Source organism: Panthera leo, chromosome D1 (assembly GCF_018350215.1).
Source record: "Panthera leo isolate Ple1 chromosome D1, P.leo_Ple1_pat1.1, whole genome shotgun sequence".
NCBI classification, from domain to species: Eukaryota; Metazoa; Chordata; class Mammalia; order Carnivora; family Felidae; genus Panthera; species Panthera leo.
Genome location: NC_056688.1, coordinates 63,291,274 through 63,867,989, shown reverse-complemented (window position 1 = coordinate 63,867,989; position 576,716 = coordinate 63,291,274). Strand labels below are relative to the sequence as shown.

Sequence of the window (576,716 nt, the reverse complement as noted above, 5' to 3'; positions counted from 1 at the left end):
CAAAAATTCAATTGAGAAAAATATGTTAATCTCAGTAGATCCCAAAAATGCTTGATGAATTCAACATTTACCTCTTAAGGGAAAAAAAAGTGCAATCTAGCAAATTTTACTAACTCATAAATAGAAGAATACTTTCTCAATGCAATCTGAATATTTATATAAACAATAGCCAATTCTGAGCTTCAGACTATAATATTAGAGAGATGGTTCTAGACATCTGCTGTTCAATGTTGTGCTTATAGCCAACAATACTGTATTGCATAATAAAAAATTAAAGAAATATATCTCATCTTAAGTGTTCTTATGACAATAAAATTTTTTTTAAAATATTGAGAAAAAAATGTAGGCAAAGGATATAATCATACATTTGAAATCAGAATGGCTATAAAACATAGATAAAATATAAGAAGTTACTGGCAAGTAGATGGAAATTAAAAACAAGATTTTTAGGAGCACCTAGGTGGCTCAGTTGGTTAGGTGTCCAACTCTTAATTTTGGCTCAGGTCATGATCTCACAGTCCATGAGATTGAGTCCTACATGGAGCCTGCTTGGGATTCTCTCTCTCCTTCTTTCTGCCCCCTACCCTTCTTGCACTCTCTCTCTCCTCAAAAATAAACATTTAAAACAAAATTTTTAGTCAGACTGAGAAAGACAAATGCCATATGATTCCACTCATAAATGGAATCTTAAAAAATGAATAAATATGAAGCAGAATCAGAACTATAAATATAGGGAAAAAACTGATGGTTTCAGAGGAAGTGGGGAAGAGGAGTTGGGCAAAATGGGTGAAGGGGAGAGAGAGATAGACGCCTCCAGTTATGGAGTGAGTAAGTCATGGGAATAAAGAGCAGAGCATGAGGAATGCAGCTAATGATACTGTAACAGTGATGTAATGGGACAGATGGTAGCTACATTTGTGATGAACATAGCATAATTTATAAACTTGTGAAATCACCAAGTTGTACACCTGAAACTAATGTAACTAATGTAAATATCCATACATAGAAAAATTGTAGTTGTATTCACTTAAATGTCAAAATCTTCGTGTTGTTAATATAAGTGTCTTAAATTTCTTCTTTATGTTTCGTATATTCTACATTATTCATCTTAATGATGAATAATTATTTATATTGAGATAAACACATATTATTAAGAATACAATACTTTTGTAACTAAAAACAACTCTCTCTTTAGGTTTCTTTTTTTTTTTTTTTTTTTTAAGTAAACTCTATGCCCAACATGGGGCTCAAACTCATGACCCCAAGATCAAAAGTTGCATGCTTTCCCAACTGAGCCAGCTGGGTGCCCTGGTAACTCAAAACAACTCTTAAAAAAATTAAATACAAATGGAATAGTATTTGTAGTTATTCAACACATAATTAAAAGCATCAAATGACTCATAAAGAGGTCATACACATCATTAAGGAAAACCGTTATTTCTGCCCACAAAAACTAGAGGCCACAAAGTTTTGATTTGCCAAAAATGCCAATAAGGAATAAGCATATAAAATTATTCAATTTTCCTGGTAGTAAAAATAAACAAAAATTAAACATATCAGTAAATAACACAGAAATTCAATTTTTCTCATCACACTTAGAAAAGTGAAAATAGTCATAATGTTCAGTGCTAGTGAGAGGGATGGTACAGATTTTGGCTATAAGTCAATATAATTTTTCTGAAAAGCAGTTTACAAAATGTGTATGAAGTCCCTTAAAGTTTCATACATTTTGCTTCAAGAATTTCCTCAGGGTTTCTAATGTAGGCCAATAATCAGAGCCATAGATAATGAGTTCACATATAAATGTATTCTGTTTTGTATCATTATAGTATCAAAATTGGAAAAAAAACAGTAATCCATAATGTCTGGGTCAACTATGACTCAAACGCTTAAAATAACATGTGATTATTTTTGAAGGACATTAACTGCTATTCATATGATAGTATATATGATAGTACCTATCATATAATACTAAATGAGAAAAAACCCCAAGAATACACATGTACATATGTAAGATTCCAATTTCATAAATATGTGCGCAGAAAAAAATAGACTAAGAGAATGTGAAAAATTTTAGCAATAATCACCTTTAAGTGGTAGAAAAAGGGATGGGATTAGCCCATTTATAACTTCATTTTCTGGCTTTCTAAACATTTTACAGTGGTTTACATTTGTTATATAGCAGCAATAAAAGAAGTTGCAATGGAAATGAAAATGATGACCATATGTTGGTAGTGTTTACTGAGAACATAATAGAATTACACTGCGTATTTTTATTTTTACTTTTACTTTTTTCATGTTCTTCTCACAACAGTCTGGTTTAGATGCTATTATTATCCTCCCCAAATTGCCAATGGATGAACTGAAGTTTAGAGAGATTAAGTAATTTGGTACTTAAGGAATCTGGTAAATTGTCTGCATGGGCAGTACAAGGCAGAGACTGCACTCAGAACCATAATCAGAAAAAATATAATAGAAGCAACACTTGGGTTTTCAGCAAGACACATAATATGAATACAGAATAGTTCTTCATTCTTATCTTTTGCCTCCTCCTCATCCAAGCACCATAATCTCCACCAATGCTGAGTCTCTTACCATTTATTGATAATTACTTTGTTTCATGATTCTATACCAGAGGTCAACAAAGTTTTTCTGTAAAAGGCAAGATATAAAATATTTTAGGCTTTGTGGATCATGTGATTTCTGTGGCAACTGCTCAATATCTAAACAAATCTACACACACACATTTAAAATACCTAATCTACAGGTAAGCAAATAAACATTAGGTATACAAATATATGCAATATGTAAGCAAATGAGTATGGCTGAGTTCCAATAAAATCTTATTTATAGACATCGAAATTTGAATTTCATGTAATTCTCAGATGCTATGCAACATTATTCATTAGATTTTTTTAACCATTTAAAAAATGTCAAAGTCTATTTTAGCTCTGGGCCATATAAAAGTGGATTTCGTCCATGGGTTATGGTTGGCCAATCTCTGCTCTAATATCTTTGCATATAACATCATCTGTGTTTGCACATGTGCCCTCTACCTGGTTGACTTCTTCCTTCTCATTTTCAAAACTCAGATGTTTCCTCTGTGATGCTTCTAAATAGGGTTATTTCTGGGTACTTTTTAAAAGATGTAGTTATTCAGTTATGTGGGTTTTTTTTTAACGTTTTTATTTTTTATATTTTGAGAGACAGAGACAGAGCACTAGTTGGGGAGGGGCAGAGAGAGAGGGATACACAAAGTCTGAAGCAGGCTCCAGGCTCTGAGCTGTCAGCACAGAGCCCGACATGGGGCTCGAACCCACGAACTGTGAGATCATGATCTGAGCTGAAGTCAGATGCTTAACTGACTGAGCCACCGAAGCACCCCTCAGTTATGTTTTAATAATCTATTGATATCAGAATTTCCCAGTTTAATCTGCAAGTTCCTTCAGGCCAGTAGCTGTTTATTATTTATAGGCATAAACCCAATACATGCCCAGATTAAGCCATTTATATGTATTTTGGGATAAATGAGTGGAAAAATGAATACAAGAATTTCAGGAGGTTTATTATTCTTAGAGTTTCCATTGGATTCCATATCTACTCATATCCTACTAAACCACTTTAATTAGAAGCTCTATTTCAGGACAAAGTGTAGTGTTTGATACCAGTGAGGAAGATTGGAAAGGAAGAGGGAGGAGATATGAAAGGCCTGAAGGGTTCCCACAGAACTTCTGGAAACTACTGGGGAAGAAGAGATGGCACCCTGGCCCAAGACAGATACATTACATAATCCAGTGGCTCACAGCTATCACACAGGCTCCTTCCCAGTTCCTCCAGAACTTCTGCAGGATCATCCTTCTGTAATCATTAGACCACCCCAGGAGTAGGAGCCCACTCTTCTAGGCCTTTGTATCCATAAAATTGTCCTAAAGAAGTGGAGTGCTCTGATATGCTCTATCTCATGAATTTCCACTGACATAAGTGTTCCCTGAATTAATCAGAGGAAAGTCAAACTTGGAGGAAGTATATGTTCTGTGGAGGCTTCAGAGCTTGGAAGTTTTCTGACACAGAAACCTATAGAGGACAGATTTGTAAAACTGGTTAATCTCAATCTTTTTATGGTCTCATGTATCACTCACCTTATGACATAGAAAGAGGAAACTGAGGTCCAGGGAAGAGAGAAACTGATGAGATCTTCCCAGTGTAGATACAGAAGTAGAATTAGGTGGTTCTCCAAACCCTGCCAAACCTGGTCCAGTTGAGCATCTGAACTTGGACAGGGACCCTTGGCTGATCCGGCCCTTGGTAGGAGCCTTACCTATGCCCAGTAGGGAGATTGGCCTTGTTCAGGTCTGCCTGACACCCGAGCTTCATGCTTGCCCTTGAGTATTTGAAGAGCTCTGCCTTTGTTGTCAGAAAAACCAGAAGAGGAACCAGGGAAGGCTTATTCTCTATGCTGGATGAAACATTAATGGCTGGACTTGAAGCCAGGTCCTTGCTGCCTTCTTTGTCAGGCACAAGCGAGCACACTACATGGATCGGCCATGTTCCCAGTCCTGACTTAGAGAGTTATTCACAGCTGTGTCTCTTTTGTCCTCAGGGCCAGTCTAAGGGCTGGCATCTGTATTTTCCCTCAGGTGTTATTGGGCTCATCTTAGCTCCGCTTCCTGCTCTTTCTCAAGGGTACCTGAACTTTCTTGCATTCACTGTCCTTTGAGGCCCTAAAATATATGGATGTCAATAGGATAAAGCTCAAGAAACAAAACCCATACTCTAGGAATGTATCATTATGTAGAGGAAAGCACAAAAGTTTTGGATTCTGAGTGACCTCAGTTTAATTGCAGCACTGGAACTCTGATTTGTGATGCTTAGCAATTTTGTTAAACTCTCTGTATTTCTGTTCCCATATTGCTGAGACAAAGATAAAATGTTTATTATATAGGGTTGATATGGTTAGATGGGATATATTATTAGCTTTGATGTTCATATATTATATTACAACATATGTCTTAATGTATCATATGAATATAATGTTACAATGACCTGTCATATAGCCAATAATTGCTCATCAGCAAGTATGTATTGAGTGATTACTACATGCCAGGCATTGCTCTATACCCTGAGAAAGAGAAATGAACAAAACACAGTCCCTGTGCTCATGAAGCTTACATTTGAATGGGGGAAGCCGGGCATCAAACAAATAAACAATTAAGCTTGTAAGACCAGGAGAGAAGAAATAGGAAACTGCTGAAAGGATTCAGTCAAGTAGACTTCCTTTATTTCTTTTAATTAAATTTTTTAAGTTTATTTTCCTTATTTTGAGAGAGAGAGAGAGAGAGAGAGTGAAAGAGAGTGACAGTGAGTGGAAAGGGAGAAGAGAGGGACAGAGAGAGAATCCCAAGTAGGCTCCATACTGACAATGCGGAGCTCTTGATGTGGGGCTCATATCCATGAACCATGAGATCATGACCTGAACTGAAACCAAAAGTTGGATGCTTAACAGACTGAGCCATCAAGGCACCCCTATTTCTCTTTTTAGACTTCCTATATAATATAGGATCTTTTTTGTTGTTGTTGTTAATGCTAGACTTGTCAAGGAAGATGCATAAATGGAAGATGTAATCCCTTGCCCAAAGGTTGATCAAGTAAATTGAGGCTATCTGCTTTTGAAAAGGCTGGTGAGCAGTATAAGATAGAGACAGTCTACAATTTCAGGCACAAGAAAGATTATAACTATTTTATTGTAGCACAATTTTCAACAGTAAAATAATGGAAAATTATCTTAATTCCATCAATAGGGGACTGATTAAAAATTACAGATTTTCCATTGGAATACTATGTAACAGTGAAAATATTATACTAACATGGAGTAAACTCCCAGATAAGATTTTATTTGAAAAAGAAAGGTGAAAAATATTATACACACATTATACAAATTTTATACATATATTTTATAGAAATAGATACACACACAGGCATACAAAACATGTAAATAGTAAATTTCTGATAAGATACACAGAGGTTGATCATTTCATTGCCTTTGAGGCAGAAATGTGGGGAAGCACACTGGTCAGTATTGAAAGGGAAATCTTTTGATCGTATGTTATTTTATACTTAACTAATTTTGTCATGTACATTTCTTAAATTTTTAATAAAAAAGAAAATTTTTTATAAAATTGAAACAAAATAACACTTTCATTCTGGTTCCTTCCCTATGAATTTCTAGCATTATGACCTAGAGGAAGATATTAAAATTACTCTATGTCCCACTACCTGTTGTGAGAAGGAAATGAAATATAGAAAACATGCCAAACCCTGGTGAATGTCATATAAGGCAAGCTTTTATCAAAATACTATTTAATGCAAGACTTGAAGGTTTCCAGCAAAGAGGGGAAGAGGCATTCCAGCTGACTTTATGATGACCAACATCACTGCTGTTACTGCTATCCACACTATCTCTGCAATAAAACCTAATTTTTGCAAATTGACTACTTTCTTTTTTCATGCACCAAATACACCAAATTCCTTCCTGCATTAGGATCTTTGCATGGATTAATCCATTTGTTTCTAATGTTTTCCTCCTAATCTTCACCTAGTTAATTCCTACTCAATTTTCTGATACCACTTTTCTGATATCCTGTTGTTACTTCCTCTAAAAGGAGTTCCCTGACTCTCTTGTATTATGCCTCAAAGAATTTTGTTCTTTTACTTCACAGTAATAGTAGCATTATATAATTATATATTTATATATTTATCTATGAATTCTTTGTTAAATCCCATGTAAATGGACTGTAGTGTCCTTGAAGGTATGGGCTCTATAAATCCAGTACTTAGTAGTGAGTATAAAAGGGACTATTGGTAAGTAAGCGTGGAAGCTGTGAGAACAGTGAGAAGACTTACATAATTCAGGGATAAGGGTCTGGCCAGGCCAACGGCAGTGGCAAATGGCAAAATGGGAATTGAAACAAAGAATGAGGAAGAATTTTGCCAAATAAGACTTAGCACTTAGAGACGGGTTGAATACTTCTGTGATAGCAGGATTAAATGTAGAATTATAACAGAGTAAAGCACTTTGGCACTTTTTGTTCTGTAGCTGTTTAATTACTTGTCTGTCTCCTTAAGGAGCTAAGCGCTCCTAGAAAGGCAGTATCTTGTTCATTGTTGTATGATCAGAATTCGGTATATAAATGTTCACTGGTTAAGTGAAAGAATATGTCAATGAAAGTGGAGTCAAAAAGAGGAATGAGTCATAAGGCCAAGGGCAATGGAAATGGAAATTAACACTACGGGATGAATAAAAAGTGCATTGCCAAGAAAGAATGTAAGGAGTTGAAGGCTGGTTAAATACTTCCATGACAGCAATTATTAAGTTGCAGTACACTGAAAAATATTTTAGTTTTATACTTATTTCTCTTACTGAAAGAGCACCAACTAAATAGCAACATCTCGTTCACCATATTACTCTCAGAATTCAGTATATAACCTTTCCTTGGTGGAATATAAAAATAAATAAATGAAGAATTGAATCAAAAAGAGGAGTAAACTGGGGTGCCTGGGTGGCTCAATGGGTTAAGCGTCTGACTTTAGCTCAGGTCATGATCTCATGGTTGGTGAGTTCGAGCCCTTCCTGGGGCTCTGTGCTGATAGCTCAGAGCCTGGAGCTTGTTTCGGATTCTGTGCCTCCCTCTCTCTCTGTTCGTCTCACACTCACACTCTGCCTCTCTCTCTCTCTTTCTCAAAAAGAAATAACCATTAAAAAAAAGAGAGAGAGGAGTAAATAGGGCCACCTGGGTAGCTCAGTTGGCTAAGCACCCAACTCTTGATTTAGACTCGGTTATGATCTCACCATTTTGTTTGTGAGTTGGAGCCCTAAACTGGGCTCCACATTGACAGAATGGAGCCTGCTTGGAATTCTCTCTCCCTCTGTCTCTGCCCGTCCCCCACTCACATGTATGCATATACATGTGCCCTCTCTCAAATAAATAAACTTTTTTTTTTAAAGAGGGGTAAATAATAAGAAAATATTGTCCAGTTTTGGTGATTGGAAGAATGTATTTGTGTTTTATTCTAAGTAAACCTTGAATTCAGGATGTCATCATGTAAGCATACCACACAAGGGATTAGAGCTGCTTTATGGTCTGTATGGGATCCTCAGCTAACTAGCTCAGCACACTCCTGATGAGCTCTGATTCTTGATCCCAATGTTTCAAGGTTTGAACTTTTATGCTAAGTAGGGTGCCTAGGTGTTCAAGTGCACCTTTCTCCCATCCTATGGACTCATGGTTGCATCATTCACATTTTGATTGGTGATATTCAGTCTCCACACAATTACATTATGGGTAATTAAGTTGTTTACTAGTTTGGACTATAGCAGATGGTTATCACTTCGGGGTGAGTTGTTTATATCAGCATATGCAAATAAATCTTCACAAACAACATACACTTATCAGTAAAGGGGTAGCCATGTTTACATCTTTTGGCGGACATTTTGGACAATTCTGGTAGGCATTTTGGGTTAAAATTTGGGGGCTATAAATGAAACAAGCCACCTAGAGAAAGACAAATACCATGTGATTTCACTCATACGTGGAATTTAAGAAACAAAACAAATGAACAAAGGAAAAAGAAAGACAAACTAAAAACTAGACTCTTAAATATAGAGAACGAATAGATGATTACCAGAGGAGAGGTGGGTGGGGAGTGACATAGGTGAAGGGGATTAAAAGTACACTTATCTTGATAAACACTGAGTAATATATGGAATTGTTGAGCCACTATATTGTACACCTGAAACTAATATAACACTATATATTAACTACACTGGAATTGAAATTAAAAAAATTTTAACTGTTAAAAAAATTGACAGGATCTTTTGAGAAAAGCACATTAATAATCAAAACAGAATGTATGGTAGGAAATTACTTAGTGGAAAACATATTTCCTGTGTTTATTGTTATTCTTATTGGGGAGAATGAAACATTCTCCATAAAAGTGTATTTCACACATTATAGTTAGGGAGCACTGTAGTAGATAGATACTTTACTGCCTAAGCAGAAATGGCTTAGAGGCAGCTAGAAACTTGAAACTCACACTTGGCTGAGAGGTCACTGCTAGAAATAAAGATTTGGGATTTGATCATTCATTTCAATATTTATTGAGTATTAGTGAGCTCCAGACAAAGGAATGTGAACATAAATAAGAGGTTGTCCTTATACTCAGCTGATAGATATGCATGAAAAATACAATTAATTACATTGTCTTAAGTGATTGGCAGCAATTTGTCTAAGTTATGATGTGTGACAAAGGTACCTGAACTCACCTTTGTCTAGTGGAATCAGAGAGGGTTTCTAGAAGAAACCATTATAATTGTATTCCAAAGAATAGAATTAGAGCTGTTGAAAGATAAGTATACGTTGACTTAGTATGGGGATGAAGTGGTGAGAGGGAGGAATTTTAGAAAAATTGTGTAAAGATATAAAGCCTACTGTAAGACATAGTAAAGGGGACTCTTTGAGTGGAAAGGAGAGACCAAAAGTGATCGTATAAAGGTAGGAAACACAAAAGCAGTAAAAATGAATCTTTCTGTAAAAAAATCAGTTAAGGAACTCACAAAAAAGTATATAAAATATAACAACATATACCTGAACATTGGGGAGGTGAGGAGAAAAGAATGGGTTCAAATTTAAAGGACCATTAACTTAATATAGACTGCTATGCCCAGAAGAGGTTATATACAAACCTAATGGTAACCATATATCAAAAACCACTAGTAAACATGCAAAGAATAAAGAGAAAGATATCCAAATATATCACTAAAGAAAGTCAGAAAAACATGAAAGGAAGATAAGAAAGGATTAGAGAAAATCTTCAGAAACAACCAGAAAACAAGTAATAAAATGGCAATAAATACTTATCTATTAATAATTACTTTGAACGTAAATGGATTAAATGCTCCAATCAAAAGACATAGGGTGACAGAATGGACAAAAAAACAAGACTCATCAGGACTCCCGGGTAGCTCAGTTGGTTGAGTGTCCAACTTTAGCTCAGGTTGTGATCATATGGTTCATGGGTTCGAGCTCCAGGTCAGGCTTTGTCCTGACAGTGCAGCACTGTCTCCCTCTCTCTCTGCCACTCCCCCACTTGTGCTCTCTCCCTCAAAAATAAATAAACATTAAAAAATTATTTAAAACAAAAATCCAAGACCCAGCTATATGTTTCCTACAAGAGACTCATTTTAGACCTGAAGACACCTGCAGATTGAAAGTGAGGGGATGGAGAAGTAGCTATCATGCAAATGGGTGTCAAAAGAAAGCCAGAGTATCATTACATATTTCAGACAAATAGACTTTAAAACAAAGACTGTAACGAGAGACAGAGATGGACACTATAATAATAAAGGGGACAATCCAACAAGAAGATAGAACTACTGTAAATATTTATGCACCCAACATAGGACACCCAAATACATAAAACAGTTAATAACAAACATAAAGGAAGAAATCAATAATAATACAACAATAGTAGGGGACTTTAACACCCATTTACATCAATAGACACATCATTTAGGCAGAAAATCAACAAGGAAACAACGGCTTTGAATGACGCACTGGACCAGATAGGCTTAACAGATGTATTCAGAACATTCCAGCCTAAAACAGCAGAATACACATTCTTTTCTAGTGCACATGGGACATTCTTCAGAACAGATCACATCTTAGGCCACAAAACTAGCCTCAACAAATTCAAGGAGACTGAAGTCATACCATGCATCTTTTCTGACGACAGTGCTATGAAATGCTAAAAGTCAACCATAAGAAAAAATCAGGAAAGATCACAAATACATGGAGGTTACATAACATGTTACTAAACAATGAATGGGTTAACCAGGAAATCAAAGAAGAAAATTAAAAAACATGAAAAAAAAATGAAGATGAAAACACAATGGACCAAAACCATTAGGATGCAGCAAAAGTAGTTCTTAGAGGGAAGTTTATACCAATAAAGGCTTACCCCAAGAAGTAAGAAAACTCTCAAACAACCTAGCCTTACACCTACAGGAGCTAGAAGAAAAACAACAAACAAAGCCTAAAACCACCAGAAGGAAAGAAATAATAAAGATTAGAGCAGAAATAAATGATTTATAAACAAACAAACAAACAAACAAACAAACAAACAAAAAACCCAGTAGGACAGATCAATGAAACCAAGATCTGGTTCTTTGAAAAAAATCAATGAAATTGATAAACCTCTAGCCAGACATATCAAGAAAAAAAGAGAAAGGACTCAAATAAATAAAATCACAAATGAGAGAGGAGAAATAACAGCCAACACCACAGAAAGACAAACAATTATAAGACAATGTTGTGAAAAACCATATGCCAACAAATTGGAATATGGAAGAAATGGACAAATTCCTAGGAACATATAACTTATGAAAACTTAAACAGGAAGAAATAGAAAATTTGATCAGACTTATAACCAGCAAAGAAATTTAACCAGTAATCAAAAAACTCCCTAAAAAGAAAAGCCCAGGACCAGACGGTTTCACAGGTGAATGCTACCAAAGACTTAAAGAACAGTCATATCTAGTCCTCTCAAACTATTCCAAAAAATAGAAAAGGAAGGAAAACTTCCAATTCATTCTATGAGGTCAGTATTACTCTGATACCAAACCAGATAAAAACACCACTAAAAAAGAGATAAGGCCAATATTCCTGATGAACATAGAGGCAAAATTCCTCAATAAAATATTAGCAAACCGAATGCAACAATACATTTAAAAAATTATTCACCATAATCAAATGGGATTTATTCCTGGGATGCAAGAATGTTTCAATATTCACAAATAAATTAGCATGATACATCACATCAATAAGAGAAAGGATAAGAACCATATGATCATTTTAATAAATGCAGAAAAAGCATTTCACAAAATACAACATCCACTCAGGATAAAAATCCTCAACAAAGTAGGTTTATAGGGAGCATACCTCAACATAATAAAGGCTACATATAAAAAACCCATAGCTAACATCGTACTCAATGGGGAAAACTGAGAGCTTTTCCTCTACGGTCAAGAACAAGACAAAAATGTCCACTCTAACCACTTCTATTCAACATAGTACTGGAAGTTCATAGCCACAGAAATCAGACAAGAAGAAGAAATAAATAGCATCCAAACCAGCAAGGAAAAAGTAAAGCTTTCACTATTTTCAGATGACATGATACTGTATATGGAAAATCCAAAAGACTACACCAAAAAATTGCTAGAACTGATAAATGAATTCAGTAAAGTCAAAGGATACAAAATCAATGCACTCTAGAAATCTGTTGCAATTCTATACACCAATAATGAAGCAGGGAAAAGGAAGTTAAAGGAAAAATCCCTTATACAGTTGCCCTCAGCAAAATAAAATACCTAGGAATAAACCTAACCAAGAGGTAAAAGATCTGTACTCTGAAAACTGTAAACACTGGTGAAAAAAAAAAAAATTGAAGCTGACACAAAGAAATGGAAAGACATTTCATGCTCATGGATTGGAAGAACAAATATTGTTAAAATGTTTACACTACCCAAAGCAATCTACATATTTAATGCAATACCTATCAAAATACCACCAGCAGTTTTCAGAATTAGAACAAACAATCCTAAAATTTGTATGGAACCACAAAAGATGAAGAATAGCCAAAGAAATCTTGAAAAAGAAAAGCAAAGCTGGAGAATTCCAGACTTCAAGTTATATTACAAAGCTGTAGTAATTAAAGCAATATGGTACTGGCACAAAATAGACACATAGGTCAATACAACACAGTCAAGAACTCAGAAATAAACCCACAACTACGTGGTCCATTAATCTTTGACAAAGCAAGAAAGAATAACCAATGGGAAAAGGACAGACTCTTCCACAAATGGTGTTGGAAAAACTAGACTGCAACATGCAAAAGAATGAAACTGGACCACTTTCTTACACCATACACAAAAATAAATTCAAAATGGATTAAAGACCTAAATATAAGACCTGAAATTAAACAAATCATAGAAGAGAACACAGGGAGTAACCTGTTTGACATTAGCCACGGCAACTGTTTTCTAAATATGTCTCACAAGGTAAGGAAACAAAAGCAAATATAAACTATTGGGACTACATCAAAATAAAAATCTTATGCACAGTGAAGGAAACCATCAACACAACTAAAAGCAAACTTTGGAAATGAAGAAGATATTTGCAAATGACATATTTGATAAAGGGTTAGTATCCAAAACATATAAAGACCTTATCAAATTCAACACACACACATACACACACAAATAATCCAATTAAAAAATGGACAGTATATATGAATAGACACATTCATATGTCTTCTCCAAAGACATCCAGATGGCCAACAGACACATGAAAAGATGTTCATCATCACTTACCATCAGGGAAATGCAAATCAAAACTACAATGAGATATCACCTCATACCTGTCAGAATGGTTAAAATTAACAACCCAAAAAACCACAGTGTTGGTGAGGATTAGAGAAAAAGGAACACTCATGCACTGTTGGTGGGAATGCAAACTGGTGCAGCCACTGTGGAAACCAGTATGGAGGTTCTTCAAGAAGTTAAAAATAGAACTACCATATATCCAGAAATCACACTACTGGGTATTTACCCAAAGATACAAGAACACTAATTCAAAAGAATACATGCACCCCAATGTTTATAGCAGCATTATTTACAGTAGCCAAATTCTAAAAGCAGCACAAGTGTCCATCAATTGATGAATGGATAAAGATTTTATATATATATATATATACATATATATATATATATGTATATATATATATATATACACACATATGTTAAAATATATAAATATACACACATATAATGGAATATTAGTCATAAAAAAGAATGAAATCTTGCCATTTGCAATGACATGGATGGATCTAGATAGGATAATGCTAAGTGAAATAAGTCAGTCAGAAAGACAAATACCGTATGTCTATTATGTCTAATATGTGGAATTTAAGAAACAAAACAAAAGACCAAAGGGGAAAGAGAGAGAGATAACCCAAGAAACAGACAATTATAGAGAACAAACTGATGGTTACAAGAAGGGAGGTGGGTGGGGAAATGGGTTAAATAGGAGTGCATCTATGATGAGCACCAGGTGATGTATGAAGTTGCTGAATCACTATATTGTATCTCTGAAACTAATATAATACTGTATGTTAACTAAGAGGAATTAAAATAAAAACTTTAAAAGAAAAAAAGATATGTCTTCATAATAATTTCTACTATTTATTGACCACTTACTCTGTGCCAAGTATATTTTTCATTCAGAGATTAAATTACTTTATGAATACTTCTAATGATCCCAAACAAATAGCTCCTCACACAGTAGATCATATCATTCTTAAGTTGATGTCAATATTGTGTTTTCTTCTGTTTTGTTCCATTTGCTCCTTTCACTCTCCTAAGAGCTCTTTTAATCTGTGTTAAATTTTTTTCATGTTAAAATTATTTTATTTCCCCTTCTTTCTAGTTTCTACTTCTATATTTTAGAGAAGGCATTACGCAAAAATTTTAAGGTACATGATATTTTAGATTCAGATTGTAATTCTAGCTTTGACACTTTAATAGTTGTGACTGTTCAACAAGCTACTTGCTCTTTTGAAGCAAATACCCTATTTTACCAATTGTGATAAAGCCTGTGAGGAAAAATTGGTAATTCATTTAAAAATATTTAAACGCATATTTGCCTGTCAATAAATGTTAGCTACCTACTTATCCTGTTCCCTGGGAGGAGGTAGACTTTATATGGATTTCTCATGTTATAATTGCAGCAAACATCCATGAGAATTCTGCATAACTGATCTCCCACATTGAACTGAAAGAGATACTAATGTATAGAAAGGCTCACGAAGCTCAAGTGAAAAGAGTTGGCTTATGTAATTTTGATTTTATCATTATTATATTATTATGTGTTAACTTATTTGATTTTATCATTTTATATTATTATAGGTTAAATATTGTTATGACTATGTTGTAGAATTACATTATTATATCTCATAGATTGGGAAATATAAGGATAAAAATTTAGAGTAATTTCTATGAATTTGCATAACTGTTAAGTACCAGATATGGGACTTAAACCCCTGTCTTTCAGACTGTAAATTGTTGAGGGGAATAAAAAGGACTATATTTAGAGAAAGTAGAAGGGCACGGTGTGGAGGGAAAGATAGTTCAGGAGGGCAAGAGTTGACTATTCATTCAACGATATGGTTGAAGTATGGTAATAACTGAAATTGGAAAAATAAAGCTAGAGCTGATGTATAAAGGGGCTCATATTATAGAAGAACATTAATTTCATTCTGAAGATGAGGGTGGATTGTAAGGATTTTAAGCACGAAAATGACAGATTTTCACAAGCACACTTAGAAAGAACTCTAGAGACGAGACGGTAAGGAGGAGGGATTAGAATGAGGTGCATATGTAAGTCTGCAGTATCACTGGAGGCTGGGAGATCAGCTAGGAGGCTCTAGGAATAATCCTGGTGGGAGATAGAAGCCAATATCCAAATTTAATCTCCACAAGGAGGCTTCATCTCCACAGGATTTGTTGAAACCCTGGCAATGGATGGGATCTCTGAGATAGTACACAAGGAAGACGGAAGAAGAGGGCCAACCTCTGAACTCCCAGGACAAGTAGAGTTCAAAAGGACTTGAGAAATAATACAAAAGAATCTGCACTTGGACGTGTGTGTGGAGAATAGCATGGAAATTCGTGGTTATGGAAAGCAAGACAACAAAAATTCCAAGGGCAATATTCCATTTACGCAAGCATCAAAGAGAACCTGAAAAGCATTTGATTTCCTCAAGAATCTCTGGCCCAAGTCTGAGATCACTGGACTCTGTTGTAATTCCTCCCCTCTCAGGCCTTGGCCCCTCCTGACTTCTAGCTGCAGAATCAGTCTCGGAGAGCTCCAAGAGACCCTGGAGGCCTGAGAGTGAAAGCCTAGGAGTCTCTGCTCTGAGGCAGCTCTAATGCAGGCTGAGCTCTGTTCTCACTGGCTTCTATCCTCAGACTCCTCCACCCTGGGGTTGTAGGCTAACCAGCCTATTAATGAGCAGTCATAGCCTGTGACCTCATTAAAAAGTTGTTAATGAGGCACACTGCTGTTTAGGGAGCAGTTGACTGAGGCACCCACTGGTCTGTCCCAGGGGCCAGAGGGAAAGCTTATGTGAATAGGTAGGATCAGATCTGGGGAGAGGGCTAATGAACTCAGGCTGCACAGCCACACCTCCTAACGAACTCATCTTGGAAAGCAGGCCAGCTTTGAAGCTCAAATCCCTGCTGGCCTGCATGCTTACAGGAGTAGATGCAGTCCAGACCAGGAATGAATTTACTCTGATCTGTCAGCTCTGCTGAATGCCTGCTCTGCTGACCCATTTTGATGGAGGACTTCAAATTCTGAGATTAAGAGATGGTTTTGTGTTGTACTGAGTTTGTGGCTCATGAACAGGTAGATAAGCCTTTTGACCATTCTCTAGCCAAAGGCTTTGTCCCAGGCCACTCATTCTCCATACTACTGCCAGGACAGGCTTTCCAAACACACAGCTTTGTTAATTCACGCTTAAAATCTTTTAATAGAAATAGTGACGAAAAAGAATGAAATCTTGCCATTTGCAAAAACATGGATGGAACTTGAATGTTTATGCTAAGCAAAATAAGTCAGTCAGAGAAAGATAAATATCATATGACTTCAGTCATATGTGGAATTTAAGAAACAGAATAGATGAACATAGAGGAAGAGAAGGAAAAATAAGTAAATAAGTAAATAAGTAAAAGTAAAAAAGTAAAAATAGGTAAAAGGCAGAGAGTGAGGCAAACCATAAGAGACTCTTAAATACAGAGAACAACCTGAGAGTTGCTGGAGGGGAAGTGGGTGCAGGGATGGGCTAAATGGGTGATGGGCATTAAGGAGGGCACTTGTTGGAATGAACACTGGATGTTATATGTAAGTGTTAAATCACTGGGTTTTACTCCTGAAACAAGTACTAGACTGTATGTTAACTAATTTGAATTTAAATAAGTAAATTTAAAAAATGATTCACAAAATAAATTAAGTCTTCAGCATAGAAGTGCTTTGAATATTTGATTCCTGTCTATCTCCCTATCCCAATCTCTTCCAGACTTCTCTTCCATGTTCTCATTTTCATCACCACTTCATTTCATTTCACTACTATCATCATCACCATTATAATGGTTACCATTATTATAATTAATATTTCTATAGTTCTTATATATGTTGCAGCATTTTACATATATTAATCATTTAAACTTCACAGCAACTCAATAAAGTAGGTTAGGCTATTAATCATCTCCATTTTATATAGATGACCCTAAGTCAAGGGATACTGTATAACTTGTCCAATGTCTTACAGCTTACTCAGAAAGATGACGCCAGCAGCACTTGGGTGGTTCAGTTGGTTAAGCGCCCAACTCTTGATTTCAGCTCAGTTCATGATCTCACGGTTCGTGGGATTGAGCCCCATGTCAGGCTCTGCACTAACAGGGTGGAGCCTGCTTGGGATTCTTTCTCTCTCTCTCTCTCTCTCTCTCTCTCTCTCTCTCTCTCTCTCTCTATCCCTCCCTCCCTCCCTCCCCCACTCCCTCTCTTCCTGTCTCTCAAAATAAATAAACATTAAAAAGAAAGAAAGAGGGGGGCCTGGGTGGCTCAGTTGGTTAAGCATCTGACTTTGGCTCAGGTCATGATCTTGTGGTTTGTGGGTTCAGGCCCTGCATTGGGCTCTGCGCTGACAGCTCAGAGCCTGGAGCCTACTTTGGATTCTGTGTCTGCCTCTCCCTCTGCTTCTCCCCCACTCACACTCTGTCTCTCTCTCTCTCTGTTGCAAAAATAGAAAGAAAGCAAGAAAGCAAGCAAGAAAGAAAGATGGAGCCAGACTTACAAGCTCAGGCATTTTGGCTTCAGAGTTTACACTCTTACCCATTTGAAGATTTAGGCTTCTGCACCTTTTGTGCTTACTACCTATTTGTCTTGCAATTTCTTATTTTACATATAATCTTAAACCTTGGCTGTCATTCCTTCTCTTACACTTCTTGGTTTGCTACTACTTCCAATCATTATGCATATATTATTATGCAGAATTCTGATGTTTGTATGTCTGTCTCCCCACTGGACTGAAACTTCTTGTGGACCAAAGATTGAGTTGGGTTCAGTAACTGTTATTATGGTTTTACTGAATCTTTTACTATTTATTATATTAGTTTTAACATACACAATGCTATATTCATTTTGAGAAACTGCAACGTGAATTCTTGACCTTTCTCTTGCTGCCCTGCCTCTACTGCCATATGTGCTCTTCCTACCTCCTTTTCAATCTCAATAAAAGGAACATCTAACAACATGTTATTTATCCCAGAAATATATATGTAGCTTTGGTACCTATACAAAAGTAAACTATCATCAGCTCTCCCCTGGTCTACTGCCATTCCTGCTAGTCTCTCTCTATACTCTTGCCACCTACAATAAATTATCTACCAGTAGACATACTTATCTTTTTTTTAAAATGCCCCTTGCTGAAAATGCTTCCATTGTTTTCCATTGCATTTATATATATATATATATTTTTTATTTTTTAATATATGAAATTTACTGTCAAATTGGTTTCCATACAACACCCAGTGCTCATCCCAAAAGGTGCCCTCCTCAATACCCATCACCCACCCTGCCCTCCCTCCCACCCCCCATCAACCCTCAGTTTGTTCTCAGTTTTTAACAGTCTCTTATGCTTTGGCTCTCTCCCACTCTAACCTCTTTTTTTTTTTTCCTTCCCCTCCCCCATGGGTTTCTGTTACGTTTCTCAGGATCCACATAAGAGTGAAACCATATGGTATCTGTCTTTCTCTGTATGGCTTATTTCACTTAGCATCACACTCTCCAGTTCCATCCACATTGCTACAAAAGGCCATATTTCATTTTTTCTCATTGCCACATAGTATTCCATTATGTATATAAACCACAATTTCTTTATCCATTCATCAGTTGATGGACATTTAGGCTCTTTCCATAATTTGGCTATTGTGGAGAGTGCTGCCATAAACATTGGGGTACAAGTGCCCCTATGCATCAGTACTCCTGTATCCCTTGGACAAATTCCTAGCAGTGCTATTGCTGGGTCATAGGGTAGGTCTATTTTTAATTTTCTGAGGAACCTCCACACTGCTTTCCAGAGCGGCTGCACCAATTTGCATTCCCACCAACAGTGCAAGAGGGTTCCCGTTTCTCCACATCCTCTCCAGCATCTATAGTCTCCTGATTTCTTCATTTTGGCCACTCTGACTGGCGTGAGGTGATATCTGAGTGTGGTTTTGATTTGTATTTCCCTGATAAGGAGCGACGTTGAACATCTTTTCATGTGCCTGTTGGCCATCCGGATGTCTTCTTTAGAGAAGTGTCTATTCATGTTTTCTGCCCATTTCTTCACTGGGTTATTTGTTTTTCGGGTGTGGAGTTTGATGAGCTCTTTATAGATTTTGGATACTAGCCCTTTGTCCGATATGTCATTTGCAAATATCTTTTCCCATTCCGTTGGTTGCCTTTTAGTTTTGTTGGTTGTTTCCTTTGCTGTGCAGAAGCTTTTTATCTTCATAAGGTCCCAGTAATTCACTTTTGCTTCTAATTCCCTTGCCTTTGGGGATGTGCCGAGTAAGAGATTGCTACGGCTGAGGTCAGAGAGGTCTTTTCCTGCTTTCTCCTCTAAGGTTTTGATGGTTTCCTGTCTCACATTCAGGTCCTTTATCCATTTTGAGTTTATTTTTGTGAATGGTGTGAGAAAGTGGTCTAGTTTCAACCTTCTGCATGTTGCTGTCCAGTTCTCCCAGCACCATTTGTGAAAGAGACTGTCTTTTTTCCATTGGATGTTCTTTCCTGCTTTGTCAAAGATGAGTTGGCCATACGTTTGTGGGTCTAGTTCTGGGGTTTCTATTCTATTCCATTGGTCTATGTGTCTGTTTTTATGCCAATACCATGCTGTCTTGATGATGACAACTTTGTAGTAGAGGCTAAAGTCTGGGATTGTGATGCCTCCTGCTTTGGTCTTCTTCTTCAAAATTACTTTGGCTATTCGGGGCCTTTTGTGGTTCCATATGAATTTTAGGATTGCTTGTTCTAGTTTAGAGAAGAATGCTGGTGCAATTTTGATTGGGATTGCATTGAATGTGTAGATAGCTTTGGATAGTATTGACATTTTACCAATATGTATTCTTCCAATCCATGAGCAGGGAATGTCTTTCCATTTCTTTATATCTTTTTCAATTACCTGCATAAGATTTCTATAGTTTTCAGCATACAGATCTGTTACATCTTTGGTTAGATTTATTCCTAGGTATTTTATGCTTCTTGGTGCAATTGTGAATGGGATCAGTTTCTTTATTTGTCTTTCTGTTGCTTCATTGTTAGTGTATAAGAATGCAACTGATTTCTGTACATTGATTTTGTATCCTGCAACTTTGCTGAATTCATGTATCAGTTCTAGCAGACTTTTGGTGGAGTCTATCGGATTTTCCATGTATAATATCATGTCATCTGCAAAAAGCGAAAGCTTGACTTCATCTTTGCCAATTTTGATGCCTTTGATTTCCTTTTGTTGTCTGATTGCTGATGCTAGAACTTCCAGCACTATGTTAAACAGCAGCGGTGACAGTGGGCATCCCTGTCGTGTTCCTGATCTCAGGGAAAAAGCTCTCAGTTTTTCCCCGTTGAGGATGATGTTAGCTGTGGGCTTTTCATAAATAGCTTTTATGATCTTTAAGTATGTTCCTTCTATCCCGACTTTCTCAAGGGTTTTTATTAAGAAAGGGTGCTGGTTTTTGTCAAAGGCCTTTTCTGCATCGATTGATAGGATCATATGGTTCTTCTCTTTTTTTTTGTTAATGTGATGTATCACGTTGATCGATTTGCGAATGTTGAACCAGCCCTGCATCCCAGGAATGAATCCCACTTGATCATGGTGAATAATTCTTTTTATATGCTGTTGAATTCGATTTGCTAGTATCTTATTGAGAATTTTTGCATCCATATTCATCAGGGATATTGGCCTGTAGTTCTCTTTTTTTACTGGGTCTCTGTCTGGTTTAGGAATCAAAGTAATACTGGCTTCATAGAATGAGTCTGGAAGTTTTCCTTCCCTTTCTATTTCTTGGAATAGCTTGAGAAGGATAGGTATTATCTCTGCTTTAAACGTCTGTTAGAACTCCCCTGGGAAGCCATCTGGTCCTGGACTCTTATTTGTTGGGAGATTTTTGATAACCGATTCAATTTCTTCGCTGGTTATGGGTCTGTTCAAGCTTTCTATTTCCTCCTGATTGAGTTTTGGAAGCGTGTGGGTGTTTAGGAATTTGTCCATTTCTTCCAGGTTGTCCAATTTGTTGGCATATAATTTTTCATAGTATTCCCTGATAATTGTTTGTATCTCTGAGGGATTGGTTGTAATAATTCCATTTTCATTCATGATTTTATCTATTTGGGTCATCTCCCTTTTCTTTTTGAGAAGCCTGGCTAGAGGTTTGTCAATTTTGTTTATTTTTTCAAAAAACCAACTCTTGGTTTCGTTGATCTGCTCTACAGTTTTTTTAGATTCTATATTGTTTATTTCTGCTCTGATCTTTATTATTTCTCTTCTTCTGCTGGGTTTAGGCTGCCTTTGCTGTTCTGCTTCTATTTCCTTTAGGTGTGCTGTTAGGTTTTGTATTTGGGATTTTTCTTGTTTCTTGAGATAGGCCTGGATTGCAATGTATTCCTCTCAGGACTGCCTTCGCTGCGTCCCAAAGTGTCTGGATTGTTGTATTTTCATTTTCGTTTGTTTCCATATATTTTTTAATTTCTTCTCTAATTGCCTGGTTGACCCACTCATTCTTTAGTAGGGTGTTCTTTAACCTCCATGCTTTTGGAGGTTTTCCAGACTTTTTCCTGTGGTTGATTTCAAGCTTCATAGCATTGTGGTCTGAAAGTATGCATGGTATAATTTCAATTCTTGTATACTTATGAAGGGCTGTTTTGTGACCCAGTATATGATCTATCTTGGAGAATGTTCCATGTGCACTCAAGAAGAAAGTATATTCTGTTGCTTTGGGATGCAGAGTTCTAAATATATCTGTCAAGTCCATCTGATCCAATGTATCATTCAGGGCCCTTGTTTCTTTATTGACTGTGTGTCTAGGTGATCTATCCATTTCTGTAAGTGGAGTGTTAAAGTCCCCTGCAATTACCACATTCTTATCAATAAGGTTGCTTATGTTTATGAGTAATTGTTTTATATATTTTTGGGGCTCCGGTATTCGGCGCATAGACATTTATAATTGTTAGCTCTTCCTGATGGATAGACCCTGTAATTATTATATGATGCCCTTCTTCATCTCTTGTTACAGCCTTTAATTTAAAGTCTAGTTTGTCTGATATAAGTATGGCTACTCCAGCTTTCTTTTGGCTTCCAGGAGCATGATAAATAGTTCTTCATCCCCTCACTCTCAATCTAAAGGTGTCCTCAGATCTAAAATGAGTCTCTTGTAGACAGCAAATAGATGGGTCTTGTTTTTTTTATCCATTCTGATACCCTATGTCTTTTAGTTGGCACATTTAATCCATTTACATTCAGTGTTATTATAGAAAGATACGGGTTTAGAGTCATTGTGATATCTGTATGTTTTATGCTTGTAGTGATGTCTCTGGTACTTTGTCTCACAGGATCCCCCTTAGGATCTCTTGTAGGGCTGCTTTCGTGGTGACAAATTCCTTCAGTTTTTGTTTGTTTGGGAAGACCTTTATCTCTCCTTCTATTCTAAATGACAAACTTGCTGGATAAAGGATTCTCGGCTGCATATTTTTTCTGTTTACACACTGAAGATATCGTGCCAAGCCTTTCTGGCCTGCCAAGTTTCAAAGGAGAGATCAGTCACGAGTCTTATAGGTCTCCCTTTATATGTGAGGGCACGTTTATCCCTTGCTGCTTTCAGAATTGTCTCTTTATCCTTGTATTTTGCCAGTTTCACTATGATATGTCGTGCAGAAGATCGATTCAAGTTGTGTCTGAAGGGAGTTCTCTGTGCCTCTTGGATTTCAATGCCTTTTTCCTTCCCCAGTTCAGGGAAGTTCTCAGCTATAATTTCTTCAAGTACCCCTTCAGCACCTTTCCCTCTCTCTTCCTCCTCTGGGATACCAATTATGCGTATATTATTTCTTTTTAGTGTATCACTTAGTTCTCTAATTTTTCCCTCATACTCCTCGATTTTTTTATCTCTCTTTCTCTCAGCTTCCTCTTTTTCCATAACTTTATCTTCTAGTTCACCTATTCTCTCCTCTGCCTCTTCAATCCGAGCTGTCGTCGTTTCCATTTTGTTTTGCATTTCGTTTAAAGCGCTTTTCAGCTCCTCGTGACTGGTCCTTAGTCCCTTGATCTCTCTGGCAAGAGATTCTCTGCTGTCCTGTATACTGTTTTCAAGCCCAGCGATTAATTTTATGACTATTATTCTAAATTCACTTTCTGTTATATTATTTAAATCCTTTTTGATCAGTTCATTAGCTGTTGTTATTTCCTGGAGATTCTTCTGAGGGGAATTCTTCCGTTTGGTCATTTTGGATAGTCCCTGGAGTGGTGAAGACCTGCAGGGCACTTCCCCTGTGCTGTGGTGTATAACTGGAGTTGGTGGGCGGGGCCGCAGTCCGACCTGATGTCTGCCCCCAGCCCACCGCTGGGGCCACAGTCAGACTGGTGTGTGCCTTCTCTTCCCCTCTCCTAGGGGCGGGATTCCCTGTGGGGTGGCATGGCCTGCCTGGGCTACTTGCACACTGCCAGGCTTGTGTTGCTGGGGATCTGGCATATTAGCTGGGGTGGGTAGGCAAGGTGCACGGGGCAGGAGGGGCAGGATTAGCTCGCTTCTCCTTAGGTGATCCACTTCAGGAGGGGCCCTGTGGCAGCGGGAGGGAGTCAGATCTGCTGCAGGAGGTTTGGCTCCGCAGAAGCACAGAGTTGGGTGTTTGCGCGGAGCGAGCAAGTTCCTGGCAGGAACTGGTTCCCTTTGGGATTTTGGCTGGGGGATGGGCGGGGGAGATGGCGCTGACGAGCGCCTTTGTTCCCCGCGAAGCTGAGCTCTGCTGTCTGGGGGCTCAGCAGCTCTCCCTCCCTTTGTCCTCCAGCCTTCCCGCTTTCTGAGCAGAGCTGTTAACTTATGACCTCCCAGAGGCTAAGTCGCGCTTGCTGTCGGAACACAGTCCGTCTGGCCCCTCCGCTTTTGCCAGCCAGACTCGGGGGCTCTGCTTGGCCAGCGAGCCGCCCCTCCGCCCCGGCTCCCTCCCGCCAGTCTGTGGAGCACCGCCTCGCCGCCCTTCCTACCCTCTTCCGTGGGCCTCTCGTCTGCGCTTGGCTCCGGAGACTCCGTTCTGCTAATCCTCTGGCGGTTTTCTGGGTTCTTTAGGCAGGTGTAGGTGGAATCTAAGTGATCAGCAGGACGCGCGGTGAGCCCAGCGTCCTCCTAAGCCGCCATCTTCCCTCCAACTAGTCCCATTGCATTTATATTAAATCCAACATCTATAGGGACGCCTAGGTGGCTCAGGCCATTAAGCATCCAACTTCGGCTCAGGTCATGATCTTGCAGTTCGTGAGTTCAAGCCCCATGTCAGGCTCTGTGCTTACAGCTCAGAGCCTGGAGCCTGCTAAGGATTCTGTGTCTCCCTCTCTCTCTGCCTCTCCTACGCTCATGCTCTCTCTCTCAAAAATAAAAAAAAAAAGAATAAAAAAAACCGTTAAAAAATCCAACATCTATAATATAGTCCAAAAAGCTCTGTATAGTCTGACCTCTTTTTACCTGTATAATCAATTTTACTTCTCCTGTCCTTATTCATACATTTCAACCAAATGGATTTTTCCTGATTTTGATTTCATGGTTAATACTAACCTCACAGGTAAATTGGGAAGTATTCCCTCCTTTTTAATTTTTTGGAAGAGTGTGTGAACGATTGGTTTTAATTCATCTTTAAAAGCATGGTAGAAATGAGCAATGAAGCCATCTGACTGTGGGCTTTTGTTTGTGGGAAGTTTTTTTTTTTTATTATTAATTCCAGTTCTTATTATTGGTCTGTTGAGATTTTCTGTTTTATTTTAGTCAGGTTTGGTTTGTGTGTTTCTAGAAATTTTCCCATTTCATCTGGGTCATCTAAATTGTTTCCATGCAGTTATTCATAGAGTCCATTATAACCCTTTTTATTCTAGGAAGGTTGGTGGTAATGACTTCTTTTTCATTCCTGTTTTTAGTAATTTCAGCCTTCTATTTTTTTCTAGAACAGTCTACTTAAATGTTGGTCAATTTTAGAGGTATTTTCCAAGAACTGACTTCTGGTTATGTTGGTTTTCTGTATTTTTATTCTATACTTCATTTCTGCTGTAAAATTTTTAGTATCTTATAAAAATCTTTATTATGTCCTTCCTTTTGCTCACTTTGTGTTTATTTTGCTCTTCTATTTCTAGTTTCTTAAGATGGAATATTAGGATATTTGTTTGAGATCTTTCTTTTTTATTGCAGTGTAATTGACATAGAACATTTTATTAGTTTAAGGTATGCAACATAAAGGCTCAATATTTGTGTATATTCTGAAATGATCACCAAAATCAATGTAGTTAACATCATCACCATACATAGTTGCACATGTTTTCTTTATTATGAGAATTTCTAAGATTTACTCTCTTAGCAACTTTCAAATATGCAATGCAATGTTATTAACTACTGTCTCTATGCTGCATATTATATCCCATGACTTATTTACTTTATAACTGGAAGTTTGTACCTTCTGACCCCCTTTACCTATTTTACCCATCTCTTCACCCTTCTCTGGCAACCATCAATCTATTCCCTGTATCCATGAGTTCAGTTTTTTGTTTTGGCTTTGTTTTTCTTTTAGATTCCACATATAAGTTAAGTCATACAGCATTTGCCTTTCCCTGTCTGACTTATTTAACTTAGCATAATGCCCTCAAGGATCATTCATGTTGTCACAGATGACAAGGTTTTCTTCTTTTTAAGGCTGAATAATATTCTACTCTGTATAGATATCTCATCTTTTTTATCCATTCATCCATTGATGGACACCTAGATTGTTTCCATGTCTTGGCTATTGCAAATAATGTTCCAGTAAAAACAAGGGTGCATATATCTCTTCAATTTATTGTTTTCTTCCTTTTTTTTTTTTTTTTTTTTGGATTAATACCCAGAGGTGGACTTGCTGGATTATATGGTAGTTCTATTTTTAAATTTTCAGGAACCTCCATACTGTCTTCCATCGTGGCTGCACCAATTTACATTCCCACCAACAGTGGAGATGGGTTCCCTTTTCTCCACATCCTCACCAACACTTGTTATTTATTGTCTTTTTGATAATAGCCACCCTACCAGGTATGAGGTGGTATCTCATTGTGATTTTGATTTGTATTTCTGTGATAATTAGTGATGCTAAGCACCTTTTCATGTACCTGTTGGCTATCAGTATGTCTTCTTTGGAAAAAGGTCTACTCAAGTCTCTATCCATTTTTTAATCACATTGTTCATTTTATTACTGAATTGTATAAGTTCTTTATATATTTTGGGTATTGATCCCTTATGCAAAATATTTTCTTATATTTGGGTAATGATCCCTTATGCAAAATATTTTCTCCCATTCTGTAAGTTGCATTTTTGTTTGGTTGATGGTTTTATTTGCTGTGCCAAAAGCTTTTTAGTTTGACATTGTTCCACTTGTTTATTTTTGCTTTTGTTGCCTCTGTTTTTGGTGAAAAATCCTAAAAATCATCACCAAGATCAATGTCAAGGAACCTACCACCTAAGTTTTCATCTAAGAGTTTTATAGCTGATGAATTTACATTCAAGTCTTTAATCCATGATTGAGTTAATTTTTGTATATGTTGTAAGATAGTAGTCTAGTTTCATTCTTTTGCATGTGGTTGTCCAGTTTTCCCAACACAATTTATTGAAGAGACTATTCTTTCCTTGTTGTATAATCTTGGCTACTTTGTCGTAAATTAATTGACCATATATGCATAGATTTATTCCTGGGATCTCTATTCTCTTCCATTGATCTATGTGTATGATTTTATGGAAATACCATATTGTTTCATTACTGTAGCTTTGTAATATAGTTTGAAATCAGGAAGCATGATGCCTCCAGTTTTTTTTTCCCCTTTTTTAAATGTTTGTTTGTTTGTTTGTTTGTTTGTTTTAAAAGACAGAGCATAAGCAGGGGAGGGGGTGTGGGGTGGGGGAGAGAGAATTCCAAGCAGGCTTAGCACATGGACCCCAACGTGGGGCTTGATCCCACAACAGCAAGATCATGACCTGAGCCAATATCAAGAGCCAGACTCTTAACTGACTGAGTGACTCAGGTGTCCCTGTTCTTCTTTCTTAAGATTGCCTTGGCTGCTGGGCCTCTTTTGTGGTCCCATACAAACTTTAGGATTATTTGTTCTGTTTCTGTGAAAAAATTCCATTGGAATTTTGATGGGGATAACATTGAATCTGTAGATCACTTTGAGCAGTATGGATATTTTAACAATGTTAATTCTTCCAATTCATGAGCATGGAATATCTTTCCGTTTATTTGTGTCTTCAGTTTATTTCATCTATGTCTTATAATTTTCAGTAGACAGGTCTTAAAACTTCTTGTTTAAGTTTATTCCTAAATATTTTATTCTTTTTAATGCAATTGTAAATGGGATTTTTCTCCTTAATTTCTCTTTGTAATAGTTTGTTTTTAGTGTATGGAAACACAACCGATTTTTTATGTGACTTGTATCCTGCAGTTTCACTGAATTCATTTATTAGTTCTAATAGTTTTTTGGTGACATCTGTAGGTTTTCATAAGATATGGTGTGATAGTTTTTCTTCTTCCATTCCAACTTAGATGACTTTTGTTTCTTTTTCTTGCCTAATTGCTCTGGCTAGGGCTTCCAATACTGTCTTGAATAAAAGTGCTGAGGGTGGGCATCATTATCTTTTGCCTGATCTTAAGAGCTTTCAGTTTTTACCTTTGAGAATGAAATTAGCTGTAGGCTTCTCATATATGGACCTAACGTTAAGTGCATTCTCTCTATGCCTACTTTGTTAAGAATGGATATGAATATTGTCAGTTTTGAATACTGTTAGATGCTTCAGCATCTAATAAGATATTCATGTAATTTTTATTCTTTATTTTGCTAATGTGGCTAATCATGTTGATTGATTTGTGGATGTCAATCATATTTGCTTCCCTGGAATAAATCCCGCTTGATAATGCCATGATCCCTTTACTGTATTGTTGAATTCAGTCTGCTAATATTTTGTTGAGAATTTTAACATCCATGTTCATCAGGAATATTGGCCTCTAATTTCCTTTCTGGTGGTGTCCTTGTCTTGTTTTGGTATCAGGATGATGCTGGCCTCATAAAATGAATTTGGAAATCTTCTCTTCTCTTCTATTTTATGGAAGAGTTTGAAAAGGACTGGTATTAATTCTTCTTTAAATGTTTGGTAGAATTCACAGGTGAAACCATCTTGTCCTGAACTTTTGATTTTTAAGAGGATTTTGATAGTTGATTCAATATTCTTACCAGTAGTCAATTTTTTCAGTTTTTCTATTTCTTCTATGATTCAGCCTTGATAGATTGTATGTTTATAGGAATTTATCTATTTCTTTTAGGTTTGTTATCATGTAATTGTTCATAGTAGTCTCATACAATCCTTTTTATTTTTGTGTATGTCAGAAGATGCCTAGTAGTGAGTCAGAACTTTGGCCACCACCCGACAGTAATGAGGCCACCCATTGTGGTATCAGTGGAAGACATATAGGAAGCAATAAGTAAGCGGTCTTACTCCTCCTGGGAAGGTGTCATTGGAATAATGGGTAGCTAAAACTCCCATCCTTGCCCAGCTATAGTGAGAAGCTCCACATTTGGATTTTAATGGAGGGTGAAAAATGAATCAAGAATTCTACCCAAACCTGGCAATAACAAGGTCATCTCTTTCTCATGTAGGAGAAATGTCAGAGAAAACCAGTTACAGCAGAAGGTTTAAATCAGATGAAAGTCTCATAAGAGAATACCAAATATATGCTGGTTTCAATACATAATTACTCATCATACCAAGAACAAGGGAGATCTCAAACTAAATGACAAAAACCATCAAGGGATGCTAATTCTGGTATTATAGAAATGTTAGAATTATGGAAAAAGATTTTAAAGTAGCCATTATAAAGAGGAACTATGAACACAAAACAAATGAAAAATAGAATCTCAGCAAAGAAAATAGAACATGTAAAGAAGATACAATTGAAATTTTAGAATTAAAAAACAAAATAAGGAAATAAAAAAGCTCAGTGGATGGGCTCAACATCAGAATGCAGGGGAAAGAATGGAGGGGACTGGTGATATTATAACAAAAGTTCTTGACATTCAGATTATCAGAGTCCAGAAAGGGGAGTGGCAAGAGATTGGGGCTGAATAAATACTCAAGTAGTAGCTGAAAATCCCCAAATTTGGCAAAAGACAAATCTACAGATTCAAGAAGCTGGGTGAACCCTAAATAGAATAAGCCCAATGAAATCCACAAGCCATACCCGAGACAAATTTATGAAAACTGAAGATAAAAAAAATCTTTAAAGCAGCAAGGGAGAAATACTTTGTCTACAAGGGAAAACAATTTGAATGACAGCAAATTTCTCCTCAGAACCCATGGTGGCTAGAAGGAAAGAGCATACTAGCTTTCAAATGCTGAAGAAAAGCAGTCAACTTTGAATCCAATATCTGGTGAAAGTCATTCAAGAATTAGGGAGAAATCTAGACATTCTCAAATAAAGGGAAACTAAAAGAATATGTTATCAGCAGACATACCTTTAAATAATGGATGTAAAAAGTTCTCTAACTAAAAGGAAATGATAAAAGAAGTTTGGAATAAGAAAGAATACAGAAACAAAAGCATGGGTAAATATAAGGCACTTTTTTGCTCTTCAGTTTTCCTTTTTTTAGAAAAAAAATTGACATATAAGTGACATACTACATTCTGTACGTTTCAGGTGTACAGTGTGTTGATTTCATAGCATTTAAATATTGCAATGTGATTACCACCATAGCATTAGCTAACATCTGCATCATATAACATAAGCTACAGTAATCAATACTGTGCGTAATTTATGGAGGAATAGACATATAGATCAATGAAACAGAATGGACAATCTATAAATAGACCCATAAACATAAGCTAATTGACTTTTGAAAAATGTGAAAAAGAAATTCAATGGAGAAAAGAAAGCCCTTTCAACAAATGGTGCTGGAATATTTGAGCATCCATGGATGAAGAAAACTAACCTTGACCCAAGTCTTACACCGTATACAAAAATTAACTAAAGATGGAACATGGACTTAAATATGAAATGTAAAACTATAAAACCTTGAAGAAAGACACAGGAGAAAACCTTTGGAACTAAGGTAAGACAAAAAATTCTTAGAATTCACACACCAAAAAATTCATAAAAGAAAAAATTGATAAATCAGATTTCATCAAGAGGGGGAATTAAATTGGTGAAAGAGTAGGGAGACCCAAAGTTCATCTTGTCCCTTGAACACAGCTAGAAAGTTATCAAATCATTCTGAAAACTGAAGAAATCAAGTGGAGTTCTGAAAGAACAAATCTGCAAGACTACAACTGTGACCACCTTTTGAAAGCTAGGAGGTGCAGAGAATTTACTGGGGAAGGTATTGCTCTGTGTATTGGTCTGTTTACATGGGGGAGGCCATGGGGAGGGAGCCTGTTTACAAAAGCTACTGCAAAAGAGTATAGGCAGCAGAGCGCAAAATTTGAACTTTTAGCAGTTCAACTTTTAGCTGCCACCATGGGGGAAGTGCCTGGCTTAAAGGTGCTCAAGTGGTGAAGCAGGGCAGAATCCCAGGAGTGACAGCATGATCTGAGGATCCCTTGGGGTTACAAGAAATATGGGTCACACCAACATGCTGTGCTGTTTCCAGGCATGAGAGAAGAGACTTGCTCCAGCTGAGGGCAGAAAGCAGGGGTGTTGTCTTTCTGATCTGTTTAGACATAAACTGAACAGTTTTACAGTCCCACCACTGTTTTCTTAGCACAGGCTAACAAAACCATGGTGAGGCCCTCCCCCAGAGGAAAAAGGTCTGCTCTCACAGGAATCCCTAAAATTTGGAGTTTTGAAACTCAGTCCCATGCCTGAGGTAAAAAAGCTTGGACACAGGCTGGGTGAACATAGAGTTTTGACTGAAACCAGGGACACAGAGGGGTGATTAATTGCTCTTCAGTAAGGTTTCTCTGAGGAGCAGGGGATGTGAACTTTCAGCTCTGGGCAAAAGAGTAGGGCGCCACATATTCATTCTGCCCTTCAGAGCTGAAAGCTTTCAGCTTTCAGGGAGAAAAACAGTGCCACTTAGTGGAGGCCAGAGCCACTTACACCAAGCCCTGCCTTCTTTTGCCCAAGGAAGCACATTTCTGCTGAAATAAGTCAGCATGAGAATCAGCACAGCAGGCCCTCCCACAGAAGACAAGCACAAACAACTCACTTGTACCATGTGTACTGATCATAGACTTCAGCTCTATAGGATATAGGATCAAACTTCCATTTTGCTTTTATTATTTATCTTTTAATTATTTTTTTTTCATTTATTTTCTTATTTTTAAATTCCTTTTTAAATTTTTTACTATTACTATTTTTTGTTTTTATATATACATATTATTTTATTTTTACTTTATTGTTTATTTTATTTTATTATTTTATTTTATTTTTCAATCTAGATTCTTTTAACAAGCAGACAAAAACACACCTAGGGTACAGTTTTCATGTTTTTTTTAGGTTTTTATCTTTGTTTTCTTGTTTTTTTTGTTTGTTTGTTTCTTCTTTTCTTTTCTGGACAAGATGAGAAGGAGAAATTCACCTGCCAAAAAAAGAACAGGCAGTAGAACTCACGGCTAGGGATTTAATCAACACAGACATAAGTAAGATATCTGAATTAGAATTTAAAACCATAATTATAAAAATACTAGCTGGGGTTGAAAAAAGCTTAGAAGACACCAAAGAATCTCTGCAGAGACAAAAGAACTAAAATCCAGTCAGGCTGAAATTTAAAATGCTATAACTGAGATGCAATCTCAAATGGATGCCATGAAGGTGAGGATGGACAAAGCAGAGCAGTGAATCAGTGATACCGAAGATAAAATTACGGAAAATAATAAAGGTTAAAAGAAGAGGAACATGAAGACAAAAGATCACAAAGGAAGACTTCCAGAACTCAGTGACTTATTACATAGGAATAACATTCCCATCATAGGAATCCCAGAAGATGAAGAGAAAGAAAAAGGGACAGGCGGTTTATGTGAGTAAATTATAGCTAAAAACATCTCTAACCTGGAGAAGGACACACATATCAAAATCCAAGAGTCACAAAGAATTCCCATTAAATTCAACACAAGCTGACTATCACCAAGGAATATCATAGTCAACTTGACATAATACTCAGACAGGGAAAGAATCCTAAAAGCAGCAAGGGGAAAAAAGTCCTTAACCTACAAGGGAAGATTAATCAAGTTAGCAGCAGACCTGTCCACTAAAATTCGGCAGGCCAGAAGGAGTGGCAGGAAATATTCAATGTGCTGAAAGGGGAAAATATGAAGCCAAGAATTCTTTATCCAGCAAGGCTGTCATTCAGAATAGAAGGAGAGGCAAAGAGCTTCCCAGATAAAGAAAAACTAGAGTTTGTGACCACTATACCAGCTCTAAAGGGAATTTTATGGGGAACTCTTTGAGTGGAGAAAAACAAAACAAAACAAAAGACCAAAAGCAACAAAGATTAGAAAGGACCAGAGAGCATCACGAGAAACCCCAACTCTACAGGCAACACAATAGCACTAAATTCATATTTTTCAATAATCACACTGAATATAAATGAATTAAATTCTCCAATCAAAACACAGAGTATCAGATGGATAAAAAAACAAGATCCATCTATCTGCTGCCTATAAGAGACTCATTTTAGACCTAAAGACAACTGCAGATAGAAAATGAGGGGATGGAGAACCATCTATTATGCTAATGGAGGTCAAAAGAAAGCCAGAGTAGCCATACTTATATCAGACAAACGAAAGATCTAAAACCGACACTGTAATAAAAGATGAAAAAGGGTATTATATCAATATTAAGGGATCTAACTATCAAGATCTGAGAATTGTAAATATTTCTGCCCCCAATATGAAACACCCAAGTATATAAATCAATTAATCACAAACATAAAGAAATTCATTGATAATAATACCATAATAGTAGAACTCTTTAATACCCCATTTATAACAATGGACAGATCATCTAAGCAGAAAATCAGCAAGGAAACAATGGTTTTGAATGACACACTGTACTGGATGGATTTAACAGATATATTTAGAACATTTCATCCTAAATCAGCAGAATACACATTCTTCTCAAGTGCATATGAAACATTCTCCAGAATAGATTACATACTCGGTCACACATCAGCCCTCCACAGGTAAAAAAAGATCAAGATCATACCATGCATATTTTCAGATCACAATGCTATGAAACTTGAAATCAACCACAAGAAAAAGTTTGGAAATCCCTCAAATACATGGAAGTTAAAGAACATTCTATTAAAGAATGAATGGGTTAACCAGGAAATTAAAGAAGAAATTTAAAAATACATGGAAGGAAATGAAAATGAAACACAACAGTCCAAAATGTTTGGGATGCAGAAAAGGCAGTCCTGAGAGAACTGTACATTGCAATTCAGGCCTATCTCAAGAAGCAAGAAAGGTCCCAAATACACAACCTCACCTTACACCTAAAGAAGCTGTAAAATGAATAGCAAATAAAGCCCAAAGCCAGCAGAAGAAAGGAAATAATAAAGATTAGAGAAGAAATAAATGATGTAGAAACAACTCAGTAGAACAGATCAATGAAATAAAAAGCTGGTTTTTGAAAGAATAAACAAAATTGATAAACCCCTAGCCAGACTTCTCAAAAAGAAAGAGACAGGACCCAAATTGATAAAATCATGACTGAAAGAGGAGAGATAACAACCAACACCACAGAAATACAAACAATTACAAGAGAACACTATGAAAAATTATATGCCAACAAACTGGACAATCTGGAAGAAATGGGCAAACTCCTAGAAAACTCATACTACCAAAATTCAAACAGGAAGAAATAGAAAATTTGAACAGGCCCATATCCAGCAAATTGAATCAGTTATCAAAAATCTCCCAATAAGATTCCTGGGCCAGATGGCTTCCCAAGGGAATTCTATCAGACGTTTAAAGAAGAGTTAATACCTATTCTTCTCAAACTCTTACAAAAAATAGAAATGGAGGGAAAGCTTCCAAACTCATTCTGTCAATCCAGCATTACCTTGATTCCAAAACCAGAAAAGACCCCACAAAAAAGGAGAATTACAAGCCAATATCCTTATTAACCTGGATGCAAAAATTCTCAACAAGATACTAGCAAATTGAATTCCACATACATTAAAAGAATTATTCACCATGATCAAGGGGGATTTATTCCTGGGCTGCAGGGGTGGTTCAATATTTACAAATCAATGAATGTGATACACCACATCAATAAAAGAAAGGATATGAACCATATGATCCTCTCAAGAGATGCAGAAAAAGCATTTGACAAAATATAGCATCCTTTCTTGATAAAAGCCCTCAAGAAAGTATGGACAGAAGAAACATATCTCAACATCACAAAGGCCATATACAAAAGAACCACAGCTAATATCATCCTTAATGGGGAAAAACTGAGAGCTTTTTCCCTAAGGTCAGGAATATGACAGGAATGTCCACTCTCACCACTGTTGTTCAACACAGTACTGGAAGTCCTAGGCCTCAGCAATAAGACAACAAAAAGAAATAAAAGGCACACAAATTGTCAAGGAAGAAGTCAAACTCTCACTCTTTGCAGACAACATGATCCTGTATGTGGAAAACCTGAAGATTCCACCCAAAAACTGCTATAACTGATATACAAATTTAGTAAAGTCGCAGGATACAAAATCAATGTACAGAAATTGGTTGCATTTATATACACCAATAATGGAGCAACAGAAAGAGATACCAAGGAATCGATCCCATTTACAATTGTGTCAAAAACCATAAGATACCTAAGGAATAAGTCTAACCAAGGAGGTATGCTTTTGGTATGCTATCCAAAAGATCTGTATGCTGAAAACTATAGAACACTTATGAAAGAAACTGAAAAGACACAAAGAAATGGAAAAACATTCCATGTTCCTGGATTGTAAGAACAAATATTGTTAAAATGTCCATACTACCCAAAGCAGTCTGCGCATTTAATTCAATCTCTATCAAAGTAACACCAGGATTCTTCAAAGAACAAGAAAAACAATTCCAAAATTTGTATGGAACCAGAAAAGACCCGGAATAGCCAAAGTCATGTTGAAAAAGAAAACCAAAGCTGGATGCATCACAATTCTGGGCTTTAAGCTGTATTACAAAGCTGTAATCAGCAAGACAGTATGGTATTGGCAGAAAAACAAACACATAGATCAATGGAACAGAATAGAGAACCCACAAATGGACCCACAAATGTTTGGCCACTAATCTTTGACACAGCAAGAAGGAATATCCAATGGAGAAAAGACAGTCTCAAGAAATGGTGTTGAGAAAACTGGACAGCGACATGCAGAAGAACGAAACTGAGCCACTTTCTTATACCATACACAAAATTAAATTCAAAATGGATAAAAGACTTAAATGTAAGACAGGAAACCATCAAAATCATAGAAGAGAAAACAGGCAGCAACCTCTTTGACCTTGGTTGCATCAACCTCTTACTTGACACATCTCCAGAGGCAAGAGAAACAAAAGCAAATATGAACTACTGTGACCTCATCAAGATAAAAATTCCTTATGCACGACAAAGGACACAGTCAGCAAAACTAAACGGCAACCGTAATGGAAGAAGATATCTGTAAATGACATTTTGGATAAGGGTTAGTATCCAAAATACATAAAGATCTTATCAAACTCAACACCCAAAAAACAAATGACCCAGTGAAGAAATGGGCAAAAGACATGAATAGACACTTTTCCAAAAAAGACATCCAGATGCCAACAGACACATGAAAAGATGCTCAACATTACTCATCATCAGGGAAATACAAATGAAAATCATGATGAGATACCAACTCACACCCGTCAGAATGGCTACAATGAACAACAGATGTTGTCAAGGATGCAGAGAAAGGGGAGCCCTTTTGCACTGCTGGTGGGAATGCAAACCGGTACAGCCACTCTAGAAAACAGTATGGAGGTTTTTCAAAAAATTAAAAATAGAGTTATCCTATGATCCAGCAATTGCACTACTAGGTATTTATCCAAAGGATATAAAATGCTGATTGAAGGGGCACATGCAACCCAATGTTTATAGCAGCACTATCAACAATAGCCAAATTATGGAAAGAGCCCGCATGTCCATGGACTGACGAATGGATAAAGAAGAGGTGGTATATATACACAATGAAATACTACTCCATGATTAAAAGGAATGAAATCATGCCATTTGCAGCACCATGGATGGAACTAGAGTGTATTATGCTAAGAGAAATAAATCAGAGAAAGACACAAATATCATATGATTTCACTCATATGTGGAATTTAAGAAACAAAACAGATGAACATAGAGGAAAGGAATGAAAATAAAATAAGATAAAAACAGAAAGGGAGGCAAACCATAAGAGACTCTTAAATATAGAGAAGAAACTGAGGACTGCAAGGGAAGTAGGTGGCAGGATGGGCTAAATGGGTGATGGGCATTAAAGTGAGCACCTGTTGGAATGAGCACTGGGAGTTATACGTAAGTGATGAATCACTAAATTCTGTTCTTGAAACCAATACTACACTATATGCTAACTAACTTTAATTTAAATTTAAAAAATCAGACTTCATCAAAATTAAAAGGTTTCCTCTGTGAAATGCTGTTAAGAGGCCCAGTTTATAGCTGCACTATCAACATTAGCCAAATTATTGGAAGAGCCCAAATACCCATCGAGTGATGACAGGATAAAGAAGATATGGTATATACATATAATGAAATATTACTCAGTTGTCAAAAAAATAAAATATTGCCGCTTGCAATGATGTGGATGGACTAGAATGTATTATGCTAAGGGAAACAAGTCAGTCAGAGAAAGACAAATACCATATGATTTCACTCATATGTGGACTTTAAGAAACAACACAGATGAACATAGGGGAAAGGGGAAAAAGATAAGGAGGCAAACCATAAGAGACTCTTTACCACAGAGAAGACATTGAGGGTGGGCAGCGAATGGGCTCAATGGATGGTGGATATTAAGGAGGGAAGTTGTTGAATGAGCACTGGGTGTTATATGTAAGTGGTGAATCATTAAATTCTATACGGAAAAAAAAAGCTGTAACAATCCAAGTAGAAAATGGGCAAAAGACACAAAGAGACATTTCATTGAGGCACATACTGGTAGCAAATACACATATGAAAAGATGGTTAATTTCTTTAACCATTAGAGAAATTCAAATCTTATCACAATTATATCACTATACACCTATCAAAAACACTAAATGAAAAATAGTGGCAATGCCAAATAATGGCAAGGATGCAGAGAAACTGCCACTCAGACATCTCTGGTGGTGAAGTAAAATGATATATCCACTCTAGAAAACAGTCTGTAGCTTCTTAAAAAACGAAACACGAAATTAACATATGACTCAGCAATTGCACTTCTGTGCTTTTATCCTTAGGAAATGAATACTTACGTACACATGTTTATAGCAGCTTTATTCATAAACGGGAATCAGCACAAATGTCCTTCTACTGGTGCATGCTTAAACAAACAGAGGAACATCCATGGCATGGAATACTGCTCAGCAATAAAAAACAAGTCGGAGCAACTGATACACAGAATAACCTGGATGAGCCTCAGTGAAAAAAAGCCAATTTCTAATGATTCCAGTAACATTGCATTTATGAAATGACAAATTACAGAAATGGAGAAAATATAGTGGCTGCCAGAGCTTAAGGAAAAGATAGGGCAAGAGAGAAATGGGTTTGCTGATAAAAGGGCAACATGAGAATCCTTGTCATGAAGTTATTCTGTATCCTGCCTGCATCCATATCAATAACCTGTTAATGTACTATAGTTTGTAATGTGTTACATTTGAGAAACTGGGCAAAGGGTACATGGAATTTTAAGTAGTATTTCTTACAACTATCTAACAGTTTTAGTTTAGTACTTTTAGTTTTCATGAGCTTAACCATATATGCAAATATTTTTGCATCTGTCTTTTAAATATGTATTGTTCATTTCTGTCATGTTGTACTGTATTGACAGAAACTGCCAAAGCACAATGAAATAACAGGTATGAAGAATATTTTTGCCATCTTGTTTTAATAAGAACATATCTAGTATTTCCCCTTTTGGTATATGCATGTTTTTATTTGTTTTTATTTTTTAAATTTAAATTCAAGTTAGTTAATATACAATGTAGTCTTGGATTCAGGAGTAGAACCCAGTGATTCATCTCTTAAACATGACACCCAGTGCTCATCCCCAAAAGTGCCTTCCTTAATGCCCATCACCCGTTTAACCCATCCCCTCACCCTGCCCCCTCCAGCAACCCTCAGTTTGTTTTCTGCCTTTAAGAGAATCTTATGGCTTTCATTATTTAAATAGATATAGATTCTATAAGCCCTTATCTGCAATTACAAAATCCAAACAGCTTTGGAAACTGAGCATTTTCCCCTAAGTTTGGGCCCTAATAAACTGATCTTTAACACACCCTAGATTAAACAGAATATCAGCTACAGACATGAAACTAAAAGCCAAAAACCCTAACTCTCAACTCGGTGCTCCTATGGCGTCAGGGAATTAAGAAATGTGACCTACATGGTATCAGGAGATAAAGGAAGAAACAATCTGGCATTGTTGAGTCCCTATCATGTTCTATGCACTTGATACATCTCATAACATTTACTTCTCTCAGCAACTCTGTGAGGTACATTAATCCCATTTTACAGATTAAGAATCTAAGGCTCAAAGATGTTAAATAAACTGCCCAAGATTTCATGACTGAGCTAGGATATAAAGCCAGACTGACTTGGCCCAAAGCTAAAGGGTTTCCTTTAAACAGGAATGTGGCATGATAGAAAGGAGTGGAGACTGACAAGTGGGAGGCAAGGAGAGAAACTATGAGGTTGTAGGGTATTGTGACCACTTCTTCATGGAACTTTCCTGATAAACTTCTTTTTCCTAACTTTCCCAAACATATATTTTTGTCTGTCTCAGTCTTTTTTTGTTTGTTTGTTTGTTTGTTTTGGTCTCTTGGGCTCCTGCATCAAAGCCATCCCAAGGCATCAGAAGGAGTAGGGCAAAAGGGGACCATAGGAGGGAGGTGCAAGATAAAAGCACCTTTCCTGATTTGGCAGTGTTCTCTGATCATCGGAGGAAGAGAAGATGGAGTCTCTACACTATCTTTCTTTGTCCTGATGCATCAAATTTCTTTTATACACATTCCCTAAGTCCTTTCCTCACCAGCCTGGGCATCTTAGGAGGACTCTGAGGGAAAGACATCCAAATAATGTGAGTGTATTCTATCATCTGCTTCATTCCTCTTCAAGTGGTCAATTTCCCCATGTTTTCTTTCTGTCTAATACATTTCTCTTCCTGTTACTGTCTACGCCTAATAAAACCCAAACTCCTATCAGTATTTTCCACATCTGGTCCATCCTAATCATCAGACTGATATTGCTTTCTACATGTTTTCCACTCATAGCTGGTTCTTTATTTATTTGTAATGTGCCTGGCCTCCTTAAAGCTTTTATAATCTTCCATTCATAGTCAACTCTTTCTATGTTATAGATATCTTTGCCTAATCTTCTTTCATTGGATCTTTTGTCTATATAGCAAATTTATCCTACCCAAATATGCTCTATATTATCTACAGAAATTCTAACCTCTTTGCACATAATCTAACTTTCTTGTTTTATCTGGTTCCTGTAGGTCTACTCATTCTTCTACATTTGATGTTTGTTTTCCTTACATATTATTCCAATTCTGTCAAGTTTTCTGGTAATCCATTTAAATTCTCTACTCCTGATCATTTCCAAACAACTCCTTTTTACATCATGCCTTCTTTACAGCCCATTCCTATGATCTGCAATTCATCAGTTCTGCCTGTATCATACCTTTCTCCATTTTCCCATCCATCCATACAACCATTTACCTTTACTAATGGCCATAATACCTTTACTAAAGCTGAGCTTATAATAGGAGCTACTGTCAAAAGGAGAGACAGATATATCAGTAAATAATCTATGTCTAGAAATATGGGTAGTTTTGGAACATGGTAACTAACAAACTGAAACATGAGGGATAAACAATAATTTCTAGGATTAGGGATAGGTATTTTTGATAGAAAGAAGAGTATGTGCAAATTCCACAGTTAGAGAACATCATGTCACACTTAGAAAAAGGGAAATAGTGGGCAATGACTGGATTATTGTAGGACAGTTAAAAGAAATATATTTGGGGCTTATTTTGTATGTATTTTCCCCAAATTGGATGCACTTGGGGCAGTGATATGGTCATACTTTTACATAAAATCTCACTCTAGAAACAAATGGCATTTAGATTTATGAGGGTTGAGACCAGAGGAAGAAAGATCAGGTAATAAGATACTGAAATAGCTAAACTGAGAAATAACAAGGACCTGATGGGCATAAGCGACTGGGGGGAAGGCAGTAGAAATAGGACAGGAGAGAAGGACAGACATGAGAGATAATTAAAGAAGAAGTTAAGATATAACTTAGATTAGTTGTGAGTGAGATGTGGGTTTGGGATGGGGAGAATAAATATGTAGGAGACTTTCAGATCTCTGGTATAGGTGACTGCATGGAAACTAATGTTATTGACTCTCATAAAGGAATAACAGGCTTAGGAAATATTTTTCTAGACATTTTCTATTTGAGGGACCCATGTGACATTAAGAGAATTATGTCCACTCCTTGCTATACCATTAAGGACATCTGAGGCACTTTGGCATAAAGTTCTTCCTGTACATCCACCTGAATAATAGCAGCAGTGATATAGCTAGTGAAATAATTGCTAGGCTTTCACAGGCTCTAATGGGAACAGTAATGAGAGGAACCTCACCAAACAAGTGTTAGGTGAAAGAAAGAAAGAAGGACAATTAATGCCTCTATGTGGAGATGCCACAAAAGCCAAGATTTGAAGGTTAATTCGGAGCTGGCCACCCTTATGCAGATTGCAGCATAAGCAAAGGTACAGAGGTGATAAGCATGCTGTAAAACTTTTTTAGTGTTTATTTATATTGGAGAGAGAGAGACAGAGTGTGAGTCGGGGAGGGTCAGAGAGAGATGGAGACACAGAATCTGAAGCAGGCTCCAGGCTCTGAGCTGTCAGCATAGAGCCTAACCCAGGGCTCAGAACTCACAAGCTGTGAGATCATGACCTGAGCCAAAGTCGGACACTTAATTTACTGAACTACCCAGGCACTGCCCACCCCCCGCCCCAGATGTGATAATCATATGGTATACCAAGAGCTGCAAGGTATAAAATACAATGTAGTCTGTGACAAGAGATACGGTTTTGGTAATAGAAGTGCATATCATGAGGTACTTATGTGCCTTGTTAAATAGCTTAAATGTTATTGTGTAGGCAGTGGGATACTATGAAAGAATTTTAAGTAGGGAAGTGAAATGATCAGATTTGAGCTTCAGGGAAAGATTACAGGCAGTGAGACCAATTAGGGGCCCACATGTGAGAGGCTGACTTTTTGTTTTTAGCGTGCAGAGCATCAAATATGAGGATAGAGAAGATTAAAGGATAAGCGGGAAGATCTGAGGCCAAGAGGGTTAAATGCACAACAAATAGTATATCAGGCAGGTATTGAGGAGAAAGGATCAAGGGTAAGGATATGAATGTAACTGTACAATTACAATTGTAATTTTTAGGTTCCCTTTTATGAAGCTGGTACATGGTATAATGGTAGGCATAGCAGTTTAAATTTTCAAGAATGAGAAGAGGAAGATATGTCCTCACCACTAGACTGTAAGCCGCTTAAAGCCTTAGTAAGTCTCTTGTTTGCCTTTTATGTACTAAAACTTTTAGTCTGTATGAGGTAAAGGTGTGTTAACTAACTTTATTGTGGTAAATATTTCACAATATATACCTGTATCAAATTGTCACATAGTATACCTTAAGCTTACACAATGTTATATGTCAATTATCTCTCAACAAAGCTAGAAAAAAGTCATTAGCAGGTTGAAGTTTGATATATGAAGTTTGATTTTGTTCTCAGAGGAACGAGCTTGAAACTAAAAAGTAAGGAAACTCCTTAGGGGAAATAGCACCCTGATGTTTAGCTGACTCTCTCCTATTCTCCTTTCTAATCTCTGTACTCCCTTCCAATGTATGACCATGTCGAGACAGTAGGGTGACAATAACCCCATGTGACTATGTCTGCTTCTGTTCCACATCAAATCCAGAAGAGCCTTGAAATTTTGAAAGGGCAAATGTTATTTTTGATACCAAAGTAAACAAAGAGAGTACTCCACTAAATGTATGCTTTTTTATTGGTCTTGTTACTGGCAAAATAATTAAACAAAGAGGTCATTAGACTGAGATGGCTCTCACGCCTTGGTTGCCTACTTATTAAGCAAACCAAAACTTAAGCTAGAGTCAATTGTAAATGTGTTCATATCCAAGAAAACAAAATTTAAGAACAACCAATCACAAACAGCCAAGGAAACTTTCCCAAGCAAGGCAACCACTTAAATGTAGCTAATCAAATAATGCCCTTGCCTTTCTTCTGAGTCTGCTCTATAAAAGTCTTTCCATTCATTAGCTTCCGTCACTAGAGCACAGTTTACTTCTTTCCGTTTGGTGCTGCCCAATTTAAATCAATTTTTCTCAAATAAACTTGACACTTTCAATATGCCTCAGTTTAATTTTTGACAATACTCGAGAAGGGGGCTACTCTCATTCCAAGAGAGCACAACTTTCAGAACTGATGGGATTCTCAGTATTTCTACCATCCAGAATACCTTCCTAACATAATTTCAAGGTGCATCCCAAGTCCTCCTCTAAGTGCAGGTTTTGTAGAAGTTTCTATCCAGAGATGCTGTGACTTCTTGGGTTCTACAATGTTCCTTCTTTCTTGTAGTATGGAGTTGCTTGTAGCTGAGCCCCAAAGATCCTCTCCCCTGGATATAAATCCAGGATGGATCTTATAGTCCCTCCTTTGTGTTGCCTGAATATTTTCGAAGCTCTGAGGTCCTGACTTCCTGGTTCCATCTCTTACACTCTGTGTGACCTGGAACATGTTACTTAATCTCTTTATGCCTCGGTTTTCTTAGATGTTAAGTGGCGTTAAAATCGTACTAACTCACAGCGTTCTTCTGAAGATTAAGTGAATTAATATCTGCAAATATTTTAAAACAGTGTCCATACAATTAATGCATAGCAAATACTCAATTGTGTTACATGTTTAGTACTGTTATTCCTCCATTGTGTAACTTATTTCCTCAAAACAGAGTCACAATCTAGCTCACAAACTCTCACTTTAGGGCAGCCTAGACTCTCTTACTACTATATTTGGTTTTGATCTATATTCTTCAGTAACCAACTAGTGTCACTTTTACAAGTGTTTATCAGTATATTCTTCTCCAAGGGCCAGAACAGACTCTTACCCTATTCCCAGTATGAAGCAGTTCATTTTTGTTTACTTTTGTCTTAGCTCTTTTCCAGATTACAGCAGAAAGTGACGTCCTCAGTTTGGTGATGAATGACACGCATACAAACATTCTGTCAATATAAACCCACCACAAGAAAGCCTGGGTTCTTGTTGCTGCCTCCTGAAGGCCCTCTGTTCTCTCTCCTAAAGATCAGTGGGCAAGACTGACATTATGGAGCAGAGGAATCAGAGTGGGAGGGTAAGTGAGTTTGTGTTGCTGGGCTTCCCGGCTCCTGCGCCACTGCGGGCACTTTTATTCGCCCTTTCTCTGCTGGCCTATGTGTTGGTGCTGACTGAAAACACACTCATCATTATGGCAATTAGAAACCACCCCACCCTTCACAAACCCATGTACTTCTTTCTGGCTAATATGTCCTTCTTGGAGATCTGGTATGTTACTGTCACTATTCCCAAGATGTTAGCTGGATTTGCTGGGTCCAAACAGAGCCAGGGACAGCTAATCTCCTTTGAGGGCTGCATGACACAGCTCTATTTTTTCCTGGGACTGGGCTGCACTGAATGTGTCCTTCTTGCTGTTATGGCCTATGATCGCTATGTGGCCATCTGCCATCCTCTCCACTATGCTGTCATTGTCAGCGGTCAGCAGTGTGTGCAGCTTGCAGCTGGCTCCTGGGCTGGAGGTTTTGGTATCTCCATGGTCAAAGTTTTTCTCATTTCTCGCCTCTCCTACTGTGGACCCAACATCATCAACCACTTTTTCTGTGATGTCTCCCCATTACTCAATCTTTCATGTACTGATATGTCAACAGCAGAGCTTACAGACTTTGTTCTGGCCATTTTTATCCTGCTGGGGCCACTCTCTGTCACTGGGGCCTCCTATATGGCCATCACTGGTGCTGTGGTACGAATTCCCTCGGCTGCTGGGCGCCATAAAGCCTTTTCCACCTGTGCCTCTCACCTCACTGTTGTGATCATCTTCTATGCAGCCAGTATCTTCATCTACGCCCGGCCAAAGGCACTCTCAGCTTTTGACACCAACAAGCTGGTTTCTGTACTCTATGCTGTCATTGTACCTTTGCTCAACCCCATCATTTACTGCTTACGCAATCAAGAGGTCAAGAGAGCCCTACGCCATACGCTACACCTATACCAGGGCCAGGATGCTAAGCGCAGGAAAGCAAGCAGAGATGGGTAGAAAATGCTCTTAAACTTGGCATCTATATCTTCTATGAAGTCCAGAGGAGTTCTTATGCCCTAAATTAGGGACTAGGGCTCAAAAACACCACCATGGAACTAATCCAGAAGGGAGAAGAGGGAAGGATTGCAAGCTGGCAGCTGGATTTCTGCAGGACAGCACTGTAAATACATGTTAGAATGCTCCATGTTATCTACTCTATTGTAATTTACATAGAACAGGTTCATGAATCATGCATCCTGATGGGATGAGAAGGATTGGCTCTGAGCAGAAGACTGACTGCACTTCAATATTTAAATAAGCAAACAAATGCAGAACTAATATCTCTAAATGGCCTTGCCTGGGTTTGCTCTTTGTCTTAGTTCTGTGGCTGAAGGTGTAGAAAAGGAAAGCAGAAGGAGGAAGCCATTCAAGGAAGCACAGACTTCATTATGGAATAGAATTAGAAGACTTCTGGTTAATCTCTTCTAGCTGCAAACCACTGACGATAGCTTATGAGGTAGCAGAGGTCCAGGTGATTATTTTAGTATGAATTACAAGGCAAGCAGATAGGAAACTGAGAAGTTTTGTGTTAGCAACATGTCACCTAGTGGACTCCAGGTATTTCTATAACCATTTCCTGATTTACCTAGGTCAGTGCACACACCAAGCTAGTGACTAAGTGCACTTATTTAATAAATCTGTTTTACTAATTTACTATAAGCTTATACTCATACATTAAGTGGAATACTATGTAGATCTTAAAACACCATGATCTACATAGAGCTAATGACAGAGAAATATTCTCAGTATAATAAATCAAAATATTAGGTTATGTAACAGCATCAAAAGTATTAGGCTTACAAATGGAAAAGGAAAATGTGATATAGATTTACACACACACACACACACACACACACACACACTGAAATATTACTCAGCCTTAAAAAAGGATAAGATGTGTCATTTGCAACAATATGGATGGACCTCGAGGGCATTCATTACTCTAAGTGAAATAAGTCAGAATAAGTAAAGCTAATACCATATGATTTCACTCATATGTGGAATCTAAAAAAACAAATGAATAAACAAACAAAAAGCAAGATCAGACCCATTAACACACAGAACAAACTGACGGTTGTCAGAAGGGAGGAAGGTATGGGATGGGCAAAATGGGTGAAGAGGAGTGGAAGATACAGGCTTTCCATTATGGACTGAATAAGTCACAGGAATAAAAAGCACAGGATAGGGAATATAGTCAATGATATTGTAATAGTGATGTAGTGAGACAAATGGTAGCTACACTTGTGGTAAGTGTAGCATAACATATAGAGAAGTTGAATTACTGTGTACATCTGAAACTAATGTACCATTGTGTGCCTGCTGTACTCAAATGTTAAAAATTAATTTTAAAAAAGATCATGACTGCTCAGCATGAAACCAAGTACAGGCTTTTCTGAGCAAAGAATACTGTGAGATAGCACAGATGTTATACCCTGAAGCAGACCCTGGTTCTACCTGCAAAAATGCATCTAAAATCTGACCATCTCAAAAAAAGAAAAGTTACCAGTCTTATTGTTTGTTTAAATTAGGCTAGAAGGAAATTAACTGAGATGTTAGCTATAACCATGCAATTTAGCCATTACTCTTATAAACTGCCTTCTGTGCCAAAGGTATTGTTACCAACATATTGATTTAAACAAGCATTTCTTACCCAATAAAATACACAGCTTTATTCATCTGGGAAGACAGATGGATACAGGGTATCTCAGCATGGTGTTTAGAAACTTACAATGACCTAAGAATCAGAACACTGAAGACAACAGCCTACATGAAGCTTCTCTCCAGATGTGGGAAACTTCTGGTGTTGCAGCCTGTCTTTCCATAGTTTTCTGCTGTTTAATAAAGTCTGAAAGGCTACTAGCAAGGAAATCGAGCATTATTTGCTAGTTGCTACCTATTAAAAATTCTAGTATATGTATCTTTTTGTGCCAAAAGTTACATAACCTTATAAGTATTTTATTATTATAATTTGTTTTTATATTTTATTGTGTTATTACAATCTATTATAACTTACATTTATAATGACTAGATGAAAATTCATCAAAATCCTATCTCTTAACTGTCTCCAAGAATAAATTTCTGAAATGGGTTTACAAATCTGAGACTGGAGTGTCAGTCTCTGGACATCACTGTTGTAGCTATTATATGAACCTCCTTATAGGTTAACTCCAGTTAATAGGAAGTAAAAACATGATGTTGATTTCCTTCATTGTGCTTTTCTTTATTTTCCAAGCTTTTTACAGTAAAATGCATTATTTTCTCAAGTTTTAAAAAATTCCTCTAATTCTGAATTCAAAATTTAAAACCAGATACTTCAGGTATAGGAAAAGTGTCTAGCACATTTCCTGCATATATTCATCTTTCACTAACAATGAATGAAAAGATGCTTGAGTCCATGTGAAATATGGCAAGATCCAAACTTCTCTTTTGACTTGGACTGCATTTTCAAAGTCATGTGATTCTCATGGCTCATACTGAATTTGATGGCACAAAACCTAAGATTTTTCAAGTGAACTATTAACTGTCAGATGAAGTATTCCTCATCCTCCATTGATTAATTAATTTTGCCCCCAACCTAGATAGAGAATTTTATTTTATTCCTGTTACATTTGATCCTGTTTGTTTCAAACCATCTTTATAGGCTGCCATTCTTTAAAAATATTGCATAGATACTGTGACTTTTTTAAATTCCCTTTTGCAGGGCAGTGTCTGGGGGAGTCTCCAGTCTCCTTCTAGGAGTACTGGATCCAGACTGGATCTTTCAGGTAGGAGAGATACTCAGAGTGGCCAGAGGTAACTCACATCTATAGAACAAGAGAGGATCAACATAGAGGGTTCCATGCTCAAAAATACCTACTTGTTCCCATCAACTTTGATAAACTCCACTTAGTCTCCCTTTCAAGTTTCTTCACAGTATGTTTTGTTTTCCTTTTTTTTTCTTTTGGTTTTCATTTTAATGTCTTACCCATTACAATCTTGTGAAAATGAATGTTAGATTGTATTTTTTTTGCTTGAACTTTATAATCCAATTCTTTTATAATTTACTAACATTTCACATTGAACAGAGTCAGAAAATATCTAAAAACCTTTTGGAAAAGAGCATTTGAGAAATAACAGTTCTTCTATAGTACTGGAAACCCTATTTTGCTTAAACAGCCCTTATAGTTAGGAAGTATAAGACTGAGAAACTATCTGATAGAGGGGACTTAAGAAACAGAATACTTAAGTGGAGTGCGATATTTTAGATTGGATCCTGTGACATTAAATGGATAAGGAAAAACTGGTAAATTCTGAATAAAACCTGGAGTTTAGTTAACAACAATGTAGTAGTTTTAGCTTCTTACTTTTAAAAGTGTACAGTGAAATGTAAGGTGATGATATTAGGGGAAACAAAGTAGGGGAGGGAAATATGAGAACTCTTTTTACTATCTTTGAAACTTTTCTCTAAAATAATATTAAACCCAAAATTAAGTTATTTAAAAAATAAAATAAATTATTATTTTTTATACCAAATTATTTCGTAATTCTGATTTCAGTGACTTCATAATAATAGTAGTAAGCCAACCCTGTTTGCTTATGGTGATACATACAGCAAATATTTGGCTTTTATGTGCTATGTTGAAAACCTCTTTTTCAAATTTTCCTGGATTTTTAATTCTCATAAAATTCATACCTTGATGCTGTTTTATTTTGCTAATTTATAAGAGAGAGCTAAAGTATTTTTGACAAATATTTTTTGCTTCACATTTAACAACTCTAACAAAACCGTGCCAGCTCTTTCACATAGCATCATGTCGTGCAGGCAAGCATGAGCGGACAGTTTCATGCACTGCAGAGAAGAGAAGGCTTATAGCATAGGTGTTTCCATTTTCCTCAGGGGATAATTACCCTCCCTGATTTTGATATTCCATAGTCTCATTTCATGAGGACCCAGTGGTCCCAGCCTTCCCAGAATTAGTGCCAACTCACCATATGCCTTTAGACAAAGAATATGGGAGAGTGGGAAAAGAGCTAGGTCCATCCTTCTCCATCAGATTCTAATTAGTCACATATAAACCTTTAGATCCTTTGTAGAATCTAAAGTTTCTCTAGGATTTTTCATATTTTTAGGCCCCTGCATCATTCCCTTCATCTAACTTTGGTTACTCAAAGAGATACAAGTATATTTCCTGGGCCTTCATTCTAACAAAACTTTCAGCCCTTGATTCTTAATTTCAGGGCTACTGACACACAATTAATAGCAGAGACTGTGGGCTAACTTGGCTGTGAATAACCTGACAGACAGCAGGTGTCATTTCACACTGCTCTTAGCACACAGTGCCTGCTTCACAAACGTTCATCAAATGACTGAGTGCTTCCTAGAGACCAAGGTGGTGGCTGTGACCTCTCCTCACTGCAGAGACCTCATTATTCCACCATCTTGCTTCTCACTATATTCTTTCCTGTGCTGGTCTCTCGAAAGCCCTCTCACCTCATTTCTTCTGATCAAATCATGGCTGTGGCTCACATTCCAACACAGGCAATATTTACATTTGTATAGTTATCACAAAGCTGTTTTAGAATTGCTTTCACATACATATTATTTTTGAAACTAACGTTAATGATATGATGTTAACAAATGAATTATTGTTATCCCATTATATGAGTGAATAAACTAAGGAATAAGGCAATTTTAAAAGGTAAAAGGTCTTAAAACCAGTAGAATCCTAGATTAGGAATCAGATCTTCTCTGACTGCTGAGCCAAAATTATTTCCCATCACAGTACTTCCACACTATCTTTCTGTATGAGTCTGGAAAGAAACCTCTTGATGAACCTTTTCTTAAATCCCTAAATTAGAAAGCATTAATCTCTGGGGCACCTGGGTGGTTCAGCTGGTTGAGTGTCAAACTTTGACTCAGATCATGATCTTGTGGTTCATGGGTTCGAGCCCCATATCAAACTCACTGCTATCAGCCAGAGCCCACTTTGGATCCTCTGTCCCCTTCTCTCTTTGTTCCTCTCCTGCTCGTGTTCTCTCTCTCTCTCTCAAAAATAAATAAACATTATAAAAATATATTTTAAAAAAAGAAAGCATTACTCCCTCATTGGAGTTCCTAGGGTGCTTTCTGCCTCTCTTTTGGTACATGTCACATCCTATGCTCATTATAGTGTATATTATTATTTTACTTGGAATACTGCAAGTTCCTGAAGGGCAGAAACCATGACTTACATATTTTTATTCCAAAGTATGTATAGCACAGCACCCTGCATATAATAAGAGCTCAATAAACGCAAGTTGCAATTTCTGTAATCAATGAGCAAATGAATGCATTGGTTACCTTATTAACCTACTTAAGTTTCTTATCCTGGCTTTTGAATAACTTAGTGTTGCATTACCTTGCATATAGTAGTAAGAGAAAAAAAGCCACATTCTACCCACAGGTATAAATAAACTTGGTCCAGGTATAAACAGGAACTAGTAGGTAATTGGAGATTTGGCTTTTCTATCAAGGTTCCCTGGACGTAGTCTTAGCAGCACATACAGAGTTTCCTTAGAGCCAGAAGAGACTGTCAGTGAGCCTCCTGGGAAGAAGACATGGGCAAGAGGCAGGTGAGTGTTAAATATATTCACCTGCCTCAGCTCCAGTCTTGTCTTAGTGCTGCAATACCTATCATGCAGTCTAAGCAGAGACCAGATGTGGACCTCTAGGAAGTACAAAAATATACAAACCAGTATATTTTTCCATAATTAGTGCATACATCTGCAGAACTTTCCACTCTTGAAGGGAAGGCAGGTGGAATATGGTAAGTGGTTGAAAATTCAAAGTGTTATTGGTTGATCCAATCTTGATCCAAGAAAGCTCCAAGGAAGATGAGGAGGAACCTGGGAAGAGTGGCTGCAAGCACCATTATTGGGAAATGGGTACTGTGGAGAATGAATGGGAAAATGAAGATTGAATACCTCTTTACCCAAGGTTGGGGAAATGTGGGCAGCTGTGGGATCTTTCGGGTACTGGACCAGGCCCAAAAGATATATTTCTTATTCCAGAAGAAGTCTGCCAGTGTCTGTCTTGTGTCTTGAAAATAAGCACATAAAATACTAGAAAAAAGTTCTATAGTACAATGAAAGGACTTCTTTCCTTAGATACCATAGAGACCCCAGAACTTAGTGCTTTCAGTTCTAAAAAACAAGGAAAATAGTAAGAAAGAATTCTTCATTTCTCCATGATACAAAATAGAACCTGCTGAGAGGAACATCCATGGCAGACAAAGTAGAGGAGATTATGACGTAACAGGGGCATACTTGAATATATGAGAGTAATATGCTAGGGAGAGGATAAGAGAGAAAGCATGAGTGATCTGTAACTCAGAGCTCTTCTAAGATACTATAGTCCTGTTCAGGAAATTTGGCTTCCCTCATTCCCCCAGAGTACAACAGAAAAAAAGATGAGCAAAAGAGAGAGAATGGAAATCTATATGTTTATATGAACACCTGTGAGTAGCATGTATGAGTCTAGTGTGACATAATATAATAACAGCTAACACTTAGAAAAACCACGGGCCAAGTCCTATGTTAAGTGCTTTTTCTGTACATTATCACATTTATTTTCACAGCAAACCAGTACGGTAGGCATGATTAACATTATTCTACTTTATAGCAATGGATCTTTAAGTCCATAATTGTTGAATATTCTGCTCATGATGACACGCCTAGTAGCTTGTTCTGACTCTGAAGTCAATGCTCTTAACTAGTATGCAAAGGTAAATGTGTGGGAAATTCTGTGACTGATGGCGGGAATGTGGAATGTTATACATATCCTGAAGGAAAGTCTCTATATTCTTCCTGCTGAGACTAGAACATGGGAAATCTCACTATTTTCTGTTCCCAGAACTAGTTGCTTTTCTCGAGGAAAAGAATTATGTCAAAGGCATTAAAAAACTCGGCTAGAAACCACTTTCTAATGAACTACTTTGGGGTGATAGTGTTGTTTGGAGGCCTGGAGGTAAGGTACAATCCTTTTCCACCCAGCAAGCAGTACTGAGCTCTGCTCATGTGTGCTGCTATGAAAAGGAGGCAGTGGTGTCCATAATATGTATTTCAGTGCCTCGTTCTTTGCCCCTTGCCCTGAGCCATGGCCAGAAGATCTCTAGGCCAATGAGTCCCTGATCAGCCTCCCACTCTCTATGTGTCAAGAGAAGGGTATGGAGGACAAATTTGTTTGTCAGAAGGAGTAAACAATGTTCAAAAGGCAGGATCTGACCTCAGTATTTATGGATGAGTGCGGTATTTAATAGAAAGACACATTCATTTATGTGTTTTCAAAAGATATCCTGTGACCACAGATTAAAATAGTTGGGCTACCTCACAATATTCTTCCTTCCAGCTTTGTAAGATCTGCCTGTCCTTACATTTTATTCACATGCCCTCTTGCCTCCCTTCTCCTTACTCCTCTAGGAGAACCTGAAACAATGGCTGATATTTACAGACCCAATCTACCAAGTTACCTGAGACCAGGGTCATATCCCTGGTTTTCAGACTGAATGGGTATGTTTGCTGTGACTACCCTGGGTATATAAGCCGAGGGTATGTCCAAAAGATGTGTATCCTGATAGATAGATAGATGCCTTCTGCCAGCAACATACCCTGAATTCACATTCCTCTGCCCCTGATCTACTTCCTGTGGATCCCAAAGCTCCAAGGGATTCATTAATTCACTTCTTAATCTATATTCATTTAATATTTATGTGTTTTCCAGTCACGGTCCTAGGCATTGGGCTCACAGTCATGAAGGCCAGAGTCTTTTTTCCCAAATTTTATTGAGATGTAATGGACATATACCATGTAAGTTTAGGGTGTAGAATGTGAGGATTTGATACTCATATATGTTGTAAAATGATTATCGCAATAAGGTTAGGCAAAATCTTCATTGCATCACATAATTACCACATTTTTGTGGTATTTACTCTCAGTAACTTTCAATTATATGAAACACTTAAGATTTACTCTCAGTAACTTTTAAGTATATGAAACTGTATTGTTAACTATAGTTACCTTGCTGTACATCAGATCCCCAGAACTTACTCATCTCATAAGTGGAAATTTACCCCCTTTTACCAACATCTCCCTGGATTTTGGAAAACTGCAGTGTAATGAAGAGAAAACTCAATGCGTGAGGGGGTTGTGCACTGGGGGCAAATGCTTTTGAGGCACTTGACTGAGTTTTGGTGAGATGTCTCCTAAATGGAATCTTAAATCTTGAATCAGCTGATAAAGATTAGGGGATGGGCACAATAGTAAGAGGGAAAAGTGTAAGCAAAGTATGAGACTGATTGTAATGTGTTTCGGGAGCAAAAACTACTTGAATATGTCTGGATCATGGAAACCATTTACAGGGTCACAAGAGATGAGGCTAGAGAAATATATAGGGATCAATATATGAAGTGCCTCCTATATATGACATTGAAAACATTTCCATTTTTATCTGAAAGCAACTGGAGAGTCATTAAAGAACTTTCCAAGAACTATTTTCTATTTCCACAAATAAATTCTGAAGAAAGTGTGCTGATCAAAGACCAATGGCTCACCCAAATACTAAACTTTGAAACTGTTTCTGACATGATCTTATACTTCACATTTCCTTTAGGCAGGAAAGAAATCTTTGTGAAATGACCTCCTAATTAAACAGAGATCTGGAATGAACAAAGGAGAGACCATCTATATTCATTGACAAAGGACCTGGGAATGACATGAATAGTGACATTCAAATATTTAATCAGGTGAGAGGGATGGGAGTGCATTTTGATTCTGGGAGACTTTCATAAAAAAACAACAAAAAGCCTTAATGGAAATGTGTGTTTGCACATTTAAAAGTGACTTTGTTTTAAAAGAAGTTATTTTATGAGTCATTTGGAGGAAAGTCTGATTTACTAACATGTTGGTCTCTTGTCTGATAGCATAAGCATCTCCATTATTTGTAGTATTGTTACAAGACTCCAATACTCCTCAGTGCTTTTAGTCATGCTGGGGAAAAACATCACTCTGGTCAGTGAATTCATCTTGGTGGGCTTCCCCACTGCCCCATGGCTACAAGTCCTGCTCTTCTTCCTCTTCCTTGTGGTCTACTTGCTGGTGATAATAGAGAATCTTATCATCATGCTCACTGTTTGGATCACTGGCTCCCTCCATAAGCCCATGTACTATTTCCTGAGTAGCTTGTCCTTTCTGGAGGTCTGGTATGTCTCTGTCACAGTCCCCAAGATGCTGGATGGATTCCTTTTGCAGAAACGGCGCATCTCCTTCACAGGTTGCATGACCCAGCTCTACTTCTTTATCTCGCTCGCCTGCACAGAGTGTGTGCTTCTGGCAACCATGGCCTATGACCGCTATGTGGCCATTTGCCACCCTCTCCAATACCCAGTCATTATGACCACAGGTTATTGTGTACAGCTGGTGGCGTTCTCCTATGTAAGTGGTTTCATGGTCTCTGTCATCAAAGTTTATTTCATTTCACATGTTGCCTTTTGTGGTTCTAATGTCATGAACCACTTTTTCTGTGATATCTCACCAATCCTTAAGCTGGCTTGCAAAGACATGTCCACAGCTGAGCTAGTGGACTTTGCTTTGGCTATTGTCATTCTTGTCTTCCCACTCATCACCACTGTCCTTTCCTATGTATACATTGTCTCCACCATTCTGCGGATACCCTCCACCCAGGGAAGGAAGAAAGCCTTCTCCACCTGTGCATCCCACCTCACTGTGGTCATAATTTATTATACAGCCATGATTTTTATGTATGTTCGGCCCAGAGCTATTGCATCATTTAATTCCAACAAACTAATCTCAGCTGTGTACGCAGTCCTCACACCCATGCTAAATCCTTTCATCTACTGCCTTAGAAACCAGGAAGTAAAAAATGCTGTCAAAAAGACCATGGGGGTTGGGCAGTGCCTCCTGCTTAGCTAAGCCCTGCTGCCTTGAGGAGGAGACAGTGTTTCAGCAAGGATATCATTCCTATGACACTTTTCATGATTCTGCTCATTAGTGTTATTCTATAGATCTACATTCTGAAAGAAATCACAGCATGGGATGAGAGGAAAAAAATTAAAACTAGGAACAGGACACATTATATATTGCTTTAATCTTGAATTCATTTTAATACATACTGTATATATATTTTACAATTACTTTGAAATGACAGAGTAATAACTATTTGACATATAAGTTGGTGTTATTATCACTTTACATATAATAAACCATTTTATTCCTAAAAGAGCTCTATGAGTTAAGTATGATTACTTGCCTGATCTTATGGATCAGGACACTGAAACACACACGGAGAGGTTAAATAAGTTGTTCAACATTGCATACTTTTTTTTTAAGTCTATTTATTTTGAGAGGGAGAGAGAGAGAGAGGGAAAATGAGCAGGGGACAGGCTGAGAGAGAGAGAGAGAGAGAGAGAGAGAGAGAGAGAATCCCAAGCAGGTTCTGCACTGTCAACACAGAGCCCGATGCAGGGCTTGATCTCTCAAAGTATGAGATCATGACCTGAACTGAGATTAAGAGTCAGACACTCAACTGACTGAGCCACCAATGACTGACAATGACAGACACTCAACTGACACGTGCCCCCAATCTTGCATATTTAATAAATATAGAAACCATTATTTGATAATGGAGTCTAGTTCCACAATCTACTATATTAGATTCTCTCTATATCTAAGAGTCTATGATAGTAGCTCTAGGGGCACATTAGTTAACACACACTGATGCCTGGAAGGAACAAGCAATACAATTCCAATCAGTAAGATATAGGTAGATGTGATGATAAGTGATAATAGTGTGGTAGTGGTGGTGGTGGTATTGGTGGTGATCATGCTATTTGTTATTGCACATTAATAATATTTTTATCATTTCACAATTTTTTTCCAATTTTAGCCTCCTTCTAGGACTGTAACAGCTCATTTCTCATTATAGGGATGGGATCAATAGTTTTATGACAGATGAAATGATTTGTATTACTACAACTTTTGCAGTTGATATGTGTCTCTTGAGAAACTGTCTTCTGGCTCTTGAATTCTTGTGGCCTTCCACACTGTAATATGACTATTATCAGCAAACAAATGGAATATCATTACATCAATGTATGTTAGTGCTGAAAGCCTCAATACATCAATATAAAATATGACCTACACATAAATAAGCTTAAAAGTGCATACAAATTTTTCTAAGACACATGAGATTGTTAGATACCATTGAGGGATCTGTTGATTAGAAAAAGAAATGTACCAGGGAGACTTCAACAGAATTGAGACTGAAATTGAGAAAAAACTGAAACTAAAATATGAAAAAAAAATCAGAAAGGGCTACCTTGCCTCTCTGTATCTTAACCTATTTTAAGTAGGGATCAAAATTGGTCTTCTGATTGTTGAATGTTAGTTTTTCTTATATGTATATTGCTCTTATAATGTTACTTTACTACCTAAGAATTCTCAATATGAATTAAATAGGACCTACTCTTTCTATTTATTATTGTTATTTTAGAATCATTCTAGCACTCATGAACCTCAATAATATCTGATCTTTTCTCCACCTACACCAACTCAATTTTGTTTTTTACTGATCCTCAAGATGAAACATCCATTTTGATCACATTAGTCACCTTAAAGTACTCAATACTTACAATATAATAAGTCTTATATTGCTTAACTTCATTCATTCATTATTTTTTGTGCCCCTATTGTTTGGACTATGACGACCTATGAGGATATACTGGTCAACAGCAACAACAACAACAACAAAAATAGACATAGATTCTTCTTTCAAACAGCTCAGAGACAAGTGGGTAAGATAAAGGCATGATTATCTTCAGTGTTATAAGTGTGGTGATGCAAGTACAGAGAAAATTTTTCAACAGAAGTAACATTTAGGCTAACACTTGAAGGAATTAGACAAATGAAAAATGGTGGGCAGTAGTGAAGGTCAAGTGTTGCAGAGATAGGAAAGGCCAAGGGACAAGAGAAGTAACAGCACACTCAAAGACCTGAAAGATGATTAGCACCAAGTGACATGAGGAAGAAAAAGGCCACATGAGGAAATAGATTCATGTTTACCTACCCAAATCTTACCAATTGTTGGATTTTCTTACTATCCAGATATAGGCATATAATAAGTTCTATACAGGCATTTTCAGTTTATGCAAGTACTAGATCTTCAGCGCGAATCACTTCCATCAGGTCAATGGTAGTCACTGAGAGAGTGAAGCAGGGACAAGTCCTCAACTGCAGCACCTGTTCATTCTTATTGATAAATGTCCGTTTGCATTTGATTCCTCACTAGATTGTGAATTCCTCTAGGGCAGAAACCAACCTTTTTCATCCTTGAGTCTACAATGCCAGCCACAGTCCCTGACACTGTAGGCAACTGTGCTGGTTATTCTCTATCCTCTCTCCCAAGTCATCTAGTCTTTGCACCCCTTTAACCCTCTGTGTACCCCCCAACTCTCAGGGGGTGGGAGGAATTGATTCCATGAACTGTATAATTCTGGCTCTGTTGGCCTCCGATTTCCAATTTGGTTGGGCCAATATGAGACACCAGTAGGAAACTGAAGGATGCCAGGCAAGAGATGATTCCCTGGGTGGGTGACTGGTAATAACTACAGGTCCTGCAACAAGGGCACCTCTTCAAGGCTGCAGCCACCACTGGGTTTCTGCACTGCTAATCCTTACGTGACTCAACATTCTTTGTTGGTTGTCATCACCTTGCCCAACCTCAGTGAATAGTCATGGCATTTAATTCTACTCAAAAATTTCAGCAGATATCTCTTTCTGTTTCTTGCTGGAATTCTGACTGATATGGCACTTGATAAATATTAATCAAGTTGAAATAAATCTCATTGGTAATGCTTGGAATAAACATACCAGTCTAAAAACTCGTATGTGTTTAGATTTTAAATCAATAGTATCGCATAAGCAAACATTGTTTTCTACTTAAGTATGATATATGACAGAACTTGAATTAAACCATTGGGGTGCCTGGGTGGCTCAGTAGGTTAGGCATCTGACTCCTGGCTTCGGCTCAGGTCATGATCTCATGGTTCATGGGTTCAAGCCCCACCTCAAGCTCTACACTGTCAGTGTGAAGCCTGCTTGGAATTCTCTCGCTCCCTCATGCACTGCCCCTGTTTTGTGGAACAAAACCATTTGTTCCACACTTAATTTTTCACATATTTCTCCATAAATACCTTCTACTTTTCTTCCATTCACATGATACCACTGCCAAACTGAACTGATTGAGACATCTGAGCTAACACATTCAGCAAATTTAAACTCAGATGTTCAGTATATTGTTCCCAGTTCTTCTGCCATTTATTGTAAGACTGTATACTCCATTAGGAAGCACTTAGTTCCTGTCAAAAGTAGCTTAAGTTGGTTTACTTACTGCACAGAACTAATCCCTTACTCTTTCCTTCTTAGGTTGCACTTCTTTTCTTCTCAGACTAAGTTAAACCATATTTTAGGGTCTGTAAAAGAATTCCCCCAATATGTTTTTCTAGGTGCTTCTAACTCATTCACTCAGGTTTACTAATAAATAACATAATCGGGCTTTTAAAACAGTCTCACTGGCAATTGGGTACCTGGGAAAATAATTGAGAGGCAAATATTTAGCTTAAGCCTCTGACATTTCCAGTTGTTGGCTTCTAGTTTTAGTTAAGTTATTAGAATTTGGATTTCTTTGAGCTTCTGTTTCCTCATCTGTGAAATATGGGTCATAACATCTACCTTTAAAAGTTGGCATGAAGATTATATAAAAATGAATATATGCGATGAAGGATAAAAATCATATGACAATCTCAAAAGATGCAGAAAAAGCATTTGACAAAATTCAACATCCATTTATGATAAAAACTCTCAACAAAGTAGGTTTAGTGAGAACATAACTCAACATATTAAAAGCCATATATGAAAAACCCACAGCTAACATCATATTCAATGGTGAAAAACTGAGAGCTTTTCCTCTAAAATCAGAAACAAGACAAGGATATCCACTCTCACCACTTTTATTGAACATAATACTGCAAGTCATAGCCACAGCAATCAGCCAAGAAAGAAGTAAGAGGCATTTATATGCATAAATAAGAAGTTAATCCATCACTATTTTCAGATCACATATTATGCATAGAAAATCCTAAAGACTCCACAAAAACCTACTATAATAATAAATAAATTCAATAAAGTTTCAGGACACAAAATTAAAATCCAGATATTAGTATAATTTTTGTACATGAATAATAAAGTAGCAGAAAAAGAAATTAAGAAAACAATTCCATTTACAATTGCATCAGAAAGAATAAATATCTAGCAATAAACTTAACCACGGAGGTGAAAGACCTGTACTCTGAAAACTATAAAACACTGAGCAAAGAAATTGAAGATGACACAAACAAATGGAAAGATATTCCATGCTCATGAATTGGAAGAATTAATATTGTTAAGATGTCCATACTACCCAAAGCAATCTACAGATTCAGTGAAATCCTTAACAAAATACCAACAGCATGTTCCATAAAACTAGAGCAAATAATTCTAACATTTGTATGGAACCACAAAGACCCCAAATGGCCAAAGCAATCTTGAGAAAGAAAAACAAAGCTGGAGTTACCACCATATCAGATTTCAAAACAGACTACAAAGCTGTAGTAATAAAAACAGTATGGTACTGGCACAAAAATAGACACATTGACCAACAGAACAGAATAGAGGGCCCAGAAATAAACACACACTTACATAGTCAATTAATCTATGACAAAGGAGGCAGGAATACATAACTGGGAAAAGACAGTCTCTTCAACAAATGGTATTGGTAAAACTGGACATCTACATGCAAAGAATGAAACTGAACCACTTTCGTACAACATACACAGAAATAAACTCAAAATGGATTAAATACCTAAATGTGAGGATTGAAACCATAACACTCATAAAAGAAAACATTAGGCGGTAATTTCTTTGGCATCGGCCATAGAAACATTTTTCTGTATATGTCTCTTCAGACAAGGGAAACAAGCAAAATTAAACTATTGGGGCTATACCAAAATAAAAAGTGTTTGCACAATGAAGGAAACCATCAATAAAACAAAAAGGCAACGTGCTGAATGGGAAAAGATATTTGCAAATTATATATCCAATAAGAGGCTAATGTCCAAAATATATAAAGAACTTATACAACTCAACACCAAAGCAAAACCCCAAATAATTTGATTAAAAAATGGCAGAAGACCAGAATAGACATTTTTCCAAAGAAGACATACAGATGGCCACAGACACCTGAAAAGATGCTCAACATCACTAATTTATTTGATAATAAATGCAAATCAAAACCATGATGATATTCTACTTTATACCTGTCTGAATGGCTAAAATGAAAAAGGCAAGAAATAACAAGTGTAGGTGAGGATGTGGAGAAAAAGGAAACTTCAGGCACCCTCGGTGGGAAAGTAAATTGGTATAGCCACTGTGGAAAACAGTACAGAAGTTTCTCAAAAAATTAAAAACAAAGAATTACCAGGGGAAGTGTCAAGATGGTGGAGTAGTAGGAAGACCCTGGGCTTGTCTTGCCCCTCAAACACAGGTAGATCAACATCAAATCATTTTGAACTCCTAGGAAATCCATTTGAGAATTAGAGAACAATCTTCACAATTAGCAGGAGAGACTATACCAGATACACGATGAAGAGAAGTGAATCAGGGAGAGAAAAGCCACAGTGGCATGGAGGGGAGGGAGCACTTTTCAAGGGGAGAAGATGAAGAGAAAAGGAGAGAGGTGGGAAGAGAGCAGCATATAAGGTTTGTGCAAGAAACACACACCTTCCCCAAAACCATTGACTGGGTGAGTCGAGAGAAGCTATCGCAAGTTTTTGTAACCAGAGGAGGATAAATTCTGAGGTTTTAGAGGTCTGTGCCATTCGCTAGAATCAAGCCAGGTGGGTGGTGGTGCTTCTGGGGAGAAAATGGAGGGTGGAGGCCCAGGAGTGGACAGTGGATAAAATGGTGTCAGTATCCCCTGGGTTGCACTGGTAAAGAATATTCCCCTTCTTGAAGTACCATTGGAAGAGGATATATTGCCTTTCCAAGGACCAAAGACCTGGTGGGCACCATTAAGTCACCAATGGAGGACAGAGCTGGGCAAATAACCTGGCTGCAGCTTTTCACTCTGCCTTACCATAAACTCCAGGCACCTGTGTGACCATGCACTTGCTTTTCTAGGACAGAATGGAGCCAGGTGCAGTGCTGCATGGCTCTTCTCTAGAGGAAGGGATGGGTCAGTGCCTTGACAGGTCCTTTAAGATTTACAGCTTTTAATCCCAGCTGCATGCTAGAGATAAAACACAGGAGCTGTGGTGCCAGGTGTGCCAACTGCCCAGGCACAGAGTGAGTGCAGGGGTTTGATGGAAGCCTGAGACACAGGAGGGGAGATTGTTTGCTTTTCTGTGAGGGCTTCCTGAACAGCAGCAGGCACTAGCAACCCTCCCTGGGAACAAGAGAGCAGGGTGACACCATCTCCACTTCCCCTCCCCCAGCAGAGTCAGTGAGCAACACAGTGCCCCCAGTGGAAGCTGAAGCTGTTTACACCAAACCCTGGCCTCCTGCACCCTGCAGGTGCATCTTTACTAAGGCAGGTCTGACTGTGAACCAGCACAAAAGGCCTCTCCCTCAGAGGATCAACACAGGCCCCCCGCATGCACCATGTCTACTGATCATAGATGTTCTGATGTGTCAGCTTCAGTTCTGTTGGAAATAGGGCCAGCCTTCTTCTTTTTAATCAGTCTTATAGTTTTTTGTTCATTTGTTGATTTTTTAATTTCCTTTTCTCATTTTTTGGATCAGGCTTCTTTCTTTCTTTTGAATCAGGCTTACAGGTTTTTGTTTTCCTGCTTGTTTGTGTTGTTGTTGTTCCTTTTCCTTTTCCTTTTTGCTTTTTTTTGGGGGGCATCAGGGTTTTTTTAAAAATCAGGCATATTTTAACAAACAAATCAAAGCACACCTAGCTAAAGGTCCAAACACTCCACTGCAAGCAAGGAGGAACTCTGCAGAGGACTGACCCATGGAAAGAATAGCCAAAATGTAAGAGCAGAGTGCACACAGTATATATCAGAAACATTTCCTAAAGCACCAGGTCCTGGGTGGTGTATGACCTCTTCTTAATATAGATTACTTTCAGGAGCAGGAAACATAATAAACTTTCATAACACTCAAAAGACAGAAACCTAGACAAAATGACAACAAAATGGAGGAATGCTCCCCAAAAGAAAGATCAAGAAGAAATCACAATCAGGGATTTTCTCAAAACACATAAAAACAATATATCTGAACAAGAATTTAGAACACAAATTATAAGACTACTAGCTGGGCTTGAAAAAAGCACAGAACACACCAGAGAAACCCTTGCTGCAGAGATAAAACACCCAAAAACTAGTTAGGCTGAAATAAAAGTCTATAACTTAGATGCAAAACTGACTGAATGTAATCACAACAAAGACACAAGAAGCAGAGGAAAGAATAGGTGAAATAGAAGATGAAATTATGGAAAATAATGAAGCTGAAAAGAAGACGGAAATAAAACTATTAGATCACAAAGGTAGACCTAGGGAATTCAGTGACTCCATAAAGCACAATAATATCTGTATCATAGGAGTCCCAGAAGAAGAGTGGAGGAAAGGGGCATAAGGTTTATTTGAACAAATTATCGCTGAGAACTTCCCTAATCTGGGGAAGAAAATAGGCATTGAAGTTGAAGAGGCACAGAAAATTCCCCTCAAAATCAACAAAAACAGGTCAATGCCAAGTGACCTTTCATGTATCACAGCGAAACTTGCAAAATACAAAGATAAAGAGAGAATTCTGAAAGCAGGTAGGGACAAAAGGTCCTTAAACTATAAGGGTAGACACATAAGATTAGCAGCAGACCTGTCCTGTGAAACTTGGCAGGCCAGAAGGGAGTGGCAGGATGTATTCAACATGCTAAATGGGAAAAACATGCAGCTAAGAATACTCTATCCAGCAAGGCTATCATTCAGTATAGAAGGAGAGATAAAGAGTTTCCAAGATAAGCAAAAACTAAAGGAGTTCATTAACACTAAACCAGCTCTGCAAGAAATATTAAAGACCAAAAACAACAAAGACTAGAAAGGAACACAGACAATCTATAGGAACAACAATTTTATAGGGATTACAATGGCACCAAGTGCATACCTATCAATAAATACTCTGAATGTAAATGGACTAAATGCTCCAATCAAAAGACACAGGGAATCACAAAGGATTAAAAAAAACAAGAGCCATAGATATGCTATTTACAAAAGACTCATTTTAGACCCAAAGACACATCCAGATGGAAAGTGAGGGGGTGGAGAAGCAGTTATCATCCTAATGGACATCAAAAGAAAGCCAGAGAAGCCATAATAGACAAACTAGATTTTGTTTTATTTTATTTTATTTTATTTTAGACAGAGAACAAGCAGAGGAGAGAGGTGGAGGAGGGAGAGACAGAGAGAAAGAGAAAGAGAGAGAGAAAGAGAGTATCCAAGCAGGCTCCATGCTCAGCACAGAGCCTGATGTGGGGCTCAATCCCACAACCCTGGGATCATGATATGAGCCAAAATCAAGAATCAGACACTCAAATGACAGAGCCACCCAGGTGCCCCTAGACAAACTAGATTTTAAACCAAGGAGTGTAATAAGAGATGAAGAAGGACACAATATCATAAAAAAGGGGTCTATCCAACAAGATCTAATAATTATAAACATTTGTGTCCTCAAATTGAAAGCACCCAAATATAAAAATCAATTAATAACACTTAAAGAAACTCATTGATAATAGTACAATAATAGCAGAGGACTTTAACACTCCACTTACAACAATGGACAGATCATCTAAGCAGAAGATCAATGATAAATGACACACTGGACCAGATGGACTTAACAGATATATTCAGAGCATTTCATCCTAAAGCAGCGGAGTACACATTCTTCTCAAGTGCAAATGGAATATTCTTCAGAATACATCACATACTGGGTCACAATTCAGGCCTCAACAAATACAAAAAGATTGAGATCATACCCTGCATATTTTCAGACCATAATGCTATGAAATTTGAATTCAACCACAAGATAACATTCGGATAGACCACAAATACATGGAGGTTAAAGAACATCCTATTAAAGAATGATTGGGTTAACCAGCAAATTAAAGAAGAAATTTACAAAATGCATGGAAGCAAATGAAAACGAAAACACAACAGTCCAAAACCACTGGAATGCAGCAAAGATGGTCATAAGAGGGAAATATAGAGCAATACAGGCCTTCCTCAAAAAGCAAGAAAGTCTCAAATGTACAACCAAACCTTACACCCAAGAAAGCTAGAGAAAGGACAGTAAATAGAGTCTAAAACCAGCAGAAGAAAGGAAATAATAAAGATCAGAGCAGAAATAAATGATACAGAAAACAAACAAACAAACAGTAGAAAAGATCAATGAAACTAGGAGCTGGTTCTCTGAAAGAATCACCAAAAGTGATAAACCCCTAGCCAGAGTTATCAAACAAACAAACAAACAAAAGACAAAGGACTCAAATAAATAAAATCATAATCTAAAGAGGAGAGGTCACAACCAACACCACAGAAATACAAACTAATATAAGAGGATATTATGACTAATTATATGCCAGCAAATTGGGCAACCTGGAGGAAATAGATAGATTCCTAGAAACATATAAACTACAAAACTCAAATGGGGAGAAATAGAAAATTTGAACAGACCCATAAACAGTGAAGAAATTAAATCAGTTATCGAAAATCTCCCAACAAATAAGAGTCCTGGGCCAGATGGCTTCCAAGGGGAATTCTACCAGACATTTAAAGCAGAGTTAATAGCTATACCCAAACACAGAAATGAAAGGAAAGCTTCTGGACTCATTCTATGAAGCCAGAATTACCTTAATTCCAAAAACAGACAAAGACCCCACTAAAGAACAGAATTACAAGCCAATATCCCTGATGAACCTGAATGTAAAAATTATCAACAAGGTACTACCAGCAAATCAATTCAACAACATTAAAAGAATGCTTCATCATGATCAAGTGGGATTTATTCCTGGACTGTAGGCATGGTTCAATATCTGCAAACCGTAATGCGATACACCATATTAATAATAATTAAAAAAAGGATAAGAACCATATGATCCTTTCAGTAGATGCAGAAATAGCATTTGACAAAATATAGTAACCTTTCTTAATAAAAACCCTCAAGAAAGTCAGGATAGAAGGAACATACCTCAACATCATAAAAGCCATATAAGAAAGACCCACAGCTAATATCATCCTCGATGGGGAAAAACTGAGAGCATTTCCCCTGAGATCAGGAACACAACAGAGATGTCCACTCTACTGTTGTTCATCATAGTATTGGAAATCTTAGCCTCAGCAGTCAGATAACAAAAACAAATAAAAGGCATCCAAATTGTCAAGGAAGAAGTCAAACTTTCACTTTCATCTTTGCAGACAAAATGATAGTCTACATAGAAAACCCGAAAGACTCCACCAAAAAATTGCTAGAACTAATATATGAATTCAGCAAAGTTGAAGGACATAAAACCAATGTACAGAAATTGGTTGCATTTCAATACACCAATAATGAAGCAGAAGAAAGGGAAACAAAAGAATCAATCCCATTTATAATCACCACAAACCATAAGGTACTTAGGAATAAACCCAACCAAAGAGGTAAAAGATCTGTGCTCTAAAAACTATAGAACCCTTATGAAAGAAATTGAAGAAGACACAAAGAAATGGAAAAATATTTCATGCTCATGGATTGGAAGAATGAATATTGTTAAAATGTCTATACTACCCAAAGCGATCTACAATTCAATGAAATCCCTATCAAAATAACACCAGCATTGGGGTGCCTGGGTGGCTCAGTCGGTTAAGTGACAGTCTCTTGATTACTGCTCAGGTCATGGTCTCGTAGTTTATGAGATCGAGATGGAGGCTGCTTGAGATTCTTCCTCTTTCTCTTCCCCTCCCCCTCTTGCACTCTCTCTCAAAATAAATAAATAAACTTAAAAAATAATAACACCAGTGTTTTTCATAGAGACAGAACAAACAATTCTAAAATTTGTATGGAACCATAAAAGACCCTGTATAGTCAATATAATGTTAAAAAAGAAAACCAAAACAGGAGGCATCACAAAACCAGACTCCAAGATGTACTTATACAACACAACACCATACAACAAATAATTTGTTTTTAAAAAGGACAGAGAACGTGAATAATATTTTTCCAAAGAAGACTTACAGATGGCCAACAAATATATAAAGAGATGCTCAATATCACTCATCATTTGGAAACTCAAATCAAAACCACAATGAGATATCACCTTACACTTGTCTAAATGGCTAAAATAAAAAAGACAAGAAGGGTGCTTGGGTGGCTCAGTTGGTTAAACATCTGACTCTTGGTTTCAGCTCAGATCATGATCTCACGGTGTGCAAGTTCAAGCCCCACATCAGGCTCCTCTCTTTGCCCCTTCCCTGCTCATTCTCTATAAATAAATAAGTAAACAAACAAACAAACTTAAAAAAAGAGAGAGAGAGAAAAAGACAAGAAATAACAAGTGTTAGTGATAAGGGTTCCCTGAGGCAGTTGTTAGTAATACAGTTTTGGGGTCTCTTCCTCTGAACAGCAGGACTCCTTAGGTTTAGGGTAGAACCGGGAATCTGACTTTTTAACAAGCACCCAGGTGATTCTCACCTTCGTAGAATAGTAGGACTATAGCTAGGAGGTGAGGATTAAATAATTAGCCAAGCTACTGATTAATGTGAGTGAACAAATATTTGGTGAGGTTGTGGAGAAAAAGGAACCATGTAAAATTGATATAGCCACTGTGGAAAATACTATGGAAGTTCCTTAAAAAATAAAAAAAAACAACACCACATGATCCAATAATTCCACTACTGGGCATTTCCCAAAGGAAACAAAAATGCTAATTCAAAAATATATATGCACCCCTATGTTTATTGTAGTATTACTCACTATAGCCATATGGAAGAAACCAAAATGCCCATCAATAGACGAATAAAGAAGATGTGGTATATATATATATATATATATATATATATATATATATATATATATACACACACACACACAATGGAATATTACTCAGTTTTATAAAAAAGAATGAGATCATACAAATTATAACAACATGGATGGGTATTATGCTAAATGATATAAGTCAGTCAAAGAAAGACAAATACCATATGATTTTACTCATATGTGGAATCTAAATAACAAAACAAATAAAGAAAGAAACAAACAAAAAGCAGAATCATACCTGTAAATACAGAGAACCAACTGACACTTGCTAGAGGGGAGGGGTGTAGGGGCAAAACAGATGAAGGAGTGTGGTAGATATAGGCTTCCAGTTACGGAATGAGTAAGTCATGGGAATAAAAGGCACGGTATTCAGAACACAGTCAAGGATAACGTAATAGTGTTGTATAGTGACAGATGTTAGTTATACTTGTGAGCATAGCATAACCTATGAACTTCTGGAATCACTATGTTGTATACCTGAAACTAACGTAACATTGTGTGTAATCTATGCTCAAAAAAATTGTAATGGTTATATGTGAGCATATCTGGCACAGTGTTTGACACATACTGTTTTAAATTAACAAAATACACTTAACAAAATACAAGATAAACAGTATTGCTCATAATATCTTTAAGACTTGGGAAGGAGTCCCAAGTCTTCCATGAAGCTTTCCTTATTTTTTTCTAACATCAAGCTTTTGCTTATTTATCCCCACACTATTAGAAAGAAACGATCTCTTCCTGTACTTAACTCCTATTTGGTGTGACAATATCTTGGTATAGCATTCTTCTAGCCTCTGTCTTATACTGATAATAATTCAAATATACATATTATTTCTCATACTAGATAGTAAGTTTCTTACACCATAGATATTTCTGTATATTCACAATTACTAAATATTTATTTATTATCTATTCAACAGTCAATAGATATTTGATGAGTAAATCCCTCTCTGAATGTATGTCATACTCTCAGTTGATAGTCACAGTGCCCATACCTTCTAAATCTTTTGCCATAGTTCCAATTTTTAAATACCCTATTCTTTCAAATTGTTTGATTTTTAGACTAGGTAAATAGAATAGATTAGTTCTTCATATCCATTTCAATACTTTCTAACATGCTGAGGCTGGAACTTAAAACTAAAGTTTTCAGGTTTTCATTCATGTTTAGATTCCTGTCTTGTGTTCATATGAGACTTTGATTCACACATTAGTAACGTACAGAGGGAGGCAGAGTATGGGACATTCATTTATCTGATATAAAGTATGGCCAAAGTTTGGGAGCCAGTAGATTCTGGTTCATCAGCCCTGCAAAGGAAGCAGCAGCAACAGCAGCAACTTTCTCTATTGTGACTGAGAGGAGGGGATCCTGGAGGCTGAACATTGTTCCTGGGGCTCGCCTAATGTCCCCTATGCCAACTTTCACAATGATTTTAAAGAACCAAATTCTCTTTCTACTTCAACTAGCTAAGGTGAATTCTGTAACCTATAACAGAACACTGACAGATATAATCACCCTGGAAAAACTGCTCTATATTCTTTTTTGTTTGACAATTGGAAATATGATAGCATTTAATAGAGTTATTGGAAGCATTAAATTAGACAACACATATGTGAAGTCTTTAGCACATAACAGGCACACAACTTATTGTTAGTCTCTGTTTTCTGCAAAGAGTTGATCTTGCTCCTATGTATTCACAGATGTCCTTATCACCCTACTGACAGCATCCTTGAATTATTAAAATAGAGATGACCTTACTCATTTGATTGACTAGGGTATTTGGGGGCAAAGGAATTAAAGTTTAGAATACTTCAAAGGTTTCTGGCATGAAACTTCAATAGCATGAAAGCTTCTACTTTCTAAGATATCTGGAATTATCCCAGAGTTCCAGTGTTTCAGTTATTGATAAGCAAATTAACCAAACCAATAAACTTTATGAATTGACAGAGCAGGGTTCCTTATAAGCCTAAATGGAAAAATACCATGTAAGCTCCACATTAGATGAATGGTGAAAATAACCACATAAATATAGTAATAACTATTTTCTGATTGAATTTCATAATTATTTCACCTAAATTTATTTTTGATAAAGATTAATTGAATGGATAAACTGATATATTATATAACTGTGTGTTAAAATAAATCCACACATTAAAAAATTATTGTTATTCTTGCTCATGAATTTTAGTCAAGAAAATACATCCACATGAATGCTATGTAGATGACACCAAAATTCTACTTACGTTTGGTGGTGTTAACTCTAATAAAAAAAAGTATTTAACAGAGAACTAAGAAAAGTTCCAAATATTGGACAAAGCCTTCATCTGCTGCTACCACACACTTGCTGTTTTCAAAGCGAGACATATGCAGAGGGAATATTACAAGCAAAGACACATGCTGTCACATAAGATATGTGTCCTCAGTCTCTTAATTGATAAGCAGGCCTGGATCAGATCTGAGACACAAGGTCATTTCTTGTTCTGCTGACAAGTCTCAACAGCCTCTTTGTACTTCCCCCCAGACCCACAATGGCCCTCAAGGTCTTAAAACTTTGATAGTTAAAGGAGACATGGAAAGATTAAACAAGCAAAGAGGTTTTAATCTAAGGTTTAGCGCGAAGAAGCCATCAGCTGCCTGTTCTATGTGCCCTTTGCCTTGTCTCCTGCCCTCCTTTGCTTGGGATCCCAGTTTATTTTCTTCTTGGATCTCTAGAAATGCATATTCCTCCTTCTAAAACATCTTCCTCAGATTATTCTCAATAACTATTCACATGAAACACAAAAGAGAAGAGTATTATATGACATTTCAAAAAGAGTCAAGATAAGAGAATTTTCCTTAAAAGATAAGAGAATTGGCTACTACTAAATTTGCTTTACCCACCAAGGCTTGATACCTAGCCCTATGTGTAGTTGTTTGTCTTCCATGCTTGGGAGTACTCTTCTCTTGAGTGAAAGGAATAGAAAGAAAGTTGTGCTTCTCCCTAGAGTTTAGTGTACTGTTAACACTGTTCAATCATCTTTTGTGTATTTTGAGCCTCTCACTAGTACTTTCTGAGTAACATTAATGCCTTAAAGTCCTACATCATGAGTAATAGTTATTTCCCGAACAACCAGAGAGAAGGAAAATCAAGGCTTGCCAAAAGGATTAGGATGAATCACCAGGCTGATTTGCTAGGAAGACGTTGTTCTCTGTTTCCCCATCTGATAATTATATAGCATCTTCTTTGTTTGTTGACCCTCAGAGATCACTAGGGAAATGTCTCTAACTTCTTTGTCACTGTTGCTCTTGAAAATCCTATAGCACTTGTGAACCAGGTCTCCAAGGATGTGTCTTTTAAAGAATGGTTGTCTCTACTGAGCAGTGGTCTTATTGCATCCTTGACCTGTTCAGCTATAGGTTCTGCCTGAATAAGGTCTGTGGGAAGAGTCAACATGCAAAGCCTGCCCAAGGTCAGTGGCAGGGAAACAGAATGAAAGCAAGAGAGAGAGGAATGGGAAGGGATATACCTCAAACAGCTATGGAGAAAAAACATACAAAACTGAAAAATTGCTCTCCTTTGGACTATCATCCAACAGGGGCATCCAACAGTCCCAGAAGTAACCTTTGCATTTTGGTTATATTGCATTTTTTTCAACCAATAGCAGAGTAATTTTTCATTTCTTTATAATCCATCTGGACCCCAAAGTCTTTCCCAGGCAAGGAGAATTACAAAGTCATGGAACTCTTGAGTTTCATAGAGAAACAATTTTCCAGGATTTAGATCAGCCTCTTTTTTATTTGCTTTCCCCTTTCTTTCCCTTTTCCTTTCTGTAACTTATCTGCAAATCCTTTCAGGTGGAGAGGCAACACAGGCCATATTCTTTGAGTACCTCTCCACAGATCTGGCCACTGGGCAACTGAACCAAGGTCTCCAAGCCAGACTCAACCAAGATGACCTACTTCACCCAGCGTCCTAAAGAGAAGTAAACAATGCACTATGGTGAGACATCTAATCTTTTTTATGTAGATTTTTTTAAATGTTTTGCTTATTTTTGAGAGACAGAGAGAGAGACAGAGTATGAGCAGAGGAGGGGCAGAGAGAGAGAGAGGGAGACACAGAATCTGAAGCGGGCTCCAGGCTCTGAGCTGTCAGCACAGAGCCCGAAGTGGGGCTCAAACCCACTATGAGCTCATGACCTGAGCCAAAGCCAGATGCTTAACCAACTGAGCCACGGAGGCATCCCAAGTAAGACATCTATTCTTAATTAAATATGATAAATTATTTACTTATTGAGTGCCAACCATGCATCAGGACCTGTGCTAGATACTAGAGATAAAAGGACAAACAAGATGAAAATGGATAAAATTGGAATTTTCAAGAAGTTCACAAATATAGTAGTGGTGAAATGTAAGCAAAGTGATACATGTTATCATGATTATGATGCTCTAAGTTCCAAAATGTTACAAAACCAGATAGCTAGGGATGATGGGCAGGAGGTAGGTGATAGTGGGAGTTGGGTGGGGTTAGGGTTGGTTTTATAAAGAGGATGGATCTGAGTAGGCACTTTACAGGTGGCAAGCGCTAAAAAGAATTTCAGGTAGAGGACAGAGTATGCACAACTGCACAGTCTTGAAGAAGGATGTTGCCCTGAAAAAATACAAATTCTTGAGCTTTGGTTGAGTATCTAACAAAAAAAAAGAAGATTAAGATATGATAAATGTGAGGGTCAGATCATGAGAGACCTGCTATGCAATGTAAGGAGTTCAGATGTACAGTTGTCACTATAGGACTTGAATTGGAGAGTTACAGGATCATATTTATTTTAGCAAAATCACTCAGTCTGGAACAGGAATACTGTTTAGCGCCTATATGTGTTGTTTTAAATGGACAATATACTTTTTGCCAGACTCTGTATGGGTTCTAGCCCCTTGCAATGCATGTCCACTCTACCTCTGCTGAGACTTAAACTTTCAATTTTCCTTTCCAGCCTACCCTCTACCCGAATGACACAAACTACCTCCCTTTATTTGCACTATTCCCCTAGTTCTCACCTAACTTTCCCTTCCTTCTACTTCCCACCTACCATCTTCCAAGTAATACACATCAGTCTACTCCTTTAACTCAGCTAGGGAGCCCCTGCTCTGACCGAGACAAGATTCATTTCCTAACAAAGACCTTCAGAGTTAGGAAATGGTGGCTAGATGGAGCACAACACGTCAGTAGCTGGATCAGAGGTCAATGTGCAGTGGGAAAGGCCATGTAGGTTTAGACCAACATGAGGGTCTAACGAGGGATGAGGTGAAAAGTATCATAGTACTAGGAGGTCTTAAATGTTAGACATACTTACAAGGCAGGTGACTCATGGGAAATGACTAGATAAATCAGGTTTTGGAACTTTAGGTTGATCACAAAGGCTTACATGGATGTAAAACCTATGAGGAGCTTGGACATAAAAGACTTGAATAAAAAGAGAAATTGGTTTTAGTATGAGGGTCAAGATTGAAGATCAGGAGAATGGGTGACATGGTAAAGAAATAAAGAAAGAGCAGACTGTGGATACACAATTTGGGTGTGAACTGGGGGCATGGCAGTGAGAAGACAGAGAGGTGGGAAGCAATACCTAAAGAGGGAGGATGATTGCTTAGTTGAAAGAGTATAGATCTGGGGCACTAACAGTTTTAGCTTGTAATTCCATTTCCACAAGTTTTTACTTGTATGAATTTAACCAAATTATTTACCCGATTATCTGTAATGTGGGACCAATAATATCTACCTTTATTAGGTTGCTGTGAGAATTAAATGAGTTAAAATATGGAAAGGACATAGTACAAATTCTGCTGTGTGATAGATACCCAGTTAATGATGAATATTTTTATTATTGGACAGATTATATTGGAGAAGGCAGAGATGAGGAGGGAAGGTGATGAAGGCCAAGTAGGAAAACTGGGAGAAAGTGAAGGACAGTAGTCCCAGGTGGCCCTCATTCATGTTCTCAGAATGGTGGGTGTATGTGAAGATCTAGGTCATGCCTGAGGAAATACAGCAATATCAACTTCCTCAAAATTTCAAGAATAAATTACAAATCTTAAAAATCAAGGGAATTCAAGCTAACATTAGAGAATATGTAAAGTGGACTCATCTTGTTTTCTACATCTGGTCAGTGTGATAAAAGTTATTTTGTCAGATGTTGTAGGATTCTGTGCTGGAAATGGGGAGGGAATTAGTAAAAAGTTAAAAAAATGTGAAAAGGACTGATCATATATAACATCCTCCAGCCTTATCTTGATGCATTTCTCTCCTCCATGCGCCAATTCTTTCTAATCAAAATGCAAATCATTCCATCATTAACTTTTTATATCTACTTTGTGCCTTTGGATTTGCTATTGTTTCTCCTTGATATTTCTCCTCCACTCCAAAACTCTACAAGCTTCATTTCAGTTCAAATGGTACCTCCCCAGTAAAGGCTTTTTGAGTTCCTCTGACAAAGAGTTACTCTCTATCCTGGGTTCCTAATACTTAGTATTTGGTTGAGAATTAGAAAACTCGATATTCTATTGTAATGCTTATTACATTATATTCTAATTCTCTGTTCCCTTCTCTTTCTTCTTTACTAAACAGTGCCAAATTTATGTTTGTCGTAGTGTTCTCAGTGCCTGGAACTGTCATGGTAGGGTTGAAGGTGTGGGAGCTAAGTTTAGGCGAGGAGTCAGGGAGTGGAAAACTAAAGCTGACATTTTTAAAATGGTAATATCACCAGAAAGGTAGCAGCAATAGAAAATAGGCAATGGAGAGGAAAGAGGGATTAATTAATGGTACAGTGTTTTCAAGCAGATGCAAAAATATTACCAGTAAAGAAGGATTATTTTTAGAAAGACACATCATTGATTAACCAGATAAAAGTTGTAGGAAATGATTCAGATAAGAAGAATATGCCAGAAGCATTCTTAAAATATCAATAAGATCAGGTCATTTAACTGCTCAAAACCTTCCCAAGTGTCCCCAGTATACTGAGAGTAAAGGCCAACACGATTACACCTGCTTAAAAGGCCTGTGGTGACTCTCTCTCTCTAAAAAATAAATTAAAAGAACATCAAAGGCCTGTGGTGATCAGCTCATCATCACTTCTCCTATCCCTTACTTCTCTGACTTCATCTCTCCCTTCCACTCATTCTACTCCAACCATACTGGACTTGCTGTTCCTTACATTGTATCTCACCTTAGGATCTTTGAACTGCTTGTTTCCTTTGTCTGGAAAGCTCTTCCATCAGACAGCCAAATGGCTGTCACATTCTTCATGATTATGCTCAATAAGGCCTATCCTGATCACCCTATTTGAAATATGAACCTGCTCAACTCTCTGCAGTTGTGATTTTCCTTACCTTGCTCTATTTATTTTATCCACAGAACATATCAGTTCTTACATTTATATCTCTATCGTGTATATTCAAAGTCCTGAGAAGTACCGTATTTACTACCTGTATCCTTCTACTAGGATGTAACTTCTTAAGATTAGGGCTTCTTTTTGTCTGTTTTGGTCAGGGAGCTATTTCAAGCATCTAGAATAGTGCCTGTCACATCGTAGGTGCTCAATGAATATCTGTGAAAATAATGAATTTAACATAAAAGAGATGGGGTCTCTGATAGATGGTTTTCCTGAAAAATGGGATCTGTAGAGCAGATGGAGGGACTGGTCTTAGATAAGAAGTAAAGAAGGAATGAGCAAAGATGTCAGAAGGTGAGCATAATGACTTGATAGGGGGAAGTTGAATAAATATGTATCCTAGAGCTTCATTTGTAAAATAGAAGGTAAAATTGTGCTGAGTGTCATAGTGGGAAGTTGAATAAATATGTATCCTAGAGCTTCATTTGTAAAATAGAAGGTAAAATTGTGCTGAGTGTCAGAGAAAAGAGTGAGGATGGCAGATTGGAGATCAGAGGCAAGAGTCTTTGAGAAACGTGGAGAGTGAATTGATTTAAAACATTGTGTAGGATAGCCATTGTTTGTGAACGAGTTGAGCTCCATGACCATAAATTTATGGCAGTAATCATTTGTCTTCTTTTTATTAAGTTTATTTTATTTTATTTATTTGAGAGAGACAGTGTGAGTGGGAGAGGCAAAGAGAGAGGGAGAGAGAGAGTCCCATGCAGGCTCCGTGCTACCAACACAGAGCCTGATGCTGGGCCTAAGCCAAAATCAAGAGTTGGACACTTAACTAACGGAGCCCAACTGAGCCACCCAGGTGCTCCTCATCTGCCTTCTTTTGTGAGTTTTCTCCAACAGGGCTCAGCTGCTCAGGTGCAAATAAGAAAGTCCCATTAGTTTTCTTCTGAAGGCAATATTAGGAACTTCTCCTATATACCTGAGTATATATCTTTTTTGTTTTAATGTTTATTTATTTATTTGGGTGGGGGGCAGAGAGAGAGAGAGAATCTTAAGCAAGCTCCATGCTGTTAGCCCAGAGCCCTATATGGAGCTCGATCATACAAATCATGAGATCATGACCTGAGCAGAAATCAAGAGTTGGATGCTTAACTGACTGAGCCACCCAATCGCCCCAAGTATGTATCTTTCTTATGGCTGTAACACACTAAACTCTAATGGTTTGTTCACTTGTTTTTATCTTCTTCTCAAGACTTTGAATAGGGAAATATGACTTTTTCTTCTTTATATTTTCAAAATGCAGTGTGGGACCAGGCACCCATTAAGTATTCAATAGATCTTTCTTTTAACTATTAACAATACTATAAATTGTTTATGATTTGTTGAATTGTTTAATATTATATCCTTTTTTGACTCTTTTTTTTTTTTTCCTTCTTTTTTTTTTTTTTTTTTAACATTTTTTATTTATTTTTGGGACAGAGAGAGACAGAGCATGAACGGGGGAGGGGCAGAGAGAGAGGGAGACACAGAATCGGAAACAGGCTCCAGGCTCTGAGCCATCAGCCCAGAGCCTGACGCGGGGCTCGAACTCACGGACCGCGAGATCGTGACCTGGCTGAAGTCGGACGCTTAACCGACTGCGCCACCCAGGCGCCCCTTTTTTGACTCTTAAGGGAATTAAAATTTAGATAATCTGAGGTTTGCTTCAGATTATATAAAGTTAGTCAGAGATAGATCATGGACTAAAATTCAGGTCTTAAAATTATATGTCCCAGTGGTCTGTAGTTTTCTTCATGCTTTAGTACACTCTGAGTACTGGGGCCCCTTTGTCCATGTCAAGTCTCTTGTTATGTTACTCTTTTGTTTTCTATGATTCCTAAAATATCAGAAATGAATAAGTGTGCATTTACATGTAAAAATTCCTTCACAACATTGTACTGTAATTGTTCCAGTTTAGGCTAGGTGCTTCTATACTGCCTCACAACTGGGGTAAAAATGACCTCCCTGAGAGAGTTGTTAAAATTCATTAAAGGATAACTCCTTTTTAGTGGAGGAAGAAGTCAAATTTGAGTTATATTTTACTGTGGTAATTTTTCCCACACATATAACCAACTACTTTATTGGAGATCTGGGGGTTTTGGCCCACACAGTACATAATAAATCAGAAATCACTACTAAACACCTCGGAAATTTCACATCTTGTGCTTTTCAGTTCCCTAAATTCTGCTTTTCCCTTTCCAGGTCATCTCTATTGGTCTCCTCGAAAAAGATGTTTCTCTTTTCAGATTAATTTTGTTTATAATCTCAAGCCAACTTCTATCTCTATTTTTCTCTTTCTTCTATCCTCACTTGTGAAGAAAGTGTTTTTAAATTTCAGTTCTCTCTTTGATCCTATTGTGCTTTAGGAAACCTTCTGAGTTGTTGAATCTCCTGAGTCCCCACTCTCAAGGTAACTTCTTAAATGCAACTTGTGTTCAGCAATGTCCATATTGAGGAGGGTTTTCAGAGTCAAGGAGTAGAGAGAATTAATCAAGTAACACTTCTGACAGTATCAAAATTTTGAACCAGTCTTTGAAGAAGATATAGAACTGTACAAATTAATTGAACTGTACAAATTAATTTGGAATCAAATGTGAACCATTTTATATGTATATATAAAACCATTATATATGTATATATAAAGGCATTTTATATATACATATATACATGTACACATGTATATATAAAATAGTATAGTATATAGTATATATGTATATATAAAATACTATTATTAGGAGCCATCTAAAAAATAAAAATGTGCTTAATTATTCAAGAGAGCAGACATTCTTCATTCAATTTTTAAGTCCGTGGCCCTAAAAATAGGCAAGTAATTGTTAACTACTTTGGCCAGCATCCTGAAAAGACCATCCTGAAGAGTGCACCAAAGGCAGCAATTCTCCTGGTCAGGAGGGTGTTTTCCAGTTGATATTTTATTTTCTCCAGAATTTTAACTACGCTGCTTCCCTGTCCTGCCCTTGGCACTTGTTCCAACCATGATGGTCTTTTGCCTTATAACAGCCTGTGAAACCTGGAAATATGCTGATAAGGAAAGTATTTACTCCTAGTACTACCTGACGACATTTCTCACCTAGATCTGTGGGACTAAATCCTGAATCTGACCTCATGACTCTGCTTTAAGATTCATTGTTTGTCTGTTTTGTGCTTTTACCAACTATTAAATCCTTTTTTATTTTTACAAGATTCTTATAATTATCACTTATTTCATCCAGTTGACAATCATAACTTATGTAATGATTTCCTCACTCTTAAGTATCATAATGTTATGAACCTCTTCATATATATGGTTTCTGGTATTAGTTTGAATTAAATTCTCATGAGTAAAATTATCTTAATAAAGGGTATTATTGTTTTAATGACTCTTAAACTTGGTATAGGGACTTTATAAACATTAACTTTAGCAAAATACATTAATTATTATTAGTTTATCAAAGAGAATTAAAATTTTCCTTTAACCACAGTTCCTTTTTTAAAATTTTTTTTAACGTTTATTTATTTTTGAGACAGAGAGAGACAGAACATGAACAGGGGAGGGGCAGAGAGAGAGGGAGACACAGAATCTGAAACAGGTTCCAGGCTCTGAGCAGTCAGCACAGAGCCTGACGTGGGGCTTGAACTCACGGACCATGAGATCATGACCTGAGCCGAAGGCGGACACTTAACCGACCGAGCCACCCAGGCGCCCCTAACCACAGTTTCTAATGCTATAATTTTGTAAGTGGGAAATTATGGTGCTGGGAGAGAATTATATATATATGACAGCTCAAGCGTTTTTGAATATACAATGATATTAGAGGAATAGAGAGGGTATCTCTTCAGCCTCATTTATGTTTGCCACTATTTTTTTAAAAATTTTTATTTAAATTCTAGTTAAAGTACAGTGCAATATTGGTTTCTTTGGATTCTTAACGTTGTGTCTTTGGTGGATTTGTTTTCAGGCTCTGTTCTGACATCTGATTTTCTGGGGAGGATCTTGTGGCCTTTCAGGACTGCCAAATCACACCCTGGGACCAGATTGTGGCACTAGGGTTAAGTTTAATGATAAAGTACCTACAGCCTGAGGGCCCCTTGCTACTAATGTGGATCTCATTCTTTGATTTGTGCTATTTTCATTAAATCCTTTGTCTTTTGGTGTCTTAGTCATGTCAAAGGAAAATACCACCTATGTTAGTGAATTCATCCTGGTGGGCTTCCATACTTCCCCTTGGCTACAGGTTCTGCTTTTCCTTCTCTTCCTCATCACCTACCTGTTTGTGCTGCTGGAGAATTTGGTTATCATTCTCACTGTATGGGTTACTGGGTCCCTGCACAAGCCTATGTACTATTTTCTGGGCACCATGTCCTTTCTGGAGACTTGGTATGTATCTGTCACAGTCCCTAAGATGTTGGCTGGATTCCTACTTCATCCCAATACCATCTCCTTCCTGGGATGCATGATCCAACTCTATTTCTTCATCTCACTTGCCTGTACTGAATGTGTGCTCTTGGCTGCCATGGCCTATGACCGTTACGTGGCTATATGTTGTCCTCTTCGTTATCCAGCCATGATGACCACAGGATTTTGCGTTCATCTGACCATCAGTTCCTGGGTGAGTGGCTTCACCATCTCCATGGCAAAGGTATACTTCATCTCCCGAGTTGCCTTCTGTGGCAATAATATCTTGAACCATTTTTTCTGTGATGTTTCTCCTATCCTCAAACTGGCCTGCATGGATTTTTCTATGGCTGAGATGGTGGACTTTGTGCTAGCCATTCTCATTCTTGTGTTTCCCCTCTCAGCCACTGTCCTTTCCTATGGCTTCATTGTCTCTACCATCCTGCACATTCCGTCAGCCACTGGGCAGTGGAAGACCTTCTCCACCTGTGCCTCTCACCTTACAGTGGTGGTCATCTTCTATACAGCTGTGATCTTCGTGTATGTCCGACCTCGAGCCATTGCTTCATTCAATTCTAACAAATTGATCTCAGCCATTTATGCAGTCTTTACTCCCATGCTCAACCCTATTATCTATTGCCTGAGGAACAAGGAGGTCAAAGATGCCATCAGAAAAACCATGTCTAGTGGCCAAGCCCTTTTCTTGAGAGATTGTCTTTGCTAAAGAGACTCAGACATGCCTTCTCTTTTCATTTAACTTAATCTCAAAAAAACACCTACATTAGGTAAAAGTCTGCAATTATAAACACACTGACTTAGTACACAATTGAAGGATAAGAGGCAAAAAAAAAAAAAATATCAGAGGAAATCTCCTTTTCTTTCAGGCCTTAATTAAATGCTTCTTTTTCTAACGTAGTAAGTGAAATAACCAGAACTTTAAGAGACATATATTGGTACTGGAGTTTTAAAATAATTTTATTTTTATGAAGATGCTAAGAAATAATCAGTTATTATCCAACTAGTTTTTATAGTTCTATCCATTTTGATTTTGTTTTGTTTTTATTAATTTTTTTAATTTTTTAAAATGTTCTATTTATTTTTGAGAGACAGAGAGACAGAGTACAAGTGGGGGAGGGGCAGAGAGAGAAGGAGACACAGAATCAGAAGCAGGCTCCAGGCTCTGAGCTGGAGCTCAACTTTTGGTTAGTCAGCACAGAGCCCAATGCGGGGCTCTAACTCACAAACCATGAGATCATGACCTGAGCCCAAGTCAGACGCTTAACCAACTGAGCCACCCAGGCACCCCAGTTTTGTTTTGTCTTAAAAGCCCTCTTTTTCTTAGGGGGAGTAAACAAAAAGAGGTTCTGCTATCATTAACTTCATGGCTAGGACCTGTTTATTGCTTCCTAGAGGGTTAGGGGCCTGGTTCCTTTTGTAATCAATTGATGATATCTCATTTTAATCACTTTCTCAAATTTAAGAAAATATGAAAGAAAAACTTCTTTTAGGCTGTAACAGAAATACCGCAAGGTAGACAGCATGCAACACTTATCATGGCAGAGAGAAAGCAAATTTAACATACATTTGTGTGTATATATGTGTTTGTGTGTATAAATATAGTTATATATTATTATATGCAGCATTTACACGTAACAATTATGTAATTTTAGAACATAAAAATGTATAGTTTCAATAAACTATATGTATTTAATATATAACTTCATGCTTTAGTTTTCTTCCTTTGTTGGAATTTCTACATGTGTAATTTTTCAGATGTTATAAAGTCAGCAGCTAGACCTTCAGAAAACCTAGTAGCAATTCATTAAAGCCCATTCCTTTTCAGGTAAAGGAAGCATTGACATTGACAAGAGGCCACAAAAGTGCTTTTGCTTAGATGGTACTTGGCCTAGATGTGCAGCATTTTCCGAGGTTTCCGAGAGCATTCCTCTTCTCATTTGTTTCCTTTTTGATTGTGGAAAGGCAGATGCAATATCCTACTATATACTTTCAGTCAGACATTATAAAATGATAGACGAGAGATGGATTCTGTCTGGCTCAGCAACAATATTGGATGAGTGAATTAATGAAATATAGTCTGTCGAGTGTTTAAGGATGGCAGGCATACTATTTTACCCCAACACTTTGGAAACCACATTACATAAGTTTAATTGGGTTATTGATACCGTATTTGCTTTGTTTTGACTTTATTTACATTGTAACTACATGGTCTTCCCATTCTGTATTAAGTTTTTGTATAACGTCACATGGGGTTGTTTTAATTTAATTTTATATAGATTATTATATTTTACAGACTGTGGTAGTTTCCAATTTACCTGAACCTGTTATTTCCTCCTGGTCTTCCTTATTTGTAGCCTAACAACTGTACATTCATAATAATATATATAATTTTTATTTTATTTATTTATTTTTTACTGTTTGCTTATTTTTGAGAGAAAGAGAGAGACAGAGTGTGAGTGAGGGAGGGGCAAAGAAAGAGAGGGAGACACAGAATCTGAAGCAGGCTCCAGGCTCTGAGCTGTCAGTACAGAGCCCTACATGGGTCTTGAACTCAGGAACTGCAAGATCATGACCTGAGCCAAAGTCAGATGCTTAACCAATTGAGCCACCTAGGTGCCTCTGTACCATTTTTCTTTAGTCAAAAAGAAGCGCTATGGGCCATGGCCCTCACACAGGCACTGAAAATAATATAAGATGCTCTATCTTGAATCATATCATTTCTACCCCAACTTCGAATTTTTTTAGTCTTTTTGTCAAAAGACAGCAGTGTTGGGGCGCCTGGGTGGCTCAGTCGGTTGAGCGTCCAACTTCAGCTCAGGTCATGATCTCACACTCTGTGAGTTCGAGCCCCGCGTCGGGCTCTTTGCTGACAGCTCAGAGCCTGGAGCCCACTTCAGATTCTGTGTCTCCCCCTCTCTCTGCCCCTCCCCTGCTCATGCTCTGTCTCTCTCTGTCTCAAAAATAAATAAAAACATTTTTAAAAAATTTAAAAAGATAGCAGTGTTATGCTGTATATATTTCTGCTTGAAAATCTTTGTTAATTCCTAATGGCCAATTAGTGCTATTTTGAAACCTCACAACATTATTTTTTATTCTTAAATTTTTTTTTAACTTTGGTTAGGTTAAGCAGTCCTGCCTGTGGTCATTTATTATTCTAATCTCAACTATCATCTATATTTATGAACTGACATTCCTTTTCTAGTCTAGACTGTCTGATTTTTAAAGTTTTCTATACAGCCATTAGATCAGTTGTTATACAAATCCTCTGTGTACTTACTTACCTTCTAATTTATTTGGTGAACTGGATTTCCAAGAGAGTTAACTTATTGTTTCTATAACAGTGCATTGTTCTCTCTCCATTTATGATGTGTTTGCTTTTTATGTTTCTTTTACTTTAATATTTAAAATATTTTACTTTCAAATGTTTAAAACATTCAGAAAAGTAGAAAAGGGTACAATTAACAATTTCATCCACAACTCAGATTTTAAGAATTAAAGATCAAAAACTATACGTAATTAGGTTTCATATTGTGCTACATATTTAATGTTATACTCCAGTTATAACTATGTTATTTTGTTCAAAATTCGAAGAGTGACATTCAAGAAGGAAAGACAGCGTGACTTGTATCTGAAAAGAAATATGCAGAGAAGGAGGTGGATAGAAAAGGCTATAGTTTTCCTGGATTTCCATTAGACAGTGAACCAGCAAGAAAGTGATGGATAAATTGTCAAAACTCAGGGTAGCCAGAAGTTTTCTAGGTGACTAAATTGGTAAAATTTTCCCTTTACTGCAGAAAAATGTATATTGAATGTACAAGTAAGGGTGCAAACAAATAAATAGAACCAGTAGGAGATGTATATTAAGAGATTTATTATGCAGTTGTGGGGATGGCAAGGCAAATCTGAAATTTATAGGGCAGGCTGTCAGAAAAGGCAGCCCGGAAGTCTCAAGCAGCTAAAGCTGCTTCCCACAGGTGAAACTTCTTTTCCTCAGGGAAGTCTCAGTTCTGCTCTTACAGCCTTTCAACTGATTGAATCAGGCTCCTCTAGATTATCTAGAATAATCTTTCATACTTAAGGTCACCTGATTATGGACTTTAACCACTTCTACAAAATACCTTCACAGCAACACCTAGATTAATGTTTGTTTGAAAAATTGGGGACTAAAGCCTAGCCAAATTGACACATAAAACTGACCACGACGGTCCATCTCTTGTCAACTTGGCACTCATACACATCTCTTTAAACCACACCCTTTTCAAATAAAGACAGTAACGAAGTCATACTTCTACCTACCACAATACAACTTAACTTGTGTATATTCTAACTGAAAATATGCTAACTCTTGCTCCAGAAGATGCAAAGTCCTTAGAGGATGTTTGCTCTTCTCCTGTAACTCAAATACTGTGATATAAAGTTAATTTCTTAACATATCTTATGTTACGTGGTATAGGGATAAAGGAGATAAGGAAATGAAAACATATTTGTGAGATATATATATACATATATATATATATATATATATACACACACACAAAATATTGTGTGTATTCATAATAGAAGAAATACTAATAACTAATAAACTATTATAAATCTCATTTTATTTCTGAAACTGCTCACAGGGTTTTAGCTAGTATTTGTGATTGCCTTCTTCAACTACCCATTCCATATTCTTTTTGCTCTAAAAAAGCACCTCAGCTGTTCATAGTTTTTTGCTGGGTAGGTTAACCCAAACCTTCATTTCTGAAGAGTCTGAGTCATTAGATGTACTGTCTGGACTGGTTTGTTGTAATTTTCCATTAACTATAATCACAGTTGTGGTAGTTTTAAGAGATACCTAAGGAATCTCTTGTACCCCAGACATACTCCTTCCTTACCTCCATTATATAGTAGCAACCAATTTTCCCTTGGATTAGGATCAATCACCTATTGATTCAGAGACATGAGGAGACTAAAGTGACCAGGTGGCAGTCTCAAATTCCAGTTCAATGAAATTATTGTTGTACCTCCTAATGGAAACATACCTTCCTTTGGGACTAAGACCTCTAGGCCAGGAAAGTCACAGGGACAGGATGCAAAAATTTTACTAAGACTCACTAGGGGTAATAAGGAATGGAGCCACTCCTATTTTTACCCCTTGATTGCTGGATATATGCCTATTGGTAGTGGGAGAAATGGCACTATAGATTGGATGCTGATTCAGAGCACACACAGCATCCTGGAGGACATTTCTCCAGCCCTACAAAGTATCACCATCTAGCTGGTACTGTAACTGGCCCTTTAAGAGGTTTTTCCACAATACAATCCAACCAACTACTTCAGTGATGGTGGAGAAAATGGTAAGATCAGTGAATTCCATGAGGATGGGTCCATTGCTATAATTCATTTACTGTGAAGTGTACCGCATTTATTGATCTGAAGCAATGCTATGTGGAATAGCACGACAGTGGATAAGGTCATTCTGTAAGTCCACAGATAGTAGTTTTGACATAAGCATTGCATTTAGGAAAGGCAAATCTATATCCAGGGTTAGTGTCTCTTGCAGTGAGAACACAGTGCTGCCCCTTCCATGTTACAAGTGTTCCAATATAAGACCCATGTCAGAGGGATAGTTGTCTATTTTTTTCATTGATATATAACTTAGCATCTCACATCTGGCACATAGGAGTCCAATAACTGTTGAGTAAGAAAATTTAAAAAGAAAACATATCTATGGAGGGAAAATAAAGCAGGAAATCCTGTATGCATTTGTCTTAGTTAATTTGCTCTGAGATACTCACTTATGTTCAGTGAAAGGATTACCTCTTGGGGAAAGACTAAGAGTCTTGCTTCCACAGCTTTTCTGAGACCATGTAGGGTCTTCATTATACCATGGGTCTTGGAGCAGATTGGTAGTACTAGCCCAAGACATGGTCACTAAATGCACAGTCAGGGATGTGAAAATGGCCCTCTGTTTTCCTTTACAGGTGAAGGGTTCCCTCTGGGCCAGCAGAGCTCATTTACTGACAGAAGAAAGCAGAGGTGGAAGGTCAGGAATCATACCTAGGGGATTTATTAAAATCCTATCTCCTAGACTAGGATTTCTAGTGAGGGAATAAGTCAGCTGGGGAGAGATTTCCCTTTAAATAAAGCTTCTGGGGAGGAGAGGGAGATCAAAGTCATTGTCCTCACACAGGAAGGCAAAAGAACCACCCCCAAAACAGGGCCCTGGCTCACTGTGGCCCTCAGGGAAAGTGAGGCCAGTCATTTTAAGTTCTCCTTTTGGGTTTTCTCATATCCCCTTCCTTGGATTTTTCCTTTATTCAGCTTTTCCTTCAGAGCCCAATAGGAGTGGAAGCATTTTTAAAAGCCTAAGCAGTGACCTCAGCCTGACAATTGTTTGAGGGCTAGAAAAATTCCTTTACAGGGTAACTGATCAGAGAAGCAGCCTGTCCTAACTCCTCACACAAGAGAGGAGACAGGCAACCTCTTATTCCTACCTGACTCTTCTCTCAGTAGTATTGGCCATTCAGAGACAAGGCTACCCATTCCCAGAGAAGGTCTGCAAAGCCAGAGAAGGCCCTGTCTCACTGACCTCCCATACCTCCTCACAGCAGATACTTTCCCAAATTCTGGCAAAAGCCACTTTATTCACCAATTTCTATCTGCACTCCTTGGCTCCCTCATATAAGCTATTACATCTTGCAGTAAAATCTATCAGCAGTGTCTCCTGTCCATCTGAGGTAAGGATTTTATCTTTGGGAGATATGGCTTCCAGGCCATAAAAATAATAATAATAATTAATAATAATTAATAATAATAATAATAATAATTAAGGACAGGGAATTTTTTTAAAAGGTTAATGTTTATTTTTGAGAGAGGGAGAGAGACAGTGTGAGCAGGGGAACGGCAGAGAGAGAGGGAGACACAGAATCCAAAGCAGACTCCAGGCTCTGAGTCACCCAGGCACCCAGGGCTAGGAATTTTGAATAGGGGTGTGGAATGTGTTGAGCTGGATAATGTAAGTCAGCTGACAAAAATAAATACGTAGATAATACAGAATATTGTAATATTGTCATTGTGATGCATAAGTTACTTTTAATTCTAGTATAGATGCTAAAACTATGCACTTTGCAGGAGAAAACAGTCCCTCAGTTTTTCCCCGCTAAGTCAATACCTCTTTCCTTCTATCTCATTCATCTATACACACTGAGCAAATGGACTTCTCATTCTTATGGGATTTTCTGGTTCCTTAAACACTCTCAATTCTTCTATTTAAAACCTCCCAAACTGGCTTTTCTTGATTTATTTCCATTGCAAATATCTAGCCAATCACCAATTATTATTGTTTCTGCCTCCAACATGTGTTTATTATATATGTGCTATTTTCCTGATCCATCTTACCTGGATGACCACAATCACTTCTGGACATATCTTTGTTGTTGTTCCAAGTTTGTATTTAAATTCTAGCTAACATATAGTGTAATATTGGTTTCAGGAGTAGGATTTAGTGACTCATCACTTCCATATAATTCACTCTTGTCCATCTTCTACCCATTACTCCTTCAACTATAACCTTACAACTATAAGGGTTACTTTAAAAACTTTTTCAATGTTCACTTATTTTTGAGAGAGAGACAGAATGTGAGCAGGGGAGGGGCAGAGAGAGGGAGACACAGAATTTGCAACAGGCTCCAGGCTCTGAGCTGTCAGCATAGAGCCTAACCCAGGGCTCAAACTCACAAACTATGAGATCATGACCTGAGCCAAAGTTAGATGCTTAACTGACTAAACCACCCAGGCACCCCTAAGAGTTACTTTTAAAAATTGTCTGATGTCATACGTGTGTGTGTGTGTGTGTGTGTGTGTGTGCACTGCATTCCATATCCCCTAGAAGTACAAGCATGATTTGGAACATATCTATCTCTCCAAATTTATCTCAGTTACTACCTGACTCATCAGTCTTCATTTAGCTTCTCAGAAATTACAAGCTTTTTTCTATTTCATAGATTCTGCATATAATGCATTATATGCTCAAGAGCCTCTTCACTCGTCTTCATTTGAATCATTTATACTCATCTTTATTTTTTTAATTTTTTTTGTTAACGTTTATTTTTGAGAGACAGAGACAGAGCACAAGGAGGAGAGGGGCAGAGAGAGGAGACACAGAATCAGAAGCAGGCTCCAGGCTCTGAGCTGTCAGCACAGATTCTGACATGGGGCTCAAACTCACAAGCCCTGAGCTGAAGTCGAACACTCAACCAACTGAGCTACCCACGCGCCCCCTATGCTCGTCTTTAAAAACTGAGCTTGAAATTCACACTCTCAGAGAGGTATTTTCTTTTCTGTCTTTTTTTTTTTTTAATAAAAATAGTATTTTTTATCAAGTAGAATTACTCATCATGTGAGATGGGGCATCCCTTCTGTGAAGGCAGAAAGGGAGAAACATGATTTGATTGACACAGAAGAAGAGTAGAAATAGTCTCCCTTTTCTCATATTCTAAGCCTGCATAATACACAAAATATAATCCCTGGAGGATATTAACCATGTAAATCCTTGGATTGAGAGTATCTTGTTCTTCAAGTGTTCAAAAGATGAGCAAACATTTCTACTAAATTTTAACTTGATAAATGAGCAATTTTGCAATACAAATAGTATGTGAGGTCGAACATCACATGATCATAACTGAGCCAATGGTTCTTTTCTGTCTTTCTCTCTCTCTTTCTCATTGAGGGATTGTTGGTGATCATCTCCCATGCTCAGATCCTGGGTCTCAGACTGCGGTGTTTAGCAGAAATCAGTGATTTTTCAGAATGTTGGAAGATGCCCACAACTGACACTAGTGTATTTTTTGTCACTTCAAAGAACCTATGGACAGTCTTTTGCTTTTCCATTCAAGATTAAGCTTAGAAATGCTTTGCTTCATTCTAGGTCAGGCTGCCTGAAGATATAGACCCTTCCTCTGCTGCCTTCTTGCCAGTTACATTTTTTAAAATATAATTTATTGTCAAGTTAGCTAACATACAGTGTATGCAGTGTGCTCTTGGCTTCAGGAATAGATTCCCATGATTCATTGTTTACATAAAACACCCAGTGCTCATCCCAACAAGTGCCCTCCTCAATGCCCATCACCCATTTTCCCCTTCCCCACATCTCCCCCGCCATCAACCCTCAGTTTGTTCTCTGTATTTAAGAGTATCTTATGGTTTGCCTCCCTCTCTGTTTGAAACTAATTTTTCCCCTTCCCAACTCCCATGGTCTTCTGCTAAATTTCTCAAATTCCACATATGAGTGAAAACATATGATATCTGTCTTTCTTTGACTGACTTTTTTCACTTAGCATAATACCCTCCAGTTCCATCCACGTCGTTGCAAATGAAAAGATTTTATTCTTTCTCATTGCCAAGTAGTATTCCAGTGTATATATAAACCACACCTTCATTATCCATTTATCAGTCAATGGACTCACTCTGCCCCTCCCCCACTCTGTCTCTTTCTCTCTCAAAATAAATACATAAATAAATAAATAAACATTAGATATGTTCTTTCTATACCGATGTTCTTGAGGGTTTTTATTAAGAAAGATGCTGTATTTTGTCAAATACTTTTTCTACACCTATTGACAGGATCATATGGTTCTTATCCTTTCTTCTACTAATGTGATGTATCATATTGATTGATTTACAAATATTGAACCAGAGAGGTACTTTCTTAAAATTTTTTTTAATGTTTATGCATTTTGAGAGACAGAGAGATATGGAGCATAAGTGGCAGAGAGAGAGGGAGACACAGAATTAGAAGTAGTGAGATCGTGACCTGAGCTGAAGCTGGATGCTTAACCAACTGAGCCACCCAGGCGCCCCAAGAGGTATTTTCTTAATTACCAATCCACATGAGAACCACTATCTCTTCTTTTTCATTATGATAATTTTCACAGTTTGTGATTACACCTATTTTTTTTAGAGAGGAGAGGAGGTGCAAATGAGTGAGGGGCAGATAGAGGGAGAGAGAGAGAGAGAGAGAGAGAGAAGCAAGGCTCTCCCGAAGCAGGGCACGAGCTCACCTGATGTGGCACTCGAACTCACAGACTGTGAGATCATGAACTGACTGAAGTCAGATGCTTAACTGACGGAGCAATCCAGACGCTACTAAACCTATTTTTCAATGCCGTTCATAAGAACGTAACTGAAGATAAGTGCTCCTCAAGATACGTGTACACTTATCTTTTTTTTAAAATAGTTTCCTTTTTCTTAATGTTTTTATTTATTTTTGAGACAGAGAGAGACAGAGCATGAGTGGGGAAGGGGCAGAGAGAGAGGGAGACACAGAATCTGAAGCAGGCTCCAGGCTCTGAGCTGTCAGCACAGAGCCCGACGTGGGGCTCAAACTCACAGACTGTGAGATCGTGACCTGAGCTTTAGTCGGACGCTTAACCAACTGAGCCACCCAGGCGCCCCAAGTGTACACTTTTCTTGATGAGCAGTGAGTAATATATAGAATTGTTGAATCCTCTATTGTACATCTGAAACCAATTTAATACTATGTGTTAACTGTACTGGAATAAAAATTTTAAAAAATGAAGCCTGTGCCTGGGTGGCACAGTCGGTTAAGCATTGGACTCTTGATATCAGCTTAGGTCATGATCTCATGGTTTGTGAGTTCAAGCCTCCCATCAGGCTCTGTGCTGATGGTGCAGAACCTGCTTGGGATTCTGTCTCTCCTTCTCTCTGCCCCTGCCCCGCGTGTGCACACACTCTCTCTTTCTCTCTCTCTCTCTCAAAATAAAGATATAAACTTAAAAAATAAAAGTAAAAATCAGAGATGGTGAAAAACAAAAGAATATAACTTAATGTGGTCAGGTGTTCTATATGTTATGTACTCCACTCTATGCTTGGGAGCTATCTTGTGCTTGGCACACAAGAGGCATGGGATGGGATGGCTCTTTCTCTCTCCCAAAATTTGCTTCTATGTCAAGAAAATAGTAATATAAGATACCTAGTCTTTACTCTTTCCTCATTTCTTCTCAAGGAAGGGAGGAACATAATCCAATTACAGAATGAACTGAGATAAATTTCTTTTTTTTTTTTTTTGGAAGATACAATTGCTAGTACTTGGCCTATCCTGTTCCCCTTTCCCACTCTTCCTTCCTTGTGGGAAAACTGACTTATTCCTATATTGCCTGTGATTGCAAAGGCAATTATGTCCATTTGGGGGTTGGTATTAGGAAACCCATTGCTGACTGACATATAGGCTTCATTCTCAAATTTCTGTTTAATGAAAAATAGGGGTGACACTTTGGCCTGCACAAATATCTTCTTTCTCAATTGGTTCAAAACCTGGGTGGGAGAGAGGGAAATACATCTTAGCCCTCTCAAAGACCCTGTATCTCCTGAAAAGGAGGCTGGTTAGCATGTGCCCAGATTTTCCCTTTAATCTTTCCCATTAACTTGCTCCACATTTTTCAGAAAAAGTAAATGGCAGAGTAGAAGTATAAGGCAGAGACAAGCCCAGAATTATTGCACAATGGGACTCCCCTAACATTGAGGGAAACATCAGAAGTAGGGAAGAAATGTGCTCTTTTGCAACATGTTATCGGTACATAATGGTGAGTTAATTCATGAATGAAAAAGTATAATACAATATGATAAATCAAACAACTAATCTTGCTGATCAAAGGCTATAATATTATAAAGCCAAGGAGTCTCCAGATATCACATCAGAACTACTTTACCTAGATCTTGTGTAATTTCAGACAAGCAAAGAAACCACAGAATGGAGCTCTGGAACTCCACCTTGGGAAATGACTTCACATTAGCGGAGATTCTGAATGACAGTGGGGTTCCCAAACTGCTTTTTGCCACAATCGCTGTCCTGTACATGTTGGCCCTGACCAGCAATGGCCTGCTGCTCTTGGTCATTATAATGGATTCCTGGCTCCATGTGCCTATGTACCTTCTACTTAGCCAGCTATCTCTCATGGACTTGATGTTTGCATCTGCAGTTACTCCCAAAATGCTTGTGGATTATCTGCATGGGGAGAACACCATCTCCTTTGAAGGCTGCACCTTTCAGATGTCAGTAGTTCTCACTTCAGGAGGTGCAGAGGACTTACTACTGGCGTTCATGGCCTATGACAGGTATGTGGCTATTTGTCATCCTTTGCACTACATGGTCCGCATGAGGCCAAGGATATGCTGGCTCACAATAGCCACATCTTGGATTCTGGCATTCCTGAATGCCGTGATACTCACCTCATATACTATGCACTTTCCTTTCTGTATGTCTCGGAAAATCAGGCACCTACTCTGTGAGATCCCACCCTTGTTGAAATTGGCCTGTGCAGATACCTCCATATATGAGCTCATGGTATATGTGATAGGTGTGATCTTTCTCATGCCTACCCTTGCTGCTATCCTTGCCTCTTATACATTTGTCCTAATTGCTGTCCTTCACGTGTCCTCGGGTAAGGGAAGGAAGAAAGTCCTCATCACATGCTCTTCTCACCTGACTGTGGTAGGAATGTACTATGGAGCTGCCATGTTGATGTACATCCAGCCCAATCACTACCATAGTCCCCAACAGGACAACATTCTCTCTCTATTTTATATTATCATTACTCCAACACTGAACCCTCTTGTCTATAGTCTGAGAAACAAGGAGGTAATGGAAGCCTCCAGGAGAGTACTGGGGAGATTCACTTCTGCCCAGAGATGGTAGATGCCAATGTCATGTGGAAGCCCTATAGCTTCTACATGGGACTCCATATCTGCACTTGGTCTTATGCTGGCATCTTCCACATTTTGAAAATTCTGAAAATCTGCCACACTGGAGATTAAGTCCTCATTTGGCCTTAGAGACACGAGTTTGTCTCCATTAGCCCTATGTTTCAATAGCTAAGGATATTTTCATTTTTCTGATCAATACCCCAGGATCTGGTTGAAATTCCCGTTCTGTTCTAACAGAGATTATCTTATTTTTCACTTCATGTTTTTCTTTCCCTCCCCTACAACAGTTCTGTATTCAACCACACAGGAAGTTGGCCAGAATTTTTTCTTGACGTTTCTATTTAAAACAGGAAATAAAAACTAAAGAGGAAAATGAAGATACTGAATGAAGATACAAATGTTAGACTTTACTACTTGCTGGTGAGGAAACTTCTCAGTTCTTAATTCTTTACTACTGTGAATCTGTAGTCATATAATGTTAAATGTTTTATTGTGGAGATATGTTTCCAGATCTATTATCAGAGCTCTGGACTCTGGAAAAATTCCTATCAGATACCTATGTTCTGGATTGTAGCATCAGCTCCTTAAGCTGCCCATATGACATTAGGACAGCCATGTGCTTTCCATGTCACATTATTTATAAAGAAATTTCATTACAAAATACCGATGCCTTGAAGCTAGTATGTGAAAGCAGAAAGCATACATGGTAGTGAGAACTGTAATGCAAATGTTCTCTGCTAGGAACACCCTCTATAAAAGTCTCAGCCCCAGTTAACACTGAATGTGAACAAACGGTTGAAATCAACATCCGAAACAAAGATGGTATTCCCAATATCTTTCCTGGGTCTGCACCCTTGTCAATTATATTTTGGCCAGTGACTAGGTTTTTCTTTTATGACTCGTTCCTGCCCCAGTCCTTTCAAAGTTGTTTAAATTCCCAATTTAAAATGGGACTCCTTTTATTTTTATTTTTTTAAACAATAGAATCAGAATTTGAACTAAATTCTAGCTGAGACCCAGTCTCTCTTTTTCTCACTGCATGAAAAGAATTTAAACGTCTTTCTCTCCCAATAAAGTTTAAAGTCTTTACCTGCAGGATCTGTGACTGAAATGTTTCCATCATGAAAAATACCTAGTCTCAGTTGATGCTTAGTCATTTATTTCCTTATGTTTCCAAAAGCATTTATCAAACATCTTCCAGTTGCCTGGCACTAAGATGTGTTTCACAAACTCAAGAAATGTTCTTGTCTGCTACTATTGATCTATAAAATCCAGATTCAATAAAGCTGTTAAAATAAAACCATTCCAAAAAAATAAACTAAAAATTAAAATAAAAAAAAAATGGGACTCCTCTTTATTCCAAGTCCCTTGCCTAAAAACCAATCAAATCAATTACTCTGTAATGCTTGAAGCTGATTCATAATGAAAAAGATCAAAAGGTACCTTTCCACACACATACAAACAGAATTAATATCTCCTTTGCCCAGGAATTAAAAAAAAACAAACAAAAAAGGCAGAACAGATACTAAAATTAATGCTCATGAAGGAAAGAGATATCATCATCTCACTCAGGTAAAAATCTTAGGAATCATTCAGAATTCTTTTTTCTCATAACTAATATACAATCTACCAGAAAGTCCTGCATTGTATTTTTTTTCCTGAATACATCCCAGATTATACCAGTTCTCAACACACAAAAATATTCCACTCTGGTCCAGATTTGATCTCATCTTGTCTGCCCTGAGCGTTTACTACAGCAACTTGCTAATTGGTGTCCCTAACACCATTCTCCACAGGAGATATATGATATTCCTTTCATTCATTAATACATTCAATATTTTTAATGCATATATATAATTTTTATGTATTGAACATCTAGCATTAGCAATACTGTTGAGGCTTTCTATTATTCTCTAACCTCTCCTCCTTGCCTCTCACCAAATACCCCCGTTCCTGATGGTAACAACATACTACTCAATTGTTTTGTCTTACCATACACATATCACAAATTGGATACATAGCTATATTTGTTTATTTCATCTTTCTTTTTCAGCTTTTAGGGATTGCTTTTAATTTTTGAATAAAAAAATCAACCTATAAAATAATTTCTAACCAGAGAAGTCTAGCTGACATCTCTGTCCAATCTATTCACTTCCACTTCGTATAGGTAGCTATATATATATATATATATATATATATATATATATATATATATATATATATCTTGTATTTTAACTATTCATTCAAATTTATTGAGATTGTGTTTATAAAAATATTTGCAATGTTTTGGGTACATTTGAAAGAAGATATAATTTTTATTATGATGGTTTACAGTTTGATATGTACTTATATTATCTACTTTACTGGTTATATTTTAGGTCTTTTTATTCTTGCTATTTTTGTCCTTTTGATCTGTCTTGAATTAGGAAAGGTATATTAAAATATTCTCTTTTCATGTATATACTTCAATGTCTATAGTTCAATGCATCTTCTGTACAGTCTGCTTTGTGAACATTATTATTGGATGTACAAATATTAATGACTGTTACTTTTTGCCTTTAGGCAAAACAGAAAAGACTGTTACTTTTTGCCTTATAAAGATATAAACAGGACAAATATTATCCCCCATTCCACATATACAATGACTAGTTCCCAGCAATGTTTGATGGCTTATCCATATTCACACAGCTATTAAATGTTCTCACCTAATCTATATTCACACAACCATTACATGTTCTCTCTAATCAAAGGTGGCTTCTCCTTTGCATCTGCTGAAAAACAGAATTTTATTCAGGGCTAACTGAGCATATATTCACTCCTCTGCTGACTTTCTGCCGTCTTGAACAGAGAAGTTATCAGTGAATACTTTGTTCAATTACTCTCGGATTGTTGCAAGAATTTCTTATTGTTGCTCGTACAAAAGTAAAAGTAAAGTCACTGAAATAATTATGAACAGAAAAGGTACTTAAACATTGTAATGAAACTGCTCGTATTGTTGAAGATCTATAACTAATAGGAGAAACATATCAAAAGAAGAAATAAATGTATCAATAAGTAAACAAGCCAGATAAATGTGTCTGTGAGTGTGTGTGTGTGTGTATCCCAAGATTTACACAGTAAGAACTTTTACTCCCAGCTGAGATGTAAATAATTTGTATGAGAAATAAATAAATCCTGATTGAAAGTCCCTGGACCTTGGTTGTTCTAGAAATTGCCATCATAAGACTCTCCCTCACCCATTTGCCCTAGGGATTTTCCAACAGATAATTTTCTCTCTTTTTTAAAAAAATATTTTGAAGTTTATTTATTTTGAGAGAGAAAGAAGGAAGGCACAAGCAGGGGAGGGGCAGAGAGGGAGGGAGAGAGAGAGAATCCCAAGCAGAATCCACACTGTCAGCAGAGTCCGACGCGGAGCTCAAACTCAAGAACGTGAGATCATGACCTGAGCCCAAGTCAGATGCTTAACCGGCTGAGACACCCAAGCACCTCCAAGAGATAATTTTCTATTCCAATAATCATAAAATTGAAATTTATTAAAGACATTCATCAATAGGCTTTTGGTCCCACTCCCACCTTGGAGTGACACTCAAGAAGACTCCAGGTGAGGAGAGAGAGGAAGAGAAGAAGTAACAAATTCTGAAGGACTTATCATAAAGGGGATGGTGCAAGGGCAGGTTGAGAAAATACCATTATTTTTCACACTTACTCTTCCTTCTTGGGACTTGGCAACTGAAGGCATGAATGAATTCATAATGATCCAAAATATAGACTTAACATGCACCTTTTATTCATCTTTTAATCAAGGCCTTATCTTTTTATGGGGTGGATAGAAGGTGTGGGAATGTATAGCAGAATTCTGCTTGGTGAGCCCATCTGAGCAACAGCCTTGAATTCTTACTACACTCGGTCATAGGAGGTAACTTTACAGTATACTCTCATTTCACCATAGTGATTTCTCTCTGGCATAGTAAATATGGAAAAAGTAATGGAGATCTTACATCCAACGCTATGGTCTTATTGCAACTGGACTCCTTGAAATTAATAATCCTTATGTCAAGAAACTGTCTTATTATAGAATGAGATTTCATTCTCCTGTGTGGTAATAACTGTCACCTCTATTGATATGTCTTTTGCTGACTCACGGATGCCAGAGGGCTAAACCTCACTTCACCACTGCTAATAAGGACTCTTCCACAGGCCATCCCATCTCTTTTCAACCAACTTTAATCTGGATTAATCAGACTTTGAGCTCAGATCACTTGTGTTTTTCATCCATTACTACTACAATCCATCTATATAAGGACTTTTCTTTTTTTTTTTTTTTAGTGGTTTAAAATGACACATTTACTATTTCACAATCTCTGTGGGTCAAGCACCTTGGCACAGAAACAAAAGCAGCACAAACTCATATGTAAAAATAAATCTTACTAATCAGTTCAGTAAATATAAATTCACTAAATGCTGCAGTTAAATGACAGAGTATAAATGAATAATAAAGAAGGTAACTCTTTCAATTTGTTGTTTATAATTGAGCCACTTAAAAAGCCTGAGGCAAAAAAAAACCACCCAGAATGAATATAACAGTAAAGGATTGGATTATATATATATGCATTGATATGAACTAATATTAAAAAATATTATTTTGAGTAAAAAAATCATTTATAAATACATACAGGATCATTACAGTTTATAAAGCCTAAAAAGTTTGAAAAGTATACCATATATTATTCAGAGATATTCATAATCAATAAAAGGAATCAGTAAATGAATAAAGACAAGAGTACTGCATCAAAACTAGAATTTCACTGAATTGTTTTTAAAATGATCAATTGAAGAATTACAGTGCTAAATCACAGAAGACAGGAGTGCAAAAATATGTTCAAAAGAAATAAGAAACTTTCACAGTTTTCACCGAGCAAGGGAGTGAAACTCCATCCAGCAAACACAAGCCATTGTAAAGTTGTATGTCTCTATAGAGCACAGTTGATTCATCAGTTTTATCATAGTAAAACACTCTAGTCTCTTGTTATGATTAGAAGTCTACAAAGCAAAATTCTTTTTTGTTCTTGTTGTTTATTTTGAGAGAGAGTGTGTGCACACCCGCGAGCGGGAAACGGACAGAGAGAGAGGGAGAGAGAGAATCCCAAGCAGACTCTGTGCTGTCAACACAGAGCCTAACACAGGGGTCAGGCTCAATCCCATGAGCCAGGAGATCATGACCTGAGCTGGAATCAAGAGCGGGAGGCTCAACCGACTGAGCCAACCAGAAGCCCCCACAAAATTCTAACCTAACATTAACAAGAGGCCATTTGAACACTGCCATGTAATCATACCTGAACTAGTTAATGACATGTCATTTGGTTGTTTTTGATTGTTTGTATGATAAAACTCAGTTATTTGAATAGTAACCCATGGGACTTGAGTCATAGTCCTTCCAGATATAAATCATAACCCTATAGAGACATAACTATAGGCCTTTTCAAGTGGGCCAGCTCAAGCCTTTTGCAATGGCTCCAAGAAAAGAAAACAAACAAACAAAAATTTTAGAAAGGTTCTAAGTTAATCAAAATTGATCAATATTTTTTAGTTCCTGAATCATCAAATGAATATAGAGTTAGAGAAGTAATTTAATTTGGTTGGCTTCTGTGGTTAATAAATTGGGTAATTTCAAGAGACAAACCAAAAAACAGACCCTTAAATACAAAGAACAAACTGATGGTTGCCAGAGGGTAGGTGTGTAGGGGGATGGTTGACATAGGTAAAAGAATTAACAGTACAGGTATCATGATGAGCACTGAGTAATGTAAAGAATTACTGGGTCACTATATTGTACACCTGAAGCCAAATCACATTGTATGTTAACTATGCTGGAATTAAAATTAAAATATATAAATAAAAGAAATTGAGTAATTTCTTCAAATAATCAATGTAGTTTAGCTAGATATGTAAATATTCATCCTACTTTGTAAGAAAATATAGCTTTCTCTCCATCCATAGAAATGGCAAAAGAAAACAAAGTAGAATTTAACAGACTTGGCCCTATCAAATCCAAGGTCCCACTTCTCAAATATTCTTAACACAGAAGACCCCAAAAACATTTAGGAAAGTATAGCAATAATACAGTCATGAAATCACAGTCAGGACCACCTGAACTAAGACAGTCTGGAGAAATAAAGAGAAAAGGGTGATTTTCAGAGTTATTTATAAATTAGAAATGATAGAACTTGGTGCTTGATTTATTATAGCTTAAGGAGATAATTTAGTGGCATAAAGATTATTTTATTTATGATATATATGAATTATGAGCAGACAACTAGCATTGTCTAGATCCTACTCACTATCCTGAAGAGAGACAGTAAGCAGCCACTGTCTTCTCTGAGTTCTGCACCAGTAATACATGAGGAGGTATGACTGAAGAGTCCTTACTGTTAGGTTCCCTTATATATCACACACACTTCTTGTTTCCCCAGCAGACTTAACAATCATGTGTCAGACAGGAGTGTGTTTCTTCCTCTTGAGGGAAAAGCAGAGTGGATGAGGTAAATGCTGCTTCTACATTTGTGAGGCCACAGGCACATTAGCTATCATTGCTCTTTCAGGTAGTCCAACACCATCAGGTGGAGTGTTGGGGAGGGCAGAGTATTTTCATATCTCTCATTGTATTTCTTTCTCTGCATGTGCAAAAGACGAAAACTATTCTACTCCCATTTTTGAACTATTCTCAGCGTATTTGCTAGCTCCTGTACAAGAAAAGAAACATGGTAACATTGTAGGGAGTGATACAGGACATGAATTTGGGCATACATTTACTGGTGACCAGGGTCCTTGTGTCCTAAGAGGGCCAAGTTTAAACTCCATATCCTTTCTTGCACTACTTAACATGAATGGGAAGGTAAAAAGTCATTGAACCTTCTGGGAAGGTTAGCCATTTCTTCTCTTCATTTCCTACGTCCATGCGGCAAGTATACAGGTCCCGGCCCACAGGAGTGGATTGTTCATTCTGGTCCATGTGGTTGTTGGGTAGTAGACTTAAGGGCTCACTAGATAACTCAGGCCGTTCTCTACTTTTATGCAGACATGCTTTCACATGTTTGTCCCAAGGTGTGAGATAACCCAGCCAACCCACATTGGCCTTCAAACTAATATATGAACGTTATGCTTGCTAAAGGACATTAAATATTAGGAAGTGGTACAGCATGAGGTAAGAGAGATAGCCTTAAGACTAGTCTTAAGGTTAAAGATTAGAGTCTGAGCTTATTTCAACTATGACTGACCTCAGACTAGCCCCTTAATCTATATGACTTTCATATAAGAACAATAATAATAGCTAGTCATAATAATTCTCCCACATATCCTTTATCAGGACAAATGTCACAAGTCTATAGAGCCTTCTAAACTAAATCTCAAATCTTGACTTTTTTTCTCATCCATCTCATTCAAAAGACAAGTTACCAGACCCTATAAATTCTACGGAAACGTCCAGTAATGACTAAAGAATTAAGCAATTAAAAACTAATAACATTTGAATCCCAGTAAATGGAAAATATAACAATATAAAATTTTCTTACCACATTCTGACAGTGGATTGAAAACATTCACGCCAAATTGATTTGAATAAAGAAAAAGCAACAGGGATGTAGTAGAGAGAACTTGAAAGGGTAAATTAGTCCCATTCCTCTGGATAGTCATAAGCATGTATGAAATCATCATGAGATACCTCACACCAGAATAAAGAATAATTTGACTGAAAAGCCAAGGATGAAAAAAATTGTCAAAAGTAAAGAGAAGAAAAAATTTTTTTAATTTTTTTAATGTGTACTTATTCTTGAGGGAGTGAGAGAGAAACAGAGAGATAGACAGACAAAGCATGAGCGGGGGAGGGGCAGAGCAAGAGAGGGACACAGAATCTGAAGCAGGCTCCAGGCTCTGAGCTGTCAGCACAGAGCCTGATGCGGGGCTCAAACTCACCAGCTGTGAGATCATGACCTGAACTGAAGTCAGATGCCCAACTGACTGAGCCCCAAGTCTGGTGCCCCAAGAAAAGAAAATTTTCATAGTCTATCTATAATAGAAAGGGTGAAATTTGGGGTAAATAAAGAAACAAAATGGGAAATATGGAAATATTTGACTGATAAAATGTATAAATAATGTTGAGCAATAAATAAACAAACATGTTAGTGCTGCCATTAAAGAAGCAAATGGGGAAAATTAGCAACACATATACCAAGGGTAACAATATTGTTCATATAAAAAGAAATAAACATTGACAAGAAAACACAACATTGAGTTAATTTCTTTTTTTTTTAACGTTTCTTTTTGAGACAGAGAGAGACAGAGCATGAATGGGGGAGGGTCAGAGAGAGGGAGACACAGAATCTGAAACAGGCTCCAGGCTCTGAGCTGTCAGCACAGAGCCCCGATGCGGGGCTCCAACTCACGGACCGCGAGATCACGACGTTAGCCGAAGTTGGCCGCTTAACCGACTGAGCCACCCAGGCGCCCCAAGTAATTTCAACCTGGAATCCCTCAGAAAAATAAGGATCTGTCCTTGCATTTGGCATATTGGCTCAAACACTTGGTTTTTACAGAGATTTTCTTAAACTATTGTTTTTTTAGGACCAGCTAATATTATGTAACAGTGGTCACTATATCTCAAATGAGCAATAATGTTAAACTCATTTTAATAGAAAAATACTGAGAGAGTGTGTAAACTTCCACTTTTCTGAGGATTTGAAGTAAAGAATGCACAGATGGGCCTGCATGTACTTTACATGCAGGTTCTAGGTTCCGCTCCCAAGAAGAAAACAAGAATGGTAGAGATAGATTGTTAAGTTATCCTGAGGCCCAGAACATATGAATTTTTTTCTCTTACAGAAAGTTTGGAAATAAAGGAGATTCACAGTATTCAATATGGTTGCCAAAAAACAAAAAATAAAAAGTCCCATGGTATTTCATTGTGTGTAGAGATAATAGAGTGAGCTGTGCTGAGGAGAACCCTAGGGACTATCCCATGTGCGTCACTTCTCAGAGCCTCATATTTCAAGAATCCTTTCATAATAAGATTCATTTCAGTGTCGGTGCTCGAAAGTAAGTGTTTAAGTCATCTGAGAATACAGCCAGAGGTTGGAATGGAAGCCACTGAAAAGTCCACTTCATCATATCTAGCTGTTAAGAGAGAGGGCTGAGAAATCACTAGGATCCAATACCCAAATCTGGATCTGTAACTTGGATTTCTAGATTTCGTTCTTTTGTATTCCTATGTGAGGTACCCTCCCATGTAGCTCCCCTTCTCCAGAACAAACTCATCCCATGTCTCCAGGTAAGAAGAAAGAAAATACTGAAGGAATAAAGTCTCCCCAGAACCAGAAATCTTGTGTCTATCCTGGGAAAAGGGTCATATTCTTATTTTTAGAACCCACAGTCTATTTGTGAGAGCAGATTTTTCTTTTTCTCTCTTCTCTAGAATCCTTAGTCTTACAAATTTTGCTACTGGACTTTTTTAACGGATTAGCTTGTGTGCTGACAGGTGCAAAGAACCAAAAGATCCTCTGTCTCTCAAACTAGCTTACCCCTTTTCGATTCCCAGAATCTTCCTGTATTCTGACCTTTTATCCTTGTTATTATAGATGTTCTTTTCCTCTTTCAGTTTTCTGACACTCTTTGGGTGATACTGGACTCACAGGACACTGCCGAGGATGCACAACAGAGCTTCTCACAATGTGCTGTCCATTGTTTAGGAGGTGAGAAGGAGCCAGAGCTAAGTGAGTGCTAATGTTGGGTGTGTGGGCACTCCCTGCCCCAGTACCCTACTACTCAGGTTGCTACCACATTGCATATATCTTCTCAGAGGCGAAGAATGAGAAAGAGAATATGATTGCATATTGAGGATCTATTCCCCTGGAAGAACTACCACTTATGTACTCGCACCAGTAGTCCAGGTGATCATCCTTTGTGTTTATCCTTCTGATTGGTCACAGAATATCCCCATTCCAAGCTGGACCACATAGCTGGATCAATATCAGCTGTGCCTTCTGAATCTCATACTATGCTTTACATAGGATGATTAGCACTTAGGAGTTATTGAGTGGATGTGTGTGTGTGTGACAGAGACTATGTGTTGAGGAAGAGTTTGTTCAGTCCTGGATGCATTCAGTTATTTATTCACCCATTCAGTCTGTGAATAGTTCTTGAAAATTTACTATATGCCAGGTGATGCAGACATATGGATTGAGATAGGATTTCTACCCTGAACAAACTTATAGCCCAGTCAGAAGACAGAATTGTAAACAAACAATCATATATAAGTTAATAGCAACCTTTTCAAAGCACATTATTATGTACATATATCAAAACTCACCAGATTGTACACATGAAATATTCGTAGTTCATTGAATGCAAATTTACCATGATGAAGTAGTGAAAAACTGCACTTATCAATAATTGTTGGAAAATTAGTTTGGCTACTAGGTTAGAGACTTTATCAGTGATCTTCCTATGTATTTCAACTTATCTAAAGAAAAGATATTTCTCATTTAATTTTGCCAATTCCTCAAATCATTCCCTGACTCTGCCTTCCTGGTCCCTTAAAGACCAATGGACTCTATTGTAGGCTCAGACTGGACCCATTTCATTTCCATCTGAATGGAAATTCATGAATAGAAACCTCACTGTCAACTCATGTTCCTGAAATTAAGTCCTACTTGGCAGCTCATGAGCCAGTGGTCAAGGCACAATTGCTCTGACCATAGTTTTCCTATACTGCCCGCTAGAGGTAGGGTCTTACATGTGAAGACAAACCTTTCTAGTCTGTAGGCTCTGATATCTGTCTATCTCAAGATGGCCCTGCCAGGTGGGCTGACTTTCTGTTCTGACATCTTCATTCTAAAGGCCAATTCTAAGACTATTACTTCCACCCTTCTCAGGGATAGATGTCTCCAACCCTGAGTGCCAGCCATTTACCCATGCCCCCAGCTAACTTCCCTAACTCTTTATAATTTCCTTCTCTATTAGCTTATATCCAGCCATGTTATTCCTTGCTTGTTTCTGATGTACAATAATGTATAGAGTGAATAGTATTTCCTGCCTGGCTGCAAAGCATTGGACCAGTACCTGATTTCCTACTGATGTACCTAACCCATTGATTGGATACTCTGAAACAAACTGCAGCATGAATGAGCTCAAATACTGTCACACTAGAAAAGATACTGAAACTGTGCAGACAGCTATTGTGGTGGCACTTGGTCTCCACAAAGGGCTGTTCCTGCTTCCATAGGGTGTGGTGCTACTTAAGTCTGGCCTTGTCTCCAACATCTTGGCTCTGTAACAATGAGGGCCTATCATGCCTTAATCTTCAACACTGCCATCAAGGCTTGATTCTCTGATCCAGTGAAGAATTTAGAAAAGGACTAAATGTGTGGATTATAACATGATCTAAATGGTTTCTTAAACTTCCCTTCCTTCTTGGAAGGATGATAAATGATCCCTTAGAAACACAAAGGAAAAGATAATTATTGGTTCTGCTCCTTGATGAAATGAAAGTCAAAATCTGCTGATTGAAAAGTAAACTAGATAAAAGAAAAACCTGGGCTTTCTACTAAAGGCAGAACTCTTCATATTTTTTTAAAATCCATATAATATGTGAGCATCTTTTTTCAAATAGCTTCCGTAAGAATTAAGGATGGAAATTTTGGAAAATCAAGTGTCTTAAATGCTTCCGAGATATGTTTTCAGTAAAACATATTTGTGCTTACAATGATATCTTCACTTTCAGGATTTGGTTTTCCACCATAGTCAACTTTTGATTCCTTTATTTGTGCTGATGTGTGGACAGAAATAAACACCAATGGGCACAGAAAACCAAACCTATCTGACTGAATTCATCTTGCTAGGCCTTTCTTCAGATTGGCAGACCCAAATCCTGCTGTTTGTAGTGTTTCTCATCATCTACCTGCTAACTCTGTGTGGGAATTTTCTCATCATAGTGCTAATTCATATTGACTCTCGACTTCATACACCAATGTACTTCTTCCTTAAAAACCTGTCGTTTACAGATCTCTGTTTCTCTACAACAGTCATCCCCCAGATGCTATTCCATTTGCTGGTAATGAGAAAGACCATTTCCTTTGCTGGGTGTTCAATTCAGATGATTTTTTTCCTAGTAGCTGGGTGTACAGAAAGTTCCCTCCTAGCAGTGATGTCCTATGACCGCTATGTGGCTGTCTGTAAGCCCCTTCATTACTCCACCCTCATGACCCAGAGGGTGTGTGTACAGCTGGTCATAGGGTCCTGGGCCAGTGGAGCCATTGTGTCTTTAGTAGACACAATATTTACTTTATGTCTCTCATACCATGGACAGAATATAATTAATCATTATTTTTGTGAACCTCCTGCACTCTTGAAGTTGGCTTCAGAAGAAACCTACAAAGCTGAGATGGCCATCTTGGCAATGGGCATAGTAATTCTCCTTGGTCCTGTCTCCCTCATCCTTTTCTCCTACTGGAATATTACCTCCACTGTGATTCGGATACAGTCAGGTGAGGGGAGACTTAAGGCCTTTTCTACCTGTGGTTCTCATCTCATTGTTGTGGTCTTCTTCTACGGCTCAACTATATTTACCTACATGCGTCCAAATTCCAAGAAGATAAATGAAGGGGATAAGGTGATTTCTGTGTTCTACTCAGTCATAACATCCATGATGAACCCATTCATTTACAGCCTGAGAAACAAGGAGGTAAAGGAGGCATTTAGGAAAGCATTTGGAAGATAGAGCCTCTCAGAGGCAATGATCTTTATATTGATACACATCTATGAGAATGAAGACATTCCAAAGTGGTTCAACATTTTTAACAGCTTTCTCTGTGAACTGTTTCTAAGCTGATGCAGAACTAAGGGTCATACATGTATCCTTGTATATCTAGGATGTTTTCAAGTTTGTCAACTGCATCTTGCTCAACCTTATTCTCTGTGGTTACAGCTTGCTTGCCTCATTACAGCTTTTTGCTATTATATTATATATTATAATATAAATTACATTTATATATTATATACATTTATATATATATATATACATTTATATACATTTTATAAATACATTATATATATAATTTATACAATTTATACATACATTTATATACATATATATGTGTATACACACACACACACACACACACACACACACACACACACACATATATGAGGATCTTCATTTACACTGCATTACTGGTTCACTAATACATTTTCACCCAGACATAGTACCTTTCGGTTCTAAACTCCGTGGCTGCTTGTCAGCTTCATCCCATGCTAACATCATCTACAGCCATCCACAAACCTTGGAATACTACCTGATGTCATTATGCTAGACTCTACAATTTCTTGTGAGAAAATATCAATGATTTTTTTTAACCTTAAAGTTCTGATATGGAAATTTTGTTTTTGTTTTGCTGTATGGTCCCAAAATACTGCTATCATCAATTCAACTACACATGGGGGAGCTATTGGCCTAGACAATAATTTGTGGGATCTCATATTCAGCAAACACCTTCCATATATCACACACTTTCCCTCCAAGGACAATTGCTGGGTTGAGGGAATTAGAATTAAAAGGCAACCTTCCTGCATCAATATACCACACCAATATATCACAATATACCACAAATGACACCAATATACCACAGCTGTTGCCTCTTCAAACATGCTCTCCCCATTTCTGCAGGCTTGATGGTGCCAGTACCCATTAAGTTCTCATTTTGGGGAAATAGCAAAGAAAGGCTGATATATGAGAAGCAATTCCAGAAGATATACATTGTTCTGTGGGATTAAATGGTCCCTAAGCTTTTTTTTTTTTTTTTAAACAACTGCTGTAACCTCTTTATAGCAGAAGCACCACTGGTGATACTTATAGTCACTCACTGATGTTCAGCATGCACACTGCCCCTCCTTTGGAAGAAAATCTACCCTCAGCTGAAGGTTTAACTTCAGGTATTAAGTGGAATTGACCCAACACTCCATTGGCATGTAGAAACACTACCAATTCTCATCCCTGATTGCAGGGCCTGTGAGTCATGACAACATAGCTGGAGACTACATTCTGCCTGTTCATAGTTCTGCCTATTTCTCCTCCATGATTGTCTATTTCTCCAGGCAGAAGTCCCATGACAAAAACATATTCCATTACTTTGTACTTCATTTGCCAGACTTACAAATATCCCCTGACTTGTCCCACCTTATCCTCCATGCAGCTGTTTCTAGGGATTCTTGTCATACAGAGAAGAGTGCTGCTAACCATAGACAAATCCTCCTTTCACACAGTGGGGAGAATATGGGAAATTTTATCTTTTACCAGGAGAAATTTCAACTTGGAGTTCTGCTCTCGCTTCATGACTATGAACAAAGCAATTATGGGTGAAGTATGGCATGAGCCAGAGAAAATAAGTCCCTAATGAAAATCAAGCTTGCCACATTGAGGTCTGGCTGCTCCAGCTTCAATGTCCATGGCCTATCCTGAGAATCCAATGCTATTCATTCTGTGCCATGATGTCCTTGCTGAATTGAATGACTTGTGTACAGAATGATTCTGCATGGGAGAACAGATGTGTGCAATAATAGATTCACTATGCATGTGTGAGGTACATTTTCAAATTATGTGTAACTAGCATGATCTTACACAAGGAAACCAAAACTGGTCTTGCACTATAGATGCTTTGAGAAGCTATGTTATAAATAATAGCATTTTCCTTTTTTAAAATTAAAATATAGATAACATACAATATTATATTAATTTCAGGTGCACAGCATAGTGATTTAATATTTATATATATTACATAATGCTCACCACAGTAAATGGAGATATCATCTGTCATCTGACAAAGTTATTACAATATTGTTGACTATATTCCCTATGCTGTACTTTACATCTCATGATTTATTTATTTCATAATCGAATGTATCTCTTAATCCCTTTGATATATTTCACCCATCCCCTTGCCTCCCTCCCATCTGGCAATCACCAGTTTGTTCTCTGTATTTATGAGTCTGTTTATGTCTTATTTTGTTTACTTGTTTTGTTTCTTTTTTGTTTGTTTCTTAAATTCCACATATATGTGAAATCATATGGTATTTGTCTGTCTCTAACTTATTTTACTTAGCATAATATCCTCTAACTCCATGATACACATATCACCTCTTCTTTATCCATTCATCTATTGATGGACACTTAGGTTGCTTCCATATCTTGGCTACTGTAAATAATACTGCAATGATCATAGGGGTGCATGTATCTTTTCAAATTAATGTTTTCATTTTCTTCAGTTAACTGTGGGACCCAAGGAATTTAACAAAAATCCCCTACCCCTGGACAAACAGAGCAAGACTAACTCCATTTTATGATACACCCACCATCTCATGTATAACCCCCACATGACCTACTTATTGCTTAAGACACTCCCCCACCCTAGTCAAGCCGCTGAGCACACCCTTACTGGAAACAGGCTCATATAGGAATGCAGAACCCCTAACCGCCAGAGAATGTAAACCCCGCCTTTTGCCCGCCAAACTTGCGCGCCAATTCTTAAATCCTGCCTTTTGCCCGCCAAACTTGCGCGCCAATTCTGACCAGAGTGATAGGCTAGTTCAAACAGTTACTATTGGGTAAATTGTGTTTCAATTGGCCACCTGCGTGTGGACTGACATGACTATGCAACTTTCTGTGTGTGTTACAAGCTCATTAGCCACTGCCCCCTATAAAACTGCTATGCCTCTTAACCTAGGGGTCCAAGTCCCTGCTCCGCTGTGTTGGGTATACTTGGGCCCAAGCTCGAGCTTGCAAATAAACCCTCGTGCGTTTGCATCGGTATCGGCTCCTTGGTGGTCTCTCGGATTCAGAATCGGGGGCATTACATTAACTACCCAGAACTGAAATTGAATAGCATCCACTTCTACATATAATGCTGCTTCATGGCCATTCAGAAGCTCACTTCACCACTTCCTCTTTACCGGCCATTAAGTAAAAAAGAATTTATATCACATAATTAGAATGATCATTGAAAAAGTGCCCATGGATCACTGAGTTACATAAAAACTATACATCTGACCTCATTAGGGAATTGGTGGAGGCAAGAAGGTAAGAAAACACAGATACTGATATATATTTTAAAATGAAAACATCAGCCTCTGACTGAATAGCAGACTACCAATGACTATGCAGGGGCAGCTAGGCAACTAATAACATGTGAGAAACTAAAACACCATATACATATATATGTGTATATACATGTATATGTGTATATATATATATATATATACACACACATATATGTATATATGTATATGTGTATATATATATATATATATATATACACACACATATATGTATATATGTATATGTGTATATATATATATATATATATATATATATATATATACACACACACACATATATACTGAAGTCACCATATTCTGGGTACTACCTTCGTCTTCTAGAGCAAATAGTTTTTCAGTTTTTAAAAGAAATTAAGTTTCTTTCATTTATGTCACAGGTTTATGACTGTTCCTTTTGTATTAAATCAACCCAATGAGCATTGATTTCAATAGCACAGTTTGAGTTCATTTATTCAATGAACATCTAATCATTTATTGACTTAATATTTATTGAGAACTCTTCTATGTGCTGAACATACAGGAATAAATGAAGTTCAAAATTCCTATACTCATAGAACTTACATTTTAGCAGAAGATGATAAAATAAACAAGTAAAACACATATGTCTGATGGTAATAAGTTATTATGAGGAAATAAAAGCAAGGAAGGGTTGGTTGCAATTTTGAGCAGGTGCTCAGGAAAGATCTTTCTGGGAAGATGACATTTCAGTTAAAGTACACCTTACATGTTAGAGAAATTAACATTTGTGCTGTGACCAGGATGTTCAGAAGAAAGAACCAAGACATTATTTGGGGGAAGAGGGTCCAGGCAGAGAGAACAGAGTCTGAACAGTTTGGATGGGAATAAGTTTTTTTTGAGATCAGAGGAGAGGAAAGTCAGAGAGAGTGATTAGAGGCTGATAAGTGCCAGGGAGAGTGGCAAGGAATGAGTTCACAGAAACAGGCAAGGACCAGATTGGTAGGGCTGTTTTATTAGTTTCCCAGGGCTGCCAAAACAAATTATCACAATGTTAGTAGTTTAAAACAACAGAAATCATAGTTCTTGAGGCCAGAAGTCTGAAATCAAGGTATCTGTAGACTCTGTTCCCTCAGAAGCCTCTGTTTTTGGTGCTGAGGTGTTCCTTAGTTTGTGGCAGCATAACTCCAATCTCTGCCTCTGTCCTCATAGGGCCTTCTTTCCTCTGTCTCTGTGTCTACCCCTTTTCTTAAAAGGATATCTGTCACTGGGCTTAGGGTTTACCCCAATCCAGGAGGATTTCGTCTTGAAATTTCCCTTAATTACACTGGCAAAGATCTTTATTCCAAAGGTCACTTTATGAGGTTCCAAGTGGGGATATATATATGGAGATAAATATATATATCTGGAGATATATATATGGGGATATATATATGGAGATATATATATGTATATATATATATATATATATATATATATCCCCTATATAACCCCCATTTAGCCCATCCCTCCACCCACCTCCCCTCCAGCAACTTTCAGTTTGTTCTCTGTATTTTGAGAGTCTCTTATGGTTTGCCTCCCTCTCTGTTTGTATCTTATTTTTCTTTCCCTCCCGCTATGTTCATGTTACACTATTAAAAGGTCACTCTGAGTGTTGTATGGAGCGTGGATTGTAAGTGGACAAGCATGGAAACAAGAAAAGCAATCAGTAGGAGTGAGTTCTATTGCAGTAGCCCATGGTAGAGATGCTGGTCTTAACTAGGGTTGTAGCAATGGAGAGACAGAGGAGATAAGAAATGTGGTCAGATTAGATGTACAAGATGAAAAAAAGAGTAATGAAATATCCCTAAGTCTTTGACCTGAGCAATGTTGTGGACGATGAGGAAGACTCCAGAAGGGAGAAGTTTGGTGAGGAAATCAAGAATTCTCTTTTGGACTTGTTTATATGGCCCTTTGTTATATGCTGACTTTGTTCTCACACCACTCTTCTGTATTTGAATAGTTACAATAAAGCCTTCATTTAAACAGTCACACATCCTAAACTGCATCCAAAGCTGTTTAGGGTTGTGTTCCCCCCCACCCCATTAGCATAAGACTTCAAGCATTTGGGGTACAATGGCAGCCGAGTTCTGAAAACCCCTGGCAGTAGTTAGTTTAGTGGGTATCATCCAGATCATGCAGAATACACTTCTGTAAGCTTTTATGTTAGCATCATTATTGAAACCTCTATTTTTGAAATGGTGACAAAATTCAGAGACACCAGTTGTCCTTAGATTGGTTTGAGAAACACTACAGTAGTATATGATTATCAGATAAGGTTCAAGTATTTCACTTTGTGATTACAATGAAAAATGCCCAAGGGTAATCTCTTATTGTAGAAAGGTTTTAAAAAGTTAATAGCACGAATTGCTCAAGGGAATGCCCTGTTTACAATAGCTCTTAGGACCTCAGACTTAAAGACTTCCTGCCATGAAAATCCTCCAGTCTGGTTCTTTGGTGAATTTGGGGAATTTTATAAAATGGTGCTTCTTGGCTTGGGGTAGAATAGAACTCATAGCCCAGATGATGTCCTAACCTTCAGAATATTCGGTAAATGGCAGTGGAAATTGCCTGTTAGGATATGGATTAGCAGACTGCCAAAACCATAACTCCCTTCATTCATTAACTTGTTTCTTCATCACTGACCCCAGTGTCCTGTTTGGCTCATGCCAGTCCTCCATGTGAGAGTGGGTAAGGTGATTAGGGAGATTTAATCCTTTTAGAGAGTCTGAAATCTTGATTGTGTTCATCGGGGTGGGCTCTGCCTTTCACTCCCCTCTCTTTTTCATCTGGCTTCTACAGAAAATACGTACTCTTCTTTTTTTACTGATTCCGAGTGATAGCCTCCCAAATCCTGTTCTGCAACTCCTCTGGAGAGGATTAAGCTACTGACCAGGGATATTAGAGTGACTGCAGGGGCTGTGAACACCCATTGCCTCTTATTTGGCACCGAAAGCTAATCTGCCAGATTCTCCTCCGCCCGTTGCTGTCTCAATGTTCCCTTTTCAGGGCTTCCCTCCTTGTTCTGTTTTGCCACTGGGTTTGGACAGTGAGAGTAGGCAGGGCCAGGACAGAACCTGAACCACCTGTCCTAGGGGACACAGGCAGCATCTTCTTGTCAGACATCCCCGGATGGCCACATAAGACTGTGTGAGTATGCTAATTTGTATGTGCAGATATACACAAATCCTATGTGACAGTCTTGTCCCCTGTCACACTGAACTCACCCTTCTTCATTTGGATGTGGGTGACAGCCAGTTTATTCATTCTCTTTAACCTAGTGATCAATCCTGGGATCTTCTAAACCAAGATCTTCCCAATCCCAGGTCAGAGTTCAACATTTCAACAGTCAACATAAGACCACTCTTCTCATTTACATTTCTCTTGAGAGAGTGAATGTGTTGGTGTGCTAATGTGTTGGTGTGGAGTGTCAGCAGGAGTCTATTTGTCCATTCATTTTAAACCCCTATCATGTCTCAGGTGATACTGATATTCAGATAATAAAGATTAAGTGACATCAGTTTTACTATCTTGAAGAAAAACTCAGTCCGGGGAGACAAATATTTAATCACATACTTAAAAGACAATGTAACAGCTTCATGAAAGATAGTACATACAAATATTTTTCTGGACATTGTGAATATAATGGTCAAGTCTACACTGTACACTGAGTAAAGAACTGTAAGAAAGTCATTATGCTAAAGCTTACTTCAGACAATTAACGGGTAGTTAAAATCAGAGGGATCAGAATGGTCCTGTGAAGGAAACTTCAGTTTAGGGGAACTATAGATTATTTCATTTTCTTTTGTTTTCTGTTCTTTTCTTTTTTTTCTTTTTCTTTTTTTTTTTTTTTTGCTGAAGCCTAGGATAAAAGGTTAGGGAAAGGTGTCTGTTGGCAGAAGACAGACTACTCAGAATTTGAAAAGAATTAGAAGAATGGTATGAAGTTGAGATGAGGATTCACAATTTTAATAGTAGTATCATTTGCAGTGTGTGTGTGTGTGTGTGTGTGTGTGTGTGTGATTTGTTCTCCCACATGGGATGTAGACAACCAGAAGAAGAAATCAGAAGTTAACAACTTGAGAATGGGGTTTAGAGTACATGATTAAGATATAGTAGAACACAAGAAAAGCAGTGAGATAGTCTTACATTAAAAGAAAGGAGAGGTCGGGGCGCCTGGGTGGCGCAGTCGGTTAAGCGTCCGACTTCAGCCAGGTCACGATCTCGCGGTCCGTGAGTTCGAGCCCCGCGTCGGGCTCTGGGCTGATGGCTCAGGGCCTGGAGCCTGCTTCCGATTCTGTGTCTCCCTCTCTCTCTGACCCTCCCCCGTTCATGCTATGTCTCTCTCTGTCCCAAAAATAAATTAAAAAAACGTTGGAAAAAAAAAAAAAAAGAAAGGAGAGGTTTTAAGAAATATTTATAGTTAAATTATGCAAATGCCATAATTGACAAGGATATGCGTTGGGAGAAAAGGTCATTGCATGGATAAAAGAGTGTCCTTGGTTTCATTGCAGTCATGGCAATAAAAATGATACTGAAAAGATTTGAAGAGTCAATGGTGATAAAAAGTAGAAGTAGTAGTGTTTAACATGTATTTGATAATTCAGTAACAAAAATATAAGCGAAAGTTAGATAATAAGGAATACAAGGCATAGTATGATCAAGGGAGATTGTGCTGCTTTTCTCTTTTTTTTTTCCCAAGGAAATATCACTTTTTGAAATTGTGGTAAAAAAAATAACCACTCAGCCACTTTTATTATAACCATTCAGCCACTGAATTTACCACTCAGCCACTTTTATGTATAGTTCAGCATATATGCATTAACTACATTTACCTTGTTGTTAACATCATTAAATTAAACCAATGTTTATCTTTGCCTTTCATTCCATATACTTTAGAAGGCTCTCCTATCACATTTGGCCTCAACATTGAAACTTGGAGCAACACAGTTCCAGTCCCAAAGGATGAACAAAGAGCAAAAGAATGCAAAGGTATTTTCATGCTAATAAATTGATAATTTAATTTAATTAATAATTAATTGATATTAATATTAATATATAATAACATATAATATTTTATATATAATATTAATATCAATTAATATTAATATATAATAACATATTTTATATATAATATTAATATATTAATATTCCAGTTAGCTGGAACTTTGTTGTTTCAACCTCCATCCTGTCACGGCAGATGTAATCTGTTGTCCTCTTCTTTTTTATTTGTTTATCTGTCACAATATTTGTTACATCATTATTATTAACTTGTATATATCATAGTAATAGCCACAGAAAATAAATGGAAACAAGGGGACCACTGTGTTTATGTGACCACTGTGAAAGTTATAAGGAAAACAAAAACTGCCTGAGAAGATTATTGTAAATATTTCTTTATTCAGAGGTTTTCCTATAAAAAAATTCTCAATATATTTAGATGTACCTAATTTGTCTTCCTCTGTTTCTTTCTTTTTTTTTAATGACCCATGGCTGTCTACCATAGGCCCTCCAAAGCCTAAAATAGAACTTGTTTGGAATTTTTCCAAAATGTGCAAATTTATATAAATATATAAAACTACCTGGTGACAACTAAGGGAAAAAAAAAAAAGAATCCAAAGGGTAAAAACAGGGAGAATAAGCATCCTCCTCAAACACTGCAGCCATGTGTTCCTATGCTTTCTCCTTAACAGCTGTTTTCCTAACATGCAGGGATCTAGGGATCTAGGCCATGATCCCTTTAGTACAATGGGATATTACATAATATTATGAGCTAGCCTTGTTTACTGTCCGAAATTCTTTAAATGGTTTATATTTTATTTACTCCTTACATAAACACGATATGTTTTATTTGTATCACCAGCTCACAGATGAGAAAAACTAGACACAGAAAAGCTAAGTAATTCTCCATTGGTCACCCATCAACTACAAAAGCTGCATTCAAACCCTCCAGTTTAGTGGTAGAACCTGCATTCCCAATCAGTGAACTGTGCTGTTTCCTTACAACTGACAAGTCCCGAGCAATGGACTCTCACAGCAGGAGAAATGCCCATGGAAATACATACATACTGCAAATACACATGTACATACAAATATACATACATCTTCACACTCCGTTTAAAAGATTAAAATGATACATCACCGGAGTGCCTGGGTGGCTCAGTTGGTTAAGTATCTGACTTGGGCTCAGGTCATAATCCTGCAGTTTGTGAGCCTGAGCCCCGCATGGGGCTCTGTGCTGACAGCTCAGAGCCTGGAGCCTGCTTCCAATTCTGTGTCTCCCTCTCTCTCTGCCCCTCCCCTGTTCATGCTCTGTCTCTCAATAATAAATAAACGTGTAAAAAAAAAATGATACATCACATATAAAGTCGAATAGCTTTCCTTACATTTAATAACTTATCATAATCATCTTGTTATATCACTAAACTTGTATGTTATACCTTCTTAAATTTTACCTCTAAGCAAAATACAGTATCTCGTCTTGCTTTAATGTGCATGTTTTTGTTTCGTGTTTATTATTCACTTTTACTTACTTCTGTGAATGGGATATTTAAAACCTTCATCCATTTTTCTAATGGATTATATATCTTTTATTATTGATTTTAAGAAGTCTTTCTATATTAGGAATAATAGAAAAATTTTAAGTTTTTGAAAATACTTACATTTATTTATTTAATTTTGTTTATAGTGGTCTACTAAATAGAAATCTGATATTTTTAAATCATCAGATTTTATTTTAAAATGTATTTATTTATTTTTAAAATTATTTTTAAAAAAGTTTTATGCTTATTTATTTTTGAGAGAGAGAGAGAGAGAAAGAGAGAGTGCGAGCAGTGGCGGCGGGGGGGGGGGGGCGGCGGGGGGTGGTAAGAGAGAGGGAACACATAATCTGAAGCAGGCTCCAGGCTCTGAGATGTCATCACAGGGCCTTATGAGGGGCTTGGACTCACAGTGAGATCATGACCTGAGCTGAAGTCGGACACTTAAATGACTGAGCCACCCAGTCACCCCTAAAATTTTTTATTTAAGTTCTAGTTAGTTAACAGACAGTGCAATATTGGCTTCCGGAGCAGAATTCAGTGATTCATCACTTACATACAACACCCAGTGCTTATCACAAATGCCCTCCTTAGTACCTGTCATCCATTTAACCGATCACCCACCCACCTCACTCCATCAACCCTCAGTTTGTCCTCTAGCGTTAAGAGTCTCTTATGGTTTAAATTGTCAGTTTTGTTAGTATTTTCCTTTATTATTTCTTTTTTTTCTTTCTTTCTCTCTCATTCTCTCTCTCTCTTTTGATGCATGTTTAGGAAAGCCTTTATGACCCAAAGATTAGATGGATGGATAGACACATGATAGATAGGGAGATGGACAGACTACCAATTTTCATTAAAAAAAAACTTAGATGTTTTTAAAAATTAGATCATTAACACATTCGGAATTAATTATTGCTTATACTTACATTATATGTATATATAAACATGTATCTATGATGTTCTAAAAAGCATAAGTAATTGTCCCATGGCCTTTGTTAAGTAAATACACTTATTTAAGATGCCACCTTTACCATATATTAAATTTTCATACATATTAGGATACGTTTCAGTTCTATATGTATTAGTCAAGTGTTTTGTGCTTGCTCAGTATACACTATATTAATAAGGGAGGTAAAATTTACTATATATTTTATATCTGGTAGAATGTGTTCCTTATATCCCCTAATTTTTCTTTTCCACACTTTATTTTCTATCATAGAATTAGTCATCTAGATAAAATGTAGAATAGGATTATTAAATTCCCTTACAAAAAGTCTTCCGTGAACTTGGTTGGAATTTCAGTGCATTTATGAATTAATTTGGGCAAAATGAATACCTTGATAAGACTATGCTGTTTTGTTTACAAAATTAGTATGTCCATTTATTCAGATATCGTGTTTCATGATTTTCTTCAAATAGATCATGAATACTTCTTAGGTGTACACTTTGCTAAGTTTAAGCCACTGTGGAGGAATTTTTTTTTGCTAAGATTTCTACTTGTTTATTTTGGTATGTAACACAGGACTGTTCAGTTGTACAAGACTGACCTTGTACAAGATCACATTTCTTACTGGTTATCATAAACTCAAATTGCACCTTTTGATTTTAATTTTTTTTTTATTTTAGAGATTATTTGTTTATTTTGAGAGAGAGAAAGAGAGAGAGGGTTGCAAAAGCAGAGGAGGGGCAGAGAGAGAGGGAAAGAGAGAATCCCAATCAGGCTCTGTGCTGTCAGGGCAGAGCCCATCGCAGGGTTCCATCACACAAACCATGAGATCATGACCTGAGTTGAAATCAAGAGCCAGACACTTAACCGACTGGGCCACCCAGGCACTCCTCCCTTTGATTTTTTAAAGGTATACAATCAAGTAATTTACGAATAACTTGTATCACTTTTCTGAAGACTTGTTCTTTTAATTCTTTCCATTGTCCTTTGGGCAAGATCCCCCAAAATTATTTAAAAATATCTGTTCATATATGTCTGACTGTTATTTTTGTGCCTACAGAGAGCTCTGCCATAGTGGATTAGCTCTTAAACTCATAAAACGAAGGTCTATGGATCTGTCTTTTAGGAGTGGATGTGGGAAATAGGCAGAAACAACTGGGTGAAAGTTTAACCTTCTTTACAATGAGTTTTTGAGTAAGAAAGAAAAAGAATTGCAGATTACAGAAAGAGTGAGAAAGCTTAAAATTTTTTCTGAGTCTTTGTTTCATCATCTATATACTGGGGATGATAATAACCTCCTCAGATGAACAGAAGATTTAAAATAAGTGTAAAGAAACAAAGATGGCATCAGGACAGGGCCCAACACATTATAATTAGTATTGTTATTGGCAAAGGACCTTATGTAAAGAGAGATTATGTGTGGAGAACGGATTAAGACATATTTAAGGACGCTACTGAGTGCAACAACCACTGAGGCAGTTATTTCTACCAATGTTCCTGTGTACCCTCTTCACACTGAAAACAAATGAGGGAAGATTTATTTAAGGGCCAGGATCACAGACTACTACATCTTCCTTTAATTTCCCATTCGTTGCTCAGAGTGCTTCTTTAGGATTGTTTTGCAAAAATAATGAAAAAAAAATCAGCCTTCACAAATGTTATCACACAGTTTTCAGCATAACAATCGAACTGGTTTAAAGCAGCATCAATTTGTTTGCTTCCCAAACCTACATCAAAGGAAGGATGCACTGTGAGCGGCACTATAGTCTTGTCAGGACCATAAGTAGTCCTGCTAAGGTTTGGTCATGTAGCATATTCAGGATGATTTCTGACCCTCTGGTGCAACTAAAAGACTCAAGGGGATAGAAAATCAGAAATGACTTTCATCTGTCAAAACTACTGAGCAAAAAGAGAGCTCGGTCTTCTGACATATGGAATCTGTCAAGAGATAGAAATTAATAGCTCAGTTCTAATGCTGGTTAATAAAATACCAGATACATTTTTTTAAATAACTGATCAATATGTGTTTCTTTTCTTGGTGCTGACCTATAAACAGTAATAAATTTTCATGGGAGAAGAAAACCAAACCTATGTGACTGAATTTGTCTTCCTGGGCCTTTCACAGGATCCACACACACAACTCCTGCTCTTCTTCCTTTTTCTGATCATCTATCTGCTGACTGTACTGGGAAATCTGCTTATCATTGTGCTCATCCACACAGACTCCAGACTCCACACACCCATGTACTTTTTCCTTAGAAACTTGTCCTTTGCTGATCTCTGTTTCTCTACCACCACAGTGCCCCAGGTGCTAGTCCACTTCCTGGCAAAGAGGAAAACCATTTCCTTTGCTGGATGCTCAACTCAAATATTTGTCTTACTTCTGGTTGGGTGTACAGAGTGCGCACTGCTGGCGGTGATGTCCTATGACAGGTATGTGGCTGTCTGTAAGCCCCTGCACTACTCTTCTATCATGACACATTGGTTATGTGTCCAGCTGGCCTTAGGGTCCTGGGTCAGTGGAGCGTTAGTATCTCTAGTGGATACCACATTCACACTGTGTCTGCCCTACCAAGGGAACAATATCATTAACCACTTTTTTTGTGAACCTCCTGCCCTCCTGAAGCTGGCTTCCACAAATACCTATAGCACAGAAATGGCCATCTTTGCAATGGGCGTGGTCATCCTCCTAGCTCCTGTCTGCCTGATCCTTGTCTCCTACTGGAATATTATCTCTGCTGTGATCCAAATGCAGTCTGGGGAGGGGAGATTCAAGGCTTTCTCTACCTGTGGCTCCCATCTCATTGTTGTTGTCCTCTTCTATGGCTCAGCAATATTTGCCTATATGAGGCCAAACTCCAAGATAATGAATGAAAGGGATAAAATGATCTCTGTGTTCTACTCAGCAGTGACACCCATGCTGAACCCGATCATTTATAGTCTGAGAAACAAGGATGTCAAAGGGGCTCTCAGGAGAGTGACTGCAAAATAGTCTCTTTTAAGGTGAGGATCTTTAATCATGATGAGAATTTTAAAGATGTAGAGAGAAGTGATTTTCTTATAAACTTTTCCCATTTTCATCCCATTCCTCCACTTCTTTTCCTTCTCCTATTTGCCTATATCTATTCTAAGAAAATTTAGTTAATTGCCTATTCAAAGCAAGGCATATTGATAGACAAAGGAAAGAAATATAGAAGGGGGTTTGCATGGGAGGATGGGTTAAATAGTGATGGGGATTAAGGAGTGCACTTGTAATGAGCCCTAGGTGTTGTAAGTTTTGAATCACCAAATTGTACACTTGAAATTAATATTACCACTATATGTTAACTAACTGGAATTTAAGTAAAATCTTTTTTATAATGTTTATTTGTTTATTTTTGAGAGACAGAGAGAGAGAGAGAGCATGTGCACAGAGTGGGGGAGGGGCAGAGAGAGAGAGACACAGAATCCAAAGCAGGCTCCAGGCTCTGAGCTGTCAGCACAGAGCCTGATGCGTGGCTTGAACTCATGAACCACGAGATCATGACCTGGCCCAAAGTCAGATGCTCAACCGACTGAGCCACCTAGGCGCCCCTGGAATTTAAGTAAATTTTTTTAGAAAGAAATAAAAGGCATCCAAATCAGCAAGGAAGAAGTCAAACTTTCACTATTTACAGATGACATGATACTTTGTACAGAAAAACCCAAAGACTCTACCAAAAATTTGCTAGAACAGATACATGATTCAGTAAAGTTGCAGAATACAAAATCAATGTACAGAAATCTGTTGCATTTCTATACACCAATAATGAAGAAGAAAAAGAGAAATCAAGGAATCAATCCCATTTACAAATGCACCAAAACCCATAACATACCTAGGAATAAACCTAACCAAACAGGTAAAAGATCTGTACTCTGAAAACAATAGAACAGTTATGAAAGAAATTGCAGATGACACAAAGAAATGGGAAAACATTTCATGCTTGTGGATTGGAAGAACAAATATTGTTAAAATGCCTATACTACCCGAAGCAATCGACACATTTAATGACATCCCTATCAAAATACCAACAGCATTTTTCACAGAGTTAGAACAAACCTAAAATTGGTATGGAACCACAAAAGACCTGGAAGAGCCAAGCAACCTTGAAAAAGAAAAGGAAGGCTGGAGGCATCACAATTCTGGACTTCAAGTTATACTATAAAGGTGTAGTGATCAGGGCACCAGTGTGGCTCGGTTGGTTGAGTATATGATTTTTGCTCAGGTCATGATCTCATCATGGAGCCTGCTTCACATGTTAGGTTTCCCTTTCTGTCCCTTGAGACCACCCCCCCACCAAATAAATAAATAAACATTAAAAGAAAAACAACAAAACAAATACCCCAAAAGTATAGTGATCAAGACAGTATGGAACTGGCACAAAAACAGATATATAGCTCAATAGAACAGAATAGAAAACCCAGAAATTAAACCACAACTATATGGTCAATTAATCTTTGACAAAGCAGGAAAGAATATCCAATAGAAAAAAAAGGTTCTTCAACAAATGATGTTGGGAAAACTGGACAGAAACATGCAAAAGAATGAAACTGGACCACTGTCCTACACCATACACAAAAATAAATTCAAAATGAATTAAAGACCTAAATGTGAGACAGGGAACCATCAAAATCCTAGAACAGAAAACAGGCAGCAACCTCTTTGACATTGCTGTAGCAACTTCTTACTGGAAATGTCTCCTGAGGATGGGAAACAAAAGCAAAAATAAACTATTGGGACTTCATCAAAATAAAAAGCTTTTGTACAGCGAAGGAAGCAATCCACAATACTAAAAGACAACCTACTAAATGGGAGAAGATATTTGCAAAGGACATATCTGACAAAGGGCTAGTATCCCAAATCTATAAAGAACTTCTCAGAGTCAACACCCAAAAAGCAAATAAGTCAGTGAAGAAATAGGCAGAAGACATAAATAGACGTTTTTCCAAAGAAGACATACAAGGTTTTTATTTTTCTTTAAAGTTTATTTATTTTGAGAAAGACAGAGACAGTGTAAGTGGGGGAAGGGAAGAGAGAGAGGGAGAGAGAGAGAGAATCCCAAGCAGGGTCTATACTGCCAGCACAGAGCCTGATGTAGGGTTTCGAACCCACAAAGCCGTGAGATCATGACCTAAGATGAAACCAAGAGTGAGACACTTAACTGACTGAGCCACCCAGGTGCCCCCAAAGAAGACATACAGATGGCTAACAGGCACATGAAATGATGCTCAACATCACTCATCATCAGGAAAATACAAATCAAAACCCCAATGAGATACCACCTCCCACTTGTCAGAATTGCCAACATTAACATCTCAGGAAACAAGAGATGTTGGCAAGGATGCAGAGAATGGGGAACCCTCTTACACCATTAGTGGGAATACAAACTGGTTCAGCCACTCTGGAAAACAGTATGGAGGTTCCTCAAAAAAATTAAAAATAGAACTACCCTACAACCCAGTAATTTCACTACTAGGTACTTATCCAAAGGATAAAAAAATGCTGATTCGAATGGGCACATGCACACCAGTGTTTATAGCAGCACTATCGACAATAGCCAAATTATGGAAAAAGCCCCAATGTCCATCCACATAGGAATGTATAAGAAAGATGTGGTAAATATACATATATATATACACAATGGAATATTACTTGGTGATCAGAAGGGGTTCTTTATGATGGGATAATCAGAGCATACTTGTATCCCTGTGATTATGATCCAGAAGTGAAGAAGATAATGGTTTAAGATTAAAGAGACTCTGCAGGAACAAAATCTTTGGTAGGTGAAATACTAGTGACGGGGTCAGCCTTTAATAGATAGTTGTAAAGGGGGAAACCAAACATGAACATACAGTACATACACGTGGGTGGGAGGTTTGAAGAGAAAAAGATAAGGGGCTGGCCTTTCTTATTTCCCTTCTCTTTCTTACCCCATACTCCACATTCTATTCCAAGTAAAGTACATATGGGGTAAGATAATCAGCTGAGACTGAGGTGTGAAAGAGTCATTTTCAGAAAGAAAAGAAGATTGAGTTCAGAAGGTGGAGTAGTATATACTATGTTCTGGAAGGCATAGCTGAGTACTGCAAAAAAATCCTAAATTACAAGTTACTTTACCAGTTGAATATATTCATGATCAAATTACCAATGGGTTTTTGAGATGTAGATGACAGAATCAAATATCCTTAGAAAGAGTAAGGAGAGAAAGAAGCTAGAACTGAACAGATAGACAAGAAATGTACCTTAATACTATGTTTATGAGACATAATACATGATTTAAAAAATAAATTCATGGAAAAGAATTATTGTAAAGAAAAGGGCAACTTTGGGGGCACCTGGGTGGCTCAGTTTGTTGAGCGTCTGACTTCAGCTCAGGTCATGATCTCAGGGCTTGTGAGTTCGAGCCCTGCGTCAGGCTCTGTGCTGACCGCTCAGAGCCTGCAGCCTGCTTTGGATTCTGTGTCTCCCTCTCTCTCTGCCCCTCCCCCCAACTCTCTCTCTCTCTCTCTGTCTCTCTCTGGCTCTCTCAAAAATAAATAAACATTAAAAAAAACGAAAATGACAACTTTGAAAAAAGTTAAAACCTCACCATATCAAGATAAATTAGAAACTTATTCTAAAAGTTAAATACAATTATAAAATTATGAAGAAAAAATAACATATATAAATTGTTACCTAAAGAGAGAGTAGAAAATTACATCCTAGCAGTAAAATTACTTAAAGAAAACAAAAAAGAAAAAGATGGATAGATTTCACTACACAAATATTTTCAGTACTTCTGTGTCTACAAATCCTTACCATGCAGATATTTGAAAAATAACACACTGATAAAAAGTTATCACCACAAACGTAACAAATTATCAGTGTCCCTAATCTGTAAAGAACTCCAAAAACTCAAAAAGAAAAATATAAATTTATCTATTATGCAAATTAAAGTAATATATTTAAATTTATACCTAGCAAATTAATAAAAACTGTTCAACTCAATATGAAAATGAGTTAAGTACACATATGTTGCTGGTAAAAATGCAGAATGTTTAATATGAAAAAATTCATCTTTTTATGTCAAGAATATTAAATAGATTTTGACTTTGGTTTTAGTAATTCCACTCACAAGAATTTATTCTGATGGAAAAAATCAATCACTGTTGACTCAGAGGTCAACATTGCTATTTTTACACACACACAGTGTTGACTCAGAGGTCAACATTGCTATTTTTACACACACACTAGTTGTATATCAATGACGAAATAGCCAATTCTATTACAAAGCATCCATATGATGTAATGTTATGTCATTACATAAAAATATTTTCAAGGCTACTTATTCACAGAAGAGTTAAGATTTATTAAATACTCATTGTATGCCAGGTGTTATTCTAAATGTCTTACATTTATGTTTACTAACTTCTTTAATCCTCAAATGACTATGAAGTAGGTCTTACTATTACTGCCAATATACAGCTTAGAGATTTGCAGATAGGTACAGAGAGGTTAAGAAACACGCTCAACGTTATGTTAGTGGGGGCATACTGAATTCAAACCTCGGTACTCTGACAACTGACCCCAGCCTCTTTGTCACTGCTCTTTACAGCTGCCAAATAATGTAGGGGAAAAATTCACTATGTATTAATAAATGAAAAAATCTCTACTTTATGTGCACATATAAACTCAGGGAAATGCATGCCTGCCTTCAAAATGAAAGAAAATGTATCTAAAAGTGTGGAGGTTATCTCTGGGTAAGATTTTAGTTGGTTTTTGCCTATTTTTAATATCCCTAATTTTATTAATTTTTTAAAAGTCCTTAGTTTTACAGATGAAAGTGCTGTTATTAATTTTTAATAATTTTTTATTATTTTTTAAAGAGAAAGCATTAGCAAATTTCCAAAAAGAGCAATATTCCCCAAAATAGTGCCACTTGGATGAACCATGTTATTTTGAAGCTTCAAAACAACCTGCAGATTTTGTTTAAGTATTTCCAGGCTTACAAACAAACGGCAGTAGTACAGCATATTTAAGCCACTAGAAAATTAATTGATATGTTGTCCTCTCCTTTTCAGCACAAATACACATCCACAGACTCACACATCCACACATATTAAGCATATGAACCCTCTGCAATTTAGCTCCATTTCAAGACTGCAACCAGTTGTTTGTTTGTCTGTTCTGTTTACTGCCAAGGAGTAAGCATTGTTTCCAATGGACCTTGCTAATGAGATGTCCTTTCTATTTTATTCATTTCAGCAATATTTGGATTTTAGGCAGTATAAAAAATTTCCACATCAAAAACAAAGTCAAACAAAAACACCTGTTGGAGGGTCCAGGTGGGTCAGTTTCTGTAATGACTGTTTGGAAAAAGGAAGTTAGAACATGATACAAATCCATACAAACTACTACCAGTTTGGGCATTAATTAGGTTGCCTACGTGCTCTTGTAACAAGGTCAGGTGTCTTAAATTTGTGCAGATCTCAAGGTCTGCTCCCTTGATATGGGCCTTGTTTAGGCCCTTGAAACTTGAAACTTGAAACTTTCTTTTCTTGAAACTTTCTTTTCTTTGGTTCATACGTTGGTCCACTATGGACTTTCAAGTCAGAGGTCATGTCCAAAATTGGTAAAAGTTCCTTGTCTCATTCAACTTGGTAGCTAAATGGGAAAGTAGGCAAATTTTAAATAGAATGCAGATCATTTCTTATAAATTGCTTGATGGAAGAAAGACTTAAAAGAGCATTTGATAATGAGATATCACCTTGAATCCATCAAAATGTTGGAATAAAAAAGACAAAAAGTAAGTATTGACAAGGATGTGAGGAAAAGAAACCTTTGTGCAATGCTGGTGGGAATATAAATTGGTGCAGCCACTGTAGAAACGGTATGGAGATTCCTCAAAAAATCAAAATAGAAATATCATATGAAGCAGCACTCTCAACAATAGCCAAATTATGGAAACAGCCTAAATGTCCATCAACTGATGAATGGATAAAGAAATTGTGGTTTATATACACAATGGAGTACTACAGGGCAATGAGAAAGAATGAAATATGGCCCTTTGTAGCAACGTGGATGGAACTGGAGAGTGTGATGCTAAGTGAAATAAGCCATACAGAGAAAGACAGATACCATATGTTTTCACTCTTATGTGGATCCTGAGAAACTTAACAGAAACCCATGGAGGAGGGGAAGGAAAAAAAAAAAAAGAGGTTAGAGTGGGGGAGAGTCAAAGCATAAGAGACTCTTAAAAACTGAGAACAAACTGAGAGTTGATGGGGGGTGGGAGGGAGGGGGTGGGTGATGGGTATTGAGGAGGGCACCTTTTGGGATGAGCACTGGGTGTTGTATGGAAACCAATTTGACAATAAATTTCATATACTGGGAAAAAAAAGAAATATTATATGATCCAGTAGTTCTACTACTGGCTACTTATCCAAGGAAAATGAAAACACTAATTCATAAAGATATAAACATCCCTGTTTTAATTGTAGCATTATTTACAATAGCTGAGATATGAAAGCAACCCACATGCCTGTTGATAGATGAATGGATAAAGAAGATGTTACACACACACACACACACACACACACACACATGCACATACAGTGGAATATTAATCAGCCATAAACATAGAATGAAATCTTGCCATTTGTGATAACATGGATGAACCTTGAGGGTATTATGCTAAGTAAAATAAGTCAGGCAGAAAAAAAAAATTCCCATATGATTTCACTTATACATGGAAAGAAAACAAAACAAAAGAACAAACAAAGAAACAACAGAAATAGACCATGGATACAGAGAATAAACTGGTGGTTGCCAGAACAGATGGAAGGATGGTGAAAATGGGTCAAGAGGAGTGGGAGATACAAGCTTCCAGTTGGGAATGAATACATCACCAGGATAAAAGGTACAGTGGGGATGAAAGGGAATACAGTCCATGATATTGTAATGGTGCTGTATGGTAACAGATGGTAGCTACATTTGTGGTGAACACAGCATAAAGTATAGACTTGTCAGGTCACTATGTTGCACACCTAACTAATGTAACATTCTATGTCAACTGTAGTTGAAAAAATAAAATAAAGTAAAATGGTAAAAATACAGACACACAAAATCATTTCAGAAGTCAGGTCACACTTCTTCATTTTTCTATTAAAAGATACACTCTGAGTTATAGTGTTTTCACCATGAGAATTAGCATATTTCTTCTGACTTCAAAGAGGAATAAATTTTGAGGGCTAGCCATAAGCTCTCCCTAGATGGTGGAATGTGTCTACAGCATGTATTTTCCCAGCACTCTCTTCAAAGCCCCCATGACTTCCTTATTCCTCAAGCTATAGATAAGGGGGTTCAGAGCTGGAGTGACAACTGTGTAGAAAACAGAGGTGATGTTGTCTTGCTTTGGGCTGTGGAGAGAACTGGGCAGGACATACATGAATGTGGCAGCTCCATAGAACATCCCAACCACAGTCAGATGGGAAGAGCAGGTGACTAGGGCTTTCTGCCTCCCCTCATTTGAGGGCATGTGAAGCACAGTAAACAGGATTAGTGCATAGGAAGAAATGATTGCAAGGAGAGGGGGCATCAGGAAGGTCACACCCATCACATACACAAACAGTTCATATCTAGAGGTATCTGCACAGGCCAACTTCAGCAAAGGTGGAATCTCACAAAGCAGGTGCCTGATGTTCCGGGCTTTGCAGAAGGGATACTGCATGGTATAGAAGGTATGTCCTAGAGCATTCAGGTATGCCAGTATCCATGCTGTGGCCACCATGAGCCAGCAGACCCTTGGCCTCATGAAGACCATGTAGTTCAGAGGATGACAAATGGCCACATATCTATCATAGGCCATGAAGGCCAGTAGCAGGTCCTCTGCACCACCCAGCATCAATGCCAGAAACATCTGAAGGGCACAGCCCGCAAAGGAGATGGTGTTTTCACTGCGCAGAAAATCCATGAGCGCCTTGGGAGTGACAACAGATGTGAAGAGGAGGTCCATGAGTGAGAGCTGCCCGAGCAGGAAGTACATGGGCACGTGGAGCCGGGAATCCACTGTGATGACCAAGAGCAACAGGCCATTGCTGGTCAGGGCCAACATGTACAGGACTGTGATTATGACACAGAGCAGTTCAGGAGACCCACTGTCTTTCAGAATCCCCATCAATATAAAGCCACTGCCCAGGGTGGAGTTCCAGTACTCCATTCTGTATTGTTTCTTTGGTTGCCTAGAACCAAACACATTCTCGGTGAATTTTTGCAAAGGTGGTCCCTAGCTTGTAACATCACAGGACCCTAAATGAATCCAACTCCCATTTCGAAAAGCCACATTTGGAGTGTTGTACCCAAGCCCAGAAAAGTCAGAAGAGACAGGGACATGGAATTGTGAGGGATCATGAATACAATGAGGTGTTGCCTTTCCTATTGGACTCTGACTTTAACTCTTGATCTCTCCGTTTCTGACACTTTTAATTGTATATTGATGAAAGAACCATCTAAATGGAGAGCAGGCATCATGGTAATAACTAAACATTGAGAGGTCATTATATGAAAGTATTATTCAGGACACCAAACCTGGACAAGTATCTTTCCAGAATGATTAAATTATCCCTCTCTTAAAGGTAGCTTATGTACTAGAAAGTGATATTTTAATACATAAGCCCTTGATTATTTTTGTACCTAGGTTTAAGTATAATGTTTGATGACTGATTTAAATTTTTTTTAACGTTTATTTATTTTTGAGACAGAGAGAGACAGAGCATGAACGGGGGAGGGTAACAGAGAGAGGGAGACACAGAATCTGAAACAGGCTCCAGGCTCTGAGCTGTCAGCACAGAGCCCGATGCGGGGCTCGAACCCTCCATCTGCGAGATCATGACCTGAGCCGAAGTCGGACGCTTAACCGACCGAGCCACCCAGGCGCCCCTGATGACTGATTTAAATGCCCAGTTAGTGTCCTAACAGACCTATTCTGAATATAAAACTCTAAAGCAGGTACAGAAATGTTTTTTTCAACAAAGCACTTCCACTCATTTTCCATACAGACTATGTCCACATTTGTTTGCAGCACTCAAGGTTGTAGATGTAAGCATCATGAAAGAGTTAAGTACGTCCACCTTAGTCACCTCTCTGGGCCAGCTCCACACTCTCCATGTGCCTGAAAGAGAAGGAATTCTAGACTGTCTCAGACTAAGGGGTGATGTGTTTGACATGGTGTTGGTTTTAGGAGCTAAACCTTTTGGATGAAAGGACATAGGTGTTTCTTTACAGGCTATGACAACATGTGAGCCTGGGAAAACTCAAAAATCTGATAACTGATGAGGCTCTGCCCAGGAATATCAGAGTGTTTGTGTTTGGGGGAAATGGTGAAAGGTGCTGGCAACAAAAGAGCATGTGCTGTATGCTGTAATCAGGCTCATTAATCCTATCTTCCCTCTTGTGCACCTGACCCAGATCCCCACTCTCCTTCTTGCAGGACCAGAGTATCTCCACTGGATTGAAGGGTCGTGGGGATAGGGAGGATGAACTCCTGTTCTGGAAAGCCACGTTTGGAATGTGGTATCCCACCCCAGAAAAGTCAGAAGAGACAGGGACTTGGGACTGACAGGTATCGATGTCATGCATCATGGGAACTAGGCAGATAAGTCCAATTCTGAACATGTGTTAAAGAATCTGTAAGAGAAGCATGTTTCTCTAAATCTTTCCCCTATACTGTGGCTTCTATATTTGGACATTTCACTGGTTCCCCTACGGGTCTCTTCTGGGTCCACAGGATTTTAATGGCACAAAAGGTATTATTAGAGCATATGACGGGCATATCATTTGCTCTCAGAGGGCCCTTTGGAGACATTTTTTACCAGATAGGGGCAAAAATCTCTGAGCAGAGGGCAGAAAGCCCAGGAGTGCTAAAGATAGGTACTGGTATTTCCACCAGGAAGCAGACACCCTGGCCTGGGATGTGGCACAGACTCCTTCACCATTTTCACTGATTTTTCTTCATGTTCAGAAAACCAAGAATAGAGGGCATTAGGATCAAGTACAGGCCCCAAAGCACTAGAGAATCTGGAAGACAGAGTAGCTTAAGTCCTTAGGGTCTGTTTGGGGCTCTGTTTCTCAACTCAGCATTCCTAGAGGCTGCACACTTCCCTGACAGAGAGACAAAGCCCTTACCTCAGGTAGTGAGAAGCCCAGATGGCCAAACGTGCAAACTGCCCTGTAGGTTGTTTGAAGGTAAAGGATTTTCCTGTAGAAATGGGGAAAGGGTGAGGCTTTTCCAGCAGTGTCCAACTGGTTTAAGTTTTGCTAAGCTGGGTTAAGAATCTGAGGAGTCTGACCAATACAGCTGTCAGGGCCCCTTCTGGTCCTCCTATTCTTCTAAAGGTCTTCTCTGGAGATGCAGTGGAGACAGAGGGCTAGTTCAGTCCTTGGGTAGTTTCTGTGGCGCTCCTACTTCAGTGATGGATTTCCTGCTCTCACACCCATAGAGAATTAGAAGAAACTGTTTCTGTCACTCAGTTCCCTAGGTCAAGAACCCATCCAGCTCTGGAGAAGTTGTCAGGCTGAGTTCTTGGGTCCAGATGCTCAGACTGCCATTTACTCCTGCTAGGGTCTGGGAGCAAGGATGAGAGCAGCAGGAATCTGGAAGAAGTAGATATTGGAAGAGCTCCCCAAGGGAGACCCTGCTGTGCTTGGCCTCACTGTCTCTGGGGAGGCTGTTCTGGCTCCTTTCCCATGACCCCTCACCCCTCTGCTTTATTCCATTCCTACATTCACAAGGACTTATCTTCTCAGCTGAAATGGCCTCCCCTGGAAATGCTGGTCCAGGAAACAAGATGTTAATGAGTCCTCTTGGGCATGTTTCCTGGCCTGGTATCCCTGCTCTTTTCTCTCACTAAATGAACTCAGATGCCCCAGGTATCTTCTATCCTCCCCTAAGGTGGCACTGATGGCCCATTTCTGAATTTCTGACTGGATAGGCCAAGAAGAAGGTCCTTTTCCTGGTCAGTGTCCTGCCCCAGATCTTAAAGTGGGTTTCGTGTCAGCTCTAGGACACTCCCACAATATCTTCTGTAATTGTTACCTTGATTCTGAATTCTCATGTTCATTGCCTGTCTCGTGTGCTCCATCGTATACATGTTCTTCTTGTTTTATAAGCTCTTCCTGCTACCTCATCAGCTCCCAAATATGATCAAGATCTCCCTGTTCAGACAAACAACAATTTGGATTTTCTTCCCTTTGGACTGTCTCTCTAAATGCCTCCCATTTTTTGCCATACATTTTTTCAAAAAGCATTTATAATAATTGGGTCTACTGCTACTTTAATTGCTCATTCATTATACACGAAGAGAACATTTGCCCAGAAAACCCAGAAATAACAGTAGCATAACCCAATAAAATGTATTTCTCACACAGGTAACAGTTCAATGCATATTTCTTATTTAGGGAGCTGTCCTTAATTGCTCTCTTCTATGGGGTTGGGTGGGGATCCAGGCTTTTCATTTGGTGGAGCCTACAACAGCTTCAGTAGGTGATTCCCAGGTTGACAATAATGCTCTCCATTCTGGGTAGTCTGAAAGGAAAGAGATCCTATGGCATCAAGTGTAGGTGTTTTTATGGCTCAGACTTCACTTCATGGCACACCTTGTGGCACACTTCACCTCTGCATTGTATACCTCGGCCCATTTGTATCACCTCCTGCCAAGTGCCCTACATGACTGAACTGACCTACTTTGTCTCAAGATCACCAAAATCTTCTTTGCCAAATCCTGTAATACATACTATTGTGTTACTGGGTTTGTTTTAAACTCACCAAATTCCCACACTCCTTTTCTTTTTTGCAAAAAGGCTAAAGACTTTTTCGTTCCATACTAGCAGGAATATTTTTTTTTCTTCTGATCTCTGTGTTAATCTGGTAGCACACCACGCTAGCATGATCCAGAAGGGCAGGAACTAGTCTGTTTTGTTCCCAGTCACATTTCTAGCTCATAGCATGGTAACTGCATAAATGTACTCAATAAATGTTTGCTAAATTAATAAAGGAGTGAATAAATGAAGGTTTCTACCACAGCTGCTGTCAAATTCCAACTAAAATATCCATGGGGAAAAAATGTCTATTCAGGTCCTCTGCTCATTTTTTAATCAGATTGTCTTTTTTTTTTTTTTTTTTTTTTTTTTGGTGTTGAGTTGTGTAAGCTATTTATATATTTTTTATATTAACCCCTTATTGAATACATCATTTGCAAGTATCTTCTCAGATTCACTAGGTTGCATTTTTGTTTTGTTGATGGTTTCTGTCACTGTGCAGAAGCTTTTTATTTTGGCGTAGTCCCAATAGTTTATTTTTGCTTTTGCTTCCCTTGTCTGAGGAGTCATATCAGAGTAGCTTATGTTGCTAAGACTGATGTCCAAGAGATTACTGCCTATGTTTCTTTTAGTTTTATGGTCAGATCTCACATTTAGGTTTCTAATCCATTTTGAGTGTATTTCTGTGCTGGTAAAAGAATGTAGTCCACTCTCATTCTTTTGCATGTAGCTATCCAGTTTTCCCAGCACCATTAATGAAAAGGCTGTCTTTTCTCAATTATATATTCTTGCTGCATTTGTCATAGATGAATAATATGAGTTTGTTTCTGGCTCTCTATTCTTTTCTATTGATCTATGTGTCTATTTTTGTGCCAGAACCATACTGTTTTGGTTACTATGACTTTGTAGTATATCTTGAAATCTAGGATTGTGATACCTCCAGCTTTGTCTGGGATTTTCCAGAGAACACACACAGGTACCCAACAGACACATGAAAAGATGCTGAATGTCCCTAATTATCAGAGAAATGCAAATCAAAACCACAATAAGATATCACCTCACACGAGTCAGAATGGCTAGTATCAAAATGACAAGCAGTATCAAGTGTTGGTGAGGATGTGGAGAAAAGGGAACCCTCATACACTATTGGTGGGAGTGTACATGGATGCAATCACTGTGGAGAACAGTATAGAGGTTTCTCAAAACAATTAGAGATAGAAATAGCATATGATCTGGTAATTCCAGTAGGGATATTTATCCAAATAAATGAAAACACTAACTCAAAAAGATATATAAATAATGCCCAGATGATGGAAGCAACCCAAGTGTCCATCCACAGATAAATGGATACAAAAAATATGTGATATATATCTATATAGTGATGGATTATTCTGCCATAAAAAATGGTATCAGGCATTTGCAACATGGGTGGACCTAGAGGGTATTGTGCTAAGTGAAATACATCAGACAGAGAAACAAATACCAGCAACAAATACCAGAAAACAAATATGATTTCACCTGTATATGGAATCTAAGAAGCAAAACAAATGAACAAACAAAACCCAGACTCATGGGGCACCTGAGTGGTTCAGTCGGTTAAGCATCCAACTCTCGGTATTAGCTCAGGTCGTGGTCTCATGGGTCATGAGATAGAAACCACATCTGGCTCTGTGCTGACAGTGTGGAGTCTGCTTAGGATCATGTTTCTCCCTCTCTCTGCCCTTCCCCTCCTTTCTCAAAAATAAATAAACTTAAAAAAAAACCAGACACATAAATATAGAGAACAAACTGACAGTTGCCAGAGAAGAGGGGAGTTGAGGGATGGGCAAAATAGGTGAAGAGAATTAAGAGGTACAAATTTTCAGTTGTAAAATAAGTAAGTCAAGGAGATGGAAAGTACAGCATAGGGAATATAGTCAATAATATTTTGGTAACAATGTACGGTAACAGATGGTGACTATATTTTTGTGGTGAGCACTGAGTAATGTATAGAATTGCTGGATCACTATGTTGTACACCTGAAACTAATATAACATTGTATGTCAGCTATATACCTCAATAATAAATATTTGAAATTTTTTTAAATAATAGTAAATAGTAACAATTATCTATAATCCAATTTGGCAATCTCTATATAGTACCTTTGCTCTATAATTGTTGTTAAATTCAATATTTGGTCTGGTAACAAGAAAGTAAATAAATAAATAAACAAACAAACAAAATATTCATGAAGATATAAGTGTATCTTAAAGCTGACTTCAGGTCAGTAAAGTAGAGACAGGAAAAGTTATGGGACAAGATTTAGAAGAAATGTTCACCAACTCTATATTTTAACAAAGAATATATTAAAAAACAAGTTTTGGGGCATCTGGGTGGTTCAATCAGTTGAGTGTGTGACTTCAGCTCTGGTCATGATTTCATGGTCCATGAGTTTGAGCCCTGCATCAGGCTCTGTGCTGACAGCTCAGAGCCTGGAGCCTGCTTCAGATTCTGTGTCTCTCTGTCTCTCTGCCCCTCCCCTGCTCGTGCTCTGTCTCTCTCTCTCTCTCTCTCAAAAATAAATAAACATTTTTAAAAATTAAAAAAATAAATAACAAGTTTTGCTTCAAACTTGGGAATTTAAAACTTGACATACCCAAATAATCTAGACTAAGTTTTATTTATGTTTAATTCCAAAATAAAGAGGTTTCCCAGACCAGAAAATGGAAAAATATCATCTAATGGTACAGAAGCTAGTCCAAGTCAGAGTTTTCCCCCATATTTTCCCTCTTTCTTTACCTCCTTAATTCAGACACCCAGAGGATACAGTTTTTTTTTTTTAATTTTTTTTTTAACGTTTATTTATTTTTGAGACAGAGAGAGACAGAGCGTGAACGGGGGAGGGTCACAGAGAGAGGGAGACACAGAATCCGAAACAGGCTCCAGGCTCTGAGCTGTCAGCACAGAGCCCGACGCGGGGCTCGAACCCACAGACCGTGAGATCATGACCTGAGCCGAAGTCGGACGCTTAACCGACCGAGCCACCCAGGCGCCCCGAGGATACAGTTTTTAATTAACATCAAAGGACTGAGCAGATAGCATGCAGCTGAAACAATTTGTAGCAGGGGAAACATAATTTATAAACAATGAGTGTGTCTGGGTCCCTCAGAAGTTGACCATGAGCAAGGATTTGAATGAAAAAAGTTCATTTAGGGAGTGATTATAGTTTAAAACTAATAGGATGGGGAAGTGGGACAGAAAAGCAAAAGAACAAATAAAGGTTGTGTCATCAAGCAAGTTACTGTGGGCAACTGGATCTTAATCCTCCTGGAGAACTCTGAGAAAGAAGAGTAGAACATGTACCTCAGACGTATATCGCACCTAAGGTGTGAGGGATCTGGGGTATTCAGACACCAACTGTCACCAATCATCCAAGTCCTGGTTGCTGCAGGGGACATTAATTCCCTGGGCCACAGGCCTTCTGGGCATGTGAGCAGAACTGGCATATCGGCCAAAGAAAGTCTGGATGCAAAAGATGCTTATAGTCGCTAGTGGAAGTCAAACTGCCCTGAAACGATAAGGGTCACAAGCATATGTGGAAGGCACTGACCTAACTGCTATATTGTAAGACAATAATATTTAAGATAAATGACATTGCTCAAAGGTATAGTCTTAAATTTACTAGAATGTACAAAATGATGAAGAGATTTAAAAAATGGTTGAATAATGAGTGTCATGGAGAGTAAATAAATATAACATGGTACATTATTTTTAAATGGTACTACTTGACTGAATTTCCTAGAATTTCAGCTAGATTATTGCATGTATACTAATTTAATAGAACAGAAATATTATCTAAAATCCATGGAGGCATTTTTCATGTACCTCCAAATTCCAAACATTAGGGAAAACTTATATGGAAGTGATGAATAGATGATTTATAGGCAATAAACCTTAAACCCTACTATGGTATGAAAATAGACATAGTTGGAAGCTGGTGGAGAGGAATAATTTGAAGATATTTTTACTCTTCCTTCCATGAGAAAATAAGGTGCTTCCCCTCACCTCAAGTGACAAGAGCTTCAAAAGTACTTTTGTGTCTAATCTGGAATTTGATTAATGTTAGAACAAGTACCTTCTTCACAAATAAAAAATCTAAAAGTCAATTATGGACTGGTATAGTCTCCCTGGTTGAAGAGAAGAGACAGCATTCCACACCCCAGAATTTAACGAAATAGGAACAAGCATGACTCCACTTGGCCATATGTGAATCCTATGGAAGAGAATTAGCCAAGTCTCTGTAAAAGGGACTCAGGCCAATAGAACCACTTGGTAGGTTTAAAAGCGACCTCTCAACAGAGGAAAAACTATTAAGGGGGAGTCATATGTGACCAGCTAATGAAGATAGGGCCTTTAAAGATGTGATTAGGTTAAACTTTGTCATTATGGTGGGCCCTAATCTAATTTGAGGGGCGTCCTTATAAGAAAAGGAAATTTGGACACCCAAAGAGATATATGGGGTACAAGTACACAGAGGAAAGGCCCTGTGAGGACACAGAGAAAAGCTTGCCATATGCAAACTAAGTAGAGAGGACTCAGGAGAAACCAAACCTACTGACACCTTGATCTTGGACTTATGTCTTTTACTTTGTCTTTTCTCTCTTTTCTTTCCTTCTACCCAGCCCCAATTTGCCAATCTCGCCTTAATTCAGTGATTAATTTTTCCTCTCCAAAATATTTCCAGTGGTTGTTCACACCAGCCACTTTCAGTACCAAATCTTGTAATGACATTTTGGAGCTCCTGCCCCTATTATCAAACCCCAAACTTTCTATAATTGGTTTAAATATTATGCTATTGTCCTCCAACCTTCTGGTGCTAACAGTCTTCTACAGATTCATATCCATTAGGAAGAAGGTCGGCAGGATCTTTATTCAGATTCTTTTCACTGGGGGGTTAGTGAAATGTATCAGGAAAAAGAAACCCCATTCAAAGCAATGAGACTTATTCAAGTTCTTCATGTACATGAAGCAATTTTAATTTTTATTACCTCACCAACACTGCATGCGTTCTTGAGAAAGAGATAGAGAGAGAGAGAGAGAGAGAGAGAATTCTGAAAGGATAAAATTGACATGTTGACAGGACTTATTCCTTGAGGGGGAACTATGTGCGATTTTGTTTTTTAATACTCTCACATTATTCCTTTCATAATCAAAAAAGGAAACATTTACTTTTATTTTCTGAGGCGAATTCACCTGTACCCTCTACTCCCTCCAGAACAAAGTGATACATTTGAAATCACTCTCAAACTTATTCTGCTACTCATTGTAGCAGACAGCTACAAAACTGAGGAGGGCATGGAAAATAATTAGGGGACAGGTGAGACTGGCCTAAGATAATATAGTACTTAGTAAAGGGGTGAGAAGAAATCCGATTCAATAATATTGGTAGAGAATTCTACATAGTCAAGCTTACATGTCACAGACAACAGACACACATACCATGCAGACAACTGTACATACTTGCACACTCTTTCATACCTGTACACACTATGCACAAAATTATCCACCAAAAAATGGAGGAAGGAGAAAAGAGAAAGAAGAAAGGAATGCTTTAGAAAGGGTCATCATGCAGTACAGTTAAATTCATTGCCAAGGAGGGCCTGAAAGTTACAGAAACACTATAGGATTCAATCACTTTTAACTGGAAATAAGGCAGTTTGAGGTAATGCATCTATGGGTATATCTCATAAGACATCCTTATGTCTGAAAAGAATGCTGACTTTTTAACCAGTCACTGTTGATTTAGTCAGAAACGTGGAAACAGAACCTCAGCAAGCCCACAGGTGACTGTATGACAACTTGGGTTTCCCAGCTCATTAATAGGTGAAGGATGCTAGAAATATGTTCAGGGAGATTAATCCATTTTTTCCCTTGGTCCAACATTTCAACGGTGAGTTTACTTTGCTAGGAAAATATTTCCCTCAGGAAAGAACTACAAAAAGAGACCATAAGAAAACAAAAGAGTGCAAGACAGAACATGACTCTGTTGACCAAGAGGTAATGAAACCTTTTAAGGAAGACACCAAGTTTCACATATTGTGAGGTTCTAGACACAATGCTTGCACTGAATAGGCATTTAATGAATACGTGTGGAGAAGAAAAATCAACTGGAGCATATAAAGCGAGGGAAAGAAAGGACAAGGATAGTAGTAGAGCTATTGTTGTCAGTCATAAGCTTCCAAGTGCTTAAGAAAAATGTCAGAAATCACTGCCTCTGAAGGTTGACTATCTTCCAACCAGCCTCCTGAGAGCACCCTTCACGTCCTTGTTCCTCAGGCTATAAATTATGGGGTTCAGCATGGAAGTCATAACTGAATAGAACACAGAGATGACCTGATCCTTTTCATTCATTGTCTTGGAATTGGGTCTCATGTAGGCAAATATTCCAGAGCCATAGTAGAGAACCACAACAGTGAGATGAGAGCCACAAGTAGAAAAGACCTTGAGCCTCCCCTCCTCTGACTGCATCTGAATCACTGTTGAGATAATATGCCAGTAGGAGACAAGGATGAGGGAGAGAGGTGCTAAGAGGATAATCACACCCATTGAAAAGAGAGCCATCTCAGCATTGTAGGTGTCTGCTGAAGCCAGCTTCAGGAGTGCAGGAGGTTCACAAAAATAATGATTAATTATATTCTGTCCCTGGTAGGGGAGACACAGTGTAAATGCACTGTCCACTGAACATACAAATGCCCCACTGATCCAAGACACTATGGCCAACTGGACACAAACCCTCTGGGTCATGACAGTGGAATAATGCAGGGGCTTGCAGACAGCCACATAGCGGTCATAGGACATCACTGCCAGAAGTGCACACTCTGTACACCCTGCTAAAAGGAAGACAATTATCTGCAGTGAGCATCCAGCAAAGGAAATGGTTTTCCTTTTTACGAGGAAGTGGACCAACATCTGAGGAACAATGCTTGTAGAGAAACAGAGGTCAGCAAAGGACAAGTTTTTGAGGAAAAAGTACATGGGGGTGTGAAGTCGAGAGTCACTTTGAATGAGGATTATTATAAGCAGGTTTCCAAACATAGAGAGAAGGTAAATGGTAAGGAAAACACAGAACAGCAGGATCTGGACCTTTGGATTCTGTGAAAGTCCCAGCAAGATAAATTCAGCCACAGAAGTTTGGTTTCCTTCTCCCATTAATGTTTATTCCTGTTTACCTGTCATCAGAAAGAAAACACATGCATTCTGAATGTTCAGTTTTCACAATCTTTATAAACAAGCACAATGATAACAAGTGCACCTTGTTGGACTATTTGTTTTCAGATGCTTCCTGGTAGGTGCCAGTTGGCATTAGGATGCATATTGCTGTTACATAGTTTTTAAGCACGTCTTTCTTTGCTTGATCCATTTGGTAGGCTGAGTATCCTACTTGACATGGCTTCTCAATTAATCCTGATATCAACATACTTACATATTGCTAAATTACCGTGAAGTTTTATCGGGGAATTGTCTTTGGATCAATTTAATTTTTTTCTTCTCAATAAATATTTTGTATTTACCTGGATTAGCAGTCTGAGAATGAGGTGAACTTGTTTAGTCAATAAAACCACTTTTGATTTATAATTCAAAATCAAAACACAGAGGTCAATAATAAATTTGTTCATAATAGAGTAGGAGTTTCAAATATGGTTTCAAAGTCAACAGATAAAATGCAGCTATTAGTTCTGGCTTTTTTTCCGTAGCATCTTTATTTTTTATTTTTTTAATGTTTATTTATTTTGAGACAGAGAGAGAATGTGTGAGCAGTGGGGATGGTGGGTGGAGCAGAGAGAGAAGAAAGAGAGAGAATCCCAAGCAGACTCTGGCTGTCAGCATACAGCCTGATGTGGGCTCGATCTCACCAACTGTGAGATCATGACATAGCATTGGTCCCTTCCATAGCATTTTTAAAAGAGGCTTCTAAAGTAGCAATCCAAACAGGTAAAGGAAGAAAAGAAAAATATATACCCAGGGATCATAATCCTGGCCCTTGTATAAATATTTCACATGATTAAAAGGAAAAGTATCATGAAAAAATGTGACATTCAGAAATGTAACATAAGACTTCAGTGGCCAAGGCCCTATTCAAGAAAAAAAAAAAAAAAGCCAGTAATAAGCAGGAGCTTAAACTTCTGAACTAGATATTAGTGAATTTTACTACTCCATAATGCCCAGTTTCAGCTCGCCTCTGACCTTAGCGTCAGCTGTAGTGGACAATTCTGACTTGCTTGGCACTGCTGACATTCTACGTCAAGAGCTCCCTACCTTGTCTTTTAGCATTCTGCCCAAGATGTTGAAGTATGGGCAAGTTAATGCCCCAAAGGCAATCTTTAACCAGAGCGCAAAGGAAAATTGATGAATAAAGACACCAGGTATTTCTGGGAAGCACTCTGTATGATTCTTACAGGTTGAGCTCTATGGAGTTAAGTCCCCATTGTCTGTGCCATGTTTATTATTATTACTATTACTATTATCATTATTATTATAGTCCCTAAAGGACTTTTTCAGAATTTTGTTTTAGATGAATTCAGAATGAAATTTGAATAGCACAGATATACTGTACATCTATTTATATACGGCAGCCCTCTAGAGGACCACAAACCATTGCGATGTCTAACATTTCTCTCTTCTTCTAAGAACTTTGGGATTTATATTGCCCCCATACAGAATGCATGGTCTAGAGTATCAACTTCAATAATCCAAACTTCACTGGTGTTTAGTTGTTTCCTGTGTCACTCTTACTGTTTCCTTATACCACTTCCTGGAATCACTTTTCCAATAAGCTATCTGCACCAAAGTTCTTTTCTTAGCCTCTTCTTTCAGGAACCTAAACTAAGAGAAATATAGGACCTGAGATGGAGACCTGATGAAGACAATATTATTACAAGTCTGCCTTGTTCAACCGAGGAGTTCCAGCTGTGTCTGATGATAATGACGAATGCTTACTATGAGTCTGGCATAGTTCTAAGTACTTTATATGTGTTAGTTTATTTAATCTTCACGATAATCCTATGAGGAAGTATATTTTCAATCTCTATTTTACAGATAAGGAAATTGAAGTGTAGAAAGGCAAAGTAACTTACTAGTCACACAGATATCATTTACCAGAATTGGAATCCAAAGCCCTAGAGTCTTGTCTGGCATCTGAGCTTTTAAATCTTCAGTCTTATTTCAGTCACAATTCCAACTGCAGCAGCTAGTACTAAAAAATCCAATCATGTAGATGGACTCCCCACAGAGAAATCCAAGCAATATTCAAGAGACAAAGGAAATTATCCTCAATCCCAAACATGTTCATAAATGGCTTGGCTCCTAAAGTTGGCTGAGGTTAAGATTTTCACATGTTGCCAATTAGAAAATAAACTAGAAAGAACTAAGACTTGTAGTAAGGTTCCAGCCAACTTTCTTTAAGTTTAGGAAGGAAGGAGATTTGTAATGAAAGAGAGGATTCAAGATCCAAGTAGAACAACCAATCAGATTTAAGGGACAAATGGCATATCTGTTAGCAGGGTGAACATGGTGCTAAGGTCAATTTCATTCTGATACTACTGCTGACTATATGGTTGTCATAAATTTATCATTAACACTCAGATTACTAGATTAAATTTGTAATATAGAATATTTGGATTTGGTAAGAGATACAGGAGCCTAAGTATCATGTATAGGATCTTGTACACTAGGTAGCAGAGCTTACTCCTCCTCCTCCTCTGATCATAATAATAACAACACGGACTAAAAACTTACATTTCATGGCACTTAATATGTTCCAGGCACCCTTATAAGCATTTAATATTTATTAATTTATTTAATATTCAGAATAGTTTCAAAGAAGTAGACTCCTAATATACTCATTTTATAAATATGGGTTCTGAGGGTCAGTGAATATATTTAAAAAAAAAATAAACTTTCAGGGCTACAGAGATAGTAAATTTTTGAATCAGGATTCAGTCCCAGGTAATCTGATTCTAGAGCCCAGCCCTGATATTGTTCTACTGAATAGGAGTGCGGATTCTATTTTAAAAATATACTCTGGAACCATGCTCTGTCTGAGTCCACAGAAAAAGCCATAAATGGAACACACCACAGAATTAGGATCTGGGAAAATGTAAGGCAGAGGCTGATGGTATACACAGAAAATAAACAAATACGCTATCTTTCTGTAGTGTGGAATCAGGTGGACAGGAAGCTAAGCAGTGTCAGTGCAAATATCCGCAACTTTTTTTTTTTAATGTTTTTATTTATTTTTGAGACAGAGAGAGATAGAACATGAGCAGGGGAGGGGCAGAGAGAGAGGGAGACAGAATCCGAAGCAGGCTTCAGGCTCTGAGCTCTCAGCACAGAGCCTGATGCAGGGCTCCAACTCACAGACTGTGAGATCATGACCTGAGCTGAAGTCAGATGCCCAACTGACTGAGCCACCCAGGTGCCCCAACTTCTTTTTTTTTTTTTTAATGTTTATTTCTGAGACAGAGAGAGAAAGAGCATGAGTGGGGGAGGGGCAGAGAGAGACGGAGACACAGAATCAGAAGCAGGCTCCAGGCTCTGAGCTGTTAGCACTGAGCCCCACACGGGGCTCAAACTCAGAAACCGTGAGATCATGACCTGAACCGAAATCGGTCGCTCAACCAACTGAGCCACCCAGGCGCTCCTATCAGCAACTTCTTAATATTCCTCAAAGTTAGTTTCCTGCTCTTCCTTCTTTATTTACATATTGTTCTTTATGGATCTCATTTACATCCGTTGGCTCAATTATCACCTATATCTAGACTGCCTCAAAGTCATCTGACAACTGACCACTATTCTTAGCTTGAATCCTACATTTTCAATTTTTTTTCTGGATATTTTTTCAAGTTTTTATTTAAATTCTAGCTAGTTAATATATATAGTAAAATTGGTTTCAGGTATAAAATTTAGGAAATCATTACTTACATACAACACCCAGGGCTCATCACAACAAGTACCCTCCTTAATACCCATCTCCCATTTAGCCCATTCCCCACCCACCTCCCTCTACCAACTTTGTTTGTTCTCTATAGTTAAGAGTCTCACGGTTTGCTTCCACTTCTTTCTTTTTTTCCCTTCCTCTATATTCATCTGTTTTGTTTCTTAAATTACACATGAGTGAAAACATAAGGTATTTGTCTTTCTCTGACAGACTTATTTCATTTAGCATAATACACTCTAGCTCTGTCCACATTGTTGCAATATTTACAGTAAAACATTTTGCCTCTGCTTGAAAAATCAACATATTTGGAATTTAAATTTTACTCCATAAATCATTTTTAACTTTAGGGACTCCATTCTTGGAAATTCCACTGTCACTTTTCCTAACCATCATGACCTTAAAATATAAAATCAGCTTTGACTTCTTTTATCCTCCTTGTTTCTGCAAGTTGATCAATCATCAAGTTCATTCTTTCAAACATCTTTCAAATCTCTAACTTTTCATTGTCATTGTCATTCTTGCTAGTCTAGTAAGTCATTCAGTTCTGCTTGTATTATTTCAATATCCTAACTTGTTGCCACACCCTAGAATCAAACATCTTGTATTCCACTAACTGATAAATCTTCCAAAGTAAATGGTTTCTACATCTAATGAAATAAACTCCAAATTCTCTAGATGAGCATTTAAATCCTATCTCATGCTTATCCCAATTTCCTTCCTTTTTCTGTCTTAAAAGTGTCTTTGTTTCAGTGAAATCAAATCATTAATAAACTATTCATATTAGATTCTAAGAGCTTGGTAAAGAAAAAAAAAGAAATAGAGATAACAAGAACAGGTCATACATCTATTAATAGAGAATAGTTTAAAAATTATAAGAGAATATCGTGTACTCATTTAGAAAAAAAGTGTTGAATTTCTAGGAACAAAAAAACAATTTTTAAAAAGTTCTGAGTTTCCAATTTTGCGAAAAAAAGGAAAGATATAAAGAGACTGACAACCATAGGAAATGGTTTTAAAATATTTATAATTGATAAGACTCTGGCAAATATAGTTTTACAGATGTATTCTATATAAACACCAAGGAATGGATAATTCTTAATATTTAAATTATACCAGGAGATAAAAAATAGGATGTTGAAAGTTTCAAGAAACAAAAACCCATCTCAACCTTTGTGAAAATAAATCTATTGCTCTTATAACTGATGAGAGCTGGATACAGAATAGGATTTATCCAAAGGTTTAACATGACAGGAAGTCTGAGTTTTCATTTCTTTTTTTTTTTTAAATTCTATCATTCTAGGTGTCACCATTTTCTTAAGAAAATCTCCCTTTATGATCTTAACATAATTACGAAAAGCTCCCACTGTTACCCCTTGTTCAAATATAAAAGGAGAGATAGAACATATGTGACCAAGATTTCTCCCAAAAGTTCTGAGAGTCAGCCTGATTGGAACATATCATTTTAGCAGTGGATGTGAGAGAGAAATTAACTCAGTCTAGGTCAAGTGCTGGAAAAACTAGTATGGAGTTATGTGTATAACTACCATGGCTGTAACCCCAACCACACCTCTCTTTAATATTTCCTTCTTCTTATCCTTTATATATGCTTTAAGGAAAATAAACTATCTCATAAAGTAGTTATCCTTAAAGGAGTGTAGGGATGAAGAAAAGACAAGGAGTAAGTTTCAGGGATGCTAGTAATTTTCTGTTTCTTAAAATGGGTGCTGATCACATGGCTATGCTCATGATGTGAAAATTCATTGAACTATACACCTGTAATTTCTGTGTTTCTCTGCAGATATGTTATGCTTTAATATAAAAGTTTACTTTAAAATAGAACATTTGGCAGGTATAATTAGCTGTCTCAGAAAAGAGCACTCTTTTAAGATAATTGATCCACAATAAATTGTCTAAATGAATGAACTATCGTTTATTTAAGGTTTCATATTATAGCGTATTATTTCTTAAAATTTTCTGGATTCAAAATCTCGAAATTATAGAAAGAGGAAGAGGAAGAAGGAGGAGGAGGAGGAGGAGGAGGAGGAGGAGGAGGAGGAGGAGAAACAGAAGCAGAAGAAGAAGTAGCAGCAGCAGCAGCAGCTGGAGGAGGAGGAGGAGAGGGAGGGGGAGGGGGAAGAGAAGGAAAAGGAGAAGCAGGAGGTGGAGGATGGAAAGGGAGTGGAGAGGGGAGGGGAGGGGGAGGATGGAAAGGGAGTGGAGAGGGAGGGGAGGAGTAAAAAGAAAAGAAGGTCATCATGAAAATTATAAAATGTTACCAACAAAACTCAACACAGTGGATTTTTTCTAACCTTTCCCATAACTAAGTAGCCTCAGAAAGTAGACTCAGAAAAGAATTCCCAGATACATGAGGCAAAGTGGTTATGTTAACAGCTAATCTAACAAGGGTTTTCCTAACTTTACAATAAGAGTGAGTTCTTTGTTTCCTTCACCCCACATACTTGACACAGTTAATTCTATATTTTACTGCTACTTTCAACACCTCACTTCTGATATCAAATTGTTATTATTAAAATGTGTGGTTTGTAAGTAAAAGGAAACGCAAATGCTTATCCCCAAAAAATGTTTATACAGAGTGCTTATAAAAACAATGAGAATTTATAGATTTTAATTACCTAAAATCCATAGCAGTGTTGGCCATGGGTGAGGTTCTATCCAGACACTCAATATATTTCTTTATAGCTTTTCACATAGTTCTCACCATTGTCACCCTTATCCTAACAGTTATTAGGGATACATGATTTCTTGCCCACATATAAAAATAAAAATAAAGTTTCTTTGCAATAGGCATTCCCACCAAAGGTACTGGGATAAAGTCTGATGTGGCATAGAATCATATTCCCTACAAAAATATGGATCCACAAAACATCAGCAAGTTTTGAGCAAAGGAAAAGTGCTATTAAAAACACAACTATCAAATATCTAATTCAGCTGTATATTTGTCTATTTTATTTTATTAACAAATTCTAATGCAAAAATCTGATAAAGAGAACACAGAGTGATAGAAATTTACCCTTCAATTATAGATGCAAAAATTGCAAATAAAATAATAGCAAATGATAAATGGAAGTATATTAATGAGGAATATATAATACCTTTGTAGAGTTTTACCAAGCAATGTAAGTATTTTTGAACATTAAGGAATAAGAAGCATATGATAACATCAACTGAGAAATATAAAAATACAAATACAGATTTCCAATTCTAGTAATTGTTTGATACCTGTTATAGACCAACCTTTCCACCAAAAGCAGTTATAAATCCATAAGACCTCAAGAGACAAAGATCTTGGAGAAAGAAGATGAACAATATCGTGGGCCTGATAGGCAGAATTATTTTTTCTCCTGTCTGTGGACTGTAAAGAAGCCGAGAATCTGATAAACTCAATACAAAGTAGGGTCTGAGAAGCTGAAAAGTTGAGAAAATTTTTTCAACAGTTTTAAAATAGTGGGGGTGAGGGAGATAAAAACAGGAGCTTAAGACTTACCACATGTGATCCCAATCTTTACTTGGGCTACTTGAAGAGCTATAACTTTAGAATGGGGAGTGAAATGGAAATATATAAATCATCTCGTTTAGTCAATTCAATCTCTAACTTGCATAAGACAATCTTCTCTTTCCCTAAATCCCTGATGAAAGCAAAATAAGTTGTCTTTTAGAGAAGGTAACATATCAGAACCTCAAATTAGCTTTACAATATTCCCTGCACAATGTCACAGACTCAGCAAAATAAAATTATAAGGCATACCATAATATAAGAACCAGAACTACTTCTTAAAATAAAGGAAGAAGATAGAGGCAGAGGAGAAAGTAAGGAAGTGAGGAAGAGAGTGAGGGACAAGGAGAGAAAGAGAGAGACCACACAATAAACAAAATGAGCCAAGATGGGAAATCCAAATAGTTGTGTTATCAGATATAATCTTTCAAATACTGTCAGTTAAAAAATATTCATATTAGGGCACCTGGGTGGCTCAATCAGTTAAGCGTCTGACTTTGGTTCAGGTCATGATCTCAGAGTTCGTGGGTTCAGGCTCCCATTGGACTCTCTGCTGTCAGTGCAGAGCCGGCTTTGGAGCCTCTGTCTCCCTCTCTCTCTGCCCTTCCCCCTTTTGCACTCTCCCTCTCAGAATAAATAAATAAACATATAAAAATATATTTATATTAGATGACAGATTAGATAATTTAATCAGAGGATTAAAACATTAGGAAGAAATAAAGAATTTTTAGGTATAAAAAATAAAATTATTAAAATAACACAAAAGATGGTTTAACAGCATATTAGACATAGACAAAGATAGGTCCAGTGAACAAGAAGACAGATAAGAACAAAATATCAGGGAGTGCCTGGGTGGCTAAGTGTCCAACTTCGGCTCAAGTCGTGATCTCACAGTTTGTGGGTTTAAGCCCTGTATCGGGCTGTGTGCTGACAGCTCAGAGCCTGGAGCCTGCTTCAGATTCTGTGTCCCTTACTCTCTGCCCCTTCCCCACTCACACCCTGCCTCTCTCTCTCTCTCTCTCTCTCTCTCTCTCTCTCTCAAAAATAAATAAACATTAAAAAAATTTTTTTTAAAAAGAAGAAAATATCTGGATTGAAGGACAAAAAGACAAAAAAAAAGAAAAATGAGACAAGTGAAATATGTGAAAAATAGCCTAACAAGTATAACTGAAGTCTCAGAGAAAAGAGAAAATAGGTTGAAAAACATTAAAGAGGTAATAGTTGAGAATTTTTCAAAACTGATAAAAAATATCAAGCTTTTTTTTACAAATATATATACATATATATTTAATAAATGTGACAATGTGAAAATAAATGATGTCTGTGTAAATTTAAATCTCATAGCGTATCTTACAATGGCAATAAATAAAAAAATAATAAACTACAAAAATCATGTGCTTATTTTAACTAAAATACAGAGAATGCCTAAGCTTTAAATTACCCAAATTAGGGAGAAAAAAAATCCCACCAAATCCCAGAAAACCACCTCTTATACTCCTGATGTAAATCTTTTCAGAATGCTGTAACAGTCCAATGAAAACTGGGTGGAAAAAAAGAAAAGAAATACTAATAGAAAGCTCAAGACTGATCTATAATCATTGCTTAAAAGAGAAAGTCCTTCTTTAGTAAGGAAACACTAAAAACAGAGCAAAACAAGCAAGCAAACAAACAAACAAACAAAAAACTTCCTGAAAGATCAGAGAACTGACCATAGGGAAGAGTTTAAGAATGTGTGTGATTGAAAGTAGCAGTCTTGGAAAGGCATAATTTCTAGGAGAGAAGCAACCTTGGGGATTAGGGAGTGAAAGAATAAAGAAGCAAAAGGAGAAAAATTAGGATCTCTGTAAGAAAAAAGAGAACTAAAAATCAAATCGCATACAATCTCTCTCCACCTCACCCAAACAAAAACAAAACCATCCACCACAGAAATTTTACTTAATTACTCTTGTGTATTTTTGAATAGGGAAACCATCCCAAATCCATAAAATAAAGACTGAATTTATAGAAAATAATTATTTTTATACATATAATTTATTGTCAAATTGGCTTACATACAGCACTCAGTGCTCATCCCAACAGAAGGTAATTTAAATATTGTTGAAAAATATTAATGAACAGAATCAATACCACCTTAAGAAAATAATACATCATTAAAGAGTGGGTTATATTTCAGGAATGTAATGAGCTTCTATATCAAGAAGCTCATTAAGATAAGTCATATTAATGGATATGAGAACATAATAAATAATTATGTTGGCATTTCAATTCAGTTAGGAAAAGAAAGATATTAAGTACATAGCTATATTTAATATGTTTTCATAAAAATAAAATTACATCACTACATCATAATATAAAACAAAATATATTACAGATGGAGCAATAATCTATATGTCAAAGCCATAATATAAAAATTTAGGAGAAAATACAAAGAATTCTGTTTTGGTCTTGGAATAAGAAAAAACTAATCATGACACCAAATCCACTAGCCATAATGAAAATAGGCATCTGACTACATAGTCATTGCTCTATTTATCCAACACATAATCAAGGGCCATATTCTAGAATCAAATTCTTCAAGAAGTCCACATTACTTTAATTTTTTAAGTTTTTATTTAAATTCCAGTTAGTTAACATACAGTGTAATATTAGTTTCAGGGGTACAATTTAGTGATTCAACACTTCCATACAATACCAGGTGCTCATAACAAGTGTATTCCATAATCCCATCACCTATTTTAACCATCCTCCCACCCACCTTCCCTCTGGTAATCATCAGTTTGTTCTTTATAGTTAAGAGTCTACTTCTTGGTTTGCCTCTCTCTCTCTTTTTTTCCCTATGCTCATTTGTTTTGCTTCTTAAATTCCACATGAGTGAAATCATATGGTATTGGTCTTTCTCTGACTTATTTCCCTAGACATAATACTCTCTAGCTCCATCCATATCACTGCAAATGGCAAAATTTCATTCTTTTTTGTGGTTGAGTACACACACACACACACACACACACCACATCTTCTTTATCCATTCATCACTCTATGGACACTTGGGCTGTTTCCATACTTTGGCTATTGTAGGCAATGCTGCTACAAACATAGAGGTGCATGTATCCCTTTGATTTAGTATTTTTGTATTCTTTGGATAAATACCTAATAATGCAAATGCTAGGTCATAGGGTCGTTCTATTTTTAACTTTTTGAGTAACCTCATACGTTTTCCAGAGCGGTTGCACCAGTTTGCATTCCCACCAACAGTGCATGAGTGTTCCTGTTTCTCCACATCCTTGCCAACACCTATTTTCTGCATGATTGATTTTAGCCATTCTGATAGGTGTGAGGTCATATCTGATTGTAGTTATGATATGTATTTCCCTGATGATCAATCATGTTGAGCATTTTTTCATGTGTCTGTTGGTCGTCTGCATGTCTCCTTTGAAAAAATGGTTATTCATGACTTCTGCCCATTTTTTAACTGGTTTATTCATTTTTGAGATGTTGAGTTTGATAAGATCTTTATATATTTTGGATGCCAACCCTTTATCAGATATGTCATTTCCATAGGTTGCCTTTTACTTTTGTTGATTGCTTCCTTCACTGTACTGAAGCTTTTTATTTTAATGAAGTCCTAAGAGTTCATTTTTGCTTTTGTTTCCCTTGCCTCAGGAGACATATCTAGTAAGAAGTTGCTACAGCCAATGTCAAAGAGGTTACTGTTTGTGTTCTCCTCTAGGGTTTTCATAATTTCTGTTCTCAATTTAGGTCTTTAACTAATTTTGAATTTGCTTTTTGTGGATGGTATAAGAAAGTGGTTCAGTTTCATTCTTTTATATGTTGCTGTCCAGTTTTCCCAATACCATTTGTCGAAGAGACTTTCTTTTTTTTTCCTTTGGAAATTCTTTCCTTCTTTGTTTGAGATTAATTGACCATATAGTTGTGGGAGAAAGCCACATTACTTTTAAAGAATTAATAGCAAAAGCAGGAAGCTTCTTTTTTTGTTCTTCAGAAATATCAATACAAGTTGATGTTCTTTTAGTTGTGTTTGACTTTGTTTTTCCTCCATTTATTACACCTTCAAATATGTTATAATATCCTCTATGTTAAAATGCATACAGGAGGAGGAGTTAAGATGTCAGAGAAGTAAGGGTACCCTGGGCTTTCCTATTCCCTCGAGCACAGCTATGTGTTCAGATCACTTGGAACACCCAGGAAATTGATCTGTGGACTGCCATAATGATCTCCATGGTTGGAGGCAGACAACATGGCAGGTGTGAGGGGTGTAGAAGTGAATTGGGGGAGAGGAAAAATGGTGGTGCTGTGGAGGGGAAGGGAACCCTTTCTATGGAGAGACAAAAAAAGAGAGGAAGAGAGAGGGGTTGAGACAGTGCAGCATCAGGTTCACATAAGAGGAAAGCTTCTGTGGACCATGGACCGGGGAGCAAGAGGTACTAAATGTTGCAGGGGTTTTTTCTTGTTTTTGTTTTTTGATTTTTTTGTTTGTTTGTTTTTTGTTTTTATAAACAGTGTTTGGAGCTCAAACTCTGAGATATTGGAACTGCACAGTGACCTTCTCTGGAGCAGAGCTGTGCTGTGCCCTCCTGGGGAGGAGGGAGCTGGCCCCAGAATACATAGCGGCAACCAGAGATCTCCAAGGTGAATTGGGAGAGAGCATCCCCCCCAGAGTACTTTTGGAAGAGGGTATATGGCCTCCCCAAGGCCAAAAGACCCTGCAGGTGCCAGCAAAAGGCCTTTCATCAATAGTGGACAGAGGACCAGAGGAAATAAAACTTTTGCTGCTTTTACTGGTGCTACACCATAGATTCTGCACATTGTGTAGGATGGGACTGTTTTTCAGAGACACAGCATACAGGGGCTCTACTCTGGAGTAAGGGGATGGATATGTGTGGTGCTGTGTTAAGACTTTGAGTTTTGGATTCCAGCCACATTCCAAAGAAAAAATGCAGTGGAGTTGTGGTACACAGCAAGCTAACTGCCCTTACTATACTGTAAGGGCTGCCTCAACAGCAGGGGATGTGAGATCCCCTGTCTGTGGATGAAAGATTGGGGTGGCACCATTTTCCCCCAACACCGACATGGTTGGTCTTCAGAAAGCAGCACACCAACCCCCAGTGGAGGTAGGAACCACTTACATCAAACCTCACCACCCTGTGCCTGGCAACTGCTTATTTACGGGGGCACAACTGACTCTGAGCCAATACAGCAGGCCTCCCCTCCAGAAGACAGGCACAGACAGCACCCAGAAAGCACCAAGTGTACTGAAAATCACGTGCTTCAAAACAACACTTGCAGGTCTGGTGGAAATAGGGCCAGGCTTACTTTTTTTTTCTTTCTTTCTTCTTTTTTTTTCTTCTGGAATCAGGTTCATAGTTTCTTACTTGTTTTTTTTTTTTTTTTTTTTCATTTCCTTCTCTCTCTCTCTCTTTCTCGACAAGTTTCTTTATTTTTTGTTTTTTCTTTCGTTTTCTTTTCTTCTTTTTTTTTCTTTTATTTTTCCCTTTAGAATCAGCATTATCATTTTTTGATTCTCTGGGGTTTTTTTTATTCCCTTTCCTTTTCTCTTTTTTTTTGGGGGGGGGGGAGAATCAGGTTTTTCAATTTTTTTTTCCATTTAACCAGGCTTATTTTAACAAACAAATCAAAGCACACCTAGTTAAAGTTCCAAACATTCCCCACTGCAAGCAAGGAGGAGCTCTGCGAGGTCTGACCGGGGAAAAGAGCAGTCAAAATGCAATAGCAGCGTGCATACAGCATATACCAGAAACATTTCCTGAAGAGCCAGGCCCTGGACAGTGTATGACCTCTTTTTAATATAGCATTACTCTTAGGTGCAGTAATATAACAAGATTTTAAAACACCCAAAAGACAGAAACTTAGCCAAAATGACAAGTCAGGGGAATTCTCCCCAGAAGAAAGGTCAAGAAGAAATCACAGCCAGGGACTTGTTCAGAACAGATATAAGCAATACATCTGAACAAGAAGATAGAACCACAGTCATAAGACTACTAGCTGGGCTTCAAAAAGCATAGAAGAAACCAGAGAAACCTTTGCTGTAGAGATCAAAGACCTATCAACTAGTCAGGCTGAAATAAAAACTTCTGTAACTGAGAAGCAAAACTAACTGAAGACAGTCACAGCAAGGACTAAGAAGCAGAGAAAAGAATAGGTGATATGAAGGAAAAAATTATGGAAAATAATGAAGCTGAAAAGAAGAGGGAAAGGAAGCTATTAGATCATGAGGGGAAACTTAGAGAACTTAGAGAGTCCATAAACTGAAACAATATCCATAGCACAGGAGTCCCATAAGTAGAAGAGCAGGGGAAAAAGGCAGGAGGTTTATTTGAACAAATTATAGCTGGGAACTTTCTTAATCTGGGGAAGGAAAGAGGCATCAAAATCCAAGAAGAACAGAGAACTCCCATTAAATTCAACAAAAGCTGGTCATCACCATGGCATATCATAGTCAAATTCACAAAATACACAGACAAGGAAAGAATCCTGAAAGCAATAAGGGAAAAAAGTCCTTAACTTACAAGGAAAGATAGATCAGTTCACAGCAGATTTTTCCATAGAAACTTGGCAGGCCAGAAAGGAGTGGCAGGAAATATTCAGTGTGCTTGAATGGGAAAAATATTCAGCCAATAATTCTTTACCTAGCAAGGCTATCATTTAGAATAGGAGAGATAAAGAGTTTCCCAGACAAACAGAAATTAAAGGAGTTCATGACCACTAAACCAACCCTGCAAGAAATTTTAAGGGGGAGTCTTTGAGTGGAGAAAAAAAATAGTAAAAGACCAAAGCAACAAAGACTATAAAGGACCAGAAAACATCACCAGGAACACCAGCTGTATACATGACACGATGGCACCAAATACATATCTTTCAATACTCACTCTTTAAATGATTAAAAGCTCCAATCAAAAGACATAAGGTATCAGAATGGATTAAAAAAAAAAAAAAAAAAACAAGATCCATCTACATGCTGCTTACAAAAGACTTACTTTAGACCTAAAAACATCTGCAGATTGAAAGTGATGGGATGGAGAGCCATCTATCATGTTAATGTAGGCTAAAAAAAGCCAGAGTAGCCATGCTTATATCAGACAAGCTATATTTTAAAAAAGAGACTGTAACAAAAGATGAAGAAGGCATTATATCATAATTAAGGGGTCTATCCACCAAGGAGATCTAACAATGGTAAACATTTACGCCCCCAACTTGGAGAACCCAAATATATAAATCAGTTAATAACAAACATAAAGAAACTCACTGATAAAAGATTTCAATAATACTAAGGGACTTTAATATCCCACTGACAACAATGAATTGATCATCTAAGCAGAAAATCAACAGGAAAACAATAGCTTTGAATGACACACTGGACTGGATGGACTTAACAGATATATTCAGAATAGTACCCCCTAAAACAGCACAATACACATTCTTCTCAAGTGCACATGAAACATTCTACAGAACAGTTCATATACTTGGTCACAAATCAGAATATTAAAGAACATACTACTAAAGAATGAATGGGTTAACCAGAGAATTAAAGAAGAAATTTAAAAATACATGGAAGTCAATGAAAATGAAAACATGACAGTCCAAACCCTGTGGGATGCAGCAAAGGCAGTTCTAAGAGGAAAGTATATTGCAATTCAGGCCCACCTCAAGAAGCAAGAAAGGTCCCAAATACACAACTAACCTTAGGTGTAACTAACCTTATACCTAAAGGAGCTAGCAAAGGAACAAGAAATAAAGCCTAAATCCAAACAAGAATGGAAATATAAATATTAGAGAAGAAATAAACAATATAGAAACAAAAAGAAAAACCAGTAAAACAGATCAATGAAACTAAGACCTGGTTCTTTGAAGAATTAAAAAATTGATAAACCTCTAGCCAAACATATCAACAACAAAAAAGAGGGAAAGGATCCAAATAGATAAAATCATGAATGAAAAAGGAGACATCACAACCAACACCACAGAAATACAAACAATTATGAAAATACTATGAAAAATTACAAGCCAACAAATTGGGCAATCTAGAAGAAATGGAAAAATTCCTAGAAACCCATGAGCTACTAAAACTGAAACAGAAAGAAATAGAAAATTTGAGCAGTCCCATAACCAGCAAAGAAATTGGATGAGTAATCAAAAATCCTCCAACAAACAAGAGTCCTGGGCCAGATAGTTTCTCAAGGGAATTCTACCAGATATTTAAAGAACACTTAATACCTATTCTTCTCACACTGTTCCAAAAAATAAAATGGAAAGAAAGCTTCCAAACTTATTCTATGAAGCCAGCATTACCTTAATTCCAAAAACCAGACAAAGACCCCACTAAAAAGGAGAATTACAGGACAATCCCTGATGAACCTGGATGGAAAGATTCTCAACAAGATACTAGCAAATCGAATTCAAGAGTATATTCAAAGAATTATTCACCATGATCAAGTGGGATTTATTCCTGGCCTGCAAGGGTGGTTCAATACCTGCAAATCAATGAACATGATACACTGCATAAATAAAAGAAAGGATAAGAAGCATATGATCATTTCAATAGATGCAGAAAAAGCTTTTAACAAAATACAACATCCTTTCTTGATAAAAGTCCTCAAGAAAATAGAGATAGAAGAAACATATCTCAATATCATAAATGCCATATACAAAAGACCCACAGCTAATATTACCCTCAGTGAGGAAAAACTGAGAGTTTTCCCCCTGAGATCAGGAACACGACAGGGATGTCCACTCTCACCACTGCTGCACTGTTGGTGGGAATGCAAACTGGTGCAGCCACTCTGGAAAACAGTATGGAGTTCCTCAAAAAATTAAAAATAGAACTATCCTTCAACCCAGCAGCTGCACTACTAGGTATTTATAAAGGATACAAAAATGCTGATTCGAAGGGGCACATGCACCCCAATTTTTATAATAGTGCTGTCAACAATAGCCAGAGTATGGAAAGACCCCAAATATCCATTGACTGATGAACGATAAATAAGATGTGGTATATATACATAGAATGAAATTTTACTTGGTGATCAAAAAGAATGAAATTTTTCCATTTGCAACAATGTGGATAGCTCTAGAGTGTATAAGGCTAAGTGAAATAAGTCAGAAAAAGACAAATATCGTACGATTTCACTCACAGGAAACTTAAGAAACAAAACAGATGAACATAGTGGAAGGGAAGGAAAAATAAGATAAAAACAGAGGGAGGTAAACCATAAAAGACTCTTAATAGAGAAGAAAAACAGGGTTACTGGAGGGGAGGTGGGTGGGGAGATGGACTAGATGGACAAGCATTAAGGAGGGCACTTGTTGGGTAAACAATAATAAGGATTAGATAATACTTTAATGATGTTGGGATATTGGCTAGCAATTTTGTTTAATGATGGATGTATTCCTTGTACATTTATTGAAATACACTATATATGGATCAAAAAAATCCATATATGCACATGCACACACACACACACACATGCACACACACACAGCCTTTCTTTGGTCCTGTTACCCTTTCTAGCCACTGCCTAATTTTTTTTTATTTTGTTCCCAAACTTTCCACTCACTCTGTTTTCTTTCATTGCCAAATAGATTCATGACTGAAATTTTTTCATCCATTTTCCCCTTTTTACCACTTTGCCACTTTTCTTTTTTTTTTAAGTTTTTAATGTTTATTTATTATTGAAAGAAAGAGAGCATGAGCGTGGGAGGGGCAGAGAGGGGGGAGACAGAATCTGAAGCAGGCTCCAGGCTCTGAGCTATCAGCACAGAGCCTGATGCAGGGCTCAAACTCACAACCGAGAGATCATGACCTGAGCTAGAGTTGAATGCTTAACTGACTGAGCCACCCAGGCACCCCCGACTGTATCCTCATTGGTTGGTTAGTTGGTTAGTTAGTTCGTTCATTAGTTAGAGTTTTTGGCAATTTGACACTCCTCTTTATCACAACTCTTCTCCATTCGATTCTTTTAAGTCTAATTTCTTGAACCTAAAGTCAGTTAATATTTGATTTTTGTCTCACTTATATGCCAGTCACTAGGTTAAACTACAGAATAATCACAACAAATGCAAAAGTTTCTTATTACAGCCAGTGTTTCCACAAACCTTGCACCCTTCTTTACTATTTCCTTGTGTCTTTCCAATACCCCTTCCATAGCTGGGGGAACAGAATTCTTTCCTAGTCCCCACCCTAACCCAACCCGGTTCCATCTCATCACTCCCAGGATTCTGTCTTTCCGACCATACCACAGAGAAATTAAAAGCCTCAACATAAATAAATTAAACCACTCACCTCTCTGACCACACATGCCTACAAACCTGTTAGCAATCCATCCTTTCCTCACAGGGAAGAGTTGTCTTTAAAAAAAAATTGCCTTAGCTACAATAAGGGTATTCCCTGTGCTCAAAACTTCACATACTTCTTCTTTGGCTATTTCTCTAACAATTACAACCTCTTTTCTCCCTTTATCTTCCTTATCTCCTATGCTATTGGTTTTCCTTCTAATAAAAGAATAAATATATTTATCATCTTACCCTTCACTCTAAGCTTTCCCATGTAGTGTGCTTTTCATCTCTTTGATGAATCTGTTCTGCACAATTCAAAGACACCTTTCAATGGCCAAACATACTGATTTTGCTTTTGGTTATCTTGCTTGATCTCTCAGTCATAATTAAAACTATGGATACTCTTGAAGATGTATTTTCCCTTGCTTTCTCTTATTCCTTTTTTCTCTAATGACATCCTTTCCTTTATCATCTTTTTCCTTCTGCTTATCTTTTAATATTGACATTTCCCTCATTTCTTCACTTTCTGAGTCTACACTCTCTGAATGACCTCATTTCTTCTGACTTTGGCTATCATTTAATTGTTGATGACTTCTATATCTCCATAAGCAACTGAGGCTTTTTTTTCAGAGTTCTGATTTACACAACAAACATCTTACAGGACCTCACTGACAATTTCCTTACATATATAATAGAAATAATGATGATGATGGTAGTATAAGTTTTCAGAACAACTTGGTTTGAATCTGAGTTCTATGAATTAATATATAGATCTTCTTGAGTAAGTAATTTCAGTTACACAAACCTCAGTTTCCACATCTATAAAATGAGGATATTAGTATCTAATTTCTCCATTTGCTGTAAAAATTAAATGTAATAACTTATATAAACACAGTTATTATTTGGTATATGACAAGTATTAATTATCTGTAATAATAACAAATAAATATTACTTAATGCACAAATATGAACCAGTCACTCTACACACATTTTCTCATTTAACTTTCAATTTAGGACAACAAAAATTGAAACTATTATACTCCTCTGTTTTTTCCATAATTTATTTTCTACATAAATACTCCCTTTCTTTCTTATATTGACACAGATACTAAGACAGTCTCTCAGGCTGAAAGGGGGAGACATTTTTCTCCCTTCCTTTCTTTCTACCTACTAGACAGGTGAAATAGTCACTAGATTGTATCTCAGATCTCAAATTTCTCTCCTCCTCTCTATTCCCAGTTATCATCAACCTATTTTCTGACCCTATACTTTCTATTTGTTATACTTCTATGATCTCTCTGCCTCCTGTATTGCTCTTTCAAAAAATAGAATAGAAGTGGGGCGCCTGGGTGGCTCCGTTGGTTAAGTGCCCAACTCTTGATTTTGGCCCAGGTCATGATCTCACAGTTCATTAGTTTGGGTTCTGTGCTGGCAGTGCAGGGGCTGTTTGGGATTCTCTCTCTCTCCCTCCCTCCCTCTCTCTCTCTTTCTCTCTCTCAAGATAAATTTTTAAAAAGAGAATAGAATAATCTTTAGAAAGTGACAATCATATAATTTTCAATTCTCCCATTAAATCAATTCAGTGATTCTCCGTTGCTTATAGACTGAAATCCAAATGCCTGATCAAATCCTACAGCATCTCTACCTGACTGCGGCTGTCTGAAAGGCCATCCTTCCCCACTTCCTAACTCCTAATTCATGTCCCTGCTATACCCAAAGGTACAGGAATCTGTGTCTTTGCCTGTGCCATTTCCTCTATCGAAGTTCACTTCTGCCTTATCAACTAGATAAACTCCTAGTCATCCTTCAGTATTCTCCTCTGACACTTCTTCACCCAATCTTTCTAGAAGTCTACTAAGCTGAGCTGTTATTTTCCATCTCTCTCGGTTTCTCTAGGTTTTATACCTACCACTATTCATACATATTTTCTGTCATACAATATATATTTACTTTCAAGTCGCTGTTTTTTTCTAGTTTATGAATTCTTAAGACAAAGATTCTCAGTGACTTTATCCCCATCTCTTGACACAGATAACTTTTTCAAAAAAAAATCTATTTAACAAATCAATATGTGTATATCCCATGCACATATTACCACACATTTTATACATATTTTTACTTATATTCCCAAACACAAACACTTATACAACCAGGAACCATAAAGCATGAAAGTAGGAAAAATAAGGCATGTTCACCTAGGCTTGGAGTAGGTAAAGTTGCACAAATAATGTTTTTTTTTTTCTTCCTACCTTGAACTCAAGAAGAAAATTACCAATTGGCCACTTTACCTTCTGCATGAGATCAGGGTAAAGTATGTACACTGTGACAGAGATGATAGAGCAAACTATTGGGTCTTTCGGTAACAAAAGTCCTCAAAAGCTGTCATATTCATCTCAGTTTCTAGATCCAGAGATTTTCAAAATCAAAATACCAGGTTTCCATGTAGGCTTCTGCCTGTAGCAATGGGAAAAGTACAAGGGGATGGAAGCAGAGTCAGCAAAGGGCAGAGAAGTATCGGCCAGGGTCCAGTTGTTACAAAATGAGGTCAATGTGGAAAGTTATTACCATAGAGATTTTAGTGTAAAAGTCCTAATTTTTTTCTACTGTACAGAATCTGATCCCTGCAGGTACCTTGGAACAGAATCTCTGTACCAAGTTCTTGCAAAGAGAGTTAAAGATAAGTGCCCCACACATCAAAAAAGGAAAGTTCGTGTTGAAGAGGAAAGGCCAATTCTTCACAAATCTTGCAGAAGCTCCTAAAGAGATGTAGTCCCCTGGACAATTCCCTACTCTTACCTGCTGGGCTGGGCTAAGCACAGAGCAGTGGAGTCGCTGGTGAGGGGTCAAGGGCTGAGTATAGGATGGTGAAATCTGCAGTCTGAAGATCCAAATCCCACTTGGCACTTCTTCCAGGATTTTTATTCCCTGACACTCAGAACATTTCTCTATCCTAAACTGTTGCCAACCACTTGTCAAAGACAAAAACCTAAATTCTCTAAGGGCCTGAACAGTGGTTTTTCCTAAGAGGAAGTTATTAAAAATGAAGTCCTGAGAGCTGAGATAAACAGTACATTCCCATGAGTCTGGCTTCATAAAATTCTCTGAAGCTCTTTGTATTATGCTTGTAGACACAGATTACAATCTCTGGGTCTCCCTTGATTTTAAACTCTACTAAAAAGAGACAAAATTTAAATAGTGATATGGAATCCAATGTATATTTGTTATTCAACAGAGCAATTCTATTTCTAGGCTCCTACGAGAAATTAAATATTTTGTTCACAGAAAATTACAATTGTTCTTATCAGCTTTATTCAAACTATCCAAAAAACTCGAAAAAAACCCCAAATGTGTGTCAATAGATGAATACACAAATAAACTAGTGTATCCTTATAGTGCACTCATTTAACAGAATACTACTCAGGTTTTTAAACATATTTATTAATTTTTGGGATAGCACCAGTAGGGGAGCGACAGAGAGAGGGGGACAGAAGATCCAACGCAGGTTCTGCACAGAGAGGCTGACAGAAAAAAGCCCGATGTGGGGCTTGAACTCACAAATGACAAGATCATGACCTGAGCCAAAGTCAGACACTCAACCGACTGAGCCACCCAGGTGACCCAACTCAGTATTTTTTTTAATGAACTGCTGAAAAATGTAACATCATAATTGAATCCAAAAAACACTGTGCTGAACAAAAGAACTAATCACAAAAAAGTTCATACTGTATGATTCCATTTTTATGAAATTCGAGAGTCAGTAGCTACTTGGGGACCAGTGTATAAGAAATGACAGCAACCCAGCGTGCCCCTTCCTCACTGCCCTCCAAATCCTGCTGCAGCCATTGCTGCAACCACGATGCCGAAATAAAAGAAGCAGAATCAGTAGCAGCTGCCACCACCACAGCAGCCCCCGCTGCCAGAGCAGGAAGAGAGTAGAGTCGAGGAGGGTGGGAGTCCCATAGGACCACCCAGGATTCTGGGTGCCCCCCATGGCCAAATGGAAAGCCGGGTGACCCCAAGTCAGTCCCAAGCTGGAATCCTCCCACATGTCCACCATCAGTAGAATAGATAAATAAGTTGTTGTGTGTGCATGCAATGGGAGACTACACTGCAAGAAAATGAATGGACTCCTGCTATAGGCAACCTGGATTAATTCTCACAAACACGATGTTGAGTGAAAGGAGCCAGATAGGAAAGAATGCAGATTCTCTTCACAGAAGTCCTCCAGGATCAAGGGGACCAATGATTTCACCACTACTGAGTCTCAAACCTCTTCCCTGGGGCAGAGGCCCAATTCGGGGGGCCTAGGCCCCAGATGTGGCCCATATGGTCGTGGTTGGTGGGGGTCCAGTACTGAACCTCCTTTTCCTGGACCACGCCGTGGGGGTCCTTCCAGGGGAGGCTTTCACAAAGAGCAGAGAAAAATCCTCAAAAGCTCATAAGTTGGTCTCTATCTGCCCACCCAAGGATGGCCCCAAAGTTATGGAAGACAAATCCAACCACCCTGTCTGCTGACACTTTGCCAAAAAAGGGCCACTGTCGATATGAGGACCTCTGTGCCTTCTACCATGCAGGCATCAATGGACCTCCTCTGTGAGACTGTGCCTTCCCATCCAGGCTGGAAGGAGCCATTTGGACCTAGCAGTCATATATTTCCCTGTGGCCCTGTGATGGCTACTGTGAGGCTGTTCCCCCCACCACCCTCAATCAGTGACACCCACCTCCATCCATCCCCTCCCCATTTGGGGTCCAGAGTTGTGTTTCATCACTGGTGCCAGTGTGTGGTCTTTCTTCTGATCCAGCCTCTAGAGACTCGCCTTCAAGACCCCATCTTTGCTCCCTTCAACTGCCTTCTGGATCCTCTTCCCCCTCACCAACTGACTGAACAGGAAACCTCTTTGGTGCTGTTTCTTATGCATCCGTTCACCCAGTCCCCAGTACTGCCCTTGATTCCTGAGAGCCCTGGAGCAGTTTCCTAGCACTCCCTTCTAGCTGCTTAAGTCCTTTTTAAAATGAAACAACCCTTACCTCCAAAGTTGCCAGTTGTCCTGTGAAACTCACCAGGTTGACCTGGGGTCAAGTATGGATGACTGGTTCAGAGTTACTCCCTGAAAGGACGCTCTCCCTGCTTTTGGATTTTGTAATTTCTGCATCAGTAGCATGATCTCCACCACTCTGGTCTGCGATCACTGTGCTTTGTGAAACTGCCCATCCCCTTGTATGCAGCCTCTCTCAGTGTCCGTGGCCTCTTTGTGACTTCCCAACACTAGAGTAAGTTTTTCTGCCAAAACAAATGAGACTTGGTGCCCATACCTCCCAACATGGGAGAATTGTGAACCTTTCTGCAAGACTGCCTCCCTGGTCTCCCCATCCTGGCGTTGGTTTTTCTGGGTTTGACACAAGTCCATGAGATGTCCTCTAAAGCTTCTGACGAGTAACCCTATCTCCTCTCCAGCCCACTTTAGTTACACTATGTCATTGTGAGGCCACCAGCCCTTTCATCTGAATTCTGTGAATCTCCACCCGGCCTACCTTTGGGTGGAACCTGGGCAGTAGGGTTGCCTTCATCTAAGCTTCTTCCCTGCATCCCTGGCACTGGTTGCTTTCTATAAAAATAGCAGTGAACAGGCTCAGTTTTGAGCTGGCCCTGAGGAAATGGGTCAGGAGTTGTGTGGGCAAGAGGGAAGGATGAGAGCCGTTGGAGAACTGAGAATTAATTTTTTTCTTTTAAACATTTTTTATATTAGTAATAAATGCAGTGGAAACAATAACAAAAAAAGAACTGACAGCAAAAGGCCATAAGGAAATTTTCTGATGAAAAATTTAAATAGATGTATTATATATCTACTATATTATATTATAGATGTCTTATATTATATTGAAGTTATAAATCCATTCACTGTAAACTTGTACAGACACTGTGGAAAACAGCATAAAGTTTCCCCCCAAAATTACAAATAGAAATACCTTATGATCCAATAATTCCAGTACTGGGTATTGACCCAAAGAAAATAAAAACACTAATTTGAAAAGATATATGCTCCCTTATGCTTATTTCAGAATTATTTATAATAATCAAGATAAGGAAGCAACCTAAGTGTCTATTTTTTTTTTCATGAAATTTATTGTCAAATTGGTTTCCATACAACACCCAGTGCTCATCCCAAAAGGTGCCCTCCTCAATACCCATCACCCACCCTCCCCTCCCTCCCACCCCCCCATCAACCCTCAGTTTGTTCTCAGTTTTTAACAGTCTCTTATGCTTTGGCTCTCTCCCAATCTAACCTCTATTTTTTTTTTTTCCTTCCCCTCCCCCATGGGTTTCTGTTACGTTTCTCAGGATCCACATAAGAGTGAAACCATATGGTATCTGTCTTTCTCTGTATGGCTTATTTCACTTAGCATCACACTCTCCAGTTCCACCCACGTTGCTACAAAGGGCCATATTTCATTTTTTCTCATTGCCACGTAGTATTCCATTGTGTATATAAACCACAATTTCTTTATCCATTCATCAGTTGATGGACATTTAGCCTCTTTCCATAATTTGGCTATTGTTGAGAGTGCTGCTATAAACATTGGGGTACAAGTGCCCCTATGCATCAGTACTCCTGTATCCCTTGGATAAATTCCTAGCAGTGCTATTGCTGGGTCATAGGGTAGGTCTATTTTTAATTTTCTGAGGAACCTCCACACTGCTTTCCAGAGCAGCTGCACCAATTTGCATTCCCACCAACAGTGCAAGAGGGTTCCCGTTTCTCCACATCCTCTCCAGCATCTATAGTCTCCTGATTTGTTCATTTTGGCCACTCTGACTGGCGTGAGGTGATATCTGAGTGTGGTTTTGATTTGTATTTCCCTGAGAAGGAGCGACATTGAACATCTTTTCATGTGCCTGTTGGCCATCCGGATGTCTTCTTTAGAGAAGTGTCTATTCATGTTTTCTGCCCATTTCTTCACTGGGTTATTTGTTTTTCGGGTGTGGAGTTTGGTGAGCTCTTTATAGATTTTGGATACTAGCCCTTTGTCCGATATGTCATTTGCAAATATCTTTTCCCATTCCGTTGGTTGCCTTTTAGTTTTGTTGGTTGTTTCCTTTGCTGTGCAGAAGCTTTTTATCTTCATAAGGTCCCAGTAATTCACTTTTGCTTCTAATTCCCTTGCCTTTGGGGATGTGTCGAGTAAGAGATTACTACGGCTGAGGTCAGAGAGGTCTTTTCCTGCTTTCTCCTCTAAGGTTTTGATGGTTTCCTGTCTCACATTCAGGTCCTTTATCCATTTTGAGTTTATTTTTGTGAATGGTGTGAGAAAGTGGTCTAGTTTCAACCTTCTGCATGTTGCTGTCCAGTTCTCCCAGCACCATTTGTGAAAGAGACTGTCTTTTTTCCATTGGATGTTCTTTCCTGCTTTGTCAAAGATGAGTTGGCCATACGTTTGTGGGTCTATTTCTGGGGTTTCTATTCTATTCCATTGGTCTATGTGTCTGTTTTTGTGCCACCTAAGTGTCTATTAATAGACAAGTGGATAATGAAGATGTGGTATATATATACAATGGAATATTACTCAGCCTTTAAAAAGGATGAGATCATGCCATTTGTGACAACATGTATGGACCTAGAGACTATTATGCTAAGTGAAATAAGCCAGTCAAAGAAAGGAAAATACCAAATCATGTCACTCATATGTGGAATCTTCCAAAAACCAAAAAAATAAAACCCACAAAAAAACAAAGGATTATTCAAACAGAAAGCAAAATCAGACCTATAAATACAAACAGCAAACTTATGGTTGCAAAGGGGAGGGGATGGGAGGATGGGCAAAATGGGTGAAAGGGAATGGAAGATACAGGCTTCCAGTTATAGAATAAATAAGTCATAGGAATAAAAGGCATAGCATAGGGAATATATAGTCACTGATATTGTAATAGTGCTGTATGGTGACCAATGGCAACTACACTTGTGGGGAGCATAGCATAGCATATAGAAAAGTTGAATCACTATGTTGTACACCTGAAACTAATGTAACATTGCGTGTCAACTGTACTCATTTAAACAAAAAATTTAAGTTGTACATCTTTAAAACTTATTTTTATAAAATCTCATCTGCATGCCAATTTAAAAATAGGGAGATTTCAGGAATAAGTTATGGGAATAGCAACTCATATGAAATCCATTCAGTGAATCATTCATAACAAAGTTATTGAAGCAAACGTGTTGAAGCCAGAGGATACAGATTTCCACGGTATGTCATAAATGTGAACAGTTTTAGAAATGGAAGCCATTAGCGTACTGTAGAACCTTTACAAGTATTTAGAATGTAATGGTAAGCAACCTTAAAAATACTTGCACAACATAAAAAGTAATTGGTAACTTAGTTACAAAGTATGAAAAACAAAAATCCAAATTTTATGACTTTTGCTTGGTTGATAAGTGGATACCACTAAAACGGCATAAGAGATATTTACACAAAATAAATAGTTGTGATATCTCCCCTCAAGGAAAAGATGATATTGGTTTTTGCCATTTTCCTTCTTACACGGAAACATTCTATACCCTTCTATGCTCTGATAGTCTAAGAGGTGATCACTAAAGAATATATAACTGGGTTCTTTTGCTGGCTAGCTTCTGGTTGGACATAGACAGGGAGAAAGAAGTGCCAGCAGGGAACAAGAGAGCAGGAGTAAAACAGAGGTAGAGTATTTCTTCCCTGCTTACTCTCTGTTATGGGCCCTGTTTTCTGATAGTATTGATGTCCCAACCCTTGCAGGAGGATCCTCCACCACGCTGCTTCTCTCCCTAGAATACAGTAGTACATTATTTCCTCCATTCCCCCTTCAAGCTTAGGGTAGTAATGGTATCTTTGTGGTATCTTTGGATATCTCAATATCCCTTGGTAGTTTCTTTAATTCTGTCCTGACCTCTATATTAATCATTTCATTAACACTTCTGGAAACATCTAAGTTTCCTGCCAGGTTGAAAATGTTACAAGAACATTTTAATACTAAGAAAAAATGAAAGTAATCATCTAACTAAAGTCACAGTAAAAAAATCATTTTTGAAACTGGATGCTTAAAAATGCTTCTGTTTGTGTGATCTTGTGGCTAAAAATCACACGAAGTATGATCTTTAATCAAAATGGAGGGGCGCCTGGGTGGCGCAGTCGGTTAAGCGTCCGACTTCAGCCAGGTCACGATCTCGCGGTCCGTGAGTTCGAGCCCCGCGTCAGGCTCTGGGCTGATGGCTCGGAGCCTGGAGCCTGTTTCCGATTCTGTGTCTCCCTCTCTCTCTGCCCCTCCCCCGTTCATGCTCTGTCTCTCTCTGTCCCAAAAATAAAATAAAAAAAAACGTTGAAAAAAAAAAAATTAAAAAAAAAAAAAAATGGAATTAAACTAGATATCCATATCAGAGAGATATCTGAAAAAAACTCAAATATTTGAAAAGTAAACAACATAATTCTAAATGACCCACATTTCCACAGGGAAATACAAGGTATTGAAGTGAAACAAAAATAAAAACACAATATACAAAATTTTGTGGGATGCTATTTACGTATTTACTGTGGGCAGTATTTACATATAAATTTATAGCACCAAATGCCTATACCAGAAAAGAGGTAAAATCTCCAATCAGTAATCTCAGCTCCCAACTTAAAACAAAAACAGAAAAAGAACAAATTAAACCCAAATAAGAGTAAGAAAAGAAATAATGAAGATCAATTATAAACATCTGTCCAGATCAAAGAAAATAAAGAAAGAAAGAACGCTTATGGAAAACATGCTAGTAAGTTCAACAACTAAGATGATATGAGCAAATTCATTAAAAGACCCAAACTACCACAACTTTGTAAAGAAGAAATGGGATACACTGCTGCTTTTGAAGATGGAAGGAAGGACTAAGAGCCAAAGAATGTAGCTGACCTCTGGAAGCTGGAAAAGGCAAGGAAACGTATTGTCCCCTGGAGTCTCCAGAAGGAACCAATCCTACTAACACATTCATTTTAGGTCAGCAAAACTGATTTTGGACTTACGGCCTGCAGAACTGTAACAGAATAAATTTGTGTTGTTTTAAACCATCAAGTTTGTAGTAATTTGTTACGACAGCCATAGGAAACTAAAAGATGTGGACATTCTAACATTCATTATAACTACGGTACTATTTTATTTGCTCCATTATCCTTAGTACACATAAGTGTTTGGCATGTGGAGGAATTTCAGTAATAATTTATTGAATGAGTGGATAAATAAATGAATTTGATTAATAACTGTTAAAATGATGGAGATATAGCAATGAAGAAACAGACCTGAGGGACTGGATTCTAATAAGTTTGGTCAGCCTGAACTCATCAGGAAATAAGCAACATGAGGCAGAGAGGACATCTCTGGACAGGCTTAGAGACTGGGTAGGATTCATGGCTCAGCCACTAACACATTGTGTGAAACAGGCTGATCACAGCCTACCTCCGAGTCCTAGGCTTAGAAAATGGAGGGGTGGGCTAGAAAATCCCTAAAGTAATTTCCCATGAAAGTGAGAATTTTCTAAATATTGTGTAAAAACTCATCTGCCTACTAACTAACTGGAGCATGGGCACATTTTTGGCCTTCACTGTCACTGGAACTGGGCAAAACTGGCTACCATTCCCATTATGCTCCACTATGTCTTCTACTTGTATCTTTATCCTCAAACACATATGCAAATCAGGTCTGTGCCCATGTCCTCCACTACACACTTGAGGATTGGGATTTTGTCTTCTTAGTCTTTGAATAACAACATACAGTGCCTGGCATACACCAGATGCTTTAAAATAGCTTTTGACACACATTGAATGAATGAACTGAATGAGTGAATCAACGAGTGGATGACAATACTTTCTGTTTCCTCTGGGCTCCTATGCCACGCTATAAAATAATTTCATTGAAGCTTAATCACATTTTTCCATGGTTGTGTCTGCCATTTTTCATAAATCTCTTAAGGGAATTTTCTTTTATTCATCATAATCTGCCACAACACCATAAGATACGTTCAATAAATGCTTATTTAAAAAATAAAAGTGAATATACCTCCTTGGCAGAGCCCACCCAGGCTTCCTTGGTGCCTCGGAAGCTAGGATGGTGGTAGGACACATGGGAGTCAGAGAAGAATCTGTCACCAGTATGAAAGCACTGTATTTCAATATTTAATACCGATAAGGACATCCCACAGCTTAATAGCTGCATATCATCTCCATATTAATAGGGCACTCGGACCACTAATCCTCTCTTAACATATTTTCCCTGAGTTACTGCATTTTTTTAATGGTTTTGACTGTGATCTATATGCTGATGATTCCTTAATCTAAATCTTCAACTCCAGACAGGTTTCTGGAACTCAGGACTGTGTAACCAGCTTAGTAGATACTTCCACCAGGATGTTAATGTGGTAGTTAATGTGGTAGTGGTTGGTTTTAGAACCAGGCTGTCATAGAACCTTGAACAAGTCACATCTCTGATTCATGTGTAAAAGATGGTACTTATCTTACCTCTTAGTGTTGTTATAAGTATTAAATTAAAAAATACATGTAAAGTACTTAGAAGAGTGTCTGGAAAATACAAAGCACCATACAATGGTGTTAACCATTATATTAATCTCAAACTCAGTGTATCAAAACTGAATCAGTCATCTTCCTCTACCCTCAGAGCTGCCCTGTACCTTGTAGCCTCCCATCTCACTAAATTACCCATTTAGGTACACACCTACGAATCACCTTCAAGACCCATACTTCCATTTCCACACACAATTAAAAAAGAAAAAAAAAAGCCTTGCAATTTTAAACCCTTAAATTGATTTTATTCTATATCTTTTTCTTCCTGATAGAGTTCTACCCCTAACCCTCATCATGTTCTACTTATATCAAAACATTTTTCTCCTCTCTCCTCTTTCTTCCTCTTTCTTCCTCTCTGTTTCTCTCCTCCCCAATTTCCCTCAATCTGTTTGTGTATCCCTCCCTTCCTCTACCTCTGTCTCACAATCTTTTTTAATCTCTGTAGTAGGCTAAATAATGACTCTCCCCCAAATATATCCATCACCAAATGCCTGGAATCTACAAACTTTACCTAATATTGCAAAAGGGACTTTATAGATGTGATTAAGTAGAGGATCTTGGGGTGGAAAGATGATCCTGAATTATCCAAGAAGGCCCTAAATGTAATCACAGAATAGGGAAGCGGATGGAAGTTTTACTACAAAGGAGGAGAGAGTAATGTGACTACAGAAATAAGTACTGGAATGATGAAGCCACAAGCCAAGGAATGCAACAGAAGCTAGAAGAGTAAGGAATGGATTAGCCCTGGAGCTGGTTCAACCCTGCTAGCACCATGATTTTGGCTACATAAAACTAAGTTTAAACTTCTGACTTCCAGAACTGTAAGGTAATATGTTTCTGCTCCTTTAAACTACTAAGTTTATGCAAATTTTTCATAGCAGCAATGGGAAACCAATACAATCACCATCAAAACTTTCTCTCTCCTCATAAAATACCTTGGAATTACCAATATCTAAAACAAATGCATAAACAAAACTTTATTATGTGTACCATTCTTGTGATAGTCCCTTTCCTCTGCTTATATTAAGAGCAAGAAATATTGATCTTTAACTAACTCCACCTCCTCATCTCAAATCTTATTTCTACTCAGTTTTACTTGGCTTTCCCCCCACCCATGGAAATGGCTTTTATCAAGTTCATCTATGACTTTCACCTTAGAATACATAATGATCAACTCTCTACCCTTACCCTCTTGACCTCTCAGAAGCATTTAATATGGTTGAACACACTTTTGCCATACTTCCTTCTCCAGGTTTTAAGGATCCCAAATGTGTCTCAGTCCCTACCTCCTCCTCTCTGGATGCCTCTTCTTAGTGTCCTTTACCTCTCTTGTAAATGTTAGAATGTTGCCCACCACCAGCATCCTTCTTTCTCCTCTATCTACACTTTCTTTCTAGCCAAGCTTACCACTACCATTCCTTGGTATGGATGGCATCCCTTAAAAGGCATGGCCTACTTTAGTCTGCTTTCCATCTCCACTTACCTGCCTAATTGGTATCACAAATTAAATATGACTCCCAATCTGCTCATGGGGGTCATAAACTTTGACCATATCAGAGAATGACACCATCATCAACCTATTTGCTCAGGTCAAAATTCTAGAAATCATCTGTATTAATTTTCAATCTCTGCATAACAAATTACCAAAAACTGTAACAACTTAAATAGTTGTAAGACTGTGGATGTAAGACTGAAGTCCCCAATTTCTTGCTGACTATCAGTCCAGAATCACTCTCAGCTCCCAGGCACATGGCCCACACAGGCAGTTCACCACATGCTCTCTTCAGATCATCAGGAGCACACTTGTTGCTGTTTCTTGTGTCTTTTAAAACCTGGCCTGATTAAGTCAAGCCCATGCAGTATAACCATCCTTTTGCCATATAAAGTAACATAATCACAAAGTGATAGCCCATCACACCCATAGGTACTGCCCACAGTCTCTTAACTGTTACAACTGCCTTCTTCCTTGTAACCCCCCTATTCTGTATATTCAACCAGGAGACAATGTAATCTTCCTAAAGCTCAACCAGATAATGTCATTCCCATGCTTAAAATGTTAAAATGATCCAAACGCTTTCCATGACATGGAAGAAAAGCCAAAATTCTTATCATGACCTAAAAGGCAGAATATGAATCAAACTTTCAGACTTTTATCTTCTTCCCTCGCCTGTTTTTCAATTTTGCTCCAGTCACAGTGGGCTTTTCCTGTCCCCTATAACACCAAACTAGCTTCTGTTTGAGTCCTTTGAATTTGCTCTTCCTCATTCTTGGAAGGTTCTTCTCCAAGTTCTACACATATTAGCTTTCTTATCTTCCTTCAGGTTTAAACTGAATTATTACATCTCCAGAGTATTCTTTCCCAAAAGTCCCTATCTTCCAACCCCAGTAATATTTTACATTACCTTATTCCATCATCTTCACAGCAAAAATAATCATACTAATATTTTTATTGTTTGTCTCTTGTTTTTCTCACACACTCCAACAACTACCCTGCCCTGATATGAAAGTTCTCTGTGGAAAGGAATCTCTGTCTCTTGTCCAGGATTGAATAACCAGCAATGGATCATTGCTCGGTGCATGATGAGCGCTAATAAATTAGTCAATGTGTTTTTTGGCACTAAAAATAAAAAAGTGATAAGTGAATTTTAGATGAGATTTTTCAGAAATGTTGGAAAAAATAAGCAAAAGTTAAAGTTCTTTTGACAATGATTACGTTTAAAAAAGTATTCTGATATGTACTGAGATGTACACAATGATGAATAATATATTATCTGTTGATAATATTGTTAAGATTGTAGATTTGGAATTGCAAAGACTTGTGCTTGAATTCTTACACTCACAGACTAAATTACCTTGGAAATCTTACTCTCACTCTTGATTTTCTTACCTATGATATGAACATAATACCTATTTCTTTGTTTAAAATAAATGAGATAAATTGTGCAAAGTACCTGCCACAGTACCCAGGATGCAAATGATGCCCAATACATATCAGTTGTACATTTAAGTAAGAGTTTTTTTCAATCTAACAGAGGTAAATGGTTGAAGTAAGCAGATAACTATAATAACAAGACCAAATAGAAGTATCATAAGAATTGTGAGAGTAAAAATAGATAGCACAACATCTTTGGAGAAAAATCAAAACAGATGGGAAAATGACATTTTATAGTGACTTCAAGAATAGGCAGGGTTTTGATGAAGAGAGACAAGACAGATTACAGAAAAAAGTATTTTGGTGACAAAATAGATTTTAGTGATAATGGCATTAGCCTCAAATACTTGCTTGGAATAGGATTTTATCAGGCAAAGAGTAAGTGGGTAGCCATTCTAAATAGAACAGAAAAGCCAAGGCAAAAATGTGTGAAAGCAGGTTATGTTTGGGAAACAGAAAGTAATCTCGCATATATGGGCAGCAGAAAATGCAAGAGTGAGGAAACAGAAGCTAATGTGTTTCTGCCATCTTGTGGTCATGATCAGCCTTGAATTCCCTCAAACCTCCCACACTAGGGTATATGTGTTTAATTCAAGGGCTGCTTGAAAGGAAAAAATAAATATTACTGACAACAAATTATAAGATTTCCTATCACTTAAGTAATTAAAGAAAGGTATGGAAACACAGAGGACAGAAGGCTTAGCTTAGTCTACATTGGTAGAACCATCACGTAATGCTTGTAAGTTAAGGAAGATGAAGCCTGAGCCAAATTTAGAAGAATAAAAACTGTCAAGCAAAGGGAAAAAACTCAGGCAGGGGGAAGAGCTTAGATACTGAAGAAGTAAAGTTCACTATATGGTTAGAGCACAAGTTGTATGTGGGGAATGACAGGAAATTTAAGTTAGATAGAAAGCCAGGTCCATGTTACATAGGTCTTGTTGACCTTCATAAGAATATTTGTCTATCCTGGGTGGGACTTTTTAAAAGACACGTAGCTGTGCTGAACAATTTCCCTTTATCTCTTCAGGATCCTTGTCACCTCTCTACACTTTGCAGTGTATACCATGAAGCTAATTTCAGTGCTTTGAATCAACCAGGCTTCCTCGCCTTCTGACAACAGTTTGAGTTTGGCCAATGAGAGGCTCCTGCAGGTGACTGAGAAGTAGAGGGGGTTGGAGCAGATCTGAGTTTTTGTCCTTATGGTTCTCACTTTGGCAGACTCAGGTTGGCAGTGGCCTTTTCCTACAAAGATACATATTTTAGAATTTCTTTTCCTGCTGTTGCTAGCCCCTGGTATTTCACTATCTCTTCAACCCCTTTATAAGTAAACCCTTCATTAAATTTTTTTAATTACCTCCTTTGAATGTGCCATACTTTTGCAACTAGCTCAAATACATTTCATTTCCCAACTGTAAACTATTTTTTTGAAGTTAAGCCACTCTGTGTGAAGCACTATTGGCAACTCTTCTGAACACTTTTTGAAATGGATTTTGCACATGGGAGATCAAGTTGCTATATCCCTTGCATTAGATGCTGGTTGAATAGAATGCATATTTGTTCTTACTCATAACCTTAAGTTAGCTGAAGATTTTACACAAGTACGGATAGAAGAGAAATTCTGTATCTATTAATTTGGTTAAAGACGGGGGTACATAACATGTACTCTGAAAAAAGAATAGTTAATGGAATAATCCTAAGCCTAAAACTATGATAATACTAAAGTTTTTCCTAATTCTATTAATTTCTGCAATTAATGATTTGTGATATAAAAGGCATTCCAGAGATTGGTGGTAAAATGGAGGAGTAGGGTGACCCTAAGCTTGCTTCTTCCCTCCAACACCGCTAAATAAATATCAAATCATTCTGAACACCCATGAAATCCATCAGAAGCCTTAGAGAACAGGTTGCACATCTGCAAACAAGAAAAAGGACCGGTGGAAGGTGGTAACTTTATAGAATGAGTGGGAGAAAAGAGCCTTGGGCAGTACCCAGGGGAGGGAGCATTGAATGTGGTGGTAGTAGTGAGAAAAGAGAGAAAAGGCACGGGATGAAAAACAAAAAACAAAAACAGAGTGAAAATATGCACAGAGGACTACGCAAGAAAATTATTCCCCAAAACCTTTTGTGGGGTTACAAAGAGAGGGTTATAATACTGCCAGTTTTCTAGAAATAGTGGAGCAGATTCTGAAGTTTCAGAGGTCTGCAACATTGCCAGGTTCATGCTTAGGAAGGTGAGCGGTGTTCCTCTGGGACAGCAGAGCTGAGTCCCAGTAGCAGGCAGCCTGAGGATCCCCAGGGTCACAAGGAGAGAAGTGGTTCCCCTGCTTGGAGTGGATTGGTAGAGGTAATAAGACCTCTCCAAGGGCAAAGGACCCTGGGAGAGCCATCAAACTCTCCCACTCACCAAGACAGGAACAAAGATACTGGTGGAGGTCTGCAAACCCTGATGCAGACTGTGTTACAGTGATTTACCATACACTCTGATCCGCTGGCTGGCACCGGCCACAGTGCAGGGAGACCCTCCCCCAGAAGATCAATGCAAGTAAGGCCAGGGGTGGGATGGTCTCTGAAGTGTGGAGTTTTGAAACACAGAGGCACCTGACTTAAAACACGAGTGCTGTGCTATTTGGCAGGTGGACAGCTTGGACACAGACAGGGTAAAGGCAGGGCTCAAAAGGAAATCAGGGACACAGGCAAGGTCACTCTTTGCAGGTCTGTGAGGGCCTGCAGCTGTGGGCTGAGAGAACACTGTGAAGCCATTGTCTTCCCACACCCACCAGCCTGATCCAACTCAGTTAACTAACAGTGCCACCAAGTTGAAAATGGATCTGCTACATCAAGCCCCACCCCCCTGCACCCTGCAGGCACATCTTCACTAGGGAAATTGCACCTGAGAGTCACAGCAGCAGGCCCCTTTCCCAGAAGAATAGCACAAACCCCTAGCATACACCAAGTCTGTTGATCATAGAATGCTCTCACCTTCAGCTCTAGGGGGAAAGGGATGTGGTGTACTTTTGCTTTTGTTTGTTTTGTTTGTTTGATAAAGACCAATTTTTTATTTTTATTTTATTTTTTAAATTTATTTTAGTTTATGTATATTTTTTAATTTTCCAATTTTTCTTTCTTCTTTTTTCTCTCTTTCTACCTTTTTTCTATCAAGCTTCTAGTAACAAGCAGACCAAATCACACCCATGATCTAGCTTCCTTTATTTTATTTTACTTAAAGAAGTTTTTCTTTGATTTTTAAAAATCTTTATTTTGTTTTATTTTGCTTTTTTTCCTTCTCTCCAAAGCACAAGACAGAGGAATTCACCCCAAAAGAAAGAACAGGAATAAATGATGGCCAGAGATTTAATCAATGCAAATATAAGTAAGACGTCTGAACTGGAATTTAAAACAACAGTTATAAGGATATTATCTGGGCTTGAAAAAAGTACTGAAGACATGAGAGAATGCCTTACTACAGAGATAAAAGAACTAGAATCTAGTCAGGCCGAAATCAAAAATGCTATAACTGAGATGCAATCGCAAACGGAGGCCATAAAAATGAGGAAGGACAAAGTACAGGAGGGAATCAGTGACAAAGAAGACAAAATTACGGAAAATAATGAAACCAAAAAGAAGCGAGAAAAAAGGTCATGGACCATGAAGGCAGATTTAGAGAACTCAGCAACTTATTAAAACAGAATAACATTTGTATCATAGGAGTCCCAGAGGGGAAGAGAGAGTGAAAAGGGCAGAGGATTTATTCAAACAAATTATAGCTGAAAATTTCCCTAATCTGAGGAAGAACACAGATATCAAAAGCCAAAAAGCACAGAGAACTCCCATTAAATTCAATAAAAGCTGATCATCATGGTATATCATAGTCAAATTCACAAAATACACAGACAAGGAAAGAATCTTGAAAGCAGCTAGTGAAAAAAAATGTCCTTAACCTACAAGGGAAGACAAATCAGTGTGCAGGAGATTTTTCCACAGAAACCTGGCAGGCCAGAAAGGAAGAAATATTCAGTGTGCTGAATGGCAAAAATGCAGCTAAGAATTATTTATCCAGCAAGGCTATCATTCAGAATAGGAGAGATAAAGTGTTTCCCAAACAAAAACTAAAGGAGTTCATGACCACTAAACCAACCTTGCAAGAAATTTTAAGGGAGACTCTTTGAGTGGAGAAAAAAATAAATAAAAGACCAAAGCAACAAAGACTACAAAGGGCCAGAAAACATCACCAGAAACACCTATACATGTGTCTCTATATGTGACACAATGGCACTAAATACCTATCTTTCAATAATTACTCTGAAAGTAAACGGATTAAAAGTTCCAATCAAAAGACCTAACGTGTTAGGATGGATTAAAAAAAAAAAAAAAAAAGAAAAAGATCCATCTACATGCTGCCTACAAGAGATTCATTTTAGACCTAAAGACCCCTGCAGATTGAAAGTAATGAAGAACCATCTATCATGCTAATGGACATGAAAAGAAAGCCAGAGTTCCCATACGTATAACAGACAAATTAGATTTTAAAACAAAAACTGTAACAAAAGATGAAGAAGGGCATTATACCATAATTAAGGGACCTATCCACCAAGGAGACCTAACATTTGTAAACATCTATGCTCCCAACTTGGAAGAACCCATATAAATCAATTATTAACAAACAAAGAAACACATTGATAAAAGAATATACTAATACTACGGAACTTTAACACCCCGTTATAGTAATGAACGGATCGTCTAAGCAGAAAAAACAAGGAAACAATCGCTTTGAATGACACACTGGACTGGATGGACTTAACAGATATGGTCAGAATATTACCCCTAAAACAGCAGAATACACATTCTTTTCGATTACACATGGAACATTCTCCAGAACAGATCACATACTGGGTCACAAGTCAGCCCTCAACAAGTACAAAAAAATCAAGATCATACCAGGTATATTTACAGATTACAACCCTATGAAACTTGAAGTCAACCACAAGAAAAAATTTGAAAAGCACTCAAATACATGGTTAAATACATCCTACTAAAGAATGAATGAGTTAACCAGAAAACTGAAGAAGAAATTTAAAAATACATGGAAGTCAACGAAAATGAAAACATGAGAGTCCAAACCCTTTGGGATGCAGCAAAAGGCAGTCCTAAGAGGAAAGTTCATTGCAACTCAGGCCCTTCTCAAGAAGCAAGGGTCCCAAGTACACAACCTACATTTACACCTACACACAATTCCTTTACATCTAAAGGAGCTAGAAAAGGAACAACAAATAAAGCCTAAAGCCAGCAGAAAAAGGGAAATAATAAACTTTGAGCAGAAATAAATTATATAGAAACAACAACAACAACAGTCCAGTAGAACACATCAATGAAACTAAGAGCTGCTTCTTTGAAAGAATTAACAAAATTGATAAACCCCTAGCCGGATATATCAAAAAGAAAAGAGAAAGGACCCAAATAGATAAAATCACGAGTGAAATGAGAGAGATCACAATGAACAACACAGAAATACAAGCAATTATGAGAATACAATGAAAAATCATACACCAACAAATTGGGCAATTTGTAAGAAATGGGCAAATTCTGAGAAACTCATGAACTACCAAAACTGAAACAGAAAGAAACAGAAAACAGAAAACAGGAAGAACAGTCCCAGCAAAGAAACCAGCAAAGAAACTGAATGAGTAATCAAAAATACCACAACAGATAAGAATCCTAGGCCTTCCCAGGGGAATTCTACCACACATTCTTCTCAAACTGTTCTAAATAATAGAACTGGAAAGAAAGCTTCCAAACTCATTCTATGAAGCCAGGATTACTTTGATTCCACAAACAGATAAAGACCCCACTAACAGATAAAGGAGAACTACAGGCCAATATCCTTTATGAAACTAGATGCAAAAATTCTCAACAAGATACTAGCAAATAGAATTCAAGAGTACATTAAAAGAATTATTCACCATGATCAAGTGGGATTTAATCCTGACCTGCAAGTTTGGTTCAATATCTGCAAATCAATCAACATGATACACCACATTAATAAAATAAAGGATAAGAACCATATGACCCTTCAATAGATGCAGAAAAAGCATTTGACAAAATACAGCATCCTTTCTTGATAAAAACCCTTAAGAAAGTAGAGATAGAAGGAACATATCTCAACATCATAAAGGACGTATAGAGAAGACCCACAGCTAATATCATCCTCAATGGGGAAAAACTGAGAGCTTTCCCTCTAAGGTCAGGAATATGACAGGGACGCCCACTCTCACCACTGTTGTTCAACATATTACTGGAAGTCCGGCCTTAGCAATGAGACAACAAAAAGAAATAAAAGGCATCCAAATCAGCAAGGAAGAAGTCAAACTTTCCCTCTTTGCAGATGACATGATACTCTATGTAGAAAAACCAAAAGACTCCACCAAAAAATTCCTGAAGTAATACATGAATTCAACAAAGTCACAGGATATAAAATCAATGTACAGAAATTGGCCTTTCTATACACCAATAATGAAGCAGCAGAAAAAGAAATCATGTAATTGATCCCATTTGCAATTGCACCAAAAGCAATAAGATACCTAAGAATAAAGCTAACCAAAGAGGTAAAAGATCTGTACTCTGAAAACTATAAAACACTTATGAAAGAAATTAAAGAGGATACAAAGAAATGAAAAAGCATTCCATGCTCATGGATTGGAAGAACAAACATTATTAAAATATCTACACTACTCAAAGCAATCTACACATTTAATGCAATCTCTATCAAAATACCATTGGCATTTTTCACAGAGCTAGAACAATCCTAAAATTTGTATGGAACCACAAAAGACCCTGAATAGCCAAAGCAATCCTGAAAAAGAAAAACAAAACTAGAGGCATCACGATTTCAGATGTCAAGCTATATTACAAAGCTGTAGTCATCAAGACAGTATGGTACTAGCAGAAAAAACAGACACATAGGTCAATGAGCAGATTAGAAACCTCAGAAATGGATCCACTACTATTTAGTCAACTAATCTTCCACAAAGCAGGAAAGTATATCCAATGGAAAAAACTCTTCAACAAATGATGTTGAGAAAACTGCACAGTAACATGCAGAAGAATGAAACTGGACACCATACACAAATATTAATTCAACATGGATAAAGACCTAAACAGGATGCAGGAAACCATCAAAATCCTAGAGAAGAACACAGGCAGCAACCTCTTTGACCTCAGCCATAACAACTTCTTACTACATGTTGCCAAGGCAAGGGAAACAAAAGCAAACATGAAGGATTGGGACATCAAGATAAACAGCTCCTTGTTTCAAAGGGACACATGCACCCCAATGTTTATAGAAGCACGACCACAACAGCCAAAGTACGGAAAGAGCCCAAATGTCCATCAATGGATGAATGGATAAAGAAGATGCAGTATATATATACAATGGAGTATTACTCGGCAATCAAAAAGAATGAAATCTTGCCATTTGCAGCTACGTGGATAGAACTAGAGGGTATTATGCTAAGCAAAATTAGTCAGGGAAAGACATATATCATATGACTTCACTCATATGAGGACTTTAAGACAGAACAGATGAACACAAGAGAAGGGAAGCAAAAATAATATAAAAACAGGGAGGGGGACAAAACATAAGAGACTCTTAAAAATGGAGACCAAACAGAGGGTTACTGGAGGGTTTGTGGGAGGGGGGATGGGCTAAATGGGTAAGGGGCATTAAGGAATCTACTCCTGAAATCATTGTTGCACTATATGCTAACTAATTTGGATGTAAATAAAATTAAAAAAAATATATGAACAGCTTCTACAGAGTGAAGCAAACAATAAACAAAACTAAAAGGCAGCCTGCAAGTGGGAGATGTTTGCAAATGACATATCTGATAACGGGCTAGTATCCAAAATCGATAAAGAACTTACAAAGTTAACACCCAAAAAGTAAATAACCCAGTTAAGAAATGGGCAGAAGACATGAATAGACATTTTTCCAAAGAAGACATCCAGATGGCTAACAGACTCATGAAAAGATGCTCAACATCCCTCATCATCAGGGAAATATAAATCAAAACTACAATGAGATACCACCTCACACCTATCAGAATGGCTAAAATGAGCAACACAAGAAACAAAGGTGTTGGCAAGGATACAGAGAAAGAGGAGCCCTCACCATCCTGGTGAGGATGAAGAATGGTGCAGACACTGGGAAACGGTATCGAGGTTCATCAAAAAACTGAAAATAGAACTATCCTGTAATTCAGTGATTACACTATTAGGTATTTACCCAAGGAATATAAAAATACAGATTCAAAGGGGTATGCCCCCAGTGTTTACAGCAGCATTGTCAACAATAGCCAAACTATGGAAAGAGCCCAAATGTCCATCAACTGATGAATGGATAAAGAAGAAATGGCATATTTATACCACAGAATGTTCCTCACAGAAAGAAAGAAATCTTGTCATTTAAAACAACGTAAATGGAGCTAGAATGTATTATGCGAAGTCAACTAAGTCAATCAAAGACAAACACTACATGATTTCACTAATATGTGGAATTTAAGAAACAAAACAGATGAACATATGGAAAGGGGAAGGGAGAGGAGAGAACAGAACATACCACAAGAGACTCTTAATGATAAAGAACAAACAGTGTTGATGGACAGACGTGGGTGGGAGATGGGCTAGATACGTGATGGATATTAAGGAGGGCACTTCTTGCGATGGGTCCCGGCTGTTATATGTAAGTGATGAACCTCTGAATTCTACTCCTGAAACCAATATTGCACTGTATGTTGACTAAATAAAATTTAAATAAAATTAAAAAAAATTTTAAAGTCACTCTAACTGCTTATGCTCTTTTAAGTAACTTTATTGTTGGATGACGAGATGACCTGAAGGAAATTATTGTGGATCTCCTTTCTCAGATTCCCAAATGGGGCTGAATGATGGTGAAAGTGGAAGTGTTGACCAGGTGCCAACAAGATAAATGGTGCCTTTGGCAAAGGGCTATGACTTCCATCCGGTAGCAACCACTGGAATTCTGGACTAGAAAACTACCCATGTGTTTAAGGTATTTCCCCACTTGAAAGGCCTGTTGGCCTATTATTAGGTTTTAAAAGAAACCTCTTAAATTATGAAAGAACATAAAATATTTTGAGATCTGAAATACCCATTTTGTCCTAGGTTATAACATATCATCATTCTAAGAGGGAAGGAAATGCATGAAGGAGTTCTGTCATTAAACGGTAATACTACATTCAAGAACATATAACAGTGGGGACCACTGGGAATACCAATTGCACACATAAAGAGGTGGCTTTCATGACGTTGGTCCCTGCATTATATCCCCTGAGGACTTCCTAACCCCCCCAAAATAGGCCACAGTCGATAATGTTTTCAGACAACGTCAACAAGAAGTATAGTTTACGTACGGCAACTCAATGTTGGAGGGCCAAACGTTCAACTTCTAAAGTAGATGCACTTAAATTTGTTGATGATTGTATTATAACTTAGGATGAAAGAGGAAAATACACTCAATGGGCAGAATTAATAATAATTTCCCCATGGCATCAGAGGAACTAATAATAATGATGGGGTATGGATTTTTATCAATGCTTGGGCTTAGCCAAGAACTGGCAGTGTAGTCCAGAAAATGGGCTTCAAGTGACTGAAGGATAAAAGCAGCACTATGTTATAGAAAATTGTATGCATTTTGAGGGCAAAATCAAAGTTGGGTATCTCAATGTTCACTAAAAACTCTCTCTTCCCTGATATTATGTACCCTCTGATATTATATTTATGAGAAGGGCACATTGTCTCTGTGGTATTTTTACCAACAACACATAACCACAATATAAACATGAAAGGAATCCAAATTGAGGGAAATTATATAAAATACTTGGCCATTATTCTTTGAAACTGTTAATTAAGGCCATGATAAATAAAGGCCAGACTGAGAAACTATCACAGACCCAAAGAAAATAGGATGTGACAACTAGATGCAGTGTTATCCTGGAACAGAAAAAGATAATAGTGGAAAAACTGGTGAAATTCAAATCAACTCTGGAGTTCAATTAATAGTAATGTACTAATGTCAATTTCTTAGTTTGATAAATGTTTCATAGTTATGGAAGATGTTAACATTAGGGAAAAGTGGCTAGAAGGTAGGCAGAAACTAAACACACACACACACACACACACACACACACATATATGTGTGTGTGTGTGTGTATGTATATATATATATATATATATATATATATATATATATATATATATGTAAAACTCACTCTACTATCTTCACAAATTTCCTTTAAAACTAAAATGATATGGGGCGCCTGGGTGGCTCAGTCGGTTAAGCGTCCGACTTCAGCCCGGGTCACGATCTCGCGGTCCGTGGGTTCGAGCCCCGCGTCGGGCTCTGGGCTGATGGCTCAGAGCCTGGAGCCTGCTTCCGATTCTGTGTCTCCCTCTCTCTCTGCCCCTCCCCTGTTCATGCTCTGTCTCTCTCTGTCTCAAAAATAAATAAACGTTAAAAAAAATTAAAAAAAAATAAACAACTAAAATGATATTCTGGAGGTTGGCTGGGAAGATGGTGAAGTACGAGGACCTCAGCTCACTTCATCCATGGATACAACTAGAGACCACTCACGTCCACATACATAACCCAGAAAATGATCTGAACACTACAGGAAATAACTGCACATCTAAAGGTAGAGAAGCCACATCAAAGAAGGTAGTAAGGGCAAAGATGTGGCCTGGGAGCAAATGGATCATGGTCATCCACAGTGGAGAGGGAACTGGTGGCACAGAGAAGGGCAGGAAACAGACTTTTACACCAAGGAACCCATAAAAAATCCCCATAATATTTGCCTTTGAAAGCAAATTTCATGAGTTCTTAAAACCAGTGGGACTTAAAACTTGGAGTTTTTATCAATTGGTGGGCTTGGCTCTAGGAGAGCCAGGAGGGTATTAGCAGAGTCCCTCCCCTTAAAGGGACAGAATGGCAAACAGACTGTGCAGATACAGCATAAAACCAACAGTTTGGTTTGTTTGCTTTTTTAAATATAATTTATTGTCAGATTGGCTAATATACAGTGTGTACAGTGTGCTCTTGGGCTTGGGGGTAGAAGAACCAGCAGTTTGAAAACACCAGGGGCAGATGGGAAGAAGAGTAATTTGCTCATTTCAGAGTATGGCCCAGAGACACAAGGATCACAGGGAGACCCTTCCAGGAACAAAGGACTGGCAGGCACCATTTCCCTCCCAACCCCCAGCATAAACAACAGCCACAGCGGACACTCATCGCCTAACTTGCTTACACCAACGCACCCTCCCCACCCCGGAACGCCGCTGTGCTTTGGGTGGTTCTGCCTTTCTTACACATACTCACCTTAATCCCAGCACTGTGGGCCCTGTCCCCACAAGAAGATTGGCACAAACCCTACCAACACCACATCACCCGACCCAAATGTTGGGTGGGCAGTTCCAGTGGTGGCAGGGAAGGTCTCATTTCCCAAGCAGACCACCACACACCTTGTTAAAACATGCCCCACCCCTCCCTGGTGGGGACCAAACACTACCCAAAAGAGGCAAACAGAGCCTCTGCAGACAATCAGAGTAAAGGAAAAAGAGGCCAAGACTAAACAGTAGTACTCTTCCTAGAGTGCCAGCCTTCCTAGAGTGCCAGGGGAACAAGAGACCCTGCAGTTCAGGGCACTACAAGACCTCTTCTTCATAAGGCTACTATCATTAAGAACAAGAGAAGTAGGGGTGCCTGGGTGGCTCAGTCAGCTAAGCGTCCGCCTTCAGCTCAGGACATGATCTCACAGTCCATGGGTTCAAGCCCCACTTCAGGCTCTGTGCTGACAGCCCCTCCCCTGTTCATGCTCTCTCTCTGTCTCAAAAATAATTAAAAACGTTAAAAACAATAATAACAAGAGAAGTAACTGACTTTCCTAACACACAGAAACAGACACAGAGTGTTACAAAAATAAGGAGACACAAAATATGTCGTAAATGAAACAACACAACCACACCAAAACAAGACACCTAAGTGAAATGGATATACGTTAATATGTCTGAGAGAGAATTAAAAGTAATGATCATTAAAGATACTCATTGGACTTGAGAAATGGGTGGAGGACATCAGTGAGACCCTTAACACAGAGATAAAAAAAAGAACGAATCAGAGATTATGAACACAATAAATGAAATTAAAAATACCTTTGATGCAATAAATAGCAGAAAATATTAAGAAAGGGAATGAATTAATGACTTGGAAGACAGAGTAATGGAAAGTAACCAGGCTGAACAAAGGAGATGAAAGAAAAGTAAGCAAATTCAGAATGGTCTTAAGGAACTCAGTGACTCCATCAAGTATAATAACATTCGGATTATAGGGATATCAGAAGAGGGAGAAAAGGGGGCCGAAAAGTTGTTTGAGGAAATAATAGCTGAAAACTTCCTGAATCTGTGGAAGGAAACAAATATTCAGATGTAGGAGGTAGAGATCCCCCTCCCAAATTCAACCCAAGGAGGTCCACACCAAGACACAGAGTAATTAAAATGGCAGAAAGTAGTGGTAAAAAATTTTTAAAGCAGCAAGAGAAAAGAAAGGAAACCCCGTAAGACTATCAGTGGATTTTTCAGCACAAACTTGATGACCAGAAGGGAGTGGCATGTTATTTTCAAAGTGCTGAATGGAAAAAATCTGCAGTCAAGAATATTTTATCCAACAAGGCTATCATACAAAATAGAAAGACAGATAAAGATTTTCTCAGACAAACAAAATCTAAAAGAGTTCTTGACCACAAAACCAAAAAATGATAAGTGAAATAGGGCAGTCAGAGAAAGACAAATACCATATGATCTCACTCATATGTAGAATTTAAGCAACAAAACAAAGAAAGACAGAGAGAGAGAGAAATCAAGAAACAGACCTTAACTGTAAGGAAAAAACTGATGGTTACCAGAGGAAGGGTAATTGGAAGATGGCTGAAATAAGTTATAAAGATTAAAGAGTACACTTATCATGATAAAAATAAATAAAATAAACACTAAAATTATATTCTTCATTATTGTAGTTTTACAGTGAGTCTTGAATTCAAATAATTGAATTTCTCTAATTTTATTTTCCTTTTTCAAATCATTTTGCCTATTCTAAGTCCTTTGCATTTCCATACAAATTTTAAAATCTGCTTGTCAATTTCTTAAAAAAAAAAAAAAACTTTTAGGATTTCTCCCATTATCGAAAAGTACACTTGACGGGAAGACAGTGGAGTAGGAGGATCCTAAACTCATTTCCTCCCACAGATAAAACTAGATAACACCCACATCAGTGTGAATGAGCCAGAACACAATCCAAACACTGGTAGGCCAGACTTGCCACATTTAAATGTACAGAATAATCCACATTGAAGAGGGTAGGAAGGGCAAAGACACAGTACAGAGCTAAATCAGACTGTCCACAAGATGGAGGGACACCACAGCCACGGAGAAAGGAAAAAAACCAAACCCTCACTCCAAGCACTCGGGCACAGGCAAACTGGATGAGGAGGATGAACCCACATAACATCTAGCTTTGAAAACCAGAGAGGCATAATTTTATAAATTCCTACAATGAGTTGGACTTAACACCTGAAACTCATTTCTCTCTCTCTCTTTTTTCCCCAAATTTTTATTTAAATTCCACCTAGTTAACAAACAGTGCAATATTAGTTTCAAGTGTAAAAATTAGTGATTCATCACTTACATACAACACCCAGTGCTTTTCCAAAGTGCACTTAATACTCATAACTGGTTTAACCCATCCTCCCACCCAACTCCCCTCCAGTAACCATCTGTTTGTTCTCTATAGTTAAGACTCTGTTTCCTGGTTTGCTTCCCTTTTTTTCCACGTTCATCTCTTTTGTTTCTTAAAGACAACATATCATTGAAATCACAGGGTTTTTGTCTTTCTCTGACTGACCTAGTTTCCTTAGCATAATACTCTCTAGCTCCATCCACATTGTTTCAAATGGCAAGATTTCACTCTTTTTCATGGCTGAGTAATGTTCCATGATATATATTCAATTTTGGATGTTGAGTTTATATATATACACACACTCCATCTTCGTTATCCACTCATTAGTCAATGGACATTTGGGCTCTTTCCATATTTGGCTATTGTTGATAATGTAGCTATAAACATCGGGTTGTGTGTATCCCTTTGAATCAGTATTTTTTTTATCCTTTGGGTAAATACCTAGTAGTGCAATTGCTAGGATGTAGGGTAATTCTATTTTTAATATTTTGAGGAACCTCAATACTGTTCTCCAGAGTAGCTGCACCAGTTTGCCTTCCCACCAACATTACAAAAAAGTTCCCCTTTCACCACATCCTCGCCAACACCTGTTGTTTCTTGTGTTGTTGATTTTAGCCACTGTGACAGACATGAGGTGATATTGTAATCTGGATTTGTAATTCCCTGATGATGAGTGATGTTGAGCACCTTTCCATGTGTCTGTTGGTCATCTGTGTGCCTTCTTTGGAAAAATGTCAATTCATGTCTTCTGCCCATTTTTTAATTGGATTATTCAATATTGGGTGTGAATTTGATAAACTCTATAGATTTTGGATATTAATCCTTTATCAGATATGTCATTTGTAAATATCTTCTCCCATTCTGTAGGTTGAGTGTTTTCTTCACTGTGCAGAAGAGGCTTTTTACTTTATGTAGTCCCAACAGTTTATTTGATATTTTGTTCCCTTTGTCTCAGGAGAAACATCTAGAAAGAACTTGCTACTGATGATGTCAAAAAGATTACTGTCTATGTTCTCTTCTAGAACTTTTATTGTTTCAGGTCTCACATTTAGGTCTTCAATCAATTTGAAATTGATTTTTGCGTATGGTGTAAGAAAGCGGTCTAGTTCTTTCTTTTGCATGTTGCTGTCCAGTTTTCCCAATACCATTTGTTGAAGAGACTATCCTTTTCCCATTGCATATTCTTTCCTGCTTAATCAAAGATTACTTGACCATATAGTTGTGGGTTCATTTCTGGGGTTTCTATTCCGTTCTGTTGATTTATGTGTCTATTTTGTGCCAGTACCACACTATTTTGATTACTACAGATTTGTAATATAACTTAAAGTCTATAATTGTGATGCTCCCAGTTTTGCTTTTATTTTTCAAGGTTTCTTTGGCTATTTTCAGTACCATAACAATTTTAGGATTGTTTGTTCTACCTCTGTGAAAAATGCTGGTGGTATTTTGATAAGGATTGCATTAAATGTGTAGATTGCTTTGGGTAGTATAGACATTTTAACAACATTTCTTCTTTCAGTACATGAGCATAAAATATCTTTCCATTTCTTTGTGTCCACTTAAATTTCTTTCATCAGTATTTTATAGTTTTCAGAGTACAGGCCTTTCACCTCTTTGGTTAGGTTTATTCCTAACTACCTTATGGATTTTAGTGCCACTGTAAAATGGGATTGATTCCTTGATTTCTCTTTCTGCTTCATCATTATTGGTGTATAGAAATGCAACAGATTTATGTACACTGACTTTGTATCCTGTGACTTTACTAAATTCGTGTATCAGTTCTAGCAATTTTTTGGTGGAGTCTCTGGGGTTTTCTACATAGAGTGTCATGTCATCGCAAATAGTGAAAGTTTGACTTCTACCTTGCTTGTTTGGATGTCTTTCACTTCTTTATGTTTCCTTATTGCTGTGATTAGAATGTCTAGTACTATGTTGAATAAAAGTGGTAAGAGTGGACACCCTTGTCTTGTTCCCGATGGCAGAGGAAAATTCTCAGTTTTTGTCAATTAAGGATGATATTCACTGTGGGTTTTTCTCATATGGCCTTTATTATGTTGAGGTATGCTCCCCCTAAACCTACTTTATTGAGGGTTTTTATCATGAATGGATGTTCCACTTTGTCAAATGCTTTTTTAGCATCTACTGAAATTACATGGTTCTTATCCTTTCTCTTATTAATTCTTTTATTGATTGATTTGAGAATATTAAACCACCCTGACAACCCAGGAATAAATCCCAGTTGATCATGGTGAATGGTTTTTTTAAACATATTTTTGGATTTGGTTTGCTAGTATTTTATTGAGAATGCATCTGTGTTCATCAGGAGTATTAACCTGTAGTTCTCTCTTTTAGTGAGGTCTTTATCTGGTTTTGGTATCAGGGTAATGCTGGCCTCATAGAATGAATCTGGAAATTTTCCCTCATTTTCTATTTTTTGGAATAGTTTCAGAAGAATAGGTATTACCTCTTTCTTAAGCGTTTGGTAGAATTCCCCTGTAAAGCCATCTGTTTCTGGAGTCTTGTTTGTTGAGAGATATTTGGTTTGGTTACTGTTTCAGTTTCTTTCCTATTATCAGTCTGCTCAAGTCTTCTTCTTCCTGTTTCAGTTTTGGTAGTTTATCTGTTCTTAGGAATTTATCCATGTCTTCTAGTTTTTCATAATATGCTCTTATAATTATTTGTTATTTCTGTGGTGTTGATTGTTATTTCTCCTCTCTCATTTGTGATTTGTTTATTTGAGTCCTTTGTCTTTTCTTTTTGATAAGACTGGCTAGACATTTGTCAATTTTATTAATTTTTTTAAATTTTCTCAAAGAACCATCTCCTGGTTTCATTAATTTGTTCTATTGTTTGTTTAGTTTCTATATCATTTATTTCTCTCTAATCTTTATTATTTCTTTCCTTCTGCTGGAAAGAATTCCTTCCTTTCTTTTTCTAGCTCCATTAAGTGTAAGGTTATGCTGTTTATTTGGGATTTTACTTGCATCTTGAGATAGGACTGTATTGTTATGTACTTCCTTCTCAGACCGCTTTTGCTGCTTCCCAAAAGTTTTGGCCTGTTGTGTTTTCATTTTCATTTCTTTCCATGTAATTTTTCATATCTTATTCAATTTCGTGGTTGACCCATTCATTGTTTAGTAGCATGTTGTTTCACCCCCATGTATGTGTGATCTTTCCAGATTTTTTCTTATAGCTGACTTCTAGCTTCATAGTGCTGTAGTAAGAAAACATGCATGGTATGACTTTAAAATTTTGTATTTGTTGAGGCCTGTTTTATGACCCAATATGTGATATATTCTGGAGAATGTCCTATACTCACTTGAAAAAATTGTGTATTCTGCTGTTTTGGGATGGGATGTTCTGAATATACCTGTTAAGTCCATCTGGTCCAGTGTGGCATTCAAAGCCATTATTTCCTTATTGATTTTTTGTTTAGATGATATGTCCAATGATATAAGTGAGATGTTAAAGTCCCTTACCATTATGGCATTATTATGGATTAGTTCCTTTATGTTTATTATTATTTTATATATTTGGGTGCTTCCATGTTGGAGGCATAAATACAATTGTTTAATATAATTAATATAATATAATATAATATAATATAATATAATATAATATAATACAATTATTATATCTTCTTGTTGGATTGTCCCCTTAATTATAATATAGTGTCTTTCTCTGTCTCTTATAATGGGTTTTGTTTTAAAGTTTAGTTTGTCCAGTATAAGTATTGCTGCTCCAGCTTTCTTTCGACATCCATTTGCAAGTTAAATGTTTCTGCATCCCCCTCACCTTCAGTCTGCAGGTGACTTTAGGTATAAATGGGTTTTTTCTAGACAGCATATAAATGGTTCTTGCTTTTTTTTATCCATTGTGACACTCTATGTCTTTTTATCAGAGCATTTAGTCCAATTACATTCAGAGTAATTACTGATATAGATATATATATATATAGATATATATAGATATATATATAGATATATATATATATATATACACACATATATATATATTTCCATTTTATTACCTTCTTTGGTGGTGGTGTCTGGAGATTTTCTCTGAACCTTACAGTCTTTCATGTTTTGCTGAGTTTCTTTAGTGATATATTTGGATTTCTTTCTCTATTCCTTGTAAGTATATTATTGTTTTTTGACACATAGTTACCATTAGATCTATATAAAATCTCCTCTGCAAATTAACAGTCTATATTAAGTTGATGGTCATTGAAGTTTGAGTCCATTCTTTTCTCCTCTCCCTCTCCATGGCCCTACGTTTTAGGTACACATTATAGGTACACGTTTTAGGTACACATATTATATTTAGGTACCCCTTTTTGTGTGTGAGTTCCTCGACTCATTTTTACAGAAAGATTCATTTTTACTGCTTTTGTGTTTCCTGCCTTTCCATTGTCCCTTTTGGTCTCTCTTTTCGACTCAAAGAGTCTCCTCTAATATTTCTTACAGAGCTGATTTGTGGTCACAACTCCTTTAGTTTTTGTTTCATTCTGAATGATAGTGTTCCTGGATGCGATATTCTGGCTGCAGAATTTTCTGATTCAGCACTTTGAATATATCATACCACTGCCTTCTGGCTTGCCACATTTCTGTTGAGAAATCTCCAGCTAGCTTTATTGGCCTTCCCTTCTAAGTCAATGACTTCTTTTGTGTTGCTGCCTTTAAGATACATTTTTGTACTCTTTTTTGAAAACTTAATTATAATATGTCTTGGTGTTGCTCTGCGTTTGTTGATTTTGATGGGAGTCTCTGTGCCTCCTGAATCTGGATGTCTGTTTCCTTCCCCAGATTAGGGAAGTTTTCAGATATTATTTTTTCAAATAAATTTTCTGCCCTTTTTCCTCTCTCTTCTTCTGCTGGGATTCCTATAACACTAATGTTATTACATTTCATGCAGTCACTGAGTTCCGTAGGTCTATTCTCACTTTGCATAATTCTTCTTTCTCTCTTTTTTTCACCTCCCTTGCTTTCTATTGCTTTGTGTTCTAGGTCATTAATTCATTTCTCTGTTTCTTCCAGCCTGCTGTTGATTGCATCAAACATGCTTCCAATCTTGTTTATTGCACTCTTCATCTCCGATTATTTCTTTTTCAATTCTTTATCTCTGTGGTAAGGGCCTCACTGATGTCTTCCATTCTTTTTTCAGGTCCAGTGAGTATCCTTATGATCACTGCTTTAAATTCTCCATCAGGTACGTTACTTATATCCGTTTAGCTTAGATCTCTGGCCATGGCCTTATCTTTTTCTTTCATTTGGAATAGATTCCTGTGTCTTCTCATATGCCTAAGTATCTGGCTGCTTCTGTTATTAGAAAAGCCAGTTGTGTCTTTTGCTCCTGAAAGTAATGGCCTTATGAAGAAGAGATCATGGAATGCCTAGGGCCTGGCAGTTCAGGGACTGTCTTCAGTATGTGCTCCATGCACTGTGCTTTTTTCTGGCTGCTCTATCCTTCAGGCCAGTCCTCTGCAGAGGTTCTCCTATCCTGCTGTTGGCAGTGTTTTGTCCCTAGTCTGAAAGTGGTGAATTTTAACTAGGTGTGCTGCTTATAAAATGAGACCTGTCACCACCTCTTCTAGAACTGGGGCCTTGCAGAACTCTCTGGTCAGGAAATGGACTGTGGGCAGGGGCCTGTGCTGGTCTTCTGGGGAGGCACCCACACACACACACTGGGACTGAGGCAAGCATGACTAGGTAGTGGGGTTCTACCAGAGCACGTGCGGGTGGGACTTGGTATATGCAAGTTAGGCAGCCATTGTCCTCCTACTGTGTGCTCCTTCCTGCAGGTGGCTCTGTGTTTATGCTGAGGGGAAGGAGAGGAGAATGGTGCAGGCCAGCTCCTTTTTTCTCAGAGAAGTGTCTCCATAAACACTGCCTCTCAGGGACAAACTCCAAGAAGAGCAAATATTCTCCTCACTGTGTGTCCAGGTGCTATTCATGACACTGTTTCCATGCTATCCACTGATGGGTTGTTTGCCTGCCTTCTCTCCAGAAGCAGGGCAGTGACCTCCAGGCTCTATCCCAGCCAAACCCTCTGACCCTTAAAACTCCAGGCTTTAAGTCTTGCTGGTTGCAAGAACTCAGGAAATTTGGCATCTTCTGCTTTCCAAGTCAATGGCTATGGGGAAATGTTCCTCTTGTGCCTTCCACTCCACCCCGCCACCCCCAACACACACCATGTTCTCCTCTCTCTCACCCTCAGCTGTACCTAAGGCTCCCTCACCTCCAAGCTGCCATAATTTATTTCTGCCCTAAACCTCATCTCCACACTTCTTACCTTCTTTGATGGGGTCTCTTCTCTCCCTTCAGTTATGGAGTTTGTTCCATCAGTCTTCATACTATTTCTGGGGTATTTAGGATGCTTTGACAGTCATCTAGTTATATTCATGGGACAAGGTGAACCTAGGGTCCTCCTACTCCTCCCCCATCTTCCCATCAATGAACATTTTATATGTCTTCATTTATTCTTCAATTTCTTTGGAATTTTTTTTATAATAGAAGAGAGAGTTCATAAATAGACTAACACTTACATAGTTTTTTTTATAATTACTCACTGAACTAATATGGAAAAGATGTCTTCGAGAAATCGTGCCAGAACAACTAGATATTTGTACAGTGGGGGAAATGAACCTTCATCCTTGTTTCCCACCATTAACAAATGTTAACAGAAAATGGGTCACAGAAGTCAATATAAGAGCTAAAACAATTAATTTTGGGGAAGGAAACAAGAAAGAAAATCTTCATAACATTGGGTTAGGCTAGGCAAGACTTCCTTAAATAGGATACACAAAACACAGTACAAGAAAAATTGATAAAACGGCATTCATAGAGGTTAAAATAGTTTTACCCTCTGAATGACATAGTTAACAAAAGAAAATATCAGAGGCACATGGGTAGCTCAGTCAGTTAGTATCCAACTCTTGATATCAGTTCAGGTCGTGATCTCACAGTGGTGAAATCAAGCCCCACATCAGGTTTTGTGCTGAGCGTACAGTCAAATTAGGATTCTCTCTCTCCCTCTCCCTGCCCTCCCCCACTCTTGCTTTCTCTCTCTCTCTCTCAAAATAAATATATAAACATTTAAAAAAATATCAAGCCACAGAATGGGAGAAAACTTTGCAAGACATATTGGACAAAAGACTTGTATCCAGAATATATAAAGAACATTTAAGAGTCAAAAAGAAAAAAAAAGACAAAACTGGGAGAATATTTGAACAGACATTTCACAAAAGAAGATATACAAATGATCAGTAAGTACATAAAAATGTTCACAATAATTCATTACTAGTGAAATGCAAATTAAAACCATAATGAGATAGCACTGCACACCCACTCAAATGACTAACAATACTAGTGTAGACAAAAATATGGCCAACTGGAATTCACAAACACTGCCGGTAAGAATGCAAATGTAAAATGATACAGTCACCTTAGAAAATGTAGTTAACCAGGGGCACCTGGGTGGCTCACTCATTAAGGGTCTGACTTTAGCTGGGGTCTTGATCTCACAGTTTGTGAGTTCGAGCCCCGCTTCGGGCTCTATGATGACAGCTAGGAGCCTGGAGCCTGCTTCAGATTCTGTGTCTCCTTCTATCTCTGTCCCTCCACTATTTTTGCTCTGTCTCTCTCTCTCTCTCTCTCAAATATAAATAAACATTAAAAAATTGTTTTAAAAAAAAAGAAAATGTAGCTAACTGAAACCAAATTTGTTTTCCAATTCTCCATCCCTGAAAGACTCCAGACTCATTTTTGCAGCATAACTATATACTCAAAAACAAATGCCTATCTCATAAAATAGTTTGGAGAAGGGGGAAAAGAGAGAGCAATCGATTTCCTTTATAAGGGTATTTCATCGAGCCACCAAATTGGACAAGGACCCTGCAAGGAAAGAAAAGTATAACCCAAACTTATTCATGAAGATGCAAAAATTCTTTATGATAATGTTTGCAAATCACATCCAACTATGCCTAAAATGGAATAGACACAGCTCTTGTTCACAAGCAGCTCACAATCCAGGAGGGAGCAAAAATACAATGAGTTAAGTGACACTGAAGATATGAAATGTGACAGTTGGTCAACTGGTCAAATAGAGAACGCAACTGGTTGTTCATCCAAGAACTCTTTACAGGGAGGTAGCCTTTCAACTAGCTTTGGAAGAACAAGTTAGGCAAAGTTAGAAGCTCTTTTCTCAGTGTAAGACTTGGGGTGACATTCCTCATCTCTTGTGATTAGCATCTTTTAACTTCATTATTTACTTGCATATCTGTTTCCTACCCCTGCCCCATAAAACACAGTTTGTACGGGCAATGGTCAATTTATTCACATATTTCTGTAATATTAGCATAAGGCCTCACACTTAGTAGATGTTCAGTAAAGATTTACTGAAGTCTTAGGAAAAAGAATTATTAATCTTCTTATTCCCTATCTGCGTATGGAAGAGTCTTTTGAAGAGAAAGTAAGAAGGAAGAAGCCAGAAGACCTTGGAGCAAGGAAGATTAGAATACATCAGTTATCTCCCCATTGTAGGCCTGAAAATCCAGAGACAAACAAGATGCTGAGATGGAATGAATGTCCAGACAGTGGTAAGAAAAAAATACAGAGGGAATTACTTTAAGGGAAGCGAAAGTTTGTTTCCACAAGCCTGACCTCCATTCATGCCTCTAAAGAGAGCATGGCTAAAGTATTCCTTTGTCCTTTCTCTTTCTTCTAGATGACTAGATTGAGAGGCTGGAGGAAAGACATAGTGGGGGGATGTAGAAGAAATGTCCTGAGGAAAGACAATCTTGTCACTGAACTCTAAGACTTAAGTGACTCCCATTTCTTAACTCCACCCCAAACTCATCATCATCCAATCTCCTAGTAAGTTTCACAGAAAAAAATCCAAAGGTAGTTATTTCAGGCAGAGGTTAACCATGCCCCATCTTGCCCATGGGACTATACATAAACCAAACATATAAAACAAACATAAAAGGAAAATCCTAGGACCTGTAACGCAAATGCAAGTGAGGTGATGTTGATTTATTTATGGTACAAATGTCAGGAAAATATCATAGATTATAGTGTAGCAAATTGTTCAGATATCTGAACCTAGATTGTGTGGTTTGCTGAGCAGCAGAATTACTGTTTTTCCTCTATCAGGAAGTTGTTTCAGGGAGTTGATGGGTCAAAGGTTGCTGAGTGCCATAGATAAACTTTACACTGTTTCTTGGGTACAATTTATACCTGGTGAATTCCTCACCTGACCACCAGTCATCCTTACCACATTGAACACATTTCCTATAAGAAACCTAAGGGGAATGTCAAGCAGCCTAATAAACTCAAATATATCTCTTATCTCTGCAATTCTCTTAGTCATCCTTTGAATGATTTATAAATCCTATGAGTAACCTGTTGGGATGAGCACTGGGTGTTGTATGGAAACCAATTTGACAATAAATTATATTTCATATAAAAATAAATAAATGAATAAATAAATAAATAAATAAACAATAAATCCTGTGAGTAGAGCTGACTGTGAGCTTCATTTTTGCCAGTTCTCATAGATGTACTCCTTAAGACATGATTTCTAAAGTTTCAGATATGAAAGCCTGTGCTCTTTCTACTATGCTGCACTAACTCTAGGCTGGAAAGGAAAAAGGACATTGGAATAAAGCACTATAATGAGGAGTACAACTCCTTTTTTGGGTGGTTGATATTTGACTGCTAACAACTTTTTAAACTCCTCTTTCATTCTTCCCCTTGTATCCACATCTGGGTTAACTAATGAGAAAGCCCGGATGTTCCCATATTTAGCATCAGCACAAATGCAAACCACACACACCCTTCCCAAAGTACATGAAGTTTTACCCAGCCCCACCCCTCACCACAATAAAAACCCAGTCCACTTCCTTTCCTTGCTCTTCAGACATTTCAGACGTCCTCGAAAGTTCTTCCCTATTCTCCACAGAGACCTCAATTATGTAAGTAATGAACGTTTTCATTCAATGTGTGTGTGTGTGTGTGTGTGTGTGTGTGTGTGAGAGAGAGAGAGAGAGAGACAGAGACAGAGAGAGAGAGAGAGGGAGGGAGGGAGGGAGGGAGGGAGGGAGAAGGAGAGGGAGGGAGGAAAGGAGAGAGGGAGAAACATGTTATCAGTCATAACATCCAAACCAGATTTTGGAGGGGAAGTCCATCTGTGTGTGCTGATAGCCATACCAAGCATCCTAGGAAAATCTATTTATTCTAGCCTCTAGGACTCATAGAAGCATCCTTACCTCTTTCCAAACTTCCTTCTTTGTCATTTGGGGGGAAAAGATCACAGAATCTTAATTGTGCCGATTTATTCCACAAACATTCACAGACTTCACATTACAGGAGAGTAGTTAACAGCACAGGTGGGGGTCTAGGATTTCCTAAGCTGAATCCTGGCTATGTGGTCCGGACAAGTCATTTAACTTCTCTGTGTCTGATCTTTTCTTCCATTTCCAAAATAACACTATCTAGGAGTGGTGTTCAAAATGGTAAATGGAAAGGCAGAAGCACTGAACATTCTGGGTGGAGTCTGGCTCTCTATAGCACCCAGAATTAGCCTTTTAGGTGCTGTTGGATTGTGGGGAAGGGTATGCAGTCTGGATGACCAGGACAGCAAAGACACCCTTGAAGCAGCAGCTGTTTACCACTCAGTATGAAAGTATTTCAACATTTTCATAACCAGCGAGCTGAATGTGCACCAGTTTAGTTGATGATAATAACAACAATAACAGCAGCAGCAGCACTTACTTCAAAGGATTGTTGTAGAAATTACAATTAAGAACATTAATCCCAATGCTTAGTATCCCACAGTTAGCAAGGAATTAAAAATATATGAACTATTATTACTATATTACTGGGCTCTCCTCTAGGTATAACACAGCACACACAGACAGAAATAAACCTCTGTAAGGGAGAATATGATTTAAAAAAATATGATTTAGCTAGTTTTGTCAATGATTGACAACAAAGTCATATTTCTCATAATCAAGTAAGGTCTGCCATAACCAGCTATTCTTATTTAATAACAGATCAAATATCCATGAAAGTTTTCATAGATATCCAAATTCTTTGACATTCTTCACATCAAGAAGTAGGGTCTCTGTCTTCTCCTCCTGAAACTGAGCAGGCTTTGTGATTACCTCAACCACAGAGCACTGCAGAAGTGACACTATACAGTCCATTGCTAGGTCATAAAAATGCCATGTATTTTCCACCTTGTTTGCTAGGAACACTATCTTATGGGGTCTTTAGCCACCATAAAAGAAGCCCAACTACAATAAAGTTACCATCTAGGAGACAACATGAAGAGATCACACAGAGAAAGGGGGCAAAAAGAAATAGGACAAAGTCTATATTACACAACTATTTATATAAATTAATAATATATACTCATGTAAAAAAAGGACTATACATTTTACCAGTATACTTACATGGCCACACATATTACCATACATATCAAACCCATTAAAGTGGGTGTCTATGAAGGAAATGAGAATAAAAGTGGAGATGGAAATAAAAGGGAATAAACAAATAAGAGGATGTGGTAAAACTGAAATCTCCATTACATGGCTGGTAAAAATGTAAAACAGTGCAATGGCTGTGAAAAACAGGAAGCTCTTCAAAAAGTTAAACACAGAATTGCCATATGACCCAGCCTTTCCACTTCTAGATTTCAATTCCAAGAGACGTTCACACAAAAACTTGTAAACAAATTGATCATGGCAGCATTATTCACAATAGCCAAAAAGCAAAAATAACCCAAATGTCCATCAACTGATGAATGGATAAACAAATGTGGTAGACCCGTACAATAGAATGTCATTCAGCCATAAAACAGAATGAAGTACTGATGCATGCTACAACATGGATGAACCCTGGAAAAAACATGCTAAATGAAAGAAGGTAAACACAAAAGGCCACATATTGTATGATTCTACTTATATGAAATGTTCAGAATGGGCAAATTCATGGAGATAGAAAGTACATTAGTGATCTCTACTTTAGTGAGGAGGGGAAATGAGGAGGTACTGTTGAATGGAGATGAAGTTTCTTTGGGGTGATAAAAATGTTCTGGATTTAGATAGATGATTGACAGATAGAGATGAAAGAAAGAAAGAAAGAAAGAAAGAAAGAAAGAAAGAAAGAAAGAAAGAAAGAAAAGCAAGAAAGGAAGGAAGAAAGAAAAAATTGTCTCCTATTCATTGGATTGTCTCTTCACTCTTCTGGTAGTGTCCTTTGATGTACAACATTGTGAACATAGTAAAAACTTTTGAATTATACACTTTAAAATGGATAAAAAATGGTGAATGTTATGTTATGTGAATTTATCTCAATACATTTATTAGGATTTATCAGTACATATACTAAAATTGTAATAATACAGAGATTAGCGTGGCCTGTGGGCAAATTCATGAAGTGTCTTACATTTTTCTGTTTCTGGTCAAGAGCCATATTCACTAGTTGGCCCAATATTGTAAAATCATATGAGTCCTCCTCTCCAACTAGAAATATGAGTCATCCACAGCTTCTGCCCTGGTTGCATACATTTGTCTAATCTCAAGCAACAAAATCATTGTTTAACTAAAAAAAAAATTCAACACAGATTCATAATAAAGTTAGCACACTGACAATACAATGAAAGTTGTTTAATCGGGAACATCTCCCACAAATATATAGGAAATATCATATTTAATGGTGAAATGTTAAAAATATTCTCTTTAAAGTCAAGAACATTAAAATATACCCTGTATCCAAGTTCTTGTTCCACATTTAATTACAGCTCCAGTGATCACAGTAAGATAACAATTACAACATGAAGGATTAAAAGATAAGAAATAAAATGTCTAGGGGCACCTGGGTGGCTCAGTCAGTTAAGCGTCTGACTCTGGCTCAGGTCATGATCTCACAGTTCGTGGGTTCGAGCCCCATGTCAGGCTCTGTGCTGATAGCTCAGAGCCTAGAACCTGCTTCAGATTCTGTGTTTCCCTTTCTCTCTGCCCCTCCCCCACTCATTCATTTTCTCTCTCTCTCTCTCAAAAATAAATAAACATTAAAAAAATAAAGTTTTTAAAAGAAATAAAATGTCTATTATCAGCGGACAGTATGACTACCTGCCTAAAGAATTCCATAACATCTATAACCACATTGTTATGATTAACAGAAGGGTCAACAAGTTTGTTAGGAGAAAATCCTGATGAAAAAGTATAAACCTAGCCTAAGAAATTGGTGTTAACAGAATGACATGGAAGACACTTGTCACAAATACTCCATAATTAAATTCACAGGGTTTTCAGAGAATCCATAAATCATTTTGAAGATTCCAGCCAGTCTGCTCAAGGTCAGGCTGTCTAGATTTACCTCTTTGCTCGCTAAAAGTTAATTTGCTTATCAATGAAAAAAAGAGCAAGACTTAAGTGATCCCAGACTTTTACAAATCTGTTTTTGCAGTTTGTTCACTGACAACAGTCTACTCGTTGTATCTATCACATATGAGTACATTAGCATGTGAATATATAACTAAATATCACCTATATTATTCTTTCATGTCTGTATAGAAGCTAAATTTACAAAATTGTATGCCTGCAAGAAACCATACAGAATGTAGTTTTTATTTTTATTTATTTTTATATGAAATTTATTGTCAAACTGTTTTCCATACAACACCCAGGGCTCATCCCAACAGGTGCCCTCCTCAATGCTCATCACCCACTTTCCCCTCCCCCCTAACCCCCATCAACCTTCAGTTTGTTCTCAGTATTTAAGGATTTCTTATGGTTTGCCTCCTTCCCTCTCTATAACTTTTTTTTCCCTCTTCCCCTCCCCCCCGGTCTTCTGTTGAGTTTCTCTGGATCCACATATGAGTGAAAACATATGGTATCTGTCTTTCTCTGTGTGACTTAGCTTACTTAGCATAACACTCTCCAGTTCCATCCACGTTGCTACAAATGGCCAGATTTCAAGAACGTAGTTTTTTAAAAAAGAGAAGCAAACCAAGAAACAGACTCTTAACTATAGAGAACAAACTGATATACTGGAGGGGAGGTGGGTGGGGGGATGAGTTAAATAGGGGATGGGGATTAAGGAGGGCACTTGTGGTGGTGGGCACTGGGTGTTGTATGTAAATAATGAATCACTAAATTCTACACCTGAAACTAATATTACACTATATGTTAACTAATTGGAATTTACATAAAAATTTGCAGAAAAAAATAAATATATATGTAGAAGCATTAAAAAAGGAATGTAATTTTAAAACCATGTCATTAACACTAATAATAGAATAATAAAGAATCTAAGAGTAAATCTACTGCAAGTGTATAAGAACTTCACCAAAGAAAGTTATGGAACTTTATTGAAGCACATAAAGAAACACCTAAATAATAGAGAAACAAACCATATTTGTAAAGACAAGTCTCAATAATGATGGCATTTGCCCCCCCCAAAAAATTCTCAAACTCAATGTAATTATAGACAAAAGCTTAACAAGGTTAAAAGTTTACCTTAAAATAATATGAAAATCTATCTAAAAAGTCAAAAGTAACCAACACTACTAGAAGAAAAAAAAATAAAGGGGAGGTACTTGCACTCTTCATATCTGATTGATTCTTTTTTAACTCTTTTATCTCTGTGGTAAGGTTTCACTGATGTCTTCCATTCTTTTCTCAAGTCCAGTGAGATTACTGCTTCAAATTCTCCATCAGATATGTTACTTATATTTGTTTCACTTAGATCTCTGGCTGTGACCTTATCTTGTTCTTTCATTTGTGATAAAACCCTTTGTTGTTTTTGTGTTTTATCTAAGCTAGTTATTTCTCCTGCTCCTGAAAGTAATGGCTTTATGAAGAAGAGGTCATGCAGTGCCCAGGACCCAGTGCTTTAGGGAGTGTCTCCGGTGTGTGCTGCATGCTCTGTGCTGTTGTGTTTCTCTGCTCTATCCTTCAGGCCAGTCCTCTGCAGAGGCTCTCCTTGTCTGCTGTGGGCAATGTTTCACCTCTGGTCTGAACGTGGTGAGTTTTAACTAGGTGTCTGGTCTGCTTATGAAATGAGACCTGTCACCACCTCTTCTGGAACTGAAGCCCTGCAAAACTCTGAGAGATGTAGTGTGCACAGGGGTTTGTGCTGCTCTTCTAGTGGAAGGGCTCATCATGCTGCCATTGAGGCAAGCATGAATGAGAAGGGCAGTTCTACTGGAGCACAGAGGATGGGGCTTGGTGGATAGAGTTAGGCAGCCAGTGTCCATGCTCTGTGTACTGCTTCCTGTAGGTGGCTCTGTATTTATGCTGATGGACAGGGGAGGGAAATGATGCCAGGCAGCTCCTTTTTTCTTAGAGAAATGTCTCCATGAAAGCTGTCTTTCAGGAAAATACTTCAAGTAGAGTAAATAATCTCCCCACTGTGTGCTCCAGGTGCTGTTCACCTCGCTCCTTCCACTCTATCTGTCCCTGGGTTGTTTGCCTGCCTTCTGTCCAGGAGCAGCACAGTGCCCTTCACACTCTACCCCAGCCAAGCCCCCTGACTTTTAAAACTCCAGGCTTTAAGCCTTACTTGTTGCAAGAACTCACAAAATCCAGCCCCTCTCACTTTCCAAGCCAATGGCCATGGGGAAATATTCTCCTTGTGCATTCCCCACTGTGTGCTCCTCTCTCTCTCTCCCCCCACCCCCCCGGCCTTCTCTGTAACCATGTCTCCCTCCACTCTGCAACAGCCAGGGCCCATTTCTCCCCTAAACCACATCTCCATACTTCCTACTTTCTTCAGTGTGGTCTTTTCTCTTCCTTTCATTGAGGAGTTTATTCTGTCAGTCTTCGTGTCAATTTCTGGGGTATTTAGGATAACTTGATAGTCATCTAGTTGTGTTCATGGGCAAGGCAAGCCTAGAGTCCTTCTATTCTGCCATCTTGTTTCCCCTATCTGGTACTTTCTTATACTTTTTATCTCCTTGTTGAAGTTCTCACTGTGTTCATCCATTTTTCTCCTCAGTCTGATGAGCATATGTATGACCATTACTTTTAACTTTTTACCAGGTAAATTATGTATCTGTCTCATTAAAGTTTTTTCCGGAGGTTTTACCTTATTCCTTCATTTGGAACTTATTCATTTATTTCTTCATTTTTCTTGATTCTCTATGTTGGTTTCTATATAGTAGATGAATCAACTATCTCTCCCAGTTTTGAAGGAATGGCCTCAGGTTAGAGGTGAGCCTTGTTGTTCAACCCTTCCTCAGGCCTTTGTTGTCTCTCAAACCTTTGTGCTTGTCCAAGTAATCTATTATATTTTTAATAGTTTCCAGTAGTTGAAGACGTGCCAAGACCTGTCACTGTTCCTAAAGGGATGATCTAAACACCTAAATTCAGGATTTTTAGAAGCCAAACTTTCATACAGCAGATTTTAAAAGAATGCAAATATATACAGTTCTGTAGAATCACAAATATAGGCCCCACTTGCCAGATAATCTAGTGGTGTCCCCAGGGTGCCAGTCTGAACAATTGGGGCTCCAGATGAGTATGTAACATTTTTTCTTGGAAATACCAGCAAGCTGGAGCAAGGCAGAGGGAAAGCCCCAATATGGCATCCACAACCTATATTCCTTGAGAGAAGCTCCACAGTTCACTAAATGTGTGCCAAACCTGAAGCCTGCCCCTCAGGCCAAACTTAAGGACAAGTAAGAAGCCTCCTTCACAGAAATACTGGGGAGTGGGTGGAGTACACCTCAGGCTGCTATCTGAATACAGTCCCGGGGTGGTAGCCTATCAAGAATCACCTTTCTGATTGCCACAGTCCCATGGAACTCCTGGCCACCAGAGCAAGGTAATCAAGGGACCCTGTGGAGCATGGCAGGAGAGCACAACAATAGCTCCTGACCTCCATGTTTTTTGGAAAGGATTACAGCCAGCTCTTAGGTGCATGTTTCATTAGAAGTCTGATCCTCAGGCTACAGCCATGATGATTAGCTAACAGGCCTCCTTCACAGAAAGACTGAGCTCCTAGGTCTGTGGCCTCTTGCTGTGCCCTAGGGGTAACAGGGGTTTAAAAACCCTTTCTCCTTTGATTATAGTCCTTTGGGACCAACAAGCATAAGCTCCACTGGCTTCCAGAGCCAGGTGATGTAAAGCTGTCCTCTGGCAACAGCCACAAAAATCAGGGTGCTGGCTAGGGGTATGAGCTCCCTTCTGGGTGACATTGACTACCACAATCCCATGAGACCAGGGCCTGAAGCTCCCCTTGACTCCAGACACAGGTAGTCAAGAGGCATCCCCTGAGAAAAACTGCCACAAAGATTGGGGGACCAGAAATATATAAAATCCCCCTTCCAGGAGATACTGGTGCTCTGGAACACAGTAAAGAGAGAGTGCAAAGATGGTGCCCACCAGTCTCCATCCCCTGAATGTGTTCCAGCAGGTTCCCAAGTATGTGAGTTAAATTAGATGCCCACCCCTTAAGCCAATGCTTTAATATGAGCAGGTGAGTCTCCTTCACTTTAAGCCTGGACATGGTCAGCTATTTCTGAGCAGGACCCTAGGGCAGGTAACTCTGAGTGTGTGGGCCTTTTATTAGTTGTGCCCCAGAGCACTACAACTTTGTGGGTCTCAGCTCACAAGTCTAATTGGTTTTCAAAGTTAGATGTATTTGGGGGTTCATTTCTCAAGGGCAGGTCTAAAAGTTGAGGTGCCTGTGATGGGTTCAACCACTTCACTCTTCAAGGGAAGCTCTGGTTTTGAGGTTTTTCTTTTCCCATTTCTGGTTTGTCACAACAGGGGTAGAGATTATGGCAAAACTGTGTCCCAGCCTTTCCTCCCCACTTCAGTGTGGTTTTCTTCTTTTTGCCCATTGTGTAGTCATCACTCAGCCAACCTCGGTTTTTTTAAGAGGAAATTATTCCATATGTAGCTATAAAATTCAGTGTGTCCATGGAAGGAGGTAAGTTCAGGCTCTTCCTATGCTGTCATCTTGAACTGGAGATGAGTGTATAAGCTCTTTTCTGGGAGATACCAGTGAATTGGAACAAGGCAGAGGGAGAGTGCCAAGATGGTGTCCACAGCCTACATTCCACAAAAGCAGCTCCACAGTCCACTAGATATATGACAAACCTAAAGGGTGACCCTCAGCCTTGCTCAAGACAAACAGACTGGTATCCTTCACAGAAAGAATGAGAGTTGACATGAGGTTGAGAAATGAAACCCAGTCCTTTCTCAGTATTGGGGGTTGACCTACGTAACAGGAGCCAGCTGTATGGTGGAATGAATTTGCTTGTAAATCTGATTTTGAGGTCATGGGATTTCTTCACCCTCTTCACTAGTTTATACAACATTTACTGAGATCTTACCATATACAGAAAATGTGCTCATACCATGAAAGAATCTGAAGTGGATCAAACACACTCTGTCATCCATCTATATACTCATAGCATAGCAATAGAGAAGACATAAGCACTGAAACAAGACTCAGCAGAAGAGTGCAAAAAAAAATCCGCTAAGAACTGTAACATGGTAGCACTCATATAGAAATTCTCACAGATTCAAATTAAACACAAGGGAACACCGCACCTAGAGACATTTCCCTTGATGCCCCTTGTTCTCATAGAGTTGATCTTAAAACCAATTATGTGCTGGGGAGAAAATAACTCCTATTTGAATGTTTCTTCAGGCCAAGAAACTTATAATATAACCTATATCAATCTATTGTCATTAATGTAATGTGAGGTAGTACTACCAGAACAACTTCTTTCCATTACTCAGCTCCTTCTCACTGCTTAGGTCACCCTCCTCTCACCCAAGATTTTAGTAAATGTAGCTAGTTACTGTTGGTTCTTGGACCCAAATTTGTCTGTAACTGATATCAAAACTCTTGCTTATTAGAAAACAAAACACTTTCCATGGGATTTACATTTGAGGGAAAACTGTCAGCAATAACGTTACTAAAAAGTTCTAATATAAAAGATAGAGAACAGTGAAATTCTCTCCTTCTCACCATAAACACACAATATGTGTTTAACAGTTTAAGCTCGCTTTAGTGTTGAATCATCCAAATGAGCCAACACAATGTTAGGAATGTTGTTAATTTTCAACTCAACAACTGTAGAAAAACAACTTTAGCAAAAAAAAAAAGTCTTTTACAGGAAATAAAAACTAAATCTAACATAAAGGTCTTTCACAGAAAATAAAAGTAACAAGTTTTATTACAACTGCTTCTCTCTCTGTCCTTGAGTGACTTGTGAACTGGAACAGTAAAGCAGTTAAAGCACTTTTCCTGAGGAAGAAACTCTAAAGTGCCCATATCTTTTCTCCCTAATTCTTTACCTATCCTGTTTCTGCTATGTTTATTATCATGCGTTTACCGCCCCCCACCATTGGTACACACACACATACACATCAACTTTAGTCTTCTATTTACAGTAATTTTAAATTCTTTTAATGTTTATTTATTTTTGAGAGAGACAGAGTCTGAATGGGAGAGGGGCAAAGAGAAAGGGAGACAAAAATCTGAAGCAGGCTCCAGGTTCCCAGCTGTCATCAAAGATCCTGACACAGGGCTCAAACTCACAAACCGCAAGATCATGACCCTAGCCAAAGTCAGATACTTAACCAACTGAGCCACCCAGGTGCCCGTATTTGCAGTAATTTTTAAACCCAGGATCTCTCTCTCTCTCTCTCTCTCTCTCTTTCTCTCTCTCTCTCTCTCTCTCTCTCTCTCTCTCTCTCTCTCTCTCTCACACACACACACACACACACACACACAGACACCAGGCATCACAATATAAACAAAAAAATAAACAGGATTCCTTTTAATCAGCTGGATTTTTTATTTTACAAACTTGATATGTTACATTTTGTAAATTTAAGGTGTACAGTGTATTACCTGATTCATTTATATATTGTAATATGATTGCCATTCAATATTATGTATAAATACATTTATACATCATTGTATCACAATATTATTATCTATATTCATTATACTATGCATTAGATCTCTATGGCTTATTTATCAGTCATTACAAGTTTGTATTCTTAAATAGCATCAGTTTTATTCCCCCATGCCAGCTATCACCAGATAACCATTTTACTCTGTTTTTTTGGTAGGTTTGACTTTTTTTGATTCAACATATAAGCGATATCATAAATACTAGTCTTTCTCTGACTTATCTCACTTAGCATAATGTGCTCAAGGTCCATTCATGTTGTTGCAAATGGCAGGATAACCTCCTTTCTTGTGACTTAATAATATTCCATTACAAATATACACCACAGCTTTTGTATCCATCATTCATTGATGGATATTTGGGTTGTTTGCATATCTTGACCAGTGGGAATAATGTTGCGATAAACACGAGTGTGCCTATATCTCATCAAGATCTTGTTTTCATTTCCTTTGGGTACATACCCAAAAGTGGAATTGCTGGATCGTATAGGTCTATTTTCAATTTTTTGAAAAACCTCCATATTATTTTCCACAATAGTAAGACTAATTCCCAGCAGTAGTGTATAGGGATTCCCTTTTAACCCTATCCCTGCTAGCAATTGTCATGCCTTCTTGAAGATAGCCATTCCAATAAATGTGAAGTGATATTTCACTATGGCTTTTATTTGCATCTCACTCATGATCAGTGATGCTGAACATCTTTTTATGTGTCCATTTGCCATTTTGATGTTCTCTTTGAAAAAATATCTATTTAGTTCTTCTGCCCATTTTTTATCTGGATTGTTTGTTCTTTTGTTGTGTTAGTTCTTTACACATTTTGGATATTAACCCCTTATCCAACATATGGTTTGCAAAATTTCTCTCATTCTGCATGCTGCGATTTCATTTTGTTAATTGTTTCTTTCATTGCGTAGAATTTTTGCTATTGTTGGTGCTTTGGCCTCATTCCCACAAAAACCATTCCCAAGACCAATTTCAATGAGTTTCTTCTCTATACTTTCTTCTAGGGTTTTAAGGTATCAGAGCTTATGTTTAAGTAATCCATCTCAAGTTAATTTTTGTCAGTGGTGTGAGATAGGAGACCAATTCCATCATTCTACATGCGTTTCTCCAGTTTTCTCAGGAGCATTTGTTGAAGAAACTATCCTTCCCACCATTGAATGTTCTTGGCTCCATTGCCAAATATTATTTGAGTATATATGCCATGATATAATTCTAGGATCTCTATTCTGTTCCTTTGGTCTATTTATTTTTACACTAGAGCTACATTGTTTTTTATTGCTATGACTTTGTAGTATAGTTAAAATCACGAAGTGTGATACCTCCAGATTTGTTCTTTTTTTCTTCAGGATTTCTTGAGCTATTCAGGGTCTTTTGTGGTTCCACCACAAATTTTAGGATTATTTCCTCTTATTCTGTAAAGAATACCTTTGGCATTTTGATAAGGATTACATTAAATCTGTAGATAGCTTTGAATAGATTGGCCATTTTAACCATATTTATTCTTAGGATTCATGAGCATGAGATGTCTTTCCATTTGTTTTATGTCTCTTTCAATTTCTTTCAGCCAAGCCTTCTAGTTTCCATTATACAGATCTTTCACATCCTTAGTTTAATTTATGCCTAAGTATTGTATTGTTTTTGAAGTTATTGTGATTGGGATAATTTTCTTTATTTTTTTTTTGAAGTTTTTATTTAAACTCCAGTTAGTTAACATACAAGTGTAGAATTTAGTGATTCATCACTTACATACAACACCCAGTGTTCATTACAACTGCCCTCAAAACCTATCCCCCACCTACCTCCCTACAGTAACCCTCAGTTTGTTCCCTACAAATAGTTAAGAATCAGTTTCCTGGTTTGCCTCGTTTTCCCCTATGTTCACTTTTTATGTTCCTTAAATTCCACATATGAGTAAAATCATATGGTATTAGCTTTAATTGACTTACTTATTTTGCTTAGCATAATATTCCCCAGCTCTACTCATGTCGTTGCAAATGGCAAGATCTCATTCTTTTTTATGGCTAATTGGCTAATATTCTGTGTGTGTGTGTGTGTGTGTGTGTGTGTGTGTGTGTGTGTGTGGTGTGTACTCACCACATCTTCCTTATTCATCCATCAGTCAATGGACATTTGAACTGTTTCCATAATTTGGCTAGTGTTGACAATGCTGCTATAAACATCGAGGTGCATGTATCTGTTCAAATCAGTATTTTTGTATCCTGTGGGTAAATATCTAGTAGTGCGATCTAGCAGTAGTGTGGGTAAATATCTAGTAGCTAGATCATAGGGTAGTTCTATTTTTAACTTTTTGAGGGATTCTCCATGCTGTTTTCCAGAGTGGCTGCACCAGTTTGCGTTCCCACCAACAGTGTAAGAGGGTTCCCTTTTCTCCCCATCTTCACCAACACCTGTTGTATCCCATGCTGTTAATTTTACCCATTGTGACAGGTGTGAGGTGATATCTCACTGTAGTTTTGATCTGCATTTCCCTGATAATGAATGATGTTGGGCATCTTCTCACGTGTCTGTTGGCCATCTGTTTGTCTTCTTTGGAAAAATGTCTATTCGTGTCTTCTGCCCATTTTTTAAACTGGATTATTTGGTTTATGGGTGTTGAGTTTTATAACTTCTTTATATACTTTGGATACCAACCCTTTATCAGATATGTCATTTGCAAATATCTTACCCCAGTCCATAGGTTGCCTTTTAGTGTTGTTGCTTGTTTCCTTCATTGTGAAGAAGCTCTTTATCTAGATGAAGTTCCAATAGTTCATTTTTGATTTTCTTTCCTTGGCCTCAGGAGACATATCCAGAAAGAAGTTGCTATGGCCGATGTCAAAGAGATTGCTGCCTGTGTTCTCCTCTAGGAATTTGATGGCTTTCTGTCTCACATTTAGGTATTTAATCCATTTTGAATTTATTTTTATGTATTGTGTAACAAGTGGTCCAGTTTCATTCTTTTGCATGTTGTTTTCTAGTTTTCCCAACACCATTTGTTGAAGATTTTCCCCTTGTATATTTATTCCTCCTTTGTTAAAGATAATTTTCGGTTTATATCTGGGTTTACTATTCTCTTGCATTGATGTATGTGTCTTTTTTGTGCCAGCACCATACTGTCTTGATCACTATAGCTTTGTAATATAAATTGAAGTCCAGAATTGTGATGCTACCAGCTTTGCTTTTCTCTTTCAAGACTGCTTTGACTGTTTGGGGTTTTTTGTTGCTTCATACAAATTTTAGGATAGTTTGCTCTACCTCTGTGAAAAATGCTTATGGTATATTGATAGGGATTGCATTAAATGTGTAGATTGTTTTGGGTAGTACAGACAATTTACCAGTATTTGTTCTTCCAATCCATGAGCTTGGAATGTTTTTCCATTTCTTTCTGTCTTCTTCAATTTCTTTTTTGTTTGTTTGATGTTTGCTGTTGTTTTTTGTTTTTTAAGTAGGCTCCATGCTCAGCATGGAGTCCAAAGTGAGGCTTGAGCTCATGACCCTGAGATCAAGACCTGAGCTAAGATCAAGAGCCAGACACTTAACTAACTGAGCCACCCAGGAGGCCCCTCTTCAATTTCTTTCATTAGTGTTTTATAATTTTCAGAGTATAGATCTTTTACCACTTTGGTTAGGTTTATTTGTAGGTATCTTACAGGTTTTGGTGCAATTGTAAGTGGAAATGATTCCTTGATTCCTCTTCCTGCTGTTTCATTATTGGTGTATAGAAATGCAACCGATTTCTGTACGTTGATTTTGTACCCTGAAACTTTAGTGAATTTGTGTGGGTATTTTTTGGTGGAGTCTTAAGGGTTTTCTATATCATATCATCTATAAATATCATATCATCTATAAATACTGAAAGTTTTACTTTTTCCTTGTCAATTTAGATACAATATTATTACTTCTTGTTGTCTAATTACTGAGGCTAGGACCTCTAGTACTGTGTTTAACAACAGTGGTGAGAGTGGACAACCCTGTCTTATTCATAACCATAAGGAAAAGCTCCACTTTTTCCTCACTGAGGATAATAATAGCTGTGGTTTTTTCACAAGGCCTTTATTATGTTGAGGTATTTTCCTCCACCACTACTTTGTTGAAGGTTTTTATCATGAATGGATGTTGTACTTTGTGAAATGCTTTTTCTGCATCTACTGAGAGGATCATATGGTTCTTATTAATGTACTGTATCATGTTAATTGATTTGTAAATATTAAACAACCTTGGAGCCCAGGAATAAATCCCACTTGATCGTGGTGAATGATTCTTTTAATATACTATTGAATTTGATTTGCTAGTACTTGTTGACAATTTTTGCATCCATGTTCATCAGGGATATTGGCCTGTAATTCGCTTTTATACTGGAGTCCTTGTCAAGATAATGCTGGCTTCCTAGAATGAGTTTGATAGTTTTCCTCCCATTCTCTTTTTTCGAACAGCTTAAGAAGAATAGATATTAACTCTTCTTTAAATGTTTGGGACAATTTCCCTGTGAAGCCATCTGGTCCTGGAATTCTGTTCCTTGGGAGATTTTTAATTACTGATTTAATTTCTTTGGTGGTTATCAGTCTGTTCAAGTCTTCTATATCTTCCTGTTTCAGTTTTGGTAGTTTATATGTGTCTGGAAATTAATCCATTCCTTTCAGATTGTCCAATATGAGGGCATACGATTTTTAATACATTCTCTTATAATTGTTTATATTTCTGTGGTATTGTTTGTTATTTCTCCTCTCTCATTTGTGCTTTTATTTGTTTGGTTCCTTTCTCTTTTCTTTTGGGATAAGTCTGATAGAGGTTCATCAATTTTATTATTTCTTTTTTTCTTGTATTTATTTTTGAGAGAGAGAGAGTGCGAGTGAGCGCAAGCGGGGAAGAGGCAGAGAGAGGAAGACACAATCTGAAGCAGGCTCCAGGCTCTGAGCTGTCAGCACAGAGCCTGATGCAGGGCTCGAACTCACAAACCACGAGATCATGACCTGAGCTGAAGTCGAATGCTTAACTGACTGAGCCACGCAGGCACCCCCAACTGCATCCTCATTAGTTGGTTAGTTAGTTCGTTCATTAGTTAGAGTTTTTGGCAAGTTGACACTCCTCTTTATCACAATTCTTCTCCATTTGATTTTTTTAAGTCTAATTTCCTGAACCTAAAGTCAGTTAATATTTGATTTTGTCTCACTTATATACCAGTCACTAGGTTAAACTACAGAATAATCACAACAAATGCAAAAGTTTCTTATTACAGCCAGTGTTTCCACAAACCTTGGCACCCTTCTTTACTATTTCCTTGTGTCTTTCCAATACCCCTTCCATAGCTGGGGGAACAGAATTCTTTCCCAGTCCCCACACTAACCCAACCCGGTTCCATCTCATCACTCTCAGGATTCTGTCTTTCCGACCATACCACAGAGAAATTAAAAGCCTCAACATAAATAAATTAAACCACTCACCTCTCTGACCACACATACCTACAAACCTGTAGCAATCTATCCTTTCCTCACAGGGAAGAGTTGTCTTTAAAAAAAAATTGGGGCGCCTGGGTGGCTCAGTCGGTTAAGCATCCGACTTCCGCTCAGGTTATGATCTCGCGGTCCGTGAGTTCGAGCCCCGCGTCGGGCTCTGTGCTGACCGCTCAGAGCCTGGAGCCTGTTTCAGATTCTGTGTGTGTGTGTCTCTCTCTCTGACCCTCCCACGTTCATGCTCTGTCTCTGTCTCAAAAATAAATAAACATTAAAAAAAATTTTTTTAAATAAAAAAAATTGTCTTAGCTATAATAAGGGTATTCCCTGTGCTCAAAACTTCACATACTTCTTCTTTGGCTATTTCTCTAACAATTATAACTTCTTTTCTCCCTTTATCTTCCCTATCTCCTATACTATTGGTTTTCTTTCTAATAAAAGAATAAATATATTTATCATCTTACCCTTCACTCTAAGCTTCTCCATGTAGTGTGCTTTTCATCTCTTCGATGAATCTGTTCTGCACAATTCAAAACCACCTTTCAATGGCCAAACTTACTGATTTTGCTTTTGGTTATCTTGCTTGATCTCTCAGTCACAATTAAAACTATGGATACTCTTGAAGATGTATTCTCCCTTGCTTTCTCTTATTCCTTTTTTTTCTCTAATGACATCCTTTCCTTTATCATCTTTTTCCTTCTGCTCATCATTTAATATTGACATTTCCCTCACTTCTTCACTTTCTGAGTCTACACTCTCTGCATGACCTCATTTCTTCTGACTTTGGCTATCATTTAACTGTTGATGACTTCTAAATCTCCATAAGCAACTGAGGTTTTTTTTTTTTCAGAGTTCTGATTTACACATCAAACATCTTACAGGACCTCACTGACAATTTCCTTACATATATAATAGAAATAATGATGATGATGGTAGTATAAGTTTTCAGAACAACTTGGTTTGAATCTGAGTTCTATGAATTAATATATAGATCTTCTTGAGTAAGTAATTTCAGTTACACAAACCTCAGTTTCCACATCTATAAAATGAGGATATTAGTATCTAATTTCTCCATTTGCTGTAAGAATTAAATGTAATAACTTATATAAACAGTTATTATTTGGTATATGACAAGTATTAATTATCTGTAATAATAACAAATAAATATTACTTAACGCACAAATATGAACCAGTCACTCTACACACATTTTCTCATTTAACTTTCAATTTAGGACAACAAAAATTGAAACTATTATACTCCTCTGTTTTTTCCGTAATTTATTTTCTACATAAATACTCCCTTTCTTTCTTATATTGACACAAATACTAAGACAGTCTCTCAGGCTGAAAAGGGGAGACATTTCTCTCCCTTCCTTTCCTTTCTACCTACTAGACAGGTGAAATAGTCACTAGATTGTATCTCAGATCTCAAATTTCTCTCCTCCTCTCTATTCCCAGTTATCATCAACCTATTTTCTGACCCTATACTTTCTATTTGTTATACTTCTATGATCTCTCTGCCTCCTGTATTGCTCTTTCAAAAAACAGAATAGAAGAGGGGCACCTGGGTGGCTCCATTGGTTAAGTGCCCAACTCTTGATTTTGGCCCAGGTCATGATCTCACAGTTCATTAGTTTGGGTTCTGTGCTGGCAGTGCAGAGGCTGTTTGGGATTCTCTCTCTCTTCCTCTTTCTCTGCCCCTCCCCTGCTCATGCTCTCTCTCTCATTCTCTCTCATTCTCTCTCTCTCTCTCTCTCTCTCTCTCTCAAGATAAATTTTTAAAAATAGAATAGAATAATCTATAGAAAGTGACAATCGTATCATTTTCAATTCCCCCATTAAATCAATTCAGTGATTCTCCGTTGCTTATAGACTGAAGTCCAAATGCCTGATCAAATCCTACAGCATCTCTACCTGACCGCGACTGTCTGAAAGGCCATCCTTCCATCCTTCCCCATCCATCTTTCCCCTTCCATCCTAACTGCTAATTCATATCTCTGCTATACCCAAAGGTACAGGAATCTGTGTCTTTGCCTGTGCCATTTCCTCTATCGAAGTTCATTTCTGCCTTATCAACTAGATAAACTCCTAGTCATCCTTCAGTATTCTCCTCTGACACTTCTTCACCCAATCTTTCTAGAAGTCTACTAAGCTGAGCTGTTATTTTCCATCTCTCTGTTTCTCTAGGTTTTATACCTACCACTATTAACACATATTTTCTGTCATACAATATATCTTTACTTTCAAGTCGCTGTTTTTTTCTAGTTTATGAATTCTTAAGACAAAGATTATCAGTGACTTTATCCTCATCTCTTGACACAGATAACATTTTCAATAAATATCTATTTAAGAAATCAATAAGCGTATATCCCATGCACATATTACCACACATTTTATACATATTTTTACTTATATTCCCAAACATAAACACTTATACAACCAGGAACCATACAGCATGAAAGTAGGAAAAATAAGGCATGTTCACCTAGGCTTGGAGTAGGTAAAGTTGCACAAATAATGTTTTTTTTTTCTTCCTACCTTGAACTCAAGAAGAAAATTACCAGTTGGCCACTTTACCTTCTGCATGAGATCAGGGTAAAGTATGTACACTGTGACAGAGATGATAGAGCAAAGTATTGGGTCTTTTGGTAACAAAAGTCCTCAAAAGCTGTCATATTCATCTCAGTTTCTAGATCCAGAGATTTTCAAAATCAAAATACCAGGTTTCCATGTAGGCTTCTGCCTGTGGCAATGGGAAAAGTACAAGGGGATGGAAGCAGAGTCAGCAAAAGGCAGAGAAGTATCGGCCAGGGTCCATTGTTACAAAATGAGGTCAATGTAGAAGGTTATTACCCTAGAGATTTTAGTGTAAAAGCCCTATTTTTTTCTACTGTACACAATCTGATCCCTGCACGTACATGCTTTATACCTCAAATCAGTCATTTCTAAGAGGCTTACCTTGCTTGCAATGGGCAGTGTTTGGACCTTAGCCAGAGTGTGGTGAGTTTTAACTAAGCATGCTCTGGTTAGCTTATTAAATGACATCTGATGCCACTTCCACTATAACTGAAGCCTTGCAGAACGGGGTGCAGGCGGGGGTTTCTGCTGACTCTGCAGAAGGGGCCCATTGCACCGGTGTTAGGCACACTTGCCCAAGAAAGGCAGAGCCAGCAGGGTGCAGGGTGAAGGGACATGTTGTAAGCAAGTTAGGCAGTCAGTGGTGGCTGTGCTGTTATTGAAGTTTATTTATGCTGGGGGGGGGGGAGGGACATGGTGCCAGTCAGCTCCTTTGTCCCCAAAGAGGGGTCTCTGTGCTATCTTCTCTCAAAGAACTTCCAGAAGAGTGAATAATTTCCCCTCATGTGTCCCCTAATGTTCCTCAAATCATGTTTCATGCTGTCTGTCTCCAGGTTTCTTGACTGCCTGGACCAGCACAGTGTACTTTGGGCTCTATCCTAAGCCAAGCCTTCTGACTTTTAAAACTCTAAACTTTAGGAATGTGCTGTGGTGGGGGCCTGCCTTGGTCTTCTGGGGGAGTGTCTCTCTGGGCTGGGACATAGGCAGTTTTGACCAAGAACAACAGCTGCACCTGAGCGCAAAGGTGTAGGATTTGGAGCAAAACCATCTAAGGAGCCAGTGTCTGGGTTAACCACCCTCAGCAGGCATCTCTGCTCCTATGCTGAAGGTAGGGAAGGGAAATGGTGCTCACTGGCTCTGTTTTCCTTAAAGTGGCATCTCTGCAAATGCCACCTCTCACAGATGTGCTCCAAGAAGATCCAACAGTCTCTCCTGGTGTGCCTTAGGTGATCCTCAGATTGCATCATCTACCCCCGAGGTTGCTTGCCTGCCTTCTCTCCAGGAGTAGGGCAATGCCCTCAGGTCTCTCTTCCAGTCACGCATGCCAACCTCTAAAGCTCCAGTCTTTGAGCCCCACTGGTTGCAAAAGTACAAAAATCAGCTCCTCTCGTTTTTCCAGCCAATGGCTTTGGGGAAGTTTTCTTGGGCATATCTCTGTGCACCCCACTCTCTCTGGTCTCTCTGCAATCAGGGCTCGTTCCCCTCTGCAGTACCCACAATCCATGTCTCCCCCAAGTCATATCTCTGCACTTCCTACCTTCCTCAGTGTTGCCTCTTCTCTCCCTCTAGTTATGGAGTTTGTTCTGTCAATCCTCAGGTTGATTTCTTGGATATTCAGAATGATTTGATAATTATCTAGCTGTGTTCAAGGGACAAGACAAGCCAAGGATCCTCCTACTACACTGCCTTCTTAACTCCCCTGAAACTATTTCTTTTCCTAATGCTTAATCATTAGTGCAAAGGAATACCACTGATTTCTGTAAACTGATTTTGTAACCTGCCACTTAACTAAAATCAATCATTAGTTCCAATACCTTTTCAATTGACTCACTGGGATTTCTACATACAAGATCATATTATCACCAAACAGCAACTATGTCACTTCCTCCTTCTTGATTTGGATGCCTTTTATTCCTTGTTTTGCCCAACTGCTGTAGCTAGGAATTCTAGTACTATATTGAATAGGAGTACTGAGAGTAGGCAATCTTGTCTCTAGAGCTGAAAAAAACATTGCAATTCTTTTCCATTGATTATGTTAGCAGTGGATTTATTGCATATGGCTTTTATTATGTTGAGGTATGTTACTTTGATACCCAATCTGTTAAGGATTTTTACTATGAAAAGATATTGTATTTTATCAAATGCTTTTCTGCATCTATTGAGATAAATGTGAGTCACATAAATGTGAGATTTTTGCTTCTCATTTTATTGATGTGAAAATGTGATTAGTTATTGATGTGATTAATGATTTACATATGTTGGACCATCCTCACATCCCAGGGATAAGTCCCACTTGTTCATGGTGTATAATCCTTTTAATGTGTTAAGTTTGGTTCCCTAATATTTTATTGAGAATTTTTTCATCTATATCAGAAATACTGGTCTATAGTTTCCTTGTGATATGCTCATCTGGTTTTGGTATCAAGGTAATGTTGGTTTTGTAGAATAAGTTCAGAAGTGTTCCCTCTTCCTCAATATTTTGAAAGAGTTTGAGAAGTGGTGTCAATTCTAGAAATGTTCAGAATGCTCTAGGGAAACTGGTCCAGGAGTTTTAGTGTGGGGAGGGTTTTTTTTGATTACTATCTCAATCTCTTGACTGGTATGGATGGGTCTTTTCAAATTTTCCATTTCTGGGGTGCCTGGGTGGTTCAGTCGGTTAGGTGTCTGACTTTGGCTCAGGTCAGGATCTCAGGGTTCATGGGTTCGAACCCCACATCAGGCTCTGTGCTGACAGCTCAGAGCCTGGAGATTGCTTCAGATTCTGTGTCTCCCTCTCTCTCTGCCCCTCCCCAACTCGTGTTCTGTTTCTCTTTTTCAGAGATGAATAAACATTAAATTTTTTTTAATTTTCTATTTCTTCCTGATTCAGTCTTGGTAGGTTGTGTGTTTCTAGAAATGTATTCATTTCTTCTAGGTTATGTAATTTGTTGGTATGTAATTTTCACAGGAGTCTAATTATTCTCTATATTTCTATAGTATCAATTGTAATGTCTCCTCTTTCATTTCTAACTTTATTTATTTGGGTCTTCTTTTGTTCTTAGTCTAGTTGAAGGTTTGCCAATTTTATCTTTTTGAAGAAGCAGTTTTTAGTTTCATTCATCTTTTCTATTATTTTCTGGTATCTATTTCATTTACTTCCACTGATTTTTATTATTTCCTTCCTTCTGCTAAATTTGGGCTTAATTTGCTTCTCTTTTTCTAGTTCCTTGAGGTGTAATGTTAGGTGTTTATTTGAGATATTTATAATAATGTCTTAATATATTCATTTATTACTGTAAACTTGCCTTTCAGAACTACTTTTGTTGCATTCCACTGATTTTTTTTAAGCAAAACAACCAACAAAAAGAAAAGTGAAACAGTTTTTCATAAATTCAGGCCCCCTGACACAGAGGGAGACAGAGTCTGGGCTGGAGGTTAATCACCATCCTACCAGACTCAAGGAAGGAACCTACTAAGAACATACTAACACATACTAAGTACACAAATATGAATCTGGCGTTGTCACTGTTCTGATAAGCAGCTACAGAGGCAGAATATTATCTACACAAAAAAGGAACTTAGGTTAAAAAAATACTGTTTGAAAGTATTATTGCAATAAGGAGAAGGAAACTTGCAATAAGGAAAACAATCTAACCACAGAGGTGCAAGAATCTCAAAGGTCAGGCAGAAAGGAATTTTCTTCTATGGGGAAATGTCAACAAGGCTAGAAAGAACAGGCTATAGAGGGAGTGGAATAATCCAGTAATGTTTTTTCCTGATTAAGTAGTTGTGTGCTGAGTCAAGATAAGAGTTGATCAAAGTTCAGAGCCCTGGAGAAAGGAGAGAAGCTTAACTAATGTTTAGTTAAATTACAAACAATTTACTTAGATTGATCAGTGTGGACAAACATCTCAGCTAACCTTTTATGAGACAAAAATGGGAATTTAAAGGGTCCATGTCTGTCCTCATTATTAGTAAGTTAAAAAGGGAGACCTCCATCCATGAGTCTTAACTAAGTCATACAGAGAAGAGTGGTTCTTTGCAGTAAGCCTTTACCAGAACACATTTCCAGAAGGACTCAGAAAAAATTTAATATTGTTATTATGATTCATGTAAGCATCAGATGCTATTGTAAACTCAGCCTAGGTATTAACTCAACCTAGAAGTATAACGGAAGTCTTCACAAATAAGGAGAACCTTGAACTGGGTCAGGAGCATAGAGTCCTGGGCAGAGAAGATGGGGAAGGGTTCATGTAAATAACGATGTAGGGGAGGGAAAATTTTCTCTTCTTTCCTTCCAGTTTTAGATTTGTTGGCTGGTCTAATAATTAAATTGACACAAGACAGATTAACAGAGGAAAACCAAATTTAATTATGTATATACAGGAGTTCCACAAAGACATGAAGACTCAAAGCAATCAGGAAATTAAAGCTATTGAGCTAATGAGAAGGAATTAGGGGCCTAGGGTTTCAAAGGGAAGGAAGACAACTCACAGGAATATGACAACAAATGTTTGGTAAACAATGCTTGCCATGCAATGCAGATAAGTCTTTCTGATATAAAAAGTTATTTCTGATAATAGCTCTCTTTCTGGGACAAATCCCCTATTTAAATTCTCTAAGCAATTAAGAAACAGGTAAAAAGCTTTTTTCTGGAATCTACTCGTTCTTAATTGCCTTCAGCTCAAAACAATCCACATGCCAAAGTGGCACATTTTGGGGTGGCATATTCTACTCCCCTTCAGTCGTGCCTTTGAAACTTCCCCAAGAAGTCTCACAGTCCAGAAATTGAGTTGGTAGATTGCTCCATTTCCCTGAACCAGTCTCTTAGTTCTGACAATGGATCACTTTCATTAAACCCATTTCAGGAGACAGTAGGCTCCCAAAATTAGGCTTATATTGTATAAGCAATCCAATATTTAATGAGGCATTTCTGTGGAAACAAAACGGAAACAATGGTTGATTGGAATCGACTATAATTCCAGTTTCTGAGGTGTGAAGGCAGCCAGTGAAGAACATTTCTAGATGTCAGGCTCAAAACATCTTCAAATGGAGTGAGGGCAGGCTGTGGCAGTCTGCCAGGTTTTCCTGGTTTATAATTTGAAGGTCTCTGATGGTCTTTCTGAATGGCCCACACAGCAACCAGAATGGAATTACCTATACATGAGTGGTTGGGGTGATTTCTTAGAAGTTTATATCAAGTTGTCCAACTTAACCTTGCAGAGCCTCTAGAAAAGGGTAGTTTCTCAATGATTCCAAGGCAGGAATGTGAGAGAAAATTGGAAATGTTAGTTTAGAGAGCTGTAGCCAAATATTGAAGGAAACTAGAAGAATTCAGAGTCCAGTCCAGTTTACAGGTAGAAAACAGAACCTCAAAGACAACTAACAGAACTAGAATCTGATACCCACCAGGGTGCACTATGGTTTTTGCTAAAACGTAATTTCTCTCTCTCCAGGCACCCCTGTTTCTATCAGAAATAACCAAAGTAAAACTAATTTGTTTGCACAATAAGTCTAGTCTCATTAAGTTAACCTGATTACTTACGTAAATGCAGCAAGAATAGTAATTAACCATATAGGATCTTCTAGGTCTGCTTTGCTAGAACTTTTCATAAAGAATCTCAGACTAGACTTTTAAAAGCCTCTCAAGGCTAGGAAGCCAAGCCAAGTGCTAGCCATTAGACTTTACCTGTAATACCTATAGATCTGGGTGAATTCCTCTCTTGTCAAACTATCTTAAATAACCTGAGGTTCCTGGGACTGCCAGGAAGCGAATTTCCTTACTTACCTGCTAAAGCTTCTGGGAACCATGTAAGCAGGTACTAGGCCAATGTTTACTGGTTCCATAAAGTCAACCTTAGTTCCTTAAAGCTGTGTGGTCATATCTGGGTCTATTACATATCTGAGTATTACATCTCTCCCAAAGATGACATTCCAATCAAAGCCTTGGTAATATAACTAATGTTTCCAATTGTGTCCTGTTATAAGAAGAACAGATTCTTTTTTTTTTAAAGTTTTAGATTTTAATTCCAGTGTAGTTTACACACAGTGTTATATTAGCTTCAAGTGTATGATATAGTTATTCAACAATTCTATATATTACTCAGTGCTCATCATGTTAAGTGTATTCTTTAATCCCCATCACCTCTTTTACTCATCCTCCTACCCACTTCCCCTCTGATAAACATCAGTTTGAAGGACAATAGATTCTTATTAAACTTAAGCATAACTATATTGCCATGAAATAAGAATACTTAAGAGTATACTTAACACCATATTGAAAGCTTCTAAATTCTGAAGGTATCAGAAAGAGAGAAAAAGATAAATGTTTCACCTTTGTTCACAAAGGTATATTTTACCAAACTGCTGGTAGCTTGGGAGAAAAGAGAAAAGGGTTTCCTTAAATCTGGGAAAACAAAACACAAAGAACCAATGTTTCCAACCAAAAAAAAAAAAAAATCATATAAAGTTATAACTATCCTCATCAGTTCTTCAGTTCCATGTAATTAATTCTTATTGATCTTGATCTTTTGTTAGCAGTTTCATAAGTCATTAGTTTCTGCATTAGAGCTCTACAAATTCACACCCAATTTACTGGTATGATTTGAAAGGTTTCAGAGACCTGTACTTGTTAGAGTCGTTTCCATTAGTCTCCTTGAAGATGAACCGCTTTTACAGGAACATGTTGCAAAGCATTAGAATAAAACAGTAAGTGTCTGTAAATGACAAAAGACTAAGAATGGCTATGGTTAGGGATGCCTGGGTGGCTCAGTCAGATGAGTGTCCAACAGTTCATGGGTTCAAGCCCTGCGGTGCAGAGCCTGCTTGGGATTCTCTCTCTCTCCCTCTCTCTCCACCCCTCCTGTGCTCTCTCTCTCTCTCTCTCTCAAAATAAATAAATAAACTTAAAAAGAAAAATAAATGGCTATGGTTAAAGATCTGATGAGAGTTCATTATAATGCAATTGAAAAGGAAACCTGGTTATTTCTGTGGCATACACCTTAAGATGATAACTGGGAAAGGAAGACAGAAAAGATAGCCAACTAGGAGAATCCTGGGTTCATCTCCTCCTAAAGACACAACAGGCAACAACTATTGTATTGCAACTCACTCTGAAAATGATCTGAAGACTGGCGAACAGATCTTCCATAGCTAGGCATAGAGAGAAGGCCACTTTGGCCTTCTTTGGGATAGAGATGCAATCAGGAACCAAACTCTGAGTGGGACTACCCGCAAACAGGAGCAATATCATAAGCATGGAGGAGCAAGGTGAGAAAATCCCATACCGGCACCCCAGCCCTGGAGACCCCCACTTGGAAGGTGTGTCCCCATAACAACTGACTTTGAAAAATAGTGGGGACCAACTCCAGGAGGGCCAGGGGGTGAAAGAAAATTGAAGAGGAGGCTCCTGGGTCGCCCAGTCGAACATCTGACCCTTGATTTCAGCTCAGGTTTTTTGTTTTTTTTTTTAGTGTTTATTTATTTTTGAAGAAAAGAGAGACAGAGCATGAGTGGGGGAGGGGTAGAGAGAGAGGGAGATACAGAATCTAAAATGGGCTCCAGGGTCAGAGCGGTCAGCGCAGAGCCCGATGTGGGGCTTGAACTCACAAGCTGCAAGATCATGACTTGAGCTGAAGTTGGTCACTCAACCAACTGAGCTACCCAGGCACCCCAATCTCAGCTCAGGTCTTGATCTCAGGGTCATGAGTTCAAGTCCTGTATTGGGCTCCATGCTGGATGTGAAGCCTACTTTTAAAAAAATTACTTTAAATATAAATGGACTAAATGCTCCCATTAAAATATATAGGGTAGCAAATGGATAAAAAATAAGATGTATCTAATGTTGCTTAAAGACTCATTTCAGACCTAAAGATACATACAGGGATGGAAAAAGGCATTCCATGCAAATGGAAATGAAAAAGGTGGGGTGGCAATAGTCAGATTACATACACATTAAAACAAAGACCATAACAAGAGACAAAAAAAGGTAACTACATATGATAAAGGGATCAATCCAACAAAGGGATACAACAATTATAAATATCTATATACCCAACATAGGAGTACCTAAATATATAAAGCAAATGTTAACAATCATAAAGAGAGAAATCTACAATAACACAGTAATAGTAGGGGCATTTAACAACCACTTACATAACAGGGGATAGATCATCCAGATATAAAATCAGTAAAAAAAAAAAAATATATATAGTGGCCTTGAACAACACCTTATACCAGATGGACTTAACAGATACATAGAGAACATTCCACCCAAAAACAGCAGAATGCACATTCTTTTCAAGTGCACATGGAATGTTTTCCAAAATAGATCACATAATATGTCACAAGTCTCAATAAATTTAAAATTAAAATCATATCAAACATCTGTTCTAAACACAGTGGTTTGAAACTAAAAATCAATTACAACGAAAAAACCTAGAAGAAACATAAAGTGGAGGCTAAATAACCTGTTACTACACAATCAATGGATTAATGTAGAAATCAAAGAGAAAATTTATAAAATTGTTGGAGACAAATGAAAATGAAAACACTATCATTCAAAATCTTTGGGATACAGCAAAAGCAGTTGTAAGAGGAAAGTTTATAGCAATAAAGGCCCACTTCAAGAAATGAAGAAAAACTCAATCTATCCATTCACATAGAGGAACTAAAAAAGAATGACAAACAAAGCCTAAATTTAGTAGAAGGAAGGAAATAACAAAGGTTAGAGAGGAAATAAATGAGAAATTTTTTAAAAAATTAGAAAAGATCAAAAGCTGATTTTTCAAAAGAGTTAATTCTTTGAAAAGATAAACCAAGAACTGATTCTTTGAAAGATAAACAAAATGTATAAACCTTTAGCCAGACTAATCAAGAAATAAAGAGAACTCAAATAAACAGTATCAGAAATAAAAAAGGAGACGTTACAACGAACACCATATAAATACAAAAAATTGTAAGAGATTACTATGAAAAAGTATATAACAACAAATTGGATAATCTAGAAAAAATAAATTCAGGGAAACATACATCTTCCAAGACTGAACCAGGAAGAAACAGAAAATATGAACAGACCCATTACTAGTAGCAAATCTGAACTGATAATAAACAAATAAAACAAACAAACAAACAAATGTCAGCACAAACTAAAGTCAGGATCAGATGGTTTCACAGGTGAACTCTACCAAACATGTAAAGAAGAGTTAATACAAAAAAAAAAAAAGAAGAGTTAATACATAACCTTTCTCAAAACTATTCTAAAATAGAAGAGAAAGGAATGCTACAAAATTTATTCTATGAGGCCACCATGACCTTGATACCAAGAAAAACAAAAGCATTATGGAAGGAAGGAAGGAAGGAAGGAAGGAAGGAAGGAAGGAAGGAAAAATGAAAAAGAAAGAAAGAAAGAAAGAAAGAAAGAAAGAAAGAAAGAAAGAGAGAGAGAAAGAAAGAAAAAGAAAGAAAGAAAGAAAGAAAGAAAGAAAGAAAGAAAGAAAGAAAGAAAGAAAGAAAATTACAGACCATTATCCCTGATGAACATGGATGCAAAAATCCTCAACAAAATATTAGCAAACCGGGGTGCCTGGGTGGCTCAGTCAGTTAAGTGTCTGACTTCAGCTTAGGTCACAATCTCATAGCTCGTGGGTTCAAGCCCCACGTTGGGCTCTGTGCTGACAGCTTAGAGCCTGGAGCCTGCTTTGGATTCTGTGTCTCCCTCTCTCTCTACTCCTTCCCCATTCACGTTTTGTCTGTCTGTCTGTCTCTCTCTCAAAAACAAATAAACATTAAAAAAAATTTTTTTAAACATTAGCAAACCAAATTCAACAATACATTAAAGAAATAGTTCACCACAATCAAGTGGGATTTATTCCAGAAATGCAAGCATGGCTCAATATACACAAATCAATCAGTGTGATACTCCACATTAACAAAATGAAGAATAAAAATCATATGATCCTCTCAATAGATGCAGAAAAAGCACTTGATAAAATTCAGCATCTATTCATGAGAAAAATTCTGAACAAAGTGGGTATAGAGAGAACATATCTCAAAAACACAATAAAGGCCATATATAAGAAAACACAGCTTAACATCATACTCAATGATGAAAAGCTGGAAGTTCTTTCTCCTTAGATCAGGAACAAGACAAGGATGTCCACTCACCACATTTATTCATTATAGTACTGGAAGTCCTAGCCATAGCAATCAGAAGAAAAAAATGAAAGGCATCCAAAATAGTAAGGAAAAAGTAATACTGTCACTATTTGCAGATGACATGATACTATATGTAGAAAATCCTAAAGGCTCCGCCAAAAAACTATTAGAACCAATAAATGAATTCAATGAAGTTGTAGAAAACAAAATCAACATAGAGAAATCTGCTGTAATACAACTACCGAAAGAGCAGAGAGGGAAATTAAGAAAACAGTCCCATTTACAATTGTATCAAAAAGAATAAAATACAGTACTTAGAAATAAATTATCCAAAGAGGTAAAATATCTACTCTGAAAAATACCTAAGACATTGATTAAAGAAATCGAAGACAACACAAATGGAAATACATACCATGCTCACAGATTGAAAGAATTAATGTTGTTAAAATGTTCATACCACCCAAAGCAACCTACAGATTCAATGACATCTCTTTCAAAATACCACAAGTATTTGTCACAGAACTAGAACCAAAAAAAATCCTAAAATTTGTATGGAACCACAAACAGACGCCAAGTAATCAAAGCAATATTAAGGAAAAAAAAAGCTAAAAGTATCACACTCCCAGATTTAAAAAATTGAGATATAATTGACATATAACATTATATTAGTATCAGTTGCATATGATTCAATATATGTATGTATTAAAACATGATCACAACCATAAGTCTACTTAACATTGCATCACCATATATAGTTATAATTTTTTTCTTGCAATGAAAACTTTTAAGGTATACTCTCTTAACAACTTTCAAATATATAATACAGCATTATCAACTATATATCTATATAGTTGATATATATATCAACTATATATATATATATATATATATATATATATATATATATATATATATCACCATATTATACATACTTTGCATACCCAGGACTCATTCATTTTATAACTGGAAGATTGTATCTCTTGGCCCCCTTCACCCTTTTGTCCATCCCCCACCCCACCCCCACCTTTGGCAACCACCAATCTGTTCTTTGTATCTATGAGTTCAGTTCTTTGTTTTTTAATTTCCACATATAAGTGAGATCATAAATACCTGTCTTTCTCTATCTTAATTCATTTAACCTAATGCCCTCAGGGTCCATCCATGTTGCTGCATACGGCAGGATTTCCTTCTTTTTTATAGCTGAATAATATTCTATTATGTATATACCAGACATTCTTTATCCATCCATCCATCACTGGAGACTTGGTCGTTTCCATATTTTGCTGCAATGAACATAATGGCATAGATCTTTTGGAGTTAGTATTTTCCCTTGGATAAACACACAGAAGTGGGATTGCTGGATCATTAAATTTTATAGAACCTGGAATAGGATGGACACTGCAAAAAGAGCCTAAAGCAACTCATAATGAGCAGTAGGGACACAATTCCTGAAATACATATTCTCTAACCACATGATTGAATGTAACCTCAAGTTACTTTCCCTCCTATTACCTGCTTATTTCTTTCTTAGCACTTAAAAAAATCTGAAGTTATTTTGCCTATTCAAGCATTTACAAATTTGTGGTCTGCTTCCTTCACCTAGAATGTAAACTCCACAAAGGAGTCTTATTCATCAATCAACCCACAGCACCAGAACATTTCCAGGCATACTGAAAAACCTCAATAAATATTTGTGGAATAGATGCTGGGATTTTAAACATATCTTTGCTAAGCCTCTGATCCATGGTACTTATATGATCTAGTTCACTTAAAGGCACATTATCATGATGGGTAGGAGAGGAGAGATAGTCAACAAAGAGAAGGTCCCTAGACAGGACTGAGCAGGATGAATACACTGGAGATACACCCTAGACTGGGTAATTGGAATGTATCAATACGGCTTAAGAAGAATTTTTCCAAAAAATTGTGAGGGCAGAAGTGAGACTAAATAATAAGTGCATGGGATGCACTCATCAGTTTATGTCATCAACAAATATTTATTGAGCCAGAAGTGCTAAATTTCAAGTTTCCTTCCTATTTTTCTTTAAGAAATCTATCATTAAAAAGAAAATGAGGAAGCTAAAAGCTTGTGGAAGAGGCAGGATCCAATTTTCATTTAAATGGAATGGGAAGAATGGTTTTCTTGTCCAAAGCAAAGCAACCATGAATGTAAGATACTCAAGATATTGTACACTCCAGATATAAAAATCAAGACTGAAACAGAGATAAGTATGAGCAGGATTTAGAGGACAGAAATTTTTTATGTCAACTTTATTGAGAAATAATTTGTGCACAATAAAATGCATCCTTCCATATTTTGATGAATTTTACCAACTTGAAACCACTGAAACCTTGAAACCATTCCTACAATCAATGCACAAAAAACATTTTCATCCTCCTAAAAGATTCTCAGTGCTCCTTTGCAGTCCATCCTTCCCTCTGTCCCACCCCTAGGAAACCACTGATTTTAGTTACTATAAATTATTTCGATATACATATATATTTTATATATTTTTATATTTATATTTATGTGTAATACATTATGTATTATATATGTGGAATAATACATTATGTATTATTTTGTTGATGGCTTCTTTTGCCCAGCCTAATTTTTTTTTTTTACTTTTTCAAGTTTATTTATTTATGTTTAAGGTTGTTGTTTTTTTTTTCTGAGAGAGAGAGAGAATGAAAGACAGAGCACACAAGCAGGGCAGGGACAGAGAGACAGAGAGAGAGAGAGAGAGAGAGAGAGAGAGAGAGAGAGAATCCCAAGCAGGCTCCATAATACCAGTATAGAGCCCGATGTGGGGCTTGAACCTACCAACCATAAGATCATGACCTGAGCCAAAGTCAAGAGCTGGATACTTAATCAACTGAGCCACTCTGGCAACCCTATTTATTTATCTTGAGAGAGAGAGAGAAAACAAACGAGTGGGGGAGGGGCAGAAAAAGACAGAGAGAGAAATTTAAGTAGGCTCTGCACTGACTGAATGGAGCACAACACAGGGCTTGATCTCATGAACTATGAGATCATGACCTGAGCCAGAATCAAGAGTCAGATATGTAACAGACTGAGCAACCCAGGCACCCCCCCCACCAGCATAATTTTTAAATTCAATCATGTTGTTGCAAGTATAAGTAATTATCCAATTGTATTGTTGAGTAGCATTTCATTGCATATCATATTGTGTTTCTCTATTTACCTACTGACTGACATTTTAGGGTATTTCCAGTTTGGGGCTATTATGAAAAAAGCTGCTATGAAGTCTATACAAAAATCTTTGTATGAACATAGATTTTTACTTCTCTTAAATGCATACCTATGAAATTTCATTGTTGTGTGGCAGGTGCATATGTAACCTCTTATGAAATTTCCAAACAATTTTCTAAAATAGTTACCACCAACAGTAATGAGAATTCTAGTTGCTCTATATTCTCCTTGACACTGGATATTGTCAGTCTTTTTAATTTTAACCATTCTAATGAGGAGTACTACCTTATTGCAGTTTTAGTTTGCCTTTCCTTGATGACTGATGTTGACCAATTTTTCATTTACTTATTGAACATTGAATGTATTATTTTGTTAACTGTTCAAGCTTTTGGCCCATCTTAATTACATTCTCTTACATACTGTTGAGCTGAAAGAGTCTTTATATAATCTGGATACCAGTCCTTTGTCATACATATACATTGCAAACATTTTCTTCCATTCTTTGGTTTGCCTTTTTTCCATTTTTAAATTGAGGTATAATTGACATGACATTATAGCCTTTTAATTTTCTTTTAATCTTTAATTTTTCTTGATCCTTTTAATGTGTTCTGAAATTCAGTTTGCTAATATCTTGTTGAGAATTTTTGCATCTATATTCATCAAAGATATTGGTCTATAGTATTCTTGTAGTGCCTTTATCTGGCTTTGGCATCAGAATAATGCTGACCTCATAAAATCAGTTTGACAGTATTCCTTCCTTTTCATTTTTTTTGGAAGAGTCTGAAAAGGTGTTAATTCTTCTTTAAATGTATGGTAGAATTTACCAGTCAAGACATTTGGTCCTGGGGTGTACTGTGTCTAGAGAGTTTGGTTATCAATACAATCTCCGTACTCATTGTTTGTGTGTTCAGAATTTTCTATTTCTCATTTATTTAGTCTTGGTAGTTGGTTTGTTTTTAAGAATATATTCATTTCTTCTCAGGTATCCAATTCATTGGCATATAAGTGTTCATCATAATCTCTTATGGTTCTTTGCATTACTGTGGTGTTAGGTTTAATGACTCCTTTTTTATTTCTGATTTTATTTACTTGAGTCTTTTTTTTCTTAGTTTAACTAAAGGCTTGTCGATTTTGTCTTTTTCATAAAACCAGCTGTTCATTTGATTGATTCTTCTACTATTTTTCTGCTAATTCATTTATTTCCACTCTGATCTTGTTATTTCCCTGCTTCTACTAATTTTGGGCTTTGTTTATTCTTTTTACAGTCCTTGAGGGGTAAAGGCAGGGTTTTTATTTGAGATTTTTATATTTCCTTAATATACCTATTTATAGCTATAAACCTCCCTCTCATAACTACTTTTGAAGTATTCCATAGGTTATGGTATGTTGTGTTCCTCTTCGATTCGTTTTGAGATATTTCTCTATTTCCCTTTCAATTTTTCTTTTGACTCATCAGATGTTCAGGAATGGGTTGGTTGATTTCCATATATGGAAATTTCCAACTCTCCTCTTATTGATTTCTAGTACCATACCATTGTGGTCAGAAAAGATACTGGATATAATTTTAATCTTAAATTTCCCAAGACTTGTTTTGTGTCCTATCATATGATGTATCCTGTTCCATGTACTCTTGAAAGGAATATGTTCTGCTGCTGTTGCATAGAATGTTCTATAAACGTTTGTTTGGTCCACTTGGTCTAATGTGTATTTCAAACCCACTGTTTCCTGGTGGATTTTCTGTCTGGATAATCTACCCATTGCTGAAAGCAGGGTACTGATGTCCCATTATTATTGCATTATTGTCTATTTCTGCCTTCAGATATGTTAGTATTGGCTTAATATATTTAGGTGCTCTGAGGTTGGGTGCTTATCTTTTTATGACGGTTATATATTCTTGATGAACAGACACTTTTATCATATATTATATATTTACCTTCTTTGTCTCTTGTTACCATTTTTTGTTTAAAGTCTATTTTGTCTGATATTAGTAAAGCTACCCCCACGTTCTTTTGGTTTCCACTTGCATGGAGTATCTTTTTCCATCTCTTCACTTTGAACCTATGTGTCTCCTTAAAGCTGAAGTGAATCTCTTGTAGGCATCATATAGTTGGGTCTTATTTTTTAATCCATCTAGCCATTCTGTGCCTTTTGATTGGTGAGTTCAATGCATTTACATTAGGAATGTTACTGATATGTAAGGATCTACTAATGCCATCTTATTAATTGCTTTCTGTTTGCCTTATATTTCTATTGTTTCTTTTTCCTTCTGTTTCCGAGTACTTTGTAAATTTGTTGTTTTCTGTGGTGATATACTCTGTTTCCCCTTTAATCTTTTGCGAATCTACCCTATGTTTCTGATTTGTGGTTATGATGAGGCTTATACATCTCATAAATAAAAGTCTTTTATGTTGGTTGCAATTTAGTTTTCATTGCCTACAAAGGGTCCCCCCTTTTTCTTCCTTCTTTTACATTTTTAATACCATAATTTACCTCTATTTATAGTATATATTATTATAATAGCTATAGTTATTTTTAATATTCTTTTAACTCTTATAGCATTCAGTGGTAAACACATTATGTTAGAGAATTAGAGTTTTCTAAATATTTATCTTTACCAGTATGTTATATTTTTTATAAGTTTTCATGCCACTAATTAGAATTTTGTTTCAGCTTGAGGAACTCCTTTCAGTATTTCTTGCAAGGCAGGGCTAGTGGTGATGAAATCCCTCATTGCTGTTTGTCTGGGAAAGCCTTTATTTCTCCTTCATATAGAAAGGTTAACTGCCAGATAGAGTATTCTGTTTTATTTTTTTAATATTTTTAATATTTATTTATATTTCGGAAGACCACAAGTGGGGGAGAGACAGAAAGAGGGAGACAGAAGATCTGAAGCAGGCTCTGTGCTGACAGGCTGACAGCAGTGAGCCTGATATGGGGATCGATCTCATGAACCATGAGATCATGACCTGAGCCAAAGTTGGACACTCAACTTTGAGCCACTAGGTGCCCCAAGCATTCTTTTTTTTTAATTTATTTATTTAAATTAAAGTTAGTTAACATACAGTGTAGTATTGGTTTCAGAAGTAGAACCCAGTGATTCCTCTCTTACATAGAACACCTAGAGCACATCCCAACTAGCGCCCTGCTTAATGCCCATCACCCATTTAGCCCATTCCCCCCACCCATCTCCCTTCCAGCAACCCTCAGTTTGTTCTCTGCATTTAAGACTCTCTTATGGTTTGCCTCCCTCTCTGTTTTTATCTTATATTTCCTTCCCTTCCCCTACGTTCATCTGTTTTGTTTCTTAAATTCCACATATGAGGGAAATCATACAATATTTGTCTTTCTCTGACTTATTTTGATCAACATAATACACTCTAATTCCATGCATGATGTCGCAGATGACAAGATTTCATTCTTTTTGATCGTCAAGGAAAATTCCATTGTGTGTGTGTGTGTGTATGTATATATATGTACACACACACACACACACACACACACATATATATACATATATATATCACACATCTTCTTTACCCATTCATCAGTTGATGGACATCTGGACTCTTTCCATAATTTGCTATAATTGATAGCACTGCTATAAACATTGGGGTGCATGTGTCCCTTCAAATCAGCACGTTTGTATCCTTTTGATAAATACCTAGCAGTGCAATCACTTGGTTGTAAGGTAGTTCCACTTTTAATTTTTTGAGGAAGCTCCATAATGTTTTCCAGAGTGGCTGCACCAGTTTGCATTCCCACCAATAGTGCAAAAGTGTTCCTTTTCTCCACATCCTCGCCAACATCTATTGTTTCCTGAGTTGTTAATCTAGCCATTCTGGCAGGTGTGAGGTGGTATCTCATTGTAGTCTTAATTTGTATTTCCCTGATGATGAGTGATGTTGAGCATCTTTTCATGCGTCTGTAAGCCATTTGGATGTCTTCTTTGGAAAAGTGTCTATTCATTTCTTCTGCCCATTTCTCCACTAGATCATTTGTTTTTTGGGTGTTCAGTTTGACAAGTTCTTTATAGATTTTGAATACTAACCCTTTATCTGATATGTCATTTGCAAGTATTTTCTCCCATTCCATTGGTTGCCTTTTAGTTTTGTTGATTGTTTCCTTCGTTATACAGAAGTCTGTGTCTTGATGAGGTTCCAATAGTTCATTTTTTCTTTTCTTTCTCTTGCCTCCAGAGACATGTCTAGTAAGAAGTTGCTGCAGCTGAGGTCAAAGAGGTTGCTGCCTGTTTTCTCCTCTAAGATTTTGGTGGCTTCCTATCTCATATTTAGGTCTTTCATCCATTTTGAGTTTATTTTTGTGCATGGTATAAGAAAGTGATCCTGTTTCACTCTTCTGCATGGTGCTGTCCAGTTTTCCCAGCACCATTTGCTGAAGAGACTTTTCCATTGGATATTCTTTCCCGCTCTGTTGAAGATTAGTTGGCCATACATTTGTGGGTCCATTTCTGGGTTCTCTATTTGGCTCCACTGCTCTATGTGTCTATTTTTGTGCCAATATCATACTGCCACTCTTGATGATTACAGCTTGAAGTCTGGAACTGTAATGCCTCCAGCTTTGGTTTTCTTTTTTGACATTACTTTGGCTAATGAGGGTCTTTTCTGGTTCCATACAAAGTTCAGAATTGTTTGTTCTAGTCCTGTGAAGAATACTGGTGTTGTTCTGATAGGGATTGCATTGAATGTGTACATTGCTTTGGGTAATATATACATTTTAACAATATTTGTTCTTCTACTACTGCATGAGCATGGAATGTTTTTCCACTTCTTTGTGTCTTCTTTAAGTTCTTTCATATGCTTTCTATAGTTTTCAGTGTACAGATCTCTTACCTCTCTGATTACGTTTATTCCTAGGTATTTAATGGGTTTTGGTGCAACTGTAAGTGGGATTGAATCCTTAATTTCTCTTTCTGCTGCTTCATTATTGGCATATAGAAATGTAACCAATTTCTGTATTTTGATTTTATGTTCTGCCACTAGCTGAATTCATGTATCAGCTCCAGCAGTTTTTTGATGGAGTCTTTTGGGTTTTCCACACAGAGTATGTCATTTGAGAAGAGTGAAAGTTTGACTTCTTCCTTGCCAATTCGGATGCCTTTTATTTCTTTTTGTTGTCTCATTGCTGAGGCTAGGACTTCTAGTACTATGTTAAACAACAGTGGTGAGAGTGGACATTCCTGACCTTAGGAGGAAAGCTCAGTTTTTCCCCATTGAAGATGATATTAGCTGTGGGTCTTTTGTATATGGCCTTTATGATCTAGAGGTATGATCCTTCTATCCCGAATTTCTTGAGGGTTTTTACCAAGAAAGGATGCTGTATTTTTGTCAAATGCTTTTTCTACATCTATTGAAAGGATCATATGGTTCTTATCCTTTCTTTTATTTATGTGTATCATATTGATTAATTTGCAAATATTGAACCAGTCCTGCATCCCAGAGTAAATCCCACTTAATCATGGTGAAGAACTCTTTTAATGCACTGTTGAATTCAATTTGCTAGTATCTTGATGAGGATTTTTGCATCCAGGTTCATCAGGTATTTGGCCTGTAATTCTCTTTTTTAGTGAGGTCTTTGTTTGGTTTTGGAATCAAGGTAAGGCTGGCTTCACAGAATGAGTTTGGAAGCTTTCCTTCCATTTCTTTTTTTTTGGAACACTTTGAGAAGAATAGGTATTAAACTGTTCTTTAAATGTCTGGTAGGATTTCCCTGGGAAGCCATCTGGTCCATAACTCTTATTTTGGGGGCCACTTAGAGTATTCTTGATTAACAATTTTTTTCTTCCAACACTTCACATAGGTCATTCCAGTCTCTCCTGGCCGGTAGGGTTTCTTCTGAGAAATGCACTAATAGCCTAATGGGGGTTCCTTTGTAGACTACCATCATTTTTTCACTGGATTTTAGGAGTTGCTCTTTATCTTTGATTTTTGACAGTTTCGTTATAATGTGTCTTGGAGGTCTTTTTGCACTGAGATAATAGAGTAATCTCTTGGCTTCATAAACTTGGATGTCCAATTCTCTCCTCAGGTGTGGGAAGTTCTTGGCTATTATTCATTTAAATAAACTTTCTGCAACTTTCCCTCTTCTCCTTCTGGAATCCTTATTATTCTGATTTTTTTTTCTTTTTATAAAATCCTATGCATCATGCAGATTTCACTCTTTTCTCAATCTTTTTTCTTTAATCTCTACTCATTGGGTTATTTAATTTTCTTGTCCTCTAACTCACTTATTCTGTCTTTCACTTGTTCTACTATTGTGTACATGCTCTCTATTGCATTTTCCATTTCATTCATTAAGTTCCTCAGCTCTACTCTCTAGTCTGTTGAGGGTGTATCACCAGACAATCTCATCCACCAGGGAAGTAAAGCACAAGCACACGTACTAGGACTGAAAGATGGTGAACTATGTCTTTGAAGGGTGAAGCCAAAGGAAACTTGGTGGAGGTCTGTAATGTCTGTAATGGTCTGTAATGGTCCTGATGTGCAAATTGGTTATCTGACCTGTGTATAGGGGCAAAAGACTAATCGAACCATTTAGTAACTGGTTCCCTCCAAAGTTTCCCTCAGGATAGCTGGCATGCTCACACACAAACCTACAAGTTTTATCTAGTAAAGTGAATGACTAGGGTCTTCAACCACAACTATTTCAACCTATTCTCAAACTTCAAATGGCTAAGAAGCCTGCCTTGCTAGCATGGAGCCGGGAGAGGAATGTAAGTGCCTAGTGGGCTACTTTTGGTAAGCAGAAGTAGTGCTACAAGATGAATCAAATGCTTGGTTAAGGTACCCAATGCCAAAACTGATTAAACCCCAGAAAAGATATTGGTTGATATAAACAGGATAATGTCAATGGAAGTTGGAACCCACTAAGAAGTATGTAAACACCCACTTGCTGAATGACCTAGCCCTGAAAATGTTGGGAGTGATAGGCCCATACACAGCCATGGCTGGCATTTGGTGATGCATGCAAGAAGGATGGAAGCAAGTGGGGGCAGGGAACATGGGTTCCCCCCAGGGCCACCACAGCCACTATGCCACAATGAGTAGGAAGGCCACTGTGGTGAGACTTGAAGCTTTGGGCATGGGCCCAGGTGGAGCTCCCACTGGTGCAGATCTTGGTGATAGTAGCAAATATTCAAATGAGAACTTTGAGGGCTGGGGGCACCTGCATGACTCATTGGTTGAGCTCCTAGCTCTTGATCTCAGCTCAGGTCATGATTTCATGGTTCGTGGGATCAAGCCCCATGTTGGGCTCTGAGCTGACAGTATGGAGCCTGCTTGTAATTTTCTCTCTCTGCCCCTCCCCTGCTCTCATGTATGCACATGTAAGCATGCTCTCTCCCTCTCTTTCAAAATAAATAAATTTTTTAAAAACTTAAAAAAAAAAGACTTTGAAGGCTGAAGTGGAGAAAGGTTCCATGTGAACAGCAATTGAACATGGGTCAGTTGGTCCTGAGAGATGGGCAAGCGCCATTGTGAAAGGACAGGCAATTGCCTCCATTGTCTTCGGCCAATCAAAAGGGAGTCCATTCATATTTTTAAAAAATTCACCTAGAGGAGGATGGGGGCACAGTAGGAGGACCTCAGGCTTGTCTCATCCCAGGAATACAACTAGGTAACTATCAAATTATTCTAAATTCCCAAGAAACCAATCTGAAGATTGACAGAACAAACTCCATACCTAAAGGGGAAGAAGAAGCCACATCAAAGAAGGTAGGGAGTGTGGAGACATGGTTCAGGGGAGAAAAGTATCACAGGTGCTGTGGAGAGTAGGGAGCCATGGTTGTGGAGAAGGGTGAGAGAGGTCAGAACACACAAGGGAACACAAAAAGACAAGATTTCCACAAAGCCATAGGGTGAGAAAATGACAGGGCTGCTTTCTATACGTTCTTGCAACCAGTGAGTCTTAAAGCCCAAAGTTTTAAAGGTCAGCAGGCTGGACTGGGATAGAACCCTGAGGGCACTGCCCTGCTCCTGAAGAAAGGTCAGGCAAACAACCTAGGGGAAATGGCCTGGAAACAGTGACCTGAAGAATACCTGGGGCACACAAGGAGGGAGATTATTTTCTCTCCTTGGGGCACATCCCTAAAGGCAACATTCATGAAGAAGCCTCTACAGGGACAAAGGAGCTGGCTGGCACCATTTCCCTCCTCCACCCCTCAGCATAAGCACAGAGCCACCTGCTGGCAGCACGGCACAGACACTGGGGCCTAACTTTCTTACACCAAGCCCCAAACACCTGTGCTCTGACATGACTGACCTTCTTGGTCAAGCTTGCCTCAGTCCCAGTGCAGCAGGCCCCTCCCCAAGAAGACTAGTACAAACCCCTGTCCATGCCACTCCCTAAAGCCTGAAATTTTAAAAGTTATCAGGCTGGGCTAGAGCTCAGAGGGCACTGTCCTGCTCCTGGAGAGAAGGCAGGTAAACAACATAGGGGCACACAGTGTGGAAACAGTGATTGGAAAAATGTACACGGGGGAATTATTCCTTCTTCTCAGAGTGCTTCCCTAAGAGGCAGCATTCATGGAGAAGCTTCTAAGGGGACAAAGAAACTGGCTGGAACCATTTCCCTTCCCCATCCGACAGCATAAACAAAAAGCTACCCTGGGTAGCAGTCCAGCACTGACACTAGCTGCCTAACTTGCTTACATCTAGTCCCACACAGCTGTGGTCTGGCGGGACTGCCCTTCTCAATCAAGCTTGACTCAGTCCCAGCACAGTGGGTGCCTACCCCAGAAGACCAGCAGAAACCCCTACCAACACATCTCCTAACCACAGAATTCTGCAGGGTCTCAGTTCTAGTGGAAGTATTATCAGGTCTCATTTAACAAGCAGACCAGACCCCACCTAGTTAAAACTTGCCACATTCTGACCAAGGAGCAAACATTTTCCTAATCGGGGTAAGGAAACAGACATCCACATCCAGGAGACACAGGGAACTCCTTAAAATCAACAAAACTGGCCAACATCAAGACATATTGTAATTAAATTTGAAAAATAGAGTGATAAAGAAAAAATCCTAAACGCAGCAAGACAAAAGAAGTCCTTAATTTACAAGGGGAAATCCATAAGGCTAGCTGCAGATTTCTCAACAGAAACTTAACAAGCCAAAAGGTAGTGGTATGATATATTCAAAGTGCTGAATGGTAAAAATCTTCAGCCAAGAATACACTATCCAGCAAGGCTATCATCAAAACAGAAGAAGAGATAAAGAGTTTCCCAGACCAACAAACACTAAAGGAGTTCATGACCACTAAACCAGCCCTACAAGAAATATTAAAAAGGACTCTTTAGTGCAAAGGAGAGACCAAAACTGACAAAGACAAGAAAGGAACAGAGAAAATACCCAGAAACAATTACAAAGCAAGTAATAAAACTGCACTAAATGCATATCTATCAATAATTACTCTAAATGAAAATGGACTAAACTCTCTAATCAAAAGATATAGGATGTCAAAATGGAAATAAACAAACCAACAAACAAACAAATAAATAAATAAATAAATAAATAAATAATAAATAAAGAAGACTCATCTATACGCTGCCTACAAGAGACTCATTTTAGACCTAAAGACACCTGCAGCTTGTAAGTAAAGGGATGAAGAAACATTCATAACGCAAATGGATGTCAAAAAAAAAAAAAAGCCAGAGTAGCAATACTTACTTATATAAGGAAAACTAGTTTTAAAACAAAGACTATAACAAGAGATAAAGAAAGGCACTTTATTATGACTAAGAAAACAATTCAACAAGAAGGTATAACAATTGTATGTTTATGCCCCCAACATGAAGCACACAAATACATCAAAAAATTAATAATACACATAAAGAAACTCATTGACAATAATACAACAGTAGGGGACTTTAACACCCCACTTACATCAATGGATATATCATCTAAGTAGAAAAACACTAAGGAAACAATGGCTTTGAATGACACACTGGACCAGAAGGACTTAACAGATATATTCAGAACATTATCTTCAAACAGCAGAATACACATTCTTTTCAAGTGCACACAAGACATTCTCCAGAATACATTACATACTAGGTCACAAATCAGGCCTCAACACATACAAAAAGACTGAAATCATACCATACCGAAACCAGATAAAGACTCCACTAAGAAAGACACCAGGCCAATATCCTTGATGAACATGGATGCGAGCACTGTCAACAAAACACTAGCAAAACAAATCCAACAGTACATTAAACGAATCATTCACCATGTTCAACTAGGACTTATTCCTGGGTTGCAAGAGTAGTTCAACATTCACAAATCAATCAATGTGATACACCATGTTAATTCAAGGAATGACAAGAACCATATGGTCCTTCCAATAGATGCAGAAAAAGCATTTGACAAAATACAACATCCATTCATGATAAAAACTGTCAACAAAGTAGGGTTACAAGAAGCATACCTCAACATAGTAAAGTCTATACATGAAAAACCCACAGCTAATATCATCCTTCATTGGGAAAAACTGAGAGCTTTTTCCTACCATCAAGAACAAGACAGGGATATCAACTGTCACCACTTTCATTCAACATAGTACTAGAAGTCCCAGCCTCAGCAATCAGAAAAAAAAAAAAAATCAAAAACATCAAAACTGGCAAAGAAGAAGTAAAACTTTCACTGTTTGCAGATGGCATGATACTCTATACAGAAAACCTGAAAGACCCCACCAAAAAGTTACTAGAATTGATACATGAATTCAATAAACTTGCAGACTACAAAATCAGTGTAAAGAAATCTGTTGCATTTCTATACACCAATAATGAGGCAGCAGAAAGAGAAATTAAGGAATCAACCCTATTTACAACTGGACCATAAACCATAAGATACCTACGAATAAGCCTAACTAAAGAGGTAGAAGATCTGTACTTTGAAAACTGTAACACACACTGATGAAAGAAACTGAAGAGGTCACAAAGATATGGAAAACCGTTCCATGTTCATATGGATTGAAAGAACAAATACTGTTAAAATGTCTGTGTTACCCAAAGCAATGTACACATTTAATGCAACCCCTATCAAAATACTACTAGCATTTTTCAAAGAGCTAGAACAAACAATCCTACAATTTGTATGGAACCATGAAAGACTCTGAATGGCCAAAGCAACCTTGAAAAAGAAAAGCAAGGCTGGAGGCATCACAATTCCAGACTTCAAGTCATATTACAAAATGCAGTTTTCAAGACTGGTACCAAAATAGACACATAGACCAACAGAACAGAATAGAACACTCAGAAATGAACCCACACTCTATAGTCAATTAATCTTTGACAAAGCAGGAAAGAATATCCAATGGGAAAAGGACAGTCTCTTCAACAAGTGGTGTTGGGAAAACTGGACAGCAACTTGCAAAAGAATGAAATTGGACCACTTTCTTACACCATACACAAAAATAAATTCAAATGGATGAAACACCCTGATGTGACACATGAAACCATTCAAATCCTAAAGGAGAACACAGGCAGTAATCTCTTTGACATTGGCCATAGCAACTTCTTACTAGATATGTCTCCTTAGGCAAGGGAAACAAAAGCAAAAATAAACTATTGAGACTTCACTAAGATAAAAAGCTTCTGCATAGCAAAGGAAATAAATCTAAAAGACAACCTACGGAATGGGGGAAGATATATTTGCAAATGATATATCTGATAAAGGGTTAGTATCCAAAATATATGAAGAACCTATAAAACTCAACACTCAACAAATGAATAATCAAATTTAGGGTCACATGGCTGTATCAGTCGGTAGAGCCTGTGATGCTTGATCTCGGGGTTGTGAGCTTGAGCCCCATGTTGGGTGCAGATTACTTTAAAAAATAAAACAATATTTTAAAAATGAATAATCAATTTTAAAAATGGGCAGAAGACATGAAGACATTTTTCCAAAGAAGACACACAGACAGCCAACATGAAAAGATGCTCAACATAACTCATCATCAGGGAAATACAAATCAAAACCACAATGAGATACCAACTCATACCTGTCAGAATGGCTAAAATCAAAAACACAAGAAATAACAAGTATTGACGAGGATGTGGAGAAAGGGGAACCCTCTTGTACTATCCGTAGAAATGCGAATGGTACAGCCACTCTGGAGAACAGTACGGAGTTTCCTCAAAAAGGTAAAAATAGAACTATCCTATGATCTAGCAATTGCACTAGCTATTTACACAAAAGATACAAAAACGCTAATTCAAAGGGATAAAAGCACCCCTATGTGTATCGCAGCATTATCTACAACAGCCAAATTATGGAAGGAGCTCAAATGTCCATTGACTGACAAATGGATAAAGAAAATGTGGTATATATATACAACGGAATATTACTCAACCATAAAAACGAATGAAATCTTGCCAATTGCAAGGATGGTGATGTAACTAGAGAGTATAATGCTAAGTAAAATAAGTCAGAGAAAGACAAATACCATATGATTTCATTCATATGTGGAACTTAAGAAACAAAACAAAGGAGCATAGAGCAAAAAGGAGAGAGAGGCAAACAAAGAAACAGATTCTTAATTATAGAGAACAAACTGATGGCCATCAGAGGAGATGGGTGTGGGGATGGGTTAAATAGTTGATGGGGATTAAGTAGTTCACTTGTTGGGACGAGCACCAGGTGATGTATGTAAGTGTTGAATCACTAAATTGTACATCTGAAACTAATATTACACTGTATATTAACTGAAATTTAAATAAAAATTTAAAAAATAAAAATTTTTTAAATTAAATAAATAATTTATTAAATTTATTTATTTAAATAAATATATATTAAATTATAATAATTATATATAAATATATATTAATTATATAAATTAAATATATTAATAAATAATTTATTAAATTTAATAAAATAAGTAAAAATAATATTGAATGTTTATTACTCATCTGTTTCTTAATCTTATAAATTACAGCTTATAACTTTATTAATTTCAGTAATTTGTAGATTCTTTTGGCTTTTCTATATAAACAATTATTTTCAAATAAACACAATATTTTATTTAAAAAATTATAATAAAATAAGATAAAAATTGTTCAGCTCCAGAATTTCTGCTTGTTTCTTTTTTATGATCTAGTATCTTTGGTAAGTGTCATTTTATTTACGTATCTCCCCCTGATTTCCTTAAATAGTCTTTCTGAGTTTTTGTTGCTCACTGATTTTCTTCAAAACAGGTATTTCAAATTCTTTATCAGGAAGGTCACAAAATTCCATGCCTCTGAACTAGATAATTGAGAATTATTATCTTTTGTTAATGACATGTTAATGACATTTTTCATGTCCTTGTAGTTTTGCTGCTTTGCATCCGAAGTTGGAAGACACTTCCTTAAATCTTTACTAGTTCCCTTCAGTCAGAGTATTCTGTGTATTGGTACTATTATATCTGGGGTTTTCTCTACCTTTGTATGGATACAACTGCTCCATTGTCTTGCTCTCTCTTGTGGCAGAATTATTAATCTTTTAGGTCTTGTCTGGTTGTTACAATTCAGCAGATTGGCTACTGGAAACTTCTCTTTTGTTTTCCAGAAGGTGGTGCTATGGCTCAACTGTATGGTTTCTCTCTTCCTCACAAATCCTGATCTGTTTTGCTCACAGCACTCTAAAAGACTAGCTCTCACCACTGAACTCAGGAGCATGCACAGGAAGTCAGCCACAATGGGAGGTGGGGTGTATGTGTCAGCTTAGCACTTGGTCATTGAGGGTGCCCTTGGACCTGCTGGGGAGTTCCTTGGGTGAGGTTCTCCCAAGAGGCTCATGGTGGGGGGGGGGGGGGGGGGGGGGGGACTTCCTGCTGAATTCTTGAGTGTAATCAACAGGGACCATGTCCCTTTAAAGTCCTTTGATATTCTTCTTTCCCAATCTCTTCTCCCTTCTCCCAGTCCTGGCTTGATACTCTGGGATGAATACCCAGAAATGGATTTCTCTAGCCATGTCCCACACAATTGGGAGTAGATGGGCTATCTACTATCCTTTAGCCCCACTGGAGAGGTCACTGCCAATGGACAGTTCCAGTCCACCAATGTCAGCAAATTTGTGCAGGAATCTCCCATCAAGAGGGCTGGATTTCTGCAAATTCTTTCATCTGTGAGTATAGGACAGCACACTCCAGGTTTTTTTCGGAATGTGGCCAGGGGGCTGGGGCAGACTTGCTGGTTTTGCTGGTTCCATGGCCCATACTGAGGTCTTCTGCCTATTACCAGATTCACAGGAGGATGAGACTACTCCCATGTCCCTTGGCCTATGGTGCTGTATTTCACAACTCCCACTGAGGCACTTTTGTTCACAGATGGATGTCTAATAAGTTGTTTTAAAAGGGAGCCAAAAAAGAGGAACATCTTATACCACCATGATGCTGATATCTGCAAGTAAGTTAAAGGACAGGACAGTAAATAAATATCATAAAATGGCCTAAGAAGAAGTGACAGAAAGACAGGAAAGAAACCACTCAACACAGGTTTCACAGAAACTTGAGAGGAAATATAATTGGTGGTGCCACTCTTGTTTTTTGTTTGCTATTGAATAATTTTTTTTTAATTTTTTTCTTTTTGTTTTCAAGTTTTTATTTAAGTTCAAGTTAGTTAAGATACAGTATAATATTAGTTTCAGGTATAGAATTTAGTGATTCATCACTTACATACAACACCCAGTGCTCATCACAGCAAGTGGTCTCCTTACTCTCCATCACCCATTTAACCCTTCCCTCTACCCACCTCCCCTCCAGTAATTCTGTTTGTTCTCTGTAGTTAAGAGTATGTTTCGTGGTTTGCCTGTCTTTTTTTCCCCTATGTCCATCTGTTTTGTTTCTTAAATTCCCATATGAATGAAATCATATGGTATTTGTCCTCTAACTTATTTCGCTTAGCATAATACTCTAACTCCAACCACATCATTGCAAATGGCAAGATTCCATATTTTTTTCTTTTTGTTTTCTTTTTTCCTTTTTTTTTTTTTTTTTTTTTTTTTTTTGGCCACTCTTGGTTTTAAAACAAACATCAGGCTATCAAACTCATGCATATTTCCAAACTCCAACCCTCAGCTCAATGCTTTCCATGCAATCAATTCTGTGTAATAGGAAATGCCAAAAGCCAGGCTTCAAGGTGCAACTCACCCTGGTAACTAAAAGGCAATCCATGTTGAGAACACCCACAAGGATGTCTTGCCAGAAGAAGAAGAAGAAGAAGAAGAAGAAGAAGAAGAAGAAGTAGTAGTAGTAGTTTTAACAAAATATATTCATTGGAACAATGAAAGGAGGAAATGAGAAAGCCTTGGAGACTTGGATCTTTAGTACATTCACCCTTTGGCTATGTGACTTCTAAGGTCATAACACAGGCTAATAGTGTCTTTTCTTCCCACAGCTATGGCCACAGCGAAGTCCACCCCTGATGAGCCCCTGCTCAGAGGCAAAAGAACACATGATCTCCAGGAGATGTTGACAGAAGTAGGACTGGCACTCGAGTACTGGTTGCCCAAGTTGCAGGAACACCTAGGTGTGACTTGTGCCCAGGCCTTACAACACCTGGAAGAAAAAGACCTCCAGAAGCTGAAATCTCAAGCACGACATTCCTGGGAGAAAAAAGCCCTGGAGATGCTTCTTAACATGTCACACTCAAATAGTCTTTCAGAGTTACAGGAGTCTCGGCTGGAGATGATGAAGAAAATGCAGAAGCATGCAGAGCAGACACTGCAAGAGCTAAGAGACTTGCTGTCAGAAGGGAGGCAGCAAGAGGAAGAAGCAGTGAGGAAAAAACAGGCAGAGCTGAGGCAGGCAATGGGGATCCCTGACGAATACTGGCCACCTCCCCAAAAGTCCCTACAAGAAGTCATGGAAAACATTCAGAAACAACTCAACCTCATGGAGGGGACATTGTCTCACAGGCAGAACCTCCCAGATGGAGATCTGGTGAGATGGGCATCTGGAGGGTTGGCTCTGCAGGGAATTTACAAAACTAGCGATGAAAGGGGTTTGATAGAGAAGAGAGAGGAGCTACTCAGTGTCCCAAAGAACTTCTCACTCTTTGGCCCTGAGCAGGGCACACGGATGGAAACAAGAGAATTTACATCTTCTCAAGCAGAATCCACATTCACCCAGACTATAGAGAAGCTGGGCTTCAGTGCAACTGCCTCAGCCAAAGGTAAAGGTTGGGGATTTAGCCTGAAAGCGAGTGTACATCACAGCATACATTCAGAATCTAAGAAAACCCAACAATCACATTCTGAGCACTCTTATTTTTGCTCAACCAAGTTCAGCTACATCCCGCTGGCTTCCTGCCACTTTCCCACTGATCAGCTCCAGTTATCCAAGGCTGCTCTCCAGGAACTAAAATGCATTGAAGACCTTCTGGGTCAGTCTGCAGGCTCAGACAGACTCCCTTTGCTAAAGTCCAGGAGTGAAGCCTTCTTCCACAGGTTTGGCTCTCATGCTAACCAGGGCCCTCTGCACTTGGGAGGAATCTACTGGTGGAAAGCCATTTCAGAGGGTTTCCAAAGTGAACAGCTGGCAGAAGTGAAACAGCAGTCAGCCAAGGCCCTGGATATTTACATAAGGGGCAGCTACAGTGGCTTTGGAATTCAAGTTGCTACAGACGTGGCTGTGACAGACTCTCATTCAAAAGACGACTCTCAGAGCACAAGCTCCCAAAATCTCCAAACCAAAATCCAATTATCTGTGGCCCAGACAGGTGGCCCACCAGAAGCAAATGACCTTTTCCAGTGGAAAGCTGGCCTAGTTGCCAGTAATCGAACCTGGTGTGTCATTGACCGGGGAATTCAACTGGTGCCCGTCTGGGACATCATCCTCTCCAGCCACAGAAGTGATTTTAAAGATCCTCTTCAGGTAGCTATGTGCCTGAAAGACAGCTACACTGCTCTGACTGGCCTCACTACCCAGATCCAGAGTGGAGAAGAATTACTCAGTGTTGTGAAGAAGGCCAGGGTTTTCCTAGAGGATGTGAAATCCTGGGAGGTATCTGACCCTGAAGAGCAGCTTAAAAAACTGATAAATTTCATGCAAATGTTGAGTCAAAAACTAAAAAGTTATGACACTTGGATTAACATATGCCTGACAGATAGGGATCTGCAGAATTTTCTGGTAAACACTGTCAACTTTTGCAAAAGGTATTCCATTTATGAAACAAAATTTATTAAATCTCAGTTGCGCAGCCTTTTGGATCCTCACATCTATAGCGTGACAAACTTTCCTCAGGCTCATTCCATCATGCAGTGGATCTTCAGGTCAGAGTCAGAGCAGGAGTATATCAAAATCTCCCAATTTTCTGAATTAATTAAAATCTTTCAAAAAACCAAAAATGACTTCATGGAAGTGAAGATTAAGTCCGAGTCCCCGGAAATAGTGGAGGAAGCACAAAGAAAGGCCACCTATGAGGTCAGCCTGTCTCTTCGCTGCTTCTTGAATTACCTCCAAGAAACAGAGCAGCCAGACATACAGCTCTTGCTACTTTCCATTGCAACTGGCGCAGGTTACCACATGGTAAATAAGACTTTTCAGTATCTCCTGGGGTGTGATGAGTTAGACTTTCTAGTGCATGAAATGCAAACTGCCCAAGATAAATACCAGGAGCTCAAAAATATTTGCAGCCACAGGGCTCAGGCATTCCTGGTGCTCACAGGTCTGACAGCCACTGTTGGAGTTACAGCTGTTTCTCCAAAGGAGAAAACACAACGTTTGACATTTATAAGACAGTACATGGGACAATCATTGACTAAAGAAGTTGTAGATGTCCTCACCAAACCTGGAGCAGATCATGACTGGGTAAACCTAGAGAAAGACTTGAGTCTGCTCATTGATGGGAATTATGAAGCCACCACCCCTTCATTGAAAATGGATGAAGTGAGAAAACATTTGCAAAGTATCTTCCATGAAAAGGAACTGCCTCACGAACCACATGATAATGAAAACAACAAATGGGAGGCCACAGAAAATGGAGCTTTCTTAGAATTGCTCCAGCGTCTAGGCCTAGAACACTACTACCCAAAGAGGATGAGCAGAGCTAATTTCCATCTGATCTACAAGACTTCTGTGTACAACACCCAGCCCAGCTCTGAACGGGAGCTTCCCTTCTACTTCCTACAGAAGCTACTGATGTTGGATTATGGGCTGAGATATCTGGTCTTCAAAGATGATGGAAACACAGAGAATCAAGTCTATCTAAGTGCCTCAAAACAGAAAAATGAGGTTTTTGATCCATATGATGATTTTTTTGAAGACAATGATAGTCCCACTAATCCTTCAGATACTAATTCCAGACCCCATATTCACCCTATGGATATTCAGATGGCAATTCTTCACTGTGCTGATGATTTTGCTAGACAATATATTCTGGCCAAACTTTCCATTTGCCAGTTTGCCCTCCCTCTTCTTATACCTAATCCTTGCAATTCTCAAATTGAATTCTCTCTTTGGTCTCTCAGTCAAATTAGGAGAAGCTGGCAGCAAGCAAGGAAATCAACAAAAGAGGCAAAGAACAATTACAAGAATCAGCAAATGTGTCGTGTCTCTACCCCCATTGTGTCCTTTGTTAGGGTTGGAAATGGCTTCTCCGCTTCCAAATCTCAGATTATGAACTGTATTCTCAGTAAACGTAAACATGATATCTTTTTTCATCGCCATTGCAGAGGGAGTAGCAAAGACTGTCTCTTGATGGGGGGTGTAGTGGAAATCTGCTGGTTCTGTCCTGGGGGTGAAGATGAGGACAGATTTGACAACTGTCTGACCTTCACCAATCTTCATGGAGATGCCAAGGAACATGAGAAGCAACTCACCTTCCTGCAGGAGATCTCTTCTCTCATTGTAGTCCTCATGGCAACTTCTGATGGCAATCAAGAAAACCGAAAAATTATCCGTGGCCTGTGTGAGCTATCCAAACCTTTGATCTGTCTGCTTGATGACAAAGAAAAAACCACAGCCAGTAATTCTGGCCAAAAAGTGAGAATTGGGATCAGGAACAGAAATGAGGCAGAATTAACAGAGGAGCTCAAAACTACAATCAGACATTTGCTAGAGCTCTCTGACACTACTTTTAGCTTAGAGGACTGTGCCCAGATTGCTCGTAAGCAAGGATTCCTTATTGATGAAGACCAGAGAGACTGCAAGGAAGCCAAAGAAAAGGCAGAGGTTCTCATGGCCCTATTAGGAGAAATGCAGATATCTCAGATGAAGGAAAACTTACTACCCCTTCAGGGACACCTGTGGCATCTTTGGTGTAAAAAGGACAAAGAACTCTATCATCTGAGAGAAAAGGGAAATCGGAGCATTGAACAACACAAGAGTGAGATTGAGGCAGAAAAACAAATAATACGGCAGCAACAGTTGACCAGAGCCTTTCCTCTCAATGAGTTAATGCAATCTGTCCTTGAAATTATCCAAAACCATTCAGAAACTCATACCAAACTCTACTTCTTACAATGGCTGAGTGTGTCTTTGGACAACCTGACTGCAGGACACTTGGAAAAACTGAATGAAAAGAAAAAGGCTTTGTGGTCACTGGTACAAACAGAAAAGAAAAAAGCACCAAAGAACACCTCCCTGAAACACTGGCAAAATGAGATAGAAGCTATTTCTACAGAGATTACTGACTGCACCTTGGGAATTGAACAACTTCTCAGAGAAATAGGCCAGATCTATGAAGTTCTGGAAGAAACTTTCTCCACAAAAGATAACCTTTTTCTCTCCCTTCCCCAGATTGCTGCAGATCTAATGATATCTGGTCTTCCCATTGAGCTGATGGATGGGGATGCTTCATATGTGCCTCTAAAGTGGGTAGCAGCTATTTTTGACAAGGTCTCTGAGAAACTTGGAGACAAACGACTGTTTGTTCTCTCTATCCTTGGCCTGCAGAGCTCAGGGAAGTCCACCCTGCTGAATGCCCTTTTTGGGCTGCAGTTCACTGTCAGTGCTGGGAGGTGTACCCGGGGTGCCTACATGCAGCTCCTGAAGGTGGAGGAGACATTCACAGAGGAACTGGGCTTTGACTTTGTGCTTGTTGTGGACACAGAAGGACTTCGGGCCCCAGAACTCAGCAGCAAATCCCAGAATCGTGACAATGAGCTGGCAACCTTTGTTATTGGACTTGGAAACTTGACTCTGATTAACATTTTTGGGGAAAATCCATCAGAAATGCAAGATATTCTACAAATAGTTGTCCAAGCCTTTCTGAGGATGAAACAAGTAAAAATCTCTCCTAGCTGCCTTTTTGTCCATCAGAATGTGGGGGAAGTTACAGCTAAAGACCAAACTATGGAAGGACGAAGGCGGCTAGAGCAGAGATTAGATGAAATGGCAGCAAAAGCAGCTGAACAAGAACAGTATTCAGATGTAACCCGATTTAGTGATGTCATTAAGTTTGATGTCAATACTCATGTCTACTACTTTGCTCACCTCTGGGATGGCAATCCTCCAATGGCCCCTCCCAATCCTCGCTACAGCCACAATGTCCAGGAACTGAAGAGTAGAATTCTTCTGACAGCCAAACAGGAATCTAGGGGAGGCATCATGAAGATATCAGATGTAAAATTCCGAGTCCAAGATTTGTGGAGAGCCCTGGTCAATGAGAACTTTATTTTCAGTTTCAGGAACACACGAGAAGTCATGGCCATGAGCAAATTGGAAACAATGTATAACTACTGGACCTGGGAGCTGAGGAGTCATGTGCTGGGCTTGCAGAACCAGCTAATCAACCAGATTCAGAATGGGAAAATCGAAACATTCAGAAAAAGCACATTTAAGGCACCAGTCACAGAAAAATATGAAGCCATCAAGCAAGAACTTGAAAAATATTTTAATGAAGATCCAGATAGTGAAATACTGGTTCAGTGGAAAGCAAATTTTGAAAATAAGCTAATGATCCTTACAGAGGCACTTATTTTAGAAAGCCAAAAAAAAGCTGATGAACTTATTAGTTTTAAGAAAAGTCAAGAAAAACTGGACAGCAAAAAGTCAGGTTATGAAAAGGAATTATTAGAAAAAAGCCGAAGGTTGGCTTTAACTGTCAAAGGCACAGAATTGAGTGAGGAAGAGCTACATGAGAAGTTCAATCAACTTTGGCAAAAATGGGTCTATGCTGTGTCCTCAACTCTCCCTCCAGTCACAGAGCCTAACATTGATGTGGATTCTGAAAACATCCTTTTGGAGTATTTCAAAAAGGAGAGAAATATTGTAGACACACTGAAGGAAAATCCTGGAGAAAAGTTTCAAATCAAATATGACAAACATGTCAAAATGAACATGAAATATTACATAATTACAAGGACATTAGAGGGCTATGATAAAATGTCCATAGATAAGACTACTGACCACATTATTTCAAGATATACTGAAACTATTAAGAATATTTGGACACAACAGCGTGATTACAATCCAAATTATTTCCATGAAATCCTGAGAATAATAGATGAGGAAGTGAAATCTGCAAACACTGATGGAAGATACACATTTACAAGTAAATATGAAATTGATTTATCTTTGTGTTTATTCCAAAAAGCATCAGAGACTTTTAAGAAGATGCACAGGGCATTCAAGAGAGCAAATGATCCTGTAAACTATCTGGAAAGTAAGAAAGAGGATTTCTTCATGAGTTTTAAGATATCTTGTCAAGGAGCAACTTCAGTCAAAACATTTGTTGATTTTCTGTGGCACAAACTCACTCCTGCTGTCTCTACCACCATATGGGAACAAATGGTCCTCAAAATTGCTGGGGACATGCGAGCTAACTGCCCAGCATTCAACGGAAACAAGTCTAACCTGGAGAAACATATTCTCATCTCTCTGGCAGAAGAAGAAAATTTTGATAATTACTGGGATTACCTTCATAATTCAGAATCATTTTTTAGGAATTACATTCAAAACCATATTAAAACATATTGTTCAGACAAAGGAAGTGAAAAAATAAAGACTTTTTTAAAAACAACTTTAGGTGATATCAAGACTGCCATCCTCTCAGCTATTCATAAATCCACAGTAATAGCCAAAGATAAAAGCAGCACTGTGTCTGGGTGGTTGGATTTGTTCTGTGATCACCTGGGGAGTAATGTGATCTTTCCAAGAAAAGACTTGATAAGCATTGAACACCAAGAGATAAAAGATATTGAGTTTCTCAAAGAAGCTATGAGTGAAGCTTTGGATCCCACAATGAAGAGAGTAGAAGAGAACTATTTGAATATGTCTGAACAAGAAATGGTTCTGGCAGTTCAGAAAATGCTCTCTGAACATCTCTCTGGCTGCTGGAAACAGTGTCCCTGCTGTGGAGCAATTTGTACAAACACAATCCCTAAACATGAAGGAGACCACAGTGTTCCCTTCCACCGTCCTCACGCTGTTAGTGGAGGGTATTTTTACAAAACAGACAATTTTGTCATTGATTGCTGTACTAATTTGGTAGCAAGCGATCTTCTATTGGTTTTGAGAGATGACTGGAAAGTCCCATATAAGAACTATCGACAGGCAGGAGGGGAGTATGCCATGTGGAGCATCACCCCAGACTCATCTACCCAGCCATACTGGAAATGGTTTGTCTCTCACTTCAGATTAAAGCTAGAAGAAAAATATCAGAAAAAATTTATAAATAAAGGTAAAATCCCTGATGCATGGGACAATATAAAAAAGCAGGATGTGCTCGATGACTTGAAAAAACAGTAAAACTCAATGAACCCCAATACTCAGACAATCCTAAAATACCTCCTCCTCACAGTAAGAATCCTCATTATTACATTTTTTCAAATGAAAAATCTAAAAATCAATCAATTAACTTTAAGTCTTGTGAAAAGACTTCATTTTTCATTGCCTCAATTCCTTCTGGCTCAAAAACATATTTCTAAAATATATGAACATATGATAAAATCAAATAAAACCCATTTAAAATATCTACTGTACATTTTAAACTATTATTCAGAATGTTTTTATTTTGAAATATATAATGTTATATAAAGTCTCAGAGAAAGTCATTTTCATAGGAGGAAAACAAAATCATTGCAGACTACTACAAATTTACAAATTTCTATAGAATAAATATATGGATATTTCATACAATATTGACTGGAAGCTACCAAAAGCCTTTTTTTCTTTAATCCTCTGAAACTGTGAGAAGAAGTTACTAATCCTCAAATGGAAAAACATTCATGGAAAATTCATGATCCCCAAGCATAGCAATATTTAGGCAGAACAGAATACTGTTCTGGAGAGGAATAAAACAGAGACTTTACCAGAACAAAGTCTGCATCAATTCAAGAAATGTTATCAAGCAAATATAGAAAACAGAAATCAAATAACTGTTCTTCTCATTTAATCCTCACCCTCTTCTTCCCTGGCATCTTGCCTATATATGTTAAAAAGGGGGGGGGGGGGTCACAAGAGCTTAGGTATTCAAAGCTTGGTGCTATATACAAGTCTAAGATAAACTGGCTTTTGGAACATAATTTATGACCAGGTAACATAATTTATGACCAGCTAAAAAGGGCCATTTTAATTGAAGCTGTGGATAGGGTCAAATCTGATTAAGCCATTGATGATTTTTTTTAAAAAAACTATTTCTTTAAGAATAAAATATCAACTATTCCTTTAAGAATAAAATACCAAAAACTATACAGTTTTTTGGTTCTAATATTTTAATAAGTAATTCTTTTTATACATTCAAGTATAAGGAAATACTCATCTCCACATTAGGTGATAAGTAACTTTTCATACTGTTTAAGTCATAGGGTCATGATCAGAATAAAAATGACAATCACTCTGAAGCTAATCAAGGACGTGAGAGGGGAAAGAAATAGCCATTCTACAAACCTACACCTTCTAAAACAATGACTTACACTAGGTTCTCAAAGCTGATGATCTAAAGGAATCCTGATACAAAGAAGAAAATTTATGTCGGACATAAGGGCATCCATTGGCTTCTATTTAAGACACACTATCAACCCCTCCATAGCCAGTGAAAACAAACAGCACAGGGAACCATAGTCAAAGGACTGGAATCTTTAAAGTTAGAAGATAGGAGTAATGACTCTGCTGTTTTATTACTCAAAAATTTTTCCAGAATACTATCAGTTTCAGGTAAAATGACCCATGTCTCCAAAAGAAATCCTGGAACAGAAAAATTATAAAGGATAAAGGAAACAGGTATTCTTGAACAGCACAATTTTCCTTTTGTTCTCTGGAAAATAATCGCTTTAAGAGTTGGAAGGACCTACCAATATGATTAAGTTGAAATGGTGATGGAAACAGAATCCCTGCATGGTTCCTGTCTCGCAAATCACTGCATCCTCAAAAACTGCAATGTTCAGTTAACATTTGCTGAATGTTTTTTGTATTTGTTTAATGAATCCAAAATCACCTTTAAGAAGTATTACATGTCATGTATTAACTTTGATTTTCAAGCCAAAATTGTGTGTAAATAAAAAAGATCTTTGACAAATTCCTCAGGCATTTAAGCAGTATGATTATTCAATGAGATTCAGACACTATGCTCAAGAAATCCCAGATAAACTGGCAAGAAGTAAATTGGGATAGAGAAAAGATGACTGTATAGGAATGGAGTTTTCTATGATAGTAATGGAGAGTGTAAAGCTGCCATAAAGGTGTAGTCAGGATTAAAGAGATTATAGTGAGAGATTCTTCCTTGGGAGATTACTAGAGTAAAATAATTTATTGAGAGCAAGGCCCTCATGATGGGATTAGTGCCCTTAGAAGAAGAGACACCAGAGAGACCTCTCTCTCCCCGTGCCATGAACCAAGGAAAGGCTATGTAAGCCCACAGTGAGAAGGCAGCCACCTGCAAGCCAGGAATATTGCTTACCACAAATCTAACCAGGTAGCACGCTGATCTTAGATGCTCCAGAACTGAGAAATAAATTTCTGTTTTCTAAGATACACAGTCTATGATTATTTTGTTTCAGCAGCCCAAACCAAGACAGTGTGTGCCTAAAAATTCACCCCCTAAAGTTCTGGCAGACTCCTCCCTTGGACTATAAGAAAAGACACATGAATCATACAATTTTTATTTTTTTTCCCCTTGCCTCAAAATTGTAATTCCCTTGAATCATTCTAACCCTTTAGTAAGGTCTGGGAGTGTTGTGGTACATGAGTGAACAAGGAAGGGAAGGAAAGTGTGTGTATCACCATTGATATTATCATGATAATTACTAATACTGCTATCTTTGTAGCAGTGGTACCTGTGAGGCCTTGGGCATGTAATTTAACTTCTCTGTGCTCAAGTGCCCTATCTGTAAAATAGTACATTTCTCATGCAGTTGTTGAGAGAAATAAATGAATTGCTGTATATAAAGCATTTAGGACAATGGCATATACATAGTAAGTACCCTATAAGTAATTATTATGTTATACTCCCTCTCTCAGGTTCCTTCTTCCTTTGCTTTTGCGTAACATTTTATTAGAATCACATTGATAGGTTAAGATAGCCTCATGTGACTAAGGTTCATTGGCAGGAATATTTAACAAGGACTCCTTGGGAAATCATAATTAGGACATAGTAAGTTCTCAATAAATGTGATTATCACTTATAGCTCAAAATGCATCTCAAGATATCAATGTCCTTTGATACTTTATGAGTAGTTACAATGATTTCAAATACTAATCAACCAATCAAAAACTTAGAGGAGTCACTGCCAAAATTGTTTAGCAATGTGAAAACAATATGTCTTAAATTCCTCAGAAGCAGGCCTAAGGCATAGACTGACATAAAAGTGACTAATTACAAAACTTATCCCAGTAAAAATGAATAAGGGGAAGCAATGAGGGAAAGGTAATTTAAGGTGAGGGAATAAATAAATAAGTAGGTTTAAGTCAAGTTTTAAGAGTTAGGGAGTGTAGCTTGCAGTTGTAGTTAAGAACACAAAATCAGAAGTTAGATTGCTTTTACATAGGGCCTCCACAATTTCCTGGCTGTGTGATCTTGAATGAGTTCCTCAACCTGTCTCTGCTTTATTTTCTTCACCTATAAAAGGGTGCCAGCTCACAGAGGTGCGAGGATGACTTGGGACAACGTACATGACTGGCACACAGTACACGTTCTAATGACATTCGGTGGCAGTAGTAGTAGCATTAGCAGCAGCAGCAGCAGCAACAGCAGCAGCATAAGTCACATTAATAGAATTACAGTAATTATTAACATTATTGTTATCATTGCTATTCCACTAAAATGTAGTTATGCCTGTAACTTGTTCTGAACTCTAAGTTCTGAAAAAAGAGGATCCATGTCTTGCTCATTTCCATATGCTCAGTATCTTGAATGGTACTTACCACAAGTGTCGGTGATAAATAATGACTCTTAAATATAATGGACAAGGTTTCTACATATTGGAGGTGAAGGTGATGACAGGTGGAAGGAAAAGAAAGAAACTGAAGATGGTTCTAATATTTCACACAGTGATAATGCAGCTAAATTAACTAAATAAAGGTCACCAATGGCCTCTGCTTTGTTAAATCCACTTTTTTTTTTTACTTTCAATAATCTTATTTGATCTACCAACATCCTTTTATCACTCTCACCTCCCTGAAACACTTTCTCCACTAGGATTTGAGAATACTGCACCCTTGTTTTCCTCCTCCAGTCACTCTGCTTTACTGGTTCTTCCTCTACTATTAGAACTCTCAATGCTAGCATACTCTGAGGACTCAATCTTTGGTCTTCCTTCTATATCTAGACTCTCTCTCCCTCTTAATGTGTCACCTGTCCCCAAGGCATTAAAGAGCACCCATACATTGACGACTCCTAATATATATGTCTCACCAATACTTCTTTCCAAATGTCAAACACTTGCCTATTCAACACCTGCACTTGGAAGTCTTAAAGACATCTCAAGTATAACACGCCCAAAACTGGATTTTAAATCTCCTCTCACCTGAAACCTGCTCTACCCACAGCCTTCCTCATCTCATTTAAAGGGAAATTCATTGTGTCAATCCCCCAGGCCAAAAAATACTCTGATTCATCCATAATTCATCTCACCCCTCTCATTCATTGGTAAATCCTGTGGGATCTACTTTCAAAATATATCAAGATCTAACCATTTATCACCACTCCACTGCAAGCACTGAGGCTCAACAGCCTGCTAACAGATTGCCATATCTATAGCCTATTCTCCAGAAGGCAGTCAGAAAGCTTTCTTAAGAATTTATGCTAGATCATTTCAATCTTTTGCTCAAAACCCTGAAATAGCTCCATTTCTTATTCAGTGTGAAAGCCAAAGTCACAAGAGTCATCAAGGCTCCTGGTTACTGTTCTGATCTACTCTCCTACTCCTATCCTCTTTGGTCACTCACTCCAACCATACTACTTGCTATTCCTCAAACATTCATTGTTCGGACCTTAGCTGTAGGTCTTACCTCTACCTGAAGGAATATTCTTCCCCCAGATATCCAATGTGAAAACTCCCTTATGCTCCCAAATACTTCTAAGTCTTTGCTCGTACTTCATCTTATGAATGAGACCTTTCCTAGAACCCCCTAATTAATAAAACAGTCTGCACCCCTACCTTACCTCTGGCATCCAGGTCCTTATGTATGACTTTTTTGTTTTTAAACTTACCATCTTCTGGACTCTATCATATACTCATTTGTTATTTCATTTTATTGTCTAGAATACAAGGTCCATAAGAGCAAGAGATCTCTTTTGTTAACTGTGACACCCTTGGCACCTACCACAATGTATACTTAGTTCAATAAAGGTACACAATAAATATTGCTGAATGGATAAATAAATGAATCAATCTGTTTTAAAATGAACAGAGTTGGGGTGCCTGGGTGGCTCAATCAGTTAAGCGTCTGACTCTTGATTTCGGTTCAGGTCACGATTTTATGGTTTGTGAGTTTGAGCCCCACGTCGGCCTCTGCACTGACAGTGTGGAGCCTGTTTGGGATTCTTGCTCTCCTTCTCTCAGTGCCTCTCTCTCTCTCTCTCTCTCTCTCTCGCAAAATTATAAATAAAACAAAAAAAAACTGAACAGATTTGTTTTTTCATGTGATTTCAAATTACTCTCTCAGGCTCTTTGCTTTCAACCTAAAGAACTTCCTTTAGTATTTCTTTAAGATGTGTCTTCTAGCAACAGATTCTCTCACGTTTGTTTACCTGGAAATGTAGTTTGCCTTCATTTATTTAAAGGCAGTTTTTCTGGAATAAGATTCTTGATAAATACCTTTTTTTTTTTCTTCTAGCACTTTGAACATACCATCCCACTGCCTCCTGGCCTCCACTGGTTCTGGTGAGAAGTTGACTATTAATCTTATCAGGGTTCCCTTATACAAGATAAATCCATTTCCTCTTGCTGCCTTCAAAATTTTCTCCTCCTTTTTAGTTTTCAGCATTTGGACATGTAAATTAATATTTATAAATAAATTTGAAAAGTTTTTAGCCATACTTCTTCAAATACTTTTTTGCACATTATGTATGTGTTGGCATGCTTAATGTGTCCCACATTTTCCTGAGTTTCAGTTCACATTTCTTCATTCTTTTATTCTCTGTTCTCAGATTATACATACTTGCATAATCTCTATCAGTCTACCTTTAAGTTTGCTAGTTCTTTCTTCTGCTGGTTCATATCTACTGTTGAGCTCCTCTAGTGAATTTTTCATTTCAGCTATATTTGTCCCCCACCTTATCCACAGGGGATACATTCCAAGCCCTCCAGTGGATGCCTGACACCACAAATAGTCCAAATTCTATATATACTATGTTTTCTCAGATACATACACACCCATGATAGTTTAATTTATAAATTAGGCACAGTAAGAAATTACCAATAATAACTAATAATAAAATAGAAAAATTATAATATGTTGTAGTAAAAGCTATGTGAATGTGGTCTCTCTCTCAATATCTTATTATACTGCACTTACCTCCTTCTTCTTGTGATAACGTGAGATGATAAAATGCCAATGTGATGAGATGTAGTAAGGTGAATGACATAGACATTGCAATGTAGCACTAGGCTACTACTGACCTTCTTTTGATGTATCAGAAAGAGGATCATCTGCTGCCAGACACAGTTGACCATGGGTAACTGAAACCACAGAAAGCAAAAGCATGGATAGAGGGAAGGGGGTGGATTGTTCTATTGTACTTTTTAAACTCTAGAATTTCAATGGGTTTTTATAATTTGTTTTTATTGATATTCTTTATTTGATGTGACATTGTCATCATACTTTACTTCTCTAATCCTGCTTTTATTTAGTTCTTTGAACATTTTATAATGGCTACTTTGAAGTCTTCTACTCTAATTCTAATATCTGATTGCTCTCATAGGCAGTTTCTGTTGTCTGCTTTTTTTTTCTGTTGTATGAGTCATACTTTCCTCTTTCTTTTAACATCTTGTAATTTTTTGTTGCCAAGTAGACATTTTAGGCAATATATTATAGCAAGGTGGATATTGGTCCCCTTTATGGGTCTTGTTATTATTTGTGTGCTTAGTGACTGGCTGGACTGTTTTAATGAAGTGGATTCTCTATTCTCTTCCCCCCATTCTGCCTCTTTTGCAGTCTTATGCCTCTGATGCTCTTCCTCAGAGAATGCAGCCAGTGATAAACACAATCACCCTGGGGTGACTGGTTTTAGCAGGATTCTATTTGTCTCTTTCTCTGATCTGTTCAGTTTACCACCACCTTCAATATGACACCCAGCTGGACTCCACTAATTCCTCTCCGAAGGTTCCATTCTTTTCAACAGTGCCCTGGGGCATAAGAGGTTTCACAGTCTGCTCCAATAAACTGTGAGCAGGGTTAGTTTTTAAGACCAATCTTTGAGGGTTTTCTCCTGACCCCAGGGTGAGTCTTCCTGTCTCTTTCCCTAATTCTCTTTGTCAAACTTCCTGACCTATAGTTTAGCATGTTACTGTCATAGAGTTATTAGCCTCCCCTTAACTCTTACCACAAAAATCTCCATTGTTTTCAGAAGCACCCTTAGGTTTTAACTTCCCCTCACACTCTTTTAAATAAAGTCAATTCTTTAGGGGAGAGCTTCAGGGCTCTCTGTTCTTATGAACTGCCTATTCACCTAAAAATCTCTGAGCTCCTCCATAGGCACTGAGTAAGGGCAGCAGTCTTCAGTCTTCTTGGCTTGCCCTTCCCAGCACAGAACACATTCCCTACAAGTGAGCTGAGGTCCCAATATATTCAGCCTGCCATCCCTGTGGTAGAACCTCCACACCTATGGGTGGGGCTAGGTGGAAGAAGGGAGCCCTAATTTCTCAGCAGCAGTCTCTTACAAATTAGCCTCTACAACTCGAAATTGGAGGGGATGAAAAATGCTGGCCACCTGCCCCTCCCAGTAAAATACCCTACACCTCTTCACTGGGAGCTGAGGGAAGAGGGAACCCCATCTTCTCATCCACATCTGCTTACAGTGGAAGGAAGGAGTGGGTCATGGATCATGCCACAGACTCTTGCTGTTCTTACCAACTTTTCAAAGAGTTTCCTGAATAAAATGTCCTTCATTTGCTGTATGGCCTTAAGATAATTCCCAGAAACTTATCATTGGTTGATTTTTTAAATAAATTTCACCAGCTATACTATTTCACTGAGAAATGGTTCCATGAAGTTCCTCACACTGCCATTTTAGAAGCAGACCTCTTCGAACACAGGCAGCAACCTCTTTCACCTCACACACAGCAACTTCTTACTAGACACATTGCCAGAGGCAAGGGAAACAAAGCAAACATGAACTATTGGGACTTCATCAAGATAAAGTTTCAGCACAGTGAAGGAAACAATCTACAAAATTTAAAAAGCAACCTACAGAATGGGAGAAGATATTTGCAATGACATATCTGATAAAGGGTTAGTATCCAAAATCTATAAAGAACTTATCAAACTCAACACTCAAAAAAACACAAAATATCCAGTTAAGAAATGGGCAGAAGACATCAATAGACATTTTTCAAAAAAAAAAAAAAATCATACAGGTGGCCAGCAGGCACATGAAAACATGCCCAACATCACTCATCATCAGGGAAATACAAATGAAGATCATGATGAGACACCACCTCACACCTGTCAGAATGGCTAAAATTAACAACACAGAAAACAACAGGTGTTGGTTAGGATGTGGAGAAGTGGGAACCCTCTTAACACTGTTGGTGGGAATGCAAACTGGTGCAGCCTCTCTGGAAAACAGTATGGAGGTCCCTCAATAAGTTAAAAATAGAACTACCCTACAATCCAGCAGTTGCACTACTACGTATGCAAAAGGACAGGATACAAAACTACAGATTCGAAGGGGTACATGCACCCTAATGTTTACAGCAGCATTATCAACAATAGCCAAACTATGGAAAGAGCCCAAATATCCATTGACTGATGAATGGATAAAGAAGATATGGTATATTGGGACATCTGGGTGGCTCAGTCGGTTAAGCATCAGACTTTTGATTTCAGTTTAGGTCATGATCCCACTGTCATGAGATCAAGCCCTGTGTTGGGCCTCTGCACTGAACATGGAGCCTGCTTGATATTCTTTCTCTCCCTGTTTCTCTCTCTCTCTCTCTGCCCCTCCCCACACTTGCAAATTCTTTCTCAAAAAAAAAAAAAAAAAGGTTAAAAAATGTGGAATATATATACAGTGAAATACTATTCAGTCATCAAAAACCATGAAATCTTGCCATTTGCAATGATGTGGTTGGAGCTAGAATATATTATGCTAAGCGAAATATGTCAATCAGAGAAAGACAAATACCTTATGATTTCACTCATATGTGGAATTTAAGAAACAAAACAGATGAACATATGGGAAGTGGGGGGAAAGGAGAGAAGGAAACAAACCATAAGAGACTCTTAACAATAGAGAACAAACTGAGGGTTGATGGAGGGAGGTAAGTGGGGATGGGCTAAATGGGTGATGGGTACTATGGAGAGCACCCGTTATGATGAGCACTGGGTATTATACATAATATTGAATCACTAAACTCTACTCCTGAAGGACAGGGCTCCTGGGTGACTCAGTCAGTTAAGCGACCGACTCTTGATTTCAGCTCAGGTTATGATCTCACAGTCTGTGAGTTGGAGCTCCATATCAGGCTCCATGCTGGCAGTGGGGAGCCTGCTTGGGATTCTCTCCTTCTCTCTCTCTCTTTCTCTGCCTCTTCCCCACTCATGCACTCTCTCTCTCTCTTTCAAAATAAATAAATAAACTGTAAAAAAAAAAAAAATCTATTCCTGAAACCAATATTACACTATATGTTAACTAACTAGAAATTAAATAAAAATTTGAAAAAGAAAAAAACGTAGAACTCATCTAAAATGGTACAGATTTGGGGCACCTGGGTGGCTCAGTCGGTTAAGCGTCCGACTTCAGCTCAGGTCACGATCTCGCGGTCCGTGGGTTCGAGCCCCGCGTCAGGCTCTGGGCTGATGGCTCAGAGCCTGGAGCCTGCTTCCGATTCTGTGTCTCCCTCTCTCTCTGCCCCTCCCCCGTTCATGCTCTGTCTCTCTCTGTCTCAAAAATAAATAAACGTTAAAAAAAAAAAATTTTTTTTAAAAAAATAAAAAAAAAAATAAAATGGTACAGATTTGTGGAATCGTTAAGGAACAGATTTAAGAATGCCATTTAGGAGTACCTGAGTAGCTCAGTCAGTTAAGCATCCAACTTTGGCTCAGGTCATGGGCTTGTGAGTTCGAACCCCCCTTCACCCAGGTCAGGTTCTGTGCTGACAGCTGAGAGCCTGAATCCTGCTTCGGATTCTGTGTCTTCCTCTCTTTCTGCTTGTATCCTCTCTCTCTCTTTCTCTCTCTCTTTCTCTCTCAAAAATAAATAAATGTTAAAAAAAAAAAGAATCCCATTTTTTAAAATATTTATTTTTGAGAGAGAGAGAGAACACATGTCCACGCAAGTGGGGGAGGGGCAGAGAAAGAGGGAGAGAGAAACTCCTAAGCAGGCTCCTCACCCAGCACAGAGCCCATGCCGGGTTCCATCTCACCACTTCAAAATCATGACCACGAGATCACAATCTGAGCTAATATCAAGAGTTGGACACTTAACTCACTGAGCCACCTAGGCACCCCTAAAGAATGCCATTTAGAATATGCTGAGTTTGATCCCAACCTGTTAAAGAATTTATGAGTTTTCTATTGATTAACCTGCCTGGTCACCTCCCTGAGCTTCCTTCTTTATTCTCATAAGCTCTCTAGTAATTAATTTTGCTTTCATTTCTGCTCCCATTATCTTCCATTTGTATTTCCTCTCACCCAATGCCTGACTGCAAAAACAGAAACAAAACAAAACACATATATACCTGCTTCATATCCAATGTTGCATCCTACTGCTGCCATAGAGGTGCACCACTTAGTTCTCCTTCAAAAGAACCTGCTAAAGGACAGCTTCAAGGTGCTACCCTTTTGGATCCACTATGGTGTTCATACCAAAGTCACAAATGGTGTTCAGATGTGGGCTACCCCCAGCCAATGACTGAGCATGATGGGATTATTAGAGCTGCACTGTTCCCACCCACTGCAAGCTCCTCCAGCAAGCGATCTTTGCTCAGGACCTGAGAGTTTGCCAGAAGTGTGCTGTAATCTGAAACTTTTCCTACCTTATCCTTCTTCCCCCTCTCCTTTACTGATGTTAGACTAGCATTATGATCTCAAGGTGCTCACTGATAGACTACTTGCTCCCACCACTTTATCCTTCATATGCATGTCTCTCATTAAATCTCTTATATGTCTAATCTTATTTTAGTGTATGTTTCTTGAATAGCTCAAAGTTACAGAGATGGTACAGAAATGGTCCCAGAAATGGGAAATAAAATAGAGTTTAGAAATTGGCTCACTCACCACCCAGCTGACAAGAAGGACCCAACTTGAGTAGAATGTAAAGCACAGTCCCTCACATAAGATGACAACCAAATTGCTAAATAATTTACCAGTGGCAATTTCATAACATTGTTATCAGTGTCATGATTCAGATATTTGAAAAATATGGAGAGAACACTCCCTATAGGAAAGTGAGGTTGACTGGTTATTAGAAAGTTGTACTGCCACCCTGCAGAGAAATAATGAGAAATTAGGGGTAGTTAACAAATAATTAAAGGCTGTGTATAAGAGTCTAAGGGACTCTTATGCAGCTTACAAAGAAGCCATTGTCCCCTGCAGTGGAAGAATGAGCACATTTAAGACACAGACTCAGGACTTAACAGTTAGAGTCACAGATATCCAGAGATGTTCAGCCAGGGCAAGTCTGTTTTGCTAAGGTCAGGGCCCTGACTGGGAAAGTCTAGAACCTGGAACCTGGAACCTGGAACATGGGATGGATCTCAGTGGACACCTGCAAGGATTACTGAGATTACATCCCAAGAGAGCTACAAGAATTAGTTAGTATGTATTAGCACCATATGATCCTCTCAATAGATGCAGAGAAAGCCTTTGACAAAATACAGCATCCTTTCCTGATAAAAACCCTCAAGAAAGTAGGGATAGAAGGACCGTACCTCGAGATCATATAAGCCATATATGTTAAGACCCAACCCTAATATCATCCTCAATGGGGAAAAACAGAGAACTTTCCCCCTAAGGTCAGGAACAAGACAGGGAGGTCCACTCTTGCCACTGTTATTCAACATAGTATTGGAAGTCTTAACCTCAGCAATCAGACATGCAAAGAAATAAAAGGCATCCAGATCAGCCAGGAGGAAGTCAAACTTTCATTCTTCTCAGATGACATGATACTCTATATGGAAAACCCAAAAGATTCCACCAGAAAACTGCTAGAACTGATTCATGAATTCAGGACAGTTGCAGGATATAAAATCAATGCACAGAAATCGGTTGCATTCCCACACACCAACAATGAAGCAACAGAAAGAGAAATCAAGGAATCAGTCCCATTTACAATTGCACCAAAAACCATTAAATACCTAGGAATAAATCTAACCAAAGAGGTGAAAAATCTAGACACTGAAAACTATATAGAAAGCTTATGAAAGAAATTGAAGAAGACACAAAAACATGGAAAAATATTCCATGCTCCTGGATTGGAAGAACAAATACTGCCCAAAGCAATCAATACTACCCAAAGCAATCTACATATTCAATGCAATACCTATCAAAATAACACCAGTATTCTTCACGGAGCTAGAACAAACAATCCTAAAATTTGTATGGAACCAGAAAAGACCCCAAAAAGCCAAAGCAATCTTGAAAAAGAAAACCAAAGCAGGAGGCATCATAATCCCAGACTTCAAGCTGCACTACAAAGCTGTAATTATCAAGACAGTATGGTATTGGCACAAAAACATTCACATAGACCAATGGAATAGAATAGAAACCCCAGAACTAGACCCACAAACGTATGGCCAACTCATCTTTGACAAAGCAGGAAAGAACATCCAATGGAAAAAAGACAGTCTCTTTCACAAATGGTGCTGGGAGAACTGGACAGCAACATGCAGAAGGTTGAAACTAGACCACTTTCTCACACCATTCACAAAAATAAACTCAAAATGGATAAAGGACCTGAATGTGAGACAGGAAACCATCAAAACCTTAGAGGAGAAAGCAGGAAAAGACCTCTCTGACCTCAGCCATAAATCTCTTACTTGACACATCCCCAAAGGCAAGGGAATTAAAAGCAAAAATGAACTACTGGGACCTTATGAAGATAAAAATCTTCTGCACAGCAAAGGAAACAACCAACAAAACTAAAAGGCAACCAACGGAAGGGGAAAAGATATTCGCAAATGACATATCGGACAAAGGGCTAGTATCCAAAATCTATAAAGAGCTCACCAAACTCCACACCCAAAAAACAAATAATCCAGTGAAGAAGTGGGCAGAAAACATGAATAGACACTTCTCTAAAGAAGACGTCCGGATGGCCAACAGGCACATGAAAAGATACTCAACGTCGCTCCTCATCAGGGAAATACAAATCAAAACCACACTCAGATATCACCTCACACAGGTCAGAGTGACCAAAATGAACAAATCAGGAGACTATAGATGCTGGAGAGGATGTGGAGAAACGGGAACCCTCTTGAACTGTTGGTAGGAATGCAAACTGGTGCAGCCACTCTGGAAAGCAGTGTGGAGGTTCCTCAAAAAAATAAAAATAACCTACCCTATGACCCAGCAGTAGCACTGCTAGGAATTTACCCAAGGGATACAGAAGTACTGACGCAGAGGGGCACTTGTACCCCAATGTTTATAGCAGCACTCTCAACAATAGCCAAATTATGGAAAGAGCCTAAATGCCCATCAACAGATGAATGGATAAAGAAATTGTGGTTTATAAAAACAATGGAGTACTATGTGGCAATGAGAAAGAATGAAATATGGCCCTTTGTAGCAACATGGATGGAACTGGAGAGTGTTATGCTAAGTGAAATAAGCCATACAGATAAAGACAGATACCATACGGTTTCATTCTTATGTGGATCCTGAGAAACTTAACAGAAACCCATGGGGGAGGGGAAGGGAAAAAAAAAAAAAGACGTTAGAGTGGGAGACAGCCAAAGCATAAGAGACTCTTAAAAACTGAGAACAAACTGAGGGTTGATGGGGGGTGGGAGGGAGGGGAGGGTGGGTGATGGGTATTGAGGAGGGCACCTTTTGGGATGAGCACTGGGTGTTGTATGGAAACCAATTTGACAATAAACTTCAGATATTGAAAAAAAAAAAAAGAAATTGTGGTTTATATACACAATGGAGTACTACGTGGCAATGAGAAAGAATGAAATATGGCCCTTTGTAGCAACATGGGTGGAACAGGAAAGTGTTATGCTAAGTGAAATAAGCCATACAGAGAAAGACAGATACCATATGTTTTCACTCTTATGTGGATCCTGAGAAACTTAACAGAAGACCATGGGGGTGAGGAAGGGAAAAAAAAAAAAAGAGGTTAGAGTGGGAGAGATCCAAAGCATAAGAGACTCTTAAAAACAGAACAAACCGAGGGTTGATGGGGGGTGGGAGGGAGGGGAGGGTGGGTGATGGGCATTGAGGAGGGCACCTGTTGGGATGAGCACTGGGTGTTGTATGGAAACCAATTTGACAATAAATTTCATATTTTGAAAAAAAATAAAATAAAATGTGAAAAAAAAGAATTTACTGATTATAAGAATATAAAAAAAAAGTATGGTACTGGCACAAAAACAGACACTCAGATCAATGGAACAGAATACAGAACCCAGAAATAGACCCACAAACGTATGGCCAACTAATCTTTGGCAAAGCAGGAAAGAATATCCATTGGAATAAAGACAGTCTCTTCATCAAGTGGTGCCGGGAAAACTGGACAGTGACATGCAGAAAAATGAACCTGGACCACTTTCTTACACCATACACAAAAATAAACTCAAAATGGATGAAAGACCTAAATGTAAGACAGGATGCTATCAAAATCCTCAAGGAGAAAGCAGGCAAAAACCTCTTTGATCTTGGCCGCAGCAACTTCTTACTCAATACGTCTCTGGAGGCAAGGGAAACAAAAGCAAAAATGAACTATTGGGACCTCATTAAAATAAAAAGTTTCTGCATAGTGAAGGAAACAATCAGCAAAACTAAAAGGCAACCAATGGAATGGGAAAAGATATTTGCAAACGACATATCAGATAAAGGGTTAGTATCCAAATCTGTAAAGAACTTATCAAACTCAACACCCAAAAAACAAATAATTCAGGGAAGAAATGGGCAAAAGACAGAAACAGACACTTCTCCAAAGAAGACATCCAAATGGCCAACTGACACATGAAAAAATCCTCAACATCACACATCATCAGGGAAATACAAATCAAAACCACATGAGATACCACCTCACACCTGTCACAATGGTTAACATTAACAACTCAGGCAACAACCGATGTTGGCAAGGATGCAGAGAAAGAGGATCTCTTTTGCACTGCTGGTGGGAATGCAAACTGGTGCAGCCACTCTGGAAAACAGTATGGAGGTTCCTCAAAAAATTAAAAATAGAACCACCCTACAACCGAGCAATTGCACTACTAGGTATTTTACCAAGAGATACAGGTATGCTGTTTTGAAGGGGAACATGCACCCCAATGTTTATAGCATCACTATCAATAATATCCAAAGTATGGAAAGAGCCCAAATATCCATTGATAGTTTAATGGATAAAGAAGATGTGATATATATATATATATATATACACACACACACACAATGGAGTATTACTCGGCAATCAAAAAGAATGAAATCTTGCCATTTGCAACTACGTGGATGGAACTAGAGGGTATTATGCTCAGCGAAATTAGTCAGTCCGAGAAAGACAAATATCATAGGACTTCACTCATATGAGGACTTTAAGATACAAAACAGATGAACCTATGGGAAGGGAAGAAAAAATAATATGAGGGGGACAAAACATAAGAGACTCTTAAATATGGAGAACAAACAGAGGGTTACTTGAGGGGTTGTGGGGGGAGTATGGGCTAAATGGGTAAAGTGCATTAAGGATCTACTCCTGAAATCATTGATGCACTATACGCTAAGAAACTCGGATGTAAATTAAAAAAAAAACAAAAAACATTACAATCAACACAGGGGATGGCAAAGATTAACACCCTCATCAAAGACCTAAAGAGGTGGTGGTCCCTATCATATCTCCATTTAATTTGCCAGTTGGCCCCTCTAGTAACAGATGGATCCTGAAAAATTATTGTAAACTCCTCCAAGATCAGGTGGTAGCCCTATTGCAGGTTTTGTCCTAGACATGGTAACATTGCTAGGGCAGATTAATAAGGCTTCAGTTGCATAGTATGTATCATTGATTTGGCAGATGAACTCATTTCTATTTCAGTAATAAAAGACTTCCAGAAATCGTTCACATTCACATGGAATGGACAAAAATATTCTTTAAAGTTTTGCCCCAGCACTATTAATTTTCCCACTTTTTGTCACAACAAAATCCAGAAAGACAGGGGAGCATCCCATTGAACATCAATTGATCCATTCTATGGATGACATCGTATTAATCAAGCAGGAAAAGCAAGAGGTAACTAATGAATTGGTGGCCTTAAGACATATGCCCCAGAGGGTAGGAGATAAACCCTACAAAGAATCAGGGAACTGCCTCACAACAAAAGAATGTAGGGGTCCAATGGTCAAATTATCCCCTCCAAAATAAAAGACAAATAACTGCATCTTGCATCCCCTAACCTAAAGAACAAAGCACAGAACCCGATAGGCCTCTGATATATTCCATACATAGGAATACTTCTCTGGCCCATATACTAGGCAACAAAGAATGCTGCCAACTCTGAATGGAGTCAAGAAGTGGCAAGGACTCTGCAGTAGGTTCAGGCTGTGGTACAAGTTGACCAACTGCTGTGCTATATGATCCAGCAGACCACACAGTATTCGAGGTGTCAATGTTGGTAAAAGAATCACTGTGGAGTTTGTGGCAGGGCTCAGCAAACAATGGCCCATGGGCTAAACTGGTATGCCACCTTTTTTGGTACAAAATGTTTTATATTAATACAATCATGTAAATTCATTTGCATATTATCTATAAATGCTTTCATACTACAACGCAGAGTTAAGTAGATGAAGGAAGGAACATATGGCCACTAAAGCCTAAAATATTTACTATCTGGGCCATTACAGAAAAAGGTTGCTTATGCTTGGTTTATGGTAAACCCCAGTGAGAGAATCATAATATAGGGGTTCTGGAGTAAAGCCATGCCATCAGCAGCAAAGAATTATATGCCTTTTGAGAAGCAGCTCCTAGTCTGCTACTGATCTCTGGTAGTTATGGGATGTTTGATCTTGAGGCACAAAGAGATGATGCAACTGGAATTGCCCATTATAAGTTGGGTTATTTTGGACCCACCAAAGCATAGAGTCAGAAATGCCCAGCAGCAATCCATTATAATATAGAAATAGTATATCCAAGCAAGTTTGAGTAGAACAGAGGCCATGAGTAAGTACAACCAGGTAGCCCAGAATGCCAAGTCACCCACTCTGGTTGAACCAGGACCCCACCCTCAGTTCACATCTATGGCTTTATGAGGATCACAAACAAACAGCTAAAGGAAATGAGAAAAGCTCAAAAGTCCCTAAGAGACAGCCGCATCTGGGAGTCAGAATGCTCATGGGTAGAAATTAACTCAAGAGCTACAGAAAAGCTGCATCAGTCCCAGGGATAAGAGCTGTGATATTTGATTCTAGGATAAAGCTACAAGAAAAATTTATTTCATTGGGGAGAGAGAGACAGAGTTATATGAAAAACTCCAGAGGCAGCATCAAGGACAGAAACAGAAACAGATTAATGGTTTCAATGTCCAGCCTTCACAATGGTCATTGAGTTCACACAGAGAGAATCTAAGCACCTGGCTAGGCAGTAGAGCAGCCACCTGAGTATACTTGCCTTCTCATAATTAGCCTATGTGTTTGCTATCAGAAGAATCATAATTTTCATATTCTGTGGGGAAATTCATTCCATTTACCAATACAGGTCAGTCCAACTAAAAAAATCACAAAAACAATGGGAAAAAAAAAAAACAGAGAGAAACTAAGCTGGACACAGAACTATCCCCAAGAAAACAGTTAATGCTGGAACAGAAAAAAAAATTTTTTTAACAAGCAAAATTAATGTACTATTCCCAGACAAATTTGAGAGACATCCAAAAACAAGATGCTTCCATAAAGAGTCATCTTTGACAGCCTCCTCTCATTATTCATATCTAATCTATAACCGTGATCTGTCAACTTTACCTCACAAATATCTTTCAAATCTACTCACACCTGTCTACCACCAACATTCTGATACAAACTGCCACCATCTCTCTTAGTCCCCTACCAGTTGGTCTTTCCTCATTCGTTGTTGCCCATCCAATCCAGTTTCCAAATTTTAGTCAAACAGTGGTTTTCAAAATTTAAATACGATCATATATTACCACCCTCCCTTGAAATCTTTGTTATGATTTCCCAAGCCTCTATGAAGAAAGGCCAAAATTGTTAATGACGTAGACAAACCCCTCCCCAGAGTGGATCCTGTTTATCTTTCCAGCCTCATCTTCCACCACTCTCCCACTTAAACATTATTATGGAGCCCCAATGGCCTTTTTAAAAATTTATTTACTTGAGTGCCCCATGTTTCCTCACTTACCACGGGGACTTTGTGTACATTTCTTTGGTCTATAATGTTTTTCTCCACACTTCTTCCTTTTCTAGTTTTTTGACAGTTCAGCTGGAGTCACTTTTCCAAGGAAGGCTGCTCTGACCTCCCAGCATTAAGTCAGCATCCTCACCCATTCGGATACTCTACTAACCCTCTGTAGCTTTCTCACATGTTCTCTAACTACCATGGAATTGAATTAGAAGTCAGTAACAGAAAGAAATTTAGGGGGTGGGGGGGGAGCCTGAATGACATAAGAAAACCAGGAAAAGATGATGGAGAATGGTGGTGATGATGATATGAGGCTTGTGTCTTGTAAGCCAAAATGAAGAGACTGTTTCAAGTAGTAGTGGCTTGTCAACCCTGTCAAATCCTACTGAGAGGTCAAATGAGGCAACACTGAACATTTTCCATGGACTTGGCAAAATAGAAGATTTTACTGACCTTGGTAATTGTTGTCTCATCAGAGCTGTGGGAGAGTAGGTCAGATTAAATCGGGCAGAGAAGTGAGTGAAAGGTAAGTAAATTCTCTACGTTTGCTGTGACAGCAAAAGTAGACAATTCTTCCGATAAATTTGTTGTGAAGGGAAAGAAACAGAGTAGAGTACAGGGGTATATGGGATATAACAGATTAATTGTATGATTTTAAATTTCCCTTATCTTTACTTATTTTTGCCTGTTGGATCTGTTTCTGTAAGATATGTTTAACTGCCATTATGAATGTTCGTTATTTTTCCCTCCCTGTACATTTAAAATAACTTTTTCACTGTATTACTATTAGTTCTTCTTGCTGGATTTTATCTTTTATTAATTTAATTTGCCCCTGATAGTCTATGGCTTTTATCAGTTGCCTTTATTGTCAGCACTGATAAGCTTGGCCTTATTTTGACAATCTTATTTTATGGTTTATTTTTTTGTGTATTATTTCTGATTGTTTCTTTTTCCTTTTCTGGCCTACTGGATCAGTCAAATTTTATCTTTTTTTCCTTATGATATGCATTTTCCACCTTTATTCTACCATATGAATTTTTTTAAGTATAACAAATATACCTGGTTTATTGAATGAGTTGGAATCAGTAGGTACAAGCAAAAAGCAATTTTATTTTTCTCATGACTGCCTCATTTAGTCTGTGCAGTGGACTCAGTTCTCATCAACCATGGAGGAAATATCAAGTGAATCACCTAGTTTTCTCAGTGAATCTTAGTCTTTAAAAAGTTTAATATAGTCTACTACAATCTTATTCAATTGAAAACTTCTCTCTTTCACCAACTCCAGACCTGCCTCATGGCAACAGGAAAATAAACTGAGGTTACCTTCTTAACTATTTTCCCGACTTGTTCCTTTAATCTTCCTTCATTTCTGTGCTCTCACTACTCTACAGTTGAAAATGGGAAGATATATAAATGACTAATAAGCATACAAAAAGATGCTCAACATCATTAGTCATCTGAGAAATGCAAATCAAAAGCACAGTGAGATACTGCCTCACACCCACTAGGACAGCTATAATCGAAAAGACAAAAAAAAAAAAAAAAGAGAGAGACAATGACAAGTGTTGGTGAGGTTGTGGAGAAATTGGAACCCCTATGGGAATGTGAAAAGTTAACAGCTACTTTGGAAAAGTTTGTCCGTTTCTTAAACTGTTAAATAAAGAGCTATAATATTACCCAGGAATTTCACTCCTACACATACACCCAAGAGAAAGGAAACATACGCCCACAAAAAAAATTATGCACAGCAGCTTCTTCATAACAGCCAAAAAGCAGAAACAACTCAAATGTTCATCAACTGATGAATGGTAAACAAAATATGGTAGATTCATACAATGGAATATTACTCAGCAACAAAAAGGAATGAAGTTCTGATACATACTATAACATAGATGAACCTCCAAAACATTATACTAACTGAAAGAAGCCAGACATAAAGACCAAATACTGCATGAAACTATTTATGTGAAATATTCAGAATAGGTAAATCTATAGAGACAGGAAGTATATATACTGGTGGTTGCCTAAGGCTGAGAAGTAGAGGTAGGGGGAGGGGAGGAATGAATACTAATGAGTTCAAGGTTTGTTTTGGAAGTGATGAAAACAATCTAAAAATAGATTATGGTGATAGTTACACAACTCCATAAATAAAATAAAAACTACTCAATTGTGCATTATAAATAAGTAAAGCTTATAGTATGTTATATCTCAATAAGGCTATTTACAGAAAAAGTAATTAACAACAGGCCATCAAAATGTCAGTATGCCCCCAAATATAGAAACTACAGAGGTTACATTATCTAAAATTAAGAACAAATACCCCCAAACCATTAACAACTTGGAAATTTTTAACTATCTCTCTATATAAAGTAGAAATCAAAGCCAAAATCACAGACTATTTATAAATGATTGAAAACTATAATGTTGTACAGTGTATTACAAATATATGGGAAAAGGAAAGCTCTGAGGAAATTTTGGCCCTGTAGATACCTAAAATACTTAAAGTAATAATAAAAGTTAATAAAATTTTCAAGTAAACAATGATTATAATATATTTATTATTAAAAAAACATTAAGTAGAATTAAAGGTGGATCACTGAAATGAACTAAACACAGAAAAAATCTTTTGAAAAGTCTGAACAAGACAAAAGGGAAATATATATAAATATCAGAAATAAAAAACAGAATAGAACACTACTATATTAGTATATTATATATAGAATATACTATAATACTACGTTTCTTTCTGAAATATGTATTTCAAGAAAATATAAATGATGAAATATGGCTTTAAAATTGGTTTGGGGGGCGCCTGGGTGGCTCAGTCGGTTAAGTGTCCGACTTCGGCTCAGGTCCTGATCTCACAGTTTGTGGGTTCGAGCCCCGCAATGGGCTCTGTGCTGAACACTTGCTCAGAGCCTGGAGCCTGCTTCAGATTCTGCGTCTCCTTCTCTCTCTGCCCCTCCTCTCTTTCTGCTCTGTCTCACTCTGTCTCTCAAAAATAAATAAGTGTTTAAAAAATATATATATTTTTTTAAATTGGTTTAGGGATGGGGAGCCTGAGTGACTCAGTTGGTTAAGCGTCTGACTCTTGATTGCGGCTCAGGCCATGATCTCACAGTTTGTGAGATATTTTTTAAAAAATGAAAAGTAAAGAGGGATGGTGAGGGGAGGTATGGCAATGTATGGAATTCTCCCTTTTTTGGTAACTGTGCCTGGTTGTAAGTAGCCCATTTGTCAGGGATATTTTGAGGTGATTAGCCTGATGGCCTTGTCTGTATTCAGCCAGCTGTCATTGTGGGCCGTTTCCACATTCCATTGTTCAACCCTGTTTTCCTAAAAGCCACCTCTACACAGATGAAGAAAGAAAAGTAAAAAGAGGGACAAGAGGGAGGTAATGACAACACAGATGAATACCCTCTGGAAATAGAAGGGGGCATTTGAGGTGCCTTACAGGCTGCTCCCAGAAGTTTCCAATTATTTCTGATTATTAACTAGTGAGATATTGTGACATAATCATAAATATGTATTCAGTGTTTGTCCAGGTTCCTGGCACAGTGCTCCTAAAAGTCTTGTAATTTCACAAGTGATGGGGTAAGAGCAGTATCCTTTGTTATTCTTAATAAGTCCTTTTCAAACACATCTGAGTTTATGCTAATGAGGTAACTCTGGATGGGCCTCTAGATAGCTTTAGAATAGGGGCTGGTTGCTAGAGAAACTAATCATGTAATTAAAGGACTGAAACTTTCAGCCCACTGGCCCCTCTCCACCTCCAGGCAGAGAATGACTGGAGACAGAGTTAATCACCAATGGCCAATGATTTAATCAATTGTGCCTATGTCATGGACCCTCCATAAAAAAAAACACTTAAATGAAGACATTCAAAGACCTTCTGGCATGGTAAACATATCCACAGGCTAGGAAGGGGATGTACCCCAAACTCCACAAAGATAGAAGCTTCTGTATTTGGGACTCTAACAAACCTTACCCTATATGCCTCTTCACTGGTTGCTCATTTGTATCCTTTCTAATATCCTTTATAAATTAGCTGGTAAGTGAAACCCCTGAGTTCTGTGAGCCATTATAATAGCAAATTATCAAACCTGAAGATGGGGTTACCCAATTTGAAGCCAAGTTGGAGAAGTGTGGGTAACCAGGGACCTACGACTGGTGATTGGCAACTGAAATGGGAGGCAGTCTGATGGGACTGAGTCCTTCAACACTGGGGTCTGCACGAACTCAAGTACTTACCGTCAGAATAAAATTAAATTACAGGACATCTAGTTGGTATCCACAAAAACTAGAGAATATCTTGGTATGGAAAAATCCACACATTTGGGGTCAGAGTGTTTTGTGGGTAGAAGTAGATCTTAATAATAATAATGATCATTAGTAGTCCTTCTAATCAAAATAAAATTATGAGTAAGTGTCCTCATGATGTATGATATAGGTAATGTGAATTAAAAGTGATTTCAGAGGTGCCTAGGTGGGTCAGTCAGTTAAGTATCCAACTCTGTTTCAGTTCAGGTCATGATTTCATGGTTGGAGAGTTCAAGACTTGCATTGGGCTCTATGCTGACAGCAAAGGGCCTGCTTGGGATTCTCTCTTTCCCAGTCTCTCTGCCCCTCCTCCATTCATTCTCTCTTGTCTCTCTCTCTCAAAATAAATAAACTGTTTTTAAAAAGTGATTTCAAGAGAATGAAATAAAAGTAAAACGCCTATTCCAGCACCTGGCATTTATTCAGTCAACATTAATTAAGAAAAAGCAGCAGCATGGTAGTGGTTAAAAGCAGAGAATCTGGTATCAGGTTATCTGGGATTGAATTCTGGCTCCTCCACTTACCAGTCTTGTGATACGAACAAGTTGTATCTCTGACTCTATATTTCCTCAACTATAAAATGGGGATTGTAATAGTAAGTTGTTAGGAAAACTTGTCAGTGTTGTGACTGAAGAATGTGAAATGGTTTCCAGACTAACAGAGGCAGTTAGGGAGGGTCATAAAGCAGCCAGATAGTTACAGGTCAGGAATGACAAAGAATTCAGTGTCACAAGAACAGCAACGGTGAGGAGCAGCAGGAAGAAAAAGATAAGGCTGCAGAGACAGGCAAGAGATCCCTAAGAGAAAAGGTTGAGATGCCAAGATTTGGGCCTCTGTGCAGGAGCTCATCCAGGGGCCTGAAGCTTATACAATTTAGAAGGCTCCCTTCAAGAAAAAGAAAACATGATCATAAATCCAAAGGTAGGTACAAAAAGAATTTTTAAAAAATGAATACTTATAGAAGAAAAGGAATGTAACAAATGACAAATGTTAAAAAGTGACAACTATAGGGACGCCTGGGTGGCTCAATCTGTTAAGCATCTGACTTCAGCTCAGGTCATGATCTTGCATTTCGTGAATGAGTTTGAGCCCCACAAAGGGCTGCCTGCTGTCAGTGTAGAGTCTGCTTTAGATCCTCTGTCCCCCTCTCTCTGCCCCTCCCCCACTTGTGCACACACTCTCTCTCAAAAATAATAACTACACATTTTTTTAAGTTGACAACTATAAACCACAAAATCCAAAACCAACATATTTGTATTAATTAACTGATTGATATACCTCTAAAACTTTTTCCTTCATTTTTGGCAGTGTACTTTTCATATGTTGACAACTTGGTATTGTTTTCCGTAGTAAGGATAGAAAACTAGTTCAGTCTTTCTTCTAACATGTTACCTAAATTTGTTATTATGACAGTTGGAATGTGTAAAAGCATACAGCTTCACACAGTTGTACAATTTGTAGTGTTTACATATGTGTGCCCTACGAACACAGAAATTCTAAAGAATTCTCTTTCACATGATTCCCACCAAAAAAGGAGGGGGGAGTTTAATGCATTTTAAATGGTAATGCTACTTAAATAAATCAAGTGTATTTAGGAATACAGAACTTGCATTTTGACTAAGTATCAATGAAAACCAAATCCTTGCTTACAAATCTTCAACACTGGAAGAATTCTCCAGAGATCAGCTTCTGGCTCCATATATTTCAATTCTTGTTTTTCTTTCTTTTTTTTTAAGTTTTATTAATCAACTTACTTATTTTGAGAGAGAAAGAGAGAGAGTTAGTTTGCACACAAGGTGGGTAGGAGCAGAAAGAGAGAAAGAGAATCCTAAGCAGGCTCCACACACAGCGCACAGCCCGATGCAGGGCTCAATCTCACAACACTGAAATCATGACCTGAGCTAAAATCAAGAGTTGGACACTTAACCAGCTGAGCCACCCAGGCACCCCTCTCTTTCACTAATACATTGTTCTAGTGCTAGCACCATAACACAGATTCACAATGCATAGTACCTGGACTGTGGTCTTGTAATATGAACTTCCACTAAAACATACGAGGGCTTTTTCAAGAAATATCTGATTCCAAGTCTGGAGCATAAAATGTACAGAAGGGTCTAGAAATTATTTGCATACCAGATAGAAAAGAAGCTATCAAAAACAACTAAGGTCATGACAAAAGGACTCAGGAGCCAACTTGAAAGGCCTCTCACTAATTAAAGATTAGACAATCTGAGCTTCAAAAGAATAAAAATTATAATTTATTGAAATCTATCAAATATGTTTCACATTGATTGCTTTCAGAAAATATCAAGGAATCAATAATTCATTGTTTTTGAAAACATCACAATAAACTAATAATTAAATTACTAATTAATAAGTTAAAGAAAAAGAATCAACCATATATCCTTCCTTTCCCATTTGATCTCTACCCCTGGGCTACAAAGTAGTAGAGAAGGGGAAGTATTTCTCTATGAAAGGATTCTCACCTATAAATCAATGAAAATTAGAATTTTACCATTTTGCATCCTCCACTGAATTACTGCCTCCAAGCTTTGAGCACCAACAGCCACTACCACAAAAAGAGTGACAGACTATGTGCCTCCTAACTGAAAGAACATAAAACACCAAAAGGAGCAAACATAAGTCTAATCCAGTCTCTGGATCAAGCTGCCAATTTACACAAAATAGAGAAGACTGAAGCAAATTGAACTGCACCAACAGTATGCAGCCAGAAAAATGCACGGTGGAGGACTAGGTCGAGTATCATGCATTCGTAAGGAAACCTGTGAAGAAAAGAAAGGAAAAGAGGGGAAATCTTGTAGAATAATAGAAAATAGAAGAGATATCACATTGTTTTTTAATAGGTAGGATTAAACCATAGTGACTAGGGATAAACCCTTGGGAGATAAAACTATAAATAAAAGCAAGTAAGCAATTAATATAAAATTAAATCAATTAATATAAAAGTCAGAAGAGTAATTACTACTGAGGGAAGGAAGATTAAGGATTAAAATTGAAAAGGGGCACTTAAGAGAAGCACAGAGAGAGGTAGTGAGTTCTACATTTTGACCTAGCAGTGGTTACAAATGTGTTTGCCTTATTGTCTCCTGTATTTGTATTTTATTTTCTCTAAATAAGATTTTTAAAAACACAGTAGAATTAAAGATATAAACCTCAAAAAGGGGATGAGTTTGGGAGGTGGGGAGGTCAAAGTGGCTAGGCAAGGACAGAATTAGAGCACTGCAGGTTCCTTGGCAATAGCTCCCTAATAGGGCCCAATGCCATTGTTATTGCTAATGCAATCTACGGGATTTGCATTTATTCAAAGTTGGAAAAGTTGTGAACCAGGGCACATTCTCTGGGAACAACCTGCCTAGTAGTTTAATTATCTTTAACGCCTTTCCTTTGAACCAGGAGAACAATACTATTCATCTTGTAATTTACATTGTGATTCCCACCAATTCTGCTGTGGTAAACACAGTAATGTGCCACCCAGATCTTCCTTCAAGGAAACACTTGCTGCCCACCTGAGGGGAATAGAACAGAGTAAGCAGCTATTCTTCAGCCGTCAGATCCTTCAAATCTGCCTCAACCAGAGAGCCCCTTCACCTGAAGTCATAATCTTCTTGGGGCAGCCTACATGCAGTGACTAAGCGAGACAGAATATAAAAAAACATCTGACCAGTGTCGCCTGACAGAGGATGCTATGATGGGCTACATTAGTTCCAGAGCTCCCCACCTGGCTGGTGATGGTTTGTGGGATTTTCCTCACAGTTTAACTTCTTCTGCCCCCTTTCTAGGTGTTCGTCCCTTAAACACGCTGCTTCAGCATTTGCTTCTGGAGAAACCAATCTGTAACATCCTTTAAGGCCTGGTGAGAAGACTGCTACATCTAAGTGGATTTGAACAACGAGGTTGTGGAAAATAAAGCGACCGTGCAGAAAAGAAATACGGGCTGCATAATATTCCTACAGAATGCCGCTGTCAGAAGAGAGCGGCATACTTTAAAGGGTGAGAGAATGCAGGCCTTCCAGCAGTGAAGAGCAGGCAGGGAAGGAAACTGTGGCCCACAGCTCTGTTGAGAGCAGTGGAGAGGAGCATGAGATGTAGCTGCCAGGTGGGCAACTCATCAGTAAATGATAATTAGAAAACAAAAAACTGGAGGGTAAAAAAAGAGAGAGAGAGAGAGAAAGGTAAAATTGATGAGCAGAGCAAGAATAGGTATTTTTTCTAAATGGTCTTGGAGGTGCAAGTGAAAAAGGCAGGATCAAATAAAGAAGCCTAGGCCTTGAAAATGGATTCTTGAGGAGGAAAGAGGTAGGGATAATAGTTAAATTGAGCCAAAACAAGGAGTCCTACCCTGGTTTCATGTGCTCTGGGCTACAATTATTCCTGAAGAACAGACTCAGCATCCTGTGTACTGGGGAGGCACCTATATGTCCAATTGCAGATCCCCACCATCACCCCAGCTCCCTTCTACCTGCCAAGTTAAAAAAATCTGTAAAGATTACCCAATGCCTTTCTTGCTTCAGCACCTAGTTATTCAGGGTCTCTGGAGTCACAATGAAACTGGGAATCTTAATGTGGGGTTCATAAATAAACAATACCCACCTCATAAGAAACTACTGGTCTTAATAAAAACATCACAGACACTCTAAACCATGAATATTTCTTGCTTTTCTCTTGCCTCCCATTCTAACTATAACTATCCTTATAGCCTCCCCATCTTATTTCTGAAGCCCTAGTTCATCCATTTGAATTTCTGCTGAAGCTACATAGAAGTTGTAGACCCGCCACTTACCACAAGATGGTGGTAAAGAGCCTCATCAGGATAATTCTGATCTTTTTCTCAACTTCTGCACTGTTGACATTGGGGCCACCTAATTCTTTGTTGGAGGGGGCTGTTCTATGTATTGTAGAATGTTTAGTAGCATCCCTGGCCTTTACCCATTAGATGCTAGTAGCACTCCCTGCAGTCATGACAACCAAATATTTGTGCAGACATTGCCAAATGTCCCTGGAATATTTGGATTCTTTCGTTGAGAACCACTATGCAATAGGACCTTGAAGGGTTCTGAATAGAAGAGAGAAAGAGAATCAGATTTTGATGAAATTTTTTAAAAGCTTTGTTGGTTTTTTTAAAAATAACATTTATTCATTGAAAAAAATTACAAGAATGTGGAAAAACATTTAAAAAGGAATTTTAGGGGCACCTGGGTGACTCAGTCAGTTGGGTGTCTGACTTTGGGTCAGGTCATGATCTTGCAGTTCATGAGTTCAAGCCCTACATCAGGCTCGCTGCTTTAGGGCAGAGCACACTTCATATCCTCTGTCCCCCTCTCTCTGCCCCTCCCCTGCTTGCACTCTCTCAAAAATAAATAAAACACTTAAAAAATAAAAAATACAGGCACCTGGGTGGCTCAGTCAGTTAAGCGTCCAACTCTTGACTTTGGCTCAGGTCATGATCCCATGGTACATGGGTTTGAGCCCCATATCGGGTTCTGCGCTGACAGCACAGAGCCTGGAGCCTGCTTTGGATTCCATGTCTCCCTCCCTCTCTGCTCCTCCCCCACTCATGCTCTCTCTATCTCTCTCTTTCAAAAATAAACATGAAAAAAAATTTTTAGTTAAATAAAAAATAAAAAGGGAAGTCTAAAACACACAAAATCCAGCCACTCAGATTAACTTCTGTGAACATTTAAATGACCATCCTTCAAGCATATGGACACATGTGAAATAAGTACAATTTGTCATGCATGGTAATATATAGTACACATACTCTCCTATAATCTTCTTTTCCATTCAAAATCTACTATAAACACCTTTCAAGATCAACAATATGGCCTATTTTAATGCCTGCATAATATCCTTTTGCATGTAATCAACCAAGTTTCTACTGGTAGGCAGAAATTCCTAAATTTTCACTATTATAAATACCATTGCAATTTAATATCCTGGAACATGTGCATCTTTGCACAGCCTGAGATTGACAGTTTATACTCAATGTTTCTATTTATCTAGAATTTTGCCAGGGTACAGAGCTTTACAAAGTGAATTACACATGGATCTTTTTTTCTCTTAATGTTCATTTATTTTGAGAGAGAGAGAGAAAGTGTGCCTGCACATGGGTGCAAGCAGGAGGAGGGGCAGAGAAAGAGGAAAGAGAGGGAGAATCCCATGCAGGCTCTGCGTTGTCAGCATGGAGCGCGACATGGAGATCGATCTCACAAACTGTGAGATCATGACCTGAGCTGAAATCAAGAATTGGATGCTTAACCTACTGAGCCACCCAAGCATCCCTACACATAGATCTTATTCCAAAGGTGTACACAGACTGGTAGTGAAAAATGAACACAGGACAAAATAAAATGTGATAAATGGCATGGCGGAAATGTTGGCAGAAATGAAGAGAATATAACTAATTATGCACCTGGGATACTTTCACAGACATGGGCCTAGAAAGTCGGTATAAAAGTTAGTATCAGCTTCTCAATGCTATGTTGAAATAGAAAACCCTAAAAGACTCAACCAAAAAACTGTTAGAACTGGTAAGTGAACTCAGTAAAGTTGCAGGATACAAAATCAATGTGGTAGAAATCTGTTGCATTCCTACACACTAATAATGAAAAAACAATAAGTGAAATTAGAAAACAATCCCACTTAATTGAACCAAAAATAACAAATTATCTAGAAATAAACTTAACCAAAGAGGTAAAGGACCTGTACTCTGAAAACTGTAAAGCACTGATGAAAGAAATTCAAGATGACACAAAGAAATGGAAAGATGGAACACATGGGTGGCTCAGCTGGTTAAGCATCCAACTCTTGATTTGGTTCAGGTCATGATCTCCCAGGTTCATGAGCTGGAGAACTGCATTGGGCCCCGTGCTGAGGGCATAGAGTCAGCTTAGAATTCTCTCTCTCCACTCTCATCTGCCCCTCTCCTGCACATGTGTGCTCTCTCTCTCTCAAAATAAATAACTTTAAAAAAAAAAGAAATAGAAAGACATTCCATGCTCATAGGTTGGAGAAACAATTAATGTTAGAAAGTGTATACTACCCAAAACAACCTACACATTTAATGCAATCCCTATCAAAATACCAACAGCACTCTTCACAGAACTAGAACAAACAATCCTGAAATTTGTATGCAACCACAAAAGACCCTGAATAGGGGCACCTGGGTGGCGCAGTCGGTTAAGCGTCCGACTTTGGCCAGGTCACGGTCTCGCGGTCCGTGGGTTCGAGCCCCGCGTCAGCCTCTGGGCTGATGGCTCGGAGCCTGGAGCCTGTTTCTGATTCTGTGTCTCCCTCTCTCTCTGCCCCTCCCCCGTTCATGCTCTGTCTCTCTCTGTCCCAAAAATAAATAAAAAACGTTGAAAAGACCCTGAATAGACAAAACAACCTTGAAAAAAACAAAAACAAAAAAAAAGCAAAGCTGGAGGCATCACAATTCTAAACTCCAAGTTACATTACAAAGTTGTAGTGATCATGACAGTATGGTACTGGCACAAAAACGGACACATAGATCACTGGAACAGAACAGAAAACCCAGAAATAAACCCACAATTATATGGTCAATTAATCTTCAACAAAGGAGGGATAAATATTAATGGAAAAATCTTCAACAAATGGTGTTGGGAAAACTGGACAGCAACGTGCAAAAGAATGAGACTGGACCACTTTCCTACACCATACACAAAAATAAACTACATCAAAATAAAAAGCTTCTGCAGAGCAAAGGAAACAATGAACAAAACTAAAAGACAACCTACCTACTGAATAGGAGAAGATAGTTGCAAATGATATATCTGATAAAGAGTTAGTATCTAAAATATATAAAAAACTTATCAAACTCAACAATAAAACAAATAATCCAATTAAAAATTGGCAGAAGACATGAACAGACATTCCTCCAAAGAAAACATCCAGATGGTGAACAGACACATGAAAAGATACTCAACATCACTCATAATCAGTGATAGGCAAATCAAAACTACAATGAGATATCACCTCACACTTGTCAAAATGGCTAAAATCAACAACACAAGAAACAAGTGTTGGTGAGGATGTGCAGAAAAAGGAACATTCAGGCACTGCTGGTGGGAATGCAAACTGTTGCAGCCACTGTGGAAACAGCATGGAGTTTCCTCAAAAAGTTAAAAATAAAACTACCCTACTGATTCAGTAATCACACTACCGACCATTTACCCAAAAAATACAAAAACACTAATTCAAAGGAACACATGCATCCTGATGTTTATAGCAGCATTATTTACAATAACCAAAATATGGAAGCAGCCCAAGTATCCACTAACAGACGAATGGATAAAGGAGATATGGCATATATAGAATGGCATAATATTCAGCCATAAAAAAAAGAATGAAATCTCGCCTTTTGCAACAACATGGATGGAGCTAGAAAGTATAATATTAAGTGAAATAAGTCAGAAATACAAATACCATATGATTTCACTCATGCGGAATTTAAGAAACAAAACAAATGAGCAAAGGGGAAAAATAGAGAGAGAGAGAAACCAAGAAATAGACTCTTAACGATAGAGAACTGATGGTTATCAAAGGGGAGGTGGGTGGGTTAAAGAGTGATGGGAATTAAAGAGTAAACTAACAGTGATGAGCACTGAGTAATATATAGAATTGCTGAATCACTGAACTGTACATGGGAAACTAATATAACATTGTATGTTACCTATACTGGAATTAAAATTGTAAACTTAATTTTAAAAAGTCAGTCTCAGCTTGTTTTTCTTTAAGGGCTTGTTTGTAACAATCATTTGTTTAAATGTCTATTTCCTTGTTTCCCCTGCTCCCCGTGTGCAGGTGAAAAGTCAACTGTTTCTTCCACATATACACTGTATTTATCACAGAGCCTCATACTTACTGAATCTTCAGGAAACGTTTGTTGAATGCGGGGTATATTTTGAAAACTTGCCTGCCTAGAGAGCATTCTTCTAAATAGAGGAAAGGAAGAATCACATAGGAGCAAGTGGACTATGGATATAAATTTAAATTCCCTCCAAACTTCCCAAACTCAAAGACACACCAGAAAAGAGGGATGGGAAAGAGAAGGGAAAAGAAGACAGAAAGATAAGTTGATGTGTACTTCTATGGTGTTCTCTTTCCTCTTCTGAAAAGCTTATCCAAGGGGCGCCTGGGTGGCTCAGTTGGTTAAGCATCCAACTCCTGATTTCAGCTTGGGACATGATCTCACGGTTTGTGAGTTCACGTCCACATCAGCATCTGTGCTGACAGTGCAGATCCTGCTTGGGATTGTCTCTCGCGTGTGCTCTGTCTTTCTCTCTCTCTCTCTCTCTCTCTCTCTCTCTCTCTCTCTCTGCCCCTCCCCCAATTGGGCTGTCTCTCTCTCAAATAAACTTAAAAAAAAAAAAAAGCTTATCCAAGACGAAAGCTGAATGGCCTTTGCAGAAGGGCAATGTGGGATGCATCCTAAGTCTTACACTGCAACTCAGATGATACAGAAAAATACTTTACTTTCCTTATTTTAGTCTTATAATCTATACTCTTAGGAAGTATTTGGTCTCTATTGGATAAAAAAATGCTTGATCACTAAGACAGCCTCTCCTTCCCCTGCTTCTGTCCCCAAAAATATGGTGGTGAGAATGTATGCTCCTACAATCTTCTGGCATTGAGAAGAGACTCTAGCCTCATGCTGGTTTTCCTTGTTGTGGTGGCTGCCACGTGCTGGTCTCTGGAGCACTGTCCTTTGTGCACCCAATTGCTGAACATTCTGCAGCATACTGCTACTGAAATGACTAGTTAATATGGAGTCTAGACTTTTGGCAGGGACAATGTTCCTGAGCTATTGATGATGTACCAAGAATTCTTCTGGCTGCAGAACACTGAGCTTACTATCACATCTTCCACCTCAAAAGTTGGCCCAGCAGTCCAGTTCAGAGTTGAGTCAACTCACTCTGCTATTGTAGGCATATGGCAGCCCCCTGGGCTTCAACTAAGCATCCACAGCAAATAAAAACTCAGAGCATCTTTGTAAAGGTAAACCCCTGAGTCTCCCTCTACCTCACCATGTGACTGCATACTACATTTCTGTGAATGAGTCCTAAAGGTAATATGTGGCAAAACCCATTTTGGACATCAAAAACTAATTATTACGTCAGTCTTACTTCTTTCCACATTTCGTTGTAAAAAAAAATCCTCATCTCCCTCCTGACAAATGAGTGCCTCCGATTGACTAAAGAAAAGCCCTAATCACGCCACCTTCATCCACATCCTTATCCCCAATTTTGTTGTGTCTGATGACTACAAAGCCTGTGCTCTTTTCACTTCATCTCTAGACCTTTAGCCTGGAAAGGTTAAGGAGGTTTGAAAATCAGAAGGAGACGGACTGGAAGAAAACTGCCTGGTCACATCACATCATACTGGTCTTGGATTCTCACAGAAGCATCCTTAGTTATTGTTAAAATCCGTTACTGTAATTAAAAATCTGACATTTTGGAACCTTGACCACTCATTCAATACACACTCACAGAGCACCTATTATGTGCAACATACTCTGACAACGTAACCCACTGTAACTTTCCTATCGCTGCTGTGACAAATTACCACAAACTTGGTGGCTTAAAACAAGAGATTAATTCTCTTGTTTAATGAAACCTCTCTTGGGGGTTTCATGTTCAAAACTGAGTCTTATGGGGCTCATTTACTGGGGATGAGTTAGTGGCAGGGCCACATTCTGTTTGAAGGCTCTAAGGGAAAGTCACTTTCTTGCATTTTCCAGATTCCAGAGGCTGTCCACATTCCTAGGCTTTTTACCCACGTCCATCATCAAAGCTAGCAACAGCCAGCCAAGACTTTCTCATGCTACATCACTCTATCTTTGACCCTCTCACCTACCTCTGATAAGGACTTTGTGATTACATTGGGCCCACCTGGAAAATCCAGGCTAATCTCCCCACCTCAAAATTTTTAATCATATCTCCAAAGTTCTTTCTGTCATATAAGGCAATATGTTTGCAGGTTCTGAGGATTAAGGCATGGACATGTTTGGGGTGGGGGGGCTTTATTCATCAATACCACACCTATCAGAGAGAAATAACCCTTAGTGAGTCAGAGGGTTATAAAAGAATACAGCTTTTCTGCCTTTTTCTTTTTCTTTCCTGCTTTCTTTCTTTCTTTTTTACTTTTTATAACTAAAATATAACAGTTATACTAAAAAAATACACAGGTTGTATGTGTACAGTTCAATGAATTATCACAAAATAAACACACTCAGATAACTACCATCCTGGTCAAGTTATGGAACACTACCAATATCCCAGAATCCATCCCCTCCCACCCAATCATGCCCAATCATGCCCTCTTCTAATCACTATACCCTCTCTACTCCAGAGGCTCAACCATAGATTAGTCCTGTTTTGAATAGGAAATTGGAATGACACAATGTATATGTTTTGTGTCTGACTTCCTTCACTCAACATGCTGAGATTTATCTACGTTGCTAAATGGAGCTGTAGTTAGTTCATTTTCATCATTGCATAATATCCCACTTGTGACAATATTGTAACGTATTTATCCATTATACTACTGATGGACATTTGGGTTGTTTCCAGCTTGAGCGTATTTTTAATAGTAATGCTATAAGCATTCTTGCATATGTCTTTTGTTGTATCTCTATACACATTTACATTAGGTATATACTAGGAGAATTGCTAGGTCATAGTAGAAATCTACCTATCTATATATCTATACATAGCTTCAACTTCAGTAGAGAATACCAACCAATTTTTTGAATGGCTGTGCCAATTTATATCCCTACTAGCAATGTTTGAGAGAGCCCCAGTTGCTTTTCATATTCACCAACACTTAGTATCATCAGTCTTTTAATTTTAGACATTCTGGATATGCAATAGTATCTCATTCTAATTTTCATACGCATTTCATGGATTACTATGAGGTTGCTCATAGTAATGAGTTTATCATGCTTTATTGACTATTTGCATATTCACTTTTATAAAGTTCCTGCTCAAGTCTTTTTACTGTCTTTATTTTGTAAGAATTTTATAGGATGTTTGCTTTTGTTTTTGTTTTGTTTTGTTTTTTACATATTTTGCATGCAAGTCCTTTGTCAGTTATATGTGTTGTATACATGGCTTCTGTAGGGTCAAGGGCAAGCTGCTCCAATATGGGCCACTTAGGCATATTGATCACTTTAAACAAAAGTTACTTCAGAGCCTGTGCAAGAGAAACACTCAGACTCTTCTCTGTCCCACTGAAAGCAGGAAATAAATCTCCCATGTGAAGGGTGCCCTCCCTGTACCAGGAGGTAGAGACATCCTTATGACTAGAGATGGGAAATTTGGAGCTGAGAAGATTGTATAACCCACCCCCCTCCCACTTTGTTACTCTTTACTAGTTTACTACCTTAGCCCAAATTCTGTTTAGAATTCCTTTAACTGGGTGGTGCCTGGGTGCCTTAGTCTGTTAAGTTTCTGACTCTTGATTTCAGCTCAGGTCATGATCTCGAGGTGGGTGAGATCAAGCCCCATGTATGGCTCTGTGCTGAGCATAAAGCCTGCTTGGGATTCTCTCTCTCTCTCTCTCTCTCTCTCTCTCTCTCTCTCTCCCTTCCCCACTTACAATCTCTCTCCCTCTCTCTCTTAAAATAAACATTAAAAAAATATTCCTTTAATTGAAGCTCCTGAAGTTTTCTTTGTCCTGTCAATATCTCACAGATTTATTGTCTCTTTGTCTTAAAAATTATACAGACTGCCTGCCTTGGTCATTTCTTTAGATTTCAATTGCATTATTGGGCCTTCATGCACATGTAATTAAACTTTGGATTTTTGTCCTGTTGATCTGTCACATGTAAATTTAATTCTTAGTCCATCTGGAAGACTTTGAAAGGATAGAGAAAAATTTGTCCTTCCCTTCACTTCTCTGCCACAAATATATGAAATTTAAATGTTAATTGATTTCTTATGGATTCAGTTATCATTCTCATTTGTGTTAGTATACAACAAAACAAAATATAAAAATCTGTGTTAAATAAGTCTTACACAAAAAGAGTAAATTGTTATTGAAAATACATCACCTAAATAAATGGATGGGCAGGTTTTTTAATTAGTTCATGTATCCTTAGATGGATAATACCCACTGCTAAAGTGAGACTGGGTTCAGTGGAGATTAATAGCAAAAAAAGAGGGGGGGGTGGGGAAGACAAAGAAGATATTGGACCACTTGGAAGTGCAAGGTTTAAAAAGGCACATTAGTTATTGTTGTTTAAGGCATTATTTACAGTAGAACTAACAACACACTCAAATAAATCTAAGTCTCTTAAATACAAGTATATAGTAGGAATGAATAAATGACCAGAGAATTAGTTGAAAAATAACAGCAATTGAAAGATGTTAGCCAGGTGGTGCCTGGGTGGCTCAGTCAGTTGAGCATCAGACTCTTGATTTCAGCTCAGGTCATGAATCCATGGTTGTGGGATTGAGTTCCACGTTGGGCTCCATGCTGAACATGGAGCCCGGTCGAGATTTCCCTCTCTCTCTCTCTCTCTCTGCCTGCCCCTCTCCCTCACTCAAGCATGTGCACTTCCTCTCTCTCTCTCTCTTTCTCAAAAAAAAAAAAAAAAAAAGATATTAGCCAGAATAAAAATGATATGCATTCACAGTACCCAAACTTTAGTCAAAAGCTAATGAAAGAACTTTTAATGGTATGTACATTTTACCTCAATAAAGCTATTTTTTTAAAAAGCCAAGTAAAACATTTCTTCCACCAGCCTGAATAAATGTCCATGACTAACTTACCTTCAGTACATACTGCTTTTCCTTTTGGATGCAACATTAAACTGTCAGAAATAAACAATTTTCATCTCCTAATTCCTGAAATCATATGAAATATGCAACCATCTGGGAGCAAGAATTCCTGTTCCGCAAAGGTTCTTCTAGCTGGACTAAGAATCAAATAACATGAAACAGATTAACAGAAGAAAATCAAATTTAATAGCGTACATATAGGGAATCCACACAGACACGGAAATTCCAAAGACAGTCACATAAAATGAGGTGTGTGTGTGTGTGTATTTCATATACACCTCATGCATACATACTTCACATATATTTCATATATGTATTTCATATATACACATATATATATCATTCTGAACTAAAGAGAAGGGGTGTAGGGATCTGGAATTTCAGAGGAAAGGAATGCACTTCACAGGGTGATAAGAGCAGATGGGTAGCTGGGAAGATGGCGGCAGAGTAGGAGGACCCTAGACTCTAATAAGTCATCCTAAATACCCTCAAAATTGACCTGAAGATTGGCAGAACAAACTCAACAACTAAAGGTGGAGAAGAGGCTACACTGAAGAAGGTAGGAAGTGCAAAGATATGTTTTGGGAGAGAAATGGACAGTGGCTGCTGCCATGGGGAGAGAGCCTCAGTCTCAGAGAAGGATAAGAGACTAACAAATCGGGGAACACGTGGGGAAAATGAATCCCCATAGCAATCAGCTTGGAAAGTGATGGGCTGAATGTTATGACTTCTGGCAACCAGTGAGTTTAAAGCTTGGAATTGTAAAGGTTAGCAGGTTTGGCTTGGGGAGAGCCTGGAGGCATTTGCTTTTAGAAAGAAGGCAGGCCAAATAGCCCACAGACATACATCATGCAAACAGCAGAAACAACAATCTAAAGAACGCCTAGGGCACACAGAGGGGAGATTATTTGCTCTTCTACAAGTGTGTCCCAGAGAAGCAGTGTTTATTGAGAGACCCCCTCTGGAAACAAAGGAACTGGCAGGTGCCATTTCTCTCCCACCCCCTCAGCATAGGCACAGGGCCACTAACGGGAAGCAGCGCCTTACGTGCTTACACCAAGCCCCAACCCCTGGCACTCCAGAGGAACCACCCCTCCCAGTCATGTTTGCCTCAGTACTAGGGGAGGTTGGCGGGGGGGGGGGGGGGGGGCTCCCCCGAAGACTGGCTCAACCCCTGCCAATACTTCATCTCCCAACCCTGGAGTTTTGGTGAAGCCTTGGTTCTGGTGGCAGCAGCAGACCTGTCACAGGTTTTATTTCACAAGCAGACCAGAGCACACCTAATTAAAACTCACCGCGTTCAGGCCAGGGACCAAACACTGCCCCCAGCAGGCAAGGAGAGCTTCTGCAGATGACTGGCCTGAAGGACAGAACATACAGAACAGGGTACGTGCAGCACACATTGAAGACACTCCTGGAAGCATCAGGCCCTGGGGAACAGGGGACACTACACTGCAGGGCACTACAACACTTCATCTTCATAAAGCCATTACCATCAAGAACAGGAGATGTAGCTGACTTTCCTAATACACAGAAACAGGCACAGAGACTTAGAGATAAAATGAGAGGACAGAGGAACTTGTCCCAAATGAAAGAACAGGATAAGGCCATAGCCAGAGGTCTAGGTGAAACAGATGTAATTAACATGCCTGATGGAGAATTTAAAGCAATGGTCATAAGGATACTCACTGGATTTGACAAAAGAGTGGAAGACATCAGTGAGACCATTAACACAGAGATACTGAATAACATAGCAGGGATAAAGGCTCAATAAAGGAAATGAGAAACACACTTGATGGAATGAATAGCAGGATGGAAGAAGCAGAGGAACGAATTAATGACCCAGAAGACAAAAGTAATGGACAGTAATCAAGCTGAACAAGAGAGAGAAAAACAAATTATGCAAAATGAGAATAGACTTAGAGATCTCAGTGATTCCATCAAATGTAATAACATTCCTATTATAGGAGTCCCAGGAGAAGAAGAGAGAGAAAAGGGGGCAGAAAATTTATTTGAAAGATAATAGCTGAAAAATTCCCTAATCTGGGGAAGGAAACAGATATCCAGATCCAAGAGGCACAGAGAACCCCCAACAAAATCAACAAAAGTAGATCCACACCCAGAAATATCATAATCAAAATGGCAAAATGTAATGATACAGAAAAAATTTTAAAAGCAGCCAAACAAAAGTCAGTTACATACAAGGGAAACCCCATAAGGCTATCAGCTGATTTTTCAGCAGATGGAATTACTGAATCACTATATTGTACACCTGAAACTAATATAACACTGTATGTTAGCTATACTGGAATGAAAACAAAACAAAACAAAATAAAATAAATAAAATAAAATAAAATAAGCAGATGTTTGGTAATGAGATGTTTGCCCTACCCTACAGATGGGTCACTCAGATAAAATTTATCTTTGTTAATAATTCTTACTCGGGGAAAGACCCCCAATTTAGATTCTTCTGCATGGTTAAGGGAGGAACAAATCTTTCTCTTGAGCCCACAGGATCTCCAGTGCTTTCAGCTGAAAATAATCCACATACCAAAGTGGCACATGGTGGGGCATGGGGGGTTGCAGAACAGGACGTTGTCCTGAACACCTTCACAACTAAGATATAAGTGAATGAAGATATTCATTCAGCTTTTTCTCATTACTGAAATTAAGGAAAACACATAATACATTTTGTAGAAGGTTATTTCCCAGCATGATTTTTATAAATCTTGAATATTCTAAGATAGATTAGATAGACATATTTTTTTACTTGGGGAACAGTGTACCATAATAAGATTCAAGATGGGCAAAAGGAATGACTTTATCTCTAGAAAATGAGGGAAGAGTCAATGTGAAAAGTGAGGTGCGAAAAAAGAACCAAAATGCTATTTCTACTACAGACACATTCCTAGGCAGATCAATTTTAGAAGAGACATGTAGAGGTTGAGGACTTGGTAGAAATTGCCTTAAAATTGTCAATACATGTGTATCTCCTGCAAAGTCATTGTGTACCCCCAGGGGTGTATATATTCCTTTCAAAGATAGCTTTCCTAGAATATAAATGCTATGAATGCAGGAACTTGGTATAATTGTTTTTTCACTGCTTGTGTTGGATATTTTGTTTGCCTCCCTAGATGCACTTTCCATCCTTCTCTGTCCCAGGGTGTACCCTGACACTGGGCTTCTTGCTTGAAATAATCTACTTTTCAAACTTTCTTGTCTCATTTTCCTTCTGTCTGTAAAAAACCTTCCATTTTATACAACTCCTCAGGGCTCCTTTCTACTTGCTAGATGGGATCCTGCCAAATTCATGAATTCTTGAATAAAGCCAATTACATCTTCAAATTGACTCAACTGAAATGTGTTTTTTAACACAAGCAATGTACCTAGCCACAGAGTAAATCCTCTATAAATATCTATTAAATGAAAGACAGGGGGAGGGCATAAATAATTGTTCTAAATAAAGGTGGAATCAAGGGACACAAAGTTCTCTTTTTTTTTTTTTTTACAAACATATCAAAAAGACTTAAAAAAGAAAAAAAAAAAAAAAAAAGCACAGAACTAGGTTGGAGGTAGAGAAGCAGGAGTAGGAGAGGAGATGCCTGAGTCAGAGTCCTTCCTTGACCTAGAAGGACCTTCTAATCCCAGCAGCAGGCAGTTTATTTCACTAATAATACAAGGAAATGAAGCAGGGAGGGGAATGAACACCACATGAAAGAGTAAGCCAAGCTGGAAACAGCTAGTCATCATTTCCAAAGGGAAACACACCATAGACAGTTATGCTGATTTCTGTCCGAACTCCATGTCCCTCTATAGCCCTGGACCACCTCAACATTAGATGCATATATATCAGTAACTTATTTTTCTAATTTCAACTGCTTACAAAGTTTCTTGTTTCCTTTTGGGATGTGTTTGATTTACAGTTATTCTCAATATCCCAATGACTCTAATTGTGGGAAACTCACTTTAACTTATTCTAATATGATCACAATTCTATTTGATACCAGACACTGACCCTGTCTTTACCTAATCCTTCCTGGAACACTGAATCCAGAGAGGTGTTAAGACCCTGACTTGAAAGTAAGACAAATATCAGGAGCCAGGACCTATGATACTTCTAGGATAGAACCACAAGTTGGCTTAGGGTCCAAATGACAATTGCTTCCCACCATCATCACCACATCTCTTGCTGGGCTCCTGTACTGGCTCCCAGGGCATTCTTCATGGAAGCTTCAGCAGAATACAATGCAGTCCTTCAGAGTACAGGAAAAAGCTTGTTTGTCTACTTATAACATCTCTGACACTAAATATGTGGGTTTTCCACATCAAGCAATTCTCTAATTCTCTATGGACACCGACTAGGGGTCCTACAAGTCAATTCTGATACTAACTACCTGGAATTAGCATAGACCTCACAGGTTAAGGGCTCAGTTCCCCACTTCAAATGCCAATTGCAAGTTCCAGGTTGTAACCTATACTTCTAACCAATCAGCTGTAAAATGGGAGTTCCCATGATCCCCTCCTCAAATTTGATAATTTGCTAGAATGGCAGGAAAGCACTTTACTTACAATTACTGGTTTATATAAAGGATACAACTCAGGAAAAGCCAAATGGAAGAGATGCATAGGGCAACGTATGTAGGAAGGGGTGCAGAGCTTCCATCCCCCTCTGGGCATGCTAAACCCCCTAGCACTTCTGTGTGCTCACCAACCTGGAAGCTCCCCAAACCCCATTATTTAGAGGTCTTATGGAGGCGCAACTGACTAAATCACTGGGCATTGGTGATTATGTCAATCTCCAACCTCCCAGGAGGTGGGGAAAACACAACCCTCTAATCACTCTCATCACATAGCTAAGTTCCTCTATTAACCAACTCCCCTTCTCCAAGAGTCACCTCATTAGCACAAACTCAGTATGGTTGAAAGGACATTTATGAATAACAAAAAATACTCTTTCATTCCTAGCCCTCAGAAAATTCCAAGGGTTTTTGCTCTGTGACAAGAAGCTGGACAAAGACCACCCCCCCCCCCACACACACACACACGCATCTCATATCACAATATCACACAGGGGTTCTATGCAGTAATGTGGCAGGTCCAATCCCCTTCTCCCAGAAGAAGCTATGAAATTTCATGTATAACAATTTTCTCTGGACTAGGGTCTTTCTTCTTCAGCTGCCTCCCAGAACACTACTTGAGATCACTTTCTTCACCTCTGCCAGACTAACTACAGTCACTACCAACACCACCTCAGGGGCTCAACTTGGATTCTCAACAGAGCTACTCCAAGTCCTGGCTCACCCAGGAAACTCACATTCATCCGAGCACCTGAGGCTCAGCTGGACACTCAGAGCCATTTGGTATCTAGTGGGGAGTCAGGAGCAATCTGCCTTTCCACAAGCACAAGGAGGTGAACTATCTGTAAAGGATTTTAAAATAGTAATAAAACTAACCAAAAATTAACCTGACACAACAATGCTAAACAATGTTAGTGATAAAATAACACTGGCACAACAATATTTGTTGGTCGAAATTCTAAACAGTTGTTATGGTTACTGTTGAGTTATAATGATATATATATAGGCTTCAAATGATCACTTTTTAAAACCAATTCACTAACAATTTTATTCTACATGAAAATTAATTTGGGGAACTATCAGTTACACAGTCAAATTCAGCCACATATGCTACTTTTCACAGTTAACTCATAAGAATTTATGAACTTCCAAACTCACTTCCGGTGCTTTTTGGACTCCAACCCTTCTAGTAGAACATAGCCCTGCTTTGAAAACAGTAAACTTAAAATAAACAATCTTAGGGGTGCCTGGGCAGCTCAGCCAGTTAAGTGTCTGACTTTTGGTTTCAGCTCAGGTCATGATCTTACAGTTCATGAGATCAGGTTCCCAATCAGGGCTCCTCACTGACAGCACAGAGCCTGATTGGGATTCTCTCTCCCTCTCTCTCTGCCCCTCCCCTGCTCACACAAGCACTCTCTCTCCCTCTCTCTCTCAAAATAAATAACAAACAAAGAACCCTTTAAACAATTTTAGTTGCACAAAATTTTTCTTTTCCAAGTTAATTTTTTAAGGTAACGTTTCAGATGAGGCCAATCAGACACAAAAATATCTGCAAACCACCAGGATAAGTCCTGAACAACATACAGTAAAACACCAAGGTTTAAAATTGTTCCATGAATACCAGCCCACAAAGCTATTAACTATGCAACCACAAAATGTAAGGAAGTTGACATACAAAAAAGAATCAGATTTTTGAGGACTGCCAGAAGAGACAAGAGATGAAGGCTTTCACATCCAAAAATAATAGAGGACAATGTTTGATACTGTATATCTTCACAAGGTGGACAGTCCTTTTAAAGCCATGATCAAATAATGTCAGTTGCAGTTCATGTTCTCTTAACTTTTGCAGAAGAAAATCTTCACGAGATTTTACCAATAGAAACTTACGATGAATTTTCAATCGTGGAAATCCTGAAAGCTGCAAGAATTGATCCCAAAGAAATAAGACACAGGCAGTATTGTAATTCCTGGAACTTATTGTGAAACATGATTTGTATAAATCTATGCCAATGTATCCATGTGTTTAAGACTTTTCCTAAAGGGGCACCCGGGTGGTTCAGTCAGGTAAGTGTTGGACTTCAGCTCAGGTCATGAATTCCTGTCTACTGAGTTCAAGCCCCACCTGGGGCTGCTGACAGCTCAGAGCCTGGAGCCTGCTTCAGATTCTGTGTCTCCCTTTCTTTCTGCCCCTCCCCTGCTCATGCTCTGTCTCTCTCAAGAATACATTTTTTTTTTTAATTTGAAAAATTAAAAAAAAAAAGACTTTTCCTAACTACTTGTGTATCTGTTGCTTCAGACGAAAGAAACTTTTCAAAACTAAAATTAACAAGAAGTGTTCTCTGGTCACTAATGAGCAAAGAGAGAGACAAATCTAAGTGTGCTGTCTACTGAACATGAGTATGTGAAGACCAGTGTGTTGGTCTCCTAGTGCTTCTACAACAAAGTGTCACGAATTGGGCAGCTTAAAACAAATTTATTGGCTCATAATCTTGAAGGCTGGAAGTCCAAAATCAATGTAACAGTTGGGCCATGAATTCTTTTAAGGATCTAGGGAAATTTTTGTTCCATGCCTTTCTTTTAGTTTCAGGTGTTTGTCAGAAATCCTTGGCAATCCTTGGCTTGCAACTGCCCAACTGGGATCGCTGACTTCTTGGTCACGTAGCATTCTCCCTGTGCGTGTCTCTAGTCTGCACAACGTTGTCTTCACTCTGTGCCTGTCTCTCCACTTGTGTTCTATGAAGACGCCAGTCGTTTGGATTAGATGCCCACCCTACTCCAGTATGACCTCATCTTAATTAATTGCAACTGCAATAATCCCCTTTCCAAATAAGGTCATATTCTGAGGGAAATGGGGTGGAGGTTGGGAAGGGTTAGGGTTTAATATATCTTTCTTGGAGGGTGTGGGAACACACAATTCAACCCACAACGAGGAGCAATTTTGACAAAGTGATTGCAAATTTGCAGACATTAAGGCTTAAAAACAGGAAACCAGAACATGACTGCACTTTAACACAAATGCATAGGTATGTTTCTTACCTTTAAAAAAAATACACTGACGCAGGTGAAAAGTATTAACCCATTAGTTTTCCTTAGAGTGCTGTCGTTTTTTAATTGGGATCGTTACTGTGTACTTTAACAAAAGAAAATTTTCACTAGCTTCGCTTCTTTTCTGAGCATCATTGTTTATTCGTTTCATTTCACCATTATAACGAAAAATAATTCTGTGGAAAAAAAAGTCACGCTTAGGGAGTCAGACACGCTGGCTCGCCAACGCTGGGGACTGGCAGGACCGCCGGCTACAGCGGCACGACCCCGGGCGGGGGGCGAGGGGGGGAGGTGGGGGGAGGGGGGGGAGGGGGGGAGGTGGAGGGATGGGGAGGAGGGGGGGAGGTGGGGGGATGGGAGGGCTTCACCTCAGATACTCACTTTCCCAGCAGGCTCCGCGGCGGAGCTTTCCGTCGCCCTAGAGGCCACAAGACGACTGACTTAGCCCAAAAGGAATTGGACGGCACGCATCGTCCCACACTAGGTGGCGCCTGGTTCCCCTGCCCGACGCTGAGAGCTCGGAGCGCCTTGAGGCCCGCCCCCCTCGCCTCCTCTGGAAGGAACTAGCACCTCTTCTCCGCCCTCCCCCAGGTTGCCAGCGAGGCAGGCTGTGATACTCATGCGCAAACACGTCCACCACGCACGTAGGTACAGCGCATGCGTCCTCTCAAACCCGTCTCTCCGCAGCTTCTCCCTTCGAATTTCCAGTTCCGGCCTCACAAGGGCGGAGACAAGCTAGGAATTATGCGGCTATCGGTCGCAGCCGCCATCTCCCATGGCCGCGTATTCCGCCGACTGGGCCTTGGTCCGGAGTCCCGCATCCACCTGTTGCGGAACTTGCTTACGGGACTTGTGCGACACGAACGCATCGAGGCGCCATGGGCGCGCGTGGACGAGATGAGGGGCTACGCCGAGAAGGTGAGGGGCGGGGTCCTCTAGTCCACCGCGCGCGTCTGGCCTGAGATCCGGCTGGACTTGGGAGAGAAGTGGCATAGCCCTGGTATCCCCTGCCCAAAGGCTGGATCCCTTATTACCCTGAGTTGAGTCCACTCCTCCGGCCCCCAAATGGGCTACTGGTGAGAGCTGCGGAGTTAGGGGTGGCCTGAATTAGCGGGATGCCTTGCTAGGGGAATGAATGAGTTGTGACCCGGCACTAAAGGAGTAAGACTTGCGCCTCCTTTCTTGCTCGGGTTGAATCAGTGATGTTATGTCTTCTCAGCTCATCGACTATGGGAAGCTGGGAGATACCAACGAACAAGCCATGCGCATGGCTGACTTCTGGCTCACGGTGAGTGCATCCATCCTGTCTGCCTCCCATATCTTATCCTTTGCTCCCTGTGGGGAAGGGGATTGTTAGAGGAAGGACGACTGGGCAGAATTAAGCTAAGATACTCACTTTTATGGACACATATTGTAAACTAAGTTCGAAACGTGTGCCTTAAGTTAGTTGAATGCTATGTGAATCAACCTGCACAACTGCCTGTAACCTCTCTGTGTTAACTTTGACACTACCACTTTAGGGGGTGGGAGAGTTCAGTGTGTACATGTTTGGACCCTGCTTTGGGGAGTGCTGAAAGTTCAATGTGTCACTGCAGTGGTGCCTGACTGTCCTCTCTCCCGAATAACTCTCCCCCTCTAGGAGAAAGACTTGATCCCCAAGCTGTTTCAAGTACTGGCCCCTCGGTACCAAGGTCAGAATGGGGGCTACACGAGAATGCTGCAGATCCCAAATCGGAGTAAGCAGGATCGGGCCAAGATGGCAGTGATTGAGTATAAAGGGAACTGCCTCCCACCCCTGCCCCTGCCTCGCAGAGACAGCAACCTTACACTTCTAAACCAGCTGCTTCAGGGCTTGCGGCAGGACCAGAAAGCAAGCATCCACAGCTCCCACACAGCTCAAACACCAGGGATTTAACTGGAGCCAAAGGGTGTATAGCACCCTCATCAGTGCCCATGCTCACAGTAATCTCTAAGAAAAACTGGAGCTAGAGTCATTAACAGACAGTCTTAATGGAAAAGTTTCTGGGGAACCAGATAAATCATCTCTTTGCACAGTAGATAAAATTCATTATATGAATGTATGTATGTATATATTTCTTTTTCCTCTCCTTGGGATTTCTGGAGAATGAGAACTATCCAAATGCTCAGTCTCCTTGGGTTAGTGAATTCACTGCTTATGTTTCTGGCTCTTCATTTGGGTTGTTTGGTTAGCACAGTTTTGTTTTTCTTAATGCCAGTTTATATGGGGCACATATCCTATAATTCCAAACTGGCCTCCAAAGGTGATTGAGTTTTGACATCTAGCATAGAGATTGAACCCCTAGTATTTCTTAGAGAAAGATTACTCCCTGACAGGGACCTAGAATTGAACACCTAGAATTGAACCTTCCATAATAATCTGATACTTTGGGAAACTTCAAGAAACACTACAACTATTCCTCTGTTTCTAGGCAGGATCACAAATACCCCCATGTGTTCCCCTCAGCCCTGAATAGACCTTAGAGGACATGACCTGAGAACTCGGATGTACTACCCTCCTGGCCGGCGTCAGTGGAAGCATTCAGTAAAAGATAAGCCCCTTCCTCTTGGAGTTGGGGGTGGGGGAATAAAGGAGATGGTTGAAGTAGGAGAAGGATTAGGAAGTTAAATGTGCTGGGAATTTCCTGGAAGCTTTTATTGTTGTCAAATGTGGGCTTCTCTGGGAATTCAGAAAAGGGAAATCCGGCTTCCGAATGGCCACGGCATAGGACAAGTAGGAAGCTCCTTTATATCCACTAATTATTGTGAACCCAGACTTAGCCCAGCCAGGCTACCCATTCCTCAGGCTCAAAGGTTTGACTAGGGTAGTAGTCATGGGAAGACTTGTAACTATCATTCCTGCCTGAACACTTGACAGCAAGGCCTGACAATTCCTGTATCTCTAGCACAGTGAAAAGAAGAAATTTCATCTTAGGCTGGACCTTCAGAGTGTAATTGGCTTGCTGAACCTAACCATTGTCAGAAAATAAGGTGAGGGTTGAGGGGGTCACTGATCTAGTGACAGAGCTCTATGCTATGTCACTGCAGCCGCTCTAGGCTTAAAATTCATCTGCTCCCAACAGGGTTCTTCCATCTCTTTCCTCTAATTTGTCCTTCACACTATTGCCAGAAAGCTCTTTCTGACATGTTTTTAGTGGCATATCATAGATACACAAAGCATTTTTTCAATAAACCTACAATTCCGAATGCTTCCCCCCAAATTCACCCCCTTCCTATCCTCTTGGCATGAACATTCACCTCACCTAGATATCTTGGAGTAATCCCCAACTCCTAGAGAAAGTACTTTCTTTAGAATTAAAACCGCACCTGTTAAGTATTATCACAGGTGGGTTATGGCTGGACTCTACTAGCTTTTCCTCTCAGTCCCCAGAAACAGACCTCCCCTTGGGGCTTTCAACAATTCCTGAGCATCTAAGCATCTGCTACTATCCAGCATCATTTTAGTCCCTAGGGATACAATCTTGATCAACTGTTTGGTATATGTCAGGCCCTAGGCTAGGTACTAAGGATATAGAGGTGAGAAGAAACAACCTTTGCCGTCAAGGAACTCACAATCTAAAGTGCCACTTCTGCTGCCATGATGGCCTCAGGGACAGTGCATCTTTAATATTTTGGCCCATAAAAGAATACATGAGTCCTAGAACAGCTACTAAAGGCTCAAGGATAACACACGGGAAATAAACAACAACACATCCGTTTTCTAATCTGGCCTGTAAATAACTTTTTTCACCTCGGTGGAATATGCCCTCAAATCCATCTCAGTACCTCTTTAATAAATTCCAAACCCTCAAGAGAGGGGCCCAGATAAACTGGAGTTCCCTCTTTACTTTCACAGGTTCTCTGTCTTGGGCCCCAGTTCTTTATGGCAAGGTTGACAGCTATGCCCACTTCTTTCAAAAAATGACAAGTGTACTCCAGCTTCACCAAACCGGTGACGTAATGTAGTACAGCCCAGTATCCAAAGGAGACACTACAAAAGCCAGGCACTGCTTACTTACACATACTCTATAGTCAAATGAACAAGTCTTGTTGCTTTTATTTCCATAATGTTTCTAAAATCTGCAGTCATCTCTCCCTAGTCTGAAATCTAAGACATCTCTATCTCAGATTACTGCAAAAGCCTCCTTCCTAACTTGCCTCCCTCCACACTGCAGATGAAGTAAGAGAAATGTGATGTTTTAATTCTCTGATGATCTACAGTGCCTCCTCCTTTCCTATGGGGAAAGAATCCAGGTCCATTTCCTTACCATGGTCCCCTTGGTGACCAGGCATCTGTTCACTGCTCCATTTCCCTCCCTTGCCTCCAATTTTATGTTCAGGAAGCATGGAAGTCCTGATTTTGACTTTCCCTGTGCAGAGCTCCCCTTATTACCTTTTGTTCATGCAGTCTCTACCACCCAGAGAACTCTCCCCCTGTTACCTGCCTAACTTGTACATGGACTTTTGGCATTGGGGTGGCTCCTCTGACCATCCCCACACCTAAGTTCCTTGCTTTGTGAACCTAGGTGTTGCTACAATATTTCTGTAATGCCCTGAATTTACCACGTTGCACTCTAGTTCCCTACAGCTACAGCAGTTGGTTCCCAAACATTCATTAGTCAAAGGTAGTCCTAGTATTTCCATTCCCTTGCTGTTAATGGGCTCAGCGATGGACAGGCCTAAACTAATTTGAAGCAGTAAGAATCCGGTCTCTACTGTGCTTGATAAGAATAAGTTGCATGTTATTGTGAGTGCCATAACTGGCTTTAGTCTGAAGATAACACAGAATGGTAGGTCAGAACAACTAAAAGAAACTATATAGTAATAATCTTTAGTGATTCTTCCCACTTGCCCTGGGTTTTCTGTTAATTGCTACCAAAACTAATCTGATATATTGATTTGTACCACTGAGCCTTTAGTGTTTCTCAAAAATGCTTTACTATGACCCACAGATCAAAAAATATTTTACATCAGAGTACTATTCACATACATGTAATTGAAGCAAAAGCATCACAAAATATTATTTACCTTAACAAATATGATGCACACTGATATTGTCAACTCTTTTCTTGTTACTTTTTTAAAATGCTGGTGCCAGTTCGCTAAAATAACTTTTACAACTAACGGTTTATAACCTGTGTTTTGAAAAACACTGATCTGAACCAATATTACAGTGACTCACCATTGCCTTTGCTGGATAAAATCCAGACTTCTCTCGTGACACAAAGGCATTCGATGGCCTGGCCCAGCCGCCTCTCAGCCTCTTCTACCACTATTAATATGCTATCCTTCCTAGGAAATTACTTCTTCTCTGAATATATCATACCTTTGTGCACGAGGCTTCTACTATAGCTTGCCTCCTTTCACGTTACTTCTTACTAATCATGTGATTCTCTCCTCAGAAGTCACTTTTTTGAGGCTACCTCCAAACTTCACACAACCCTCCAAACAGAACTAGGTTCCTCCTTGTGTGCAGTTACAGTCTTCTGGGCATATGCCTATCAAAGTGCCTGTCTGCTTCACTGACTCCACTCAGCGGAGCTCCCAAAGCCGGGAACTAGGACTCAAATCTGCTGGATAACTCTTCCTACCATAGGGCCTGATTCATAATATGCTTATTAAGTGAGGAGGAGTGAGCCATATGTTATCCATGACATTCAGCTCGATAGCTGAGCTTGACAAAACCAATAAACATGGTACTATGCAGGAACAGCGCTAAGCTACACTGCTGGAAATACCAAGACTAAAGAAATGGGGTCCTTCCTCTCCAGGGATTTACATGCTCATAATGACTGTCAAGAGTGTGTGTGTCTTGCACGCGTGCTCACTCTCTTGCTCTCTCGCTCTCTGTCTCTCTCAAAATAAATAAACATTAAAGAAAAAAAAAGAATGTGTGTGTTTAATTCATTTCCCACACATTTCATATTCCAACTTCCTGAAATATTTCTTTTTTTCAACGTTTTTTTATTTATTTTTGGGACAGAGAGAGACAGAGCATGAATGGGGGAGGGGCAGAGAGAGAGGGAGACACAGAATCGGAAACAGGCTCCAGGCTCCGAGCCATCAGCCCAGAGCCTGACGCGGGGCTCGAACTCACGGACCGCGAGATCGTGACCTGGCTGAAGTCGGACGCTTAACCGACTGCGCCACCCAGGCGCCCCAACTTCCTGAAATATTTCTAACCAACCTATAGGCAGAAGACACCTATACTTTTCCCAAGTTTTAACCAGAAGCTGAAATGATGTCTCTTGTGACTTATTCACTGAATTCCCCCAAGCAAAACTAGACATATTCCCGGTATTTCCAGTAGTCCAGTTTCATGTTGCACATCCTTCATTATAGCAATGACACAATTACATTGTTCAGCACCATCACTAGATTGCAAACTCCTTGGGGGTAGAGGGACATATCTAATTTACTATCATGCCACCCAACAGAGAACATGGGACAAAGTGGGCATCTATACACGTCTATTGACCGAATCAGTGCATTGTGCTAAGTTTGTCAGCCTAGGTCTGCATTTTGATTGGGCTCAGTAATTCCTCCCTTCCCTGGTTTCCTCCCATTTCATCTGAAAAAGAACTTCCTGCAAAGCTGATTGCCCATTGTTCACTGCAGGGTAATGTTTGTACCCTTAGGCTTTCCTCTCCCACCCTTAAAAGCATGGGCATATTATAGCTCTCCTCTGACCCTGGGACTTGAATTTGGTAGTTAAATTTCAGATGCCCTAATAATAGAAATGGTCTGTGTGTTATATTTCAAGGGAAAAAGTTTAAACTTTTCTGACATTTTAAATTCTGTTTCATACTACATGTTTAATATAAAAAATGGTTTTCCTCTTACAAATTAAATACTGTAAATTAGACACACAAGTTTCCTGTCAAAATTGATGCTATAGGAAGATGAGCCTGTTTACACTGTGGCTTCACATTTACCCTGACACACTACTGTGTAGCCCAGCACAAGAAGCACAATGTTGGAGTTTTACTGCTATTCACTTTCAAGGAGATGAAAATACAAAAAAAAAAAAAAAAAAAAAAATGTTCCTAGAGAGATCACTGAAAATTTTCTGCCATTGTTCTGACTTAATTTGTAATTGCTTTTCCTTAAAATGATCTCAGAATCTTTCTTACAAGTATTTTTTTTTTTTTTTTTTTTTTTTGTCCCAGAAGGAAAAATGGTTTCATTTTTGTATGTGCTGAGTTTGAGATGCCTGAGAGTCTGGAGCTTAGGAAAGAGTTCTTCACTGGGAGAACATTTTGGGAGTTGTTGGCAATTAAAGCTAAGGAAATGGATGGGGTGACTCAGTGTATATACAGAAGGAAAGGAGGCTGAGATCAGACATTATGGGACAGACAGGATATAGAAGCTATGAAGAAGACTGAGAAATTGCCTTTAAGATAGGCAAGAGAACCTGCAAAATTCACAATTTCTAGTACAATGCACGTAGGCACTCAAAAAAATAATGATCAAATCTATTTAGCAAGCGCATTCCTTCTACATTCAAAGCACTATGGAAATATAGAAAATACAGAGACCCAGCTGGCCATTTTGAGGGAGAAGATCATATAGTAAGACAGATACTATGAAAGTGGTGCACACAGGCATACTGAGTACCAAGAAAGAAGGTGAGCATGGAATTTTTCAGAGGAAACAATACAAGGGCTAAATACTAGAGAATGAATAGGTATTCATTAAGCATGGGGGAAAGAAGTCAGCTTGGAGGACATTACAGGCAGCAAGATCTGCAGGTATAAATGCACTGAATTATGAAACAGCATGGAGTGGTTGAGAAATTCCAAGTAAGTAATTTGGTACAGCTGGGATTTAGTATTTGAGGAAGAAGTGGAGGAAATGAAGCAGGAAAGCCAAGCAAGATCAGGTTACAAAGGGCCCTGTAAGACATGATAAAGTGCTTAGTTTTTATACTGAAGACCAGGGAAAGCCACTGAAGGATTTTTAAATGGGGAGAAAAGGGATCAGATTTACATTTCAGAAAGATTATTCGTGCATGGGTCAGAGGGGCAAGACTAGAAGCAAGGAAACCAAATAGGAGGCTAGTTAATGAATCCAGAGGGAGTTGGTAGAAGACTAGATGAGGCCAGAGGCAGGGGAGATGGAGACAAGCTGACCAGACAGCTACAGAGGAGACAAGAGACTAGACATTGTATGTGGTTACATGAGGTAGAGGAAGAACAGAAGAGTCGAGGATGACACCAGGTTTCTACCTGGGCAGTTGGGTAGAGTAATTACATTCACAGAGAACAAGGATAGCAGAGGAAAAGCAGATTTGAGATCACTGTGCTGAACTTTGTTGTAGGCATATTTGTGTTAAGGAGCTGTCTCGTGAACAGTTATTCTGGAGGTCAGAGGATATGTGTAAGCTAACAATACAGATGTGAGAGTCACACACACAGGGGAGTTGAAGCAATTATACTAGATGAGATTTCCTACTCAAAAAATACACAGTAAGAGAAAAAGAAGGCCTAGGAGATAGCAACATTCAAAGGCCAGACAGAGAGAAAGAAACTCCCTGAGGAGGATGAAAAGAAGGACCACAACTAGAACACTGGTGTGTCAAAATCCAGAGAAAGAGGGTGTCAAAAATATCCATTTGTGTCTATCTCCCTCAATAGATTGAGTTCTTGGGGGCAGACACTAGATAATTTTGTATTCTCAGAACCTAATGTTGGCCAGGCTCCAGAGTAGTGGATTAGTGAGTATCTTTAGCCATTGAACTTGGAAATGAGGATGTTCACTGCTGACCTCTGATAGAGCAGTCTCTTGAGAGAGGCAAAATCAACAATCCTAAAGACAACTTGAGAAGTATGACAATGAACTGGGGGGGGGGGGGGGGCACCTGGATGGCTCAGTCAGTTAAGTGTCAAACTCTTGATTTCAACTCAGGCCATGACCTCATGGTTTATGAGTTTGAGCCCCACATCAGGCTCTGTACTGACAGTGTGGAGGCTGCTTGGAATGCTCTCTCTCACCATCACTCTCTGTCCCTCCCCCACTCATTCTCTCTCTCTCTCTCTGTCTCTCTCTCTCTCTCTCTTTCAAAATAAATAAACTGTAAGGAAAAAAAAAAAAAGAAAAGGGAAAACAGGGTAGAGCTATACCAGCAACTTGAGAGGAAAGCAGATTTTAAAAATAAATTTTGAAGGTTAATGTATTCACTTTTGTTGTGGTCTGAATGTTTGTGTCCTCCCAAAATTCATATGTTGAAATCCTAATGCCTGATATGGCAGTATTAGGGGATGGAGCCTTTGAGATGTGCTTAGGTTATGGTGAAGCCCTCATGAATGAGATTAGTGTTCTTATGAAGAAGACCCACAGAGATTCCTTGCCCCTTCCACCATGTGAGATAACAATGAGAAACCACTGGCTATGAACCAGGAAGAGGGTCCTTCACCAGAACTTGACTGTGCTAGCACCTTGGTCTTGGACTTGCCAGCTTCCAGAACTGTGAAAAATAAATCTCTGTTGTTTATAAACTCTCCAGTCTGTGGTATTTTATTTTTGGAGCCTGTAAAGACTAAGACAATTTTATGATAAGTACCTTTGCCAAGCCTTAGTTATGGTGACACTTAAGGGTATATATAAATTGAGAGAAAAGTAAAAAATCTTGGGTTGAGGGCAAAGGGGGAGGAGGAGAGCTGTCCTATTCCCCATTGTGGCTTTATGGAACCCCATTGGTTCCTCTACCTTTATTGAACTTTCTTTCTCTTTTTGGACTCGAAGCACTGGTTATACCACCTTCTCCTGATGGTCTTCTGATGGTCTTGGCCTAAGCTGCTGAGGCATGCCTAGAGCACCTGCTGACCCAACAACCTACAGGAAGTCAGTTGGCAAAGCTTGCAGTTTGACATGTCTGCCTTTGATGAAAAAACATGTTAGTACAAATGAGGGGCGCCTGGGTGGCTCAGTTGGTTAAGCGTCCTACTTCGGCTCAGGTCATGATCTCCCAGTTCATGGGTTCGAGCCCTATGTCAGGCTCTGTGCTGACAGCTCAGAGACTGGATCTGCTTCGGATTCTGTGTCTCCCTCTCTCTCTGCTCCTCCCCAACTCATGCTCTGTCTCTCCCTCTCAAAAATAAATAAACATTAAAAGTATTTTTTTTTTAATGAATGGTTAAGTTCAGTCAGTCAGAGATCTAACATGATGGGCTACAGCAGACAGAGAATAGAATATCATGAATTCAAAATATGACTCAGAGGTCAACATGGAACTAGCAGAGATAGAAGTAAAACGGAAAGGTCAAAGGCATCTCTGGAGGAGTTTTACAAACACTGAGAATCAGCTCCCCCCTCTACCCTTTTTATAACAGGCTGTGTCATTCATGCTGGGCTGATTGGGGATAAAGATAGGGGAACATAGCTTCTGATCACTCACACATTCAGTAAAGTCTCAGGTCCAGAGTCTTGCTCAGCATCCCAAGACCTACTACCATTCTATCAATGCAGATGCCCCATCCAAGACCCCACAGTTCTTTATTGTTCTTTCCTGAAACGCATTCATCCACCCCAGTCTCTTTAGCAGGACTCTGACCTTTCATGACCAGATCTACTTCACCCCTGATACTTTATCCTCCAGAAGCTCATTCTCTACATCCAGCTTCTTGCCTCTGGTTCTCTCATCCCCTTGCACACATACCAAACTTTCAACTTCTTGTAAATCTAGTTGTTTGAACTCTCTCTCCCTTTGTGTACCAGGCCTTTCTTCCTTTTCAACACAGCCTGGATGTCATGATCCAATACTTCCTCTGTTCTCATGGCAGTTCCTATTCAATCCCATGCCTTTCTCTCCCACCTACCTACTAATCCCAGATTCCTCTTCTCTTGTGCCCTCATCACTGAGAGATCTTAGGAAAAAATATTATACGACCATTGGAACTGGAATCAATAGAGCTGGACCCTGAGCACAACTCAACAAACCTGGATTGCTCAATCCTGTCATTTCTGTGACTTTCCTGCACACTTTCTCTGCTTTTCTTAAACTCTTTGATTCACCTTCATCTCTTACTTAACCTCACCTCATACTTTAAAAAAAAAAAAAATGGAGACTGTAGGCATCATCTTCTCAATTTCCTATTCTCCTGACCCTTATCTGCATCCAGAACTAGGCAATTAGTTGAAAATCTACTACTGAAGACAATTCATCCAATGACCATGCTACTCAAAAGTCACTCAGCAATTTTTTCAAATCTATCAAACTTGCAGTTTGACACCAAAATCCAATTTGATAAAAGTATCAAGTCACCAAAAATGTTTCTGTCAATAACTTACCTAATTTATAGAAATTGTGTTACATGGGAAGGTTTAATAGCTTTGTGTCACAGTTTCAATTCATTTCAGTTTGACTTACTGTACTTTTAGTTTTAGTTTTATCAGTCTTTTCATTAGATCTGTTGTGTACCAGATTTCAGTCAAACTCTGTTGAATGTCACTTTTGTGTGGTGCTCATATCAGACACTTAGAATTCAGATGCCTAAAATAAATAGATAATACTCACTTGATCAAGCTGATAAGTCAATCTATGAATTAAGAACAGCTAAAAACAGCACTTTCTAATTCATTCTGTGAGGCAAGTATTACCCTGTACTAAAACAAGAAAAAGACCTCACAAGAACACACACACACACACACACACACACCAATATCACTTAAGAATTTAGATGCAAAATTCCCCCACAAAATACTAGCAAACTGTATCCAACAACATAGAAACAGAATTATATGCTCTTAACAAGTGGTGTTTATCCCAAGAATATAAGGTTGGTTTACCATTCTAAAAGCAAGTAATGTAATACAACATATCATGTCAATAGAATAAAAAACAAAACCACATGGTTATCTAAGTAGACACACAAAAAGCATTATACAAACTCTGACACATTTTCATTAGGAAACATTCAATAAACTAGGAAAAAAGAGTTTTCTCAACATAAAAAAGGACATGTATGAAAAACGCACAGCTTACATCATACTTAATATTAAAAGACTGGGTATTTTGTCTCTAAAACGAGTAACAGGATAAGAATGTCTATTCCTACTACTTCTATTCAACATTGCATTGGAGGCACCACCAGAGTAACTGGACAAGAAAAAGAAATAAAAGACATATGTATTGGAAAGGAAGAAGTAAAATTATTATTATTTGCAGTAACATGATCTTATATGTAGAAATTACCAAAGAATACACAAAATAATAATAATAATAATAATAATAATAATAATAATAAAACTAATAAATGAGTTCAGCAAGGTTACAAGATACAAGATTGGCATACAAAAATTAATAGTATGCAAAAATCAGTTGTATTTCTACACACCAGCAAAGAACAATCCAAAAAAGGAATTATAAAAACAAAATTCTGTTTGTAATAGCATTGAAAAGAATAAAATGCTTAGGAATAAATTTAACAAAAGAAATATAAGATTTATACACTGAAAACTACAAAACATTATTGAAATAAATCTAAAAATGCCTAAATAAGTGTAAAAATACACATTCATGGATTTGAAGTATTAATATTGGTAAGATGAAAATACTCCTCAAATTGATTTAAGAAACTCAGCATAGCCAAAATAATCCTGAAGAAAAAAAAAAAGAATAAAGCTGGAGGACTTTACTTCTTGATTTAAAAAAATTCTACCATATAACCAAGTCTGTGTGGTACTGGCATAAGAAATAGTTCAATGAATAGAATTAAAAGGCCAGAAATAAACCTAAATTTAGGGTCAACTTATTTTTTGATAAGGATGAAAAAAAATTAAATGAGGAAAGATGTCTCTTCAACAAATGATGCTAGGACTAAATATCTAATAAAAAAAAGTAAAGTTGTATCCCTACCTAATACTATATATGAAAGTTAGCTCACATGGATTGTAGACCTAAAACTATAAAACCATTAGAAGAAAACATAGCAGTAAATTTGTCCTTGGATTAGACAATGGTTTCTTAGTTAGATATGATGCCAAAAGAATATGCAACAAAAGGGAAATTAGACTTTATCAAAATTTAAAATTGTCATAATCCAAAGCACACCATTAAGAAAATGAAAACAATCCACAGAATGGAAGAAAATATTTGCAAATCATATATCTGATAAGGAACTTGTACCAGGAATATATCAAGAATCCTCACCTCTCAAAAATAAAAAAGACAAATAACCCAATTTTAAAAAGGTTTTGAATAGGTATTTCTCCAAATAATGTATATAGCCACTTTCTCATTTGACAAGAATTGGGAGCCCCACCAGGTTCTCACTGTGAAGATCTGGAGAAAATTTCCTCATGCTTCCTGAAGGAGGACAGAATATGAATGATGCACAGAGCGGTCTGTCTGTTCTCTTTAGCAAGTCTTGCCCTCCAGGGAAACTATTTCACTAGAGCCTAAGCAACATGGGTTTACCAGAGTCTAACTGACATGGAGGAAGGAACATATCCAATTTCAGCTACTTCTAGCCTTCCTGTTGTAAGGTACGAAGGCTAAGGTGGGAAGTGGGGGAGAAAAGCTCAGAGACATTTGTGAAAGTCATAGCCCAAGGACACAAGCTCATTAAAAGGACTATAGAATAGTTCTTCTTCCCCCACACCTTATCTTCACATCAATAGGGCTCCTGTATAATAACAGGAATCAGGGCTAAAAGAACCGCAAGCCTCAGACGCTATTTAATAAGGAGTCTCTAGGGAAACCCAGCACAACAGGGAGGACAAAAACAAGGGCACTAGAGGAAAATTTAACCTCCAATACCACAGTTGCAGCACACAGTAAACACTACCTAACTCCCACCCAATAATCATAAAATCTCAAACTAAAGACATCTACCTCAGTTCCTTTTACCTGATAAATCATGTTCAGTTTCAACCAAAAAAATTACAAGGCATGGTAAAAGGCAACAACGTTTGAAAAGACAAAGCAAGCATCAGCACCACACTCAATATGGCACAGATTTTGGAACTATGGGAAATTTTAAATAACTATGGTTATGTGCTAAGGGTGCTAATGGAAAAAGTGAGCAGCATGCAAGAAGAAATGGATGATGTAAGCAGAGAGAAGAAAGCTCTAAGACAGAATTGAAAGGAAATGCTAGAAATGTAAAACATTGTAATGGAAATGAAGAATGCCTTTGATGGACTTATCAGTAGACTGGACACAGCCAAGGGAAGAATCAATAAGCTTGAAGGTACATTTAATACAAACTTCCCAAGCTGAAAAGCAAAGAGAAAAAAGCAGGGGGCGGGGGGCGGGGAAGAATAGAATATTCAAGAACCATGGGACAATAAAAAAAATAACAAAAACTGGAACAATAAGAAAGTATATATAATAGGGGCACCTGGGTGGCTCAGTTGGTTAAGCGTCAGACTTCAGCTCAGGTCATGATCTCATGGTCTGTGAGTTCAAGCCTTGTGATGGGCTCTGTGCTGACAGCTCAGAGCCTGGACTCAACTTTGGATTCTGCATCTCACTCTCTCTCTGCCCCTTTTCCACTCATGCTCTCTCCTTCTCTCCCAAAACTAAATAAACATTTAAAAAAGTATATATAATGGGTATACCAGAGAAAAAGAAAGAGAAAAAAAGAACAGAGGAAATATTTGAAGTAATAATGGCTGAGAACTTTTTGGAATTAATGGCAGACACCAAACCACCAGATCCAGAAAGCTCGGAGAACACCAAGTATGATAAATACTGGGAAAAAAATTTACACCTAAGTGTAGAAAACTACAGAATTTTCAAACTACAGAAAATATTCAAACCACAGAAAATTAAAGACAAGAGGAAATCTTGAAAGAATCCACAGAAGAAGATATACAAATAGCCAATAAGCATATAAAAAGATGCTGAGGGGTGCCCAGGTGGCTCAGTCCCTTAAGCAGCTGACTCTTGATTTTGCCTCAGGTCATGATCTCACAGATCATGAGTTCAAGCCCCACGTGGGGCTCTGTATTGACAGAGCAGAGCCTGCTTAGGATTCTCTGTCTCCCTCTCTCTCTGCCCCTCCCCTACTTGCTCTCTTTCTCTCTCTCTCTCTCTCTCTCTCTCTCTCTCTCTCTCTCACACACACACACACACACACACACACAAATATATAAATAAATATTTTTTTAAAAAGATGTTAAACATTAGTCATTAGAGAAAGGCAAATCAAAACCACAGTGAGATACCACTCCACACCCAATAGGATGATTATAATAAAAAAAGATGAATAATAAGTGTTGGAGAGGATGTAGAGAAATTAGAACCTTCATACACTCCTAGAAGAAATGTAAAACGGTGCAGCTTCTGTAGAAAAGTTTGGCAACATTTTCTCAAATATTTCCTCAAAATGTGAACCACGGTTTACAATATGTGACATACCAGCAGTTCATTCCTAGGTATATACCCGAAGGAACTAAAAAGATATGTACACACTAAAACTTGTATATAAATGTTCATAGTATTATTCCTAATAGCCAAAAAGTGAGAAAAAATCCAAATGTCTATCAACTGATGAATGAATAAACAAAATGTGATCTATCCATCTGGTGGGATATTAGTCAGTCATAAAAGGGAATGAAGTAGTGATACATGCTAAAACATGGATGAACAGGGGCACCTGGGTGGCTCAGTCGGTTAAGTGTCAGACTCTTGATTTTGGCTCCGGTCATGATCTCATGGTTCATGAAATCAAACCCCTCATCAAGCTCTGTGCTAACAGTGTGAAGCCTGCTTATGATTCTCTCCCCCTCTCTCTGCCCCTACCCCTCTCAAAATAAATAAATAAACATTTAAAAAATTGTAAAGTAAAACATGGATGAACCTTGAAAACATGCTAAGTGAAAGAGGCCAAGTCCTTGCCCGGCTAGCTCAGTCGGTAGAGCATAAGACTCTTAAGCGAAAGAAGCCAAACACAAAAGACTACATACTGTATAGTTCCACTTATATGAACTATGCAGAAAAGGCAAACCCACAGATACAGAAAATAAATTATTGGTTGCAAGGGGCTGAGGGGAGGAAAGAATGGGGAGTAATTGCTAGAGGGTATGGGGTTTCGTCTGGTTCAATGAAAATACTCTGGAATATATGGTGATGGATACACAACTCTGAATACACTAAAAACCACTGTGAATTGTACACTTTATAAAGATGAATTTCAGGGTATATAAATTGTATTGCAATAAAACTAAAACATAAAAAACAAAATCAAAGTAAAAACTATTTAGAAGAATAGTTTAGAATATTACTAAACTATTTAGTAATAACTACATACTCAAGGATAAGAATAAGTAAGATCTTTCTAACGTACAGTCTTCCTATTCTGATATGAATGGAACTGGCAGAAATTCTACAAATGCTTCTTAGATGTCACTATGGCACAAGGCTCATTTACCAATCGTCATGATGATATCTTAGAATAATTATCTTGAATTAATGAGTTTATATTAGAATTTATATAGTTAACTTTATCACTTATTATAGTAACTATTAATATCATCTACCAACCAGTAAAAAATAACAGTATGGTCATAATCAGCCCACAACTATACATTTATTAAAATTGCAATGGACAAAAAGAAGTTTTTAAAAAGGCAAATTATTGGAAAAAAATAAAAAGGAAAATTATTGGACTGAAAATCTTTTAGAAAAGGGGCACCTGGGTGGCTCAGTCAGTTAAGTGACTGACCCTTGATTTTGGCTCAGGTCATGATCTCACAGTTCATCAGATCGAGCCCCAAGTTGGGCTCTGCACTGATGTCAAGGAGCCTGCTTGGGACTGACTCTCCCTCTCTCTCTCTGCCCCTCTCCCTCCCTCTTTCTCCCTCAAAATAAATAAAAAACATTTTTTAAAAAAACAGGAAAAGAAAATCTTTTAGAAGATAGAACCCCCCACCATGATTGTTTACAAAAATTTTTTTACATTTGAGTCATCGCATAACACTTGTAGAGCAAACTACACAAGAAGTTCTCATTCCCAAAAGTCATAGATTCGAAGGAAAAACTTAGAATACACTAAACTTTGGCCAGCCATGCCAAAATGACTTCAGTGAAACAGCTGCAAATAAATTAAAACTAAAAGTAAGCTAAGCTAAACTTCAAATGAGTGAACCGATACTTTGTAGAAATCTTCCAAAAGTACTTAAAATCTGCCCAACCATGCAAGTTGTTGTAAACTATACATACAATTAAAAGAAATAAAATTTTGTTAAATTGACAAAATTGGTAATTTCAGCAAATTGATCACTGTGAATTGAAATTGAAAGAACCGGCCTTCGCGGAGCACCTGGGTGGCTCAGTCAGCTGAGCATCCGACTTCAGCTCAGGTCATAATCTCATGGTCCGTCCATGAGTTCGAGCCCCGCGTCGGGCTCTGTGCCGACCGCTCACAGCCCAGAGCCTGCTTCGGATTCTGTGTCTCCCTCTCTCTCTGACCCTTCCCTGTTCATGCTCTGTCTCTCTCGGTCTCAAAAATAAATAAACATTTTAAAAAATTAAATTAAAAAACTCTGGCTTTCTTTACTTCCCATTCCAGAGGATAGGAGTCCTTCCTCCTCTCCATGTTTAATCCCTCCACCTATGTTCTAGATCCTATCCTCTTCTGTTTCCTCTGGCTCTTGCTCTGTGGAGAGAATCAAAGTTTCCTTTTTTCTGTCCTAGAATGTCTATGGGGAACTGAAGTCCTTCAGAGGCTGGAAAATATACTTGGTCTTGGGAGATCCCAATTCAGACCATGCTGGACTCTGGCCATTTCTTAATACTCCTGCTCAGTTTCTCCAGGGCTGGGCTGGACCAAAGAGTTCTGATGATTGCAGCTTCTCATGAGCATTTGAACAGGGGGCTAAGGCGTGGAGCAGTCTGAAACCGAGCTCTGATGCTACCCAGTGCCTCTTCTGGCACTAAGAAGAAACAAATGAATAACAGAGCCAGCGAGAACTGTCAGCCCTTATTCTGTCATTCAGGATCATTGTTCACAAGTCAGGCCTTCTGGGTCATCTTTCCTTTCTCATTTGGTCATCCGCACATTGATCTTGCCCGTAGTTAAGTTTTCCTTCGGCTGCTTCCCTGCTGTTTAATCCTTTCCAGGGTGGACATACCTCCCAAGTTTTTCTGTTCTGAAACCCCCATTTCATGGTGACAACCCCCTAAATTCTCATTCCCTTTTTATATCTCTGAGCCCCCACTTCCTCTGCTAGAGACTGACTTTGCTTAAGCACATCCTTCCACATGGCAGGGGAGAAGAGGGATGGAGTCTCCAGTCTCAGGGCTCCCCAAGGTCCAAATACAGACAACCACTTCACACATGCACCAACCTTTGAGAATCACACCATGTTGTCATACAAGCCTCCACCCTCCTCAGTGCTGTCATGAAATGACCTCCCTTCTTTATCATCAAGGACTTTTGTGTGGCTATGGCTGTGTCCTCTGTCCTCTCACAGCATCCTCAACTGGCCATCAGTCTCCTTACCAGTGTCTCCACTCCTTTAACACTCACCTGAAGTTCCCTAACATATTGCCTCTCTCCCCAACTCCCCTCCAGAGAGAAGGAGATCGATCATTTGATGGCCTCAAATCCCTGCCCTGTCCACCCTCCTCCCCCACTGCCATCATACCCTCACACATGAACTTTCTGCATCCTCCCCAACTTCCCTTCCTATCTCTTCTGCTAAAAAACAATTGTTTCTTGTACTCATGATGACTTCTCCAGTCCCTCTTCTCTCCTCTGGGACCTGCTCCACCAGTCATTGCCTCTCTGTGAGCTCCTGACCTACGGTGTCAAACATGGTCCTGCTGCTTTCTTCCAAGCAGCTGTCCATTAGTCCTTCCCTTCCCCACTCTTCCTCCCAGCCTCCTGCTACCTGCCTCTCTCTCCTCACTGCACTCACTGAGTAGTGGTCCTTGATTCTGCTACCTCGGTAATATCCTTTCTTCAACTGTGGAATAGAAGCCCGCTTCATGTCAGTCATACCCTTAACAAATATTGACTGAACACCACCTATGTGCACGCAAGCAAGTCTGTGCTACAAAGGAGAACACACCAGATAGACTGTTTAGTGGCGTATTTAGGTATTTAATCACGTATTCACACACCAGAAACTTGCAATTGTGATAACTACCACAAAGGAGGAGTACCAGGTGCCATGAGAATCCATCAAATGTACTGATCTAGTTGGAGAAGTCAGGAAGGAGGTCTGTGACTAAGTGATGCTTCAACTGAGGTCTGAAGGTTAAGTGAGAGGTCACTTAGCCAAGGAAAGAACCAAAGCATGCCCTGGCCAAAAGGACAAGTTCATGCCAAAGCATTTTTAACAATCATTCTAAATAGGAGCTGCCATCCTCTTAATTGTTCTTGACTCTGCTCCCAAGATTGATCTAAATGGGCATGTGAGTCAGCCCAGACCATCTGGAGTCTTTCTCCAGGATTTCTGATTTTTTTTTTTTTTTTTGGTGTTTAATAAAACCTACTTACCTATTTTTTAGACTAATCACATATGTAATATTAATTTTAAAATTAGTGTAAAACATCAGGAAGGATAAGAGATGAATCTTCCAAACAGAGTAATTCCAAATAATATACTACATAATATAATGTAGATCATATGTGCCCCCCCTCCAGGAAGTGGAGCTTAATCTCCTCCTCCCTCACTATGGGACTTAGAAACTCACTTTCAAAGAACAGAATATGGAAAGAGAAAAAAAAAAAAGTAGCTTTACAGTACAAAGATCTGGCAGACACAACCTTAATGAAGCGATCAAAGTCAACATCACCAGTGATAATTCATGTTGCTATCATGTACATCCAATATAATGGAATGCGAAGGGCACTGTACCTCCCTGGCACCTCTTTCCAGGTGAATCATAAGAAAAGCATCCGAGAAACCTGAACTGAGGGATGTTTCCCAAAATGACTGGCCAGTACTCTTCAAAATTGACAAAGTCATGAAAAAAACAAAAACAAACACAAAAAACAAAGACAGAGAAACTGTCACAGACCAGAGGAGACTAATCGTGAAGATTAAATGTATTGTGGTATCCTGAATTGAACCCTGGGATTGAAAAAGAACATTAGTGGAAAAAAAAAACTGGTGAAATCAGAATAAAGTCTGGAGTTCAGTGGACAGTGATGTACCAGCGTTAACCTCTTGTTTTTGACAAATGTATCATAATTATTTAGGATGTTATCATTAGAGGAAACCGGGTGAAGCATACGTGGGAACTCTCAATATTATCTTGGCAACTTTGCCATCTAAAATTAACTCCAAAATAAAATAAAAAATTTAAATAAGTAGGAGAAGATGAAGCAAAATAAAATAAAATAAAATGAAAAACAGAAACTAGAGACACAGAGGAAGTCTTGGTGGTATTTGAGTTTTTGTTCCATTTGCCAGTCAACTCCCAGGTTTGGTACCCTGGGCCAATAAATATACCCTTCTTTCCTCAGTGAATTCAATTGGGTTTCTTTCACAGACCATGAAGTGTTCACTCTTACACAGTCACTACCGTTTTACCTCCACTCCCTCCTTCTCCCTCTGTGGTCTGGTTTCTTTCCCATTTTCTCTCTCTCTCTCTCTCTCTTTCTCTTAGCAAATTTTATTTATAAAATACAGTATTATCAACTATAGTCACCATGCTACACATTAGATCCTCAGACCTTATTTGTCTTCTAACTGAAAGTTTGCACCCTTTTACCAATCTCTTCCCGTTTTTCCCATCCCCCACCTATCCCCTGGTAACCATCATCCTATAAGCTTCTGTGAGTTCAGTTTTTTTTTTTTTTTTTAAAGATTCTACATGCAAGTGATACAGTGCAGTATTTGTCTTTCTCTTTCTGGCCTATTTCACTTAGAATTATGGCCTCCAGTTTCAGCTATGTGGTCATGAATAGCAGGATTCCCTTCATTTTTAAAGCTAAATAATGTTTTATTATCTATCTATCTATCCATACCACATTTTATTTATCCATTCATCCATTGACAGACACTTACTTAGGCTGTTTCCAAGTCTTTGCTTCTGTCAATATTGCTATAATGAACATGCGGTGCAGATATCTATTTGAAATGATTTCATTTCCTTCAGATACATACTCAGAAGTAAGACTGCTGGATAATGTGGCAGTTCTATTTTTAATTTTTTGGGAAACCTCCATACGTTTTTCATAGTGGTCATACTAGTTTACATTCCCACCAACATTGTACAGGGGGTTGTTTCTTCACATCCTCACCAGCATTTGTTATCTCTTGATTTTGTTGTTTATTTTGTGCTTTTGGAATAGACATCCTAACAGGTATGAAGTGATATTTCATTGTGATTTTGATTTGCATTTCCCTGGTGACCAGTGACGTTAAACATCTTTTCCTGTGCTTAGTGGTCATTTGGATGTCTTCTTTGGGAAAATATCCATTAAGGCCCTTTGCCCTTTTTTAAATTAGGCTATGGGCTTCTTGCTACTGAGTTGTATGAATTTCTTATATGTTTTGGATATTAACCCCTTACAGGATATGTGGTTTGAAAATATTTTTTCCCATTCCACAGGCTGCCTTTTCATTTTGTTGATGATTTCCTTTGCTGTCTGTGTTTACTTTTGTTGCCTTTGCTTTTGGTGTCAAATCCAGAAGATCATTGCCAAGACCAATGTTAAGGAGCTTACCCTCTATGTTTAAGTGCTTCTAGGAGTTTATAGTTTCAGCTCTTACATTCAAGTCCTTAGTCCATTTTGAGTTGGTTTTTATGTATGGTATAAGATAGTGGTCTAGTTTCATTCTCTTGTATGTGCATAGCCACTTTCCCCAATACCCTTTATTGAATATGGTATCCTTTCCTCTTTGTATATTCTTGGCAGCTTTGTCAAAAATTAATTGACAATACATGCATAGGTTTATTTCTGGGCTCCCTATTCTGTTCCATTGATCTATGTGTCTGTTTTTATGTCAATACCACACTGTTTTGATTACTAAGCTTTGTAGTATAGTTTGAATCCAGGAAGTGTGGTGCCTCTAGATTTGTTCTTCACCTCCTCTCTTTTGATCACGGAGATCATCAGCTCCACCCTAATTCCAAAATCTAATGGAACCTGCCATACCTCATCTTATTGTGGTATTTTTACTCTGTTGACAATTCCCATTTTGTAGCGGTTTCTTTCTTTGTCTTCTGTGAGAACACATTGGGCACTGCTCTCTTGTTCAATTCTTACTTGTTTGTCAGTTGCTTCTTCCCAATCTCATTCATGAATCTTCTTTTGTTATCCACCCCTTAAAAGCTGCCCACAACCTGTTTTCACTACATATTCTCCATAAGTGACCACGTCCATTCTCATGGTTCTACATAACCACCTTTAGTCTGGTGGCTCTCAAATATTTATCCTCTGAAAATACTCAACTGTCTCTTCTGAGTTCCAAATTTTATATTTAACCACCTACTAGACATCTTCATTTGGCTATTTCACATATGCCTTAAACTCATCGTTTCCAAAACCAGATTCATTATCTTATCTCTCTCTTCACAAACCTGCTTTTCCTTTGTTTCCCCAACTTTATGAGCAACATCACTAATATATGACCCAGGAACATGGAAAGCATCTTAGAATCCTCCTGTCACTACTTCTTCTAGTCAGTCTATAATTTCTCTCATAGTCTACTCCTCTTTTCTAATCTTACTATCACTAACTTAGGTTAGACCCTCACTGCAGTATAAGCTGGGCAACTGAAAGTAACTCCTATCTCGTCTCCTGTGATCCTCAATATTGCAGCCATAATGATGTTAATGTCACATAACCTACTCATTTTATTTCCTGTATTAAATAAAACTTTCAATGGCTGCTCAGAGCCTCAACCCTTTGTATGACGTATAATATCCTCCATGATTTGGTCCCATTTACTTTTTCTGGTTTCTCCTTTCATACTAGCCAATATTCCCTACACTCCAGCTAACTCAATCTACTCAGAACCACCACCACTACCACTTATACACCAATCTCCACGGCCAGAAACTATTTTCTTTAATGCTATTGTGCTTTGGAACATGGTGCTGCTGTTTATTCTGCCTGAAAGTTGTTTCTCCAACTTCTTCATTTGCTATGCTTCTACTCATCCTACAAGATCCAGTTCCAATATCCTCTTTGTGACACCATTGGCTGACATCCCAACCCTGAGCTGGATGAGGAATCCCCTCTATGTGCACAATCCCATATTTTCCTCTATCATTATACTCCCCAGTACCAATTTGCAGATATGTCTTCACAGTTTACTCTTTAGTCATATCTTAAATATGTATCTTAAGTATAGAGCTGGCACATAGTGGGCACTTACATGTGTCTTCAGTAAATGAAGGAAGCAAGAAAATACATTTAGGTCCTCCCATTTGAAAAACTCTGGCCTCCTAAAATACCTGTTACCCTGCCCCCCCCCCACCTTGCTATTGATCTCTCTTCTTGCCTGCAGTCAAGCCTCTTTAAGGAGCAAGCAGGCTGTACTCAAATTCTTCAGGCCCTCACCTTTCGCTCACTCATTTACTGAGTGCTGACTAGTTTCCACTGCTACAACTCCACCAACCCCATCGTTCCCAAGGTCACCAGCAGCCTACCTCTGGCTAAATCCAGTGGATACTCTTCAGTCCTTACCTCTGGCCTCTTCTGTGCCATTCAACCTTGATGACCACTCCCTGCTTTTGTGACTTCTTTCTTGGCCTTTCCCTTGGCTTTAGTGGTACCACTCGCTTCCCTTTCTTTTCTCTCCCTCTCTGGCCACTCCTCACTTTTCTTTGAGGGCTGCTCCTCCTCTCTTCAACCTTTAAATATTGGAGCTTCTCAGGATCTGTCCTAAACACCCTTCTCTTCCCAATGTACATGCTGCCCCTGAGCAATCTTAGTCACTCCCTTAACTTCTCTTGCCATTTGTCACATTTACAACACAAGCAACCCAAAGCTAAGGTGATACCTCATTTTCCCAGTGAGAAAATCCAAAAAGCTTTTGACCAACCCAAAAACTTATACCTTTAGGGATGAGTATGAAATAATCAAAAGTCTACTTCTATTAGGTAATTGACTATACATATACTCTACATACTACAATAGTTAATTTACTATACACATATTTAAATTCATATATTGATTTATAAAATAATAAACTATATATATATAAATATATTGGCTTATATATAATGTAATAATATATTGGCTTATAGATTTGCTTTTTTTCCATTCTCATAATTCAGTAAACAATTTTATTCATACTCTTGGCATGCATCTCCAAAGCAGTGTCTTTCTTACTATTAGGGTCACTTTTAGTCATCTTACCCATTTTCCCAGAATGGATGATCTTCTCTCCAGTCTAAGTGAAGAGTTTGGGACAGGACACAGCACAATTTGAATCCACATATGATTCAGTCACTGGAAACTTTATCCCAAGTCACAAGGGCCATTTACATCACACTAGGGCAGTTGGTTTTTGGCCTGTATCCTGCAACAGTATGTTCTTGACCTCTAAAAACCACTTAGTGTATTATTGCCTTTTAAAAATAATTTCAATTGTTAATTTCTCTTACTGAAGTAACATTCATACAGCAAAAGCATAAATCATAAGTGTTCCACTCAATAAATTGTCACAAAGCGAAACACAACATCACTGAAGTCAAGAAATAGAACACTTCCAGCACCCCAGAAGCCCCTCCCAAGTACTACTGTATTATTTTTTAAAGCAATCTTTTAAAAGCATATTGAGAGACGTCCAACACATGCAGTTGTGAGGTCATACCACCAGGAATAGTTACCAAAGCTGTGTTAAATTTCTTTGACAATGGATTCTGTGACAAGTGATCTATACAAGCATCCAAAATAGCATTGTTGAGGACATTTCAGGTTAATGAGTCTTGCCACAAGAGTAAAAAATAGCACTTATTGAGCACTTACTATGTGCCAGGTGCATAGTCCTCTCTGTATATTAAATCATTTAATCCAGGGGTGCCTGGGTGGCTCAGTGGATTAAGTAATCAACTCTTGATTTCAGCTCAGGTCATGATCTGAGGGTCATGAGATGGGGCTCCTGGCTGAGCATGGAGCCCACTCAGGATTTCCTCTCTCCTTCTCTCTCTGGTCTTCCCTGCTCTCACTCTCGCTTTCATATTCATGCTCTCTCTCTCTGTCTCTCTCAAAATAAATAAATAAATAAATAAATAAATAAATAAACAAACAAACTTAAAAAATAATTTAATCCTTAGACCCACTGTATAGATGAGAAAACTGAGGCAAAGGCAAGTTAAGTAACTTTTCAAAAGCCACAAAGCTTGTAAATGGCAGAGTCTGGACCCCAAACCAGGCAGTCTGGCTCCAGAGTCCACAAGCTTAGTCACCATACCATACTGCCCTATCCAGTGGTTTGTTGTTCAAAATAAATGAGAGCAAACCCTGTAATATGAGAGACTTTGTAAGGACTCAAATATAAGGTTACTCCCTCTTTCCTGAGGGAAGATTTTGGAAAAACAAAAAAGGCAAAACCTCACCCTGTATTCAAGCTTATACGGTATTTGCAGATGACTCCCAAATATTTATGCCCATCCAGGCCATTGTTCTAAGCTACAAAACCTACCTACCCAGCAGGCACTTCAAAGTCAGCAGCCCAAATGTAAAGTCATCATCTTTCTATGGCAACCTGCAAGCTACTGCTGCTCCTTTTGTCTCGCACAGTGAATGTCCTTGCCATCCACTCAGCTGCCCAAACCAGAAATCTGGATGTTACCAAGGACTCCAGCCTCTCCTTCACTCCTCTCTTTCCAAATGCACCCCCTTCTGCTTTAACTGAAACTTTGTTTTCTTTTCTCAGAAGTTCCCAATCTCTCTGTACCATTTTTACACCTCTCAAGCACAGAATACTTTTGGACTCAGCCTACTCACAGTCATCAGGAAAGACAGAAGGGGAAGGGTCAAAACTCTCCCAGTTCTTTGATACTCTCCACCTCTGTCTGATTTCACTCCTTCCCATTTTCTCTTCCAAGTTGTCCCTCGAGCCCCTTCCCAACTCCCTGCCCAGTTCCTATCTCATTTTCCTTTTCTGGGGACTATCTCCTGAGTTAAACCATCAGCCGCAAATCTCTTCTTTCCAATACCTTCCAATCTGTAGCCTCAAATTTGGCATGAAAGAAGAGGGGAGTGAAAGAGAGCTGACCCATGAAGAAGGGAAAAGGGATAGTGCATGGGATTAACAGAAGTGACTAGGAGGGAATGGAAAGACGAAGATGGAAGAAGACGATGGGGAAAGAGGAGGATCGAGAAAGGGATGGCAGAAGGGAATGGGGAGACGGTGAGTGGAAGGGGGCAAGAGGAGACAGGGAGAATGGGAAGGCAGAATGGCTTGGTGATAAAGGGGAAGAGAGGAGAAGGACAGCAGGGGATGGGGAGACGGGGAAGGAAGCCGGGTACGAGAGAAGGGTTGAGAAAGGAGATGGGGAGAATTTGATAGACAAGAGGCTAGGGAGAGAGAGGACTGAGCGGAGGGGATGGGAAGGGAAGAAACGGGTGGAGAGAAAAGGCTGAGGGAAGGGGTGAGAAGCAGGGGACGGGGAGAAAGGGAGAGGAGATGGAGAAAAAAGGGTGGGAGGGAGAAGGGCTGGGCGAGAGAGAGCGGGAGACGGGACAGCGAGGGGGAAGAGGGACGTCCGGGCAATAGGGGCTGGGAAAGAAGATGGAAGAAGAGGACGAGGCAGAGGATGTCGAGATCGGGATGGGAGGAGGGGGCCGGGCGCAGTGACCGGGAGCAGGGACAAGAACGGAGACGTGAGGACCGCGCGGCGCTGGGGCTGGATCCGGCGCCGGGGACTGGGCCGGGAAGTCGAGGGGCGGAGGGAGGACGGGCGGGCGGTGGGGGGGCCGCGGCGCGGAGCGCGGGTGGGGGCGGGGGCGGGGGCTCCGCGGGCGGAGGGGCGGGGGCTCGGGTTACCGCGCGGAGGGCGGGGGAGGGGAGGGGAGGGGGCGCGGGGCCGCGGCGGCGAATCTCGCATCCTCCGCGGGGCGGCTGTGGAGGAGGCGGCGCCCCGGCGGCGGCGGCGGCGGCGGCGGCGGCGGCGGCGAAGGGAAGGACGGACCGACGGCCAGGGGCGCACGGACCGACGGCTGGCTGCCCGGAGCTGATCGCGGGCCCGGAGACAGCGGCGGGGGACGATGCGCGGCCCCAGGCCCCGCGCGGGCGGGCGCTGCCCGGGGGGCTGACCGCGGCCGGACGGCGCCCCAGGACCGGGCGAGGGAGCCCGCGCCGCGCGGAGGTCAGTGCCCGCGCCCGCCCGGCCCGTCCGGCCGCGCCCGCCCGGCCCTCCGGCCTCTCCCGGGCGGCGGCGGCGGCGGTGCAGCCGGGGGCTTTGTTCTGAGCCGGAGACAATGGGGGAGGGGGGGCCTGGGCCTGCGGGACGAGGGCGAGCGTGAACGTGAGCGTGGGGGCAGGGCCTGGGGGTCTTTGTGTGTATGACATCGAGTCGGGTGTGCGGCGTGAGAGTGTGAGGGGGGTGTGGGTGCGGGGTGCGAGCAGGGTGTGTGTGTGCTACTCCGAGTGTGAGTGCATCAGCGGAGTGTGAGTCAGTGCGTGTCACTGGGAGGTTGTGTGTCCGTGTGTATCTGTCTGGTTGTGTGTGTATGTGCGTGTCACTCCGAGGGTGTGTGGGTCAGAATGAGTGTGTGTCATGGTGAGCAAGTCCCAGTCAGGGTGTGTGTGTGTATGTGTGTGTGTGTGTGTGTGTGTGTGTGTGTGTGTGTGTGTGTGTGTTGCCTGCCTCTTTGGAAGCCATGTGTCAGAATGTGGAGGATGGGTGTGTGACAGAGACAAACTGAGACAGAGACAAAGAAACTAAGGGGGAGAAGTAAAGAGAAACAGAGGAGAAACAGGCAAAGCCTGGAGTGGAAGTGGGGCATCCAGGCTGGTGCTCTGAGTTTGTGTCCAGGATGCTTAGATGAGAATCTTGTTCAGGAGACAGAGGGAGGTCACCACAGGCCTGGTCCCACGTGGAGGGGGTGGGGAGAGGGAGGTCTAGAAGCACAATGAAGTCAGTGTGGTGTGGGTTGGGCCTGCAGCCATGGGGTCATAGGCCAGAAAAATATTGTTACTTATGTCAACTCCCCAAATACCCACAGGGGACACAGTTATAGCCCTACTCAACCCACAAGGGACACAATCCTAGGCAACACACACCCACCAGAGATACCTTCACAGCCATCACATACCCCCAGGAAGTACTGTCAAAGCCAACACACACGCAGATGATGCTCTCAGGACAACACACACCCACAAGAGAATTGGTGCAGCCAACACATCCCCACAAGATCATGGTCAAGGCCAACACGTACCATGGGAGACACACTATTACTGCCAACATCTCCTTGTAGACACTGTCACAGCCATGCACATCCACTGGAAACAGTCACAGCCAACCCATCATCTAGGTTATACTTCATCAGAGCTGCCTGTACATAGCAGGTGTTCCAGAGTCCTGACACTGACAGGACGCTGTGTTGCAATGGCCCTTACCACACACCCACTGGAACAACCCCTGCTTTTTGGTGACATGAATATACCAGGAGTGAGCTGTCCCAATTGCTAAACAAGCTCCCATTAACTTACGATGCTCTCACTCCTCCTCCATAGACCCCTAGGCTCAACGTCTTGTTCCCTGAAAACTGGGGACCTGGATCAGTCTTCCCTTCATCCTATAGCCTGCCTTGATTTGAAGTGTCCTTCTAATACCCCAGCCTCACAGCTTCTTGAGCTCCTTAGCTCCTGTTATCTCCTTCTTCCCTCCCAGGACCACTTTGTAGAACTGGTCCATCTCTAACATTGTAAACCCCTCCTTTCCACTCTCTGCGCACAGCCTCCTGTGTCCTTCCAGCTCTCAGATGCCCTCACTCCCATTATACTTACTCTTCAACCTCATAATGGCCTCTTGCCCTTGACCTCTTTGCTTTTTCCTCATCTGCCCCTTTCTGGCTTTGTGCTTTCCTTCCAGTATACACACCCGGGACTATTCCTTCAGACACTCCTTGGCCACTCTTTGTCTCATTGTCCTTGAGCCCACCCATCCCACAAAGTCTCAACCCAAATTCTCAACCACACCAAGTAATGCTTCTATAAATTCATGCTTCTATAAATTCCACCCTCAACTGGCCCTCCATAAATAAGTAAAGGAAATTTTTTCTATTTTCTTCATACCCCTTAACCTCACATCCCTCAGCCCATTGTTTTCAGATTAGTCAATCCACTGGTTTATTCATTCAGCAAACCCATATTAAGTACCTGCCCTGTGCCAGGCAGTGTGGTTGGTGTGGCATTACAAGGGTGAATGAAATGGACATGGTCGTTGCCCTCACGGAGCTTACAGGCTATCTGGTGAGTGCTGTGCCACGGTAGCACACAGCAAGGAAAGCTGAGAGAATATAGGGATGTCAGAAGAGGCTTTCTGGAGGAAATGACGTTTAAGCTTAAGCTCAATGGATAAATAGGGAGTCAGCCAAGCAAAGGAGAGGTGGAGATGAGGTAGACTGGGTGGAAAATATTCAAAACCATGGGAGCAAACATGGAAAAGCCCACTTGCAAGAAGTATTTTACGTCCAAGAGGTAAAGCAATCCAGTGAGCCTGGCACTAATAGTATGTTGTGAGGAGAGGTGAGAAAGTCTGGGAGAGGTGGAGAGACAGCTAGTCAGATCATGTGGTTCTTGTAGGTCACAGGAAAAAGATTATCTAACCCCAAAATAATGGAAAGTCTCCTAATGTTTTGAAGCTACAGTGTGATATGATCAGATCTGGTTTAGAACTACCAAGTCTGACAGCGTGGAGACTTAAGGGAGGGATCTGTAAAGGAGGATCGTTGGCTGTTGCAGGAAGCAGCAGAGGATGACACTGGCCTGAACTGGAATGGTAGCAGCAGAGAGGGAGAAAGTAGATGGTTTCAAGAGTTGTGTAGGCAGCAGGTTCAGCAGGGCTCAGCGGTGGGATGGATGTAGAGGTGAAGGGGAGGGAGGCAGTAAGAGTAGACAATCTGGTCTGTTCACTCACTGAGAAAAGTGAGGCCATCCAATTTGAATTTCCTCAGCCTTCTGCCTCCACCCTCAAATTTTATCTGCATTCCCCTCAATCTTTTCTTTTTTTTTTTTTTTTCCTATGAAGAGGTGTCTCTTCTGTTTAAGACTACTTCACCCATCCCCTCCTGCCTCCATGGGGACATCACTCCCCTAATTATCCTGTGTCTTATTCATTCTCCAGTTTCTCCCTTTGTACCCATTCCTCCTGCGAGCATACACAGAGCCTCCAGTCTCCTGTGCCTCCCTTAAGCCTGTAGTCCCCAATGAGCTAAGAGACCCTCTCATGTTGCTTCACTGTGAAAGGGTCTTCTGCATGGAGCTGTTCCCACTTCCTCACTTCCCCTTTACTCTTGCCCCTCCAGGGTCATGGCTCTCCCTAAGAGAAAGTGACCTCTCATCTGCCAAATCTAGAGGTTCTTTTCAAAAGTCCTCAACTGCCTGACCCCTTGGCGTGGTCTGACATTGTTGACCATTCTTTTCTCTTTGAGTCATTCTTGTCTTATGGCTTCTGAGCCACCATTTTATTCTGTCCACATTTAGTGAGGTCTCAAGTGCCAACCACAATGCCAGGTGATGGGAATATTATGAGAGAAGACACTATTCATACACTCAGGAAGTTTAAACCTCAGTGGAAGAGCCAGGCAGATAAACAGATGATTACAATATGATGGGGTCCATGCATCTCTCTCCCCGAGCTCCTCCTTGCTGTTCCTTCTCAGTCTGCTTTGGAGAGCCCCTAAATGTTACTGTTCCTTAGGGTTCTGGTTTGGACCTTCTTATTGTCTCACTGTATACACTCCTCTAGGTGATCCATCTCATTCATTTCCAGGGCTTTAATTATCATCTCTATAGGCTGATGACTCCCAAATATCTACTTTTTCCGGACCTCTCTTCTGACCTCCAGACCTCCATATCTGCTTCCTACCTGGTCTTTGCTATACAGTTCAGAAGCACCTAAATGTCCAAACCTGAACTCATCATTCCTTCCCCCCACCACCACTGTCTGCACTGAGTTATCAAGCTACACATCCAGAAGTCAACTTCAGCCAATGCCTTGCCTTTGCCATCTGTCTTTCTCCAACCCAGAAAGTCACTGGAACCTGCTGGTCCTACCTCCTTTCCAGCGCTCTCTGGCATCCCATCCCCTTTGCTCCATGGCTTCAGCTACTGCCCTCACCTCATTGTCTGTTCACAAAAATTACTACAAGAGCCTCCTAACTTGTCTCCCTAGACTTCTACTCTTCCTCTTCCAGGCCATTCTTTTCAATGCAGCAGGAGGGATCTCTCTAAAGTGCAAATCCTGCCGTGCACTCCCTGCTCAGTATTCTACAATGTTTTTCCATTATCTTGGGTGAATTCTCCACTTTAATGAGGTTCATGAGATCCCTCACGATCTGACTCCCCTCGGCCTTCCCAGTCTCATCATCTGTGTCATTTCCCTACCTTCCTCACATTCCAGGTTCTAGCCATATTGAATTCCTTGTAGTTCCTCAAAGACATGGCATTCTGCCAAGCTTCTGGCCCTTTGCACATACTGTTCTCTGCCCTAAAAGCCCTTTACTCCCCTCTTCTTATGGCTAGCCCCTTCCCATCCTCAGATCTAGTCTCAAACCCCACCTTTCCTGACTTTACTGTGCAGGCTTGGGATCCTCTTGTCTGACTGTTGTCATTGCCTCTTCCCTGTTCTGTCTCTCTGACTGGGCTGGGGCCTCTTGATGGCAGGGTTGCATATTATATATTTTCATCTCCCTGGGACCCTTCACATTCACATTAATGGCAATGAACAAATGCATGAATAAATGAAGCCGCTTACTGCGTATACCTCATCCTCATTCACTCTTTAGAAGATTGACATCTGGTCTCAGCTGCCCACACAATCAAGACATTTCCACACGTACCCACTTGTCCCACTGGAGACATTGCCACTCCTCTCCCCCACAAACTGTCCTTCCTCACCCTATGTTCTCCTCCTCTCTGCCCTTCACATGGGCTTCTCTTTTCCTGGATCTTCTTCCTCTCCCTCTCTGTACTTGATTTCTCTTTCATTCAGTTGGCAAATATTTAAGAAGCACCAGAAATTTGCAGATACAAATATATTGCTCCAGGTGCCTATTGGGGTTCCTGGAAGGAGAGGAAGATGAGGAAGCTGTGACCTGCCATCAGGCCACAAGGCACGATAGTGCCCACCATCTGCTCCACTCCAGCAAGCCCCCTTCCTGGGAGGTGCCATAGGCTGCTCCTCCCTCCACCACCCCTCACACACCCCCACTGTGGGTCCTCCCAAATCCTGGCACCCTTGGCCCTGCCCCTCCCCATATCAGGTGCCCAGACACCTGTGTGTGCCCTCTTCCTATTCCCTATCCTTCCTGTGGTAACAGAAGCAACTGGACTCTCTGATGCCCTGAGACCTGCAAGCAAAAGCCCCTCCCAGGAGTTCATGCTGCTGGATCCTATCTTCTTCCTGGCTTCCCTCTGCCTGCCCCTTACTTCAGCTCTACAGTCCATGTTTCCTCGGTAACCCTCTGACTCCCAGGCATTTTCAACTACTGACACTTGGGAGGGACTACTACTCAGTTCCTATGTCCACTGGTGAGAGGGTACCTCCTCCCACTGGTCTGCTTGGAACCCCCAAGCCTGGGTCAGGATGCCCCTCTGTGTTCACTTGGCACACTAGAATGTCCTTGTTTATGTTTGTCTCTCTAGGCTGCTCATGGAAGGAGCTAGACTGCATCTCCCATTTGGTTGGTGAGGAAGGAGGAGGAGAAGAAGGAAAGGGAGGAAGGAGAGGGTGTGGGTGTGGGTTGGTTCTGACAGTGCTTCCGGGGGGGGATGTGACGGCTGTGAAGTTATTCCTTGTGGATGTGTGTTGCCAAGGACTGTGTCCTTTGTGGGTTGAGTAGAGCTGACCTTCCAGCCCCACCACTTACCACCTTAGCTTCTCTGAGCTCCCCTTTCCTCAGGTGAAAATGGAGGCAACATTCAGAGAGTTGCTTGAGAATTTAGAAAGAAAACAACTGGTAAGTGTTGAACGGTTAACTTAGTTTACTTCCAACATCTCAGTTCTTCTACTGTGTTCCCCTGACCCTCAACCTCTCACTTCCCTAAACTTGTTCTTTCCTCTTGACATCTCTGGGTTGTTTTCACCTTCTTTTCTTGCTCCAGCCTCACTGGCCTCCTCTGCAACCCAGACTATCAGGGTCATCCCTTGCTGCCCATCACCACCAGCCCTTGCCCTCTCACCCTGCCATGCCTGTCCCAGATCATGTCTCCCTACCTGTGGACACCATGAAGGCAGGGACTCTGTCTGTCCAAGTCACTGCTATATCTCTACTGCTTAGGATGATGGTTGGCCCGTTGTAGGTCTTCAATAGATATTTGTTGAATAAATCTATTAATGAATCATTTCACATGCATGCCCTGGGCCAGCTTCTCTCCATTTTTTCTTTGTCTTCTAGAGACCTCCAAGCATCCTCTGGCCCCTTCTCCTGTCTCACCACCTGACTCCATGCCCACCTGACCCTCTACTTGGACTGGCATTTCCTCATCACAGATCTCCTCCTCTAACCCACCTTGTGCACCCTGTAAGAATTATTCTCTTATAGCAGAATTCTGCTTGTTCTCCTTCCCTGTTGTGTTGCCTTGCCCTTCATTAGAGCATTCCAAGCCTTCCAGCAGAGAAGCAATATAAGGTAACGAAACACTAACTTTGGAGTCCATCAGAGCTGTGTTCCACATCTCTCTGCCACCCACTCTGACCCTCAGTTTCCTCATCTGTGAAATAACACTTATCCCAGAGTTGTCGTGTGTGTCTGGCACACAAGAGCAGCTGATATTTATTCAGCCTTCACTGTATGCCAGACGATGTGCTAAGTTTTTGGTTACATTCTTTCATTTAACTCTTGTGTCAACCATATAAAATGGACACTTTAATCCCCTCATTACCAAGGAGGAAACTAAGAAAGGTTGAACAATTCACCCAGGACTACACTGTAAGTGGCAGAGTCAGAATTTGCACTGAAGTCTGTCTCACAGCAGAGCCAATCTTCTTAATTATGCTTGGGCACTTACAAAACACATACTGTGTGCCAGACACTGTTCTAACAGCAAACACAGTGTAGGAAGTGCTATTATTGTCTCTACTTTATAAATGAAGAACTGGAAGCTCAGAGAAATTGAGTGGCTTTCCCAGGGTCACAAAGCTAGTAAGTGTGAAGCTGGGCAAAAAACATTTGGTTTGGCCCCAGAGTCCACGTTTTCACCACTATCCTGTCCTGCCCTACTGTGATATATTGCCTCCCTATCGTAGAAGTGCAGTGTGTATTGATGAATCAATCTATGCTGTGTTGTTGAGTTGTTTAGTTGATTTATTCTTTATCATTTCCCACTGCAGGAGGCTTGCACCCTTCAGACTCTCCTGAAACTATTCTCTCCAGATCTCTAGTGAATTCCTTACTGATAAAATCAATGGCCACTTCTCAGCCCTCGTCTTGCATGAAGTCTCAGCAGCCCTGGACACTATTGATCCCTCCCTTCTTGTTGAAATATTTCCTCCCTTAACTTCTGTGATACTGCCTCCTCTTCTTCTTCTCTGAGAAGAATAAAGGTCTCCTCAGTCTGCCCCTTAAATATGACTACTCCTCAGGGTTCTATGCTAGACCCTCTTCTTCCTCTGCACATCCTAGCTGATGGGTCTCCAAGCCCATGGTTTTCACCTACCCCTGATTTGTCCAAATCCCTGTCTCCAACCCAGACCTCTCTCCTCCAGACCTGCAAATCCAATTGTGTCTGGGACATCACCATGTGGGGATCCCAGTGGGCACCTGAAAAATGGCTTCTCCTCGGTGGTATCCTAATGGCACCACTTTAGTAACCAGGCCAGAACCCTGGGATCAGTCTAGACCCTTCCATTCCCTCACCCTTCCTGACGCATCAGTGGCCAAGTTTTAACCAACTTCACCTCCGTTATCTGTGTCTTCTGCTACTGACCTGGGCTGTCACAGACACCTCATACCTGGTCTCTCTCCTCCCATATGTTCTCTTCTTCAGGCCTCCATTGTCTTGCCAGCACTCCCTCCCTTCAGCTCCCCTGCCATTTCTTCCTTTCTTCATCTTTCCCTTCTCTCTGCATCCTAGGCAGCATGGAGTGCATAGTCTTGGGATCAAATTGGGGCTGTGTTAACTCAGAAAAGTTGTTTCACACTGAGGAAGGCAGGACACCTTCCTCACAGGGTTGTTTTGATTAAATGGGGGTATGTCTGTGAACTACCTGGCATAGAGCCCAGCACACCATTAAAGTTCAGAAAAGGGACTTTTCCTCTGCTTGTGTCTGTCCCCAGCCTCTCTGAAGTGGCTCCCAGGAACCAGTCCTCAGGAGGAACACAACCCTCCCATGAGTTTTCTCAGGGATATCCTGGGAAGCCAGTTTGTCAGCCTTCTCCTTCCTCCCTTCCTCACCCTCCTCTCCTCTCTGCCCTCCAACACAGCTCTGTCTCCCACCTCTGTTTACCTCCCCCACCTCTCCAGGCTAGCTGTGTCCACTCTGACTTAGCTCCCCCCTCTGTAGTAACTGCACTCGCCCTCTCCTTTGCCCTTTGCCACATGTGCTCTCTCCTTTGTCACACTGGCTTACTTTCTCTCAGTCTTGCCCCAGCCATCCCCACCAGCATTCTCACATCCCTTCCTGTCCCCGTTATGCCTAGCCCTCCCTTTGCTCACCAAGGTTACTCTCTTCCTCCATGATTTCTACGCCAATCTGCCTTTCTAGTCCCCCCCTCACTCTGTTGTCTTTCTGGTCCCTGCCCCTCCCTGGCCCTAGGACAGGAAGTTGAGGGAGGAGGCCTGGGCGGTGCCAGCTCCCCCAGCCTGCTTCCCTTCGGTACCTCGGCCACTCCTCTACTTCCTTCTGGAGCACCCCCTTCCTTTATGGTCCCCCTACTCCTCCCCCAACCCACCTCTCTTTCCTCTCCCATGTTCCCCCTGCTCCCAGGTCCTGTAGACACACAGGCTGTGGTGGGGGGGAGGATTGACATCACATCGCAGGCCCCAATGAACAGCCTCGCCCCTCCCCCTCCTAATGAGAACCAGCTGTGGTTCCAGAGGCCCAGATGTGGGGCTAGAGAGGGAGAGCGGGATGGAGCCAGAGGACAGAGCAACAGGACCAAGACACTGAGGGCATGCAGCAAGGCAGAACTTGGTGGGAGAGGACAAGTGACCGATCTGGGGGAAGAAAGAAGACAGGTCTGGGCAGGAGACAGGTGGACTACTGAGGCCAGATCTGGGGGAAGGGACAGGACAGACCTGGAGAAGGAAAGAGACAGGAACAGGGAGGAGGAGCCAGTCCTGGGGAAGAGGCACTGAAAAGCACCGGACAGATGGGGAGATGGTGCTGAGAGGAGAGTTGGAGACAGGATGAGACAGTCTCTGGAGAGAGTCTGGAGTGCGAGTTTGGAACTGGAAGTCCTGGAGCAGGAAGTGATGAGGCACAGTCCAGACAGAGGCCCCAGGGACCTAAAGGTCACAGCTGCAGCCACAGAGCTGACCACGAGTGCCCCGGCAGCATGTGCGAGAGCATGCCTGTGTGTGGGTGGGTCTGCGAGTGTATGCGTGCGTGCCTGCCAGTGTGTCTGCACACATGAAAGTGTGCCTGTCTGTGTACCTGGTTGGGATGTGTATGTGAATGTGTCCGTGTGTATATTGTGGGGGGATATCATGCGAACATGCCTGCCCGTGTGAGGCTGGTAAGAAAGTGTCTTTCTGTGTGTACAAAAGCAGGCCTGTATGTGTCTTTGTATGCCTGCATATGTATGTGGGCGGGGGTAGGTTCCATGGGAATGAATATGCCCATCTGTGTGTGTGAAAACATGCTTCTCTGTGAGGGGGGGTGTATCTGCATATGTGCACTGGCTGTGTATATGTCAACGTAGCCCCTGTCCAAATATGTATGAGTGTGTTGAACGTGCCTATCTGTATGTGAGTCTGTGTAGCTGGCTGTACATGGGTCTGTGACTGTGAGTATGCACCTTTCTGTGCCCATTGTGAGATTATACTGGGCGTGTTTGCAATGGACAGGAACCCAGGTTATACAGGTTAGGATAAGGGGCAAGTGCCTGGGCCTGAATGCCTCCTCTTTCAGGGCTGATGATTCACCTGAGCTTTTATCTCATACCACTCATACATCCTTTCATTCAGAAAACATATTGATCACAAACTATGTACCATGCTCCGTGCTACACACAACGGTGAATAAGATACAATCCTAGCCTCTCACATAGCTGACATCCTGTCTCTGGGTGGGGAGACAGAGAATTATAATACAGTAATAAATACATCGGCCTCACTGTCCATTATCTTCTCTCCCCATCCACCATAACTGCTTTCTCTCCACTGACTGATTAAATAAATACAACCAACTCTTAACCCTTGATCCCTAACCCAGTCTCTAGGCCCAGATCCCTGACCTGGGCCCCTGGGCCAACCCTGTGCACTCACCCTCTCCGCTCTCTGAGTCAGACCTATGTTCACTCATTTCCTTTTTCTGAATTCCTCCGACCTATTATCCAATGTGGCAGTTCCATGAGCTCCTCAGACTTGAGTCCCCAAGGAGAGTGCACACAGAGCAGCCCAGAACTCTGAAGCCAGGATGAAGGGATCCATCAGAGATGGTGTTGAGAGGTGCTGAGAAAGCAGCTTCCAGATGCCCGGCTCTGAGCTCCTTGCTTCCATTGCCTCTAATTCTCACAGAATCATCTGGATTAGGAAAATAACTCAAACTTCAGAATCCCTACTGTTTTTATTGCCTCACACAGGTGGGAGGGATGGGGAATGGAAGTGTAAGTGAGAGGTCAGAAACTCCCTTGGGAGGACAGGAAGTCCTAAAGCAGAGCTAATACATAAAAACCTGAGGACACACTTCTGTAGCCACAGGACTGACCTTGGTGCCTCAGGGGCACAGGCTCACGTGTGTTTGTGTATGTCATCTGAGTTGGCATGTCCATGGACATGCTGTGTCAGCACATGAGTGTGGTGGTGTAGAATTATAAGGCTCTGACCTTGCACTCAGCATTGATTGCCTGCTCAACTATGCTGGACAGAGTCCAACTAAGACCCTGAAGTTGCTGCCCTCAAGGAGCCTGTAATTCAGGGCTGCTATGCAGTTTATTGCCAGTGTGCACCTAGAGCAGTGAGAGCCCAGAGGCTCTGATGGTACGATGGGCTCTGCAGGTAGGGGGAGAGAGACGTCATAGAAGATTCCACAGAAGACAGGACATTGGAATTGGATCTTGAAGACTGAATAGGAGATGGCCACTTGGAGAGGACTTTTAAAGGATATCACAAGACGAGAGAGCTGTGCATACAGGGCGAAGAGTGGGGATGGCTTTAGTGTTGGGATGCAGGGTGTGGTGGAAGAAAGTAAAGGTAGGGCGCACTGGAGAGGTGGCAGGCTCAGATCAGGAAGCTATATATTAAGGACACTGTACTTTATCTTTTAGGCTAGAGGTTGCCTATGAACTCCCCGAAACTGCAGACACAGTTTGCGTGTATGTGTATGTGCATTTTTTTTTCTGGAGAGGAGCAGCAGTTTTTTGCCGTCAGTAATGAGGAACCCATGGAAGCCTCTCTTCAGGAGTGATTTGGTTAAAGCTGCATGGATAGCTCTGGTCAGGTGGAGATGGGTCAAAAGGTCCAAGCCAGGAGGCAGGGGGAGCAGTAAGTAAGGGGCTGCTGTAGGAATCAAAAGGACAGATGACTGTGTTCAGACTAGGTCAGCAGCTGCAAAGCAAGAGGAAAGGGCAGACTTGAGACATATCTTATTGAGATGGTCAGGTGTTGATGCTAACTAGAAATCAGACTGAAAAAAAGCAAAGAAGCAAGAAGAGCTGCTGAGTGGTTGTACTGTTCACAGGAAGGAGAGTGAAGGAAGAAAATCAGCTTGAGGTGAAGGTTAGGGATATGGTGTTCTGCAGCTCTCTCTGTAGGCCTGGAATCCACAGCCACATATTCTGTATGATCCATTCGGCCAAGTCTCACTGGTTCTTCAAAGGCCCCTTCCTCTGGGCTTCCACAGCACCTCATATGCCATCTGACACAGCACTAGTTACTAGTGTGTCTCCCTATCTAGACTGGGACCTGCCTGGGAACAAGACCGTGCTCTTTCTTTCTTCCTTGGGACCAGCACAGTGCCAAGCTTATAGCGGGTTAATTCTTGAATATATCACCTACACACTGATCTAATCCATCCTTCACCCTTAAAGCAAGTTAGCTCCCTAAAAACACAATCTGTAGGAAGGAAGGAGGGAGGGAGGGATGAAGAGGATTTTTAGGGTGGTGAAACTACTCTGCATTGATACTATAATGCATGTTGTTATATATGTCCATTATACACATATACATTATACATTTGTCCAAACCTATACAACGCACAACACACGGCTGAGTGTCCGACTCTTGATTTCAGTTCAGGGCATGATCCCAGGGTCATGGGATTGAGCCCCGCATCAGTCTCCAGCCTGCTTAAGATTCTCTGTGCCTCTCACTCTGTGCCTCTCCCCTGCTTGTGCTCTTTCTCTCTCTAAAATAATCAAGTGATTAAATAAAATAAAATAGGAAAGTCTTCAACATATTTAAATGCTGATAGAAGTCTCCAAAAGGTGATGATTGAAGGTGAGGTTACCAAAAACACATGGTTATTGAGGTATTAGTCCTGAATGAGAAGAAAAATAAGAAAGGATTGGCCATATTTTTAAGTCCAGAGATGAAAGGAAGGGAGTCCAAGGGCATTGAGACCTGGACAATAGGAACAAAACAGTCTGCTGGGGGAGGAGGGTTAGGGTGGGATGGCAAGCTGCCAGGGAAAGACTGGAGCGGGTCCTGAGGAGTTCTGAAACAGGCACTTCTTGGACTCAAGATGGGTGTGCAACAGCACAAATGCCCTACGGCAGGGCTGAGCATGCCTCAGTCTTGCTGTGGCTTAGGTCCCAGTCTCCCTGGACCATTGATTCCGTTCCCCACCTCCCCAATCATGACTTTTTTCCTTCTGCTTTTCTCCCAGGTCAGGGAGCCCGAGCTGGAGCCAGGGCCCAAGCTGGACCTGATCCAAAACCTGAGATCAAGCTGGGCCCAGAGCCTGACCCAGAGCTGGAGCCCAAGTCACAACTGGATCGCCCCTGTCATGCAGAAGGAGCGGGGCATTGCGCCTTCCTGCACTGGCATGCAGAGCTCCAGGCACCTCCCCCTGCTACCACTGCTGCTGCTGCTGCTGCTGGGAGCCAGAGTGTCAGGCGCCTGGGGTCAGGCCGGGAGCTTGGACCTACAGATTGATGAGGAGCAACCGGCAGGCACATTGATTGGGGACATCAGTGCAGGGCTTCCACCAGGCACAGCAGCACCTCCCATGTACTTCATCTCCGCCCAAGAGGGCAGCGGGGTGGGCACAGACCTGGCCATCGATGAACACAGTGGAGTGGTCCGTACAGCCCGTGTCTTGGATCGTGAGCGGCGAGATCGCTACCGATTCACCGCAGTGACTCCTGACGGTGCCACCGTAGAAGTTACTGTGCGAGTGGCTGACATCAATGACCATGCTCCAGCCTTCCCGCAGGCTCGGGCTGCCCTGCAGATACCTGAGCATACAGCTCTTGGCACCCGCTACCCGCTGGAGCCTGCTCGTGATGCAGATGCTGGCCGCCTAGGAACCCAGGGCTATGCACTATCTGGTGATGGGGCTGGAGAGACCTTCCAGCTGGAGACACGTCCTGGTCCAGATGGGGCCCCAGTGCCAGAACTGGTAGTTACTGGGGAGCTGGACCGAGAGAACCGCTCACACTATATGCTGCAACTGGAGGCCTATGACGGCGGTTCACCCCCGAGGAGGGCCCAGGCCCTGCTGGATGTGACACTGCTGGACATCAATGACCATGCCCCAGCTTTCAATCAGAGCCGCTATCACGCTGTGGTGTCTGAGAGCCTAGCCCCTGGCAGTCCTGTCTTGCAGGTGTATGCATCTGATGCTGATGCTGGTGCCAATGGGGCTGTGACTTATGAGATCAACCGGAGGCAGAGCGAGGGTGATGGACCCTTCTCCATTGACGCACACACGGGACTGCTGCGGCTGGAGCGGCCACTGGACTTTGAGCAACGGCGGGTCCATGAACTGGTGGTGCAGGCGCGGGATGGCGGGGCTCACCCTGAGCTAGGCTCAGCCTTTGTGACTGTGCACGTGCGAGATGCCAATGACAATCAGCCCTCCATGACTGTCATCTTCCTGAGTGCAGATGGCTCCCCACGAGTGTCTGAGGCTGCCCCACCTGGCCAGCTCGTTGCTCGCATCTCTGTGTCAGACCCAGATGATGGTGACTTTGCTCATGTCAACGTTTCCCTGGAGGGTGGAGAGGGCCATTTTGCCCTAAGCACTCAGGACAGTGTCATCTACCTGGTGTGCGTAGCTAGGCAGCTGGATCGGGAGGAGAGGGATGCCTATAACTTGCGGGTTACTGCCACAGACTCAGGCTCACCCCCACTGCGGGCCGAGGCTACCTTTGTGCTGCATGTCACTGATGTCAATGATAATGCGCCTACCTTTGACCGTCAGCTCTACCGACCTGAGCCCCTTCCTGAAGTTGCACTGCCTGGCAGCTTTGTGGTGCGAGTGACAGCCCGGGATCCTGATCAGGGCACTAATGGTCAGGTCACCTATAGCCTGGCCCCTGGAGCTCACACCCGCTGGTTCTCCATCGACCCCACATCAGGCATTATTACCACGGCTGCCTCGCTGGACTATGAATTGGAACCTCAGCCACAGCTGATTGTGGTGGCCACAGATGGGGGCTTGCCTCCTCTCGCCTCCTCCGCCACAGTCAGTGTGGCCCTGCAAGATGTGAATGATAACGAGCCCCAGTTCCAGAGGACTTTCTACAATGCCTCACTGCCTGAGGGCACCCAGCCTGGAACCTGTTTCCTGCAGGTGGGTAAGTCCTGCACACAGCAGGATGTTGCTGTGGGCAGGAATGGATGAAAGGGTCACAGGGGACCTCAGAACAGAAACCAAGCCTTGCAGGTGCATCTGTTTATGGTGACTTATGTCAGAGGGTTTGGTCCTATCCTGTGAGCTCCAAAGTCTGTGCAGAGGGTGAGGGCTAACGACAAGATGAGAAAGCAGGGTTTGAGAGCTGGGCCAGGTGAGGCAGTTGAGAGAATTAAGATTGGATCAAGAGAAAAAGTGTCCTGTGGTGTCAAGAAGTGAGAGAAACTCTATCAAATCTCAAAGCTGTTCTGAAAGGCAGAGATGGAGATTCTGTACACCCATGTGGTTCCTGTTCCCCTAAGGGGATGCCAGTATTTATGGAGCCCTTGTCCAGTGCTGGGCTCTGCTGGAAGAAATCCCCATCTGTCTCCCTGGAGCTGAGCCTTGATGAGACATTTGGGCTCAGGCACAAGATAACAAGAAGTATTAATGAGATCCCAATATCCAGAGCAGGAAGGCCTCTCACAGGAGGAGGTGAGAGCCCTGGACAGACTCTGGAAGCCATAGAGTGCTTGTGAGTCAGGCCTGGAGGAGACAGAGGGGTCATGAAACTAAAGAGGCAGGCCAAGGCCAGATTGCAGAAGTCCTTGGACACCAAGCCATGAGGTAAGATTAGGACTTTACTTGGAAGGCAAAGGAGGTCACTGAACTTCTTTGAGCCAGAAGAGGGTGTGATCATATTATGTTTTTTTTAATATTTTTTTATTTGTTTTGAGAGAGAGAGAGAGAGAGAGAGATCAGGGAAGGAGAAGAGAGAGAGAGAGAGAGAGAGAGAGAGAATCCCAAACAGGGATTCCCCACTATCAGTGCAGAGCCCGACAGGGGGCTTGAATCCATGTACCATGAGATCATGACCTGAGCTGAAACCAAGAGTCGATACTTAACTGACTGAGCCACGCAGGCCCCATTGTTTTTGTTTTTTAAAGACTACTTTTTGGGAGCAATTTTAGATCCACAGCAAAATTGAGTTGAGAGCAAAGATTTCAAATATACTCTCTGTCCCCATTCATATACCCTCCCCGACCAGAGTGGTTCATTTGTTACAACTGATGAACGTACATTGACACATTATCACCCCAAATCCCCAAAAATGGTTTACATTAGGGTTTACTCCTGGTGTTGTACACTGTATATGTTTGGACAAATGTATAATGTATATGTGTATAATGGACATATATAACAACATGCATTATGGTATTAATGCAGAGTAGTTTCACCACCCTAAAAATCCTCTTCATCCCTCCCTCCCTCCTTCCTTCCTACAGATTGTGTTTTTAGGGAGCTAACTTGCTTTAAGGGTGAAGGATGGATTAGATCAGTGTGTAGGTGATATATTCAAGAATTAACCCGCTATAAGCTTGGCACTGTGCTGGTCCCAAGGAAGAAAGAAAGAGCACGGTCTTGTTCCCAGGCAGGTCCCAGTCTAGATAGGGAGACACACTAGTAACTAGTGCTGTGTCAGATGGCATATGAGGTGCTGTGGAAGCCCAGAGGAAGGGGCCTTTGAAGAACCAGTGAGACTTGGCCGAATGGATCATACAGAATATGTGGCTGTGGATTCCAGGCCTACAGAGAGAGCTGCAGAACACTGTGACGTGTTCAGGTGACTGCATTGTTCAGGTTGGCCCCAACTGTGCTGATAAGAGTTGCAGAGAGATGAGACAAAATAGTAGACAGGGACCAGATTGCAAGCTTTGACTTTGTTTTAAAAATCACAGGGGGCCAAAGAGGGGCTGTAAGCAAATCTGGTATGCCTTTTGAAATGATTGCTTTGGCTGCATCATGGAATATGGAGTATGCAAGAGAGGAAACAGGAGGTAGCGAGGCCTCTTAGGAGACTAGTGCTTGAAGTCTTTACATCTCAGAAGTCCACCAGACCCTTGCGCATCTTCTCAGGGCCTAGACTTCAGGCCAGTGCCTAGACCCAGCTGACGCCTTGCCTCTGGCCAGACTCTGGGTATTTGCCTGCCTGCTGCTGTCCAGCTCCCACCCACTCTCCCATGTGTTTACTCTCCCTCTTGGCCTCGGACCAATGGGTGATGACTTCCAAACTTTTTCCTCCTCATTAGTGCCTGAAGCAAGAGGGTAACTCTCCAAGGGGTTTCCTGGAGTTTTTACTATTCATAACTATAGGGAGGTGGGAGTTAAAAATGATCACCAAGTGTTCATACCTGTTCATATCTGAATATTAAGACAAGAAGTCTTAATATTCAATTCACTCAATATACATTTATCAAATATCTACCATGTGCAAGTCATTGCATTAGGGACACAGAATACAGTCATGAATGAGTCATTCACCCCGCCCCCTGCTTCATGGAGTTTATAGTCTAGAGTGGAGATTCATGTGCAAAGAAGTAGTTGTACTGCAATAAGAAAACCTCCATGATGGGGTCTTATGTGAGGTAGACAGGCAGTATGAATGCATCCCAAAAGAGGTGAGCCTCAAGCTGAGACTTACAGGATGAGCAGCAGTTGGTGAGGAGACCAGACAGTGGGGAGTGTAGGGCGGTGGTCCAGGCACAAGTGACACACGTGCACAGAGCAGTGGGAGAGCCTGACTTGTTCAGGGGCCTACAAGTGGCTCAGTGTCTCTGGAGGTTAAGGTTTGGGATGGGAGACTGGGACGGAGACTGTGCAGGTAGGCCAGACAGTGAGGAGTCAAGCCAAGCCAAAGGGTTTGAGCACTTTTCTTTGGAGAACATTAAAGATTTTCAAGTGGAAGGGTAATATGATCATATTTGCTTTCTCAAAAGATCCTTTTGGTAGTCAGTATAGAACAGCGGTTCACAACTGGGCATGGTTTTGCCCTCTGGAGGGGACATCAGGCTATGTCTACAGACATTTCATTCTGACACATGAATGTCACAAGTGGTGTGATGCTACTGACATCTAGCGCACAGAGGCCAGGGATGCTGTCAAACATCCTGCAATGCACAGGACAGCACACAACAAAGGATTATCTGATCCAAAATGCCAGTTGTGCCAAGGATGAGAAGTCCTGGTGTAGAAGATGGATTGGAGGCTCAGGCCCCTATGAGAAGGGAATCACAATAGTCCAGGGGAGAGATGGCTCAGGCCTAAATCAGGACAGTGATAATGGTGATGGAGAGGAATAGACAAATAGGAGAGATAATGAGGATTTACTTAGTCCCTAGTTGATTGATATACCGGGAGAGAAAAAGGGAAGAACAGATTTCTGGCTTGAGCAACTGCCTGGATGGAAGAGTCATTAGAGAGGGGTTGGAATGATCATGAGTTTAGTTTTAGACACATTGGATTTAAGGTGCCACTTGGGACATCCAAGTGGAGATATTGAGCAGGCATCGATGTGCAGGTTTGGAGCTCAGAGGAGTGGTCCAGGTCAAAGTGCAGATGATGGTCAAAGCCACAGAAATGGAAGAGAAGGTCCTGAGGGAGCATGTCGAGTGAGAAGGCCAGGGAGAGATCCCAGGGAGCAAGTGTGTGAGAACAGTCAGGGAAAGGGGAGGTGGAGGAGTCTGTGGAGGGGGAGGCAGCAGAAGGAGAAGTGGGAGACACCTGGGAGGGAGGTCAGGGTGGGGTGGATGCAGTAAGTTTGTGGTCTGCTAGGAACTTCAGAAAATTCACAGATAAGGGTGTTTACTTCCTCCTTGAAGTAGTGCATTCGATGAGAGCTAAAGGCGGGTGGGGATTAAAGGAGAGCTAAGTGGGAGAGGGGGCTGACCAAGGTTGGGCTGGGACGCAGGGCTGAGCGCCTGTTGAGAAGAGAAACTGCATTTGCAGTGGAGCCTCTGAGCTGGAGCTGCACAGGCTGGGAAATTCACTTCTGCCTTGGTCATTTCCAGTCAGTGGCCTCTATGCCTTTTGGGGTCACTTCCTGACAACTTCCCCTGACCACTATTTATTGCTTTCTTCCTGCAGGGAGTCAGAGGGCAAAGGTCTTTAACAGCTTCTGGAGATGATGCAGCAGCTGTGCTGCAGCCCGCCTGGATTGATGCAGGGGGATGTTTGTCTCCTGGGATATCTGGGCCCACAGCCACAGTAAAGAGTTAGAGCAGGAGCTGTTTTCCAGGGTTCAGCCATGGCAGGGTCTCTCCGGAGGGTAAACAGTGCTACAAATCACTTCTGTCAAGGGCCTGGGCAACAATCAGAAGTCCTTGGCTAGCCTCCTTTCTGAGGAGCATTTTCTGGCTACGAAAAGGGAACTCTCCAGCTTCCTCTTACAGCATACCGTGACCCTAAGACCCTTGTACACACAGAGAATACTTTGTCACAGGCTACAGCAGTCAACACCAGCTAACACACTGTTGGGGGTCTAATGTGCACCCAATGTATAAAACTTAGTTTGAAGGAGGTTTTTGTTGTAAGGGCAATCAGAATATCTGTTTGCTCATTCAACAAATATATATAGAGTACCTACTGTGTGCCTGGCCCTGTCCTAGGCTCAGAAGCTTTTGGAATGGTGTCTCCCGCTGCTCTGCTTCTGAAATGTTCAGAGGCTCCTGACATTGGTGTGCAATAGTTTACCTTTTCCTGAGCCAGTCTAGGAGATGCCCAAGAATTAACCAGGAAAGCCTTCCCCTACTTCTTGGTTTTGTGGAGCCTCCTGGACATAATGCCCTTGATGCCCCATGGACTTGCAATTCTCCCTCTCTCACTTCCAACAAGGTTGGCTTGAGAGGCAGTGGATGCCACAGGTGCGTGAGCCACATCCATAAATCCACAGAGCAGACCCCGATCCCTCCAGCGATTAGATTCCAGTATCAATCAAACCCTGCTCTGGAATGGCCAAACTCCAGAAAACGCAGGGCTAGAACATCAGTCCCAGTAGGTGCATCAGTCAGCTAGTTCTCTACTCAGAGTGATTATGAGACTTGGTGACGGTTATTAACTCCCTGTGACCCATCTGGAATTTGCAGTCATAGCCCAAGCACTCTCCTTTGTCAGTGCAGTTAGACCTCATCGTTTGCAGATTCTGCATTTGTGAATTTGCAGACTCTCTAAAATTTATTTCTAACCCCCAAAACAATACTTATGGAGCTTTTGCAGACATTTCTGGACACGTGCAGAATGATGAAAAATTCAAGTGGCCTGATGTGCACATTCCAAGCAATGCTCTGCCTTCATATTTCAGCTCATACTGTAAACAAGGGTCCTTTTTGTGGTCTATTTGGTGCCACATTTTTTGCATTTTTGTCCTCTTTGTTTGGTGATTTTGCTGTTTAAAATGGTCCCCAAGTGTAGTGCTGAAGTGCTGTCTGGTGTTCCTAAGCACAGGAGGGCTGTGATGTGCCTTATGAAGAAAATTAGTATGTTAGATAAGCTTCATTCAGATATGATTTATAGTGCCATTGGCCATGAATTCAGTGTTAATGAATCAACAATATATATTACATAGGTGTCTTTAAACAGAAACATGCATAAAACAAGGCTATGTATTGACCAGCTGACAAAAATGTGATCAGAGGCTCACAGGATCCTAAACGAGGTGGTGAGGTTTGAGATGTAGTTGGGTTTTGGCCCATGTCCTATTAGTCCCCTGTATGTGTCCACCATCCAAAGACCCTGGCTCCCAGTTGGCCCAGGGCCTGCTTCTTCTAATTGCCACTTAACTCTGGCTCTTCTGGTCAACAAGATGGACATCACTCACCCCAGCCTCTCCCCAGGTGACAGCCACAGATGCAGACAGTGGCCCATTTGGCCTCCTCTCCTATTCCTTGGGTGCTGGACTTGGGGCCTCAGGGTCTCCCCCATTCCGCATTGATGCCCAGAGTGGTGATGTGTGCACGACCCGGATCCTAGACCGAGACCAGGGGCCCTCGAGCTTCGACTTCACAGTGACAGCTGTGGATGGGGTGAGTGGGCAGACCATGGGTAGGCTGGGTGTTGGAATAGGGCATTCACCAGAGCCAGACAAGGTCCACCTGACTTATGGCTGCATGTCTCCCTAGGGAGGCCTCAAGTCCATGGTATACGTGAAGGTGTTTGTGTCAGACGAGAATGACAACCCACCTCAGTTTTATCCACGGGAGTATGCTGCCAGTCTGAGTGCCCAGAGTACACCAGGCACAGCTGTGCTGAGGGTGCGTGCCCATGACCCTGATCAGGGGCCCCACGGGCGACTCTCCTACTACATCCTGGCTGGCAATAACCCCCCACTCTTTGCCTTGGACGAGCACTCAGGTGAGGATCCTCCCATTCCCAGGCCTTGCCCCCGGATCCCTCTCCCCACCTGCTTACATGAAGTATTGCCCCCTCTCCCATAACCTTTTTACTTCTATTCTGTTTCCTTATACGTCAGTGCTTCTATCCCTTCTCCCAGGGCTGTTGACAGTAGCCTGGCCCTTGGCCAGACGGGCCAACTCTGTGGTGCAGCTGGAGATTGGGGCCCAGGATGGAGGTGGCCTGCAGGCAGAGCCCAGTGCCCGAGTCAACATCAGCATTGTGCCTGGAACCCCTGTACCACCTGTATTTGAGCAACTACAGTATGTCTTTTCCGTGCCAGAGGATGTGGTGCCAGGCACCAGTGTCGGCGTAGTCCAGGCACGCAACCCACCAGGTATCATTTATCATTATACCCATTTGGTGCTGTACCCAGACACACCAACATAACCCATCTCAAACTACCCTAGAGTATCACAGCACAGATAACACGCAGGTTACAACCCCAGCACCTCCCTGGGCACAGTGCAGGCCCTCTGCTTCATCCCCAGGCACATGAATGTCCCAGTAGTTTGAAAGACACAGGTGTGGACAGTGCTTCTCCCTCCTTGGGATCAGAGTCTGGGCCCCAACTCGTTAGATGCCTCCCATCTCTTTCCTGACTCCTCTCTCCTCTCCTCAGGTCGCTTGGGGTCTGTGACCCTTGCCTTATCAGGTGGGGATCCCCGAGGACTCTTCTCTTTAGATGGGGCCTCGGGGCTGTTACAAACACTTCGCCCTCTGGACCGGGAGCTGCTGGGACCGGTGCTGGAGCTGGAGGTGCGGGCAGGCAGTGGAGTGCCCCCAGCTTTTTCAATGGCTCGGGTGCGTGTGCTGCTGGATGATGTGAATGACAACTCCCCTGCCTTCCCTGCACCTGAAGACACAGTGTTGCTGCCACCAAGCACTGCCCCAGGGACCCCCATCTATACACTTCGGGCTCTGGACCCTGATGCAGGCGTTAACGGTCGAGTCACCTTTACCCTGCTAGCTGGGGGTGGTGGGGCCTTCACTGTGGACCCCACGACAGGCCATGTACGGCTTATGAGACCTCTGGGGCCTCCAGGGGGGCCAGCGCATGAGCTGGAGCTGGAGGCCCGGGATGGAGGCTCCCCACCCCGCACCAGCCACTTCCGACTACGGGTAGTGGTACAAGACTCGGCGACCCGTGGGCTGGCTCCTCATTTTGACAGCCCCATCTACCGTGTGGACCTGCCCTCAGGCACCACCCCTGGAACTCAGGTCCTGCAAGTGCAAGCTCAAGCCCCAGATGGGGGCCCCATCACTTATCACCTTGCAGCAGATGGGCCAAGTAGCCCCTTTGGCCTGGAACCACAGAGTGGTTGGCTATGGGTGCGAGCAGCACTGGACCGTGAGGCCCAGGAGTTGTACACACTGAAGGTAATGGCAGTGTCTGGGTCCAAAGCTGAGTTGGGACAGCAGACAGGCACAGCCACCGTGAGGGTCAGCATCCTCAACCAGAATGACCACAGTCCCCGCTTGTCTGAGGAGCCCACCTTCCTGGCTGTGGCTGAGAACCAGCCCCCAGGGACCAGCGTGGGCCGGGTCTTTGCCACTGACCGAGACTCAGGACCCAACGGACGTCTGACCTACAGCCTGCGACAGCTGTCAGAAGACAGCAAGGCCTTCCGCATCCACCCCCAGACTGGTGAGCACTGGGGCCCAAATTCTGAGATCTCATAGCCTCATCCTCAGACTGGTGAATACCCAGACAGAATTCCCAGACCCCTGCCAAGAGGACCAGGACTCAGCCTGGACTTTCACCCTGGCATTCCCTCCCACACTCCCTAAACCCCAGCTTCTCAGCTGCAGGCCTCAGGCTGTGCCCATACATGACCCTTATCCTGCACTCCCAGGAGAAATGACCACACTCCAAACCCTGGACCGAGAGCGGCAGAGCAGCTACCAGCTCCTGGTGCAGGTGCAGGATGGGGGGAACCCTCCCCGTAGTACCACAGGCACCGTGCACATCGCAGTGCTTGACCTCAACGACAACAGCCCTACCTTCCTGCAGGCTTCAGGGGCTGCTGGCGGCGGCCTTCCTATACAGGTATGTGAAGTGGCAGGACCCTGCCCTGAAGAAGTGTGAGAGGCAATGGGGTGGGGGATCATCTCCCCACAGAGCTGTAGGTGTAGATCAGAGAGAATGGCTCTTGGAACGGGTGTGAGAGCAGAAAAGGGGCTCTGCCTGCATTCAGGTGAGGGGAACTTGACTCTGAGATGTCTCAGGTGAGGGAAACTTGACTCAAGAACACAAGGAAGGACACAGCTGTAGGTGAACTGTGTGTCCCCACAGGTACCAGATCGAGTGCCTCCAGGAACACTGGTGACGACTCTGCAGGCCAAAGATCCAGACGAGGGGGAGAATGGCACCATCCTGTACACACTAACTGGTATGGTGGGGGAGACGTGGAGAGAAGGGAGTTGGTGGGTGATGGCATGACCTCCCCAGCTCTGGGACTCATGCCCTCACCCTTCCTATACCTGTCCCCAGGTCCTGGCTCAGAGCTCTTCTCTCTGCACCCTCACTTGGGGGAGCTGCTCACTGCTGCACCCCTGATCCGAGCAGAGCGGCCGCACTATGTGCTGACTTTGAGCGCTCACGACCAAGGCAGCCCCCCTAGGAGCTCCAGCCTCCAGCTGCTGGTGCAAGTAAGGCTGCTCTTCCTTAAATCTGTTTACTTCTCCTTGGCCACCACTATGAGCTCCCTCCAAGAGCCACGCTTTCATGGAGTCCTTGTGCCCTCTAGTCAGGCTACTCCTACTGCCCTACCAGCTACCCAGCAGGCCAGCCCAGACCCCTTTAACTTGGCTCCCCTTGATTCTGTCCTTCCTCCTCTGTCCACAACAGGTGCTTCCATCAGTTCGCTCGGCTGAGCCCCCACCGGATCCCTCAGAGCCAGACCCAGCGGCTCCGGTGCCCGTCGTGCTGACGGTGACAGCAGCGGAGGGGATGCAGCCCGGATCCCTGTTGGGTTCCGTGGCGTCGCCAGAGCTGGCGGGGGTGGGCGCACTCACCTACACTCTGGTGGGCGGCGCCGACCCGGAGGGCACCTTCGCGCTGGACGCGGCCTCAGGGCGCTTGTACTTGGCCCGGCCCCTGGACTTTGAGGCAGGCCCGGCGTGGCGCGCTCTCACTGTGCGCGCTGAGGGCCCGGGAGGCGCGGGCGCGCGGCTGCTGCGCGTGCAGGTGCGCGTGCAGGACGAGAACGAGCACGCGCCAGCCTTTGCGCGCGACCCGCTGGCGCTGGCGCTGCCGGAGAACCCGGATCCTGGCGCGGCGCTGTACACCTTCCGCGCCTCGGACGCCGACGGCCCGGGTCCTAACAGCGATGTTCGCTACCGTCTGCTGCGCCAGGAGCCGCCCGTGCCTGCGCTGCGCTTGGACGCGCGCACCGGGGCGCTCAGCGCACCGCGAGGCTTGGACCGGGAGACCACACCTGCCCTGCTGCTGCTCGTGGAAGCCACCGACAGGCCCGCCAACGCCAGCCGCCGCCGCGCAACGCGCGTTTCTGCGCGCGTCTTTGTCACGGATGAGAATGACAACGCGCCGGTGTTCGCCTCCCCTTCACGTGTGCGCATTCCCGAGGATCAGCCGCCCGGGCCCGCGGCGCTGCACGTGGTAGCGCGGGACCCGGACCTGGGCGAGGCCGCACGCGTGTCCTATCGCCTGGCAGCTGGTGGGGACGGCTACTTCCGGCTACATTCCAGCACCGGTGAGTTGGGCGCAGAGATTGGGACGAGGGAGGGTGCTGATTTGGAGGGAATGTTCAGGTTTGCTTCCAACCTGCCCTACCCGCTCACCTAGGAGCGCTGTCGGTGGTGCGGTCCCTGGACCGCGAACAGCGAGCTGAGCACGTACTGACGGTGGTGGCCTCCGACCACGGCTCCCCTCCGCGCTCAGCCACGCAGCTCCTGACTGTCAGTGTTGCTGACGTCAACGACGAGGCACCCGCTTTCCAGCAGCAAGAGTACAGCGTCCTCTTGCGTGAGAACAGCCCGCCTGGCACTTCTCTGCTCACTCTGCGGGCGACCGACCCAGACCTGGGTAAGACCTGAGGGGATGAGTGGAGAGAGGTACATCTGGAAGGAAAAGGTGTATTTACCCGCTGACCCCCCCTCCTTGCTGCCCTTCTTCAGGGGCCAATGGGCAAGTGACTTATGGAGGCATCTCTGGCGAAAGCTTCTCCCTGGACCCAGAGACTGGAGTTCTCACAACTCTTCGGGCCCTGGACCGGGAAGAACAGGAGGAGATCAACTTAACAGGTACACACTGACAGGACCCCAAAAGCCTGAGGTGTTATAAACAGCCAGTGTTACATGGGTAGATGCTCCAAAGTACCTTCTAGAAGCTTCCACCTATTACAGCACAGCTTGTTATATTTTTGGATCATCTTGGGGCAGATTGCGAGGTGATCTGACTATTAGACTGTCCCCATTGTCATCACACGAAGTCTCAAATACATAATGTCACAGCTGTGCCCTTTAGGATTCCCTCAGATTATACTGTGGCCATTTAACAGAGAAACCTATTGATTGTATCAGAGAGGTTAGGTGATTTGTGCAAGCTAACACAGCTTGGAAGTGGTAGAACTGGGACTTGAACCCACGTTTTTGATATCTCACTTAGTGTCTTTTCTGTCACACTACTACCCATCCAAGATACATCTTGCATGCACTAAGTTTGGGAGATTAGAAGGAAAAAAACATCTTCTGACTTGTATATTTATGTGTGCATGTATATGTGTAGGCACCCATGTGCTTGCAGAGTGTGGAGAGATGGACATTTTCTGGTTCATATATACACCTGGTGAACATGTGTGAACGATATGTGGTATGGGTTTCTCCATGGGATGGGAGCAGGCTAGATCTCATTGATTTTGCTTCCCCACAGTGTATGCCCGAGACAGGGGCTCGCCCCCACTCTTGACCCATGTCACAGTGCGGGTGGCCGTGGAGGATGAGAATGACCATGCCCCAACCTTTGGGAGTGCCCACCTCTCCCTGGAGGTGCCCGAGGGCCAGGACCCCCAGACCCTTACTGTGCTGCGGGCCTCTGACCCAGATGTGGGAGCCAACGGGCAGCTGCAGTACCGCATCCTGGGTGAGAACTGTCCCACACCCACTCATCCGGCACCCACTTGCCCAGTTCTACTCCTTGTTGGCTTATGTCAGCCACAGTGTGTCTGGGTTTCCTTTCCCTTCTCTTTGTCTCCTACTTTTTCGTTCATGTATATATGTGTTTCTGTGTCTCTTTCTATGCCTCTTCAGTTCTTTACCTCCCTTTGTGTCTCTGTCTTTATTTTCCTGTTTCTTTTTTTTTCTTGTCTCTGTAGAGCACTTGTTCTCAAACTTTTTGCTTTCAGTAACTCTTAATATTCTTAGTTTTTGAGAATTCTAAGCATTTTTGTTTATGTGATATCAATATTTATTGATATAATAATGTGATACATTATTATACATATATATGAATACATATATAAATACATATTTATAATAAGCACATTAAATACTTATTATACTAGACATTAAAGCTAAGAACTATTTTTTATTATTTTTTTAAAGTTTATTTATTTTGAGAGAGAGAGAGAGGGAGAGACAGAATCCCAAGCAGACTCTGCACTGTGAGCACAGAGGCTGATGCGGGGCTCAAACTCATGAACTGTGAGATCATGACCTGAGCCAAAATCAAGAATCAGATGCTTACCTGACTGAGCCACCCAGGCGCCCCATTTTTTGTGGGGTTTTTTTTGAGAAAAATTTTAAAATGTTATTGTAAAACAAGCCAGTGAAGTACTGCTTGCCATATTTCTGCATAAGTACAAAGAAGTATTAGAGGTTCAAATAATTTGCTGGACAGCAATGAGATTGCAAAGATTATAGCAGGTGTAACTAAAGGTAAGCCAGCAAAAACCAAATTGAGTCTCTGAAAACATGTTTATGTTCTAAACTTTTTGCCTATACTCTAGAAGATGTAAGAATCATAAGCACACATTCCATTAACTATCCAAGTGATGTCATCACATGTCATGTAGTATTTGGATTCCACTGTACACTTGTGAAATACTAAGAATTTAAAAGGCATATAATGTCTTAGTATTGATATGAAACTAGTTTGATCTTATATATTCCCTGGAAGGAGTCTCCAAACACACTCTGAGAAGGGTTGCTTTAGCATATCTTCCTTTATCTTCTGTGGTTCTTTTCTCTGCCTTTCTCCCAGTTTCTCTCCCCACCACTCTGTCCTATTTGCTGTTGCCTGTAAATCACTCCCATTCCCATGGACTCACACGTTTATATGCACATGTACTTCTCTGCAGATGGGGACCCATCAGGAGCCTTCATCCTAGACCTAGCTTCTGGGGAATTTGGCACCATGAGGCCACTAGACCGAGAGGTGGAGCCAGCATTCCAGCTGCAGATAGAGGCCCGGGATGGAGGCCAGCCAGCTCTCAGTGCCACTCTACTTGTGACAGTGACCGTGCTGGATGCCAATGATCATGCTCCAGCCTTCCCTGTGCCTGCCTACTCTGTGGAGGTGCCTGAGGATGCACCTGCAGGGACCCTGTTGCTGCAGCTACAGGCTCATGACCCTGATGCTGGGGCCAATGGCCGTGTGACCTACTACCTGGGTACAGGTGCAGCAGGAGCCTTCCTGCTGGAGCCCAGCTCTGGGGAATTGCGCACAGCCACAGTTCTAGACAGAGAACAGTGTCCCAGCTATGCCTTTTCTGTGAGTGCAGTGGATGGTGCAGCAGCTGGGCCCCTGAGCACCACGGTACCTGTCACCATCACAGTCCGTGATGTCAATGACCACGCACCCACCTTCCCCACCAGTCCCCTAAGGCTGCGTCTGCCCCGCCCAGGCCCCAGCCTCAGCACCCCAACCCTGCCTCTGGCCACTCTGCGAGCTGAAGACCGTGACGCTGGTGCTAATGCCTCTATCCTATACCGGCTGGCAGGCACACCACCGCCTGGCACCACTGTGGACTCTTACACCGGTGAAATACGTGTGGCCCGCTCCCCTGTAGCCCTGGGTCCCCGGGATCGTGTCCTCTTCATCGTGGCCACCGACCTTGGCCGTCCAGCTCGCTCTGCCACTGGTGTGGTCATTGTTGGGCTGCAGGGGGAGTCTGAGCGTGGACCCCGCTTCCCTCGGGCTAGTAGTGAAGCCATGCTCCGTGAGAATGCACCCCCAGGTGGGTCCCCAATAATGTCTCCCAGCTTTGTATCCCTGGATGAGCTGGGGTTACCTACTAAAAATGTCTCCTAGTGGAGACATTAGTCTGGTGCTCACTGTCCAACCAATACCATCATCTCCGCAGGGACTCCCATTGTCTCCCCCAAGGCTGTCCATGCAGGGGGCTCAAATGGACCAATCACCTACAGCATTCTCAGTGGGAATGAGAGAGGGACTTTCTCCATCCAGCCTAGTACAGGTAAGGGGCAGGAGCAGGGGCTCTGTGAGGGAACAGGCTCCTGGGGAAGCTTCCTGGGCCTGAGAAAGCTCTGGTTGTGTAGGGGCTACCCTTGAGGAAGGGCCTCAGTGAGGCAGGCTCCAGGGCAAGCAAGAGCTATCCGTGATGCTTTCTGCCGCCCCCCACAGGAGCCATCACAGTTCGCTCAGCAGAGGGGCTGGACTTCGAGGCAAGCCCACGACTGCGACTGGTCCTGCAAGCAGAGAGCGGGGGAGCCTTTGCCTTTTCTGTGCTGACCCTAACCCTGCAAGACACCAATGACAATGCTCCCCGCTTCCTGCGGCCCCACTATGTGGCCTTCCTGCCTGAGTCCAGGCCCTTGGAGGGACCCTTGCTGCAGGTGTGGGGTGTGATGGGAAGATGGGGGGCAGGGCTGGCCAGACTTGTCTGTGGCCAGCTCAGTGCCAGCAGCCTCCTCCTCCCACCAGGTGGAGGCAGATGACCTGGACCAAGGCCCCAGTGGACAGATCTCTTATAGTCTGGCCGCATCCCAGCCAGCACGGGGATTGTTCCATGTAGACCCAGCCACGGGCACTATTACTACCACAGCCATCCTGGACCGTGAGATATGGGCTGAAACACGGTAAAGCCTGGCTCTGTAGACTCCTGACACCCCATCCTGTGTCCATCCAGTTTCAAGCCCTGCCCTGTCCCCCCCCCCCATCAACTCCTAGGCCACATCCTGAGTCCCCCAGACCTCTAGCCTGTCGGGTGTCCTCTTAGCCCTGCCCAAGGTTCTCCCTTATCCCCAGGCCCCACTCTTGTTTGTTCTCTGTGTCCAGACTGGTACTGATGGCCACAGACCGAGGAAGCCCAGCCCTGGTGGGCTCAGCTACCCTGACGGTGATGGTCATCGACACCAATGATAATCGCCCCACCATCCCCCAGCCCTGGGAGCTCCGAGTGTCAGAAGGTGAGGGCTGGGTAAAGTGAGAGGTACAAAGGGTAGTAGGGTGGCACTGTACCCTACCCTGGGGCTCCAGGGGTGTCTGGGACCATGCCAGACACACATGTCCTATGTATTACAGATACACTCTTGGGCTCAGAGATTGCACAGGTAACAGGGAATGATGTGGACTCAGGACCCGTGCTGTGGTATGTGCTGAGCCCATCTGGACCCCAGGATCCCTTCAGCATAGGTCGCTATGGAGGCCGCCTCTCACTCACGGGCCCCCTGGACTTTGAGCAACGTGACCGCTACCACCTGCAACTGCTGGCACATGACGGGCCTCATGAGGGCCATGCTAACCTCACAGTGTTTGTGGAGGATGTCAATGACAATGCACCTGCCTTCTCGCAGAGCCTCTACCAGGTATTGATGTAGCCAGATGTCCCCACACCTGGGCCCAGTGTTGTTCACGTTGGAAGGAAGTGACACAGCTAGAAGTGTCTGAGCGGGGGGAGGGAGGGCTGGATCTTGGAACTGACCTGAGGATGGAGCCCTGAGGATGGGAGGGTCCCATCTCAAACCAGTCTTCCACGTCCTAGGAAATGTGTCTAGGTACTTCATCCTGTGCCCAGAAATGGAGGAAGGTGGGAAGTTTGAGTACTGAGTATGGGCTTCAAGCTGGCATGGATGCCCAGCAGGGCTCATGGGATCAGGCTCTAGAACATAGGCTGAGTGGACAGTAGGGCAGCTGGGAAGCTTGGCCATAAACACTTGTCTTCACCCCTCAGGTGACACTGCTTGAACACACCCCCCCAGGCAGTGCCATTCTCTCCGTCTCTGCCACTGACCAGGATTCAGGTGCCAATGGTCACATTTCCTACCACCTGGCTTCCCCTGCTGAGGGCTTCAGTGTTGACCCCAACAATGGTACGTCCTTCCCAGGATCTGACCCCTTATCTTTGACTGTGATGGGCCATATTTTGACCTCCTTCCTAGAATTTCTTGCCTGAATTCTTAACTCCTGGATCCCTGACCCAGAGAGAAAAATTTCCCCTCCTTAGTCTCTATTTTAAACCCTGTCTTGACTGCATGTCTAGAAGCCATTTCCTGAATCCTGGAAACCATTTCATAAACTCCCAGCGCAGGCTATTCCCTGAAGTCTGACTTTCAAGGCCATTTCCTAGGCCCCAAAGGATCACCCCTCTGCTCACCTACAGTCTCTGCTGAATGCATATTTCTCTCCATTCCCTTCTCATCTCAGGGACCTTGTTCACAACAGTGGGAACAGTGGCCTTGGGCCATGAGGGGCCAGGAGTGGTAGACGTGGTGCTGGAAGCACGAGATCATGGGATGCCAGGCCGGGCAGCACGAGCCACAGTGCATGTACAGCTGCAGGACCAGAATGACCATACCCCTAGCTTCTCATTGCCACACTACCGTGTGGCTGTGACTGAGGATCTGCCCCCTGGTTCCACCCTGCTCACCTTGGAGGCTACAGATGCCGATGAAAGCCGCGCCCATGCCACCGTGGACTATAGCATCGTCAGTGGCAACCGAGGCCGAGTTTTCCAGCTGGAACCCCGGCTGGCTGAGGCTGGTGAAGGTGGTGGACTAGGTCCCCGGGCATTGGGCTGCCTGGTGTTGCTTGAGCCTCTAGACTTTGAAAGCCTAACCCAGTACAACTTAACTGTGGCTGCAGCTGACCGGGGCCAGCCACCTCGCAGTTCAGCTGTTCCTGTCACTGTCACTGTGTTGGATGTCAATGACAACCCACCTGTCTTCACTCAAGCATCCTACCGCATGGCAGTTCCTGAGGACACACCCATTGGAGTTGAATTGCTGCATGTGGAGGCCTCTGACGCTGACCCAGGTCCTCATGGCCTCGTGCGTTTCACGCTCAGCTCAGGTGACCCTTCTGGGCTCTTTGAGCTGGATGAGAGTTCAGGTGCCTTGCGACTTGCCCACCCCTTGGACTGTGAGACCCAGTCTCGACATCAGCTTGTAGTGCAGGCTGCCGACCCTGCTGGGACACACTTCGCTCTGGCACCAGTGACTATCGAAGTCCAGGATGTGAATGACCATGGCCCAGTCTTCCCTTTGAGCTTGCTCAGCACCAGCCTGGCAGAGAACCAGCCTCCAGGCACTCTTGTGACCACTCTGCATGCGATTGATGGGGATGCTGGGGCTTTCGGAAGGCTCCGCTACAGCCTGTTGGAGGCCGGGCCAGGGCCTGAGGGCCGTGAAGCATTTGCACTGAACAGCTCAACAGGAGAGTTGAGGGCACGAGTGGCCTTCGACTATGAGCATACGGGAAGCTTCCAGCTGCTGGTGGGTGCTGCCGATGCCGGGAATCTCTCAGCCTCGGTCACTGTGTCGGTACTGGTGACAGGGGAGGATGAGTATGACCCAGTATTCCTGGCTCCAGCTTTCCACTTCCAGGTGCCAGAAGGTGCCCGGCGTGGCTACAACTTGGGTCATGTGCAGGCCACAGATGAGGATGGAGGTGCTGATGGCCTGGTGCTCTATTCCCTTGCCACCTCTTCCCCCTATTTTGGTATCAACCAGACTACAGGTGCTCTCTACCTTCGAGTGGACAGTCGGGCACCAGGCAGCGGGACAGGCACTTCTGGGAGTGGAGGCCGGACACGACGTGAGGCACCACGGGAGCTGAGGCTGGAGGTGGTGGCACGGGGGCCTCTGCCTGGTTCCCGGAGTGCCACAGTGCCTGTGACTGTAGATATCACCCATACTGCCCTGGGCCTGGCACCTGACCTCAACCTGCTGTTGGTGGGGGCTGTGGCGGCCTCCCTGGGAGTTGTGGTGGTGCTTGCTCTAGCAGCACTGGTCCTAGGGCTGGTGCGGGCCCGTAGCCGCAAGGCTGAGGCAGCACCTGGTCCAATGTCACAGGCAGCGCCCCTGGCCAGTGGCTCTCTGCAGAAGCTAGGCCGAGAGCCGCCCAGCCCACCGCCCTCAGAGCACCTCTATCACCAGACTCTCCCCAGCTATGGTGGGCCAGGAGCTGGAGGACCCTACCCCCGTGGTGGCTCCCTGGACCCTTCACACTCAAGTGGTAGAGGCTCAGCAGAGGCTGCAGAGGATGACGAGATCCGCATGATCAATGAATTCCCACGTGTGGCCAGTGTGGCTTCTTCCTTGGCTGCCCGTGGCCCCGACTCAGGCATCCAGCAGGATGCAGACGGGCTGAGTGACACATCCTGTGAGCCACCTGCCCCTGATACCTGGTATAAGGGCCGCAAGGCAGGGCTGCTGCTGCCAGGTGCAGGAGCCACTCTGTACCGAGAAGAGGGCCCACCAGCCACTGCCACAGCCTTCCTGGGGGGCTGTGGCCTGAGCCCTGCACCCACCGGGGACTATGGCTTCCCAGCAGATGGCAAGCCATGTGTGGCAGGTGCACTGACGGCCATTGTGGCTGGTGAGGAGGAGCTCCGTGGCAGCTATAACTGGGACTACCTGCTGAGCTGGTGCCCTCAGTTCCAGCCACTGGCCAGTGTCTTCACAGAGATTGCCCGGCTCAAGGATGAAGCTCGGCCATGTCCCCCGGCTCCCCGTATTGACCCACCACCCCTCATCACTGCTGTGGCCCACCCAGGAGCCAAGTCTGTGCCCCCTAAGCCAGCCAGCACGGCTGCAACCCGGGCCATCTTCCCACCAGCTTCTCACCGCTCCCCCATCAGCCACGAAGGTTCCCTATCCTCAGCTGCCATGTCCCCCAGCTTCTCTCCCTCACTGTCTCCTCTGGCTGCTCGCTCACCCGTTGTCTCACCATTTGGGGTGGCCCAGGGCCCCTCAGCCTCAGCACTCAGCCAAGAGTCTGGCCTGGAGCCACCTGATGACACGGAGCTGCACATCTAGCTGTGGCCCAGGCTGGGCCCCGACCTGGGATGCGCACAGTGTCCCCAATGCAGGCCCCATCTGAGCCTGCCCTGGGCAGCCTCGGACCATGATTGGCCACGGGGGAGGCCAGCTCCCCATCCTAAACTCCTCCAGTGGCAGCAGGTCCCACATCTCACCCTGGCCCCATCAGAGCACCAGTGCCACAGAGGCCCTGTTTGGCACTGACCCAGGGCCAGGTCCAGTGTGGGGAGAAGTATGAAGGAGGCAGCAGCCCTGGGTTCTCCTCAGTGAGGGCTTCCTGCCCTGTGCCAGCACCTTGAGGTGGAGCTGAGACTTTATTTATTGGGGGGTAGGGAGGATGGGGGGAGGTCCCTCCAACCTGTTCAGGCCCAGCTCCTTTGGGTTCCACTGACACCCCTGCCCCTGCCCAGAACCAAGTGCCAATTCTCACTCTGGAGCCTTAATAAACTGCAGTTTGTATCCAGTGTCCGGCTGTACTCTGTGGGAGCTGTCAGGATGGGGGGGGGGGGGTGATTGCAAGGCACCCTATACATTGTGGACACCTCAGGAGGCACGGAGGGGTATTGGACGCAGGGGCATCTGGGGTGGGGATGGCACTGGGAGCCCGGGCCTAGCCTGAGGCTATCACATCTCTGCACTTGGCCTTTCCCTCTAACAAGGGCCGGAGGCCAGGGAGATGTAGCAGTGACCTAGAGAGGTATTGGCCAATGGGGAGAGATCTTGGGGATGATCAACTCTAGGCTTGAGGGTCCACATGTAATAAGAGCTCAAGCTTGTTGAACCTTTTCCTCATCAGGCTCTGGTGAGCAGTGTGTCTGCTTTATCGCTGTGAATTTTCACTGCAACCCTATGAGACAGAGGACTTTTAATACAATAGCTTTCATATTCTAAATGAAGCCTAGGCTCCAGGAGGTTGAGTGGCTTTCCTGATACCATATAGCTAAGCAGGAACCCATGTCTGTGGGTCTGTGTGCCCCAGAGCCCCTCTCTTCAGCACTGCCCTATACCCCCACGGTGAGTGCTGGCTGGACTCTGGCAGCAGTGGGGAGCCCTGGACTTACCCAGTGCTCCTTGAGCCACGGAGGAAGGATCCTGGTGGCAGCCCCACCCGTTCTCCAGCATTCAGGACCACCCATTTGAGGGAGGAGCCAGCACAGTCACCAGTTTCTAGGCAGATGCCGGTGGTGGAATATTAGAGCTCACGTGTTCTGTCACATGACAGCAGACCTCCAGAAAGGCAGAATGAGACTCCAAGCCTGGTGAGAATTAGGGGGCCCTGGGAGGAGGGGATCATGTTGGAGGGAGTACGTGTTGGAGGGTGGGAACGCAGTGACAGTCCAGCTCTGGCTAAAACCCGCCTGCTGCCTCTGCAGCTTCCTAGGGCTCCTTGCCCTCTTCGTCACTGGCAAATGCAGTTACAGCCCGGAGCCTGACCAGCAGCTGGCGTAAGTTGACTTAGCACAGACCTTCCCCTTCCCTATGCCCTGTTTTGCACCCACTGTCTTCGTCCCAGCCTCCCTCAACCTCTTACCAGCTCCTGGTATCCACTGCAAAGTCTTATCCCCAGTTGCCAGGCTCAGTCCTTGATCACTCACCTCTTGTGAGCCATATCTGCCTCTGGGATCCTACCCCAGGTCTCAGCCTCTAATCCTGAACCTTCCATCCCCACACTAACAAAGACCATGTTCATGACTCCTGACCCTGCAGGTTGCCCCCAGGCTGGGTGTCCCTGGGCCGTGTAGACTCTGAGGAAGAGCTGAGTCTCACTTTTGCCCTGAGACAGCAGAACGTGGAAAGATTATCCGAGCTGGTGCAGGCTGTGTCGGATCCCGGCTCTCCTCGTTACGGTGCCTACTGGGACTGGGGCTGGGATGTGGGATGCAATGGAGGGACCCAGGGCTGGGCTGAGCGTGGGATGGTGCACGTAATGTCAGGGTCGTGCTCTGGGTGCCTGGGGAGGTGGTGATATAGGGCAGTTGAATAGCAGTGGCTCTCGTCAAAGAGTTTCTGAATTTAAAAAAGTGAACTGGAAATAAACTGTCCAAAACTCACTCAAATTCTTCCCCCAAAAACTTTCCACGTGTGTCAGGCTAGAAACCTGAAAATTAAGAGCACAGTCTGTGTGATCAGATCTGGATTCAGATTCTGACTCTACTACTCACCAGCTACCAGACAGATTGGGAAGTAGTATGCAGTACAGATTCCCCATCAACTCAAATTCCTTACCTACCTTCCCACAACATGCCCATTTCCTCCTCCAGTCAGACTCAAGGGCTGTCAGTTCAGCTCTGAAAGAGCCTCGTCCACTTTTTACCATTGCCTGTTACTGCCAATACATTTGTTTTTTTCTTGCACCCAGACTGCTGCCCAGCCCCCTGAGCGGTCTGCAGTCTCTTCCCCTCCACCCCACTCCCCACCATGCTCCCTACTCTGCTCTAAAACAGTGTTTTGCTCCAGTGGTCATGCTGGATAGTGTCCCTCCCCTGCATGAAGCCCTTCAGGTTGGGGGGTGGGGAGGGGTGTTGGGGGGGCAGTCTCAGATTTACCCCGGAGCTATGTGCCTGGTGCTGTGCAGGAAAATAGTGACACACTATCACGTTAAGCTTAAAAACAAGTATGAAGACTGGAACTAAATTAGGTGTCATCTTATAATTGGTTCTGAAAGTTTTGAAAACTTTTACTGTAAATAAACTTAAAATGAAAAATTTTAACTTCTTAACCTTACTTGTTGGTTATGATCATGGCAATACATGCTCTGATGCAGCAATTGCAAACTTGTGACCTTTAGGGTAAATCCATATTTCTGGCCATAGCATTCCAAGTCTCCCTAGTCTTTTCTTCCCCTGGCCCCCAAATATAGCTTGCACCTGTACAACCTGCCTTTTTGCTAGAAAGTTCTCACCCATCCCTCAAGACCGTGTTCCAGTTTTCCTGGGAAGTCCCAATGTCTCCTGTTTGAGGTACAAAAAGGCAACTTGGAAAAGCAATGAATGAAGGCAAGATCCTCTACTGAATCTATGCAGGAAAATACCTGACCCTAGAGGATGTGGCTGAACTGGTCCGGCCATCACCATTGACCTTCCGCACAGTCCAAAAATGGCTTTTGGCCGCTGGAGCCCAGAACTGCCATTCAGTGACTACACGGGACTTTCTGACTTGCTGGCTGAGTGTCCGGTGAGAGGGAATGATTGCCCCATGGAGGGTACCAATCATCCCATCAGGGAGACATGTCACCCCAATGGGAGAGAACTGAGACCTAGGGTGAGGGGGGGCAGGTACTTGTGGGTAAGAGCTAACACATGGGGAGACAACAATGAACAGTGATGCTCAGGCAGCCTCCTCTGCTCTTGTCCATGCTTTCTGACCTCTGTTTTCTGATCTCTGACCTCCAGACAGGCAGAACTGCTGCTCTCTGGGGCTGAGTTTCATCGCTATGTGGGGGGACCTGGAGAGATCCATGTTATAAGGTCCCCACGTCCATACCAGCTCCCGAAGGCCTTGGCCCCTCATGTGGACTTTGGTAACACCAAGTGGGGCTGGTGGGGGTTGAAGCACATAGAGCCAGGGGCTGGAAAAGTTTAGATGCCATGGCGGGTGTGGGGTGGGGTCAGTGGTAAAGTGGGGATTGGAGTCTAAAAGATCTCCTCCTCAAGGCTGACCCCTCCCCACAGTGGGGGGGCTGCACCGCTTTCCCCCCACATCATCCCTGAGGCAACGCCCTGAGCCACAGGTGTCAGGGACTGTTGGCCTGCACTTGGGCGTGACCCCATCCGTGATCCGTCAGCGATACAACTTGACAGCACAAGACGTGGGCTCCGGCACAACCAACAACAGCCAAGCCTGTGCCCAGGTGAGCTGTGCAGAGAGCTCCAGGGGCCTCACACCCTACCCAAGGTGCCTCCCCAGTGTGGGGCTTGCTCCCTGACTCCACCCCTGGGTTCTCACCCACTATCCTGTGACCTGGAGCAGTGTCCCCTGCCCTGACTTTGAGGCTGCATCCTCTGACCGATGATATCTGCTCTGATTCCCTTTGTAGTTTCTGGAGCAGTATTTCCATGACTCAGACCTGGCTGAGTTCATGCGCCTCTTTGGTGGGAACTTTGCACACCAAGCGTCAGTAGCCCGTGTGGTTGGACAACAGGGCCGGGGCCGGGCTGGGATCGAGGCCAGTCTAGATGTGGAGTACCTGATGAGTGCCGGCGCCAACATCTCCACTTGGGTCTACAGTAGCCCTGGTACTGCCAAGGGGACTGGTTGGTGGGGAGGTGGGTGGTGGGGAGTGTTGATCACTACTCCCTCAAGGAAATCCCATGAGAGAGAAAGAGATCCTGACAACCTCCCAAATGATTGCCCTTGTGCTTTCCCCCACCTCCCAAATCCAGGCCGGCATGAGTCACAAGAGCCCTTCCTGCAGTGGCTCCTGGTGCTCAGTAATGAGTCAGCCCTGCCACATGTGCACACCGTGAGCTATGGAGATGATGAGGACTCCCTCAGCAGCGCCTACATCCAGCGGGTCAACACCGAGTTCATGAAGGCTGCCGCTCGGGGTCTCACCCTGCTCTTTGCATCAGGTGACCTCCTACTCTAAACTTTGACCCCACAGGAACTCTTGTGATCTCTGACTTATAATCTGAACTCAACAGGGACCACTGATCTGACCTCTAAACTTTGACCTCTTGCAGTAATAACTCTTTAATTTCTTCGCTGACATCTGAACACACATATCAAGCTCTGACCAATTAATCTGAGTGCTAAACTTGGTGTTTCTCTAGGTGACAGTGGGGCTGGGTGTTGGTCTGTCTCTGGAAGACACCAGTTCCGTCCCAGCTTCCCTGCCTCTAGGTAAGCACTCCAGCTCATCACTTACTTGTGACCACCAATCTTCCATCTATGACCTCATAATCTGGAATCTTTGCCTTGACCCCACCAGGTGCTCCTGTAGCTCAGCCCTCAGTTTAACCAGCTCTGGTTACTGCACTCCCCTCTTCTTCCTATAGGTCTAGGTCCCTCGGCTCCTGAGTAAAACGCAGCTCCCAGTATTCCTCTTCCTCAGTTCCCAAGCATTTTAGTAGAAGATTTGGTGAATGTGCTGTAGAGAACAGTGTGCACCGTCACCTCAGGCCATGCCCCGAGGGCGCAAAACCTCTTAGTCTTCCCCCATGTACATGCTTCCCCCCAGAGTCCAGTGCCTCTAGCAAGACCCAGCCCATACTTACCCATCTCCACATATTTTGGAGGTCCCCTGGGCACCCCGACAAACTGAGTGTTGTCTTCTGCTCTCAGCCCCTATGTCACCACAGTGGGAGGCACATCCTTCCAGAACCCATTCAGAGTCACAAATGAGATCGTTGACTACATCAGTGGGGGTGGCTTCAGCAATGTGTTCCCGCAGCCTTCATACCAGGTGTGTATGTGTATTTGTGTGGATGGATGGGTGGGAGGGATCCTCAGTGCAGCAGACAAGACTCACTCAACAACACCTTTCAGGAGGAAGCTGTAGCCCAGTTCCTGAGTTCCAGTCCTCACGTACCACCATCTAGTTACTTCAATGCCAGTGGCCGTGCCTACCCAGATGTGGCCGCACTCTCCGATGGCTACTGGGTGGTCAGCAACAGCGTGCCCATTCCATGGGTGTCTGGCACCTCGGTAAGAATCAGCCTGGCTCCAAACCCCCACTCAGGAACCATCCTCACCCTCGACAAAGACCTTGCACCCAGAATCCCTGACTCTCCAGAGACCTCTGATCCTTTCAGACATTCCTCCCCCAAATCCAATTCCTCTGAACCCCTAACCTCTACTCCCACCCTCACTTTTGCAGGCCTCTACTCCAGTGTTTGGTGGGCTACTATCCCTGATAAACGAACATAGAATCCTCAGCGGCCGCCCCCCTCTTGGCTTTCTCAACCCAAGGCTCTATAAGCAGCGTGGGGCGGGACTCTTTGATGTAAGTATGGAAGGGAAGGGTGTGGACATTTTAATGAATATGGGGAGTACAAAGATGAACTTGAGGGCAGTTCTGATGGGGTTCTGAAATGTGAATACAAGGTAAGGGAGCTTAGTCTGTTAGTACTGGTACAAGATGTGATGCCCACCTTTTCCCTAGGTAACCCATGGCTGCCATGAGTCCTGTCTGAATGAAGAGGTGCAGGGTCAGGGTTTCTGCTCTGGCCCTGGCTGGGATCCTGTGACAGGCTGGGGAACACCCAACTTCCCAGCTCTGCTGAAGACATTAATCAACCCTTGACCTGTTCCCTGCCCCCCAGCTGGTGGCTCGGTCCCTTATTCTGCACTGTTGGAAGCCCTGTTGAACCATCAACCACTGACTGCTGCAGACAGCTTATCTTCCTAACCCTGAAATGCTCTGAGCTTGACGTGTCTCCCAACCTTACCCTGCTCCATCACGCTCAGGTCTCCCTACTCCTGCCTCATGTTCCTCTTACAGATGCTATTACCAGTAGTGTTACAGATGTTATAACCAGTACTGTTATAACCTACCCCACCCAAACCCCCTCCTATTTCTCTTTTCTCTTTTCAACCAAGCTTTTTCAAACTGTTGTCTGTGCTGTCTGTGTACACTTTCACTTTATGTTCTCTCAGTTCACTGCAATGAGACCTCTGCTCTCACTTTTACACTCTTTACTTCCCTGGCAATTACAAACAATGGTTGTCCTGCTGCTTCATCCAGTGCTCACTTCCCAGTCTTTGCTTTATGGGCTCTCCGTCAGAGCTGTCCACTTCTCCTTCTTTAGACTTCAGGACTTAACTTCTTTTCTGACTGTTCCCACTTCGTCATTCATTCTCTCCTTCCTCACTAAATGTTGGTATACTTCATTGCTTCATCTTTAGTCTTTTGCTCTTCTCAATGTTCCCTGAAACAAATTAATCACCTGGTATCCACAGCTATCACAATCTCACAAAATCAGACTTTATATCCAACAGTAATTGATACCTCAAATGCAAGTTGTATAATACTCAATACTTCATCTCCCTCCTTTCCCAATTCCAGACTGTTCTCTTGTGTTCTTTCTTGGTAAATGATACTATGCTTCTTCCAACCAAGCCAGAAATCTAAGTGTTATCCTAGACTCCCATTTCCTTCACCTCCTCCTCCCCATTACTACTGTCAATCAATAACTCCTACTGACTTTATCTCTTAAATATAGCTTTAGCAAGACACAAGTCCTGCCAGTTGTATTTCCTAACTATATCTAGAACTCATCTACTTCTTTCCATCTCCACTGCTATTACATTAGCTTAGAGCCATATTCTCTCCCCTGTGAATTGTTCAGAGACCCTTGCAAAAAGTGTCCTTACTTCCTGCCCATCCATTCCTCAAAACCATTTTCCCAGAGTAAAATGCAAATCTCATCAGGTCATTTACTTAAAACCCTTCAAAGATTACTGATCAAATTTGGGCTTTTTGCTATGATTCACAAACCTTATCCGTTCCTTGCTATTTGTTCTTGAATAACAAAGTGTTTACCCTCCTTGCTCTCCTTGCCCTCCCCCACCACCACTTTCACTTTTGCTCAAGATATTCTGCACCCTTAACATGAACTCTGACTCCCTTTGCCTGATTGGCTTCCAGGATTCTTTTAAAGACTCAGCTCAGAAGTCACCTCCTCCTGTGAACCTTTTGGCTCTCTGAAGTTAGTTGAAATTAGTTAAAAAAAATTTTAGCTTTTTTCACACCAAATCTGTTTGATTTTTCGTTCTGATGTAGACTACGAGAGAGCTTTGGGCAAGTAAGTTCATCTCCCTGAATCTTTTCTCTAATCTGTTAAGTGGGGATATCAATATCTGCCACTCACAATAATCAGGGAATAATTAAATGGAATAAAGTTGATAGAGTGCCTGACACAAAGAAGTAGGCAGTAGATGTTCGTTCCCTTCCTCCCTTGCACCGCATACTGTGTCTACCTCTAGTATTTTAACTCCAACATAGTACTGAAAATGCTTGTTTACCTGTTTGCCTCCCTTTCCAAGACTGTTGGTGCCTAGAGGACTAGAACCTCGTCCTACTTAACTTTGTATTTCCAGGCCCTAGCTCAGTTACGGCAATTGGGAATTAAATAAATGTTGCGTTGAAAACCCCACCCTCACTCGCTGTGATTTTGCATATGTGGTTTTCTCAAGCTGAAATATTTCCCTCCCCATCTACAGCAGCACCGTGCGCTGTCCTGTTGCCCTCACTTCTCTGGACAGCTGGAGGGGAGTGGGGCTTGCGTTCCAACCCGTAAAGGGCTGAGTAAGGGAACTAGAAAGGATGCAGACTACTAAGCAACCGGTGGTCGAGGACTGTCCGAAAGCAGTCTTCAAGCGCCAGGTTGCACAAGTGGTCCCAGACCCGCAGAAGAGCGTCCTCGACATTCACGGTTCCTATGCCGGCATAAGGGCCTAAGAGTACAGCGGGGTGGGAAGTGGCCCGTCTGCGCCATTTCGCGGGCAGACTGACAAGTAGGACGCGGGAGGCAAGAGAGACTGCAAACACGACTTGGGAGGGGCGAGGCGCGGGGCGTGTGACGTTACCCATGGTGTGTGCGTAACGTGAGCGGAAGCGGAAGCGGCTCTGTTCGCCGCCTCTCCCACCGGCCCGATGAGCTGCAGCGGCTCCGGCGCGGACCCCGAGGCGGCGCCGGGCTCCGCCGCCTCGGCCCCGGGCCCGACGCCCGCGGTCTCGGCCCCCGCAGCGCTGCCCGCCGGCACCGCTGCGGAGAACAAGGCCAGCCCTGCGGGGACGGCAGGGGGACCTGGGGCTGGAGCTGCGGCAGGGGGCACGGGACCCGTGGCGGCGCGGGCCGGGGAGCCGGCCGAGCGGCGCGGGGCGGGTGAGGACTGGGGCGGGTGAGGGTCAGGGCAGCGCCTAGGTCTTGGGGCCAATAGTGGATGAGGGCAGAGGGTTTGAGGCAGACCTAGCTGGGGCCCCGTGCCTCCCACCTCCGTGTCTCAGCTTGCTGGTTCTCCTCCAGCTCCGGTGTCGGCGGGCGGCGCGGCGCCCCCGGAGGGGGCCATGTCTAACGGGGTTTACGTGCTGCCGAGCGCGGCCAACGGAGACGTGAAGCCGGTGGTGTCCAGCACGCCTCTGGTGGACTTCCTGATGCAGCTGGAGGATTACACGCCTACGGTGGGCTTCCTGCCTGAACAAGGCTATTGACCCGCTGTCAGGCCAACTTTCCGCTACGCCACCTGGATTTCTAGCTTCCTTTTGTACTTGCTCCCCTACTAGCTCTTTGGTTTATACCCTCTGCCCACCCAAACTGTGAGCTTCCTGAAAGCCAGGCCTTCCACCCATTTCCCTCACCCTCTCAGCCCGGCACTGCACAGGGCGAACGCTGACTGTCGTCTCCTTGATCTCTCAGATCCCAGATGCAGTGACTGGTTACTACCTGAACCGCGCTGGCTTTGAGGCCTCGGACCCACGCATGTGAGTACAGTCTGGGCAAGTTAGAGTCTTGGGTGCTTGTGCGGAGTTTGTTGCCCCATCTCTTTCTCACACCGGTTTTTTTCTCTCTAGAATTCGGCTCATCTCCCTAGCTGCCCAGAAATTCATCTCAGATATTGCCAACGATGCCCTACAGCACTGCAAAATGAAGGGCACAGCTTCTGGCAGCTCCCGAAGCAAGAGCAAGGTGTGAGGGGAGGCTCATTGAATCAGTAATTACCTCCCACAGCATCGGAGGTTTAATTTATCCTGAAACTCCTTTGGGGAACCTGAGCCCTAGGGGAGGTGAAAGACCTACTCAGGGTCACCCACCTGGGACTGAAATCTGGGATTCCTATGCTCAGCTGGTGCTCTTCCCTCTTCCCTCAGGACCGCAAGTACACTCTAACCATGGAGGACTTGACCCCTGCCCTCAGCGAGTATGGCATCAATGTGAAGAAGCCGCACTACTTCACCTGAGCCACCCAACCTAAATGTACTTGTCTGTCCCCTTGTCCCCACACCAGCCTGTTTTCATAATAAACTTTATTGTGACAGGCAGGGCTGGTCCCTCCCATGCCGGGAGATACCGTGTGGCAAGTGACAAAGCTCTGAGCCTAGCCCCTTTGGGGGCTGCAGTGGTAGGGATGGGGGCAGGGGGATGGGCCCCATGGCTGGGGTAGTACCATGATTGGAGGCAGGGGAGGCAACCAGAAGCCTGCTGCTTTGGGGAGACACACTCCCCTAACCGTGTCCTGACACCTCTGGAGTTTAGGCAAGGACTTTCCAGCTCTACTTGTCCTGCATCTTCTCCAGGATGGGCACAATCATGTCAAACTTGGGCCGCTTAGCAGGGTCTTCATTCATGCAGATCTTCATGAGCTTACACACATGGGGGGAAATGCCTGGTGGGATGGTAGGCCGAAGGCCTTCCAGTGCCACCTGCAAATACAGGGAAAAATAAAATGGGTCTCAGGACTTGAATATCCTGTGGGGAGAGGCCTCTAGTCCTCAGGACAGGATTACCGTATATTCTAACAAAAATGGGAAGAGCCCAGCCCTGCTATAGTTATTGTCACTACCACCACCATTCCTCTGACACCAGTGCACACAGTTGTGCTCTCACCTTCATTCCAATCTCCATGTTGGAGAGGTCAGCAAAAGGTACTTCCCGTGTCACCAGTTCCCACAGAAGCACTGCAAAACTCCACATGTCTGCTGAGCGTCTGTTTGTATCTTCAGGCTTCTTCTGCAGAGCTGGAGGAACAGGACTTATCTATTCCAGCTGCCTGTCCTGTCTCTGCTCCCTTCCATTACTACTGAGTTGGCCCTTCTCTACCTCCCAACACGATGCCCTCACTCACCTTCAGGGGCCACCCAGGCAGGTGCATACATGCGCCCAGGGCATTGGAAGGAGAACTTGACGTCGGCCATGCTGATCCGGGCAGTCATGTCCTCATCAATCTGAGGAAGAGAAGATAGATATGTGGAAGGAGGTAAGTCCTATTCTAGACAGCGAAAGGGCTCTGGGGGCATGGGCCAGGAGTGAAGTGTGACCTTACCATTACACTACGGCTGTTGAGTGCATGTCGTGGGATGAGGGGCTCTAGAGTGTGTAGGAAGGCCATGCCCCTTGCCATGTCCAATGCAAACTTCACAGCCTGGCTCTGGTCCACAACGAAATCTAAGGAGGCAAGAGTTAAATAGTTTGGAAAGGCTCACACACCCTGCCCCCATCCCTTGAGATTTGGCATCCCCTACTCACTGGTGCCTTCATGTAACACATTGTACAAGGATCCATATGGCATCCAGTGTGTGATGAGGGTGGGGTGTGGAGCAGGTGGAGACTGACAGGCACCTAGCACTGGGAGCACATTCGGATGCGAGAAAATCCTGGAAGAGGGAGAGCATCCCTAGCTGAGATCAGCATAAAAGATCTCCCTTTGGGTGCTATTCCGGGTTCTTCAGAACCAGCAGCTTCCCATTTAGGCCCTACCGCACCTGAGCCGGGGACACTCCTCATTGAAGTCCCTGCTCTTCCTTGTACTCCAGTCTCGAACCTTTAGCACCTTCACGACGATGTCATTGCCCTGCCAACGGCCCTTCCATAGCTGAGAGACAAGTAAGGTTTAGGAGGCTTTAACTAAGGCCACTGGTTTCTTGTCCACTTACCGGAGGAAAAACTTAAGGCAGGTGAAGAGCAGGTAATTGGTTAGGGGTTGGGGAGGGAGGGGCAAGAAGGGCAGGGTCACCTCTCCAGAGTGATTCTCGTTGAGCTTTGCCAGGAAGTTGAGCTGTTTGAAGTCAATGCCGGAGTGTTTGTTCAGAGTCCCATTTCCTGAGAGTGTGGGCAGGTCAGGTACCCAAGCTTCCCCCTAACCCAGCCCCAGGAGCTCAAGGTTATTCCCTCAACCACCCCTCCCCTCCCCTTACAGCTGACTCACGGGGCCGAGTGCGGGTGGTCCCCTTCCAGAATGTGTCCTTGTATGGAATACGGTTAAGATTCTGGCCCATCTTCTCTGCCCGTTCTGGGGAAGAAAAACAATTTTCGCTTCAGTTGTAGTATGGGGCGAGGAGATAGGTGGGGGGACAAGACAAGAGGGTACAAACTGGGGGTGGGGGACAGACCTCGGAGGAGCTCTCTCAGGGGTGCCTTGGCTTTGTCCACAGGCATCTCTCCATACTTGTTACAAATGCTGACAAGGGCCCCGTTAGCCACTAGGTCCTAGAATGAAAAGGTGGTTGTGATGAGGGGCCCTGCTGCCTCCCTGAGGGTCACAACCAACCATGAATACAGATGTAGTATCAACTCTGAATGCCACACATTCAGCAGTACTCACAGGATGGATTGAAGGTTCTAGAATCTCCCATTCAGGCTCAGACTTTGCTTCCCACTCATCCCAGGGCTTCGGGCATGAGCACTCACCTCTGCGACCTGATCTTGTCCCCAAAAACAGGCATAGTGCAGGGGCACATTCCCATGCTCATTCACTGCATTGATGTCAGCTTTATACTGCAGCAGCTGGTCCCATGGACAAGTAGAAGAGGCAGAAGACACAAATGACAGACGGGTTGAACCATGCGAGGAGAGAGGAGTACATGTGCTTGTGACTGCCAGGCATGTATAAGATGTAGGTTAGAGGGAGCATTCATACATACCTTCTGCACAATATCACGGTGTCCATGACTGGCTGCCAGGTGCAGGGGGGTGTCATCCCCACGGTTCATCACATTGATTCGTGCCCCCCGCATGATCAGCATCTCAACCACAGCAGAACGGCCCTCTCGGCAGGCCCAATGCAAGGGGGAGAAGCCATGATCGTCCCTTTAAGGAAGGGACAATGGTTATTGATCTGGAGGGGGGATGGGAACAAAGGCTTTGACAGAAGAAAAACTGATAGTTATTCTGCATATTCTCTCCCGGAAACCTTACCTCTCCAGGACTGATTCTCATTCATGCGAGCAACTTCCAAAGCTATCTAATTAAGACCTTCCCCTGAGCTTCAAACCCAACCAACCACCACCTGAAATCCCAACAAAACCATATGATTCATTGTCTTCATCATCTCCCATGAGCCTTTCTCTCATTAAATGGTACCATTCTTCATTTGGTTTCCTCTGTATTCCTTTTGCAACATCTGTTAGTCCTTTCTGTTTCCACTGCATCTCATACATCCCCCTCCTATACCACTTGTGTACTGGATTGTAAAAATTGAATGGGCTGTCTTGTCTGCAAGACTGTGAACTTCTTGAGAGAAGAGACAAGTGTTTAATGCATATTAATGCAAGGGAAGGGTGTCTTGGAGAAGGAAGGCCACAACTCATGGGAAAGGGAGCAAGCTTCCTGATTGGCTCTGGTACTGAAACTTAAGATCTAAAAATGGACTGCAATGAAAATAATGTTTTGGAAGGGTTTATGATGAAAAAGAGAAGTTCTTTTGATAGGTCATTACTGATGAGGCAGCTATCAAACCAGGATTTGGTTTGGTAAAACACGATTCCTCTATTCAAACAATCCTGGGCCCAGAAAATGAGGAGAGGAAAATGAGAATGGCTTCTTTGGAAAGAAAACTGGATCAGAATTTTTCCCCCTAAAGGACATGTATTTTCTAAAGTAAAAGAACTGTACAAAAAGAAAAAAACACTTGGTGGGAGCTGGGTCTGCCTGACAGCCTGGGGCCATAAAAGGAAATTCCCTCCAGTACCCAGCATGGGCTCCGGTGAAGATCCAAGGGGCGGGGCAGGGGGCGGTCCGTGGTCTGGGACCGCAGCCTCCGGATGCCTTAGTGCTGCGGTCACTTCCCTTGTGGGGGCTCTGGGCATGGCCTGGAGTAGATCAGAGGTCTGGCCACTGCAGGCCACACAGATGTCCCCCTCCCTCGGGATGAGAGTGGGGCGTGGCCTTTAACTTAATGACTTCCCTCCACAGCTGCCCTCATCAGCTCACTTAGAGATAGCCAAAAGGTTTCCTGGGAGGTGGATTTCCCCCTCCTCCTCTTCTCTGAAGCAACTACTATCCTCTACTTATCAGTCAGTTTTGCCTCCCAGCTCTTTAATTTGTGCCCGGTTTATCAGCCTCCTGCAGTCTGTGGCAAGGAGCAGGCCAGAGCATGAGGGCAAAAGTATGGGCACAAGGGTTCTGCTCACTGTCAGGTTGCCTGTCATCGCAGGGCCACAGGCTGTAATCCCAAAGAGGCGTACAGGGAATTCACCTCATATCCAGCATTTAGCCTGCTTGGGCCCCCAAAGCCTATCTCCTCAAACCAGCACCAAAGCCTTCCAGTTTCACTAATGCCAGCCCTTCACGTTTTGGCACCAGAGTTTTACAAGATGCAAGTCCCACTGGACAACTTCAACTAAGCCTTTATAACCCTACCAACAAAATAATAAGGGTACTCACTCTTTACCAGAGCACCCTTTGAAGAATTATGAAAGAATTATGGAAATTATGAAAGAATATGAAAAATGGAAAAAGTGACTGGGAATTATGGAGGAATAGCATAGAGAACATGAGTGAAGCCTAGATGAAGATGATAGGTGATCCCTACCTCTCAAACTTAAATAGTAAACTCTCCTAACCTGAAGGAATAAAATTTTTAAATAAAAAAACCCTGAATCAAAACCACCAACCTGAATCATCAACACCACTACTGCTTTTCTTGCCTTCCTTTCTCAGCCAACCTTGTCTACATTCACTTTCTCTATTTCCTCACCTCCTGTTCAACCTGCCACCAGGCTGCTGCCTTGAGGGCTGGCATTATGTCTGATTCTGGGCCTCTAGAACCCAGCACAGGAGGTGTTCATAGTACTTTAAATGAAGGAACCTGGTGGTGTCTGGTTTCTTCCTCCGTTTCCCTGTATAACAGCCTTCACAAAGATCATCCAATATATTAATTGTAAATTCATTAGTTACTTCAAAGTGCTCAAGTTCATTGACCTCTCAACAGCCTATTCTGTTGACCACTATCCCTTTGTTGAAAATTCACTTGTCCGAGCTTAACTAACATATTTTCCTGTTTCTCATACAACCTCCAGTGGCTCCTTTTCAGTCTTGTAGGCTTCTTATCCCCTCTCCTTCACACCTGTGTCTTCAGGTATTGTCTATACATTAATACCTCCCAAATCTGTGTCTCCAAGTCAGATCTCTGTCCTTAAATCCAAATCTGCATAGCCAACAATCTATTCAACATTTCCACTTTGCTGTACAGTCACTAACATATCAGAGCAGCACTCATCATCCTTCAGTCTTGTCCAACTCCGTAAAAGTAACCACAATCCACCCAAGTGTCCAAGCCAGAGCCCTTGGTCATCATCTTTGACCTTCCTCACTCTCCACACCAGGTCTCATAAATTCTTTATCCTAAAGATTTCAGGAATCCGATCACTTCTTTCTTTTTCATCTGCCCCCATTCTAGTCTAAGGCAACACCACTTCTGGGATGGACTAAGCAATTCCCCCTCCACATGGCCACCTGCTCCTCAAAAGTTATCCAAGATGACACTTAAATGAACAATCTCATATCACAGCAAGGGTTTAAACCCTTGTTCTTAGAAAAATGGCCTTATTATGGCCTAAATATCCTTGCATGATCTGGCTGACCCTTGCAGCAGACCTTTCCAGTCTTATCTCCTGTGGTTCCCCACTCATACCCAATGCTTCAGCCCACAGAAGCTGAGAGTTCTCTCCTGCAGCCATATGGACCTGTAGACAATTTCCAGACACTCTTGCCTCCTAGCTTATGCCAGTGCAGCTCACTGAAACTGGAAAGCTCTCTGCAGCCTCTGACTATGAAACTCTTATTGAGGAGCAGTCAAGAGTCAGCAGAAACACAGTTTTCTCTGTGGAGACCCTCTGCCCCCCACAGGCTGTGCTTTGCACTCTTCATGCTGGGTAGGAAAGTCAGCTGCCCCCAGCCAACGTGAGTACCCCACATCGCGGAGAGGAGCAGGTCTTTGCCCTTCTTCTCACCCACCAGCCACCTCAGCTCACCCCTGGTTGAGGTCGTTCTCCGTGTTGTCCAGCCACAGGCGAACGGCCACCGCGTTGCCCTCCCGGCACTGAGTGAAAATGTCGTCCATAGCAGCGTCCCGGCGCTGAATCCCCTAGATTGGGGAAGCCTGGGGACTCTGGAGGGATCCAGGGAAGGGGAGTGAACCCCGAGCTTTGTCCCCCACCAGAGATAAGTGTTTGTGTAGGGGGCGGAGGGTCCCGGCTGCCTCTCCGGCTAGTGGAGGTCTGGAAACGAGTTGGGGAAGACGGGATGATCCCCGACTGTGTACCCTGGGCGCGAAGGAAAGGCGGGTCCGAACGAGGTAGGGGGTGATTAGGAAGTAGAGTCCCCTGAAGGGATGTCAGCGAGCAAGCACTGGGACCCTACCCGCCAACAGAGCTGGGGGAGGGGGAGTTCAGGCGCCCTATACCCTGTGAGAGGCGATCGGGGGTCCTTCCCGGGGGTGGCCCTCCTTCCCTACTCGGTATTCTGGCCGAGTGAAGGCTGACGGGTTGGCAGGGGTCGAGCCTTGGGGAGCGGCACGGGTGCTCTCGCACTCACCGGGACTCGGGCTGAAGGAGCCTTCTCCGGGGAACTCCCGTCCGGCCGCGCCCGCCGCCCAGCCCCGCCCCTGGCCCTCTCGGGCCAGAGCGGGCCCCCAACTCTCCCTCCCGCCTCCCTTGCCCTTCTAGCCAGCAGTGCCTGAACTCGATGGTTTTCGGCGCCGCGCCGGCCTCTCTAGCCACCCAGACTTGCACTCTTTGGTTTCCGGCTCAGTTCCGGCTACTACGCGCGGTCGGTTTACAGGAGACCAGCGCTGCACGTGGAGAGCTGCTTGGCTCTAGCGACTTTGCCCACCCGACCCGCATGTTCGAAGAGCCGGAGTGGGCCGAGGAGGCCCCAGTAGCCACAGGCCTCGAACCTGTAGCGGCACGGCCTCGGCCTGCCGCAGCCTCGCAAATCAAGGTGAGTGACCCTGCAGGGGCACTGGGAGCTGTTTCAGGAGGAGAAGCTTACCCTGGTGGATCCGAGCGCTGGGACACTCCGTTGTGGGGGGGGGGGGGGGGGGGGGACGTTGCGCCTGGGCCAACTGAAGATTCGACTGAGTGAAGTTACTGAAGTTACTGAAGTGAAGAGGGTTTCTTGGACAGGAAAAGCACGAGCAAAGGCCCTGAGGCAAGAAAGCATGTCCTGTTGTTAGGGTCACACACACAATGATCCGTGTGGATGGAGCATAGAGAGTAAGAGGGTATGCCTTTGAAGTTGGAGAGGAGAGTAGAAGTTCTGCGCATTTTAAGGATAGAGGCCAATGAAATGGATTTAGTAGGGGAGTGATTTCTTAAGATTTGCATTTTGAGAAAGTCATTGGTTGCAGTGTGGAGATTGGACTGCAAAGAGCAAGAGTAAATGACAATAAAGGATTATTGGCACTACCATTCTAAAGAAGTGGTGCAGAGTGGGTACTGAAAACCTCCAGGCTAAGTGCCTGGCCTAGGACTTCCCAGCAGGACTTCAGTCCAGGCCTCTCAGACAATAAACCTCCTTTAAGCCTTTGCACATGTGAAGGCTGTTGTACTTCCTCAGGCTCTTCCTACCTTTCACTCAACCTCCAACATGGAATTGGACTGCTTTATTCCCTCCTGTTCATCCCCTCATCCCACTGCTTTAATCCATGCCACTGGTCTCCGTCCATCGGCAGCTTGTGCCTTCAGGTTTGTTCTCTACACTACATCTACAGCTAGACTCATCTTAAATACACACGTGTGATCCTGTTACTCATTTTCAAAAACCTCCCTAGCTTTTATAGAAAGATAACCAGCTGGAGGCAAAAGCCTGACATTGAAGGTTGGAACTGTTGCTTGTGGCCTTACCACATTCCTGGGGGAGCTCCATTTTCTCATCTGCAATTTGAAGAAAGTGAGGTGGATGCTTTCTCTGCTCTCCAGCCTCCCAAAGATTGAGATGGTGACTTGAAAGTTGTTCACGGTCTGGCAGGCTTCATGACAAGCTAGTGAAGTTGACTAGGAATAATCTACATGCCTCTCCACCTCTCCCTTCTTATTCTCCATTGCCCTCTATTCACCTCACCCCTGCTTTCATCCCTTGTTTTCCCCCAGGGCTCCAAGCACCGTCAGCTCTTGGCCACGTTACGGGCCCTGGAGGCAGCAGCTCTTCCCCAGCAATCTCCTAGCCTGCCTGGCAGTGACTCTGAGGAGGAGGTAGTGGAAAGGAAGAAGAAACACTCAAAAAAGTCCTCATTTTCCAATGTTTCTATTGGAGTAGAGAAGAAGAGGAAGAAGAAATGTCAGAAACAGGGCCCACCTGGCAGTGACTCTGAAAAAAAGGAAGTAGAAAGGAAGAAAAAGTGCCTCAAAGGGGTTTTTAATGCCAGTGACTCTGCTGAAGAAGAGAAAAGGAAGAGGAAACACCAGAAACAGGTCCGCTCAAACCCTGCCCAGCACCTGGACAATGATGACCAAACAGGTACTAATGGATGTGTACATGTGTGGGGGACAGGGAGGGGGATCAGTGTATCCTAATAGATGACAGAGGTTACCTGCCACCATTAGGTTTGGGATTAGGCAATAAGAAGTACTTTCGTGCAGGCAACAGTCCCTTTCTCAAGGATAGGGGTATGGCCAGGATGATTGCCAAACCTCTGAATTCAGGGGATCTTACCCCAAATATGCTTTCCCATCTCCCTCCCTGTAGGTCCCAAAGCTTGGAAGAATAGAGATACAAATGACCTATCCCAGCCAAGCGCTGGGACCACTTCTGCCAACCCCTCCCACATCTTGAGTCGCAAGCAGTGGCGGAACCGGCAAAAGAATAAACGTAGGCATAAGAATAAGTTTCGGCCACCTCAGCCACCAGACCAGGCTCCAGCCACAGTCTCCACAGAGGAGACAGAGATGCCTCCTGACCCCAGTCCACACAGTCATGAGGATCGGGCGGGGGCTCTGCGAGCCCGCATGGCACAACGGCTGGATGGTGCTCGATTTCGTTACCTTAACGAACAGCTATACTCAGGGCCTAGCAGTGCTGCACAACGTCTCTTCCAGGAAGACCCTGAGGCCTTTCTCCTCTACCATCGCGGCTTCCAGAGCCAAGTCAAGAAGTGGCCACTGCAGCCAGTGGACCGCATTGCCAGAGATCTTCGCCAGCGGTGAATGGGGGTTGGGCACTGTGAGAAGCGATGTGGGTCAGTCATGGCTCAGACTAGACCAGTAAGTGATCCCTCCCCTCCACTCCCAGGCCTGCGTCCCTGGTGGTAGCTGACTTCGGCTGTGGGGACTGCCGCCTGGCTTCAAGTATCCGGAACCCTGTACACTGCTTTGACTTGGCCTCTCTGGACCCCAGGGTCACTGTGTGTGACATGGCCCAGGTAAACCCCTCTTCCTCTCTGTATCTGAACTGTGTCTAGACCCAGCCTCTGTGTGCTAATCTCTAATGCTCCCTCTCTCCGCCCTGCCTGCCCATTCTGGTGTCTGGCACTAGCACTCAGTGTTAGATTTCTGAGTCCCATATTGTGTGCTTTTTATAGTACTCCTACTCTCCACAGGTGCCTCTGGAGGATGAGTCTGTGGATGTGGCTGTGTTCTGCCTTTCACTGATGGGAACCAACATCAGGGACTTCCTAGAGGAGGCAAATAGAGTGCTGAAGCCAGGGTAGGAGCTCTCAGGACACGGATGCATATATATGTGCACATGCCTGTGTCCGTGCATTTACATAGAACTTTTTACCCTTCTCAGGGGTCTTCTGAAAGTGGCTGAAGTCAGTAGCCGTTTTGAAGATGTTCGGACTTTTCTGGGGGCTGTGACCAAACTGGGCTTCAAAGTCATCTCCAAGGTGAGGGCCCCAAGAAGTCTCCCTATTTTTGTCTCATGTGGTCCTTTTTTAGAGTAATAGTGTTCGGGAAGGAGGCCATAGGCACAGACACAGACAGTTGCTTCTTGAAGGCATGACACATGGGAGAGCCCTGGAAGCTTTCTAAGTGAGGGCGGGACATGGACAGAAGTATTTTGAAGAACTGGGGTGAGGATTTGGAGCTTACTAGGTCTTTTCTGCCCCTAGGATCTTACCAACAGCCACTTCTTCCTGTTTGACTTTGAAAAGACTGGGCCTCCTCGGGTCGGTCCCAAGGCTCAACTCACAGGCCTGAAACTTCAGCCATGTCTCTACAAGCGCAGGTGACCTCTGGGGCCCCCTTGAAAGGGAGGCAAGTCTCGAACTCCAGGCTCAGAACTCTGAAGACTGTATCCAGCCAGGCTCTGACCCAAGAACGGGTACATCCCTTCCTCCATCCAAAGAACGAAGTGTGATGAAACCCCCTGGTTCGGCCCTGCTCTGTTGAAGGCTTCTTGGTTCCAAGATCATAAAGTCATTTGGGCTAGCTAAAGAATAAGGAGTTTATTGTGAAAATACAAGAGTGCTTGGGAATTAGGGATCTTCTAAATGTCATGGGAACTAGGTGGTTTGGAATGCAAGGCATCTCTGGGTTTGTCTCCTCTTTCCATCTCTCAGGAGCTACGTGGACTTTCTGCCCTGGCATCTCTACTCCCTTCTGATTTTCCATCTGCTGAGGAAATCTAAAGCCAGGGCTGAGTACATAGGAGGTGCTTAATAAACTGTAGCTATGGCTGTGATATGTTGTAAGCCTTACTATTTTCTTTTTTTTTTTTTTTTTTTTTAATTTTTTTTTCAACGTTTTTTATTTATTTTTGGGACAGAGAGAGACAGAGCATGAACGGGGGAGGGGCAGAGAGAGAGGGAGACACAGAATCGGAAACAGGCTCCAGGCTCCGAGCCATCAGCCCAGAGCCTGACGCGGGGCTCGAACTCACGGGCCGCAAGATCGTGACCTGGCTGAAGTCGGACGCTTAACCGACTGCGCCACCCAGGCGCCCCAAGCCTTACTATTTTCTAAAAATCTTCCCCTAGGTAGGGTTGGAGGTTGAAAAGTAAAGAATGAATTTGTTGATTGAGGAAGACTCTGCGAGAGCTCAAGATAGGGCTTTCAACAGGTTTTACTTCCCAGGGTATTTAGGGATTGCTGGTAAGATTCTGAGCTGTGCTTGGAGGAGGATGGTGAGGAACGTGGGTCTCTTCATAAATAACAACTGGTTGGTGCCATGGTCGGGTGGGGGTTTGGGCTGTCCATTGGCAGAAGGGTCTGTCTGTTGTTTCTGCCTTGCAGTAGGCCCAGATAAGCATGTCTTGGGATGGCTATGGGCAAGGAAGGCTGGCGCTGGAAAAAGATGAACTGGGATGGTAGACCCTTGGCCTCTCCCAGAGGGTATTTGCTGTGGATCCAGGTATAAAGATATAGCCTCTTTATCTGTTTCAAAGAGCAAAAACGGAGAGTGCCCAATGGGACACAGCTTCTGGTGCTCTGAGCCAGTCAGTACCTCCATTGAGGAAATGGAGACTCTGAGGAAGGCTGTCGGCCAGAGGACATGTTTGAAGGCTAGGCTGTGAACCATTCGACACATACCGCACAGTGTCTTCCCATGTGCTCCTCTCTCTGCCAAATACTTGTCTGACTGGCAGAGTCTTATTCATCCTTCCAAATAGCCTCGCTGTTCCCTACTCCACCCTTTCCAAAGCAGAATTAATTTCTTCATCTGCGCTCTCTAAACTGCATTGTGGTGGCTTTGTGCATTAGGCTGTAGTCTTCTCAAGTCATACTTATTTTTGTATTCCCAGAGCTTGTTGCTGAGGTGGTGATAAGGCATGACAGGATCCATTTGAGTGGGACTGATGAGAGTAGTGTGTTGCAAGAACCCAGGTTCAGAGCACAGTATGTAGGCACTGAGGACTAGGGACAATGGAAGAAATAGGCAGATAGGAGAACTTGAGCAGGTAGAACAGGGGAAATGTTGAAGGTTGGTGAGAGAGAGGAATCTGAACTGAGTCTCTGGTTTCTCGCTTGAGCAAATAGTTGAGCTGGTGCTGCCATTCAAAATGTTGGGTTTCAGGTACTTGTTAGGTGTTCATTTGGAAGAGGGATGTAAAAGTGCCGGGAGAGAGCTGGCTAGCATTTGGGAATCAGCAGTTTAGAGGTGGTAATTCAAGTCAAAGGAATAGGTAAGATATCCAGAGTAAGGTAGTGAGAAGAGAAGATGGCTCAGAATAAAACTGAGGAATATTTAATGGATGGCAAAGGCAAATGGACGAGTGCAGGTTGACAAGATGAGAAGGTTAGGCCAGAAATGGAGGAGTAAAACCAGAAGAGTGGATGCTTTCAATACGAAAGGAAGGGACAGAGAGGTTGTCAGCTGTCAAATGCTGTTGCAAGATCTGTTAAAATCGGAGGCCTGGGTGGCTCAGTCAGTTAAGTGTCTGACTCTTGGTTTAGGCTTAGGTCATAATCTCACAGTTTGTGAGATTGAGACCCACTTCAGGCTCTGTGCTGACAGTGAAGGGCCCTCTTGGGACTCTCTCTCCCTCTCCTTCTGCCTTCCCCTGCTCGTATCCATTGTGTCTCTCTCAAACATTAAAAAAAAATTTAGAGTGAAGTCAGATTGCAGTGGCGTACAGATTACTGAATAACACTGAGGGCCTGTGTGAGTTCATATGGGATTATTCATGACTTTATGGTTCCACCAGCCAGCCCAGTGGTGTAGTTATCTCTGCCTACTCAGGAGTCTAGGTGTAGCTGTGGGAAAAATGAGTACTAAGGGATCATCCAGAGTTGGAACTTTGCCATATAGTGGAAATGAAAGGAAAGTGAACATAAGTAAATGTTAAAAAAATACAAAAAACTTAAACATTAAAAATTAAAAAAAAAAAAAAAAAACAACACTCTCTCTCAAAAATAAATAAATGTTTAAAAATTAAAAAAAAATAGGTACCTGGTGGCTCAGTTGGTTGAGTCCAACTTTGGCTCAGGTCATGATCTCACGGTTTGTGAGTTTGAGCCCCACGTCAGGCTCTATGCTGACAACTCAGAGCCTGGAGTCTGCTTTGGATTCTGTCTCTCTCTCTCTTTCTCTCTCTCCCTGCTCACATATCTTTCTCAAAAATAAATAAACATTAAAAACAATTTTTTTTTTTTTTTTTTCAATTTAAAAAACAATTTGAAAGTAAGCAAAGGCATTTCACACTATTCAGAAGTAACATTGCTATGCTGGACTGTGGAATTTTGTAGAAGAGGTATGAGAGTGAAGACATAAGTGGGTTGTTGCACTGGGAGTCATTAAACAGGCCACCTGGGCAGACGGGAGGCAATGGTCAGAAATCGGAATGCTTGAGTAATTAATGTCTGAGGCCCAGCAGCTTTAGGCGGTGGCTGAGTCTAAAGCCACATGGGTCAGTGCCTGAGAGGCATGTGAGGCAGGTTGCCCCTCAGATAATGGACTGAGGGCTCTGGTATTGTGGGGAGGTCTTGTCTGCATGGACTTTGAAGTTCTCCAGGATGATGGTAGAAGTTGGTATGGAACAAGTGCCAACCTCTTGAGGGAGGGGGCAGATCCCAGAGATCTGCAGATAAAATGACAGGGAAGCTAGATGGCATGAATTTCAGAAGTCCAGGGGGTTTGGACTGCCTACTAGAGAGACTTCCATTGTGGGGGTGATGTGAGGCTGGTGAGTGGAGCTGGCTGACACCCTCATAGTCCTCTCCAGCTTGTCAGGATTCACTGTAGATTACTGGGGAAATGACGATTATAAAAGCTCCATAGGGCAGGAGCTTCCTGGGGTAAAGGGGAGGCAGGCCATCAAATCCAAGGAAGGGCGCTTGGGTGGCTCAGTTGGCTATGTGTCTGACTCTTGATTTTAGCTCAGGTCGTGATCTCACGGTTCGTGAGATTGAGCCCCATGTAGGGCTCTGCGCTGACAGCATGGAGCCTTCTTGGGATTCTCTCTCTCCCTCTCTCTCTGTCCCTCTGCATGTGCTTTCTCTATCTCAAAATAAATTAAAAAATACAAGGAAAGTGTGGGAGTAGCAGTCATCTCACTGTGGGACACACATCACCTCTAATAGCTTACCTGTCTGTATTATTTCCCGAATGTTTATATTCCTAAATCTTGGTTAATTTTCCCTGTTTTCATTATGCTCAGCAGGACAGCTGGGACACCTTTCTCCTTTTTCTGTTTTTCTCCCAGAAAAGAATTTGGATTCTTCCTTTGCCTAGTCCTGTTCCACCCACCCGAGTAAATCTCTCTTTGGGTCTGATTCAGGCCTTGGGCCTCCCATAACTCAGCCCAGCCCCACTAGTGTCTCCATCAGTTGCTCTGATTCTGAAAGCAGGACTCCCCTGAGCCTGAACTGGGGCCTCCCAGCTCCATCATCAGCTTCAGGAGAAGCTCTTATGCAAGCCCAAGTTCCTGGGCTTCAGTGTTTAATGTTGAAAGCCTAGACTGAAAAGAGACAACAGTGTATATTTTCTTAAGAAATAACAGCATGCTAGGTCTTCAAAGAACAAACTAGTTTAAGGAATAATTTGAGAACACATTAAAGGAAAGGCAAGAGTAGTAAGAGATAAGTGGTAGGGGTTGCTGTACCACCCAAGGCAGTGTTAGAATCACCTGGAAGTCTTAGTATAATGCAGATTGCCAAGCCCTCCCCCAATTTCTGATTCAGAAGATCAGGATAGGGTTTGAGAAGTGCTATTCTGATTGCTTTGGTTTTTCACAGTGAAGCAGGAAGTAGGGTTGAGAATAGCAGTGAACAGGTTGGAGTTGTGAGGTGAGGAGAACATGAATATCCTTAAGAGAGTAAGAGGGAATGAACAAATGGGGGAAATAGAGTATGCTTGCTGGTGGTATTAATTGCATGCTTTTGGTTCAGGGTCAGAAAGAGGATGTGTGGGAAGAGACCATGCAGGATTGCTGTGTAGAGAGCTTATTGTGAGACAGCACAGCTGGACTGTCAGGACCCGCCCCGTCACCTCAGCTCTGACTGTGGACTCCACTGGGACCATTCAGGAAGCTTGAGGTATTTATTCTTTGGGCCTGCTGAGGAATGATGAACTTGGAGTCTGACTCCTGCCCTGGGAATGCAGAGGGCAAGCAGAGATCACTGACTGCTTCAGTGGTGGGGCCAGGGGAGTGCTGCAGCTTTTGCAGGCCTGTGTTCCCAGAAGTTGCCGTAGCAAGCGATGCACGTGCATCCTGTGCACCTTGCAAGAGAGAGGGAAGCATGGGGTGGTCTTGGGCCCTGTCCAGTAGGACCATTTGAGGAGGCAAGGAGACCTCAGCGCAAAGAAGGTAGGTGTATGCCATGTGGGCTGAGGGAGTTGCTGGAGACCACCCACTAATGCTCCACCCCCTAATATGTGACCCCTCCAGGGTCAAGGGGATAGCTGGGATATCCCCTTTAAGTATCCGGATACCCAAATACCTGGGTGGCTGGGTATCTCAGCCACCTGGGTGGCTGGGTGGCTGGGTGGCTCAGTCGGTTAAACGGCTGACTGCGGCTCAGGTCATGATCTCAGTATTCGTGAGCTTGAGCCTTGCATCAGTCTCTGTGCTGACAGCCTGGAGCCTGCTTCGGATTCTGTGTCTCCCTTTCTCTGCCCCTCCCCTGCTTGTCTCTGTGTGTTTCTCCCTCAAAAATAAACATTTAAAAATTTGAATAAATAAGTAAATATCTGCCAAGCCCCTCAGGCACAGAATCGCCTAGTCCAGCAGGAACTTTATCCCCTTTCTCAACCCTTCCTTCTCTGCAGCTATTAGGTAGAGAGGAGGTGAGAAGAGCCGAGAGCACACAGATTAGTCTCTTCCCCAACTCAGCCTCCTTGAGACATAGTAAGTGGGGCAGAGCTGGGAGGGGAAGACGGTTAAAGCTCCAGTGGGTGCACATTATTTATTGTTACCTAGGGTTAGATATCCTAATTGCTTGAGATGAAGAGGAGGTGAGAAGAGCAGAGAACACACAGATTATTCCTATTATTCCTCTTCTCCCCAGCTCAGGCTCATTGAGACATAGTAGATGGGGCAGAGCTGGGAGGGGAAGGTGGTTAAAGCTCCAAGTGGGTGCACATTATTTACAGTTACCTAGGGTTAGATATTCTAATTGCTTGAGATCGCGTAAGACCATTAACTAAGAATAAGCTGAAAAGTCACAGGCTTGCTGCAGCTTACCTCCACAGCAGGGAAAGAGTGTCCCCAAATGAAAATGCTTTGGAGGGGTGGTGAGAGACAAGAATAAGCTTGGGTTTGGATGGCAGTCTGTGTCTTGTGCTTGTTCAGCATGCCTTTGAGAGGTTTCTTGCTGCTGCAGTTTTTGGTGTGCTCCAGCTCTTGTTCCTGTAACACAGTCCTACGGAACACAGTTCCAAAGGAAACAACATGATCTTGGCAGAGACACAGCTTAGCTCCAAACACTCAGCCATTTACATAAATGCACAGAGCCCTTTACAGCTTTTCATAGAGACCCACAATAGTGTTTTTTTTTATCCCCAGGTGGCCCTCCTTCCCAGATGACTTCTCAGACTGGCCACCTGTTTCTAGGATATTCAACTACTGTAGCAATTGCCTTATTGGTCTAATTCCATCACTCCTGCCCCCAAAGCAATTTGTTTCCCACACAGCCAAGTGATGTTTTTAAAATGTAAATCAGATATGTCATTTCTCTGCTTAAAATCCTTCAATCACTGGGTTCTCAGTGCTCTGAGAACAAAAGACAGACTCGCTCCCAGGCCCTGTGTGATCTTGCTCAGGCCTTGCTCTCCAACTGCATCTTAACCCACTCCTTCCTCACAAGACTCCAGCCACGCACGCTTTCTTTTCATTCCTCTTGCATTCCAAGCCATTCCTGCTGGGTCTTTACACATACTGCTCTATCTTTTTACAGTACTTTTTGTGATGAGCTCATTTTCGTCTTCCAGATCTTCACACCAAATCCCCGTTTCTTCTTTGGAAGAAACTGGCTAGATGCTCACCAAAATGTCCTTTTTATGGACACATAGTTAACTATGTTTCCTAGCTCCTTGCATCAAGGCGGGGCTATTGTCTTCGCCAATGGAAAGTAAGTAGGAGTAATGCTTTACTACCAGACCAAGGCAATTAAAGAGTGGATGAGCCTTCTTCACATTCTCCCATCCCCTCTTCTGCCTTCCTGGGTGAGCTTGAAGCATATGTTTTAAAGACTGTGGAGTCAATTGCTTGGAGGAAATCTGCTTGACCAAGAACATCCACATTGGACTTTTCAACAAAAATAAACCTCTATTGCATTAAGTTACTGAGCTTTGGGAAGGTTACAGAAGTTAGTATTATGTACTCTGGCTAATATATCTTTTCTGGGCATCCTGTCCACCTTGCTCTTGACCACAAAACCTTTTTTTGTTTCCCTCAGGGTGCTTCAAACATGTAATTATCTTACCAGATGCCAGTCAACACTCCTACCTATCCTATAACTTTGAATCTTAATTGAGAAAAAAACGTCCACGTGAGGAAGTTGAGATACTCATTTTATCAGTTGCATTTTGATTGTGACCAGAAAAAAAAATCCCACTGAAGAATGTCCTAAACAAATTAGATTTTTTTCTTCTACTATACTTAGAAACCTGAAGGTAGATGGCTGCTGTCAGTGGTTTAGGAATTCAAGGATGTTAAGTTTTAGGTCTTTGTTGCTCTTGGTGTCTTGATTCTAATGGTTACAAGATGATGTGTTCTTGATTAGTCGGGGACACCCTACTTACTGTTACACTTCTTGCGAGTCTTGTTGATTGCCACAGCCCCTACCTTTTTGGCTTTACTTCAAGGGTCCTATGTTATTAATACTCTGGTATAAATATGTTTCATTATTCCCTACAACATAATTGAGGCCAATTTAAAATATTAACATTTTCTTTTCTATCTTTATTTTTTTGAATTTTATATTAAGTAGGCTTCATACCCAGTGTGGAGCTTGAACTCAAGACCCTGAGATTAAGAGTCACATGCTCTACCAACTGAGCCGTCAGGTGCCCCTAAAATATTAACATTTTTAAATATATTTGTCTCCCACACCCCTTCCCACACCTCATTGATCTATTAGCAACTTACCCAGTTTGAAGCTGTTCTTCCTCCAGCCCAGTGGGGTGGGGAAGCATGGTCTTTATTTCATTCGTTACCTCCTCTGTCACTTAGGATTGGGATGGGGAGGACACACTAGAGGAGAAAAAGGTAAACACCATCAGTGTGCTCTACTAAGACAGGCACTTCTTTAAATGTTGGCTCTCATGTGGGGTATTGGGGTTCTTTGGAGCCCCCCAGTAGGGACTTGTGCACTGGCTGGCTTTGCTGCTTATTATACACAGCCCACACTCCCCCTCAGCTCTTCAGCTTCTGCCCCTGTCCATGAATCCATAGCCTCCTAATGCTAACATCCCTATCCCTGGCACAGGGGGAGGGGACCTGGGACAGTTTCCAACAAACACTTCAAGATTGGTTCCCTTTCAGGGAGCCCACCAGAAACTCATGCATATTTTTCCCACCAACACTGGCAGTGCAGCGCAGTCGGCAGCTGACCCCTCTCCCCTTGCTTGCCTCAGCCAGCCTGACTGACTTCTCCATGTGAGAAGCACCAATCTCTATATGCATATGGCTCCAAACCCTCATAAGTGATTCAGGTTGTATTAACTCCCAAGAGGCCTCTGCCCCAGGCCCCACCTCAGTGGCCATATACAGATGGCTCTATTAAGTTCCTGAGTGTGGCAAGCCTCTAGCTCGAGAATGTAATCTGAATGAATGTAAAGCTTGTCCCCCTCGTGGAGACACAGAACTACTATAAATGGTTCTATTAGAGCCCTCCTCACTTGATTTAGGATGCCTTTCAGGGGGGAAAAGTTCTCTATTCCTAAAAAAATTCCCATCAATGCATCTTTCATTTCTTACTTCATATACAGTAGAAAGTTTGATGGTCTCTGGATCAGCTTTATTTTCTTAGAATAAATCCTATGTGGATGTATCCAGTATCTTTATTTAGAATGTGTCAGTGCCTATTACCTATGGTCTTCAGTCTTGGTGTATTATCCAAAGGTCTTAGACGACTGAAAAACTCATTTAACATCTTCTTTCTTATGTACATATTCTTAGAAAACGTGAACTGTGGGGTGCCTGGGTGGCTCAGTCGGTTGAGCATCCAACTTCGGCTCAGGTCATGATCTCATGGTCCTGAGTTTGATTCCCGCGTCGGGCTCTGTGCTGACAGTGCAGAGCCTGGAGCCTGTTTCGGATTCTGTGTCTCCCTCTCTCTCTCTTACCCTCCCCCACTCATGCTCTGTCTCTCTCTGTCTCAAAAATAAATTAAAAAAACGTTAAAAAAATTAAAAAAAAAAGAAAACGTGAACTGCTTTATTTATATAGAGTATTACTGACAATGTATTCTTACTTTCCCTCCCTCCCTCAGCTCTGTTTTTAGTATCCATTCACGTATCAATCGGAGCCCTGTCGGGAAAATGCAAAGCATTTCAAGTAAAGGGCATTTATTGAGAATTGATTCCAAGTGTTGGAAGGATGAAAGAATAGGTCGAAGTTGCTGATGTAATTCAAAAATTAACTGGAGAATTCCGAGAGCATCCCAAGTCCTGGGAAAACAAACAAAAGTGGTGTAATCACCAGAAATTAGGAGCTCAGAGAAAGACCCCCTTTTGACTGATACTCACATCTTTGTGGGGGAAGCTCCTTCTACATACCTAGTGCTTGGACCTCTGAGGAAGGGAGTGACTGCCTGTCTGCTTCTACAATCTGACAAATGCGGCAAAGCTGCTGCTGAGTGCAGAAGCAGCTAATAGCTGGAGCCAGCTGCCTGCAGCTGAAGTAATGAGACAGCAGCTGGAAAACAGGGACAAAGGGCCTTCCTCCCCTCTCACTTTCAGGTTCCCTTTAGGACATCCCATTGACAGGAACTAATGGAACCAGCTGGCAGTAGATTCTGGGGAATAGACTTTGCAGACTCCCAGCTGCAGCAACACAAAGAGTGTGTGTAAGGGGGTGGGGAGTGGGGGTGGAGGGAGATCTGTAGAGGCCAGGAGCCCTAAGAAAATAGGAAAATAAGGGATACACTCCAGTAGCTGCTCTTATGCATACTTTGTTGCTTCTGTCAGCGGTGGGTCACTGTGGAGTGTTCAGGGTATACATCCACCAGAGTAAATGTATCCATTCACTTGGTTGCTTCAAATTCTTTGCTACCTGGAGAAATTAAAATCCCTGGAGCTGGGGTTCTGAGTAAAAACTATGTTCCACCAATTAGATGCGCTCATCTGAGGTTTGGGAGCCAAGGGGCATCTTCCTGCTGCTTGGCTGTTGCTGCTGGAGAGCAGGTTTGTCTAGATGTTGGGCTTTCTGTAGCAGCGTTCCCCTTGAGGCCAAGGACAAAGTAAGGATTCCCACTGTAATGGCTCAAGTTCAACATGGGACGGAGGTTCAACAGGCAAAATACAACTTACTCTGTGACACTATAACAAAGTGTGGTTAAGAAAAAAATGTACTGGGAGGATATCAGTTAAGTAATTCACAGAACTCATGAGAAGTCCGGGGAGTGAGGCTTAGAAAACAAACACGGACCAACTGCAAAACCTAAGGTCACACTTCAGAGAGTCTGGTTAGGATGGCACTGCTGGCACCGTGGCTGCTGGACTTTTTTTGTGTTTTTTTGTTGCCACATAGGTTGATGCTGAGAATTGAGTTAATCCTCCTAAATTTGTGGCCCTGTTTTGGATTGGCCCATGAAAGCCCTCTCTCCTGTTCTGTTATTTGTTTCCTTTATTACTTATTTGCTCTTTTTTCCTCACTCCCACAATATGTTTGTTGTGTGTCCCTAGATACGTATGTTAGCAACGTGCATGGTTTTGGTGTATATATGTTGTGGCAGGGACTTGGCAGCTGTTCCTCACACCCATTTTCTTCTTCCTGGGAAATTAGCTGGACTCTGTTTTCCAGCTCCCCTTATACTTTCGTGTGGCTACGTGATTGAATTTGGCCAGTTGGATGGTAGTGGAACTAAGGTATGCTACTTGCATACTTGGGTCCTTATATTTTGCTGCACATTAGTCCCCATGTCAATCCACTTTGGCCAACTTGGTGCATTTGCCCATATGACCTTGAAAGGTACATGTCAAACATGATGGAGCCAAAAGATGGAGGGAGCATAGATCCCTGAACAACACTTGGAGGAGAGCCACCTGTTTGGGACTTCACCTGAGTGAGAAGTCATTTTCTTTATAGATGAACCATTACACACTTGAGGGTTCGTTGTTACAGCAACTATTGATCTTTTTTAAAATTATTCTTAGTTGAACACATCGGAAACATAAGCAAAACACATACCCATATGGAAAAGTAAATGAAACCAAAATGTTTGACCCATGGTTTTATCATAGGCCAGCCCCATTGCAACCACCATCCAAATTGAGAAAGCCTCCGCCCCCAAAAACCTTTTATGCTACCTCCCAAACATCAACCACTTGTTTCTCTCAACCATACAGAGTTACCACCATCCTGACTCTCGTGACAATTTCCTTGCATTCCTTTGTGGTCTTACTGGTTAAGCATTGTGATATTGTGATTTATAATAATGAATACATATTTGGTCCTCCCATTTCTAGCACAGAGCTTCTAAAACCCTTGGGGTTTCCTAAGTGATGAGAGCTGGAACCGGTCTTTTGTTAGGTTAATGAGATGACTTTTGGAATGCCCCCAAATCACCTGGGATTGAGGGGTTGCCCTGTGCATCTTTTCCACCTGGACGTTCAGCTGTATTCTTTACTATGTCCTTTTATAATAAGCTGGCAAATGTAAATAAACTTTTTCCAAGTTCTGTGACAACTTGGACTTGGGACTAGCATTTGAAGTGCGGGAGGAGAGCAGTCATGTAGGACTGAGCGCTGAGTCTGTGGAATCTAATGCTGTCTCAGGGCAGTTAGTGTTAGAATTACGATGAGTTGTAGAACATCCTGCTGGTGTCTCAGAGAATTGTTTATTGGTGTGGGGGCTTTCTCCCATGGTGGAATTGGGTGCTCAGACCCTTTTTAAAGCGTGTACACCTAAATAGTATGTATTTTCATGTGTCTGGCTTTTTCACTCAACATTAAGTTTATGGGACTCATCCATGTTGTCGAGTACAAATGAATTTCATTCACTGTTATTACTATAGAAGTATCCTGTTCTGTAAGTAAATTACGATTGTAAACCATGATTGATTAATTCAATTGTTTAGGTAAATTTGAGTTGTATATCAATCAGAATGGGCTGTGCCATGCTGCAGGAAATTAAAATCCAGAATGTTAATGTCTTAACTCCACAGAAGATAATTTCTTACTATTGCTAGAGGCAGGGACTGTTCATAGTCATTCAGGAACCCTAGCTAATGCAATGCATGCTTCCAAAATCACTAGGAAAGAAAAGGGAACGAGGGAAATCACTCCCTGGCACCCAAAGTTTCAGCCCTTTTTGCCCCTATGTAATTGGCCAAAACAAGTCTCCTTGTAGAGTTCTCCATGTAGAACTCTGTAGTTGGTGAGAAAGTGTACTCCTATTGTGTGCTCAGGGGGAAGACAAACAAGGTTGGTGAACTGCCTAACATCCAGCTTGTGGTCCCTGCAAATAATGCTGTGAACAACCCAGAAGGTCTCTTACTATGTTCAGGGGAAGTGATGTTGGTGGAAGTCCTTATCTCATTCTTAAACTTGAAAGAAAAGCTTTCAGTATTTCATCATTGGGTATGATATTTGCATTGAGGGGACTTTTGCAGCAATGCTCAGGAGTGAACATAAATGATATTTTCCTATAAATCTTTTCTCACCACAGTGCTTTTAAGTGCTGTGCATGTTGCTATATGTACCTTTAACTCACTCTTCCTCCTCTTCAGATGCTCTAATGGCTTCCCATCTCACTCATAACATAGTCCAGAATTCTTACTGTTTCCTAAGAGGCCCTGTGTTTTCTGGATTCCAGTTATCTAACATTCACTCCCTTTACTGATGCCTTTTCAGAAATACCGTCTATCTTGCTATTTCTTGAATATTCTCAGCATGCCTCCCTGCCTCCGGGTCATTGTGCATCTATGCGGAATGTTATTTCCATGATATCTACCTGGCTCACTTAGGCACTTCATTCAAATCTCTGTTGAAAAGTCAGTTTTTATAGTCCCCCTCTCTACTGCCATACCACACTTAGTTTTTCTTCAAGGAACTTATCATCACCTTTTAAATTGCATATTTATTTGTTTATATGATTAGTGCGTATTTCTTCACACTAGAATGTAAGTTCCAAGACAGCAAGGACTTGATCTGTTTTATTCAGTACTGCACCCCTAGGATCTAGGCTTATTTGCCTCTGATGTCTGTTTAGTGTTCCAGAGTGTCTGTTTAGAACATTTAACATATCCATTTCCCTAGTTAAGGACATTTAGATTATGCAAATCCTTGTGACCACAAAAAAATTGAGTAAAGAATTTTCTTATAAATGTTCTCTTAAATATATATGTGTGAGTCCTGCTTCCAGAGTTCAACTTAATTTGTCAGGCTGGTTATTCCACTATAAAATATAACAAAATTAACAACTATAAAATCTGAACAAAATATAAACCAAAGAACAACTATTTGAAGACACTGAAAAGTGAAGAAAAGCAGGCAAAAACTAGAGGAGAATTTACCCTTAAAATACTTCAACTGCAATGGATAAAAATTATGATTTTGTGGTCTTTGCCTGAAAGTCTTTCCCAGCCCCACAGCATCCACCAGTTCCAAAGGCAAAAAACCACAGCCATACTGGCTCAAAATAGACAGAGGACAGAGTTCAGGGCTGGTAAAGCAGCTGGAAATTTAAGAGCAGAAATCCTGGAAGTGAGAGAGTGCCATGAGGGGTGAAACCAAAATATGAACATAAATTCTGCCCAAACCTTTGCATGACTGCTAAAATACACATGCATATAGAGGAGACTTAGGGGGACCTAACACATAAAACTGGCAGAGTCCAGAGAAGAGTCTACCCCTGAATGACAGAAGTGCACTGTGTGAGATGTGCAAATTTGCTTTTTGACTGAGTGCATTCCTCAATTTATGTCCAGCTTGGATGGCAACTGAAGTGTCAGAGGACAGGGTTTGGTAGTGGAGAGCGGCTGGAAATTTAAAAGGGAAACCCCAGAAGCAAAAGGACTGTAGAGGAGGTGAGCCCCAAAATCTGAGCCAAATTCCGCCTAGATCCTTGACCAGTGACTAAACTGTAAATGTGCAGGTGAGATGCTCTAGACCAGGCTTACAAAAAAAAAAAAAAAAAGAAGCATGCTGCTGCTATAAGCTGAAAAATAAGCAGAGACATATACTGTTACACAACACAGGAAATAAAAAATTTGCAATTTAGGCCTGCTCTCCCCCCAGAATGCATGCTATAATAATACCAATAACAAATTTTTAGAATATAACAGAATGAAAACTTACTACAACATATTATCCACAATAACCAGCTTTTAACCAAAATTACCAGACATACAAATAAACAGAAAATTATAACCCTGTTATAAAAACATGAAATTATAAACAGTAATTTATACTCAGGGTAAAAGACACTCAGTAGAAATTAACTCCAGGGGACACAGATATTGGATTTAGCTGTCAAATACTTCAGAGTAGCTGTTATTAGTGCATTCAAGCAATGAAAGGAAAATATGTATAAGAAACTAAAGTATGGCCTCAATGGATATACAGATAAGGAACCTTCCCAGAGACAGAAACCAAATGGAAATTCTAGAATTGAAAAGTATAAATAACTAAAAGTGAAAAGAAAAGGACAATACAAATTACTCAATTTGAGTAACCGGGAAAATAGACTGAGAGAAATGGACAGGGCCTCAGGAACCTGTGGGACTGTAAAAAAAGGTCTAATATTGTGTCATCAAAATCCCAGAAGGAGCCGAGAAAGCACTTAATGAAAAACAGCTGAAAACTTCTCAAACTTTGGTCAGAGACAAGAAATAGAGTGAACCTTGAACAGGATAAATGTGGAAAAAAAATTAAACTTCTGAAAACTAAAAAAAAAATAATAAAAATATTGAAAGTGGCAAAAGAAAAGTGATAGCTTACCTAAGGGGGGAAAACGATTTGATTGACAATAGATTTCTTGTCCACCATGGAAGCCATAGGGAGTGGTACAGTATTTTTTAGGGTTTGAAAGAAAAGAACTGTTAACTCTGAATAGTATACCCAGTGAAAATATTCTTCAGGAATAAAGGGGAAGTTTGGACATTCTCAGATGAAGGAAAACTAAGAGAATTTGTCACCAGCAACCTACCCTAAAAGAATGGCTAAAAGGAGTTATTCAAGTGGAAAGGAAATGATAAATCTTGGAACATAAAGAAAGATGAAAGAGCATGTGAACAAAATATGTGCAAATTGAACTAGCTTTCACAATTCAGTTCTCTGAATTGTGTTTAATGGTTGAAGGAAAAGTTATGATGCTGTCTGATGTTCTAAATATATGTAGGGGAAATATTTAAGATAATTATAAATGGGGAAGGATAAAGAGAGGTGAGGTTTCTATACTTCTCTTGAACTGGTAAAATGACACCAGTAGACCATGTTGAGTAATGCGTTTATAATGCAATACATATAGCAACAACTGAGAAGCTATACAAATATATAAACTCAAAATCACTGTAGATAAAATAGAATTCTAACCTGTAGAAGGGATAAAAAAGAAAACAGGCAAAAATCGGGAGAAGCAATCAGAAAAGAAAAAAATGGCAACTTCCTAACATAGCAATAATTACATCTTATGTTAATGAACTGAACATTCCAATTAACAGATGAGCAGATGACTACTTTGTCTATGAGAAACTCAATTTAAAGCGCGCCTGGGTGGGTCAGTCTGTTCAGCGTCCTACTTCGGCTCAGGTCATGATCTTGCAGTTTCTGGGTTCGAGCCCCGTGTCGGGCTCTGTGCTGACAGCTCAGAGCCTGGAGCCTGCTTCGGATTCTGTGTCTCCCTCTCTCCCTGCCCCTCACCCACTCACACTCTGTCTCTCTCTGCCTCTCAATAGTAAATGAATGTTAAAAAATTTTTTTTTAATGTTGCAGTATAGGCAAATTGAAAGTAAGAGGGTGAAAATGATTTATCATGCAAAAATTAATTAAACCAGGAGTGGCTATGTTAATATCAGATAGAGTAGACCTAAGAGGAGAATTTGGCAAAGACAGGGAAGGACATTATGTAATGATAAATGAATCTGTAGCAAGAAGACATAACAATCGTAAATGTGTATATACCAAACAACATTGTACAAAATATGTGACATAAAACTGATATAGCAGAAAAAAGAAATTAGGCCAAACCACAATGCAGTTGGAGACTTCAACACCCCTTTCAACAACTGGTAAAACAAGACAGAAAATCTTACAAGTATACAGAAGGACTTAACTGTGAACCAATAGGATCTAACTGACATTTATAGAATATTCCACCCAAGAAAATACACATTTTCAAGTGTTCATGGAACATACATAGGTTCTATCTTGGGCCATAAAGTAAATTTTGACAAATTTAGAAGAATTGAAATCAGAGTGCCTGGGTGGCCCAGTCGGTTAAACCTTGGATTTGGGCTCATGTCATGATCTCACAGTTTGTGGATTTGAGCCCCGCTTCCAGCTCTGTGTTGACAGCACAGAGCCTGGAGCCTACTTTGAATTTTGTGTCTCCCTCTCTCTCTGCCTCTGCCCCCCCCCCCCGACAAATAAATAAAAACATTTTTAAAAATTAAAAAAAAGAAGAAGAATTGAAATAATATATGAGTGTTCTCTGGCCACAACAAAATCAAACTAGAAATCAGTAACAGGAAAATCTCCAAATATTCAGAAACTAAACAGTGTACTTACAAATAATCCATTGGTCAAAGAGAAGTCATAAGGGAAATAAAAAATTACATTGAATGTAATGAAAATGGAAATACAATAAATTGTCCACATTTGTGGGACATAGCTAAAGCAATGCTGACAGGGAAATTTTTAGCACTAAAAGCATACATTATTAGAAAAGAGATAATCAAGGTTCCCACCTTGATAATCCAGGGGTGGAAAAGAGTAAAATGAGCCCAAAGCAAACATAAGAAATAATATAGGTAGGAGCAGAAATCCATGAAATTGAAAATAGAACAGTGGAACTGGGGCACCGGAGTGGCTCAGTAGGTTGAGTATCCAACTTCAGCTCAGGTCATGATCTCGCAGTCTGTGAGTTTGAGCCCCGCATTGGGCTCTGCGCTGACAGCTTGGAGCCTGGAGCCTGCTTCAGATTCTGTGTCTCCCTCTCTGTCTAACCCTTCCCTGCTCATGCTCTGTCTCTCTCTCTCTCAAAAATAAAGAAAAACATTAAGAAATTAAAAAAAAAAAATAGTGGAACAAACCAATGAAACAAAGGCCTGTTTCTTTGAAAAGATCAGTAAAATTACAAACCTTTAAAAAGACTAACAGAAAGAAACACAAATTACCAATATCAAGAGTGAAACAACAAATATTACTATAGACCTTGCAGACATAACTATATAAAGATAGAGTAATACTGTAAACAACTGTATAGACATACATTTGGCAGTGTAGTTAAAATGGGACAATTCCTCAAAAAAAAAAGTATTACAACTCATGCAATATGAACTAATTTAACCCTATGAACTGTTAAGGAAATTAAACTTACTATTTTAAAACTCCCAAGAAAAAGGATTTCAGGGCAAGATTGTCTCACTGGGGAATTCTATCAAGTGTTTAAAGAAGAAATAACACTAATTCTACACAATCTTTTTCAAAAAATTGAAAGGAACACTTCCCAATTCAGTTTATGAAGCTAGTATTACTCTGATATCAAAACCAGGAAGAGATGGTATAAACAAAGAAAACTACAGACCAATATCCCTGATGAATATAATCACAAAAATCTTTAGCAAAATAATAGCAAATAGAATACAGTAATATATAAAAAAGAATTAGATGCCATGGCCAAATGGAGTTTATTCCAGTAATACAAAGGCTAGTTCAATAGTAGAAAATCAATGTAATTCACCATATTTAAAGGCTAAAGAGAAAAACAAAACACAGGACTACATCAGTTGATACAGAAAAGGCATTTGACAAAATTCATACCCATTCATGTTAAAAACTAAGAAAATTAGGAATAAAGAGGAATTTCCTCAACTTCAGAAAGAATCTCTCTCTTTTTTTTTAATGTTTATTTATTTTGAGAGAGAGAAAGAAAGAGAGAACATGAATAGGGAAGGAGCAGAGAGAGATGGAGAAAAGTCCCAAGCAGGCTCCACGCCATCAGCACAGAGCCTGATGTGGGGCTTAATCTTACAAGCTGTGAGATCATGACCTGAGCCCAAATCAAGAGTCGGACGCTTAAGCGACTGAGCCACCAAGGCACCCCAAGGATATCTCTTTTTTAAAAATCTATATTAACATTACACTTAATGGTGAAAAAATGGAATACTTACCTGGAATGCAAGGATTCACCACTTACTCAAATTAGTGCTAGAAGTTCTAGCTAGTGCAATACAGAAAAGGAAATAAAAGGCATACAGAACAGAAGACTCAAACTGTTCCTCTTTACAGTTGACATGTTTGTCTGTATAGAAAATTCTAAAGGATCTACAAAAAGATTCCTAGAATAAATGAGTTCAACAAGGTTACAAGATATAGGATAAACATACAAAAAAAAAAAAAAAAACCCATGGTTTTGTACACTAAAAGTGAATATGTAGACACTGAAATTGAAAGTACCATTTACACTTGCTCACAGAGAAATTGAATATTTAGTTGTAAACCTAAAATACATTTATAGGACTTTTATGCTAAAAACTATACAATGCTGATGAAAGAGGTAAAAAATCTAAGTAAATGTAGAGACCTACCATGTTCACAGATTGCAAAACATAACATGGTAAAGATATCATTTGTGTACATATGCAAACCACAGAGGGTGGAACATAATTCCTATCAAAATCCCAGTGTGATTTTATGTAGTCACAGACAAGATTATTCTAAAATTTGTATGGAAAGACAAGGGAACTAGAAAAAGTAGACAGTTTTGAAAAGAGAATAATAAAGTGGAAGGAATCAGTCTACCCAATTTTAAGACTTACTATATAGCTACAATAATCAAGACTGTGGTATTGGTGGAGGGAAGGATAAATACATAAATCAGTAGAATGGAATAGAAAACCCAGAAATAGACCCACACAACTATTCTCAACTGATTTTTGACAAAGATGCAAAAGAAATTAAGTGGGAGAAAGCCTTTTCAACAGATGTAGGTGGAGAACTTGGACATCCATAGGCAAAAAAATGAACCTTGATCTAGTCTCACACCTTATACAGAAATTAACTCAAAATAGATCATGGACTTAAATGTAAAGTATAAAACAATAAAAGAACTTTAGAAAAGAAACACAGGAGAAAATCTTTGCTATCTATGGTGAGGCAAAGAGTTTTAAACTTGACATCAAAAGTATGATCCGTAAAAGAAAATTGATAAATTGGACTTCATCAAAGCTAAATATCTTTGCTCTGTGAAAGATCCTGTTAAGAGAATGCTACAGACTGGGAGAAAATATTTGCAAACTATGTATCTGACAAAGGATTAGTATCTAGAATATATAAAGAACTCTCAAAATCCAGGAATAAAAAACCTGATAGCCTTAAATCTACTAAGTTGAATTTAAAATTTAAGACTTCCCCCCACAAAAACAAAACTAAAAACTCCAGGCCTAGATGGCTTTACTGGCAAATTCTATCAACCATTTAAGGAAGGAAGAAATGTCAATCCAACACAAATTCTTTTAAAAAGTAGAGTAGGAGAGAACATGTCCTCACTCACTTTGTGTGTAACCCACTAAGACATAAACCTGGGAGCAGAATTGCTAGAAGATAGTAAATATATATTTTAAGTTTTTATTTTAATTACCCATTGTTCATCACAAGTGCACTCCTTTATCCTTATCACCTATTTAACCCTTACCTCTACCCACTTCCCCTCTATCAGAGTTACCTATATAAAAAGTTCTCTTAGTTAAGAATCTGTTTCTTGGTTTGTCTCTTTTTTTTTTTTCCCTTTGCTTTTTTTTTTTTTTAATTTCACATATGAGTGAAATCATATGGTATTTGTCTTTCTCTTATTTTGCTTAGCATTATACCCTCTGGATCCATCCATGATGTTGCAAATGACAAGATTTCATTCTTTTTATGACTGAGTAATATTCCATTGTATATATGTACCACCTCTTTTTTATCCATTCATTAATCAATAAGCACTTGGGCTGCTTCCATAATTTGGCTATTGTAGATAATGTTGCTGTAAACATCAGGGTGCATATATCCCATTGAATTAGTGTTTTTGTATTCTTTGAGTGAATACCTAATAGTGCAGTTGCTGGATGGTAGGATAGTTGTATTTTTAACTTTCTGCGAAATCTCCATACTGTGTTTCCATAGTGGCTAGACCAGTTTGCATTCCCACCAACAGTACAATAGGATTCCTTTTTCTCCATATCCTTGCCAAGACTTTTTTCTTGTGTTATTGATTTTAGCCATTCTGATTGGTGTGAGGGATATCTCACTGTAATTTTGATTTGCATTTCCCTGATAAGTGATGATGACCATCTTTTCATGTATGTGTGTTAGCCATCTGACTGTCTTTTTTGGAGAAATGTCTTCTTTGGAGAAATTACACTATTTGGTGGGGGCGTGTTGAATGCTATAAGTTCTTTATATATTTTGAATACTAACTCTTTATCAGATATATCATTTGCAAATATCTTCTCCCATTCTGTAGGTTGCCTTTTAGTTTTGTTGATTGTTTACTTCGCTGTGCAGAAGTTTTTTATTTTAAATATTTTTTTAACGTTTATTCATTTTTTGATAGAGACAGAGCGTGAGTGGGGGAGGGGCAGAGAGAGAGGGAGACACAGAATCCGAAGCAGGCTCCAGGCTCCAAACTGACAGCACGGAGCCCGATGCGGGGCTCGAGCTCACGGACCGTGAGATCATGACCTGAGCTGAAGTTGGACGCCCAACCGACTGAGACACCCAGGCACCCCGAAGTTTTTTATTTTGATGTAGTCCCAATAGTTTATTTTTGCTTTTGTTTCCCTTAGCACATAGTATATTTAATTTCACCAAGTGCTGCTAGATTGCTCCCCAGAATAACTACACCAGGATAACCATCTACCAACGGTGCATGAGAATGCTTATTTTCCACTACACCCCCGACATTTGGTATGGTAGAGGCAATGGAAAGCTGTAAGGAGAATGAATTCTGAGGACAAATGTCTAGATTCATAAACTGGCTCTACCATTTTCTGACTTTGTGACCTTGGATAATTTACTGAATCTGTGTCTGCTTTCTCATCTGTAACATGGAATAATAATAGTACCTATCTTATAGATACCAGAGCTTTCTTAGACATTAGTGGGTAAAACTGGTACTTTTTTCCCCCCATTTCAGACATTTCCCTCTATCCTATTTCTGAATAAGGATTTCAAATTAGACTGAAAAGCTACAAAAATAAGTGAGTTTCAGGTGAGTTACAGAGCAGTAGTCCATGAAAGTATTGGTCTTCGGATTATTAGTATATACAGTGAATACAGAACAGAATCACAAATTTCCTTACAAATTGGGATATGTAAATAAAATTTAGCTCCTTTCTTAGTTACTGGTCTGGTTTTCCCCACAAGCCTCACTCCCTCCTCCACTCCACTGGATAGTAGTAGAGTCTAGAAATAAATTCAGTCTCTTCGGGTTTCATTTTTTTTTCTACCTTTGCTCCTCTCCAAAGTGGCATCTGGGTATAGAAGGGAGGGCTTATGTGGCATTTTGGTATTAGAAGGAAGGAGTCCCCTGGCTTAATAATGGTTCTTGGATGTGCTCAAGCTGGAATCTTCTGGGTATGGCTTGCCCTGCCCCACACATAGGCATTCTGCCAACATCCCCTTCTAAAGCTGATGAATTGGTGGTCTCTGCTCTCAGGGCCTTGTGCCCCTCCCTGCCACTTTGGCCTCCTCTTTAGTGCTGCAGACCCCAGTGATTCTCTGCCTCATATTCCATCCAGCCAAAATGGTCTCTGTTCAGTATCCATACCATAGAGGGGTCAAAGGACACTTATTCCTGGCCATGCCATTCTGCCCTCTTCATGCTCTTGGGGCCATGGTAGGTCCATAATGCAGAGTAGTTTCCTTCTAAAGTCTCAGTAGAAAAAAGGGCAAATGCTTCCTTGCCCTCAGTACCTCAGTTTACTCCTTCATCCCAAAGTCCCAGATGAGGTTGATTTTGTCTCTACTTTATCTACCCCCATCTGTCAGGACAGGATGGGACCTGTTTCTCCCTTCTGTCATCTGTCTTCCTTCCTTTCATTGTTTGGGGCTTTTGATTTCCTAGTGGGGTTTTAATTTATCTGGTCGACAATTTCAATAGTGGAATTGTTAAATCTGGAACATTTTTACATAGCAGTCATTGTATTTGAGCAATGCAGTAATATGGTACTTATTTTATAATCTCTAATTGACTAAGTTTAATAACTTGGCTGGACATAATTCAGGAATAAATTTCTGTTGATTATACCTCAGTAAAGCTGAAATTGCAAAAATTTAAAAAAAGGAGAAGATCCTACATAAAAGAGAAAAAGATTGAATTTCAGTCTAGAGAATGGCATGGTTTTGTAGGAAATGTTCTGTGCTAACCAATTTTAGATCGTTGCTCCCTGCTCCCACTGGAGAAGAGATAGTAGCGATGGTATATATGGATAGAGCACAGGGTTCATTTATCCAAAAGGACCTCTTTAACACTCTGCCAATCTCCTCTCCTAAAGGAATAGCCATGCGTCTGGTTGACTGTGGAAAAGAAAAGGAAAGGGTTTCTGAGGAAAGTGGAATTTTTGCTCCTCTGCTCAGCCTTTTGTTAAAGGACATCAGTTGCATCACAGTCACTGGTGAAGGTGTGACTGGAAGAGGTTGTGTACCAATGCTCAGTAGACACTGCCATTTGCATTACTTCCCACCACATAGCTCATACCTAGCCATACAGAGAGGGAAGTAGGTTGCACCTACTGAGTTTTGGTGCTCAGGGGCAAGGAGAGGAGCCCATGTAGGTCTTTAGCTCAGCTGTACAACTAACCTAGCTTTTATCAGAGAAGTTTGTCCTGGGATAGCATGCAATCAGTTAATAAGCATGTCAAAGTTTGAGCATATCAAAGCAGAACTCTTGATTCCCTACCCCCCAGCCAATTTCCCATCTCAGTTAATGACACCATGATCCACTCAGTTGTTCAAACCTAAATCTCAGAGTCATCCTAAACTTGTCCTCTTCCTTCACTCTTCACATCCAGCCCATCAGCAAATCCTATGGCTTTGCCTCCTGAATATTACCTAAATCTATCAATTCTCCATCTCCGCTGTTGGGACTCTAATCCAAACTCCATCATCTTCCACTAGAATTACTTCAAGCCTCCAAATAAATATTCCTCCTTGTTACTCTGGAATTTCTTCTATCCATCCACCATAGAATAGCCAGAGTTATCTTTTCAAAATCCAAATTAGATCATGTCCTCTCATACCTAATACTCTCTACTAGATTCCTCATGCTTTTTAAAATAAAATACAAGATCATTATCACAAAAAGGCTGTATGTGGCCTACCCCTTTCTATACTTTTCCATCATTTTGTATCTCCCTGCCCCTCATTCACCACACTCCAGCTACATGTTCTGTCCTGCCTCAAGACCTTTGCACCTACTGAGGGCTCTATCCAGAAACTCTCCTCCTAGATCTTCAAGTAGCTCCCTTTCTAATGTTTAGGAAGCATCCCCTGACCACCCAAGTTATACTAACTGCTTCCCTCTAGTCATGCTCTAACACATCAGCCTCCTTTATTGTCTTTATAACACATAGAAATCATCAAATTTAACTTATCCATATGTTGACCTTTTCCTTCTCTGTCTTCCTGCTTTGGAACAACCTCATAAGTGCCAGGAAGAGCACGTGATCCAGAGGAGTGCTCAATAAGTAATTGTTGAATGCACATAAAACCTTGTATCTTAATTTGGCTTTTGTTTTTTATGTGTATGACTCACTGGGAGAATCCATCCCAGGGGAGGGGATGACTGGTAGGGCCAGACTGAGGCATTCTCAGTAATACAACCAAGGCTCTAAAAAATAATTTTTCAGTTCTAATGTTCTCTATAAAAATATCCTTTGTGAAAAAAAATGTGTGTGTATGTATGTATATGTGGATATATATATCTCCACCCCTTGTGGATTTAGCACAAGTACTGAGACCACAGTAGAAAGCTGGGCAAGGATTCAGGATCCTGTGTATTAGCCATCCCCATCTGCCTAGAGCCTTGGATACATGACCAACTCTAGGCCCATCTTCCCACGGGATACCCACATCCCCCTCTCAGTTGTGCACACTGGGGTTTCCCCTTAGCGTGTCAATTTTCCATGTGCACACCGCCTTGCACTACTAAATCTCAGAAACCTTTAATCGAATCACCCCAACTTTATTTTGGTTGAGGGCTCATGGCAAGGGTGGGCTGCACACATGGACTCTCAGTTGGTCACAGGTGGCGGGGCTGAGCTTCGTGGGCAGGGGCAGGTACATCAGGATGTTCCTGCTGTGCAGCCTAACAATGCCTAGGGGGCCTTCCATGTACACAGGGCAGGAATACACAGCCAGACCGGCTGGGGGTGTCAGGTCATTGGCGCCCTGAGCCTGGACGCAGATGCTGACCGGAGGCAGAGGGCAGGGCTGGCTGGAGGTGCTGTCCTGCAGGGCCCCTGCTAACGGGTCCCACTCAGCGTTCCGGAGCTGTAGCCCAATCAGCAGCAGCCCCATCTCTGGAACTGAAGGATTTGGGCTGTTCACCACCTGGGGGCGCAAGAAGCTTATCAGGCAAGGCTAGGAGGGGTCCTGGGGGTGCGGGGTATTCGAGCAGATGGGCCTACTAAAGGGGAAAGATCACAAAGAGGCAAGATGGGGTAATTGCACGATGTAATCAAGGATTTGAGGGGGAGGAAGTGTAAACGGAGGGATGGCATGAATATACCTGGAGGTGCAAAGGGTTGCTGTTCAGCTCCTGACGTTTATATGGGAGCCCACTGAAGCCAGGGCCTTGGCATTCAGGGAGATTCGAGCTGGGCACACGCTGGTGCAGGGCGCCCGTAGCAAAGGTAGCCTCCCAGCGCAGTGACAGCAGCAGGCGGCGCGGGTGGCAAAAGGCTGATAGGTGAAAGATGCGCCCTGGTACTTGGGCGTCCACCCCCAGGTAGCGAACCAACAGCTGCCCACGGCGGGACAGCTGTCGCAGCCAATGCCAGGGCGGCTGCGGGCCGGCAAGCGCATAGGGACGCCAAGGCGGGGGTAGGCGGCCAGTCCAGAGAGCGTGGGCCACCGCGGCACAGCGCCGGGAGGCGCACGGGGGCGCGCCTTTCAGCTGCTGCAACAGGCAATCAAGGTCGCATAGCACCGTGCACGCCAGCTGGCTCAGTTCCAGCACCTCGGTCTGGAGGAAGGCCTGCAGAGGCCGCTGCTGCGGCACCACCCACCCGGCGCCAGACTCTTCCGGGCGGGCGGTGTCCATGAGCAGAGCCTGCAGTGACTCCAGCCTCCTCTTGGCCTGCACTAGGCGCTGCCGCAGCCGTCTTTCCGTGCGCCTGGAACCTCCTCGAGCCTCAGGAACCCAAGCGGGTAGACTCCGCTGTAGCGCGCTCAAGAGAGCGCGACTCTTGCGGTGCAACAGCCAGGCCTGGGGGCCGGCACTCAGTCCGCAGCTCTGGGGTTCAGGAGGTGTGGGCAGTAGGTGCATCTGGGCCTTGCACTCTGCCAAAGCATCCAGTTCCCCTAGCTCTTGGAGGTGGAGAGAGGGAAGATAGATAGATAAGATGGACTCTGCCCCACCCAGACTCAAGGGAGTAGGCCTTCCTCTGACATTTAAGCCACCATCCCATAACTGTGTGAATATTGCCCCCTCCTACACCTTTGTAGGATGCAGCTCACATTCCTGAGAGAGTGGCATGGCATGGGTCCCCACCCCAACACAGATACCTGGCTGGAGCTTACCTGGGCTGGGCAGCAGGGTGGCCAGCAGATACTGGGGTGTGTGTGGTTGAGCCCAGCTCCTGCTGCTGGGGCTCAGACAGGCTTGTGTTAGGCTAGTCAGGGCCTCCCTGTCCTTGCTGTCTCCCACAGGACCCCCATAGAAAACTGAAGCTGAGAATGAGGTCAGAACCCCTCAGTTCTAGCCTCTCCAGTTTCCACCACCTCCCAAACCCAAACCAAAAACTCAGTACTCCCACTCCCCCTGCCCCTCCCAGGGCTTTCCATGGGGACAGGAAGATTCTCACCAGCCAGCTCCTGCATGGCAGCACTGGGATTGCTAAGGCTGGCCCACAGCTGGTCTTGGATCTGAAGGACCTGGGTCAGGGTCACTTGACTCCTGGGGGAGGGGAGCAGGAAGCAGGGTTTCAGAACCATTTATATGCTGAGGACTCTGGTCTGTCTAGCCCAAGCTCCCAACTCATAAGGGCTCACCAGTCATTTGCACTTAGCACTTCCAATATAACTTGTTTTTTTTGTTTTTGTTTTTGTTTTTGTTTTTAAAAGTAGGCTTCATGCCAAGCCCCGAGCCCAACATGGGGCTTGAACTCAGGATCCTTAGATGAAGAACTGAGCTGAGATCAAGAGTCAGATGCTTAACCAACTGAGCCATCCAAGCACCCCTCATACAGCTTGCTTTTTAACTGAAATCATATTTCCCCCATACCAGCCACCCAATTGTCTTCGGCAGAAATCTGGGAGGCTGTCTTGACTCCTCCTTCTTCTTCACTCCATATTTACTCTCTATCTCTACTATGACTACCCTAGTCCCTTCCACCCATACCATGGCCTTGTCCCTTGAGACTGCCAGAGCCTCCTTTAAAATTGCTCTGCTTGCCTCCAGCCCTATCCCATCTGGTCCATTCACACTGCAGTCAGTGAGAGTGATCTTTCCAACAGACAACTAGGATCACATTTCTTTTCCTACTTAAAACCCTCCAGTGGCTTCCTACTCTCCTCAGGATAAAATCCAGTCCCTTGCCATGATCTTAAAGGCCCTTTACCATAAACCTTGCCTGTCCCCACTCAACCCCCCAGCGTGTCCCCCTCAGCCACACTGAAATCTCCCTCCTGCTGAGCCTAGATCCCTCTGCTCAGAAAGGCCCCATCGGTACCTGATCTGCCTCTGCTTCCAAGACTCAGTTCAAAGTGAGATCTCAAAGTCCTTGGAGGAGACTTTCTTGACTACCCCCCTGCCCTCACACTTTGGTGCTTCCCAGGCATGAATTAGTCATACTCATCTAGGATGTAGAAAATGCATAATGTTTGCTGAGTGACTGAGCAAGATGGATGGGGTCCCTCACCAGCGGCCCCTGTGTGCCTGCAGCTTCATTCCATAGAGCTGCCGGTATAGCAGGAGGCCATGTAGGAGGACCAGAGGCAGCATCCTGGTTGGGGATTGTACATTCCGTCCTTGCTGGGCTAGCTCCATGCTGTTGATCAAGACATGGCCCAGCTCCAGGGACTGGTCCCAGAAAACAGGCATGGAGTGCTGAGTCAGTACAGCTGGGGCAGAAGGAGAGTGCTGGGTCAGCACAGCACAGGTACCATCCTCCTCCAATCTGAGAGACTATAGTGGGGAGCTCCTCACCTGGTAAGGAAGCAATAGCCTCTGCAGACAAAATAAGCCAAAGACGAAAATCTCTGTGGACAGTGGCCATGTTCCTGCTTGCAGGTTGGGCCAGAAGCAGTTCTGACTCCAGGTCCGAGACCACTAGGGGTCAAACATGGGGCTGAGATCAATCACTGGGTAAAGGGTCAGATGCAAATTTAGGGATCAGACTTGAGGCTCAAGGGTCAGGAGTCAGACACAAGGGACAGACTTGGAGTGAGGGGATCAGCCATGAGGCCTGAGAGTTCAAGGTCAGGCCAGGTACTGGACAGGGTCCAAGAAGCCATATTTAGGTAGCAAACGCACCCCTGGCTCCATCCAACAGCCTCCACAAAGGCTGTAGCAGCTCCTTCGGCCAGTGAGGCATCAGATGACAGTTCTCCAGCACCAGCCAGTGCCCTTTGTGCATAGCCTGGCATAGAGTGCTAACCACTACCGAGACTGGATCCCAGGCTTCAGAGCCCAGGGCGATCACCTCCAGATGCTTCTGTCCCTGAAGACCAACAGAGAGGTGGCAGAGTAACTCAAAGTGATCCTAGGTGACCCAAGGGACCCAAGGTAATGCCACAAATGACCCCCAAAAGTCCCTGAGTAAGCCAGAAAGATCCATGGGCATGCTGGGAGGGACCACCACACCCCATCTCAGTCCACAGAGGTCTGGTGTCTGTGTGGCCAACAAGCAAGGCTCAAACCTGCTCATGCCTGGCAGCCAGTTTCTGGATGACAGTCAGGGGATGCATGGTGGCTGTGGGGTGACCAGGTGGTGGCAACAAGATCAGCACGGGCTGAGTAGCCTGGCTGTGTTCGAAGGGTATGGTGGAGGCATCCAGGTTTTCATCCAGGGGCCGGCCCAGGAGGCTGGTGGTAAAGTCAGCCAGGGCCCTTGCCAGGCACTCAGGTCGCAGCACACGCCACAGAATCAGCTTCTGGAGAAGACTAAGTGGATCAGGTCCAGGCCCAGGCGCAGGACCCAGCACTGTGGATGACAGGGACAGATAAGCCTGCCAAACATTGGAGTGGTGTGCCAGGGATGCACACAGCCCAGCGAATGGTGGCAGCAGCTCTAACATCCTACATTCTTGCCAGGCTCTCAGCCCCAGCCAGGCTGGTCGAGCCACACTTGGCTTGCTGTAGCCTGTGCTAGGAGAGGCTGCCAGGCCAGGCCAAAGCGCCAGCCTCTCCAGCTCTGGTGCTTTCCTTGCCACTTGCAGCAGAGCCAGAGCACCCAAGGCACCCACCAACGGTAACTGGGTCAGGCCCAGCGCAGCCACAGTGCTGCCCAGTAGCTGGCGGGTCAGCTGTGTTCTCAGCTGCAGCAGATGGCTGGGCAGGTCCTCCCCTTGATGAATCTCATACTGCTCCATGCTGTTCAGGGCCCGCTTGGTGGCTGCTAGCCAGTTGTCTGGGTGCATACGGAAAAGTGGAAGCAGGTTCTGCAATGGGCTAAGGGCCTTTATAATGGCCATTCCATGCCAGACCACACGCCGATAGGGTGCCCACAGTACCACCTCCTGCCGTCTCATTTCTTCTAGCTCCTCACAGTGGGCACGCAGCTGACATAGCTTTGCCTGGGCCCTCACCATCTCCCGGAGGAATTTGGCTGGTTTCTGATGTTTTGGGTTCTGGAGCAGCAGCATCAGCAGCAGCCCCTCCTGCAGACAGTCACCTGTTCCATGGGTCTGATTCTTTCTCACGTGGTTCCCCCACCATCCACACTCATCTCCACCCCCATATCTGCCCACCCCCCCCCCCGAGCTCATCCCCACCCATAACAGGACCCCCAGGCACCTCAGCAGCCTCCACAGCTTCAAAGGAATCCAGGGCTCTGATCTTTATGTCCTGCCAGCGGCTCTCAAGCTCGGGACACTCAATGCACAAGATTTCATGCAGCATCTGTTCCTCTAGGATTTCCATGTTCAGGCTCAGATCCAGTACATTCAGCCCCTTCAGCAGCTCATAACCTAGCACTTGGGGTCACATAGGGACATAGGGGATGCTTAACCCCTTGACAGAACCAGGGTTGGGGTACACAGAGAGTATGGCACCCTGCTGCAGTACTGAGCCTGCTTGGGGTCAGACTGAGTGAAGCTGGAGACCTGGTGTGTCCACAGAGCTGTGGTGGCAACTTACCCACTGGCACTCACCTTTTTCCAAGGCATTGAGGGGGAGAGTAGTGCTCAGATAGAGACAGAAGCTGGGTTGCACCTGGGGTGGGCTCAGCTTCTCCCGCCGCAGTAGCCATTGTAGTTCTTGGCACCCTAGGCCCAGCTCCATGTTGGTCAGTAGCACGGGCAGGCCTATGAGGGGGAGGCAAGGACACCCTACTCACCATGCCAGCATGCAGCCCCCTCTCCTGTACAAAATCTGGCTCTCACTGGCTCCCCCATGGATAATAGGAGGATTCCCTCAGGGCTCTTCAACAGAGTTAGTGCTTGGGTTAAGGATGGGAGCAGAGTTCGGGCTGGGGGTGAGAGGCTTGTGGGGCCACAGAAGGGGGACATGGTGGGTGGGGACCAGTTCTCACCACTGGCAGCTGCCTCCTGGAGCTGAGGACCCAGCTCTGGGTCAGTGCCTGAGAGCACACAAAGGGAGGGAAGGGGCAGAGCCCCAGTCTCTGAGGCCGGCCTTGACCTCTGTCTCTCTGTCTTCTCCTCCTCCTCCTTCTCCTCCTCCTCCTCCTCCTCTTCTTCCTCCTCCTCCTCTTCGTGCTCTTGCTTGTTTCCCTCCTCCTCATTTTCTCTGTCCGCTGTCTTCTGCTCTTTTGTCTTGCCCTTAGTCTTATCACTCTCTTCACTATTGCAATCTTCCTCTTCCATGGCCTCTTCTTTTTCTTGATTTCTCACAAAGCCCATCCCTATGACAGAAAGATGGAGAGGAGCTCCTCTCAGAGGACAAACTGGGCTCCTAGGGAACACCATTCACCCAAGGGCTCTATCTCTTGAGGGAAGGTCCACAGGAAGACACCTCAGGAAAGTCACTTAAGCTCTTTCTGACTCAGTTTCCTTAGCTGCAACATGGGGTTGATATTAGTAGGTACCTCACGGAGTTACTGTGAAGATGACATGAAACGATACAGAGAGAGTACTCAGCTGGACATAGTAAGCACTCAACAAATGTTAGCTGTCATTATTATTTCCCTAAAACTCCAGGGAAGTCTGCTCCATTTCTGCCTTTCAGCGGTCGGTTAGAAGAATCCGTGTATCTCTCCTTTTGCCTAAGCTACTTTTATCATAACGAAAAGAATTGTTGCTAATATAGAAATCAGTGCCTGGAAGTAGCAACTGCTAAGTGAAAGACCATAAACTATGGAATTAGCCAAGTCCTGGGCCACGGTATGGTGGACAGAGATGGCTGGCTCCCCAGCCACCTTCTCCTTTGCCTCCTCTACAGCAGGAGCTGGAAGAGAGAAATAATATCTTTTTAAGTATTAAGAAATTTAAGAATTTTTTAAAAGTATTAAGCATTAAGAAGTGGGCAAGTGGAGGTTGCTGGGTCCACAGTTTGGTGGATTCATTTCCTATTGCTTAACAAATCACCACAAATTACCACTTAGGAATAAGTGCTGAAAACAACACCCATTTGTTATGTTTGAGTTCAGGTTAGAAGCCCAGCACAACATGACTGGGCGCTCTGCTTGGGGTTACACAGGGCTAATCAAGGCATCAACGGGGGCTGCAGTTCTAATCTGGGACTTGGGTCCTCTTTTAGGCTTACTGGTTTTTGACAGAATTCATTTCTATCTCACACATTCCCTGTAGCCCACTGCATCTTCCACCCAGAAATAATAGTTCCTTGAATCCTTCTGTGTTTCAAGTTTTCCTGACTGCCTCTTCTTTCCTCCTTGCTTCTTTGAAGGGCATATGTGATTACATTGGGCCCACCCAGATAATTCAGGATATCCCTGTCCTTTGTGTGTGAGTGTGTGTGTGTGTGTGTGTGTGTGTGTGTGTGTGTGTGTGTGTGTGTGTTTAGCTTACTTATTTATTTTGAGAGAGAGAGGCAGAGAGACAGAATCCCAAGCAGGCTCTGTGCTATCAGTGCAGAGCCCGACTCTAGGCTCAAACTCACGAACCCTGAGATCATGACCTGAGCCAAGATCAAGAGTTGGATGCTTAACTGACTGAGCCACCAGGCAACCCCAGGATATCTCTTTATTACGGTCAATTGATTAGTAATCTTAGTTACATCTGCAGAGTCTTTTGTGCCATGTAACATAATCATAGGAGTAAAAATAGAGGACAAAGATGACGGGGGCCAAAACTCTGCCTACCACATGTAGCTGTTCAGATTTCTGGAAGATCTTTTGTTTTCCTGATGAAAGGGACAGAAACGGCTAGCAGCAACTCTGACATGATGCTTGGAAGGATAGCACCCAAATATGGTGGCTGGAAAAACCAGGAACTTATTTCCTCATAGTTCTGGAGGCCAGAAGTCCACAGTCAAGGTGTTGAGAAAGCTGTACTCTCTCTGAAGCTTTTAGTATATGTGCTGCCGAAGCGAGCACTCTCTCTGAAGCTTTTAGAAAAGACTCCTTCCTTGCCTCCTCCAGCTTCTGGTGGTTCCAGGAGTTCCTTGGCTTGTGACTACATAACTCCACTGTCTGTCTCCCTCTTCATGAGGTCTTTACTTTCTGTCCCTATGCCTTCTCTTTTTTCTAAGGACACTTCTCACTGATTTAGGGCCAACCCAGATAATGTAGGGTAATCTCATTTCAAGGTTCTTAATTATATCTGCAAGACTCTTTAACATAGAGGTTCTGTGGGTTAGGACTCAACCCACTACATTCAACCCACTATAATGTGATAAGCCAACATGCTAGGGATTATTGAGCAGAAAGACAGAAGGATCTGGGTACTTGAAGGCAACACTGAAGGCTGGTGCCTGCTTATCTCAGTACTTCTTATAATGTGAGATAAATAAATCCTTATGTCTTAAGCCATGGTAAGTTGGGCTTTTGTTACTGATAGTGATAGCATTTCTAACTGATACAGCGAGTTAGTGGGGAGGCAATGAGGATTTTTCTTTTCCCTACTAATCTGTGTGGTGGGTAAGAAGTTGGTTTATCTCATGGGATTTGGACCATATGCTCACTGAACTTCAGTGGATTTAGAAGAAGGCATGCTGGCTACTTCTCTACTTAGATGAGAGGAACAACCCTCAGGAAAAAAAAACTGTAAGAAAATTCCTTTCTGCTCATATCAAGCAATTTCAGACCACAAATGTTCAGATACTCATGCACCTTGCTGATTTGTAAAGATGGTTATCTACCTCATGTTGCATGGAATAGGAAATTACTGGCTATTGGAAGAGGCTGGAAAATCAGGGAAGGTAATTTTCCAGATCCATCTCAAGCACTTCTCTTTATGCATTCTCTGCTTGACAAATTTAATAGTCTCCCTTCCCCTTTTGATTTGGATACAGCCCCCAAGTATTCGGGGCTATGTTCCATGGCCAATTACCCTGAGCTCACTACTCAAACTATTTTCTTACTACAGCTCTGAGCTGAAGGCCAAGGTTTAGCTGGATAGCAATTAAGGCTTAGTGGAATTGCTCAAGCCCCCAGAACCAATGTTAAGAGAGAAGACAGAAAATAGGGTTTAAATTCAAGAATGAGAGTGTACCAAGATTTCTGGCATTGGTTAATAGCTAACAGAATCCTTATAGATGAAATCTGAAGGAAAGAAGATGAGAGATTTAGTGGAATTAGCCAGAAAATCCTCCATCTGGTAACAAGTGATCAGTGTTTGCTTAATTTGAAGACAAATCCTAAGCCCCCATCCCGTTCCGATAGGAGTGGCTATGTATGGCTGAATAGCTACAAACAGGATTCTTGACCAATGTTCCTTTCACAGATAGCCCTGGGTACAATGGACAAGGAACATCATACTGTTCATTAGAACACAGGACAGCTGAAGTGGCTGTCCCAAGAACTCACTCTATAGCCAGTGAAGTGATGCTAATCATTTGCCTTCCTATCTCTGTCTGGCATTACACAGTACATGCTAAAGACTAATTAGATAAGTGTGTGTTTCTTACCCTTATCCAGTTTCTAAACAGGAAGTTTACTGTAGTTATCTTGATTTGATTTTGCTTCACTCTGCATATTGGATGTACTGCTATGGTGAGATTGAGAGTGTACTCTGCCATAGGTTATAGAATCACAAAGAGCCACATCTAACTCTGATCAAGAACAATGAACACTGTTCACAGCTCCTGGACTCAGAATTGGATGCTGCAGCTAGATGTTTCTTCATTGTGTCCCTTACTAGAAAGGGTGTAAATTTACTTATAGTTGCACATGTGATAGTTATATACTGTGTATTTTCATAATGGTGTATGGGCACAATGGAAGGTTATGCTGCACAGCCAAGGGATGGAATGTAATAATGGTAGCAGTAATACATTAGTAGTAATACTAAAATTTTTGAGAAATTATTTTTAGGCACTATGTGAACCCCTTTTACATAAATTATCTCACTTAATACGATGTTTTGTAAGATGGGTATAATTAAGATGCTAATTTTATTGTCAAATAAATTTTGGCTTAGAGAGATTAAGTACCATGTCTTAGTTTACATAGCTAGCAAAGAACAGGTATTTGACCCAGACAGTCGGATTATAGAGCCCACATTACAGACTGCTTTATTATGTACCTTCCATTGTAGATATCTATTACTGTCCCCGGTGCAACTCCCAACCCCTTCTGGGAAATAAACATCATTTTCTCCTTCCCCTACCCAATACCCTTGCTTCCTTCCCCTAGGAAACACCTCCTTCTGACACTCGACCCAGATAGGTCTCTGCTCCAGGCAGAGATAATAGAAATATTTCCCCAGAATTCCTGAACATGGGATAAATTCCGACAGTAAGGAAGGCTCCGAGTTGTAGGCCAAGTTTCTAAGAGTGCTGAGCAGACCAAGGAAGTGGAAGATCATGGACTGGTCAGACATGTAAAGTCAGAATCATTACAGTATAGGCCCCAAGATGCAAATGTGACCTAATTTATTAATATCATGTAGGCTGCTGAAATATAGGATACGCTGGCTACAAAAATTTAGTGTCTTTATTATGAAAGGGAGGACCACCTGTGGCTGAGTGCTGGCGGTTCAGATACCTGAGAAGGAGAAGCATTATGTTCATTATCCCTGGCTTTATATCTGCACTTTACCTGGACCTGGGGCCAGGCATCTAGTCTCTTGCAGAGGCAGTGGGTTCAGCCAGATGGGGGCCTGGTTGCTAGGGTCAAGCAGCAGAGGCCAACGGAAGCTGGAGTAGTGGGTGTGACTTCGCAGGAGCAGGCCTGCCAGGCGGGCTGACTTTGCCTGGGGCTTCAGGTCTCGGTCCCACTGGAACTGTTCAGATTTGGAGCTAAGCAGGGTCAGAAGGTTGAAGGGAGAGCGTGTGGAGAGCAGGGGGTTCTTTGGTGGCATGATGGCAGATTTCTGCTTCTGCTTCAGGGCCTGTTTCACATCATCTGGGCCCAGGGGCTCCTGGAAGCCCCTGCACAGAGCCAGCCACTTGTCCAGTAGCTCCTGGCGCCGCAGTGCTGGGAAAGGACCCAGGTAGATGATGGCAGCTGAACACAGAAGGGCATCCCCGAACATAGTCGTGCAGTGCCCCTTCAACTTCTGGTGTGGAAGGGAAGAACAGAGGGCATGTAGGCCAGCGAGGAGGGTGCAGGCAGAGAGGGTCTGGTAGAGAGGGCGTGAAGCAGGGTATGCAGGAAAGCATGGCAAGGAGGGCAGTGGGACAAAGGGAGGCAGTGAGGGTGCAGGGAGGAGCAGAGTTGTTGGGGTCAGTGGGACAGAAATGAGCTTTGGGGGAAGACCGGGGCAGGAGCTGGTTACCTGGAGCTCTGTAGTCCAGGACTGCATAGGTGTGAGCAGTGCAGACTTTATGGGCCACTTGTGATATTGGCCACATTGAGCGCGAATGAGATTCTCCATCACACGGTTGTGCGAAACCCAGGAGTCTTCCAGCTTGTTGGCCAGATCCAGTTTGTGCTCCAGGGTCTCCTGGGCCTGGAACTGGCGGTGGCCCAGGAGGGCCTGCTCCCGAGCCAGCGTGGCCTCTATCTGCCGCAGCAGCAGGCCCGTGGGCAGTCCCCGACGCTGTGCCAGCCCATAGCGCAGGACGGCCCAGAGCCAGGCCGCCAGGCTCGCTGCAGGTATGCTTACTGCCCGCAGAGCTGCATCACTCATACCTGGAGCCTTCAGAGCTTGGGCTAACTTTATCATCTCGGAGTCTGTCATCTTCTCCTTGGGGAAGAACACCAGCTCCTGGGAAAATGTGTTAAGAGGGGTAGGGGCAGACACAGGTGTTCTGGACCTGGCCCTAACAGCCTCGCTCTGCCAAGTCTCCCCTTTGTGCCTCTGCTCTCCTCCTCCATCGTGCTCCACATTCCCTACCTGATAAAAATCCTCGGTGCATAAGAGCTGCTTGGCGCTGGCCCAGCCTGTTTCACAGTGGAACAGATCGCACAGGGCGTCGGTCACCCGGACCACAGATTCCGGTGGTACTCGATAGCTCCGTAGCTCCTCAAAGTCGGCTACCTGCAGCTGGCTCAGAGGCCCCAGGAATGCCTTGCCCATCTAAATGAGATATGCACTCTTGAAGTGAATTTCCAAAGTGTCCTCTTCCTTCAATGTGTTGCCAGGAGTGATCACCTCTTCTTAGGAGTTCCCATGAGGGACCATTCCTCAAGCCATCCTACTTTGCCCCTCCCCCACGAGACTGCATGACAAGTCACCCCATTCTTTCCTCTGGGCATCCTGTGAAGTGTTGTCCCCTCCCAAGAGAAGAGCAGCACAGGGCAGGCAGCAGCAAGACCCCACCTGCTCCAGGAAAGCCTCATACTGAGCCCGCAGGGCATCCCGCTGCTTGGTCAGGTTCTTGATGAGGTCCTCCTGCTGCTGACACTCCGCCAGCTGCCGCCTATACAGCAGCTTGTCTTGCTGGAGCTGCTGCTGAAGTATGTGGAGGTTCTGCAAACAGAGGTCCAGGCACTGCAGCTCCAGATCCTGGGCCAGGTGGGCTTACCCCAAGGGGAGCCCTGTGGGCTTGGGACTGCAGCATACTCCTCACTTGATAGTCAGGAGGAGCTAGTTGAACTCCATGTAGGCCACAAAGACTGGGCCCTGGAACTATCACTTACTGGTCTATGACTTACACACTTGGTGATGCAGCTCCCAGTGGGTGACTGCTTCTCCTGAACTGCCACACAGGCCCAGGCAGTCTGACTCTGAAGCCCACATGCTTAACCATTATGCCATACTCTATCTTACTTGACCCATTAGTGGCATTTGTCATACAAGGCAGTTCCCTCCCTCTTGAAACATTGTCCTCCCTTGACTTTCATGACCCCGTGTACTCCTTTGGCTTTCTCCAACTTCTGTGGCTGCTCTTACTCAGTCTTCTCCTCTACCATCCCTTCAGTATTCCACAGCAATGTTTCAGGGCCCCCTTACCTTCTCATCCTACACTTCCATGTGCCCTCCCTAATCTCATGCCTTTCATTACCACTTAAATTTTAACAACTCTCAAATTGCTATCTCTAGCCAGATTTTTTTTCCTGAGCCTCACATCCATGTGTCCATCTGCTTCATGGCAATCTCCTCTTCAATGCCTCACAGGCCCCTCAGAGCCCACATGCCCACAAATGAACAACATATTCGCTGTGCCCTGCCAGATCTCTTGCAATCTTACTCATCTCCTCACCCGTTCTTTTTCACAGAGAACTGTGGCAAAACACAGTTTCCCAAGGAAGAAAATCTCATTGTTACCCTATCTCCATCTCTTCTATTCCCCCAAACCCAACCCATCTTCAAGGCCTTTCTGTTCTACCTCCCACATGTCCATCATGTCTGCTCCCTCACTGCATCTCAGTTTCCACTCTTACCCCCTTCTTCTCCTCTGCTCTCCATGCCGTAGCCAAATACCATCATCATCATGTTTCAGAACATTTGCCAACTCTCCCAGTTGGTTTACGAGGACTCTGTGCCCAGGAGACCTCAACTCCGCTTTCTAACCTTGTGTCTGTCCTTGCCCCAGCACCCCACTCTCCCAGCCATTCCTGACTTTCAGCTCCTCCAACGTGACACACATTCTCCTGCTTCTGGGCCTTTGCCCATGCTTTTGCTTCAGCCTGTGACAGTCTTCCCACCCACCCCCACTCCCTTTTACGCCAAATTCTAGCTAACCTCCAGGCATCAACTTTGGTGCACTTCATTCATTTCTTTACATATTTAAGGAATGATTTTTAGTGCTTGCCGTGTTCTACACATGGCTCTGTGCTACTCACTGTGGCACTTTGCTTTCTCTAGAAAGTCTTGATACTTCAGAGCTCCCTGGACTTTGTGATAACACACTGTTATCACAGTAACAGTAATTGCCTAGCTGAGTCTATATGTTCCAGTAAACTAGGCACCATGAAGGCAATGACAGTGCCTTATCTTTCTTAATTAGGAGGAGCTATCATTTATTGAACTCTTACTATGTGCCAGCACTTAAAAAAATTTTTTTTAACATTTATTCATTTTTGAGAGATAGAGAAAGACAGAGCGTGATGGGGGAGGGGAAGAGAGAGAGGGAGACACAGAATCCAAAGCAGGCTCCAGGCTCAGAGCTGTCAGCACAGAGCCCGACGCGGGGCCTGAATCCATGAACCGCGAGATCACAACCTGAGCTGAAGTCAGCCGCTTAACTGACTGAGCCACCCAGGCGCCCCTGTGCCAGCACTTTTAAATGCTTTCCAAGTAAGATGTCATTTAATCCTCATCCTAACCTCTCTGGGTCTTACTTTTCTCGTCTATAAAATGGGAAAAAGGATAGCCACCTCAGAAAGTTTTGGCAAGGATTCTAGTGACCTATCTATCTAGATGTAGACATCGATGTAGACACAGACATAAATATCAATGAGTGGCTGGATAGAAAAAAAGTGGAGTTCCCTTAATTGTTGTAGAGTACAATAATGAATAAATGAACCAGTGGAATATGAGAGAAAAGGGAGATGGAGGGCTCCAGAATGACTCCTGGGATTTGGCTTAAGTGACTAAATGGATGGTGATGCCATTTCCTGGTGTGGGGAACACTGAAAGAAGTACACACTATTACAGCTGTTGAGTGAATGGGCAAAGGATCTGACATTGAATGCCTCTGACACTATGAACCTCTCTCTCCCTCTCTCTCTCTAAGGTTTTATTTTTAAGTAATCTCTACACCCAGTGCGGGGCTCGAACTCAAAACCCCTGAGATCAAGAGTCACATGCTTTTCTAACTGAATCAGCCAGGCGCATCCACTATGAACATCTCTTATTCAGATTTTTGGGTTTCTTATGTTGTGCTCTGATATAACTGACTCAAAGAATAGTAGCACCTTTAAATCAGATCAACAATTCCTGGTATTAATCACTTTGGGAAATGGCAGGACCCAACACAAGACACTGGAATTTGGAAAACACTTGAATGGGCATTCCTGTCCCTCTGTGAACTTTTTTGTTTTGTTTTGTTTTGTTTTCACCTTAATGAGCCCTGAAGTTTTATCTAAGCTAGTGACCCTTGGTGGTGGATGGTAGGAGGGTATCAGTACCGTGAGAACTCCAACATCATTTACAGAGAACACGTTGACAACCATGCATGTAGACACAATGGAAGCCATGCCCCTAGAGTTGCACAGCACTGGGTGATATCCCTGAGGCACCCATCAAAAGAGACAGACTGGCCACTGGGAGCTGTATGGCCCGAAATCCCAGTTGAGGGGAAGTATTTGTCCTTTTGTCCAACCCATTTGAACTAGTGAGTTGACCACTAGTTCACTTCTCTGCAGTTATCCCTGAACCTTCACCAAAGCCTTGTGTAGCAGGAATAAAAAGAAAAGCTATTTTGGAATTCTCTCTTATTAAGAACAAAATGAGATTTAAGTTTGGACGAGAAAAATATCTCTTGTTACATGAGAATTGTATTGGGAGAGTTCTAAAGGAAAAGTGGAGTGGTTGAATAGCATTGTGAATGGGCACGGGGAGAGGGAGGAGAAGAGAAGAGCTGGTTACTGGGAAATGCCCTGTGGAGGGTGACTAAAGAAATTCAGGACATTGAGGTCTAGTGTACCATTCCAGTCTCTGGTCTGGTCTAAAATCTAAATTGACCCACTGCCATCACCCATCCACATTTACTCGGTGGACACAAGAGCCTTGTATAGTCAGTGCTTTTGTGGAGGGAAGAGGTACAGAGACAAAGCTATATGGGAGAACAGGATGGCTATAAGAGGTGTGCTAACAAGTCATGATAGAGAATCCAGGAGAAGAAGAGATAAGAGTAGAGGTGATCATGAGAGTATAATCTCTGCCCTGTTTCCGTTGGGAATCCATGGAGATTTTGGGGAGTACACTGAACTTCCCATAGTCAAGGTACATACTGAGGAAACCAGAAGAAGACACTGGGGTTTCATGTGTTTAGAAGAATCGGCCTGATGTCAGCTGTGCTATGGGCAACCTTGAGCCTAAGCTCTAAAGGAGGTGATAGCAGAGACTAAAGAGATCCCCTGAGGAAAGGAGTACTCTTAAGAGATAAGAACTGAGGTTCAGAGGTGCCTGGCTCAGTAGGTATGAAGTGTCTGGCTCTTGATTTTAGCTCAGGTCATGATCTCACAGCTCATGAGTTCGAGCCCCGCGATTGGGCTCTGCACTGTTGGGATTCTGTCTCCTTTGCCCCCTTCCCCTCCCCTGCTTTCTCTCTATCTCTCTCTCAAAATAAATAAAAATAAACTTAAAAAAAAAAAACCCTTAGGTTCGGTTTGGTTGGTCCCTCCAAAATCCCCCTTTGGTCTCCTGCTTTGACCCTACTGTGCATACCTCACAATCTTCTCCCCCTTTACCTTGCGGGAACTCTTCAGCAACTGTTCCAAGTTAAAGACAAAGTTGGTGTGGGCATTGTGCTTCTCCATAAGCATTCTCAGATTTTCCAGGGCATTCTGGATCCTGGAGAAACAATATACCAATTAGTGGACCCAAGGAAGCAGGAGGTACAGTGCAGGAAATGGGGCCACTTACCGTTGGGCCTTCTTCTTAATCTGCAGAGTCATCTGTTGCTGCAGCAGCACGAAGGTGTCCAGAAAGTCTAGGAATGTCTTGGGGGTGACTAGTGGCAACTCAGGGCATAGGTGTCCATGGTAGCTGGCAGCCGAAAGGTGGATGAGAGCCATGGCTTTGGCCACACTGGGAATTGACGCCTGGAGGTCTGGGCACTTCAAGGAGTCTGAAATGGGCATGACTTTAGCCTGGGCTTGTGAACTTGTGGGGGAATGGGAAAGAAAAGGGACCCTCTTCTGACTTAGGAAAAGGGGCAGAAAAGGTGAAGGGGGTCACTAGGTTCTAGGGAGAGAGAGAGACTGACCTGAATCCTCATTAAAACTTGGTTGGGATGTGTAGTGAGAACAGTAAAAAGGGCTCACCATCATCAATGGATGGATTCTGAGCACCCCCCAGGTAGTGCCGGACCACACTGATCAGGGAGTCTTGGTCCCAGGGTTCATAGCGGTCAATGCTAGCAATGGCCAGTTGAAGAAGCCTCAGGTAAAGGGTCGAGGGCAGCTGTTTGTGGGCCTGGTCATCTCCAATCAGGATGAACATGTGCAGGTGGTTGCACACTTGCTGGTAGAACCTGTGGGCCAGGAGCTCAGATACTGTCCTCCCCTTTATCCCTGTTTGCCCATCGAGGTCCCAACCCCAAACCTGACCCCTTATCCCTGATCTGAGCTCTCACAGCAGCTCTTAGATTTCTTTTTGGCCTTTTGGCCAGGACAGAGCAAGAGCAAAGCAGTTCCTAGTATGGGGTTCTTGGCCTCACCTGTGCAACAGCACTTCCTTCTTGATGTTCTGCTTGACACTAAGGTTCTCCTTGGGGAGATGTTCTTCAATACTTTCCAGATCTGCCTCTGTATACTGGTCAGGGAAACTGCCCGAGGTTGCCAGGGCCAGCAGACGATGAAGGGTAGTAAGATCCACACCCTTGGGCACCAGCAGGGCCACTGGCTGGCCTAACATGCCAGCATGCCAGCTAGCATCCCGTAGACACTGGAGAATGGCCTCCTCTGAGCCAGATGGCAGATGGAAGAGGCGGGCCTGATAAATGCTAGCTGCCAGAGTGATGGCAGTACGGCGCCCAGTACCCAAAGCCCCTGAGAGCAGTATGCCGTGCTGCCGAGGCCTGGCCAGCACCCGGACCAGACGGGCCACGTGCATGGCCATGGCGTGGCAAGAGGCAAGGGAGGCGTTCAACTTCAGCTGAGAGGCTGTGGTGGACAGCTGCTCCTCCAGGCTCTCCCACTGCCGTTCCAGGTACAGGCTGGGGCTCTCAGAGTTGGACCCTAGTGTCAGCTCCTGACTGAAGACCAGGTCAGAGGGCTTTTCCCAGGGGCAGAGTAGTAGCACTGGTAGCAACAGAGGAGAAACCAGGTCCATCTGGGCGGTTTTCTGCCACCAACTCTTGTTTCTGTTTAACTGAAGTTTGCAGCTGCAGGTTTTTGTGCCTTCATCCTGGCTTGTATCCTGACTTATAATTTCTGTGCTTTCCTTCTTTACTGGTGCTGTGGAAGGTGCTAGACCTGAATCATTGGAGGGTGAGCCTGTGGTGACCTGAAGGCCATAAGGGTCGTCCTCCTCCTCTGTCTCACTGCCACTGTTGCTTAAGTCCTCCCACTGGGCCAACTCCCCTTCAGATTCCACTTCGGGCACCCTCTCCTCCTCATTTTCTTCCTCCTCCTCATAGCCCTTGCCCCCATGCTGGGGTGCTGGCTCACAGCAGAAGACACTCTGAGCTACTTCTAGGAGCAGGTTGGCACAGTAGGAGCGTTCTCTAGGGCTATCCAGCCGATCACAAAATGTCCTCTGTGCCTCATGCAACCAAAGACGCACCATGTTACATGTGGCCATCATGACTGTCAGGCGGGTGCCACGTAAGCCTGACACCCGGTGCAAGTGCTCCTGATGGTTGGGAATATCCAGAAAACCCCGGGAGCCCATCCTGGTTGGCAGCAGCTGCAAGCTGCCCAGTAGTTGGCTCACAGAGTGCAGGGAAAAGCGGTAATGTGGGTGGAGCGGGGAAGGCATAAAGCAGTTTCCCACAGCCTCCCAGGCCTCCACTGAGGCCTGGACCAGGGCTTTCGCTAGAACCCCCTCCCGTTCCACAGAGGGGAAGCGCTCAAGCCAGGCCTGGATGCTAGGTGTATGCCTGCTCAGAAGGATGGCCTGGGTCATGCTACCCAGGGCCAGCACTGTGAAGAGTCTAAAGAGACGTGGGCACAGTGGGAGCTCACAGAAGCCTGGTACTGTGGCAGTGGCAAGGAAGTTGACTAGAGGCTGCAGCATCTGCAATTCCAAGGTGCTGTGGGCATACACCGTGCCATCTATGGCCTGGCGCAAAGTCTCCAACACTGGCTGGCAGGTCTTCTCTGGGTCTGTGGGACATGAAGACTGACAGTGAGGACATGCAGGTGCACACATGATGGTGTCACCTGTTCTTCCTATTCCTGCTTCCCTGGGTTTACTTCGGGCACACACAGGGTTCTAAAGGAATTTTGTACACCGGATGTGCTGGGACTTTGTCACGTCTGAGTATATTGTTCTGTCTCCCCCACACCCTCCCTAAAAGCGAGTGATTTCTTCTTCCTTCTCCCTGAAAATCCTATTTCTGTGACCAATTATTTGTTAACAACAGGAAGTTTGGAAGCTGGGACGGATGGAAGCCTGATCTGACACAATAGGGGGAAAGTGCAGTCATCACAGTCAAGAGAGAGGAGTTCTCACACACACACTTCTGTGAAGTCAGTGTTAAACTATGACTTATGTAAAATAAAATGTACACATTTTAAATGTGTAGCTCACGAGTTCTAACAAATGTGCACACCTATGTAACCGCTACTCCAATGATATTTGGAACATTTTCATCACCTCAGAAAGTTCCCTCATGACCCTTTGCAGTCAGTACCCTGCCACATTGTCCCAGGAACTTCTATATGATCTGATTTGTATCACTATTGCTTAGCTTTGCTTGTTCTAGAACTTCATGTAAGGGGAATCGTATTGTATGTAGTTTAGCATGTCTGGCTTCTTTCACTCAGCATGATTCTGATATTCATCCATGTTTCACGTGTGTCAGTTTATTCTGTTTTATTGGAGTAGTAGTCCATTATAAAAATACCACAACTTGTAGACCCACTGACACGCTGATGGACATTTAGGTTGTTTCTAGGTTTTGACTGTGCAGAATAATGCTGCCACAGGTGCTGTTGACCACTCACTAATCTTTCTTTTGTGAAGTATCTTTTTTTTTCTTTTTTTTTTTTTTAATTTTTTTTTTCAACTTTTTTATTTTATTTTTGGGACAGAGAGAGACAGAGCATGAACGGGGGAGGGTCAGAGAGAGAGGGAGACACAGAATCGGAAACAGGCTCCAGGCTCCGAGCCATCAGCCCAGAGCCTGACGCGGGGCTCGAACTCACAGACCGCGAGATCGTGGCCTGGCTGAAGTCGGACGCTTAACCGACTGCGCCACCCAGGCGCCCCGTGAAGTATCTTTTATCCATTTTTAAAAATGGAGTTTGTTTTCTTATTGAGTTGTAAGAGCTTTTTTATGTATTCTGGGTATAAGTCCTTTGTCAGATATGTGTATTGTATTTTTGTCTATGGCTTACTTTTTCATTTTCTTAACAGTGTCTTTTGAAGGGCATAGGTTTTTAATTTTCACAAAATCCAATATTTGTGTCCTAAGAAATCATTGCTTCTAACCAAGGTCATACAGATTTTTCTCTAACATTTTTTTGTAAAGTTTTATAATTTTAGCTTTTACATTTAGGTCTTTAACTGATTTATAATTAATTTTTGTGTATGTCATGGGGTAGGATTCAGGGTTTCTTTTTTTTCACCAAACAGATATGTAGTTGTTCCAACTTCCCCATTGAATTATTTTGGCACATTCGTTGAAAACCAATTGACTATATATGATTATATAAGATTCTCTGTTTTCTCCCATTAGTCTGTCTGTACCCATGTCCTTATATGAATACCCCACTCTCTTGATTACTATAGCCCTGTAGTAAGCGTTGAAATAAATAGTGTAAGCCTTTCCACTTTATTTTCCTTCCTTCCTTCCTTCCTTCCTTCCTTCCTTCCTTCCTTCCTTTCTTACATTTATTTATTTTGAGAAACAGAGACAGAGCACAAGTTGGGGAGGGGCAGAGAGAGAAGGAGACACAGAATCTGAAGCAGGCTCCAGGCTCCAAGCTGTCAGTACACAGCCCGATGTGGGGCTCGAACCCACAAACAGTGAGACCATGACTTGAGCTGAAGTTGGATGCTTAACCGACTGAGCCACCCAGGTGCCCCTATTCTTCTTTTTCAAAGTTGTTTTGTCTCTTCTAGGTCTTTTGTGTTTCCATATAAGTCTCAGAATAAGCCTATCAATCCTGTCATTTTATACAAAAAAAAAAAAAAAAGCCTGCTCAGATTTAGAAGATTTAGATTGCCATTCCACTGAATCTATAGATCAACTGGGGGAGGAGAATGAGCTCCGTAATGATATTAACTCCTCTGACCCATGAACATGGTATATCTCTTCATTTATTTGTCTCCTTTACCTCAGCAATATTTAGTGATTTTCAGTGTTTATATCTAAGTTTATTCCTAAATATTTTAAGCTTTCAGATGATATTTTAAGCTATATTTAAAATTTTTGATTGCCAATTGTTACTAGGATATAGAAATACTTATGATTTCAATAGATTTACTTTGTATCCTATGACCCTGCTAAATTAAATTCACTTATTTATTCTAGCAGTTTTGTAGGGTTGTTTTGTTGTTGGTGGTGATGGTGTAGATTACTTAGGATACTCTGTAGAAAATCATGTTGGGGCACCTGGGTGGTTCAGTCGGTTGTGTCCAACTCTTGATTTCAGCTCAGGTCATGATCTCACAGTTCATGAGTTTGAGCCCCACATCGGGCTCTGTCTTGAGATCGCAGAGCCTGCTTGGGATTCTCTCTCTCCCTCTCTCTCTGCCCCTCCCTGGCTTGCTCTCTCTCTCAAAAAATAAACAAACATTTAAAAAATAAAAAAAAGAAAGAAAATCATGTTATATGACAGTAGAGAGAGTATTAGTTTGTCTTTTCCAATTTTAAAATCTTTTATTTCTTTTTCTTATTGCACTGCTGTGGTGCACTGATGTGCACCAGAGACCCACTGATGGGCCTCTGGTGCAATATTGAATAGAAGCAGTGAAAGTGGATGTTATTGCCTTGTGACTGATCTTATAAAGTGTTCAATATTTCACCATTAAGTACGTAATTAGCTGTAGGTTTTAATAGATGTCCTTCATCAAACTGTGAAAGTTCCCTTCTATTCCTAGTCTGCTAAGAGCTACCATGAATAGTGTTGAATTTTATCAAATGCATTCTCTTTATCTACTAAGATGATCTTACATGTTTTCTCATTTATTCTGTTAATGTCATAAATTATACTGATTTTTGAATGCTGACTCAACTTTACATTCTGGGGATATAGTCCATTTGATCACAATGCTCTGCTTAAACTACATCCCACAGATTTTGATATGTTTTGTTTTATTATTCAGTTCAAAATATTTTCTAATTTCCCTTGTGATTTCTTTGATGCATGAATTATTTAGAAGTGTGTTGTTTAATTGCAAAGAATTTGGGAATTTTCTAGGTGTATTATTGTTATTGAGTTTTATTATTGTAGTCAGAGAAAATATTCTACAAATTTTAATCCTTTGACATTTGTTGAGACTTATTTTATAGCCCAGCATTATCATTTATCTTGGAGAATGCTCCATATACACTTGAAAAGAAAGTGTATTTTGCAGATGGTGGGTATGAGGTTCTGTAAATGTAAATATAGTTGATAGGGCTATTTAGATCTATATCCTTATTTCCTCTCTCCTGTTCTATTAAGTATTGAGAGGAGTATTAAATCTCCTGTAGTGATTTTGGACTTGCTATTTGTCCCTCATTTCTATCCATTCTTTTTCTTTGTATATTTTTGTATTTATTTATTATTTTATTATAATTTTTTTAATTTATTTATTTTTGAGAGAAAAAGACAGAGAACGAGCAGGGTAAGGGTAGAGAGAGAGGGAGATACCTCTATACTATACAATAGTATAATCAGAAGCAGGCTCCAGGCTCTGAGCTGTCAGCACAGAGCCTGACGTGGGGCTTGAACCCACAAACTGTGAGATCATGACCTGAGCCAAAGTTGGACGCTTAACTGCAGAGCCCAATGCGGAGCTTGAACCCACAAGCTGTGAGATCGTGACCTGAGCTGAAGTTGGACACTTAACCGACTGAGCCACCCAGGCGCCCCTCTTTTTCTTTGTATATTTTGAAGCGGTTTCAGGTGCATACACATTTAGGACTTTTATGTCTTTTTTATTAATTAAATATTTTAACACTGAGATATCCAGTTCTCTATCTCTGGTAATACCCTTTGTCTTGAAGGACTTTTTGGAGTGCTTAGGACTTTACATTTAATGTAATTATTCATACAGTTGGTTTAAAGTCCATCATATTGTCATTTGTCTTCTAATCGTCTCTTTTTTTTAATTCCTCTATTGCTCATTTACTGCTTCCTTTTACATACTTAAATATTTTTATATTTAAAATATTATATATTTTAAATTATGCTCTTTGCTATTGTTATTGAGTGATTTTTCTAGGGTAACAATATGCCTCCTTAATGTATCAATACTTAGAAGTAATATTGTGCCACTTCACACCTCATGCCTGACCTTCCCCAATTCCTAGTTCACATTTCACGAATGCAAGAACCTTACAATAGTATAATTTTTACTCACTGCTCCCACCCTATCCTTTTGCTACCGTTCCAGGTTATTTTCTACTTCTGCCAAAAATGTTATTACTTTTATTTTTAAACTATCAACTTTTTACATTTTTTAAAATGTTTATTTATTTTTGAGAGAGACAGAGACAGAGCGCAAGCAGGGGAGGGGTAGAGAGGGAGACACAGAAGCTGAAACAGGCTCCAGGCTCTGAGCTGTCAGCACAGAACAGAGCCGGACACGGGGCTTGAACTCACGGACCGTGAGATCACGACCTGAGCCAAAGTTGGACACCCAACCGACTGAGCCACTCAGGCGCCCCGACTATCAACTATCTTTTAAGGAAACTAAGAGATGAAAAAGAAGGTTACTTATATGCACCCACACATTTACCATTTCTGGTGCTTTTCCTTCTTTTCCATAGATCTGAGTTTCCATACAATTCTATTTCCCTTCTGCCTGAAGAACATCTTTTAGCATCTCTTATAGTGCAGTTCTAGCGACAGTAAATCTTCTCAGCTTTCATGCATCTGAAATACTTTTATTTTATCCTCATTTATGAAGAGTATCTATACTGGACAGAGAATTCTAAGGTAATTCTCTCCCCTTTTAGTACTTTAAAGATGATATTTCACCATCCTCTGGGTTCTGTTGTTTCTGATGGGAAGTTAACCATCATTCTTAATATCATTCATCTGTACATAATGTGTTTTATCTTTTCTCTGACCACTTTCAAGTGTCTCTTTCTTTGATTTTCAGCTGTTTGACTATGATGTGCCTAGGTGTGGTTTTCTCTTTATTATTTTAATTGGGGATAACTGAGCTTTCCCTTTCTGAAAGTCAGTATTTTCCAAGAAATTTGGGAAAATTTTGTTCATTATTTCCTCATAGGTTTTTTTCTGCCCTAATCTCACTCTCCTTTCCTTTGGGAACCCCAGTTACATGTGTGTTATACTGAAGCTGTATTCATATTCAGTATTTTTCTGTTCTTCAGGATTCACTCACTTTTGCTATTGCCAATCTGCTGTTAAACCATGCAGTGACTTTTTCATTTCAGTTATTGTGTTTTCCAGTTCTTTCCATTTCCATTTAGTTATTTTTGGTAGTTTCTATTTCTTTGCTGAGATTACTTATGCGTTCACTCATTAAGATCATATTTTCCTTTAAGAATCTGAGTACTTTTATAATAGCTGCTATAAAATATTTGCTAAGTTCTACTTCTAGACCATTTCAAGGTCAGTTTTTATTGACTTTTCTCTAGACAATGGGTCACAGTTTTTTGTTTTGTTGTATGTCTATTAATTTTTTTTTTTATACTAGATGTTGGCTATTACCGTAGGACATCTCTTTTTAAATATCTTTTTAAAGTTTATTTATTGATTTTGAGAGAGAAAGAGAGAGAGAGGCAGAGAGAGAATCCTAGGCAGGTTCTGCACTGACAGTGCAAGAGCCCGAGGTGGGGCTGGAACTCATGAACCATGAGACCAGGACCCAAGCCGAAGTCAGACACCCAACCGACTGAGCCATCCAGGCACCCCCACCCTAGGACAGCTTTTACAATGCCAGCTGTAATATACTTCACTCCACAACATCGCTTGCAATGTTTTCAGCCTTCCTGCTGAAATCTCTTCTCAGCTGCTATTCAGATCTGAATTTACCCCTTCTATTTACAACTGACAATCTGATTATTTGTGCAAATTTACTGAAAGGGCCAAATAAGATAGTTGCAGAAAATTACAGGTCTTGGTGCTAAACAGACTTAATTTTAATCTTGGTTCTGACATTTTACTGGCTAGAGTATCTTGGGCAAGTTATAAAAATCTTTCAGTTTCTTCATCTTTAAAATGATCATAACAAATTTCCATCTTAATAGGATTTTATGAGCACTAAAGATGATATAAAGTTTGTAACACACAGTCCTCAATAAATTGTACCTATTATTATTAAGTGTGTCTACAACCTGATTCAAGTTTTCTACATTTCATAAAAGACTTCAGTGTCTAACTGGACAATCCAGCTAATACTTTGCCCTATACTTTACTTCTGCCCATTCCCATGGGCATATCTCATGGCCACATTCAAACCTGTCATTATCACTTTAGAAACTTTAAATTTTAGTATCCCAGACTTTTATCTCAATTTCCCCTTTCCTTTGTAATCTTTGCTTCTATAAACTCTTAATGAGTACTTACTTCCTCTTGGGTCTATCAGAATGAATAAGACAAATCTCTCTTCTCATGAAGCTCAGAGTGTAGTGGAAAGGATCAACAAGTAAACACACAATCATAAAACCATGGTTGTCACAGATTTTTGTACAGAGCATGAGATGAATATCTAACCTAGCCTGCAGGCTCAGATTTCCTGGAAAAGATGTTGCCTAAGCTTATGTGTAAAGAATAAGGACTTATCCAGATACATAGAGGAGGGAAGACAGAGAAGACAGCAATCCCAGAGGCTAGAGGAAGCCTGACTTACTGAATGCCTGTACATAGTTGACTCCAGTTAGAGTACAGAGTGTCAGAGAAGAAAGCCTCATCGCAAGGAATCTTTCAAGAGCATTCACCAAAGTTCCAGGTAGTGACTGACTGAACCAGGGAAGATGGAATGGAAATAAGTGGACAGATTTGAGAGATATTTAGAATGCAAAATTGAGAGACATGGTGACTGGACTTCGGTAAGATGGCAGGAGATGTCAACAAGATTTCTGACTTAAGTGACTGGATGGATGGTTGTACTCATTACTAAAGGACAGGAACAGGTTTTCAGGGTCAGATGATGAGTTCAGTGTTGAGTCTGAAGTGCCAGTGGGACAAGATAGAGATATACAGTAAGTAGCTGTGTAAACAGGTCTAGCACTTAGAAGAAAAGCCTGGCCAGGGATAAAGATTTAGCAGTCAAAGCATAGAGATGGCAGATGAGGCCATGAGAGGGGTGTGATTGTTCAGGGAGCACATTTTCAATGAGAAAATATTAAGAATGGGATGCTGAGGTTTGGTCTGTAAGTGTCTGAGAGTCAGTAAATATCGTTAGGGATTTTACAGTCTCAAGAGATCACCATGACTCCTTTCTTCCTCCGCCCAGCTACTTACTAGAAGTGGCCAGGTGCAGATCTTCCAGCAGGAAGAGGAGGGAGCCTTTAGAATCCAGGTGCGGCCCAGGTGATGGGGCAGCTTGTGCTTGGCCCTGGACCCCTTGACTCAGCAGCAGGCGCAGGTGGGTGGGACTAAAGGCAGAGTGGATGGGGCTGTACGTGTAAGGGTGATGTGGCTCCACCAGCATCTCCACAAAGGTTGACTTCCCTGTTGCCGCCTCTCCAGCCAGCAGCACTGGGTGTCCCTCTGACAGCAGCAGGTCCACCACATATAAGAGCCGTTCAGTCTGCAGGACAGGAGCAGGGCTTACTGGGGCAGTGCCAATCTAGGCAGTAATCTAGGTGAAAGCAAAGGTCTAGGGGTATTGTCTTAGAGCTGCACCTGCAGAACACTTCACATATTCTTGTGATTGTGAAAACATATCGAAGAACAGAAGCAGGGGGGAGCCCCAGCTGGCGCCAGAACATAGACTCCCCCAGGATATCTCCTTGAGCCCCAAGCCCAGCTACTGCCCCATTGTCTTCACACCTGGGGAGAAGGGTTGAAGGTGCCCGGAATTCCTCTGATGCGGCTGCCCAGGTAATGGCCAGTGAAGGGGACCAATGTCCCATTTTCAGGGCATACATGTAGATCAAACACCAAGGCTGAAGGCAGTGGCTCCAGGTAGTTGCAGAGGCAACTGATAGATCCCCTCATGAAGGTATCAAAGAGGGGCCAGAGCCTGTTCAGATGGATGTACAGGCAAAAGTGTCAGATAGTTACAACAATTCCATTCTGTTTGTGACACACTCACACATTCCACCCTCCCCGACAGTCATGTCACCTGGGTTTTAACTCCCATGTGCCAGTCCATCTCAGCTCTCTGAATCCCCCACCCCCGGCCCCACCCCTGCAGATACCTGGAGGGAAGGTGGGCTCCAAAGCCCCAAACCAATGCAAAGAGAAAGCTGCTGACAGCCAGCGAATGCTCCTTGCACTTATTAGGTACATCATCACTGGCAACCTGGGATGGGTTCAGAGAGCTGCTTTTTGAGGACTTGAAGCTCTGGGCCACAGGATCACTACAGCTGAGGTCCTCTGCAAAGGTCACCATGGCCAGAATAGGAGCCCAGGTAGGAAAAAGTGGGGGGTGGAGGAAGTGAGTAGAGATTGGCTCTGCTGCCCATTTTTGGTCCCCAGGCCCAAATCAACTAAGGAACCCAGACCCCAGGCACCAGCTGTATGCCAGCTGTCCTCAAGGCCCCTTGTCCCAAGCCATCCCTTCTCTTTCCCTCACCTGAGACATGCGCCTTCTCCCCTTCATCTATGCGCAGGTGGGGGCCAAGCAGACCACGCAAGATACGGGCCAGGCTGGTCACTTCGGCCACACCTGGGCAAACGGCCTGCTGCCCATGAACCTGCAGCAGAGAGCTGGCGCCCTGCCGGGTGAGGAATCGAAACGTCGCTGGCACCAGTGCTTGAGCCAGGCGGTTGAGCTCAGTGACTGTCTGGGGTTGCAGGCGGTACTCGTGGGGCAGGGTTGCCATCAGAACACTAAGCATGCTTTGCCAAGTCTGCTCCCCGCCACACCAGACGAGGGCACACCGGCCTGCCACTTTGGGGGACATACCTGTTGCATCTCCCACCTCCATCAGGAGAAAAGTACCTGGGGGTCGTGCTATCTGCTGCCCGTTGGGGAGGCTGAGCTGGGGGGCATCGCTCAGGAGGCAAGTGATAGAGTCCAGCCAGGCAGCACTGGCGACCCCATCACATATTATCCAGTGCTGGATACCCACCGATTCCTGTGGTGGCCCCTTTGGGCCTGCAGTCTTACATGGATTGGCTGCACGAAACAGCCTGGGGAAGACGCCATGGTGCCAGCAGGGGCCCTCTAGCCATCCCAGGAACTCCTGGGGGCTGAGGACATTGGGATACAGGTGGGTGATCTCCACAGGCTGGCAGCCCTGAGCTGAGGTGTCCTCCCTGGCTGCCAGCCGATTCTGGATCTTAAATAAGCTATGCCAACAAGTGGTCTTGCCACTGCCTGCAGGGCCCAGGAGCAAAACACCCGAAACCCGGCTCAGAGCCTGGCTCAGCTGCTCCAGGGATCCCAAAATATCAGGGCTGGGATGGAGGCCTATCTGCTGTAGTTCCTCCACCAGCAATGGCTTCCTCAGCGTGTGGGTCACAGGCTCTGCCAACACCTGGCGGGCATTAGGGAAGAGCCCACAGAGCAGCTCTTGGAGGTTATGCAGGTGGACACCACTGAGGATGCTGAACAGTGGTGAGCGTAGCAGGGCACGCAATAGGGCAGCCTCCTCATTGACAGCTAGGCTGTGGGGCTGCTGGGACTTGGGCTCCTTGATCACATGTAAGTCTTGTATCGTGTCTTCCAGTACCTGCTTGAGCAATGGCAAGCGGCAGGGCAGGGATGCAGACACCAGCTCACGCTCTAGGGAGAAGAATTTAGACAAGCGGGAAGCCATGCGGGAGGCATCCCGCATCCCTGCACCCAGCAGGGTCAGCTCTGCCACTTGCTGCAAGTCAGGCAGTGTCAGTGCCACAGGCCGTAGCAGCAGGTGCAGGTTGGCAGGCACAGCAGGACTCAGGGAACGCAGCGTCAGGAAACAGCCATAGCAAAGGCGTATGTACACGTGATGTTTCTCAAAGACGCCACTGCCCAGGGGGTGTGTGGGGTCAACAGCGCTGGTACTTCGGGAGGCCTCCTGGTACAGTGGGGCACAGAGGTGGTGCAGCTGAGTGAGGCGCTGGCCCAGGGCAGAGAGCAAGCCAAGGGGCAGGCGCTGAGCCTCCTCCAACAGCAGCCAGGCACCACCCTGCAAGGCCCCGTTCAGGTAGTTGCTCAGGCTTTGGGCTTCTGTCTGAGGTAGGCAGGGCATTGTCACCAGCTGGCGTCCCAGGGCCTGTGCCATGCTCTTCACCATGTCTGTCTTGCCCACTCCTTCAGGGCCCAGTAGAGCCCCACAGGCCACCTCTTCCAAGGCCAATAACAGCACCAGGGCTGGCCGCTCAGGCAGCAGGCTGGGTAGAGACCCTAGTCTGGGACCCAGGTATTCATAATTGTACAGAAAGGACCGACCCAGCACATCTATCCAGCATGCAGCTGGTGACAGAGAAGTCTCAGTAGATGCAATAGTCTTGAGACTCTGCAGGGGTTTCTGGGGGGCGATGTGAGGTGAACCCAGGTGGTATTTGAGTTGGCGGGCCCAATGGAAATCTGTCAGATCACTGACCTGGTGCTCCTGCAACAGCTGTGCTATATCCCGGTGAGTCACTGCCATGACCAACAGAGCACTGAGCAGGCTGGTCTGGCGAACAGAAGACAGGGGCTGCCCACCCTGGGAGGCCCTGTGAGCCCGTATAAAATGCACCAGTGCCTCGAGCTTGCGCACATGCGTGGGGACCATGGCCAGGGTCCTCCCCTCTAGCAGAGCCTCCTCCATCTCCGCCCACCATACCACCTCCTCTGCCACCATCACACACTGCCAAGGGAAGGCCTGGACTAAGTCTAGCCAGTGGTGGACACACAGCTGCAAGGGCAGCTGGCCTTGCTGGGGCAGCTGCTTGAAGGCCTCATCTAGGGACGGGCCCAGAGCGAGACGGGAAGCCACACAGCCCTGCAGCATGTGCACAAGTGCCAAACGCAGGCACTTCTCCAGATGGGCCAGCCATTTGGGGAGATCCGGATGCAGAGGAACAGACCTCTGCAGCTTCACCTCCTCCCCACCTGCCCCAAGCACTGCAAATGCCTCCACCTGAGTAGATGGCTTTGGGCTTGAGTCCCGGTCATCCGTGTTTTTGTCAGTCAGGCTGGAATTGAAACTCACAGCATACACATGAGGGAAGCAGCGTCGTACCCAGAGCTGGGCCTCACATGATTCCAGGGGGGCAGCCAGCAGGGCTACCAGCTCACTATTGCTGAGGAAGAAGAGGCGGGGGAAGTCAGCACACACCCCATAAAGCACGGTCTCCAGGGCCATGATGATGCCCTCCAGCTCCACCGAGCCCGCTTGCAGCAGTTGTTGTAGCTGCTGGCCTCGGAAGTGAGGGCTCCGCTTGATGCTGGGCACTACAAGTGACAGAACCAGGGGGTCAGCTACAGAGGTCTGCATCAGGATCCGATACTGATCATCCATGGCCTTGAACCGGGAGTTCTGCAGTGAGGGAGGGGGTAAAAGTGAGGGCAGCTCCCCCTCCCATGATAAGCCCCACTATGCAGTAGCCCTTGTCCACCTGCCTCACCCCTCTTTCCTACCAGGTCGGAACTAGGAAACTCGATCTTCATCTCATACAGAACTTTATTCAGAAAAATCCACTTCTGCTGGAAAGTCACCCACACCTCCAGCAGGGCACCTGTGTGAACACCAGAGGATCACTGGAGGGAGGCTAGGGTTCCAGCTTCCGCAAGGTCCAGCTGACCCTGACCTCTCAGGGTGCCCCACCCCCAAATACTCAGCAGGACCCAGGGACCTTCCTTGGAGAGCAAACTTGTCCTGTAAATAAACTTTCACCTGGTCACCTGAGCCCAAGAAGTAAGAAGAAGGTCCTCACTCTGTCCTTCTGGTCTTCCCCCACCCAACCCCCACCTCTCACCCCATCCCTCTGGGCATTCCCGCCCTAGATCCCACCCACTCTCCAGGCTAGAGGCCTGCACTCACTCAGGCTATGCATGATGGTCACCCACTCCAAAGCTATTTTGTTTAAGTCTTCTGACTTTTGGATGGCCAGGATCTTGAACAATACCTGAAGACTCTCCTGGATAGAATCCTGCAAGCTGCTGTAATCTGAGGAAGAGTGGGTTCTAGCTGAGCGGAGCTGGCAGGCAGATGGGGCAAGGGCAGGGGTGGTGAATACCCAAATTATACTGAAACTCAGTTCTCAAGCTATTCCCTAGAAGACTCAAACATTTTTTCTTCCACTAGTTGCAAAGTATGCTCTCCTAGAGTCAGAGTGTGTTTAAAGCCTGTCCATGTGAGTTATAATCTTAATTACAGAATTTGATCTCATATTATGTTAACCACTGAAATATGGGTGAGGAAGAGTTGCTGGTTCTATGGAAACTATGGAAAACCTTCAGTAAAGGTGAGCTGATAAAAACATGATATTAAATTAGGTATACTCCAATTTTTTTTTTTTTAAGTAGGCTTCATGCCCAGCAGGGAGCCCAATGTAGGGCTTGAACTCACAACCCTGACATGAAGACCTGAGCTGAGATCCAAAGTCAGTTGCTTAACTGTCTGAGCCACCATGTGCCCCTAGGCCAGTCAATTTTTAAAACTTGGGAAACTATAATAAAATCTAGAAAAATTTTGGACTCCAGCAACTTCACAAGTGTCTTCATGTCACTGCTCAACTTTACAGAAGCTGAAAGTAGAAATGGTGGACAATGCATTAATGCAGGAAAGGCAGTGAGGAACTTCTATCAGTCGACTGCAAATCAAGGTCAAGCCCTTGTCCTCAGGCTAAAAGGTTATGTTTATATGTTTTAAGCTAAAGTAAAAATTTTAAGCCATGTATATCTCATATTTTATGATCTCTCTATTTAGCTAACTTTGAATTTGCCAGTTGAGTTTCAAGTGGATTGGATAAGACAATTTCTCCTCTACTGGCAGTTCCCTAACTATACCATCTTGGGTGCCTGTACATATGCTGTTCTCTCTGCCCGGCATGCCCTTCTCTCCTTGTAAGTTTGGCAAACTTCTGCTCCTTCAGGAGTCAGCAATGAGGCCTTTACCTGCGGGAAAAGAAGATTCCTCTGACTCTCCCCAGTCCTTTGAAGCTAGTCCTCTTTCTGAGATTCTACTGCCCTCAGTTAAATTCTCCATCATGCACTTATCTCTATTCTATCATCCTCTGTCACTGGACTAGGAGCTCCTAGAGGACAGGACTTGGACTGTAAATCTCAAGGTCTCTTGTGTTTGGCTCCGAGAAGGCAGGTAGGTTTGATGCAGGAATGACAAATGAGTGAATGAATGGGGCAAGAGATCCAACAACAGGATGCAATCTAGAGGAAAGAGCACTGGAAAATGGAGAGACATGACTGTGAGGGATTTTTTTAGTCCACCCAGAAAGGGAAGGACCTTTGCTGAAAGGGCCAGGCATTGGGTAGGAGGGAGGGAGCAGGGGGCTCCCAAGATTAAGACTATACAGGTGCTACATGGAAGAACTGTCTCAGAACAGACAGATGTCTCAGGTTGCTCAGTAAGGATGGGGCCCTGGCTAGAGAAGCCAGATTGGGCAGGGTTGTGTGGATGTGGTGGACAAATGTGGCCCCTAGCAGAGGGCTATAACTGGACAACAAGAGCTGGGTCTCACCTGAAAGGATGAAGGTGCCGCTATCCTTGCTCACCACCTCCCACTGGGGGCTATGGAACATTTGCCTCTTGGAGCGCTCCAAGGCTGGGGGCTCATAGGGTACATACAGGATGAAGTTGATCAGTCGCAGCTGGCGTGCCTCCCAGACCCGCTGCAGCCGCCGGAGAGTTTCTTGGGCACGGATTTGTTCGTTTTCACACTGCCAGATCTGGAACAGCTGGGTCTCAGGAACTAGCACTGGGTGATGGCTCAGGGGATAGCCTTGAAAGTGGGACTCCAGGGCTAGGGCTCAGGGGAATGGAAGTCTCAGAAATGTAGAGTGGGACCATTTGGCCTCAGGTAGGACATCGGCAGCATACTTTGACCTAGGGCTGCTGCCTTGAAGCCTACCCTTTTGCAAGGTTTCAGCTGAGCAGATAGTGCCTTAATCAGTTCATATTGGAACAGGGCAAGTGTTGGAGGACATCTGCCATCCTGTGTGCCCACAAATTTGGGGCTGCCACCCAGTTCCTTCTGGGGATGGGGCATGCTCTCAGGCAGAGTCTGAGACCACCCATCAGATCCCCACACCCCACAGGCAGGACCAAAAACTCAACCTCCCGCCTTCCCACCCACAAGCCAGTATCTACTGTCCCCTGTCTCAAGGGGCTGCTGGGACTTAACTGGCTCTATTAGAGTTTAGCACATAGGTTCTGGGCTTGGATCAACTCCTTCTCTCTGGAGGGCCCCACCTGATTGATTTGATCTGCAAATTCGAGCAGCGGACAAGTTAGCAGCTGGCCCAGTGTAAGGAGTTCCGTGTTCTGAAGACTGCCCAGCCCTAAGGCTGGAGGTAGAGGGGACAAGTCAGAGCAACACTCAGTACATGGCAGAATCCAGCCCATATCCTAGAGCCCAGATCTGCAACCCTGAGCCCAGCCCAGCCCAGCCCAGCTCCCAGACAGCAGATCTCAAAGCACAACATAGAGCCAAGAACCCAGAACCTAGGGTCCAGAACACAACACAGAGCCCAGAGCTAAGACTGTAGCTTGAGTTTAGCCCAAGTCAGCAGAGGAGACTCACATGGTGTGCATGAGGTTAGAAATGTTTATCCCTGTGGGGCAAAGGCAGGGAGCAACCCAGGGAGGAAAGGTGTTTCCTACAGGAGCAGCAGGGAACTGAGTCCTTACATTGTTCTAATCCACCTGTACTTCCCTTCCCCTCCCCTCTGACTCTATCCAAAACACACCTCGCAGGAGGACTTGGAAGTTTAAGTTCTGCAGCTGGAAGCTGCCCAGCCTGCTAAGTATTGGCAGGTAGATGCGAAACTCCTCCAGCATGTGCATACAGCGCTGCAGAACCGGGCTGTGCAGCCCCAGGGTCGTGCTCAGCTGGGCCGCCTCTGTCAGCCAGCCATCTGTCTTCTCCTGGGCCATAGTCATGCTGAACTGGAGGGAGGAAGGCTCACTGTTAGCTGGATACCCTTCCCCCCCCACCCCTGCAGACTCTCCACTCTGAGGCAGGGGCTCCAAGAAAGGGTGTCAGCACCTTGGCAAAAGCCATGCACTTCCATTCACTGATGTTTTCAGAGATGACTCGGTACAGGTGCCAGATGCGCTGCTGCTGCACGATTGGACGGGTCCCGCAGACTGGCAAGGGCACAGGACTCTCCTCCCCTGAGGGACAGGGCAGGTTAAGGCCTGGGCTGGGTGCAGGGGAGGGGCACGACAGGGAGTTGTCTGTCAAGAGCCCATAATGGCAGGAAGGAAGGTCCTGAAAGTGCCAGGGATGGGGTGTCCAAAATTGTCCAGTGGGGACTATTGTAGGTGGGGACCATCTAAGAGATAGTTATTCCAAGGAAAGGCTATCTGGGAAAATGTGATGGCAGCAAAAGGGAAGCGTTCCTCTTCTGTTAGTTTCCATCTCACTCTGCTCCAGACACACCAGGCTCTTTGCTGATGCTTGTATACACCCCAGGTATGCCCTCTCCTGCTGAGAGCCTCTGATGGGTAGCTCATTCTTTCTGGAACACTCTTCCCTTAGAAAACCATATACCTCACTTCTTCACCAAATTCAAGTCCATCTGCATGAGGCCTGTGTAGCCCAACCCGTTAAAAACCGCTTTCTACCCTCTCTGGCATTCTCAACACCTCTTACCTTCTCTATTCTTTTTTCTATGCCACTTATCACCTTCTAATGTACTCCATAATTTGGTTAGATACATACATATATTTTTAAGTTTATTTATTTATTTTGAGAGAGAGCTGTGTGCAAGTAGGGGAGGGGCAAAGAGAGAGGGAGAGAGAATCCCAAGAAGGCTCTGCTGACAGTGCAGAGCCTAATGTGGGACTTGATCCCACAAATTATGAGATCATGAACTGAGCTGAAATCAAGAGTCAGATGCTTAACTGACTAAACCACCCAAGGTGCCTCCATAATTTGGTTATATTTTATGTTTATAATTTGTTGTCTTTCTCTCCCTGCTACAATGTTGGGCCCATGAGGGTGGGTGGGTGGGGGGGGGGATGTTATTTATCTATTGATATACCTCAAGCCTGGTGCACAATATAGGCACTCAAGGAATACCTGTTAGACAAATGAATAAATCCAGTGAGATGCATATGAAAAAAGATCTGGTCTATAGAGAGGACCATAAGGGGTAAATGGTGATGCTTCCTATTTTGTGTACTTCTGGCCATTATTCCCTCCCTTCATCTCATAAGCTGCTGCATAATCCTTGACCAATTATTTATATTTGGTTGTTAGATATGTGTCAAAAGTAATTTGCAGTTAATAATAGTTATGGTACTGAGATTTGTAATTTACTTAAAATATATCTGACTAGACTCAAGGATATTACAGTAAAGTTGTCATTCTCATTCATCTGAGTTCCAGTATACTTTCTTCAGTGAGAGAAAAAGGGATAAAATAATACCCAAATGATGGGAATCATGAATCTTACATGTGTAAGCATCATCCATCATGGAGAGCAGAATAATGAAAGACTGAGAATCACTATCAGGCTATCAAAGCTCTCATCTGACCAGAAAAAAAAATGATAGTAAATTTAAACCCTTCCAATCTTCCTTTGTCTGAACTCAAAAGATCTGGCTAGAGACTCATATAATCTTTGATAGCAGTTGTGTCAACATCAAATCTTGGACAAGTGAAGAACTTCCTCTGTAAGAAAGAGCAGGCATTGGGGCACCTGGGTGGCTGAGTCGGTTAAGCGTACGACTTCAACTCAGGTCACGATCTCACGGTCCGTGAGTTCGAGCCCCGCGTCGGGCTCTGGGCTGATGGCTCAGAGCCTGGAGCCTGCTTCAGATTCTGTCTGTCTCTCTCTCTCTCTGCCCCTCCCCCCTTCATGCTCTGTCTCTCTCTGTCTCAAAAATAAATAAATGTTAAAAAGATTAAAAAAAAAAAAAAAAAAAGAGCAGGCATTGTATCCCCAGACACGTGAGAAGATACACTCTTGAGGATTAACAGCAAATATCCTCTGACACACATTTGCTGTGGTATCTACTCAGTAAGTTTCATTGCATTTTAAAACTTTATTTAGAAGTGATTTCAAATTTTTTAAAGTTGCAAGAAAGAGCAGTAAAAGAATATATGTATACCATTTGTTAACATTTTACCCATTTTATCACTTGTGTTTACAGGCTCTGTATGTATATGGGCATATGTATACACCAACACACAATTCTTTACTGAGCTATTTGAGGGTAAGTTACATATATCATTTATCCCCCAAATACTATGTATTCCCTAAGAATAGGGATATTCTCTTATATAACTATAATTATCAACTTCATATATTATATTGATACAATTCTTTAACCTATAGTCCATGTTCCAATGTTGTCAATTGACCTAATAAGGTCCTATAGCATTTTCCCCCTCAACTACAGCACCCAGTCCAGAATCAAGTACCACATTTACTTGTCATGTCTCTTTAACTTCTTTTAATCTAGAACATTCCCCATAGCTTTAATCTTTTCTAACAGACATTTTTGAAGTATATTGACCCTTTTCTCCCTTTTTTGTTAACAGAAAGTTCCTCATGTTGTGTTTATATGATTCTTTTCATGACTGAAGTTATTCATTCTCAGCTGGACTACTGAATAGGTAATGTTGTGTTCTCTGGGTATCATGTCTGGAGGCACATGATGTCTGTCTCTCATTGGTGATGTTAACTTTGATCACCTGGTCAAAATGTTGCCCAATTTCTCTACTAAATAATTGCTAGTGTTTTTTCTCCCCTCCCTTGCAACTAATAAGTAGTCTCTGTAGGAGAATCTCTAAGACTGTGCAAATATTCTACATCTCATCGAATTTGCCCCACTGATGACTTTACCTGATCCAACATTTACCAGAATGTTTGCAAAATGATGATTTTTCCCTCCAATTTTTCTCCTTCTACATTTATCAGTTGGCTCTAGGCATTCTATTGTAAGTGCAAGTCCTCATTTCTCCCTCACTTATTTATCTACTTATTATCAGTGTGGATTATAAATTCCTATTTTTCCAATAGTTTACTTTGTACTTCAGTGCTAAAATTGCCTCAGATTTGGACAGTTGGCATCCCTTCTGTGTCCTTAAGACCTTAAAAAGATATTCTAGGCTCATCTTGTACCTACCCTGTGACAGCCCTGGAGTCACCCATTTTCTGAGGAGCCCTGGTAGGGAATGATATTAGCAACTAAGACCAGGACACAAAGTTGTTTCTTGCTGTTGGAGTGTCTTTGCTTCTTAGTCTCTTCAGTAGACAGGGCTAGGAAATATATTCAGGTATATATTCACATATGCATATACTTATATACATATACATGTGCACATAAGCATGTGTATACATATAATATGTGTGTACTTCTAAATGCAATGGAAATTACAGAGTAGATGCCAAGAAAATGGAAGTTTATAAGATAAGCTCATGATATTTCCTCAGAATTCAGAATAAAGGAATGAATGATGCTGAAGATAAAAGAAATGGAGAAGAGATCCAGAAAATCCAATATACAAGTATGAATTCTGGAAGGAGACCAGAGCAAATCTAAGAGCCATTATCAAATAACTGATAAACAGATTACCTGCCCAGGAAAAAAAAAAAAAATCAGATTGATAACAGATTGGAGTACAATGCTAAATATCAGAAGACAATGATGCAATATCCTAGGTTTGGAGAAAAAAATGTCTGTGGCTTCAGAATTCAATATCTAGCCAATCTGTGATATAAGGACATTATAAAGTCATCCTAGACATAAAGAACTTAGAAATTTTAACACCTCTAACTCCCTTCTTAGAAAAAATAAATACTCGGGGCGCCTGGGTGGCTCAGTCGGTTAAGCGGCCAACTTCGGCTCAGGTCATGATCTCACAGTCCGTGAGTTCGAGCCCCGCGTCGGGCTCTGTGCTGACAGCTCAGAGCCTGGAGCCTGTTTCGGATTCTGTGTCTCCCTCTCTCTGACCCTCCCCCGTTCATGCTCTGTCTCTCTCTGTCTCAAAAATAAACGTTAAAAAAAAAAAAAAATTAAAAAAAAAAAAAAAAAAGAAAAAATAAATACTCAAAGAAATATTGCTGCCATTTAAGAATGAAAATAATGAAAAGATGGGGTATTTCTAAAAATGGTAGTGCAACAACATGGATGGACCTAGAGGGCATTATGCTAAATGAAATGAGTCAGAGAGAGAAAGACAAATACCATGTGATATCATTCATGTGTGGAATCTAAAAAAACAAAACCAGTGAATAAACAAAACAAAAAGCAGAAAACAGACCCATAAATACAGAGAACAAACTGAGAGCTGCCAGAGGGGAGGGAGGTGGTAGGTTGGGCAAAATGGGTGAAGGGGAGGGAGAGTTACAGTGCCTGGTTATGGAACGGAAAGGTCGCAGGGATGAAAGGCACAGCATGGGGATATAGTTGATGGTACTGTAATAGCGATGTATGGTGACAGATGGTGGCTACACTTGTGGTGAGCACAGCAGAATGTATAGAAGCACTTGTCAAATCACTATCTTGTACATCTGAAACTACTGTAACATTGGTTGTCAACCATACTTTGATTAAAAAAAACAAAAGGGAGTGGGTAAACAAAACCAGTAAACCTTATATGTGAAAATAGTTGATAACTTGGTTATAAAACCAAGCAAATGTCAAAAGTATTAAGATTGGGGTGCCAGGGTGGCTTAGGCAGTTAAGTGTCCAACTCTTGATTCTGGCTCAGGTCATGATCTCATGGTTCATGGGTTCAGGCCCTGTGTCAGGCTCTGCGCTGACAGTGTGGATCCTGCTCAAGACTCTCCCTCTCTCCCTCTCTCTGTCCCTCCTCTACTTGTGTTCTCTCTCTCTCTGAAAATAAACTTTTTTTAAAAGTATTAATTAAAATAAGATACATAATGGAAAATATAGAATAGTATTAATAATCTAGCTTTAAGATACTGGATTATTTTAACAAAAGCTGGGAGTTTGGTGAAGAGCTAGGGATGGACGATGGAACTAAAAGCATGCTCTCCGGCTTCCTGGGCCTAGCATCACAAGGCTTGAGGCCCCTACTCTGCCTTTTCACAAACATACCCAATCCCTAGAGGAAAGTTTAAGGTTTGTGGTCTATGTCAGTTAGAGGGTCTCTCCATACTTGGCTGAAGAAAAAAGTCCCTTGCTTAAGGATGGTCCCAAGGTGTCCCCTCCACCCTACATTTCGCCAAACGGCCCTGGGACTAGGGATGCCCACAGGCAGAGTTGGTAATAGTTGGTAGTTGGCAAAGAGGCAACTCAGAAGCAGTGTGCCCTTCCAGGGGATAAAAGTAACCAAAAGAAGTGACTGAATCTGAAAGGAGAAACTTGAGCCCACAAAGTTCTTAATGTGCAGAAGGGAACCAGTCTAGCTGCACCCCTTTGTACAGAGGGCTAAGACCAATAGTTCTGCCCTGGTCTCCTCTGTGGGCCAGGGAGACCCTCGGCAGCTGCCCCTCTACACTACATTGGCTGGAAGCAGGGGCTATGACTTATCAAGACCTATTTTTAGCTGGGACCTGCAGCCTGGTACAGGACTGGGCTGGATCAGCTAAGGACTACAATGAGGGCACCTTTACATTTCCCCTGCAGAGGCTTTTAGCCCTTCAGCCCCATCACATTCTAATGTAACATTCACCTATTTGCCTTCCCTACCAGACTGTGAGCCCTCTGTCTTCCCTCACTAAGCAGAGCCCTTAACATAGCCAATGTACAAAGGTTCTGTCCTGTAATTTTCATTTATAAAAGAGACTAAAATGAAGGTATGTGATTCCCGAGACTTGCTTAGGGACACTCAGGATACAGGACCCTTATCTCGGTTGATGGGTCTCTCACAGGATGGTGGTAGAGGGAGCAGGGATCCTCAGTACCGGTGAAGGTGGCATAGGCATGGTGCAGTTCACTGAGGTGACTGGCTGTGTTCTGGAACTGACGCTCCAGGGAGATGAGCTGACGCTCCATGCTCCTCTGTTCTTGCGCAGGATCCATGAAGGGGCCAGATAGGGCGTTCTCAATCAGACCTTCCAGCTCCACAAGTGCTGCTGCTATTAGCTGCTGCAGCTTGGGCACAATGGCATGTCGCTTGCTGAGCAGGAACTCTGAGGCCTGGCTTTTCTCAAATTGAAATGCCTCCCACACATCCAGTAGCTGTGGGGCAAGGGGAGTGCGGTCAGGTAGGTGTGGCTGTGGGGGAGGGAGACTGGGAGGCATGGGTGACTTCCCCAACTGCCTTCTCACCGAGATGTCCAGTGCCTCATTCTCAGCACTAAAGAGGCTAAAGTGGTTGCGGATGAGTTCGTGGAGTGCCCGTATGTATTCCATTCGCTTCTCCAGCTCTGCATACTGCTCGTTGGCCTGGGTCAACTGCAGGGGGCTACAGCATGAGACCGGCACCCCCACAACCCTGTGCACCAGTTTGGGCTCATTCTGAGGGGAACTCCCATCTTCTAGGGGCCCCAGACCCCAACAGCTACCTTTACCCAACTGGGATCAGGGGCATTGTGGGATCAGATCCCATCTGACCCAGGTCTCTCTGAAGACAGCAGGCTCCTCCCCCACCAAGTCATTACCCTGATGACAGGGTGACAGATCCCTAGCTGACTGTCACAGAGTCTCTCTCACACCAGGGCTTCTCCCTGACATGAGGAAACTGAGGGCCACGAGAACAGAGTGAGAGTTAGTAAGGACAGATCACATATGTGAGCACAGTTTACAAGCATCAAGCCCCAATGGGAGCTCAGCAGAGACCTGAAGAGAGTGTGTTGAGCATGTGAGCAAGATGGGCCCCTGGATAAGCTGGGAAGGAAGGATGAGAAAAGCCCACCTTCTGGGAGCACCGTGCAATGGTATGTATGTCTGAGTTGATGGTTTGGAAGACCTCCGTGAAATCTGTGAGCTCCGTTATTAGTTGCTGACTGCGGGTCCAGCACTCATTCTGCACATGTGTAAGAATGTCCTTCCTGATGCCATCCAGCTTGGATTCTGAAGACAGGAGAAGGTTCGGTGTTAGGAGGTGCATGAAGAGAAGGGGTGCTGGTCAAGCGCTGTGGGTCCACAGTGGGGGAGGGGTAATGGGGAAGCCAGACCACAAATTCATTCCCTGACTCAGTGAACACTTACTGGACCCCCGCCCAGTGTCTGGCCAGCTGCTATCCACTGGTGCTATCCACGGCTATCCACAGCTACTAAAGGCTATGCTGGACACCGGGAGACCAGAGTGGGTGGGTGAGACAGAAAATGTTCCCACCCTCAGAAGTTCACAACGTGGTGGCAGAGATAGACAAACAAATGGACAATCACAAACCAGTGCGATAAATGCTCTGCAAGTGCCCAGCCTGACATAGTGAAAGGAGAGGAGCCCTGAGGAAGCTGGGAAAGGCCTCCTCCAGCAGGGAACACTGGAGCTGAATGCTGTGAGGAGCTAATGCTCCAGGGGGCAAAGGCATGCCAAGCAGATGAAATAGCACGTGTAAAGGCACGGGAATGACATGCTCACGAATAGTAGAACAACCTATCCAGATAAAAGTTTTCTGTTTGGGGAGTCTTAGTGGCTTTGCTCTAGTAGAAGAAGTAGCAAGAAGAATGTGTAATGTGCGTTTTGTTTTTAAGGATTAGAAAAAAAAAAAAAAGAAGCTGTCAGGTGGATATGGGGCTTAGAAAGTAATATTGGAGGCTGCCTTTGGTGATATGAGCAACTCCACTGTTTCCAAGGGCAGGAATAGCACCAGTATGCCTCACCAAATCACTAACACCACTAAAGTAACACTGATTATAAGACACATCATTATTTTATATACCATGCAAAAAGAAAAAAACAATGCCATCTGGACTCTGACATGCTATCAATCATAATACACCTCTTAAGTTCAGAGATGTTAAAATATGCCCAGGACAGCAAAATACAATACAGAAATATGATACGCAGTATACCACGAAATACAGTATAGAATGCTTGCTTACTACATGCCATATACAATGTCAACTACTTTGCTTATATTAGTCCTTTCAATACTCACAAAACCCTTTGAGGTAGATACTATTATTGTCCCTGTTTTACAGATAAGCAAACTGAGCCTCAGGAGAGGTTCAATAGCTTTATCAATATCACATAATGTCAACAAAAGTCCAGGACAAGATGACTTCATAGGCAAATTCTACCAAATATTTAAAGACAAGTTAATACCTATTCTTCTCAAACTATTCCAAAAAATAGAAAAGGAAGGAAAACTTCTAAATGTATTCTATGATGGCAGCATTGCCCTGACACCAAAACCAGATAAAGACACCACTAAAAAAGAGAACTGCAGGTCAATATCCCTGAACACATGTGCACAAATTCTCAATTAAATACTATCAAACTGAATCCAACAATACATTAAAAAAATCATTCACCTCGATCAAGTGGGATTTATTCCTAGGTTGCAAAGGTGGTTCAATATTCACAGATCAATCAATGTGGTACATCACATTAATAAAAGAACGATATGATCATTTCATTAGATGCAGAAGAAACATTTGACAAAGTATAATATCCATTCATGATAAAAACCCTTAACAAAGTAGATTTGGAGGGAACATACCTCAATATAATAAAGGCCATATATGAAAAACTGAAAGCTAATATCATCCTAAATGGGGGGAAAAGTGAGCGGTTTTCCACTACAGTCCATTCTCAACATTTTTATTCTACATAGTACTGGAAGTCCTAGCCATAGTTATCAGACAACAAAAGGAAATAAGAAGGCATCCAAATAGCCAAGGAAGAAGTAAAACATTCACTATTTATAGATGACATGATACTATATATACAAAACCTGAGGAGCACCTGGGTAGCTCAGTCCATTGAGCGTCCAACACTCGATTTCAACACTTGATTTCGGCTCAGGTCATGATCTCATGGTTCCTGAGTTTAAGCCCCACCTCCAGCTCCCTCCACATTGAGCTCTGCACTGACAGTGTAGAGCCTGCTTGGGATTCAATCTCCTGCCCCTCCCCAACTTGCACGCATGCGCATGTGCTCTCTCTCTCTCTCTCTCTAAATATATAGATAAATTTTTAAAAATTAAAAAAAAAAAAAAGAAAACCCAAAAGACCACTAAAAAACTGCTAGATCTGAGAAACAAATTCAGTAAAGTCTCAGGATATAAAATCAACATACAGAAATCTATTGCATTTCTATACATCAGTAAAGAAGCAGCAGAAAGAAAAATTAAGGAATTAATCCCACTTATAGCTGCACCAAAAACAATAAGATACCTAGGAATAGACTTAACAAAAGAGGTGAAAGATCTGTATTCTGAAAACTATAAAACACTGATGAAAGAAACTGAAGCTGACACAAAGAAATGGAAAGACATCCCATGCTTGTGAATTCAAAGAACAAATATTGTTAAAATGTCTATACTACCCAAAGCAATCTACACATTTAATGCAATCCCTATCAAAATGCCAATAGCATCTTTCACAGAGCTAGAACCAACAATCTTAAAATTTGTATGGAACCACAAAAGACCCAGAATAGCCAAGGCAATCTTGAAAAAGAAAAGCAAAGTTGGAGGCATCACAATTCTGGACTTCAAGTTACATTACAAAGCAGTAATGTAGTAATCAAAGCAGTATGGTACTGGCATAAAAATAGACACATAGATCAATGGAACAGAATAGAAAATCCAGAAATGAACCCACAGCTGTATGGCCAATTAACCTTCACAAAGCAGGAAAGAATATCCAATGGGAAAAAGACTGTCTCTTCAACAAGTAGTGTGGGAAAACTGGACAGCTACATGCAAAAAAGTGAAACTAGACTACATTCTTATACCATACACAAAAATAAATTCAAAATGAATTAAAGACCTAAATGTGAGACCTGAAACCATAAAAATCCTAGAAGAGAATACAGGCAGTAACCTCTTTGACATTGGCCATAGCAACTTCTTTTTAGATATATCTTCTGAGGCAAGAGAAACAAAAGCAAAAATAAACTATTGGGACTTCATCAAAATAAAAAGCTTCTGCACAACAAAGGAAAACAATCAACAAAGCTAAAAGGCAACTTACAGAATAGAGATGATTTTTGCAAATGACATATCTGATAAATGTAAAATATATATATAAAGAACTTATAAAACACAACACTCAAAAAATGAATAATCCAATTAAGAAATGGGCAGAAGGCATGAATAGACATTTTTCCAAAAAAAGACATTCAGAAGGGTAACAGGCACATAAAAAAATGTTCATCATCACGCATCATCAGTGAAATGCAAGTCAAAACTATGAGATATCACCTCACACCTGTCAGAATGGCTAAAATCAACAACACAAGAAACCACAAGTCTTGGTGATAATGTGGAGAAAGGGGAACTCAATTACACTGTTGGTAGGAATGCAAACTGTTGCAGCCACTGTAGGAAACAGTATGGAGGTTCCTCGAAAAGTTAAAAATAGAACTACCCTATGATCCAGCAATCACACTACTGAGCATTTACTCAAAATATACAAAAATACTAATCCAAAGGGATATATGCATCCCAGTGTTTACAGCAGCATTATCTACAATAGCCAAATTATAGAAGCAGCCCAAGTTCCATCCATTGATGAATGGGTAAAGAAGATGTGGTGTGTGTGCGTATAGAATAAAATATTATATATTATTATATTATATATGATTTATGTTAAATAAATTATATCATATCATCTTATTCAGCCATAAAAAGAATGAAATCTTGTCATTTGCAACAATATGGATGGAGCTAGAATACTATGCTAAGCAAAGTAAGTCAGTTGGAGAGAGACAAATACAATACGTTTTCACTCATATGGAATTTAAGAAACAAAACAAATGAGCAAAGGAAAAAAAAAGAGAAAGAAAGGCAAACCAAGAAACAGACTCTTAACTATATAGAGAAGAAACTGATGGTTGCCAGAAGGGAAGTGGGTGAGGGGATTGGTTAAACAGGTGATGGGGATTAAGGAGTGCACTTGTGATGAGCACTGGGTGCTGCAGAGAAGTGCTGAATCGCTATATTTTACACCTGAAATTAATGTTACACTGTATGTTAACTACCCAGAATTTAAATAAAAACTTAAAAAATATATCACACAGTGGCAGGGCAAATATTCAAACTGAGGCAGCCTGGCGCCATTCTGTTCTATTTTATGTTTTGAGGGGTGAAAATAAACTGACTTATCCTGTATGAGCATCTCTGCAACTAGAAAGTGAGGTAGTGAGTTCCAGGGACAGATAATTGAGACACACTGGGTATGACCCATCTGGAGCTTCGAAGGAAGTAACCAATAGGACTCAATACCAAGAGATGAGACCGAGAAAACCAAGAGAGAGGGAAGCCATGGAGGGACATCCAAGGTTGAACAGAACACAAGGAAGAGAACATCTCCTTTTCCAGACTATCCCTGTGCCCTCTAGCAGTAGCTAGGCTGTTGCAATTGTGCTGCTTAAAAAAAATTTTTTTTAAATCTTTATCTTTGAGAGAGAGACAGCACATGAGCAGGGGAAGAGCAGAGAGAGAGGAAGATACAGAATCTGAAGCAGGCTTCAGGCTTTGAGATGTCAGCACAGAGCCCGACATGGGGCTTAAACTCACAAACTGTGAGATCACGACCTGAGCCAAAGTCAGACGCTTAACTGACTGAGCCACCCAGGTACCCCTGTGCTGCTTTTTAGACCAGCAGTATCAGGCAGGTGATGGCAGAAAGGAGCTCAACAGCGACATCATATGGTGTAAATCAGCGACAGACTGAAAATACCAGAGGGCTGCTGGGGGTTAGAAGTTGGAGATGGATGGGAAGACAGATTTGAGAGATATTTAGGAGGTAGAAGAATGGAAGAGATTTGGTGACAGGTTGTATGTGGTGGAGTTAGGGAGAGGGAAGAATAAATGATGAACACTAACTCACAAGAGTGAATAATTATGTCATTCACAGTGCAGGGAAGCCCAGGCAGAAGACGAACAGAGTTGGAGGACAAGTAGACAAAATTAGATCACAAGAAGAATGAGAGTAGACAGAAGGGGATAAGGTTAAATGAAAAAATCAAGCACCTGTTGCATGCCTTATTCAATGCTAAAAACACTGCAAAAAATATCTCATTTACTCCTCCTTATCATAACCCTGTGGGTGACTGCATTATCATGTCGTTACAAATAAATGAACTGAACAGTGACCTGAGGTCACACAGCCAGTGAAAAGCAGAGCCATGATTCTGAACCCCATGGTTTTCTCTCCATCCGCTCTTCTTGAAGAGGCCAGCTGATCTTGGACTAAGGACGAAGAATCTAACAAACTAGAAAGAACAGAGGCTTCCTGAACAACATTGGAGCAAAGCCAAGGTCAGAAAGAAGGTTGGCTAACCACAGGCCCTCCCTATTCCTCCCATGCCAGCCTGAATCCCCTATACATTTAGGTGGGGTTGAGGAAGGGCAAAGTGGGGAGTTTGTGGCCCAAAAGCTACATAATTTGGCATGTGCTTTTATTTGTTGAAAAGGAAAGACAAGGAGGGTGAGGCAGGCAAGCACTTTCAAGAAAGCTCTTTCAGAGCCACCCAAAGCCACCCACCTTCATAAAGAAAGCAGCCCTGGGGACCATGGGTCTGATAGAACATTCTTTCTGCAGGAAGCAGACACTATTGGTTATTGGGAGCTAGGTGAGAAAATGGAACCACCTTTCTGTTTCCTAGAAGTGCAAATCAATGGCTTCCCAATCTACCCCACTGTGAACCTTTCTAAGACCAGTTTCTAGGCAGAGACACTTTAGCTAGTAAACAATAGCATTAGACATCCTTCCCATTGGAAAGGAGGGGGGAAAAAAAAGAGGACCAAAACTAGGTTTTAAACCAGATTTCTCAGAGACCCAGAGAGACCAACAACTAGGCCTTGGTCTAGTGGGGGTAGATAAGAGACAAGAGGGAAACTGAGATGGTTGAGGAGGAAACAGATTACAGAATGGGTTTCAGCTCCACCTTCCATGTGGAACTTAGGGAAGATATCACCTTGCAGATTGCCCACATGCTAACATGAGATATCCATAGCAGGGTAGAAATCATGTGATGTGTTGCAGCAGAAAGAGGGCTAAATACAATGCTCCCAAAGTCCCCCATAACTTCCAAATGGCAGGGGATACATAAGATAATAGAGATTTAATAACCAGTGGGCCTGGATGGGTTCCAATGTAGAGGGGTGAGGGACCCTGAAGCAGAAGCTATGGGAGTGGCCAGCCCAAGACAAAGATCGAATGAAGGGTTGACTAAAATCCCATGGATCTGCAAAGCCAGCAGGATCCAATGCAGGGCTGAGTTAGCAAAGGTAGACATTCTGAGCTCCTACTAGCCAAGAGAACACACACAGTTACACTAGCTCAGGCCATAGCTGCACCAGATGCTGCAGCAGCAATGTCAGAAGGAGGGCAGAGACCAGGAATGGATGTATCACACCGCAGTAAGGGTTGACAGAAGTCAGCAAAGAAGAGCACACAGCCCAGCAGCCCTCTCCAATGCCAGCTGCCATCTTGGGGAGGAAGAGGAGCAGAGGACACTTGAGAATAAAAACAACTCAGAACTGTAGTACGAATTTTGAATTGACCAAATACCCAAAATAGACTGAATTAAACCAAAAGTGCTGCTTTAAATGAAAAGTGCTTTCATTTTCAATTGGAATACATTCTTCCGCCATCTGCAGAAGTTAGGACTACAGAGTAAGAGGACATCAGTTAAGGAGACTAACATTTTATACATGCAACTTATAGTGTCAATTTTGACTCTGCTGCGTGTGGGGAAGGGCACTCTTGATTCCTGAGAATATCTGCAAAGAAACTGAGCTCACTAGCCTAAGGAGTAGGCTAAGATTTTTCTCACTCACATTTGGTTTGAACTACTTCCATGCCAGAAAAATAGAAAGTGTCAGGTGACAGAAACATGTTTCCCAAAGAGCATGGGGAATGAGTAGTGCCAAAACAGATGGAGAGGCTATCATCTGTAATGATCACACCTTTACTTGCAAAGGGAAGGGGCTGGGACCTGGGACTTTGGGAGGCTCTAGAGGTCCAATGAGGGGCCTTCACCAAAAGTCCTTGAAAGGACATTTCCAGGCCCAAGGAGGGCCATGCGGATGAGATAAGGAAGGTGGAAGGAAAGGAAAGAGGATAAGCAGCACTCACCCATCTCTGCCTGTATGTGATAGCAGTTCAGCTGCAGCAATCTGCCTTTTGTGATCAACTTCTTAGGTATATTGGAGACATCCGTCTGCCACATGTTCACGCGGCTCACCAGCATCATGTAGTTCTTGATGGGACAACCTCTCATGGACTCCAGCTTCTGAGGCCCCCAGGCTTGCAGGAACTTATGAATGCCTGTCATCCAGTGATGTTCCTTGCAGAATTCCTTCACCTCCCACAGCATGCCCTAGGTACAGACAAGGTGCTTAGGGCAGAGGTGGGTGGCTATGATTGGTATTAGTGGGCATGACCCCACTGCTTAAACCTCTTTTCTCACCTCCAGCAAGGCCTGCTGCAGAGTCAGTGCCTGCTGGATTCGAGGACTGTTGTCCAGGTCTTCTTGCAGCTGCTTATAATTGGGGGGCAAGTACTGACCCCGCAGCCGGCACCCACGGACCTCCAGGGCTTCACTAACTGTGTGAGACTTCCAGGGCCACACCAATCCTATATTTGGGCCACAAAAGATGTGCACAGCATCGCTAGGCTGGCCCTGGAGCTTGGGCATGATGAATTCCTTGTTTGAGTCCTCCTCTTCATCTTCTTCTAGTGGGACACATGCCAAAATTGTCCATGAGTGCCCTTCAGGGCCTCCACACAACCTCTCTCCCTACCTGAGTGTGTACATTACACACACACACACACACACACATGCGCGCGCGCACACACACACACACACACTCCCTGCTCCTGAGTGAGTTTACACATACATCTATATTACAAACACCAACCCACTGAGGGAATTTACTAGTTATGGCTCAGGTTCAGAAAACAGAATTTAGTTAGTATAAGCAGAAAGGGAATTGTTATGGGATATTAAATGAATTGCAAATAGTTGGAACGTCTGACAAACAAAAACACTCGAGGCTGAGCATCTATGGCTCTGTGCTGCCTGGCAAATTGGGATGTCACTGCCATATCAGCAGCTACAAAAGCACACTACCTCTGTTATGATCTCCTCCAGCAGAATGGATGGCATATGCGTTGGCTCTCTCCCCCTCTTACCTTAATTCTGAACTGAAATCTCTTGGAGATCTCAAGCACATACAACATCTAGCTATAAGGAGATCTGGGAAAAACTCCAGCCTCTGTGGAACAGAGGAAGAGGTGGCAAAGATGTTGAACATGCCAGTCCTCAGTATGTCTTAAGGAATATCCTTGAGCCTGGCTTTTCCTTTAACTTCTTAGAAACCGGCTAAGTGCCAATTTCAGTATTTGTGTTAAAACTTTGTGCAAAAAGGGGTTGATGGGCACCTGGCTGGCTCAGTCAGTTAAGCATCCCACTTTGGCTCAGGTCATGATCTCACGATTCATGAGTTCGAGGCCCACACTGGGCTCTCTGCTGTCGGCACAGAGTCTGCTTCCCCTGTCCCCCTCTGTCCCCCTCTCTCTCTGCCCCTCCCCCACATGCACTCTCTCTGTCTCTCACACAAAAAATAAACTGAAAAAAAAAAGTGGGGGGAAGCATTGAAATGTTCAGAAATTAGATGCATAGTACCAACACCTAAACATACATTCCCCCCCCCGCCCCCACCAACAAGTCTCAGTTCTCAGGTCTCTTCTCTTCTCCATCTGTAGTTTCTAGGAGAACTCATCCAGTTTCATGGTTTTAAATACCATCTATTTGTTCTCAAATTTATGTCTAGTTCAGATCTCTCACTGAATCCCAATCCCATTTAAACAACTGCCTATTCCACATCTCTACTTGGACGTCTAACATGTACCTCAAGGGGCTCCTGGATGGCTCATTTGGTTAAGCATCCGACTTTGGCTCAGATCATGATTTCACGGTTTGTGAGTTTGAGCCTATGTCAGGCTCTTTGCTGACAGCTCAGAACCTGGAGCCTGCTTCAGATTCTGTGTCTCCCTCTCTCTCTGCCCCTCCCTGGCTCACATTCTGTCTCTCTCTCTCTCTCTCTCTTTCTCTCTCTGTCTCAAAAATGAATAAATGTTAAAAATAAAAAAAAAAAGATCTCTGATTTCTCCCTTACCCCAAACTACTCTACTTGCAGTCTTCCAACTTCAGTAAATGGAAACACCATCCTTCCACTTGCTCCAGTCAAAAACTTGAGTTATCTTTGACTCTTAACCTAACATACAACACACCCAACCATCACAAAATCCCACTGAGTCTACATTAAAAATATATCCAGAATCCAACCAACTCTCATCACCATTACCACCACCTGCCCCCTTACCTCAGCCCAAGTCACTATTAGATTTTCAGTTAGAAGGGCATTACTGCAATGCCCTTCTAACTCCTCTCCCTGCTTTGGGCCCTTGCTTCCAACACCTTACAGTCTCTGCCTCACATAACATCAAGAACGACCCTTTAAAAATAATACTAGGAGGGATTCTGGAAAAATGGTGGGAGTGACAGCACAATTTTGAAATCTCTCCCAAATTCCCACATAAAAGGACATAAAAGTGACAGATCAATTAGACAGTGAAACCCCAAACCCAATGATAACATTTTAGTGAAAATGGGGCTAAGAGATCCTTACAAACCCCAAAATGCAAGTGGGTGGGGACAAAGCACCTACAGCCTCAAGAGTTACATGACATTGTCATTTGTAGGGGAGGAAGCAGAGGGGAATAAAGACACAACTGACAGACCTGAGACTAGGAAAACTCCAATACAGCCCAAAGGCATTTCCTGGGGATCAGAGGGCAAATCTGAGAACAGGAGGTGAAAGTGGAGGGAGTTTTCCCACTCCAAAAGCAATGAAGTCTGTAGGAGCTGAAGCAATCTATGCCCGATGGACTCCTGAAACCAACTGGCCAGGGTCCCTTCTGGGACAGAGCTTGACAAGAAGGAGAAAGTGCTGGGGGTGGAATTAAAACTGAGCAGAGTGGAAGCAATAGAGAAAAAGAGAAAAGGTCCAGACAAAACTGGGAGAGCAAAACAGAAACCAGGAAATCTCAGAATGCTGGCCACCAGTTTTTGAACACTACAGAAAAACAATAGAAAAGGAAACAGAGAGGTTAGAAAGCCATTTTGAACCTCACCTCTTCCTAAAAGTTCAGAAAAGCCATTTTTTCAAAGGTGAGCAACAGAAAAGTATCAACATCAAACTCGTACAAAACTTTTATAAGAAAAAAGAATCCGGACAGAATAACATCTTTTTTTTTTTTTTTTTAAATTTTTTTTGAACGTTTATTTATTTTTGAGACAGAGAGAGACAGAGCATGAACGGGGGAGGGGCAGAGAGAGAGGGAGACACAGAATCAGAAGCAGGCTCCAGGCTCTGAGCCATCAGCCCAGAGCCCGACGCGGGGCTCGAACTCACGGACCGTGAGATCGTGACCTGAGCCGAAGTTGGACGCTTAACCGACTGAGCCACCCAGGCGCCCCCAGAATAACATCTTTAAAGACAATGGAAACATATCAAGAAACAGTAAAACAAGCCCATTGCAAAACAAGATAAAAGACACTAGGAAACTTATATAAGTCATGAAAGAAGAACACATATCAGAAAAATTCAGAAATCATTTGATAGAACTCAGGAAATAATTAGAAATAAAGGGAAAAATCATTTCAGAATGGAAACTTAAAAGGAATTTGAGAGCAAAGAAACTTAACAGGTAATACCTTAAGAGAAATAAAATGTAAAAAAAGGATAACTATAAAATAAAAAGGAAATAGAGGTTTTTTTTTTTTTTTAATTTCAAGATAAAGGGACAAATATTTGGGATAGATGATAAGGATCTAACATACATGTAACAGGAGTCCCTAAAGAAAAAACCAAAGCAAGGGAAGAGATCAATACTAAAAAACTTCAAGAAAACTTTCCTGTGGGGCACCTGGGTGGCTCAGTCGGTTAAGCGTCTGACTTCAGCTCAGGTCATGATCTCGCGGTTCGTGAGTTCAAGCCCCATGTCAGGCTCTGTGCTGACAGCTCGGAGCCTGGAGCCTGCTTCAGATTCTGAGTCTCCCTCTGTCTCTGCCCCTCACCTGCTCACGCTCCATCTCTCTCTCTCTCTCTCAAAAATAAATAAACATTAAAAAAATTAAAAAAAAAAAAAAACTTTCCTGAAATAAAAAAGACGTAAAATTACATTTTGAAAGAGCATACCTGAGAATACTGCCTCAGAATGTTCAATAACAAGCATACTCTACTAAAATTACTGAATTTCAAGAAAAAAAAGAAAAGAAATGTTTCAGGCATCCAGGCAAAAGGGGAAATAAAATTTTGCTTCCACAAGCCCTTCCTGAGGAATCTAAAGAGAATTAGCTTCAGACAAACAAAATTACTGAGAGACTGATCAACACAGACTGCTTAAATACATTGTTGCTTGTAGAGCTAAAATTAAATGAGATTTTACTAAATATCAGTTACTAGAAGGGAAACAATATAGTATGAAATGATGCTGCGGAGAATGCTGGTAATTCTCTTGCTTGCCAGGTTTTGAGAATGGAAGACTAGAACCTTGGAAGGCATGTTGGCTGACTACCCAATAGCTATTCCCTTCTCCCTTCTTCTGTGGTGGTAGAGTCCATCTTCCACGAGAAACTAGAAATGTCAGCCATTTGACTTCCCAGCCCTTCTTGCTGCTGGAGGTAGCCACATGACCTAGATTTTGACAATGAGATGTAGAAGTGTGTCTGCTGGGGAGTTTCTGGAAAAGATTTCCTTTCCTGATAAAATGTGAGAGTTAGAAAAAAAAAATAGTTTCAAACAGAGAGGGAGGCAAATGATAAGAGACTCTTAGATACAGAGAACAAACTAAGGGTTGATGGGAAGGGTGGAGGGGTGGGGAAATGGGTGATGGGCATTGAGGAGGGCACTTGCTGGGATGAGCACTGGGTGCTGTATGTAAGCGATGAATCATGGGAATCTACTCCCGAAGCCAAGGGCACACTGTATACACTGTATGTTAGCTAACTTGACAATAAATTATTTAAAATAATAATGATAATAATAAAACCTTTAAAAATATTTTTTAAAATCTGAGTCGGGCAGGAAGAGCTTTCCCTCCAGTGTTTGTTTCCCTTTCCCCTGATTTTGCTTAAGAATGGGATGCTTGGAGTTGGAGCTTGTCTTGCATTTATAAGGCAATAAGCCTAAGGATGAAAAAAAACTTTTTTTTTTTTAGTTTAATCTATTTGAGACAGCCAGAGACAGCACAAGTGGGAGAGGGGCAGAGAGAGAGGAAGAGAGAGAGAGAATCCCAAGCAAGCTCTACCCTTCCAGCCAGTGCAGAGCCTGACACAGGGCTCAAACTCACGAAACTGTGAGATTATGATCTGAGCCAAAATCAAGAGTTGGATGCTCAATCAACTGAGCCATTCAGGCACCCTGAAAAAACTTTTTTGATTACAGCCTCCCCTACCACACACACCACTCTAAGAGGCTCTGCCCTTACCTATAGCTAAAACCAGAAAGGAGCAGGGGACAGACGTGAGGAGCCTGATACTTGATGACATTTTTGAGCCACTGAAACAACCTGGAAGCACCTACCTGGAGACTTCTCATTATGTGAGAATTGTTTTCACTATTAGGCTACTCTCAGGACTTCTGTTACTTCCAGCTAAAAGCATTCTCGGTGACTCAGAATTCAAACACATAAGCAAAGTCAAAAGACAAAGAGAAATAAAGCCTCAATGACATTGCCTGGGTGCTGAATCCAGCTCAGCCTGAATCCAGCTGCATCCATGTATTTTTTTAGTTATGGGAGCCAATAAATTCCCCTTTTTGCTTACGTAGCTCTGAGCTAGAAACATGTTATCCAAACCCAACTTGCACATTTAGGCCTACATAATGTAGGTGTATAGCCAATACAAGCATAGCTAAAGATTGGAGCCTCCTCTACTATACATACCCTTCTAAGAGGATCTGCTGTTACCTGTAGCTAAAACCAACTAGTTTGTAACACAACCCATTCCCCTTCCCAGAGCTAATGGATATGTGGTTCTCTCTATAGGGTAGGTTAAATCAATCATATTCCTTCTCTTGAAAATTTGAAATACGTCAGTCACACATACAGGAAAACTTAACTGACAGATCATCTAGAGTCAAGGATGGGGTTGGTACCACAGGACGCCCAAGTCATTTGGCAGCAATAGTTATAAGGGAGCAGAAAGTTCAAAGAAAGCAGAGACAGCTAGTTTTAGGAGAGAATCAGGGGAACTGGGAAGAAGCACAGAGAGAAGTAGAGATAAAAGGATAAGCAGCAATTTGAGAGATGTGGCTCTCTTCCTGACTTTCTAGTCTCCATTTCTGTGAAGAGTGGTGCTATTACATCTTTTCTGCCTTTGAATTTGGTAACTTTCTGTTTTGTGAGCTCCAAAACACGAGACAAGGTTGAAGAACTATGATTGAAGGTACCAAGACCCACAGGAGCACTCAAGCAATACGGTGCGATACAGTCAATTCATGTGTGATTCTGGGCCATGGAAAGAAAAGCTAGTGTATTTTTAATACAACTTGGTGAATGCAATATCCCAACAAAACAAAACAGAAGTCACTAACAACTTCATAGCCAAGTGAAAGAAAGAGTCAAATAAAGCTTTCTTATGATAAGAAATATGATATCAATTAAATCAAAGAAACATAAATTACCTGTCACCACTGAGGGATTTGGGCTTCAATTTAAAATAGATATGTATCAGTATAATGTGTGTGTGTGTGTGTGTGTGTGTGTGTGTGTGTGTGTATAAGTCAACCTGGAGCTGCATTTTTAAATATCAATCTAACTGTGAAAAACCAAATAATGTAGACCTTTACTGTAGGTTTCCTTGAATGAGTCACTCAGACATTGAGTCACTCAGACTGCTGCTCAGTCCACAGAGCAGCAAAAGCTTCTCGTCAAACATATTTATATACTTTTCATGTCTTCAGTATTTCTTACAGGATGATTGGGAAAAAAGTGTCTCTTCTCTTCCATTTCTGGTCTAGTCACTGTTACAATGCTTACCTCTATTCTTCCTCTTGCTGGTCATACTCGTTATGTGTCACACTCCCAAGAGACCCTTCCTGCCACATGTAGCCCCTTGGCCAAAATATACAGTAAGGACAGTTTAATTGTTTACATTCTATCTCTACACTAACTTCAACACCACCCCAACCAAAACATACAGGAAAGAGTTTATAATAAAAATGGAGCAATCCTTTGTCCCTTCTCAGTGTAACAGATTTATCTTACCACAGATATCAAAAAGATACACTGATCTGGGTAAAGTTAACGTAAGAACCTTAAGTTCCTGAACTTGACACCTGCCAGATGAGAAGAATCATTATCTGATTGTATTTTCCTATTTTTAAACTGCTCAAAATTCCTGAAACGATTGTAAGGGTAACAATATTGATCATCTTTTTTTGGTTCTAGTACTAAGACTGTTCTGTGGAAAATGTTGGAGAATGAAGCTTAAAGACTGCAAGACATGTTGCAACTATGTTATTAGTAATAGATTGAGTCTTCTTCTAGGGGTCAGACTCTAGTCAGTGTGTAAGTTTCTACTGTAAGGGGCTGATTTTTCATGTTTGTATGTATAAGTAGAGCTGCTGAAATTATTTTGTAATTTGGCTAAAACGATGTACACATTTTGCCTCACTTAAGTAACAAATTTCTCAGATAGATGTATGTTTCTTAAACACCACTAGTTCTGTTTTAACTGCTAGATATTTAGTTTTATTAAATACTACTCCAATTTTCATCAAGAATTTAAGAAAAATCCTAAATCAGAACTTTGGTTCTAGTTCCTCCATGATATTACTGTGATTTTCCATGTCGATCTTTTTTTTTTTTCCTTCAAATGTTGGTTTTGAAAAATCTCAAATATGTAAGAAAGTTTAAAAGTACTACAAACCCCTTTTACCCATCCACTTTGATTCAACAATTATTAACATTTTGCCCACATTGCTTTCATTTTCCTTTTCTCTTTCCTCAAAAACATTTGAAAGTAAGATAACAAGCATCAGGACATTTCATGCCTAAATGTACCGGTCCGTGGTGATCCTTTAAAAGTAGAAGGGATAGGGGCGCCTGGGTGACTCAGTCAATTGAGCGTCCAACTCTTGATTTCAGCTCAGGTCATGCATGATCCCAAGATTGTGGGATCAAGCCCTGAGTTGGGCTACTCGCTGACCGTGGAGCCTGGTTAAGAGTCTCTCCCTCTGCCCCTTCTGTGTGTGCTCTCTCTCTCTCACTCTCTCTCTCTCTCTCTCATTCTCTCTCTCTCTCTCTCTCTCTCAAAAAAAAAAAAAAAAAAAGTAGACGGGATAACCCAGGACATTGCAAGTGAATATTTTCACTTTCATTATAATTTAGAATAAAATTTTAAGGTTTTTGCTTGTTTTGCCATTCAAAGAAAAATACTACAATATACCAAAACATGAATTAGTAAAAAATATGAGAGAATAATGTGAAATTTCTGGTTTTCCTCAGTCCTTAATACTAATAATGCTAAGAAGTTACTATCTTTAGCATGTATCATTATGTGCTGAGCACTACACTAGACATATCACCTCTTTTAATGCTGCAAGTTAGGTATTTTAACAAAAATATCTAATTCCCATTTTACAGGCTAGTAAACTAATGTGTTTGGTTCTAGAGCCCTACCTCTTTCCACTGACCATGTAAAACAAATATCAATAGTCTCTACCATTTAACCTAGATTCGCTTGAGAACAAATATGCCCCAATTGGTGTGATTTGTAAAAGACATGTGCTGCTTTCAATGAACCTTCCACTTCCTTGTCATCTATTTCCTAAAACTGACTTCATGTCTTTATTTTTAAAAAAATTTTTAATGTTTATTTATTTTTGAGAGAGAGAGAGAGAGAGAGTCAGAGTGTGAGCAGGGGAGGAGTGGAGAGAGAGGGAGACACAGAATCGAAGCATGTTCCAGGCTCCAAGCTGTCAGCACAGAGCCCGACACGGGGCTCAAACTCACACACTGTGAGATCATGACCTGAGCTGAAGTCGGAGGCTTAACCGAGCCACCCAGGCGCCCAACTTCATGTCTTTAAATCATCCTGCTGAAAACATACTAGTTGAGTCAAGGCGGTGGTGGGGGTTAAATACTTACATGTCAGATGTGCCTGAATGCATGTAATGGTTTTATTTGTAACTGGGTTAGTATTGCAAATAAAGGAAATGTGAACATGTATTTCCTCCCTGATTGTTAACAAGTTTGAGGACTGAAAGCCAGTAATAACTGGTCACCATAATAGCTCAATACTAATAGATTATCTTACATGAAATGAAAAAGAGTTGTCTGAAATAAAGCAAATATCAAATAAGCAGAGTTCTTCAAGTAAGTACAAATTTACTTGGCAATCAAATTTAATAGTAAACAAAATGCCATTCTGACATTAGAGAGTAATTTCACGGATTTTGAATGAACGAGAGGAAGGACAATGTACTTACATTCTTTTACACACCTCTCATTCCACTCAACTGGATGCACACACATGCACACAAGCACAGGCATGAGTGAGCAAAGACACACCCACACTAACCCCCGCCCCCCACACCTGTGTGCAGTACCCAGGTCATAGCTGCTCCCTCCACACCTAAGGCCTGACTCTGTGGCCATGCCATTGGCACTGTGCATGTGACTCTCCCTGCTCCTTCCACCCTTCCTACTCCCCTGCCTGTGTCTCCTTACTTAAATACCTTCAGAAATCAAGGAGTCCCAGGGGGTCTTCAGGTCTGTAGATTGCATTACCTTCACACCAAGGCAGGTAGAGGGGGGCAGAAACAGAAAACAAGGAACTAAGTTCAGACCAGGCTGAGAACTTCTGATTACACAGGGGATTAGAATTGGGAATTCCTGCAGCCAGCCCCCCTGCCCAGTCCAGAATACCTTCAGGGCAGAGGCCTTGACAGACTGCAGGCCCCCAGTTAGAATCTGGATCATGTTTTCAATACATGGCTCATGAGACAGCTGGCCACAATCGTCAAAGACCAGCTCTGCTGAGAGAAAGGGATTCTGCCTTGGGGCCTGTCAAGAAAGGTCAGGACAGCTCGTGGGGCTACAGGTCAGTATCTGCTGTCTGCCATGTGGCCTTGACTGCCTGTCCCGCCTCCACACATGCCATGCACTCCCTTACCTGCAGGATGTTGGCCACGAAGGAGGTTATCTCCTCCTCTATGATAGACACAAGGTTCTGGCCAATCATGTGGTCCACCAGGCGGGCCAACTGTCCCAGCCGCAGCAACCACGCCTCTGTCTGCCTCAGCTTCTGCTCCAGCTGCTGGCCCTGTTCCTTCTGAAGATACACCGAGAGTTGGTCAGTCCTGATCCTCTTGCAGTTTTTCAGCCGCTCCTGCAGGCCCTGTTGCATGTGATACGTATCCTCGTGAACCTGTCAGAATAGAGAGTGGAAAACTCACTGGACAAAGGGAAAAGAAAACAAACTGGCTACCCGCTGGCCTGTGCAAAACTCTTGGGTCTCAGAGTCTGAAACCTAGCACCTCGATATACCCACGGAAGGCTGCTTTTTGGTAGAGATTAGCCCCCGAAATCCTTTAGTGACCAGAGAAGATGCAAAATGGAGAACATACATTGAGAGGCCACAGTGCTAATTTGATAGGCCAGGCCTGTCTGCTAAAGGCCTCAAGGATCGAACTCAGAGAGAAAATGTGTGTGTGTGTAAACAGAGAAGCTTACTAACACACAGGCTACACAAAAGAAGAGAAAGATTGGATAAGTAGGGCAATAATTCCAGGACACGGATTCCAATCAGCAGGGCTGGGAGGTGTGGCCTGCTGGCTAGCATAATACTCCTTACGTGACAGCAGATGCTGCCTCGGGGCACTGACAGAGGCTTTCCACTGGGGGATGAAGAATGTGGGATAAAAGTCTAAGAGCCTCTTGGTGGCTCTTTCTCACATCTGGGAGGTTGCTGACAGTTGCCACCTCTCAGGATTTGTCCTGTTGAGGAACAGAGGAGAGACACCAGGAAGACATGCTTGGCCAGATGGACCTTCTGTCCCTGAAGCTCTCCTGTCTGTTTTGATGCTCAGTAGACTCTGTGATTAGATTGTATTCTGCTCAACCTGAGCTCAAACCCCAGTCTTCTGAGACCCAGACATAAGGCACTTGAGGCCTGAGCCACACATCATACACAAATGTGCCCTTGGGCTTGACAAGAGGTTCTCTTTCACGCTCTAGAAATACCCTCCATACTTTGAGTGCTTCCCACTTCACAGCCCATAGTGCGACGCATCACCACTAGCTAGTTACTCGTGTCACTCGTGCACTGCACTGGCAATTCTACAAGGACGAGGCCTCTGTCACATCTTATTGCATTTATTGCTTCACATAATGCCTGGCACAGGTGGTTCCACAGGACATATAAAAAGAATGTATCTCTCAAGCTGAAAGGGCTTACTGAGTGCCAATTAGGATAAAACCATACACAAAGCAACAATAATTACTACACAAGTATGTAATCAGTATACATTTTTAAAGCCTCACCACTAAGGGGCAATATCTTCAATACCTTCAAAGTTCTGAGGAATTTTTTTAACCTGTAATTCTGTATCTAGCCACAGTATCACACTGAAATTTGGGGCTGAATAAAGACATTTTTAGATATACAAAGACTCTAAACATTTACCATCCACAGATTCTCTCTGAAAAAAATGAAACAAAACAAACAACAGTATATTTTTGACAGAGGAAAATGAATATAAGAGCTACAAGAAGCTTTGATGAGCAAAGACATTTGTAAAACATATTGCCAGGTCTAAATGAGCAGGCTACAAAACAAGAATGTTCATAACAATCCAGAATTAAATTCCAGAAGATCTGAACATAAGTGGAATAGGGAGGGTGGAAGGTGGGGAGAGGAAGAGAGGAGAGAAAGGAAATTAGAATACAGTAAAGGTTCTTATTCTGCTAGGGAGAAAGACATGGATACAAATGCACACTTGGCATTCATTCACTCAAAACACTCGCTGAGCACCTACTATATGACATAACTTATAAGAAGCACTACAGATATATCAGTGAATGAAACAAATAAAAATCCCTACCCTCTTGGAGGTGGGGGGAGAAATACAATAATATATAATATAATAATATATAATAATAAATAAGTAATTTATATTCTATATAAAAAGGTTATAGGTGCTATGAGCAAAGGAAACACAGAGTAGAAAAAGGGGTCAGGGATGCTGGTGATAGTGGGGGTTTGCAAGTTTAAATAGGGTGACCCAGAGAAGGCCTTCTTGACAAAGTGCTTTTAGAAAAAGACATGAAAGAGACATTGTTATAAAAGTGTAAATGGAACAGCTACATCTTTTGAGCAGGTGTATACATTTCTTACATATGGATTCAGCTGCAAGTGAGAGAAAACTGGAAAAAAGTGCAGTTTAAGCAAGTAAAAGGTTTATTTAACGCAATAAGAAATCCCTTAATGGTATATTGGCCCAACAGTATCGATAAAAACAACACTCGTTTTGGGGCACCTGGTGGCTCAGTCGGTTAAGCGTCCGACTTTGGCTCAGGTCATGATCTCACTGTTGGTGGGGCTCAAGCCCTGCATCGGGTTCTGTGATGACAGCTCAGAACCTGGAGCCTGCTTTAGATTCTGTTTTTCCCTCACTCTGCCCCTCCCTCACTTACACTCTGTCTCTCTCTGTCTCTCAAAAATAAAACATAAAAAAAAAAAGCTCCTTTTATGTTCCTTCTCCTCCATCTTTAATATGACTTTTGCCTTTATCATTGTGTAAAAGCTTCTCTATCACCAAAAATTTCATCCAAGGGTCAGACAATAAGTCAGGAGTAAATGCTCACTATGACATCCCGGTTAGATATGCCTCTAAAAGTTTTCTTGGTGACTTCCACTTAATGTTTCATTGCCCTGAACAGAGTTAAGTGGCTTCCTCCAGCACAAGTTTATGAAAAGAAACAGTCAAGATTCTAAAACTAAGAAGGATGAATAGGCATTGAGTGGTTCCTGGGCAACTATGAGAAAAATAAAATGTATAACATCCAAATCATTAGAGGACAATAATGGCAACAAAAATGTAAACAACCCACCAAGAGACAAGAAACACGAGGAAGAATCAACCAGAAATTGCAGGAAATAGAAAACATCAAAATAAGATGGAAAAAATAAGTCCAAACTTATCAGTCATCATAATAAATGAGATAAATCTATTGCGAGACATAGACTCTCAGACTAAATGTCTTCCAGCTATTTGTAAGAGATACACATAAAACAAAATAACAAAGGAAGGTTGAAAACAAACTAATAGAAAAAGATACATGGAGCAAATGCCTGATGTAGTTTACCTCAAACAAAAGAGAACTCTAGCATAAAAGTAGTAACAGAATGCAGACTTTTCATAGCAATAAAGTCACCAAGAAATACTATTATGAATCTTTATGCATACAACATGATTTTGGAATACATGTTGCAAAATGAAAGAACATCAAGGAGAAATGAACAAATCTATAGTCATAGGAGGGGATGTTTTTAACATGCATCTCTCAGAAACTGAAAGATAAGGTGGATTAAAAAAATTATTGTGGTCGTAGAATATTTGCACAGAACAATGAGTGAGCTTGGTCTAATATATACATTTTCTTAGACTGAGTTCCCTAGAAGAAGAGCCTGAGAGAGGAATTTGGGGAAATGTGATTTATTAAAGAAATGATCTTCAGGAAACAAACCTCCAAGGGAAAGCGGGAAGCAAAACAGGAAAGGGGAAAGTGCCAAGCAAGAGCTCAGCAAAGGCTGTTCTTGTTCTGATGTGGAGGGGGAGGTGGCTTTGGAATGAAGACCCTATTGTACGGCTGTCCCACCATGAGACAAGGAGCCAAAAAGAAGGCAGAGGAACTGTGACATATGAAAGAGACTATGGAGAAGTGACCATTAAATGCAGTGCACAATTTTGGACTGCATCCTGAAACAAAAACAAAACAAAACAAAACAAAACAAAAAAAACAAAAAAAAGAAAACAGTTATAAAGGACATTTTTGGAATAATTCGCAAATTTCTAGGAAGGACTATGGGTTAGATAACAAAATAGTATCCAAATGAAATCTCCTGATGTTTGATCATTGCACTGGAGTTGTGGAAGAAAATGTCCTTGTTCTTAAAGAGAAACACACTGGCATATTTAGGGGTAAGGGAACTTACCATGTGCAACTTAAAACTCTCAAATGGTTCAGGAAAATAATGTATACTTACATAGAGAAAGAAAAAGAGCAGAAATGATAAATAAGACAAACTAATAATCTGGGTAAAAGGTAAGTGAGAGTTTATTATACTATCCTTGCAACTTTCCTAATAAATTTGAACTTATATCAAAATAAAAAGTTATACAAGAAAGAAGTAAGAAGAAAAAAAGAAAATGGGTTTGTCCCAGTAATGCAAAGCTGGTGTAACACCAATTATTCACCATATTAGACTAAAGGAGAATAATTCCCATAAACGTTTAAACAGAATCAGAAAAAAAAATCACTGGACAAAATTCAACACCCATTCGTGGTAAAACCTCTTAGCAAACTAAGAATTGATGGGAACATCCTTAAAAATTGATAAAGGTTATCTACCAAACACTCACATTTTATATCATTATTTATTTAGTGTTTCAAATCTATTTTAGTTATTTAATAATGCTACAATTTATTGGGCAGCAGCATGCTTTTATTAGCACAGAGTACAGGCTTGGCTCTATAACAATTCAGTTGCCATTTGGGATGATTCCTCCTTCTCCCTCTCTGCTGCGCCACCCCTCACCTTTGGGGTGACTGCCAACAGGGACAAGTTCCATTCCATTCCACACAGCAGCACAGAAAGTGGCTCTACATGTTGCATTTGCTTGTCTTTTCACTTTTCCTATGGTGCTTTTTAAAAAGTTAATTTTAATTTTTTTAATGCTTATTTATTTTTGAGAGGGAGATAGAGCATGAGTTGGGGAGGGGCAGAGAGAGAGGGAAACACAAAATCTGAAGCAGGCTGCAGGCTCTGAGCCGTCAGCACAGGGCCCCACGTGGGGCTCGGACTCACGAACCATGAGATCATGACCGGAGCCAAAGTTGGACGCTCAAGCAACTGGGCACCCCAAAAAGTTAATTTTAGTACAGACAAATGTCTTGATATTTTATGGTTTACACTTTTTAATATCTTAAGAAACCCTGAGATAATAAACATGTGATATGGTCTTCTGAAAGCTTTTTGGATTTTCTTTTCACACTTAAGTCTTTTATATACCATGAATTAATTTTTGTGTATGGTGTAGCAACTATTAGAAAACAATAATGTTTTAAAATACCATTTACAATAGCAACAAAAAGATACCAAATATCTAGTAATAAGTCTAATGAAATATATTCAAGACTTCTATAGGAAACCTATAAAACCTCAGTAGGAGAAAGTAAAGAAATCAAAATACATGAAGAGATCCATGTATATGAATTAGAAAATGAAATATTAAGATATCAATTCTCCCTCGAATTGATATACAAATTTAAAACAAGCCAATAAAAAAAATCCCAGGAAATTATTTTGTGGAAATTAGCAAGCTGATTCTAAACTTGATATGGAAATTTAAAGACCCTAGCACAGCCAGGGAAATCTTGTATAATAAAAACTTATAGAACCTATAATACCAGATATCAAGACATACCGCAAAGCTGCAATAATTAAGATAGTGTGACACTGACCAAAAGACAGACTAATCAGACACAAGACAGTCTAGAAACAGACCCACACATATACAGTCATCTGATTTAAGACAATGACACCACTGTAATTAGGTGGGGAAAGGATATTTTTTTCAATAAATGGGGAAAATAAAACTTGGCTCTTATGTCACACCATACATAAAAATTAATTTGAAATGTACTATAGACCTAAATGTGAAAAATATAATAAAAGTTCTGGAAGAAAACAAGGAAATATCTACATGACTTTGGGGCAGGCAAAGATTTCTTAAACCAGGACTCAAAAGGCACTAATCAAAAAAGATTGACAAAATGAACTTCAAGAAAATTAAGAACTTCTGTTAATCAAAAGACACCATTAAGGGACACCTGGCAGGCTCAATTGGTAGAGCATACATCTCTTGATTTCAGGGTCTCAGGGCCATGAGTTCAAGCCCCATGTTGGGTATAGAGCTTACTTAAAAAAAAAAAAAAAAAAAGACACTATTAAAATAGTAAAAGGGTAAGCCACAGACTGGGAGAAAATATCTATTTTATATATATATATATTTGATACAGGATGCATATCTAGACTATCTAAAGAACTCTTACATATTAATAGGAAAAAAACAGACAACAGTTAAAAATAAACAAGAGACTTAGACCATCACAGAAGAAGGTACCAAAACAGCCAATAAGCATATGAAAAGACGCTCAACAACCTTGGTGATCATAGAAACACAAATTAAAACTACAGTGAGGGGCACCTGGGTGGCTCATTCGGTTAAGTGTCTGACTCCTGATTTCAGCTCAGGTCATGATCTCATGGTTGTGAGATCAAGTCCCGCATCTGGCTCTGCACTGAGTGTGGAGCCTGTTTGATATTTTCTCTCTCTCCTTCTCCTTCTGCCCCTCCCCTGCTTGCATGTGCTCTCTCTCTAAAACAAACAAACAAACAAAACTACAATGAGATACCACTATATACCAGTTTGGCTAAAATTAAAAACCCTGACAATACTAAAGGTTGATGAAAACATAGGACAACTGGAAGTCTCCTACACTGTTGGGGGAATACAAACTGGTACAACCACTCCAGAAAACTGTTTGGTACTGTAAAACAGACATGTACCTTATTCCAGCAGTTTCACTCCTAGAACACATACTCCAAACAAATGAGTGCTTATGTCCACCAAGGGACATGCACAAGAATGTTCTCATCAGGGGCGCCTGGGTGGCTCAGTCGGTTAAGCGTCCGACTTCAGCTCAGGTCATGATCTCGCGGTCCGTGGGTTCGAGCCCCACGTCGGGCTCTGTGCTGACAGCTCAGAGCCTGGAGCCTGTTTCAGATTCTGTGTCTCCCTCTTTCTCTGACCCTCCCCTGTTCATACTCTCTCTCTGTCTCAAAAATAAATAAATGTTAAAAAAAAATTAAAAAAAAAAATGTTCTCATCAGCATTATTCATAACAGCAAAAGCTGAAACAAACTCAAATGTCTATCGATAGGAGAATAAATTGTGGTATATTCATACAGGAAATACTACATAGCATACAAAAGAGTGAACCACTGCTTCCTAGAAGATTATGGATAAACCTTGCTAACATAATGTTGAGTGAAAAAAAAAAATGGTGATTCCATTTATATGAAATTCAAAATCAGACTAAATTAATCTATGGTGACAGAGATCAGAGTAGTAGTTACCTTTGTGGGGGTATTGACAGGAGAGGTACCAGGGAGCTTGCTGAGGTGCTGGAAATGTTCTACATCTTGATCTGGGTGGTGGTTACATGGATGTATATACATGTAAATATTTCAACAAACTGCACACTTACAATTTGTTTACTGCATGCAAAATTTACCTTAATTGACAAAATAAACCTCTATTTTTATTTATTTATTTTTTATTTTTAGAGAGAGAGAGAGAGAGAGAGAGAGAGCAGGGGAAGGGCAGAGAGAGAATCTTAAGCAGGCTCCATGCCCAGCATGCCCACAACCATGGGCTCATGACCTGAGCTGAAATCAAGAGTTGGATGCTTAACCAACTGAGCTACCCAGGTACCCCCAAAGTAAACTACTATTAAAAATTTTTAATATTTTTGTAACATTAAAACAAGAGTGGGATTTAGGACCTGGGAGGTACAGAAAGGCCATGGAATAGCTTGCCCCCACCTTTGGCCCCATTCAGCTTAGTGCAGTGTGAGGTCCAGCTGTTATTGTCTGGAGGCTGAAGGCCATTTCCCTGTATGAATCTACCTAGGGCTTCTCGTACATTATTTCTCATGTACTAGATCTCTCTCAGATCTAGTTTACCTAGAGACAGCGATCAGCCAGAGAACTAGGTAAATATCCAGCCCCACCCGACAGACAGCAAACTATTGTGACAGGAACATGTAGCAGGGCCTCCAGGAGCCCTAGGCTGAGGGCAGGTACCACAGATGCAAAGTAGGCATAATTAGGAAGGACTCCATCACCGGATGCTTCTACCAGCCACAGTGGCCTACCGAAGATTCAAAATAGGTTCAAAGATAAGCCTAGTAGCATGAAAGATCCAGACTCCAACTTTCAAATTCCCTAATGACCCTGGCACAAACAGCTAAAGAAAACCATTGCTATGTTCCTTCTCCTCCCTGCTCAAGGCCAGGACCAACCCTTAGGGAAAAGGTTGGGTCCAAGCCTCTGCCCGTCTGTAATTGATCCATCCACCCCACAACAGAGACTGCTGGTGCTGGGCAGGACAATGGCTCTGGGCCAACTTCAGAGTCCAGACCACACAGGGGATCCCAGGAGAAGCGTGAGCCAAAAGGAGACTGGGCCTCTGGCAAGCTCAGCTTGGGGAAAAGGTTCACAATAAATTGCACTGCAGCCTCTTACCAGGTGCAGGATGGATGTGCAGAGGTGCAGGCAGCGATGGAGCAGCTGCAGAGCCTTGTGGTTCTCCTTGGCTAGAGCCCGTTGCAGGTCCAGCAGCCCATAGCATTGATCGGGGTCTTGGGGGAGCCAGGATACAGAACGCAGCTCCTGCAGAAGCCTGCAATCAATGGCTAAGCTTGTCAGAGCCGGCATCTCAACCTTCTTTCCTTGAACACTTCTGACCTCTTCCTAGCCCAGCACACCGCAGAATAAGCAAAGATTTAGAAAGATTCTAACATTCCTGGTGACCTACAGAGACAGATTCCTCTTGAGAATTCTTTGGAAGAATTCAAGCTGAGGAAGTTGCTGGTCGGGGAATGCTTTGGGAAAGGCCTGGAGTTATGTGCAAATGTTTCTACTGACTGACCTTTCTGCCAGGAGAGTGTCTCCTTGAAAGGCCTAAGGGCCCCAAAAATCTAGATGGGCAGATCAGTTTTAGGATCAAAGGTGAGGAACCTCTAACTTCTCTATGGGCTGACCATCCCTGAGAAAACCTGCTTCTGTTATCTACTCTCTCCATGAGAATTCTACATCTCTAAAAATCCTTGAAAAAGACGAAAGATCCCCAATAAGCAAAAGGTGATCATAATGGGTATCATTTATTCAGCACCTATTAAAAGGCATTTAACATGGTACTTTATATTTACAATCTCACTTCTCACTATAGCTGCGTGGTAGAAACGTTTATCCCTAGTTTTTATATCAGGAAACGAGGCTCAAGGAGTAAAGTCCTTGCTAGGGTTCAGGATTTAAATTCAGATCTGTCCAGTCTCCACGCCCTTATGCTTTTAATTACACTATGATGATTAGGCTAGACTGGAGGATTCCCAGAGCAAAGGTTTCAAACTAGTAACCCGTGGGTCAAATTCAGACTGAAAATGTTTTCATATGTTCCAGTAAGAGTTGGCCAGCACACTGTTTTAATAAAAATTTGAGTTAAGTAGGTAAAATTAAGACATTTTACAACAAAATGTGGATTTCCAGGAAATCCTGAAAAACAAGGCAGCTGGCATGCTGTACCCATATTCCCAGAGGCAACAGACAACTGGAACTCAGTAGTGACTGTCCTATTTAGATGCAGTCTCCAGACTGTATTCCCCTGCTCCCTAATGTCTTGCACCTAATCCACTACGTTTCTTCCATAGCTCCGGCTCAGGCCCTGTGGGCATCTGAGTTTGCAACTTCTATCACAGAAGAGAATTAGAGTGGCTGAGAAGTGCAAGATAAGTAAGAAAGTACTGAAAACAGGAATAACTAAGCTTTTCTTCAAAAAAAAGAACCCAAAAGGTACCATGGGAAGAGCAGAGAATTTGAATTCAGGCACCTGAGTTACATCCCTAGATCCAATACTCAATAATTGTGTGGTCTGGGGCAAGGTGATGTAGGAATACCTAATTACATGAAAATATGCTCAAGATACATTATTCATAAAAAAAACTGGTTACTTAACAGTATGTCAAGTATGACCACATACGTATATGTGATAGAAAATAAGACCAGAAGGGAAATGTGCAAAATGTTTGTCGTGGTTATTTACAGTTGGTAAGATTAAAGATTTTTTTCTCTTTGTGCTTTTTCATGTCTTCCAAACCTTCTACAAGGAACATGTTATTGTTTTTTTGTAACAATAATTCAAAAGGTCCATTGACATTGTATTTTGAAGACCTTACCTGCTAATATGCAGAAGCCCAGCTCCAAAGTGGGGCACAGCAAAGAGCAGATGCTTCCCTAGGAAAGTCCGGTGCCGGTGCAGCCCGTGCAACTTCACACTCCTCTTCCAACTACAGACCAGAGGGCAGCGACAGCATGCTACTGCTCCCCACAACACTTCTCCCCACATCCCATACTGTCACCACCTACCAAGCCAAGGCCTTGTATAAGAGGAAATATTTGAAGAACGGGATGGACTGGAGCTGCTGCCAGAGGACAGAATGGCGGTGCCAGGTGCCCAGCGTGATCGTCTCACTGCCCTCCACAGGATGGACATGCAGGATCCCAAAGGGAGAGAAGATGTAGTACTCAGGGTTCACCTTCTTGGGTGGCACCACCACCAGGCTGTAGGGCCTTTAGAAGAGAGCTCTGGTCAGCAGGAGCCCTGGGAACTCTTGCAGACGTCAGGAAGGGACAAAAGAAGGATGGAGAGGCGAAACATGGCAGCAGGAATGAAGGCAGAAGAAAGTGGGAAGAAGGGAAAGAGAAAAGAATGATCTTCAAACTCAAAAAAGGAAACAAATATTATTAATGTTTTAAAAGTTTATTTATTTATTTTGAGAGAGAGAGAGCAAGTGGGGGAGGGACAGAGAGAGAGAGAGAGAGAGAGAGAGAGAGAATCCTAAGCAGGCTCCCTGCTGTCAGTGCAGAGCCCCACACAGGGTTCCATCCTACGAACTAAACCGTGAGATCATGACCTGAGCCAAAATCAAGAGCCGGACCCTTAACCAATGGAGTCATCTAAGTGCCCCAAGGAAATAAATATTAAGAATAAATGGAAGCCAAAGATGGAAGGGAAGAAAGAAAAAGGCACCCAGCCAGGTCTAAGAAGATCATATCTCCAGATCCAGATACCTTACATTCCATCAAACCTAAGATGCCATCAGTTGTAAGCTGCAGCATTAAAAAAAAAATGAAACATTAAAATGCTGCCAATGTGATACTCCACCAATTTGTAAGATGCATCATAATTTCAGAGATGTTAAAATGTAAAAAAAAAAAAAAAAGTACATCTTAGAAATGATAAAATATGTATATCTCTAGGTACTGAAATAACATGCAGAGAAAAATCAGTGGGTGCTGTTGGGAGTAACTGAGAATGGGGAAAAGCAGGGGGTGAATAGAAGACTCGACACAGGCAAATAAAGAGGAAAACTGCAGCCAAAAGAACCAATCAAGTACCTCCGGAGCCACCTTAAAATCCTACTAAGTTCTCTTACTTCAGCACAATGCACCTGCATCCCAAAGTAAATGCCATTTATATAGTTGTATCTAGTTGCAGGAGACTGGTTAGCATAATGCTGTTTGGGCACATTCAATAAAGTATTTATCAACTTTTATTTTACAGTTTTATTTTCATAACTTGGAGCCAATAATATACTTAAGCATTAAGTATATTTGAAAGCCCTTTATAAGCTTTGATGTCCCAGTTCCTATGCCTATAATGCCTAAGAGATAAAATGGCCGTCTTCTATCTCTTCCCTCTCAACTTTCTAGAATACATGATTAAGCAAATGACTGAAGAACATTTAGATAGATCCAGAATGAACTCACTAAGTCAAGTCATGTAAAACTTTGTTTCCTTTCTGACAAAGTGACTAGATTTTCCCAAGTACTCTTTTCCCCCAAACCATTTCTTCTGAAACAAAAGGAGCCATAACTTTTTCCAAGATAGTTAAGGAAAGAATATAGGATTTAAAACTGAATCTACCTGACTCAAGTCACCTCCCTTAACCACTGGGCTGCTTAGTTTCCCACAGTTTCCTGTACTAATTGAACCCTGGCTCCCCCAAGGGGTCATTCCTTCCCTTATGACCTTCTTAATGAACACTACTCTTTCTTTTCTCTTTTTCAAAAGCTGCTTTCTTCTTCTTTTTCTCCTCCTTCTTCTCCCTCTTCTCCTTCTTCTTCTAGGATTTTAAGTAATCTCTACAGCCAACATTGTACAACCAAACTTACAACCCCAAGGTCAAGAGTTCCATGCTCTACAGAATGAGCCAGCCAGGCACCCCTAAATGCTACTCTTCCTGCACACGGTCAGGATAGAGGGTACTCTTCTCACTCCCCACAGCGAGTGCTCCTTTGGGGGATAGTTATTCATTCGACTGTGCTAGGCACTAAGGATATAGCAGTAAACAGGAAAAATTCAGTCCCTGACTTCATATGGAATTTAATTAAACCATTTATCGAGTTTCCCTTCTGTCCAAGTGCTGTGATTGGAGATGAGGACATAAAAATAACTGCTACATAGTCCTTGCCCTCAAAGGGCTCAGATCAATTGGAGTATTAAGTGATGCTAGAGAGTATTCAACTGCTTCCCAAACACCTCAAGCTCTCTGCCTTACTGAAACACGGCAAGTTCTATATGGAACTCATCATCTACTTGCCTCCATGCCTGTTCCTACTCTGGATAATTCATTCATTCATTCAACAAATGTTATTGAGTCTCTACTCTATGCCAAATTGTTCTAAACCCTCAGGGTATGCTGTTAAACATAACAAACAAAAATCCCTGCCCTGACAGAGCTCTCATTCTATTGAAGAAGAAAGATGATAAACATAATAAATGAGAGGGGAAGAAAAGCACAGGAAAAGGAGGTTGGCAATGCCAGGGGAGGACAGGAGTTTTGGGGGGAGGGCGAGGGAGGGAGAGGTGACACTTGAATGAAGACTCTAAGGAAGTGAAGAAATAAATTCCTATCTGAGTATGAATTAACATCCAGGACATACCAATATAACACTGTATGTTAACTATGTTAGAATTAAATGAAAAACTTAATTAAAAAACCTGGGACAAATCCAAGAAAAAATTGATAAATTCAAACACATTGAAAAAAAAAACAACAAACCCATTACATGTCCAAGAAACAAAAGGAAACAATAAAGGGCAGGGTTCTGCTTTAACTAATGGTGCACTAGAAATTTAGAACACTCTCACTTGAGAACAACTAGAAAAAGGCAAAATAAACTGGTAAAATATGAAAATCATCTGTATGGATACATCAGGGAAGTCCAAATTAATGCCGTGGGTTCTGGGTTTGTACCCTGGTCACATTATAGGTTGAAGCAGAAAACATGGCTTTCCTGGGTGTGGGTCCCCAGCTGCAGCCTCTGATCTTTGGCTGTCTGTGCCTACCCAAAGCTCGGCTCAGGAGCTGACAGTAAAACTGACACACAATCGCCAATAGTGGGATCCACAGGCGCCTCTGGGGAAAAGCACCACCAAATGCTAAACTCACTTCACTGGATTTCCTTCTTTGGCAGAGTTCGTCCTATAATTATTCACTGCCTTTTAGTTCTCTTGCTCATGGTTTCTTGTCTCTCCGTGTGCCTAATTATCTTTGATTGTGCTGCTTCTCTGATTATGATGGAGCTGATAGTTTAAAAGTTCTAAGCTTGTAATTTTCTTGGTGTGAGCTCTCCACTGCAGTCAGTAAGCATCCCGTCCCACACCGCCACTGTTACTGGTCAGGTGTGGTGGCTGGCCACTGGGTGTTAGTAGGTAGTTCATCACAGTCAGCCACAAGTGATCATTTCATTAACTGTGATGCCACTACATGGCATGGATTTCTAGGACCCTATACACCATTTGCACGGAGCTCAGTACTGTTCAAGGCCAAGGACATTACCAAGGCAATATCAGAATCCCATATTTGAGGCTCCTTTCCTTTCATGATATCAGTAACAGTCCAATCAGGAAAGCAGAAACCAAACAGGGCATTTCAACAAAGTGAATTTAATAGAGAGCTTTTTTTTTTTTTTTAAGGTGTCAAAGAAACAAACAGCCAAAAGGGAACACCAAGGTGGCACTGATACAATAACCGCAGGAATGGATGCCAGCTCGAGAATGAGAGGAACATAGGGAAGGGGTCTGGAGTCTCAGAAGCTATGAGCTTGGGGGAGGGGCTTGTAGACCTGGGGCCTGGATTTCATTGGAGGCACTGCCACACTGGTACTAGTGCCTTCGGAGTTTGGAGGAGGGGCAGTCAAGATACAGAAAGCTGATGGGCAGGTGCCACCCAGCTGGCACTGGTGCCGTCAGAATCATGAAGAGGCTAATTCAGAAGGTGCCCACTGCCGCCAGGGTGGAGGACCAATCCTGACAGAAGGAGCAAGCAAGGGAAAGAGGAAGTTCCTTCTCTTATCTTGCTGTCCAGTCTCCTTCTAGCACCCCCTACTAACCAAACCTAACAGGGGGCGCCTGGGTGGCTCAGTCAGTTGAGCGCGACTTTGGCTCAGGTCATGATCTCCTGGCCTGTGAGTTTGAGCCCCGTGTCGGGCTCTGTGCTGACAGCTCAGAGCCTGGAGCCTGCTTCGGATTCTGAGTCTCCCTCTCTCTCTGCCCTTCCCCCGCTCATGCTCTGTCTCTCTCTCTCTGTCAAAAATAAATAAACATAAAAAAAAAAAAAAAAAAAAAACCTAACAGGAGGCCAGTTGAAAAAGGAGGAGTAAAGTTTGCAGTCTCAGCCCCAGTGTCATGAAGTAGTGAGAGAAGAGCCAAAAGACAACTGCTTAATAACTGGCACAATGCTTTCAGTGAGAACTTGTTAAATGACCTGATCAGTAAATGCATGGATGATATGCCCCATTAGTGCTACATAAGCTCAGGAGAAAGACAGCAGTGTATGTAGGAAACAGAGCCTTCTGGGAGGGTACACGACATACTGCTGAAGAGCATGGACTTTTGAGTTAAGACAGTGCTAGGTTTGTCTGTTTCTACCACTTAGTATGTGACAAGTTACTTAACCTCTTTATGCCTCAGGGTGCTCGTCTCATGTATGGAAATAATAACAGCACAGTGCTTGGGAAAAAAATTGATTAATGGTAATTATTATTTCTGAGAAGAGATGGGATTTGAACAGGGCTTTGAGACATACATAAATTTTAGAGCTAACAGAAGAAAATGAACACCTCCTGAGTCATGTGGAAGGAGGGGACTTGTTTTTATAGCCCCAGAGCTAAAACCAGGACCAGAAGGTAGAAGTTAAAAGAAGGCAGAGCTTGGTTCAGTCTAAGGAACAGGGCCCCTTGGGAAACTCAAAGCTTCCCCTCACTGTTCAAACACCAGATTTGTGCACTGGAGTTGGAAGAGATCCCCATTAAATTCCCTTCCGAGGCTACGACCAAATGTTTCTACCATTTTAGGACAGAATAAAGAAGACAGAACCAAAAGTAGAAAAGGCTGTGAGAGCAAAGGGAGCAAAGAAGAGGTGCAGAACGGAAAGGAGGAAGCTGAGAAGGGAAGAGGGAGGCAAACTGGAAGAAAGAGGAGAAGCAGCCAGAGAAGAGAAAGGACAGGAGAGGAGTGGGTAAGGAGAGGAAGCCGGGTGGGAGATAGCATGGGAGGAAAACAGGGAGTGGCCAGAGTAAAAGCCATCTGGACTTACCTAAAGTGCCGGCTGGGAGCTACATTGAGATAGAGGAAGTGGATCTTCTTCAGGTATCTCTCTGTCTTCATAATGGTCATCACCTGGCTACCCAGGAGGGAAGTCTGAAATGAGAAGCCAGAGCTTCTCTTCTGTAACGTTTTCTTCCCAGGAACTTGTGTATCAAGCTGAGACCTGTATGATTAAAAAAAAAAAAATCAGGAGAAAAGAGACAGAGCAAGGAGTCAGCTTGCCACTGTTAGCCAGTGAAAGGAGGAGCAGATTGGATGCTGAAGAGGATGTGATGTGGTATTGTCAGAGCCTATACCCTACCCTACCACCTATACCCAAAGGTATTCACATACCGAGCAAATACCGTCAAGCAGCTATATTCACACAGACCAATCAATGAACAACCCTTCCCTTTCTGACAAATGAATAATCATTCTGGACTTCTTATGATTACTATGAAGCTATTATATAATACTGAATGAAATGGGAATATTTTGTTTTCCCAGCTCATCATCTAGCAAGCCCACAGGCCTGATTTCTCCACCACTGCTTCCTAACCTAGATCTCCTAACCATTGCCCCCATTATGCCTGCTTTCCAACTCTGCATGATTCCATGCCTGTGAGTCTTTCTTGCTCTTCCCCCATCACCACCTAACTTCTGGTTTCACATCCTTTCCTTTCCAGCCAGGATCCAATGGTGCATTCTTCAATCCCCTCAAGCCTACACCAGTACTTTCAGTCTTTTTACCCTTCAACGCCAGCCAACAAAATTGATATAAAAATTAATTTTCCAAGAAACCAAAAACTGAATACCTAGACTATACTAGTCAAGTATATAGCGATGTCACTAATTGACCCAAAGCTAGATCAACAGAACAAGTTACCCCAGAGATAACAGTGCCATCCTATTCTAAAAGTTCATATCAACAATAGGGCTTGTAACCTTGATGTTGGATCGGGACATTTGAACCGTGTAACAGCTACTGAAGTTTCATTTCCTCAACAGTTAAGAGTCCTACATGATCTAAATTGGTTCAGAAGATTACTGAACCAGGAATATCAGCTCCTCGACGGATTCCTGGTATCTGATCTCAATTATGGGCTCATGCTGCTCTGGTATCTTCATACAAGTCTTCAGGCACCCTGTATCTTTCAGTCCCCTCAGCTGCTATTCCAGACCTCTACCTACTCCCATGCCCAGCCCTGCCAGGCCCCACTTCATTCCCTTTCCTGCCTCCTTCCCTGCCCAGAGAGAACTGAGGTTCTCAGCCATCAACTAACTTCCCCTAGTTCAGCTGCTTTCCCACACATTTATCTGCCCAGATTCCCATCCTAATCCCATCCTAATCAACTTGAGAGGAAGCAATGCCCTTTCTTCTCTGTAAGAAATTCCTCCATTTGTGAAGTGGATCATTTATCCATGCTATATTTTCAATCTCTTTCTTTTCTTACTGTTAGCCTATATTTATTCATGCACTGTGCAAAAAAATTTTGAACACCCACTTCTCAAGCATTGTCATAAGGGCTATGAACATCTATCTTATTTTTTTTTTAGGAGGCCTATCCAGACACCAGTGTCCCATTATCTCTCTCTCCCTTTCAAGCCAACCTTCATGAAAGAATAGTAAAATGTGATTTCTACTTCCTTATCTCCCGTTTGCTCCTGAATGCACTAAAATCTGGCTTCCCCTTCACAAAACTGCCTGAAATAAATCACTTTCACCAACCTCCTCCTTGTTACTAAAACCAATGAACATTTTTCAGGTTTTTCTTACTTGCTTCAGTAGCATTTAATACTAACTGCTTCCCCCTCCTTGAAACTCTCCTCTTATTTCACCTCATAACCTGCAAGATATTTTGTTAATAACTTCAATCTAAACCAAAGTGCCTCTGATGTGCTTTCCGCTACATGTACACACACACACACACCCGTATGCATACACACACACACAGGAGCAGCCAGGGGAAAGGCGGTGTTCTCTTTATTATATAGCACTTATCACAATTTGCAATTATATTTTATTGGCACCAACTTATTTAATATTATTCCCCCAACTGAACTGTAAAACCCCAAAGAAAGAGAATGAGTGTGTCTTGTTCATGTCTGTATCTCCAGCATCTAGCAGTTCCTAATACGTACTGGGTCTCCAGTGATACTTATTGAATGAATGGATGTCTGGAGGAACAGACCTGGAGAACTTCATGCAAGCTAAGCCACATTAGCTAGGCCTCAGAGACTTATCACCAGGTCCAAAGAGAAAAAGCAAAGAACTTGACCCCTTTCCAACATCTCAGTCCATTCTCACTTCAGTTACATACTCCCAGGAAACATATTCAGGGCACAGGGCAGGTCTTGGAAAAAGAAAGGATCTGCTGGGGATCTTGAAGATATAAATTGTCAGCACTGTCCCCTTCTATCAGAGCCCCAGGAGCCTACCTATCTGTCCACCATTACAGCTTTAAGATTTTAGGAAAAAATTTGACCCGGCCATAAACTTAGAGCAAAAACTGAGGAAGCCAATCCAGATTAAAGGTAAAGCTACCCTTCTTCCCAGTGAATGTGTACTAGACAAGTTGCAAAGCACTTAGAAAATCAGGCCAGACTAGTATCCAAAATCTATAAAGAACTCACCAAACTCCACACCCGAAAAACAAATAATACAGTGAAGAAATGGGCAGAAAACATGAATAGACAGTTCTCTGAAGACATCCAGATGGCCAACAGGCACATGAAAAGATACTCAATGTCACTCCTCATCAGGGAACTACAGGTCAAAACCGCACTCAGATACCACCTCACGCCAGTCAGAGTGGCTAAAATGAACAAATCAGGAGACTATAGATGCTGGAGAGGATGTGGAGAAACGGGAACCCTCTTGAACTGTTGGTGGGAAGGCAAACTGTTGGTGGGAGCGGTGCAGCCGCTCTGGAAAACAGTGTGGAGATTCCTCAAAAAAATTAAAAATAGATCTACCCTATGACCCAGCAATAGCACTGCTAGGAATTTACCCAAGGGATACAGGAGTGCTGATGAAGAGGGGCACTTGTACCCCAATGTTTATAGCAGCACTTTCAACAATAGCCAAATTATGGAAAGAGCCTAAATGTCCATCAACTGATGAATGGATAAAGCAATTGTGGTTTATATGCACAATGGAATACTACTTGGCAATGAGAAAGAATGAAATATGGCCTTTTGTAGCAACGTGGATGGAACTGGAGAGTGTTATGCTAAGTGAAATAAGTCATACAGAGAAAGACAGACACCATATGTTTTCACTCTTATGTGGATCCTGAGAAACTTAACAGAAACCCATGGGGGAGGGGAAGGAAAAAAAAAGTTAGAGAGGGAGGGAGCCAAACCATAAGAGACTCTTAAAAACTGAGAATAAACTGAGGGTTGATGGGGAGTGGGAGGGAGGGGAGGGTGGGTAGTGGGTACTGAGGAGGGCACCTGTTGGGAGGAGCACTGGGTGTTGTATGGAAACTAATTTGACAATAAACTTCATATTAAAAAAATAAATAAATAATTTTAAGATTAAAAAAAAAGAAGAAGAAAATCAGGCCAGAGGATGGGGGCGGGGGGGAATTCTAAGACTAGTGTTAAAGAACTCTCAGAAGAGGAGGTCGCTGTAGACACTCTGAAATCTTGAAAGGAGCAATGAGAGCCCGATTGGGGGAAATAATTGGCACTCAAGGGGCCAGGATACCCACACTGGCAGGGCAGGAAGAAGGCTCTGAAAAGGTCAGAATGAATGTCGCATTTGCCTGAGCTGCCAACTCTAATGTGCTTTGGGGCTGGCTTAGCTCACACACAAATGTGTGGGAAGGTCCCTCAGACAAGCATTCACCTAGGAGCGTCCTGAGGGAAGAACCTGTACACAACATCCAGCACCCAGCCCTAGGCAGGCCCAGCGGAGAGGGTTAGGGATTATGAAAGAGTGAGAAAAAGAACTAAAGAAGCTTCTAGCACCATCTGAGAAAGATCTGGAAACTGTGGAAACTCAAGCTGTTTTCTGATGCCTTGGCTTCCTTATAGCTGACTTTTGATTTTCATGAATTTCTGCATTGCCTGAAGGGGATTAACACTTAGAACACTCGGTTTATTTGCAGACAAAAAGGGAGAAAGAAACAGCTACAACCAGCATAGCTTGGGGTTCAGGCTAATGCCTAAAATCAATAGGGAGCTGGCCCTAGACTTCGAAGGAGGCACCCGTTAAGTTTCTTCTTTTTCCCCTCTGCTCAAAGCCCCACTCTGGGTCCCTCACTTACTTAGTCTCTTTTCTTCCAACAGGCTCCTCCTCTGCATCATCAGTGTCCCTGCTTTCATACCGTACGGGGATGTCTGTGGCCAGTGCCAAGGGCAGGAGGCTAAGGCCATCTACCCACCAGGTCTCTTTCAAGGCCACCTGGGCACCAACAATACCCAGGCTGCGCTGTAGCTCTGGCAGTGTCAGTGGTCGCAGCCATGTAGCCAACTCCTCCCCCACGTGCTGCCCACCCCAGCAGGCCTGCACAAAAGGGCAGGCTGGGTGTGGGGGCCTGTGACGGAACTTCTGCTTCTGGGAACAGCACTCAATATGTGAGGCACTCTCTAACAAAGAGGTGTCTGGGGGAAAGGCCTGCTCTATGGCATCTAGTAGGTCCAGCTGGAGCTGGGATTGGACCCAGGGTGCCCAGTGGGACAGCTGCTCCAGGAAGGGCAGCAAATCAAGGTGACCAACAAGCAGCACACGATATGGAGGCAGCAGACGCAGCACCGCATGCAGGTAGTGCCAAGCTGCAGGGCTGCCATCCCTCAGGACAGCTGAGAACAGAGTTTGGAGCTCAGCTACCAGGAGCTCCAGCACTGTGGGCTGCTCTGACTGGCTCACTGCCTTTGGGGACTGTCTCTGTGTCCTCTGACGGTCCTGGAGCTGCTCTTCCGTGTCTGGAACACAGACGGAGTGCTGAGATTCAAGGGCTTCAGGTGATGCCTCTTCAGGAGACAAGTCCGCCTTTGGCTCCGAGACCAAGAGGAGCTGGGCATTCAGCTGCTGTCGAACTGACCTTGCCCACTGTTCAGGTTCTGACTGCCAGTTCCAGGCTCCTGGCTGCTGGGTCTCACCTGCTTGGCCCAGCCCAGAACAGGGGTGAGAGAAGGGGCCTTAGGTTCTGGGCTAGGAATGTCAGGGTCTAAGGGGCTGGGGGACAGGGGAGGGGAGGGACTTAGGACAGGGAAATGGATGGAGCTGCAGGGCAGTTGCAGGGCAGAGCCAGAACAGCAGAGGACAACAGCTTCCCCAATGACCCTGGTAAGAAGCAGGCCCAAGACAAAGGCAGGGGCCCTCTCTGCACAAGAGTTCCTTCCCACCACCCAGGACACAGTCCCCCTCACCTGGTGTAAGGGGTACAGGAGGCAACGGAAGGGAAGAGAGACTGATGTGCTGGTAAGGTTTCATCCCAACTGCCTGTTGGAGAAACTGGTGAACCAAGACTTGGGTCCCAAGCACAGGCTCACTCTACTCACAGCTGCCCATACAGAGAGACTGGCACATGGAGGAGTGATCACTTGCACAAACTGATGCACACTTGGAAAGGGCTCACTCAGAGAACTTTGGTAACAGCAAGGAACGTCACTGGGAGTGGAGCCCAGGGATGGCCTGAAGGGAGGAACAGGTGGTCACTCTGTGGCAACAAAGCCCCAGTGCTGTCTGAACATGGGCTGAGGGGGGCTCTTGGGAACAGAAAGCACAGAGAACTACATGGTTCAGATGAGGTTGGGGGGAGTGTAGAGAGGAAAAAGTGGCAAAGGACCAAGCTGGAAGGAGGAGGAGGAGAAGGAGGAAGGGGAGGAGAAAGAGGAATAGGAGGAGGAAAAGGAAGGAGAGAGGGAAGGGGAGAAGAAGAGGGGAGGGGCAGGGGGTCCCTGGGAGTGTGGGAGGAGGGGACCTTCCTGGGGGCAGTGGCAAGGGAGATCTGAGGGCAAAGGGAAGAGGATTATAAGCTGGAGACTCACCCGCAGCTCCATTCCCTCCCAGCTGTTAGAACCGTTACAGGGTCCCTAAAGGCCCGAGCCTTCACCCCAGAATTCCGGAACCCTCAGAAACCGGAAAGGGGAGGAGTCAGCATCCGTGCTGGTCCGGGGTTGCACAAAGGCAGGGCGAGGGGCTCGGGCGAGGACTGGGAAGCTGAAGCACTGCGGCCCAGACCAAACCTGCTGGCTGCCCACACGCTTTGAGAATAGGTGATCAGTCTGGCTGGGTCTGAAAAAAAAAAAATGACACGGTGATTTGGGGAAGTAGCAACCGTGAGGGCGTCGTGGGAAAGTATGATCCCTGTGCCTATTTATGCATTCACTGAACGTCTTAGCTGGCACCAAGTACCAGCAAGTTATGTCTTTGGGACCCTACCTGCACCCCATCCACATATCCACCAACCCTACCTTACCACCTCCCCCACAAGCAAACTCCTAGTAAGACAAAATCCTTGATCATAAGAAGTCCAAAATGGGGGGTGGGAAGGTCTGAACGATTTAAGGAAAGAAGGAAGGAAGGAAGGAAGGAAGGAAGGAAGGAAGGAAGGAAGGAAGAGAAAGAAAGAAAGAAAGAAAGAAAGAAAGAAAGAAAGAAAGAAAGAAAGAAAAAGAAAATTCAGCATATGACACAGTCCCACCTCTGCCCTGCAATCCAGATTTGTACGTCCATCTGCCTCCTTAATGGCTCTACTTGGATATCTGATAAATAACACAAACTTAAAATCTTAAAATGTCCAAACCAGACTTCTAACTACCACCTCCCTCCCGGTGGCAAAAGAAACCTACTCCTTTCACTGCCTTCCCCAAAATGACAAGTCCATTTTTCCAGTTGCTTGGGTCAATACCTTGAAATCACCTTAGATTTCTCTTTCCATCCCTCTCTTCCCACCTCAGCCTACCTCCCATGTTGAATCCTTTGGCAAATTCTGTTGGCTATAGCTTCAAAATCTATCCAGAATCCAACAATTCCTCACCACCTTAAGTGCCACAACCTTAGTCTGTGTCACTATCACTTCTCACCTGGATTATTCCATAGCCTTCTAACTGGACTCCCTCCTTCGACCCTTGTCCCCACAATCTGTTCTTTTCAGAGCAGCCAGTGACCCTTTTCACAGGGCAGCTCTTGTCACTCCTCTGCTTAAAACTAATGCCCTATCATCTCATTCCCTCCGGTGAAAGCCAATGTCCTACATGGCCTACAAGTTGCTATGTGATCAGCCACCTACTATCTCTCCTTCTCTCCTATTCTCTCTCCTCATCCACTCCACTCGAGCTGTGCTTGGATTACACCGAGGATGCTCCCATCTCAGAGCCTATGTATCAATTACTCTGCTTGTGTATCTATTAGGAGACATACAAGGTTTCATACAAGTTTTCTGTGCCTGTGTAACAAATTACCACAACCTAAGTAGCTTAGAAACAAATACCCGTTTAGTACCTTGTAGTTCTGCAGATCCATGTTTAGCATGGCTTGGCTGTGTTCTTTCCTCAGAGTATCAGAAACCTGAAATCTAAGAGTTGGCTGGGCTGAGTTCTCATCTGAAAACTCTGGGGGAAAATTCTTTTCCAAGCTCATTCTTGCTGGCAGGATTCAGATCCTCACAGTTGTAAGACTAGGTCCCAATTTCCTTTCTGGCCATCAGTTGGGGACCATATTCAGGTCCTAGAGGCCACCTTCCTTCCTTGCCATGTGATTCATCCACCTTCAGGCCAGCAACCATGTCTCAAACTCTTTGCAAGCTTGGAATCTTTCTGAATCCAGCCAGAGAAATCTCCCTGCTTTTAAAAAGTCCATGTGGTTAGGTCAGACCCACCCAGATAATATTGCTTTCTTACAGTCAAGTCTGCCATATAAGCTGTCATATTCATAGTCCTAGCGATTATGTAGCATATGCACACAGGGAGTGGAAAATTCAGGACCATCTTAAAATTCTGCCAACCACATATGTTGTAACAACAAAAGGACCCCAAAATACAGTGGTTTAAACTATATGGAAGGTTTTTTTCCCTCTTACATAACTGCCCAAGTATAAATACTTGAGGGCTAACGTGGCAGCCTTTCAGTTGTTCTACTTTCTCCAAGAAGGTGGTCCTTGTCTTCCGTGTCCAAGAGAGTTCACCACCATGCTGCTAGGTCCCATCACAGTCCGTGGAGGAAGAATTAGGAGCCACACCCTTACTTTTTTTTTTTATAATTTTTTTCATGTTTATTTATTTTGAGAGAGAGAGAGAGAGAGAGCAAGTAAGGGAGGGGCAGTGAGAGAGAAAGAGGGAGAATTGCAAGCAGGCCCCACAATGTCAGTGCAGAGCCTAATGCAGGGCTCAATCTCATGAACTGTGAGATAGTGACCTGAGCCAAAACTCAAGAGTTGGACACTTAACAGACTGAGCCACCCAGGCACCCAAGTAGGAGGCACACCTTTACTTTTAAGGGCACAATCTGGCAATGCACGCATCACTCAAACACATGGACACACCTAGCTGCAAGGAAAGCTGTAAAATCTGATCTTTATTTCCAGTGGCCATGTGCCCAGATAAAAGTCAAGAGTCAGTTAGTAAAGAAAGAAGGAGACAATGGATACTGAGGGACAATGAGAGGCTTATACCACAGGGAGCACTCTTCCAGATGTCCCCAAGGCTTATTCCCTCATTTCAAGTCTCTGTTCAGAGACCTTATCAATGAGTTCTTTGACTATCCAGCATAAAATAACAACACTGTTCCTACCTTCCTTACCCTTTCTACCCTGCATTATTTTTCTCCACAGCACTTAGTACCATCTCATATAAATACTTAATTTGCTTACTGCCTATTTCCCTTGACCAGAAACATAAGTTCCGTGGTGGCAGAGATTTTGATTGCTCTCTGTTGCATCCCCATTCCCTGGTGCTGGCACCATGAGTAGGTGATCAGAAAATATTTATGGAACAAATGCATAAATGTATAGCAGTCTTCATTGATGAGAAAGGGGATCACCTCTGGAGTCAGACTGTCTGGATCGAAAACCTGACTGTACCACTCACTAGTTGTACGGTATTTTGCCTCCATTTCAATTAAAAAAAATTTTTTAATGTTTATTTTTGAGAGAGAGAGAGAGACAGAGTGTGAATGGGCAAGGGGTAGAGAGAGAGGGAGATACAGAATCCGAAGCAGGCCCCAGGCTCCAAGCTGTCAGCACAGAATCTAACATGGGGCTCAAACTCATGAGAGATCATGATCTGAGCCAAAGTCAGACACTTAACCAACTGAGCCACCCAGGCACCCCATCAAAAAAATTTTTTTAAATAAAATGAAGGTAATAACAGCATTTACCTAACAGGGTTGCTGTGAGGATTAAATGAGTTAATGTACGTAAAATGCCTAGAATAAAGCTCAGTGAAGCTATGTGTTTTTCTTGTTTGTGGCACTCTACCAAGTGCTGTTTAGGTAAAGGTGGACAAGACATAATAGTGTTCAGTGAGGGCAGCAGCCCTTCCTGGAAAGGGCAAAGAAGAGTCCCAGAGTCACAGCAGGCCTTGAAATTCATGGCCCTAAAACAATGGTTTTCCAGACAGACAAGGACAGAAGGGAATCATGTTCAGTGGCCTCTACTGAGCCCTCAACACTGCCTAAAAATTGAATTATAGTTTTTCTGTCAGTCTACTCTTCCATTCTGTGAAAATTCTATTTCATACGTGTACTCTTTCATCTTCCATTTTCTTGTTTCACTCTCCAATGATAACTTCATCTCCTATTAAAAAAAAATTAGATGCTGTTTCAGAGTTCTTCAGAGAAACAGAAACAATAGGATACACACACACACACACACACACACACACACGTAGGTAAGTAGGTAGGTAGATAGATTTATTTTATTTTATTTTAGAGAGAGAGGGCATAAGTGAGGGGCAGAAAGAGAGGGAGGGGAGAAAGAGAGAATCCCACAAGGAGAGAGAGAGAGAATGAGAGAAGAGGGACTCACCTGAAGCAGGGCTAATTTTTTTTTTTTTTTTTTTACCTGAAGTGGGGCTCATGCTCACCTAAAGCAGGGCTCGAACTCACTAACCCTAGATCATGACCTAAGCTGAAGTCAGATGCTTAACTCACTAAGTCACCCAGGCATGTCCCTAGATAGATTTATTTTAAAGAATTGGCTCACATGATTGTGGGGGCTGGCAAGTTCAAAATCTATAAGATAGGTCAGTATGCTGGAAACTCAGGCAGGAATTAATGCTACGGTCTTTTTTTTTTTTTTTTAAGTTTGTTTACTTATTTATTATTTTGAAAGAGGCAGAGACAGCATGAGCAGGGGAGGGGCAGACAGAGGGAGATTGAAAATCCCAAGCAGGCTGCACACTACCAGTTGCAGAGCCTGATCCAGGGCTCAAATGCACAAACTGCAAGATCATGACCTGAGCCGAAACCAAGAGTCAGACACTTAACAGACTGAGCCACCCAGGCACCCCAATGCTGCAGTCTTGAGACAGAATTCCTTCTTTGAGAAATCTGTTTTGCTTTTATGGTCTTCAACTGATTGAATGAAGCCCACCTTCATTAAGAGTAGTTTCTGTCATTTAAAGTCAACTAATTACAGATGTTAACCACATCTATCAAATACCTTCACAGCAATACCTAAATTAGTATTTGATTAAATAACTGGGCACTGTAACTTAGCCAAGTTGACACATAAAAACTATCACACATGGTATTTAAAAGAAACTCTCTTAGGGCACTTGGGTGGCTCAGTTGGTCAAGCATCTGACTCTTGATTTCACCTCAGGTTCATGATCTCATGGTTTGTGGGATCGAGCCCCACATTGAGCTCTGCGCTGATACAGATGGGATTCCCTCTCCTCTCTCTGCCCCTCCCTTCCTCGCACATGCTCTCTCTCAAAATAAATAAATATTTAAAAAGTATATTAAAAAGAATGTTTAAAAAATAAACTCTCTCAATCTCCCAGTACCAAATTAAAAAACCACTTAGATCTGCTTTATCCATCCTCCATCCTTCCTGTTACCAATGAGATGCTCCTCCTTTCTCTAAAGCCAAGCTCTAGACCTTTGCTCTGGAACTCTCTTTCTTGCCTTCACTTAGTCAGCAAATAATTATTGAGCACCAATTGTTTTAGGCACTATTTTAGGTCTTTGGTTACATCAGCATACAAAGCAATAGCATTGACAAAACTCCTAATTTATGATTTATAGAACGTAAATTCTAGGGGGAGATACAAGTAATAATAAACAAAATGAGCCCCCTTACCCATTTCACCAATGGGTGAAGGGGACCAAAAGGTAAAAATAAAAATAAATAGAACTTAGGCACAATATAATTGTAAGCCACAGGACTGGTCAATACATAGGGTATGATTTAAAACTCTCAATTTCCATAGAAATATTATTGATCTTAATCTTCACCCTCTCCAGTAGGATCACATTTAGAGAATTTATATCACTAGTCTTGGGAATGAAAATAATACTTTAAATCTGAAGGAAGAGAATTACATGCAAAAGCCCTACAATTGTTTCTATCCTAACCTAGTTTCTGTTTAGATGATAAAACAAGCCTATTCCAAAAGTCCACACTATGTACTGTTTATGTGTGATAACAGTCCAAAATAGTCTTCCAGGAAAAAAAAAAAGAAAACAGTAATGTAAACCACTGCAGGAGACAATGCCAATATAAACAATTTTGTATAATCATGGTAATATATGACCAAATTTTATAAAATCTTGATCCAGAATTAAGAACAAAGAACAAAATGAGTAAACTACATAGTATGTGAGAAATGATAATGCCATGGAAAAACAGAGAATAAAGAGAATCAGGAATGTCTAGGGAGAGGATGGGTTGCAATGTATATATGTATGTATGTATGTATGTATGTATGTATTTTGTATTGTTTTCAGGAGTTGAATTTAGTCATCACTTACATGTACCACCCAGTGCTCATCACAAGTGTCCTCCTTAATACCCATTACCTATTTAACCCATCCTGACCCACCTCCCTCCATCAACCCTCAGTTTATTCTCCATGGTAAAGAGTCTCTTATGGTTGGTTTCCCTCTCCTTTTCCCCCCCTTCCCATAAGTTCATCTGTTTTGTTTCTTAAATTCTAATATGAGTGAAATCATATGGTATTTGTCTTTCTCTGACGGACTTATTTCACTTAGAATAATACACTCTAGCTCCATCCACATCGTTGCAAGTGGCAAGATTTCATTCCTTTTGATGGCTGAGTAATATATATATATATATATTTCTTCTTTATCAATGGACATTTGGGCTCTTTCCATAGTTTGGCTATTGTGGATACTACTGCTATAAACACTGGGGTGTATATACCCCTTCAAATCTGGTTTTTTTTGTATCTTGGGGTAAATATCTAGTAATGCAATTGCTGGATCATAGGGTAGTTCTATTTTTAACTTTTTGAGGAGGCTCCATACTGTTTTCCAGAGTGGTTGTACTGCGTTGCAGTTTTAAATAATGTTATCAGAGGGGCACTTGGGTGGCTCAGTAGGTTAAGCAGCCGACTTCAGCTCAGGTCATGATCTCTTGGTTTGTGATTTTGAGCCCCATGTCGGGCTTTGTGCTGACAGCTCAGAGCCTGGAGCCTACTTTGGGTTCTGTCTCTCTCTGTCTCTCTCTCTCTCTGCCTCTCCCCAACTTGTGTTCTCTCCCTCTCAAAAATAAAGATTTTAAAAAATTAAATGATGTTATCAGAATAAGTCTTAATAAAAAAGGCTTATTCTAAGCAAAGACATGAAGGAAAGGAGGGTAGCCCTTCTCCCTGTCTTTTGCTTGATTAATTCTAACTCATCCTTCAGATCTCAGCTTCTAAATCACTGCTCTGGGAGGCTCTCTTTCATCCCCCACACAAGTTCCTACCACTGTATGTTCCCATTACGACACATATTTCTTCTTTGTAACATGATTACTCATTCTATATTGAACTTCACCATACCTGTGTTAAGTCCCAAGAGAACAAAGATTGCCTCTTTTATTCACCTCTGTATCTACAGGGCTTAACAGTGCTGGAAAACGCAGTCACTCAGATATTTGTGAAGTACTGAATATATGAATGCAAGTGGGGCACACTCAGAAAAGGAAAAAGAGTCCAGAATTGGCATGATGTATCTCAGTACCACAAATAAATTGATCCTTTTATAACCAAGGGTGAGAAAATCAAAAACTGAGAAAAGGGGGTTGGAGATGAGGCAGAGAGATCACCTGAAACCTGATCACCCAAGAAAGCCTCAGTTATGAAGCTAAAGAGGCTGAAGGTCATGGAAGGCATTAAGTGGATGAGGATCATTGTTAAATTTATATTTTGCAAGAATCACTCTTGATTAATGTGGAAAACAGATTGGTGGGTATCTTCTAATAGCCATTCTCTTCTTTGTTAGTAACAGAGCTCCCATTTTTTAACTGGGTAAAAAAATGATGAGTAAGAATAAAGTGACATCTCCCAGCTTTCCTTGTGACAAGGTCTGACCACATGACAAATTTCTGATGTGCAACTTTTAGGATGTGTCCTTAAAGGGAGGGGGGCATGCCTCTTCACCCACCCCCTCCTCCATTCTGACCCTTGGAATGTTTATGTGATAAGTAAAACTCCATCTTGGGTCACAAAGTTGAGAGTCATACCACTGATACAATAAACAGAAAGCTGATGAGTATCGGTTCTCAGTTGACTGTGATGCCACACCAGTTCTGGACTAGATTTTTACTTGAAAGAATAAAAGTTTGTAAGTCACCGTCATTTTCAGTCTGTTACGTATACCTTAGCTAAATGCTAATCAAAGCAGTCCAGGCTCAAGAAAGAAGCTGCTACGTGATTGCTGCTGTAATCTTTAGAAGAGCTGATGAAAGTTTGACTAAGGTAGTGACAAAGGAGATGGAGAGAAAAGAAAGGGTTCAAGAAATATTTAAGCAGAACTACAATACTTAGAAAGTGAGTGAAAACTAGAATGACTGATTTACTCCAGATGGAGGCTTTCAGGTGTTGACTGATCTGTGAATATGAAGGGTAGAAGATACCAACCAGTGAGATTTTGAATGAAAAACACCTCCAAATCATTGGCAAAAGATCAAAAGTTCAATGAAGATTCATTTCTGTCTCTTCTCATATAAAGCCTTTCTCTTGATATGTAAATAGTAAACTGAGCTGGGAGGAACTTGAAAGATGTTCATTCAATATTTGCCAGGCACATATTATGTGCCATATTATGTGATAAGGATACAATGTGAGCGATACAGACATGGGACTGTGACCTCATGAGGTATATAATTAATTACCAACTGTTAGAAGTGTTACATGCAAAAAACAAGAGCAATTATGGGAGCTGGAGTCTAGGAAGAGTTATCTGAAGAAACAGCATGTGAACTAAGTACTCAAGAATGAATAAAAGTTAACTACGTAAAGTAAGGGGGAAAGCACTGCAAGCCAGGAGATAGCAGGTGCAAAGGCCCTGAGATTGAATAGCACATGACAGATTAGAACTGAGAAGGCAACGTGGTTAGAGCACAGAGAGGGAACAAGTGAGGTGTGGTTCAATTCAACAAACAGTGCTGATAGTCCAATGTTTGACAGCCAATAAAATAAAGCTGAGATGGGCAAGGGCTGGATCATACAAGGCCTCACAGGTCACATGTAGAATGTGTTTTATCCTAAGAAGAATGGGAAGCTATTGCAAGGTTTTAAGTATCAGTTTGTGTTTTCTGACCTATGAATGGAGAACAGATTGGAGGGATGCAAAAGGGGACATGAGGTAGTAGCAATTGCAGTAACCTTGGTGGAAGATTGTGAAGACAGGGAGAAGCAGACAGAATCAAGGGCTATTTAGAAATGTAAAATGCAAACTGATGGGATTTGGCAACTGAATAAGGGGATGAGTGAGGTTCCTATCTTCTGCAACTGGAGAAGTACTAGGTATAAGATGAAAATTGATGAGGAAAATATGTTGAGGTGGGGATGTCAATCAAGTAACTCAGAAGAGAGATCTGGGAGTCATCAGTAATTGAAGCTCAGAGTAGGGAGGAAACGATTCTAGAAAAATGTCTGAGAAAGAACAGGCCCTAGAGAAATCTTTAGATGTAAAGGCCAGAGACAGGTGAGCCTCAAAGGAGGCTATGAAGCTGCAGTGAAAGTAGCAGAACCATGACTGGAATCACAGACACCAACAAAAGACTGCTAATGATGAGGAACTAGTCAATACTACCAGATGCTATTGAGAAGTGAAGTAAACTGAGGACTGGGAAATCATCACTGAATTCAGAGATATGAAAGTCACTTGGTGAGCCAGGGTAACCTCATTAAGAAGGGTTTCAATATAAAGGTTGTAGAAGTCAAAACAGAGTGGGTGGATGAATGCGAATGGAGAGTGCCGAAGTATCCAACTGTTTTTGAGAAGTTAAGCTATAGAGTGGGGGAAAAAATAGGATGGTAACTGGAGAAATAAGGTAGGGTGGTTTGCCTGTTGTTACAGGAAGTCTTTAGCATGTTTAAACAATGGTGAGAATATAGTAAAATAGGAAAACCGATGTCGGAGATTCCCAAAGAAGGAAGGACTAGGATTTAGGGCAGGAATAGGCATTGGCCTGAAGAGGCATGCTTGCTGTTTACACAGGAGGGAAAGAGAATGATGCAGATGTAGGTGGGTGACCAAGTTTTGTTGAGATTTTGTGGGAGCTCCCAACTGATAGCTTCTACTTTTACCTATGAATTAAAAAAATGTTACCTGTAGAAAACTTGAGAGAATGGTGAGGGTAATAAGAGGTTTAAGAATATTGGTTTGAAACAGTCATTGCAGGGAGACTAGAAAAAATCTGGTGGGATTATAGGGGTTGAGACCCCAGTTGACGCTGGTAATCATGAATTCATTGTGATGTAAATCTGCTATGTGGTGATTTCCTTGGGCTTTTAGCTGTCCAAATGCAGGCAGACAAATGTCTTATTTTATCAGATTCCAACAAAGAGATGACAAAGAAATTTAGTCTGTTCCAAGAGAGTGACTGGAATTTAAGCTGGACAGGAACAGAAAGACATAAGGTGTTAGTGGAGAGAAGGTAGAATCAATGGCTTGAATGCTCCAGTGAAATCAAAGAATAATAGTAGAGAAATAGATCAATAAAGTGGAAGGAATACAGTGAGTGAATAAGATGCTGGTAATTGTGTTTTAAAGATGGAGCAGTTTGGGGTAATGACAACGGCCAGGACATAACTAAGGGAGTGGGTGGCTAAGATAGAGTGAAAATTATTGGAGACTGGGTGAAGGAACTTGACTGGGTCAAGAAGCCAAAATATTGAATGGACTGTCCATGTAATATTAAAGTATCAAGGGATTGATAGGAAGACCAAGGGCTAGCTATTTAGAGGAAAATAGGAGAGTGGTGGTTACTAAGGACAGTAATGAGAAACTGTAGTACAGCTGAATAGGTTCCAAGGAATCAGACTTTGCAAACAAGTTCTAAAGCTACAATGGCAAGAACATGAACGCTGTCTCCAGTATGTACATATAAGGGATAAAGCTTTAACACTTATCCTTGTGTTGTGCTTGAAACATCACATTGTTTTCGTTATGCCAATGGCTATCACTTTATGGCAAGACCGGAAGGAGACGTGACTAGAGCAGATGGATAACAGGGATAACAGGAGTAGGATTCTTCTTCCAAGTACTGAACATATTTATAAACAGAGAGGAAAGAAGAGGTTAAAAAGTTAGAGATTAAATGATGGATTAGATTGAGATACCTGTTTTTCCCCATGCCTAGGGACAGGTTGGGTACAGATGAACAAGCAAAGATAAGCCTCTGCAAGTTCAAAGCCTTTAGAGCCAGACAGATTTTGTTCCTGGTCCTTCTCCAGCAAGCAGAAGTTATGTGGCATGGAAACCCAGACAATTCACAATGGAAATTTACTGGCGCAAGGATACACACGAACATCCATGCGGAAGAGTCCTCTCAGCAGCAGCAAAATATTCTAGGTCCCCATTCCCCCCATCTTAGAATTGTTACATTTACAAGTGGTTTCACCTGCACTTGTACTTTTCGAGGACAGAACTCTATTGAGTAGACATGAAGCCACTCAGTAGGGAAGTTCCTGGTCAGCAACTTCTACATTCCTAACAAAACCTTCTGTTCAAAGTATAGCAGCTAAAGAGGCAAAAAGCTGTTTGGAGCCACTTTTCTCAAGAAGTAATTATGTTTAAGATGGGGTTCTGGTACATTCTGGATTCTTGCTTCTTCATCCATTAAATGGGAATAATACCTCTTACTTGTAGTTTTGCTATAAAGATTAAGACATATCACTATCAGAACCCATATGAATTGGGTGGTTTAATGGATATTTTGAGGCAGCCTGGTGTAGTAAAAAGAACATGGATTTTAAAGTCAGATCTAGGGGCACCTGTGTGGATCAGTCGGTTAAGCATCTGACTCTTGATCTTGGCTCAGGTCATGATCTCATGGTTTGAGAGTTTGAGTCCCACATCAGGCTCTGCACTGACAGCACAGAGCCTGCTTGGGATTCTCTCCCTGTCTCTCTGCCCCTTCCCAACTTGTGCTCTCAAATATAAACAAACATTAAAAAAAAAAAAAAAGTTTAGGTTTATATTTTAAAATAGGGTCTGCTACTAAAGAATTTCAACTTCCTGATCCACACAGGGGAGAAAAATGTCTCTTTTGTGCATGGTTATAAAGAGTTTAATTATTGTGGGAGCCAATGTCTAAGAGCTTCCATTTCCTCTGTAAAAAATAGAACATGGTCACCTGATGGGGGGTAGTTGAGGGTGAAGTGGGGGATGAGAGCAGTGAAGGTGTAAAATAATTGCCATAGTAATTATAGGAGATGAAGGGCACCTGGGTGGCTCAGTCGGTTAAGCCTCCAACTTCAGCTCAGATCATGATTTCATGGCTTGTGAGTTCAAGCCCCACATGGGGCCCCGTGCTGACCCTCGGAGCCTGAAGCTTGCTTCGGATTCTGTGTCCCTCTCTCACTCTGCTCCGTGTCTCTCTCTCTCTCAAGAATAAATAAACATTAAAAAATTTCTTTAAAAAAAAAAAAGAGATGAAACACACCACGAACTGAGAAAGGATTGATTGCCTGTTGGTAGTGAGGGCTTGGTTGAGGTTGGAGACCTTGAATATTTAGTGGCATGCATTACACAGCCGTGTTTTTCTCTGGCAGTCTGAACAGAGGACCAGAAAAGATAAAACAGCTGGAATGATACAACAAGGACACAGAGGAGGCAAGAAAATGTGGTGACAGAGTGATAGGCCATTCAGGCTGGTGAATACAGAAGTAAATTCCACAAGGAGGGCAATAATGAGGGAAAAATGGAGAGGCTCAACATAGAAATAACAGAACAGAGACAGTGGAAACAATATGGGATAGAGGATAGAAGAGCTGGAATTAGATTATAGACATGCAGGTAACATTAAAGAGGTCCCGAAGATTTGCATTATCCCTTTTGCCCCCCAATAACTACCATCATCTACTTCTCCCTTGGGTTCCTCTCCCTCAGATCTGGCTGTATTGCAGAATATGGTCCCTCAAGTTTCCCCTTTCTGACCGCTCCTGAAGACAAGCACACAGACCTTCTCTATTTAAATGCTGTACTGCTTATCCTGGGGAAGAGGGAAAATAGTAAAAAAGTAACAACTTGGGGAAATGGTTGAAGTTCCACAACACCCCGAAATTCATATAGGTTTCATCTCTGTTCTGGGACTACTGACTTCCCAAGAGGCAGTCCCTAGAAGCCCTGTGATTTCTTGATCTGTTGTCCTTAGAGATCTCCTCTTTTCCCTAAATTTAGCAGAATTTCTTCTTGAAAGATAGAGTCCATGAAAAAATAGTTATGAATGAATGCATACCTGGCTCACAAATGAGCCATTTAAGTCAGACAGACTTAAGTGAAGGACAGCTAGAAAGAGCTCTCATTTTCTCTGTCATTTGGGCAGGAACCAGCTTCCTGTTGCTATTACCAACATTAAAATTGTACCCACAGACCTTGCTTTAACCAGGCGCCGGGGAATCTTCTACACATAGAAGGCAATTTCTCCACTGCCAAGGCTGAGGCCAGCAGATATGCAATAACTGACAGAATAAAGGATGTTGCCAACAAAGTGGGCAAAGCTTCCTGCCCAGAACATAAACCAAACAGAGTAAAAGCGGGTTTATTGGCTCCAGGAAAAGGAGCAATAGTACCCAGCTCTCAGGCAATCCCTCACTCTACATACAGGCTGCATTCAGCCCAAGGTCCACTGGCTCCTTCAATTTGAGGGTCCATCCAGTGCCTCCCTTCCTGGGGTTGAGGAGGGCTAGCTGCCTGATGGTGAGGTTCCGGGCTGTTCAGCAGCAACACCTGGCCCAGCTGAGGCAGCCTCGTAGTCTGCGATGCGGCGCTGTACCAGAGCAGGCATGAGCTGCACGTAAGCGGCCATGAGGCGGTGGTTGGAATGGATCAGCTTTCCAGCACAGCTGTGCAAACAGGCCTCCTGGAAGGAAGACAGGGTGAAGCAGAGGCCAAAGGTGTCCTGTCGGGTCCGCCTCCTTCCTTCCCATCCCTAACCTAAGGGTGAGGGTCGTAGAAAGGCCAGGACCAGAGGCAGGGGGAGTGGCGGTTGGGAAGGATCTACGGCGCACCTCCCTACAGAGTTTCCCGCCTAACCTCCTCAGCATCCAGAGCTCGGTGGTGCAAGCTGGGCACGCAGCGCTGGAAGCAGAGTTCCGTCATCCGATTGTAGACCAACAGGAAGTCCCGCAACTAAGAGAAAAGGGGACAAAGAACTCAGCGGTAAGGGGGCAACTCAAGGCCGCATCGCCCGAGATTTCCCAGGACCCTGTGCCACAGCCCTACATTCCCAGCCCTCAGATCTCCAACCAAACAGACAAGGATGCTGGCTGAACTTAATGGCCCTGCAGCGACTTAGCGCGCACTCACGTTTCTCAGCTGCTGCTGCTGCTGCTGCTGCTGCGGCTGCTGCGGCTCCTGCGGCTCCATCGCACCACCCGCGCACCCTACGTCACTTCCCCACAGCTTCTTGGTAACGCCCCGGAAGTGATCTCTCCTCCCTCCCCAGGGAATGAGGGGTTGGCTCAAGGATCGCCCTGCCCCGGGCTTTAACGTCATCTCCGCCCTTATAATCTGCGACGTGGCCGGCTTCTTCTGCCCGGGAGGGGACGTCACTTCCGCCGAATCCCTGACCTGCTGCTAGGATCGCGACGGGAACTGGAGCCCGAGGTCCCCGCGCGGCCCGGGCCTGGCGCCCTGAGGGGAAGAGCGGCCCGGCCCGAGGTGAGGAGGACAGACTTGGGCGAGGGGAAGTTGAACGCACGAACCTGCCCTGAGGGAAAGATGCCACTGAGCTCTGGGGAAGGATGAGGACACACCTGATGCCCAGGTGTGAGGGGTGGGGGGGGCGGGGACTCACACACCTGGGGGACATAACTGACTTTGGAAGGGATCACCTATGTCTTGGGAAAAAGAGGCTTTACTCAGAGGCCGGGAATATACACCAACTGATTCAACTAAGGCCTGGGGGGGGGGGGGGGGGGGGGACGAGGAAGAGGAGGTGCATGAGATGGAGGAGAGGGAGACCCCTGAAGAAAAGGGGAAGAAACACTACAGGAGTGTGAAAGGCCAAGCAGCAATGGAGAACATACCTGAATGGGAGGAGTAGGCTCCTGAGCCTTGGAAAGGGGTTAATCGGATGGGGGGAAACAGCTGCATGGGGATAAGCTTCAAGACAGCACAGACTTTATCTCTCTTGGTCACTGCTGTGACCTCAAATAATGCATGAGACATAGTAGGCACTCATTAAATGTCTGTCAAATGACTGAATGCATGAATGATCACCGGGGCCCTGGTGGGATTGAGGGTTCACAAGAAGACACCTGGGGCCCGGGTGTGCATGTGTAAAAATAATGCACCTTGGAGAGGAGAAATACATATCTGTGAGAAGAAAGGAGTCGTGGCCAAACCCCAGAATACTCAAGTCCTAGGACAGCCTCCAAAACTTCTGAAATGGTGGGGAAACCTTTCTTTCTGGAGTACTGGCCAGTTTCCAGAATTGTCTGTGTTGGGCTTTGCAGGGCGCTGGGGTGGAGACTTTGACTCCAATCCCTTCCCTAGCCATGACGGACGGGATCCTAGGGAAGGCAGCCACAATGGAGATCCCCATCCACGGGAACGGTGAAGCGGGGCAGCTTCCTGAGGATGATGGGCTGGAGCAGGTGCTTCTGTTTGATTCTTCTCCATATTGTTTCAATTTAGGAATCCCAAATCATAAGCCCTGGCCTTTCACCCCATTCCAGTAGCCTTACCCTAACTTATCTAACTCCCTCCAATCTTTTTACAAATCTTCGTTCTGATTCTATGCAGACTTCCCTTGTGTGCTCTCTCTGTGATGCTTCAAGCTTGTTCTCACCCCCCAAATGCTTCAGCTGCCCCTATGTTCCTGAAGCCCCCCTCTTCTCTGGCCTATAGGACCTCCAGCAGGTGATGGTGTCAGGACCCAACCTCAATGAAACCAGCATTGTGTCTGGTGGCTATGGGGGCTCTGGTGATGGACTCATCCCCACAGGTATGAATGATCAGAACAGGACAGGAAGCTTGAGTGGAGAGAGGGAGAGGAATGGTTCTGGGGAGTATAGGATGTGTCAAAGAAAGCTTGAATTATGACTGGAGATCTTGGGAACTTCTGCTAGTATGAACCTTATGGACTGTCCTCAGCCCAGGGTTGTCCAGTTGCTCCCACTTGCCATTTAGCCCCTGAGATGTGTCCATTTGTTCTTTCTCTGCTGCCACCACCCAAATCATGTTAAGAACTCTGTTTCACAGAAGTTCTCCCTGCTCTAGAGCTTGAGCCTGATTTGGAACTCTGAAGCTTCTTAGAGTTTTACTTTAGACTCTAAAGCTTAGAGGAGCAAACAGCCCTGAATCTCACACTGACTAAGATTCCACATGGGAATGTTAGGTTTCTTGCTATCAGGATCCACCATCCTTGACCTGCCACCCCATATTCAGTGTATTTTTTTCTGTTTCCTCTGTCCCCGTACACCAGCAACTCCCTCCCCCACTCCAGCCCCCATCACCACCTCAAAAGGAGGCCAGATGTATATTGGGATATGGGTCTTAGGGCACAAGGTATGAGTTCTTCCTAGTGAGTAGGAGAATCTCATTGTCCCTAGTTTCTGCTACTTCAGGGAAGCAATTTTCATATGCTGGGTGGGAGGTACGGGTGGAGCCACAGAGACATCTGATTATGTCTGAGAGAGGCTGGTGTCAGAGAACTTGGTCCTTTAGGGTCTGGCCGCCATCCGTCTCACAGTACCACTCCTGCTGGCCCCGGAGATGAGGTGGCTCGGGGCATCGCCGGAGAGAAGTTTGACATTGTCAAGAAATGGGGCATCAATACATATAAGGTGGGATTTAAGTACCTTTCCCTTCCCCCAGACTTCCCCTGGGTACCTTTTCCCCATCTTCTGAATTCCACTATCCCATCTACGGCTGAGACTAGGAGCCTGGGGATGCTAGGGTAGATACCTGTTTGGAGGGGCGGCGGGGGGCAGGGTGCTAGGGCTCTGACTTATTCTCCCACTTCCCAATCAGTGCACAAAGCAGCTGTTGTCAGAAAGATTCGGCCGAGGCTCCCGGACTGTGGACCTGGAGCTAGAGCTGCAGATTGAGTTGCTGCGTGAGACGAAGCGCAAGTATGAGAGTGTCCTGCAGCTGGGCCGGGCACTGACAGCCCACCTCTACAGCCTGCTGCAGACCCAGCATGCACTAGGTGACGCCTTTGCTGACCTCAGCCAGAAGTCCCCAGAGCTTCAGGTGCCTTGGTCAGGCCAAAGAGGGTGGGGAGACTGGGCCCGGGCCCTCCCAGGCAGTCAGCCCTCAGCCTCCCTCCCTCCCTCCCTCCTGCAGCCCAGAGGGAGAACCCCTCCAGGGTGGGCCCAGCCCTACCCCCAGCAGCACTCACCTGTGGAGGCAGCCTAAGGGTTTGTACAGAGGTTCAGAAGTTGGAGGGGTGGGGGAGATGGCACACTAGATGCCTCACAAGTAACCCTTCTCTGCATCAGTGCTCGGCCTAATCAGAGCCCCTCCCTTGCCTGCTGCACTAGCTTTCCCTATTCCAGTCCTGTGAACTTATCTGAGAACCCCACTCCCACATTCCTACCCTAGGCATTTCTGGGTGGTCCCACTAACTTTCTGGCTAAGAGAGCCTTGCTGGAGGCAGTCCTTGGTTGTTCCAGTTTCAATGGCTGTTTCCTTCCTGGGGAGGAGGGGAATGAGGGCCCTACAGCTTGATTCAGGTAGGAACTGTTACTCAAGGCCTGTCCTCCCCTTCTGCCTTCAGGAGGAATTTGGCTACAATGCAGAGACACAGAAGCTGCTGTGCAAGAATGGAGAGACACTGCTAGGGGCTGTGAACTTCTTTGTCTCTAGCATCAATACATTGGTCACCAAGACCATGGAAGACACACTCATGACTGTCAAACAGTATGAGGCTGCCAGGTGTGGGCACCAGCAGGGCCCAGGGTTTTGGGAGTTGGCTGGCATGGGTGGAAGTTTGAGCTTTGGGGTCGTAAGAATTGAGGAAGGAAAGGAAAGTATGTGTGGACACAGGGGTGGAGACCAGCCTGTATTACCCTTCCCCAGGCTGGAATATGATGCCTACCGAACAGACTTAGAGGAGCTGAGCCTAGGCCCCCGGGATGCAGGGACGCGTGGTCGACTCGAGAGTGCCCAGGCCACTTTCCAGGCCCATCGGGACAAATATGAGAAGCTGCGGGGAGATGTGGCCATCAAGCTCAAGTTCCTGGAAGAAAACAAGGTGCCAACCCCACCCCTTTGACCCCAGTCCACTTTCCCATCTATAACACTGACCTTCTACCCCTAAGACCCTCCCCATCACTGGATGGGGAAATGCAGCCTGGCTAAGAAGTGGGATCTTTCCTCCAGCCCCTTCAACTCCTGGACCTTTCCAGTCACCTACCCTCCAATCCCTGGCCCTTTTCTATTGGAGGATTTGGTTGCTGATCCCAGGAACATAACTGGGAAAAATCACCTCACCCTGGGCTGGGGTACCAGAATGCCAGACCCGGCAAATCAAGTCAGGTTTCTCCCATCAGATTGCCCTTATCCTTTGACTCCGTTAGTGGAGGTCAACCCCCACCCTGAAAGCACTATCAGAGCAGAATCCATGTACCCCTGGTCTGGGCTCAGGCTCAAGAAGGGCATCTGAGTCCAGTCTCAGCTGACCCTGCTGGACCCCCAGATCAAGGTGATGCACAAGCAGCTGCTGCTCTTCCACAATGCCGTGTCAGCCTACTTTGCTGGGAACCAGAAACAACTGGAGCAGACCCTGCAGCAGTTCAACATCAAGCTGCGGCCTCCAGGAGCTGAGAAGCCCTCCTGGCTAGAGGAGCAGTGAGCTGCTCCTAGCCAAACCTGGCTATCAAGAAGGACATTGGGAGAGGCAGTCCCAGGGTGGGAGAGATTGGACATGGGACATCCCTTGCCACCTGCCCTCTGGCTTGGGTTCCCTTTCCCTTGCTGGGGCCTCATACCAGTTTTGCCCACACTGCTGTGGTAGGGAGGGGGCCTGCAGGCCCGGCAGCTGCTGCCCTGTCCTTTATCTTCCTGGCCACTGGGCTTCATTCCCAGATCTTTTCCTTCCACTCCACAGCCAAAGGCTATGACAAAATCACTCCCTGGCCAATGGCATTACTCCTCAGGCCTATCCCCAGCTCCTGGGGTGTGCCCCCTGACCAATGGCAGAGTCTCAAAAGGCCCTGTCAGCCAATGGCAGCTCTTCTTGGGCTCCCCTGAGCCAATGATGTTGCCTCCAGTACCCTTTGTCCCTCCTCTATGCGTCCCCAATGCAGAGAAGGGGACTGGGACCAAAGGGGTGGGGATAATGGGGAGCCCCATTTCTGGCCCTGCATCTGAATGGGCTTCCCCTCACCAACCCACCCAGTTTAATTGTGCTTAGAGCCCTGGAAGATTGGGACCTAGCACTAGGAATAAACCTTTCATAAAAGCAGGCCCAGTGAGGTCAATTTGTGGGGGGGACTCTAGGAGGGTGGGCTGGGTGGAGAAATACTCAGTCTAATCATACACCAAAATCCTATCAAGACAGAAGAGCAGAGGCCAGATAGCTGAAGTCACAGGTTTCAGGAACAGTCTGAGATCCTACTCTTCCCCCAGCCCCAGCTGGAGCTGAAGCTTTATTTGCTCTTTAGGCCAGCACCGAGATAGCTATGGTCTTAAGAGCATGGGGCCTAGAGGGGGTTGGGCCCGCTGACCTTCATCATCCATTCATTCATACAGCAAATATTTACTGAGTGCTTTTATTTGCCAGGCACTGCACTAGACCCTGGGGAAACATCAGTGAATAAAACTCAGTCCCTGCCCAAGCGCTCATGGCCTAGTGGGGGATAGAGACAAGTAACCAGGCAACTACAATACAGTAATGAGTACTAGGATACAGAAGTTCAGGGAACTATGGGAGTGCAGAGGAGGGGTGTCTAGCCCAGTCTGCAACGGAGATGGGATGTCAACTTGAAAACTAAGAACTGAACAGCAAGTAGGCACAGCCAGGCAAGCAATAGGGAGAAGAGCAACCTAGGCAGAGAGGCCAGTGTATGTGTTAGCCCTGATAGGACCAGAGTGCAATTCACTTTGAAATGAAAAGTGGAAGGGGAGTGGCTAGAGGAGGGCTAGGGAAGTGAGGCAGCAAGGAGTCACACTGGGCCTGTTCAGGCTCATTAAAGACTTTTGTCTTTAGAGGAGAAAGGTAGCTGTGATGCTTTTTCAAGCACAAGTTTGATGGGATGGGAGAAATCTAAGGTTGTGGAAAGTAGTCCTCATGAGGCTTGAAACAGTGTTATACAGACCCTGGCTCCCTTACATTGGATAGTCTAGTGGCCCTGGCCCAAAACCCCAAAGCAAGCATGAATGCTGAGACTCATTCACAAACATTGGAGCACCTGTGCTGGGTGCCAGACCTCATCAGGTGGATGAGAGGTTGAGGGTGCACCCAGGTGTTGAGCACTTATCAACTTTGTGTGGGACAAGAAAGTACCCCCAACAGCACTTTGATTCAGTCAGGGCCTTGGTACCATCACTTCTGTGCTTCTTGGTCAAGGAGAGCTCCAGAATTTTTCAACATTCTCCCCTACCTCTCTCAAGAGCTGGAAGAAGGGGACAATCCAGTCAGCAGATTGTCATAGCACTGAGATCCACACAGCCTGATTTTGCTCTTTGTCACTGACTCTGCAGCTTCCAGGCAGCCTTTCTGGGTTTTGGTCAGCCTGCAGTCATCTGACTGGAGCTTGATTATTAGGTTGGGTGGTCCACATACAACCCCCCACTTTATGGGCCACTGGGGACTTCCAACATGAAATGTACTGAATCTCCAGGTGATTGGGGGCAAGATCTAAAGCAGAGCTCAAACCATAGCTACACCACTTTCTAAGTGAGTTAGCTGATCAGGGTTAACGTCTGGGGAGCCAAGGGCCCTCAGTTTCTTCCGCTGTAAAACACATCTAATAAAAGAAGATACCTATTAAGATTATGAGTATTAAGGAGATAATATATGTAAAGTGATTCGTTATGTGTCTGGCACATAATAAGCACTCAGTCCCTGTTAACTGTTATTATAATTTTTATTATTTACCACCGGGGCTGCTTTTCCACAATGTGATGATTCTGAATTGCTCTGGTTTTTTGGAGTGTGGAAGGGAGTCGCTGGATGGTTTGAACCATAATCTCCTCGCGAGGGGTCTCCTCACCTACAGCCAAATCAAGTCCCCCACCTTTCACCACCCCGTCCGCCCCTTCTCATAGCGCTTTGGGTGCTGTGCTTCCACCTGGAGGCCCTTCCGTCGCCCAGAGATCCATGCCGAGGTACGGACTATCCCGTATCCCCCTGCCGCAGCAGAGAGCACACTAGCATATTCCCAAGGAGCCCCCGAAGAAAGCTGGGAAGTGCACCTCCTGGAGGGCCCGGACCGGCTCCCAGAGTCCGAAATCTCTGCTGCCCAGCTGCGTTTCCTTGACGGAGCCTCAGCCCAGTTCCTGAGACCTGCCCCGGAGCGGTCGGGAGCCAGAGGCAGCTGGCAGAGATCGTGGATCCGGGATCCGGCTCACGCGTTCCCCAACCCGCCGGCTGAGGCAGCTCCCGTAGGAGCCTCGAGGGGGTTGGGGGAGCCCGGCGGGTGGGGTAAAAGGGGGCGGGGCCTCCGCGGCGGCGGGCGGGCCGTGGGTGGGTCTTCAGCACTCGAGCCGCCCCCTCCCCCGGCGGGTCCGCAGCCCCGCCCCGGCCCCTCCCTCCGGCCTGTGCGGCGGGTCCGGCGGCGGCGCCGGCGCGGGGACAGGCGGAGGCGCGGGACGTGGGGCGGCGCCGCGGGCAGGGCCGGGCGGACGGGCGCTGGCAGCGGGAGCAGCGCCGCGGGCCGCTCCGAGTGGCCGCATTCTGGGCCTTGGCCCTCCCATCCTGCTCCGCCGCGGTGAGTGCGACGGGCGGCCCCCAGGGGTGCGTTTGTGTCCCTGTTTGCTCGGGTCCGCGTCCAGGTCCGAGCCGCGGTGTGTCTGTCCGAGTGTCTGTGGGTGGGGGCACAGATGCTTTTCAAAAGCTGTGCCTGTCTCTGTCCACGTGAGGCGTGTCCGTGTCTGTGAGAGCAGTGGGGGGATTCTTCGGGCTGTGGCTGCTCACGTGAGGTCCATGTTTGAGGGGGGAGGCGCGGGTGGATGGGTGATGGTTCCTTGGAGGAGCGCGGGGTTTGGTAGCTTGTGTATGTTGGCGGAGGGTGTCGAACGCTGCGGCCGAGGGTGGTGGTGGTTTGGCGGGTGGGGTTGCTGAATGGAACTCTGGAATCTTGTGGCCCAGCTTGTCTGAAGGGTTCCTTTCTCCCTGGGTGCAGACACTTCCACCCCTAGCTTCCCCCACCATCCTCCTCAGCCACCCAGAAGCCCACCAGCTAGGGTGGAGGACACTCTTTCCTCCTCTAGAGCTGCTCCCTTGACAGGAAGCCTGATCCGGAGGCTGCCTGTTGTAGGAAAAGACCCCTCTGGTTCCCCTTCAGCCTGGGCCCTGCCTGGAGGACCCCAGGCCCCTCCCTGGTTCCAGCCTCCTCCCTTCTGGACTTGGCTTCAGATCCTGGGCTGCAAACCTGCAGGGACAGATGGTTGCAGGTTGGAGGGGCAGGCTGCACCCCAGAGAGGTCGGTCTGACTGAAGGCAGGTCCTGGGCTTGTTCCTGGTGTGGGGGTCTCTGATGTGGACAGCATACGCCCAGGACTAGCCCCAGTAGGAAGATGAAATCTGGAAGGTTGGAGTCGGTGCAGAGGTCTTTTTCACAGGTCTCTCCCCTGTTTGTGTGTCCAGCTCACCAGTGCCCATTCATCCCCTAAGTAGGGCTCTGGTTTGCTGCAGAATTGCAATCAGAGCTGCAGGCCTGACAGGTGCCCTGCCTCTCTTGGCTTACATGCCACCAGTGACAGAGCACTTACTACCTTATGCTGTGGGGAGGCTTTTGTATGTTAAGTAGAGGTCTTTTTCCTTGGAACTTTGTTCACTTGTCTTGTTATTGCCTGTGCTTTTGAGTCTCTGTCTGGTGAGAGGGAACTGCAGTGATTTAAACATGGCTCTCCTGTCACCAACATATACTGAGCACCCTCTGTGCCAGGTGCTGCCTCAGCCACTTAGGGGACAATGGCATTCTTGCTGAGAGAAGAGCTTGAGCAAAGGCCCATGGTTGTGATAGTACAGCCTGTGTTCAGAAAAACAGAGCAAAACCATATGGCTACAGAGAGGGTGTCCAGAGGGAGTGTCATGGGTGCCCTAAACTTAGCAAATGTTTATTCTGGAAGGGTGGTGGAAGCAGCTGCACACCTAGCCTTACCGTGGAAAGCAATCAAATCCTCAAGGTGGTACAAGATGGGATTTAATCATGGCACATATTACAGTCTGTAGGGACCTTTGGCTGGAAAGAGAACCCAGGGGATTGCAGATTTGGAGAACAAAAAGACCCTCCCCATCCCAATTTACAAGTAAGGGGCTGGAGTAGAAACTTGCCCAGTGTCTTACCTTGCCTTAGTGAGATTAGTGTCAGAGTCAGGATTGGCTCCTAAATCTCCTGACCTTTTAACTTTGACACATTTTAGAAGCAGAATATAGGATATAGTCATAGCTGGTATCTGAAAGGTGAAAGAACAGGAAGAATTGAGAAGATTCCCAGGGTTCTGGCTGGTGTGGCCAGGTGGATGATGGTACCTTTTGTTGAGATAAGAAACGCCAGCAGGAAGAGTAGGTTAGGGGGAAAATCAGTTTTAGACTAATCTCTATGCATCATCCACGTAGAGATTTTTAAGATAGAGCTGGGTATATGGGTCTGGTGTGCAAGTAAGTTTTCTGCACAGGAGATAAGGCTTTGAGAGTCAAGTGGATGGTTACTGAAGCTATGGGAGTTGATGAGATTTCCCAGGCAGAGTATGAAACTAAGAGAAGAGGTCCTGGATCAAAGACCTTAGGAACTAAACATTTAAGGAATGAGCAGTGAAGGCACAGCTAGAGAGGCAGGTGGAGAGCCCTCCTTGAGTGGGTTGTGAAAACATCTAGGACAACCTCTGCCCTTTCAAGTCTTGCTCTCTCAGTCTTGCTCTCTTGCCCCAACTGGTCCATGTTTCTTAATTTTTCATGCTTCTGTTCCTTTACTCACTGTTTTCCCAATGTACCTGTCAAACTCCTTCAAGAGTCAGCTCATATATCTCTTCCTCTGGAAGCCTTCTTTATTCTCCCCCACCACCTTCAGAGTTAGATACTTCCTCCTCTTTTTGTCCATAATAGTTAGAGTATATCAGTATCATGACACGTACCACATTATAGTACTGTATTTCCATGTCTCTTTCCCACGCTAGTCTGAGAATTGGTGAAGGACTGGGAGTGCAGCTGTTTCAGCTCTGTGTCTCCAGTTCCAAGTTCAAGAGCCTGGTCCAGAGTATGCCCAGGGAAGTTTGATTGTTTGATAGGTTAATCAGCTGATTAAATGGTTCATCCACCTGCTCATTCTGGCAGTGATGGGGGAGATGGCACTGTGAATTGCATCACTTTCCTTCCCTGCCAATCTTATTGAAAGGATTCCTTTGCTTTCAGGACTCTATCCTTCTAAGGCTTCATCTGTCCCAGAGAAACCCCAAAACTGTAACCTGTAGTCATTTGTCACTTTTCTGAGGTCTCCAATGATCAAATACCCTTGGGGGCTAGTGGACAGGAACGAGTCATTTTAGGAAGCAAGTGAGCCTAGATGACCTCTTGCATTGTTTTTTAACAATGCCATGGTCACCTACCTCCAGTCACAGCTGTGTGAAGCATGTATACTGAGACTCTCGTAAGTCTGTAGGAGGAAGTCATGGGGGAAATTGGATGCTGCTTGAGAATTTGGAGAAACCGAAAAGCCTTGAGACACATCCTTTGCAGATGCCAAGGATCTAGTGGAGTCAGCACTGGCTTTCTTCATCTGCTCAAAATCAACTTCCTCCTCACCCTCTGGATCTGGCTTCCTTTCCTCCAGCCCCTGGAAACCATACTCCCTAAAGTTAGTGACAGCTTCTTTTTGGCTTTAGATCCTGGGGATTCTCTGCAGTGTTTCACAATGAAGATTGTTCCCTTATCCATGAAGCTTCTTCTTCCTTGGTCTTCATGATATCTCTCTTTCCTGTTTCTCCTGCCTCTCTGGCCATAACCTTTTCAATTCCTTTGCAAGCTTTGTTTCCTGGACCTATGCCTTGAATGATGAAGTTCCTCAGAGCACAGTCACAGTCTCTCCTTTCTCTCCTTATGCTCTGTCTGGGTGATGTCAGCCAATACCATGGCTTCGGGCACCATGTCTACACCAGTAACTCCCAAATCCCTATCTCCAGGCCGCTCTCTTTCCTAGGCTCCAGCCTAACTTTCCCACTGCCAGCTGGACCTCTCCACTCAAAATGCCCAATAGGCTTCTCAGATCTGTCTTATTAAAACCCTGAACTTATCCTCTCATCCAGCTGCTCCTCTCCTAGAGTTTCCAAGCCAGAAAACAAGGAATCATCTCCAGTTCTTTCTTCTCCATCTACTCTTCACATCACACCAACCAGTCATCAATTTCTGTTGATTCCTCCCTGTGAAATCTACTTCTCTCCACCTCCCCTTTGCTTCTTCCCTAGTCAAGGCCACCATCACCTCTCCTGTGGAATATCATGCAGTCTCACCTTTCCCCTGGTAACTTCTCTAAACAGTTTTTCACACAGCAGTCAAAAAAGCTACTCTTTTGACCCTATTACTTTCTACTTAAACCCTCTTTGCCCACCTAAACCCCCCACCCCCCCACCCTACCCAAGGTTTCCTTTGCTCTTTGGATGAGGACTTAATCCCCAAGCAGGGAAGAGTAAAGTCTAAACTCTTTAATAAGGCCAATAAAGCATTGTATGATCTAGCTCCTGCCTATCACTCCATCTCATTTCTTAGCCCACCTCTGTCACAGTGCGTGATTCAGTCTCCTGATGCAGAAGGCACCATGCTTTGTAACTCTTACACATCCTGGAGCTCTCAGCATGAAAGGCACTTTCTTAGGAGAACTCCTTTGACTCCCAACCTCTAGTAACCCCCCTCCCCTGCCCCAGCTCTAGGTTAGGTGACCTCTGTGCTCCTGGAGCAACCTGTGCTTCCCCACAAAGCCTTCCATATTACATTGCAGTCACCTATTTGTTAGACTGGAATCCATGAAGGCTGCACTGTGACTATTTATCTTTGTGTTCCCAGTCCTAACAGAGGTGTTGAGTGAATGCTGATTGGGGAAATGAAGTGCCTTTAGAACTGAGCCATAAAAGATGGGTAGGATAAGGGATGCAGGGATGGCAGTGGCAGCCTGAGGAAGGAGGGTGGAATCTCAGGTTTAAGTTCAAGATCCTCCAAGTTTCTGCTGTGATAAACAGTCCACTTAAACCATTGCCTAGAGGACTTTGGGGGCAGATCTGTAGGGCACAGTGGGATGGGAGAGATGGGAGTAAGAGCCCAAGAGAAGAAGGGAATCTTAGTGATTCAGGCTGGGGTATGGCCTCAGCAGTTGCATGCCTGGCAAGTCTGGGTGGGGAACTGAAGCAGGAAGGGGAAGGGAGGGAGGAGCTGTCCGTCCTGGATGTAGCCCAGTCCCCGCCCCTGTGTGACAGGCTGGGAGAGCCCCTTGGGCTTGGAGAGAGGCGGAGCCTGACATCCAGCTGCCCTGGCAGGGCCCAGTAGACTACTCCTACTCTTCTTCCCAGCCCTCCCCTTCATCAGACAGAAGCTTCAGCTTGGCTCCCACCTCCTGTTCCTTCCTCCAACCCTCAATCTGTCCTCTTCCTGCTATGTTGTCCTGGTGTTAAGTCTCTCTGGAGAGAGAACCTCTGAGTCCCAGTGCCCACATCAGGAGAGGATGCTCTCAGGGATGCCCTTCCTATCCTGTTCCTACTCATTCCCACCCTTCTACAAACATAAGACACATGCAGTTCAGCCCCCTGTTCCTCCTCAAACCTGGAGAGGGCTCTGGACTGGCCCCACTGCATGCATGTATTCATTCATTCATTCATTCATTCATTCATTGTCTTTACAGAAGCCCATGATACATCTAGCTGGGCACAGATAGTTGTTACCTGATTCTAGTCACCTCCTATTTTGAAGTAGTCCAGCTATTTTTCTGCCTTTCTTCGTGGCCACATTTCTGTCATGAATTGTCTATGCCACTGTGTTAATTTCTTCATCTCCATTCATCATTCAACAACTCTAACCTGGTTGCTGTCCCTACTGTGCCACCGGAAGCAAACCTGGTGGGCATTCCAGTCTTCATCTTACTTCACCATCTCTTCTTTCTGGAATCACTCTCTTCTTTGGAAGAGTCCCACAGTCTCTTGGTTTTTTTACTATTCCTTTGGGTTCTCCTTCACTCTCCACTCTCTGTCTCTAGGAGGCCTCATCCATTCTCATTGCTTTAAGTGCTGTTAATATGCCAATGCTTCCAAAACCAGACAGGTTCTATTCTATTCCTTACTTTACATCTCTACCCAGATATCATATAGCGTCTCAAACCTAGCATGCCAAAACCGGAATGCCCCAGATCAGTTCTTCAGCTTTTACTATCTCTAGGCATGGCCTACCACTTCCTTAAGTGAAAAACCTGGGAGTCATTACTGGCATTCCATTATCCCTCTCACACCCAATCCGTTGTGATGTTTTTTTGATTCAACCTCATGAATATTTCTCAAATCATTCTACCTTTTTGCCTATATCTCTGCCAATACCCAACATCATCTGACCCAAAGAACTGAGGCAGCTTCCTAACTGGTCTCCCTGCTTCCACTCTAGCCTCTCCGCAATCCTCATAGCTACCAGAAGAGCTTTTTAACTTTGTTTTTATTTTTTTGTAAATTGGACCATCCCTCCTCCTCACCCCCAATCAGGATAAAGTCCAAATTCTTAACCACAAGGTCCTTGGTGATATCATTTCAGCCTCATTTCCCGGACTTACCTCTTGTCTTTTATTCACTTTGCACTGATCACATGGTCCTTTTGGGTTCTCAGTGAGCCTTCTGCCTAAGAACTTTCATTCCTGCTGTTCCTTCAGCTCAGAATGACTTCCTTCCCTCAGTCTTTGATGCCCCCACCCTCATCCCTACCATTTTCCTTCCAACCCTCAGAGCTCGGTTTACAAGTTACCTGCTTGGAGAGGCTTTCTCTGATCACCCAACCAAATCAGTGTTGTTTCTCATAGGATCCTTTCTTTTTTATAGCACTTCCTTCCCCTGCAGTTTATAAGTATGTATTTGTTTATTTACTTTTAAAACATCGCCATTACAAGGACAGTGACCATATCTGTTTTGTTTACGCTCTATCCCTAGTGCCTGTACAAAGTAGGCACTTAATAGATATTTGTTGAACTATGGAATAATTATTCAATAAATATAGATCAATCCTTTATGTCAGGCTTTCTGCTAAGTGTTAGGGATAAAAAAGTAAAATATCATGCCTGCCTTCAAGAACTCTTCATGCAGTGGAAGAAGTAGAGCAGTTACAAGGATATTATAATACAGCATATTTGGGCTAGAATGGAGGAAATACAGGGTATGTAGGGATACAAAGATGGAATACCTAACCCAGACTTCAGGAAACCAGGGAGGACCTTCTGGAGGAAGTGACATTTATGTGGAGACCTGAAAGATCAGTGGGAGTCGGCCAGACAAAGGGGGGCTTGTAAGAGGATCTCAGGCTAAGGGAACAGAATGTGTGATGGCCCAGAAGCAAAAGAGAACAAGGAGTTTTCCAGGAACTGAAAAGAAGCCAATGTGATTTTTTTAAATAAATGTTTATTCATTTTTGAGAGAGCGAGAGAGCATGAGTAGGGGAGGTGCAGGGAGAGAGGGAGAGAGAGAGAATCCTAAGCAGCCTCTGTGCTGCCAGCGCAGAGCCTGAACTGGGTCTCAAACTCATGAACTGTGAGATCATGATCTGAGCTGAAATTAAGAGTCAGACACTCAACCGACTGAGCCACCCGGGCGCCCTGTGACTGATCATATATAATCATGAGACGTGAGGTAGTAGAGGGAGGTATGGAGCAAACAAAGCTAAACCTTGTTGGCCAACATAAGGAGTTTGGACTTTGTTCTCTGGACAATGGAGAACCAGTGAGGGATTTTAATAGGGAGTAAGTAACAAGATAGAACCTGTGTTTTAGGAGCCTTGGTCTAGCTGCAAGGGAGATAGATGAGAATGCACAAGCAAGGAAACAAGGATACCAGTTAGGAGGCTGTTGTTGTATCACAGGAGAGACTCAGTAGGATGAGGATTCGGGGAAGGCAGAGGAAGTGAAAGATGGGTGTGTCATTGAAAGTGGGCATCCTTGTACTATGTACTCAATAAGCACTATCGCAGATTCTCAAAACATCCATTTGAGGTATGGATTATTCCCATAATTCCAAATCAGGAGACTGAGGCTCAGAGAGGTTGTATGAATTGCCCAAGGTCACATAGCTGGTAAGAGGCTGAGCTGGGTTTGAAACTCAGTCTAACCCTAAGTCTGTGGGGTTTTTTTTTAAATTTTTTTTTTTAACGTTTTATTTATTTTTGAGACAGAGAGAGACAGAGCATGAACAGGGGAGGGGCAGAGAGAGAAGGAGACACAAAATCGGAAGCAGGCTCCAGGCTCTGAGCCATCAGCCCAGAGCCCGACGCAGGGCTCGAACTCACGGACCGTGAGATCGTGACCTGAGCCGAAGTCGGACGTTTAACCGACTGAGCCACCCAGGCGCCCCTAAGTCTGTGGTTTTAACCAGAGCACCATGCTCAGTGGTCACTCAGCCCACCTCCCTCACCCTGTTCCCTCCCAATCACTGCCTGTCCTGCCTCTGTCTGGAAAGAAATGGGGTTAGTTCTCTGCAGGGGATTTGAGTGGTGAGATTAGGTGAGGAGAGGAAATGTGAGCTTCCCTAGAACTGACCATGTCTCTGTACACAGGCTGGTGTGAGTGGTAGGAGTCATCCGTGAACACCATGGCGAAGAGGGAGGACAGCCCTGGCCCAGAGGTCCAGCCAATGGACAAGCAGTTTCTGGTGTGCAGCATCTGCCTGGATCGGTACCGGTGCCCCAAGGTCCTGCCTTGCCTGCACACGTTTTGTGAGAGGTGAGAGGGTGTGTGTACCAGGGAGCGATGAGGACCTTGCCGCCTCCCCTGAGAGGGGGTGCATGTATAAACCTGTAGGAGGTGAGGAAAATGGGTATACATGTAGGGGAGCAGATGTACCCCAAACTGCAGGAGGTGAGGGTTTGGTGCAAGAACGTGTGAGAGAGGACCAGAAGCTGCTAACACTGGGCTGTGGTCTCTGCCCCTTCCCAAACCAAGGCAGCTTTCAACACCATCAGAGAAATCAAACAGAGCCCAGACTCTCAACAAGCTGCAGCCTCAGAAGAGTTTGTCACCAGTGGGAGGATAGAAGAAGGCCTGTCCTTCCTTCCCTGCTTATCTTCATGGTTGTTCTGAGGCGCTGAGTGAAAGGCAACCACCCCCTTTAGGCTTTATCCATTATTTACTCATTCAACAAATATTATTTATTGAGCATTTCTATGTGCCAGACCTGTCCCAGGCACTGGGTATGATAAGGAAACAGGTATCATACTTGCTTTTAGAGTATAGTTAAACAGAAAGCCAGTGATCAAAGGATCATACAGCCAGACTATAGATAAATGTAAGTATTGCCCCCTTCATAATGCTGCACCTGAAGTGCTAAGATATGAGAGTTTAGGTAGGATCTATTATAGTGTGGAGAATGAGGGAAGGCTTACCTAAGGTGTGATGCAGAGGGTGCACTATAGTGAAGGGTGCACTAAAGTTAGCTAAGCGAAGGGAGCGCTACGAGCATCCTAGGCAGAAGGAAGAACGGGAGAAAAGGCGTGTGGCTTGAGGAAATGTGTCAGGTAAGAGGGCCTGGAGGAAGCCAGGTGAGTCTGGAGCACAAGTGTGACTGAGGTGGTGAGGGTGAAGCCAGACAGGCAGGTGGGGCCCATACTACAGGGGCTTTGTACACCTGTTAGGGAACTCTGCCTTTACCCTGAGAGCCTTTGGTCCCTGGGTCTTCTTGCCACTGCCTCCACCCACACCTTCCCGCTGATTCCTGCCTTCGTGGAAAGCTGGCTCTGCCACAGGGACACTGCTCCCCTTCCAGTGCCCCTTCACCCCCATGCTCTTTAAGATTTCAGCTCTGCTGCTCTCTCTCCTTTGTCAGCTGGAAACACTCTCAGCCTTCTGGCCTATTCCAAGCTCTTCCATCAACCTGCATGGCTTCACGACTCACTTTGGCCTCTTGGTTCTCGACTGTTTCTCCAGGAACATCCTCCTTACCACCTCAGTCATACTTTCTCCCAGTTGTGCCTGGACCTTGCTATCACCCAGAATAATATCACTTCTGTGGTCATAACTCTGGCATCCCACTCCTGGCTCCCATTACTCCACTCCCACTATGGCATCTTTAAGTGGGTGTAGACGCCTAGCCCCCTCAACTCTTCCTTTTCCCAGCTGCCAGCTCCATCCCTTCCCCCTGGGATGGCTGACCATCTGATTGGCTGCCATGTTCCCTCAGGTCTTTGTTCTTTTCAGAACCTATGCAGCAAACGTTCAAAACTGGATCAGAACTGTAATTGGACATCTCTGTGCCTCCTCATAGGCCCAGATCACTGACAACTCCTGGAGAAAACTAGTGCCTGAGAAATTATGATAGTAGTAGCTACCATGTATTGATTGCTTATTATTTGCCAGGGACTGGCTAACTGATATACATGCATTGAATTACTTAATCCTCACAATAGATACTTTATTACCCCCATTTTACAGGGGAGTAAACTAGGGTTCAGAGCCACTGAGTAATTAACAAGTATTTCTGAGGCTCTGTAGTAAGTAAGTAGCCAAGGTCTGAATCCAGGTTTGATTGTAGGGCCTTCACTGTTAATTACTACTCATTCATTTATCTCTTGGTCCCTGCTCTCAAAGAGCTTATGCTCTAGTGGATGGTGACTGACAGTAAGCAAGCAAACAATCCAACAGGAGAGTCACAGCTTGTGCTAAGTGCTTTGCAGGAAATAAACAGAGTGTGTGGGGATGGTTGGGCCAGGGGCTCTTCTACATAGAGTCATCAGGGAAGGCTTCCCTGAGGAGGTGACATTTGACCTCAGACCCAAGGATGAGGAGACAGACTTGCAGATTGTTCCAGGCAATGGGAAAAACCCATGCCAAGGCCTTCAGGAAGGAGTAGACTGGGCATGTTCAGAGATCAAAAGAAGCGAGTGTGGCTGAAAGAGGAGGATGAAGTGAGGTCCAAAAGCATCAGGACAACTCATGGAGGAACTTGGTTTTAGGGAAGTGTTTAGATTTTATTTTTAAACACAATGGGAAACGATGGGAAGAGATTTTTTTTTTTAAGGCAGGGAAATAATGTGAGATAAATTAGATTTTTAAAGCTCACTCTGGCTGCTGTCCAGAGAATAGATTACAGAGGAGCAAGAATGGAAAGAGGAAACCAGTTAGGAAGGTAGTGTAAGCCAGGTATGCTCAACACATAGGAAGGAGGTCTTGACGAGTTTGCAAGTATTTTGGCTGAAATTCAGATTTCAGGGTTGATGCAGTGACTGGAGATGAGAAACAGGAGGTGGGGGAAGCATGGGAATAGACAGCTGAGGTGAAGTGGAGGAAAAGATTACTGGGTGTGAGGAGGTCAAGGAATTAAGAGATCCTGTTGGTGGATGGGTCACGTCGTGGATGTCAGAGCCCCTGAGAATGATGGCAGGAGTGCATGGATGGAGGGCCTATTTTTTTTTTTTTTTTTTGTTATTCTCTGATTTATTTCAGTTAGCATAACACCGATGGAGGGCCTATTGGGGGGGTGGCAGTAACAGAAGAAGAGAGTGAGCCAGAAAAAAGACTTCAGTAACTGGGGAAGCACCCATGAGGTCAGTGGAGATAATAACAGGAGGGGTGGTAGAGACAGAAGGCTTGAGCTTCCAAGGAGAATAGAAATGTCCCAGTTGGGGGCAGGGAGGACTCAACCCCACCTGGCCCTAAGGAATGTGGAATGTGAGACAAGCCACTCTATACTTGAGAGGACTGCAGGGAAAACTAGGTCACAAATAAGTTAATATTTGTGAAGCACTTAGAATCGTGCCTGGCACCTCATGTTTGTTAAATAAATAAAAATTAATTAATGCAGATTCAGAGGTGTAGAGAACATTAAGAGGAGAGACTGAGGATATGGGAAAGTGTGCACCATGCAGATCTTCCCTCCACAGATTCATAGTCTCCCAACACAGCCACAGTCTGTGTGTTTCTAGCAAGCTGTCTCTCGTCCTCCCTCCAGTGACTAATCCCAGCCCTCACCAGTCTCCTGAACCCCTCCTTCACTCTCAACAGCTGATCTTGCCTGAGGCGAGTGAAGCATGGTGTCTAACTTCACCCCTGTGCTCAAGTGCATTCACCTCTCTTTCTCTCTTCCCCCATTCACAGGATGGCCTCTTCAGCCAACCTGAACCATTACCCCCTCTCAGAGACCTGTCCACACTTCTTGTCTCTTCTATGTCTCCCTCTCTACTGGCTTCTCAATGCATAAACATGCTCAAGGCTCCCATTACAAACAGATAAGAACTCTCCTTTGTCCCTTTGTCCCAGCTAGCGGCCAAGCAGTCCTTCATTCCCCTTCTTCCCCAAACTCCCAACCTCCCATTCATTCTTCAACTGGCAGCAGTCAAGCTCTCCTCCCCCCCACCCCTACCCCACACTCACTCACCCAGTTTTCCTTACAGACGAAAGTACTCTCACACTGGCCAAATTCAGGGGGCATTTTCCAATCCTTTCCTACCCTGACTCCTCAGCTGTTTCTGACACCGATGACTGCTTCTTCCCTCCTTCTGGAAATGCACTAGTCTCTTTGCTGTCTTGACAGTGTCTCTCCTCTTACCTCTCTACTGGTTCCTCTGCTCTCCTTGTTCAGTATTTCCTGTGTGCTCTGCATGCTCTTGGCACTGAATCCAACTTTTGGGCTGATCTCAACCTCTTCTGTGGCTACAGAGGCCTTCTCAGTGTTGATGGCATCCCCATCTCTCTGTAACCTGCCTTTTCCCCAACTGTCTGCTGCGCCTCACCTCCTGGATGTCCCACTGTTCCAGGTCAAAGCTGAAAGCCTTTATAAACCACTCCTTTTTCTGTGTTTCTCATCTTAGTGATTGTTACCACCATCCACTCAGTCCTCTAAGCTAGGAATCTGGGAGTCAACCAAGACTCATCTCTCACTCTCCATATCTACTCAGAGCTAACACCTCCCACTGCTTTACTTCTTAAATACTTCTTAAATTTGTACCAGCTCATAGTCTACACTGCTACTGCCTAATTCCAGGTTTTTCTCATCTACCACAAGATCTTTTACAAGATGATTGCAAGAGTATCTTGGCTAAACACATGTTTTGTCTTGGATTTGAATCCAGGCTCCAGTGCTCACTAGCTTTGTTACCTTGGATGACTCACCCTTTTTTAGTGTATTAACATAAACATAAAGCACAAAGCATAGCACCCAGCACTTAGTACTTAATAAATGGCAACTGGATGATGATGATGATGATGCTACCATACCCTGTCTGCTGTCTCACCATGTTCAAATTTATTCTCCACACAGAGGCAATGAGGAGGATAAAATGTAAACCTGGCTGTACCATGCTCCTACTGCTCCCTATTGCTATTGGGATAATTTCTAAGTTCCTTATGTGGCCCATGTGGCCCTCCATGACTGGCCCCTGCCTCTCTCTCCAGACTTCTCTTACATTTCTTGCCTTGGACTTGGTCTCCATCCATCTCAGACTGCTTCCCTACTTACATGATGCTGTTTCTGGCCACCTTCTGTGTCTGGAACACTCTTCCTCTTCTCCCTGCACTTCTCTTTGGTTAGGCTAACAATGATTTATCCAGGAAGATTTAGCTTACAACACTTCTTCTGAAGCTTTTCCTGGCTGTTCTCTTCTCCCACCCTGGGCCAGATGCCCCTTCTGTGCATTTCCTTATCACTGCATGTACAGTCTTCTTTATGTTAATAATAAATAATATAATACCCTGCAATATATAGTGGTTGCCATGAGTCAGCATGTGAGCACTTCATATTTAATCCTCCCTCAAGCACCCTGTGAAGTCTGTGCTGTCTCCATTTTACAAAGCAAGGATCCTTGGCTCATAAAAGTTAAGTAACTTGTCAGGGGTCATGCAGTATAATAGATGACTGACCTAAGAATTGAACCCAAACAGCCTAACTCCAGGACCCATGCCCTTATCATTATACTATTTACTTCTCTAAACTCTTTCTGTGACTTTTTTTTTCTCTGTAGATTTGGAAGTATTTTAGAGATAGGCACTGTGTTTTATCTTTGTATTGCTAGAGCTTTGCACAAATTTGGCAAGAGTAGGCAGTAAATGTTTAATGACTTAATGGGGGGAGGGGCTAGTTGCACATTTTCTATGAGAAGGGTTTGTAAACACCTGTGGAAGGTGAGCCTGTGTTTGTACACACTGTGAGGAATGCAGATCTGTCTGCTCTCCTGAGAGAGATCAGGGATGTGTTTCTACTCAATTGTGAAAGGTGAGGCCTTTTACACCCGTTGGCAGGACAAGATGTACGTGCCAACCAGAGAGGTTTCAAAATGAAGTGTACAATTGCAAGAAGGATTGGCATCCTTGGACGGCATGAGGAGGGATACACTGTTTGCCCACCCCTCCTTCCTTTGACTCCCCCTCCTCCCTGGTCAGATGCCTCCAGAACTACATCCCTGCCCAGAGCCTGACGCTGTCATGTCCGGTGTGTCGGCAGACGTCCATCCTCCCCGAGCAGGGTGTCTCCGCACTGCAGAACAACTTCTTCATCAGTAGCCTCATGGAGGCCATGCAGCAGGCACCTGATGGGGCCCACGACCCCGAGGACCCCCACCCCCTCAGCGCGGTGGCTGGCCGCCCCCTCTCCTGCCCCAACCATGAAGGCAAGGTGGGCCCAAGCAGGCCCAGTGAGGCCAGGACTTGGGGTGGAGGGGGAGGAGAGGTTGGGGGAGGGGCTGAGTGGCCGTGGGTGAGAGGGTGTTTCTCTGGATGAGTGGTCCAGGTAGGGGATGCACCTGGAAGGCAAGGGGCAAGGAGGGCAGATGGGGAGGGGAGAAGACAAAGAAGCTTGGGGTGTAGCCGTTGCCTGACTGGAGTGCTTATGCCACCAGACGATGGAGTTTTACTGTGAGGCCTGCGAGACGGCCATGTGCGGCGAGTGCCGCGCGGGGGAGCATCGAGAGCACGGCACCGTGCTGCTGCGCGATGTGGTGGAGCAGCACAAGGCAGCCCTGCAGCGCCAGCTCGAGGCGGTGCGCGGCCGGTAGGAGCCTGCTGGGGACCTGGGCTAGGGGGGCCATGGGCGAGCGTCTCAACCGGGGCAGCGGGGAAGGGGAGGGACGTTGGGGAGGCTAGAAATAAAATTCTTAGGGAAGGCAGGGAGGTTGAGGTAGGGCGTCTCCTAGAGGGCACAGTATAGGGTGCCCCCTGAGAAGGACCGGTTTGGTGAGGGCATCCTCAAGCAACCCGGGTATGAGATGTTTCCCTTCCCCAGACTGCCACAGCTGTCCGCAGCTATCGCCTTAGTGGGGGGCATCAGCCAGCAGCTGCAGGAGCGCAAAGCAGAGGCCCTGGCCCAGATCAGCGCAGCCTTCGAGGACCTGGAACAGGCGCTGCAACAGCGCAAGCAGGCTCTGGTCAGCGACCTGGAGGCCATTTGTGGGGCCAAGCAGAAGGTGCGTGTGTTCACCCTTCCCTACCACCACCCACTGTGACATGGCTGTATTGCCTCCACGCTTTCTCTGCTTTCCACACCTGGGCAACCCTTTCCCTAGACTATACGTTATGCCTCCCGACACGGTCCCATTGGTACCGCGGTATCGGTCTCCTGCCCATACTCACCTTGCAATTCTTTCATGCTATAGTACCGTAAGTTCCTAAGGAATCACAGAGACCCTCTCTGCGCGACCAACCTTCCCCTGTCCCCTCCTCAGGTGTTGCAGACCCAGTTAGACACACTGCGTCAGGGGCAGGAACATATCGGCAGCAGCTGCAGCTTCGCGGAACAAGCCCTGCGTCTGGGCTCGGCCCCGGAGGTGTTGCTGGTGCGCAAGCACATGCGAGAGCGGCTGGCCGCGCTGGCGGCTCAGGCCTTCCCCGAGCGGCCACATGAGAACGCGCAGCTGGAACTGGTCCTCGAAGTCGATGGGCTGCGGCGATCGGTGCTCAATCTCGGCGCGCTGCTCACCACGAGTGCCACTGCACATGAGACCGTGGCCACGGGCGAGGGCCTGCGCCAGGCGCTAGTGGGCCAGCCCGCCTCACTCACCGTCACTACCAAAGACAAGGATGGGAGGCTGGTGCGCACAGGCAGCGCGGAGCTGCGCGCGGAGATCACGGGCCCCGACGGCACGCGCCTTCCTGTGCCGGTGGTGGACCACAAGAACGGCACGTATGAGCTGGTGTACACGGCACGCACTGAAGGCGAGCTGTTCCTCTCAGTGCTGCTCTACGGCCAGCCTGTGCGTGGCAGCCCTTTCCGCGTGCGTGCCCTGCGTCCTGGAGACCTGCCACCTTCCCCAGACGACGTCAAGCGCCGCGTCAAGTCCCCCGGCGGCCCCGGCAGCCACGTACGCCAGAAGGCGGTGCGCAGGCCCAGCTCCATGTACAGCACGGGTGGCAAACGGAAGGACAACCCCATTGAGGACGAACTTGTCTTCCGAGTTGGTACAGATGGCTGAGGGCTGAGCCAGATGGGGGCGGGCAGTGGGCAGGGTAGATCTGGGAGGGAGGCTCAAAATGACCTAAGAGTGAATTCTTTTTTCCCCCTCCCCTGCCTTCCCCACAGGAAGTCGAGGAAGGGAGAAGGGTGAATTCACCAATTTACAGGGCGTGTCGGCAGCTAGCAGCGGACGCATAGTGGTAGCAGACAGCAACAATCAATGTATCCAGGTAAGCATCTTTCCTGCTCTCCTCTGACCCAATAAAGGTTCTCAAACTATAGCCTCCTGAAAAAACAGGGTACAGGTCACCTCCTGAAAGGTGAACCAGTCCTTAAAGATAGTATCAGTCCTTAAAGAGCAATGAATCATAGCATCACCCCGCACCCACCCACTTCCACTGGCCACGCTATCCAATACCCTGGCAGTTAGGCCCCAGGGTGTTCCTGTGCTTGCAGCCTCTACCTCCCAGGCTGGGGCTCAGGCCAGACCAGCTCCTGGACTCCGAATATCTGGTTCATTCTTCACACCCCTCTGTCTCCATTTGAGCCTCCACCTGGCTGGCTTACTTACTCCCCTTTACGTGGTCAGGATGCAGGCTCTGCCCTCCCCTGCTTCCTTCTCATGCCAGCCTGGCTCCAGAGTGTCTGTGTGGGTCTCTGCAAACATCTGGTTTGGCTACCCCCAAATGGGGGTAACTTGTGAAAAGAGGTGTCTTCCAGAGGCTGCAGTGTAACCTCACAGGTGGTCCTGCTCTCCGTGCTCCCAGTCTCTCACATACCTGATTCAAGCATCTGCCATACAAATGGACGTGGCCGTGCTGCGCTTTGAGCTCCTTAAAGCCAGGAAGCGTGGTTTTCTCTCTGTATTCCATAGAGTGAGCCCAGAGCCTAGTGACAGGCACCAGCTTGGCAAACACGGTATAGCAGTTAAAAGCTCAGGCTCTGAAACCAGACACCTGGGCTTGAATCCTAGCTCTGCCACTTACTGACAAGTCATGTGACCTCCCTAGCTTCTGAGAACTCATGTGTAAAATTAGGAAAAGAATACCTCATGGAGTTGCTGGGAGCATTAAAATGACATAATGCACTGTGCGTGACACCTGGTGAACCTTCTAATGTTAGCTATTGTTAAAAATATCATTGTCCAGGTGGAGACTGTAAACAAAAGCCAGGAGGTGGGAAAGTGCTGGAGGAGGTTGTTCAGGGAACTGGAAGGATCCCAGCCGGCTAGAGGTGGATTACTATTAGAAGCCCAGTAGCTGAGGTAGCGTTGTAAATGGTTTTAGAGAGGATGCTGTGGAATTTTAATTTTATCCTGTGCAGGATTGTTTCTAACTACCATGCACTTCATTCAGTTCTTGCAAACATTGTATCAGGTGGCAAAACTTTTCTTGAGGATTCTTACTTCACTACACCTATACATTTAAAATGTTTTTAATGTTTATTTATATCTGAAAGGGAGAGATACAGAGCATGAGTGGGGAGGGGCAGAGAGAGAGGGAAACACAGAATCCAAAGCAGGCTCTGTCAGCACAGAGCCTGATGCGGGGTTCGAACCCACAAACCACGAGATCATGACTTAAGCTGATGTCAGACGCCCAACCAACGTGAGCCACCAGGTGCCCCCCTACACCTATACGTTTAAAGTCCTTCCTAACCCTGACTGAGTACTCCTGTCATACTTCCAGCTCTGCCAAAGGTCTGTCACCTTAGTGTCAGCTCCTCCCAACCCCTGCTTTCCATGTAGCAGGCTGAAGGTGCCAGGAACTTTTCCATGACCACATTCCCTGTACTGTCCCACCTGCTTTGATTCCTCTGCTATTCCTAAGAGCAGAGGAATGAAGAGGTGCAGCGTAGCACATGGCAGCATTTGGGTCCAGCCCAGATAGCGAGGGAGGGATGAGGTGAGTAGGGCTGGTGCCAGGTCCCTACTCAGTCCCACCCTTCACCTTCTAGTTCTTTTCCTTCTTCTTATGCCAGGGATGCCTTCTGGCACAAGAGCTGAGATTTGGGAAGCCTTCCCAGGTGTGCACACACATGAGTGCTCGCATGCACACAAAGATGCATGTTGCTTTGTCTCCCTGATGAGGGGCTGGGGAATTGAGAAAGAGGGCCTGGAGCAGCCCCCCTCCCCTCCAGACACCCGCCACTCCTGTGGCAGCCCTCCTTCTCATTCCTACTCCCATCAGCACCCCAGCAGCATAACCACTAGGACCTGGACTCTCAGATCCCCGAGCTGAGTTTCTGCTTCTTTTATTTTGGGGTCCCCCAGCTTGGTATGGACCGGGCCCCAGGTGGATGTTGCCTTCCCACTTCACTTCCCAAACAGAGGTTTTGTGACCTTGTGAACTTTTCCTCCTTTGGACGGTCTGTGGTGACAGCTGAGACAAATCCCTTCATTGTGCTGAATCAGCATCAGCTGACAGAAGGGAAAAATATTTTGTGATTTTGAATGAAGAATTTTATTTGTATATATTATATCCGTGTGTAGTCATCTTAGTCCAGAAATTTTATCAGCTCTTCTGTGAAGACTTCCTCGTTTCCTTTAGGAAGAATATTAATCACATTCTCCTTTGAGTTCCCTCCACCTTTGCTGTCACATTTTTCATACTTTACCAGAATCACTAGTTTGTTTTGTTTTGTTTCGTTTTACTAGTCTGTCTCCCCTCAACTAGACTCAGATCCTGAAGTTACTTAGTGCTACTGTGGTATAGGAGAGAGATGTTAAGGACCAGACTAGGGCACCAGCAGATTCTAGAGAGGTTAAGAAAACAAATGTGTCAGGTGATAAGGGCCATCACATGTCAAAGGAGAAGAAGGGGTCAAGAACGGCAGGACTTGGTGCACCGGGTAGCTGGTGCTGCCTTTCAGGAGCAGGCCTGGGTATAAGTTGATGAATTCTCTTGCACACATGTTGAGTGTGATATGGCTGTGTGGCACCCTAGTGGGGATGGCCAGTTCTGTCTGAGCTTGAGCTGAGGAATTCATGTACTTGTTGCTGTACCAGTGCTGCAAATGCAGTAACAAATAAGGCAGACAGTCCCCGTTCCACCTGAGGCTTACATCCTTTGGAGACAAGGGTGTTTAGCAGTTAGTTCCAGAAGTGTCATTTGTTAGCAAAAGAAATGTAAAGCATGTATCATGGAGGCCTACCTTTATGCGTATATATTGATTTAAGGGCTGGAGTTGGTCATTAAAGGCTTTTCTGAAGAAGCGACCTGGAAATTTCTAAGAATCAAAAGATGAGTAGGAGTTGGCTAGGTGTCAGGGGTGGGATAGGATAGGATGGGAAGAGCCTACTCCATTCCCCCTCACCCCTACTCCAAGCCTCAGCGTTGAGCCGGAGACTGAGCTGTTCAGACTGGAGGAGGCACACGTGCAGCCTCACTGCTGATCTGGCAGCACCTTTAGTCCCTCTTGCAAGATGGTGCCTCCCTCTCGTGCTAGCTAGTGCTGGCCTGCCACAGGGGACCAGGGCAGACCCTGGGCTGTGCTGGCCTGTCAGCTGAGGGCATGATAGAAGTCCACATCAGGAGGGAGGACTAGTTCAAACAGCCCTGCAGGCATGAGAGATGGAGCAGGGGCAGGGAGCCTAGCCCACTTAGGGGGAGCAGGTCTGGATGGAAGAGCAAGGGCAAGGCCCAGAACTTGCGTTCCCCAAGGCTGCTCCTGGCTCTGACTCATCTTGTGTCCCTAGAGTCTATAACAAAGCAGAGCATGTGAGACTTGTGTAGTGAGTGATGTTTTGGCTGTGAAGGAGAAGCAAGAGGCTATAGAGGGAGGGAGAATTGAAGGATGGGAAGACCTGAGTATGTTGGGTGGCTAAGAGAGAAGGTAGGAGAGGGGAAAAGGTCAGAAGGTTCACTCTGTCCAGGAGGAAGGTTACCTTGTCAGCCCCTTGGCCTGAATGTGCTCATCCTTGTCCACCACCCTGCCCTTTCTTGTGTGCTACCAAGTCCTGTTGTCTTCCTCCCATGTCTCCTGAGTCCATCTTCACTCCAGCAAGTACCCTGGTCAAAGCCATCATCACTTCTCACCTGGACTAGTGCAGTGCCTCTGGCTACCCAGCCAGTGTCCAGTGTTGACCCCTCCCTGCAGCCAGAGTGCTCTTTCTTAAAAGCGCCCATGTGGTTTTTTCAATACCACCAAGCAACTCTCAGTGGACACTGACCAGGTGTCCTGCAAATTTAACTCCGTTTTGACACTGTTTACCTATAGAGATAGCATCACTTCCCACAAGACTGCCCTCACATCAGATGCCAGTCACAAGTCTGGGTTGTTACTTGTGCTTCTTACTGACCAGCTATAAATTGGAGTGTCATATGACCCCCTCCTCAGGTTCTATTAATTTGCTAGAGTGACTCATGGAACTCAGAGGAGCATTTTATTCCGTTTACCAGTTTACTACAGAAGATACTATAAAGCATACAGACGAACAGCCAGATAGGGAAGTACAGAGGGTGAGGTCTGGAAGAGTCATTACTGCAGGAACTTTGGTCCCTGTGGAATTGGGGTGCACCACTCTCCCGGCACCAACATGGAGGCACTTCAGATCTGTACCATTCCCCTCTTCTCCTTCTCAGAGGTTGGTGGATAGGGCTGAAAGTTCCAACCCTTTAATCATCAGGTCTTTCCGGTGACCAGCCTCATCCTGAAGCTTCATAGGGGCCCCACCCTAAGTCACCTAAGTCACAAGGGGCTCCTTGTGAATGACAAAAGACAATCCTATTAATCAGGAAATTCCAAGAGTGCCAAGCACTGGGGACAAAGACCAAATATATTTCTTGTTATACTACAAAAGCAGATCTCATCTTGTCACTCCTCTGCCCAGAAACTTTCAGTGAATTCTCATTATACCCAGGGGGAACTTTACTCCTGCTGTTCATGGGAGTGCTCCCTGCAATCCAGCCTCACTGGATGAGCAGTGCCCATACTGGACCCTGTGCCTTTCACACACTGTTGACTCTGCTTAAAGTGCCTTTCCACCTCCTTTACTGGCCAGCTTTGGTTCATCTCTTGGCATCTTTATTAGGCTATTAGCTCAGATATTCATCTTTCAGAGCCTTTCCTGGCCAGTCCCCCTCATCTCTCTCTTATTCTTTTTTTTTTTTTTTTTTAAGAGACAGAGTGTGAGCAGGGGAGAGGTAGAGAGTGAGGGAGATACAGAATCTGAAGCAGGCTCCCCGCTCCGAGCTGTCAGCACAGAGCCCAATGCGGGGCTCAAACCCACGAACCATGAGATAATGACCTAAGCTGAAGTAGGATGCTTAACTGACTGAGACACCCAGGTGCCCCATATTCCCTCTCATATTCTTACAGCCCTGTTCATACCTGTGCTACATGTCACCTCAGGTCTGCGGCCTTGTCTGATTCTTCACTGTACCCCCAGCATGGTGTCGGTAAATGTTTGTTGAATGACTGAATGAAAGGGGGGGTCTCCTCCCTCAGGATCTTGCTCCCTTCCCTCTGTGCCCACAGTCTCTCCCCTCCTCCCCGCTCCCTCCCTTGCTCCTCTGCTCCAGGTTTTCTCCAATGAAGGCCAGTTCAAGTTCCGCTTTGGGGTCCGGGGGCGCTCACCTGGGCAGCTGCAGCGCCCTACAGGTGTGGCAGTGGACACCAATGGAGACATTATTGTGGCAGACTATGACAACCGTTGGGTCAGCATCTTCTCCCCTGAGGGCAAATTCAAGGTGAGAGGCCTACTGTCACTGTGCTCTGCATTCCTAATGGCCAGCTCAGGTGACCATTCTAGTGCCTCCTGCTGGTCAGGGTCTGACCATCCCCAGCCCAAGGTTCTCCTTTAGTGTCCATCCCCAGCCCAAGGTTCTCCTTTAGTGTCAGGCTGGGACTATTCTCCCGACAAGGCAGGATAAAGGCCCTAATGGGTATCCCCTTCTTCCAGACCAAGATTGGAGCTGGCCGTCTCATGGGCCCCAAAGGAGTGGCCGTAGACCGGAATGGACATATCATTGTGGTCGACAACAAGTCTTGCTGCGTCTTTACTTTCCAGCCCAATGGCAAGCTGGTTGGCCGTTTTGGGGGCCGTGGTGCCACTGACCGCCACTTTGCAGGTATTGGGGAATAATTCAGAGATTTATTCTGATACCCCAGTCCCAGAGAACTACCCCGGATACCCCAGCTTCAACTACCCCCCCCTATATCTTGGCTCCAGAGGACCCCCTCCCTTCACTATACCTTGGTACCATACCTGTCAGCCTCTGAGACCCCACCCCTTTTCCAACGCCCCAGCTTTATCATCCCAGATATTCTTCTCCATCCCACGCAGTATCCCATTTTACTGCCCTAGAGACTGCTTTGTATTTTCAGGGCCCCATTTTGTGGCTGTAAACAACAAGAATGAGATTGTAGTGACGGATTTCCATAACCATTCAGTGAAGGTCAGTGTCTTTCTTCCCCCTATGACCGCTGTCCTGACATCTTTTCCTCTTTCACAAGACTGCTCTCTCCCTCACCATTTTCCCCCCTTGAGATCATTCATTTGAACAATAAACATTTATGGCATGGCTACTTTGTCCCAGGTGCTATGCTAGAAGCTGGGGATACAGCGATGAATAAAGCAAATACGCTGTGTTCTTTGTTATGGTTTAGTAGGGGAGAGGTAAAGCAGCATATTGCTGTGTATTATTATATTACAGTATGATGTGATAGATTCTGTGGTAGGGCAGTGCAGGGCACTGTGTGAGGGCATGGTAGAAGCAATTGATTCAGGTGAGACTGAGAACCACCTAAAGCAGCAGGGGAACTAACCGGAAGGGAGAGAAGGAGGAAAGGATTTGAAGCAAGGAGGACAGGAGGAGCCAAGATTTGGAGATGGGAACCCTTAACAGTGTGTTCGAGAAACCACCAGTAGTTCAGACTGGGTTTGAAGAGGGAAGTATGGATCAAGTGTGGATGAATCTTGTGAACCCTGTTAAGGGGCTTGCTCTCTTCCTAAGAGTTATGGGGAGTCACTGAAGGGTTGTAGGCAGCGGGGTAATGCAGTGCTATGTCTTCGATCACTCTGGCTGGGGTGAGACTGGTGTCAGGATGATCCGTCTTTTGTAGTAATCTAGATGAGAAATGTTGAGGACCGCTGCAGGGGCAATATATACAGTAGGGTGCAGTTTTGAGAGAATCAGCAATTTGTGTTAATTCACTGGCCATCAAGCAGAGGAGAAGGTGGAGTTGAGAACGACTCATGGCCAGATGGGCATTGCCATTAAAAAAAAAAAAGAAAAAAAAACGCGGGGAAGTTAAGCTGTTAGGTTTGATAAGCCGAAGGTACATTAGCTGGACCTATTCAGTAGGCAGTGGGAAACATGGATGTGAAGCCTGGGATGAAGAACTGGGCTGGAGCTGTAGACGTGGGGGTCCCCAGCCCTGGGGCTTCACCCTCCCCTCCTTGAAGGCTCTGCCCGAGGCCAGGTCCCCAGTCCCCAGCCCTTTCCCCTGCCAGGTGTACACTGCCGACGGAGAGTTCCTCTTCAAGTTTGGCTCCCATGGAGAGGGCAATGGGCAGTTCAACGCCCCCACAGGAGTAGCAGTCGACTCCAACGGGAACATCATTGTGGCCGACTGGGGCAACAGCCGCATCCAGGTAAGGCCCAGGGATGGCATGGGGGTGAGGCTTCCTGCTGTGCTCCGTGCACCAGCCCCCCCTCCTGCAACTCCCCTGCCACACCCCTGCAAATGCCTCTCATCCACCTGATCTCACCTCTCCCTCCATTGTCCACTCATTCCCCAGGTATTCGACAGCTCTGGCTCCTTCCTGTCCTACATCAACACGTCTGCAGAGCCACTGTATGGCCCCCAGGGCCTGGCACTGACCTCAGATGGACACGTGGTGGTGGCCGATGCTGGCAACCACTGCTTTAAAGCTTATCGCTACCTCCAGTAGCTGCACAGGGGCCCTGCCTGGCTCATGGAGGGACAGACATGGGGGGATTGGACAAGAGGGTCTGGCCGGGAGTTGGGCCGGACCTGGCAGCACTGAATGTGGGCTGTGGGCGTGGGTGCGCCCAGTGCCCTCCCTCTCCCCGTCTCCCAACCCCACGGTTGCACTTTATTTATTCGGTTCTTGCTTTGGTGACTGGGTGGGCCTGGACTGTGGTCCCAAGGATGTGTGCAGAGCTTCACCGTTCCCCCTCTCCCCACCTTACACGCCTGCCCTGTCCCCTCAGTCTGCCCCCCACCCCCCAGCCTGGGGCCAGAACAGCCTCTCACTCCAGGGCAAAAGTCCCTCTGGTTGTCTCCCTACCACACCATACACACTGACAGAGACAGCAATACCCCACCCCCCATATTAAGTAAATGTGTTCACCAAGATGGTTTTGTTGCTTTCTTGTGGGGTGGGGCTGCAAGGGTATGGGAGGGTGGGACTCATTCTGAACTAAAAGGTGGGCAAGCAGGCAGGCAGGTGATCCAGAAGCCTAAGAGCCCTGATGTTTTAAAGTTTCAGGAGTAGAACACAAGAGAGGGTGAACCCCTGGGACTCTTAGCCACCTACCAAGTCCCTGTCCCTGGGCCCATATCTCCTACAGAAATAGTAAGTCCTTTGGCTGTGTGCCCTACGGCTGAGAAGGAGCTTGGGAAAAAATGACCCTTGCCCAGAACCCAGCCAGCAGCTGCAGGGAGAATAGTTTGAGGGTATGACAGTAATTCCTGAAGCCCAGGCCTGGGTTGGGGACCTTGGGGCTATCCCAGGTGGAAGCCAGGTGTGGGAGACTCCATGGCCAATTTTCAAGCTCACTGCTGAAGCTGTGGAGCCCTGCTTCATCCTCCTGTTCCCCATTCCATGATCATCGCCCCTTCTCCACAGTGAAATGAGAATCCTCATACCACTCCTGAGTTCTAGTCCCCTGGAGTTGACTACCAGTTCCAGAGATAATTATAACCAGCACTCAGTGATTTGGGAGTCAGGGGCTCTGACTTCTCCCTCTACAAAAGGCTGAGGCTCAGAGGAATAGGGCATATGGCTGATGAAGGGCAGAGCCCAGACTGGAATCTGTAGCTGTCATACTCCTAATCTGAAAGCTGTAGCACTTAAACTCATCCTTGCATTCCTTGCACCTGGTGTAGTAACCGGCAGAGAAGGCACTCCACAAGGTTTGGGGAAGGACAGATCAGGGAAGGTTGGTTATGAGAAGCCATGGGAAAGCTCGACATTGTCCTGGTGTATGATTCCTGGGACTAGGATGGGAGGACCTGTCCACGGAGACCATGGGGGCTTTATAGAGATCAAGGGAGCACCACGCAGACCACATGGAAGTCTTGGTTATTTTCACCTCCCTGAGCCTCTTTGTCCCCACCAGTTGGGACCTGCTAGGCAGGTGTAGGGCCAGATGAACTCTCTGAAGTTCTAGGGCAAGTGTTCTTATGGGGCCTGCACTTCTGTCTCCAATTATGAGTAGGACTGCCTAGACCCATGCCCTGACCAGCATGGATAGTGTGCTCAATTATCAGTCACTCGGCACCAGTGCAGTCTTCCCCTGGGAGCTCTCAGGTGATAGTTTATTCCTCCTGCATTCCCTTCTTTATATTTATTTTTTTATTGAAGTATGGTTGACACATAATGTTATCTTAGTTTCTTTTCTTTCTTTTTTTTTTATTTATTTTTGAGAGACAGAGTGAGACAAAGTGAGAGTGGGGGAGGGGCAGAGAGAGAGGGAGACACAGGATTGGAAACAGGCTCCAGGCTCTGAGCTGTCAGCACAGAGCCCGACGCGGGGCTTGAACCCACAGACCGTGAGATCATGACCTGAGCCGAAGTCGGACGCCCAACCGACTGAGCCACCCGGGCGCCCCATCTTAGTTTCAGGTGTATGTACTCCCTTCTTGACAAAGCACCAGCAGTGGCATTGAGGATGGAAACTCAAAGTTCCCAGCCCTCAACTCTCACACGCTTACATCTTGACACCTAAAAGTAGCAGGGGAATAAAATGGCAATAAAAATGAAGTCCTTTGGGTGGGAAGCCCCAGATGGCTTTCCTACCAGCACAAGAATAGGCTGCTGGGGCTGATTTCCATAGATACCAGATTAGGTTGTCTGCCTAAGCCATGCAGAAGGTGTCTCAGGGTAGGGTTACTCACTTCCTCTTAGACTTGATCACAGTGGGCATTTTTTCTCCCAGTTCAGGCCATGGGCCCAGAAGTAGGCAGAAGTGGTGTCTGGAAGTGGAGGCTATGCCTTCACTTGGTTGGCATGTCTTAAATAATCTTTACAGACTTGGATATTGCAGCAGAACCCTTGCTGGGACAGGTCAGAAAGTTATTCTGTGGTCCTGCAAGGACTAACACCTGCTTATGTAGGTCAATCAGATGATTGCAGAACAGCCTTCTGGACATATGTGGCCCGTGGGCTCATGTTTTCATTCAGTAAGTGCTTGTATGCACTTAGTATCAGTCAGAGTGGTGGGCCCTGAGAATACAGACAGAACTGTTCTTTGCCCTTATGAAGTTGATAGTATGGTGGGGAAGGCAGGCAAAAAAGTAAACACAGGAAGTAAATGTATAGTGGCAGTTTGTGTTAAAGCTGTGATGGAAATGAATAGAATGCAATAAATAAAAGAATGTTATGTTAAATGGGGTAGGCAAGGAAGGCTATATATATATATATATATATATATATATATATATATATATAAACAATTTTCTTTTTTTTTTTAAAAGAGAGCACAAGCAGGGAAGAGGGGCAGAGAGGGAGAGTCTTAAGCAGGCTTGACACTCAGTGGGAAGCCCAATGCAGCGCATAATCCCACAACCCTGGAATCATGACCTGAGCCAAAATTAAGAGTTAGTCACTCAAGGAGCACCTGGGTGGCTCAGTCAGTTAAGTGTCCAACTTCGGCTCAGGTCATGATCTCACGGTTTGTGGGTTCGAGCCCCGTGTTGAACAAAGAGTTGGTCATTCAACCCACTGAGCCACCCAGGTGCCCCCAAATAACTCCTCTTTGAGCAGTGACCTGCAGCCTGGGGTGGGTGGTGGGTAGGGAACCACCTGTGTTAAGAAGAGGAGGTAGAGGGGCATCTGGTTGGCTCAGTCGATTAAGCATCTGGCTTTTGACTTCAGCTCAGGTTATGATCTCACAGTTTGTGGATTCAAGCCCCACATCAGGCTCTGTACTGGCAGTGTAGAACTTGCTTGGGATTCACTCTCTTCCTCTTTCTCTGCCCTTCCCCTCTCATGTGCTCTGTCTCTCTCTCTCTCAAAATAAATAAACTTAAAAAAGAAGAAGAAGAAGAGGTAGAGATTTCCAGATAAAGAACAGGTACAAAGGTCCTGGGGAATCAAGATCTCAGTGTTTGGGAGGACCTGAAAGGAGGCCTCTGTGTTGGGGAAGAAGGAAGGTGGAGGGAGAGAGGAAAGGAACAAGTTTGGAGAGTCAGGCCTGCGTTGGATCATTTAACTCAGATAAAGGGTTTGGATTTGATCTGGAGTTTAATAGTAAACCACAGAAAGAGGTGAAAGGGTGTCTTTTGGGATGGACTGGCAGCTGGACAATGACTCTGTGGGGTGGAAAGAAAAGTGAGAAGAAAGAACAGAAGAAAATCCAACATCTCTAAACTATTCCCCTCGTAGACCAGAGATACTCTAAAATCATCTAGAGTCTTCCAGTTCTAGGATGTTTTCAAAGGAAATAATTGGGCAAAAGCACTAAGAGGTGTGTGTACCAATGTGTGTCACAGCTTTATTTATAATAGAAAATAATAATCCCAGAGAAACCTAAATGTCCACTAGCAGGGAATGGCTATATCAAGTTTTGCTTAAATATATAATGGAATATATGCATCCTTTAAAAATGCTAGTGTCCAAGATACACTAAGGAAGAAAAAAGCTTTATAAAATTATATCTTTGTTTCTAAAGGGATGTTAAGGGAATAGAAAAAGACTGGAATAGATAAAATATTAATAGTAGTGTTCCTGGTTAGTAGAATTAAAATTGATTTTTGTCTTCATGGAAAAAAAACTTTTAAGCAGAAGCATAAGGTTGTTTCAGGTATGTTTTTGAAAATTACTGTTCTTGCTATGAAGACTATTGTAGAGGGGCAGAAGTGATTTCAGTGATCAAACAAGAAATGATAATGTTTGCACTTCAAGGGAGGCAGAGAGAAGTACATAAATACATAAGTACATAAGTACTCAGAAAGTAGGAACAGGATTCAATATTTATTAAACATATATTGTGTTTCAGGCACTGCTCTAAGTACTGCAGATACAATGGTGAATAAAGCAGATGACATCCCTTGTCCCATTCATTAAGGAAGTCTGGTGGGCAGTGGCGTGCTGGAGCTGGCTCATATGGCTCACGAGGGCTTGTTGTTGAATTTTCAGGAATTGTGACAGCTGGTTGTTGCAACCCAGCCATTATTAAAAATTAAATTATGTGAATTTGAGGTTAAGTACATTTTATGAAAATCAAATGTAGTACTCAAAACTCATCACTTCCTAATATTTTTACTGCATTTTATTATTACCTGTGCTCTTGAGGTTATTTACATCTATTGTATCTGTGTGGTGGAAATGCCATATAGTAAGTAGTACGTTACTGTGCATTTTTTCATAATTCCACTTTGATGGTGTCATTTGTAGCTTGACGGTGGCCACTATAGGAGATTTATACCACAGAAATTATCAAATGCTACAATCAGGGCTTTTTCCATTCTGGAAAGCTGGCTCTTATGTACTAGTATACCCTTTGAAAGGGTAATGAGCATACCCCAAAATGTCAGGCAGCCAAAACTTAATCAGGGCTCTACCATTTGCTAACAATGGGATTTAGCTACAATACCTAATATTAGTTACCTCATTTATAAAATAGGACTAATAGTATCCTGTATGTATATATGTCATATATATGATTTAATGAAATAATCCACGTCAAGAACACTGCCAAGCACATACATGTGTCCAATAGATAGAGCAAATTATTACTATATTTATTCACAGAGAAGCAGGAATAGATTATGCAGGAAGGCCCATTATGACAGAACAAGAGAAAATGTGCATGTTGGAGGAGTCAATTGGGAGCAGCTAGCTCTTTTTTTTTTTTTTTTTTAATGTTTATTTTTTTTTTTTTTTGAGAGAGAGAGAGACAGAGTGAGAGTGGGGAAGGGGCAGAGAGAGGGAGACACAGAATCCAAAGCAGGCTCCAGGCTCTGAGCTGTCAGCAGAGAGCCCAACGTGGGACTTTAACGAGAGATCATGACCTGAGCCAAAGTCAGAGGCTCAACCGACTGAGCCACCCAGGTACCCCTGGAGCAGCTAGCTCTTTTTGGTGCCTGGAGCTTTATCCCAAGCCTTCTAAGTCAAGGGAAAGGAATCCAGGCTCTGCTTCCAGGAGTACACAGCTGGGCTGCAGGCCCAGCACACCCAGCATTCAGTGAGCCCCAGGAGAAATGACTGAGATCAGAGAACTCAGACCAGGGGTGGGACCGGCTAGACAAGCCATTCCAGGGGATGGTGGGTGAGTGTCCAGCTTAAATGTAGCCCGTGCAATGCAAGAGGAGATTCTGTCCATGAAGACGTTTGCAGACCCACATTCAGACCCCCTTTGTGGGAAGTCTGAAAGTTGCTGGATAAGAGGATTCAGAAGACCACAAGGAAGGGATAGTTGGCTCTTTCTGGGCTTGAATTCCCCAGGAAATCAAGCAAGAGACTGAGGTTCCCAAACCTGCTCAGGGCAGCAGAGGTTTGCAGAGGAAGGGATGTACCATTAAGGCCCCACAGCCAGACTGAGAGGAGGGGGGAAAGAAGGCTGTGGAGAGGAAAACTGGCCTCCGGTTGAAGGGTGGGTGCACACTAAATCCTGTGGCCTCCAGGGGGCGCTCTGGCCCAAGTATGGAGGAGCCCTTTCTCAGCCCAGCCCAGAGGGCTGGGAAGGACTCAGGATAAGCAGAAATGGCCACCTCAAGTGAGCAGAGAAGCAAGGCCAGTCCTATTTGAGTCCCCTGAGAAGAGTTGTCTTGTGCCCTGTGACCAGCACCGGAATGATCAACATACATATCCACAGCCTGGGTTCCCAAATGGACACAGTCCTCTGCCTCTTAGCTCCTGCTCAGAACTTGAGCTTGAACAGAACTGCCTGCCATGCAGAAGACTCTGCTGGTCTAGTCCCTGGGACGGTGGGGCAGGGGAAATGGGGTAGGGGGATGATGGGGGGGGGGGGGTTGTGGGGGCAGGGAAGGAAGAGAAAGACTCCTATAATGGTATCTAAGCCCCCTTAGGGTAGACAAGAGAATTAGGAAACAACAGTGAGAAAGTGCCACAAATCACTCTTCTAGGATAGATAGACCCAGGGATGCTGTGAAGGGGACCAGAACTGTGTGGAGAAAAAGAGCCCAAGCTGAAAAACCACCATCCAGTATGTATGCTGTCTCCCCTCAAAAAGTCCTGCTAGGCCAGAGGGGAGGCTTCTCCCCTGGGGCAGCAGGGCCATGCAGGGCCCTGATAGTACAGCTATTGAAGACCCTCACTGTGGATTTTCTGAGGGGTGTTTGTGACTCAGTGTGAAAACCTCCATTCCCCTGGTAGGCTCAGCGAAATCTTGTAGGGCATGTAGGCACAGGTCTGGAGCTACAGACAGTGGTTTGAGGGGGTTTCTGAGGAAGAGTCACTGGGTGCTCAGGAGGGAGAATTCCAGGAAGGTTATATGAGGTTTTAGAGACTGAGAGGCAAAAACAAAAAACAAAAAACAAAAAAACAAAACAAAATAGGTGAGAGCAAGTCTGCGGGTAGTGCTCCCTGTGTCCAGTGCCTAGAAGCTGGGGCAGAGCAGGTCCAGCCAGGGATGCCCTGCAGTGGGGACAAGGTGGGTGTCAGGCATCTGCTATAGGAGCTCTGACCTTTTTTTTAAGTATATATATAAATTTGTATTGGTTATATACCTTGAAGTGGCATTGCAGAGTATGCATCCTAGAGTATGCATATAATTACTTTTGGTAGACGTTGCCAAGTAGTTTTCTTTTTTTTTTTTAATTTTATTTTTTATTTTTTAAAATTTACATCCAAATTCGTTAGTGTATAGTGCAACAATGATTTCAGGAGTAGATTCCTTAGTGCCCCTTACCCATTTAGCCCATACCCCCTTCCACAACCCCTCAAGTAACCCTCAGTTTATTCTCCGTATTTATGGTGTCTTCTGTTTTGTCCCCCTCCGTTTTTAGATTATTTTTGTTTCCCTTCCCTTATGTTCATCTGTTTTGTCTCTTGAAGTCCTCATTTGCATGAAGTCATATGATACTTGTCTTTCTCTGACTAATTTCGCTTAGTATAATACCCTCTCGTTCCATCCACGTAGTTGCAAATGGTAAGATTTCATTCTTTTTGATTGCCGAGTAATACTCCATTGTATATGTATACCACATTTTCTTTATCCATTCATCCATCGATGGACATTTGGGCTCTTTCCATACTTTGGTTATTGTTGATAGTGCTGCTATAAACATGGGGTGCATGTGTCCCTTCGAAACAGCACACCTGTATCCTGTGGATAAATGCCTAGTAGTGCAATTGCTGGGTCGTAGGGTATTTCTGTTTTTAGTTTTTTGAGGAACCTCCATACTGTTTTCCAGAGTGGCTGCACCAGCTTGCATTCCCAAAGGAGCCCTGACATTTGCCTATACTGCCAAGGGCTTGGGAAGTCCCGATTTGCCCACTAAGGAGGAATGATATTATAAAGGCACATTTTCATCTGTAAGTCAGGGGAGAAGACTGAGCCTGAGAGCAGAGGCCTAGTGACACATTGTTCCAGAGGTCCCAGAAATCTTTGTTTTTCTGTTGGGAGGAAACTTTGCAGAGTAGGAAGGGATCTGAGACTTTTGCTAGGGTTATATAGGGGAATGTCAGGGGCATAGGGCCATCTGAGAGGAATCAGGCCCCTTTCAGGGGGGCTAGGGAATAGGGGTCCTGGAACCTCAGCCTGGCCCATACCAGACTGCCTATATTTGTCTCCTGACTCAGCAGCCAAGTCTCAGATGGAAATGGGGCAGGCTTTGGGAGTGGCCCCAAGGAGTACTGAAGATAGCCGATACTAGAGATAGCAGGTGAGATACCAGGGCTGGAGAGAGAGAAGGATATGGGGATGGGACACTGGAGAGAGAAACAAGACCATCAGATGAAGGGCAGTGACAAGGGGACATATGACTCCTTGATCACAATATGCTTCCCATCATTAACACACCCCCAATTCCTGATATACCCCTTTCCCCAGAAGGAAAACAAATTGTCAGAAATTTGACTGCAATAATAGCAACAGTAGTCAGTACTTGAAATCCGTTTTTTTCCCCCATTCAACAAATAATTATTGGGCATCCATTATGCACCATTATGCACCAGGTACTATTTTAGATGGATAGAATGTAATGGTAAACAGGATGGGCAAAACAAACAAACAAAGCAACAAATAAATAGATGAAATAATTTCAAGATTTAATAAGTGACATAAAGGAAATATGCAAGTGTCTGAAATGGCTAGATAAGGTGGTCGAGAAAGACTTCATTCAGAAGATAGCATTTAAGCAAGACTCAGCAGTAAATATTGTGAAACCCCAGTTACAGTTCTATTTATTCTGTGATGGGTAAATAAAGTACTTTTCCCTTAAGGTGGAAACTACCAAGAAAGACTAATTACTAGAAATGCAATCTGGGAGAGAGACACCTCTTTCTGCCCCATTTAGCCCTTCCCTCCCAGGTGATTTTTCAAAGCTCTTTGCCAGTAGGGGTGGGGCTGGGGGCAGGACTTGGACATTTGGCGACAGCGAAATATTATTGACCCATTAAGGGCAAAGCTGAAGAGATTTGGGAATGCCCCCAGAAAGACCCTTGATAAAGCTTGGAAAAAAGCTGTTCTCTGAGTATGTCTAAGTATGTTTGTATGAATGTCTGGTTGCTAAATATGTGTAAGTATCAGTGTCTTTAGCTATCTTAGAGCAGGGCTTGACACTTAGTACACAAAAGTGGTAATTTCCTCTTCTCTCCTCCCCCATTATAGAGGTAAATCCAACCACAGAAAGGTGCTTCTCAATCCATCTATGCCCTTCCTTGACCTTATGGGCACCTGGATCCATCACCAAGGTGATGAGAGTCACAACTGGGCATCAATGGCAGGGGCTAGTTACTGCTCAAAAGTCATTGAAGGGGGATGGGGCCTCTTGCCGGGAAGAGTTAGTCTTGGACTCAGATTTCTGTCCAGACCCTGACCTTATTTGCGCTGATGTAATCAGCCAATATTGGCATAGTTCTGACAGACAGGACTTGGAGTTTCAGCAGGCTCGTGGTGGGGGTGGTGCTGCTGCCATCTCTATATAGGGGGCTCATCCAGGTGCCCAGAGCTATCCTGTGGCATCTCAGCATGGCTCGTGCACTGGGAGTACCAGTTGCACTGGGGTTGTTGGGCCTGTGCTGGTCTCTGACCCTTGCCCACCCTCTTCCTCCGTGAGTAAAGCTGGGGTTGGGGAAGGACTGGGGACTGGGCTAAAGTGGGATAGGGCCAGTTTTTAGGGCCCTGCAAGTTTGAAGACAGGAGCTAAAGGAGAGGGATTTGGCCCAGTGGATCCAGACAACTATCTGTCTTGTCTCTAGGGATGGTACCCCTGGGAACGGAGCTGAAGGTGGGAGTGGGGCCAGAGTGAACCCAGATGTGACAGGTGAGGCCCCAACTCCCTGAATCTGTCTGTCTGTCTGTGTCTCTGCATTGTATTACCTGACTGGTCTTTTACTTGCATCTCCCCACCTCCATCCCAGAACCCTGTTCGGATGGCTGGAGCTTTGATGCTACCACCCTGGATGAACATGGGGCCATGCTCTTTTTTAAAGGTAGGAGGGGCTGGGTTTGGGGCATTTGGGACTTCAGACTTGGTCCCATTCACCGAGGGTGTATCTGTCTGTGGAAGATCTCAGAAATTATCTGAGGGTATCACACACAGCTTCTCTGTAACTATCTCAGTAGGCCAAATGTTTGTTCTGGGTCCCTCAGTGAGTGTGTGTTTTTCAGGGGAGTTCGTGTGGAAGAGTCACAAATGGGTCCGGGAGTTAATCTCAGAGAGGTGGAAGAATTTCACCAGCCCTGTGGATGCTGCATTCCGCCGTGGTCACAACAGTGTCTTCCTGATCAAGGTACTTCTGGGCCAAGGTCAGGGCTGGGCCGGGAAGGGCTAGAATGGACATTATAGAGCCTCCCACAGGTGGCCCTAGCATGGACTCCTTACCTGTAGGTTCCAGATTTCCTCCCCCTATGCCTTATTTTCCTGAAGAAGCTCAAGCCAAGCGAGTGTATGTGCATGTGGACCTGGCAGGCACAGCATCCAGGGGCTATTCTTCAGGCCCAATCTTTATACAGACTTCTCTGCTACTCCTGATGCTTTTGGCCATCCTTTCCTTCCTGGTAATTTCTTCCCTTGATTTCCATGACTCTGCATCAAGTACTCTTTGTATGGTGGCCAGGCTGTTCATAACAATGGCATCTGACTAGGGTGTGAGTGGAAGATGAAATCAAGTCTTCTGTGCTCACCAAGTCCCATGCCCTGGCTCAGGCTATGTCTGCTCAGAGGAAGGGGTGCCTTCTCCTAATTTGCATAAGGTGCTGTGTGCTTGGGGCAGCCCTTGCTGCCAGCTTGATTTCCCCTCCTGCCTCTTTCTTGCTCTTATCCTCAGCCAGTCCCTGTATGTTCCTTGGAGATCTGTCCCAGATATACCCTCCCTGGGTGATCTCAACCATTGCTACAGCTCTGAGGACTCTCTGTGTTGTGGACACCAGATCTGGATATCTCCCAGAGCTCCAGACATCTCGTTCCTATTTCCTGCAGACATCTTCGACTTAGATGTTCTGTAGCACCTCAAATTCAATATCTCCCAAACTGAACTTAGTATCTTTCTCACAAACCTACCCTTCCTGCTGTGTCCCCTGTTTCACTAAGTGGTACCACACTGTGCCAATTCCTACAAGTCAGGTACACATGGGGCTCGAGTTCTGGCCTATGGTTATCTTTCCAAGCTTTTCTCCTCCCCCACCACATTCACTGTGTGCCAGCTACATGAGACTACATGTAGTTGTTTGTGCAGGCTTTGTGCTGGCTGCTCCCTCTGCTCCCTCTGCTGGTAACACCCTTTCCACACTTGTCCACCTGAAAAATTCCTACTCAGGCCTAAATGCTTCCTCCTCTGTGAAGGCTTCCAGGAATTCTCTAAGTAAGCTTAAACACTCTGCCTATATTCCCAATGCACTTCACATGTTTCCACTTTGGTGGCTGCATGGCTAGGATTGTAGGATCCTTTCTGCTTTTCTACAGTGAACTCTTTGAAGGCAGAGACAATCTTGTTATCCTTTTATCCTCAGTGCCTTTCACAATATCTGGCATATGGTAGTCATTTAGCAACTGTTTCTTGAGTGAATGGATGAATACATAGATAAACAAATGAATGTATGAATGGATGGATGACTGCAGGATGACTATGTGTGTGGATGTGTTTGCCAAGACTAATGGTGTTACAGATAAGTGTGCCATGGGAGTCTCTGGTTGTACACAGCCAGATGTGTGCATGTATTATAGCAACAGTGGTGGGATTTGCACAAACTAGTATTTGTGCAAGGGGTCAGCACATTGTTATCCACAGGTGGATCGAAAGTGTGTAGGCCTACAGGAGGACATTGTATAGATGCAATATATCAAAGATGTTGTGTGTAAATGCAGAATGGCAGCATGTGGAGGTGCACAGTTAAAAATAGAGTGATTTATATGCAGGGGGACAAAGTCTGGGTGTACCCTCCGGAGAAGAAAGAGAAAGGATATCCTAAGTTGCTCCAAGAAGAGTTTCCTGGAATTCCATCCCCAGTGGATGCAGCTGTGGAATGTCACCGTGGGGAATGCCAAGATGAGGGTGTCCTCTTCTTCCAAGGTCAGTCGAGGCAGGAATAAGAGAGACTGGAGTAATAGTCAGTTGGTGGTGATTGAGGTAACACAGGGATGGTAGAGCCACCATCTGGCTTCCCAAGGAAGGGAAGAAATAGAGATGCCAGTTATGATCTAGAGGTCAAATAGGGAAAGGAGAGGAAGTCATCCTGGGTGAGGTAATGGTGCAATTTTGCTAAAAGTTCTTCACTGTTCCCCATGACCCTTAGGATAAATCTGTATTCCTTAGTCTTACATATAAGGTTCTCCATGAGCAAGTTCCTACTGACCCTCCAGCCTCGACACTCATCATGCCCTTACCTTGAATATGAAGTTCCAGAGACACTATGCTGTTCCCTATACACCCAATTTGCTTCATGCTTCAGACTTTCCTTTCTCTGGAGTTCCTTTTCCTCCTATTCTCTGCCTTGTAACTCCTGCTTCAGGTATTAATTTAAATATCACCTTCTCTGGAAAGTTTTCCCTCTCTCCTCACCGTACTTGTTGAGCCAATCATGTGCATTTTCCTGCTGAATTTTATTGTATGATCATTCTCAACTGTTTCCCTGTGGGCTGTGAGCTTCACATGGCCAGGATCATATCTGGCCCAGCCTGGGCCCAGTGCAAGTATAAGGGAGGGTGTAGCCTGGCCCACTGAATGCTTGTTGATTGATCGGACAAAGGTAACCACACATGGTTCTGGGACTCGACTACGAGAGCCACAAAGGAGCGTTCCTGGCCGGCTGTTGGGAACTGCTCCTCTGCCCTGCGATGGCTCAGCCGCTACTACTGCTTCCGGGGTAACCAATTCCTGCGCTTCAACCCTGTCACGGGAGAGGTGCTTCCAAAGTACCCTCTGGATGTTCGAGACTACTTCATACCCTGCCCTGGCAGAGGTGAGAAAGCCCTAGCCCCTGAAACCTACTGGAATTCATCTACCTCCCCTGAGTTTTCATACCCCAGCTCCTACCTAAACTCTCTGGTATAGTACTTTGGCCCTTGCCCTAGCCCCATCTCCATGCTGGATCTTCCCAGTTGTCCTCCTGTGGGAGAAGCCTACATTCCCACTAATCCTTGCCATCTCTTCCACCTCAGACTGCATTCTGACCTCTGACCTCCCTCTGTGTTCCCCCTCACCTATTTCTCTTCCCAGGCCATGGACACAGGAATGGGACAGGCCATGGGAATGGTACCCACCCTGGCCATAGGGATGTGCGCTGTGGCCCAGATCTAGTCTTATCTGCACTGCTGACTGACAACCATGGTGCCACGTATGCCTTTAGTGGTGAGAGATAACCCTAATTCCCCCATCTCTGCCCTCCATTCCTCCCATCTCTTTCGCATGTATCTCCCATCTCTGATGTACTTCCTCCACTTTCATCACTGCATCCCTTATTTGTCCCCTTGGACCCCATCCTTAGCATCCTCAGCATGCAATTTTTTTATTCCTCATCTCTTCTGATGCATATTGTTCAACCTCGTCTCATTGCCCAGGCCTCTAACTTCATCTACCTGTCTGCTTCCCAGTACCCTCTACTCTCAGGTCTGTGCCCTCTGTGGGGCCATATAACTCCTTATATTATATTCCCTTTGCTCTTGCACATCTTGCCAGGTCCTCTAGCTCCCCCTAAGTATATCCTTAGGAGTTCCATCTTTTTCCAAGTGCTTGTTCTTAGTTCAGGCCTCTGGGCACAGCATTACCTGGGGATGAGGTGTTCCTGTTGCTGAGAACCTGCAACATGTTTTGGGTCCCTTATACCTTCACTAGCCCAAGGAGGTTTCTTCTTTTAGTGACTGGGGAGACACCTCTCTCCAGACCTGTGGCATTAATTGGTAAAGGCCATGTAATGATACCTAGGGATGTTCTGGGTTTAGTGAGGCACAAAGTGATGAGTCTTGATCCACACTTGAGGATAGCTCCAAGAGAAGGAGTAAAGCAACCAAGTTACATTCAGCCCAAGATAAATGTATGATCAGGTACAAATGTAAAATAGTGGTGAGAACACAGAATGGTGAAAATCCTGTTTTGCTCCTAAACCCTGGACAAATCTGATCAGACATGACTACCAAGCTATACTGAAAAAGACACAGTCATGAGGAAAGTATATCTCCACAACAGAAACGCATGCTATAATGAGAACATTCATCCATGATGAAACACACACCTGCAGTGAAAATAGAGACTTATACTGTAAATACATGCCATGGTAAGAACACATAACTATCAGACCATGAAGCTATGGTGAAAGCATAGGACCACCAGGAGAACACACAGAAAAAGTGAGACAGAGATAAAGGAAAGGAGGTAGAGATCATTGAGAAATCAGGGCCATAGGGACCACATGGGGATGTAGAGAGAATACCCAGCCATGGAGAGATCATAGAACCTCCAGGCCATGTGGCCCTGAATAGAATTTAGCTGTACTCCCAAATCAAAAGTATTAGATATGTTCCCTAGTTGATGACAGAGTACCAGCTATGGAGAGAATACCATTATGTTAAAAATCCCCAGCTGAAGTGAGAATTCACTATCTTGGTGAAAACATTCATGTGACTCAGCTACTTAGCATAGGGCTGGTCCTCTCTTCTCTCCAATATATCTTTCTTTCTCTGCGTCATAGCTTCTTACCTATTCTTCCCGCCTTTTCACAATGTTGGCTTGCACGAGGACCATCATGCCCTCTTCCTTCTCTCTATTCATGATCTTTTAGCCTCAGATCCAACTGGAAACTGCCTCACTTACTCTTTTTCCTACTTGGGTTGCCAGAGAGCAAATCTGACCCAGCCCATATTTTTATTCCAGACCACATTGAAGTGATTGCTGGTCAGTGTGTGCATTGGCTAGTGATGGAAAAGGGGCTCATCACTTATTTCCTCTGTACAAAGAGCACCACAGCCCATTCTCAAAATAGGGGCCACGAGCAGGGTAGTTTCGTAAGGAGGTGAAGGTGGATACGGAGTCTCCATGACATACCCAGTAAACAACTATAAAGAGAACTTGTGGGTAGGGTGAGAACATCAGCTATTTATTCAACAAATAATGATTGAGCACCTGAGAGGCACTGGGCATTTTTCTAGGCACTGGGATACAGTAGCCAACACAGCAGATGAGACACATGCCTTCATGGAGCTTGACTAAGGAAGACAGGGCAATAAGAAAGAAAAAGAAAAGAATAATTTAGGTAGTTGTGAAGTGTTCTGGGAACATCAGAATGTTTCTTATTCTCAAATACCATTTGGTATGGATTTAAAAATTGTTGATGTTTTTAAATATGAAATTGAAAATGTTAGGTGTCAAAAAAAGCTGCGAAGAAATTAGGACAGGATAATGAGATAGAGGTGAGGAAAATGAGGGTCCCCTTCTTTGAAGAAATGCTTTTGAGCTGAGATTTCAGTGATAAAAAGGCATTAGGTACATAAAGCACTGGAGGAAAAGCATTTTAGGGAAGGTAGACAGCAGATACATTGATGAATCAGGAAAAGAGGCCAGTGAGGCTAAGGAACAGTGAGGGAGGAGGTGAGTGGTTTGAAAAGAGGGAAGCAGGGGCCAGATTAAATAGGCCTGATAAGGATTTTCAACTGTGAAAGAAAGCCAGGAGGGGGCCTTGAGCATGACTGTGATATGTTCTCACTTATTTTTTGAAGATCATCCTGGAGGACCCAAGTCATTAAAGATACAATTGTATAAGCAGGGAATCCAGCTAGTACTTCTTGCAGTTGTCCGGATTAGACACAATAACAGCTTGGACTAGGATAATAGCAGAAGTGGTGAGGAGTCATCATAATATATTTTGGAGGTTGAGCCAACAGCATTTTTTAAAAAAAGTTTATTTATTTTTGAGAGACAGAGAGCGCTCATGAGAGAAAGGGAGGGGCAGAGAGAGAGGAAGAGAAAGGATCCCATGCAGGCCCTGTGCTGTCAACACAGAGCCCAGTGAGGGGCTCAAAGTCACAAACCGTGAGATAATGACGTGAGCCAAAATCAAGAGTCAGATACTTAACTGACTGAGCCACCTAGGCACCCCTCGAGCTGACAGCATTAACCAATGGATTGAATATTGGATGGAGTGGGGAAGGGAAAAGAGAGGTTTCAAGAAATGACTTAGCTTTTGGGGCCTGGGCAACTAGGTGACCGGTAGTTCCTTTTCCTAAAATTGGGAAAGACTAGGGAAAGAGTAGGGGTGTGTGTGCGTGTGTGCGTGTGTGTGTGTGCGCGCGCACGTGCGCATACGTGTATGTATTTGGCAGGGGGCAGAAATCAGTTTGCACAGGGTAGGCTTTTGGTGCCTAATGGACCCACATGGACATGTTGGGTAGGCAGTTTAGTTTAAGCCTGATGCTCAAAGGAGAGGTCCATGAAAGCTGAAGAAGACAGATCAAAAGTCATCAGCATAAAGATGGTATTTAAAGCCCTGGACTGGGTGAAATCACCAAGGCAGTGAGTGTAGGTAGTGACAAGGCCCAAACTAGAGGATTCCAATATAAGATACCAGGCTAAAGAGAAGAATAGTCAAAAAAAATTTAGAGGAACACTGGAAGAGGCTGGTATCACAGGAGCCAAGATCCAAAAAAAGATCTTTCAAGAAGGGAGTCGTGAGCAGTCAAATGCTGCTGAGAGGCGGAGCAGGATGGAGACAGAATCGACGATTAGATTTGGCAAGTTGGAGGACACTGACGACCTTGAAAAGTACAGTTTCAATGGAGGAGGACATAAGTGTAAGTGAAGTGGGGTAAGGAAGGAAAGATAAATGGGAACTTAGACAATTCCTTTAATAAGTTGTTATGAGATGGGGAGAAGAAAATGAGGATGCTGGTCTGGCTACTCCCTCATTCTCCTGTCACCTCAAGGGATTAGAGAACACCACCAGAATGAGAACACTCAGTGGGAGTGTGCTGTGGTGCTTTCCTTTCAACTTCTGGTTACTGTGTCTCATCTGTAGTACTTTTGTACATGGATGTCTGAGATGCGTAGGGAGCATCCACCAACCTTCTTGGGACTTTGGCCACTGTTCTCCATGCTTGCCCTTCTGTCAGGCCCCCAGTGACTCCAGCTCCAATCAGGTCACCATGCCCAACTTTGCTGAAGTCCTGCTCTAGCTCCTCTCACCTGGCCTCTTCACTCTTGGCCTCTGGATGTTCTCTCCTCCTTCTCAGGACCTATTCCTGTACCTGTTACTTGCCTGTTCACTGCCTGGCCTTTTACCACCAGCACTAAAGGTACCTCTGATACCCAGGGTCCCACTACTGGCGTCTGGACACCAGCCGGGATGGGTGGCACAGCTGGCCCATTGTCCATCAGTGGCCCCAGGGTCCTTCAACAGTGGATGCTGCCTTTTCCTGGGATGATAAACTTTACCTGATCCAGGTATGTGTTGAGAGAGAAGCTTGAAATGGTGACTGGGAGAATATCCAGCTCTATGCTGATTAATGTCCTTTTTCCTCCAGGGCACTCAGATATATATCTTCTTGACTAAAGGAGGCTATCCCCTAGTACATGGTTATCCAAAGAGGCTGGAGAAGGAATTTGGGAGCCCTCATGGGATCAACCTTGAGGCTGTAGATGCAGCCTTTACTTGTCCTGGGTCTTCTCGGCTCCACATTATGGCAGGTGAGGGGCATCTGGATACTAAAGGGTGACTTATGCTGCTATATCTCCATGGCATAGATCCCCATCAGGGCATAAGAAGGGCAAGATCAGGATCCCCATGATGTGTAAGCCATGTTATGTCTGATGCCTTCTTCCCAGGACGGAAGCTGTGGTGGCTGGACCTGGAGTTAGGAGCCCGAGCCACATGGACGGAGCTTCCTTGGCCCCATGAGAAGGTTGATGGGGCCCTGTGTGTGGAAAAGTCCCTTGGCCCCAACTCATGTTCTGCCAACGGCCTTGGCTTGTACCTCATCCATGGCCCCAATTTGTACTGCTACAGTGATGTGGAGAAACTGAACACAGCCAAGACCCTACCCCAGCCCCTGAGAGTGGACAGCCTCCTGGGCTGCAGTCATTGAGAGGAGGGCTCTTGACATGAGTCTGGCATAGCCCCTTCTGCCTATTTTCCTTACAATAAAGCCAGAGTGCTTCTTTGCTGGACTCAAGGGGCCCTGGTTGTGGAACAATCTCACTTCTTCCTTTGAATTAAGAAGCTAATGACATCTCTTTGGAGGCTCTCAAGTTCAAATGAGGCTGTGGGAAGCAAGGGAGGGGAGGGCTGAGAGACAAATCCCTGGAAGTAGATCCACACTCCAAACCACGGCCTTATCTGGTTTAAGGCCAACCCCTCCTGACCTGGGGGCCCCTTGTTTTGTGGGAATTTGGTGGCTAGAACAGTAGACTGACAAGCTCCAACTGCCATACAGGGCTTTGCACTGGGAGGCCAGGTCATAGAGTGGTTCTTGATATGCACCAGTCAGTCCTACTGGACCAGGAGACTGCCTAAGGTTCCTTCACCAGCCTCAGTGGCTGGGAGGGAGGGAAGGAGATGAATCTGGGCCTCTTAGATCAGGATGGACCCAGGACTTGAGGTTGGCTGGGGCTGGGAACAGAGGTCAGGGGTGAGGCACCAGAGCTGTGGGGTCCACTCCCAAGAAGAATCTTGAGCTTTCTCCTTCATCCCTGATGATGTCTGGATGATTATCCTTATAGGGCTGGCTGCCCTTCCTTCAGTCTGAGGGGTAAGGATAAGGCCAGAGTCTCAGGTCTGGGCCTCATTCAGTTGATGTACTACATCTAGGGCCATCACTATATCATACTAGAGAGCTTGGAGGTGTCTAAACAGTTATCCAGAAATTCTGGTACTCAAGGTTAACTTTCTCCTCTCTGAGGAGGAAATCTAAGTCTCTTTATTCTCTTCTCCCACCTGCTCTGTCACTTGGAAGCCTCTAGATTGTTTCCAAGGAACTCACAGAAAAGATCCTACTCATGCTTCTTTCATCCACTTACCTCCTATGTGCAGAGCAGTGTGTCAGTCAACGAATTACAAGTCCCTGCCCTCAATAATCTCCAACTCTATATCACGGTCAAGAGGGGACCCCAGACAAGGCATTAGACAAATGCAATAAAGTGAGATAGAGATTAAGGTGGAAGACTGTATATACAAAAGAGAGTGGAGCCAGCACTGCCTGGGATGAAGGGGTTAGGAAAGCCTTTACACATAACACTTAATCTGAGTTTCAAAAGAGGAGTAGAATGTATGGAATCCCTTTAGCAAATATATATTCACTGCCTACTATGCAGTACCATTCCAGGAGCATTATAGGCAGGAGGGAACACAAGCAAAGAAAAGCCAGAGCAGAAGAAATACCCAGGATTGGGAACCACAGTAATTCAGGGGAGCTAGATGAAGGGCTGGTGGGAGATGAGGTTGGAGAAGGAAGCAGGGGCTTATGAGTTCATGCCAGGCTAAGAAGCTAAGATTTTGTCTGTCTTTGGGGGCAATGAAGACCTACTGAGGGATTTTAGACATGGGTATGGAGTGTTGAGGTTTACATTTTAGAGAGATCACTGTGACTGGGTGAAAGGAGGCCACAATGGATGTGAGATCACTGAGGAGACTGGTGCTGTTACTAGGTGGTAAATCACATAGACCTGGACACTGGGTGGTAATGGAGATGAAGAGAAGTAGGTGGATCAAGAAGCATTTAGAAGACAGTCTATAGGGCTTGCTAAAATATTGGATAGAAGGCTGAGGGGGAAGTGAGAAATCTCACCTCCAAACTGCTCTGTGGCTCTTTTTCCCCACTCATAATTGCACTCTCCTTCCCAAACTTCTCATGGCACCCTCTTGAATTCACCCAATGGTTAATAAGCTTCTCTATATTCTCTATACACTCCATAGTTAATACACTTCTCTATCTCTTTACCTCCAGCTTTAACTGAGATCAGGCTCTGCTCCAGGGTCCCCCCTCCTTTCCCTTAGCTGTCCCAATAGATGGGCAACAATATCAGTATTAGTATGACTCCCATATACATGTGTACCATTTCTCTTCCTCTTTAAAAAAAAAAAGTTTATTTTGAGAGAGAAAGAAAGAGGGTATGTGCATGCATGCACGAGAGTTGGGAAGGGGAAAGGAGAGAGACAGAGAGAATCCTAAGCAGGCTCCATGCTGTCAGTGCAGAGCCTGATGCGGGGGTGGATCTCATGAACCATGAGATCATGGCCTGAGCCGAAATCAAGACTTGGATGCTTAACTGACTGAACCACCGAGGTGCCCCTCTTCCTTCCTTCCTTCCTTCCTTCCTTCCTTCCTTCCTTCCTTCCTCCCTCCCTCCCTCCCTCCCTTCCTTTTCTTTCTCTCTTTCTTTCTTGTTTAATATTTATTTATTTTGAGAGAGAGACAGGGAGAGAGACCGAGAGAGGAGGGGGAGGGGCAGACAGAGGGAGACACAGAATCCAAAGCAGGATCCAGGCTCTGAGCTGTTAGCACAGAGCCCAATGTGGGGCTCGAACTCACGAACTGTAAGATCATGACCCGAGCCAAAGTCAGACACTTAACCGACTGAGCCACCCAGGTATCCCTCTTCCTCTTTCTATGCGGGTTAAATTCCTAAATTCCTTCTTTGACATCATGCAAGTGAGCCATACCTCTCTTTTTTTTTTCTTTTTATGTTTGTTTATTTATATTGAGAAAGAAAGATAGAGAGTGAGCAGGGGAGGGGCAGAGAGAGAGGGAGAATACTAAGCAGGCTCTGCACCATCAGCTTGGAGCCTGACATGGGGCTTGATCCCTCGAACCACAAGATTATGCCCTGAGCCAAAACCAAGAATCCGACGCTCAACTGACTGAACCACCCAGCTGCCCCAAGCCATACCATTCTTTTTTTTTTAATGTTTATTTATTTTTGAGAGAGAGAGAGAGAGAGAGAGAGAGAGAGACCATGAGTGGGGGAGGGGCAGAGAGCGAGGGAGACAGAATCTGAAGCAGACTCCAGGCTCTGAGCTGTCAGCACAGAGCCTGATGTGGGGCTCTAACCCATGAACTGTAAGATCATGACCTGAGCCGAAGTCGGACGACTAACCAACTGCACCACCCTTGTGCCCCCATACCATTCTTATGGCCATCATCTACCAACCTTCTGCTATGTCCTCTCAGTTGGTGAAGCCATCCAATTAGTATGACCAAACTCTGACCCTACTCATTATTCATAATTGCTCTTCCTGTGAAAAAAATGCCTTAAGTTCCACCATCCCACTTGTGACCACAACCTCTTATCCTTATGTTTCTGCCTCCTGCACAACTACATTCTCCTTCTCCACCTCCTTGATTTTATAGAGATGTTTGATCCCTTAATTATCTCCCAGTCCTCCATCCCCTCAAAGCCATTCTTTCCTTACCCTAGGTGAACATCAAGATTGATCACCTGAACAATTTACTTAACAATACTTTTCTCTGTCCCCTCTAATTTCTACTTAATCTAGCTATAAAAAAAGAAAAGAAATATAAAAACCAATGTTAGGTCAGAAAAAGAGTGAGAACTTTAGAATCAGTCATGTCTGAATTCCAATCTTAGCTAGGCCACTTACTAACTCTGTATATTTGAGAAATTTAGCCTCTCTGAATTTTGTGAGTGGTGTATGTGTGTGTACATGCATGTGTGTATGCAAAAAAGGAATGCATATTGTATTGATGGCTGTTCAATAAAAATACAGAAATCATTCCAGATATAACAAGTAGAGGAGGATTTAAAGCAAAGAATTTGTTACAAAGTTGTAAGGGGGGGGGGCAGCTGGCTGGCTTGGTCAGTAGAACATGTGACTCTTGACCTTAGGGTCATGAGTTGAAGCCCCACATCGGGTGCTGAGCTTACTTAACAACAACAACAACAACAACAACAACAACAACAACAACAACAACGTAATGGAGATCTGCAGAAGCATAAAAGGGAAAACAGAGTTATTCAGAGACCAGGAAACTACCATTCACCTTGGTTTAGAGGGGGAAAAGGGAGAAAAGTTATTGCCCAAGAACCAAGGAGCTGGAATGTACACATCTACACGAGTGGATCAAGGAGCTGGAGCCTACAAATCTGCACTAGCTGCTGATGCGCCCGGAGTTTGCACTGCTGATGCTACTGGAATCACCTCTGCTTTTGCTGGGCAGGAACCACTGCTGCTGATGTTGCCAGAGGCACCTCTCCCTTCCCCCTACTCTCCTCATGCTACAAAGGCATCTGAGAAATGTGGCTTTCAGATTTCCAGCCCGGTTAGTACAGGGGAGGCTACAGAAGAGTGGGTGTGGGGATGAGTACCAATAGGCAGCATCTGCCACATATATTCATCATATATGAGTTGGGTGATAAAACCTAACTCAAATTAGTATTAATTAAGCACAAAGTAAATTTACTGACTTATGGGACTTTAGGCAGAGGTAAATATAGGTATTAAATTGATGTTGTCAGGCGTCTGTCTCACTCCACCCCTTAGCTCTGCCTTGAGTTGGCTTTGTTCAGGCAGGCTCATCCTTCCCTGTGGCAAGATGTCTACCAGGTTTGCCTTCTATGAACACCTCTTGCCCAACAGTTGCAGGAAACTGCTCATATTCCATCATGTACCCATTTCTGAATTGATCACTTTGACCTGACGCTAGGTTAGGGATCCAGCACTGACATGGATATGGGACTGAGATGATTCCCGTCTGAACCACACAGAGTGGGGTGGGGATGGATCTTCAGAGAAAACTGATGTGCTGTTACCAATAAGAAGGGGGTGGGTGCCGTGCAGATAACAACAATGGCAACAACATGTTCACGACAGGGTAATACCCACCTTATAAGGTTTTTCTTGTTCTTCATCCAAACATATTCCTTCCTCAGATAAAGATTTTGACAATATTGATATCACCAGGTGCAAAATCCCTCAACCTCTTGCCTGCTCCACTTTATTAATTACCCTACCTATACCCTTGTCTTCATTCCTATCCATTCAGCCCATAAAGGTAAGGTGTCTAATTCTTCTCCATGAACTCTTGATCTTATCTCCTCTTATTGCCTCCAGGATCTCCCTCCATCTCTCATCATCTTTTTTATTTCTTTTTTTTTAAAGTTTACTTTGAGAGAGAGAGAGAGAGAGAGAGAAAGTTGGGGTGGGGCAGAGAGAGAGGGAGAGAGAATCCCAAATAGGCTCCGTGCTGTCAGCACAGAGCCTGATCAGGGGCTCAAACTCACCAACTGTGAGATCATGACTTGAGCAAAAGTAGGATGCTTAAATGACTGAGCCACCCAGGTGCCCCTCATCATCTTTTTTATTTTCAAATTCATCTTCTCCACTGGTATCTTTTTGTAATTTATACCCATGTTCAAGTCTCTACCATCTTAAAAAGACAAAACCAGAATCTTTAAATTCACATATCACTTTTCAGCTGTCTATTCCTTCTTCCAAATTTCTTGAAAGGGGGGGGGGGTCTGCACTTATTTATTCTACTTCCTTATTTTCATTTGTTCAATGTTCTTGCATTGTGGCTTCTGCCCTCATTTTCTGCTGACACAGATCATATCATGAGGATCCAGGCCTTCAATGTTGCCAAATTCAAAGGATACTTTTTTATTGGAAATCTTTGCTGCATTCAATGCTGTTGACCACTTCTTCCTCCTTGAAAGTCTTTCCTCCCTTGGATTTCTTCCATGACATTACTCTTTGCTGATTGTTCTCTTACTGTGTCTTCTCAGTTTTCTTCTTAGCCTTCTTTTCCTCTGCTGGCTCCCCAAATGCTGGTGGTACTCCTAGACTTCACCTCAGTCCTTTTCTCTTCTCACCCTATATCCTCTTCCCAGGAATATACTAAAATAGTTCTGTTCAAGAAGGGCATTAAGCAAGTCCTTGCTAGGCCTAGCATCTGACTTATGAATGCCACTCCATATAATATTTGGAAATATTTTACTCCTTATAGATTTTTCAAATCATAACAACCACCCAGAAGAGGGTTTATTGAATAAACTACAAGAAAAATTGCAATATCAAAGCAATACTTATATACAGTGGTATAAAAGGCTGCCTTTGCATCATTAAGTGTCTTTGCTGCTAATAGAGATGAAAGATCTATTCTTCCATATAGGTGACACAGGTGCCAACTGCCTGGTAATGTTAAATGGCTGGTTTATTAATCCAAAAAGCGTAAAGCCAGTATTCTTGGTATGTGACTTTGGATAGATTTGCTTTTTTTTTTTTTTTTTTTAAGTTTATTTATTTATTAATTTTGAGAGAGAGATAGAGAGAGAGAGAGGGAGAGAGGTGTGTGTGTAAGCAGGGAAGGGGCAGAGAGAGAGGGAGAGAAAATCCCAAGCAGGCTCTGCGCTGTCAGTGTGGAGCCCGATGCAGGATTCAAACTCACAAACTGTGAGATTATGACCTAAGCCGAAACCAAGAGTTGAGTGCTTAACCAACTGAGCCATCCAGGTGCCCCTGGATAGACTTGCTTCTAAATAAAGTTTTTTCCTAATAGTTTCAAAGTAATAACTTTAAAAGATTGCTGCCTCAGAGGGATCTACATTGGTCAGAACCACACACTGAGCATCTGAGGCAGTTCATAGGCTATTGATTGCTCTGAGGCCATGGAGAGCATTAGAAATGGAGAAGAGATACAATAGAGAAAGGATGGGTGAAGGACACAGTTTGACTCCCCATTATTCAGGAAGCTTTGCAGACTCACGAAGGGATCAGGGATTCAAGAAGACTGTGTGTAGGTCAAACTGCACTATGTGTGAACTGTACAATTTCCTTTTTTACATCTTAGGTAATTAGACTCCTTTCCCCACCTTCCCCACCCTGTACTGTGTGCCTCTGGTTATCTGAAGAGATTTCCCTGAATACTGCAGCCATCCTACTCAATGGGATTGGGAAGACAAGTATTCTGATTTGTAAATGGGTGATATTTCTGGATTTTCATTTGCTCCAGCAGAAATCCAGAAGTCATCTCTTTATTCATACTTCCATAGCCAATCAATCAAATGATCACTATTTTTGTGAATTCTACCTACTGAATTTTTGTTAAACCTATGCAACTTTCTCCATCCCTACTCCCACCACTATAATTATTTGCTACCTAGACTACATCAATTGCCTCCTAACTGGTCCCCACACTGCCAATTTTGCCCTCCTCCTATCTATTCTCCACTTAGCAGCTGAAGTGATCTTCTAAAATACAAGGGGGAACATTCTACTCCCCTGCCTCAAACCCTCTGATAATTATTTATTCCCCTTAAAATAATGTCCAGAACGCTTAGCCTAATATACAAGGCCCTTTTTGATTTGGTACCTATCCACCTTTCTAGCTCATCTAATAAGATGAGAATACTTCTCCATTCTCACATCCATATTGGCCTTCTTGTACTTCTCCTTAGCCTTGGAGTGATTTCCTCTTCTTCTGGATGACCTCCATCTCCTTTACCCCTTCCCCTCTCATAAGTGCCACTGCCTTATAAAAGCCTTCCCAAACCTCCCAGGCCAAATTTAGTCTGCTCCTAGCATCCTGTCCATCTCCTTCAAGATAGTCATGACATTTCTAACCACATGTTAATGTCTCTTTCCCCTGTTATTCAAGTTTTATGAATGTGGGGACAATGCCATGTATTCTTGTTTCTTTACATGTTCCTAGCACCAAGGACAGTGCCTCACAATTATTTGTTGAAAGAAAGAATGAATGAATGAGGAGGACACCCTTCCTCTCTTGGATAATTCTTACTCATCTTTCAAGAACCAAGGTCAGATATTATATCTTCAGATTGGGTTACAGTAAAATCTGATTCATCTTTGGATCCTTAGGTTGTAGGTTGGGACCTGGTACATGGTTCATATATCATAAATGTTTGTCAAGTCATAATAAACTCTTGGCCAGGAATTAATAATTATTGAAACTGAATGATGGGTATATGATGGTTCATTATACTGTTAAGTCTCCTTTTGTATATATTTGAAATTTTCCATAGTAAAAAAATTTAAAACATTCATATTCACCTCAAGTCAAGTGAAAGTGTAGTCAAGGATGATCTTGAGGCTTCTGGCTTGGACAGTCCAGTAGAGGGTGGTGCCATTCACTGGGAAGGGCGAAGTAAACTGTATCCAGGCTACTGTGTATGTGTGTGTCTGTGTATGCGTGTGTTGGGGAGAGTTCTTTTTCACCACAGTGAAACTTCTTAGAAGGCCAATAAAAGGATGAGGTAATGAATTTAGATTTGGACATCTTTAGTTTGAAGTACCTTGAGGGCTTCTCCAGTCAGTTGTTCAATGGTTAGCATTTCCAATAAATTGAAACCTCTGCCTTAGAAGAATGCACCAGGCGAAGATTTCTGGATGGTAACATTCCCCCTCATATCCTTGATGGCCTCCTGGCCGCTGAGAACTATCCCACCATCCAAGGAGTAGTCTGTGCAGCATGGAGCCCCTCCGTACCTTCCTTCCCTCTTTTCACCCACATTCTCCCTTTTTCCTTCCCTCTCATGAATTTCTACCAGGGAGTGATTTATTCCAGACATTCTAAAGCCCTTGGGTGTCGCAGCTTTACCTTCAGCAGCAGGGGTAGAGTGTTAAGAGACATATGGGTTTCAGTCTGATTTCACCACTTACTTGTGACTGCAGTCAAGTCGCTTTACCTTTCTTAATCTCAGCATCTGTCTCTGAAAAATAAGGATAATAGTGGCGACCTCACAGGGCTGGTGTGAGGATGCATGCCTGTAAAAGGTTTAAACACAGAGCCTGGCACAGTGTAAGCGATCAATAAATACGATCTATTATTATTATTATTATTATTATTATTGTTACCAACCCTGTGTCCTCATTGCCTCTCCACCAGGACGTCAGGGACTGTTGCCGCAAGAGTGGAGCAGGCTGTCTCCTCGGGGCCCCTCCCCGCGCCGCCGCGGCCCGGCCACCGCCACAGCCGCTCCCGCTCCAGCCTCGTCGGTGCGGCGCGCGCGGGAGTGCGGGCCCTGGGCCCTGCGGGGCGCGCTCGGTGAGTCCGGCGCCTCGCCACAGAGGGCGGTGCCGGGCTGGACAGGGGTCTGTGGAGGCAGGGGCAGAGCTCTGGGACCCGGGGACCCGGGCGCAGGGCTGGCGGCTGACCAGGGCGGCTGGGCCGCGGGGCGCCCTGAGATCCGAGCGTCCCGCAGGGTGCGGCCCTCGGCTAAGCTGCGGCAAGTGTCGCCCGCGACGGGCTCGCGCGCCCGTTCCCGCGCGCGGCCCAAGATGGCGCCCCTCCGTCCAAACCGCGCCCCCCCCCGCCCCCCCGCCCCGCGCGCGCCTCCGCCGCTCGGGGCGCGGCCCCGCGGCCCGCGCGCTCCAGGGCGGGGGATGTTGTGATGGAGAAGCCGCCGCGGAGCCGGAGCCCCGCAGCCTGAGCCACCTCCGCCACCTGGGCCTGGGGCCTCCCCGCGCAGGTAGGAGCTGCCCCTGCCCGGTCCCAGCCCCGGAGTCCGGATCCCGACCTCCCCAGCGGTCGGCGGACCCCGCAGCCCCTTCCCCACGCGGCCTGGGTCTCCCCCGGCCAGGCCCCATCCTTGCGGGCGGTCCTCCAGCCGCGCACATTCCGACCATCCCCCTTTCTCTCCCTTGTAGGCTCCACCTCGGTCCTCACAATGCCCCCTCCCCGACCTTTACCTGGTGCCCCTCCGGGCTGGAGAGGGGCGAGTATGGGGGACCCGAAACGGGAGCAGGTGGGGGATGGGGGTTGGGGGAGGGGAGGTCAAGGGCTGGGAATGGGACGTGGGGTGAGGTGGACAGAACCCTGGCGGATTTCTCCAGGGTCCCAGGCCTGGAATCTGTCAAGCCGCATTCTGTTGCCCTCGGCGACTAAGGGGTGTGCCTTGGGGCCGGCCGGCTGTGTCCCCAGCTCGGCGAGAAGGCCTAGCACTAGCTGAAACACTCCTCCAGGGCAGCTTTCCCACCGCCAATTCGGAGGTTATTCGGAACGTATTTTGCAACTGCCTGTGCATTTCTTGCATTCCCAGCCCCTCGAGACTAGTCCCAGCTCTCTCTACTCTTTCAAAGCCGAAACCTTGCCTACACTTGCTGTCTTCATTTCCTCACTTCCATTCATTCTTAAAACCTCTTCAATTTGGTCTCTGTCGCGGACACCCACTGAAACTGCTGGAGCCAAGGTCACCGGAGACCTCCAGGTGGCCAACTCCGAAGGACACTTTTCTGTTATCCCTCTTTACCTTTCAGTAGTATTCAGTGGTGTGTGGTAACTGTCCTGGAAGCATTTTCCTGGTTTCTCTTGTCCGGCATTGTCTGCTCCTTCGTGGTCTTCATTTGTTACCTCCTTCCCCCCCCCCCCCCCCCTTTAGATGTTGGTAAAGCTTTTAGTTCCATCTTGAGCTATCTTCTCTCATTATGTACTTTCTCCTTGGGTATTTTATTCACTACCAAGCCTTCAAATTTCATATATATATTCTGATGATTCTCAGATGTTTATATCTGGCCCAGACCTCTTTTCTGAACTCCAGATCCAGCTGCCATCATGACATCCTCATTGAAGTTCAACAGAAATTCCAGACCTACAGATCCGAAGCTGAATTATCTTCCCTGTGTTCCCTCTCTACCCTTCTTCCAAACCTGTTCTCCCTTCAGCTTTCAGAAATGGCTACTTTCCAGTCAGTTATCCAAGCTGGAATACTGGGCAACATTCTAGATTAACCTCTCTCACCCTCTGTATCCCTCACCCTCTGTATCTAATGTCACCAAATTCTGTCACATCCACTACCTAATTTTCAGATATTTTCCATTCATTTCACTCTGTTCTCACTGATACTGAATTTAATCTAGGCCAAAACTCTTTTTTTCCCTTCATTGCTCTAATAGCATAACCTCTTGCCTACCTCCCCTTAAATACTCTGAACACAGTGTGATCCTTTAAAAAAAATGGCATCTATCTGATCAGTTATTCATTCAACAAATATACTTTGAGCACTTTTTATATATCTGGTACTGTGTTAGGCACTGAAGATATAATTATGAGCAAAATAGACTGGGATCTTGTCCCCACAGAGCTGATAATCCAGGAGGGAATCAGAGAAGAGTAAAATCACAAGTGTAATAAATACTGTGAAGGAAAGGTGGATGGTGCCTTGAGAATACATAAAAGCACAAGCTAAACTGGTCTGGGAGATAGAGAGAGGGCCAAGGAAGGCTTCTCTGAGAACATGACATTTGAACTAAGATGTAAAGGATGAGTATCAGTTAGTTAGGCTGAGTGAGGGTTAGCAGAAGGAGGTTCCAGGCAGCAAGGAAAAATCACATGCAAACACCTTGTGAAAGGAGAGAGCATCATGTCTTCGAGGAATCAAAAGAAGGCCAGTGAGGCTGGAGAGCAGAGTGCTGATACTGGAGAGGAAGGCAGAGGCCACACTGAGCAGGACAATTTAGGCCTTGTTAATAATTATGATCTTAAGGTCTTTGTCCTTGGTACAGATTGTGATAGTAGTGGATGTGGAGAGTAGATGAAATCCAGAAATTTTCCTCAGAGAGAAAATTATCAGTATCTGGGGATGGATGGAATGTGGGGAGTGAGGGAGAAGCTAGTGTCAAGGATGGTACCCCTGCTGCACAACCGGAAAGGTGGTTATATCACTCCATGAGCCAGGATCCTAAAGGAAGACTAGTTAGGGTGTGGGAGAGAGAAGCTTAAGCAGGCATGTTTGTCTGAGAGGCCTTTGAGACATCAGATGGAGATGTTGAGTAGGAAGTTGAATGTACATGTTGTGGAGCTCAGATGAAGGGTCTGAAATGGAGATGTAAATTTGGAAATGAGCAGTGTATAGGTGGCATCTGAAGCTATGGGCATGAATAAATACATTGAATATTTGGTGAGAAAGAGTAAAGGGCATAAGAACAAGCCATGAGAAACCCTAGTGTGTGACAGTTGGTAAAGGAAGATGAGCCAGCATAGGGGGCTAAGGAGCCACGGGGCAAGAACTAGAGTGTAGGAAGAAAACCAGGAGATGTAGTGTGGGGAAGCCATGGAGGAGAGCCATGGATGAAAGTTGGATGAGAGGCAGGGTGTTGAGTGGTGTTGAGAGTACAACCAAGATGCTGTGTGGGTTGGATTAGATGACACAGGGTCCTGTTGACCTTGGCAGGTGTTACCGAGGTGTGCTGGGAATGCAGGCAGGGTTGGAGACGGCTGAGCAGTGAGTGTAAGGTGAGGAAATGGCAACAGTGAGTAAAGACAGCTCTTTCAAGAAGTTTGCTTAAGCTGGGGAGAGAGAGCAGCTAGTGGTGCTGGAGGAGCATCTGTCAAGAAACATTCTGTTTTTAAGCTGGGAGATAGTGAATCCCATTGAGAAGGAGAGGTTGATTATATAGAAGAAAAAATGGATAAACAGTGGTAGAAAATTCCTGGAAAGGCATGAAAGGAAGGAGCCAAGTAACAGATGAAGCAGTTGGTCTTAGGAAGAAGGAGAAAGGGGTAGGTGCTGAAGTCAGCAAATTTGTGTTTCTGGACATTCTCCAACTGCTGGCTTCCATTTCCTCTGTGAAGGAGGAGTGGGAGGTCTTCCGCTGGCAGGGAGGGGTGGTACAGGGGGTGGTCCAAGGACAGTTGTGTTTTTGTCTCAACTTAAAGGTCCCTTCCTTGGGGCGCCTGGGTGGCTAAGTCAGTTAAGCATTTGACTCTTGATCTTAGCTCAGGTCTTGATTTCAGGGTCGAGTTCAAGCCCTGCATTGGGTTCCATGCTGGGTGTGAAGTTTACTTAAAAAAAAAAAAAAGTCCCTTCACCAAGTTGGGTCTTTGCCGATGTCTAGGCTGGAATAAGCCTCAGACTCCTATAGTGCCCTGTTCCTCCCCCATCACAATACGCCATCATTTATTCAACAAATAGGGAGTGCTTATTGGTGCCAGGGACTGTTCTAGACACTGGCACTACACTGCTAGATTGTGTACATCACTGGGGAGAAACCATTTCTTTATAATTCATCACTCTTCCCCATGCCTACTACAGTGCCTCACAAATAGTAAGCTGGCAGGCTAGAGGACTCTTGACCTTGAATAGGACTCACCCCTACCCCTGTGGTCTGATATCAGCTCCTTCAGGCTTAGTGGCCACTCTTTTAGCTCCTTGCCTTGAGCCAGAATCCATGTGGATCTTTCCATCCTTTGAGAGGGATCAGGGACTCCCAAGGAGAAGGGAGAAGCTGGCATGTGCCCCTTCTTAAAGATACTAGTCATCCTTTGACCTCAAAAACTTAGGTGATGGTACCACACAGTGTCTTGAACCAGGTGCTCAGGCTTCAGTATTTGTTGACAACAGAGCTGCCTCATTTCTCCCCCAGTACTTTCTGCCCTGGTGACCGGAGGGACAGGGATGCCCTGGAGTCGAGCTGGCTCTTCACCGTCTCAGCCTCACAGTATATGTGCCCATCCCAGATCACACCTCCAAGTGCTAAGGAGATTGGTCCCATCCTGACCTCTTAGAAACCTGGAACCATATACTGCTGCTTCAGAGAAGGGCTCATCATCTCCATCATTCTCTGAGTTTGCCAGAGTCATGGGGTCTTCTACATCCTGGAACTCATGGAGATCCGACTATTGAACAGACTCAAGCCAGGATGTTGGTTTATGCTGACTCCATCCCTCCCTTTTTCCCTAGATCTCGGTCCTTGCTGCTCTGGGATTCCTGCCTTCATCATTCTCCAGCACCTTACCTAACACTCCTATTGCCCATCCCCAGCCCACAGGACCACACAAACCTGTCTCAATGTCTGTTGCCACTAGTTCTGGGCCTCCTAATTCCTTTCTTCCCATATCTGTCTCCTCCATCTTTCCCTTCCATCCACACCAAGGGCCCACTCTGTCATAGACGCACAGCACACACTCCTTGGTAATGGGAATGTGAAGTTGAATAAGACTTCACTGGGGCACTGGGTGTCGTGAGACAGAGGAGGGAACAGTCTCCTGAGCATGAGGAGAGAGGACTGAACCAGAAAGGCTCACTGCTTAGGGGCTTTGACTGCTGAGCCAACTTTTGAAACATGAGCAGAGATTCTCACATGGGGACGTAGGATTCCAAGCTGGGGGAGCACTATAAACAAAGAGCCAGGGTTGTGAGGGTACGACCAATTCCGGAATCTGCCATACTTTGTGAGGGTGGAGTGTAAGGTGTGAAAGAAGGAGGGAAGGGGGAGGAGGTCTGAGAGGTCATAGGGATTGGCTCAAGTAGGCTCTTGGTGTCCTGCTAATGAGCACAGACTTTATCCTGAAGGCAGCACTGAGCCATCTAAGTTTTCCAACTGAGGAGTGACACAATCTGGTTTCCATTTTTGGAAGATTACTGTGGTTCTAGGTAGCGGCAGAGCCATTTATTTTTCTCATTTATACCAGTGACCGTGAGTTTGCTTATTGCCCAAGTGGAGCCACACCAAGCAGCCAGCAGTTACATGTGAGGCAGATACACAGACAACATGTTTTCATCCATGCCCCAGACGTATACACAGCATTGTGCTAGGGGCGGAGGAGCTGGGCAGGATGGAAGGGTAGACTATGGCTCCTGCCTCAGGACCGCGCACTGCGCCTGAGAGACAGCAGAATGTTGCTCAGGCAGCCAAAAGCACCTCACCAGCAGCCTTGGCTCAGGGCTCAGAGCTGCACTGAGGTGCAGAGAGACCCGGGGCCAGAGGTTCTGAGGGAAAGAACTCCCCAGTGGGGCCAGGGGGAGAGAGAACTCTCAGGTGAGAAATCAGGGAGAAAGAGCCATATGGTAGGAGTCAGAAAGAGAGGTGTGTGTTGAGGGGCAGTCAGTGAGGGAGAGCTGTGCTGGGGGGAAGGGTCAAGTAGGAAGAGAGGACTCCAAGAGAGGGTATCAGGGAGGGGGAAGGGTGACACAGTAGGAGCTAAGAGGGCCAGGATGAGAGAGAATTGGGTAGTAGTTGGTCAGGGAGAATGACCTGTGAGGTGGTGGCAGGGAGGCTCCAGGAAGTAAGCACTTTATAGTGGGGGGGTCACTGAAGGAGAGCAGCAGAGCAATGGAAGGTCAGGGAGATGCGGAGGGGAGGGTGAGGCCTTGATGGTGGGATTGTTGGGCTATGTGGCTGGAAGGATAGGTAGGCAGAGAAGGTGGTCCACAAAGGGCTTGTAAGGAGATGGGGTCCAAGGGGATAGGAAGTGGGTGCTGTCACTGTGGAACAGGAGATCCCCTCACCTGAAGGGCAGATGGGGTTTAGTTGGGGCACTGTTGAGACACAGTAACATGGCCAAAGTGTGCTTTCTGAAACTGGGAGAGGAGATGATAAAATGGGGCCTTTAGGAGATGGGAGGGTGGAGTTATACATTCATTCAACAAATATTTATTGAATTCTTATTCTGTGCCAAGAGTGTGTTAAGCTCTGAACATATTGCATTGAAAAAAAAAGACAAAATCCTCCACCATGGAACTGAAATTATAGTCATGAGGAGATAATCATAAAACAGATAATAATAATAATGTTGATTAATAGCTTGACAGTCTAGGCACTAGGGAAGGTTTGGGTGTAGCTGAGAGAGGGATTGGTGGCCTTCAGTTTTAAAAGGGTATCAGGGAAAGTGTCACTGAGAAGGTGACAGTTGGATCAAGACCTGAAGGGCTGAAGAGTATAGGTCAAAAGCCCCTGCAATGATCCAGGCATGGGGCATTATAGGAGCTGGCAGATGGAGTAATGCCCATGGTGAGACACTTTATAGAAACAGTCATCAAAATGTAGCTTCAACTGGCCAAAGGAGCCACGGATTGGAACTGAAGGTCCTTCCTCTGTGACCTTCCTTCCTAGGTCCATGCCCTTGAGGGATGGCTCTGCAGCTCATTCTCTCCTATTCTTACAGCCCCTAGTAGGGGTGGGCTTCAGGGCTGGTTGAGCCCAGTGATTTAACAACAATGGGAACACAGCCTGGGGAGCTCACAGTAGGGGGCTGTGGATAGCAATGTGGCAGGAGGAAGGGAGCAGTGAGTGTCCAGTGTCCAGAACACATGAGCCAGTCCCACGCCAGCTGGGTCCCTGGCACAATAAGCACCGGTCGGATAAGCTGGGGGTGGGGATGCACAGAGAGCCATTGTGTGGAGGCTCTGCTGTTGGGAGCGAGGGCAGAGCAGGGGCTGGCTGTACTGTCCCAGAAAGCTCAGGGCTGGGGATTTAGGGCCGGAGTGGACTGTGGGGCCTGGCCCCAGCCTTTGGTGGAGATAGGGTTGAGCAGGTGATGGTGAAGGGGGACAGCAGTTGGGCCTAGTTGTTGTCATGGGAAAATAGCTCACAGGACATGGAGTGGTGGGTGCTGGCCTGCTGTGTGTAAGGGAGATGAGGAGGTGCAGAGCACAGCCCCGGGCAGAAGCAAGGGTGCTGCTATCCAGACCTGGAGGCTGAACATGGTCTCCTCTCCCCACCCCGCAGGATCTGCCAAGGCCATGTCTGTTCCATCGTCACTGAGCCAGTCGGCCATTAATGCCAACAGCCACGGAGGCCCCGCCCTGAGCCTACCCCTGCCCCTGCACGCTGCCCACAACCAGCTGCTCAACTCCAAGTTGCAGGCCACGGCTGTGGGACCCAAGGACCTGCGCAGTGCCATGGGGGAGGGTGGTGGGCCTGAGCCAGGCCCTGCCAATGCCAAATGGCTAAAAGAGGGCCAGAACCAGCTCCGGCGGGCTGCCACGGCCCATCGTGACCAGAACCGCAACGTGACCTTGACCCTGGCAGAGGAGGCCAGTCAGGAGCCTGAGATGGCACCCTTGGGCCCCAAAGGCCTGATGCACCTGTACTCTGAGTTGGAGCTCTCCACCCACAATGCAGCCAACAGAGGGCTCCGAGGATCTGGTCTGATCATCAGCACCCAAGAGCAGGGGCCAGATGAAGGAGAGGAGAAGGCAGCAGGGGAGGCCGAGGAGGATGATGAGGAAGAGGATGAGGAGGAGGAGGAGGAGGACTTGTCTTCTCCCCAAGGGCTGCCTGAGCCCCCGGAGAGTGCGGAGATGCCCCCTAGACCCCAGGCCCTTGCCGACGGTCCCCGAGAGCACAGCAAGAGTGCCAGCCTCCTGTTTGGCATGCGGAACAGTGCAGCCAGTGATGAGGACTCAAGCTGGGCTACCTTATCCCAGGGCAGCCCCTCCTATGGCTCCCCGGAGGACACAGGTACCTTAATGGAGCTTCACTTGGGGAATATGGGAGGGCAATAGAGGCCAGGGCCAGCCTGGGGATGAATCACAGAGCACATGTCCTCAGTCCTCAGCAGACCATATCCAGCCAGGTTTTCCTGAACGAAACCATTCCTGCATTCAGAGTGCTTGCACAAGTTGATAGATCCTCCCGTCATGCACACCCTGATGGATGGTAAACTAGGTGCGTTTATGGAGTACTTACCAGGTACTGCCCTGTGCTCAGCATTATCATATTTAATCCTCACAGTAATGTTGTGAGGTAGAGACTGTTATGATGTCTGTACTACAGATGACAAAAAAAGGAGGCCTGGAGAGGTTAAGTAGCTTTCCTAAAGTCACAGACAGTCTGGGATCACAGTAGAACCGAGTCTAGACCTGAGCTCTTGGCCCTGCATACCCTGCCACTGATGCACACAGCACGATGAACCAGGTGCGCTTGAAACAGGTTTTAACAGGCCGGGTCTGGAGGCAGCAGCAGCACCTCCCCACAGAGGTCTATTTGGAAAGACTGAGGTCGGGGATTATGTGCAGAGACCCCTCTGGGCATTGCAAGGGTACCATTTTGTATCCTTTGTATCAGGAATGGAATATTGACTAAAAGGAAGTAAAGGAAGAATAAACATATTCTTCTTTGTAGGGTGGGTGGGGGGAGAAAATAGATATTAGGACTCCAAAGATTGATCATTAAATGTGTTCTATTTAAGTAAATTGAGTCTCCATATTTGCTCATGTCACATAGAGATGCAGACAGGGCTGAGGAACAAAGGACAGAGATAATGGGCTGTAGCTACTATCCTGGACTTCTGTGGGCTGGGGTGTAAGTAAAGATCAGGAAAGACTCTTGTGTGTGCCTGGCAGCAGGCACCATACCAGGCCCCAAATGGTAGAGCCTTTGCAGGGGGACATGCAGTTCATGGAGGTGAGCAAAGGGCAGTACACCATCCCCTTTCAAAAAACTTGTTACAGACGTTTTCAAACATCTACAGAAGTCGAGAGAATAGAATAATGAGCCCAATTTACCCATGACCCAGTTTCAACAATTATCAACACATGACTAATCTTGGTGCATCCATACCCCCACCTACTCCTGGGCCCTAGCCTAGGTTATTTTGAAGCAAACACTCAAGCCCAAAAGTGTTTACCCATGCATTTCCAAAAAACAAAACTCCTTTAAAAAGATCTACAACATTACTGTCATGAACACAAAATTTTAACAATAATTCCTTAATATTATCAAATATCCAGTTAATGTTTATAATTTCCCAGTTGTTTAATAATGACCCCCAACTCAGCTATTTAAAAAAGTTTTGATTGTTTGAATCAATAACCAAAGAGTCCCAGACCTTTTGGCGGTGGATGTGTATCTTAAATTTTCTTTTGGATCTGTATATTGTTGTTTCATTCCTCTGTCTGTCCTCTATTTTTGCTTGCAGGTTGTTGTTGTTGTTGTTGCTGTCATTTTAAATTGGAGACACTGTGTTTTTTGTCTTGGATTTTCCATGGTCTGGATTTGCAGACGCTCTCGCTGTGGCAGTGTTGAACAGGTTTCTCTTCCCCTAGATTTCCTGTAGATTTGGGAGTGAGTTCCAGAGCCTTGATCAGACTCAGATTTGAGAGGTTTTTTGTGTTTTGCTTTTGCAAGAACACTTCATAGGTGGTATTGAGTACTTCTATCAAAGACAAAGTCTGATTGCCTCTCTTTTTGTGATGTTAGTGGCCTTCGATGGTCATTGCTTGGACCCCCTTTAAAGGGAGCAGCTGCTAGCTACTCCACTCTAGCTTGTTTTTTATAGGGTTGGTGGGGGGAAATGTAGTTGCAGTGGAGCCAGTTCATGCAACTTTTCTAGGTAAATGGAAAACTGGACATTGATGTGAAATATTCCAGTTTCTTTTTTTTTTTTAATTTTTATTTTAATGTTTATTTATTTTTGAGAGAGAGAGAACGTGAGCAGGGAAGAGGCAGAGAGAGAGAGGGAGACACAGAATCTGAAGCAGGCTCCAGGCTCTGAGCTGTCAGCACAGATCCCGACGTGGGGCTCAAACTCCTGAGCTGTGAGATCGTGACCTGAGCTGAAGTCAGATACTTAACCGACTGAGCCACCCAGGTGGCCCCCCCCCCAAATTCTTTTTTTTTAAAAGCACCATGCAGGCCCCACCAAATCTGAGTCTTGTATCGGTCTATAGGCTGCTGGTTTGCAGCCCCTGTCCTAGCGGTGGGTATGAGTCAGAGGCCTGATTGCTCAGGGGCTGCTAGGATGGTCACTGCAGTAGCTGCCCTTGTGAGTCTTCTGGGAGAAGGAGGATAGAACTGCTGAAGGAGTGGGAAGGGTATGCTGGACACGGGCATCAACCTCAGTGAGAGACAATGGTCAAGGATCAAGCTCTGGTGGAGACTGTGGAAGTTCAAAGTAGTGAGTGGTGTGGGGCCAGCCTAAGGAAGGGGCTGAGTCACTGCTTACTCTTTTGTAATTGTGGTACTATGACCATGAAGGCCACAGAGGAAGTCTGGACTCCTGAAGGAATGGAGTAGAATTGAACAAAAGTATTTTCTCCTTCCCATCTTAGGATCTCCACAAAGTTGTTTATTGAATGCATAAGTGCATGAATAAATGAATGAATGAATGGTGAACGGATGAGCAAAAGAACTTTATTGCCTGTGTTGGGTTCATACTCGGCACCAGGCCTTGTCCTAGATGCTGAGAATGCATTCTACAAGGGACCTGCCCTTATGGTACTCACAGTCTAGTGGGGGAGACAAAGATAAACAGGCAGTTCTGATCAGCATGGTGAGCACTGGGATGGGAGAGATGCAGGAGGGGCACTCAGCCCTGCCTATGTGCATGGTGGGGGGAAAGGGGTGGGCCAGTTTTGAGAAGTGACCTTTACATGGATGCCTGAAGGAGGAGTGGGTCATAGCCAGGTGAAGATTGAGGGAGGGAGGCTGGACTTGGAAAGGATGAGGGGCTTACCAAGCAGGGAGAGAGAGAGACAAGGAGGGAGCGGGGGTGATCGGAGATAAGGCTGAGGGGCAGAGGCTAGGGGCTCATAACAGCACCCAAACCCTAGGAGTTTAAGTTCTATCCTGAGAGCAAGAGAAAACAATTAGGAATATTAAAGTGGAGAGTAGTTTAGCATTTTGGAACAATCAATTTTGGGTTGTAGTGTGCAGCCCAGATTGGTGGAGATGAGGTTGGAGGAGGGAGCCCACCTGTGAGGCTGTTGCAGTGATCTGGGTAAGAATTCCAGGTAGTAGCTTGGACTACTGTAGTGACATGGGAGTGGAGAAGAGGAGAGAACATTATGCGATTCATTGACTCCTGAGTAAATGGCCACTCCTGGTTTCACCATGAAGGTGTGCATGGATGAATGAATGAACACAAACCTTTGAATTCGTGCGTGAGTGCCTGAATGAGTTGATGCAGGAGTGAAGATTCCTGAAAAAAATGTGTGCATGTGGCAGCAAAGGCCTGAGTGGGGCTGTGCTTGGAGGGAGATGTGCCAGGTCCAGAAGGGCCTCCCAGATGGTCAAAGGGGGGAGAGCGGCCCCTCCAGGACAGATCGGAAGGATGAAGCTCTTTGAAGCAGGAAGGTACAGGCTACCAGGGATGGCAGATGGATTGGTATGTGTGACTCAGTCAGAAGATGGTGAATTGGTCTCCAGATTCAAAAGGTGTATGACCCTTCATGAAGAAGGGTGTGGCTGTGTAAGGCATGGTTGCCCTGGGTGTTGGTGTTCCTGAAAGTTTTGATAGGAGAGCCCTGAAGATGATGGAGGGCTCCTGGGGAAGAGCAGGCATTCTAATTCCCTGGGGCCTCAGGAGAAGGGAGGGTGGAGGGAGAAGAGGTGGTAATGGCTACCTAGAAGGCTGGACAGGCAAGAAGAGCCCCTCCTCTGTGAACCCACCTCACTTGGAAGCTGAGGGTGGTGAGATATCTTGCTCAAATAAATGACTCTCACATTAGGTGTGCATCCACCTTGGGTATCCGCGCCTGCTCCCAGTCTCTCTGTGCCCGGTTGCCCAGCAGCCTGGGTCTGGGGACTGCCTGTATCCTCACTGCTGCCTCTTGGACCAGTCAGGATTCCTGGTTTCCTTGGTAACGGGAAGCACGTCAGCAGTCTGGGCGCTCCCAGCCATCCTGGTGCTGCGGTTGCCGAGGAGACGCTGCAGCCTAGCTGGGCCCTGGCAGGTGAGGGGGGCTGTGATGGGAAGCCCCAAGCCCAACCTGAAGCTTGCTAGGGCCCAGCCCTTAAGGCCCACTTTTGGCCTCAAACTGCCGGGCAGGTTCTGGGCCCGGGAGGGAGCTCTGGGAGCCCTGAAGCCACACCCTTTTTGTTCTGAGAGGTACAGGCTTTGCAGGGCCCCAGGTGGCTGGGGTATTCCCGAGGGGTTGAGCTTCCTGGTGTCCCCAAGACTAGGTTTAACTGTGGTGCTGTGGCGACTGCTGCTGCTGCGAGGTGGGATGGAGATTCAGGATTGGGGGAGGGGAGCCAGGATTAGAAAGAAGAGATGTAAGCAGGATGGGCTGGGGTCTTATGAGGACCCTCCATCCCCACACCAAGGAGGTCCCCTCCCGTGGTGGTCCTGGCCTCTCCTTGGCGAGCGCCAGGCGGGGGAGGATCTTGCCTGGCAGGCGCTCTGCCCTGGTGAGAAGGGGGTGGGATGAGCTTTCCTCTGCAGCCCAGCACCAGGCTGTGAGCCCAGCTGTCTGGGCTGGAGGGGCTGTGAGGAGGGAGGGTGGAGACAGGAGGGGCTGGGAACCAGCGCCATGTTCTCCCAGGACTTTTTCCTGGCCATCATCCTGCAGGACAGCAGTCCAGGTGAGGGGTGGCATGGGGCTGGGCATAATGTGGGGTGGGGCTGGGTAGGAGGAGAGGCAGAGGAGGCATAAGCTGGGCCACAGAGCTGGAGTGGTGTGGCTCTGCTAGGGGACGAAGAGTGTATGTCACAGGTATGTGTGCATGTGCATGAAATATTTGCCTGCGTCTGTGTGTGGTAAAGGGTCTGGGTATGAGTGTCTGTGGTATCTGCACACGTGTGGCAGAGGTTGAGTGTGCACTCACTATTTGTGTGGTACCCACACATGCTGGGGGTTGTTGTGGGTGTGGTCTCTGCGCACATGTGGTGGGAGCTGATATATATAACTGTGTGTGTGCACACCTCTGTGTATGGTGTCTGCATTAGTGTATGGCTGGAGTTGGTGTGTGTATGTATGTTTTTGCCCTTGCACATGTGGGTGCCCCTGACTTTGATACCTGCCGTCTATATTGGCATTTTCTATGTGTGCACATCCTTGTGTTTCTGTGTTTCTGTGGCTGCACAGGTGTGTAGTAGGGCTTGTATGTGTTGTGTGCCTGAGTGCACATGTGTGTGCAGGAGCTGATATGTGTGTGCACCTGAGATATGGATATGTATGATAGGAGGTCAGTTGGGGTCACCCAACCTCCCTCCTTCTCTCTGCCTTCCTCCTTCCCTCTATGTAGCCACATTAGCTAGGCGCAGGGTCCAGGGGGAGACCTGAGTCATGTCCCCTGCGGGTGGTCCCCCATGTTGTGATTCCAGACTGCAGGCTCTAGGAGGAAGCAGGAACCTTGTGCTGGAGCCCTCCCCCCATTCCTCCCTCTGTACAGTGGAGTGTCAGTGAGGGGACTGGGCATAAGTACCCACTGCTTGTTGGGTGGGCACACCCTCATCAGCACCCCCCAACCCGGCAGATTCCTTCTGGAACCCCAACGCCTTCGAGACGGATTCCGACCTGCCGGCTGGATGGATGAGGGTCCAGGATACCTCAGGGACCTACTACTGGCACATCCCAACAGGGACCACCCAGTGGGAGCCCCCGGGCCGGGTCTCTCCTTCACAGGGGAACAGCCCCCAAGAGGAGTCTCAGGTGAGCTCACAGGTTTTTTGTCCAGGGATGGAGGGGTGGTGCTGCTGGAGCAAGATGAGCCACCCATTCATTGCTCCCATCCCTCTTCCTAGCTCACTTGGACAGGCTTTGCCCATGGAGAAGGCTTTGAGGATGGAGAATTTTGGAAGGTGAGGGGACCTGCTTTATAATGGGGGAACTGGAGAGGGGGCATCATTTTGGTCCTGACTCCTCTCACCCCTTCCCAAGGATGAACCCAGTGAGGAGGCCCCTATGGATTTGGGGCTGAAGGACCCTGAGGAGGGGACATTGTCCTTCCCAGCTCAGAGCCTCAGGTGAGTGGGAGGGCATAACACAGTGGGCTAGCCGGGGGACGGATCTCTCTGGGAGAGGCCTTGGGACAGTTCCCTGTTTGGTGATCCATACTAAGTGTTACCATCTTCCTCCAGCCCAGAGCCATTACCCCAAGAGGAGGAGAAGCTGCCTCCACGGAATGCCAACCCAGGGATCAAGGTTTGTTCAAGACCAATGCCCATTCCTCAGGCTGGAGCTCCTGTGTGTGTGGGAGACCCCCCTCATGTCATGTTCTGGGAGTATCTCTAGTCTCAGTAAGCTCTCCAGGTCCTGAGTTAGGAGCTCCTCTAGTCTTAGCACAGACCCCTGTGTCAGGACCAGAGGCATGTCAGTGTTTAACTCAACCAGCCCAGTGGCTTGGCGGGGGTGGGGTGGGGGTCCATCCAGGCTTGGCTCAGATGCTTCCTTGTACTAGCAGCGGTCTCCTCTGAGACCAGCACCCCTCCCACCAACCATATCCTGTTTGGGGAGCTCAACATACCCTCCCAGATTCCATGTTCTGAGTCAGGAACTCCTCTGCTCTCAGCAGGAGAGTGTCCCATGTTGGGGGTCCTCCGGTTCTAGCTCAGACCCTCTACCTCCCACCCCCTCTTCTGTGTCTGGCAGTGTTTCGCCGTGCGTTCCCTAGGCTGGGTGGAGATGACCGAGGAGGAGCTGGCCCCTGGACGCAGCAGTGTGGCAGTCAACAACTGCATCCGTCAGCTTTCCTACCACAAAAACAATCTGCACGACCCCATGTCTGGGGGCTGGGGGGAGGTGAGGGCTGAACTGGCAGGTGTGGTACAGTGGAGAAGGGAAGGGAGCTGTGAGGGAGAGGAGAGCTGGGCTGCCTGAGCAACGGCGGGGTGATGGAGGTGTCAGCCCCCCAAGTGACAGCCCTGTGACATGGGTGTGTGATCCCAGGTTGGGGCCTTGGGAGATGGTTTCTAACAGTGACTAGATGTTAAAAGGAGTCACATAAGAGATGACAGATGTGACCTCTACTAGAGTGAGGCTTGCATGGTGGGTGGTCCAACGCCAAGGTTGGGGGTGCCCTGAGCTGGAGGTGGCAGAGATCAGCACCTCCCCAGCTGGGGCTCCACTGAGTGCTTGCTCTCTGGGCCCACAGGGAAAGGACCTACTGCTACAGCTGGAGGACGAGACACTAAAGCTGGTGGAGCCACAGACTCAGGCCCTGCTGCATGCCCAGCCCATTGTCAGCATTCGCGTGTGGGGCGTCGGGCGGGACAGTGGAAGGTGGGAGCTGGGCCTGGGATCCTAGGGCGGGGACTCATCCATCAGTCAGAGTGGGGGCTCTCCTCCCTAACTTTATTCTTTGCCTCTCTTGTGCTGCCGGACCCAGAGAGAGGTACTTATGCCTGCCTAATTTACCTTCCTGTTCCTCCTCCCACACTTGGACCAGACACCTCAAAGCACCTGAGGTCCCCTATTCTGCCCTGCCCCTTCCTGCCCGCTGTGCTCACCCATTTTCCCCTCTTCAGCATGCTTGCCTGTCTACCCATCAGCCAGAAGGCAGCACCCACAGGACACCATCCCGAGGCTGGAAGCCCTGAGGAGCTGCGATGGACAGGGAGGGTGTGGGTTTGTAGGGATGATGCCTCGCACTGGATGGCACTGGGAGACACTGAGGTGCCCCTCCCCCAACAGGGACTTTGCCTACGTAGCTCGTGATAAACTGACCCAGATGCTCAAGTGCCACGTGTTTCGCTGTGAGGCACCTGCCAAGAACATCGCCACCAGCCTGCATGAGATCTGCTCTAAGGCACGGCCCCCTCCACTCCTTGGACTAGCTGCCACCTTTGCTCTACAAGGATGTGGGTGGGGTCACTGAGTTGGGGTGGGGGGGCTCCAGGGCAACGAAGCCCTAATGGATTCTCCCTCGCTCCTCCCCTCCGCTTCTCCCTTCCTCAGATCATGGCCGAACGGCGTAATGCCCGCTGCTTGGTAAATGGACTCTCCCTGGACCACTCTAAACTTGTGGATGTCCCTTTCCAAGGTCAGTGACACAACTTTTCCAGATCCAGCTCAACTGTGTTAGCAAAGGTGCGGTGACTCAAGAAAAGGCATGTGCTACTACATGAACATGATAAAAAATGGGCACATGGAGACTGAATTCTTTGGAGCAAATAAGTGAAGGGACTCTGGTTAAAGGCAGATGGGGAAGGGGTGGAGGTGAGGACTTGGCTGGGTGCATGTCCAGCTTATGCCCTCGTGGTGGGGACTGGGGGGTGAGCAACACCTGCCACCACAGTTGATCCTCCTTTTCTTTTCCACAGTGGAATTCCCAGCACCCAAGAATGAGTTGGTACAAAAGTTCCAAGTCTATTACCTGGGGAACGTGCCTGTTGCTAAACCTGTTGGTATGTGTGTTCTTTACCTAGGGACCACCAACACTGATCCCAAAGCAATGCTCCCACCTTCTGCCTCCCAATACCTCTTTTATCAGACCTTCCTCATGCTTGATGTCACCTTGCCCTTTAAAGGTACACCTCCTGTACCTCTGTCCCATCTGCACTCTGTGTCCTGCCTATAGCAGCAATTGGCATGCCTTTATGGAGTGTGAACCAATGAACTAGGCAAGGGAGACCAACTCTTGCATCCCGTGGAAAAACTTTGATTGGGTTGGGAGGTAGGTCTTAGATGACTGGAAACACCAAGTAGCAGCTGGGAGCTGGGTTTGGTATTACAGCACTATGAGCTGTGAGCACCTAGAGAGGAAGCAGTGAGCATAATTGTGAGATGCTTTATTGTTTGTGAAGTACTTCTATATATGTCATTTAAATTTTATTTTTATTTTTTTAATGTTTATTTTTTTGAGAGAGAGACACACAGAATGCGAGTTGGGGAGAAGCAGAGAGCAAGGGAGACACAGAATCTGCAGTAAGCTCCGGCTCTGAGCTGTCAGCACAGAACCCGATGGGGGGCTTGAACTCGTGAACTATGAGATCATGACCTGAGCCTAAGTCGGATACTTAACCGACTGAGCCACCCAGGTGCCCCTTTGTCATTTAAATTTTGATGATCCTATGAAGTTGGGATTTTGGTAATACCCATTTTGTAGATAAGGGGACTGAGAGTAGAAATCTGGTTCTCACTTATATTTCCAGTGCTTTCACAGTACCTGTTATTTATTTGTTCATTTGGCTAACAAATACCTATAAAGCCTACCATGTGCTAGGTCCTGGGAGAACAATGGCCACAGCTTTCATGGAGGTTACAGCAGAAAAAAAAAGGAATTAATCAAATAATCATATTAATAATAAATGTGTAATTACAAATGAACATTCATTGAAAGAAAGTAGCAAGGTGCTATAAAACTTGTAACAGAGGAACTTCATTTTGTTTAGAATGTCAAAAAAGACTTTCTTGAGAAAGTGACATTTGAACGAAGACCAAAAAATGAATAGGAGCTAATGTGGCAAAATGGGATAGAGATGAGAATAAAGCAGGGGAAGATCATTCCAGGCAAAATGAACAGTGTAGGGGAGGACCCATAGTGGAAGGCATTTTGGTACTTCAAAGGCATTGAGAGAAGATGATTGGTGCCAGATGATGCTGGGAGCTGGGTAGCAGTCAGACACTGTGGGACCCCATAGGCCATGTTAATGATTTGTCTTCATCCTAAGAACAGCAAGGAGCTATAGAAGAGTTTTCAGGAGGCACTTGGCATAATCAGATTAGAATGTTGTAAAAGCTTGCTTTGGCTATGCCATGGAGAAAGATGTTTAGCAGGTGGAAGTGGACGTGAAGAACTCAGTTGAGAGGGTCTTGGAGTAGTCATGGCTGGTAAGAAGAGTATTGTGGACTATGGTGGAGCTGAAGAAGAGTGTGCAGATTCAAGAGATGTTTAGACAATTAAAATTAAATATCTTGGTGATTGACTGAAGGTGGGACGAGGGACAGAGGCATTCAGGCTGACTCCTGACTTCCTGGCTTTGGGAACTAACTGGATGGTGATGTCATTCTCTAAAGGTAGCAGACTTTGGAAGAGGCCAGTTTTGGTATAGAGATTGGAGTTCAGTTTTGGACATGCCAATTTTGATGTGCCTTGGGGAAGCTGAGTGGCAAACTCAGGTTGGCAGCTGAATTCACAGAGGAGAGGTCTGGGTTGCAGATTCAAATGTGGCATTATTGGGTTATAGAGGTAATCAAAGCCATGAGTGTAGAGAAGACTGACCCCCGAAAGTAGGCAACCCACAGTGAAAAGAGAAATGAGGCTAGGCTTAGCTTTTAGGTCCTCCAGCATTTAATGGACAGTACAGGAGGATGAAGTTGACAAGGATAGTGAGAGCAGCAGGAGAGAGGCCAGAGGAAAAAAAGAGACTGCTTCAAGATGTGGTCAGTTGTCACATCAAAAGATACTTAGGAAGAACTCAAAAGTGTTTGGTGAATGGATAAACAAATCAAAGAATGAATGAGACTTGCTTCAAATGACATGACCAGGACATGGTAGACCTAGGACTCAAACCTGGTCATCTTCAATTCTCTGCTCTTCCCCTCAAACAATACTGACTTTAATGACCAGCATCTTATATCCAATGAAGGAACCCTTCTTGGAAAGGATGGGGATTGAGGTGGGGTTTGAAAGAAGGCCTGGATTTGCAGCGGGCAATTGGTATTCCAGTTAGGTTCAATGGCACTGCCACAGACATGGAGCTGGAGGTGAGAAAATCATGTTCAGGGAGCAGGAAGGAAGCTTGGCTGACCTCTTCACCTTTGCTTTCGTTTCTTTCTGCCTTTCACCCTCAACTTTCAAACCCTCATTGCCTCTTCCAGTTACTACCCCTACTCTCTTGTCTTTCTGCCACCTTACGTAGGTTCTCATAATGATGAAGCAAGCATCTGCAATCCTTGACGCTCCTCTGCTGCCTGTCACCTTGATGGGTCTGCTCTGTTGAGTCCCTAACCTCACTTCTTGGTTTGTCTTATGCTCCCTTTGTAACCTCTAGGAGTTTAGCATTGGCCCCTCCTAAAGCTGCAATATTCACTCAATCATTCGTTTATTCAATGAATAAGTATTGAATGCCTGATTTGTGCCAGACACTATTCTAGGTTCTTGGTATACATGAATGAACAAAACTGACAGACTACTGCCTTCAGGTAGCTGACATTCTAGCCAGGAGAGAGAGGCAATAACAAAATTACATACTATGTTGGAAGGCAACAATTGATCTGGAAAAAAAAAATGCACAGTAGGATAAGGGGTATTGGGAATGCAGGGCTGGGGTTCAGGGTGTAGGTTTCACTCCTGAGTTGTTACCAAATATGGCAGACTTTCTAGGCCACTTGCTCCACTACTTTCCCCCCCTCCACGCTGATCCTCCCCCTCCTCTGAGGCCAGGCCCCATCCCCACAGCCCCATGAGCTTGTTAAGCTGTTTGACTTCGATATCTTGTCCACACTCATGGTCTTCAGGAGTTTCCATTGAGTGGTATAAATGTCGAAAACACCACAGCCCTTGGCAGTCGGATCCGACCCACTCAGGACTGCCTGTGTTGTCACCGTTCTGTGGGCTTCTAGGTTCCTCGGTTATGCCAGTTTGGATGCATTTGCCCATGTTGCCTTCAGGGTGACTTGCTCGTACATCTGGAATTTCTTCTGTGCTAGGGTTGGGGACATGGGGATGAATTAAACTTGGCTTCTGTTCTTGAGATGGTCACAGCCCAGTATGGAGAAAGGTTTTCTAGCAGTTACCAGATGTGCTAAGAGTTGTTCCTGCAACATCCTCTCTCTTCCTTGCAGCAGGGAAGGCTTCCGGGCGGGACTTGGATGAACCCCAAAGGATGAGTATCGGGAGTTTCTCAGTCAAGAGGGAAAGGGTACTCCAAACCGAAGCTTTTCCACAGTTGCAGCCTGTGTCCCTCGAGGGCATCCTCTTCTCTTATTCTGCATTCCCCATTTGCCTAGTAGGGCATTTGCCAGGACTAGATGTTAATAAATGCTACATAAATCATTTGAAGCTCCGGGAGCAGTAAAATATGAGGCTTGACAGCTCAGATGAGGCCAGTTTTTGGAGGACCTGCATGCTTGGGAGAGGAGTTTGGCCTTGATCCAGTCAGAGGTGAGATGAGCAAGGCCAAGATGAGGGAGGACTTTCGAGGAAGACATTTGTCCTCTTCCTTGTCCTCTGCCCAAAGAGGGTCCATGTAGTCTGCTCCTTTGGGAGCCCGGAGGCACTGAGAGGGGCAAGAGGGCCCAGGAGTGGCCCACAGGGCTGCATGCCTCCACGTAGGCACTGCTTATTCTAACCTTTTAGCTGCGAAGGTAAAGACCAGTAGATCACACTGCCTGTTCATGAGTAGTGCAGGGACCAGCACCCATGCAGCACCATGCTATGTGCTTCTCCTGCCATGGTTTTCTGCTGAGTGCAGGCAAAAGTGGGATGCAGGAGTGAAGTGTTGAATAACAGTTTGAGATGGAGGAAACCACTGTGTTACAGAGGAAGTTGATTGATCTAAAAAACCAGGAATCTTGCATTACTTCCTTTGAGCACATTATAGAAATTACTGAATCCAACTAAGATTTGACATTCCTTCTACTTCTGAAAACTAGGAATATAAAGAAGGGAACTTTAAGCATTAGTTTCCTTATCTGTAAAATGGTAATAAAAGAACCAATTGGGAGATTGTCATAGGTGTAAATGCAATTGTGCACTATAATGATGTAGCACGGTGGGACACAAAAGTCAACTTACCTCAGGTGGATACAAAACAAACCAAAGTTTGGGTCTTGGGAGAGGAGTGGCCTTTAGGGGCTGATTTGAGAGTTGTTGTAGTGTGACGTATTTGAATGTCTGAATGTGGGTGAACACTGAGCCAAGATGTGGGGAGGTCAGAGCTTTGGGGGATCAGCTTATTTAGGAGGCTGAAGGAAGAGTCAGAATCAGGTGAAGAAAACCAAGCCTAGGATTCAATATTGAAGAAACCAGAAAAGTGCTAAATTACTGAAGCCAAGTAAGAGGGTACCAAGGAAGGGATATCTGTGCAGCATTGTACAGGGCTGTAAACTGGTGAAATGGGGATGGAGCAAAGGACCTGGGGTAAACTCTCCCCACCCCTAGTGGTATCATGTTTGTGTCCATATCTTCCAGGGGTAGATGTGATAAATGGGGCCCTGGAGTCAGTCCTGTCCTCTAGTAGCCGTGAGCAGTGGACCCCAAGTCACGTCAGTGTGGCCCCTGCTACCCTTACCATCTTGCATCAGCAGGTAAAGACTGGGATGGGAGAAGGCATGGCTGTGCCTCGCCATGGAGGGGAGCCTGGGGTGGTGGGGGAAGAGCTGCCAGTAAGGTGGATGTGCTCAGTGGAAGAGAGGGTTGGGCTGTTCCTTTCTAACTGGGCTCCCTCCCTCCAGACGGAAGCAGTGCTGGGGGAATGTCGGGTGCGTTTCCTCTCCTTCCTGGCTGTGGGCAGAGATGTCCACACATTTGCATTCATCATGGCTGCCGGCCCAGCCTCCTTCTGTTGCCACATGTTCTGGTGCGAGCCTAATGCTGCCAGCCTCTCAGAGGCTGTGCAGGCTGCCTGCATGGTAAGTGGGTAGGGTGATGGAGTGGTGATGCCCACCCCACATGGGGCAGGCTGGAGAGTGACTGCCGCACCTGCCTCTTTGCAGCTCCGCTACCAGAAGTGTCTGGATGCACGCTCCCAGGCCTCCACCTCCTGCCTCCCGGCACCCCCTGCAGAGTCCGTTGCCCGCCGTGTAGGGTGGACTGTCCGTAGGGGCGTTCAGTCGCTGTGGGGTTCCCTCAAGCCCAAACGCCTGGGGGCCCATACCCCCTGAAGTCCTCAGTCCTCCCTCCACCTGCTTGCATTGGGCCCCAGGGAACTCAAGGGTATGGGGCAGGGAGGGGCCCTAGAGGCTATTGTTAGGCCTCAGGCCCCCTCAAAGCTGCCCCTCCCTAGTAGCTGGGATTCCCTGCCTAGGGGCTGGGGAGAGAGAGACCTAATCCCTTCGGGGAAATGACAATATCGGATTGATAAGAGGAGCAAGAAGCAAGGCCAGCCCCAGGCTCTCCACCCCCATGTTTCAGGTGGAGCAGGAGGAACTGGTCTAGGCCAGGCCCTATCTTGGTAGGGTCTGGCAGGGGCAGAAGGGGGACTGGTCCAGGCATGGGTCCCCTCCCCACTGTTCCATGGGCACCTCTGCTGTACTGATATCACTAATAAAGTCTGTCTGCCCTGCTAAGGTGTGTGCCTTCCTGTGCCTGCACCATACCATCACCCCCAGTACCCTGATCCCTCAGTTAGGATTATATTCCCAAAGCCCCCTTCCCCCGCCTCCTTGAAAAAAAGAAAGTGGGACACTTGCAGAGGGGTCTGGAGTCCAAGTCTCTTATCTTTATTTTAATGGCCTGACAACCAGGCAGCAGCAGTCCAGGGTTCCTGGCTGGCCAGCACAGGCCTGGGGTGAGAGCTCCTGTGTGGTCTGCTGAGGCAGGACCAACTTAGACCTTTGCTCCATAGTTATGAAAGGCAGCAGTCCCAGGGCAGCTTAGATGCTGGGCACAGAGCAGCCACCCTCTCTCCTGTATCTTGCCAAACCAGCTCCATGAAAGAAGGTCCTGTTTCCCCGGTGTGCTTGGGGCTCAGGGATAGGGTTTTCCACCAGATGCTCTTCTTACCACAGCTGTCCTCTGGAGTTTTTGCAGCTTTCCTCACATTTGCACTTTCACAAATCTGGGCCATGGGGTACTAGCAGAAAGATGGCCTTGGCTGCAGGCTCTGGACATCAGGGAGGCTTCCATCTGGCACCAGATGGCGACATAGAGCAGGGCTATCCGAGCGAGCTGAGAGCTGGGCGCACAGTGTAGTCAGGCGGCAGGGCATGCCACAGGGCTCTGAGGGGGGGTGGCCCTTATGGTAGAGAAACCAGAAGGTCTGGAAAAGTTGTGTGTCACCCCGCATGCGGTACACCAGATCATGCCAGGCGGCAGGCAGTGCATTGGGCAACCCGTAGGTTTCTCGAGCTCTATAGAGACGCTGCCAGTGTGGTATGGCTCCTGGCTCATTAGCCTGTGTCAAGTTCAGGATGTAGGTCTCATGATCTAGGACCACATGAGAGCTCCCCGGATAATTGCCATCTATTTGGTAGACCCGGTAACCTGCAAGGAGGGAGGGCTGACTGGAAAGGGAAGGAACCAAGGCAACTCCAGGGGGAGGTCATATGTCCCGCCTGCCCCTTGCCAGCCATGGCCCCAACTCTGTTTCTGCTTCCTCTATCTCAACAACTCCCACATCACTCACCAGGATTAAGGCCGATGTAGGTGGTGGCACTGGGTGCCAGGAAGGCTACAGACAGTGGCCGGCTCAGGGTCTCCTCATCATAGAATACCTCAAACTCATCCACGTGGGTGTGGCCAAAGAACTGACCAGCCAAGGTGTTCTCATACCTGGCCAGAAGACACTAATTAGATTCAGAAGGTTTTAGGGACAGGGAAGAAATCTGGGGAGATGGGATGCTTTCTTTCTCCACACATTGAAGTAAGTAGCCTCTCTACCCCAAAGGGGCACCAGGAATGATAAAATACCCAAAGGAGTTTTCAAATGAACTTTAGACTCTTCATCTACCCCTCTTCTCCCCACTTCCCTCCTACCTGGCTACAATTCGATAATAATTCCAGCTCCAGCTTTTCAAGCAGTGCCCTGGGGGGATGTGGCCAATTATATGTACCTGCAGGGAGAGTTAAGGGAGGTTATCAGGGAGAATGCCCCTCTATTTGCTAGATGGAATGCTGCTTGGTTCATCAATTGTTCAATAAGGCCAATTAGAACTTGAAATTTGGGGGGGGGGGGGGAAGGGGAAGGAAGGTTATGAGGACAAGGAGGGGTCTAGGCAGCCCTGGCCAGGAGAGTTGGTACTCATCGCTCTTACAACAGCTATTACTGCTGGCCAGAGACGGGGAGTGAATGAGAGCTCCTAAGGGGGACCAGGAGCTGAACTCCCAGGGAATCCTATTGTTGGAACTCCAGAAAATCAGGCTTCTCTGCTCACAGATGCTCTGGCTCCAGATAGGAGTATGGTCATAAAGGGCCTGCTTCTCCCCGCCACCCCCATGGAGCACCTATCCACCATGTTCTCACCACTTTCCCTCACCTTGTCTCCTCGATCCTCAGCTGCCTGAAGCTCTCCTACCAGCCACTGGAGCTGTCCAGCAGGATCTGTGGAGTTGATCAAGAGCCAGAAGTTCTCACGGGAACAAAAATTCATATTGAGAGAGATGAGGCGGAGGCCAGGGCGTGGGGAAAGGGCATAGAACCCCCCAATTCTGAAACAAAGTGAACACAAACGGTCAGCACTCATTCATAATCCTGGTCCTGTGCTCACAGTCCTATACTAAGCATTTGGGTGGAGGGCAGAGGCATACGGGACATCATCCCTACCAAGGGGCTCACATTCCAGCAGAAAACCAAACAGCACCAATTATAGGGCCCATATGACTGGGCAAATGGCTCAGAAAGCTAAGGGCTCTAGGCCTCAGAGATAAAAGAGAACTATAATGGGAAGCAAGGGCCATTCAGAAGGAGTATGAACTGGACCTGGAAAGTTGGGATGTTAAAGTTGCAGGGGGAGGGGAGGTGTTTTAGAGGGCCAACATGAACAGACACAGACTAGCATGGAGAAAGTATGCTGTCAATCCTGAGGGAGAGTGGCTGGACAGACATAAGGGTAGAGGTGGAGTATGGGGTCAGAGCCAGTGAAGACAGCTGAGGACTCATGCTAGAAGAGTCACAGGTATGCCCAGGTCCCCTGCTCCCTTCACTATTATCCACTTTCTTTTCCCTTCCTGGGTTTCCATGGACCTCAACTACCTGAGGGTGTGAAGGGCTTCAGGAGGGAGCCAGGACTCCCATGCCTTGGCCATTGCCTCATAGAGCCAGCTGGAAGAGTGATTGCCCTCTATGAAGGGGGGAGGGAAGCCATTGACAGGTGTGCTCTCATGGTTGCCCACAGCAGGGTACACAGGCACTGGCCCCAAGAACTTCTTCACAAGGGCTGTGACAGTGGTCAGGGCCCGAAGCTGGTCCTGACGTGATTGGTGCCAGATATTGTGGGCGGGGATGTCTCCTGTCCAGTACACCATATCAAAGGGGCCGGCAGGGCCCAGCCCGCTCAACAGGCTCTCCAGGGTCCGCAGGGGCAGGTCACACTTGCTGTACTCGCCCCAGTATCCAGCACCTGGGCGGGAGGCAGGTGGCAGGCCAGAATCCTGGCGGCAACACAGTGGGTTCTCACAGTCAGGATCTGTGCCCTCCAGGTAGTCATGATCCCAGTGCAGGTCAGTGAGAAAGAGGATGCGGCTGACAGGGGCGCCTGGGGCCGGGGGCTTGGGTGGTTGTGGGGCCGGCTTTGGTACAGCTGGCAAAGAGATGTTCCAAGATGAGAAGACGTCCCAGTGCCCACAAGTGGAGCCCAGGAGCAGACCACAGGCCTCAGATGGGCTCAGCACTGAACGTGTCCACACCTCCACCACATCATCTTCAAAGAGCTGGACAGTTGACTGGCACACAGCGGGCGGTGCTATCTTCAGCAGTTTGCAGAGCTTGGTGGCTATGGAGCCCACCCACTCCACACTGGACTCCTTCTGTGGTGGGAAGAACCAGTGACGAGAGGTCAGAGACAGCACAGGGACCAGGCCAACCCCTGGCTACCACCATCTGTGCCTTCATATCCAAACTGGGGCCAAGCCAGACTCAATGCCACTGTGGTGAAGAGACCTCAGAGCACCCCCTGACTCCCACAGATATTGCCCTGTGACTCAGGCAGCACCAGGCCAGTACTTCCTCTTCAGCTCAGTAGGCAGTGGCATTTCAGGCCTTTTGCTTGCCTGGCTGGCTTCCTCAGTCACTGTCTGCAGAGTGCCTTGAAATTCGGGCTGGGCAATATAGCTGTCCAGTTTGGGGACACACACAAAGGCAGGTTCCCTGGGGAGACCTGCAAAACTCACCTACCAACCAGCATTCATCATCCCATCAGGGTCAGGGCAGCCCCATCTACGCCCACACCCTTGGATCTTTCTGAATTCAAGTCCCTTTTGAGCAGCTAGTACAGGCATGGTGCTCCGGATTAGCGATGCCAAATGTAAGGCACAGGGGGATTCAGAGTCAGATAATACCAGGAAAGGAGTCCCAGCCTTGTCGCCAGCTATGTGCCCTCGGTGAAGTTACTTCACCTCCCCCAGATGCTCTTCATTTGGCAAATGGAGATACTGTAATGAAAACACCTCACAGACTTGACTTGACCTGTATAAAGTGGCTAGCACAGTGCCCGGCATATAATTTGAGCTCTTTCCTTACTTCACAAGGTCACAATGGAGGTAGTGGTGGCGTGTAGACATGGGTGTCCCTAAAGGAGAGCAAATCCGGTAAAGGCTTGTATCCTTCAGCCTCTTCATCAGGGATGCTCTTCATGACCCCAGCCCCAGCCCATCCACTCCCCGCCCCCGCCCCCGCCAGCGCACCCTTGGCTGCTCCACTGCAGGCCCTTTAAGCGCTCACCTTCAGCCCAAAGTCGATAGCGGTGAACAAGCTTTTGCAAACTGGGCAGCTGAGGTTCCACCACCCAAAGGCGTCACGGAGCTGGGGCACTAAGCGACCGACGTGTTGGCTTTGGACGGGAAGAGGGTGGGCCCCGGCTGGGGCCCAGAGAACCAACGCCAGAATCAGAGGCAGGCCCATCCACAGAAGCCTCAGTCTGGGGGATCCTCGGGTCCGGTCCGATTCCTGCTCCGGGCCGGACCTGCGGTGGCCCTGGCCGGGAGATACTCCATGGCGGGGCATTGCCCGGCTTCCTAGACAGGGCTGGTTCACCCCTCCGGGTCCCCCGGGTCTCGGCCCTGGCTAGCTCTCAAAGCGCGGGGCAAGACCAGGGACTGCCGAAGAGCCCCCGAGGCAGTCGGCTGACTGCTCCGCGTCCAGCCGCAAGGCAGCTCCGCCCCTTCCTCTTCCTGGGTTCCCCAGCAGGAGATCTCCCCAGCAGCCGGGATCCGGGTCGGCGAGGGAGGCTGAGGGGGCGGCGCGTACCAGGACCCCGCCCATGCCCCGCCCCGGCTCTGACCGGACTGCGCGCGCAGCTGAGCGGAGGGAAGCTGTGTGCGCCCTAACCGCGGGAGGTCGCTGTCGTAGCCCTTGTACATGCTGTGGAGGCAATCAAATGTGGCTGGTGAAAGGCTCGCGGAGGCTCCTAGGTGCCTGCTCTCTTCAAACCTGGACTAAATTCCTGGAATAGCTAATTGCCAGGCCCACGTGGCACACTACTGGCCCACCACAGGGAAGGAAATCTGGAGAACAGCACGCCCTAGTAGGGCAGGGATTCTCACACTGAGTGTGTTGCCTCTGCCCTGAGAGCGCCTCCCCTCCATCTCCCCTGTTCTGCCACAGGCACCAGGACCCTTGAGTCACCCTGACTGAGAATCTTTGAGTCACATTTGATGCAGAGTTCCTGATGGAAGGGGCTCTGAACTCGTGGGGACACCCATACATTTACCTTACAGATGAGGAAACTGTGGCTCAGAGATGGTGAAGTGACTAAAAAGGAGTACAGATCATACAGCGAGGAGGACCAGGAACATGAACTAGAACTTGGGTGTCCCTTGCATCTATGATGGTGAAAGTAACATTTACTGAGCTCTATGCATGTTCCGGCACGGATCCAGACACTTTAGAGTTACTGTCTTCAATTGGAACAACCCTGAGAAGTAAGTATAATAGTATTATTACTTCCATTTTGCAGATGGGGAAAATGAAGCATGGGGAAGTTAAGTGGCAGGACAGCAGTTAAAACCTGAGCTGTTTACCTCCTAGAGTGCTTCTCCAAGATCCACAGAGCTACCAAAGTCCTGTCAGTTCTTTCCTTTGAGAATTTCAAGTGACTCTTTTCCTGAGTTCATCAGGGCACCATCTCAGAGTAATTGTAGTATAATAAGTATATTTGGTCTTTGTCTCGAATTCTAGTTCAGGGCATTGAGCTCCTAAAACCCTTTGAATTTCCTGGGTGATTGAGTGCTTTTGTTATTTATACTACCCCTTTTTCAATCACACCTAAATTTATGCT

The 576,716-nt window shown here is 42.5% G+C and overlaps 22 protein-coding genes, 3 long non-coding RNA genes and 1 pseudogene across 58 annotated transcripts; 18 read left to right on the top strand and 8 right to left on the bottom strand.

Annotated features, from left to right (window-relative positions):
* Positions 1-44,045: 44,045 nt before the first annotated feature.
* LOC122201402 (olfactory receptor 226) lies at positions 44,046-45,029 on the top strand. Its single transcript, XM_042907265.1, has one exon. The coding sequence runs from the start codon at positions 44,046-44,048 to the stop codon at positions 45,027-45,029; it is 984 nt and encodes a 327-aa protein (XP_042763199.1).
* A 9,042-nt stretch (positions 45,030-54,071) lies between these two features.
* LOC122201404 (olfactory receptor 6-like) lies at positions 54,072-55,016 on the top strand. Its single transcript, XM_042907267.1, has one exon. It carries the CDS (start codon positions 54,072-54,074, stop codon positions 55,014-55,016), a length of 945 nt encoding a protein of 314 aa, XP_042763201.1.
* Positions 55,017-78,766: 23,750 nt separating this feature from the next.
* On the top strand, positions 78,767-79,723 carry LOC122201403 (olfactory receptor 6). The gene has a single exon (XM_042907266.1). The coding sequence runs from the start codon at positions 78,767-78,769 to the stop codon at positions 79,721-79,723; it is 957 nt and encodes a 318-aa protein (XP_042763200.1).
* Positions 79,724-90,769: 11,046 nt separating this feature from the next.
* Positions 90,770-91,714, top strand: LOC122201406 (olfactory receptor 2AG1-like). Its single transcript, XM_042907268.1, has one exon. It carries the CDS (start codon positions 90,770-90,772, stop codon positions 91,712-91,714), a length of 945 nt encoding a protein of 314 aa, XP_042763202.1.
* Positions 91,715-103,564: 11,850 nt separating this feature from the next.
* Positions 103,565-104,488, top strand: LOC122201410 (olfactory receptor 2D3-like). Its single transcript, XM_042907273.1, has one exon. It carries the CDS (start codon positions 103,565-103,567, stop codon positions 104,486-104,488), a length of 924 nt encoding a protein of 307 aa, XP_042763207.1.
* A 12,936-nt stretch (positions 104,489-117,424) lies between these two features.
* LOC122201408 (olfactory receptor 2D3-like) lies at positions 117,425-124,917 on the top strand. Its single transcript, XM_042907270.1, has 2 exons — positions 117,425-118,333; positions 124,906-124,917. The coding sequence occupies exons 1-2, from the start codon at positions 117,425-117,427 to the stop codon at positions 124,915-124,917; spliced, it is 921 nt and encodes a 306-aa protein (XP_042763204.1).
* Positions 124,918-125,639: 722 nt separating this feature from the next.
* On the bottom strand, positions 125,640-126,572 carry LOC122201407 (olfactory receptor 2AG1-like). Its single transcript, XM_042907269.1, has one exon. It carries the CDS (start codon positions 126,570-126,572, stop codon positions 125,640-125,642), a length of 933 nt encoding a protein of 310 aa, XP_042763203.1.
* A 9,860-nt stretch (positions 126,573-136,432) lies between these two features.
* On the bottom strand, positions 136,433-137,356 carry LOC122201409 (olfactory receptor 2D3-like). The gene has a single exon (XM_042907272.1). It carries the CDS (start codon positions 137,354-137,356, stop codon positions 136,433-136,435), a length of 924 nt encoding a protein of 307 aa, XP_042763206.1.
* A 21,465-nt stretch (positions 137,357-158,821) lies between these two features.
* LOC122201412 lies at positions 158,822-159,562 on the top strand (annotated as a pseudogene).
* A 33,637-nt stretch (positions 159,563-193,199) lies between these two features.
* Positions 193,200-247,492, top strand: LOC122201401 (interferon-induced very large GTPase 1-like). The gene is made up of 2 exons (XM_042907264.1): positions 193,200-193,245; positions 239,980-247,492. Exon 2 carries the CDS (start codon positions 239,982-239,984, stop codon positions 247,272-247,274), a length of 7,293 nt encoding a protein of 2,430 aa, XP_042763198.1. The 5' UTR covers positions 193,200-193,245; positions 239,980-239,981; the 3' UTR covers positions 247,275-247,492.
* A 42,380-nt stretch (positions 247,493-289,872) lies between these two features.
* On the bottom strand, positions 289,873-291,927 carry LOC122201415. 2 transcript variants are annotated; one of them, XR_006194133.1, is made up of 3 exons: positions 291,836-291,927; positions 291,446-291,630; positions 289,873-290,327 (listed from the first exon to the last, which is right to left on the bottom strand). It is a non-coding gene; the product is annotated as an uncharacterized LOC122201415 (long non-coding RNA). The 2 variants fall into 2 exon arrangements; XR_006194132.1 differs by lacking the exon at positions 289,873-290,327 and adding an exon at positions 290,759-291,142.
* A 173-nt stretch (positions 291,928-292,100) lies between these two features.
* Positions 292,101-294,083, top strand: MRPL17 (mitochondrial ribosomal protein L17). Its single transcript, XM_042907274.1, has 3 exons — positions 292,101-292,372; positions 292,674-292,742; positions 293,094-294,083. The coding sequence occupies exons 1-3, from the start codon at positions 292,112-292,114 to the stop codon at positions 293,367-293,369; spliced, it is 606 nt and encodes a 201-aa protein (XP_042763208.1). The 5' UTR covers positions 292,101-292,111; the 3' UTR covers positions 293,370-294,083.
* Positions 294,084-318,655: 24,572 nt separating this feature from the next.
* Positions 318,656-352,427, top strand: DCHS1 (dachsous cadherin-related 1). Its single transcript, XM_042904076.1, has 21 exons — positions 318,656-318,701; positions 331,551-333,461; positions 339,170-339,358; positions 339,455-339,686; positions 339,826-340,062; positions 340,348-341,373; positions 341,582-341,775; positions 342,022-342,118; positions 342,220-342,377; positions 342,577-343,441; positions 343,534-343,773; positions 343,866-343,991; positions 344,620-344,829; positions 346,046-346,924; positions 347,051-347,164; positions 347,332-347,543; positions 347,632-347,786; positions 347,986-348,116; positions 348,232-348,515; positions 348,881-349,019; positions 349,354-352,427. Exons 2-21 carry the CDS (start codon positions 331,671-331,673, stop codon positions 351,963-351,965), a joined length of 9,891 nt encoding a protein of 3,296 aa, XP_042760010.1. The 5' UTR covers positions 318,656-318,701; positions 331,551-331,670; the 3' UTR covers positions 351,966-352,427.
* A 745-nt stretch (positions 352,428-353,172) lies between these two features.
* On the top strand, positions 353,173-360,064 carry TPP1 (tripeptidyl peptidase 1). Its single transcript, XM_042904078.1, has 13 exons — positions 353,173-353,227; positions 353,342-353,413; positions 353,676-353,815; positions 354,992-355,142; positions 355,361-355,488; positions 355,640-355,818; positions 356,005-356,203; positions 356,351-356,539; positions 356,741-356,810; positions 357,252-357,372; positions 357,456-357,614; positions 357,787-357,912; positions 358,072-360,064. Exons 1-13 carry the CDS (start codon positions 353,184-353,186, stop codon positions 358,210-358,212), a joined length of 1,719 nt encoding a protein of 572 aa, XP_042760012.1. The 5' UTR covers positions 353,173-353,183; the 3' UTR covers positions 358,213-360,064.
* LOC122199237 lies at positions 358,583-360,425 on the bottom strand. Of its 2 annotated transcripts, none has more exons than XR_006193433.1 (2): positions 360,246-360,425; positions 358,583-358,837 (listed from the first exon to the last, which is right to left on the bottom strand). It is a non-coding gene; the product is annotated as an uncharacterized LOC122199237 (long non-coding RNA). The 2 variants fall into 2 exon arrangements; XR_006193432.1 differs by lacking the exon at positions 360,246-360,425 and adding an exon at positions 359,934-360,239.
* A 124-nt stretch (positions 360,426-360,549) lies between these two features.
* Positions 360,550-361,946, top strand: TAF10 (TATA-box binding protein associated factor 10). The gene is made up of 5 exons (XM_042904082.1): positions 360,550-360,796; positions 360,938-361,092; positions 361,328-361,392; positions 361,483-361,597; positions 361,780-361,946. The coding sequence occupies exons 1-5, from the start codon at positions 360,565-360,567 to the stop codon at positions 361,867-361,869; spliced, it is 657 nt and encodes a 218-aa protein (XP_042760016.1). The 5' UTR covers positions 360,550-360,564; the 3' UTR covers positions 361,870-361,946.
* Positions 361,919-368,547, bottom strand: ILK (integrin linked kinase). Of its 3 annotated transcripts, none has more exons than XM_042904079.1 (13): positions 368,441-368,547; positions 367,879-368,015; positions 364,549-364,714; positions 364,316-364,411; positions 364,018-364,114; positions 363,834-363,917; positions 363,642-363,727; positions 363,391-363,500; positions 363,155-363,282; positions 362,952-363,073; positions 362,754-362,853; positions 362,516-362,646; positions 361,919-362,331 (listed from the first exon to the last, which is right to left on the bottom strand). In XM_042904079.1, exons 2-13 carry the CDS (start codon positions 367,965-367,967, stop codon positions 362,182-362,184), a joined length of 1,359 nt encoding a protein of 452 aa, XP_042760013.1. In that variant the 5' UTR covers positions 367,968-368,015; positions 368,441-368,547; the 3' UTR covers positions 361,919-362,181. The 3 variants fall into 3 exon arrangements, with proteins under 3 accessions (XP_042760013.1, XP_042760015.1, XP_042760014.1); XM_042904081.1 differs by lacking the exon at positions 368,441-368,547 and adding an exon at positions 368,310-368,430; XM_042904080.1 differs by lacking the exon at positions 368,441-368,547 and having other exon boundaries at positions 367,879-368,294.
* On the top strand, positions 362,283-364,996 carry LOC122199236. Its single transcript, XR_006193431.1, has 2 exons — positions 362,283-362,885; positions 364,409-364,996. It is a non-coding gene; the product is annotated as an uncharacterized LOC122199236 (long non-coding RNA).
* Positions 368,548-368,655: 108 nt separating the features above from the next.
* On the top strand, positions 368,656-385,303 carry RRP8 (ribosomal RNA processing 8). 5 transcript variants are annotated; one of them, XR_006193813.1, is made up of 10 exons: positions 368,656-368,845; positions 369,997-370,363; positions 370,592-371,045; positions 371,135-371,264; positions 371,442-371,548; positions 371,633-371,729; positions 371,955-372,166; positions 376,672-376,818; positions 377,552-377,630; positions 378,288-379,717. XR_006193813.1 is itself a non-coding variant. In XM_042906069.1 (7 exons), the coding sequence occupies exons 1-7, from the start codon at positions 368,747-368,749 to the stop codon at positions 372,072-372,074; spliced, it is 1,374 nt and encodes a 457-aa protein (XP_042762003.1). In that variant the 5' UTR covers positions 368,656-368,746; the 3' UTR covers positions 372,075-372,526. The 5 variants fall into 5 exon arrangements, 1 of the variants encoding a protein (XP_042762003.1); XR_006193814.1 differs by lacking the exons at positions 377,552-377,630; positions 378,288-379,717 and adding an exon at positions 381,217-385,303; XR_006193815.1 differs by lacking the exon at positions 377,552-377,630.
* An 11,016-nt stretch (positions 385,304-396,319) lies between these two features.
* DNHD1 (dynein heavy chain domain 1) lies at positions 396,320-489,189 on the bottom strand. 21 transcript variants are annotated; one of them, XM_042906047.1, is made up of 44 exons: positions 489,125-489,189; positions 476,120-476,366; positions 475,499-475,763; positions 474,394-475,228; positions 470,130-470,303; positions 464,893-465,096; positions 464,703-464,813; positions 462,994-463,150; positions 454,573-454,827; positions 454,326-454,463; positions 454,136-454,187; positions 444,796-445,061; positions 444,462-444,705; positions 437,116-437,273; positions 436,163-436,655; positions 430,324-430,451; positions 430,025-430,223; positions 429,528-429,622; positions 428,797-429,004; positions 427,140-427,265; positions 426,737-426,834; positions 423,758-426,635; positions 423,381-423,558; positions 423,010-423,202; positions 422,479-422,767; positions 413,385-414,993; positions 412,990-413,198; positions 412,589-412,793; positions 412,414-412,516; positions 408,377-408,526; positions 407,951-408,133; positions 407,390-407,821; positions 406,711-407,170; positions 402,067-402,396; positions 401,687-401,839; positions 401,331-401,509; positions 400,235-401,194; positions 399,849-400,035; positions 399,522-399,644; positions 399,235-399,436; positions 398,179-398,270; positions 397,895-398,044; positions 396,882-397,681; positions 396,320-396,703 (listed from the first exon to the last, which is right to left on the bottom strand). In XM_042906047.1, the coding sequence occupies exons 3-44, from the start codon at positions 475,560-475,562 to the stop codon at positions 396,353-396,355; spliced, it is 14,421 nt and encodes a 4,806-aa protein (XP_042761981.1). In that variant the 5' UTR covers positions 475,563-475,763; positions 476,120-476,366; positions 489,125-489,189; the 3' UTR covers positions 396,320-396,352. The 21 variants fall into 21 exon arrangements, 20 of the variants coding, with proteins under 20 accessions (XP_042761981.1, XP_042761982.1, XP_042761989.1 ...); XM_042906048.1 differs by lacking the exon at positions 489,125-489,189 and having other exon boundaries at positions 436,163-436,439; positions 436,530-436,655; positions 476,120-476,643; XM_042906055.1 differs by lacking the exon at positions 489,125-489,189 and having other exon boundaries at positions 396,882-397,054; positions 436,163-436,439; positions 436,530-436,655; positions 476,120-476,643.
* An 86-nt stretch (positions 489,190-489,275) lies between these two features.
* TIMM10B (translocase of inner mitochondrial membrane 10B) lies at positions 489,276-490,247 on the bottom strand. Of its 2 annotated transcripts, none has more exons than XM_042906071.1 (3): positions 490,059-490,161; positions 489,786-489,881; positions 489,276-489,612 (listed from the first exon to the last, which is right to left on the bottom strand). In XM_042906071.1, exons 1-3 carry the CDS (start codon positions 490,116-490,118, stop codon positions 489,436-489,438), a joined length of 333 nt encoding a protein of 110 aa, XP_042762005.1. In that variant the 5' UTR covers positions 490,119-490,161; the 3' UTR covers positions 489,276-489,435. The 2 variants fall into 2 exon arrangements, with proteins under 2 accessions (XP_042762005.1, XP_042762006.1); XM_042906072.1 differs by having other exon boundaries at positions 489,525-489,612; positions 489,761-489,881; positions 490,059-490,247.
* A 56-nt stretch (positions 490,248-490,303) lies between these two features.
* On the top strand, positions 490,304-495,165 carry ARFIP2 (ADP ribosylation factor interacting protein 2). The gene is made up of 8 exons (XM_042906070.1): positions 490,304-490,412; positions 491,210-491,350; positions 491,604-491,700; positions 492,423-492,541; positions 492,729-492,950; positions 493,477-493,634; positions 493,779-493,953; positions 494,398-495,165. Exons 2-8 carry the CDS (start codon positions 491,252-491,254, stop codon positions 494,551-494,553), a joined length of 1,026 nt encoding a protein of 341 aa, XP_042762004.1. The 5' UTR covers positions 490,304-490,412; positions 491,210-491,251; the 3' UTR covers positions 494,554-495,165.
* Positions 495,166-497,529: 2,364 nt separating this feature from the next.
* On the top strand, positions 497,530-521,778 carry TRIM3 (tripartite motif containing 3). The gene is made up of 12 exons (XM_042906314.1): positions 497,530-497,632; positions 505,644-505,809; positions 511,456-511,687; positions 511,911-512,062; positions 512,294-512,474; positions 512,733-513,465; positions 513,587-513,690; positions 518,983-519,150; positions 519,363-519,531; positions 519,788-519,858; positions 520,917-521,057; positions 521,205-521,778. The coding sequence occupies exons 2-12, from the start codon at positions 505,679-505,681 to the stop codon at positions 521,355-521,357; spliced, it is 2,235 nt and encodes a 744-aa protein (XP_042762248.1). The 5' UTR covers positions 497,530-497,632; positions 505,644-505,678; the 3' UTR covers positions 521,358-521,778.
* Positions 521,779-530,793: 9,015 nt separating this feature from the next.
* Positions 530,794-539,437, top strand: HPX (hemopexin). Its single transcript, XM_042905261.1, has 10 exons — positions 530,794-530,891; positions 531,039-531,103; positions 531,201-531,272; positions 531,451-531,572; positions 533,198-533,351; positions 534,028-534,240; positions 534,498-534,629; positions 538,579-538,709; positions 538,790-538,952; positions 539,091-539,437. Exons 1-10 carry the CDS (start codon positions 530,809-530,811, stop codon positions 539,348-539,350), a joined length of 1,395 nt encoding a protein of 464 aa, XP_042761195.1. The 5' UTR covers positions 530,794-530,808; the 3' UTR covers positions 539,351-539,437.
* Positions 539,438-548,579: 9,142 nt separating this feature from the next.
* On the top strand, positions 548,580-570,851 carry APBB1 (amyloid beta precursor protein binding family B member 1). Of its 4 annotated transcripts, none has more exons than XM_042905228.1 (15): positions 548,580-548,705; positions 555,682-556,416; positions 560,517-560,630; positions 562,156-562,331; positions 562,424-562,480; positions 562,560-562,645; positions 562,760-562,823; positions 563,271-563,420; positions 563,773-563,900; positions 564,312-564,426; positions 564,576-564,660; positions 564,941-565,024; positions 569,755-569,870; positions 570,018-570,194; positions 570,279-570,851. In XM_042905228.1, exons 2-15 carry the CDS (start codon positions 555,696-555,698, stop codon positions 570,444-570,446), a joined length of 2,241 nt encoding a protein of 746 aa, XP_042761162.1. In that variant the 5' UTR covers positions 548,580-548,705; positions 555,682-555,695; the 3' UTR covers positions 570,447-570,851. The 4 variants fall into 4 exon arrangements, with proteins under 4 accessions (XP_042761162.1, XP_042761161.1, XP_042761160.1 ...); XM_042905227.1 differs by lacking the exon at positions 560,517-560,630 and adding an exon at positions 548,884-548,951 and having other exon boundaries at positions 548,581-548,705; XM_042905226.1 differs by lacking the exon at positions 560,517-560,630 and adding an exon at positions 548,884-548,981 and having other exon boundaries at positions 548,581-548,705.
* A 132-nt stretch (positions 570,852-570,983) lies between these two features.
* SMPD1 (sphingomyelin phosphodiesterase 1) lies at positions 570,984-575,641 on the bottom strand. Of its 2 annotated transcripts, none has more exons than XM_042905230.1 (6): positions 575,162-575,636; positions 573,476-574,248; positions 572,760-572,931; positions 572,260-572,336; positions 571,910-572,055; positions 570,984-571,767 (listed from the first exon to the last, which is right to left on the bottom strand). In XM_042905230.1, exons 1-6 carry the CDS (start codon positions 575,441-575,443, stop codon positions 571,358-571,360), a joined length of 1,860 nt encoding a protein of 619 aa, XP_042761164.1. In that variant the 5' UTR covers positions 575,444-575,636; the 3' UTR covers positions 570,984-571,357. The 2 variants fall into 2 exon arrangements, with proteins under 2 accessions (XP_042761164.1, XP_042761165.1); XM_042905231.1 differs by having other exon boundaries at positions 571,590-571,678; positions 575,162-575,641.
* Positions 575,642-576,716: the final 1,075 nt, after the last annotated feature.

Coding starts and splice junctions, on each gene's coding strand:
- ARFIP2 (XM_042906070.1), top strand. CDS start 491,252: ATGACGGACGGGATCCTAGGGAAGGCAGCCACAATGGAGATCCCCATC. Junction 491,351..491,603: donor AGGATGATGGGCTGGAGCAG/GTGCTTCTGTTT, acceptor TCTGGCCTATAG/GACCTCCAGCAGGTGATGGT. Junction 493,954..494,397: donor AGTTCCTGGAAGAAAACAAG/GTGCCAACCCCA, acceptor CTGGACCCCCAG/ATCAAGGTGATGCACAAGCA.
- LOC122201409 (XM_042907272.1), bottom strand. CDS start 137,356: ATGGGAGAAGGAAACCAAACTTCTGTGGCTGAATTTATCTTGCTGGGA.
- LOC122201410 (XM_042907273.1), top strand. CDS start 103,565: ATGGGCACAGAAAACCAAACCTATCTGACTGAATTCATCTTGCTAGGC.
- DNHD1 (XM_042906047.1), bottom strand. CDS start 475,562: ATGAAACCTTACCAGCACATCAGTCTCTCTTCCCTTCCGTTGCCTCCT. Junction 444,706..444,795: donor TGCAGCAGGCCTTGCTGGAG/GTGAGAAAAGAG, acceptor GTCTGTACCTAG/GGCATGCTGTGGGAGGTGAA. Junction 399,437..399,521: donor GGCTATTGCTTCCTTACCAG/GTGAGGAGCTCC, acceptor CTTCTGCCCCAG/CTGTACTGACTCAGCACTCC.
- TRIM3 (XM_042906314.1), top strand. CDS start 505,679: ATGGCGAAGAGGGAGGACAGCCCTGGCCCAGAGGTCCAGCCAATGGAC. Junction 519,151..519,362: donor CCCCTGAGGGCAAATTCAAG/GTGAGAGGCCTA, acceptor CCCTTCTTCCAG/ACCAAGATTGGAGCTGGCCG. Junction 519,859..520,916: donor TCCATAACCATTCAGTGAAG/GTCAGTGTCTTT, acceptor TTCCCCTGCCAG/GTGTACACTGCCGACGGAGA.
- APBB1 (XM_042905228.1), top strand. CDS start 555,696: ATGTCTGTTCCATCGTCACTGAGCCAGTCGGCCATTAATGCCAACAGC. Junction 569,871..570,017: donor TTACCATCTTGCATCAGCAG/GTAAAGACTGGG, acceptor CCCTCCCTCCAG/ACGGAAGCAGTGCTGGGGGA. Junction 570,195..570,278: donor CTGTGCAGGCTGCCTGCATG/GTAAGTGGGTAG, acceptor GCCTCTTTGCAG/CTCCGCTACCAGAAGTGTCT.
- LOC122201407 (XM_042907269.1), bottom strand. CDS start 126,572: ATGGAGTACTGGAACTCCACCCTGGGCAGTGGCTTTATATTGATGGGG.
- LOC122201403 (XM_042907266.1), top strand. CDS start 78,767: ATGTCAAAGGAAAATACCACCTATGTTAGTGAATTCATCCTGGTGGGC.
- LOC122201402 (XM_042907265.1), top strand. CDS start 44,046: ATGGAGCAGAGGAATCAGAGTGGGAGGGTAAGTGAGTTTGTGTTGCTG.
- DCHS1 (XM_042904076.1), top strand. CDS start 331,671: ATGCAGAAGGAGCGGGGCATTGCGCCTTCCTGCACTGGCATGCAGAGC. Junction 343,774..343,865: donor GGCGACCGACCCAGACCTGG/GTAAGACCTGAG, acceptor GCCCTTCTTCAG/GGGCCAATGGGCAAGTGACT. Junction 346,925..347,050: donor CCGTGAGAATGCACCCCCAG/GTGGGTCCCCAA, acceptor TCATCTCCGCAG/GGACTCCCATTGTCTCCCCC.
- LOC122201408 (XM_042907270.1), top strand. CDS start 117,425: ATGGGAGAAGAAAACCAAACCTATGTGACTGAATTTGTCTTCCTGGGC.
- LOC122201404 (XM_042907267.1), top strand. CDS start 54,072: ATGCTGGGGAAAAACATCACTCTGGTCAGTGAATTCATCTTGGTGGGC.
- LOC122201401 (XM_042907264.1), top strand. CDS start 239,982: ATGGCCACAGCGAAGTCCACCCCTGATGAGCCCCTGCTCAGAGGCAAA.
- HPX (XM_042905261.1), top strand. CDS start 530,809: ATGGCTCGTGCACTGGGAGTACCAGTTGCACTGGGGTTGTTGGGCCTG. Junction 538,710..538,789: donor ATAAACTTTACCTGATCCAG/GTATGTGTTGAG, acceptor TTTTTCCTCCAG/GGCACTCAGATATATATCTT. Junction 538,953..539,090: donor TCGGCTCCACATTATGGCAG/GTGAGGGGCATC, acceptor CCTTCTTCCCAG/GACGGAAGCTGTGGTGGCTG.
- ILK (XM_042904079.1), bottom strand. CDS start 367,967: ATGGACGACATTTTCACTCAGTGCCGGGAGGGCAACGCGGTGGCCGTT. Junction 364,715..367,878: donor GAGAACGACCTCAACCAGGG/GTGAGCTGAGGT, acceptor CCTTCCTTAAAG/GGACGATCATGGCTTCTCCC. Junction 363,918..364,017: donor CCTGAGAGAGCTCCTCCGAG/GTCTGTCCCCCA, acceptor TTTCTTCCCCAG/AACGGGCAGAGAAGATGGGC.
- TPP1 (XM_042904078.1), top strand. CDS start 353,184: ATGACAGCAGACCTCCAGAAAGGCAGAATGAGACTCCAAGCCTG. Junction 353,414..353,675: donor GAGCCTGACCAGCAGCTGGC/GTAAGTTGACTT, acceptor CTGACCCTGCAG/GTTGCCCCCAGGCTGGGTGT. Junction 353,816..354,991: donor TCCCGGCTCTCCTCGTTACG/GTGCCTACTGGG, acceptor GAATCTATGCAG/GAAAATACCTGACCCTAGAG.
- TAF10 (XM_042904082.1), top strand. CDS start 360,565: ATGAGCTGCAGCGGCTCCGGCGCGGACCCCGAGGCGGCGCCGGGCTCC. Junction 361,093..361,327: donor TGGAGGATTACACGCCTACG/GTGGGCTTCCTG, acceptor TTGATCTCTCAG/ATCCCAGATGCAGTGACTGG. Junction 361,393..361,482: donor GAGGCCTCGGACCCACGCAT/GTGAGTACAGTC, acceptor TTTTCTCTCTAG/AATTCGGCTCATCTCCCTAG.
- LOC122201406 (XM_042907268.1), top strand. CDS start 90,770: ATGGAGCTCTGGAACTCCACCTTGGGAAATGACTTCACATTAGCGGAG.
- RRP8 (XM_042906069.1), top strand. CDS start 368,747: ATGTTCGAAGAGCCGGAGTGGGCCGAGGAGGCCCCAGTAGCCACAGGC. Junction 368,846..369,996: donor CCGCAGCCTCGCAAATCAAG/GTGAGTGACCCT, acceptor GTTTTCCCCCAG/GGCTCCAAGCACCGTCAGCT. Junction 371,046..371,134: donor GCCAGAGATCTTCGCCAGCG/GTGAATGGGGGT, acceptor CTCCACTCCCAG/GCCTGCGTCCCTGGTGGTAG.
- MRPL17 (XM_042907274.1), top strand. CDS start 292,112: ATGCGTCCTCTCAAACCCGTCTCTCCGCAGCTTCTCCCTTCGAATTTC. Junction 292,373..292,673: donor TGAGGGGCTACGCCGAGAAG/GTGAGGGGCGGG, acceptor ATGTCTTCTCAG/CTCATCGACTATGGGAAGCT. Junction 292,743..293,093: donor TGGCTGACTTCTGGCTCACG/GTGAGTGCATCC, acceptor CTCCCCCTCTAG/GAGAAAGACTTGATCCCCAA.
- SMPD1 (XM_042905230.1), bottom strand. CDS start 575,443: ATGCCCCGCCATGGAGTATCTCCCGGCCAGGGCCACCGCAGGTCCGGC. Junction 572,932..573,475: donor GAAGCCCTTCACACCCTCAG/GTAGTTGAGGTC, acceptor ACTTTGTTTCAG/AATTGGGGGGTTCTATGCCC. Junction 571,768..571,909: donor CTACATCGGCCTTAATCCTG/GTGAGTGATGTG, acceptor CCCTCCTTGCAG/GTTACCGGGTCTACCAAATA.
- TIMM10B (XM_042906071.1), bottom strand. CDS start 490,118: ATGGAGCCGCAGGAGCCGCAGCAGCCGCAGCAGCAGCAGCAGCAGCAG. Junction 489,882..490,058: donor AGCAGCAGCAGCTGAGAAAC/GTGAGTGCGCGC, acceptor CTTTTCTCTTAG/TTGCGGGACTTCCTGTTGGT. Junction 489,613..489,785: donor GAGCTCTGGATGCTGAGGAG/GTTAGGCGGGAA, acceptor TCTTCCTTCCAG/GAGGCCTGTTTGCACAGCTG.